This window comes from Cynocephalus volans, chromosome 16 (assembly GCF_027409185.1).
Source record: "Cynocephalus volans isolate mCynVol1 chromosome 16, mCynVol1.pri, whole genome shotgun sequence".
NCBI lineage: Eukaryota > Metazoa > Chordata > Mammalia > Dermoptera > Cynocephalidae > Cynocephalus > Cynocephalus volans.
This window is the reverse complement of record NC_084475.1, coordinates 61,909,490-62,486,205: the sequence shown is the minus strand read 5'-3', so window position 1 is coordinate 62,486,205 and position 576,716 is coordinate 61,909,490. Positions and strand designations below refer to the sequence as shown.

General features: G+C 37.3%; 5 protein-coding genes, 1 non-coding gene and 1 pseudogene across 8 annotated transcripts; 5 read left to right on the top strand and 2 right to left on the bottom strand.

Moving 5' to 3' along the window:
* Positions 1-32,155: 32,155 nt before the first annotated feature.
* LOC134364412 (interferon beta-like) lies at positions 32,156-32,716 on the top strand. Its single transcript, XM_063080324.1, has one exon. The coding sequence runs from the start codon at positions 32,156-32,158 to the stop codon at positions 32,714-32,716; it is 561 nt and encodes a 186-aa protein (XP_062936394.1).
* A 22,405-nt stretch (positions 32,717-55,121) lies between these two features.
* On the top strand, positions 55,122-55,709 carry LOC134364998 (interferon omega-1-like). The gene has a single exon (XM_063081223.1). The coding sequence runs from the start codon at positions 55,122-55,124 to the stop codon at positions 55,707-55,709; it is 588 nt and encodes a 195-aa protein (XP_062937293.1).
* A 27,623-nt stretch (positions 55,710-83,332) lies between these two features.
* LOC134364538 (interferon omega-1-like) lies at positions 83,333-83,880 on the top strand (annotated as a pseudogene).
* A 29,122-nt stretch (positions 83,881-113,002) lies between these two features.
* On the top strand, positions 113,003-113,563 carry LOC134365182 (interferon beta-like). Its single transcript, XM_063081389.1, has one exon. The coding sequence runs from the start codon at positions 113,003-113,005 to the stop codon at positions 113,561-113,563; it is 561 nt and encodes a 186-aa protein (XP_062937459.1).
* Positions 113,564-158,774: 45,211 nt separating this feature from the next.
* On the top strand, positions 158,775-179,058 carry HACD4 (3-hydroxyacyl-CoA dehydratase 4). The gene is made up of 7 exons (XM_063081286.1): positions 158,775-158,842; positions 160,220-160,323; positions 162,590-162,717; positions 170,574-170,686; positions 174,907-175,013; positions 177,832-177,957; positions 178,908-179,058. Exons 1-7 carry the CDS (start codon positions 158,805-158,807, stop codon positions 178,988-178,990), a joined length of 699 nt encoding a protein of 232 aa, XP_062937356.1. The 5' UTR covers positions 158,775-158,804; the 3' UTR covers positions 178,991-179,058.
* A 6,039-nt stretch (positions 179,059-185,097) lies between these two features.
* FOCAD (focadhesin) lies at positions 185,098-523,828 on the bottom strand. 3 transcript variants are annotated; one of them, XM_063080862.1, is made up of 44 exons: positions 523,788-523,828; positions 498,550-498,638; positions 495,434-495,508; positions 493,580-493,734; positions 469,409-469,513; positions 454,138-454,239; positions 438,489-438,693; positions 435,186-435,392; positions 429,449-429,536; positions 426,494-426,696; positions 421,674-421,931; positions 383,201-383,305; positions 382,628-382,729; positions 381,970-382,100; positions 379,991-380,117; positions 312,708-312,842; positions 309,467-309,517; positions 307,576-307,659; positions 300,950-301,076; positions 296,079-296,264; positions 276,201-276,322; positions 257,595-257,687; positions 251,498-251,586; positions 247,102-247,146; positions 242,264-242,372; positions 239,350-239,466; positions 236,109-236,347; positions 232,746-232,835; positions 226,550-226,697; positions 224,503-224,622; positions 222,912-223,034; positions 222,373-222,450; positions 221,636-221,707; positions 220,248-220,350; positions 218,303-218,383; positions 201,997-202,125; positions 200,227-200,342; positions 197,446-197,706; positions 196,708-196,797; positions 193,060-193,237; positions 191,364-191,461; positions 189,612-189,863; positions 187,463-187,538; positions 185,098-185,490 (listed from the first exon to the last, which is right to left on the bottom strand). In XM_063080862.1, exons 2-44 carry the CDS (start codon positions 498,604-498,606, stop codon positions 185,417-185,419), a joined length of 5,406 nt encoding a protein of 1,801 aa, XP_062936932.1. In that variant the 5' UTR covers positions 498,607-498,638; positions 523,788-523,828; the 3' UTR covers positions 185,098-185,416. The 3 variants fall into 3 exon arrangements, with proteins under 3 accessions (XP_062936932.1, XP_062936934.1, XP_062936935.1); XM_063080864.1 differs by lacking the exon at positions 523,788-523,828 and adding an exon at positions 523,178-523,543; XM_063080865.1 differs by lacking the exons at positions 438,489-438,693; positions 469,409-469,513; positions 493,580-493,734; ... (1 more) ...; positions 498,550-498,638; positions 523,788-523,828 and having other exon boundaries at positions 454,138-454,217.
* LOC134365331 (small nucleolar RNA SNORA30/SNORA37 family) lies at positions 424,243-424,371 on the bottom strand. Its single transcript, XR_010022036.1, has one exon. It is a non-coding gene; the product is annotated as a small nucleolar RNA SNORA30/SNORA37 family (small nucleolar RNA).
* Positions 523,829-576,716: the final 52,888 nt, after the last annotated feature.

Here is a 576,716-nt window from a genome sequence, read left to right as displayed (position 1 = left end):
CCAGGAGGGTCTCATCCCAAGCTGCAAGACAGCCACTAGTTCTGAAGAGGATGATGATTTCTTAAAGCATCTCATACATGACAGCTGTGACTTGAGACATCTCCCCCTGGTTCCCATCGCCAAATATCTGTGGAAATCTGAAGTCATTCCTGTCCTTCAGACACGGCAGAATGGAGAATCTCTCCATTTGACTCAAAAGTGTGAAGATTTCCCAGTCGGCATGTCTGGGAGGCAGGTCACTGCCTGTCATTATTTTTATTAGTTTCAATAAATTTTTTCATTTCCTGTTTAATTTCTTCTTGGACCCATATGTCACTAAGTAGAATGTTGTTTAAATTCCATGTATTTGTATAGTTTCCAGAGTTTCATTTCTTATTGATTTCTAGTTTTAATCCATTGTGGTCTGAAAAAATACATGGAATAATTCCAATTTTTTTGAATTGGTTGAGACTTGATTTGTGACCTAACATGTGGTCTATCCTGGAGAATGTTCCATGTGTGGAAGAAAAGAGTGAATGTTCTGACATTGTTGGATGAAATGTTGTGTATATATCTGCCAAGTCCATTTGGTCTAAAGTATTGTTTGGGTCTTGTGTTTCTCTATTGATTTTTTGCCTAGATGATCTTTCTGATGTTGAGAGTGGGGTGTTCAGATCCCCAACTATTATGGTATTAGTGTCTACCTCTTTCCTTTGATCTAATACTGTTTGCTTTATAAATCTGGCTGCTCCAATGTTCGGTGCATATATATTTATGATTGTTAGGTTGTCTTGTTGGATAGATCCTTTTACATTATATAGTGGCCTTCTTTGCCTTTTTTTATGGTTTTTGGTTTAAAGTCTATTTGATCTGATATAAGAATAGCAATTCCATCTCTTTTTTTCAGTTATATTTGCATAGTATATCTTTTTCCATCCTTTCACTCTCAGTCTATGTGTATGTTTACAGGTGAGGTGGGTATCTTGAAGGCAGCATATTGTTGGGACCATATCATAAATCCAATCAGTCCGTCTGTGTCTTTTGAGTTTGGAGTTCAAACCTTTTACATTAAGAGTTATCATTGAAAGATATTGATTTACTCCTAGCATTATATACTTTTTTTTTGTTTGTTTGGATGTTTTAAATATCTTTTGTACCTTTCTTTCTGATTTAATGATTGGCTTTGGTTTTGGTTGGGTTGTTGTAATAGTGGATAAAACTTTCTCTTTTTTTTTTGTCATACTGTTAACATTTTATTTTACTGACGGCTTTTGTTCTATCTTGAGTATTCATGGTCGTGATTGTTGTTTTTCAGGTACCAGACTCAGTACTCCCTTGAAATTTCTTGTAAGACTGGTCATGTCGTAGTAAACTCCCACAGTTTTTGATTGTCTGGGAAATACACCATTTGTCCTTCATTTTGGAAGGATCTCCTTGCTGGGTAAAGTATTATAGGCTGGCAATTTTTGTCTTTTAGTATTTTGAATATATCATCCCATTCTCCTCTGGCTTTTAGGGTTTCTGATGAAAAGTCTGATGTTAGTCTGATGGGGTTCCCTTATAGGTGACTTGACACTTCTTTCTTGCAACATATAAGATTCTCTCTTCATCTTTGAGTTTTGCCAGTTTGACTGTAAAATGTCTTGGAGAGGACTTTTTTGGGTTGAATATGTTGGGAGTTCTTTGAGCTTTCTGTACCTCTCCCTATACCTGGGAAATTTTCTGCTATTATTTCATTGAACATGTTTTCAGTGCCATTTCCTTTTTCCTCCCCCTCTGGAATACCCATGATTTGGATATTTGAGCACTTGAGGTTGTCTATTCTCTCTCTTAGATGTTCTTCAAGGGTTTGAATTCTTTTTTCTTTTTGTCCACCTATGTTATTTCAAACAAGCCATCTTTAAGTTCAGATATTCTCTCTTCTGCTTGTTCTAGCCTGTTGGTTAAGCTCTCTGCTGTGTTTTTTATTTCACTGGATGAATCCTTCAGCTCCACAGGCTCTGCTACATTCTTTTTCAGGACATTGATTTCTTCATATATTTCCTCTTTCACGTCCTGTATACTTTTCTTGATTTCATTGTGTTGTCTAACTGAATCTTTTTGTATCTCATTTAGTTTCCTCAGAATTGTTGCTCAAAATTCCTTGTCAGTCATTTCAAGGACTTCCTGTTCCATGGGTCTATTCCTATAGAGAGAGTTATTATATTCCTTTGGAGACATCATACTTTCTTGGTTTTTCACATTTCTAGTATCTCTCCTTTGATGTTTAGTCATTGTGGCAAAGGATATCACAGTCTACTTGTTCCACCCTGGTGTCTGGAGCAAAATCAGTGAGTTTTGTTGATGCTCAGCTGCCTGTTGATGCTCAGCTGCCTGTTGCTGCCTTTGTCTCAGGGGCTGACAGCAGCTGGGGCTTCTCTCCAGGGCAGGTACTGACCTGGCATGGCCTGGGGTCCCACACAGAGGGTGCTGGGACTCTGTGGCTTCGCTGCTTTGGGTCCCAGGGTTCAGTGGTATCAGGGTCCTCTCTCAGGGGTGGGGACTTGCTGGATCATAAGAATAATTTTAAATGGATTCTTTCACCTCCTGGACAATGTCTGAAAATATCTCACATGAGAACAGGGAGTTTCAGAGATCCCCTTGAACTCAATGAAACACAAAATATGAAGGCATAATTAGAACTAGCAAGTGAAAATGTAGCTGTATCCTATGCAACTGTAGTGTAGTTTCTGTGGAAGGAGCAAATGGTGCTTTTTGGTAACTAAGGATAATAGGAATGCAGTGTAAGGTCTCAGTCAGAAGCACAGTCTAGTGGATACTCCAAGAAAATCTGGCTGGACTACCTGGGTTCATGACATAGCCCCATCCTGCACTGGCTTTTTGACCTTGGGAACGTCAATATCTTCCTCTGTTGAAATGATGATCACAAATATTTTGATGGGTTGTTATGAAAATCAAATGATGGTATGTTCCTATTACAATGCCTGAACAAAATAAGCACTTGACATGTTAGCCATTTCCTCAATGGAGAAAACTAATCCATTCAGCTATGCAAGCTGGACGAAAGTTTCCCTGAGATGATCTGCTAGCCTTCCATTAATTCTCAGCTCACTATAATCAGTTTTATTTCTGACTTCATCTCTGCTATAGACTGGATGCCCTCCATTAACCTTATTGAAGCTTAAATCCCCACTGTCATTGTTAAGAGTGGGAGATCCTATTATGGCAATTGAAAGGTGGGGCCTTGAAGAGGTAATTAGATGTAGGACCATGCCATAGTGAATAGATTAGTAATGGCGGTCAGGGACGTGGTTCTGAGGACTTTAAAAGAAGAGTTTGTGAGAGGTTCATCTCTCTCTGGTCTGGTCTCAATGGCTATTTTTCTGCTATGTGAGACCCCTGCAATCCCGTAAAGCCACCACCAAAAAGACCCTCACCAGAAGTGTTCCCTGAACTTTGGACCTCTCAGCTTCCGAAACTATAAGCAAAAATTTTAACTTTCTTTACAAATTACCAAATTCCAGGTATTTTTATCATAAGCAACAGAAATGGACTCATACAATCTCTTGTGTGCCCATGAACATATATACAGAGTAAATGCCCTGTCCAAATGACTAACATCCTATGGCTTCTAGGATAGCTGACCTCTGTCACATTAACAAAACAGCCACCATTCAATAACCCAGTTCCTTTTGATTGTGGGTTAGTGTGACTAAATCCCCAGAATTTGATAATCTCAGTAGAAAATGAAACAAGTAAACAGACGAATAAATGAATTCATTCTCTGATCTTGCAAAGATGAAAATTAGCCCTTTAGGCAATAGCCAGCTACCTTCTTGCTAGACCTGTCTGCAGCTACAAGTGAATTCTTTTTCTCTGGCTGGGTTGAAACCTGTCACTCTGAAGAGTTCTTAATCCCTGGCTGGTGTAGTTACTAAAGCGACATTATGGCATTTGATAGAGAATTGTCACTTCCTCTTTTTTCCCTTTTTAGGTTACTTTCCATTTCCCTTTACGCATTACGTTTTCATAATTGCTTACTTTTACTTTCTAGGAAAGTTAAAATAGAGAGGGAAATTCTCATGTCCTGAAAATCGCAGAGAAAGTATATTATCTCATCTTTTATTTACATTCTCTTTTCCTTTGTTAACACAAACCTCAAGGTGGAAAATACAAAGGATTGGAGGAGCATAAGAATAACTTTTATGAAGTGAAAGATAAATACAAAAGAAGAAGCAAAAAATTTAAAATTATGTAAAAGTACCTAAGAACAAAATATCCCCCTTAACCATTCCTTCAACAGAGCTAGGACAATGGCCACGTCTATGACAATGAGGCTGCCATGGAGCAGGAAAGACACAGTTGAACGGCTTCAACACCTGGATGGTAGTAGTCATCACACTTCACAATTATTGAGGGCAAGACTAGACAGTCAATCATACTGATATAGCTTAATCCAGGGTAATGACTGTCACATAATAATTATTCAGTAATGTTCTCAGTTACACAGAATAAATAAAGCCAAATTTGACAAACTAAATTCTGTTAAGCTATTTAAGGTGTATGGATTTGACAGTGATGGAGAATTCTTCCCTGTATGAAGGGAGGCAGCTAGCATTCTCACAGAACACTAGGAAAAAGGGAAGTCACTACTGACTGTCCTGAGTCATTGATACACATACTCTGATGATTACAGAGATGTTTGAAAAGGAGAAAATCTGGGATATCAAATAATTTAGGCTTGTATGCACAAAAATGTTGCCCCCAATTCTCTAATTATGCAGCAAATACAGAATTTCCTAAAGAGTTCTGGTGAAGGTGAGTTGATATGTCCCTGATTCTCAGGAAGTGGTTCAGAAAGGTTTAGAATTGTGGAAATGTGGATGTCCAATATCACTAGGCTAGACACTCCCAGTCCCTGAGAGGGGAGTACACAATGTATATGGAAATACCGAGGAGGTGAGAGGGTGCTTTAGGAGAAGTAGATAGTAAAGGCGAACTTCCTACAAATTTATCTATCCTCTCTCCCTATCCCTCCTCTTCTGTGTCACTTCAAACCCTGCCTATTCCTTTTGGCTTAATACAAATTCTTCTCTTTTCTTTCCTTAAATTCCTGTAAAAGGTAGGATTATCCTACCTGACATATTGATCTAGAAAGCCTTATTACTGTATTTATTTCCCATGTTCTTGTCTTTCCATATTTCTTTAAGGGCAAAAAAATACCACACTCTTTTATCCCTGAGTCATTTAAATGGCTAATTGATCCTTTAGAGTAGTGATCATGACTTCCTGTTTCATAATGTCTTATTCTATTTGCAGGACAGTGAAGGGAGGTCATAAAAATTGTTTTTAAAAAAAGTGAAAATTTAAACATATTATGTAGTAGTTGTGTTGACATAGTAATTAGTGTTTTTGTGAATGCTGCATTATTTCTAATCTTGTCTAGGAGGCTGCTCTTGTATCCTCATTTGGACATAGACTCCTAGTAAGCAGGAATGCTTCTTAGCCTCTCCCATAGTTCACTGCAGGTCCTTGGGCCAGTTTCCTGTTGCTTGCTGTGGCTCAATTTTCACAGCTGCATTATGGGGCTAATAACAGGACCTGTCTCAGAGACTTGTGAGAGTAAATGAACGACGGATACAAAATGCCCGGCACATAGTTGTCACTCATATATAAGATCATCACTGTTGCTGTTGCTGTTTTTCTCAACTGTATACACAGTAGATATTCAGCAAATAATTATTGATGGCTGAGTTTGTTGTAGTAATTATTTAAAATAATGTGGATGCCTCTTATTCATTCATTAATGCCTCAACATTTCTGGAGCTGGGAGAGAAAGAAGAATGGGTCAAAAATACTGTGAAGCTATAATCAATAAGGCAGGAGAGGAACTGGGAATGTATAGTGTCTCAGAAGCCAAAGGACAAGACTTTGAGACAGTAAAGGAGGTTAAAAGTCTTGCACAGACAACAACAAGAAAAAAAAACCCAAGTCAAACATGAACAAAGGACTTACATAGTATTTTTCCAAAGAAGAAACATAAATGGCCAACAAACACATGATTAGATACTCAACATCACTAATAATGAGGGAAATGCAAATCATACTGTAATGAGATACCACCTCACAGCCATTAAGATGGCTATTATCAGAAAAACAAAAAAAAGAAAGAAAGAAAATAACAAGTGTTGGAAAGGATGTGGACAAATAGGAACCCTTGTGCACTGTTGATGAAAATGTAAAATGGTGCAGCAGTTATGGAAAACACTATAGTGGTCCTTCCCTACCCCCCCCCCCCCGCCACAGAATTTAAAAAATTACTATGTACTCAGCCATTCCAGTACTGGGTATATATCCAGAAGTAAGGAAAGCACTGTCCCAAATTATACACCCATGCTCTTAGCAGCTGTATTCACAGTAGCCAAAAGATAGAAAGCAGCCCATGTGTCCATCAACAGATGAACAGCTAAACAAAATGTGGTCTATACATACCAGGCAATAGTTAAAAATGATAGAAATTCTGACACGTGCTACAACATGAATGAACCTGGAAGCCATTTTGCAAAATGAAATATGCCAGTCACAAAAGACAAATACTGAATAATTCCACTTATATCTGGTATCTAGAATAGTCAAATTCATAAATACAGAAAGTATCTGGGTCTCAAGGGGAGGGGGAAACAGGAGTTTCTGCTTAATGGGTATGGAGATTCAAGTTTACAAGATGAAAAGACATCTGCATATTGTTTTCACTACAGTGTGAATGTACTTAACACTACTGAAACTGTGAACTTAAACATGGTTAAAATGGGAAATTTCGTGTTACGTGCATTTCACCACAATTAAAATTTTTAAATAAAGCTTTTAAAAGTCTTGTACAAACATCTGACTATGATTCTGTCATTGTGGGTAAGGGCATGGGAGTTATTCAGGCTTTGGACTAATGTTTAAATTCTGGCTCTCTATGGATTAATTATGTGACATTGGGAAATACTCTTAACCTTGTTAAGTAGCCTCAATTTCCTTCTCTATAAAAAAGGAATAATAATACCTTCCTTGCAGGATTACTGAATTCATTAAATGAGATGATATATTTAATGCAGAATAATATACGGCCTCTAAAATTGATTGTTTTTACTACTGTTAAAACTGAGAAGTCTACTGAATTTGTCAGTCAGGTCCTTGGTGATCATGAAGAGGGTAATGTCAGTAATGAATTAGCCATAGGCTGGTCCTAGTAAGAAGTGAGCCCATAAAGACAGTGTTAAGGAAATCATCATTTTATCACAGTTAAATTCAGGAAAAATATCTAACAGAGAGCCTCATGGAAACCTCTCAGCTCTCAGCATCCCTTCTTATTTTAGTTATTAAAACTTCTTCCATATGACACTTATAACACACTGCCTTTTACTGTTACTAAATATTTTATATTAAAATTTACATTACAAACAGAAAAATGTTCAAGTAGAAGTATTTTGTGCCCCCATTTTACCCTCTGTAAAGGGACAAACTGTGTTACTTGGTTATCTCTTCTGTGGGGTACATTGGGATAAAGGATGGAGATGCAAAAACGCAGCTACTCAGAGGGGGACAAAGTCTTACTGGACTTTCCAGAGTGCAGCAAGAGGAGCAAGGCAGGCTGGGGCTGGCAGAGGGAGAAGCAGATTCAAAGATGTGTAGCTGCTATGATGAGTGTGACTTTAAAGGCTTAAAGAGGATTTCATGAGTTTGTTTATATTTATAAAATACACATAAATATATTGTCATGGTCAAAAATTCTAACAATTCATACAAGAGAAAAGCCTATAATTGACCTCTTGAAGGACCCACTCCAATACCACATGTCTAATACTTTAATGGGTGGTGTCTTTCCAGTCATTTTCCCATGTATTTTATAAACCTGTACATGTAGAAATATTTAATAACAACATAAATGTTATGGTTCCATATATATTACTCTTTGTTTTTTCACTTAACAATAGATCTTAGAGATTTTCCTCTATTAGTATATAAAAATCTTCTGCATTCTTTAAAATTTCGGCCTTGCCTATTAATGTATAAACCCAATGCATTCCCAAACAACATCTCAACAAGATTTTTACATGGAAGTTGACAAGCTGACTGCAAAATGTATCAAGAAAAAATAATTTACAAGAAAATCTGAGAAAAGGAAGAAATATACCGATCGACTTGCTTTGTCAGATACCAAATGATCCTTAATGCTACAGAAATTGAAACCAAGCAGTAGTATTGTAAGAACAGAGAAATCAGTCAAGAAAAGTGAATAAAGGTTGAGAAAAAGACAATTGAATTTACTGAAACTTTGCATATAAAAAAAGTGGTATTTCAAGCCAGTAGGAAAAGCTGATGTTGGAACAAACAACTAGTCATTTGGGGGAAAAGCCTCTTTGTCACATCCTTCAGGTTCTCCTTGCTACTTTAGGCCTAGGTCTATAATAAAAAGTAAAGAGGCTCTACACACCTACGGGAATGGCTGAAATGCAGAATACTGACACTGCCAAATGCTCCCGAGGATATGGAGCAACAGGAACTCTCAATCACTGCTGGTGGGAATATCACACTACAGACCTGTTTATGTAGAATGAACAAACACCTTCAATATTTCAGCTTTCAATAGCGGAGTTGTCTGTTACTCACAGTAGAAAGCATTCCTAAGAGATGAAATAACATTTATCAGTGTTTAGCAACTTCAAGTTCCAGCAGGCCTAGGTATTGTTTTTTAATTAATGTCGCAGTTTCTAAGGACCTATTGAGATTAGTGTATGTTTTTTCCACTTGTCACATACTAATGTAGTGAATTACATAAACAGATTCTCTTAGCTTCAATTACCTTGGAGATCTTGAGCAAATTCTAATTATTTACAAATAATACATCATTTGGCTTGATTTGCTAATATTTAACATGGAATTTTTCTCATGTTTATAAGAATGTCCTATGATTTTATTTTCTAATTTTGTTATCTGGGTTGTATCATTTCATTCTCATAAAATGAACTGGTTAGTTTTCCATTTTTTCTATACCCTGATAAAACAGGAACTATGTTTTATGAAATAGTTTTATGATATAATTTTCCACTTTGTTATCTCTTCAAGAGACATCAGAGAGAGCCTATATCTCATTTTAAAGACATTTGATGATGAATTTATATTTTTTTGGATGTCACGTCATGGCAAAAAGAGTCTAAGAAAGAGCACAAGACCCATATGTATTGGACTACACTCAGCAAAAACAGTATTTTAAGTTCCTTTCAATATAATTTGTGTTCTTTTTTAATTTTAATTTTTGTTTTTGTTACATTGCTTATCAATGTGCTCATGGTGATAGCAGGTGCTCCAATTTTTGTCCACAGAATTGGTTAAATAAGCTCTCAGCAAACTGTGCCAAGACTACTCCCTTGATATTTGGCGGTCAGAAGCTCATCGAAGCGCATATTCTTAGCATTGTATGGATTTAATAAACAAAACCTAAGTTCCCACCATGTGCTACTGTGCTAATGACTGGGGATACAAAGTTCAGGCTTAAAAAGCCTAATCTGGAAGGGATGGGAAAAAAACAAGCTGTCAACTACAGAACAGAATGTTAACTGCTGTGCTGCAAAGAGCAATAAGGCTCAGACAGGGGGTAAAATGGAGGCTCATCCACAAGCAACCAGCATTTTGGAACTGATGAAAAGATGCAAAGACATTGTAAAACCTGGAAAATGGGAGAAAGGAACAAGGTGTGCAAGCCATTTGGAAGCCAGTGCTAAGTGGCAAAATTGGACATTTTATGAAATTAAAAACTGAGTGAAAAATGAGAACTAGGAATGAGATCAAGTTTTTCTCCCTAAGAAATGGTCTAGAAATGAGAGGTGGAAAAGTATACGAGGCATTGAATGTTCCTAGGAGAATTCAGGGACCAGAGGGCTATTTCTGAATTTCTTAACATGGGAAAAGGAAATGAACGTCTCTGTGCTCAGTTTCCTTATCTGTAAAATTAAGATCGTGTCATAAAACTGTGGTGAGGATTAATTGCTTTAATTTATATAACGTGCTCAGGATGGTACCTAGCATTACTAAGGCTCCTTACATGTTAGCTCTTCTGTTTGAGTCAGGTTTGGAGATTATTCTCTAATGTTCTAAGTTTGTGGACAGGAAAGCGAGGCAATTCTGAGACAATTGCCAGGAACTGTTTGGCACCAGCTCAACTACTCACAAGGGAGAGGCAGAAATAGCCATTCACTGGCTGGCTGAGCCGAGGGTTACCTAACGAGTATCCCGGCTCTGCAGACAGAGTCACTGCTACTTCACACACACCAGCTGTCTACAGAGCACAGTTTACTTCCCTATTTCTTGGTTCTCTCTACCATTCAAGGAGCTAAAGTTTTCACCAGAATAACAGAAGCATGTTCCAGACACCCAGAAGAACTGCCTGCTCCGTGAAGAAAGTTACACTGTCCTCAGCCACGTGGAATCCCCGCCCCTTTCTTCCAATCCCACTTGAGGACAAGCTTTCAGTTTCCCTTTCGCTTGTTGCATCACCCTCATTGCTATTTTTGCACCATTCGGTCACCATGCAATCCCTGATGATGAAATAAAACTGAATTTTATTGTGAGTTCTAACTATGGAGAGGGTTTTGCTTTGAGCTGTTTCACTTTAAGGAGCCAGAAACTGCTTCAGACACAGGAAGCTCGCACAGAAGACTGGAACCAAGACAGAGTCACGTGTTAGTAGAGGGGATGGAGCTGACGCTTGTTCAGCAGCTGCAGTTAATGTGTGGCCATGTGTTCTCTTCTCAACCCTGGGTCTGGCATAATCCACCCCTAGGAGTGGTTGTGAGAATGATGTAAACTCAACTCAGAGAACAGCCTGGCATCAAAAGGGAAAAGTAAATTCGGGCTCAGGGCAGACTGGCATCTGTATGGGAGAGGGCCAATCGGGAACTTCTAGCATAGGTGTCCTGACAGCAAATGGTAGGAGATGTAGGGTCAGCAGCCCATGTGTGTCCCTGGTCTATCCATCCATTGATGGGAGCTTTCCAACTGTGGCAGGGCATGTAGACTGCAGACCCTCTGGTAGTGTTTGTGTATGGGAGAATGGTAGTATCAGTGGAGGGGAGAGAAAGAATATCTTTCTCTCATGCAAGGCAAGGTTTACAGCTGACACCCCTGTACCAAAACACAGATTAAAAGAGAAAACAAATTTTTGAACCAAAGTTTTACGTGACACAGGAGCCTTGATAAATGAAAACTGAAAGACCCAGGGAAAAATGCATATTTTTATGCTTAGGTTCGGTGAAGAATGAACACTTGTGTAAAAGCATTATTGGACCAAAAGGGACATTGAAGTATGAGAATTAACGGGGAATTTAGCAAGGCCTGTTTGTTCAGATTCTTGTTGGCACTTGTGTGTCTTCATTTCTTTCCTCTGTGTGTAGGGCAAGACACCTGTCACATGAGGGTCTTATGACTAACTTTCAGGGGAGGTAGGTCAGAGAATGACCTTCTTGCTCCTGCTGTTCTCTCAGGTTCTCAGGTGCCATGTATTAGGGTAGCATTCCTGAATCCCAACATTAGCAAGAGTTAGGCAGAGTTCCCAGGGAAGTGGCCTATTATCAGCCTTATTAGGAGTTGACCAGGAGGGAAACTGAGGAAGGAGTCTCATCGAGGCCTTTGACACATCCAGGATGTGAGAAGGGGAAAAGGAAAAGAGAAGTGTCTGAAATCAGCTCTTAGGTGCATATTCTGCTGCAAACCAGTTCAGGGGCCTGAATGTGGACTCTACCCAACCAGCTGTTGGCTTGCGGTTATAGAGACACCCCAGCCTGGTCAGAAGCAGCCTCGGGCACTGAGTGAGGGTGAGAGTGAGGCAGCAGGTGGAAGACGGGAGGACAGTCTCTGCTTTTCCTTTACCACCAATATAAGGTTTCCCATCGTGTTTCCCAAGTTCCACAGGGACTCTAGGTTGCTGAGCAAAATTTTCCAGTGTAATTAGGATTTTTTTCGTGAGATTACCACTCCTTTTACTATTATGGAGGGTATTGTTTTTGAACAAGGCTCTTCCTCATTTTCTGTGTCCTCATTACCTCCCATTCCCAACCTTTTCTAATAGACTTTACTCCACGTGTTACCTGGAGCTGCTACAGTCACTACCCATGGTTAGGAGAAACCCCACATTTGTTTTAATATAATTTAAATAGGAAAAACCAGTGAGACAAAGGTGGTAATATTATGCTCATCACCAATTAACCACTCAGATAAGTTCTTGTAAATATTATCAACATCAGCATTCCTCAAATGTCTTGGTTTCTGAAGCTATTAAAACTCTTAAGAATTATTGCAACCCCAAAGACGTTGTGCTTGTGTATCTGTATTTATTGACATTTTCCATACTGGAAATTAAAACTGAGAAAGTTTTAAATATTTATTTTTTCATTTAAAAATGCAAAATAAACACAAATATATGAAACATAATAAAAAGTTAGCCCATTCAAAATTAGAAAATATAATAAAACATAATTTTACCAACAATAATGAAGCATAAAATACATTGAAATAATACCTCAGAAAGAATGCACAAGATATATAATCCAGCCAACAGTAAAACTTTATTAAGAGACATTTTTAGAATAGCCCAATAAAATGACAAGATTCACAATTTATCTTTATGAATGCTTAAAATATTCTATTATTCAATAAATAAAAGTAAATATCTTAATTTGTGAAATGCTTAATAAATACTCATTAATAGATAATAAATATATGTTCAATAAGTGAATGTGTATTTCTCAGGTGGAAGACACAACTGCCTTATCCTAGCCTTGTCAACCTCCTGTTGCAGTTTGATTTCCCTCCTTAATGATGCTTACCACCCACCACATGCTTAAGTAGCCCTTGTTCCCTTAGGAGAATAAGGAGTGGGAGAATTTACTTAATCCTCATTGGTAGCAAAGGTTAAGAAAACTAGTCTCAATTTAAGGGGAAAAGAGTATGTAATATTTTTCATTGGTTTCTGGTCATCTTATATGTACTAAAAAATCAATTATAGCCAGTCCTGTATGTAAGGAGCTTGAAAATGGGTACTCTGTCCTAACAACAAGTAAAATGCTAAACAGACTGAAAATCAACAACTCTTTGACTCCATGAGAGGTGAGGACACAGGGCAAACCACTGCCCCCAAGATTTCAGAGAGATAAACAAATCTGGGGAGTGGTGGCTTACAAGAGCAAACTTACCAGCAATACTACTGTGGGAACCAGTGCTGGGTAGGGAAACCTGAGCTGTAATTGAAGAATAGCTGAGGCTCAGTGTGGAAAACTGAGAATTAGAAACTCCAGAGGACACAGTCACAGGAAGGCACCCACACTCCTTGAATTTTACCTTTAGGACATCTACCTGGTTCTTATGGTAAATGTTGAGGGGGGAAATCCCCTAGTGTGTCAAGCAACGGCAAGGGAAAAGAAACCATTTGGAAGCACTCCATTCTTCTTAACCAGGTCTACCCTCGGGAGAAATTACTTAACCAGAGCCTAACTACATGGGGTTTTATTAGAGCCTGACTGACGTGGGGCAAGGAAAATACCCATCTCCAGCCCATTCAATCCATTCTGTCCCACCTAAGGGAATTTGTAAAGGAGAAATACCCGTAAAATTCACAGTCCATAGGCACAGGGTCACTAAAAGACTGAGACATAATCACCGTAGGACTATAGAACATTTCTCCTCCCCAATACGTTACTAACACATTTTAAAGGCCTATTTACAGCAGTAAAATTATAGAGCATACTAAAAAATAAAAAATGCAATTTGAAGAGACAGACCAAGCATCAGAACCAGACAGGGTAGGGATGTTGGAATATTCGGATCGAGAATTTTAAACAATGGTTCATATCAAAGATAAGTACATACAACTTCTTAGGAACCATGCATATTTTAAGCTCTGAGGGAAAAACCCACCACCCTAGAATTCTGTACCTTGAGAGATTATCCTTTAAATGTAAAGGAGAAATGGAGACTTTCTCAGACAAACAAAAATTGAGGTAATGTGTTATAGTAGGCAGCCTCGCAAGAAATGTTAAGGAAGTTTTGAGACAGAAGGAAAATGATATAGATGAAAAGCACAAATCGAGATAAAAAAAAGGAAGAGCATCAGAGAAGGAATAATTGAAGGTGAAATAAAAACTTATTTTTCTTCTTAATTGATCTAGCACAACACTTTCTTCAAAATAATAGCAACAATGTATTCAATTATGCATGTTTTGTATACACTATATATACATATATATACTTAAATGTAAATGAAATGAATGACAGCAATGATAAAAGGGATGAGAGAGAGAAATTAGGAATATTTTGTTATTATAATACACTCACACTACCCTTGAAGCGGTATAGTGTTATTTCAAAGTGGATTTGGATTAGTAGAGTATGTGCATTATTAACTCTAGGGCAGTAACTTAAAAAAGTAAAAAATAAAAATAAAAATATAGTATAACCGAAATACTAAGAAAGAAAAGAAAATTAAATCATATAAAATGCTCGGTTAAAATCACATAGGCCAGAAAAAGAGTAGGAAACAAAATTGGAAACAAAGAAAAAGAGCAAAAATAATAAACAGTAACAAATATGAGAGATATTAATTTAACTATATCAGTAATCACTCTGAATGTCAATGGTTTAAATGCACCAATTAAAAGACAGTGATAGTCAGAATAGATCAAAAACAAGACAAAACTGTATGCTATCTATAAGAAACCAGATTTATTTTTTAAATTTTTGCAAGAAGGATAAATTTTTAATAAGAAGTGAGTACTAGACCAATGTAAATTTTGCATGAAGCCAAAAACTTGATTTAGATAATTTCCCCACACAAAACTTCTTTTATTGAAGGCTATTACTTATTACATCTGCTGAGACATAAGCAAAAAGTTCTCATTTGAACTGGAGTCACTAATTCTCTCAGATTCTTTGATTCATTACAAAAAGGGATAGCTGAATTTCTGTCCATATAAATCCACCCTTCACCTCTGCTATACATATTTTTTTATATTTTAGTCTTCTTTCTACCTTGGGTAGAATGGTCAAACATTTCAATTTGCCCAGAGCAGTCTTGTTTGAAGTCTGTCATTCTGGTATAATTGTTTTCCAGCGTTATTGAGGTAGGATTCACAAAAATTGTATAGAAAGTGTGCAATACGATGTTTTGATATACATATACATTGTGAAATGATTACCACTGTCAAGCTAGTTAACATATCCGTCACCTCATATAATTATCTTTTGTGTTGTTTTGTGGTTAGAACACTTGAGATCTACACTCTTAGCAAATTCTAAGTATACATTGTTATTAACTATAATCACCATGCTGTAGGTCTTCAGAGCTAATGTATATCAGGTTCATCTTGTAACTGAAAATTTGCACCCTTTGACCAATATCTCCCCTTTTCCCCCAACCTTCAGCCACTGATTACCACCATCTTAGTCTCTGTTACTAGAGTTTGACCATTTTTTTTTATTATGACATATTAAGTGAGATCATGCAGTATTTGTCTTTCTGTTCCTGGCTTATTTCACTTAGGTTCATCCATGTTGTCACAAATGGAATGACCTTCTTTTTTAAGGCTAAATAGTATTCCATTGTGCATATGTGTATGTGTGTATATATACACACCCGCTATATCCTTGTACATATAATACACACGTATACAACATACACATTATTTATATATACACCACATTGTACCTACCACATTTTCTTTACCCTTTCATCTACTGACAAACACTTAGCTTGTTTCCATATCCTGGCTATTGTGAAAAAATGCTGCAATGAACATGGGAGTGCAAGCATCTCTTTGAGATAGGGAATTTATTTCCTTTAGATATATACTCAGAAAAGGAATTGCTAGATCATTTGTTGTTTAATTTTAAATTTTTTGATGAACCTCCATATTGTTTTCCATAATGGCTGTATCAATTACATTCCAACTAAGAATGTACAAGGATTCCCTTTTCTCCCTATCCTTTCCAATACTTGTTATCTTTTTACTTTTGATAATGGCCATCCTGATAGGTGTGAGGCACTAACTCATAATTTTTACTTGCTATTAAAAATCAATTCAGGTCTTTTGCCCATTTTTTAATCAGGTAAATTTTTTTGCTATGGAGTTGTGTGAGCTCCTTATACATTTTGAATATTAGCACCTTATAGGATACATGATTTGCAGATATTTTGTCCAATTCTGTAACATGAATTTTCACTGTGTTGACTGTTTCCTTTCCTATGCAGAAACTTTAGTTTCATGTAGTCTCAATTGTTTGTTTTTGCTATTGTTGTCTGTACTATTGGTGTTAAATCCAAAAAATCACTGCCAAGACCACCTACAAGGAGCTTTTCCACTGTTTTCTTTGAGGTCGTTTATACATTCAGGTCTTACATTTCTCTGTCATACATTTTGAGTTCATTTTTGTGTATGGTATGAAATCGAGATCTTGTTTCATTCTTTTGCATGTGGATATCCAGTTTTCACAGCACAGTTTATTTTAGATTAATCTTTCCCCATGGAGTATTCTTGGTACCTTTCTAAAAACTCAGTAGACCTTATGTGTGTAGATTTATCTTAGGGCTCTCTATTCTGTTCCATTGATCTATGTGTCTGTTTTTATGCCACTACCATACTGTTTTGGTTATAATAGCTTTGTAATATAATTTGAATTTTGGAAGCATGATGTCTCCATCGTTCTTGTTCAAGATTGCCTTCACTATTCTGTTTATTTCTTTTCTTTTTTCCTTTTTCTTTCTTTCTTGTTTTTTTTTTTTTTTTTTTTTTGGTTTCATAAAAACCTCAGGATTTTTTTTTCTTTTTCTATGAAAAAATGCTATTTCAGTCTTTGATAGAGATTGCATTCAATATGTAGGTAGCTTTTTTTATTGAATCATAATTGATTATACATATTTTAGGGGTTCAATGTTGACATATGTTGATCAAATCAATATTACTAGTATGTATATTGTTACAAATTGTACTTATTCTTTATGCCTCTTGCCCAATCTCTCCCTATCCCTTTCTCTCTCCCCTTCCCACTGCTGATAACTCTAGATTTCTTCTCTCCCTCTGAAAGAGTAATGGTTATTCTGTTGATTTGTTGTTTGGATGATCTGTCCAATGCTGAAAGGTGTGTTCAGGTTCCCCGATAATATCATAGAGCAGATGCTTCTTCTGTCACTCTGGAATGGGCTTTGTGGAGAGAGACATCCTCTTCTTTACTTTGGTCTCTGCTGGTGACTCTCCTTCTGTCAATGCATTCCAGTGGCTGGTGGACCATCTGCATGGTGGTTGTGACCTCTAGCCACTTTTGTGGCAGCCATGGTTACTGTGGTGGCTGTGGTGGGCCACACACCTGGAGGTCATGTTTTTGGCATGCTCCTTGGCACTGGTGGTATGTCTGGCTGAGTGGGAGTCTAGTCCCTGTCTCTATGCCTCAGGACTCTGGGGAGGCCCCAAGGCACTGGCAGTGTGTCTGGTTGTGGGTGGGTAGGTCCAGTCCCCAGAACCATGCCCCAGGCCCATGGTCAGGGCCCTAAGGTGCTGGCAGTGTGCCTGGTTACGGGAAGGCGATCCGGTCCTCAGATCCATGCCCTGGTCCCCGGGTGGGGCCCTGATGCTCTGGCAGAGGGCCAGGTTGTGGGTGTGGTCCAGTCCCCAGTTCCATGCCTCAAGTTCCCTGGCAGGCCCCGAGGCACTGGCAGTGTACCTGGATGTGGGAGTGGAGGACCAGTCCTCAGCTCCATACCTCAGGTCCCCTGGCAGGCCATGAGTGCTGGTGGTTTACCTGGGCCAGAACTAATTTTTTGTCCTTTGCTTACTTCTAAAACAGGGAAACATCCTGTGGGAACCAGTGTTTGAGCTGTGTGGTTGAGCTAAATTGCTGCTTTGCTACTGTTTCTCCAGGGAAGGCTTTTTCTGCAGCTCAGGGTTTAATGGTTAACCTTACAAGTACTTCTGGCTCACCCTGGGTTGTGTAGAAACTCTGATCTGGGTCTGAGTCTTTTCATCAAGCTGCACCCCATGCAAATCTATATTCCTAACCAGTCTCCTCTGAGTGGTCCTGCACTGATTGGGGGGTGGATCAGCTGTCCTTGCTGTGTTCTACCAGTGGGCCCATCCCCCTCCACCACAGATGTTCCAAACATTTCCCATGGGATGGGCCCTGTGCTGGTCCCTTGTTATGACTCAATAGCCTCTGAATTGTTCCCCTTTTTCAGCTGTTCTGGCTCCTCACTCCTGAGTAGGTCCATGGGAACCCTATTAGTCGTTTTGTTGTCCTGAGGGCCACCAAGGCCCTCTTATCCCCTGTGGCCTCCAATAAACTCCGTCTGAAGGGTACAGTTGTAGCTTCTATTGGCTCCTGCTCCATGCACTCAGCAGCTCCAGCCTTAAAGCAGCCATGCCCCAAAATGCTCCAAACAGTTTTTTCTTTCTCTCATCATGACTTCTCCTGCCTTCATGAACTCCGTAGGTCTCTCCTCCTCTTCCCCTGAGCTCCAGCAGCCCCAGCTTGGCTGTTGTTGCATTTTTATATTTGTAAATTAGTGGATTTGTGGGAGAAAGTGATGCTGGAGACCATCTATTCCACCACCTTGACCAGAATTCTCTGAATATGTAGGTAGCTTTGGGTAATATAAACATTTTAACATTATTAATTCTTCCAATCCATGAACATGGTATATCTTTCCACTTATTTGTCTCTTCTTCAGTTTCTTTCATCAGTGCTTTATAACTTGCAATGTACAGATTTTCACATCTTTGGTTAAATTTCTTCCAAAGTACTTTATTTGGTAGCTATTGTAAATGTGATTGTTCTCTTAATTCATTTTTCTGAAGATTCACTGTTAGTATATGGAAATGCTACTGATTTTTCTGTGTTGATTTTGTTTCCTGCAACTTTATTTTATTTGTTTATATGTTCTAAAATTTTGGTGGAATCTTTAGGTTTTTGTCTATATAAGACCATGTCTTCTGCCAACAGAGACCACTTTACTTTTACCTTTTTCTGATTCAGATGCCTTTTTATATCCTTCTCTTTTCTAATTGCTCTGGCATAATATCGAATAGAACTGATGAGAGTAGACATTCTTATCTTGCTCCTGATCTTGAAAAGCTTCCAGCTTTTCACCATTGAGAATGATGTTAGTTGTGGCCTTGTCATATGTAGTCTATATTATGTAGATGTACATCTCTTCCTGACCTAAGTAATTTGGTGAGAATTTGTGTCATGAATAAATGTTAAATTTTGTCCAGTGCTTTTTCTGCAACTATTGGGATGATCATATGATTCTGAGCTTTCATTTTGTTAATGTGGTATTTTATATTTATTAACTTGTATAAGTTGCATCATGCTTGCATCCCAAGGATAAACACTACTTGATCGTGATGCCTGAACTTTTAATGTGCTTTTGAATTTGGTTTGCCTATATTTTGTTGAGGAATTTTCATCTGTGTTCCTCAGGGATATTTGCTATTCTTATAGTGTTCTTGTATGGCTTGGGTATCAGGGTAATGTTGGCCTCATAAAATGAATTGAAAATGTTCCCTCCCATTCAATTTTTTGAAAAAGTTTGAGAGGAATTGGTATCGATTCTTTAAGTGTTTGGTAGAATTTCCCAGTGAGGCCCTGCAGGCCTGGACTTTTCTTTGTTGGGTGGTTTTATTTATTGCTGATTCATTTTCCTTCCTCTTTATTTATCTGTTTAAAATTTCTATTTCCTCATTATTCAGTCTTTGTAAGTTGTATATTAATAGGAATTTACCCATTTCTTTTTTGGTTATCTAATATCTCAGATAATTGCTCATAGTAGTGTATGATTTTTCATAGCAGTCTCTTATGATCCTTTGCATTTCTGTGGTATCAGTGGTAATGTCTCCTCTTTTATATCTGGTTTATTTGGATCTTCTTTCTTTTTTTCGTAGTTAATCTAGCTAAAGGTTTGTCGATTTTGTTTATCTTTTTGAAACACCTATTCTTAGTTTTGTTAATCTTTTCTGTTGTTTTTCTGGCATCTATTTCATTTATTTCTGCTCTGATCTTTATTATTTCCTTCCTTCTCCTGACTTTGGCCTCAGTTTGATCTTCACTTACTACTTTCTTTTGGTCTTAAGTTAGGTTGTTCATTTGAGAGCTTTCTATTTTTTCTTATGTATGCATTTATTGCTCCGTACTTCCCTCTTAGAACTGGTTTTGCTGCTTTCCATAGGTTTTGGTATGTGTGTTTCCAGTTTTGTTTGTCTATTTTGATTTCCCTTTTGATTTTTTTTTTTTTTTGACCCACTGGTTGTTCAGGAGGATGTTGTTTAATTTCCACCTATTTGTGAACTTTCCAGATTTCCTCCTTTTATTGATTTCTAGTTTCATGCCATTGAGGTTAGGAATGATACTTGATATGATTTCAATCTTCTCGAATTTATTAAGCCTTGTTTTGTGATCTAACATATAATCTATTCTTGAGGATATTATGTGATAGTTGGAGACGAATTTGTTTTCTTTTTCTGTTGCATGGGATGTTCTGTAAATATCTAAGTCCATATGGTATAAAGTGTAGCTCGAGTATAATATTGCTTTATTTTACATACGGATGATATATCCATTGTTGAAAGTGAGTTATTGAACTCACTATTATTATATCACAGTATACTATTATTATATTACAGTCTATATCCCACTTTAGGTCTATTTGCTTTATATATTTTTGTGCTCTGATGTCGGCTTCATGTATATTTACAATTGTTACATACTCTTAATAAAATTACTCCTGTAACATTATATAAAGACTTGCTTGTTTCCTCTTACATTTTTGACTTAAAGCCTATTTTATCTGATGTATGTTCAGCTACCACTGCTCTCTTTTGATTAACATTTGCATGAAGTATCTTTTTCATACTTTCACTTTCAGTTCATGTGTTTCCTTAAATCTGAAGTGAGTCTCTTATATAGTTGGATCACAGGTTTTGGGGTTTTTTTAAATCTATTTAGCCAGCCTACATTTTTTTGATTGAGGAACTTAGTTCATCTTTATTTAAAGTAATTATTGATAAAGAAGGACTTACTATTAACATTTTGTTAGTTGCTTACTGATTCTTTGTAGTCCCTTCATTTCTTTATTCCTCTACTGTTGTCTTCTTTAGTGATTTGATGATTTTTCTGTAATGATATGCTTTTATCTTTTGTGTATGAAATATAGGTTTTTATTTGTAGTTACCACAAGACTTACATAAAATATAGCTACAACTGTCTATTGTAAGCTGATAACAACTTATATCATTTGTATAAAAAGATTTACACTTTATTCTCCCCCACTGTGTTTTATGTTTTTGATGTCACCATTTACATCTTTTTATATTGTGTATACAGCAACAATGTTTTGTAGCCATGGTTATCTATAATATTTTTTTAACCTTTATGCTAGAGGTATGAGTAATATACACACCACTACTACAGTTTTACTATATTCTGAGTTTTACTATATACTTTAACTTTACAGTTAGTTTAATCCTTTTATATATTTTTGTGTTAATAATTACCATCCTTTCATTTCAGCTTGAACAATTCCCTTTAGAATTTCTTGGAAGTCAGGGTCTAGTGGTGTTGAACTCCCTCAGCATTTGTTTCCCTGGGAAAGTCTTTATTTCTCCCTCATTTCTGAAGGGCAGGTTTGCTGGTTATAGTATTCTTGATTGGCCAATTTTTTCTTTTAGCACTTTGACTATGCCATCCCACTTTCTTCTGGCCTGCAAGAATTCTGCTGAGAAATCCAATGATAGCCTCATGGATGTGTCTTCATATGTAGTGAGGCTATTTTCCAATACTGCTTTCAAAATTCTCTTTTGACTTTGATTTTTGACAGTTTGATTATAATGTGTCTCAAAAAATCTATATTGGATTGAACCTATTAGGGTCCTTTGAAGTTCATGTACCTGGATAGTCATATCTCCTCTGAGATTTGGAGAATTTTTAGTCATAATTTTTTTTAAATAAGCTTTCTGACTCTCTCTTGCTCTCTGCACCCTCCTTGTTAAACTTCTACAATGCTAAAGTTAGCTCTCTTGATGCTGTGCCATTAATCTTGTAGACTTCATTTATTCCTTTTCATTCTTTTTTTTTTTTTCTTTTTTCTCATTGGAGTGGATTATTTCAAAAGACCTGTTTTTAAGTTCACTGATTCTTTCTTCCGTTTGATTGAGTCTGCTGTTGAAATTCTCTAATACATTTTCTAGTCCAATCATTGTATTATTCAGCTACATAATTTTTGTTTGTTTCTTTTTTATATTTTCTTCCTCTGGAACTGCTCATTTTATTCTTGCAACTTCCTGACCTGATTAAATTGTCTGTGTTCTCCTTAAGCTTACTGAAATTTCTTAGAGCAGTTTTGTTTTTTGTTTTTTGTTTTTGTTTTTTGTATTCTTTGTCAGGCAATTTATGGATCTTCATTTTAGGTGCATCAGTTACTGGAAGCTTGTTGTGCTCCATGGTAGTGTCATATTTTTCTGATTCTTCATGATACTTGTAACTTTGTGCATAGGTGTATGCAGATTTGAAGAAGGGGTTACCTCTTCCAGTCTTTATGGGCTGGCTTCACTATGAAAAGACCTTCACCTGTGGGGTAAGAGGTGGCAGGATAGGGAGATCACCCTGGGTGGGGCACTGGATCTAGTAGCACTAGACACCAAATTCAGGGCTGTGCAGGTCACCTCAGGTCTCAGGGGGCACAGTGTCTTGTAGGCTTGGGCAGCTAATGTTCATGACATTAGCAACTACATAATATTTAGCTGTGAGAACTGTGGGGGTTCTTTGGTGTCTGATAAGATTGTTGGGTTCCTCAGTGGTGCTTCCATGTCCATCAGCAAGGGAACAAGGCATACGGCACTGGTGACTGGGACCTGTGATGTGCTAACACTCAGGTGTAGGGACCAATTGCAGGTGTGTGTGTGGTGGCAGAAGCCATCTTCAGATTCACTAGTAGTAGCAAGGGCCAGGGCCAGCAGAAGGGGCAGGGCCAGCTGTGTCATGCACATGCCAATGGGGTCCAGAGACAGGAGTAAGAGCCAGCTATGTGTGCACACACAGACACAGAGCCATGAGCTTGAACACACCAGTGATAGGTCTTTCATTAAAGTGCATAGATACTGGTAGACCTTTGGAAGTGTTACTGTAACCTGCACAATATTGTACTTGTATTTAATCAGGAATTGTGCATGTGTCTGTGCATTGCTCAGACAGCAATGAGGGATATCAGTTTGTGAAGGTGTTTTAAATCTTTGCCTTAGACAACCCAGCCAATGCTTTAGTTTGCTTCTATGTAAATTGTGGGTGGGGAAGGTCTTAGAAATACTTTAATAGACATGTGTCCTTTTTTCTCTACTACTGGTTGTAGATGAACCAAGTCAGAAGCAGGTGAAAGGCTTGGCAATTCTTGAATCCCTTTGTGTCTCTGCCTTTTATTGCCTAATACTTTTCAAATATCATGAATCATAATATTCATGGTGTGTTATACAAGAAGTGTCTATATAAATACACACACACACACACACCCAAACACAGACAAGGGTACCTCAAAAAGTTTGTGAAAAAATAAAATTGAAAGATAACATAAATATTTCCATGAAATTTTTGGAGAACTTTGTACATATTATATATATTATATAATCTTCTATAGAGAAAGAAAGTATTACATTGTATTGCCTGTAATATATACTATGTGTATATTCTATACACATATATCTTCTATTACACCCTATGAATATAAAGGATCACAATATTTGAAAGGTGTCATATAATTTGAAAGGGGTGTATATTAGAATTCTTTTGTTTGTGACACTGCAGACATTTTCTGCCATTCTATGGCCTGCCTTTTCTTCATAGAAGTTTTAATTTCTAAAAAATAGGTTTTAATATTAATGCAGTTTAACTAAAAATCTTTCCTTTGTAGTTAGTATTTTGTGTCTTAAGAAATCTTTCTCTATGCTGAAGTCATGATAGCATATTCCTATATTATTTTCTAAAAAGTTTAAAGTTTCGCTTTTCCCATTTAGATTTATAATCCACCTGAAAATATTTTGTGTGTATGGTGTGACATACAAGTCCTTACATATGATTTTTTGATTCTTTGATTCTTTCTACAATTACCTCTTTTTTTAAAAAAAGACCATCAATCTGTCTGCTCTACAATGCCACCTTTTTTCCCCCACAGATCATGTACATCTATCCATGCGTGCATTTCTGAGCTGTCTACTCTATTCTGTCCTTCCCTGTCTACCCCTTCATACCACATGCCTTACTTACTACAGCTTTGTTATAAGCCTTGATATTTAGTGGCACGATTTTTTCCATCGTGTTCTTCAAGACCATCTTCAATATTCTTAGTCTTTTCCACATCTATATAAATTTTATAATAAGATTGGCAAGTTAAAAAAAACAGCATTTTTTGTGAATTTGTTGAATATGTAAATTCATATGGAGATAAATTATACCTTTATGATATTGAGTCTGCCAGTTTATGAACATGGTATGCCTCTCCTCTTCATTATTTATGTGGATCATCATTAATTTTTCTCAATTATGATTTGTAGTTTTATGTGTAGCAGTCTTGCACTTCTTTCCATAGATATAATCCTATTTATTTTTATTTTTTATGTTATTATCAATGTATCACTTTTAAAATGTAATGTTAAAATTTTTCCTGCCAGTATAAAGAGAAGTGATTGATTTTTAATATTGATCTTGTCTTCAATGGTCTTGCTAAATTTGGACTATTTAAATTCTAATACTTTGAGGGTTTTTTTGTATTTTGTATCTACACAATTACATCATCTAAAGATAATGAAAAAATCTGACACAGACAGCCAGAGATTTGAAGATGCCATTCACAAAGAAATTATCCAATTGGCCATTAAACATATAAAAATATGGTAAAACTTTTTAATAATCAGAGAGATGAAAATTAAAACTATAATGAGATGTCACTATAAAACACTATAATGGCTGAAATTTTAAAAATCTCAGTGCCCTGAGTTGGCAAGAGTGTCGTGCAACTGTTACGCTCATACACTGAGAGTGAAAGAAATCTGCCCTGCAGTATCGCCCCGTCACCCAGCAGCCCGACAGAGTCCAAGCTGACCAGAGAGGTGGCTCTCCAGAGAGGACCAAGACCCAAGGAAACCACACATGCAAGGGACTAGTGGCCAACTAAGTAGTCACTGAGGTAGCCATACCAAATTGGCAACCACAGCAACATCTTAGTCAGTCAAAAGTGTCAAACCTGAGGACTGTGAAACCCCCTGCCACAATGAATAAACATCAAAGAAAAGATACCAGAAATACGAAAAATCAAGAAAGTACACCACCCAAAGATAATAAACCTCAAGCTCTAGATCCTATAGAACAAGAAGCCCTTGAAATGACTGACAAGGAATTTCGAGTGGTAATTCTAAGGAAACTGAATGAGATACAAGAAAACTCAGCTAGACATCATGATGAAATGAGGAAAAGAATACAGGACCTGAAAGAGGAAATGTACAGGGAAATAAAGGCCCTCAAAAAAAATGTAGCAGAACTTGCCAACCTGAAGAAGTTATTCAGCGAAATAAAAAACACAACAGAGAGTTTGACCAGCAGGCTTGTCGAAGTTGAAGGGAGAACCTCTGAACTTGCAGATGGGCTGTTTGAAATAACACAAGCAGACAAAAAAAAGAAAAAAGAATCAAAGGCATTGAAGAAAACCTGAGAGAGATATCAGAAAACCTTAAGCGCTCAAATATCCAAGTCATGTGTATTCCAGAAGGGGGGGGGGAAGGAGATTGCACTGAAAACATATTCAACAAAAGAGTGGCAGAAAACTTCCCAGGTGTAGGAAAAATCACAGATCTTCAGATCCAGTAAACTCAATGATCTCCAAACGTATTCAACCCAAAAAGGTCTTCTCCAAGACATGTTATAGTCAAATTGGCAAAACACAAAGACAAAGAGAGAATCTTAAAAGCTGCAAGAGAGAAGCATCAAATCACCTATAAGGGAGCCCCAATCAGGCTAACATTAAACTTTTCATCGCAAACACTAAAAACCAGAAAGCACTGGGATGATATATTCAAAATACTGAAAGACAGAGATTGTCAGCCAAGAATACTCTACCCTGGAAGGCTATCCTTCCGAAATGAAGGGAAAATAGTATATTTCTCAGACAAACAAAAAATGTGGGAGTTCACTCCCACACAACGACCCTTACAAGAAATCCTCAAGGGAGTACGGGGTTTGGTTCCTGAAAAATAACTACCACTGCCATAAAAACCCAAGAAAAATCTAAACCAACTAGTATAATAAAAATGGCATTCATGAAGAGAAAACAAACAAATAAAAAGGCTATATACAACCTAAGGAACCAACAAACACAGAAACCAAACAGTAAATCAGAAAGCAAGGAACAAAAGACACCTAAGACAACCAAACAACAACCAATAAAATGCTAGGAATAAATCAACACTTTTCAATAATCACTCTTAATGTAAAAGGCTTAAATTCCCCAATCAAAAGACACAGACTGGCTGACTGGATTAAAAAGGAGGACCCAATGATATGCTGCCTTCAAGAGACCCACCTCACCCACAAATACTCACATAGACTAAGAGTGAAAGGATGGAAAAAGATTTACCATGCAAACAGAAAAGAAAAACAAGCTGGAGGAGCTAATCTTATATCTGACAAAGTAGACTTCAAACTAAAAACCATAAAAAGAGACAATGAGGGACACTACATAATGATAAGGGGACTGATCCATCAAGAAGACGTAACAATCATAAATATGAACACACCCAATGTTGGAGCAGCCAGATTTATAAAACAAACTCTATTAGACCTAAAGAAGGAAATAGACACTAATACCATAATAGCAGGTGACCTGAACACCCCACTGTCAATATTGGACAGATCATCTAGGGAAAGAATCAGCAGAGATACACAAGATCTAAACAATACTCTAGATCAATTGGACCTGGCAGATATCTACAGCATATTCCATCCAACAACCTCAGAATATTCATTCTTCTCATCAGCACATGGATCATTCTCCAGGATAGATCACATATTAGGTCACAAATCAAGTCTCAACAAATTCAAACAAATTGGAATTATCCCATGTATCTTTTAAGATCACAACAGATTAAAATTAGAAATCAATAACAAATGAAATTCTGGAAACTATACAAACACATGGAAATTAAACAGCATTCTACTTAATGACATATGGGTCCAAGAAGAAATCAAGCAGGAAATCAAAAAATTTATTGAAACTAATGAAAATAATGATACATCATACCAAAGCCTATGGGATACTGCAAAAGCAGTATTAAGGGGGAAATTTATTGCATTAAATGCGCACCTCAGAAAAATGGAAAGATGGCAAGTGAACAACCTAAAACTTCACCTTAAATATCTACAAAAACAAGAACAATCCAAACCAAAAGTTAGCAGATGGAAAGAAATCATTAAGATCAGAGCAGAATTTAATGAAATTGAAAGCTAAAAAACAATTCAAAAGATCAAGGAATCAAAAAGTTGGTTTTTTGAAAAGATAAATAAAATTAACAAACCATTACCATGGCGAACAAAAAAAGAAGAGAGAAGATTCAAATAACAAAAATTAGAAATGAAAAAGGTGACATTACAACTGATTCATCTGAAATACAAGGAATCATTCGAGACTACTATAAACAACTATACGCCAACAGGTTTGAAAATCTGGAGGAAATGGATAAATTTCTGGACGCACACAAGCTCCCAAAACTGAGCCATGAAGATGTAGAAAATCTGAACAGACCAATAACAATAAAGGAGATTGAAGCTGTTATCAGAAAGCTCCCAACAGATTGGAAAAGGTGAAGTCAAACGGTCCCTGTTTGCAGATGACATGATCCTATATATTGAACAGCCTAAAGCCTCTACAATAAAACTCTTGGAGGTGATAAATAATTTCAGCAGAGTAGCAGGATACAAAGACAACACACAAAAATCAGTAGCATTTCTATTCTCCAATAGTGAACAAGCAGAAGGAGAAATCAAGAAAGCCTGCCCATTTACAATAGCCACCAAAAAAATAAAATACTTAGGAACAGAGTTAACCAAGGATGTGAAAAATCTCTATATAGTGAGCTACAAAGCACTACTGAGAGAAATTAGAGAGGATACAAGAAGATGGAAAGATATCCCATGCTCTTGGATTGGACGAATCAATATAGTGAAAATGTCCAAACTACCCAAAGTGATATACAAATTCAATACAATTCCCATCAAAATTCCAAAGACATTTTTCTCAGAAATGGAAAGAACTATCCAGACATTGATATGGAATAACAAAAGACCACGCATAGCCAAAGCAATGCTGAGCAAAAAAAATAAAGCTGGAGGCACAACACTACCTGCCTTTAAACTATACTACAAAGCTATAATAACCAAAACTATATGGTACTGGCATAAAAACAGACACACTGATCAATGGAATAGAATAGAGAATACAGAAATCAACCCACACACCTACAGCCATCTGGTCTTTCACAAAGGCACCAAGCCTATACAATGGGGAAGAGACTGCCTCTTTAGCAAATGGTGCTGGGAGAACTGGATATCAATATGCAGAAGAATGAAACTAGACCCATACTTTTCACCATACACTAAACTGAACTCAAAATGGATTAAAGAATTAAATATACACCCTGAAACAATAAAACTTCTTAAAGAAAACCTAGGAGAGACACTTCAGGAAATAGGACTGGACACAGACTTCATGAATATGACCCCAAAAGCACAGGCAACCAAAGGAAAAATAAACAAATGGGATTATTTCAAACTAAAGAGCTTCTGCACAGCAAAAGAAATAATTAACAGAGTTAAAAGACAACCAACAGATTGAGAGAAAATATTTGCAAAATATTCATCTGACAAAGGATTAATATCCAGAAATACAAGGAACTCAAACAACTTTACAAGAAAAAAACAAGCAACCCAATTAAAAAATGGGCAAAAGAGATAAGTAGGCATTTCTCTAAGGAAGATATACAAAATGGCCAACAGACATATGAAAAAATGCTCAACATCACTCAGCATCCAGGAAATGCAAATCAAAACTACACTGAGATACCATCTCAACCCAATTAGGATGGCTAAAATCCAAAAGACTCTGAATGATAAATGCTGGTGAGGTTGCAGAGGAAAAGGAACTCTCATACATTGTTGGTGGGACTGCAAAATGGTGCAGCCTCTATGGAAAATGGTATGGAGGTTCCTCAAACAATTGCAGATAGATCTGCCATATGACCCAGCTATCCCACTGCTGGGAATATACCCGGAGAAATGGAAATCATCAAGTCGAAGGTATACCTGTTCCCCAATGTTCATTGCAGCACTCTATACAATAGCCAAGAGTTGGAACCAGCCCAAATGCCCATCATCGAATGAGTGGATACGGAAAATGTGGTATATCTACACAATGGAATACTACTCAGCTATAAAAACGAATGAAATACTGCCATTTGCAACAACATGGATGGACCTTGAGAGAATTATATTAAGTGAAACAAGTCAGGCACAGAAAGAGAAATACCACATGTTCTCACTTATTGGTGGGAGCTAAAAATAAATAAATAAATTCACACACACACAAAACCGGGGCGGGGGTGAAGAAGACATAACAACTACAATTCCTTGAAGTTGATACGACAACCAAACAGAAAGAACATTGTTGGGTGGGAGGGGGGAGAGGGAGGAGGGATGGGGGTTTTGGTAAAGGGCCACAATAATCAACTACATTGTATATCTACAAAATATAAAAAATAAAAATAAAATAAGATTAAAAAATGGGTGATATAAGGACAAATAAATTTTTTGCAGATCTGGTAAAAAAAAAAAAAAAAGCATTATTCAACCAGCTCCCTACTGATGACGTTTTGTTTTTTTGTTGTGACAGTGCTGCAATGAACACTCATGTGTGCTGTGGATGTGTGTATAATATACACTCACGCACACACTTCTGCAGAGATAGCCAGAGGTAAATTCCTAGCCATGGTATTGCAAATTAAAGGGACGATTCCATTGCTTGAAATTTTAAATTGTGAAATACACTGCCAGTTTCCACACGGTCTCGCCTGCTGTTCTGGGCTGTGCTTTCTCAGAGCATAGCAGGTGCAGAACAGTCAGATCCTTACATGGTGGCTGAAGATTTCAAGAGCAAGGATTCCAGCTAACAAGTTTCATCATCTTTCTTGACCCAGCCTCAAAATTTATGCAGCACTGCTTCTACACAGATTCAAGAGGAGGGGACATAGACCCCAAGTCTTCATAGGTAGAGTCAAACTCACACTGTAGATTATCGCGTGGAATGGGAGATGTTATCCTGGATATTTTTTAAAAATCAATCTTTACTTCTTTCTAAAGAGTTTGCATAAATTATACTTTCATTGAGAGTGTATTAGAATACCCATTTACCCAAGCCTCTTGCAAATCTGGTTAAAAATGGTTACCTCATTATTAGTTTGATTTACCTTTCATAATCAGTAACGCTGAACAGATTTTCATATCTTTATTGGTCCCTTATATTTCCTTTCCTTTTATCTGGCTATTTATAAACTTTTCTATTGGATTGTTACTCATTTTAGGAGCTTTTTTAAGTGAAGACAATTATCCCTTTCTCATTGGGCATTGTAAATACATTTTTGATATTGCTCTACGTTTTTGACTTAATTTTTCATACTGAAACTTTTAATTTGTTTGTAGCCATATTTATCAATATTTTCTATTATAGTTTCTTGGTTTTATATCCTGAGGAGAAAGGTCTTCCTTTCTCCAATATTATCTTTAGTACACCCAAATTTGTTTCGAGATTTTGGTCATTTGACCTTATAATCTAGTCCATGTAATGTTCGACATAGTGTTAAACAATCTCCACTTTCCTGGAAATAACTCCTTTTGGTCCATACATACTATACGTTATGTACAGTTATATTTCAGTTGAAAATATTTTTTTCTCAGACTGAAGCTTTTCTCCAGTGTTAGATTTCCCCCAAAATTCTTACTTCTTGTGGACATATCTTATTCAGCAAAATTTAACAGTTTTTAAAATTTTTAAAATTATTTCATACCTAGTTTAGTTCACTTCTGAGTTTTTCTAATTCTGACTTAATTGTTTCATTTAATTTCTCAATTTTCTTACACTCTTCTGGTAACAGTATGTTGCCATTTTGATCTGTTTTGTGTGTGCATCCTGGAATATTCTCATTATTTGCAGAAATATTATTCTGCTCCTTATTCTCTTCTTTCTAATATGACTACGCACGAAAGATTATCTCAATACTTCTCTGTTGTTCCATTTTATAGGAGCTTACACTTCCTGAGCTTCTAGAAGTGCTTCACAGGGGGTTCTTGGTCCTCACAGAGCTCCCTCTTCTGTTGCTTTTCTGAAGTGTTCAAAAACATGGCAGCTTGCTTTCTGCCTTGTCCACCCCGCACTGGTCTGGCTTCTCTTTCCTTGTCTCTGTTGTTTCTGTCCTGCTCAAATTTGACTCCACTTGTAGCAGTTTCTCCTCAGTGTAGAGCCCTAGCCCAGAAGGGAGCTGTCACTGGTTGGTATCAAAATGTCTCATACCCTAGACTATTCCAGCACCTTTCAGACCTTACCAAGGCCCTTTCACACTCACCTATCAGTGCACTGGGCAAAACCCTTGCCAGTTTCAGCTCATATTCTCCGATTGGTTTTTCAGTAAATACCTCTTGGCAACTGGGGTTCTTGGGTTCTCAGGTTCTTTGCTTTCCTTTGCTTTCTCCCAAGTTCTTTTTCATTTTCCTTTTGCTTTAGCAATTCCCTGAGACTTTACAGAACATTAGAAATCCTCCCAATTTGTATATCTTTTCCCCCTAATATATATATAATAGAAAATAGGATATTAAAGAAAAAGACTTGAAAAACAACTAACAATTTAAATGACATAGGAAAACTGAAAGGGAGAACTGAAAGTGGGAAATTCCTCTGCAGTAGAGAGGACCCTACTGTATAAATAGCTCCTACTCATGGAAGAAGGGCATTTGCACTGCCAGCTCCTGAAGCCTTTGGTGCACAAGCAGCAGGCAGCGCTGTTCGTGTTTCATCATGAACCACTGGTGCATCCTCCAAATCGCCCTCCTGTTGGGCTTCTCCACCACAGCTCTTCCTGCGAGCTACAGCTCGCTTCGACCTCAACAAAGCAGCAGCAGTTTGGAGTGTCTGAAGCTCCTTCGGAGATTGAATGGGTGTCCTGAATGTTGCCTCAAGGACAGGATGAACTTTGAGATCCCTGAGGAGATTAAGAAACCACAGCAGTTCCAGAAGGAGCATGCCACATTGGTCATCTCTGAGATGCTCTGGAACATCTTTTGTATTTTCAGAAGCAATTTCTCCAGCACTGGCTGGAATGAGACCATTGTTGAGCACCTCCTTGATAACCTTGATTGGCAGATGGACCGTCTGAAGCCATTCCTGAAGGAAAAAGTGAAGGAGAAAAACTTCACCTTGGGAAACGAGAGCATCCTGTCCCTGAAGAACTATTACTCAAGGATCAAGCAGTACTTGAAGACCAAGGATTACAGCCGCTGTGCCTGGACAGTAGTCCAAGGGGAAATCCTCACAAACTTTGTCATCATTAACAGACTTACAAATTACCTCCAAAGCTGAGGATCTCCCAGCTTGTGCCTCTGACAACAGACAATAATTTCAAGCATTCTTCGACAAGAAGATGCTCTTTAAGTGACTGATAGCTAATGCCCTGCATTTGAAAGGACACTACAAGACTTTTAAATGTTTTATTAATTTATAAATTAACTTATTTTTTCATTCTTTATTTAAACTTTTACCTTGGAAAATAAATTATTGTTGCCACAAAAATCAACATGGCAGTTTCATTTCAACTTGATTTATATAACCACCATATTTAAAATTGTTGAGCACCTATTAGACGTTCTTTGTAAAATGTGCCTGAAAAGTGGTATGGTTTCTGGACCTTGCCTTCAAAGAATTTAAAATCCAAGGAAGCCACATGGAATGTACAAGGTAAGAGATGATAAGGAGACCTGAACCCGAGAGGGGAATTAATGTGGCATAAAACACTACAGAATTGGAAGGGAAGAGGCAGGAAGATGTCTCTGGATCTAGAACCTGGGGTGCTCACTGCTTCTACTCTCTGCTCCAGGTTCTCTGGCCATAAAGGTCGAATTTGGCTGGCCGTCAGGGTAGCCAGAGGAACATGGGAGCTCTTGTGTTTACCCTAAGCCCACCCCTGGTATCTGGGGAATGCTCTGCTCCCAGCAGGATTTTTAAATATGTGTGTGTCCCCCAAGCTTACGAGTGAGAAGTCCTAGGCAATTCCTTGACACTATTAAGTGTAGTCCTTTTATTGTGCTCTTCAAGGGATAGCCAAGACATGTGGGTCTCTTACGGCTGCTGAGGATCTCTGCCTGCTGCCAGCGCACAGGCACCAGAGGGAGAAGAACCCTGTACCTTGGCCATCTGGCTACTTTTCACCCCATTTGTTCAAAATCTATGTCAGCTCTTGATCCCCCTGCCTTGTTCATACAGAATTCCAGGAATTATCCTATCTGGTTTTCCTGCTGCTTTGCATCCCTCAATCCACATGCTCCCAAAAGCCAAATCCAAGATAGATGCAGTAGGTTAAGTCCAGTTACAAGCCAAGCAAAAAGCCAGGAAGCATGGGAGAAAGGGAAATGCAAGTGCAAAGGAGAGCACTAATTTTTTTCAGGGCTTACACGTGAAAAATCAGGCTTTCCTAGGAGCTCTTTGGGGAATCTAGACAGCATGTGTCAACTGGCTAGCATTTTGTCCTTGTGCTGACCCCTCAGGAATCTGGGTTATTATCGCTATAACAGCAGGGTTTGATACCTGTACTGGTCAACTGCCAAAAAAAAAAAAAGGTACAAAGGGAAGAATCATGAAAGTCTTTATGAAAGTCTTCACTTGTGTCTAGGCATTTTCTCCTAGAGCAGTACTCAAATCTGAGTTCATTTTAAAGGAGTCAGCCTTCAGGAGAAGAAATCTTTCAATCAAGAATTCCAGTCACTACTGTTTGCAGACAATGGACTCGGGGCTCCCCCTTTTGGAAGAAGGCAGGTAGCACACCAGCTGTGCAACTCAGAAGTGCCATCATGGTGGGCCTGCTGCCATCGACCCAAACAAGTCAAGTTCCCCATAAAATAATCAATCTTTCCTCTTCCCAAACTTCCCACCCCAGCTCTGCTATAAGCCTTTCTGCAGCCAGGCTCCCTTTTGCCTTTTGGGAGTCGAGGACAAGGTCAGCATGTAGCAACACAGAGCCTAGGCAGTGTCTAGAGCAGCCAAGAAGATGTTAAAGAAGTTTCTCTGGGCAGAACAGCTAAACTGGCCCAGAAACAGGCTGGTTGCTGCAAAGGCCTGCTCTGCCTGTGTGCCGAGGTAAGAGGGACTGGAGAGAGACATCTTCTGCCAAATTATAAATGCTGTGTCACAGCTGAGCATGTTGGCCAACTCAGAATACCAAAAGTATATGCATCACCTATAGAGGACAAATAACAAAATTAATTCCAACATGAATGACGGAGACTAGCCCAAAGGTGTAAATGTGCACATGCTAAACAGATAACTATGTATGAGGGATGAAGTAAAATAATAATATTATTTTAGCTAGCACCAGAATACCTCACAAAGAGAACACTGTATGCTTGAAAAATATCTAATGAGCCTTGACACAGAAGAAGAGACCTTGAGGTTATGGATGTGGCAACGTGAAAGACAGTGTTTTTATGTGCCACCTTGTTTCTGAGGAGAAAAGAGACAGAAAGAGCCCTCCACTCTCTGCCCATGGTGGTCTGGACTGTGGTGTTCCCTAGAATAAGGTAGACAGTGAAAACTTCCTAGTGGGGATGAACAAAGGACTTTTCAGAACAGAGTGTCTGACAAGCCTCTTGAAATTGTGTACCCTAATCTGATGAAATTCTCTGCCATCTCCCCCAAACCTTCAGTAAAGACGGCTATCACACAAAGTCCCTATGTGTGTAGAATTCCTGTGTATATATCACAGAAACTGTCCAGGTCCTGGTTTGAATTAGTATGGGGAAACAAGTACTGGGGGTAACCAGATCTTTATAAAGGAACCAAATTAGTGGAGACAGAGAGCTATGACAACAGATTCACCTTCCCCTTTCCCACCTCACACCTTAGAATTCCAAAGAAATCACATAATGGACATTGTGCTTCCCCAGACCTGGATTAAAGAGTGAAGCTGTTTTATCCACCTCTAAGCAGTAGGAAGAACTGGTGAACATCTTGGCCTCATATAAATATGCAGATGGTACCTAAACCTGTGGTCATGCAGATGCAGGGCAATATCAGCGCACATTTGCATGGTCTTTTGGGCAGCTGATTTTTAGGCACTTTACATGGCATTAAATGCTTCCAGATACTCAGATTACATCTGATCATGGACTTGTTCATAAAATAATTTCAGGAAAATGAAAAGAACATGCCACGAACTGAGAGAATATATTTGGAAATCATATATCTCATAAAGGACTTGTATCCAGAATATATTTCTTAAAAAAATACTCTGAAAATTCAGTAAGAAGAAAACAGACAACCCAATACAAATGGGTGATATCTTGGAACAGACACTTCACTAAGAAGAATAGCAAATAAGGACAGTAGTCTACCCTATCCATGGGGAGTATGTTCCAAGATCTCCAGGGGATGCCTGAAACACTGGATAGTAGCGAACCCTATTATATGATATTTTTCCTAAATATACATCTCTATGAGAAAGCACAATCTACAAATTAGGCATAATAAAAGATTAACAACAATAACTAATAATAACATAGAACAATAGAACAACATAATAAAATGTATGTAAATATAGTGTCTCTATCAAAATACTCATTGTGCTGTACACATCCTTCTTGTCATCTGTAGGTCTGATAACCTAGACTAAGCTACTCATTGACTAATGATAGCCTACACAGCGTGGACACGCTGGACAAACAGACGGCTCACCTCCCAGACAGGATGCAGCTGGATGGCATGAGATTTCATCCTACACAGAACAGCACAGTTTAAAATTTATGAATTGCTTATTTCTCGAATTTTCCCTCTAATATTTTCGAACCACAGTTGACTGTGGGTAACTGAAACCATGGAAAGAGAAACTACAGAAAAGAGAGGATGCTCTATGTGGAGATGGTAAAGGCTTCCTCAGGGATTTTTTTGGTGGTTTAGGTCAAATAATGAATGTGAAATGATTTTTAACAACAGAAAAGCCTGTCCCACGATGAGGTCTTGCCATAGTCACTGCCTTTTCTAAGGAAAGTCCACTAGTCATCTTGGCCGAGCTCTGCATGTGATGCGTGTGAGGTCTGCCCGGAAGAGAAGACAGGGCCCAAATGCATACGGACGTCTGTCCTGGTGGATCTGGCTGTGATACATAGAGAGAGAGCAGCTGGCAGTAGGGTCAGAAGGTGGGTGAATGGCACCCAGAACAAGACCTTGCTGATAGTATTTTCTTGAAATCTGTTACACCAATGCTTGTTGAACCTAAAAAATTACCTGTTTTATGAATCCTTTTGTTCTCAATGTTAATTGTTGCTTTTAAACATTAGTTTAATTGTCTAAAATCTCCTACAATAGTTAGTTTAAAACAACCTCCAAGATTAGACTACAAGTGCCAATATAGAACTATACTCTCCTAATTTAGAAGATTCACGTCAATCACTTAACTCGTCAATTGACCTGATGGAGAGTACTCCAGAAACTTGTTCAAATCAACAGTTATCACCAAATCAGCAAATTCTCCTTCAGTTGACATTCTGTTTTGGAATTCCTGCTTTCCTCTTTAATTCCCAGTGTAGGGTGTTCTTAGAAAACCCAAAATGCATTATTTAAATTATATCTCCCAACAATAAGTCCAAGAATTTAGAAAATGGAGCCTACTTCAAAAGACCCTCCTAAGAAAAGAAAAACACATGTCACAGACTGAGAGAATATTTTTGCAAGTCACATATCTGATAAAGGATTTGTATCAACACATGAAGAACCCTCAAAACTCATGACAAGAAAGCAAATAACTCAATTAAAGTTAGGCAACAGATTTGAACACATACTTCACCAAAGAAGGTATCCAGGTGGCAAATAGGACAGGGAAAGACGATAGATATCATTAGGCATTAGGGTAGTACAAAGCTCCTGCAGTGAGACACCGTGACAAACTCATCAGAAAGGCTAAAGCTAAAAACACTCACCATGTCAAGCATTGGCAAGGATGTGAAGGAACTGGAACTCTCATATACAGCTGGTGGAAATAAAAACTGGTACGACTTCTTTGGAAAACCATTTTGCAGTTTTCTTAAAGTGACAAACACATACCTACCATATGACCCAACCAGTCTACCCCTAGGTATTTACTGAAGTGAACAAAAAAAGACATGTATCTATACACGGATTTGGATATAAATCTTTGTAGCTTTATTTATAATAGTCTAAAACTGCAAGCAATGCAATTGCCCATCACAACTGACTGATTAATGAAGGCGCAGTAAGTACATTCATACGATGGAATACTATTCGGCAATAAGAAGGGATGAATCACTGATACACACAATGACATGGGTGAATCCTCAAGTAATTAGGGTGAATAGAAGAATACAGACCAAAAACAAGTAAATGCTGTACTCTCCCACTTATACAAAACTCTAGAAGGGAAAATGAATCTATAGTGAAAAAAGCTGATCAGCAGTAACTTGGGGAAGGGGCAACTATATTGAGGAACGAGATGGAGGGAGAGATTTCAAAGGGACACAGAGAAACTTTAGGGTGAATATGGACATGTTTACTATCCTGATTGAGTTGATTATTTTTTCTTCCAAATTTTAATTTTATTTTATCAATATGCAATGTGGTTGATTATAATCACCAATTACCAAAACCGCCTTCGCCCCTTCCTCTTCCCCCTCCCTCCCAACAACCTGCTGTCTGTTCTCTTGTTGTATCAACTTCAAGTAATTGTAATTGTTCTGTCTTCTTCCTCAACCCCGCTCCGGGGAGAGAAGAGCCACAAAGGAAACAGATGGAATGTCCATACGTTATAAAGACTCTCACACTGGAGACAACAACGATAAATGTCTTTTCTAAAAAATAAATGTGCTGAGAAGAGGAATCAGTGGATTCCACAGAAGGTGTGAACTGAAACTGCCCCCTACATTGGAAAACAGACCATCGTGGCAACCTTAGTGACATTTCCTTTGTAGAACGAATAAGCAGAAACCATACTGGAGTCAGTAGAAGTGAAATGAGAGAGAGAAATTAGTGACCCTGAGGGAAAGACAGAAATTCGAAGAAATCTGGAAAAGAATGCGGGGTTTTTTGTGTGTATACTTTTTCCCATTTAGCAATACATATTTTTTTCATGGTTAGAAGACATTTTATATATATACGTATATATATATATACACACACTCACACAGAGAATATTGGTTATGAATATTCATGAGATAGAAAGCTGATTGTCAGCCCTTGTGCCTATGATGTGAGGACCAGATTCCTACTGGCAGCACGCCCATTACCACAAATTGCATTTGTACCCTGTGTCCCCCACCCGATAATGCCCGAACTCCCTCTCCCTCCCCCAGCCCCTCACTCCACTTTGTAGCCCATGGAATGCTCTGTCCCTCTGCAAGTCCAACGCACTGTTATGGACTTTCTTTCCTTCCTTCTTTCTCTCACAGCTCCTTACATAAGTGAGCACATGTGATATTTATACCTCTGTGCTTTGCTTATTTCACTCAAATAAATTTCTCCAGGCTCATCCATGTTGTTGCAAATGGGAGTATGTCATTCTTTTTGTGGCAGAGTAGTATTCCATGCTCGGTGTGTGTGGGGGGGTGTATTTAAATGTATATGTCACAGTTTCCTTATTCATTCATCCATTAAAGGATATTGTTATATTTACTGTAAAAGAAAATTGTTCTAGTTAAGTCTGTACTGTCACTTTGCCCAAAAACTCTCTGGAGCCACATCATGTTTGCTATCCGGGATTTAACGACTTTATGCATAGTTGAGAGAATTGCAGAACCAAGACTGAGCTGGCCATCACACAGCTGGGGGTGACAGCTAATGAACTTCAGCACCCAGCTGCTCACCTACCTCTCCAGGTCCCACCCAGGCTCTGGATTGTAGATTTTGGCTGCATAAGATGAGAGAGGGAAAGACAAGAGCCAGGTCATGACTACAGTGGTGATGAAGGTTTTTGGGTAATAGTGATACAGTGTCACCTGGAAGCGGCTCAGTTTGAAGGCAGCCACACCTCCATCTTCGCGACTGCTAGTGCCCTGTGCTGTAGTGGGCAAGGCCCCATGCTGTAGAGCACAAGGTCCCAGAGATGACAAGCCAGGCGTAGAAGCACAGCGAATACCAGGAGATGCAGTGCCAAGTCTGCACACGTGTCTACACCACAGGGGCCGGTGAAGAAAACCAGGAGCTCACTGTGCATGGGGTTCACCATTTGGGAGTTCTGATTCCACTGGAAGGAGACTGCACCCATCAGATGATGCTCATTTGCTCAATAAACAAAACTGAGCATCAAGACCTGTGAAGAAGTTCTAAGAACCAACAGTAGCTCGAAAACTCAGATTGTAAGAAATGGGACAAAATCTGGTGTACTGGGTTCCTGCTTACACAGATAGAAATTGCAAAATTTCTTGCATTTAGGTTACAACTTTGCTTGTCATACAATTGCTTTTTTCAATTAAGTTCACACAAGAAACCGACACTGTGTAAAATTCAGTGCCCGAACACCGACTGAATGTCATGATGCCATCCGCCAAGGTTCAACTCCCTCGTTATGTCAGGAACATTACAAGCAGAATTCCTCTTGGGGGATCTCTTTTCTTCATCCAGGTCTGGACAGATTTTAAAAGCCCACATTAGGCAGTCTGGGGTGCGTCAGTGGGAGACCCACTCGTTGAGGTTACTGAATATAAAACACTTTAATGTAAGCAAGACCCACTGCTGACCTCCTCCTCAGTTGACACCTTTCCTTCTTCATCTACTCGTGATTCAGGGACCGACTCTGTAGCCATGCCTACAACGGTCCTTGGAGAAAACCCTCAAGCACGTCAGGGAGAAGAGGCAACCGCACAAGACTCAGTACCTGACCTGGAAACCTCTTTCACCCCATTCTCTCCTGTGGGTAACAGAAAGCCAGATGGGGCCCATCCAATAGGGTGCACGGGTGTGCAGAGGTCCCTCTGAAGCAGAGGATGACAGTCAGGACAAACATCAACAACAGCCAAACAGAAGGCCTTGGAAGACACTAAGCAGGAGAAGATGAAATAGATGATGCAGGAATGGAGACCATCCATCCATGGGAGAAGAGTCTCTTTATCAGGACGGGTGATTAGTAGAGAAGCCTGGGCACAAGGAAGCCCAGTTCCTGCCTTAGATCCCACCAGAGAATACATCAAAAACAGAATGAGGCATTTCTTTCCATGCTTTCATGTATATAAAAGCGGGAGGGAACCAAAATATCCCAATTTCATGCTCCAGAAGGAGCCTAGGCTCCCAGCCAGGACGGGACAGTCTAGACCAAGGATGGCAGGTCCATCCCACCATCCTCACGCCTGCCCCGGACACTGGGTCTGGGGTTCTGTTTCCTCTGGTCCGTGGACGGTTTTCCTTCACTGTCTACTCTTGAGAAAACTTCTTTCAAAGAAATGTTTTCAGAAAATTCGAAATATTTCATGGTTTTTCATATTACGCATTGTCTGAAAAGGAGGTGTAATGTGAACAGCAAAATTGATTCTTCACGAATATGTTTGTTTCTCCTAAAGAAAGAGTGTTTTCTTTTTTCTCTGCTACATTTGGTGGAAGGTTCGCAAATCCCAGGCACTGGGGCTTAGATAAAAGAGGAGATCGGCTCCCGCACTCACTGGGCGCTCACTTGGAGTTTCCAAAGCTGAGCGAGGTCAAGGAGGGAGTGTGATGGGGACAAGGCACACCCATCACCCTCTCAGGTTCCTTCATTCATCATTCTGAAAATGGTATCTTAAGGACAAATGCAAAAACCTAACAGCTTGACAAACATTTGGGCTTAAATACATGAACAAATCCATTAAAGAACACGCCTCGGGACCTAGACTGATCAGTCCTTCCCTCTGCTCCGTTCTGATACTGAACTACAGACAGCCATGGGTTGGGATACCTGGGGTTACACAGGCATCCCGGGACCAGGAATGTCCCACTCAGCCTCCAGGAACAGCATGAGACAGGACACATGACATATCCCAAACGGGGACCTGGAAAAAAATGCTGACGGACCGGAGAAGAGATGGACAGCCCTAGAACAGAGTCAGGGATATAGCTGCTCATCGGAGAAAGACAAAATAGGTAAAACAACTAGGAGGGTACTTCAAAAACTTCATGGAAAGATTCATATGATCCTTCAGTTCTCTTCTTCCACAGGCTCTTTGAAGTAACCTCATATTAATCCATAGACAAGCAACAGAGCACTTCTTTTCTGGGCAATTGTGAAAAGAGTGATACTCAAAACAAATATTGAAAACCCTGAAATAATAGGACAGGTTTCCATAACAATGTCCTATTACAGTGTTTCCTCATGTTTTCATGCTTGCCTCGTACGTAGAGGGGAAAACTAACTCGTGTAGAATATTTCCCAAAGACTCTACAGTACATGAAATCAAATTCTAAAATCATGTCATCTATCTGTGATTTTTTTGTAAACATATTTTTTGTGTTATTGGGTTTCAATGACAATAAATTTAATACTTAATAAGAACTTGTCAGACAGGACAAATTAAGTATTGTATAACGATTTAAAAAACCACAAAGGAAAGACGAGTACCAGGGGACTTGGGGAATATGGGTGAAGAGTGGGTGTGCAGGCTGTGGGTGCAGAAGTGCCACGCAGGTGGCCACGTGTTGCCGGTGCTCAGGAGAAGCAGAGTAAGTCACAGTAAGACCCTTTGGTGCACACGCAGGTGCTGAAGGGAAACCTTAGAACTCCTCCCTACTTTTATTTTTGTCTGAGGTGTTAGACAGTTCATAAGAACTTGCACTATGTAAACACGGACTGGCCCTGGGGCGCTCGCCGCCACCCGTCATGTTCACGGTCCGGGCAGGAGTCCGGTGAGCGCTCTTCCTCCCCACGCGCAGGGTCTGGCAGTGCACCTCGCTCACTCACATGCTGTCAGCACCCCGCGCTCTCCCGCAGTGTGTGCACCCAGTGAAGCGGACACGCAATGTGTCCAAGTGGCGTCTAGTGTTAACTAAACCGACAGTTACTACATGAGCAAGTGAGGAAAAGATTCCTGTCTAGAAAGAATGACCAAAGTGCACTCTCATTATGCAACCACCCCGTGAAGGAGAATCTGGCCAAGGTGATGCTGGCTCTGTTGGGAGGAACTCTTCTTCGAGGCACGTGTACTGGCTCTGGAACAATTAACCAATCAGACCTGATATTTACAAAGGAGTAAAAAGCAAACATGAAAATGATCGAGAAAGGCTATTTAAAATTGGAATGTATGTTTTCCTCCTCCTGCCCAGGGTCTCTTCCATCTCCTGCACCACACAGGGCTCCAGAGACTCTAGTGAGTCATCGAGTCCAGTGAGGAATTTCAGCCCTCGTGCGGGGGAAGTTGGAGATCTGCTGGATAATCTCATGGGGAACAGAGGTGGCTTGAGCCTTTTGGAATTTGCCACCATCCAGCTGCTCCAGGGGAACTGAATACATTCTCGTCCTTTGGATGGGAAAAAAGGAAGATTCTCCCACCTGGGTGCAGAACTGTGGAGGTCAGTCTCCTGCCTTGGCAGGTCATGGATCTGGGCCAGGTCACAGTGAACGGTGCAGAGAGAGCTGGAGCACATCATCTTCAGTGTCACCAGGTGATAGAATTTGGATGTGTTGTCCCCACCAAAACTCATGTGGAAATCTGGTCCTCAATGTGGCAGTGCTGGAAGCTGAGTCATGGGGGGCGGATCCCTCATGAATGGATTCATGTTCTCCCTGGGGGAAGTGGGGCCCTAGTGAAATCTTGCTCTATTAGTTCCCTGGAGAGCTGATTGTATAAAAGACCCTGGCATCTGCTCTCTGCCTCTCTTGCTTCCTCTCACCATGTGATCTGCTTGTACCCGCCAGTGCCTGCCATTTTCCACCATGAGTAGAGGCAGCCTGAGGCCCACACCAGAATCAGCTGTCCCAGAATCATAAGACAAACAAACCTCTGTTCTTTCCAAATTACCTAGTCTCAGACATTCTCTTAGAGCAACACAAAACGGGCTAATGCACCAGGGAGGAGGTAGCGCGGCCACTGGGGGGATGGAGGTGTCTGGCATTGACCCAGCTGCTCTAGCACCTTCTTGCATGTGAGAGTCTGAGACAGCGAGCCCAGGGTTTGCAGCTTTTGGACTTGTCCCAATTTTGTTTCCACTTTCTTTCACTTTGTCTTCCATTTACAAGCCTCAGATAATGTCATGACTTCAACACTGCGCTTGTGTTATTACACTGGAAGTTCAACACATTCACTGAAAATGAAAGAAATCTCAATCCAGTAGGAAATATTCATACAAATGAGACCCAATATTGTAGTAAATACCTGATACTATACTGGAGTTAGTGAAATAAGGGAAGTTTGTGACTCTGATGTAAAGAATGAAATAGTAAGAAATCTGGAAAAGAATGTGCATTATTTTTCTTGTGCATAGTTTTTCCTTTTCTGCAATATAATTTTTCTGGAGAGATTTCATTTAATTGATATACTGGCAAGTGATATCAATATGTTTAACATATTTATTTTAAATCGTACCATGGCTATTAACTTACTATTATAGTTTATCATAGTTTTCAATACTAGTTCTTTGTTCAGTAATCTACTCAATTTTTGTTAAGTTGCTAGGAATGAATAGACAACTAATTCAATCCTTAATGAAAGGACTTACTAATTACTACTGATAATATAATGATTACTGAAACTATTGGCTTTATGAACTAAGCTATTTAACTTACGTCATTGTCACACTGACTTACAACAGTTTTACTCCAGGTTTCTAACTCATTTCACTTTCTGGTACAACTAGATAGGACAGGAATTCTTTTATACAACTTCTTTGTAATTTATCCTGATTTTATGAACATCATGATTCATATGTATCCACAGATAAAGTAGTATGATATAAAAGCTGGCAAACTTACTTCATAAAATAAAAATGGGATACTGGATCAGAGAATTTCTTTCTGAATATTTATCATAAAGAAAAAAGTTGGTCAAACAAACTGAAAATAAAATATGGATCACGGAAATCCAGAGAGTAATAAATAGTTGTGTATAATTCACTAGTAAAAGGAGAATTAAAAATTATTACAGAAATCCGGAATACAAAACTTACAAAATCACCCATAATTCACAATAAAGGATCCTACACTGGAATTCCTTTCTATTTGGTGTTTGTGTGATATTAAACCACCCCCTTAATCTCTTTGAGCTTCAGTTTTCTCATCAATAAAATGGATTCCAAATATTTATATAGTTGTTATGAATATTAAATGTACTTAGCATAGTATCTTCTATAGAGTAAGGATTGAAAATATAGTAGGTGTTTTCCTAATTTTTTTCAGACAAGTACAGCTGTATATGAGAATATTATTTGTCTTTCTATAAAATCCTTAGGCACTGTGTCCTACCTTTCAGTAAGCGACCTCCACAGGAGGCAGACTAAAACCCCAGAATTCTGTTATGAATTCTAGACAGGCTGAAAAATTGTCACTCCTCATTTCAAAGAAGTGTCCTATATATACTCAGTCAGGCAATGGCGGCTTGTATAATACCTGAGAGAGGGAAAGAACTTTCTAGAGAGAAGTGAACAGGTGTGATGTTTATCTCCTGACCCTGGCACTAGGCGCATCCCCTCCCTCGCTCTCGGCATTCCAGGATATATTCCCACATCTCTGTCTTCACTTCTTTTCCAAAGTAGAAATCCCCATGGGCCCCTTGACCCTCAGTAACTTCGCCTTACTGCTGCTTCACACGGAGCCGCTTTCTCTTCTGTTGTGGTTTCAGCTTAGTGGTTTACCTAAAGAGCAAAACGGCACAAGTAGAATGTGGAAGTGAAATAAAATGTCTAGGTTTTGCAGAAACATCCGCAAGAGAGGCTTTCCTTAATTTCCGTCGACGATGATGTAACAAATGATGCAGCTGCAGCTAAAAGGAAAGAGAAAGCAGGATCGAGCTTGTGTGCAGGCCACTGACAACCCGCTCAGGGGAAGGCCGCCCCCCGTGACCTCGTCTGGCAAAGGCCGCAACCACGACTGGAGGGCAGGTTTCTGGTCTATGGAGAAATCCTACCACTTCCTGATTTCTCTTTTTGGTGCAAAAAGGCTATTTCTTGGCAAGAGTAAATTCCAATTCTGTCATGAGCTTGTTTCCTTACCTTTTGTCTACTACAAAAAGAACAAGTCTCTGGCTTCAGGCAGGGCATGGACTCCTTGGGATTGAGCAGTTATAGGGACAGAGATGTATGTCCTGCATATAGCCTAGTCCATACCAGGGACTCCCTAGTAGCACCCGCTCCACGTACCATGGGAATCCAGGGGGCAAGTAGAGCTGCCAATCTGGGCATGGAACTCAATGTTAATCAGAAAAAGCTCATGTTTAATAGTGCATTACGGTTTCATTCCTAATACAAGACTTCAAATATTAGCAAATGAAAGAATATTCTCACAGTCACTGTGAATAACAATCTTGACACGTCTTCTTAGATAGCAAGAGAGACAATTCCCATAAAAGTTATGGAATGTGAAATAACAATATTATTGTTACCTGGGAGCTAGTGAGGTTTATTTATTCAGATCTCTCAATTTTGGTTAATAATTTGAAGGGCATTTCTGTAATTGGCACCATTTTTTCATCAAGGCATTTCACCAGGACTGTATGTGAACTGCTGAGGTGGGGGCAGGTCTCCTGCATCTTTTCCTCGGTCTACACTCTCAACACTTGCACTTGCTGCTCTCACACTTGGTGTTGGGGACCAGGGCATCAGTGAAACTTGAGTGTAGCTCATTCTCTGCAGTCTTCACCTCTCCTCCAGAGGGGAGGATGAACCAATTTAGGAGATGGGCAAGGCTTGGCTTCCCAGCCTGTATCTGTTGCAACTATCAAGGGGGACAGAACAAGCAGGACATGTGTGTATAGGGAGAGAGAGATGGGGGTAGGGGAGATTGCGGGGATTCATCCTAATGAATTGGCTCACTTAATTGTAGAATCTTGGCAAATCCAAAATAGGGAAAAGTGCAGTTCAGGTCCAAAGGTGATCTGCTGGCAGAATTACCTCTTCTTCTAGGGAGGTCAATCTTTTCCTTTAAGGCCTTCAACTGATTGGTGAATCACACATGTTATGGAGAGTACAGTTTTTTCTCAATGTCTACTGATTCAATGTTAATCTTATAGAAAATATACCTTACAAAACCATGTAATGTTTGATCAAATATCTGGGTACCATAGCCTAGCGAACTTGACGCATAAATTAACCATGATAATGCCCCTCTCTAATTGATGTCCTAAACACTTTTTAGTTATTATTTCTCTTCCATTCTTTGATGTCTATATATGATTTATATATTTTATGTAATTTTCCTACATTTTTTGTTTCTGGCACCCTAAAATCAGACTTTATTCCACCACCTTGCCAGGAAAGTCTCTATAGCCATGCTCTGTTTCATGTGAAGATGTTAGAATTTGTGTGTATTAAACAACAACCACCATTACTTTTGTAGTTTGGCTCTTTCTCATGAGCGTACAATGTTACTTCAGGATTCGTCTTCCTTTGTAAAAATCTAATCCTCCCATCAATTCTCCATTCCATCAAGATTTTATTATCTGTGGTGTGAGGTGAGATTTTTGCATTGATTTGTGTCTTTATTATGAGCTAATCATCCTAGAACAATTCATTGAAAACATTTTTCTACCATATTAACATCAAATATATCTTTTATCCAAAATCTAGTTATGAGAGATAATGTAATTTCAAGAACTATATGCTTTAAAAATCTGTTTACCTGATTTCTCACTGTCACACTGTTTTTAGTATTATTATCATAATCTCAGTTCATTTTCTAGTGGAGATAGACATGCCAAGAATTCTTCTGTTCTTTTACATTATTATGGAAAAATTCTTATTTAAATTTATATTTCATCTGGAATGTAGAGCATCCACTTCATGATAATCATAGGCTCTTGGCTACGCACAAATAACCAAACTCCAATTAATATAATAGTCTGAGACAATTCTTCCATAAGAGGGAAGAGGAAAACTTAATCCATAAATTTCTTTCCCAAATATCTAAAATAAAGAACAGGTGAAAACCAGCAAAAACACTGATAAATGGAAGTCCAGGGAGCAAAATGTCTCTTCAACTTTGGAATAGAAGCACGTTTTAAAACAGCAGAGTTCTAAAATGTGAAACTTTTTTAATTGCCTGTAATATGCAATATAGGACTTTGCACTGGATCTTCCTTCTGCCAGCAACTATACATGATCCTGGGAAGTTCACTTAACTTCTTTGAGCCTTATATTTTCTTAAATGAAAATAGGGTGCAAATATTTCCAGAGTTGTTTTGAGTGTTAAATAAACCAAAGCATTTTAAAATACTTAATGAGTACTCAAATTTCCCACACCATGAATGCTTAAAATATGGTTATTTTCTTATTTTGTATATATATATATATATATACACACACGTGTGTGTATATTAGGATAGTGAATTCTCTCACCCCTCTCTCAGTAACTACTTGAAAAAATGTGACAGTCTAAAATACAGAATTCTGTGAGTCCTTTGGGGGAAGACTTAAAAACAGTCACCCTCTACATGACTGACATTATACTCAGTTAGGAAATGACAATATGCTAAAATATCTTCAAGACAAGTTATTCTCTTAAACTGAAGTGAAATATCTACATCTGCATATTCATATATAGTATTAATTTGCTGGTTCTGATACCTGGCACATGTCCCCACTTCCCTCCTGTTTTTCAGTATCCCATTCTTCAGTCCCACACGCAATAGTTTCCTTCTTCTTTCTCTAGAAATTTCCAGTGTGCTCACCTTGTTCACTCCTCCTCAAGCTGCACCGTCTATTCATACAGCTGTTTTATTTACCCTTCTGGGTTTTGGGCATCGGTTTCCCCTTAAGATTACAAACCTACAAATTAAAAGCAACAGTTGAGTGAAAGTTATAGGTTTTTTAGAAACTCTTTTATAAAAGCCTTTTCTTCTTTTCCTATGATGAATATTTTAGATGTGGAAATGCCCCTGTAGTAGAATCAATTATATCCCCCCAAAACTCCCTGAAGCTTGAATTGTGTCCCCCAAGTTTTATGTATTAGAAACTTAGTCCCCACTGTGACTGTTAACAGAGTGGGAAATCCTATTGTGATAACTGAAAGGTGGAGCCTTGAAGAGGTGATTGGATTGTAAGACCATGCAATAGTAAATGGATTAAAAATGGTGGTCAAGGCTTGGTTCTGGGGGCTTTAAAAGAAGAGGAGTCTGTCTCTCTCTGGTCTGTTCTCTCTCTGGTCTGTTCGCTCTCTGCTCTCTCTGCTTTCACTCTCTTGCAATGTGAGATCCCTGGGTCAGTGTCACCACCACCAGATGGACTTTGAACTTCTCAGCCTCAGAAACTGTAAGCAATAAATTTCACTTTCTTGATAAATTGCCCAGTTCCAGGTACTTCTTTATAAGCAACATAAACAGACTAACACAGCCCCTGTTACAATGATGTAACTGACGGTAGCTATACAAAAAGGAAAGAGAAAGCAAGACCCATTTTACTCTAGGTGCTAGTAAAGTATTTACAGAGGAATATAGTCTACTACTGGCCAAGATGGACCAAGGCAGACACCAAGTCTGTGGAGAGCAGCCTTCTTTCTGTTTGTGCAGAAGTCTGTCTCCTCCCACCAGCTTTTTCTTCAGAGCTGAAAAGAGATTCTTTCCTGGAGAAAACTGACCCCAGTACTTGAATAAACCTGTATCTGTAGATTTTGTATTTTAGAGGGAAATAAGACTCCCCACTTCAGGCAGGGCATGTCCTCTTTGGGCAGTAGGCACCTATGCGGAGAGAGAAAGGGTCAGAATGTGTCCCTTGCCATGCAGAGCCTCCTGACTGGTCACCCCCTCTACTTACTGTAGGACACATGGAGGAGAGACAGCCTGCCTACCTGGGTGTGGACTGCAAGGAAAATCAGGAAAAATCTCCTGTTTAATGGCACATCAACCCTTTCTTAAGAGTATGCTGTCAGTTTTACAAATTCACTCATACTATCAGATCATGTTCCTTAACTTTATAATCAGGAGGAAATTCTCACTATCACTTTGAATAATGAAGGAGCTGGCATCAGTTCCACCTTGACTTAGTAGCAGGGAGAGCAAAGACAGAAGAAAAGGAATTTCAGAGAATACAATCATGACTACCAGCTGACACCTGTGGACTGTCTGTCAGGGTAGAATTGAGAGTAATTAACATAATGTGAGCAACATTGTAACTGAAGAAGTTAATTAGGAAGTGTGTGAATTGCTCAGGTAGCAGGGAGAGGTTTCAGCTGGGATCTCTCAAATCTCTGCCTCAGGTTAGAGACCTACCCTTTAGATGTCTCCTCTGCTAATGATGGGATCCAGGGGTCTTATATGTTAAACAATTTTCATCCCTTCCTTTCCTTTCCTTCTCCAACACTTGTCGGGGAACCAGTTTAGGAGCAGAGCTACCCGGACATTTTAAAAAAATAAATTTGGCTGTCTTTGTGACTCCTTAATATCTCTCAAATATGATCCCTTCCATTCTTTGGTTGCTGCTTTTTTTTTCTTTCTTTCTTTCTTTCTTTCTTTCTTTTTACAATGTATCTTTTTATCTTATTTTCGGGATGCAAAACTTCTATGCAAACGCTCCATACTGTCACTTTGCCCTGGAAATCTCTGTAGCCATACCTTGTTTCATATCCCGTAGTTACTGATTTGTTTGACACAAAAGTACTGAAGAACTGAGGGGCAGGGCTGGAGGGACCAGGACAGGGGGTGGGAAGCGAGGCATGAGCGCTGAGCGGCCCGCCCCACCCATGTCCCTAGGCGGAGCCAGACTCTACTCCCCACCCCGCCCCCAAGGCGCATCAAGTGCCCTTGAGAAGGGGTCGCAGATGCAGATACGCAGGGAGCAGCAGTGCCCCAGTGCTGATGGAGAGTTGTTGAGGAATCACCGCGCAGGGCCAGCTGAAGATAGCCAAGATATTTAAGCTTCAGGAGCAGGATTGTAAATGCGGCTACGTCTGGACCCCTCCTGCCTGCTGATTGCTGATACCCACCCATGTCCAGCCTGGCACAGAAACATAGTAAACAGAGGGAGCCCTGCCCACATCTCTACATCTAATGAGTTGGCAAAGAATCCAGGAGCTCATCTATGCCTCTGTTTAGGCACTTCCATGTTCTGATTCCACAGGAGAAGACTGCACCAGACATGACTCTCATTTCCTCAAAAAAAACAAAGCACAGATCATGACACATGAAGAAGTTGAAAGAGCCAGTAGCATCTGCAGATGTGGAAGCAGAACAATGCCTCAACTGGAACAGTGGCGAGTCCTCAGGAGATGGAACAACAGGACAGGACAGCACTGAGTCAACTATTCGTATAACTCTGATCAGAGGGAGAGAGAATTGAAGTGGAAGCTGACGGTGCAGAGTTCTCCCACCAGGACCAGGCCGACCACAGTGTTCCCAGCATGGATATAGGAAGGGTTCAGGGTTATTCCGGTACATGCTGCATCTTGTGTTTTCTCCCTAGGAACCAACAAGTCATCACAGGGCAGGGAAAATTATTCATGGGGCCAGTGCAACCCAGGAATCTCTAAAATTCTTCTTATGTTGTAGCCTCCTTTAATAACAAGTATGAAAACAAGACTTGAACAAAAGTGTCCCAGGCAGGTATTAAATACATTCAGCAAAAGTGAGGCAGACCTTCCTGGCAGTACAGATACTAGTAATGTGCATACTGGAAGATCACAATTTCTAATGGCAGCTAACACTTTCACGACAATGCATTTATTTAATTTTGTTAATTGAAAAGAAGACACTGGTAAATCAGTTATTTTTCTTTTCTTTCCAATTGGTTTATTCTGCACTGAGTAGGCATATTTAGAATTAGAAACACTCCCTAAGGATTATGGGCCAAAAACCCAACATCAGATGTATATACATGACAAATTTGAATTATGTTATAATGGGGGTACCTAAATGGCTGTCACATAGCAGCCCATGATAATTAATCAAGAAGCTGGTAATGATGGAAGCTTTAAAAAAAATCCAAGGGACATACGAACAAAGAAACTCATTTCTTGTCTGGTAAAAAGAAACTCCAGCGATGGGGTTATCACGAGCTCCAATTGCTGTGGTCCCACGGGATGCAAGCTAACATCCTGCACTGATGGCTCTAGAGCACCCTCTCAACTCCCCAACAGCCATGGAGGCTGCTGGACAGCAAGTAGCGCAGGAGCATAAGGGCCTTTGCCACACTTGGACAGTTAGTGGGCAACCTAGGGCCAGAGGAAAAGGTTCCGTATTACTCCCTGTCTGTGTGGGCCGCAAGTGTTTGTGCACACAGGTAAGCAATCCAATATCTCAACAACGACAGGGTTTTTATTTCAGACTTTGGTAAATGTTTGCAACAACAAAATGACATCGTCTAAAGTTAAAAAACATAGACAATATAGAGGGGAAGATGTAGGAAATCTCATCTGTTTTGATGCCAACCATAGATAGTCAAAGACAATCACACTAAGCAATGTGGCTGCTTTTAGAATCAAAGTCAGACTCTCTTCAGTAATTATCTCTTTAAAAGCATTCACTATTTCCTTACAGAAAGTGTATACTATTCTTCCATCCTGGCCATGTGAAAGATCTTTTTGGCACTGATAACTCAACCATCAGATGGAAAGATAAAGAGAAAAGAATCTTCACTGGATTCTGTCACCAGACAACACAAAGTCCAGTCTGGGCTGGAGGTGAGAACTGATTTGTCATTCTTGGGAATTATGAGAACAGCAGGGGCCTGAAGAGAGTCTGCCTTGGAATAAATGAGGACCCGAAGGAGGTAAGTTGGGACCCACACAGCTGGGTTGTCTTCAGTATGGAAATTATTAGAAGTTTTTGTTTACTCAAAAACTGAAGTCAATAGTAAATATTTTTCCATGGGTCTGCAGTTGATGGGTGAATAGTGTTGTTTTAATACATTTCGTTGAAGAAATCACTCATTCAATTTTTGACATGTTTTTCAATTAGCAGGAAAATCTACTCCCTTTTAGCTATTTAAAGGGCATTTTGTCTACTTTTACTTAGAACTAAAATCTCAGTTCAGTACACTCATACCTCACCCCCTGTTGCTGTACAAAACAATAGACAACAACACTTTGGCATCTGAAATGGAACTCAGAATCCTTTGTCTTCTCACCTCCCTGCTCTACTGACTTCCTGACTTTCCTTGGTTCATAAATCCCATGTCCATGTCTATCCTTCACTTCTCTTATGCAACCTTCCAGATAAGCCATTAACTCAACTCTCCATCGGGCTTTGACCCTGGGTCTTTGCTCTATCCTTCCACATTTGTAGTTTTCTCCAGACTATTGTATAAATGAGTATAATGCAAATAAGGTTATTGAGAGGAAAGAGTTAATATCTCCAAAGATCTTAAAGACAGTGATTGGCCTATTGTTTAACATGCAATAAATTCTGATGTAATCATTTTTAATATCATCATCATTATTATTAACCAGATTAAGAGCAGATTTCTTTATAATCATCTAATTCCCTTTATTTTCATTCTAGGGTTCTCAAAACAGTCTTTTCCTTTCCTGAGTAGATTTACTAATTAGGTAGTGTGCTCAGACTAGCCTAATATCCCTCATCGTGCAGGAGAGGGTAGTATTCTAGCAGCAGGATTCTGGTTCCCAGAATTGAATTGGTTGCTGTGGCTCCTCACTTCTCTCTTCAGAGCTGATGACATCTTGATTAAATGAAAGAAAAGTCAGGTGGCAGGTCCTGCAAAGCTGAGGGAGTCCATGGGCCCAAGACCTGCTCTTCTTTGAGGTTCTGGCAGAAGCAGCCATTTTCGTGCCTCTGTGAACGTCACCATTGACCTTCAGTCTCCCTCTGCCATGGCTCCTAGTCCCCACTGTTGTTTCATTGAAGTTTGCTAACTTACACTTTGCCATTTTGTCAGCAGAAAGTCACTTTTCTCCTTTCACTTTCATGACATCAGACTTAGTTTTGTTTTCTTTTTGCCCACAAGCAACTGTCGAGTTTTGCTTTCTAGGAAAGTTGAAATAAGAAACAAAATATCTGAAGTCATGGAAATTATTGAGAAGAAGAGTGCAGTCCCCTTGCCTTTCTTTTACTTCTCTTTATTTGTCTTATTTCATCATGAATTACAATATAATGTAAGAACAGTAAGACAAACCTTGCCCTACAAACCGCTCCATGAAAAGAAGTTTTGAAAATTTTAAATGAAAAATTAGAAGCAATTAAAGAAGGCTATTTTTCCATACTATGATAGCCCAGGACTTATTGACCTGCCTTGTCGGACTGAGACACAGTCAGAGGAACAAAGAGCCTGAATGGAGTCACACTGACTGAAAGACCAAGTGAAGGACACCAGTTTCTGTAATATAAGGTCCTAATAAAAGACTGTGTTATCACTGAATTTCCTGTGCCCACATCAAAACTTTGAGGGTAACAAGTGTTTAATAGCTTAAGTAAAAGAGTAGATCAATGGCAAATGTACCTGGCAAAATAAATATTATTTTACTAGGTAAAAATTCTTGTAATCAGATAAACCCTCCACCTACATAAACAAAACAACCTTTTCCTATCAGCATCTGAGGGCTGTTGGCACTATTGACTCCTGGGTACATGGGTCAGGAGAGGAGGAAGCCACCGCTGAGATCTTGGGTCATTGACACAAACACTCTAGGGGTGAGGGCAAGGATCCTGGAGGATTTATTACCTTGACAGCAAAGAAACAAACCCCTCCTCAGTAAAGGAGATCTAAAGTCATCAAATGTGTTGAGCCTGCCCTCAGGGAGTGAGTCTGGAAGAGTTTGGGTTGAAGACACTTTGCCACTCTAGAGGAGAAGGCATCCCTAGATGGGCGAACTCCTTTGTGAGTGAGGTTGTGTTGGGGAAATGACATAATCTTGAAATTAGAATTCCCACACCCATAATCACCAAAAAAGAGCCAGGATTCCAGCTAGGGGTATTGGCACAGCCTAAGGAGCAATCTGGACCTCCCATAAAAAAAAAAGTGGAAGGCAACCGTGCTGCCTATGCTAATCCTGATGCATAACCACATGGACCCGCCAATATGTATTTTGATAAGAATAGCAGCAAATAGAGAAACTCATTCACTAATAATCATCAGACTCTTCCATGAATAAAACAGCTAACAAAACCCTGTTCTTTGTTTTTAAACGATTATTTGCCACACATGGTCTGGAAATTTCTAAACAAATACAGAAACTTATAGGGCTGAGAGGGTGTGAATCCCGTGTAAAGTATGGAAGGTACATAAGTCATCCATGATCAGCACTAAAAATTTGTTCCCCTAACAGAGAAGAGTGATATTTATAAATGAAAACAAAAAATATGTATGTGTATGTATGTGTGTATGTGATAATTTACCTACATAAACCATGGTATTTAGGACAACGATGTTTCTCAATTAATCGATAAGTAACTATTTGAATTGGCACGTCAGAAAGTTGACTGACAACATTCTACTGCTAAAAGAGTTTGGGTTAATGACATGTTCTTAGGTGATAGAGAGAATACACAAGTGAAAACAAAAAAGGGAAGTAAAAGTGGAGAGAAATGTTCAGAAAATGAAAACTCTTGTGTTCCCTATTTAAAAGCCATGCATAGAGAGAATGTCTTCAGAGGACTTACAGTCCACGGTCCCCCCAGCCCCAGCTCAGCCAGGCCAGCAGCATCCTCAGCCTCCCATGGCCCTCCTGCTCCCTCTACTGACGACCCTGCTGGTGGGCAGCTATGGCCCTGCTGGATCTCTGGGCTGTGACCTGCCTCAGAATTCTGTCCTGCTTAGCAGGAAGACCTTTGTGCTTCTGGCCCAAATGAGGAGAATCTCCCCTTTCTTGTGTCTGAAGGACAGAAGTGACTTCAGATTCCCTGAGGAGGTGGTAGAAGGCAGCCAGTTCCAGAAGGCCCAGGCCATGTCTGTGCTCCACGAGATGCTGCAGCAGATCTTCAGCCTCTTCCACACAGAGCGCTCCTCTGCTGCCTGGAACCCGACCCTCCTGGACGAGCTCCGTGCTGGACTTCATGGGCAGCTGGAAGACCTGGAGACCTGCCCAGTGCAAGCGATGGGAGAAGAAGAATCTGCTCGTGTAACTGAGGGTCCAATACTGGCCTTGAAGAGGTACTTCCAGAGAATCCGTGTCTACCTAGAAGAGAAGAAATACAGTGACTGTGCCTGGGAGGTTGTCAGAGTGGAAATCACGAGATCCTTCTCTTCATCAACAAACTTGCAAGAAAGGTTAAGAAGAAACGCTGGAGACCTGCAGTCATCTTGAGAGGATTCTCACTGTCTGATCTGCCATTATCACACTTGCACGTGTGTTTTTGCTCATTTCAAAAGGCTATATCCTCTTTAGTGACTAAATTATTGAATTAATTCAGAAAATATCTTGTTAATAGTATTAGACAAGTGTATGTTAAAAATATTCATCTCTAGGCTTCATTTCCTAAAAAATTACTGTCCTGATGTTATTTATTTATCTATTTATTTATTTATCTTTATTCTTTTATATCTTTGGTATTTATAATATTTGACATTTTACATATAGTAACATGTTCAGCTCTATATTGTATTAAAATTTATGACATGTTCACTTTCCATGTTATTAAATTTGCTGATCGCTTTATTAAATTTTTATCAGAGAAACTTCTTGAATTTGTTTATTCTGAAGACATAATCCACACCCTCATTTTGTAAAGGGAATTGAAGAAAGGTTAAAAAATGTATTTACTCTTTCATTCTGTTCACATTGTATGTGTAAATTGAGTACGTGGCAGATTGTGGAATTTCCTCCAAGAAATACCATTGAATAAAGCAGAGAGTTCCTGCTGTGTTGAAACTCTCAGTCTCAGATGGAAGGAGACATAAAAACAATACTAATTCCTATTTTATTTCAATTATATTTAATGCTACAAAGAGAAGTAATGGAAAATGATGTTGTCACTCCAGAAGCTTTAGGAAAACAGATATTACTTGTCCTTCCTACGTTGTCCTTCCTCTGTTGCCTGGGAGACAGGTAATTCCAGAAGTCTTATTGGCAGTTTGGAATTTGGGTCTAGAATAAAAAACAAATGTCATGGGTAAAGGTGTTAATTTGGGACTCTTTACTGTATGTTTGATAATGAGGGCATGGGAATAGATGTGGTCACTGATAAATAGATGGGACAATGAGACTAAGACCTAAACTTCCTGCAGATCCTCAAAGGTAGGTCATAGGAGAATCTTCCAAGGGCACTGAGGTGGAGCAGCCAGTGCAGTTAGAAGGAGAAATAGGGAAAAAATGGGGGTGAGCCAAAGAGGGGAAGACAGTGGTGCTTTCAGGGAAGATGAGGACTGAACTGTCCCAGTGGACCTGACCACAGGCACCATTGGTGACCGAGGGGGATCTGGTTTAGTAAAATTAATGGGACAGAAACCAAATGTGAGTAGGTTAAAGAAGAAACCCAATAAGGGAAATTGGGTGCACCCTGCGACTATAAAATCATTTTGGTTAGCTTCTATGTGAGGTGTTGTTGGAAAATAAGGTGATACCTAGAGTAGAACTTCGGTTATCATCTCCATGCATATTTTTTAAATGCTTTCTGAAAATCATTTCAAGAAATGAGTGAATTGGAACAAAACTTTTGAACATATTTTTATTGATATGTAGTAAACAAGTAAAAAATATATGTAGTTAAGGTCTGGAACATGGTCTTTTGGTATAAGTATATCCTGTGTAATGATTCCCACAATTAGGCTGATTAACATAGTCATGACCTGACATGGCTATCTTTTCGTGTATGTGTTTGGGGGGAGTGGAACATTTAAGATCTGCCCCTTAGCAAATTTCAGGTGTACAATGCATTATTATTAACTATATTTACCATGCTATACTGAAAACTTTTAATATTTGATTCATATGATTTAAACTATTACTTATTTACATATTTGATTCAAAACATTGCTTATTTATTTAGCTAAGTAGAAATTTATTATTGTTCTAATTAATATTACTTTGTAGTAAATTTAAATAGTAACACATTTGCTTGCTAGTTTCAGTTCATTTTTCAATCTAATTTTACAATCAAGTTTTATTTTATTTTATCTGTTATTTCTCTTTTTTTTAATATTTTATTTTATTTTATTTTGTCAATATACAATGTTGTTGATTATTGTGGCCGATTACCAAAACCTCCCTCCCACCTCCCTCTCCCCACTCCGTCCCAACAATGTCCTTTGTGTTCGCTTGTCTATCGATTTCAAGGAATTGTAATTTTTGTGTCTTCTTCCCCCCCTTCCCAGTTTCTTTGTTTATTTATTTATTTATTTTTCACTCCCACAAATAAGTAAGGACATGTGGTATTTCTCTTTCTGTGCCTGACTTGTTTCACTTAATATAATTCTCTCTAGGTCCACCCATGTTGTTGCAAATGGCAGTATTTCATTCTTTTTTATAGCTGAGTAGTATTCCACTGTGTAGATATACCACATTTTCCGTATCCACTCATCTGATGATGGACATTTGGGCTGGTTCCAACTCTCAGCTATTGTAAAGAGTACTGCAAAGAACATTGGGAAACAGATATACCTTCAACTTGATGATGGCCATTCCTCTGGGTATATTCCCAGCAGTGGAATAGCTGAGTCATATGGTAGATCTACCAGCAATTATTTGAGGAACCTCCATACCATTTTCCATAGAGGCTGCACCATTTTGCAGTCCCACCAACAATGTATGAGAATTCCTTTTCCTCCGCAACCTTGCCAGAATTTATCGTTCAGAGTCTTTTGGATATTAGCCATCCTAACTGTGGTGAGATCGTATCTCAGTGTGGTTTTGATTTACATTTCCCAAATGCTGAGTGATGTTGAGCATTTTTTCATATGTCTGTTGGCCATTCGTATATCTTCCTTAGAGAAATGCCTATTTAGCTCTTTTGCCCATTTGTTAATTGGGTTGCTTGTTTTTTCTTGTAATGCTGTTTTAGTTCCTTGTATATTCTGGATATTAATCCTTTGTCTGATGGATATTTTGCAAATATTTTCTTCCACTCTATTGGTTGTCTTTTAACTCTGTTAATTATTTCTTTTGCTGTGCAGAAGCTTTTTAGTTTGATATAATCCCATTCGTTTATTTTTCCTTTGGTTGCCCATGCTTTGGGGTCATATTCATGAAATCTGTGTCCAGTCCTACTTCCCGAAGTGTTTCTCCTATGTTTTCTTTGAGTAGTTTTATTTTTTCACGGTGTATATTTAATTCTTTAATCCATTTTCAGTTGATTTTAGTATGTGGTGAGAGGTATGGGTCTAGTTTCATTCTTCTGCATATTGATATCCAGTTCTCCCAGCACCATTTGCTGAAGAGGCAGTCTCTTCCCCAGTGTATAGGCTTGGTGCCTTTGTCAAAGATCAGATGGCTGTAGGTGTGTGGGTTGATTTCTGGATTCTCTATTCTATTCCATTGATCAGTGTGTCTGTTTTTATGCCAGTACCATACTGTTTTGGTTACTATAGCTTTGTAGTATAGTTTAAAATCAGGTAGTGATATGCCTCCAGCTTTATTTTTTTTGCTCAGAATTGCTTTCCCTATGTGTGGTCTTTTGTTATTCCATAGAAATGTCTGGATAGTTTTTTTCCATTTCTGAGAAAAATATTATTGTAATTTTGATGGGGATAGCATTGAATTTGTAGATCACTTTTGGTAGTATGGACATTTTCACAATGTTGATTCTTTCAATCCAAGAGGAAGAGATATCTTTCCACCTTCTTGTATCCACTATAATTTCTCTCAGCAGTGGTTTGTAGTTCTCATAACAGAGATTTTTCACATCCTTGGTTAACTCTATTCTTAACTTTTTTTTTTTTTTTTGGTGGCTATTGTAAATGGGCAAGCTTTCTTGATTTCTCTTTCTGCCTGTTCATTATTGGAGAATAGGAATGCTACGGATTTTTGTGTGTTGATTTTGTATCCTGCTCCTTTGCTGAAATCATTTATCCACTCCAAGAGTTTTTTTGTAGAGGGTTTAGGCTGTTCGATATATTCCATTGTGTAGATGTACCACATTTTCCGTATCCACTCATCTGATGATGGACATTTGGGCTGGTTCCAACTCTTGGCTATTGTAAAGAGTGCTGCGATGAACATTGGGGAACAGGTATACCTTCGACTTGATGATTTCCATTCCTCTGGGTATATTCCCAACAGTGGGATAGCTGGGTCATATGGTAGATCTATCTGCAATTGTTTGAGGAACCTCCATACCATTTTCCATAGAGGCTGCACCATTTTGCAGTCCCACCAACAATGGATGAGAGTTCCTTTTTCTCCACAACCTCGCCAGCATTTATCGTTCAGGGTCTTTTGGATTTTAGCCATCCTAACTGCGGTGATATGGTATCTCAATGTGGTTTTGATTTGCATTTCCCAGATGCTGAGTGATGTTGAGCATTTTTTCATATGTCTGTTGGCCATTTGTATATCTTCTTAGAGAGATGCCTACTTAGCTCTTTTGCCCATTTTTTAATTGTGTTGCTTGTTTTCTTCTTGTAAAGTTGTTTGAGTTCCTTGTATATTCTGGATATTAATACTTTGTCAGATGTATATTTTGCAAATATTTTCTCCCACTCTGTTGGTTGTCTTTTAACTCTGTTAATTGTTTCTTTTGCTGTGCAGAAGCTTTTTGGTTTGATATAATCCCATTTGTTTATTTTTCCTTTGGTTGCCCGTGCTTTTGGGGTCGTATTCATGAAGTCTGTGCCCAGTCCTATTTCCTGAAGTGTTTCTCCTATGTTTTCTTTAAGAAGTTTTATTGTTTCAGGGTGTATATTTAAATCCTTAATCCATTTTGAGTTGATTTTAGTATACGGTGAGAGGTATGGATCTAGTTTCATTCTCCTGCATATGGATATCCAGTTCTCCCAGCACCATTTGCTGAAGAGGCAGTCTCCTCCCCAGTGAATAGGCTTGGTGCCTTTGTCAAAGATCAGATGGAAGTAAGTGTGTGGGTTGATTTCTGGATTCTCTATTCTATTCCATTGGTCAGTGTGTCTGTTTTTATGCCAGTACCATACTGTTTTGGTTATTATAGCTTTGTAGTATAGCTTAAAGTCAGGTAGTGTTATGCCCCCAGCTTTATTTTTTTGCTCAGCATTGCTTTGGCTATGCGTGGTCTTTTATTGTTCCATAGAAATGTCTGGATAGTTTTTTCCATTTCTGAGAAAAATGTCATTGGAATTTTGAAGGGGATTGCATTGAATTTGTATATCACTTTGGGTAGTATGGACATTGTCACTATGTTGATTCTTCCAATCCAAGAGCATGGAATATCTTTCCATCTTCTTGTATCCTCTCTAATTTCTCTCAGCAGTGCTTGTAGTTCTGATTATAGAGATTTTTCACCTCCTTGGTTAACTCAATTCCTAAGTATTTTATTTTTTTGGTGGCTATTGTAAATGGGCAGGCTTTCTTGATTTCTCCTTCTGCATGTTCACTATTGGAGAAAAGAAATGCTACTGATTTTTGTGTGTTGATTTTGTATCCTGCTACTGTGCTGAAATCATTGATCAATTCCAACAGTTTTTTTGTAGAGGTTTTAGGCTGTTCGATATATAGGATCATGTCATCTGCAAACAGAGACCGTTTGACTTCATCTTTTCCAATCTGGATGCCCTTTATTTCCTTCTCTTCTCTGATTGCTCTGGCTAGTACTTCCAACACTATGTTGAATAGGAGTGGTGAGAGTGGGCATCCTTATCTACTTCCTGTTTTTAAAGGAAAAGCTTTCAGCTTTTCCCCATTCAGGATGATAGTGGCAGTGGGTTTGGCATATATGGCTTTAATTATGTTGAGATACTTTCCCTCTATACCTAACTTACAGAGGGTCTTTGTCATGAATGATTGCTGAACTTTATCAAATGCTTTTTCAGCATCTATACAGATGATCATATGGTCCTTGTGTTTGAGTTTATTAATATGGTGTATCACATTTATAGATTTGCGTATGTTGAACCAACCTTGCATCCCTTGGATGAATCCCACTTGATCGTGATGAATAATTTTACGTATGTGTTGCTGTATTCTGTTTGCTAGTATTTTAGTGAGGATTTCTGCATCTATATTTATCAAGGATATCGGCCTGTAGTTTTCTTTTTTGGTTATATCTTTACCTGGTTTGGGTATCAGGATGATGTTTGCTTCATAGAATGAGTTTGGAAAATTTGCGTCTGTTTCAATCTTTTGGTATAGTTTGTAAAGAATCAGTGTCAATTCCTCTCTGAATGTTTGGTAAAATTCTGCTGTGAATCCATCTGGTCCTGGTCTTCCCTTTTTTGGGAGCCTTCTGATAACAGCTTCAATCTCCTTTATTGTTATTGGTCTGTTCAGATTTTCTACATCTTCATGGCTCAGTTTTGGGAGCCTGTGTGTGTCCAGAAATTTATCCATTTCCTCCAGATTTTCAAATTTGTTGGCATATAATTTTTTATAGTAGTCTCGAATGATTCCTTGTATTTCAAATATATCAGTTCTAATATCAATTTTTCATTTCTAATTTTTGTTATTTGGATTGTCTCTCTTCTTTTTTTGTTAGCCATGCTAATGGTTTATCAGTTTTATTTATCTTTTCAAAAAAAACCAACTTTTTGATTCATTGATCTTTTGTATCATTTTGCGGGTTTCAATTTCATTAAGTTCTGCTCGGATCTTCATTATTTCTTTCCATTCTTCTGAAGTAAGCATTTAATGCAATAAATTTCCCCCTTAGTTCTGCTTCTGCAGTATCCCACAGGTTTTGGTATGATGTATCATTGTCTTCAATAATTTCAATACATATTTTCATTTCCTGTTTGATTTCTTCTTGGATCCATATGTCATTAAGTAGAATGCTGTTTAATTTCCATGTGTTTGTATAGTTTCCAGAATTTCATTTGTTATTGATTTCTAATTTTAATCTGTTGTGATCTGAAAAGATACATGGAATAATTCCAGCTTTTTTGAATTTCTTGAGACTTGATTTGTGAGCTAACATGTGATCTATCCTGGAGAATGATCCATGTGCTGATGGGAAGAATGAATATTCTGAGGTTGTTGGATGGAATGTTCTTTAGATATCACCCAAGTCCAATTGTTCTAGTATGTGGTTTAGATCTTGTGTTTCTCTGCTGATTCTTTCCCTAGATGATCTGTCCAATATTGATAGTGGGGTATTCAGGTCCCCTGCTATTATGGTATTAGTGTCTATTTCCTTCTTTAGGTCTCATAGAGTTTGTTTTATAAATCTGGGTGCTCCTACATTGGATATGTATATATTTCTGATTGTTATGTCTTCTTGATGGATCAATCCTTTTATCATTATGTAGTGTCCCTCATTATCTCTTTTTATGGTTTTTAGTTTTAAGTCTATTTTATCAGGTATAAGAATAGCTACTCCAGCTCGTTTTTCATTTCTGTTTGCATGGTAAATCTTTTTCCATCCTTCCACTCTAAGTCTATGTGAGTCTTTAAGGTTGAGGTGGGTCTCTTGAAGGCAGCATATAGTTGGGTTCTCCTTTTTAATCCAGTTAGCCAGTCTGTGCCTTTTGATTTGGGGAATTTAATCCTTTTACATGAATAGTTGTTATTGAAAAGTGTTGATTTACTCCTAGCATTTTCTTGATTTTTGTTTGGATATCTTAGGTTTCTTTTGTTCCTTTCTTTCTGATTTACTGTTTATTTTTTTTAATTGGTTGGTTCCTTGCCTTGTAGATAGCCTTTTTGTTTGTTTGTTTATGCTTCCTGGATGCCATTTTTATTATACTAGTGGGTTTAGATTTTTCTGGGTTTTTATGGCAGTGGTAATTGTTTTTCAGGTATAAAACCCAGTACTCCCTTGAGAATTTCTTGTAAGGGTGGTTGTGTGGTAGTGAACTCCCAAAGTTTTGTTTGCCTGAGAAATATACTATTTGCCCTTTATTTCGGAAGGATAGCCTTGCGGGGTAGAGTATTCTTGGCTGGCAATCTCTGTCTTTTAGTATTTTGAATATATCATCCCATTCCTTTCTGCCTTTTAGGGTTTGTGATCAAAAGTCTGATGTTAGCCTGATTGGGGCTCCCTTATAGGTGATTTGATGCTTCTCTCTTGCAGCTTTTAAGATTCTCTCTTTGTCTTTGAGTTTTGCTAATTTGACTATAACATGTCTTGGAGAAGAGCTTTTTGGGTTGAATATATTTGGGGATCTTTGAGCTTTCCAAATCTGAAGATCTGTGTCTTTTCCAATAACTGGGAAGTTTTCTGCCACTATTTTGTTGAATACATTTTCAATGCAATCTCCTTTTTCCTCCCCTTCTGGAATACCATGACTCAGATATTTGAGCATTTAAGTTCATCCAATATCTCTCTTAGAGTTTCTTCAATGCTTTTAAACCTTTTTTCTTTTCTTTTCTTTTTTTTTTTTTTTTTTGTCTGCCTGTATTATTTCAAACAGCCCATCTTCAAGGTCAGAAGTTCTCTCTTCTGCTTCTGCAAGCCTGCTAGTTAATCTCTCTGTTGTGTCTTTTATTTTATTGAATGAATTCTTGTGCTCAGCAAGCTCTGCTGCATTCTTTTTCAGGGCATTGATTTCCTTGTACATTTCTTCTTTCAGATCCTGTATACCTTTTCTCATTTCATCATGTTGTCTAGCTGAGTTTTCTTGTATCTCATTCAGTTTCTTTAGAATTATCACTTGAAATTCCTTGTCAGACATTTCAAGGGCTTCTTGTTCTATAGGATCTAGAGCTTGAGAGTTATTACCCTTTGGTGGTGTACTTTCTTGATTTTTCATATTTCTGGTATCTTTCCTTTGTTGTTTAGTCATTGTGGCAAGGGATTTCACAGTCCACTCATTTGACACTATTGTATGGCTAGGATCCTTCTGGGAGTGCAAATTTGGCCTGGCTGCCTCAGTGCCTGGGGGCAGAAGGTTCAGCCCTCTCTGGGCAGTGGGGATTGGATTGGGCTGGGAGTCCAACAGTGGTGCCTACCTGTTTCCATGAAGGTACCTTTGGACACATGGTTGCTGCGGGTCTCAGATCTCTCAGAGGTGCCTCTCTGGTCAGCAGGCACTGCACACACATCTTTTTAATATTGTGCATGATAGTCTTCAATATTCTGCATGACTGCATTTGTAGTGGACACTGAAGTAAGATGATTGTGATGGAAGAAATACATTCATGCAATTGTTTGGATTGTGAGCTAAACTAACCACTCTCACAGAATAATATTTTTACTTGAAAAAGACAAACAATGATTATTTAGATTTGGGCATTGGTAATAGTTGAGCTTTCAAAAGATAATTAGAATTTTGGAAAGATTTGTATATGCCACTGTAAGATTAAAATCTTCTCAATGCTTAAAGACTTTTGTGATGACAACATTGGTCATATTAATTGTGAATCCAATGAATTGATTGGCTGATGATATAGATTTAATTATATGCACACTTTTGTAATATCTTTATATCTCAGTGAACCAATATTTTCCAAATGACCAATGCATATAGTCCAAAATTATGCATTGGTAAAAGGGACACATTCAAAGTAGAAGGCATATTAATAGGTTTTTATGTGACAAAACCCCAAAACTCATTCTTTTGGTTTTAAATTCCACATGACAACTAATTCTCATGGAACTACCACTTATCGAGCTATGATATGTTAAATTATGCATTATGTCAACATATTCTCTATTACCAAATGTCCTTCTGTTTCTAAGATACTTTCCTTAATCATGATGAGTTAGTTTATTAATGTGATTTTTAAATTCTGTTGCAGTGCAAAGTATATAGAATTGTAAAAAGATAGGTTTGATTCATAGTTCTGCAACTTAATAACTTGTATGGTCTGTTGCTCTTGTGGAAACTAGGTAGGTGCCCAATAAATGAAAGTTATTATTATTTACTGCAAGGCTGTAAAGAGAAAGTATTGCCTAAGAGCTTGATAGGATCATTGAGAAGATAAAGAATATTTCCTGTAAACCCCCTAGCACAGTCCCTGTTTCAGAGTGAACACTCAATATGTTAGCTTTTATTATTTATATGAATATTATTTAGAATTCATTGACATTAAGAAGTAAGACTAGTCTATTTTCAATTCATCTATCTGATAAAGCTAAGAGTTTACTTCACCATGCAACTTTGACTACTTCTGTGAACTTTAGGAACAGTGGTAACTTTCATTACTAATTAACTTCTCTTTTTATTTTTTTCTCCCTGACTTGACTGTAATTTTTCAGTATAAATTTAAATATCTAAGAGTTTAGTTTAAAAATTATTTTTAAATTATTTTCAGACATTGTGATCGGAGCATGTGACTTATAGTATATAGGCTCTGAAGGAATATTGATATTTTCTTTGTAGTCTAATATATGATGAGTTTTGTGAATGATTTGTAAATATTTGGAAAAAGTCTATTTTTTTTAAATCGGTTGTAGAGGATTCTTCAGGCAAATATATTTCACAGGGCTTGGTTTTCCAAAGCCTTGCAGTTTTAAATATTGACCTTGTGGAGGACTGGAAATTTTCCTCTGGCTATAAAGTCTCTGGTGTAAGATAAAGATTTGTGGCACAGCAAGGTTGCTGGCTCAAGGACAGACTAGTTACTGATTGATATGTATAGATACTGGGAAGCTGTGGAGAGAGAAGTAATGTTTGCTAAGATCAAGATTTTGTTGGTGGATCAACTTAATTGTCTAATGGAATGTCATTTGACTTGTTTCACTGAAAGTTACCAGCCTATATTGTTAAACTATAATCCCATTTATGTTCTCTTCCTGTAACCTCCTGGTCTGGAAAATAAATGCTGGAAGAGAACCCCAATTCAAGGTTAATATCCCAAGGAAGAGACGCCTCTTGCTTGAGGGTTCTGGGGAAATTAACCACTTCAGGGCTTCTCACTGCAGAGAAGAGATGGGCTTTGAGTAACCCTTTGCAGCTCCATCACCCAGGGGAAGTGGGGTGACAAATCCGTGGGGGGGGCAAAGTAACAATCAGTTATAACTCAGTGTTCCACAATCTTAGCAACTAGTTTCTCCTTTTAATTATATTTTTCAATTTTTAAAAATTATTTTACTCTATTATTTTTACAGACTAATAGCATTGCTCTAAAATTTCAATACTACGAGCTTGTGTGTGTTCACATTTAAATATATTGCTAACATTTATGCTTAATGTTTTATATTATCTAAGTTTTAGTTCTAAGCCTTTTGAAATTTATTTATGGATTCTATCTGTTTTCTGTGTATATTCATCACATTTACAAATTTAATGCATCATTAAATTCTCCTGGATATCAATATTGATATTAATCACTATCAATATCTCACTGAGAGTAATTGCCATCTCTACTTACTTTCCTTTATTGTATTATCTTCCTCTGTCTTTGTCCATCTTTTTCTTATCCTACTTTAGCATTATTTGATTTTAGGCTTTTCCCCTCTGCAGAGTTATAATGAGGTTTGTATTTTAAGCCAATCATGACTTTTTCTTTCAATAAGAAAGTTTAAGCAGTTTATATTTATTATCTTAACCATAACCTTTGGTTCTCAACTTTGATTTATGCTTTACTCTTTACATTACTTTGATATGTTTTGACACACTCACTTCAATTTTCCAATTATTAGTAAAGGCAATATATAATTCTTAAAGGAATTTAAATTTTCTCTTAATTTTTGAATTAAAATTTTCATAATACCTTAAAAATAAATTTTCAAAAGTATTTCTGTAATTTTAACTGATTTTACTTTCACTGCCAGTTCTTACTGGGACTGCTCCTTTTAGTAAGCATAGTAAGTGTGATATGGGTAGCTCTGCATGTGAGCTATGGATGTTATGTTCATATATAATAGATGAGAAGGTCCAAGAAGTTAATGAAGAGGAATTGATTCCTGATTTTAGGAAACAAAAATGCATTAATTTGAGTGATCTTATAATAAATGTAATTTGGATGCATTGTGTTATATTAATGATGCTCATTCCAAATATATTTATTGGAAATTTTCAGGAGTCATTTGGTAAATAGGATAGTGATCAAATTGAATTAAACAATTATCATTTTTAAATGAAGCATATAACTCCTTATGAGTTATTTGTGTTCTCATTTTCTAATTCTCATGATTTAGTCTGGTAGGTTGTATGGTTCTAGGAATTACTCCCTTTCTACTAAGTTATCCAATTTGTTGTTATGTAATTGTTCCTAATAATCTCTTATGGTCTTCAGTATTTTTGTGGTATCAATTATTATGTCTCTTCGTTTATTTATGATTTTATTTGAGTTCTCTCTCTCTCTCCATTTTTTAAAAATTTTATTATTTATTTATTTTTATTTATTTATTTATTTTTATTTTGGCTAGCCTAGCTAAAGTTTTGCCAATTTTGTTTATCTTTGAAAAAATCAAAAAAGGGGGTGCTATAGTATGAAATATCTGTGTTACAAAATAATATTTGTAATGTAAATAAACTGTAGAAATTTTTTTTAAATTCAACTTTAATTTTGTTGATCTTTTCAGTTGTCTTTTCAGTTACTCTTTTATTTATATCTCTTCTAATCTTTATTATTTTGTTCCTTCTGATAACTCTGGGTTTAATTTTTTTTTCTACTTCCTCAAGGTGTAAAGTTAGGTTGTTTATTTGAGATCTTTCTTTTTTCTTACGTAGGCATTTATCACTATAAACTTCCCTCTTAGGACCACTATTGCTGGATCTGAAGTTTTGATATGTTGTGTTTCCATTTTTGTAATCTCAAGATACTTTTTGACTTCTCTTTTGATTTCTTTATTAACTTATTGGTTTTTCAGGAGTTTGTTATTTAATTTCTACACATTCATAAATATTTTCATTTTCCTCCTGTTATTGCTTTCTAGTTATCTTTATAGTCAGAAAAGGTACTTGATATGCTTTCAATCTTAAATGTTTCCATATTGATTTTCTGTCTCAATAATCCTACCATTGTTGAAGTATTCAAGTCTTGAAGTCTCCTTCTATTATTAAATTGCTATCTATTTATTTATTGCTGAAGTCTCCTTCTGTTGTTATATTGCTGTCTATCTCTTCAGATCTGTTATTATTCTCTTTAAATATTTTGGTGTTCCAGCATTGACTTCATATGTATAATTGCTATATCCTCTTGATGAATTTATCCTTTAACATTTTATAATAAACTTCTTGACTCTTTTTACAGTTTTGTCTTAGAGTTTATTTTGTCTGATATAAGTATAGCTGCCCCAACTCTCTTTTGGCTATCATTGGTATGGAACACTTTTTTCCTTCCTTTCACTTTCAGTCTGTGTTGTTCCATTGTCACTCTTTTGATGAGGGAATTTAATCCACTCCCATTTAAGGTAATTATTGATAATAAGGACTTCATGTTGTTATTATACATATTATCTTACTGTTTCATAGTTCTTTTGTTACTTTCTTTTTCTCTTGCTGTCTTCTTTTGTGATTTGTTTATTTTTTTGCAGTGGTATGTGTTTATTTATTTCCTGTACTTTTTGTGTAACTACTGAATGTTTTTTCTTTGGAATTAACATGAGGCTTATATAAAATATTTTAGAGTTATAACAGTCTATTTTAAGCAGATTATCACTTAAATTCAATTGCATACAAGATCTCTTCACTTTCCCTCCCTGACACACATTATGTGCTATTGGTGCACACTTTTAAACTTCTTATATTGTGTATCCAGTAACAAATTAGTGTACCTATAGTTATTTTTAATACTTTGCCTTTTAACATTTATACTAGAGTTAAAAGTGATTTATGTATCACTATCGCAGTATTAGAGTATTCTGAATTTGATTATATATTTATCTTTACCTATGAGTTTTATACTATCATAGGTTTTCATGTTGTTAGTTAGCATCCTTTTATTTTAACTTGAAGAAGTTAGCATTTTTTGTAAGGAAGGTCTAGTGGTGGTAAACTCTCTCAGCTTTTGTCAGAAATGTTTTTATGTCTCTTTAATTTCTGAGAAACAGCTATTCCAGATATAATATTCTTGGTTGGAGTTGCTTTATTTTTCTTTCAGCACTTTGAATATATCATCCCACTCTCCCCTGCTTAGCAAGGTTGCCATTGAGAAGTCCAGTAGCCTTATGAGGCTTCCTTTATATGTGAGGAGTCTCTTGTCTCTTGATGTTTTCAAAATTCTCTCTTTATTTTTGATTTTGAATAATTTCACTATAACATATCTTTGATTAATCTTCTTGGGGCTGACCTTGCTTGGGAATTTTTGATTCTCATAAATCTCCAGGTTCAAATCCCTTACAGGATTTGAGATGTTTTCAGCTGTATTCTTTAGATAAACTTTCTGCCTTATTATCTCTCTATTATACTTCAGAGACCCCTATTTGCATATATTCATTCACTTTATGGGACCCTATATGTTCTCTTCACTGTTATCCATCTTTGTTACTGTTGTTGTTGTTCTACTTGGATAATTCCAAATGACCTGTCTTTGGATTTATTGATTCTTTTCCATGACTGAGTCTACTGTTGAATCATTCTATTGAATTTTTCACTTCTATTATTGCATTCTTATGCTTCAGGATTTCTTTTTGGTTCTCTTTATTCAACTTTGGTATCTATTTATTAAACTTCTCATTTTGTTCATAAATTGTTTTCTTGATTGTAGTTAGTCGTTTGTGTTCTCTTGCACCTCACTAAATTTCCTTAAGATTATTTTGAATTTTTTGTCAGGATAATCATAGATTTTCATTTCTTTGGAGCTAGTTATTGGGGCTTTATTTTATTCCTTTGCTGGTGACATATTTGCCTAATTATTCTTCTTAACCCATGAACTTTACACAGGTGTCTGTGCATTTGAAGGAGAAAACACCTCTTCTATTCCTTAAAGACTGGTTTTAGCAAGTTGAGCCCCCAGGATGATGTTATTGCCTTCAGGATTACAGTCAAGCAGGGTTGAGGCTAGATCATGTGGCTGCTACTGGGTTATAGTGGGTTCTGCAATTTATGGGCCTGTTACCAGGGACTAGGTTGGGCATGGATTCTGCCTGGTACCTAGGTAAATGGGATCAAGGTCCTAGGATCTTGGTCAGTAGGACTGGCACTGAGACAAGAGTTCACTTAAGGTTCTGGCAACAAGTGCACAGATGGGTTGGCTCCCACTGGGTCTCTGATGGGGCTCCCACCAGTCACTGAGCAGGTCTCTGAATAGACAGGACTGGCCCCAGACCACAGCTGAGCAGGACTGGAACTAGGTCACAGGGGGTGGAGCTAAATTTTGAGGATGCTCTAGGATCCACAGTCAGACTAAGGTTGGTGGGCCTGCCTACAAGAGCAAGAATGGGCATATCTGTCACTGGGTCCTTGGGTAGGCAAGAGCTTTCCTGTACCATAGCCAAGAGGGACTGCAACTGGGTCATTGCCTACTTCAGGGTTCACAGCAGGCACTGAGTGTATCCAGCCTGTTTCCCAAGGCACAGGTAGTCATGTCTCCTCCTGGGTCCCTTGGCAGATGGTTCTGGTAGCAGACCAAGGCCAAATGGGGCTGTAGGAAAGTCCACAGGGAGATGGGGCTGTTTCTGGGTCTGTAGGGGGCACTATGGTCAATAAGCCTGCCACCTGGGTGCAGGCCTGCTTTCTCAAAACAGCCTTCCTTGGTCTTGAACTTCGTCTGTGTTTTGCAACCTCATACCTGGATCCTAACACTTCCACTAAGGCACTATTGTTCATGGATGGCTGCCAAATATTGTTCCTGGGCAGTGATTTGAACAGGGGACTTCCTTTTCTACCATCTTCCTGACATCACCTCATAAATTTCGGATCCAATTCTGTCCACTCTTAAAAATAATATAAAATAAATATTTTGAAAAATATTTAATTTAGATACAAAAACAACCAGTAGAAGCAAGTAAGTTCATAACCTACTGAGTTTTCTATTGGTTATTCTGCTGCTAGAACAAATGGGCTTTGGGGATTTTGCCAAGGCAACTTTCTAATATATTCAAAATATTTAGTAGAGCTCAGATTTATGTTCATCCCTCTGCAGTTAGGAGACATTTAATAATTCTATATCAGTCGACTTTTTTTCCAATGTCTTCCTTCCATAAGGTGCATCCCAGCAGAACTTCCTTCATATTAATTTCAGCGAAGTGTGTCTCTTCTTATTGGAAGAGAGATATATGGAAAGATTTCTGCTGTAACCTAACTATGGTTACTAAAGGCAAGTTGGGAGCAGGACATTAAAACAAAGGAGTCTTCTGGTGCAAACTTTTTCCTTAAAGAGAAAATAATCCAATACCAGGAAGGGCAGAAACATATCTCCAAGACTTAGAAGAATCTGGAGAAAAAAAATCAGGATGTGTTTTCTTTTCATTGCTAAACTACTAAGAAAACTCATGTATTAAAGAAGATATTAATTTCCAGGTATCAGAACATCTCTTATTTATGAAGTTACCTCAAAGTTTTTATTTATTAAATAAGAAATGTTAATTAACTTTCTCTTATTTCTGTATTGGTCAAAATTCTGACTTTCACCTAAAATTTTAAGTATGAATGTTGTCTGCTCTACCTTTACCTTATACAAGGCATCTTCAAAAGGTTCGTGGGGTTTTCCACCACCACCCCCAAACAAGACGGCTGACTAGAGATGGCCAGCTCTCACCTCTAATACAAAAAAAGTCCAAAGCAACAAATAATCATATGAAGAGTAGAATGTCTAAAAGAAAACATGGAATCTAGATAAACAGTGAGGAAGACCCCCAAGATCTGAGAACTCAAGACAGCAACCCACACAGATGGGAAGCACCCAACCAGGACATGTATGGAGAATGGAGAAACCTGCACTTCTGGGAAAAAGAAGGTAGGGTGCTGGTGACCACTGCTCCCTCCATAGACACCTGCAAATCAGGCTGAAAAGTAACCACACAGCCCTTGCAGAGAGTAAGGCCAGCATGTGGAGCAGCTAACGGCCCATATGACTATATTTTTTCAGAAAGGAAATATAAATGGAGTCAAACCCACACCTCTTGGTCCTGGGCTGCCTCTAGACATCACCATTTTGGGATAGGAGCCAGGGGAACTCAGAGTCCTACCTACCTAATTGCCCCCACACACTCCAGCAGAGAGTGTAGGGGTAGCACACCTGCTATGGATACGCACCATCCTTCACCCCAGGAGCTCAGAGGCCCACCCGACTCAACATCCCCACCATCCCAACAGACAGCAAGCAAGGACTGCACCACTCCCTTCACTGGTTGCCTGGATTTATGACCTCCTTCCCCAGGAGCTCAAAGAGCTGTCTGATGCATTGAGCCTGCTAGCATAAGAAGAGAGCACGCAGGGGTTATGCAAGACACCTAGATCCATGACCACCTTCCCAGGGAGCCTGGAGTCCTTCCTGATGCAGTAGCAGGACTCTGGCACCACCAAGTAAAGTGCAGGGAGCAAGCTGTCACTTACTACAGCACTCACCCAGAACAAAATGCATGATGCCCAACCTGACTATTAATATAGAACACTTCTATAGGGAAGAGTCTCTTCCCTCAAAAACCATTCCAAAAATCAAGAGAGGTGACTACATCACCAGATGCCCAAACGTCAATGTAGAGTTACAAGAAGCATGAAAAAATATTGCTCCCCCCAAAGAAGACTACAAATCTACAATACAAGACCAAAAACAACAGGAAAATGGTGAAACATCTGAAGAGGAATTTCAAATGGCAATATTAAGGAAATTCAACATGATGCAAGAAAATATAGAGAGAAATCACAATGAAGTCAAAAATACAATCCAAGACATGTATGAGAAATTCAGCAAAGAAACAGGAACAATAAAAAAGAACCAAGAAGAAATCCTGGAACTGAAGAATTTATTCAATGAAGTAAAAAATACAACCAAGAGCATAAGAAGCACTCAAGCAGAAGCAGAAGAATTTCTGAACTGAAAAACAGGTTTTTAGAATCAAAACAATTAGATCAAAAAAAAAAATAGACAGAGAGAGAAAAATTATTTTACAAAACGAAGAAAGCCTAAGAGATCTATCTGACAACCTTAAGCATACAAACATCCATATTATGGTGATACCAGAAGGGGAAGAGAAAGGACAAAGCATTAAAAGCCTATTTAAAGAAATAATAAGCATAAAACGTCCCACATATTAGGAAGGATACAGTCTCCCACATCCAAAAAGCTCAAAGATCCTCAAACTAATTCAACCTAAAAAAGACCTCCCCAAGACACATTTTAGTCAAATTGTCAAAGGTCAGTGACAAAGAAGAAATTGTAAAAAAACAGCAAGAGAAAAGTGTCAAATCACCTTTAAGGGAATACCCATCAGGCTAACAGCAAGACTTCTCAATAGAAACCCTACAGGCCAGGAGAGAGTGGGATGATATATTCAAAATGCTAAGAGGCAATTAAAAAAAAACAAAAGCAACCAAGAATACTATACCCAGAAAAGCTCTCCTTCAGAAAAGAAGTAGAAATGGTATCTTTCCCAGACAGACAAAAACTGTGGAAATTCACCACCACAAGACCATCCCTCCAACAAATCCACAAGGGAGTCCTACATTCAGACTCAAAAGATCAATATATATCACCATAAATATGCATGAAAGAATAAAAACTGATGGTAGAACAGATACATAAACAAGAAAAAGAAAATGTATGTTATCACTACCAAAAAAACCCAAAACACACAAAACAGCAAAGACAAACAATAAAAGGGATAGAAAAGAACAAAAGAAATGTTAAACAACCATAAAAAATTTTAATAAAATGGCAGGAACAAGGTGATACCTTTGTTCCCCGCTTAAAAAGTATAGACTGGCTGAGTGGATTTTAAAATAGACCCAACTACATGCTGCCTGCAAGAAATTCACTTCACCAATAAAGAAACACACAGATTAATAGTGAAGAGATGGAAAAAGACGTTCCATGCAAATGGAGACAAAGAAGAAGCAGGAGTTGACATACTTATAAGAGACTAAATAGACTTCAAACTAAGAACTATAAAAAGAGACAAAGAAGGACATGATATAATGATAAAAGGATCAATACAGCAACAAGATATAACAACCATGAATATGTATGCACCCACCACCAGAGCACCCAGATGCATAAAGCAATTGTTATTGGATCAAAGGGAGAGCTAGATACCAATACAATAATAGCTGGGGACTTTAACATTCCTCCCTCAGCACTGGAAAGATCATCTAGACCAAAAATTAGCAGAGAAATACTGGATTTAAAAACACTTTAGAACAAAGGGACTTAGACATTTACAGAACATTTCATTCAACAACTATAGAACATACATTCTTCTCATAAACACATGGATCATTCTCCAGGATAGACTACATGTTAGGCCACAAATCAAGTATCAACAAATTGAAAAAGATTTTAATCATATCAAGTATATTTTCAGAACACAATGGAATAAAATTAGAAATTAACAAAAAAAGCGAGGTTGCAGAGAAAAAGGAACTCTCATCCATTGTTGGTGGGACTGCAAAATGGTGCAGCCTCTACGGAAAATGGTATGGAGATTCCTCAAACAATTGCAGATAGATCTACCATACGACCCAGCTATCCCACTGTTGGGAATATACCCAGAGGAATGGAAATCATCAAGTCGAAGGTATACCTGTTCCCCAATGTTCATCGCAGCACTCTTTACAATAGCCAAGAGTTGGAACCAGCCCAAATGTCCATCATCAGATGAGTGGATACGGAAAATGTGGTACATCTACACAATGGAATACTACTCAGCTATAAAAACGAATGAAATACTGCCATTTGCAACAACATGGATGGACCTTGAGAGAATTATATTAAGTGAAACAAGTCAGGCACAGAAAGAGAAATACCACATGTTCTCACTTATTGGTGGGAGCTAAAAATTAATATATAAATTCACACACACACACACACACACACACACACAAAAACCGGGAGGGGGGGCGGGGAAGAAGATATAACAACCACAATTACTTGAAGTTGATACGACAAGTAAACAGAAAGGACATTATTGGGGGGGAGGGGGGCAGGGAGAAGGGAGGGAGGTTTTGGTGATGGGGAGCAATAATCAGCCACAATGTATATCGAGAAAATAAAATTTAAAAAAAAAAAAAAAGACTCTGAACGATAAATGCTGGCGAGGTTGCGGAGAAAAAGGAACTCTCATACATTGTTGGTCTTTGAAGATATTTAAGAGAGCTGATATAAGCTTTTGTCTAGTAAATTTAATAGTTAGGCTTCTTCAGGAACAGTTTCTCTTCATTGTTGTTGTTTTTCTGTGTATGGAGAATACTTCTTATTTCTTTGCTTTTCTCATATTTTTTTGTTGAAAACTGAACATTTTAATAATATAATATGACAACTTTGGAAATCAGTCCCCCTCCACCCTGCAAGAGTTTGTTGTGGGTCATTGTTGTTTGTTTATTTAGTGAATTTTCTGAGCTAATTCTGTAAGGTCTGCATTCTTTGACCTGTGTGCCCACTGAAGTCTCTAATCAGTTAGTGTAGCGATAAATTAATGATTGAACAGATATTTCCTCAAGTATCTGGAACCAACAAATCTCACAGTGTGTGCCAAGGAGTTCTGCATACATATCAATCACCTCAGCTAGCCACTATGTTAAAACATTAGCCTGCATATGTCTTTGACAAACACCCTACAGGAAGAGGCTTTTAGCATTGGGTGAGCTCCATACAGGTCAGATAAAGATAAGCCTTTCCACTGAGGTTATTTCGGGATCAAATAATGACAGTTCAAATAATGACAATCTTCAGAAATAAGGCTTTGAAGTTGCTCCGGCTCCGTTCTTCTCCCTCTGGTAGCAGGAATGCAGCCTGTTATTTTTTAAGGCTACCAGTGAGTTTGAAAATGGGTGACGGGACAAGTGAAAGTTAAAACACACAGATTTTTCTGTGGTTGTTGAGGTTCAGCTTTATTTCTCAAATAAATACTCCTGGGTTGCTTTAGGCTGTGGGTTAGTTTCCAGTATTCTGAAAAGGTTTTTCTCTGACTAATTTTGCTAGTTTCTTCTTTACTTCTATGGAGGGGCAAATTTTCAGGTACTTTTCCTCTGCCATTGTTGCTAATGGCACCCTTCTCTACCCACTTTTACTACAAATGTCTGAGAGAACTGACTCTCAGAGACAAAATTGGGCCTTCCTGGACCATTATTTTGACCATAACGTCAGGTTTTGACAACTGAGATCAGTTTTTGGTTTTATAAAAACTATAACTCAAACAAATACATTCATGTTGTTCTGATTAGTTTTCTATATGACTGTGTTTTCTTTTTTTTTTTTTTTTTTTTGAATTGTTCAACAAAAATAAGTAAGAACAAAATTGTCTTTAGAGTAAAAGATGAATACAGGGATCTAAAAACATGAATTTCACATTTCTAAGATCACTATTATGAGTCAGATTTTTTGTGCTTCATTTATGCAGTTCTTTGTTTTTAAGTGAGCAGAACATCAAAATGTTTTATGTTATAGTTAGAATTTCCTGCATTCTTCCCAGCTGGAGGTCATGGAAGGGAGATCAGTGTGCCTGGTCTCTAAGCCAGGATTTACCTATGTCCAATAGGTGGCAGCATACCACCAGGCTTCCATATCTTTGGATGAAGGATTCAACAGTCAAAGCAAGACTCCAAAGCTGAGACCTGGAGGACAGAGAAGGAATGTTGCCTAAAATCTTTTTCTCCTATTGTTTTACCTTGATTTAGTACAACATGGGATCTGCATCACAAAGAAAGGTCTTAAAAGCCGTACAGAAATAGATGGAGAGTGTGGCATAAGGTAACCCCCCGTGACTATACCCTACACTCAGACCTAACAGGATTCATCTGCCTTCTTGGCTTAAGATTGGGATGAAGATATCAGAAATGAATAGTCTACATAGTGCTTGAATAAAATTTTCAGATATTTCCTTAACTGTAAATGTACTGAGCTACAATTTCAAATTAAGTCTTGAAAAACAGGTCAGAAGCTACATGACTATTAAAGGCAAGATTATTACCACCATTGAAAAGGTTTTGAATTCCAAAATGAGAACTATCTTCAGAACCAGTTTACAAGCTAGACAAGAATATCACACTCATTTTTATACAGCCATATGCTTCATCTTGAAATGAGAATTGTTTAATTCAAGTTGAACATCGCCATCTTGACCACATGAATCCTGAAAATTTCCAGTGAATATATTTGGAATAAGTGGCACCAATCTAGCACACTCATCCAAATGGCATTCATTCTAAGAGCATTCAAGTCAATATAATTTTGATCCTAAAACCAGGAATCAATTTCTCTTTCTAATTCCTTGGACCTAATCTCTTCATCTATTTGCATATGAACATGAATTTGCATGCATAGTTACCCATATCATGTCTCCTATACACACTTGCTATGCTGGCTAAAACCAACAGTCCCAGGAAAAACTGCAGTGAAGAGTAAAAACAGATAAAACTAATGAAATATTATTGAAAATTTATTTCTAAAGATATATGAAAATTTTAATTTAAAAATTTATAAAAATTGTAAATTTATTTTTAAAATATATTGTCTTTAATAATAATTGGAGAATTGAAGGGACTATGGGTATCAAAAACATATAAAATAATGGAAAGAGTAAAGCTTAAAGCTGAGAACCAAACATAATAGTTACAATAATAAACTAATAAATATAAACTGCTTATACTTCCCTATTAAAAGAAAAAGTCTTGACTGGCTTAGAACACATGCCTCATTATTACTTGGCAGAGAGGAAAAGCCTAAAATCAAATAATACCAAAACACGAAAAGAAAAAGATGGACAAAGACAGAGGAAGATAATACAATAAAGGAAAGTAAGTAGAGGTGGCAATATGAATATCAATGTGATATATTGATAATGATTAATATCAATATTGATAACCAAGAGAATTTAATGATGTGCTGATTTTGACAAAGAAGATCAATACACACAGAAAACAAATGGAATCCATAATTAAATTTCAATAAGGCTTGGAACCAAAACTTAAATAGTATAAAACATTAAGCAAAATGTTAGCAATATATTGACATGTGAACACAGACACGATGGTAGTATTGAAATTTTAGCACAATGCTATTAGTCTATGAAAATCATAGAGCAAAATAATAAGGACAAGAAGAACTGGAAATCAAGGATAAAAAGGGGAAGTTAGTAGCTAGGACTCTGGCACACTAAATTACAGCTTAGAATATAAAATAACACTTTGAAAAAATATTTATGTTACTCACGAAAATCATTACATATTTGAATACAGAAAAAAAAAATCATTCTTCCAGAGAAGAAATACTATGTGACATGATCAGATCACGTCTGAAATTAATTTTCTAAAAAATTTTAAACCAACCACTTAGATATTTAAAATTATAATAATAAATGACAGTCAAGTCAGAAAGAAAAAAATAAGGAATGAAGTCAGTAATGACAAGTAAAGCACTATTTTACCATTTCCTTTCCCTTTCTCTTTGTTTTTTCTTTGTGTGTGTGAAGTCAATAAAAATGTACAGTTATTGGCCTAAGTGCCTGGATGAAGGACTGCAAACAGAAAGTACCAATACTATATCTACCCCAATCCTGCAACATATTTTCCACACCTACTGGCATGTTCCTGGAGAGAAAAGCCTAGACCAAGTCAGAGAAACAGGAAACACTCATGCAATATATCGTAACTTTTTCAAATCAGTGAGAAATATAAAAGAATGTATAAGAGAGAAGAAAATAATTTTTCCTATTTTTTTCTTATTTACACTTTCCCTTCTTCTTTAAAAAATATACATTGTGTATCTAGTTTCAAAACATCACATACACTGAGGACTTGTTGGAAAATGTTATTCTCCTGAAAACAAAGATAGTAAGAATAGTTTTAAATGGATTCTTTAACCTCCTGGACAATGTCTGAAATTATTTCAGATGGCAATGGAGAGTTTCAGAGATCTAGCTGAGTTCAGCAAAACACATCATTTGAGAGGAAGAACTAGAATTAGGAAGTGAAAACGTAGCTGTATCCTACGTAGTGTCCGGAAGGAAGAAACGGTGCTTTTCGGTAACTAAGGAAAATAGGAATGCAGTGTAAGGTCTCAGTCAGAAGCGCAGTCTAGTGGCAATGACAGGGGACTCTGTGGCTGCACCACCAGAGTTCATGACACATCCCCAGCCTGCACTGGCTTGGTGAACTTGGACACTTTAATATCCTCCTCTGCCATGTGGAAATGATGATCACACATACTTCAATGGGTTGTCGTGAAGATCAGATGATGCTACGTTCTCATTACCTTACCTGGACAAAATAACCACTTGACACATTAGTTATTCCTGCAATGGAGAAAACTAACCCACCCAGCTTTGCAAACTGAATGGAAGTTTAACTTAGATTATCTGCTTCTTTTCCTTTACTTTTCAGCTCACCAATGTTCATTTTTATTTCTAATTTCATCACTTATGTGAACATGATAAGTACAGAGGAAGTACCTTGTCCAAATGCTAGCATCTAATAGCTTAGGGGATAGCTGACCACTCCCACATTAATAAAACGGCCATCCAGTCAATAATCCAGTTTCTTTTGATTGTGTGTTAGTGTGACTAAATCCTCAGAATCTGACAATCTCCGTGGAAAATGAAAAAAAGTAAACAGACAAATAAATGAATGAATTAATTAATTCTTTGATCTTGCAAGATGAAAATTAGCCCTTTAGGCAACAACCTGCCTTAAAAAGCCAGCTACCCTCTTGCTGGACCTGTCTGTACCTACAAGTACATTCTCTCCCTTTGGCTGGGTTGAAACCTGTCACTCTGCAGAGCTCTTAATCCCTGGCTGATGTAGTCACTCAGGGGACATTTTGGCATTCAGATAGAGAAGATGTCACTTCCTCTTTTCTCCCTTTCCGGGTTACTTTCCATTCGCTTTTGTGCATTACGTTTTCATAATCTCTTACTTTTACTTTCTAGGAAAGTTAAAACAGAGAGGGAAATTCTCATGTCCTGAAAATCGCAAGAAGGTACATTATCTCATCTTTTATTTACATTTTCTTTTCTTTTGTTAACACAAACCTCAAGGTGGAAAATACAAAAGATTGGAGAAGCATGAGAATAATTTTTTTTTATCATTACCCATAAACCTTTATTCTTAAGATTTAAAAGAGATGCAAATAATTTATTTTGACTTTTAATAACAAAAGATCAGAAGTAGATAAAATAGAAATATTCATAGAAAGATCCAGATCTCAACTATAGTTCTGCTACAGAACAGAGCATTACAAATACTCCCACACTGTTCAAATTGCCTGACCCTCAGCTTGCCTTTCCATTGTTTAACAATTGCTGAGTATCTGGGCATGTCCAAACTTGCTTTTTCAGTGTAGACTTACCCTCAAATTGATTTTATTTTATTTATTTTATTTTTTTATTTATCTACTTGTTGTCAATATACAATGTGGTTGATTATTGTGGCCCATTACTGAAACCTCCCTCCCTCCACCCTCCCCCCCTCCCTCCCAACAATATCCTTTCTGTTCACTTGTCATATCAACTTCAAGGAATTGTAATTGTTGTGTCTTCTTCCCTCCCCACCCCCCCCCCACCCACCCCCACCCCCCGGTTTTTTGTGCTTTGGTGGTATGCTTTCTTGGTTTTTCATATTTCTGGTATCTTTCCTTTGATGTTTAGTCATTGTGGCAGGGGGTTTCACAGTCCACAGGTTTGACACTATTGTCTGGCGAGGATGTTACTCGTGTTGCCAATTTGGTATGGCTGCCTCAGTGTCTGCTCAGTTGGCCACTAGTGCCTTGTGTGTGTGGTGGCCTCGGGTCTTGGGCCTCTGCAGGGAGCTGCCTCTCTGGTCAGCATGCACTCAGCCGGGCTGGGGATGGAGTCAGGTGGCAGCGGTGAGGCCTACCTGCTGGGTCGCACGCCGGCACCACAGGGAATGTGGTCTCTGTGGAGCTTCCGCCTCCCCTGCTGGATGTCTCCCTGCTCCATGCACACTCGGGTCAAATTGATTTTAAATTACTCATGTATCAGTCACTAAGCACAGTATATTGTTGAGGAGTTTGTGAGAAAGTCATAGTGCCTGCCTTCAAGTAGCTGCCAATGTGGCTATGAAGAAAAGTCCGACAATAGGCCGTCTATAAACTGGATGCCAGTAGCATGGCTCAGTCCAAGTCCAAAGGCCTGAAAACCAGGGAAGCTGATGGTGTCCTTGGTGTAAGTTCTGGAACCCAAAAGCTGAAGAGTCTCGAACTCTGATGTCCATGGACAGGAGAGAAGAGTGTATCCCAGGCCCCGTGGATCAGGAGACATGAGAATAATTTTTATAAAGTGAAAGATAGCTACAAAAGAAAAGGCATCAGATTTCCAATTATGTAAATATAGCTAAGAACAAAATGGCCTGCATAACCATGCATTCAACAGAGTGAGGACAATGGCCAGGGCTATGACAACAAGGTTGCCATGGGGCAGGAAAGACACAGTTGAACGGCTTCAACACCTGGACAGTAGTAGTCATCACACTTCACAATTATTGAGTGCAAGACTGGACATTCAATCATTTTGATATAGCCTAATCTCAGGGTAATGACTGTCATGTAACAATTGTTCAGTAATATTCTCAGTTACACAGAATAAATAAAACCAAATTTGACAAACTAAATGCTGTTAAGCTATTTCAGGTGTATGGATTTGACAGTGATGGAGAATTCTTCCCCTTATGAGGGAGGCAGCTAGCATTCTTACAGTACACTAGAAAAAAGAGAAGTCACTACTGACTGTCCTGAGTCATTGATACACATATTCTGATGGTTAGGGGGATGCTTGAAAATATTAAAGAATTTAGGCTTGCAAGAACAAAAATATTGTCCCCAATTCTCTAATTATACAGCAAAAGCAGGATTTCCTAAAGAGTTCTGGTGAAGGTGAGCTGATACATCACTGATTCTCAGGAAGTGGTTCAGAAAGGTTTAGGATTGTGGAAATGTGGATGTCCAATATCACTAGGCTAGACACTCCCAGTCCCTGAGAGGGGAGTACACAATATATGTGGAAATACTGAGGAGGTGAGAGGATGCTTTGGGAGAGGTAGACAGTAAAGGCAGACTTTAGTATATCACTATGGAATTAGAAGCCCGAAGACATCATCATGACAACTCATACAACTGTCCCCTTCAACCATCACATACTTCTGTACACACACACACACACACACACACACACCCCTAGCACCCTTTTGAATGGTTTTTTGATCAGAATCAGGTGGAGGTAACAAATCCTCAGCTATAAAAGGGTGGTAAGGGTGAACAACTTCTCTTCTTGTACTGAGCTATATGACCCTTGATGAGCCAATAGAAACTTAGTCATGAGAAAGCTGCCATGAGTGGAAGGACCTCCATGGAGCCCATTCATATGGAAAACACAAATTTATTAAGGAGACTACCAAGTGCCTGGTATTTGAGGATACAGCAGAGAATAAGGTAAGATCCCTTCATATAAAGAATGTATCTTACACACCTAGTCTAGAATATCAACATTCCCAAGAGGAAAATCTAGAGGGGTAGAAAAAAGATTTATAAAGAAGCCTAGTAAAGCTTCCTTAAAAGTTGTTCTGAATATCATGAAGAAAGATCAGATAGCTCTGTAAGTTCAAAGTCATTTTTGGTTAATGATAAGATTCCATTGATTTGAAACCTCTAATTTTTTAAAGGATGATTTTAATTCAATGATAAGACTGTGGAAAGAACTGCCTCACTGAAGAGAAGGGAAAGCCCAAAAGGGAAATAGAAAGATCTGAGTGTATTTGAAAAATGAAATTTTGTGCTCAATATTCAAGAGGCACATGGGCAGAAGGTCCTCAGAGAAGCAGGAGCAAAGCTCACAATCTCCCATCTCAACTGGAAGAGCTCCTTGCAACTCACCAATGGCTCTTTTGGTGGCCTCACTGATGGCATTGGTGATAACCTTCTGCAGCCCCTTCTGTTCCCTTAGCTGTGACCTGCCTCAGAGCCTTGACCTGGGAAAGCAGAAGACCTTCATAGCACTGTACCAAATGGGGAAAAACCTCCCTTGCTTCCTTGTCAGAAGGACAGGACTGACTTCAGATTCCCCCAGGAGATGGTAGATGGTAGACAGCTCCAGTAGACCCAGGCCATGTCTGTGCTCCATGAGATGCTGCAGCAGATCTTCAACCTCTTCCACACATAGTGCTCTTCTGCTGCCTGGAACCCAACCCTCCCAGACAAGATCCTCTCTGGACTTCATTGGCAGCTGGAAGACCTGGAGAAATGCTTGGTCCAGGTGGTGAGAGAGGAAGAATCTGCCAGGGGAACTGAGGGCCCAATACTGGCCTTGAAGAGGTACTACCAGGGAAACCATGTCTACCTGGAAACAAAGGAATACAGTGACCATGCCTGGGAGGCTGGCAGAGTGGAAATCATGAAATCCTTCTCTTCATCAACAAGCTCATAAGAAAACTCAGAAGTAAGAAGAAACCTGATTTTCAGTGACTAATGTCCTCAGATTCTCATGTTCATCATTTCCAAAACAGTTATTTTTTGCTTCACAGATGAAATAATGCAAATCCTATCTGACACATTTTTATTGGTAGTCTTAAGCATATCTTTTTCTATTTTCAGAATCAAAAGAAATGCAATTGGTGGCTGAAACTCGGGTTGTAAAATATTTGTTTGTTTGTTTACTTATATTAATTCATTTATTTGTGATGGTGTTTGTATTTATATGTTTTATTAGTATTAATATGTTTTGTCATTTATATCATCATATGTTCACATTTTACTCATTAATAAAATTTCTACTTTTGTTCTATTGTCAGCTTTAAGACCTTTCTATTTAAAAACAAACAAAAAAACCCCAGCCTTTCCCCAAATACTAATTCTGTGCACCAAATATAAAATTATGTGATGTGGTTCATTTATTCATTCATTCACTGGCCTTGGGGAGAGAGCTTGAGTATGAGATGTGTAGTGCCTACCCTTATGGAACTTACATTACAGAGAAGGACATAGCTATTGAAGAAGTGGTTATAATGAGTTAGACAGTTCCACTTGGCAAAATTCTGCTGTCAAATTCTGCTCCAATGAGAGAAGATGTTAAGAAGCAAACTATCATTCACCAGACTTTGTGAATGGATCCTCAAAAATCTATAGTAACCAAAACAGCATGGTACTAGCATAAAAACAGATACACAGAACAATGGAACAGAATAGAGAACCCAGAAATTAATCCTCTTACAGCCAACTGATCTTCGACAAAGGCACCAAGAACATACATTGGGGAAAGGACAGCCTCTTCAATAAATGGCGCATGTGTAGAAGAATGAAACTAGACGTGTACCTCTCACCATACACCAAAATCAACTCAAAATGGATTAAAGACTTAAATATAAGACCTGAAACAATAAAACTCCTAGAAGAAAACATAAAGGAAACACTTCAGGATGTAGGACTGGGCAGAGACTTTATGAATAAGACTTCAAAAGCACAGGCAACAAACAAAAAAATAAACAAATGGGATTATTTCAAACTACAAAGCTTCTGCACAGCAAAGAAAACAGTCAACAGAATGAGAAGACAACCTACTGAATGGGAAAAAATATGTGCAAACTATCCATCTGACAAGGGATTAATATCCAGAATATACAAAGAATTTAAACAATTTAACAGTAAAAATAATAATAATCCAATTTAGAAATGGGCAAAGGATCTGAATAAACATTTCTCAGAGGAAGACATACAAATGCCCAACAGGTACATGAAAAAATGCTCGACATCACTAATGATCAGGGAAATTCAAATCAAAACCACATTGAGTCTATCACCTTACCCCCGTTAGACTGGCTATTATCAAAAAGACAGAGAATAACAAATGCTGACGAGGATGCAGAGAAAGGGGAACACTTCTACACTGCTGGTGGGACTATAAATAAGTACATCCATTATGGAAAACAGAAAGGAGGTTTCTCAAACAAGTACAGATACAACTACCAAAAAATCCAGCAATCCCACTTCTGGGTATGTACCCAAAGGAATGGAAATCAATATGCAGAAAGGCATGCACTCCCATGTTCATTGCAGTTCTATTTACAATAGCCAAGATATAGAACCAACCAAAATGTCCATTAATGGATAACTTGATACAGAAAACGGGGTGTACAGACACAATGGAACACTACTCAGCCAAACAAAAGAATGAATTTTTTTTTATTTTTATTTTTTTGTCTTTTTCGTGACCGGCACTCACTGGCCATTCCTATATAGGATCCGAACCTGCAGCGGGAGCGTCGCTGCACTCCCAGCACCGCACTCTCCTGAGTGCACCACGGGCTCAGCCCCAAAAGAATGAAATTTTGCCATTCGCAACAGCATGGATGAGCTTGGAGAAAATTATAAGCGAAATAAACCAGGTACAAAAGAGAATGACTGCATGTCCTTACTCATAAGTGGGAGCTATGAAACAAAGAAAGACCATAATAAAACGTTGAACTTTCAGGAGAGAGCAAACCTATAGTTACTAGAGGTCGGAAAGGGGGAGAGGAGATAGGGATTAATTGGGTAAGGGACACAAAAGGTAACTACTCTTTGTAATGGTAAGCATGCTAATAATATTGATTTGATCATCACATACTGCACATAAATATTGATAGTCAACTCCATACCCCATAAATATGTATTAAAAAAATAATTTAAAAAATTTTAAAAAGGGATGACTGGATAAATAAAATGTGGTATATATACACAATGGATTACTACTCAGCCACAGAAAAGAACGAAATTCTGCCATTCCCAGTGGCATGGATGAGCTCGGAGAAAATTATATTAAGTGAAATAAGCCAAACACAGAAGGAGAAATACTGCACGTCCTCACTCATAAGTGGAGCTAAAAATAAATAAATAAAAAGGAAAGAAAGCAAGCAAGGAAGGAAACAATCACGATAATACATTGAACTTGAAGAAGAGGAAAATAAAACTATGGTTACTAGTGGTGAAAAAGGGGGAGTGGGGGGGAGGTTAGCAAGAAACTAGTTAATGAACACAAAGAATGAATACATTTGGTAATGATGAATATGCTATTTATCATGATTTGATCATCACGTATTGTACACAGATATTGATATTCAACTCTGTACCCCACAAATATGTGCAATCAATTATGTTTCAATTTTTAAAAAATACTCTTACAACTCAATAACAACAAACCAAACAAACCAATTTTATAAATGGGCAAGGGAGTTCAGCAGGCATTTTTCAAAAGAAGATATGCAAATGTCTAACAAGAACATAAAAATTTTTTCAACATCATTAGTCACTTTGGAAATGAGAATCATAATCACGATGAGATACCACTTCACACGCACCGAGAAGACATCAAATAAATGGAAATAACAACTGAGGATAAAGATGTGGAGAAACTGGAAGCCTCATTAACTGCTAGTGGGCACGGAAAATAATTCAGCTGTTATGGAAAAGAGTTTGGTGGTTCCTAAAAAGTTAAATATAAAATTGCCCTGTGACCCAGCAATTAGTCTCCAGGAATGTGATGGTTAATTTTATTTTTCAATTTGACTGGGCTTAAGGATACCCAGATTGGTGGTTAAAAAAAAAAAAAAAAAATTATTTCTGGGTTGTCTGCGAGAGTGTTTACACAAGAGATTACCAACTGAATCACTGTACCAGTAAAGAAGATTGCCCTCACCAGTACAGGTGGACCTAATTTGATCCACTGAGAGACCAAATAGAACAAAACAGCAGAGAAAAGGCAAATCTGCTCTCCCTGTTTGAGCTGGGACATGCTTCTTCTGTTGCCATTGGATATTGATGCTGCTGGTTCTGAGGCTTTGGGACTCAGGCTGAATTACAGCACTGGCTTTCCTGGGTCTCCAGCTTACACTCTCTACATGGCAGGACTTCTCAGACTCCATAATTGCTTGAGCCAATTCCTATAAAATATTTCTGATCAATGGAGAACCCTGACTAATACATGAGTATATACCCAAAAGAATTGAAAATCGGTATACAAAGACTCATATATGAATGTTCTTAACAACAGAATTCTCAATAGCCAAAAAGTGGAAACAGCCCAAATATCCATCCATAGATAAACAGGTAAATGAACTGAGGTATACAATGAAATATTAAGCCATAAAAAGAATGAAGTACGTAAATGCCACAATGCGATCCAACATCGAAAACATTATAAGGAATAGAAACCAGACACAAGATGTCAATATGGTATGATTCCATTCATATCAAATATCTAGAATAGGTAAATATACAGTAACAGAAAGCGGATTGTGGTTGCAAGGGTCTGAGGTAAGGAGGGGATAGGGAATAATAGCTGCTTAATATGTATGAAGGTTCAGGGTGATGAAAAAGTTCTGGAACTAGACGGTGGTGATGGTTGTGCAACATTGTGAATGTATTAAATGCCACAGAATTGTACACTTGAAAATGATGACTGCTATTTTACATAAATCCTACCTCGATTTTTTTTTAGGTGAAGGACAAAATATAATCTGCCTTCTTCGTGTTGTCCCCCGTTCTTGCTAATCTGCTTCCCACTTCTACAAATTTGTCTATGCTTTCTCCCCATCCCTCCTGTTCTGTGTCATTTCAAACCCTGCCTGTCCCTTTTGGCTTAATACAAATGCTTTTCTCTTCTTTCCCTAAATTTCTATGAAAAATATGTTATTCTACTTGAAATATTGATCTAGAATTCCTTATTATTCTATTCATCTGACCATGACTATATCATTGTGGGTAAGGGCATGGGAGTTATTCAGGCTCTGGAACAATGATTAAATTCTGGCTCTCTATGGATTAGTTGTGTGACATTGGGAAATATATTTAACCTTGTTAAGCAGCTTCAATTTCCCTCTCTATAAAATGGGAATAATAATACCATCCTTGCAGGATTGTTGGATTGATTAAATGAGATGATGTGTGCAATACAGAATATTTGGTCTCTAAAATTGATTGTTTTATTGTTATTAAAACTGAGAAAATTCTACTGAATTTGTCAGTTGAGTCCTCAGTGATCATGAAGAGGGTAATGTCAGTGATGAGTTAGCAATATGCTGGTCCTAGTAAATAGTGAGCCCATGAAGACAGTGTTAAGGAAGTCATCATTTTATCACAGTTAAATACAGGAAAAATATCTAACGGAGACCCTCATGAAAACCTCTCAGTTCTCAGCATCTCTTCTTATTTTAGTTTATTATAACTTCTTCCATATGACACTTATAATGCATTGCTTTCTACTGTTACTAAATATTTTATTTTCAAAATGTATACGTCACACAGAAAAATTTTCAATTATAAGTATTTTGGGCCCCCATTTTACCCTCTGTAAAGGGGACAAACCATGTCACTCAGTTATCTCTTTTGTGGGGTTCATTGGGGAAAAGGATGGAGATGCATAAATGCAGCTACTCAGATGGGGGATAAAGTCTTCCTGGACTTTCCAGAGTACAGCAAGAGGAGCAAGGCAGGCTGGGGCTGGCAGAGAGACAGAGCAGCAGATGCAAAGATGTGTAGCTGCCATGATGAGTGTGATTTTAAAGACTTAAAGAGGATTTCATGAGTTTGTTTATATTTATAAAATACGCATGAATATATTGCCATGGTCAAAAATTCTAACAGTTCATACAAGAGAAAAGCCTACCCTTGACGTCTTGGAGGACCCACCCCAGTACCACATGCCTAATACTTTAAATGGGTGGTGTCTTTTCAGTCATTTTCCCATGTATTTTATAAACCCTTACATATAGAAATATTTGATAATAGCATAAATGTTATGATTCTATATATATACTCTGTTTTTTCACTTAACAATAGATCTTAGAGATTTTTCTCTATTACTATGTGAAAATCTTGGGCATTCTTTTAAATTTCTGCCTCGCATATTAATATATAAGCTCAATGCATTTCCAAACAGCATCTCAACAAGATTTTCACAAGGAAGTTGACAAACTGACTGCAAAATGTATCAAGAAAAAATAATATACAAGAAAATCTAAGAATATCTGAGAAAAAAAATATATAGAATGGACTTTGCCAAATACCAAATGACCCTTCATGCTACAGAAATTGAAACCAAGCCGTATTATTTTAAGTACAGAGAAATCAGTCAAGAAAAGTGAATAAAGGTTGAGAAAAAGACAACTGAATTAATTAAACCTTTGCATAGAATAAAAGTTACATTTCAAATAAGCAATAACTGATGTGGGGACAATAAGTTAGTCATTTGGGGGAAAAGTCTAATTCTTCATCATATTATTGCAGGTTCTCATCGCTGCTTTAGGCCTAGGTCTGTAATAAAAAGTAGAAGGCACTGCACACTTATCAGAATTGCCAAAATCCAGAACACTGACAATTCCAAATGCTCTGGAGAATATGGCGCAACAGGAACTCTCAATCACTGCTGTTGGGAATATCATGCTACAGATTTCTGTTTATTAGAATGAACAAATGTCTTCAATATTTCAGCCTCCAATAGCAGAGTTGTCTGTTACTCACAGCAGAAAACATTCTTAAGAGATGCAATAGCATTTATCAAGTAAGCTACTTCTTCAAGCCCCAGTAGGCCTAGGTATTGTTTTTTAATTAATGTGGGAGTTTTTTAGACTCTATTGATATTAGTGTACACTTTTCTCCTTGTCACATACTAATGTAAATTACATGAAAAGATTTTCTTATCTTCAATTTTGAGGTCTTGGGTAATTTCTAGTTGTTTATAAATAATACATCATTGGGTTTGATATGCTAATATTTAACATGGTATTTTTATCCTTATGTTCATTAGCATATATTATGGTCTTCTTTTCTGATTTTGTTATCTGGATTGTACCATTTTATTCTCATAAAATGAATTGGCTAGTTTTCCATTTTTTCTATACCCTGATAAAACAGGAACTATGTTTTATTAAATAGTTTAATGATATAATTTCCCACTTTGCTATCTCTTCAAGAGATGTCAGTGAGAGCCTATCTCTCACTTTAAAGACTTTTGATGAAGAATTTATATATTTTGGGATGTCATGTCATGGCAAAAAGAGTCTAAGAAAGGGCACAAAGGCCCACATGTATTGGGGCTACACTGGTCTAAAACAGTATTTTTTCTTTTTAGTATAATTTGTGTTCTTTTTTAATTTTAATTTTTGCTTTCGTTACATTGCCTATCAATGTGCTCATAGTGATAGTAGGTGCTCAACTTTTTGTCCACAGAATTGATTAAATAAACACTCAGCAAACAGTGCCAAGACCACTCCTTTGATATTGGAAAGTCAGAAGCTCAACAAAGCACACATTCTTAGCATTGTACGTATTTGATAAACAATACCTAAGTTCCCACCATGTGTTACTGTGCTAATGACTGGGGATACAAAGTTCAGGCTTAAAAAGCCTAATCTGGAAGAGACGGGGAAAAAACAAGCCGTCAACTACAGAACACAATGAAAAGTATTCTAATGCGAGTGCTGTGTTGCAAAGAGCTATAGGCTCAGAACAGGGGGTAAAATGGAGGTTCGTCTACAAGTAAACAGCATTTTGGAACTGATGGAAGAATGCAAAAAACGTTGAAAGACCTGGACAATGGGAGAAGGGAATGAGGTGTGCAGGGCATTTGGAAGCAACAGCTAAATCGATGAGTTGGCAAAATTGGACATTTTATGAAATTAAAAACTGAGTGAAAAATAAGAGCTGGGAATGAGATCAAGTTTTTTTCCCTAAGAAATGGGATAAAATGAGAGGTGGGAACGTACACCAGGTCTTGAATGTTCCTACCCGAATTCAGGGGCCAGAGTGCTATTTCTGAATTTCTTAACATGGGAAAGGGAAATAAACGTCTCTGTGCCCAGTTTCCTTATCTGTAAAATGAACATGATCATATACTACCTCATAAAACTGTGGTGAGGATTAATTGCTTTAATTTATATAACGTGCTCAGGATGGTACCTGGCATTACTAAGGCTCCTTACATGTTAGCTCTTCTGTTTGAGTCAGGTTTGGAGATTATTCCCTAATGTTCTAAGTTTGTGCACAAGAATGTGAGGCAATTCTGAGACAACTGCCAGGAATCTTTGGCGCCAGCTCAACTACTCACAAGGGAGAGGCAGAAATAGCCATTCACTGGCTGGCTGAGCCGAGGGTGACCTAACGAGTATCCCGGCGCTGCAGACAGAGTCACTGCTACTTCACACACACCAGCTGTCTACAAGGCACAGTTTACTTCCCTATTTCTTGGTTCTCTCTACCATTCAAGGAGCTAAAGTTTTCACCAGAATAACAGAAGCATGTTCCAGACAGCCAGAAGAACTGCCTGCTCCGTGAAGAAAGTGACACTGTCCTCAGCCACGTGGAATCCCCGCCCCTTTCTTCCGATCCCACTTGAGGACAAGCTTTCAGTTTCCCTTTCGCTTGTTGCATCACCCTCATTATTATTTTTGCACCACTCGGTCACCATGCAGTCCCTGATGATGAAATAAAACTGAATTTCATTGTGAGCTCTGACTGTGGAGAGGGTTTTGCTTTGAGCTGTTTCACTTTAAGGAGCCAGAAACTGCTTCAGACACAGGAAGCTCGCACAGAAGACGGGTACCAAGACGGAGTCACGTGTTAGTACAGGGGATGGAGCTGACGCTTGTTCAGCAGCTGCAGTTAATGTGTGGCCATGTGTTCTCTTCTCAACCCTGGGTGTGACATATCCACCCCTAGGAGTGGTTGTGAGAGTTATGTAAATTCAGCTCTGAGAACCGCCTGGTGTCCAAAGTGAAAAGTAAATTCAGGCTCGGGGCAGTCTGGCATCTGTATGGGAGAGGGTCAATCGGGAACTTCTAGCATAAGTGTCCTGACAGCAAATGGTAGGAGATGCAGGGTCGGCAGCCCTTGTGTGTCACTGGCCTATCCATCCATTGATGGGAGCTTTCCAACTGTGGCAGGGCATGTAGACTGCAGACCCTCTGGTAGTGTTTGTGTATGGGAGAATGGGAGTATCAGTGGAGGAGAGAGAAAGAATATCTTTCTCTCATGCATTGCAAGGTTTACAGCTGACACCCCTGTACCAAAACACAGATTAAAAGAGAAAACAAATTTATTTAACCAAAGTTTATGTGACCTAGGAGTCTTGAGGAATGAAAACCCAAAGACCCAGGGAAAAATGTGTACTTTTATGCTTAGGTTCGGTGACGAATGAACAGTTGTGTAAAAGCATTATTGGACCAAAAGAGGGATTGAAGTATGAGAATTAACAGGGAATTTAGCAAGGCCTGTTTGTTCAGATTCTTCTTGGCATCTGTGAGTCTTCATTTCTTTCCTCTGGGTATAGGGCAAGACACCTGTCACATGAGGGTCTTATGACCTACTTTCAGGGGAGGTAGGTCAGAGAATGACCTTCTTGCTTCTGCTGTTCTCTCAGGTTCTCAGGTGACATGTATTGGGGTAGCATTCCTGAATCCCAACATTAGCAAGAGTTAGGCAGAGTTCCCAGAGAAGTGGCCTATTATCAGCTTTATTGTGAGGTGATCAGGTGGGAAACTGAGGAATGAGTCTCATCAAGGCTTGTGACAAGACATCCAGGGTGTGGGAAACGGAAAAGGAACAGAGAAGTGTCAGGAACCAGGTCTTAGCTGCATATTCTGCTGGACACCAGGTCAGGGGCCTAAATGTGGACTCTCCACCCCAACACCTGTTGGCTTGTGGTTATAGAGACACCCCAGCGTGGGCAGAAGCAGCCTCAGGCACTGAGTGAGGGTGAGAGTGAGGCAGCAGGTGGAAGACGGGAGGACAGTCTCTGCTTTTCCCTTACCCCCAACATAGCCATTTCCATTGTGTTTCCCAAGTTCCACAGGATATCTAGGTTGCTGAGCAAAATTTTCCAGCATAATTAGGATTTTTTGGTGAGATTACCACTCATTTTACTATTGTGGAGGGTATTGTTTATGAGGCTCTTCCTCCTTTTCTGTGTCCTCATTAATTTCTATTCCCATCCTTTTCCAACAGACTTTACTCGAAGAGTAACCTGGAGCTGCTACAGTCGCTACCCATGGTTAGGAGAAACCCCACATTTGTTTTTTTGTGATTTGAATAGGAAAACCAATAAAGACAAAGAGTAATATTATTATGCTCATCCCCAATTAATCACTCAAATAAGTTCTTGTAAATATTATCAACATCAGCAGTCCTCAAACGTTTTGGTTTCAGGAGCCATTGACACTCTTAAGAATTATGGAGATCCCAAAGACGTTGTGCTTGTGTATCTCTATTTAGTGGTAATTGCCATACTAGCAATTAAAACTGAGAAAGTTTTAAATATTTATTTATTCATTTAAAAATACAAAATACACACATATGTATGAAATGTAATAAAAAGTTAGTCCCATTCAAAATTAGATAATATAATAAAAATAATTTTAACAACAATAATGAAGCATAGAATACACTGAAATCATACCTCAGAACGAATGCACAAGCCACCAGTGAAACTTTATTAAAAGATATTTTTATAATAGCCCTGAATAATGACAATATTCATGATTTATCTTTACGGAATGCTTAAAATAAATTTTTTAAAATCTTAATTTGTGAAATGCTTAATAAATTCTCCTTAATAAATTAATAGATAATAAATATATATTCAGTAAATGGATGTGTATTTCTCTGGTGGAAGAATTACTGACTTATCCTGGCCTTGTCAACCTCTTACTGCAGTCTGATTTCCCTCCTTAATGATGCATACCACCCACCGCTTGCTTAAGTAGCCCTTGCTCACTTAGAACAATAACGAGTGGGAGAATTTGCTTGTTCCTCATTGATAGTAAAGGTTAAAAAATCAGTCTCAATTTAAGGGGAAAAAACTATGTACTATTTTTCATTGGTTTCTGATTATCTTATTTGAACTAAAAATTCAATTGTAGCCAGTCCTGCATGTAAGAAGTTTGGAAATGAGTCCTAACAAGTAAAATGATAAACCGAATGAAAGTCCAACAACTCTTTGACTCCATGAGAGGTGAGGACACAGGGCAAACCACTGCCCCGAGAATGTAGAGAAAGACAAGCCACTACGAGGAGTCATAGCCTACAAGAGCAGATGTACCAGCAGAAACCACTGTGGGAACCAGTGCTGGGTAGAGAAACCTGAACTGTAATTGAAGAATAGCTGAGGTTCAGTGTGGACAACTGAGAATTAGAAACTCCAGAGGACACAGTCATAGGAAGGCGCCCACACGCTTGGAGTTTTACCTCTAGGACATCTACCTGGTTCTCACGGTAGATGTTGAGGGGAAAATCCCCTAGCGCTTCCAGCAGGGGGAAGGGAAAAGAACCCATTTGGAAGCACTCCATTCTTCTTAACTAGGTCTACCCTCAGGAGAAATTACTGAACCACAGCCTGACTGTGTGGGGTTTTATTAGAGCCTAACTAACTCAAGGGAAGGAAAATACCCATCTCCAGCCCATTCGATCCATCCTGTCCCACCTAAGAGAACTTGTAAAGGAGAAACACTTGTAAAATTCACAGTCCAGAGGCACAGGGTCACTAAAAGACTGAGACCTCATCATCAAAGGACTATAGAACACTTCTTCTCCCCAACACCTTACTAATATATTTTTAAAGGCCTATTTACAGCAGTAAAATTATAAGGCATAATAAAAAACAAAAAAAAAATGCAATTTGAAGAGACAGAGCAAGCATCAGATATAGCAGGGATGTTGGAATATTCAGATCAAGAATTTTAAACAATGGTTCATATTCTAAGGGCTTTAATAGATAAAGTAGCATGCAGGAAAAAATGGACAAAGTAACCTGAGAGATGGAAAACATAAGAAAGAACCAGACAGAAATGCTAAAGATCAAAAAACACTGTAACAAAAGTGAAGAATGCCTTTGAGGGGCTTATTCAAAGACTGGACAAGACTGAGGAAAGAATCTCGGAGCTTCAGGATATACTAACAGAAGCCTCCCAAAGTGAAATGCAAGCAAGAAAAGACTAGGGAGAAAAGAAACAGAACAAAATAACTAAGCACTGGACAAGAACTACAAAAGGAGTAACATACATATAATGGGAATATCAGAAGGAGAAAAAGAGAAAGGAATAGAAGAAATATTTTTTAAAATAATGATGAACAATTTTCTCAAATTAATGTCAGACACAAAACCACAGATGCAGGAATCTCAGAGAACACCAAGAAGGTGAAAGCCACAAATACTACATCTAGCATACCATTTACAAACTACAGAAAATCAAATATTAAAAAAAAAATCTTGAAAGAAGCCAGAGGAAAACATAAGATCAAAGATAAGTACATACAACTTCTTAGGAACCATGCATATTTTAAGCTCTGAGGGAAAAACCCACCACCCTAGAATTCTGTACCTTGAGAGATTATCCTTTAAATGTAAAGGAGAAATGGAGACTTTCTCAGACAAACAAAAATTGAGGAAATGTGTTACAGTAGGCAGCCTTGCAAGAAATGTTAAAGAAGTTTTGAGACAGAAGGAAAATGATATAGATCAGAAACTCAAATCTAGATAAAGGAAGAGCATCAGAGAAGGAATAATTGAAGGTGAAATAAAAACTTTTATTTTTCTTAATTGATCTAGCACAACACTTTCTTCAAAGTAATAGCAACAATACCTTCAATTATGCATGTTTTATATATACTATATATACATATATATACGATTATATATATAAATGAAATGAATGACAGCAATGATACAAGGGATGAGAGAAATTAGGAATATTTTGTTATAATGTACACACACTACACTTTAAGCAGTATAGTGTTATTTCAAAGTGGACTTGGATTAGTAGAAAATGTATTAACTCTAGGGCAGTTACTACAAAAAGTAAAAAGTAAAAATAAAGTATAACGGATATACTAAGAAAGAAGAGAAAATGAAATCATATAAAAGGCTCAGTTAAAATCTCAAAAGCCAGAAAAAGATTGGAAGACAAAATTGGAAACAATGAAAAAATGCAAAAATAGTAAAGAGTAACAAATATGAGAGAGATTAATTTAACTATATCAATAATCATATTTGAATGTCAATGGTTTAAATGCACCAATTAAAAGACAGTGATTCTCAGAATAGGTCAAAAACAAAAACTATGTGTTGTCTATAAGGAAGCAGATTTTTTTTTTAATTTTTGCAACAAGGATAAATTTTTAATAAGAAGTGAGTACTAGACCAATGTAAATTTTGCATCATGCTAAAACACTTGATTTAGATAATTTCCCCACACAAAAGATATTTTATTAATGGCTATGGCTTATTACATCTGCTGAGATATAAGCAAAAAGCTCTCATTTGAATTGGAGTCACTAATTCTCTCAGATTCTGTGATTCATTATAAAAAGGAATAACTGAATCTCTGTCCATATAAAGCCACCCTTAACTTCTGCAATACATATATTTTTCCATTTTAATCTTCTTTCTGCCTTGGGTAGCATGGTCAAACATTTCAATTTGCCCAGGACAATCTTGTTTCAACACTGTCATTCCGGTGTAATTATTTTCCAGCTTTATTGAGATAGGATTGACAAATAAAAAATGTATATAAAGTATACAATACAATGTTCTGATATAATATACATTGTGAAATGATTACCACCATCAAGCTAGTTAACATATCCACCATGTCACATAAATACCTTTTGTATTGTTTTTGTGGTTAGAACACTTGAGATCTGCACTCTTGGCAAATTCTAAGTATACATTGCTATTAACTATAGTCACCGTGCTGTAGGACTTCAGAGCTAATGTATATCAGGTTCATCTTGTAATTGAAAATTTGTACCCTTTGACCAATATCTCCTCTTTTCCCCCAACCTTCAGCCACTGATTACCACCTTCTTAGTCTGTTACTAGAGTTTGACATTTTTTTTTAATTATGACATATTAAGTGAGATCATGCAGTATTTGTCTTTCTGTGCCTGGCTTGTTTCACTTAGCATAATGTCCTTCAGGTTCATCCATGTTGCCACAAATGGCACAACTTTCTTCTTTTTTAAGGCTGAATAATATTCCATTGTGTATGTGTGTATACACACACACTATGTACTTGCATATATAATACACACATATACTATATACACATTATATTTATATACACCACATTATACCTACACCACATTTTCTTTACCCATTCATCTACTGACAGACACTTAGCTTCTTTCCGTATCCTAGCTATTGTGAATAATGCTGCAATGAACATGGAAGTGCAAATATCTCTTTGACATAGTGATCTTATCTCCTTTGGATATATACCCAGAATTGGGATTGCTAGATCATGAGTTAGTTTAATTTGAAATTTTTTGATGAACCTCCATACTGTTTTCCATAATGGCTGTATCAATTTACATTCCAACTAAGAGTGTACAAGGATTCCCTTTTCTCCACATCCTTTCCAATACTTGTTATCTTTTTACTTTCTGTTAACAGCCATCCTCATAGATGTGATGCAATAACTCATTATAGTTATTACTTGCATTTACTGTATGACTAGTGACATTGAGCATCTATTCACATATCTGTTGCCCATTTTTATGTCTTCTTTTAAAAAATGTCTATTCAGGTCCTTTGCCAATTTTTTAATCAGGTAATATCTTTTGCTATTGAGTTGTACAAGTTCTTTATATATCTTGAATATTAACCCCTTATCAGATATATCACTTGCAAATATTTTCTTCATTTCTGTAACTTTCTTCATTTCCTGTGCAGAAACTTTAGGTTGATGTGATCCCACTTGTTTATTTTTGCTATTGTCTGTGCTATCAGTGTCAAATCTAAAAACATCTGTGCCAAGGAGCTTTCCCCCTGTTTTCTTTCAGAATATTTACATATTCAGGTCTTACATTTGTCTGTAATACATTTTGAGTTGATTTTTGTGTATGGTGTGAAATCAGAGTCTAGTTTTATTCTTTTGCATGTGGATATCCAGTTTTCAGAGCACCATTTATTTAAGACTATTCTTTCCTCATTGAATATTCTCAGTACTTTTCTCAAAAATTAGTTGACCATATGTGTGTGGATTTATTTTAGGGCTCTCTATTCTGTTCAATTGATCTATGTGTCTGTTTCTATTCCTCTACCATACTTTTTTGATTACAATAGCTTTGAAATATAACTTGAAATATGGATTTGTTATGCCTCCATCTTTGTTCTTCTTGCTCAAGATTGACTTGGCTATTATAGTTTTTTCCTTACTTTTCTTTTCTTTTTTTTTTTCTTAAGAATTTCAGTAATTTTTTCTGTTTCTGTGAAAAAATGCCATTTGATCTTTCATAGAGAGTGCATTGAATCTGTAGGTAATGTTAGATAATATGAACATTTTAACATTATTAATTCTTCCAATCCATGAACATGGGATATTTTTCCATTTATTTGTCTCTTCTTCAATTTGTATTATCAATACTTTATAATTTTAAATGTACACATTTTTCACCTTATTGGTTAAATTTATTTCTAAGTTTGCTTGTTTTTTTGTTTGTTTGTTTGTTTTTGCATTTAGCTATTGTAAATGTGATTGTTCTCTTAATTCATTTTTCAGATCGTTCATTGTTAGTATATGGAAATGCAACTGAGTCTTCTGTGTTGGTTTTGGTTCCTGCAACTTTAATGTATTTGTTTATTTGTTCTAAGTATTTTGGTGGAATCTTTATGGTTTTCTATATATAAGATAATCTCTTCTGCAAACAGACCATTTTACTTTTACCTTCTTCAGATTTGGATGCCTTTTATTTCCTTCTCTTGCCTAATTGCTCAGCTAGGACTTCCAGTATAACATCGAAGAGAACTGAAGAGTAGACATCCTTATCTTGCCCCTAATCTTGAAAAGCTTCCAGCTTTTCACCGTTGAGTATGATGTTAGTTGTGGCCTTCCCATATGTAGTCTATATTATGTAGATGTACATCTCTTCCTGACCTAATTAATTTGGTGAGAATCTGTGTCATGAATAAGGTTAAATTTGTCAAATGCTTTTTCTGCAACTATTGGGATGATCATATGATTTTGAGGCTTTCATTTTGTTAATACGGTGTTTTACATTTATTAACTTGTGTGAGTTGCATCATCCTTGCATCCCAAGGATAAATACCACTTGATCGTGATGCCTGAACTTTTAATGTGCTTTTGAATTTGGTTTGCCTGTAGTTTGTTGAAGATTTTTGCATCTGTGTTTAGCAGGGATATTTTCTATTTTTATACTGTTCTTGTATGGCTTGGGTATCAGCATAATGATGGCCTCATAAAATGAATTTAAATATTCATTCCCATTCAACTTTTTGAAAAAGTTTGACAGGAATTGGTATTAACTCTTTAAGTGTTTGGTAGAATTTCCTAATGAGACCCTGCAGGCCTGGACTTTTCCTTGTTGGGTGGTTTTTTATTACTGATTCATTTTCCTTCCTCTTTATTTGTCTGTTTAAAATTTCTATTTTCTCATTTTTCAATCTTTGTAAGTTGTATATTAATTGGAATTTACCCATTTCTTTTTGGTTATCTAATAATATCTCAGATAATTGCTCATAGTCGTGTATAATTGTTTATAATAGCTTCTTATGATCCTTTGCATTTCTGTGGTATCAGTGGTAATATCTCCTGTTTTATATATGGTTTTATTTATTTGAATCTTCTTCCTTTTTTTCTTTTCTGTTGTTTTTCTGATCTCTATTTCATTTATTTCCACTCTGATCTTTATTATTTCCTTCCTTCTACTGACTTTGGCCTTAGTTTGATCTTCACTTACTACTTTCTTTTGGTGTTAAGTTAGGTTGCTCATTTGAGAACTTTCTTTTTTCCTATGTAAGCATTTATTGCTGTGTACTTCCCTTTTAGAACTGGTTTTGCTGCATTCCATAAGTTTTGGTATGTATGTTTCCATTTTTGTTTGACTATTTTTTGATTTCCCTTTTGATTTTTTTTTTTTTTTGACACACTGCTTGTTCAGGAAGGTATTATTTAATTTCCACATACTCGTGAACTTTCCAGTTTTCCTCTTTTTACTGATTTCTAGTTTCATATCATTGGGGTTGGAAATGATACTTGATATGATTTCAGTCTTCTGAAATTTGTTAAGACTTGTTCTGTGGCCTGACGTGTACTTTATCCTGCAGAATGTTATGTGATAGCTTGAGAAAACTGTGTTTTCTTTTGCTGTTGGATGGAATGCTCTGTAAATGCCTGTTAAGCCCATTTTGTATAAAGTGTATCTCAAGTCCATTATTGCCTTATTTTAAGTCTGCATGAGACATCCATTGCTGAAAGTGAGTTATTGAAATCACCATTATTCTATCACGGTACACTATTATTGTAGTACAGTCTATATCTCCCTTTACATCTATCAATGTTTCTTTTGTATAGTTGGGGGCTCTGGTGTTGGCTGCATATATATTTACAATTGTTACATACTCTTGATAAATTTCCCCCTTAACATTATATAATGACCTGTCTTGTGTCTTCTCATATTTTGGCTTAAAGCCTCCTTTAACTGATGTATGTACAGCTACCTCTGCTCCCTTTTGATTACCGTTTTCATGAAGTATCTTTTTTCATCCCTTCACTTTCTTTTTTTTTTTTTTTTTTTTTTTGTCTTTTGTGACCGGTAAGGGGATTGCCACCCTTGGCTCGGTGTCATCCGCACCACGCTCAGCCAGTGAGCGCACCGGCCATCCCTATATAGGATCCGAACCTGCAGCCGGAGCGCTGCTGCACTCCCAGTGCCGCACTCACCCAAGTGAGCCACAGGGTCGGCCCTCATCCCTTCACTTTCAGTCTATGTGTTTTTGTAAACCAGAAGTGAGTCTCTTGTAGACAGCACATAGTTGGCATGGGTTTTTGTTTTTGTTTTTGTTTTTAATTGATTTCACCACTCTATATTTGTTGATTTTTACTCAGAGTAATTGTTGATATGAAAGGACTTACTATTACCATTTTGTTAATTGGAATGCTTGTAGTTCCTTCACTCCTTTCTTCCTCTACTGTTGTCTTCCTTAGTGATTTCATGATTTTTCTGCAATGATATACTTTTACCTTTTGTGTATGAAATATAGGTTTTTCTTTGCAGTTACCATAAGACTTACATTAGATATCTTATAGTTACAACAGTCTATTGTAAGCTGAAAACAACTTATTTCATTTGCATAAAAAGATTTACACTTTACTCTCCCCAATGTGTTTTATGTTTTTGATGTCATAATTTACATCTTTTTGTATTGTGTATATAGTAACAAAGTTTTGTAGTTATAGTTATTTTTAATAATTTTTCATTTAACCTTTATGCTAGAGCTATAAGTAATTTACATACCACTACTACAGTTTCAGAGTATCCTGAATTTCACCATATAGTTTACCTTTACAGTGAGTTCTATCTTTTCATATATTTTTATGTTACTAATTACTATCCTTTCATTTCAGCTTGAAGAATTCCTTTTAGAATTTCTTGGAAGGAAGGGTCTAGTGGTGGTGACCTCTCCCAGCTTTTGTTTGTCTGAGAAAGTCTTTCTTTCTCCCTCATTTCTGAAGGACAGCTTTGCTGGTTATAGTATTCTTTATTGGTTATGTTTTCTTTTTGCACTTTGACTAAGACATCTCACTCTCTTCTGGCCTACAGCAATTCTGCTAAGAAATCCACTGATAGCCTTATGGATGTGCCCTCATATGTAATGAGCCTCTTTTCAAATGCTGCTTTCAAAATTCCCTTTTGACATTGGTTTTTGACAGTTTGATTACAATGTGTCACTAAAAAGTCTATATGGGAATGAACCTGTTAGGGTCCCCTCAGCTACATGTACCTGGATGTCCATACCTCTCTACAGATTGGGGGAATTTTTTGTCATAATTTCTTTAAATAAGCTTTCTAACTCTCTCTCTCTCTCTGTCTCTCACTCGCTCTCTCCCCCCTCCTTGTTAAACATCCATAATGCTAAAGTTAGCTCTCTTGATACTGTGCCATAAATCTTGTAGGGTTTATTTATTCCTTTTAATTATTTTTTCCTTTTTCTTCTTGCAGTGGATTATTTCAAAAGACCTGTTTTTAAGGTCACTAATTCTTTCTTCTGCTTGATTGAGTCTGCTGTTGAAACTCTCTAATGCATTTTTTAGTTCAATCAGCTACAAAATTTTTGTTTGGTCCTTTTTTATATTTTCTTCCTCTGTTGTACTTCTCTTTTTGTTCTTGTGTCTTGCTGACTTTATTGAATTGATTATCTGTATTCTCTTTCAGCTTGGTGAAGTTTCTTAGAGCAATTTTTTGAATTGTTTGTCAGGAAATTTATGGATCTTCATTTTGGATGGACCAATTACTTTAAGTTTATTATGCTCCATGGTGGTGTCATATTTTCCTGATTCTTTGTGATGCTTGTAAGCTTGCATAAGTGTATGCTTATTTGATGAAGGGGTCACCTCTTCCAGTCTTTATGGACTGGCTTTAGCATGGAAAAACCTTCACCTGTGGGATAAGGAGTGGTAAGAGAGGTAAAGCAAGCTGGGGCACTGGATCTGGTGATAAGGGCACCAAAGGCAGGACTATGCAGGTCACTCCAGGTCTCTGGTGGAGTGTCTTCTAGACTAAGGCAGCTAAAGCTCATGACATTACCAACTACATAATATTTAGCAGTGAGTGTTGTGGGGTGTCCGCAGTGGCTGTTAGGAATGTTGGGTTCCTTGGTGGTGCTTCCATGTCCAGCAGCAAGGGACCAAAGCAGATGGCATTGGGAAGTGGGGCTAGTGGTGTGCTAACACTCAGCTATGGAGACCAACTGAACTTGTGTGTGTGGTGGTAGGAGCCATCTTCAGACTTGCTAGCAGTAGCAAGGGCCAGGGCCAGCAGTAGGGGCCGGGGCCAACTATGTCATGCACATACCATTGGGGTCCAGACACAAGATTCAGAGACAGGTACGTGTGTATATGCAGCCACAGAACCATAACTGCCAGGGATAGGCCTTTCCTTGATTTGTGTAGATATTGGTAGACTTTGAGAAGTGTTACTGTAACCTGCACAATATTGTACTTGTAGTTAATTAGGAATTGTGTATGTGTGTGTGCATTGCTCAGGCAGCAGTGAGGGATATCATTTTGGGAGTGGTTTTTGAATCACTGCCTTAGACAACCTAGCCAATGCTTTAGTTTGCTTCTCTATAAATTACAGGTGGGGAGAGTTTTATGTATATACACACACTTACGTTTATATGTACATATATACATATATACAAGTACATATACAGACACTTGACAAATGCAGTCAAGAAGATAAGACCGGTTTGTAACAGGTGTAAAGAAACTGATGACCAATTTAACTGCACTGTGAAATATCTGTCACAAGGGAATGGTACCAGTTATGACTGGAACAATTGGGATTTGGGGGAAAAGCACTTACCATTATTTTTCTGAGACTCTCCTAGAGAAAGGATGCTCAGAATCTCAGAACCTCTTTTGTTCTGGGGACAGTGATATTCCCAGAATGTGATAAAGGGTCCAGACAGAGACGTCAAAAGGCCTGGATTCCAACACGAGACTATGACTTGGGAAAGTTGCTTACTCTCTGTGGCTCTGTCTTCTGCTAACGTGAGGATAATGAAAGGACACACATCTCGTTCGTGAACTGATGTGTATGTATCTAAGCAACTAGAATGAGGACTTTCACATATAAGAGCTCCAGAAATACATCTTGTATTAATTCATGTATATTCAAAGGAGTGGTCAGAGGATTGAATTGCGAGTATTAATATACTTAGAATAGTAAGTATATTACTCCAAGGCTTGATTTCACATGTGTTTTTAACTATAGGTTCTCACTCTCATGTCAACTCCTGGCTGCACTGGGGCCCTGTAATTCCACAGGCAACCTGTGGAAGGAAGAAGAATATCTGAAATAACAGAGGAGATTAAACACATTTTCTGAAGAGAAAGCAGGTCTAGTGCCAAGTTAGTGCTTTAGCAGTGAGCTCTCCAAACAGATAAAAAAGAAGCCCATTTATATCAGATGAAGCAGGGTCCTGTAGCAAACTGAATAGAATGTTGCATTGAGAATAAACTCTTTCAGGATTAGACCTTGAATGCCCAGGAATTTGGCTGTTAATGATGTGTCAGTGTGGGTTCATCTATTTTAACAAAAGAACCACTCTGGTAGGGGATATTGATAATGGGGAAGCCTGTGCATGTGTTGGGGTAGAGGGTATTTGGAAAATCTCTGTGCCTTCCTCTGAATTTTCATGTGACTCTAAAACTGCCCTAAAAAAAAAAAAAAGTATATATATATATATATATATAAACAAAACAAAAACTATGGAGGAGAGTCAGTGTATGCAATCTCAGACAGATCAGCCATGGACGACAAGGACACAGCACAGATGTGCCTGCTGCACTTCCCATTTCTAGCAATATTCTAGACTACATAAAAAAAGATTTAATTGTAGACTTGTACTTAAGATCCAACAAAAAAATGAAGACTACCTTGTCCTGTCAGGGCTACTTTTTCTGTTGTTTTTAAATCCACGCTTCATTCCGATTTCATTAGTTTTAGCTCCAGTTCTCTTTCTGTTCGGAGATCTCATTGGGAATGCCACATTACACTTAATTCTCAGATCTTCTCAGGCACCTCTTGGCTGTGACAGTTTCTCGGACTTTCCTTATTTTTGATAACCTTGTCAGTTTTGAGGAGCACTGGTAATATAAATTGTAAGAATTTTTAAAATATTTTTGTTACAATTCTATAAGAGTATTTTATACGAGGTGTGGATATGAGGAGGAAGACCACAGTGCTGGGGCAAAGTGCTGTCATCACATGCTATCGAGGGTACATATTATCAACACTCCTATTGATGTTAACCACTCTTTTAAATATTTTTTTCCAATTTAGTGGGTATTCAGTGGTATTTCCCTGACTTCTGAGACAAAGTTTCTCATTTTAGATGACTATTTGGAGTTTCATACTTTTGAAGTGTCATTTCAAATTTTTGTCTATTTCTCTTTTCTATTGATTTGTAAGAGTTCTTTTTATAATCTGTATATAAGAATTCTTTTGTTTTTGGATGTTGCAAACATTTTCTGTCATCCTATGACCTGCCTTTCCTTCATGGTGCTTTTACTTTAAAAAAATTAGTTTTAGTATTAATGCAGTTTAATTAACAATCTTTCCTTTGTATTTAATACCTTGTGTATTGTTTAAGAAATCTTTCTCTACACTAAAGTCATGATGGCATACCCCTATATTACTTTCAAAAACTTTAAATTTTTTCTTTTTCCATTTAGATTTATAATCCACCTGAAATTATTTTGTGTGCACGATGTGACATACAAGTCCAATTTCATTTTTTACATATGGTTATACAGTTACCTCCTTTTTTTAAAAAAGACCATCAATTCATGTGTTCTACAATGCCACCTTTGTTCCCCCACAAATCATGTACATCTATCCTTGGGTGTGTTCCTGGGCTCTCTACTCTATTCTGTCAGTTCCCTGTCTCTTCCTGCACATAGCATGCCTTACTTAATACAGCTTTGTTACGGATCTTGATATTTAGTGGAGCAATTTTACCCAACTTGTTCTTCAAGACTGTCTTCATTATTCTTAGTCATTTGCTCTTCTATATAAATTTTAGAATAAGATTTTCAAGTTAACAAACAGCATTTTTGTGTGTGAACTCATTGAATCTATAAATTCATATGGAGAGAAATTATATTTACTATAATTAATTTACTATATTGAGTCTTCCAGTTTATGAACATGGTATGTCTCTCTACTTCTTTATTTATGTAGATCTTTATTAATTTCTTTCAGTTATGATTTGTAGTTTTCTGTGTAGCAGTCTTGCACTTCTTTCCCTAGATTTATTCCTAAGTAGTTTATTTTTTATGTTATTATCGATGTATTATTTTTAAAATGTAATTTTTAAATTTTAGTTGCTGGCATAAAGACAGGTGATTGATTTTTAATATTGTTCATGTGTTCAAAGATATTGCTAAATTTAGAGTTTTTACATTCTAGTAGTTTATCTATATTTCTTCTGTATTTTGTATGTACACAATTACATCATTTGAAGACAGTGAAAAAAAATCTGACACAGTCAGCAAGAGATTTGAAAAGACCGTTCACAAAGAAAATATCCATATGGCCAATAAACCTATAAAAAGATGCTGAAACATCAATAAACAGAGAGATGCAAATTAAGACTATGAGAATATAAAACATTGTGGCATATTTTAAAATGGAATATGGGACATTAATGCAAATTAATAAACTATAACTGCACACAGCAACATAGACGAATTTCACAGACACATCAAGTAAAAGAAGTTATTCACACAAAGTTTAAAAAACAGGCAGGATATAGGGTGTTAAAAGGCAGTGTAGTAGTGATGTTGGGGGAGGAAAGTAGTGATGGGGTAGAAGAGAGGGAGTAATGTTTGGGAGGTGTTATGGTTGGAATGTTTATGTTCCCCCAAAATGTATATGTTCAAACCAAATCCCAAATGCAATAGTATTACCAAGTGGGGGCTTCAGGAGGTGAGTAGATAATAAGAGCAGAGCCCTAATGAATGGGATCAGTGCCTTTTTAAAAGAGTCCTGAGGGAGGTTGTTTGTCCCTTCTACCATGTGAGGATACAGCAAGAAGGCGCCATCTGAGAAGCACAGAGGGAGCCCTCACTAGATACTAAATCTGCTGGCGCCTTGATCTTGGACTTCTCAGCCTCCAGAACTGTGAGAAATCAATGCTTGTTGTTCATAAGCCTCTCAGCCTGTGGTGTTCTGCTACAGAGCCCGAAGGGACTAAGACAAGAGGGGACAAGAGGGAGGTTTCTCTTGTATTGGTAATGCTTACCTCTTTACCTAGTTATTGGTTAAAAAGGTGTGCAGAAGTTTTTATTTTACAATCAGTTGTCGTACACTTAAGAAGAGGACATGACTTTCTGGGTATATTATTGATTAATAAATTTTTTTAAAAGGAGGAATGTGAAATTCTCCCCTTTATTTATGAAAATACTCTCTTACTAAAGACTTTGCTGGCCTTCCAAGATATTTCTGAGGGATTATTTTTGTCTTAATTTATGTTCTGTCACTGTTTATGGACTTGTCAATAACTCTTCATCTTGTCTTATTTATCATTTTTTGATAGGAACCCTTTTCCTTTGAAAAATATGTGAAGAGATGAAGAGCAGAAAAAGACACCTGGAATTTTTCTCTCTAGATACATAATTGTCCTACATAGATAACTGTATTTAAAAAGAGGAGGAATAGCTTCCTGTCTCTGAGACTGTAGCAAAGCTGTCACAAATTCAAATGATGATTTCAAATGACTAGAACGTTATTTAAGTTTTACTTTCTTTTTTATTTATTTTTATTGTACAGACGTGTGGGGTACAACATTGATTTTCAATAATTGTGTACAATGTGTGATGGGAAGATCAGTATAGTTAGCTTATTCACTGCTGCAACACACAACCATTCTTTGTGTCCGTCACTCTGTCTCTCTGAAAAACCTCACTAACCAAAAGAAACTGGTACAGCGACTGGAAACAGTTCTTGGTACCACAGAGAGTTTGTAGATGATGCAGACAAAAGTAATATCCACAGAAGGTGAAATGGGAAATGGTTTCAAATAACTAATGAAAAGATCACAGGAAAGTGCTGGGGCATTAATCTCTGCAGTGCACATGCACATGAGGCTGCTCAAAGAAATAGGTTCCCCTACTAGAGAGGTTAAATAAATTTTCCTGGTTATTATGAAACTCTAATAAAAATAAGGGAAATGAAGCTAAAATTTAAAATGATGTCTTACAAAAGAAGGACTTTAACCATTCATAGGTGGATTTCTGCCATGATTATTACTAAATTCTCAGGAGAAGGGCTGGAAGAAGAATTTCAAAAAGACAACTGGAAGTGAAATATTAGGAAGAACCTCAGAAACAAAATAGCAAGAAGTCAGGCAGGGACAAAGGGAAGAAACCTGAAAAAAAAGAATCCGCTTTTTAAAAAATTTTGTATCCTGCCCATTTCTTCCATTCCCATAGCTTCAGCCTTCATTTTCACCCTCCACAGCCATGAGAGCCTCTGGGCAGGACTTCTCCCTGCCTTTCCCTGCTTTAGTCACCTCAACATTTCTGCCTATTGCTCTGCCCGGGGACTCCAGTCCCTAATCTGCCCCTCTTGAATGAAGTGCACACTCTACAGTTTTGCATTCAAGACTCTCCACAGTACAGCTCAAGCTGATGTTTCCACCCTCAATCCCTTTGATTCCTAACACATAGTCTGTCCACAATTTGAAGCTCCTTGTATTTGGTCCTTGCAAACTTGACCATTCCTGTGGTTCCGTTTGTGCTGGTCCCTCCGTCTAGAGCTGCACTGTTCATTATGGTAGCCACGAACCACATGGGGCTGCTGAACAATTGATATGTGACTGGTCCAAATTGATTTGTACCATGAATGTAAAACTAGGCATCATTTTTTGAAGATTTAGTATTTAAAAAGTAATTATCTCAATAATTTTATATTGGTTACATGTTGAAAATGTAATATTTTAGATATATTATGCTAAATAAAATATACTATTAAAACTAACTTCTGTTTCTTTTTACTCTTTTAATGTGGCTACCAGAACATTTAATATTGCATGTGCAGCTCGCATCATATTTCTATTGGACGGTGCTGACTTGAACGCCCACCACCATGTCAGCCACCTCTACCTATGGACATCGCACCACTTCCTTAGGCACACTCTCTGCATTAAGGGCAACGAATGCCTCTTTATCCTCCTTACCAGCTGTCATCCCTTTTTCCTTTGAAAGCCACCATCACCACCATGGTCAGCACCACCTCCCTATAGGAAGGTACCGGCCGTGGTCTCCTTGGTGTTCTAACTGTGGTATACAGGAAAAAGCACAGGTTTGAATGCAGTCCACCCACCTTGTTGGCTGTGTGTATCTCAGGCACATTACTTAGCCTCTCTGAGTCTTCTGTCAAGTGGGGATGATGATACCCATCTCAAGTGTTTACTATGACGATCACTCAGAGAATGGCACATAGTCCTCAGCAAAAGATAACTAAGGTAACTAATACTACTGCCACCACTGATTATTTTGTTTACTCTTAGATTATGGACCTTCCTGGTGCCATTTCAGCATGGAGGATCAGAGGCCACAGGATGTGGGCAGAACGAAGAGACTCTGTCCCACCTGGAGAAGTCAACTCTACACAAGTGTGCAAGACATCCTGGAGCAGTAGGCTCTAGTGACCAGACTCCTTGGACTGTCCCCTGCCCCCAGAGTGGGATGAGCCTTCTCTAGGTAGATTGACATCTAAAGCTCCTTGCATTGGTTTTTGTGCTGTGAGCCATGGATGATTCCAGGGTAAACTGAGGATGCTTTTCAAAAAAAGAAACTACGAGGATTAATCAATCACTGACATAACTAGACATTTAAGAGTGGAACAGTTGAGAGGTGATTTTGATTTTTCTAAACCTCGTTGTTTTAGAAATGCATTGTTTCTAAAACCCATGAGATGACTAAGGTTCTGCTAAGAGCTGGTATACAAAGGCCAAAAGGCCAGAGAGCATGAAACCCACAGAAGAGGCAGAATAACCAGAAAGGCTGGCGCTTGTTGGTATTTTGGGGGGCTTTTTTTAGTGTAAATTAATATATTATGAAAGAATACTTGTTCACTGGTGGGAAATTGGAAAACACAAAGAAAAACAAGGAGGAAAAGTCACCATTTAGTTTCACAAGCCAAACAAAAACCACTTTTAAAATGTGGATATACCTCCTTTTATTTTTTTCCTCTACATATTTTTACATAGCTGTGCTGTATATACAATTTTAGGTCCTGCTTTTCAATATAACTGGGTAGGTTTTTTATTTTCTATCCACTCAAGTAATACATGTCCATTAAAGAAAATTTTTAAATGTGAGTAAAGCAAAGGCAAGATTGAAATTTAGTAACATTAAATTCTCTCTAAGTACACTCACTTACAAAGATAGTCACCTAATGGCCTAATACCTCTATCTCCCAGATATCTTCCTATCATTAGGAAAAACCCATATTCAAACAGTTGTAAGGGTACAAGATGAAAAGGGAAAGCTTTTCTTCCTCACTGCATCTGCACCCCATCAGCATTAGCCCCTGGGTAACTGCTATTAATAGGTGAGAGAATGTGCTCAGAGAAAAAATCATATGCATGTATCAGCACACATATGTGTGCCTTTCTATTAATTTACAAAACAAATGATAACACCGTATGTATATGTATTTCTGTTTTCATTAAATATAACTGTGATAGAGGTTCATATCAGCTGATCTTCCTTTGAATGCCTGAATAGTATTCCATTTGTTCCTACTATAGCATTATTCAACCAGCTCCCTACTGATGACTTTTTGTCTTTTTTGTTGTGACAGTGCTGCCATGAACACTCATGTGTGCTGTGGATGTGTGTATAATATACACTCACACACTCGCTTCTGCAGAGATAGCCAGAGGTAAATTCCTAGCCATGGTATTGCAAATTAAAGGAACGATTCCATTGCTTGAAATTTTAAATTTTGAAATACACTGCCAGTTTCCACACAGTCTCGCCTGGTGTTCTGGGCTGTGCTTTCTCAGAGCATGGCAGGTGTGGAACAGTCAGATCTTTACATAGTGGCTGAAGATTTCAAGAGCAAGGATTCCAGCTAACAAGTTACATCATCTTTCTTGACCCAGCCTCAAAATTTACGCAGCGCTGCTTCTACCCAGATTCAAGAGGAGGAGAGATAGACCCCAAGTCTTCATAGGTAGAGTCAAACTCACACTGTAGATTATTGCGTGGAATGGGAGATGTTATTCTGGATATATCTGAAAAATCAATCTTTACTGCTTTCTAAAAAGTTTGCATAAATTTATACTTTCATTGAGAGTATATTAGAATATCCATTTACCCAAGCCTCTTGCAAATCTGGTGAAAAATGGTTATCTCATTACGAGTTCGATTTACCTTTCATAATCAGTAACAATGAGCAGATTTTTGTATCTTTATTGGTCCCTTATATTGCTTTACTGATATTTGGCTGTTTATAAATTCTTCTATTAGATTGTTACTTATTTTAGGAGCTTTTTGTAAGTGAAGAAAATTATCCCTTTCTCCTGGTGCATTTTAACTATGTTTTTGATATTCCTCTTCCTTTTTAACTTCTTTTTATTCTTTTGTCATCCTGAAACTTATAATTTCTTTGTAGCCATATTTATCAATATTTTCTATTATACTTTCTTGGTTTTAGATCCTGATGAGAAAGGTCTTCCTTGCTCCAATATTTTTTAGTACACCCAATTTCTTTTCTAGATTTTGGTCATTTGACCTTATAGTCTGTTCCATGTAATGTTATACCTACCAAATAGTATTAAACCATCTTCAGTTTCCGAGAAATAATTCCTTTTGGTCCATATGCATACTATATTTTATGTACAGTTATATTCCAGGTGCAAATCTTTTTTCTCAGACTGAAGCTTTTCTCCAGTGTTAGATTTCCCCAAAACCTCTCACTTCTTGTGATCATATCTTATTCAGCAAAATGTAGCATTATTTTAATTTTTAACTACTTCCTACTTAATTTACTGAGTTTTTCTGATTCTGAATTATGTTGTTTTGTTTAATTTCTCAATTTTCATACACTCTTCTGGTAACAGTATATTACCATTTTGATCTGTTTTGTGCGTGCATCCTGGAATAGTCTCATTATTTGCAGAAATATTATTCTGCTCCTTATTCTCTTCTTTCTAATATAACTACACATGAAACACTATCTCAATACTTCTCTGCTGTTCCATTTTATAGGAGCTTACACTTCCTGAGCTTCTAGAAGTGCTTCACAGGGGGTTCTTGGTCCTCACAGAGCTCCCTCTTCTGTTGCTTTTCTGAAGTGTTCAAAAACATGGCAGCTTGCTTTCTGCCTTGTCCACCCCGCACTGGTCTGGCCTTCTCTTTCCTTGTCTCTGTTGTTTCTGTCCTGCTCAAATTTGACTCCACTTGTAGCAGTTTCTCCTCAGTGTAGAGCCCTAGCCCAGAAGGGAGCTGTCACTGGTTGGTATCAAAATGTCTCATACCCTAGACTATTCCAGCACCTTTCAGAGCTTACCAAGGTCCTCTCACACTCACCTATCAGTGCACTGGGCAAAACCCTTGCCAATTTCAGCCAATATTCTCTGATTAGTTTTTCAGTAAATACCTCTTGGCTACTTTGGGGTTCTTGGGTTCTCAGGTTCTTTGCTTTCCTTTGCTTTCTCCCAAGTTCTTTTTCATTTTCCTTTTGCTTTAGCAATTCCCTGAGACTTTACAGAACATTAGAAATCCTCCCAATTTGTATATCTTTTCCCCCTAATATATATATAATAGAAAATAGGAGCTTAAAGAAAAAGACTTGAAAAACAACTAATAATTTAAATGACATAGGAAAACTGAAAGGGAGAACTGAAAGTGGGAAATTCCTCTGCAGTAGAGAGGACCCTACTGTATAAATAGCTCCTACTCATGGAAGAAGGGCATTTGCACTGCCAGCTCCTGAAGCCTTTGCTCTGGTGCACAAGCAGCAGGCAGCGCTGTTCGTGTTTCATCATGAACCACTGGTGCATCCTCCAAATCGCCCTCCTGTTGGGCTTCTCCACCACAGCTCTTCCTGCGAGCTACAGCTCGCTTCGACCTCAACAAAGCAGCAGCAGTTTGGAGTGTCTGAAGCTCCTTCGGAGATTGAATGGGTGTCCTGAATGTTGCCTCAAGGACAGGATGAACTTTGAGATCCCTGAGGAGATTAAGAAACCACAGCAGTTCCAGAAGGAGCATGCCACATTGGTCATCTCTGAGATGCTCTGGAACATCTTTTGTATTTTCAGAAGCAATTTCTCCAGCACTGGCTGGAATGAGACCATTGTTGAGCACCTCCTTGCTAACCTTGATTGGCAGATGGACCATCTGGAGCCATTCCTGAAGGAAAAAGTGAAGGAGAAAAACTTCACCTTGGGAAACGAGAGCATCCTGTCCCTGAAGAACTATTACTCAAGGATCAAGCAGTACTTGAAGACCAAGGATTACAGCCGCTGTGCCTGGACAGTAGTCCGAGTGGAAATCCTCAGCAACTTTGTCATCATTAACAGACTTACAAATTACCTCCAAAACTGAGGATCTCCCAGCTTGTGCCTCTGACAACAGACAATAATTTCAAGCATTCTTCGACAAGAAGATGCTCTTTAAGTGACTGATAGCTAATGCCCTGCACTTGAAAGGACACTACAAGACTTGTAAATGTTTTATTAATTTATGATTAACTTATTTTTTTATTCTTTATTTAAACTTTTACCTTGGAAAATAAATTATTGTTGCCACAAAAATCAACATGGCAGTTTTCATTTCAACTTGATTTATATAACCACCATATTTAAAATTGTTGAGCACCTATTAGACATACTTTGTAAAAGGTGCCTGAAAAGTAGTACGGTTTCTGGACCCTGCCTCCAGAGAACTTAAAATCCAAGGAAGCCACATGGAATATACAAGGTAAGAGATGATAAGGAGACCTGAACCCGAGAGGGGAATTAATGTGGCATAAAGCACTACAGAATTGGAAGGGAAGAGGCAGGCAGATGTCTCTGGATCTAGAACCTGGGGTGCTCACTGCTTCTACTCTCTGCTCCAGGCTCTCTGGCCATAAAGGTCAAATTTGGCTGGCCGTCAGGGTAGCCAGAGGAATATGGGATCTCTTGTGTTTACCCTAAGCACACCCCTGGTATCTGGGGAATGCTCTGCTCCCAGCAGGATTTTTAAATATGTGTGTGTCCCCCAAGCTTACGGGTCAGAAGTCCTAGGCAATTCCTTGACACTATTAAGTGCAGTCCTTTTATTGTGCTCTTCATGGGATAGCCAAGACATGTGGGTCTCTTACAGCTGCTGAGGATCTCTGCCTGCTGCCAGTGCACAGGCACCAGAGGGAGAAGAACCCTGTTCCTTAGCCATCTGGCTACTTTTCTCCCCATTTATTCAAAATCTAAGTCAGCTTTTGATCCCCCTGCCTTGTTCATACAGAATTCCAGGAATGTCCTATCTGGTTTTCCTGCTGCTTTGCATCCCTCAAGCCACATGCTCCCAAAAGCCAAATCCAAGATAGATACAGTAGGTTAATTCCAGTTACAAGCCAAGCAAAAAGCCAGGAAGCATGGGAGAAAGGGAAATGCAGGTGCGATGGAGAGCACTAATTCTTCTCAGGGCTTACACTTGAAAAATCAGGCTTTCCTAGGAGCTCTTTGGGGAATCTAGCCAGCATGTGTCAACTGGCTAGCATTTTGTCCTTGTGCTGACCCCTCAGGAATCTGGGTTATTATCGCTATAACAACAGGGTTTGATACCTGTACTGGTCAACTGCCAAAAAAAAAAAAAAGTACAAAGGGAAGAATCATGAAAGTCTTTATGAAAGTCTTCACTTGTGTCTAGGCATTTTATCCTAGAGTAGTACACAAATCTGAGTTCATTTTAAAGGAGTCCGCCTTCGGGAGAAGAAATCTTTCAATCAAGAATTCCAGTCACTACTGTTTGCAGACAATGGACTCGGAGCTCCCCCTTTTGGAAGAAGGCAGGTAGCACACCAGCTATGCAACTCAGAAGTGCCATCATGGTGGGCCTGCTGCCATCAACCCAAACAAGTCAAGTTCCCCATAAAATAAATTTCCCACCCCAGCTCTGCTATAAGCCTTTCTGCAGCCGGGCTCCCTTTTGCCTTTTGGGAGTCGAGGACAAGGTCAGCATGTAGCAACACAGAGTCTAGGCAGTGTCTAGTGTAGCCAAGAAGATGTTAAAGAAGTTTCTCTGGGCAGAACAGCTAACCTGGCCCAGAAACAGGCCAGTTGCTGGAAAGGCCTGCTCTGCCTTTGTGCCGACATCAGAGGGACTGGAGAGAGACATCTTCTGCCAAATTATAAATACTGTGTCACAGTGAGCATGTCGGCCAACTCAGAATACCAAAAGTATGTGCATCACCTATACAGGACAAATGACAAAATTAATTCCAACATGAATGAAGGAGACTAGCCCAAAGGCATAAATGTGCACATGCTAAAGAGATAACTATGTATGAGGGTGAAGTAAAATAATAATATTATTTTAGCTGGTAACAGAATACCTCACAAGGAGAACACTGTATGCTTGAAAAATATCTAATGAGCCTTGACACAGAAGAAGAGACCTTGAGGTTATGGATGTGGCAACATGAAAGACAGTGTTTTTCTGTGCCACCTTGTTTCTGAGGAGAAGAGACAGAAAGAGCCCTCCACTCCCTGCCCATGGTGGTCTAGACTGTGGTGCTCCCTAGAATAAGGTAGAGAGTGAAAACTTCCTAGTGGGGATGAACAAAGGACTTTTCAGAACAGAGTGTCGGGCATGCATCTTGAAATTGTGTGCCCTAATGTGATGAAACTCTCTGCCATCTCCCCCAAACCTTCAGTAAAGACGGCTATCACACAAAGTCCCTATGTGTGTAGAATTCCTGTGTATATATCACAGAAACTGTCCAGGTCCAGGTTTGAATTACTATGGGGAAACAAGTACTGGGGGTAACCGGACCTTTGTAAAGGAACCAAATTAGTGCAGACAGAAGACAGAGCCATCACAACAGATTCACCTTCCCCTTTACCACCTCATACCTTAGAAATACAAAGAAATCACAGAAGGGACATAGTGCTTCCCCAGACCTGGATTAAGAGGTGAAGCTGTCTTATCCACCTCGAAGCAGTAGGAAGAACTGGTGAACATCTTGGCCTCATATAAATATGCAGATGGTACCTAAACCTGTGGTCATGCAGATGCAGGGCAATATCAGCGCACATTTGCATGGTCTTTTGGGCAGCTGATTTTTAGGCACTTTACATGGCATTAAATGCTTCCAGATACTCAGATTACATCTGATCATGGACTTGTTCATAAAATAATTTCAGGAAAATTAAAAGAACATGCCACGAACTGAGAGAATATATTTGGAAATCATATATCTCATAAAGGACTTGTATCCAGAATATATTTCTTAAAAAAATACTCTGAAAATTCAGTAAGAAGAAAACAAACAATCCAATAAAAATGGGTGATAACTTGGAACAGACACTTCACTAAGAAGAATAGCAAATAAGGACAGTGGTCTACCCTATCCATGGGGCGTATGTTCCAAGATCTCCAGGGGATGCCTGAAACACTGGATAGTAGCGAACCCTATTATATGATATTTTTCCTAAATATACATCTCTATGAGAAAGTACAATTTACAAATTAGGCATAATAAAAGATTAACAACAATAACTAATAATAACATAGAACATTAGAACAACATAATAAAATGTATGTAAATATAGTGTCTCTATCAAAGTACTCATTGTGCTGTACACATCCTTCTTGTCATCTGTAGGTCTGATAACCTAGACTAAGCTACTCATTGACTAATGATAGCATACACAGCATGGACACGCTGGACAAACAGACGGTTCACCTCCCAGACAGGATGCAGCTGGACGGCACGAGATTTCATCCTACACAGAACAGCACAGTTTAAAATTTATGAATTGCTTATTTCTCGAATTTTCCCTCTAATATTTTCGAACCACAGTTGACTGTGGGTAACTGAAACCATGGAAAGAGAAACTGCAGAGAAGAGAGGATACTCTTTGTGGAGATGGTAAAGCCTTCCTCAGGGATTTTTTTGGTGGTTTAGGTCAAATAATGAATGCGAAATGATTTTTAACAACAGAAAAGCCTGTTCCACGATGAGGTCTTGCCATAGTCACTGCCTTTTCTAAGGAAAGTCCACTAGTCATCTTGGCTGAGCTCTGCATGTGATGCGTGTGAGGTCTGCCCAGAAGAGAAGACAGGGCCCAAATGCATACGGACGTCTGTCCTGGTGGATCTGGCTGTGATACATAGAGAGAGAGCAGCTGGCAGTAGGGTCAGAAGGTGAATGGCACCCAGAACACGACCTTGCTGATAGTATTTTCTTGAAATCTGTTACACCACTGCTTGTTGAACCTAAAAAATTACCTGTTTTATGAATCCTTTTGTTCTCAACGTTAATTGTTGCTTTTTAAACATTAGTTTAATTGTCTAAAATCTCCTACAATAGTTAGTTTAAAGCAACTTCCAAGATTAGACTAGAAGTGCCAATATAGAACTATACTCTCCTAATTTAGAAGATTCGAGTCAATCGCTTAACTCGTCAATTGACCTGATGGAGAGTACTCCGGAAACTTGTTCACATCAACAGTTATCACCAAATCAGCAAATTTTCCTTCAACTGACATTCTGTCTTGAAATTCCTGCTTTCCTTTATAATTCCCAGTGTTGGGTGTTCTTAGAAAACCCAAAATGAATTATTTATATTATATCTCTCAATAATTAGTCCAAGAATTTAGAAAATGGAGCCTACTTCAAAAGACCCTCTTAAGAAAAGAAAAACACATGTCACAGACTGAGAGAATATTTTTGCAAGTCACTTATCTGATAAAGGATTTGTATCAACACATGAAGAACCCTCAAAACTCATGACAAGAAAGCAAATAACTCAATTAAATTTAGGCAACAGATTTGAACACATACTTCACCAAAGAAGGTATCCAGGTGGCAAATAGGACAGGGAAAAACAACTGACATCCTTAGGCTTTAGGGCAGTGCAAAGCACCTGCAATGAGACACCGTGACAAACTCATCAGAAAGGCTAAAGCTAAAAACACTCACCAAGTCAAGCATTGGCAAGGATGTGAAGCAACTGGAACTCTCATATACAGCTGGTGGAAATAAAAACTGGTACGACTTCTTTGGAAAACCATTTTGCAGTTTTCTTAAAGTGACAAACACATACCTACCATATGACCCAACCAGTCTACCCCTAGGTATTTACTCAAGAGAACAAAAAAAGGCATGTATCTATACACAGATTTGGATATAAATCTTTGTAGCTTTATTTGTAAATAGTCCAAAACTGGAAGCAATGCAATTGCCCATCACAACTGACTGATTAATGAAGGTGCAGTAAGAACATTCATACGATGGAATACTATTCGGCAATAAGAAGGGATGAATCACTGATACACACAATGACATGGGTGAATCCTCAAGTAATTAGGGTGAATAAAAGAAAACAGACCAAAAACAAGTAAATGCTGTACTCTCCCACTTATACAAAATTCTAGAAGGGAAAACGAATCTATAGTGACAAAAAACTGATCAGCAGTAACCTGGGGAAGGGGCAATTGTATTGAGGAACGAGATGGAGGGAGAGATTTCAAAGGGACACAGAGAAACTTTAGAGGGAACGTGGACATGTTTACTATCCTGATCGAGGTGATGTTTTGAGGAGCATCTACATAAGTCAAACTTATCAAAGTGTTCACTTTGAATACGTACGGGTTATTGTTTGCCATTATACTTCATTAAAGCTCTTAAAAAATAAAAATGTGCATATTTATTGAAAAGTAAATAAATGAACAAAATGGAGCCAAAGCATCTTGTGTCCCTTTGTCAAACTCAGCACACATTGTTTCATGTCCTAAAATCTCTTAATAAGACTCCAAGATACAATTAAATCAACAGGCCCTTAGAAAGGAAAAAGTACGTTACAGTCCAAGTTCACTATTATCACTTAGAGGTTCGATTGTTCAAGGTTTTTATTTATGTCACACGTGCTATATTCCTTCATATTTTAAAGGGTTGCCCAAGAAACTGAGCAGTATCCCTACATGGCAAAACCGTGAAGGAAGCCCAGGGCACTTCATACATTGCATACCTGCTCCAAGAGCATTTCAAGTTGTAGATTACAAAGTCCAGGGCTTAAGGTATATTTTCCTGTTTTTATTGTGGTGAAATATATATAACAGAAAATGTACCATTTGAACCCTTTTAAAGTGTACGGTTCTGTGGCATTAAGTATATTCAAACTGTTGTGCAATAGTCACAACTATTCATGTCCAGAACTTTTTCATCTTCTCCAACTGAACCTCTGTACCCACTAAACACTACCACCCATTTCCCCTCCCGCAGCCCCCCGTCTTTATGAATTTGACTCCTCCAGGCACCTCATGTAAGTGGAATCATACGGTCTTTGTCCTTTTGTGACTGGCTTTTCCACTTAGTATAATGTCTTCAAGTTTTATCCATGTTGCAGTGTGTGTCAGAATTCCCTTCCCTTTTAAGTCTTTTTGTTTATCAATTCATCCGTTGGATACTTAGGTTGCTTCCATGTTTTGGCTATTGTGAATAATGCTGTGATAACAATGCTGCTATAAGGGGGGTGTGCACCTGTATTCCCAGCTACTCCGGAGGCTGAAGCTGGAGATCACTTAAGCCCAGGAATTCTGGGCTGTAGTGCGCTGTGCCAAGCAGGTGTCCACACTAAGTTTGACATCACTATGGTGATCTCCTGAGAGCGAGTGGGGAACCAACAAGTTGCCTAAGGAGGGGTGAACCAGCCTAGGTCAGAAACGAAGCAGGTCAAAACTCTCTTGCTGATCGCACGTGTAAATAACAATTGCACTCCAGCCTAGGCAACATAGTGAGACCCCTTCCCTTAAAAACAAAACAAAACAAAACAAGACAAAGAAAACCCACAAGTGTACAAATATTTGTTCAAGTCCCAGCTTTCATCTCTTGAAGTACATACCCAGAAGTGAAATTGCTAGATCATATGGTAATTCTATGCTTAACATTTTGAGCAATAATCAAGACAAGTATTTTTTTTTTATCAAATAAGAAAAAGTCAACTCTTCTCATTTATTTATTTATTTATTTATTTATTTTTTAATTTACAAAAAACAAATTTATTGCTCATAGTTCTGGAGGCTGGGAAGTCCAAGACGAAGGTGCCATCAGATTTGGTGTCTGGTGAGTGTTCACTCTGTGCTTCATAGATGGCATTCAAGACAAGTATTTTTAAGTTGTGTCTCACAGTGCAATTATTTGTAATGATAGCATAATGCAAACAAAACAATAACGGCTACATTTCTTATGGACTTAACTTTCTCCAAGGGATTTTGCTGAAGCTGATTTATATATACATAATTTATAAAAATATAATTATATGTATTACTTAACCCTATAAATATAATTATATTATTAATCCTATAAATATAAATATTTATGTATATAAATATATATAACAATATATTATATTATATATAGATATTATTTATTCCTGAGAACCTTATGAGAAAAGTATTATCATCTCCGTTTTGCACAAAAGAAAACTGAAGTTCATTAAAGTTATGTAACTTGGCCATGTTCACAGTTGGTAAAGAACAAAGATGTTTGGAACCAGAGACTACACTCTTAACTGCCTGTAATCATCTACTACCACTTAAAATACTATTTTTATCTGACTACACAACACTGATATTGTGACTGAGAGAAGGAACAAGAAGTTGTATCGCCCAGGGGCTCACACAGCAGCGCGATAGCTCCTGGTTTTGCTCCAAGTGCTGCACCAACAATGACCTGAGGCACCTCTTGCAGAAGGGCCTCCTCTAACCCCACTCAGAAGGGAACTCTCTCTTCCTTTCTCTAGAAAGAATAGCAGGAAATTCCCATCTTCTCCCTCGCCAGACTCTACAGAGAATGTTTTCTCTGAAGGTTTTTGGAGGCAACTGGCCAGATCGTGAGTCATCGTTTTCCCTGGCAAGGCTGCATTTCCTTCTCCCAACCACTACATTTTTATTCCTGCACTAGCAAGAAAGCCCTGTGTGCAGTTTCCCTTTCAAGTCTGACACAAGATGATTTCGTTATCTCATCGGCATGTTTAAGAACTAAAATAGCTTACATCGTTTAATGGAAATACACAGTGAATTTCTCTTCCCTCCACTTTTTAATTTCTTGGCTCATTTTTCTTTTTAATGGAAACCCAGAGGTAAAACAAATAATTTTTAAAGCAGAAAATGACTTACTAACTCAAATACGCATGAATTGGAAATTGGTGAATTTAAAAGTTCAAATATTAAAAAAAAAAAGTTTGCTATATCTAGTAGAAAAAGCACAGAACATGGAATAATACAAGCCTGAGAGCTAATGTGGATTCTGCCCCTTTCTATCTGTATTGCCTTGGCCAAGTTACATAAATTGGAAATAATCATACTCTAAACTCTTCAGGATTGTTGTGAGAAATAAATACAACACCAGGATGTATGACATGGTCCAGCAAAGGGCCTTGCCTATTGAATTTATCCAATGTTCAACTTAATTAAAAATAAATAAAAAACATAGAAATTTTTTACACGAAATTGGGTAGGCTTCTGGAGCACCCTTCCCAAAATCCCATGCAAAAAGCAAGTCTTTAGTAACTAGATCGTTGATATAATGGTACTGCTCCTATAATGGGATCTAAATGAATGTCATTTTTAACAAAGTTATATATGTAGATATTGGGCAGGTATATTCACCATCTATGATTACAATATATAAATGAGACATTTCTAAAGTTCCAATTTCAACATTCCTAAGTGAGCCCTTGAAAGTTATTTAAGAAGCAAGACCAATTGTTTCACAAACCTTTGAATTATCAAGAAAAAAGCGGGGAAAAACACACAGGCCCAGGGTATTGGGACAGATGATGAGGAAGGAGAACCAGTCTTTGCTGATCTCCTATGATGTGCTTGAACTGTGCTCAGCTCTTTACATATGACACTGGACATCTGTTGCTTCCTGCCTGGCATCTAAGGCCAACACCTACAGCCATGGAATCAGGCAATGCCCAGCTCTGGGAATGGGCATCTGACCAGCCTTGGCTGCTGAGAACACTGGCCACAGTGACTGGTCAGGAGTACACACATGACCCCAAAAGAGGCCACGAGAGTGACAGGCAGAACTATTGCTGAATGCAGTGGCATGCAGCTGGTCCAGTGTGTGCCTGGAGCCAGGACTGCCACCTCCAGCTGTACAGCTCATACTCACACACCTCTAGGTGGTGCCCTTCTGTGGTGAGCCTGACATACCTGGAAGAAACGCTTAAAGAATAAAGCCAGCTCAAAGGATAGCAGAAGGGAAAGACAGACAAAGACACGTTCCTGAAAATATTGTTTTAGCTATGCCTGAAGCCAGGTGAACCCCTAAGATGTTTAAGTTATCTGAGCCTTAAAACAGGGTTAAAGGGGATGGAAAATAAACTAGAAACCCACCCACCTATTCGCCAATATCTCCCACCTTTTGAAGTAATCCATCTGTATGTTCCTTCAGCCTAAATTTTGCAAAGCATGCTCCAGATAGGTCTGCCCTTCCTTAGGAGTGTAGAGAGGGACTCGAAGCCCATGCCTGACTGGCCCCTTCCTTGCCCTTCCAGTGTGAGATGGTGATTATGAACTACTCAGGGTCAGCAATGTCTGAAGCTGCCAATAACCTCACCACTGAATGCTTTAAATCAGGGGTCAGTAAAGAAAGCAAGCTAGGGCTTCAAAGTTAAAATGTCCTCTCATTTCAACTTAAAAGGTATGCCTGAGAAACACATGGTTTTGTGCTTCAATGCAATTCAACCAACATTCCCTAAGTGTGCTCCGAATACCAGAGGCTGTGCTAAGCACTGGGCTCACATAGACAAACAAGATATGGACACTCTCAAGAAGCTCATTTCCAAGGGTAATAAACAGATAAGAATACGATTAAGAATGACAGCACGATGATAAATGTCATTCTAACACAATAAACAATTTCCCACAGACGCCCTGATGATGGTATGATTTGCTCTCTCTGACAGGTTTCACCAAGGAGGTAATATCTGAACTCGAACTTGAAGCGATAGCATTTTAAAATGAAAAGAATGGGAGGGAGGACATTTCCAAAGGGAGGCAAATATGAACAGAGTCATGGAAACACATGGCCTGTCCAGGGAATGTCACCAAGTACAATGCATAAGATTGAAAAGGAAGCGAGGCTGAAATTAAAGTTGGGATAGATGCTGAGGGCCAAGAGTTGGGTTCTTAAGCCAAGAAGTGGCATGGTCCGATGTCACCCTCAGCACCCTTCCAGCCAAAGGTGACAGAAACTCAACTCCAACCACATTAAGTAAAAATGAGATTTATTGCAAGGATGGAATTGCTCAAAGCATCAAAGCAATTGTTGCAGGAAGGACAGCTCAGGGATCTCAGGAACAGGAACTAGAGGTTCAGGACCACCAGAAATTTCTCTCCTTCTCTCATTACACTTCTCCTTGAATGGAGACAAGTGGGGGTTGTGGGTGGGGGTTGCTGGGAAACTTGGGATTCACGCCCTTATTGCTCCATGATTAGAGAAGAAAGGGATATATTATTGATAACCTTTGACTTGCTATAAGATAACATTTTCGTTGTTTTCAAGAAGGGGAAACCAAGTAGTAGAAAATTAAGTAATTTGCTTTAAGTGGTTGGTAAAGAACAGGGGAAAAATTCAAGGCCAGGTTGTTCATTCTGATTCCAAAACAACTTCAGTACACCACGTTGACTATCAACATTTATTAAATGAGTGAATACCTGAATACATGCCTCATAGACCTGAGTGAAAGGTAAATCCTTTCCAAATCCCCCCTTGGTTCCATTCTAGGCATTCTTCATCTAATCTACTGACTGCCAATAATTTTATTTTACTAGACAAGATTCCCCGGAACTGAGACAGCTTTAGCCAGAACGAAAAAAAATCCAAAAACTCTGGTTGTTCTGGTTTGAGTGCTGCCAGAAAGATCAAACAAATTTCCTCAGTAGGAAACACCAGGAGAGATGGAGTAGTCTGGAGTGGCCCACAAAGGTGGGCAAAATATCTTCTGGACACTTTGTGTGGCCGATACTATATCTCTCTTGACCCAATCAACCTTGCTTTAAGGATCTGCTTTGAAAATAATGAATAAATGTAAAAATACACTTAAAAACTCCATCATTGGGAGTCCAGGTCTACAGTGGCACAGGGCCATGATAGCTAACAAAGATAGCTGTGGTGGGGGGACATCTTCTTATCCTCCCTGTCCAATTCCTGAGAAACTTTGGCTGGTCTTACAGTGACTACTGGCCTAGGCACCACAGCAAGAATAGCAGGACAACTGATTTTGGCAGGCTTTCGGTCTGCAATAGTAAAAGGAGGAACAAAAAATGGGCCCAAGAGAGATGGATCAGATCCTCTAATTATACAAATCTATGTTTGTATGCCTTGGAAGGCCTTGGAAGGAAAACTGGCTTTGGGAGCATCTGAATTACATGACAGAAAGGGAGTATCCCAGGGGAAAGGGGAGAACATGAAAAGAATCATGGAAGAATGACAAAAGTTAGAATATATGATGCTCTTCGGTTTGATGAGAACTAGGTAGGGCTTTTGATTGGTGGTCAGTCTATGTTGGAAAGAGCAAAATATTTGACTATCCACATTTTGTACACTGCCAAGATCCTAGTGTCTCAAAAACACTTCTTCATCTACTACCTTATGCTTGAATTCTGCTGTCAAAATTCCATTGTTTTGTCTCAAACAATGTTTGTGGATCAGTTTAAATGCTCACAGTGAGCAAATACTTTAAGCGTGTATATCTCAATGTGCATACATTTGCCCTCGATACCTGAGAGCAGGTTTTGATAAGCCTTAAGGAGAGTGACAGTGAAGGCACCTAACGGATGACTTACGGGATCACAACCAAAGTGAAGAAAGAATAGACACAGAAAAGAAGGTTCAAAAACAAACTTCATCTATTTCATGGTTTTGCCAGCACCAAAGAAGAAAGTCAGGAAATGTCCATTTCTCCTGAGACAGGAAAGTCAGTTCCTTTAATATTCTTTCTTCTCAGTTTTTCCATCTATAAAACAAGAATAAGAATACCCACCAAAGTTTATTTTACAGGGATTTCTTTTTTAAGAAAGATGTGGGAAACTATCTGTGCTGTGAATGTCAAACACCGTCATTAACCTTGAAAAGCAACCAATAGTCACCAACTCTATGCTTTTAAAGCAACAAATACCCAGCATTAGTATAAGAAACAAACAAGTATTGCATACAAAATAATGTGACTTTTAGTTTATATTATTCAATATATTTAAATATGTAGCTATTGGTATGACAGTGGAAGTCAGCACAAAATAACCGCCAACCCTTACAACTGTTTATGCCCCCTAATTCAACAATTCTGTTTCTAGAATTTTATCCTAAGGAAATAATTAGACAAATTTTGAAGAGGTGTTATACAAAGATGTCAATTGGTGCAGACTTGGTAATATGCAAAATTTGGGAATGAAATATAAATTTCTAACAATAGAAGATTAATTAAATAAATTATGGTACAATTTCAAAATGGAATACTATGTAGCTATTAAAAACGATTATGCTAGATCTCTATGTATTGACTTAGAAAGTACTTCATAGTTAACATACTGCTTAGTGACAAAGATACATTTTAAAACAATATGCATATTATAACTCCATCATTTGTCAGAAAATATATACTGATATGCATAGAATAAACCCTACAATTGTTACACTAAAATTGTGTAAAAAAGTGTCTCTGAATGATAGACTTATTTTCTTTGTACTTTTTCTGAATGTTTAACACATTCAGTAGCAAGTAATGACTTTTATAATCACTTAATAATAATAAAGCAATCTCAATTTTGAAGGCTAAAATACATTGTTTTCAATCTTCTCACAATCCTAATGAGTCATTTGCCCTAGTTGTATCCTGACATTCCGTTTAACACAGTTCCCTGACAACGACATAACTGAGAACATGAAAATAAGCTCTCCTTGACAGAGTTATAAGCCCAATTTAATTTCTGAGAATCACATAATGATACTATTGTATACTTCAATGTAATTTTAAAACATAATTACCCACTCATAAACCTTTATCATTAGTAGAAAATGCTCTAGATAGGTATTTAAGAGGCTCCAGCACTTTTCCCTTCTCAGCCACTAGCTGATTAAAGCAAATCCCTCCACAGTACTTCTTAGGGCCCCACTGGGGATTTCAGAGGCTTGAGCCTACATGGATTTTACTTCTATCACTCAAAGATTTAATAGTTTATCTGGTTTCCATCTCCTTTTTATATTACAAGTTAATGAAAAGGACTTTTCCTGCTGGTTTTTATATATCTAAAACAGAAGGTCTGGATTTTTAAAAAACCTATAGGCCGGCCGGTTAGTTCAGCTAGTTAGAGCACAGCCTTTTAATACCCAGGTCACAGGTTCAGATCCCTGTACTGGCCAGCTGCCAAAAAAAAATCTATATTTGAACCCTTACTCCAATATATAAATTGTGTGACCCTGGACAAATTTCTCAACCTTTCTGAAATTCTGCTTTATCAAGTTAAAAATGAGCTAATAAAATGATCTACCTCTTAAAGTTTAAGGAAGGAGATATTACATCTGAATCCCTTGGCACGATTCCTAATATAAAGGAAGAGCTGGACAGATGCCAGCTGTCGTTATCACTGGCTAACCTGTACTCAAACAAAGATTAAGCCCTAGAAATAAGAGAATTTATAAGATTGAGAAGAGGAAAACTGAAGTTTTGTTAAGTACAAACAGACTTTCATGTTGATGATAAGCAGGAATTTATTGAATTGATGGAAAAAAGAAGAGATGATTCTACACTCAGAATTTCCTGGGTATAATAAAAGGAATTCATAATACACGAGAACCTGAGAGTCATCTTTTCTTATGAAGAGCAAAAATGATTTGTTTTAAAATGTTTAACAGCAGGGCTGGCCGGTTAGCTCAGTTGCTTAGAACATGGTGCTGCTAACACCACTAAGGTCCAGGGTCCAATCCCTGTAATGGCCAGCAGCAAAAAAAAAAAGAAAGAAAAAAAATTGGTAAAATGTTGAACAGCAACTACAAATTTAGAATGCTCTATGAAATCAGCTCTTTGTTTCATAATAATAGTTAAACAATGATGTAATTAGAATGTTTATTTCAGTATTTTCTTTATCTATTTCCATTTAACAGTCATCCTAAATAAATTGCATTTAGGCAGTTTTAACACCTAGGCCCATTTAAAGACTGTCTGTGATTTTAGATAAACTTTTATTTTTAAGCAGCACTTGAAAGTGCTCTTGTAATTTAACCCTCAAATTCTGAATTTCAAATGGAGATAGGGGATTTACCAAGTACATGATGAAGAATCATGTTTTCATGTTCTTTCATTTTGACAGGACCTCTTGTTTCAATTGAAAACATTCCCTTACCATTACAGAAACCCAGAGAGCAATCATGAGTTAAGACCTGGAAAATAAAACTGAGAAAAGGCTGGAACAACATGTGGTTGTCATTTTCAGGGCCACAGAGAGGGGAAGTGGTTTTCCACTGCCAGCTGAGCAAAGGCAAGCTCACATACCACATTAACATGAAGGTCAGGCAGTAAAAATTTGACTTTTTCATTCATGGCGAAGCAGGTGTTGCCTGGCCCTGCAGTTAGGACTGCTCAGTTTAGGATCGTGATGCCATTTCATATTTGAGGTAATGATTTTCTGTTTATATTTGTGACCTCCCACAACCACTCTGAAAAGATGTGGCCATCTTATTTGCACAGACTCCTCTGTCATAAAGATGAACTTAGTAGGTTGTAGGACTTCTCCAATACCACAGTTAAATGTTCCGTTGGAAATCACTGTGCCTGAATTTTCTGTCCTAGAAATTATTGTGTATTCATGCCTTAAAAAAAAAAAAAGTCAGGGGGAGGGGAATGTTTTGGTTTTATAATACCAAGTTGTAAAAAGAGTATTAATCTATAGAAATCACTACATTACTGTTCCAGTCTCCTTTATAGCTTATGGTTACCTTTCCTGTCTTTACTGTGAAATCTCCCCTCATCTACTCCAGACTTAAATCCTGCTTTATCCTTGCTCAAGTGAACAAGATACATACATAAGATATCTTAATCTTTCCATGGGGATGGCAAATCACCTTCCTCCCATCCCATGGCAGGCATTGCTTGCTGGTTATCAGCACTCTTTCCACCCAGCCCACATGAAGCCTCAGAATCCTTCTCATGCCAGAAGATTTATACCAGTTGATTTGGGATGGAGCCTCTTTGTCATCTCCAATTTAGACAGTTCCTTTAACCCTGTGACTCCCTCCCCCAGCGACATTGCCTCTGCGAGCTGTGTGGTCCTGAGGGCATTTGTTAGCCTTTCTGAGATTCACTTTCCTCGCCTGTAAGATGAGGATCAAGTAATTACTCCACATTGAGCTTGTAATAAGACAATGTATATAAAAACACCATGCAATCTTATAGAATGATTGCTATTATCTTTATTTTTTTCCTCTTTTTTTAAATGTTTATTTAATCAAAATTGATTATACATATTTTGGGGGTTCAACATTGAGATGTGTTGATCAAATCAATATTACTAGCATATATATTGTTACAAATCGTAATTATTCTTTATGCCCTTTGTGTAATCTCTCCCCATCCCCCTCTCTCTCTCCCTCCCCCCTCTAATTACCCTAGATTTCTTCTCTCCCTCTGAAAGAGTAATGGCTACTCTGTTGATCTGTTGCCTAAATGATCTGTCCAATGCTGAGGGTGTGATCACGTCCCCCAATACTATCATAGAGCAGATGCTTCTTCTGTCACTCTGAAATGGGCTTTGTGGAGAGAGACATCCTCTTCTTTTCTTTATCTCTGCTGGTGACTGTCCTTGTGTGGCTGGAGGACCATCTGCGTGGTGGTTGTGGCGTCTAGCCACTTTCGCAGTGGCTATGGTTATTGTGGTGGCTGCGGTGGGCCACCCACTTGGAGGTGTAGAAATCCGAAGTTCTTTTCATTGAGCAGCTATCAAGAAGACTCCAGAACCAAGAAATAGCTCACTTGCATAAATAACTAATTTGGAGTTGGTTACCAGTATTGTTTAAGATGTCTCCTCAAATCACTTTGATATTTCTAAGCAACTTTATTTGGCAGTCTCCATTCTCAATGAGTCCTAAATTTGAGCTGGGGAAACAGGAACAAGTTCTTTGCTCTGGCCACCATCTCAGTCCTGAGCATGCCCATCTGATTCTGGATGTTTTACGTGTTATCCTAAGAGAACGTGAAGAAAGGAAGGCCTGGGGGTAAAGATGATGGTGGATAAGGAGAACTGAGGGAAAAGGAGTGTCTTAGTGCATTCAAGCTGCTGTAACATAATACTATAAACTGGTGGCTTACTGTTCGGCTGGTCACAGACCCCACTGCCCTGTCCTGTGCAGGTCGCATGAGTCAGGTTAGTTGAAAAAGATTCTGGCGGCTGATAACAGGATAGATATGCTTTATTCTGATGCAAGCTCTGCCAGCCAGCAGTTCAGAGATGCTGCCCTTTATACCAAAGTACACAATAGTGGCAACAAGCCAAGGGGTGCATGGGCATGCAAGCGCGGTTACATTACTCTTATATTACTTGTTTACAATGGATGTGCTGAATCCTACCCAGCAGGATATGAGGAGAGAGGGCCTGATTAAACTAACTCCATTTTCCTCACACCCCACACCTTCAGGGTCTCTAGCCATACTCTACACGTTCAGAATCTTCCACAATGTTCCCTCTGGGAGGATAGCTGACCTTTGCATTCACATAACCTCCATACTTATTGTACATTCAATATACCTTGAGGCTTTTCCCCATAGCTCTATCCTTTCAATTATTAGCCACGAAAACCCCACCCATACACGTGTTCGATTAGTAGTCATCATTGGGGTGATTTTCCACAGGAATCCTGCAGCCACACTGGTAGGAAACTCAGTGCATGTTCAGCAAGCTGACCCATTGACCACACAAGCGTATGTATGTGTCCAGTCCACTCTGGTGCCTGCAGCCACAGAACTATGGGTGAAAAGACAAAAAGGTTATTGGCACCAATAGAGGGAGTTCTCATCCCTCTGGCAGAATACATGCCAGCTTACCATCCTGGAAAGAATGGTTGCAGGAACAGTTGCTGCAACCCTATGCAACAGAGCCTCCACTGGAGAGGGCCCACCCTTACAGGATCTCTCATTTAAGATCCTGACTGTCAGCCATAACCACTGTGTCCACCCCTTCAGGGACAGGGGTTGGGCAGATAGCCTTAGTCCCTTTTTTAAAAGACCACTGTACCATTCAATCATTCCCGCTGCCTGGGGGTGATATGGCACATGTAACATCCACTGAATGGACAACTGAGAAGCCCACTTCTGTACTTCATGTCCAGTAAGCAGGTCCCATTATCACTCTCTATGACCAAGGGCTGACCATACATGGCCATAAGGCTATTCAACACCTTACTAGTGCTTACCTGCAGGGCCATACAAACAGACCTGTAGCCGTATCAACAGCTCTAAAAATGTACCTGAAATTCTCTGATGTGGGAAGTGATCCCACAAAATCCACTTGCCATCGGGTCAGGGACATCCTTCCTCGAGTTATCTGCCTATCAGTATGCAGCACCTGTTGGGGGTGTGGACTCTCTAGAGTACATATTGGACAAATGTGACACGCGTTTACTACATCTTCCCATTCTATAGGTAGGGCCCACCTCTGTGCACCATCTACATGGTTTTGCTGCCAGCATGCTGCTTCTGTCATTGTAACCATTGGGCTACTTCAGCTGCTGGAGCTCTCTCCAGCCATCTCGCCTTAGCCAGTGCATCAGCTTCATCATTGCCCAGACTGAGGAGAAGTGTCCTGTGACATGGAAAAGACTTACTTTCTTTTTCTGCCCTAATTCCTGCCACACAGCTTCTCCCCACAAGGGCTGGTGACCTACCAACCACCACTGATACTTCTAAGTAGAGATCAAAGGGTAAGACCTGCACATATGACCCACTCATGTTGTTCCAAATGACCTAGCAGCTTTGAAGCTGCCTGGGTTAAATCTGCAAGAGAATCAGAGGTTAGTAAGACATCATCATTTTAACCATGCTGGGCTTAGTCCACCTGGCTATGTCCCCAGCCACTAAACCATGACAGATGGTTGGGCTCTGCAGATAGCTTTGGGGCAACACTTGAAAAGTCCAGTGCCTTCCTTCCCAGGTGAAGGCAAATTGATCTTGGCTATCAGCCAAGATTGTGATAGAGAAAAAATCATTTGCAAGGTCCAGTACATAATGATAAGTTCCCAGCTGAGTCATCAGCTGATCAATCAAGTCATGAACCAAAGGCACAGCTGCATGCAAAGGAGGCACTGCTTTGTTCTGTTCCCAACAGCCCATAGTCATCCTCCAGGTATCATCTGGCTTTTTCACTGGCCATACAGGGCCATTAAAGGGACTATGTGTGGGATGAATGATGCCAACTTTTTCTAACCCCAAGACAGTGGCACCTATCTCCGCATGTCCTCCCAGCAGGCAATGCTGTTTCACATTGACTGCACATCTTAGCTTGGGTAATACCTGTGGATCATGTTTAGCATGTCCCTGTAACACAGGCTTCACTGTCCATATGTGTAGCTGGAATTCTCCATTGTTTGCAGGTGTAGCCCATAAAGTGCATCTATACCCAAGATGTATTCAGCTACTGGGGTTACATACACAGTATATACCTGAGGGGCAATCATCCAATGCTCAGTGGCAAAGACACAGCTTTGACTGTAGTAGAATGTCCTCCATAGCCATCAACATTCATTGTGGTCCCCAGAAACTTATCTGGGTTGCCATGTATTCTGCGCCAGTATCCACCAATGCTAACATTCACTGTACATTTATCTCAGACCAATGTATTGCCAGTTCAACATGAGGCCTCTCTGGTCCTCATCTGCCCCTAAAAGACAAGCATTTTGGCCTGGTCCCTAGCCAAAAGAGAACAGTCCATCCACCTCCACAGAAGTAGCCATAAAATCCTTCAAATACACTGGGTGGACGTTGTTATGTGCCTCTTGGGGAAGTATGGTATAACACTGTTCGGGGTACAATTGTTACCACAAGGCAAACAAGTCCACATTTGGTTGCCAGTCACTTTTTTCCCTATCAGCTCCTACCATAAGCAAGTCAAAGCACATCTGCACAGGATGGTCTTGCTCAGTCCCATCAGGGTAAAATCCCAAGCATTTCTTGGGGGTTTAGTCTTAACCACCTTTGCTTGTCTCCTCCCCTCTGCCTCACCCAGATTGTCCATCATGGTAGTTACTTCATGTATAGGATGACTAATGTATGGAGCCAGTATGGCCATAAGTGACCCAAAGGATGTCAATGGAGCATTTTTCAGCACTATGTCTCTCATGCTGCCAGCAAAATATTCATCGTCTGGGCCATGGGTGTTCACATTAAACATGGTCTGCCACATCCCCAGCTCCCAAATTATTTGAACCAGCTTGGCACACATTTGCCACCTACTCACAGTTTCAGGCAGTTCTCCAGCGTTCATCCACACGGTCTGGACAGCTGCATTCACCCATTCCATCAAGGAGTGGTTACCCTGTCCCTGTGCATATCTGTGGCTGCTCTGTAACCACTGCCACAGGGACGTGTGCACGGTGATGGAAGCCAACTTTTCCATCTCCTCACGAGAGCACATTATGCCATCCACTCTAGATCCCACAGCTGCAAAAGCCAAGCAGCTAGGTGTTCGCTTTGTTTCTGGCAAAACTGTTTCCCCAAGTCCACCAAGTCAGCTTGAGCATAAGGGACATAAGTTGTGAATTGGGTCTCTTGTGGGTTGCCTACTGGCTGTCCACCTTGTCCTATGGCTGTTCATGCTTTAGTTTCTGATGGACTACAGGTCGTGCCAGGGCATGCACAGTCTCCCCCAACTCACCATCGGGTTTGCCATCATGCCCAGTGTCGAAAAGCAGGAGTGACCTGTTGCTGTACTTCAGCCTCCAGAACAAGTACCCACGCTTCCAACAAGTCTGCTTTCTGCTGCAAATCTTGAAGCTGCACCTCTTCATAGAGTGCCCAGTCCATGTTGACTCATAGTATAGTGAGCAACAGCCAGACCCTGGGCAACAGGAAAGCGGCTGCCAGGTGCCACACTCGAGAGTAGCCACATTTTCTTCCCCCGCCCAAAGGGCTAGTGGCTCCCTTACCTGCTTAGAATCCTGCCTACCACACTAACTGTTGGGCTTGGTCACAGACCCCTCTGCCCCATCCTGTGCAGGTCGCATGGGTCAGGTAGTTGAAAAAGATTCTGGTGGCTGATAACAAGATGGACATGCTTTATTCTGAGGTGAGCTCTGCTGCCAGCGGTTCAGAGGGGCTGCCTTTTTATTTTATTTTTTAAAGAAAATGTAATTTTATTAGTATTATAATATTATTTTTTACATTCTAGGATGTTGTTGTGGAGCAGTTGGGAGGGAGGGGGAGAGGGGAAAGAGGAAGAAACTGGGATAAAATAAGGAGGAGGGGAGAGATTGAGGCCTGTGGCACCCCCTCATTCCCACAGGGGAAACCAGGGGGATTTCAGTGGTGGCTTAGTCATTGCCGGGCTGGGTACAGATGTCAGGGTGGTGTGGCAAGAGCCCTCACTCCCCACCATCCCAGCTTGGGAACCCAGGGTCCTTCTTGCTATGGCTTGGTGGTCATCACTAGGCTGGTTGCACATGTCGGGGGCATGGCCAAGGCCCAAGGCCCCCCACCACCCAGGCTGGGAGAGCCTGAGGCACTTCCTGTGGCAGCTTGGTGGTCGCTTCTGGACTGGCTGTGCTTGTCAGGGGGTCATGGCTGAAACCCTCGTCCCCCACCCTTGGGATTGGTTGCGGGTGTTGGGGGGGCATTGCTGAGGCCCATGGCTCTCCCCTCTTTCTGGCTAGGTAGCCCAGGGAACTTCCAGTCCTTCTAGCCATTGTAGATGTTCTTTGGTGAAATGCAACCTTTACTAGTTAATATGAAACTTTGTCTCTGGTCACAGGTACTTTGTTTTTTCTTTCATTTCTGTGTTGTATTATTTGCTGTTCCCACCATTTAAACTCTGCACTGGAACTAATTTGTTGTCCTTCATTTACTTCTAAAATGGGGGAACTTCCCGTGGCGACCAGCACTTGAGCTCTGTGGTTGAGCTAAATTGTTGCTTTGCTGCTGATTCCCTGGGAAGGCTTTTTGTGCAGCTCAGGGTTTAATGGTTGACCTTATAGGTACTTCTGGCTTTCATGTGATCCAGTGCACCTGGGTTGTGTAGAATCTCTGATCTGGGCCTGAGTCTTCATCAAACTGCTCCCCATGCAATTCTGCATTCCTGACCAGTCTCCTCTGAGTGGTCCTGTGCTGATTGGGGGGCAGGTCAGCTGTCCTTGCTGTGTCCCAGTGTTCCCCTGATGGGCCCGTGCTCCAAACACTTCCCATGCGACGGGCCCTGCTTCAGTCCCTTGTGATGACTCACCGGCCTCTGAATGGCTCCTTTTTTTGAGTTGTTCTGGCTCCTCGCTCCTGCGTGGGTCCATAGGATCCCTATTAGTGGTCTTGCTGGCCTGGGGGCCACCAAGGCCCTTTTCTCCCCTGCCACCTCCTGGCAACTTCATCCAAAGGGCACAGCCTCAGCTTTTGTTGTCTCCTGCTCTGTGCACTCAGCAGCTCCAGCCCTGGACACGGCTGGGGCTCAAAATGGTCAGAGCAATTCTTTCTTTCTCTCATCATGGCTTCTTCCACATTCATGCACTCCATAGGTCACTCTTCCTCTTTCCCTGAGCTCCAGCAGCCCCAGCTTGGCTGATGTTACATTTTTATAGTTGTAAATTGGTTGATTTGTGGGAGAGAGTGATGCTGGGGACCATCTATTCCACTATCTTGACCAGAAGCCCAGAGCTGCTGCCTTTTATACAAAAGTACACAATAGTGGCAACGAGCCAAGGGGTATACGGTTGCACATGAGCACTAACACTAACTCTTACGTAACTTGTTTACAACGGATGTGCTGAATCATACCCAGCTGGATATGAGGCGAGAGGGCCCGACTAAACTAAGTCCATTTTCCTCACACTTATAAACAACAGAAATTTATTTCTCACAGTCTGGAAGGCCAGGACACCCAAGATCAAGGCAATGTCATATTCAGGGTTTGGTGAGGGCCTGCTGTTTACTTCACAGACAGCAGCTTTTCACTGTGTCGTCACATGGTGGATAGGGTAAACAAGCTCCCGGGTGCCTTTTTATAAGGTTACTAACCTCTTTCATCACCTTCCAAAGGCCCCACTCCTATTACCATCATCTTGGAGGTTAGGATTTTAACATGTGAATTCGGGGGATGCAAACATACGAGGGAGCTTCAAAACATTTGTGGAAAATAAATTAAAAGACAATACGAGTCCTTCCATGACCTTTTTGAAGACCCTTTGTACAGATCATAGCAGGGAGAAAGGCGAGGCAGGAACTCTGAGATGTGCATGCTGACATGTAGGGAAGGTCCTGGAAGATGGTCACTCCTGCTTCTTAGACTTCCTGTCACCCCACCCCAGCTACATCCCCCACCTAAGTCCACCAATGACTAATCGTAAATCACCAATGTGTGCTCATCTGGTGTTGTCCTCAAGCCTATGTGAAGCTTGGGACCACATTCTCAATCTCACAGTTGATTCAGTGTTGGTTGTTGTTTATTTTTCCCCCCGTGTTTCTAGGTGTAATTGACTAATTTGAACTTTAAAAATAAACTGAAAAGATTCCCTTCACTGGTGAGAGTGAGTTAATGAGGAATAAAATGACTGCTTAGCCAACAAGGACACCTTTCTTTACATCAGCAACCAATTATTTACATCACATATGTAAATTTTTCTGGGTGAAGTTTCAATTTAAATGTACTAACATCATTACTTAAAGAACTCTACGATAACTCCTTTTAGAAACTGAAGAAATATTTCTCAAATGTTGCTACTTACCTTTTAAACTATAGTTTATAAGATATTAGTCTCACATACTTTCTTAAAGAGGGAACTTCTGTAATCAGCACTTGCATCAGCTCAGCAGAAGCTATTGGCCCGTGTTGTGCAAGAGCAGCTGGTGCAATGGGACTGTCTGCCTTAGGGAAATGTTCTCTTCACTGTCCAATAGAGTAGACAGTAGCCACGTGGCTACTGAACATTTGAAATGTGGCTAGTGTAACTGAGGAATTTAACTCGAAATTTCACTTAATTTTAATTAATTTAAATTTAAATAGCATATGCTGCTTGTGGCTGTCACTTTGGACAGCCTGATTCTAGATTCGCAAAGATTCTTAGGTGAGAGGGAGGACATGGGAGAAGGCGACTTCCTAAAGCTATCTTGGTGCACTCTTGATGTAAAAAACAATGTTCATAAAAACAATGTTTACCAAATTACTTAGCCTAGAGAGGAGGCTTTTCAGTCAGGCATTCCCTGATCACCCAATATAATTGTGACTCTCTATACCCCAACACTATCCTGCTTGCCTGCTTTATCACCATCTGACAGATGATGAATTGTAGTTATTTGTTTATTACCTGTCTTCCCTCAATAAGCTCCATGAAGACAGGCATTTTTTCTACTTTTTTTTAGTTATGTATATGTATGCGCACACATATGCACACACACACACATAACAAATGAATGACTGTGCCCACAGAGTACAGCTCACATTCCTGTGCATGACAGGTACCTGGATAACTACTGACCTAACTGCCTCAGTTAAGGATAGTCTGTGGCCTCAGAAAATTGTACCGGATCAATTGTTGAGTGGATCTACCATGTTTTGAATGTCTCTGGGACCCAAGAAAGGATTATTTTTTAAATTTGGACTTTTGGAAATAGAGAATTAGTTGAAAGACAAAAACACTGTAGTTGTACTCTTATTGAACAGCTGCTATAGATGCATTACATAGAAACTTATAGGCTACAATAGAGCAAATTATATTCTGCATCAAACAGCTATGACCTTATTTATTCAACTCAGTTCTTTCTCCCTAAGGCAAAGGGATCCAAATGTGCATTAGGACCCACCGTGAAGCTTCCTAAAAATGTGCTTTTTGGCTCTACATCCAAGATCTCCATAATTTCAGGGGTCGGGCCCAGACATGCAGAGTTCTATGAAGCCAGAAGTGAAAAAATCTGCCCTAAATGGAAAAACTCTTCTTCTCAAATGACAGCTGAGGGTCCCGGACTTGGTCTTCTTTTTTGCAAACTTGAATTCTTTTCCCATCTCCCAAGATATTCTATGGCCCCCATTGCCTCATACCATAATATCATGACACGAATTTTCTGGGTTTGAGCACTGGCGTCCCACCCACCTGTGCCAGATTGGCCTTTCCTCACACTTCTCTATTTGTGACACCTTCCATATCTACCATTGGGCAGCTCTTTCTCTTCACCAGTCTGTCCATGATAGTTCTGGGATCCTTTCTCTAAGTCAGTGGTTCTCAAAATTTAAGTGCACAAGAATCACCTGGGGAGCTTATTGAGCCAGTTTCCTGGGTTCCACCCCCAGGGATTCTGAATCAGCAGAATGAGATGGAACCCATGACTTTGCATTTCTAACAAACTCAATGGTCAAGCCAGTGCTCTGAGGCCCATGCTTTGAGAACCACTGTTCTGAAGCAGTGCTTCTCTCTCACTTTGGGTGCACCAGATCACCTGAGGATCCTCTTAAAGTGTAGTTCTGACTCAGTACATCTGGAGTGGGACCTGAAATTCTGCATATCTAATTAGGGCTCAGGTAACGTCTGATGCTGCTTGTCTGGAGACCACCCTCTGAATATCCAGGATTTAAGATCTTCACCACGGTCACCTGGCAGCATGGTGAATGGAACTCGTTACATCTTTCTGCTCTGTCACTATTGCTGGTTGCATTATGTCCCCTCAAGAGATATGCTAAAATCCTAACCCCCAGTACCTGTGAATGTGACCTTATTTAGAAATAGGGTCTTTATAGATGTAACCAAGTTAAATGAGGTTATACTCAATTAGGGTGGGCCCTAATCCAATGATGAGGGTTCTTATAAAAATAGGGAAATTTGGACACAGACACACAGAGGAGAACATCATGTGAAGACAGAGGCAGAGATGGAGTGATGCATGTACAAGTCAAGGAATGCCAAGGGTTGCCAGAAGTCCCCAGAAGCTAGGGAGAGGCCAGGAAGGGTCATCCCCTAGAGTCTTCAGAGACAATATGGCCCTGTTGACACTTTGATTTTGGACTTCTGGCCTACAGAACTGGGAGAGAATGAGTTCTATTGTTTTAAGCCTTCCAGTTCTGTGATAATTTGTTACAGCATCCCTAGGAAACTAATAGTCAGTCACCTTGGTTCATGTGATTCAGACTACCTACTGACCTGACCAACCTTGTGGCCAGTGGTAGCCTCAAATTGATCATGACACTTTCCCACAATCAGTTTTCTGTTTGCTGATCTTTCTCTCCACAATTGAGAAGACACATCTTCCTGATGTTGCTTTGAGTGGAAAGAAAAACTTAGTTCCTGAGAAAAGCCCGTGACTCACAGATAGTACCCCTGGTAGTAATCAGCTGTGGTTCTATAATCTCTTAGTGCTTCCACCCACCTCTCAAATGTTTTCTTTGCTAAATCAAGATTTAAAACCACAATGGAAAGACCCATAAAGGAAGGCACTCCCAGAACCAGTCTCATCTCATTCCCACATCATGCCTCCCTGACTACACCTTAGCTAGGAAACCTCAGTCAAGTTGCTGAACCTCTGCCTCCATTTCCTCGACTGTAAAATGGAGATATAATAACAGTATATTTCAGTGGTTCGCTAACATTTTTTTCTGAAGGAAGGAAGGGCCAGATAGTAAATATTTTAGACTTTTTATCAGGTCAAAATCCAGGAAAAATTTTTTTAAAAAAGTTAAAACCTCTTTTGGTACACATCAAAAGCTGTATGTGTGTGAAGGTTAATACTAGGTGTCAACTTGATTAGATGAAGGAATGCTGAGAAACCTGGTAAAGCTATCTTTTTAGGTGTGTACGTGAGGGTGTTTCCAGCAGAGAGCCCGAGTGGACTGAGTGGGAAAGACCCGCCCTCAGTGTAGGTGGGAACCATCCAGTCTGCTGAGGGTCTGGAGAGAACAAAAGACAGAGAAAAGAGGTGAAGCTCTCTCTCGATCTGCTGGAGCTGGGATACACTCTTCTCTCCTGTCCGTGGACATCGGAGCTCGAGACTCTTCAGCTTTTGGGTTCCAGGACTTACACAAAGGACACCATCAGCTTCCCTGGTTTTGAGGCCTTTGGACTTGGACTGAACCACGCTACCAGCATCCAGTTTGCAGACGGCCTATCGTGGGATTCTCTTCACAATCGTGTGAGTTAATTCCCCTCATAAATCCCTCTCATTGTATAACATATCCTATTGATTCTGTCTCTCTGGAGAATGCTGATTAATAAAATGTGACTTCAGAAATATCTCACAGACTTTTAAAAATCTCTGAAAGCTTTTGTTTATTTGTCAGTGAATTGAATAGGGAATATCTATATATGTCATATGTGATTTATATGATATAAGAATTAGACTATGATAAAATACAGTAGTAAAATAAAAATAACCATAATTTAATCATTTAAAAAATAGCATTTCAGAAGATAGTTTTTAATTCTTCCTACAGTGACTTAGGACACGTCTTAGACATTAATTTTCACTGAAATATAAATACATCCATAGCAACAGTTAGAAATCCATCCTTGGATATTGGATAACAAAGAATGTACAGTATTTAAGAAGTTCTGTTTTCTTGTAACCAAGACAGATAATGAAAATCCAGGGGCACAGGCTGAAGACAATTAAGTTTCCAAGTCTTGAACTCAGTGACTGAGTACAACAAGGAGAAACAGAGCGTGAAGGAATGAGTAGATGACTTGAGTCAGACAAATCTGGCTCACAGTAAGCACCGGGTCTCGAAAGCCATATGCCATGTGACCGAACAGTCAATCCCTCTGAGGCTCAATTTACTTAAATCTAACGCTAGACAAATAATATCTACCCTTTATTCTCCCTGGGAAGATTAAATTAGATTCAGTATATAAAAATGCTGGGTAAAATGTTAAATACAATGTGAACCTTAAATCTCCTACCAAAAAATATATTTAAAGTCAATTCAAGAAACTATTATTGCACTATTTGCCACTTAAATTTTTAAAACCATAACGAAACCTAATCGACTACAACATATTTACATATTTAAGAAGTGAGTTACTGGTTTATTTTAAGAGAGACAATCTTCATTCTACTATAAATACAAGTACTATCAGGATGAGTTCCCACCTGTTACACAAAGAAAAAGTTAGCATGTCAATTTCTATTGATTACCAGCAAAATATTTTAGCACCAAAGTGGGTGTACCATACTTGTAAATTATATAGTCTAATAAATAACTTATTGAATTTTAGTTATAATAGTGTGCCAGGCACTATGTTAAGTGTGTGTATTTTTATGCACACACACACACACACCAATGGTTGATATAGGGTGTCAACTTGACTGAACTAAGGAATAGACAGATAGCTGTAAAGCACCAGATCCAACTTCAGTCATTGCCTTAATTATTCTCAGTGCTTCAGTAGGTACTAAGCCTGTCCCTCTTCTGCTAAAAGAGAAACCCCGGTGGTCTGGCATTTGATTAGAATGATTGGACTGTCCCAGGTGTGTCTTTGAGGGTGCTGGCATGTGAGATTGGCCCGGTGGACTGACTAGGGAAGATCCCCCCTCAATGTGGGTGGGCACCATACAATCAGCTGGGCACCCAGAGGGAACACAAAGATGGAGGAAGGGTGAATTCTTGCTCTCTTTTCTGGAGCCGGAAAGCTCTTCTTCTGGCCCTGTACGTCAGAACTCCAGGTTCTCCAGATTTTGGACTCTGGGATTCAAACCAGTTGCGTGTGGCCTCAGAATGATAGTTACACCATTGACTTCCTTGGTTCTGAGGCTTCCAGACTTGGATTGAGCTAAGCAACCAGCTTCCCTGGCTCTCCAGCTTGCAGATGGCCTATCGTGAGGCTTCTCAGCACCCATAATCGAGTGAGCCAATTCTCATAATAAATCCCTTCTCATGTATCTCTCTATATACGAGTCTACTTCAAAAAGTTTGTGGAAAAATACAATTCAAAAGTAATACGAATATTTTCATGAACTTTTTGAAGACACCTCATATATCTGATTTGTTCTGTTTCTCTGGAGAACCCTGACTTAAACACACTCTGAAAAAATATAATTTATTCCCCACCACAATGCTGTGAAGTTGGATCTATTACTTTACAGAAAAGGAAACTAGGTTTTAAAGGGATGAGTACGTTACCCAAGGTCTCTTAGGTAGTAACTCCAACTCCAGTATGTATTCATATTATTTTTGAAAAACTATTTAACATACCTTTGACCATACATCATTATGGCTTAGTTATTATTTTAAAGATTTTTCCCTTCAGTTAATCACCCATCTATGTTATCTTCTTTTAAAATATCCTCTGATATTTGTGAGGGTTTTATCCTCAAGACTTTCTGCAATACCCAAACACCAATATCATGTATATTTTCCCATAGACACATAAAGGGCAGGTCCTTCCACACTGCAAGCCTGTTTAGAGGCCGGTACCCATTAGGGAGCTAAACTTCCACAGCCCTGCACTCCAGCCTCCCAGCATGTGTGTACAACTCAAATTTGTGCCTTGGTGAAATCACACACATGTTAAAGGCAGCTCTCAAATCATCAAAGCCAGAAAGGTTAAATACCTAATCACTTCAACACTGCATGTTTTTAGGAGAGCTAACAATTTTCCCATCAGAATATGTAAAGCTAGGGCCATTCATATCTAAAGCCAAAATGTTTCATTATTTTAGTTATACTAAGTTTTCATTGGTATTGTCAGGTCTAGGGCTCAGACCCTTCAAACCCATTGTACAGCCTGGGTCATCAGACCCCTCACGTGCCAGGCTGGGTCATAGACCCCTCACACATGGGTTCATGCTCTACATAATTGGAAAAGATCCTGGGAGCCATTGGCAGATGACATGAGCTCAGTCCTCAGTAGCAGCAGAAGCAGCAGCAGCAGTGGCCTCTCAGGACATCCCGGGGGCACTGCCAGCTACAGCCTCCAGCAGCAGTAATGGCCTCCCCATGGCACCCCCACCCACCTACCCCCGGGCATCCCAGGGGTGGGGAGTGCTGTGGATCAGAGCCACTTATCCTTTAGGTTAAGTCCATAACCCAGGACACCTGGATGCTCACACACATCTACATCAGACAATAGCCAAGGAACACCTGGGTGCACGTGTATATTTATGTCAAATGCTTGGCAAGATTCTGAACATCTGAGGGGCCCTGACCATTTTCCTATATTCTCCCAACAGAATATTTCTTATATTCAATGGAATTTTTTAACACTTTTACTCTCTGAAAGGGAAGGAACCTCGGTTCAGGAAGAGAAGAGCTGAGAAGGAGAATACACATCCCTCTTTTGTGCATTCCCTAGCATCCTTCACACAATCCAGCTCAAGATAGTATCCTGTCTCCATTTCTTAAATAAGTTTAATCATTTATTCTCTACAGCATTCTTCCCATGGGTCTTCAAACATGCACAGCCTCCTAAGTGTGTGAGAAAAAAACTTCTCTTGATAGCAGTAGCCACAATTTCCCTGGAATAGGATTTTTTTTACCATTCCCAAGCAGTCATTATGGGGTTACCTGCCAACATTCTCAATGGTAGCTGTTTCAAATAACATTAAACACCATTTCATGAGTAGCTGCTCCTTATCTGGCATTGCACCAAGTGGGGGTGGGCATGGGAATGTAAAGATTTCTGTGTTCAGAAAGTTTGAAATGTGATGAAGAGGCAGAAATATAATCACTATAGGTTACGGTAAATGTACAGCCTGAAATGAGAAGAAGATACAAGAAGGAGGCAGAGGACAGCAGTGGGACACAGAGGGTTTAAGGAAGCAGAAAGTGGTTAACAATTGGCAGAAATGCCAGGAAGATGAGGTCTGAAAAGCATGCCATGCTTGGCTGTGAACGGAAGGACAGAGATAAGGCAACAGCTGGAGAAAAGGCACAGTCAAGGGAGAGGGCCTGTTAGCTGCATCTCAGCATGCCTTGAGGGCAATAAATTCAATTGCTTTAATAGGAAGATTATCCCCCATGGGTGACAGCTGCCATGGAAAATGTAATGGTGATGGATGGGTATCTGCACAGTTACAGATGTAATTAAATTAAGTTGGAGGAGAAAACATCCTCTAGAACACAGGCTGGAATTTTAGATTAATGTAAAGACTAGCCAATGTTGTTTGTTTAATGATTACCAACTTCCAGAATTCTAAAGCAATTTTTAAATTCAGCATTTGAAAAACAATTATGTATGTAATAGTACTGTTCAATCACTTGAGTAGGCAGAAATTCAAATCCTAACTTGACTACTTGCTAGAAGGGTAACATTTGAATTATCTGTGTTTCAGTTTCGTCATCTGTAAAATGGAGATATAACAAGTAATACTCCCATCACAGTTTTTCAGGAGGAAAAAATGAGTTAATTTACGTAAGGTGTTTAGAATAGTGACTAGCAATAGTAAACCCTCCATACAGTTAACTATGATCATAATCATCGGCATTATTATAGTTATTAGTACTATTTGGTCTTGCCTTGATCACAGTTCTCATAAACGTAAGGTAATATATTTACTTCATTTACAGATAAGGCAAATTGGCTACAAGTAAGTGATTTGCTTTGAGCCCTACCCTGAACCAGAACAAATCTCCCAAATCTTCACTCATACACAGTCTAGTCTCTGTTAAATATAAGCAAGCCTTTATACAAGGGCACTACAATTGTAAAACAGTCTAGAATTATGTTTAAATAAGAGCTGAAGTGATTAAAAATATATGTTTAGGGTCAAGTTCTTCTGTTTATGATACCCGCACTGGGTCACAAGGTCTACAAAAGTTAAAGCAAATCTATTTCTGGAGAAAAAAATAATAACAGTAAAAGAAATTAAAAGCAAGAAATGATGATATGTAGTTGTAGGGAAAATATAGGGAAATAGTCAGGGTCCCTTAGGGGTTCAAAGTCTTGCCGAGCATTTGATGTAAATATGCACGTGCACCCAGGTGTTCCTTGGTTATCGTCTGATGTAATTGTGCATGTGCACCCAGGTGTTCCTGGGTTGTCTGACTCACATCCATGTGTCCTGCGTTATCGGACTTGAGTATAAAGGATGAATGGCTCTAATCCACAGTGACCCCACCCTTGGGATGCCCCAGGAGGCCACTAGGGTGGCTGCAGCTAGCTACCTGAGCTTGCATCTGAGTAAAGCCTATTAATTTTTACCCATGGCTCCCGGGATCTTTTTACTACTACTTCGCTCGTGGACCTGCAGGTAAGGGGTTGTGACCCAGTCTGTACAATGGGTTTGAAGGGTCTGTGGGCCCTAGCCCTAGCAATGTAGTAGTAAAATGTCCAAATTGATGTCATTCATAAGCAGCCCTAAGCCTATGAGCCCTTGAGAGAGCCATGGTATGAGTACAAACAGAACTGCAAATCAGTACTAAGGCTTTATGGAGGAACCACATCAAGGAAGCCACGTTCATGATTTTCCACTTTGCAGAAGAGTCACAACACTCCTATCCATTCCTGAAATGCTGGCACTTGGTAGCTTGCATGGCACAAAATTAGCCTGTGACACATGCCCTTTTGTTGAACTGAGTGGAAAAGTAAGTAAAAAAGCTGAAAATAATCTGAACCCCCCCTTTGAAAACTGACAGGAGTATAACATACATTACAATATAGAAAATGAAGTGGAAACATTAAAAGATTCATAATCTACGACAATGGAGAAGATGATTCTAAAAAGATAAAATTGAAATCAGTTATATTAAGAGTTGGGATACAACAAATAATTGCCATTTGGAAAGTAGATTTATTTTTTATGCCGTGCATAAACTAAAATAAGACAGGAATAGTTAAGTTTTCCAAAGGTCAAATGGGAAAAAATATAGGGAGGGGGAATGAAAAGGGACAGGGAACAACACTCACAAGGAGGGGGGTCCTAAGCAAACTACAGTCACAGTTAATTCATTCGTAAATGTCAAATTCTCCTCATTTCAAGAGCTTTTAAGGTCATCAGTGTAGATAGCATAATATAACAAGTTTTATTTATAATTATGACTTAGTTCTTGATAAATGGTTAAATTGTATTTAATGTTTAATTTTAAAAGTCAGGAAAATAGATACTATATTTTATAACAATATTTTTAAAATCTTTATTTATTTTTTTTTTTGTTTATATTCCTATGATGGAAGTTTGTCAGTTGTATAGAAAATGCACCTGTATAGCACGGGGTCCTGAGGCATGGGGTGGGGACCGGAGCTTCCCCCTACAAACAGGCACACCACCAGCACCAAGGCACATGCCAAAAACGTCACCTCCATGTGGGTGGCCCACCACAGCCACCACAACAACCACAGCCACCGCGAAAGCAGCTAGATGCCACAATCACCACGCAGATGGTCCACCAGCCACTGAAGTGCATTGATACAAGGAGAGTCACCAGCAGAGATAAAGAAAAGAAGAGGATGTCTCTCTCCACAAAGCCCATTCCAGAGTGACAGAAGAAGCATCTGCTCTATGATAATATTGGGGGACCTGATCACATCTCTCAGCATTGGACAGATCATCTAGGCAACAGATCAACAGAGTAACCATTACTCTTTCAGAAGGAGAGAAGAAATCTAGAGTAATTAGAGGGGGAGGGGGAAGCAAGAAGGGGATGGGGAGAGATTGGACAAGGGACATAAAGAATAAGTACAATTTTTAACAATATTTATGCTAGTAATATTGATTTGATCAACATATGTCAACGTAGAAGCCCCAAAATATGTATAATCAATTACGATTCAATAAAAATTTTTTAAGAAGAACACTCACCTGTATAACTGATTCTTATTCTGAACATAATGGGATAATTGGTATCCCACCATAACAATTATAAAACTTAACAAAATGTATGAATTAACTGTTTGGGGGCACCGGACAAGAGGCAGTGCATGTCTGTGGTCCCCGGGAAAAGGAGAACATGTCAGGTGAGCTAGGGGCACTTTTCAAACTGTGACACAGGGAAGTAAATCCCAAACAGAGAGTAGCAGTCTTGCTGGGTAGAAGAAACAGAGATCAGAGTCCAAGGCTGCTGAAGTGGCTGAAATTAGAAGAGAGCCATGGATCTCCAAATGTCTGCCTAGGTGTCTCTCACGTTTTTTGCAAAATACTAAACTGTACAATCCCAGGGCAAAAAAATTGGACACGGAAAAAGAAAAGATTAGTAAACTTGAAGATAGGTCAATAGAAACTCTCCAAACTAAGGCACAGAGAGAAAAAAAGACAGAAATGTAGATCCTTAGTGACTTGTGGACCAATTTATTATAATCCTAGAAAGAAAGGAGAGAGAGAGAGAGTTTGGTTCATCACGTTAACAAATATAATCTCAATAGATTCAGAAAAGTCTTCTGACAAAATTCTACACCCACTCATGATTAAAAACAAAAAACTCTCAGGAAACTAACAGAAGAAAATCTCTCGAATCTGACAGAGTATTTACAAAACACCTACTGCTAACCTCCTACTTTTTTTTTTTTTTTTAATTTTATTTTGTCGATATACATTGTAGCTGATTAATGCTCCCCATCACCAAAACCTCCCTCCCTTCTCCCTCCCCCCCTCCCCCCAACCATGTCCTTTCTGTTTGTTTGTTGTATCAACTTCAAATAATTGTGGTTGTTATATCTTCTTCCCCCCCCCCCCGGTTTGTGTGTGTATGTGTGTATGTGTGTGTGTGAATTTATATATTAATTTTTAGCTCCCACCAATAAGTGAGAACATGTGGTATTTCTCTTTCTGTGCCTGACTTGTTTCACTTAATATAATTCTCTCGAGGTCCATCCATGTTGTTGCAAATGGCAGTATTTCATTCGTTTTTATAGCTGAGTAGTATTCCATTGTGTAGATGTACCACATTTTCCGTATCCACTCATCTGATGATGGGCATTTGGGCTGGTTCCAACTCTTGGCTATTGTAAAGAGTGCTGCGATGAACATTGGGGAACAGGTATACCTTCGACTTGATGATTTCCATTCCTCTGGGTATATTCCCAACAGTGGGATGGCTGGATCGTATGGTAGATCTATTTGCAATTGTTTAAGGAACCTCCATACCATTTTCCATAGAGGCTGCACCATTTTGCAGTCCCACCAACAATGTATGAGAGTTCCTTTTTCTCCGCAGCCTCGCCAGCATTTATCGTTCATAGTCTTTTGGATTTTAGCCATCCTAACTGGGGTTAGATGGTATCTCAATGTGGTTTTGATTTGCATTTCCCAGATGCTGAGTGATGTTGAGCATTTTTTCATATGTCTGTTGGCCATTTGTATATCTTCCTTAGAGAAATGCCTATTTAGCTCTTTTGCCCATTTTTTAATTGGGTTGCTTGTTTTCTCCTTGTACAGTTGTTCGAGTTCCTTATATATTCTGGATATTAATCCTTTGTCAGATATATATTTTGCAAATATTTTCTCCCACTCTGTTGGTTGTCTTTTAACTCTGTTAATTGTTTCTTTTGCTGTGCAGAAGCTTTTTAGTTTGATATAATCCCATTTGTTTATTTTTCCTTTGGTTGCCCGTGCTTTTGGGGTCGTATTCATGAAGTCTGTGCCCAGTCCTATTTCCTGAAGTGTTTCTCCTATGTTTTCTTTAAGAAGTTTTATTGTTTCAGGGTGTATATTTAAATCCTTAATCCATTTTGAGTTGATTTTAGTATACGGCGAGAGGTATGGATCTAGTTTCATTCTCCTGCATATGGATATCCAGTTATCCCAGCACCATTTGCTGAAGAGGCAGTCCCTTCGCCACTGAATAGGCTTGGTGCCTTTGTCAAAGATCAGCTGACAGTAAGTGTGTGGGTTGATTTCTGGATTCTCTATTCTATTCCATTTGTCAGTGTGTCTGTTTTTATGCCAGTACCATACTGTTTTGGTTATTATAGCTTTGTAGTATAGCTTAAAGTCAGGTAGTGTTATGCCTCCAGCTTTAATTTTTTTGCTCAGCATTGCTTTGGCTATGCGTGGTCTTTTATTGTTCCATATAAATGTCTGGATAGTTTTTTCCATTTCTGAGAAAAATGTCATTGGAATTTTGATGGGGATTGCATTGAATTTGTATATCACTTTGGGAAGTATGGACATTTTCACTATGTTGATTCTTCCAATCCAAGAGCATGGGATATCTTTCCATCTTCTTGTATCCTCTCTAATTTCTCTCAGCAGTGGTTTGTAGTTCTCATTATAGAGATTTTTCACCTCCTTGGTTAACTCAATTCCTAAGTATTTTATTTTTTTGGTGGCTATTGTAAATGGGCAGGCTTTCTTGATTTCTCGTTCTGCATGTTCACTATTGGAGAAAAGAAATGCTACTGATTTTTGTGTGTTGATTTTGTATCCTGCTGCTGTGCTGAAATCATTGATCAATTCCAAGAGTTTTTTTGTAGAGGTTTTAGGCTGTTCGATATATAGGATCATGTCATCTGCAAACAGGGACAGTTTGACTTCATCTTTTCCAATCTGAATGCCCTTTATTTCCTTCTCTTCTCTGATTGCTCTGGCTAGTACTTCCAACACTATGTTGAATAGGAGTGGTGAGAGTGGGCATCCTTGTCTAGTGCCTGTTCTTAAAGGAAAAGCTTTCAGCTTTTCCCCATTCAGGATGATATTGGCTGTGGGTTCGGCATATATGGCTTTAATTATGTTGAGATACTTTCCCTCTATACCTAACTTATAGAGGGTCTTTGTCATGAATGAGTGCTGAACTTTATCAAATGCTTTTTCAGCATCTATAGAGATGATCATATGGTCCTTGTGTTTGAGTTTATTAATATGGTGTATCACATTTATTGATTTGCGTATGTTGAACCAACCTTGCATCCCTGGGATGAATCCCACTTGATCGTGATGAATAATTTTACGTATGTGTTGCTGTATTCTGTTTGCTAGTAATTTAGTGAGGATTTTTGCATCTATATTCATCAAGGATATTGGCTTGTAGTTTTCTTTTTTGGTTATATCTTTACCTGGTTTTGGTATCAGGATAATGTTTGCTTCATAGAATGAGTTTGGGAGATTTGCGTCCGTTTCAATCTTTTGAAATAGTTTGTAAAGAATCGGTGTCAATTCCTGTTTGAATGTTTGGTAAAATTCTGCTGAGAAAATTTGAACAGACCAATAACAATAAAGGAGATTGAAGCTGTTATCAGAAGGCTCCCAACAAAGAAAAGCCCAGGACCAGATGGATTCACAATTCTATTTTCTTTTTAAGTGGTTTTGACTTTTATAGAGAAAGGATTTACAAAAAGAAAAAGAAATTAATTAAGGCTCTTTATGGAGCCTTTTAGAAATGTGAGAAGAGATCACCCAGCCATATAAAGGCAAGTCTGAACCAATAAGATCATCAGTTAGGATTAATCAGGACTAGTCCCATTTTCTTCTAAATCTCTGTAGGATGGTGGGCTTCCTTACCTGGCTGCTCTCTGATCTGGGCACCTATTTTGCAGTTCTCTTCTGTTCTTCTTTGACTGAACTCTATTTGTCCTCTACTCAGTGCCACCCTCATCCCCTCATGCTATTCTGAGAGGACGTGTGCTGCTTCTCAGGGGCTCAGGCCGGCACACCCCTGGATTTGCCCTATCCCTCAGGCAGTACGATAGATACCACTAAAGCAGTCACCAGCTATATGGAATAAGACTTTTATACCAGCAATATAAAACAAATAACCATCTCCACAATGGCACTTAAAGTTATCTATGCAGTAAAGATTATTCCTAATGAGCAGATAAGAAACTATTACAAACTTGAAGCATGGACATTTAAATGTGATTATATTGAGCTAATAAACCTTAAAAATTAACAGACTAAATTTCAGTGTAGGGTTAGCTTGCATTGAGAGAGCTAAGTTTTAAGTATTTTGCTCTAGTGGTAAGTAGGAGTTTTCTTCTCTTCTTTTCAACCTGGTATCTAATGTGTACAGATGCAATTTAGCCATCTTGTTTTTATTACCACAGAGACCCAATCTTCACCTGCCCCCAATACCCTCAGCCAGAGACAGGGAAATCAGACTTTTCTGTCTGCACAATAGGCAACCACAAGCACTTGCCTGTGCCATCTCTGTCTCTGCTTCCTGCATTCATCTAGCAAAGTCTTATCTAGAAAACCAACCCAGATGCTCTTATCTGGATTTAGCCTTGAATTTTTGATCCATTACAGAGCTCTCCACTTCTGAATATACCTCTGTTCCCCACCTCATCCTCTTGCCCCTAATCCGCTCAGAATATCCTCTTCTATGACTCCTTCTCGACACAGAAAATGTATTAGACATTTTCCAGCTAGAGGTCTATGCTCTTTAACTTCATTTAAGATAATTCCTTTGTCTACCATGGCTCGACTCCTCTCCAACCTTGCCATGACCCCCAGTTCTGTCTTCTTGAGGCTTCTACACAATTTGACCGGCAACATACAGGGATCTACCTTCACACTGCTGGAGCAGGGGGTTTGCAGGACCTTGGTCACATTGTCATTTGAACCTTGATATTTACTTCATTTGATTCTCACATGGGAGGTAGGATGGAGAATAGTATGACTTTCACTTTAAAAATAAAGGAGCTGAGGCTCAGAGAAGATTTAGTACTTGTCCAACATCACACAGAAGTGAAATCAAGACTTGAACCCAGCTCTGCAGACTAAAAATTCCCTGCTTCCTGTAACTGTTTCTTTGTCCTGAGCATAATTAAAATTAAAATGTCTGGCTTTTTATGAAATTGTGAACTCCTTGAGGATGGAGACCATGTCTTTTCATCTTTAAATTCATTCCCTCCAAATATCCAATAAGGGCGCAACTACAACAAGGTCTTGCACAATATTTTCGATAAACAAACCATAATTCTGTGATAAGTATACACAAGCAACAGAGGGAAAACTAAAACCAAAGCATGAACAAAGAAGTACAAACGTTAACAACACTCACAGCTGATGACTTTCCTAGGAACAGCTTTTATAGTAAGTGTATATTTGAGATATGGAATGAATCGTGGCATTACAGAATATTAGAGACAGATCATAAAAATCTTTATGATCTTTTTATTCAATCCCCCTCAATTCAGAGAATAGAATTGTCTTAGAAGACAATATGGAATAAAAGAATGAGGTATAAGCCCTTTTTCTCAATCCCAGAAACTCATCATTCCAAGGACTCTTTCTGGTCATATTTCTTTTGAGACCAGCATTTCCTAACATTATTAAGCTATATAAATGTACAGTATGAGCTATGTTAATCTATTTAAACATCCAGTAAAAGTCAATAACTTTAAGATAAATTAACATTTAAGTGCTTAGATCATGTCTTTTAACTTTATATCTCTTTATTTTTCAACTTTCCTTATTCAAAAAGTGATTACAAAAGATGTTGCAGTTTTGCTTCTTAACTCTGTGGCTATTACACAACTGCAACGTCTTAAGTTCTTAAAGCCTAATTCATTTCTAAAAACCTCTTACCTTAGAACACCAAAAAGCAACACTGCTTTTCAAAGTAATCAGAATATAACACAAATAATTTTATCTAATGAGATCAATATAAAAGTGATCTTCTTTAGAAACGATTCATATTTGCAACCTAAACAATGTTCCCATCACTAAAAATCTGAACTTTATCTAAAAAATTACCATAGTAAATTGTTTTTTTATGGGCGACTCCTCTAAGCAGTTTAGAAAGTGAATTAAACTAAGAAAAGCAGTTTTCAGTAATCATAGACAATGACATGGAACAAGAATATGTAGAAATGAAAACTCTACGTGAATTTAAGTAAAATCATAACTGTATATAACAGTGATAACAGTTTTGAAATATATTGATGTGATTTTATCTTTGTATTTCTCATTATGGGACCTTCTTCCTAGCCTGCTAGAGCCATCCTTTTGCCTTAGGAGATTTGGGCTGTTGTAGTAAGAATGTGAAGAGATGGAATGAGTTCAAGCTCAGCATTCCCCCATCAAAGTAGGCCTTTTCAGTCCCTAGTTTTAAGAGTCAATTTTTGTCAGGAGTAGAAGGAATTTCTAAGTTCCCCACAGACTCCTTATTTAATAGCAAAACATGGAGAGGTAGGGATTGAGTTTTACAACAAGCCACAGGGAAAGAAAAGTTAGGATATGACAATAAGGGAAAACACCCCTGCGTGGGGAATCAATGGCGAGGTTTCTAGGATAGGAGGAAAGAGATATTCTGAAAAAGGAAGCATGGAAAAGTGGAATGGGGGAGAAAAAGCATATAGAATGGAAAGATCTACAGTAAAAGCCCCTGTTCTCTCTCCCCCGATTCCCTGCTGCAGGCATAAACCAAACCCCCAACAGGGCTGGGGCTTGGTGAGGATAGAAGATGCCTGGGTTGCAAAATGTATGTAGATACCCTATCAGTGTTGCAAGCCTAAAAGGGACGGTCTCCTTAAATCTTGTGACCTAGGCACCTCGCTGGCTTCATCATTTTCAGCCCTGCTACTAAGATGGAGTATTGTGATAGAAACATCCTAAGTGATGTGGAAGAATCGCAAGCCCCTAAGAAAGTAGTGTCCTACTTTCTTAGGCAGATACAGGAAGCCCTGCAAGCGCTTAGAATAGCACCACATTCAGGACAGCACCACATCCAACATGATGTGCAAAAGACAGGGAGGTGCCTGCAGAGATGATCTGAAATAATGTGCCTGATTCCCCACAGCTTGCTCCAGAAATTTCAGCATCACCTCCCAGGAGGGTGAGAAGATGCAGAAAGGATGAGAGACCAGCCGGGCCCAGGGATAGAAAAGAAGAATGTGAAGTCCAGGACAGAAGACAGGAGGCGATGGGACCTATAATCAGTAGCAGGTGGGACCAGTTTACCATCAGCAGGTTCAGTGAGGACAATCTCGTGTACAGACATCTGAGCAACAAAGCTCCTCACCAAGGGGCTACCAAGGAAGTAAATGACAACTCAGGGGGTGTACAGGTGTGAGATCCAGTTTTCACCACCTACAGATTGTGTGAACTTCCACATACACCAAACGGCCTTGAGGAGAAGGGCTGTAACTCAAAGGGACTGAACTGGAGGATATAGCTTTCCTTTTCATTGGCAGATTTTTGTCTTGGTTTTTTTTTTTCCCCTTGATAAACAATCGGATATGGTTTCATGAACAAGAATACATCAGCTATTCAAAATAAGTGAACAACCAAAAAACTACATTTCTATTTATGAATATTAGTGTGCTAAATTTTAACAGCTTTATTGAAGTGTAGCTAACATATTATGAACTGCATACATTTAAATTTTGTAAGTTTCAAGATAGACACCTGTAAGATCAGCACCACGGTCAAGACAATTAACATTTCTATCTCTCATACACTTTTGCAATCCCTCCCTTCACTCCTCCCCCCAGTCCATTGTCAGGCAGCTTCCTTTCTACCTTCTATCATTGTAGATTAGTTTCCCTTTTCTAGAATTTTGAATAAGTGGACTCATACAGTATACACTCTTTTTATCTGGCTTCTTACACTCAGCATAGTTATTTTGAATTTTATTCACATTATTGCCTGTATCATTAGTTCATTCCTTTTCATTGCTGAGTAATATTCCATCATATGGCTATGCCATGATTTGTTTCTCCATTCATCTGTTGATAAAAATTGGGGCTGTTTCTGGTTTCGGGCTATTACAAATAAAGTTGCATGTGAGAGTTCCAATTGCAGCACATTTTCACCAACACTTCAAGTAGTGATTCTTCTTAATTTTAGCTATCCTCAGAGGAGTGTAGTGGTATTTCATTGTGGTTTTAACATTTCCCTAATGACTAATAATTTTGAGCATCTTTTTATGTTCTTTCAGCTGTGTATCTTCTTTGGTGAAGTGTGTGTTCAAACCTTTTTGCCTATTTTTTTTATTGTGTTGTTTGTCTTTATATTAGTCCATTTTTGTGTTGCTATAACAGAATACCTGAAACTGGGTAATTTGTAAACAAAAGAGGTTTATTTGGTTCATGATTCTGGGACAGCTGCATCTGGCACAGGCCTCAGGGTGCTTCTACTCATGGCAGAAAGCAGCAGGCAGCCACATTGGGGATCAGATTTCGACATGAGCTTTAGGGGGGACACTACACCCAAACTCTATCAGTCTTCTTATTAGTGAGTTTTCAGAGTTCATATATTTGCAGGAGTCCTGTCTGGCTAGGCTACGGCCTGGAATCCTGCTCACAGCGCCAATTGTCTAGCTCTTAATCCTGTTCATGACGCCAATTGTAAGGCTAAGTGACCACACCAGTTGTCAGGCTCTTTTACCTGCTGGTAATCCTGCACTGACTGGGCTCATTGTCAAGCTAAGGCTGGGTCTGGAGCCCACAGACCCCTCAAGCCCATTCACAGACTGGGTCGCAAATCCTTCACATGCCAGGCTGGGTCCCCAGATCCCTTACATACAGGTTTATGAGCTAGGTAACTGGCCAAAAGGTCCTTGGAGCCATAGGTTGGAAAGCATGGCCATGCTGGGCAGACACCCAAGGCAGTCACCCACCACCTGCTTCACTAAAACTCCTCTCTCTCTCTCTCTCTTTCTCGAACTCAAGATAGCAATAAAACTAAAAGGATACATTGGCGTGCATGAGCACTAACTCCACACACACACACACACACACACACACACACACACACACATTTGCTTACAATGGATGTGTTAAAACCACACCCAACTGGACTCAAGTGAGGGCCCTGACCAAACTATTCTGTTTTCCCAACAAATCCTTTATTAGTTATATACTTTATAAATATTTTCTTCTAGACTACAGTTTGTCTTTTCATTCACTTAAAAGTATCTTTTTGAAGATCCAAAGTAGCTGAGAAATACTTTCTCAGATGTATAGGAAGGTATGTAAGAAGTATCTATAAAATATCTAATAAATCTCTGCCTAACCCAAGGTCACAGAGATTTTTCTCTTGTCTTTTCTTCTGGAATTTTTATAGTTTTAGGTTTTACATAGAGAATTAAAATTTGACTCTATTATATGTAAAAGAAAGTCAGTACTTGCAAACAAATACTGAACAATCACATGAAACAAGTTAACATAGCCTAATGGTTGAGAATTTAATATCTAGAGACAGACTAAGGTTCTAATCTCAGTTCAACATTTACTAGCCATGTGATCTTGGTCAAGACATTTAACGACTCTGATCCTATTTCCTCCTCTATAAAATTAGGATAAAAACAGTTCTCACCTCATAGGGTTGCTCTGAGGGGAAAGATAGCTCATAGAAAGCACCGTCAACTACATATAGCTAATAATCAATAGTATAATCATGTGAACTGGATGAAGAGAGTATCCAAGTCTCAGAAAGATTAAAAGATGCCTCTTGCATAGTCGAATGAACCAATTATACATTTGGACACATTTGCATTGGAATAGGACAGGGGTAGATTGAGGAATGATCATGTAAAAGGCAAGTGTCTGAGCCCAGGGTTTGGCTTTCTGAATGGAGCAGTGAAAGGAGAAGCCATTTAAGGAATGATGGTCAAAGTTTTAGCAGAGAAGTAGAAGCAAGGCAGTGGGCAGCTGGGAAAGAGTATGACAGAGGCTGAGAGGATGCCTAGGTGAGGAGTACAGTAGAGTACTACTGACTAATGCCTGAGTAAGCTGAGAGGACGAGGCAAATATGGGTGAAATTTTGCACAGTGCTCTGGAAGGAGACCCCAGCCTAGCTTTCAATAGCTTTTTGGTGCCTGTAAGATAAGAAGATTGGGTCACATAATCTCTAAGATCCTTTTCTGATCTAGCAGCCTGTAAAATTTCCATTCTGTGCTGTGGGGTTCGGAGAGAGAAGGGTGATCCCTAAAAATTCCAGATGATGAAAATAAAAAAGAAATCCGGATTAGTCAGTTTTTAGACAGGAATCAGAGCATAACTGTTTCCTTGGAAAGCAATCTGTGGCTGATGGAAGAGAAAAGGAGTAATGGAGTATTTTCCCAGAGACTGTACTGTCAGTGATTATCCCATGAGGTATTAGCATTCAAAAAGTGAGATCACCAAGGAAGTGAGAGGGAAAAAATACAGAAAAAAGATAAATGGATGGATGGACAGACGGACAGGAAAGTGTCTGAAGTCTGGGTTTTTGCCCATTGGACTTAATTTCTCTGAAGATCATTCTGAAAATAGTATGCTTCACCATTTTTCATGTGTGGTTGTTTTTTGATTTTTTTGTTTTTAATATTGAGCCAATCTGTAACTGCCATGAAATATATTTCAAGGCTTTAGCCTCCCAATTGCTGTTTTGGGGTATGAAAACAAACTTAAGCATTTATCCAAGGAAAACAAAACTGACATGTTCAAGTAATTTTAAAATTTCTTCCAAAGACAAGAGTATATTAACTCAGAGTTACTTGAACTATCTTGGCCTCTGACTTCTTCTACAGAAGTAGATAATTGACAGTCCACTATATATACATATTTCAGCAATGCAACCATCACTGATCGTTTATATTATTTTGGTTAAAATTTTGAGAGAGGAAAACTCATGCTGGGTTTCAGCCATTCATTCCACACATTTATGGGCACCTACCATGCCAAGTGCTATACTAGACATTTTATACATTCTCAGCTATACATTTTATTTAATCTTCCCAATAACTGTACACTTTTGGCAAAAGAAACTTTGTTTAAAAAGGGTAAAACTTGTCAAATTCTCACTGTTAGTAAGAGGAAGATCCATCTGGGAATCTGTAATCTACTTGAGTAAGCACGTACTTCAGTAATAATACCCTAAGGTAAGCGACATCACAGGCATACATTAGCCCAGGGTGGCTCATTTAAAGAATGAATAGAACTTTGACAGGTAAATACCGGTCTGTGAGAAGAGGAGGAGGTAGAAGAGAAATTCAGAGTAGAGGGGAAAAGTTTCACAGAGGCACAATGGCCAGAGAATGAAAGTTGTTGTAATTTCAGTGGGGGACAGGGCAGTCAGAGATGTCAGCAGGTGTCTTCCCTCCCTTCCCTCCTGTCCCACCCCAGGCCATCCAGAGCTTTCTTTCTCCCTCGCTGCTCTGCCTGAACACAGACTGCATGATAATGGGTTAGCCACCAGGGTTTGCTTGCCTATCAGTTTGCCCTTTCGACCAAATGCTCCCTGAAAGCAGGGACTGCTAACAGTGGTACAGGATGGAGACTCAGGAGGAAGCTTAACACAGCCCCTGAGAGCAGTTTCAAGAGGGTGTTGGGAATTCAAACTGTGAGGGGTTATGGAACCGAAGGATGGTAAGGAATGAAAGAAGCACCAGATCACGAGAGAGGGTGAGCAAGGAGTTATGAGGACATTACATTGAGAGAGAAGCAGCAAGAATAAAATGTTTAATTCTACACAAGAGAGATTTGAATATGTTCCTAAACTGTGCTGAAAGCCAGAGGAAAGGAGAGAAGGGAGATGCCAGCAGAGGCGGTGGTCACAGCTGATAGGGCCCTTTGAGAAGGGCCTGGGAATGCAGGGGAGGGGTGAGTCCCCAGCGGAGGGCGGGGAGCGGAGGGGGTGCAGAGAAACGTGGCGGTGAGAGGTGGGGCAGTGAACGGACTGTGAAGAAGGAAGCTATGGCCTAGTGGGGAAACAAACCCGACCTGGAAGTGCCAATACTTCATTTATCAGTTGTGTGACCCGTACGGCAGGTCACTTTTATTTTTAAAGCCTCCACTTCCCTTTCAGCAAAATAGGGACACTACTTTCCAACCCCAATAGCTGCGTGTTATTGTCCCACCTACTTGCAAGTGCCTTCATGGCTGTTTTTTGTTGGTTTTATTTTGACAAGTTTCCCTTGCAGGGTAGAGCAGCAGGACGATGCTCTGTACCTTTCCAGCAAAACAGAAGGTGGGCCATCTGCGTCTGGAGACAGTGATGCCATAGGCCTGGTTGATCAGAAACGGGTTTTGGGAGTGCTGGGCACAGGCGAGGGAGATTAGCACAAGGGAATAAAAGGATTTGCAAGCATCAGTGAGGACCCAGGGCAGATTAGAGCGCTGGGATGCCTGACCCTGGAGGAGTCGGGCTCCTTGCTGAAAAGGTGTTGGGTCGGTGTGACCACAAGCTTGGTTTCTGGACCTCTCACCGGACAGACGCCAACCCTGGGGCCACCGCGTCCGGGAGCCTTTAGGATGGGCTGCAGTAAGTTCCAAGGCCCCTAGTCTCCCAGATGCGTTCATTTTCACCGGGCTCGCAACTGGGGCTGGGGGTGGGGGTGCCTCAACCCAACATTTGGGAACCTGTAACCAGAGCTTGCTGAACCCGCCAGGAACGCGGGCGTGTGCTGTGCGCGCCCCGGCGAGCCATTCGCAGCAGGGACCTGAGGAGCTGGGCTCTCATCTCCCGCCCACCGCGCGCCCTCGGGCTTTTTCTTTCTGTAAACTGCTGAGTGTGCCGAGGCCCCGCCCTTCCGCGCCCGCCCGCGGGGCCGTCCCTCCCGCCTCCGCGGCCGCGCTCCTTTCCGGACGGCGCTGGAGGCCCTGGCGGCGGCGGCCCATGGGGCCCACGGCGCTGCCCGCCTGGCTGCAGCCCAGGTAGGGCGCTCGGTCGAGGCCGTGGGGGGCAGGGGGCGCCGGGGGAGGGGCCGCCGGGGCCCGGGCTGTCCCCAGCCAGCGGGGCGCAGCGCCACCCAGCTCCGCGTCCAGCACTCCCGGGAGCACTTGACAGCCATTAGATAATTCAGTGCTCTCGACAACCCTAGGGAAAAGGCCTGTTATTTCCCCCCATTTTACAGATGAGGAAATGGGCAGGACAGCCGGTGGTCACCCCTTCCCTCCGTGCACCCTCTGCCAGTCCCTCTTCCCTTCCCTCCTCCCCCACCTGGAGCCCTTCCCTTGACTTTCTCAGACGCAGTACTGCAGGGGGATTTTTAGATCTGCCTGCTGCAGAAACACCCATCACACGCATAGATTCCAGGGCCCAACTGCAAGGAACTGATTCAGTGGTACAGCGGCAGGGCCTGGGCATGTGTATGTTTAACCGACAAGCCAGGTGACTGATGCGGACTATAGCATTTCTTGTGCCCAACCCTTTTGCACTTCGTGTCAACTATGGGGGGCCCAAATAAAATCATCCAGCTACACGGTCTCTGCTTCCCAGCTCACTTGCCTCGTTTCTCAGAGGTTTCACATCTCCAACTAGGAGAAAACCTTGTCTACACTGACAGGGCCACTCCCACCACCCTTCTGAAACCCCAGGGAACACTTCAAACAATGCTTTTTCTAACTCTCTCAAACAGTGTATCTGTCAATCTTCTCTTAGTCATCTCCCCAGCAACCCACAACACAATTTTAAACCCAGCTTGACTTCCCTTTTCTGGCATGAGCAACTAAGCTGCTTTCTATATGTGCCTGATGAAGGAAACTTTCTGCCCTTGCAAGACAGTGGCAAGATACTGACCCCAATCACATAATGCATTCAAAAGTCATGTGTGTCCAATTACTGAATTATCCACCATTTGGGACTCCTGCCATCACTACTACTCCCTCATAACTGTAAACCAGTTCTCCCTCAAGTTCTGCACTTAGCGGACTGAGCTACTGGAACATATATTGACCACCACATCAACCCTCTGCACCCATTTTTCAAAAATATTCAATGCCATCTTTGCAGATTGTTTTTATCCCTTGATGAGCAGTAAGATTAGAACTTTACCAAGATGAAAGTGGACTTTGAAAAAGAACTGCATTTGGTTTTCAGCGAACCCAGTAATAGTACATACTTAGTAGATACTGTGTGCTATGCGTCCCTTCAAAATCTGATGTGTTTGGGGGCCACCAAATAAAATACTCTGATATGGAACAGTTTTCTTTTGCTTGCTCAGGTTGACCAGTGCATTAAAGGACATGTATACAGTGATGCAAGGATGATTACAAAAGAAGTGTTTTAACAGTATTTTCCTCTATTTATAGGTATAGGAAGAATGCCTATCTTTTCATCTATTACTTAATCCAGTTCTGTGGCCACTCATGGATATTTACAAATATGATAGTCAGATTCTTTTCATTTGGAAAAGGTAAAACTCCAAAATAGTTTTTGATTTTTAACTTTTAATCCTTGTTCTCACCTAGTCCTGCTTATATATTCACTCTAAACTTCTTCAAACCTCACCTAATATTCTTCACTTCTCTAAAATGTATATTTCTCAGTAAACATACTTCTTGCTTATTGCAAAAAACAAAACCTTTTTGGAGAAGGGGGAAGGTGGGATAAGGGAAAGGGATTTAGCTTCCCTCCAAATAAAGAATTTGTCCCCAAAACATAGACGTGACATTAGGATGGTGTCATTTCACTGTTCCTTTTTGGTTCTGCACCAAAACTTAGCAAATTTGGGGTTTTTGAGAAAATCTGTAAATTCCAGTATATATTTTGTTCAGTGAAATCAGGAATTAATCAAATTCTTCCAGTGTTTTTATTCCCCAGGTTTAGGGTAACTGGAGACTACATAAGTGAAAGACAAACTTTATATTCTTCAGGCTTCTGTTCGGTTCCCTTAAAAAGTAATGTGTAAATGACACACTTCGTAGATGACTAATCACATATATAGGAGTTGGCATTAATAGTTTGTCACAAGCTTCCTCCTGTTTCATAAAAAGTAAAGATACCACTTTTAAATAACATTTCAAATTTTAAAAAATGAATCACTAAATAACTGTCAACATAACATTTTCTTCATGTTCCATCCCTACATGGGTATGTGTAATCACAGTTTACAACTATTTAGTGACTTGACAATTTGAGCAACTGCTGGCTTCAGCTAAGTACAAACATGTAGAGTGTATCTGGGAAAAGTCATGCTGTGCTCATCAATTCAAACTTCTGAATCATAAGGAAATTAATCTACTTCCAAGGTACCGTAGACTATTATATGTTGCTTTTTCTTATTGAAAATCTACAGATAAATTCTTGCCTTTGTTAAGGACCTCCAAAGATATAAACCTAAGGCCTGAATTTCAACCATGAGCTTTCAAAGTCCTCAAGCAGGGGAAAACAGAGGCAATGGGAAAACTTTCCTTATATTTTTAGAAAGAAGCCATCACTTCTAGGCCTTGGAAGTTAGCTGAAGCTGTGTGGGCATGTGACGGGTCACTCACACATGGGCTGCAAGCCATGAACTTGCTTCTCCTGCTTCGCCTTTCCAGTGGGAAAAGTTGCCTTAGTCAGCAGTGTATTTATTTCTTAATTATTATTCTGCCATTACAATTATAGAAGCTACTTTATTAAGAAACACAACTGATTCATGGGGAAGGCTGACTAAAAACAGCTAGATGGGGGTTCAGTATAATTCCTGAATTAATCTATAGATTAAGTAGCAGCTCAACAGCAATGTAAAAGGCTGAACTTGTAACATCTGCTACCTTCTTCCTTCACAGAGCTCTGTAGCTGATAATGCTGTGTTATAGCAAGTGTAGGGCAGCGGATAAGAGCATGACTGTCTACTTCTGGAATCATCTCTGAAATGGGAATGATAATGTCCACCGTAGCTGCTAAGAGAAACCCTTACTTAGTCAGTGCTCTATAAATTATTATCAGGTGAATGATTGCTAAGCAGTAAGGACAGCAAAATCTTCCCTAGAAGTTTCTAAACACAGCAGGATTTGATTTTAAAGCAACAAATTTTATCCTATTTTGAGGAACGTTTGTTTCCCTTTCATTTGAGCTTTCTCTAAGTGCAGTATTTCATCTAGACCTGCTGCAATGCAAACTTCAAAAGTTCTGATCAGAGGCCTAAGTCCCAGTGTTTAAAATGAACAAAAATCCAGAAAGCACTAACCAAGTATGTATAGGAACCAAATGCTAGATACACATGTTATTTGATATCACAGCATCATTAATATCATTTCCAGAAAGCTTATCTGAGATTATATTTTTTCTCATCTTTGTCATTTTCTCATCCATGGAAAAGCTGTGAGCACAGCAGCTTTTTAGCACGCTCACCTCCAACCTATTTACACTTGAGGTGATCTAGATTCTAGGTTACTTTTATGTGGGAATTGCTTTATAATCTTATATATGGGGAATATAGTGCAGCTTTGGCTATGAAGCCTTCTTTCTCAAATTTTTACTTCTGTTGGGAAGAGAAGCAGTTCAAGTGTACTACAGCGTGAAGTGCTCTCTGGTTGCATTGTATTCTTAATAATTTAGCAGGCTATTTAGAGAATTTTTCACATGTATAATGAAAATGGAAGTAAATCTCAATTTCATTTCAAAGTATTGTATAGATTTGGGTTGTGATCTGGCTTTTACTTACTATAACTGTATTTTTAATCCACTGGACACAGATTCAATGGTTGACACTTTTTATGCCATTGGACTTGTGATGCGACTTTGCCAGTCGATTTCTCTCCTGGAGTTGCTGCACATATATGTTGGCATTGAATCAAACCATCTTCTCCCAAGGTTTTTGCAGGTAGGTTTTAATCACATTATTATTGTTATAGAATCTGTTTTTTATTTAACTTTGTTCTATTTACAGCCTCTCTTGACTTGATGGTAGTTAAAAAGCCTTAAAACACGAATAAGAAGAATTAATTCCATGGAAGGATTATCTTATTCTATACTGCCCAGGGTAGTATAAGACAATAGAAAGGCACTGGAGACATTCAGACCTGGATTTGATGCCTGGCTCCTCTACTTATCACTGTGACATCATTCCACCCATAACCATTGGGCTGTTGCAGAGAAACATGCAACACCTGGTAAAAAAAATAGGATTAAAAAACAAAAAGTTCTCTTTGTCCCTATCCATAGAATAGAATATTCCCCAGCCATTTTTTATTCATTCCACTACTTTCACTGAATACAGATGGAAAGGGGAGATCATTTATGTTTATCTAGTTTAGCATCTAAGCATAGACTTTAGGATCACATAGACCTGGGCTCAAATCCCAGTTCTACCTCTTGTATGAATTTAAACAAGTGATTTAATCATTCCAAACCTGATTTTCTCGTGTGTTGTGAAAATAACGAGTATCTGTGGAGTAACTGAGAAAATGAATGGGACAAGTTCCTGGCACTTAGCTAAGAATACAATACTTGGTAGCTGTTGCTGTTATCTTAGCTATTATTTGTTCCCTGTGCCATGCTTCTAGTTCCAGATGACCATGTTCTTTTTAAAGACAGGGTGAAAGAAGATGGGGAATTTATTGGTAGAGACTCAATGTAGAGAATCAGCGCTGGATTAAGGCAAGAAAAATCAAAAGTACTATTTTCCATAAGGAAGGGGAGATAAATGTTACGTGATTACATGAACGTGTGCTTAAAATCTACAGTAATAGGTATCTACATGAGTATAATCTTAAGTATTTCAACAAATAAATTCAAAAAATGGATAACTAAATCTGATAAGTTCACACTGTAAAAATAATTAAAATATGTCAGAATCTTATTATATTGCCAGCACCTAGCAAAGTGCTTAGAATGTAAACATGCACCTTAATTTTCTGTTGAATGAAGGAGTAGCATAGATCCCTGTATTAAAATTTGCTTAAAATACCATGAAAGTTTAAAAGATGTAAATAGCAATATAATCCCAAGGAGCCTATTAAGAACTTAGCATTACAAGTTTATGGGATATTTTCAATTTTATTTATCAAATAAAAGTTGAGAAATAGTGTCCATTAGGATGAAGACATTTTAAGAGCTGAAATATCATATGTAAAATAAAAATCAGGGCAATAGTGTATGAAATAATAATATAGTAGTCAGTTAACTAGCTAAGACCTAGATGGAATTCCCTTAAGCATATTTTCCTACAAAATAAAAAGGAGTACAGATTTGTCCCAGAAGCAGCAATTATTTGGGAACAAGATTTATTGGTGTTTATTACTTATTAACAGGTTTGAAACAACCAAAATGTACATAGTACCAGCATCCCATAATGCTAATCTTGGAGAACAGAATTAACAACCCGGGTTAAATAAAAGTTGGATTCTATCACATGGAATCATTTTGCTTAGAGTGTGATTCAATTAATCTAAAATCTAGGTTGTGTTTTCTTTTGGTATACTTTTTAAAAAGGACTTTTAAAATTATTTTAGGCTAAATTGGCTAGTACTGGTTTCATGGTAAAACAGCATTTTCAAAATTAAGAAAAGTGTTATTTTAGTTATTGTCAATGTAGGGAATGCTCCAGTGAGAATGGATAACTTTGTAAGAAAGAACACTGACTGAGCACCTGAAATGTGGCTAGAAATGTGCACATTATTTTATGCTTTACAAAATTATCTAGGCTTGCTTAATGATAGAAATAATTATATAACTTAGAAATCTGATTTCCTAAAGTTCCATAAATTCCAGAATATTTAAGTGCAGTTTTTATCACCGTTAATTAAAAATCTGATGGCTTATAGAAATATGATCACTTTAATCAAAGAACCAAATCCTGATTTGGTAATTTAAAAATATTGGCAAATATACATTGACACTATTTATTCAAAGGTGAGTTCTTAAAGCCTACTATTAATGGAGTTCAAATGATTTTTAACTCTTTAGATGTTGGAGATAACAAGTCAGGATCACCACGTTAGGGGAGACAATTACCATTCTCATATTGGGCTGATTATCATTAATTTTCGTTGTAGCTGTTTTTCTTCCTTTTTCTCTTTTGAGATTTTATCTGCCCTCTATTTCTTTTGTTCTCTTGCCATCTTTTCCTTAGTTCTCAGAATGGAATTGGTATTTGAGAAAACTTCAAAAACAAGCTATTGTGAAGTTTCATTTTCTCCCCGTTTCCTTTATTAGAGTTCTGCAGACGCTTAGAATTCCCTCATTATGAGATGACTCGGAGGCCCCTGCTTTAAAATAATGAAACAAAACTCTCAGGTTGTGTAATCAGTCTTGGTTTTTCTGTTTCCTCATTTTTTAAATGAAGAAACTGTAGTTAAGAGAGTGGCTGAATTACTTAACATGGTAATTATTGCTGACAATGATTATATACAGTATCTTGAAAAATGCATGTGTCCAGCTGCTTTTAAGTAGGCCAAAAAGCACGTGTGCACAATTGTGATGTTATTTTGATATTACCCTCAAGAGATTGCTAAACCACAAACTGAATTCTGTTTGTGTGAGCAGGTCTTCCCAAATACCCAGACAAACAATTCCATCCAGCAGTGACTGATTAGCTAGCTGGGCAATCAATATCACATGTATCAAGGTAGTGTTGGTGTGTGTACAGGGAGCAGATATGTTTTCTGTGCTTTGTTCTGTGCATGTCGAAATGTTTGACATGCACATCTTTATTTTGACACCTAGGAAAAAGCCATATGAATTTTTTAAATTACACCCAATTGCTAAAGGAAAAGAAAAAAACCCACTGACTATAATCATTTGACAGACATATTTTTTATATACTAGGGGAAAAGGGAAAGACCATAACAAATAGCTATTTATAGACTTCCATTTTTGGAAATAATTACATGCCAATTAAAATTACATAAGAAGTAAACTTTTGATATTTTTAATTTTTTAAATGGGAACGAAAAAATGTCCAAAAGAAGCATATAAGAAATGATAGTATAAATGGAAACCAAGCATCTCCTCTCTCCAACCCCTTCCTCCCAAATGAGCTTGCATATTTAATTAACTCAGTAAAAAAATATTGAATGGGGAAATTAGTTGATTTCAGTAGATGTATCAAAACAACAGGGCTTTCATAGAACGGATATACTATCAATCCTGAAGTATTGATTTTGAAGGGCCTTATTCAGTCTTTGCTTGTGTGGAAGCCTGAGAAAGAAGTGATATGTGGATATAGTTTTAGGATGTTTTAACTCAAGGAGAAGGGAAAATAACCACAAAACAAACCTTTGTATCACAACATTAGACTGATATCCCTTGTAGGAAACCCTCAGAGTTATACAGTTTATTCCCTCACCTTCTGAGAAATGCTTTAAATGCAAAAGACTTCATTTATAACTAAATCAAAATGGTTCAATTCCACATCTTTCCCTCTACATCATAATAAACACTGCTAGACATGTGCTAATTTTACACATTTTTACACTGTTTTTTAAATCTATAAATCAAAACTCTAGGAATTGTAACCCCCAAATTATGGTACCTACAGAAATTTCATTCATGAACCCAAATTGTATGAACCATTTCTATATTTGCCCATATCACTTCCTATTTCTAATAAGGGCAAGCAGGAATCTGCTTGCCAAGAATTGCTCCAAAGATTTCACAGTCACAGACTCTTAAGAGGACAAATATGAACTATTCCCAAAGGAGAGTGTCTTACATCCTTTTAGGAAAACAACAGGTTTCACCCTAATTTATTTTTAGCTGTGAAGCAGGTACCTATTTGCATTGCTAGATTAAATAATCTTCTGACTTTCCATAAAATCACGTAGATTTTTCTCTCCAATTTTGATTTGGGAATAAGCTTATATTGTTAGAGATAAAACTACTGAAGATAATGTTGAGCTGTAAGAGTCAAATTTTGAAGCCTCCAGGGAATGAATTACATACAATTCACTCTGTAGGTAAGATTTTAGATTTTTCTTCTGTTTTTTGCATTTGATCTATGGAGTTCTTCAGTGTGATTAGCACCAAGCTGTATTCATAGTATAATTTTAAAGATGCTGAGATTGAGTTTTTTATTCACTGACAGTCTTTATTATCCCTGTACAAAAATGTTTCCTGTAAATATACTAATCACTACATTAATTTGTATTTATATATTTATGTTCTTAATAAAAATTACTTACATTTATTTAGGGCTTTCTATGTGCAAAACACTTTTCTAAGTTCTTTATGTACATTAACTTATTTAATCTTTACAAAATCTTATCCTGCACATAATTACTATATAATAATAGATACTAATTATTATCTCCAGTATAATTACTTAACATGAAGTTTAAGTAAATTACCTAGTCTTACAGGTTGCGAATGTTATAGCAAAAATTTAGGCTATTTGGCTACTGAGCTCTCAACTATTATGCTACATTTGTTTACTATTTCACCAAGTAGAATGTAATTACCATGAGAGCAGGAACTTGGTGTTGGTCACAGCTATATCCCCTGGGACCCAGAACAGTGCACTCAATAAGTATCTATTGAATGACAAATAAATAAATAAACAGAATTATTTAAATGCTCTTGTCTTACAGAATAAAGTAATTGGTAGTTCTGAATATATAAAGATACCCTATATCACTTCCTATTTCTGATAAGGGAATTTTCTCAAAAAGTTCACAAGATTAAAATATTTTTAGTTATCACTTTGGCAAAATAATAGACTTTGAGGATAAAACTAATTTATTTTTAAGATTCTAGAAATTCTTCCTATAGTTGAAGTATCATTTTACCCCTTCAATAGTTTATAATTAAAGTTCTATCTGCCATGTATAAAGTAACAACTTAATTATAGTCATTGCTTAACCAGGACTTTAGGATTCCCAAATAAAACATAAAAATGCAAAGTATTTTTATTTTATAGTTACCGTATTTTGAGTAAACCACATTATCGCCATGTTTAATTTGGCCAAAGTTATAGGATTTTTTTTACTGTACCTTTTATTTTACCTTTTTGAGTTACACTGAACATTATAAGACCATTCATTAGTAAATAGTCCTATTTTCATAGGATTTGTTAAAAATGACCGAGTGCTAAGTTCTCCCAAGCGTAAAGCTCTAAATAACTGGTCAAATTATCATAATGAAGAAATTAATAAATTTTAAAAGTCTCTTCAAAAGTGTTTTGGTGTTGATTTAGAAAATCAAGAAGGGGCCGACCCGTGGCTCACACGGGAGAGTCTGGTGCTGAGAGAGAGAAAATCAAGAAGGCTCTTGTTTTAAGGTTTAATTTTTGAAGAGAACATATTTTAAAGAATAGACTATAACCTGGATGTTAGGTGCTGGAGTAGCCCATAAAGTAACAAAGGTGCAAAAGTCTTAGTTTTTCAGAACAAAGGAGTTAGAATTACATTTTTTAGATTTTGATTCCAGACCTATAGGCAAGTCACTTTCATTTAGTAAAATCCATGTCTTTTGGAAAAGGCAGGTAATAATAATAACTACTCCTTAGGGTTGTTAGGGAGATTAAATGAGATGGTGTATGCTTGGAACCTGGCACAAAGTAACCAATGAATATTGGCTTTTATCAGCTTAAAAACATCTTCATCTAAATTCCCCCATTGTATTGCCATTGAATGGTCAAGTCAAAGTTAAATAACCATCAGATAATTTGTTAACTAATTAGATTGACATTAACATTGTATATGGGGGCAGTCTTCACATATCCACATGTAGGTATGTGTGTTGTAGTTTCGTTTATTATGGCATGTTGTTTGCTGATTTCTATGCAACTGGAATTCTATCACTAGCATGCCACAGATGAAGTGATGATTTTCAACAGGGTGAATTTCATCATGCAGCTCCAGTCTCTCTCTCTTTTAGATTTTTCCCTTTGTCCTCATCAATTAAGGGGCAGCTTACAACTCTGGAAACCTGGAAATTTAGGATATATATATTTACAGGTCTGCCATTAGTTTGGGCAAGTCACTTAATTTCTCTGGTTCCCAAATTCCTTATTTGTAAAAAGGTAAGGTTGGGCTAGTATCAGAAGGTTATACCTGGAGAGGACCCTAGAGATCAGTTTATCAAGAAGTGTCTAAGTTTTTTTAATAGTCAGCCACATATTTAGAAATCTGTGTTATATGTATGTTTTCAAGTGCCTGTATCTCCTGAGATTTTTAGCAAAAACTAGGTTTTCCTAATTACCAGGCACTGATCAAATACAAGATTAGGTAGTGCCTAAGTTCCTGTTTGCTGCCGAGATCTTGTATCTGAAGGCTGCCAGGGATCATGACAGCAAAGTTGGATCATTCAGTAATTATAACTGCAGTTCAGTAGAATTCATTATAAAATTAAATCAAGAATTTAGGACATTACAGTATAAAGACTGACCAAAGAAAAACAGCTACGTAGATAGCTCCCATAGATTGACTAAGGTTTGAATCATACCTAATTCCCCTTAGCCAAACAAGGACCCTTTTGACTCACCACTCACCCCTGTAGTCATAAACATGCTGATATAGCTTATACATGTGGATTTCTGATCATGTGGTCCACTGTTGGCAAATCTTGGACTTCTCTGCACTAGGTGATTTTCCAGGACTAACAGCCTATGATTCTAAGTCATAGGTTATCCCAGTCTTTTCTCCCTGATCCGCTTTAAAAATAAATAAGGCTATTGAAAACTATAAAGCAATCCTCCCTTTCCTTTACTCCTAATACACTCCTTCAAGTATATTTCCCTTTGACCATTGAGAGTAAAGTGTTCTATTAAAAAAACACACAAAAATGCAGAATGTACAGGATATAGTAATATAAGAAGGCACTTTATATTTAGGTTGGGAAAGAGGAATGTATTTTTCTGAGGCTAGTAATTGGAGCTAAGCCAAAAATGTGTGAATTCTCAATGATTTGTAAGTGCTTACTGACATGGAGTGTATATATACATGTCATATATTCCAAGAATATGTTAAATTCTTTTCATTTTCCACTAGCTTATGAGGGTTAGGATTATATTACTCTCCCCTCAACCCCCCAAAAAGCTACAATGGCTTCTCTATCAGACAAAATCGAACTTTCTCAGCCTGTCATTCAAAACCCTTCAAAACCCAGCCCCAAACACATTTTCAGTTTCATATATTATTCTCTTCTATGTAGCCTCCACTATAGCCCCTCAGTGGGCCTCATTACTACCCAAGGCACCTCACATTTTCACACCTCTGCCTCTTTGCTCAGGCTGCTCCCTTTGCCTAAGATGCTCTTTCTCATATCCAGTCTCCTTGACAAACTCCTATCCATTTTTCAAGATCTAGCTGAAATGTCACCTATCTTCATGAATCTCTCTGCATTCTTTCCCCAGGCAGAAGGTATCTCCCTCACCTGTACTCCCATATATAGCATACACAGGGCTGTCATTGCTGCACACTCTCCCACCACTACTACCCTCTCTGGAGCAAAGACCATGTTTTCATTATAGCATCTAAGAAGGGAAATATCCTGATTTAGATAAAATATGTTATCTTTTCATTCATTATATATAATTTGGAAAGTACAGAAAAACAAAAAGGAGGAAGTGAAATTCACCCATAACCCTTCTCCCTCAGAGACAGTCATTGTTAACAGTTTAGTATATCTATTTCCAGCTGAAGTGTACTTTTAGAAGGAGCTCTGGTTTTTAAAATTAGAAAATTACTTACATGACCTAATAGATGATCCTAATTCTTGAATTTGCTGTTTCCTTGTTAGCTCACAGAGAGAATAATCATCCTTTTTGTGGTGATCACCAGTCAAGAGGAAGTCCAAGAGAAATATGTGGTGTGTGTTTTATTCATCTTTTGGAATCTATTGGATCTGGTTAGGTAAGAAGGCAAAATAATCTCTTAAAACAAGGCCAAATTGCTTTCTACAGGGAAACCAGTAATAACTGCTTACATTTGGTTACTGTGAATGAGACAGAAAAACATAACCCCTTTTCATGTTATTTTATCTTGATATGGAAATGTATTTTTAGTGTTTTCCATAATGGGCATATCGAAGGTAATGAAAACCTACCGTAGTATTACAAGAGCAAATCAGTGCATTCAGGTTTTCAGCAGAAGTCTTGGCATAATACTAACTTGGAATAAACTTCATAGCTGTTTGCTAATGAAAGGCATTCCTTACGTTTGCTCTAGTACATGTCATTTTAATAATCAAAATAGGACTTTATTGTTGGCAGAATTTACAAAGTTGGTTTCTGTGAATTCAAGAATTTTTTTTATTTTTCATTACACAATGTAATTGATTTTTTTTTTTTTTTTAAACTTGAGGTGGAGCAATGTAATTGATTTTCATGGCCCTTTACCAATTCCTGTCTTTCCAACTTCCATCTCCCCCTTTCAATTTAAGAATATTTTAAAGATAGAGCCTCATCTCTCTGGGGAAAAAAAGCACTTCCACATACATTTTTGTGTTCGGAAAAAAAGCACTTCCACATACATTTTTGTGTTCAATTCCAGTAGGTTCAAATGACTAACTTAGGTCCTTTAAGGAACCACTGGGAACCTTTGCTCTAGTCTTCCGTTTCTTTCTAATTAAAAAACTTTGCAACGAGATGTCCCTAGTCTTATCTCTGGCAGTAGTGGTATAAAACAGTCCCCTTTGCTCAGTGAGCCCTTATTCCTCACTTTGGGGAAGTATCCTGACTGCTACTTCAGCTTCCACAAATAACTGTCCCTCCCATTTGAAAGATGTGGAATAGGTAACAAAAGAGCCCTTGTTTTCTAGCTGAGGTTATGTAAATTCTGTATTTATTATATTGTCAATAACTTAGCTAGATTAAAATATGTATAAATAATGAGTTGAGCCCTGGAGTGAATTAGAAAGAAATAATTGTGGAATTAAAATGACTATAATTCTTCATGTATATAACCTAGTAAGTTATTTCTCATTTTTTAACTGATAGTTTTGTAGACATGCAGCAAGCTTCATGGACTTTTGTAGCCCATGACTTCCTAGTCATGACACATTGGAGCCTCATTTGGAACTGTAGCTTCCAGTATACTGTTCTTGGGTCTGCCTGACTCTTTCAGTATTCAGTCTCAGATAAGCTCAAGAGACCCATTAGAGAACAAAAACAACTTGTGCATTGAAAGTGGTAGCTTGCTGTCATGGGAAGACTTTTCTGCAAAAAAGTAGAAAATCTCTGGATGAAACCCACCTCCACTACTTACTTGCTAAATGATCATGGGCAAATTAACTTTTTTTTTTAATAACAGATTTATTGAGATATAATTTACATACCATAAAATTCACCCTTTTAAAATATAAAATTCATGGTTTTTAGCGTATTCAAAGAGATGTGCAATCATCAGCACTATCTAGTCTAAGAACATTCTTATCACCCCCAGAAGAAACCTCATACCCATTAGCAGTCACTCCTCTCACCCTCCTTCCCCCAGCCCCTGAAAACCACTCATATGCTTTCTCTATGGATTTGTTTATTCTGGAAATTTCATATAAATGGAATCATCCAATATGTGGCCTTTTGTGACTGGCTTTCTTGTACTTAGCATGTATCAGTACTTCGTTGCTTTTTATGAGTGAATAATATTCTATTGTGTTGATGTGCCAATTTCTGTTTATCTATTCATCAGCTGATGAACATTTGGGTTGTTTCTACTTTCTTGGCCATGAGTAATGCTGCTATGAATATCTTTGCACAAGCTTTTGTGTACACACGTTTTCATTTCTCTTATACCTAGAAGTGAAATTCCTGGGCACCTAACATTTTTGAAACTCATTTTTTTCCCTCTGTAAAATGGGGGTAGAATTATCTTTCCAACCTACCTTAGAATGACTTTTTAAAAGTAAGGACCAGGGAACTTCCTTAACCTGATAAAGGAATCTATGAAAAATCCATAGCTAACATGATAGTTAATGATGAAAGATTGATGCTTTCTTCCTAAGATCAGGAACAAGACAAGAATGCCCACTCTTGCCATTTCTTTCAATATTGTACTGGAAGTTCTAGACATGACAATTAGGGGGGGAAAAAAAAAAGAATATAAAAGGCATCCAGATTGGAAAGAAAGAAGTGAAACTATGTCTACTGGCAGGTAACATGATCTCGTACCTGAAAAATCATAGGGAACTGACTAAAACAAGAATGGAACTAAAGTTTAACAAGGTTGCAGAATATAAGATGAATATACAAAAATCAATTGTATTTCTATACATCTGCAATGAACTATCCTAAAATGAAATTAAGAAAACAATTCTGTTTACAAATGCATCAAAAATAATAAAGTACTTAGGAATAAGTTTAATAAAAGATGTGCAGAACTTATACACCAAAAATTACAAAACGTTGTTGAAAAAAATTAAAGACCTAAATAAATGGAAAGACATCCTACATGGGTTGAAGATTTATTATTGTTAAGATGGTATACTCTCCAAATCGATCTGCATATTCACTGCAACCTCTATTAGAATCCCAGCCGGTTTCTTTGCAGAAATCAAGAAGAAGATCCTAAAACTCACATGGAAACTCAAAGAACCCAGAGTAGCCAAAACAATCTTGAAAAAGAACATATTTGGAGGACTAGCACTTCCCAATTTCAAAACTTACTACAAAGTAACAATAATCAAGTGTGTGGTACTGGCATAAGGATCAATCATGGAATAGCATTGACAGTCCAGAGATAAACTGTATATTTTTGGTCAATTAAGTTTTGACAAGGATACCAAGATCATTTGGTGGGGAAAGAATAGTCTTTTCACCAAATTGTGCTGGGACAACTGGATATCCACATGAAAAAGAATGAAGTTGGACCCTTACCTCACATGCAAGAGCTAAAACTATACAACTCTTAGAATATAAGGGTAAATATTTATGACTTTGGATTTGGCAATAAATCCTTAGATATGACACCAAAACACAAGCAACAAATTAAAAAATATATAAATTGGACTTCATCAAGAGTGGCTTTTAAACATATGAGAAGATGCTTACCAAGCCTTCTAATAAGAGAAAGAAAAGATAGTGAAATATTTTTCACTTAGATTAGTAAGGATTAAAAAGTTTGATAACATGCCATGTTAGCGAGAGCTTGTACTGTTTGTATATATTATATATACTAAATATACACATAGATATGTATATGCCAAAACATTTCTGGAAGAATACACAAAAAATCTGATTGGTCATTGTCTCTGAGGAGTGGAATTCTGGTCCTGGAATGAGAGAAAAATTTGCTTTTCTCCATTTATGTTTCCAAGGGTTTTTTTGTGTGTTCTTTGTTTTGCCATATGTATGTATTGCCTATACCAGTGGCTCTCCATGCATGTTCCCTAGACCAGCAGCATCAACCTCACCTGGAACTTGTTAGTAATACAAATTCTCTGGCTCTACCTCAGACCCACCAAATCAGAAACTCTGGGGGTAGGGCCCAGCAATTTGTGCTTTAACAATCCATCTAGGTGATTCTGATGCATGCTGTAGCCTAAGGACCACTGGCCTAGCCAGAGAAATAAAAAATGTCTACTACTTCATCTATTACACCACGATGGGAGGTTTAAAGTTACCTGCTATACCCAAAACCAGCTCCCAAGACCAGTTCTTTAATTGATCACAAGATGGCATGACTACAGAAGCAAAAGGATGCCAAATAAGAATTTGGAAGTCACATTTTTATTTTTAAATTAATTCCCGAGATATTTACAAGTACACCTATCTTAAAAACCCTAGTATGTAAGTATGCTGTGTAAAATGGGCTTGGCTTTTTAATGAAATTGAAATTACTAATTAAGAAAACTTGTAACTGTAATTTCTTGAGGGGTAAGAGTTACATTCTTGCTCTCTTCAACTCCACAACTATCCATGATCCACTCCATGAGACACTCCAGAATGACATGGTCCCTTTGCCCCCAATTTTTTTTTAAAAAAACTCTTCTCTTGCTTAAATTATAGGTAATAAAATATGTAATTTGCACACTTTAGTTTTATCCCTGTATTTAATTATTTGGTAAGATATTTTCTTTATCTGTTTCTCAGACATCAGCAGCAAATGATGTTGATTAGCTCCTTGTCTCCTTTCAGGTACACTTATAGCATGTTATTAGTCACAGGAATATCCTATGCTGTCTTGACATGGCTCAGTCAAACACTATGGATGCTGATTTATCCTCTCTGTGTTCTAGCTGAAGGTAAGAAAAGAATGACTTGCTGTATTGCTTACTGACAAAAGCCATCTAGTTATAATGGTTCGCTAATTTTTTTGATTATTACAATACTATTTTTGCTAGTGCTTAGCTCACTCAATGTATCTTTCTTGGTATATTTCTCTGGATGCAAAGAAGCAAAATTGGAGGGAGAAGCACTGCTGCAGAGTAAACAAAATACTGGACAAGAAACAAGGACATCTGGGTCCAGGTCCTTAACTTCATCAACTCACTGTATGAGTTTTGGGTAGCTCCTTTAGCCTCTCTGAATCTGTTTACTCACCAAAAAAGGGGTTTAACACTTAGAGATTCTACGATTTTTTACTTTTAATGCATAGAAACTCCATGAGGGTATGGGGGTGTCTGTGTCTGTTTCTTTGATTCCTTTCTTTCTCTTATGCACCAGGATACATACATGCTCAAAAATCACTGAGTAAATTAAGAAATACAATATGAAGTAGGCTAATTACACAGCCTAAATAAAAACCTAAAACTTTAAATAATAATTAAAACCATTTTTATTTTTTTTTAATTTAAGATTTGCAAAAAGCTTGGGAATATTTGGGGAATATATGCTTCCTCCTATAATGGACTTGGCAGATGGGTAGTGAGCTTTCTGAAAGATATGAATAAAGTTTTTGAAAGCTGAAGGCATAAAATAATTATAAAAAAATAAATTATAAAATTATAAAATAAAACTGACGGCATAAAGAAAGCACATAAAGGTAACTGAGAGACATAAACAGATTTAACATAAAATGATGGTGATGTTGGCAATAATCATAAAGTATATAAAGTCCAGTATGTAAAATAAAACCACATGTTTTCTATCTACTGATGACCAGAGTAGGAGCTGAAGTTATAATAAATCATACTAGATAGAATTTTAAAATTTGTTTTCAAAAGGAAGAATATTAATATTTATTAATAATAAATATTAATTTTATTATTCTCTAAGAGAATCTAGAGAATAATCTTCTTGAAAATAGTAAAAAAAAAGAAAAAAAAAACTGATTGCTCATTCTTTAAGAATGAAATCCCTCACTCATTAAAACATTTATTAAGTACATTCCTTTGTTATATCATATGAAAATACTATACAGACTATATAAAGGAAATGAGGAGATCTTGGTCAAAGGATACAAAGTATAAGTTAGGATGAATAAGATTTTGAGATCTAATGCACAACAGGGTGACTGTAGTTAATAATAATGTGTATTACAAAACAGCTAAGAGTAAATTTCAAATGTCTTACCAATACCAAAAAAATGAGTATAGTGAGGTGATGGATATATTAGCTTGAATTAATCACTCAACATTGTATAAATATATCAAAACATTACATTTTACCCCATAAGTGTATATAATTATGATTTTTCAATTAAAAATTATATTAATAAAATAAAATTAAAAATTAAAATATTTTAAAGAACATATAAAGGAATAAGGTAGAAATACGACTAATCCCTTTCTAAAAATAAGGGATGAATAAATGTACAGGAAACTTTTCATTCTTCACAATTCTAAGCCTCTCCCTTTCTAGGAGAAGCCATGTTCTTATATGGTTGCCATACAGCCCGTATTATTTTATTAGATTCATAAACTTATTCTTGTGATTACAAAGTAAGGTATATGCGGAAAAAGTCTAGAAGCACATATAACAAAAATGTCAATAATGATTAATTCTGGGTAGTAGAATATGGATGACTGTAATTTTATCTTTATATGTTTCTAAATATTTCAAATGTCCCAGAGTATTAAAATATGCAGTTAAGAAAACCTACTTAACTTTTGATAATTCTAATTTTAACTTTTAATAGTTAATAACTTTATTTACTTTTAATAACTATAATTTTCCATCTGATAAATAAGACAAAAACGAAGTTTATTTAAATAACCAAATCAACTAGTTATACTGATAAAGTGCTAGAGACTTAGATGCAGCCCATGTTATTCTTAGTTGGCAAGTTCATGTCAATTGCAGATCCTGCCCTTATGCTACTGTACTCCTACTGTCTGACTCTCACAGCTGTGGGCTCCTGACTTTTCTACCATCTCTCTCTTTATAAAAACTTTTTATTTTGAAATAATTTTAGACTCACAAGAAATTGCAAAAATAGTGTATTGTTCCCTTGTACCCTTGTACGCTTCAACCAGCTTACCCTAAGGATGACTCATACATAAACATAGTATATTATTATTTCATTCCATAAATGTTATCAGAAATCTGTACATGGGATACAATTTCATAGAACCTCCATCTCCCTCAAAATAATTTAGGCAAGCATTTCTCACAGAGTTCCTCAGAATTTTTATTAAGTACTACTGGGGTTGGGGAGAAATTAAAAAATATTCTAAGAACAGTTAGGTTGAGGAAATGTTGGGTGAAACCAGTTTCTTTATTGCAGAACTTCTCAGAATCTCTACTATGCTAATGTGTGTTGTGAAACTCCGAAGGAAAAATATATGCAGCATTTTCCTAATTCATTTGTCTCTCACCCCTATTTGTGGCTAAGAGGACAGATATATTTTCAAATACCATTTTGAGAGACACTATAAACTCTTTCTCCATAGGCACAATAAAGTATACAATGGACAAAATTCAACAGGTCCTACTGCCAACTTAATCATTCAGAAGGTTTCTATATCAAACTGTAGCTTCCGCAAAAGGATTCAGCCATCTTCACAAAACTGTCATTATAAAATTCAAGGTATCCTTCAGCTATGGGAGCATATATACACATCCCTGTAACAAGTTAAGGAGGAAAGCCTTTATGATGCCTTTTTTTTTCTTTTTAAACAGCATTTGCCATCTATCAGTCGCTGCCCTATTTTGAATCATTTGGCACTTACTCCACCAAGCTACCCTTTGACTTATCCATCTATTTCCCATATGTGCTGAAAATATATCTCATGATGCTCTTTATAGGTAAGTGGCTTTTCTGTTTTGTTTTTGCATTCTTCCTGTGCTGCCATCTACCTTAATAAACAGGTTGGTAAACATGGGAGAAACTAAAGAGGAAGCATGACATGATAAACTAGATCTTATTAGTAAAGCACCTGGAAGTTACGTTTTTTGCAGGGTGCCATGAGATCAAATGTATCTGTATTTCATGGTATGAATAAGAACAGTTTTACTAGTAGAAAATATAACTGCATTATGTATGAAACATAGAAGTTTTGACCATGGGCACAGGTATCTACAAACAAAACCTAGATGTCAAACTAAGCAAGATTGGCTATTTCTAATTTTTTCCATTTATACCTGTTTTGTTTCCTGTTTTTTTGGCCTTACATGCTAGAATTTCCTACCAAGCAAATGGGAGTGGATGGTAAAGACTCAACAAATTCAAGCCCATCCAGGGATGCCAACAAAACAAAAGAAAACAAAATAAAATGACTCAACAAATACTTATGTAATAAAAACTTAGAGCTGAAAAAATTTGATCAATTAACTTAATTGTTTTCCAGGAAATTGGGAAAAAGACTTCCATTATTAAATTTCAGCTTCACCAGCTCTAATATTCACAAATCTCCAAGATAATGATTATCTCTAGAAGGTAATAGTATCAAAATAAGAACAATGCATGTAGAGAAAAGACAAATGTGAAATTTTAGAGGGGGTGGAAAGAGCTACCCTAAAGAAACAGAAAAAAAATTCCTTGCATTAAAAAAATAGGACGGAAGAGTTTGATTTATTTCCCTTTCTGCATAAAAATCTGAACACTTTCTTTAAGCATTTCTTCTTTGAGTGTCCCTTGCAAGTGCATTGTCCCCAGAATTCAGGCAGCACTCTAAGTGTATTTTTAAATTATCATTCTTCCCTGAGAGATGGTTAATCAACCTTACTTACTTTTGCCACTTCCTTCTCCATGTTAGGTATGTATTTTACGTACAGTCATCTTTACTCAGAAAGAAGAGATGTCCTCAGAGTCTTTCCCATTAAAAAGAAGAAAATGTAAAGCACAGCATTCTGATGTGGCATGCAAAAAGGCGGGTGGATTCAGCTGCAATAAATACAAAACAGGAAGTATGCTGGTGGAAAAATACCTAATATTTGACAAAAATCCACGACACGAAATAATTGCACAGGTCCCCAAACTCTAGACATATCATCGCAGTTTATGTTCCTCACACACTGTGTTTTCAGAACATATACTTTGCATACACTGTTTCATCAAAGCTATGGATTTTAAACGTTACATTTATATTGTGTAATGGCTGATTATTTTCCTATAAGGTTAATGAGAAATAGGAGAGTAACTGGAGTAGATTTAATTAAATTGAGAAATCAAACTTGATAATCTAAATTACATGTATTCTTTTTCATTTCTGAGTTCTCAAATAGCATTAGATACGTAGGAGGGGACCAATGTAAAATATGCTCTGCAGTTGTCTAGAATAACGTATTTTACAGATAGATGTCATTTTCTGTCCCCAGAGCTAATAATTCAATACCCACCTTAAACATTAGATGCATTTAAAAAATTAAACATCTTTCCAAGCCATATGTCTGAGCGTGGACTGCTATAACAAAACACCATAAACTGGGTGGCTTCAACAACAAACTTATTTCTCATAGTTCTGGAGGCTGGGAAGTCCAAGATCAAGGTGTCAGTTGATTCAGTTCCTGGAGAGGGCCCTCTTCCTGGTTTGCAGATGGATGCCTTCTTGCTGTATCCTCAGATGACAGAGAGATCAATTCATTCATGTCTCTTCTTACAAGAGTACTAATCCCATTCATGAGGGCTCCCCCCTCATGACCTAATTACTTCCCAGAGGCCCCACCTCCAAATATAGTCACATTGGAGAAACATAAAGATTCCCTCTGTAGCATTCTGCACCTAGCCCCTCAAAATTCATGTCCTTGTCACATGTAAAATACATTCATTCCATCCCAACAGCCTCAAAAGTCTTAACTCATTCCCACATCAACTCTGAAGTCTAAAGTCTTATCTAAATATCATCTAAATCAGATGTGGGTAAGGTACAATTCATGCTGAGGCAAAATTCCCTTCCAGCTATGAACTTGTGAAACCAAACAACTTATCAGCATCATAAATACAGTGGTAGAATAGGCACAGGAGAGACATTCCCATTCCAAAAGGGAGAAATGACAGAGAAGGAAGGGGTAATGGATCCCGAGCAAGTCCAAAACCTAGTGAGGCAAACTCCCATGAGATCTTAAGGCTCAGGAATAATCCTCTTTGGTTTGAATCTCTGCCTTCAGGACCCACTGAGGCAGAGGTCTTTCCCCCAGGACTCTGCTGGGGAAGGACAATCACCCCAACTTCAGACTGTCCTGCCCCCATGGCTCTATGTAGAGTCTGTCTGGCCTTGTTGAAAGCAAGGCAATGGCTGCCCCTTTTAAAACTGAGGAGTTAGCCCTGAACTACGAATCATCTTCAGAGTCATTCTTCCCTTGTCTTGAAGAATTATGTACACTCACAGCTGAATAGCTCTGTGGCCCTGTCCTGTAAAATCCAAGAAGTCTAAAAGCCTTCCTTCAGTCTGACCCTTCTCCATCCCTTCAGTTCAACCTAGCAGTGTTCCTGCTGGGATGGCTGATGAGGTCTGTGGTTCACACACACACACTAATCACACACGAATCTCCTTGTTGAATGGTCAGTCCACCCCCAAACTTAATGTGAACACATTTTCTCATTTTTTATAATGTGGACAGGCTGAGAATTTTCCAAACTTTTAAGTTCTGTTTCCTTTTTGGTTAACAATTCTGTCTTTGATTTATTCTTTTTTCTCACATTTTACTCTAAGCAGTCATGAGGAACCAAGTTACTCCTTCAATACTTTGCTTAGAAATCTCCTCAGCTAAATATCCAATTTCATTGCTCACAAGTTTCACCTTCCACAAAACACTAAAACATGAACACAATTCAGCCAAGATCATTGCCACTTTATAACAAAATCACCTTTCCTTCAGTTTCCAATAAAATTTCCTCATTTCCATCGGAGATCTCATCAGAATGGTCTTTACCATCCATTCTCTTCATGATTGTTTATGCTAAGAAGATGGAGGCTTTCTTTCCAGCTTCTCTTCTTCTGCCTTCATCAATCCCTTCATGACAATATTGTTGTTTTTCTAGCATGAACCTCAAAACTCTTCTAGCTTCTAACCATTACTTAATTTCAAAGCTGCTCCCACGTTTTTATGTATTGGTTACAGAAGCACTTCACTTCTTGGTCCCGACCGCTATCTTAGCTTGGACAAAATACCGTAAACTTGGTGGCTTAGAAAACAGAAATATATTTCTCACAGTTCTGGAGGCTGAGAAGTCCAAGACCGAAGTACCAGCCAATTCAGCTCCTGGTGAGGTTCCAAGGTGCTGGCTGATTCTTCTTTGTGGTTTGTAGATAGATGCCTTCTTGCTGTATCCTTACATGGTGAAGAGAAATGTAATCTCTTCTATGTCTGTTCTTGTAAGGGCATTAATCCCATTTGTGAGGTCTCCACTTTCATGACTTAATTACTTTCCAAAGGCCCCACCTCCAAATGCTATCATACTGGGGATTAGGTCTTCAACATATTAATTTGGGGGGAGCGGGGTACAAACATTCAGTGCATAGCAATATCACATAACGTTATTTGGGCTTTGATGCCCAAAAGGGGACCCTAATGAAAACAAAATACACAAATAATGCCCCATACTCTACTACTTTTTTCTTTTTAAATTTAAAAATCAGGACACATACATACCTTATAGGGAGACAAAAGGTACAAAAATACAATAAATACTTTAAAGGGAGGCAAAACAATTAAGAACTAGTGGTATTTTGGATTATTTATTACTGAATTATTACTAGCTACTACAATGAAAGTCACATATGTCATCACATATAGTTTTGAAAAATGTTTTCCTTGAAGATCTAAAGAATGTGTGAAGAATTGCCTAAGAATAATTTGTTCACCATCAATGTATCCTTCAATTTGGGGGGAAAGAATTGTAGAGATCTTATCCAGTAACTATATAAAAAGGGTATTGAATATATTGTGATATAAGTACCAGGTAATAAAAATGTAATTTAAAAAAGTGGGTATCTCATTTCCACTAAATAAAACATTTGAAAAGAAACAATTGAGTATTAATAAAGATACTTTGTATCTTTATAAATATATTTGAAATTTAAAAATAAGAATTAAAATTATCCTTTTAAAAAGCTATATTTTATTTTGCTTTTGAAGTTGCTTATCTTCTAAATTTAAGAAAAATTACTGAGTTCTTTCCACAAGAGTGATCAAGGATGTGAATTGTTCCAGCCACACTGTGTCCTCTGGTTCCATTTGAAGTGGTTCCTATGAATAGGCTGGTTGAAGTCAGAGATACAAACTGACCAAACAGGGACCTAACTGCCAGCTCTAATGACTTTAATGAAGGCTCCATCCTCTACCAAATGATCTGATTTCTCTTCTAAAAGAGCAGTTTACCAAAACCCTAAAACTGCTGCTTATTTTCAAAGTGACTAACTTACTTCAAGATAGTAATTGAATCCCTAAGTCTAACTTCTTATATAATTATAATACCATTATTTTTGGTTAAAATCATTTTAGAGAAGTTAACTTCTGGCAATTAACTTCAAAGAAAGTTATTAACAGCCTTTTGGTTACCATGGAGCCAATACATTACAAATAAAACACAAAGATTTTAGGCACTTGCATAGATTCCAACATCTGTTCCAAATGTATACTTTTCAAATCAAGAGTTAGAGTGTTTGGATACTTCGGCGAGACATAACAGGGCTTTAACCCCACACATTAATTTGTTAGTATATCCCAGCATGCTATTTGTCTTGGCAACTTGTGTTTTCAAAAACTAACAGAAGATGACTTGTAAAGAAACTTTTCCTTTTGTATATAGTTAGGAACATCTGGTCTAAAAAAGCAGACTTCTGATATCTGCACAACTGAAATATCCTAAGGGAATAACTTAATTCTTACCTGAGGTCATACAGGTAACCAAGAAAAAGGGTCTTCTTATTCCACTGACCTATATTTTAGAATGTTTAGATTCGAGTATCCTTAGAGTTTTGAATTTAGAATCTTTAGAAGTTCCCATGAATAGGAGTCTTATTCTACATGTCTTATACTCAAGACTGCTCAAAATAAAAAGAGGGAACTAGAGAAGAAAGAATAAAGATATATCTGATTTCCTCCCTTTTGTACTCTTCTGTACTCTTGTCAAGGATAGGAGCGGGGACAAGCTTTGAGTGAGAAGAAACTGGGTTGAATTGAAAAGGGCAGTCTGGGGGTTAAAAAGACTGGCTGATACTTCATCCCTTTACTTGGGCATTAGCAATGTCTGGCTGCCGATTCAAAAGAAAAAAATGCAGAGTAGTTCTTCAGTGCCCACTTCTTCACTACTCTTTATTGCCATCAGCGTTTGCAAGTTGGTCCTTCAACCCATGAAGACATACTCATTTACACTACAACTCCTAAACTTTCCAATTCCAGAGGCCTCTTAATGAGTCAGGGTTGTTTCTTTTATCCAATTTCAGCAATGAGTATTAAGCATGAATGAGGTTTAACCCTTGGTGGGAGTTTTTATCTTAAAGTGGGAGCTGATGAGCCTAATGTAATAGAAAGAGCACTGGATGTGAGATTCTAGGACCTTGGTTCTAGGCAAAGCTCTGCCACTTACTAGATGTGTTTACTCAATGTAAAATAGAATATAATGCCTCCTCACAGTATTGTTGCAAGAGTTAAATAAGATAATAAAAGCTCTAGCGTACTTACAGTCTGACACCTAATAGTAAATGTTAGATGAATTTCAACCACTAATTGGTAGGAAGTATAAGAAAGTGTAGGAAGGAGAGAGAAGCTGGCTTCTAGTATAAATTTCTTGCTTCTTTCAAATTCACTTACCTCTAGTCCAATCTCTAAGAAAGTCATATATTTGGAAAACAAAACTAGTAGGCTATTTTTAACTTAAGTGGCAGGTACACTTGGTGACAACATAAAGGTACAAGCCACACGGGAATACTAGAAGTACCATGGTACTTGTGAAGCACCAGGCACTGTGCTATGGCATGACAGACACAAAGGTACATTATTCAGTGGCATAGTTTTTCTTCCCAATGATCCCATAGTATATATCAGAACATTTATATGATTGGCTAAAGACAGAGCCCTGATTAATGGCTGGGCAAAGAAAGAATAATTAGCAAGCAGATTAAAATTAAAATGCTGGCTGAGTCTCAAGCCTTTGAGTAAAATGTAACCCTAGAGAATATTGTCACAACTTTCATTTACTTTAGGCCACTAGTCACCCTGATTAAGAAAGAGATTTGTACTTATAGAAAAGATTGAGCATTAGAGGAGATATTTTTCATTTTTTGACTGCCCAGCATCCCAACATCTTTCTTCTCTGGGGAACCCAGTTCAGATGGTTAGGGTAGGACTGCCTCTGCCCCTGTGTCCAGGCACTTAGGAGTGGGCATAGGACCCAAGACTGATCAGTTAGAGTACCCCATTTCCCAGGGCGCAGCTAACTGTTCAGAAATTCACATGTAACCCAAACTGAACCAGAGACCTCCCCATGTTGCTTCTGCCCTACCTGTGGGCAAAAACACCTCTCCTTCCCTTTGAGGTTACTGGCAGCCATCCTGCCAACCACGTGGAGTGATCCCAAGAGGCACAAAGTCTGATGGTATCATTTGATTCACTAGATGCAGCTGTGCCTGATCAGATCTACTCTTAAACTTCTTGGTCTGTGAACTAATATCCTCCTTTTTGGGCTGAAGCTATTTTGAATTGGGTAACTTTCACTTGCATTCAAGAGAACAAAGCAGACGGAAATTATAGCCACCGCTTATGAATCTGAGTTAGTTATTCAGTGTCATGCTTATTACTTAAATGTATATAGCAGCTCCAAGAGGGTTTTGTCAATAAGAATATTTGTCTAACTCATTGAGTTAATGAATATCCTCTTAGAGACTTCATGGAAAATACATCATAATCACCACTATGATTTGGTTTTACTGGAAAAACCTTCCCTCATACCTTAAAACAAATAAAAGTCCCCAATACCTTAAAACAAAAGTCACATGCCCAAAATTCACAAGATTATTTTACTAGAATTTAGGGGAGAGGAGATGATATAGTCAAGTTTCACAAAGAAAATCTTCATGTCAAACTCTAGCGAAATGAAGAAAATTCAAGTTCCTGTTTCAGTCTCAACTGACTTGAGTACCGCAGCAATGTACCTCTTTCATGGCATGCATGTGTCAACCTGTCAGTGATGTGGCCACATTTTCATGACCTTAACGCTCTGTATCATATCTCAGCAATTCCAGACATGAGTTCTGAGAAACTTCTTTCATTTCTATGGTTTTCTTCATCCAGTTGAGGATGGTTCTGGCTACTGCAAAAGTGTTCACCAACCATATGCTCTGGTCCATACGGCTTTCTTCTTAAACTCCGGGAGAACTCTCAAGGACAGAAGGGTGGCTGAGGGGACAAAAAATAAAGTGCACTGTTGCATTTGGTGGAGCTGCATTTGAAAAGGTCATTTTGATCAAAAAGGTGTCAGAACAGAATTTATTTTTTTTGTCACTTGGCTAATCTTCAAGACTAAGAATTCCCATTAAGCCTTTGGTAGAATTTTTATGGCAGAAAACCACTTATAAAGGTTGGGGGGAAAGTTTCTTGAAAAAGTTAACCTTCAATGAGTTAATAGGAAAGTTTGCAGAATTAAAATGAAAACTGACTTCTGGGATGCTGGTGATGTTCTTTTTCTTGATATGGGTGCTGATTATGCGAGTATGTTCCCTTTGTAAAAATCTACTTAAGATTTGTAGTCTTTTCCACATAAATACGATATTTCCATTAAATGTTTAATTGAAGCTAAACAACAAAAACGAAAACCCTGACCCTACAATAAAATTAGGTTCATGTGCTCAGTGGAGCAAGTATGACTATACTAAACTATATTTCAACATGTAACCACAAGTCTACACTTTTTCTAATCTGTCATGGGTCCCTCAGGGATCCATTTAAAGTAAGGAAATTCTGTGTAATCTCTTTTGGTAACTTATTATATATCTTATTTTAGAATATTAATATAAACATATTGAGATGTTATTTAAAGTATAATAATGTGGAGTAATATAGGTAAGCCAGAATTATACAATTATTGTGTGTGATTCTAATAAACCCATGACTATATAATCAAGTGAACACATGCTTCATTGACCCAAATGACTGTTTTCCTCATCAGTACTAGCTGTTATCTTCATAACCTAAGACAGTATATATTTTAAGTAACCAATGGTATTATGGACCCATGGCCATTAAAAATTAGTCCAAACTCCCTAAGGAAAATGAACAGAGGAAATCCTAGCAGCAAGTTTCTAGGGACTGATTAAGTTAAAATATGCCCTGATTCTCAATGAAGTTCTGTGGTTTATCAGAATCATGTGGAGGGGACTATTGTAACATACACATGCCTCCCACTCACTTTGTGGGTAGGGAAAAGGCCCAGAACCAATGAATTCTTTCTTGTTTGGCAACCAATAAAGTAAAATATGGGTCATACTTGACTCCAGCCTGACCAGATAAATTATCACAGAATAGGCCAACAGGCATCTTTCTGAAGCTGAGACTTTCAGTGAAGTATTTTACAGCATGATGGCCACAGCCACTGGAGGGCTCCAGACCCCCAAGTCCTAAGACATGGATGACAAATACAAGCTGTCTCAGAGCACAGGGCCAACGCCCAAATGACTTCTCAGATTTGAGTAAAAAAAGCTACATAATTTTCACAGAAAGCTCTTCCATGCTTGTGGATCCTACATTCACAGTTTAACAAAGTCAGTAGAGAAGTATAAAAGACACGAAAACCATCTTAATGCCTGAAAGAATGGGAAATGCCTAGTTGCCTTGGCAAAAAACTGTGCAGCCATTAAAAATAATAATTATGAAGTCAGTATAAGAACAGGTTTAAATGCTTTAAAAATAACTTTGAAATTAAAAAGGTAGTATTAAATTGTCTATGTGTATTTTTTCTTAAACATATATAATTATAAATATATTAAAACAATATTCATACAGACAGGGTCAAAAACTTAACAAAAATATCAAAATTGTTATTGGGCAATGGGACACTGGATTTCTCTTTGCTGCTTTTTACTTTTTTTTTTTTTTCCTGAATTTTCCAAATTTTAATTAAAATCATATTTTACTATTATGATAAAACATGTTTAAACTATTCAAATAAAAGTTAAATGTAAAGCTACTATAACTCTTTTTTAATCCACTTGCTGGTTCAAAATGCCACATTGCTGATCGATCCAGATTACTTCTCTAAGCTAAACCAAGATGAGCCCTTTCAGAAACCAATAAACACTAGAATACAATTCTGCATCACAGGCAACAATGGATGATTTTTACCTACGTTGAGCATAAAGCATGGAAGTAATACCTTTTAAAAGGTCCCTGGATTTTGCTGAGAGGGCTTCTTTGGGGCTTTCCATGATGCTGAATAGCCAGTCAATGAACTAGGGTAAAAATGAAGAACAGTGTCAGTGAAGAGAATCTCACTCTCAGCAAGAGATCAGTCAGTCCCTTAGGCCTGATACATAAGTATTAGTATAACAGTCTTTAGGCAATACCTGTCTGGGCTGGGGAGTAGACAAGAGACAGGGACCAAGCACAAGATATGGTAAGGTTGGACATAGCTCCCATTTATTCTAATGACTAGCAAAAGTCAAACCTCTTTCCCCTGCTGAGACCTGGTACAGATTTTAGAAGTGAGATAGACATGGACCCAGAGACCTCCTGTAAGCCATGAACATTAGCTCTCACCATTCTGAGACCCAGAGAGGTTCAGAACTTTTTCCAAGTCCACTCCTAATGAATAGCAAAGTCAAGATCTGAACCCAGACCTGGCTTCAAAGACCCATGCTCTTTCTTTGCATCAAGCAGCCTCCCAGTTGGTTCCATGTACACCCTGACCTAGTCTCCTAGGCTGGGAAGTAAATAGGGAACACATCTGGTGTAAGCCCCGTTTTCGAAACAAAATATGTTTCTGTAGATGAAAACAGTTTGTGCACAAATGAATATGAAACAGGAAGTTGAAATGCAAGAGAAAGGGCATAAAATAATTTACTAGATAAAGCCAAGCATGTTAATTGTGAATAAATCTTGCAAATGAGGTAGAATAGAAACTCATAGTACTCATGAGTTTGACTGACCTCCCAGGATGCAGCCAAAATTGTTTTTAAATTAGATACAGGATAAATATCATCAATGACTGGATGTCGCCAATCTTGGTTCATTAAAAAACACATACATGAGTGATAGGTACTAGGCATTTTAACTTCAGACATAGTAACTGGGTTGAAGAAAGAATAAAATAAGGAGAAAAAATATTCCTAATTCCCTGCCTTAATTAAAAACTTTCTTTTGTTTATTTCCTTTTTCTCAATTTCATTTTATAATATCCTACTGGTAAGTAAATAAATCAAGCACCACTAACACATAATCGATACAAGATGTCTACACTGTAGTCCAAAGTGAACATGGTGTCTCAGTCCAGAAATAACATGAGGCGAGGTCACATTTAAATTTATTTTGATTTAAAATGGAACATAAAACACAAAATTTGGGGAGGCAATATTAATGATTATCAGGTTAAAGGAAAAAGTCATTTTAATTGAAACACTCAGTGGATCCACAGTTCAGAAATGCTTTTAAAGATTAATGTTTCAGATTTCAAGAATAAGCAACAAAAAGTTAGCTGTAAGTTTTCAACCTCATAAAAATCCAATTTTGACTAAATGGGATTCAAAAAACAGTCTTCCAATCAACTATATTAAAGATAGGTCAGAGCCATATAATGAGAAGTTCAGGAAGCAAAGTGTTTTCACTAGCTCTGCACAACAGCGAGTAGCCTGGGGAACCTCAATATTAAAAACCAAAGGTATTTCCTACAGTTTGGACTTTCCTAAGGGCAAGGGTGATGGTGTCGGACCTTTACTAAACTCCATTTGGTATCTAGCAGAGGCCAGAGGCATGATGGGTACTGGAGCATGTCTGTGGGATGGAATGAGCTGTGGGGAACCCTAAATATGCTATAAGAAGATGGATGTTCCAGACATACATTTCCCCTGGAAAGAGTTCTCTGATCCACCCCAGGAATTGTTGATCATCTCCCCACCTTTCTCATCACCACTGTAACCTACTCATCATACCACCTTGCAATCTTGAATTTGTCTTCTTGTCTGTCCTCACTTGAGATTCTGAGCTCTCTGAGACTCAGTCATCCTTTCTTCCCCAAGGTCAAGAACACAAGTGCCTTCGACAAATGAATGAAAACATGACCTTTTCTCTCCAACCCATCCCATCTGTAAGAGAGCTATTCCTGTTGTCATTGTTTTTAATCAGCAGGTGCACTGAGCCTGGGCTAGCCTCAATCTGTTGGATTCTGCATCTGGCTGAGATTCGGCCCTGAGTATGAAAGCCTGTGGTGTAATTCAAGTTTCACTTAACTCCCATTTCAATATTCCAGCAGAAACTGCTGAAAAGAAAATGGCTGCCTGCCTTGCTAAGCAGGTGGCTGCCAACCTCACCTTCTGGGTCTGTTCTTTCCATGGCTCTTTCTGCAGCAGAAGAAGCATGCTACTGGGAAGAAGAGTGAGAGCCTCCTGCAGAGTGACCCTGTGCATTGGACTCATGCCAAGGAAGCTTGATACTGGCCCAGCTGGGCCATTCTCCTGATGCCATGGCAACCAACTGGCACTGAGGCCAAGGAGGAGAGGGGCAGCATGGTCTGCCCATGCAACCACTATGGCTGCAAATATCAGCAACAAGAAGTCCAAAGCCTATGACGGAAATAGAAAAGACATTAGGTCATATGTTTTAATAGTTCAAAGTAACATACACAGCCCCATGATGCAATGTCATCTTCCCCTTTACCCAACCCCCCTGTTACAACCCTTCCCTAGAAGGGGTACTGAACAGCAAACTCAATTTCCATGCTTAATGAAGAGACATTTTAGAGCTTTGGAAGGTTTCTGAGGTCCCTTTACGTGAACAAAAGAGATTCAACAGTTTCATTATTATTACTCTAACATTTCAGGAGAAACATAATTTACTCAATTCCTAATCACACCAAAATCCAAACACTTTTCTGTTTTGACTTTTTCAGAGAGATTAAGAAATTGAGAGATATGGAGAAATGGTTATTGTGGTGGCCAAAACTAATTTTTAAAATTACATATAGTCTGATTCTATTTTTTAGCAAATCTCTCTTCATGCATTTTAAAAATCTGTCTAGAAACCATTGAGTTAGATTTTAGACTAGACACTTGCAGAAATGGTGGTAATGGGGGCCACCTCTGAGTTGTTGGACTACTGTGATTTAAATTATACTTCTTTCTGCTTATCTGTATATCTAAATGTTTTAAGATTTTTGTGAGAAAACAGAGAAAGTTAATAAAAACTTAGGAAATCACAAGAAAAAGAGGAGAGATTATGCTAATTAAAATAAAAGTTCAAAAAGTATGTCTCAGTCTCTTAAAATTCCTAATCTCACAATTAAAAATTTCAAAAAGACATAACTCTTAAATAAAAACTGGGCGGAATTTCAAAGAACATCCCAGCTTATGCAAACTTTACTCACACAATAAACAGGATACTCATGAAGCATGCCCATAGAAAAAGTTCTACTGCTAAAAAGTGCACAGCAGCCAGCTGAGTCAAGAAAATGAGACTAGGAAAGAGCTGTCTTCATTTTATTAATATTTATTAATTTATTTTATTAATCTTTAATAATTTATTATTAATTTATTAATCTTTTTCTTTTTAAACTCACTATTAGTGGTTTTTATTTTGGGGGGGTCATAAGTCATTTTGCATGTGTGATGAAAACTCCCCTTTGGTATGTGTACACATGCACATAAGCACTGGCACATACAGATTATTCACATACACTTCAGAAACCTCTTCAAACCAGGCATTTTTTTTTTAGCCATATGCTTAACTTGTGCAGAGGCCAGAGCCCTGTACTGCCACATTCTTTATGGATCAAACCCAAGTCCACAGAACCTTGAGTTCCCTCTCCAGCTAGTGTCCTTTGTGTTCTGCCTGTCAAGGAACATATTTTGTTGAAAATATTTCTCAAAGGGCAGCCCCAGGTGTCTCCAAGAGCATGGTAAGAATACCCCTTTCCTTGTGCCATCAGAGAATCGTTAACAGTGTTTCTCAAAAATAAAATGAAGGAGGGAAAGAAAATCTGCAAGCAGCAACACACTCCTCTTTTGGGAGAATGAATCTATGCTCTTTATTTCAAAGAAGCTGCAAACTACTCTTCTAGATCATACCTCATCGAGAGCCACATTCTGAACAGATGTTGACTGGTGAGCAACATTTCTGATATAACCCATCAGTTCCAAGAGCCACTCCATTCTCTTCAACACGCCTGAAACAAAAAGGACATTTTCTTACTAGGACATGATTTTCCTTTGAAATGTAAATCAGCAATAACCATCATAAGTAGAACACCTGGTAAGGATTCCATCAAACAGTTTCAAGTTCTCTTGCAATACCTGAGACTTGTGATTGCCCGTGAAAGATACTATTCACAACTGTATTTTGTCCTTCATTTTTAAAAGCTAATCTATTCTGCAGACCTCCCTGCACACTAGCGATGAAATGCATTTACTGGAGTTTTTCTCTCAGCATTAAATATATCAAGAGAAATCTGGCAGGCCAACTAACCAGTAATGTTGAATCTTGGATAATTAGTTGTTTTTACAGTCCTCCTTTGTTTAATTGTTCCCAATTTGTGCCAAAAATCACAGAGAAAACCTACCAAAGATATAAAAAGATAGAAAACCAAAGATATGAAAAGAAAAATTAAAACTGGCCATTATAGGGTAACTAGCGAACAAACATCAGCATATATATTAAATTTTTTCCTTTTTATTTTTTAAAAGTGAGGATTCCCAGCACAGTGAAGACTATAAAGGAAATTTTTAAAAATTTTGTTAAGAGGGAAATGGGAACTACATTTTAGAGCTGGCTAGTTAGAACCAAAGGCAACATCAAACTTGTTTCGGTCTATTGCATGTATCTTCATGCTTAATTGGAAACGCCTATTAGATTTCTTCCTGACAAACACACTTTTGGTTTAGAGTAAAAAAATCCACTTTCTCATCACAGATTCATTTTTCAGTGGGCAGGCACTAATGCCAATATGAGAGAACTGTCTCAATTGCCAAAGAGGACAATGAATCAAAATTTCCTATACAGCCTTGTAGAGTATTACAATCATGTTTGTTAGTTTTTATTTAAAATTTAAAAGATACAAGAGATCAATGGGGAGATAGGGCACATAAACACAAGTAACTAAGGGCTTTCCAGCCACATTTGACCTGCTTAAGCCAGGTGCCATTCAGAACCTGAAGGTAGTCTAGAGAAATTATGAACATATGACCAAACAGATGGAAGGAGCAATGAGGGAGCTCCCTTTTCCAGTGATTATTTCAGTATAAAGTCTAAAATGGCCTAAAAGTTCCCCCACGTGATTAATTAGCAGAGCTTCAGGCTTGAGAATGTAGATAGGGTGGTCAGATTTTAGAATCCTCACCCCTGAGAAGTTCTTCTATAGAAAAATTATTTAATTTTTTGTTAGTTAAATTTGTTGTTTTTAATTAACTGTTTTTAAAATGACCATCCCAAAGCCATTTTCATGAAATCATCAGGCAGAATCAATTGAAATTGTGTGCATTTAGAAAACTGAAGTTAAACAGGCAGAAGCTACCTGGCACACTTGTTTGTATTCTTAAGGATTTAGAGGGCCAAAAACAACATAAAAACCCTCAAAAGAATCCATTCTCATCTCCAAAAAGTGGATGTTGTGAGCTCCAACAACTCATTTCCATCCAAGGCACTCCTCATTTGTAGTAAGAATCCTAACCCATGTTAAGAAAGCATTAAAATAGTTTTTAAGTTGAGAAAACAAAGGGATGGCAGGCAGATTTCTTGTTCCTGATGTTCCCCCCAAACTGGCCTCACCTGTGTTGGCATGGCTTACAATCCGTGCCTGGTATAAGCTGTGCAGAATTGTCCAGGCAAGAGTCTCTTTTTCATGGTGCTGCACAGCAAAACTGAGCATATCAATCAAGCTCATCAAGGAGAATCGTCCTTGAGAGACTAAGTACAGTTTGACAAAGGTGGCCTTTTCTATGTTGCTCTGCAAAAAAGCAAATTGTTCAGTTACTGTTAAATTAACTGAAGTAGCTATAGAACCTTAGGGCAAGGGCAAAACAGAAAGGATGAGTTTGATGTTATTATTTCAAATGCTAAAACTTCATTTTCTGCAGCATGTGATCTATCTGCCTATGTGCTCTATTAAAATGTACATACAATAGAGGGTTGCAATGTCACCTCCTGTTTCTTCTTTAAAACCATAAATGTGTTTAGAGGTTAGTTGGTAATGATGTTTAGTAAGAATACACAAATAATAATAATAAAATGATAACTAATAAATACAGTACTCATGTGCCAGGCACCATTCCAAGCACTTAACACGTATTAATTCAGCAGTTTTCAAAGTGTGGTACACAGACCTCTGGGGGTTCCCAAGACCCTTATAGACATTCTGTGAGGTCAAACTATTTTTATAATAGTACTGAATTGTACCAGTATGCACTGTATTTTTCATTGCCACTTGTAATTTTTCAAAAAGCCATTTTCACTTAAAATATCCTTGTAAACAATAAAAATGATTAGCTTCCTTAAACCTTGGCCCTGAGTACACAACTTTTTAATATTCTGTGTGACAAACTGGTAATATACATAAAGGACTCTTCTCCTGTATACCCATATATGATGGTTGTCTCAAGGAAAAATACTTGTAAGATTGAGTTGTGAGCTGAAATAGCCACTGTTTTCATGGAATACCATTTACTTGAGAAAATGATTGACGGACAAACTATGGTTATTCGAACTGGTTGTTTGACATATTATTTTCTTAAAATTGAAAGAAGTAAGATTGTTACTTCAAATAAAGTACCTGACAGTATTTGTTGCCAATGATAAAATCTGATCTTTCAAGAGAAAATTATATTTGTAGAAAATTTGTATCTGCTACTATGAGCTTGGCAGCCTCCCAATATGTAAAAGGCTTCTAATGAGACTGTTGGTGATATTAACAATATAATGTCTTGATATTGTATAAAGAAATGTATCAACATTTGGAAGATCCTCAAAAATTCAGTGAACCACTATTTTCCAAATGACCAATACATGGTATTACAAAGTCATGCATGGGTAAAAGACCCAAAGTGCAAGACAGACCAATGGATTGTAACATAACAAAATATGTAAATTTCAATGACATGGCTTTGGACTCCACATTGCAATTAACCTTTAAGAAACTACCAGCTGTTGGGTTTTGGTGCAATATAAAAGAAGGATATCAGTAATTATCTGAGAAGACTATTAACACACTTTTCCCCTTTCCACCTATGTATCTGTATGAGGCTGGAATTTCTTCCATACTTCATCAAAACAACATCACAATAGTTTGAATAAAGCAGCAGCCATGAGAATCCAGCTGTCTTCTATAAGCCAGACATTAATGAGATTTGCAAAAATGTAAAACAATGCCACTTTTCTCACCAATTTTTTGTGCTTTGGAAATTTTTTTTTTTATTCTTTTTAAGAAGTAGTGGGTTTTTTATTATTATTACTTTTAAGTGAATATTTAAAAATTTTCTTCATTTTAATTTCTAATAAGGTAAATGTCAACAGATATGACCCATATAAATAAAAACTCCTGGGGTCCTCAATAATTTTTAAGAAACTAAACTGTTCTTGAGACAAAAATATTTGAGAACCGCTTTATTGACTATTTAATCCTCTCGCATAAACCTCTGCAGTAGGTTACTATTACTATCCCTCGTTTACAGATGAGGAAACAGACACAGAAGCTAAGTAACTTGTTTAATGTCACACAGTTAGAGCAGCAGAATAAGAATTGGAACCCCAGGAGTCTGTGCTCTTCACCACTATCTTATTCTTAACTCTAGCTCACTTGGTTAGAGCATAGTGCTCTAACCAAGGTCCAGGGTTTGATCCCTGTACCGGCCAGCCACCCAGGGTGGGGAGAGTGGGAAAGAATACAACACAACCTGATCTAGTGGAGCAAACTAACTCATTTGGAAACATCAGAACATTACTTAGTATGTTCCAGTGACAATGTTCTGAATGGTACTTTAGGAACCCGAGTGAGTAACAAGCAAACTTTAGCTCTAGGAACCATGAAGTAAATTGCATGCTTTATTTCCAACTATACTATATGAATGTAAGAAGATATAATTAGTTATATGAATGTAATAATTATGATAATTAGTCACTGAGTCCTCACCTTGGGCCAGACACTGTTCCAAGCACTCAACATAGATTAAGTCATTTAACTCTCAAAATAACCCTAAGAGGTAGGTGCTACTCTCTCCCTCTTATAGATAATGAAACTGAGGCAGAAAGAGGCTATGAAACTTAAACAAGTTTCATTTATTGCTAGTAAATTGCAGAGCTGGATTTCAAACAGGAGCATTGAGGTTCCAGGGTCCATCCTCTTTAATAATTTCTTTATATTGCTTCTCTTTACTTAAAATGAGCTAATTTCCAAAATATGGATACTCCAAATACATCCATAATAGTGGTTCTCAAACCTTAGACACACCAAAATCACCTGGAGAGACTGTTAAAATACAGACTCCTGACCTCCACCTCCAGAGTTTCTGATGCAGTATGCTTGGAATGGGACATGAGAATTCAAAATTCTAATTACTTCTCAGGCAATGCTGCTGCCACTGGTCCAGGAACCACACTTTGAGAACCATATATACATTTTCTGATGCAGAAATTCAAGGATACAATTGTATAGGCAAACCTGCCCTAAAGTGAAATAAATGACAAGATATTTGAGATGCCCGCCAGCTACTGGGGGGGGGGGGTGGGCAGGGAGATCTCACGGTTCTCTAAATCTATGGTATTAGTTGGTATGCAAGGTTGCCATCAAATAAGTATGTCATTTGAGATGTACATACACTACAAAATTATTGTTTATCTGCAACTCAAATTTAACAAAACATCTTGTATTCTATTTGCTATATCTGGCAACTTTATTGACATGCTACTTTTTGCTCATTCATCACTTGACTGAGCATGGATGTTGGGGGCACTTGTAAATTATCCTGTGACAGGGCTAATCATGCTTGTTATTCAATCAACCACCCTTCTTCACTCCAAAAGGATAATATCAGAAGAAAGGAAATAAAAGTGAGAACAGAACTATTTATTTATGCCTTCCATTCACCAGAAAGTTCTTTGGTCAGAATATTCCCACTCTCATGGAAATTGTACTGAAGAGGTTGCCCTATATTTATTTTCTTGCCCATAGACGACACAAAAATGTTCTTGAAAAAGTGTTCTCTTAAAAAGTTATTCACCCATCCATACCACATTTATAAAGCACCAACCATACTAGTAAGCTCAACACTAGACCCCACAGTGAAACAGAAAGATAGCTTCCTGAAATTAACCAGTAACTAATACAAAGTAAAACCAGCTTTGGCCAAAAGGACTCTATAATCAACTCTTCAATTGTAATTTCCATTTCAATAATGACAAAAATATAGATAGATATGTTATTACCTTAGTAATCTGAGTGACCCGATTGATGTCATCATCTGTCATTTCTGATAAGCATTTTGCTACACTAATATACAGCTCTAGATCATTTCTCTGGTAAAGAAAAAACCCAAGCATGTTAAAATACAACACAAAACAAGTCTATTCTTAATGTTCTGACAAATTATTAGATTTGCTTATCCCCAGGAACCGCAGCTGATGAAATTTTAATTTTTACCAAACCAAAACATACGGCCAATTTTTGTCCTTTTAAAAACATCTTTCCTATTACATTGTGTATTTGGCTGTACTTTTTTCTTCTTATCAGAATTCTGTCATTCCAAATGAATTTTTAGCCTCTTTGTAAAACTACATTTCAGAGGTTTGTTGGGGGAGGGGAAGGGCTAGTATTAAGGCATATGGTATAAATATTGGACACTATGCCCAAGGATTCTCCACGTATAAGGTGTAAAGATTTCTGAGCTTGCTCACCTTCTGCGGGCATTTGGTAAAAAGACCTAACAGCAAATTTCCTGGTGTAGCACTGGTTAACATGCTTCTGAGCTTGCTGAAAACTTCAGTTCTAAATATTCAACCTCAATTTAGATCTTGGAAGCAAACACACTCCTAGTGAAGAATGTGGTTATTTCTTGCTAGCCTTCCCACCCACATTCTTAAAACATACACCTCCCCACTTTGCCAAAAGGCTTTAAAAAATCCCAAACATAAATTGTCAGGAATGTAAATATTTTTGTTCCTCACCCGAATCTTATTTGGCAGAAGGTCAAAAATTTTCCCAGTAGCTTCACAGAGCAGACTCCAGAGGTGATAGGCAGGGCTGGGCAGTTTCATGGCCTGGCTCAGACCCTGTAAGGCACTTGGGCATAACTCAGGATTGCAAAGTGGGGAAGCTGCTTTAAAAACTGCCACCATTAAGTTTTCAACAAAACCCAGGATCTGTTCATCAGAGACATATTTTATCCATAGAGGCACAGATACCAGGAGATATTTCTTGATATTTAGCTGGAAGTAAAACAGAAGAAGTCAAATATAAATAGGCAAGGATGGGTTTGCGATGTTCAAAACCTCTAGGTCATCACTCTGTTTCAGGATAGACTGATGAAAGTTTCAGGTTATTCCCTCCATCCTCATTTTCCCACAGCTTCATGGTCCAATGGGCCACTAATGCATGTAATTTTGGCTGCTGCGGTTACTTCTGATCCAGAGTGACTCATGTATACATGGTATCTGCCAGTCCATCTGTGAACTACTAGCTTAAACCTTGGATCTTTTCAGTGAAGGGAATAAAATGCTACTTCTGAAAGTACATGACAGTGGCTATTCAGTTTTAAGAGGTTGCAATCTCTGGCATGAAAGCTCCTTAAGATGAAAGGATCGTACACTGGAAATCAACTGAACAGAGCATGTGATATTATTAGCTTCTTTTTCTGATGGAAAATAAGTAATAAGGGAAACTGGCATATTGAAATCATTTCTGAGCAAAGAACCACCACCAGCTGAGCATGTGGAACTGACCAAGGCATCTTCGAGTTCACAAGAGCCAAGAAGGGGCATGGTTAGAAATAGCTCTGTTACGTGAAACAGACTTTAAGACAGTGGGCTTCAAAAATTCTTAGAAACATAAGTATGATGCTAAAGAGGCAGCAAGCCTAAAAAATAAAATCTGACAATAAAACCAGTAAATTTCTAAAAAGATCAGGTAGTTGCATGAGTTCTCTGAAGAGTTTATTGTAAAGAATATGCCACCTCAGATCATATAAGAAAATGAATTCACAAACTTCATTTGTTAATTAACAAAGATAAAAAGAAAGACCCATAATCAAAGACAAGCAAAAAGTAGCACAGATCTAAAAGAGAAATGGAAAGATAACTAAAGTCTAGAAAAATTTCTGAGATCAACAAAATAGGCTGTTAGAGATATGCCTAATTCAAAAGGAAGAAAGAGTTAATAGAAGAGGGCTTGGAGTCAACTAGGTATAGCTCTCCCATCTATTAACTAGGCAAACTTTGATTGACTTCCATTTGCCTCAGTTTACCAACCCATAAAACAGAATAATAAAATGTATCTCTTGGAAGTGAAATAAGTCAGACACAAAACACTTCATACTGTGTGACTTCACTCTAAGGAATTTCTAAAATTTATATACAATTTAAGTTGATATAAAAGTTCTTTAGAAAAGGCAAAATTATAGAGACAGGAAGCAAACCAGTGGCAGGCTGGTTCTGAGGTTGGGAGTAATGATTGACTACAAATAAGCACAATGGAACTTTGTTGAGTTATAGAAGTACTTTTGATGATGTTGAAAATCTATAAATGTACTAAAACTCATCAAATTTTACACTTACATGGCCACATTTTAGGGCATATAGATTCTAATTCCAAAAAGCCATCTAAAAATTGACTGTCAAAGTTGAAGAGAGATTAAATCTGATGCCTGTAAGTACCAGGAACATAGCAAGTGCTCCATAAGTGGTAGCTGGATGGAAGCCACTTGAAACAGGCAAAGTAATATTGATAGTTAACAGAAAGGATGTAGACACCTTCAGAAACATCCACCTTCAATTAAAGAGAATTAGGAGGAGTAGGAAAGGTTAAAAAAAAAACAGTGCAGATAGGGACTAAAGCCAAGAGACTGAGGAGATAAGAAGAGGGCTTTGCACTATTCTCACAGAACTAAAGCCTCCTAGAACAGAAGAATAATAGGCCAGGTTATAGAGACAATTCAAAGATTAATCATTTAATTATAATCAACTGGCAAATCTCTAAGGAATCATGAAATGAATTTTTCTGTCCTAGCTTGAAATGTACTCAAAATTACACATCTTTACTAACTTCACATCTCTAAACACTCTTGCCCCATTTGTCTTATCTCCCCTTGGCCTATACTGGAAGGTGCTAGCATCCTCTCTCTATCACATATACCAGGCTGTGTCACTTCTTCCTCAACACTGTGCTCAAGCTTACACTTTCCTGACTGCACCACAGGTGAACACCCTAGCAGAGACGTTCCACTCTCTCCATCTACGTCCTCCCACCTACAACACCTGACACCTCTGACCTGATGCCTAACCAAATCCCACCAAGTCTTCAATGCTCACCTTAATTGCTGCCTCCTCTGGGAAAGGGCGGGATAATGTATTGAGGAGTCCAGTGCATGCAGATTTGCCTTTTTCTTAATATGTACTGAAATGATTGCATATACCATATAATCAAAGAAACCTAGGTTCAAATAACTCTATAAAATTCTAGATGTATAAACTTGAGAAAGAAACTGTAATACCTCTGATCATCATTTCCTCCTTTTGGAAATAAGTGGTAGCTAAAGCATGAATGGTAATAGCTATGGCAGGGTTCTGAATTATATAATTTTCCAATCGGCTGGCCAACTACCATCAAGCCCTCAATTTTTGTAAAATCCCATTTGTCCACTCTTGACTTTGAGAACACACACCCAAACAAATGTTAATCTCCCCCAAAAGGGCCATATCAAAAGTGTTGCCCCACACTTAATTACTACGTACACTCAGACCATGGATCAGTGGTGGCGTCACCCATAAACCCAATAATGCAGATGCATTCTGGGATGACTGTGCCTGGGTCACCATAATTTCAAGGCACAGTTGCTGTACGTCTTCCCCTGAAAGAGAAGAAGGGAAGAGAATACCAGTAATATAGCTGTTTCTCTGACTCATTTTCAGGCTTTAATATTTCCAGTCAAAGTATCTGCTTTGTGACTTTTGCAGATCATAGAACTTCAGTAAACCAAAAGGTATTTCAAGAGACCTATTATTTTTGAGGCAAAAGAATGTGTTCAATGGTATCATAGTCCCAAGTCTTAGAACAGGCAAGGGCCTTGAATTATCTAAGAAAATTTCTCTTATGATAGCCAGAGAAACCTAAACACCTAAACACTATCAAAAATATGACAAAATTCTAGCTAAAAATCTAGCTAAAAATCTCTTGGTCTCTGTTTTCTCCTTCTCTCCGCTTCACATTCAGCACGTACAGGAATTCCTCTAGGTCTAGAATGGCTTAAAGATGTAGCCACATTCTCAACTAATCAATTCTTTTTAGTATTCTGATTCCCATTAGAAGACTTATTTTCCCAATCAGACCTTTTCTTCTTTTTTCTAAGGATTTAACTAAAACACAAAAACATTTTTAATACAGCACACAAAAGCAGATGAGGGACAGAGAAGTATATTTTCCAAATGAAATTTCTGGAACCCAGCATGGTGACATCATACCTTATGCAGGGATTAGGTTCAAATGAAAGCATTTAAGTGAAAAGTTGTGTACAGTCAAAATTATCTTTAATTATCTCTTAAACTGCACATAAATCACAGTATACATTCTGTACATTGTAAGTACTCTACTGTAAGTGATAGAGCACTCATGGCAAATACACACACACAATTTTACAACACTGTTTATTCTCCCTTCCTCCCTCCCCACCCCCCCTTTTTTTGGAGTTTTTGGCAAGTACATGAAGTTATATTTGCATGTAATAACTCCATTCTGTATGAAAGAGGTTGCTGTGGATGAAGTGGAGGTGCTGAGGTACCCATTCCCTTTGCCTCTCACCACAAGTATCTGTACTAGACAGAATAAAGGCCTCCAATGAGGTCCACATCCTAATCCCTGGAACCTGTGAATATATTACTTTACATGGCAAAGGAACTTTGCAGATGTGATTAAGGTTAAGGACCTTGAGATGAGGAAATTATCCTGGATTATTTAAGTGGTTCCATTAATCACTTGAGTCCTCAAACATGGAAAACCTTTCCTGACTGCAGAGAACCAAAAAGATCAAGGCCTCAGTCGTCCATTGCTTGCTTTGATGATGGATAAAGGGAGCCACAAGTCAAAGAATGTGGGCAGCCTCTAGAAGCTGGAAAAGGGAAGGAAATGAATTCTCTCCTGCAGCCTCTAGAAAGGAATTCTGCTCTGCGGATACCTTGATCTTAATCTGGTGAGAACCATGTTGAACTTCTGCCTATAGAACTGTATGATAATACGTTTGTGTCATTTCAAGCCACTGAGTCTGTGGTAATTAGTCACAGCAGCAATAGAAAACTAATACAGCTACCCATATGTTACTTCCTTGAGACCAAGGGCTCAAAACTCAGTAAAAGTAACCAGCCAGCCATCCCATCCAAAATGACAGGCCTCAAGATCCAAAAAGCCTATCCAGTCACTACCAATTGTGGATTGTGACACAGAATCTGTTTTTCTACTCAGGTCAAATCCTAAAAGCAAAGCCTGAAGACCTAAAAGCACCTGATATTTACCAAAGTTTAGCCTCATAAGTGAAGAGAGGAGTGCAGCCCAGTTCACAGGAGGATATTGGTAGCTTTCTCCAACAGCTGCTATGGGTTTCATCACTACTTTAAGAAGGGAAGGAGGCACTGATTCAGGACCTGAAACAACAAAGAAAAAAATAATAACAAAACACCTTCACAGCATCATAAAAGTGAAAAATGCCAACTTTGCCTTCTTTCTTCTAGTTTCAATTGTGGTCAACTCTTCAGTTCTATGCTCTTAATCTCAATTCCATTTGCTACAAAACTTGCTCCCTCTGTTTGTTCTCTTATTTGTCTCTAGTCTTTCCCTCTTCTCTGTACAGAAATATCCACATTGCTACTTAGCTATCTTCCATACTGTTTTTGTTGAGTTTGTAAAAAAGAATAACTTACTCCACATTATTGCCTCATCCTTCACTCACTCCTCCATCCACTTCCAGCAGAGAGGACAAGTATGGCTTACTCAAGTACAGTCCCTTCTAAGGACTATGGATTACCTGGTCCCTATGACCGTAAATGGTTACATCCTGTACCATGTAATTTTCTGCTTCTTCTGCTCCTCAGCCTATGCCATGCTGACCACTCCAGAAATTAGCACCTAAGTGAGTAACAGCTAATCCATAGGTTAACCAGCTACCTATGACATAGTACCATTATTTTAATATCATATTCTTTTGACAGGGGGAGGGTGGTGAGGTAATTGGAAAAATTGAAAAATTGAGACATCAGAGCAATTATGAGTGGAAACCTAAGCTGTCATTAGGGCCATTAAGGATCATGTAAAAGTGAAGTTACAGGAGATCAGAAATAGTGCATGAAAATGTAGAAGACTAAGAAGGAGAATAGCAGCAGGATCAATATCAGTAGCAGAAGGGAAATCAGCATCAGCATAAAGAGAAGCAGAATCAGCAGGAAAAGGAAAAGCACAGTCAGGATCAAAAAATAAAGCAGCACAATCAGAAGATGCTGAAAAAGGAAAAGTAGAAGTGGAGGCAGAGTCAGCAGAAGAAAAAACAGTTACTGAAGGTAGAAGCATGGGGAAAAGGAGAAGCACAGACCAAATCAGCAGATACCAAAAGAAGGGAAGCAGAAGCAGGTCAGAGTCAGCTGAAGGAAAAATTGCTGCAGAAAGGAGAAGCTTCGGAAAAAGGAGAAGCTGAGAGTAAATCAGTAGACACTGAAAAAAGAGGAAGCAGAAGCAGGGTAAAGTCAGCAGAATTAAAAACAGCTGCAGAAAGCAGAAACTTCGGAAAAAGGAGAAGCTGAGGCTAAATCAGTAGATACCTAAAGAGGGGAAGCAGAAGCAGGGCAGAATCAGCAGAAGGAAAAATTGCTGCAAAAAGGAGAAGCTTAGGAGAAAGGAGAAGCTGAGAGTAAATCAGTAGACACTGAAAAAAGAGGAAGCAGAAGCAGGGTAAAGTCAGCAGAATTAAAAACAGCTGCAGAAAGCAGAAGCTTTGGAAAAAGGAGAAGCTGAGACTAAATCAGTAGATACGTAAAGAGGGGAAGCAGAAGCAGGGTAAAGTCAGCAGAATTAAAAACAGCTGCAGAAAGGAGAAGCTTAGGGAAAAGGAGAAGCTGAGGCTAAATCAGTAGATACCTAAAGAGGGGAAGCAGAAGCAGGGCAGAATCAGCAGAAGGAAAAATTGCTGCAAAAAGGAGAAGCTTAGGAGAAAGGAGAAGCTGAGAGTAAATCAGTAGACACTGAAAAAAGAGGAAGCAGAAGCAGGGTAAAGTCAGCAGAATTAAAAACAGCTGCAGAAAGCAGAAGCTTCGGAAAAAGGAGAAGCTGAGAGTAAATCAGTAGACACTGAAAAAAGAGGAAGCAGAAGCAGGGTAAAGTCAGCAGAATTAAAAACAGCTGCAGAAAGGAGAAGCTTAGGGAAAAGGAGAAGCTGAGACTAAATCAGTAGACACTGATAAAAGAGGGAGCAGAAGCAGGGCAGAGTCAGCTGAAAGGAGAATAGGAAAAAGAAGCAGCATTGTGTAATCAGCAGAGAAAAGCAGCAGAATCTGCAGAAGCTGAAAAGGAGAAGCAGAAGTGGGGAGAAGTCTGCAAAAGGAAAAACAGCAGCAGAAAGGAGAAGCATAGGAAATGGGAGAAGCATATGACAAATTAGCAAGAAAAGCACAATTAGAAGCTGAAAAAAGAGGAAGCAGAAGCAGAGGTAGAATCAACAAAAGGAACAGCAGCTGAAAAAGGAGTAGCACAGGAAAAAGGAGAAGCATATAAAAATGGGCAAAGGATTGAACAGACATTTCTCCAAAGATGATATACAAATATCCAACAAGCATATAAAAAGATGTCCAAATCACTAATCATCAGAAAAATGCAAATCAAACCAAAATGAGATATCACTTCACACATATTAAGTTGGCTACTGCATAAAAACAAACAACAAAATAGAAAATAACAAGTGTTGTTGGCAAAGATATAGAGAAATTGGAAGCCTGTGCATTGTTGGTGGGATTGTAAAATGGGGCTATGGATATGGAAAACAGTTCCACCCAAAATGAGAAATTTTTTATATAAATATAAAATTATAAATAGAACTACCATATGATCCAGCAATCCCACTTTTGGATATATATCCAAAAGAACTGAAAGCAGGGTCTTGGAGACATATTTGCACACCAATGTTCATAGCGGGACTATTCACAAAAGCCAAGAGGTAAGAGCAACCCAACTGTTCATCAACAGATGAATGAATAAACAAATTCTGGTATATACATACTACAGAATATTATTCAGCCTTAGAAAGGGAGGAAATATCACAGGCTACAACATAGATGAAACTTGAGGACATTATGCTAAATGAAGTAAATCAGTTACAAAAGAACAAATGCTATATGATTCCACTTATGAGAGTATTTAAAGTAGTCAAATTCATGGGGGGGGAGTAAAATGGTGGTTACCAGGGACGGGGGGAGGAGGGAGAGTTATTGTTTAATGGGTATGGAGTTTCAGTTGTGTAATATGAAAAAGTTCTGGAGATCTTTTTCACAAAAATGTGAAGTATATTAACACTACTGAACTGTACACTTAAAAATAGTGAAGAGGGTAAATTTTATGTTATGTGTTTGTTACCACAATTTTTATAAAAAGATGATATATATTCAGAACAAGCAAAAAAAAAAAAAACAGAATTAGTAGAAACTGAAAAAAGTAAAAGTGGAAATGGAGACAGTCTCTTTTTTTCCTCTTTTTTTTAATATTATTTTTTATTTTTGACTTATGGCATTGAAGGAAATATCCATGAAACACTAGCTCACAAGCTAAAGAAACAGAGCCTTCAGAGACCATACATGACAAAAAACACAGGCTTAACAAATATAGTTTTAAAAAGTCACTAAACATGGGAACAACTACAGTCTACACCAAGAAACAAAAACAAACACTGAGGAGAAAAAAGAATCTGATACTGAGTTACCATGTTGTAATATTCAAACTATTCAGTTTTCAAAATTCTGGAGATGAATGGTGGTGATAGTTGCACAACAATGTGAATATAATGTCACAAAATTGTATACTTAAAAATGGTTAAAATGATAAATTTTATGTTATGTATATTTTACCACCATATATATTTTTTTAACTCTTGGAATAAAACTAAAATTTGCCAGACATTAAAAAAAAAATGTTCAATTTCCAACAAAAATTATGGAACATAAAAAGAACAAGAAATTTTGGCCATTTTGTACAAGAAATTAACAGAAACTGTCCCTGAGCAAGGACAGACATTGGGCTTACTACACAAAGACTTAAAATCAACTGTCTAAAATATACTCAACTAAATGAAACTATGGACAGAGAAATAAGGAAACCAGGAAAATGACATATAAACAAATAAGAACATCAATAAAGAAAATTTTTTAAAAGGAATCAAACAGAAATTCTGGAGCTAAAAAGTACAGCAATGGTAATGAAAAACTCACTAGAGGGTATCAGTAGCAGATCTGAAGAGGCAGAAGAACAAATTGGCCTACATGACGACAGGTCAATTGAAAATATTCAGTTTGAGCAGAAAAAAAAGTAGGAAAAAAATTAACAGAGCCCAAGAAAATCATGAAGCATACCAACATATGCATAATGATAATCCCAGGAAAACAGTAGAGAGAGAAAGGAATGTAAAAAATATTTGAAGAAATAATGGCCAAAAACTTCCCAAATTTGACAAAAGATTCAAATCTACACACTCAACTCAACAAACTTGAAGAAAGATAAATGCAAAGAGATCCACACCAAAACTCATTGTAATCAAATTTTCAAAGAACAAAGACAAAGAGAGAATCTTGAAAGCAGCAAAGAAGTCACTTATCAAATACAAGGGATCATCAATAAGATTAACAGATTTCTCATTAGAAACCATGGAGTTGGGTAACATTTCTAAACTGTTGAAAGAAAAAAATTGTCATCCAAAAATTCTATTACCAAAAAAACTATCATTCAAAAATTAAGGAGAAATGAAGACATTTCCAGAAAAACAAAGCTGAAGGAGTTCATCACTTACAGACATGCCCTAAAGAAATGCTAATGGAAGTCCTTCTGGCTAAAATAAAAGGACACTAGACAATAATCTAGTCAGTAATTTGAAGCCATGCAAAGAAATAAAGAACTCTGGTAAAAGTAATTACACAGATAAATATAAAAGCCAGTATTATTATATTTTTTGTTTTGCAACTCCCCTTTTCACTTACTATATGATTTAAAAGGCAAATAAATAAAACAATATATTAGTGGGCACAGAATGTATAACATGTGATTTGCAACAAAAACAATGTAAGGGCGAGGGATGGGGCTTTATAGGAGCAGAGCTTTTGTATGTTTGTGGAGCTAAATTGGCATCAATTCAAACTAGATTAATAAAGTAGTTTAACAACTATAAAAACACATGTGCATCAACAGAGCCATGAAATACATGAAGTAAACATTGAAAGAATTGAAAAGAGAAACTGACAGCTCTACAACAACAGTTGGAGACTTCATATCCTAATTTCATTAATGGATGGAATATCTACACAGAAGATTAATAATGACACAGAGGACCTGAACAACACTATATACCAAAGAGACCTAGCAGGCATAGATAGAACACTCTACTCAACACCATTTCAAGTGCACATGGAACATTCTTCTGGACTGACCACAAAACAAGTCTCAATAAGTATAAAAAGTGTGAAATCATATAAAATATTCTCACTAACCACAATAAAATGAACCTAAAATAACAGATTTCCAGGAAAATTGGAAAATTCACAAATACGTGGAAAACAAAAAACACACTTTTAAATGACCAATGGATGAAAAAAGAAATCACAAGGAAATTAGAAAACTCTTTCAGATGAGTGAAATGAAAACACAAAATACCAAAACTTATGTGATGCAGCAAAAGCAGTGCTGAGGGAGATTTATAGCAATAAATGCCTATATTAAAAAAAATAGAAAGAACTCAGATCAATATCCTAAATATATATCTCAAGGAACTAGAAAAAGAAGAGACAATATACCCAAATTTAGCAGACAGAAGAAAATAATAAAAGTTTAGAGTGGAGATAACAAAAATATAGAATAAGGAAAAACAGAACAAAACCAAAAGTTGGATGTTAGAAAACAACAAAATTGACAAACCTTTAGCTAGAATATGGGGGGAAAAAAAAGGAGAAGGTGCAAATGAAATCAGAAATGAAAGTGGAGGTATTTCCACTAACCTTACAGAAATAAAAAGGATTATAAGAGAATGCTATGAAAAACTGTATGCCAACAAATCTGATAATATAGATTAAATGGGCAAATTACTAGAAACACACAAATTACCAAAATTTACTTGGGAAAATAGAAGATATAAACAGACCTATAAAGAAGTAAAGAGATTGAATGAGTAATCAAAAGTTTCCCAGTAAAGTCCAGAAGGCTTCATTGGTAGGTGAATTCTATAAACACTTAAAGAATTAATACCAATCCTTCTCAATTTTTTCCAGAAGATAGAAGAAAAGGGAACACTTCCTAACTCATTCTACAAGACCAGCATTATCCTAATACCAAAAACAGACACCATAAAAAAAAAAAAACTAGAGACATATATATATATATAAATATATATATATATATATAGTTTTGTTTTTTGTTTTTGTTTTTTTTTTGACCGTTAAGGGAATTGCAACCTTTGGCACAGTGTCGTCCACACCACACCCAGCCAGTGAGCACACCAGCCATCCGTATATAGGATCCGAACCCACGGCCTCGGCACTACCAGCTCCGCACTCGCCTGAGTAAGCCACGGGGCTGGCCCAAGACAAATATTTTTTATGAATATAAACATAAAAATTCTCAACAAAACACTAGCAAACAGAATCCAACAGCATATTGAAAGGATTATATACCATGATCAAACAGGATTTATTCCAGGAAGGCAAGAGTTGTTCAAAATAAGAAAATCAATCAGTGTAATATACAACATCATAGAATGAAGGAAAAATACCTACATGACCATCTCAATTGATACAGAAAAAGCTTTTGACAAAATTCAACACCCTTTCCTGATTAAAATAAACAAACAAAAAACTCAGCAAACTAAAAATAGAATGGAATTGCCCTAACTTGGTAAAGGGCATTTGTGAAAAACCCACAGTTAACATCATCTTCAATGGTGAAGAGTGAAAGCTTTTCCTCTAAAATCAGGAAGAAGACAGGATGTCCACTTTCACCACTTTGCACTGGATGTTCCAGCCAGAGCAATTAGGTAAGAAAAAGAAATAAAAGGCATTCAAATTGGAAAGGAAGGAATAAAACTATACTAATAAATGACATGATCCTGTATATTGAAAGACCCAAAAGACCTTTTAAAAAACAAATAGAGCTAATAAAAGAATTAAATAAAGTTGCAGGGTAAAAGATTAAGACAGAAAAGTAGTTGTGTTTCTGTATTTCAGCAGTAAATAGTCAGAAAAGGAAATTAAGAAACAATTCCACTTGCAATAGCACTCACAAGAATAAAATACCTGGGAACAAATTTAACCAAGGTGAAAGTCTTATACACTGGAAAGTACAAAAACATTGCTGAAAGAGATTACGACCTAAATAAGTGAAAAGACATCTCATGGTCATGGATTACAATATTTAATATTGTTAAAAATGACAATACTACCCAAAGTAATCTACAGATTCAATGCAATCCCTATCAAAATTTCAAGAGCTTTTTTCACAGAAATGAAAAGGCTGATCTTTAAATTCATATGGGATTACAAGGGGCCCCAAATAGGCAAAACAATCTTGAAAAAGAAAAATTTGGAGGACCCACACATAATAATTTCAAAACTTACTATAGAGTTACAGTAACCAAAACAGTGTGGTACTGGTACATATAAGGACCAACATATAAACCAATGGAATAGAATGAAGAGTCCAGAAATAAACCCATACATTTATAGCTAATTGATTTTTGACAAGGTGCCAAGGCCATTCAATGGGGGAAAGAATGGTATCTCCAACAAATGGTGCTGAAACAACTAGATGTCCACATGCAAAAGAATGAAGTTGGGCCTCTACCTAACACCTTATACAAAAATAAACTCAAAATGCATCAACAACCTAAATATAGATGCTAAGTCAATCAAACTCTTAGAATAGATGAGATTGGATTTGGCAATGGATTCTTATATAAGACACCAAAAACATAACCAAAAAGAGGATTAAAAAAATAGATAAACTGGACTATTTCCAATCAGAGCTGTCTCAAAAATCAGCACATTTTCTTAGGCTTCCCCACGCACTAACCACCTCCTTACCCTTGGCCTCTCCCACCTAAAACTTACGAAGGTAAAACTAGTAATGTGCCTTCCAGTGATGTTTCTCTCCCCTCCAACAAACACTTTTACTTTTTAAATGTTAAAGCTCAACAAACCTGCCACTCTTCTGTGATGGGCTACCAGTAACTGATGCTTTATTCCATCTTGAAGTGTAATACTGAAGTTCAGGAAATATTATTAGGGAGTTAATTGTACTACTAGAAGGAAAAGAATTTCTGACAAAAAAAAGTAAATACATTAATAAAAACATTCATTCACTCAACCATTTATTGAGTATCTTGTTAGGTATCAGGTACTGTTCCCATTAGTGGAGATAGTTGAACAAGACAGAATAGATCTCTATGCTTATGGAGCTTATATTCTAAAAAGAGGACAAGCAAAAAACAAGGCAAAATCAGGTGTGGCAAATTCTGTGATAAAAACAAAATGCTGTGAAAGGAGTTAACTGATTGGCTACTCACATAACTCTATACTGATTACACACACGTGGCAAGTGTGCCTATAGAATGTTGGTTGCAAATTAGACTCTTAGATTTCACACAAAAAACACAAAAATTAAGTTGCTTTTTTGGGGTCCTTTCAGTGCATGATTAGTATAAATGGCCTGATGAACTAGCAAACATAATAAATAAATATCTGTGCATGGAATTTTATTTCTCTCCTGTAACAATGTGTGTCCAATTCTGTATTAGAAATCATTAATTCATAAGCAGATTTCTAGGTAAAAAACTTTTTTGGATAAAATCTTCCATATTTAAAAGGGCAGAGAATCAGTACTTAGAAGCATAACTAGAATCACAAAAAAAATTTCCACTATATTTGCAAGGAACTGATTTTGACACTAACTGGAATGAAAGAAACTATAGTAACTATTAGGATTGCTTAAAATACTTGGCAGTTCCCTGCACTTTGGGGGAGGTATGGAAGGAGAGGGAGTCTCACAGCCTAGGGAAAACAGAATCTCTAGTTCCTTCCCCACAGATCTCTAGCATTAGATAAAAGATCTAGTCTAAGAACAGGAAGATCAGTTCCTTTATTACAGCTCTGTTTTTCAAACAAATGTCTCAGATAAGAAAAATTACTGGAATGCTTTATGGACAATGGATTTGGAACTGAGAAGGTCTAATGGTACTTGTTTAAAAGATCCAGATGTTTTAAAATCTGGATACAAAGTTGCTTTAAATCTCTCATCCAGTTGACAGCCTCAAAGAACCCTGATATAAGTGGCATACCCAAACATAATGCATTACACAACAGAACCTATTATCATACATACTTTGGCTACATGGAGGATCAGATCTCAATGCCACAATGCACATGTGTAACCCCTACAGGGAAATTCTGGCAACAAGTAAGCTAACTACCAGGGTGTGTAGTCTCCATCACCAGCACATTGCTTGTGTGGTATGGACGTGTCTTTAATTTCTCCATTTTCAGTGTTGCTTAGAGGCAACTTAGCTTGGAATTATCCCGCCAACGTATATATGCTTAAAGGTATAAATAAACAAATATTTTAAAACTATTACATGCCAGGTAGTCTGTTCTAAGTATTTAGGATAAAACACAGATGTTCTTCCTTCCCATTGAGGAAATTGCAGTCTAAAGAAAAGACAAGTCTAAGGGAAAAGAAAAAGAAAAGTCTAAGGGAAAGACAGACTTTAAACAAAGAACTATAAATAATTACGTAAATAATGACATGTATCTAAAGTACCATGACAAACATAGGAAAGTATCACTTAAAAAATCTAACCTAATCTGGGAAAATCAGGGAAGCCCCATCTTCCCCACCAAAGAAGGGATATTTAAATCAAGATGGAAAGGATGAGTAGGATTTTTCTAGACAAAATCTATAGAAAATACAAGCAGAGAAAATTACAGCATGGCATATTTGTGGGAACTAAGAGATACTTAGCTCCTGCCAGAAGCTACTCTACAATCAAGACAGCTGTTGCAAACAATTGATGATTCTGATATATCAGTCAGATACTAAAAGTCGGTAGTGTGTTCTGTCTTAAGACCAAATACTTCAATGACATTCAGAATTATTAGAAACAAAAACATCTTTGGGCCCCTTAGCACCAGGAAGGCTGCCACACAGGGTGGCAGCCAGTGAAGATCAGGACCTGAGTGAAAAAGGCAAATTAGCAGGTCTGTGGCCCACTGGGGCAGGAGACTGGTAACATACAGGAGGATTGAGTATGTGAGCAAATATATTGAGAATAATGGGAGCCGTATTTCTTACTGTCAGAGAAGAGAGTTACAAGCAAGAAAAGAAAGGTAGAATGAACCCTGTGGTGTTGAATTAGAATTGTAGATATTGGTGTAAACTCACAGTTTTCGTTTTATATATAGCCAAATATAGAAGTAAATATAGACATAAAAGAAAGAGAGAGAGAGAGAGAGAGAGAACATATATTTCCTAGTTCTGTCCACTGAAAGGGCCTGGGAGCAGCCATTACCCCAGCAGCAATGAGACACTTTGCACACAGGTCTTAGCTTCTAAATACCATTCTCCACTGTGCTACCTGGGATGAGGATAGTACAAGATAAGCCTAGAACAACTTCTTGTGCCAGGTGAGAAAGTACTCAAACAATGATGGGGTCATGTCAAAGGACACTAGAGCCAACTTGAAGAGGTTCTTATTGGCCAAATCTGGGACAATATGAAGATCAAAATAATAAATAATTAAATAATAAATAATAAAAATAGGAATTTAGCAGTCCACACTAATAGAAAAATTAAAGAAAAGGGGAAGGAGAGGGAAAGAAAGGTGAAGGGGAGGGGAGGAGAAAACAACAGGGAAAGGGAAGGAAAAAGAAAGAAAGGGAGAAAAGAGGAGAGGAGCTCTTCCCTACAGCAGAATGCTTACTAAAAAATTGTAGATCAGACAATGAAATTATAAAAGTCACCTTTTGGCAACCATAGAGTAATAATTAGTTCAGGCAAGAAACATTAATGGATGCTAAAACTAATGAGTGAAAATAAGAAGAAAAGTAGGATATTCGTAAAGCCTCAAAATATCTCCACATAAAATATTTATTGATGATAAACGAAAAATAGTAGAGAAACCTGGAAGACATTACCTTATCCAGGTGATCAAAGTTAATCTCACCAGTGGAGGTAGACAGACATCACATGCCACCTGATGGGAGGCAGTGAGAGGAAAATAGTTCCTCTTCTGTGATATTCCTGCCAAAAATGATTGACCTGACTCTAATATGAGGAACATCAGGCAAACCCAAAGTGAAGAATATTCTATAAAATAACTGGCTTCTAACCTTAAATCATGTTAAAGTCGAGAAAGTCACAGAAGGACTGAGGAACTGTTCCACATTAAAGGAGACTAAAGAGACATGACAAATAATTGCAATATGACATTCCAGATTAGATTATTTTTCTATTAAAGACATCATTGGGATTGCTAAAGAAACTATTGAATAGGGTTTCCGGGTAAAGGGAATATGAGAGTTCTCTGGCTGTTTTGCAACTCTTCTGTAATTGAAAAACTAAAGATAAACTGTTTAAAAAAAAAGGTATAAATTTTTAAAAAGAAACTCTAAAATTTAACTAAAAGAACCAACCTCTTAAATAGTAAATACATGCAAAAATGTTAATTCCTTCTGGCAATGAAATGCAAATTAAAGCAGTCTTAAGGTAATTTTATACCTGTTTGTTATTCCTGTCATTTACTTATATTTTAGTTTGCTTTGTAATAGGATATTATAACTAGAAAGGGTTTTATCTTTATTTTGCTTTCTAAGTACCGTTACATAAAATGACTCATAATCCTTACAAAAACTCTATAAACAAAATTCAATTACTTTCTCCATTTTACAGAAGCAATTGAGGCTTAGAAACTTGCATAGCTTGCCTGACGTTACATAGCCAGCAAGTAGTGGAAGTGGGATGTGAACCCAGGCAGTCTGGCTCCCATGCTTTAATCTCAATGATATACTTACTGCTTTGCTATTCATTCATACAGGGCTGAGGTACTAAAAATTGGTACAATCCTTTTGAAGAACACTGAGGCCATGCCATCCCTATAGTCACCAAATACTCACACTTTTGCCCACTGATAAAACTGCTGAGAATTTATCCTAAGGAAAGCTATAGCAGAAGAGAGAGTTACGTGTATGAAGATGGTCACTATAATAAAAATTTAAAAGACCAATAGTGAAGTGACTAAGTTAATTATGATTCATCAACTTGATGAAATATTCTACAGTCTTTTAAAAATGATAATTATGGAGATATATGAAAAATAAGGAAATGTTTATAATATTAAGTTAAAAAAATACAAAGTATGTATATATTTGGATATGTGTAAAAATTGTGTGCGTATAACACATGAAAAAATTTGTATAGCAACAAAGGAAAAAATAACATCCAAAAATAACAGCTGCAGAAATTATCATGGGATAATCAGTGACTTTTTTTCCTTCCAAATATTTTCATGATGTTTATAATAAAAAATAAAAACCAAACCCACCAAAAACATATCCTACTGATAAATGTCCAGAAAGTAATGCAATAGAGCTCTTTTCATACTTCCTCTAAGCTTCCTTTTAGAGTAGATGGGTGCTAGTTATGTCCTTTTACATGGAAAGTTGTTAAATTTTTTTTTAAAAATCAGACAATAAAATAATATAAATTTTATAATCCAATATAATAGAACACATACACACACACCTAGGAGGACATATACTGGAGTATCTATAGTGGCTATCGCGAGGTGTTGATATTACAGGGAATTCTTTACAGCATTTATGAAACTAGTGTTATATACAGGTATTGATTTCCAATAGTATTTTTTAAAGAGTTGTATAGGTAAACTATTACTAATTTAAAATATTCAAAAATGATGAATAATCTTGGCAACTAACCCCATAATTTCACAGAAAATAGGACAACTTTCTCATATCATTTATTCCACAGAGTTCACTAATTCTGTTCCTTTGGCTAGACTCCTCAATAATTATATCTCACACTAACAGTTTGAAAATGACTGATCGAGCATATACCTACCTATACTTTGTGCACAAGCTCAATACTTATACACACAGATCCCTGACACGTGAATTCATGTCAAGAAGGAAATGCCATTCATAATGACTGTATTACTTGGATTTAAATATACTCTCCTCAGATAATACTCCTTACTGTAAACTTTAAAGCCTAACAGAAAAACACAAGCTTAGAAAGTCTTAGTCACACTCCCCAGCAACAGAATGAAAACAAAAATAATCCTATTATGTAGAAAATCTAATGTTAACATCAAAAAAAATTATTAATTTTATTAAGTACTTTAAATATGTTTTAGATGTTTTATAAAAGAAGTGCATAAAATTTTGATGAACTCTGAACATGATATGAACTTGAGAAAACACAAAGAGCAGAAACCAGGGAAAAAAATAAATAAGTAGAAAAGAAGCAAGAGTAGTAAGAGTCAAAAATTAGAGGACTTTTAGGGGAAAAAGTAATTCCATGATAGAAGGAATTAAATTATGAGTAAAGATTTTAAGCCTAGCATAGTCAAAAAATACCCATAGGAATAGATAATGATGATGACAAAAGGTTAAAGAATAATGCATCTGAGAGAAGGCAGCCAGGGTTAGCAGGCAAGATAACAGAATGTCACAAAAAACTGTTATATTCAAAATCATAAACTGAATTACTTAAAAACTGAAGGAATTTCATCTATTTGGTATGTAGGCCTGTATGAAAAAACGGATGCTATGAACATCTCGCATGTCCTATCACATGAGTATTAAAATGAGTATTCAAAGTCAGAAAAGCCCAAAGCATTAGAATGAAGATTAATGTATTCACTATCTCAAATTTGTTTGGTTAAAACTGAGATCACAATGCCCAATCTCATCCAGGCATAAGTCTGGATCAGGAATAAATAACCCATCACATTTTCTTCCTCTTGTGAGTTATTAAAGATAAAAATAGCACACAGAGGCAATGAAATCATGCCATCCCTAAAGTTTTCTGTCTTCTGCTTATGCCAAGCATGATTTTTATTTTCTAAAACAATTTCTTCCTCAAAAGAGTTCCCCAAAGTTGTCATCCTTCCTATCAGTAGCTCCACTGGGCTCTAGTGAGTGACATCCAGGGACATTTAAACTCAAAAGCTGCTTCAGAAGGGAGTTATTAAAATTCAAATGAGCTGGGCATATTGAAGAAGAAAACACTTGTTTGCATGCACACCTCTGCATTTGGACATCCCATTTAGCCCCACAGAGCAGGGTCTGGTTTTGTTTTTGTAAATGGGCTTCGGAGGCGGAGGTCAGCCTCCCACGGCCCCCACTCCTCTGGGGTCATCATTAGTAATGTGTAAGGCTGAATAGATTTTCCTCTGAATCTAGTCAGCAAACCTGACAAGAAGGCTGTCCTCTCCCACAACCTGAAAATGCCGAAAATCTGATTGGTAATATGGCACTTTTTAAAAACTTCATTTATCTGTTTTAAAACAGCTTTCAGCAAGATTGCAAGTAACAACTCCGATTCCAGTTTCACCTGATTTTTCAGTCTTAGAGCAGAATATTTCCTGTTGTGCTATGACTGCATAATCATAAAACTGTCACATTCAACCAAGAATTCCCCATAAGCTTTAGAGAAAATTCATTTCTGCCAAGAAATATGGATATGGGGAGCCAAAATGACATTTCATTCACTACAGAAGAAAACAGTGTATCTTTCATCTGACATTAAGAGTTTTTATCTTATTTCACAGGGAAATACCTCACATTATCATCATTTTAAAATTCTATTGGCTATCAATGAGCAACCTAACCAAAATTATAGCAAAAACATATATTCCTAGCATTGTTCCAGCCATGGAAGGTTTAGATGCTCATTTAGTAAAAATTCACTTTCTTTACTAATAAAAACATCTCTACTACGATATCTATTTTAAGTAGACTTAATTTATGGCAATATAAACAATGAACTAACTTCACATTATATGTAATATATGATATGTTTATATATCCATATGTCAATTTTCACTGAGGATATGAAAAAGAAAATAATGCTAACTCATGACTGCAGGACAACAGCACAAATTCTAGAACTCCAGAAACTAAAGGAATTTGTCTCCAGGCTATGATAAAGAAGTGGAGCACTGAGGATTTTTAGGGCAGTGAAACTATTCTGTATGATACTGTAATGGTGAATACATGACATTATGCATTTGGCAAAACCCATAGAACTATACAATACAAACAGGGGATCCTAATGTAAAATTGAGTTAATAATAATATATTAATATTGGTTCATAATTGTAAGAAATGTATCACATTAATGTAACATGTTAACAACAGAAAAAAAACTCATGTGTGTGAGTTTGGGGGGTGATGCGGAGGTAGGGCAACTATCTGAACTTTCTGCTTAATTTCTCTGTAAACCTAAAATTGCTATCAGGATATTTCAAAAAGTTTGTGAAAAAAATAGAATTAAAATATAATAAAAATCCTCCCATGAACTTTTTGAAGACCCCTCATATAAAAATAAAGTTTTTGGGTTTTTTTTAAAGTTCATAATCTGGAAGCTTCAGCGATTACTGTAACCAGTAGGATATCAGACATGACCTTTCACTCCCCTTCCAATGGTCTTCCATGACCTTCATTAATCAAACTGCTTCCTCCAGATTTCTTCTAGTTTTTCAATTTAATTTGTTTAAAAACCTTTTTTTTCCTTTCCAAAACTGGGATGGCCTTGCTGTAATACAGACACTGGTTTTGCACAGAATGACCTAACCAGCCAAGGAAGAATAAAATTAGCAAACGTTAGTGAAAGAATAGTACATTAATGAAGCTGGTCCCTGAGCCATGACATGTTCAATTCTAATCTATTTTTTCCTCACAGCTCTGAAAAGTATATGTGTATTGTTAAAGAGCACTCAATAACTTACATAGCATTATTCTGGCTCCAATTAAAAACAAAAGGCACTCAATCTTTGTCTTCAAGTTGCTTGTGCTCTAATGTGGATGGCAGCAACATAGAATCACAAGGGGACAAATGTGTGCAGAGAAAAAGAACACAAATTAAAAATAGGAACTTGAGCCAGTGATTCCAACAACGCAAAGTGATCATACAGGTGCAGGGAGAAGACCTACTTCCAAGACAGATGCTGGGATACAAACTGCACCCTGGTGTATTTCCTCTTTTTAGATCACACTCACTTGAAATTGAGAGGAAAAGTAACATGCGTTTATACTTCTGAAATGGCTAAATGGAAGATTAAGGTTTTCATAGAGCCATCCAAGGTCAGAGACAGTGAGTACAAGAGACTACACACTGTGTTTTATGTACCAATTGTTGTAGTTGGCCTCCTGGTCATCTCTATTGTACAGACAGTTTAGGAAAAAAAAATATTCATCCCTTCAGATTTGTATTGTTTCATTCTACAGAGGCATGCTTAGGGCACACAAACTTACATAACATGTAAAAGGAAAGATTCAAGAAATGTGCTCAACTTGCCTTTTTTTCCTCCCGAACTGAGGAAGCCAATGGCTGCTCTAATAAAACTGCTTTCAGGCAAATAGCTATAGTCAGTAGGAACTGTGGAGACAGAAAATGATCAAATTAACCAGTGAAGTTGGCAGGACTAATGAAGGAAAGATAATGATCTCATGCTGCCATATCAACATAGAGATAAAGTGGAGATGTTTATGCCATTAATCTCAGCACAATACTCTGTGGATGCAACTAATTCTATTAGAGTAAGTGACTGGCCTTGAAGTAATCACTTAAGCTATAAAAGCAAATCTAAAACGGTGGCAAACTTAGCAGAGGCTGAAAAAAACCAAAGAGGATAAATACTTTGCTGAAGCAGTTAAAAAAGTCCTTTCCACACTGTCACATCAATGACCCCCAATGCAATGACCCTCAGGGTCAGCAAGGAGTCTGCTGAGCTTCTAGGCTGACACCACTGTTCCAGGGGCCACTTCAGGGCATGCTGAATCAGATATATGGACAATGGAAATTCAACAACCAGTACTAATTGCACCAGTCTCTTACCTAAGATAAAGACCTCTAAGTGACCAACATGTATAAATAACCAGATGTAGTTGCTGACCTGGAATGGTGAAGCAGTAACATACATGATAGTTGAGTCATGAGAGTCTCCTAAATCCTTTTCCTCACAGTCTCTCATAATTGTTTCATGAGATGGTTTTTATTGCAATAAATGGTTCAATTAGAAAATTCCATCAGGACCAAGTAGCTGTACTTTTCCAGACATATAATCATTTTGCTCAGTACAAGCTGGATATAAGATTATTCATTACTACCTGATTTGAGTATATGTGGACAAGACCAAGTACTACATAATATAACATAAGCCTATGTATAAAAGCAAAATCTTGACATAAATATGCTAGTCGAGAGCCTGCCCTTAAAAACTAACATTGCCAAGGGTTTCCAAAAGTTTTTTTTTTCTTTTTCTCATTTTAATGTGACAACTTCCAGCTGCCTAAAGTTCATTATGGTGGGAAGGCTGTGTGGATGAATATCCTATTTCTATAGCTACAGAGTGATTGAAAGCAAGAAGAACAGTAATTACAGTGGCCCACATTCACGGTAATGCTGTCAGTAGACTACCTGTCAGTGGGTACGTAATACTAGGTTTTAATCAGAGATCTTTAGTACCTAAACTTCTCTGGCCTGGGTCTAAGATAGCCAGTGGGTCACAATTCTATAAAGAGCAATGAGCAGATGTATTAACAGTGATGCCTTCCCCAGAAAATCTCCAAGTACGAACATAAATTAAGCATGTGGGATTGCAAATGTATTTTATTGCTTTTATAAAAAAATCAAGACATAGAAAGGGCCTTGTTATATTAAGACCTATGATTTCAACTCCAAGGCTGAGGAGGTACACATCTTTAAATGTACTTACCCCATTATTTTTTCATAATTAGGGGCCAGAAAATCTCCGGCCACACATGAAGAGAATTTTCATGAAACACAAATACTGTGTGAACTACCATTACATCTAGTAAAATAAAAATAAGTCTGTTCCAAGCTTCAAGGACCTGGCTCCTAGTTTCTGGATTTCTCACTAAACTAACTCTGTATGTAAGTCACATAATCTTTTTAAGCCTTGGGTTCTTCATTTGCAAAATATGGGAATTAGACTGAATGTCTAAACTGTTCTCCAAGGGGAGCAGAGAGGAAGAGTGAAAAGAGCATGGGCTTTGGAGGCTGGCAAATCTGAGTTCAAACTACATGTCCACCACTTACTGCCACATTTCTTTGGGTAAGTCAGGAAGCCTCTCCACACCCTATTTCCTTCTGATGTAAAATAGAGATGGTAATACTCACCACTTAGGGTTATTGTAAAGATTAACACTCTTAACAAAGTACAGAGCCCTAAATCAGCAATCCCTCCTTCCAGCTCCAGTGTTTTGAACTTTAATCTTACCAGAAGTTCTACTTTGATTTGAGGACAGAGTAGACAGATGAAGATGTCCTAGAAGCCAGACTGTATTAGACTGAAGACCAATCACCCCAGAGACACTGATGACCTATAGATGAAAATGTCACAGTTCAATGATGGGGCAAGATCTAAGCTCCACTCAATGAAAGGCCACTCATAGAAAATAACTAATGTTTTATAAGGCAGTGGCTTAGCTGGTAATGAGTAGTTCTATCACAAGATGTAAATTCATGTGTCTAGTATATGATACCTGGGTCATATAGGTGCTCAACAAGTGTTTGCTGAATTAATGAATGAATCAGTCAATCTATTAATTAACCATGGCTGAAAGTACTAATGGTTTTCTCAGGTTTCACTGGGTCAGACTGGTCTCAAAGGAATTTTCAAAAATGGTAAAGAAAACTCCAAAATAACTCTAAAAATGGAAGGAGATATTATCTTGTTCTCTTCTTTCAATGTTGTTCTGTTACTATTTATCATTCATAATAAGCATTTTTTAAATAATAGTTTTCATATATAGACTTTCCTCCCAAGTTATAGCAACTTAAGTTTCAACAGAATTCTTTTTTTTGAGCATATGAATGTTCATACACGCAAAAAAGAGTTTCTTCTGTTCAGAGATTTATGTTTGCTTTTAAAACTATGAATTACTAAAACTCCTTGATGTGGTAGGTATTATAATCAACTATGTTTTGTAAGAATGAAAATGAGTATGCTAACGAAGAAGAATAAGATATAAAGTTCTACTACAGTAAGAATAGCAACTATGCAAACAAAATAAGAATGCTTGAAAAGAAATATGCCTAAATATTAGTAACAGTTGCTTCATGTTTGGCAGACTATCAGTAATATTTTTTCAGGTTCTTTCATTCTATACTTTCAAACTTTATACAATGAACATAATGATTTTTTAAAAATAAAAATATTAAAAGATAAAAACATTTCTTAGCAGATAAATATTGTTAACTCTTTAGCCAAGAATAACAATGACAATAATTTACCCAAATACTTTCATCAGTGACATCTGAACAAGTGCCTCTTGACCATTTTGTCTAGATACCTGCCCTGCCCTTTGATCACCTTCCATTTTTCCTTGTGCTGAGGGCCTGACATTCCTTGCAGGGTAAGGTTTTAATTTGTAAGGAAAACCGATGTCAAGTTAGTTGAAAAATTCCAGCTTTCTTTTCTTCCACAGGCAGTGCACGTTTGTCAGTGAACACAGGACTATACACCACTCCCCCTTGAACTCAGCATGAATAACTAGAGACTTCCCCATTTTCCAGGTTAAATATTTTGCATCATGTAATAGAAAAAAAGACAACAAAAGAGAATATTTGTTTTCCCATGCAAGGATTTTAAAATCTTCTGCTCACCTGAGTTAAGGTTCTAATGACTTCATTAAGTCTGCCTTGAAAATGAGAGGTCTGGATAGCTTCTGACTTCAGCTGAAAGAATAGGAGAAATACCCATCCCAGCACCCGCCCCCCAAAAGTAAATAATTATATTCACAGTACATGACCTACCAACTTTTAAGCTATAGAATAATTTATCTCATGTCCTTATATTTCAAATACATAAAGTGAGAGCTCCTCAAGGGCAGGGCCCATGTTTTATTTATCATTGATTTCCTAGCATCTACAGTATCGCATGTAACAGTTATTCAACACAATTTTACTGTATAAACAAAGCAGCTCCTTTAGAATTACTCATAAATTTACACATACATACTGTAAAAACATTTTGAAGTAAAAGAAGAATTACATAGGTATAAACTCAAACATTACTGATATAAAATGGAGTTTCTTGTGAATGACTTTTCAAATTTCATATCATTCAATCACTTTTCTCAGGCAGGGAAATTTATAGAAAGAACCTAAGTTGATCAGGTTTAATCCCTGCAAAGCAAATAAAACCAGGAACAAATCTTTATAGAAAGAATTCTTAGCCAAGAGCTGCATTTCATACAGCAAGGCATTGAAAAACCCAGTATAACTATTAATAGGAGCATATATTCTTCTGTCCTTAGCATACTAAGATACTGGAATATTCTCTTTCTGGTATGGCTATATGCACATTTAGATTTCATTCCCTCAACAGCTTATTTCTTTACCTGTATTACATCCCCTTCAGAGCCTACCAAGGCCACCATGCCATGAAGGGCTGCCAGACAAAGCATTGTGGGAGTACCCTGAAAACAAAGCATCAGAATATGTCAAGAAGGAAACAGTCTTTGGGTATGTATTTTAGAAAATTTATTATAGCATAGAGAAATAAATGGTCAAAATGGCACTCAATTTGTAGGGTCAACATAACCAGTAGAATTGGACAAAAAATGGCAACAGACTAAAATAAAGTAAAAGAGTAAGGTTTTTAGATCATATGTGGCTACTTGTTATTATTTTTCAAAAGACACAATTTTGTTTTAAAATTAAAACACTGATAAAAGAGCCAATTTTAAAAAAAAACTATAATGGTTGACAGGATGCATTATTTTATAAGGGATTAAAAGTACATGTGTCTCTTTCATTTGAAATAGCCTGTTCTTTTATTGTTAAGCTATATATCTTAGCAGCTCCTATAAATGGTCCAATAAAGTAGTTCTTTTTCCTGTATAAAAATATAAAATAGCATACAGGAGATGACCTCTACCTGTGCTAGCACAATTTTGATCCAGGCAGGAAGCAGTCTGCTGCCCAAGTCTTCAGCTTTTCCATGTCCACACACAGACAAACCATGAACTATGTTTCCTAATGCCAGGGCAAAACCTGAAGTCTGGTATAAATAAATAAAAACAAGGTGTGAGAAAAAGACAAAAAGAAGACACGGGTTAGAAATGTTTATATACAGCAACATAAACACTTCTAGGGGTTCCCTTTCCTACTGATGAATTCTATTTGCCATCTAAAAATCAGAGATTTACAGATTTTTTTTTTAATCTAGACTTTGGTTTGCAATAGAAACTGCAGAGTCTAACTGCAAGGAATTAAGTTTTAGTGAGTAGTTTATTTTAGGAAAATAATGCTGTACTGTTGAGCAACTTAGCTCAAACAATCCAAATTCTCATAAGGTGTTAGGGTGAAAATACCAAAGTAGACCACACAAGGTAAATCAACTCCTAAGCAACAAGAAAAACATCCCATAGTAAGCACAGCATATAAAAACGTCTACATTTTGGTTTTGCAAAACATTTTCTGAATGCAACTGGGCAGACATAACCATAAAATAGTAACATGCTATTATAAGCTTAAAACCAGTGAATCTTTCAACAATGCACTATGGCCAATATTAAGACTTCGGAGAAATGTAACAATAACAACAAAAAATCCAAATTGGGAAATTCTATAACGTATAATCAGAGGGAATATTTTTGCTTTCAATTTTTTTTTTTTTTTACTGTGGCAAAATACACATAAAATTTTTCCGTCCTAACTGTGAATACCAACCAGTTCAGTGACAGTAAACATGAAGACACATACTCGTATTGTTGTTCAACCCTCACTACCATTCATCTCCAGAACTCTTTTCATCCTAAAATACTACAACTCTATATACATTAAACAATTACTCTCCATTCCTTTCTCCCCCCAGCCCTTGGAAACCACTTTCTGTCTCTATGCATTTGACTACGCTAAGTATATAAGTGGATTCATACAATATTTACACTTTTGTGATTGACCTATTTCACTTAGCATAATGTCCTTAAGGTTCATCCATGTTGTAGCACATGTCAGAAGTTCCTTTCTAAGACTGAATAATATTTCAGAGGGAACATTTTAATGGTATTTAATTTAATTTATAGTATTTAAATTTCCCTATACATATTCAGGCACGAGCAGGGATTTTCTGCCTTGATTTTCTGAAGCTTCACTTCATCAGTGTCCTTTATGTATTCATATCTTTACAAATTTTTGTCTCAAGCCTTACATAACTCTTAATTCCCTAGCCACATTCTTTAAGATTTTATAAGTATTAAGCAATAGTTGGAGAAAGAGAAAAGCCTATCAATTCTCTCCCAAACAAAGAAAAAAATGTCTACAGAAGAAGATATGGGATAAAAAGAAAAAAAGACATCTGTGACTATTGGTATAGTGGTGAGAGAAAAAAATAGAGGTTTCTCAGTTCTAATCATGAAAAATATCCCACTATAGTATAATTCAGAAGCAGGACTGCTAAGTCAAAAGCAGGACTTAGCAGTAGCATGAAACCAACAGAGAGAAATAATCAGGGCACACATTCCAACCTGCTGGTTGTTCTCTACTAACAGTCGAAGCTTGTTCATAATATCTTCAGCCTCCGCAGCCTCAATAATGCCAGCACTGAACGCTGATGTACATACACAGCTAAGGGTGTAAGCAAGCACCTGAAAAGAAAATACAGCAGGAAAATATTTCTTCATGAGGCAAGATAAAAGAACATGGCTTAGTTGACACAAATATTCTGCCAAACTTCTCCTTTGAAGAAGAATTGGATTCAAATACATTCACTACAGACTGGGCACTGTTTTGCTGCCTAACTTATTATATTTCATAACAATGTCATGATGGGTATCATTATTTCTACTTTATAGACAAGGACTTTCAGGCTCAATTACACACAGCTAACAGGTGACAGAGGCAGAATTCAAATCCAGGTCCTTAGATACTAAATCAAAAGGTTTCTTCACCCCATCATGCCAGAACACAACACCTATCAACAGCAGAAAGAAACAGATTTTCATCACCAGTGGATGTTGCTAATTGCAATGCACTCCCAACCAAGGCCAAACAGGACAAGAAAGTCAAGGAATTGAAACACTGCTATTAAGATTCCCTAGGAGAAGTAGTGGAGGATAACTGGAACAGGAATTTGGGTTTTGAAGTCAGATAATTATGTAAAATGGGGATAATACTACCCACTTCATAGCACTAGTGAGAGAACTTAATAAATAACTGAATAAATAAATAAACAAATGAATAAGCAAAATATAAATAAAAAAGAATGTTCGGAGTGGAGACAATACTTGGATGTATGTCCCAAATTGATCATTTACTGTCTAAGTAACTTCGGACAAGTTACTCAATGTGAGTCTAAATTTTTGCAAATCAAGGTTAATCATCCCTTCCCTCCTACCTCACATTTTCATGATATAAGGATACTGTTAAGACAAAGTGGAAAATTCAAGTCCTAGTGCTGGTTGATGCAGCATGAAAAATGTAAGCAGTTTCTAAGGCAGAAATTGAATAATTAAACATCACAGAAGAGAGGGGAAAAAAACTGCTTGCTTAAGGCCTTATAAATCAAAATATCAAGGCAGAAAGATGCATCAGTTATAAAAACCTTGCTTTCATTTATTCATCAAATTGCTCCTCGGAAAAATCACAAGATTTTCTCCTTTGGCTTAAAATAAAATCATGCTCTTTTTTTCATGTACTTTTAAATCATGCTCTACACCACTTTAAAAATGGAAATGTAGTGCATTTCTTAGAACAAAACTTCAACCTTTTGTGCCCCTGAGAAATTCACCAATTCAACAAGTCCTATTGCTGAAAGCAGAGGAGCTGAGCAGGGAAACACAGCAGCCATTATGTACTCATCAATAGCTTGTGGGCAGGCTCGGATAAAATAGAATCTGCTCTAACGAGAGGAAGAATCTGGCCAGGCCACAAGGTCATCCCCTGCTCCTCCCAAAGAAGAACACAGGCGATTAAGCTTCACCTGGGCACAACAGAGACAGCCATGCACATGCCAAAAACGTTCCAGTTAAACATGGTTAACACCTATGGAATGTGTCACATGAACCCTAATTCTGCATATTTTTGCACCATAACAGAAAAATCTTTTCATTAAGTGTGGTAAAGGGAATTTCCTCAATAATTTTTCATGCTCGCTGACATTTGAAAAAATCAAATGGCTTTCGATTTGTAGTTTCTTAAGTTTATTCCTGGCCATTTTTTAAAGTTATATTTAGCTTTAGCACAATTCTAAAAATCTCCATTTTACCTTCTTCCAGAAGTTGCAGCTCTCCTTAGAAAGTGCCTTCTAGTGATGCTGACTTAGGTTTTTGTATTCACTAAAGGCTCTTATCTTATATGCCACATTTAAGTCTAAGTTGATTTAAACAGCTGCACAATTTGAAAACCTTAGGATCTAATATAGGTTGTTTGCCAGTCAGATTTTCTCCTTCTCTCACTTAAAATTGAGGAAGAATTTAATTTACAGGGTTTCCAAAATATCAGTAGTAGCAAATAAGCAGCAACAAGAAAACAAAAGACAGCAAAGGGAAGAAAAGTGTATTCTCCATCTCCTACCTCCTGAAATGTTCTGCTTTGGCTCCCACTGTCATCTAGGTATACAGACAGCTTCCGGAGTGATGCTGCCACATGAACCCGGGACTCCATTTGGCTGCTGTGGCTCATGAGGGACAGAACAAGTCCAACTCCCAATATACAGCCCGTGCTTGGATGCCAAAAAAGATGAGGGGTTAGAATCACAAGAAATCCACATAACTGCTCTTCACTTACCATAGGCATTTACAGTGCTCTGAAACCTGAGGTGAGATGGCTGGATTCTAATTCTGCCACCTAGTATATGACTGTGCCCCCTGACCCATAACAGGTATACCCATCTCTCCCCACAAAAGAAAACTTTATATCAAAATACGTATCCATTGCCCATGCTAGTTGCTGTGCAGCCACTGGACAAAAGCAAAAACATGAAATAGTATGACTAAAACTCTATGATGAGGAGGGGGGAAGGCATACACCAGCTCCACTTCTGCCCATACAGAAATGCTGCAGTCCTCTCTCCACCCCACCCTTGTTGAGTACACTATGATTAACTGCATAAACACAGAAAAGACTAAATTTCAGTATATGAGCTGAAGGTATCTGACTTATAACAGGGGAGATAATTGCAAGGTGTGATTATGAGGTACTGCTTCATGTTTCCTGGTCAACTTCAACAAGTGGAATTTCTTTCTTAAAAAAACTGTGTATTCATCTGTGCACAATGACATTAATTCTTCTCTCCCCTCTGATCTCTCAGACTACCACTGGGTCAGAAGAGAAAATGGACAAATGACAGGCTTGTCAAAAGTTACCCCATGTGACAATTCAATTGAAATCTGGGGCTCTGTGCTCCAATTCTCCAGAAAGAACACATATCAACTTAAAGAAAAGAATTGTTCTCTCAGAAAACTTCAAGTTAATATGATAAGATAATGCGCCTTGTGGTAATTTTTTACCATTCAAAAAATGTTTTTGTCATCATTGTTTTTAAATGGAAGAAATACCAAATTTAAAAAAAAATCATCCTCACTCTAGTTTGGCTTGCCTCTCATCATGACATGCTTAAGATGACATTCCAGGGCATTTCTTCAATAACATATCTCAATGCCTGTATTTTATGTCATTTCACTCTTAAATGGCATCTATTCCCTTGGCCAGCATTAAGAACCATCACATCGTTTTATGAACATGCTAGCTACTTCCCCAACACCTCTGTGCAAACAGAGCATCCAAATCTGAGACACCCAAAAGGATGAACAGGCTACAAGATTTCCTCAAGGTCACGCAGAGAGCTTCCAGCAGAGCATGACCAGAACACAGGAATTTTTGATTCCCAGACTTCTATTCCATCTGCCAACCTCAAGGTCCCTCTCAGTGCCCTGCATGATGCCATGATAGACTGCTATAAGAAGGCAACTTAAGTGTGTTTTTCTAGTTACTATTTCATAACTATCTAGTATCAGACAATCCTTTGTAAAGAAGCTACTGCAGTAATAATCCATCACTAGTCAGACAGAACTGTTGTTATAGCATGAACTTAACAAGCTCAACTAGCATAATGCATTTTCAACCAGTTAAATCAACATCTAACATCTGAATATTGCATGGCTTTTGATACAAATCACATTTCTGAAAGAGGAAAGACTATTCTTGATTAATATGAACTAAAAGTCTTTGTTTTAATTTAGAATCCACAGGGAAGTTTTTTTTTTTTGGCTATCTTTCTATATTGATGCATAAAAAAATTTGACAGAATTAGACCAAAGATATAATTAAACAAAATTTGATTAATACTTTGACAAATTTGACTGTTGCTGCCTCTTTGACTGTTTAACTGCTACTTATGCTTATGATTTCAAATGTTACTTCCTCAGGGACACCTTCTCTGGCCCAACAGGGAACCTCTTTAATACTTTCCCACAGCACCCTGTACTAATTTACTTCATACAAGTTTAATTATAAACTCTGATGAGGATTGTTTGGGGGATTGTTTGGTTACTCTCTCTTCCCTAGCCTGCAAGCTCCATGAGGATGGGTACATTTCCTGTTTTATTCTCTGTACCTGTGGCACACAGTATACTGCTTGACATGTATAGGCAATATTTATTAAATGCTGAAGAACTGATAAAATAAAGAATTTTAAGAGAATGCAAATTAAACATTTCCAGAAAGGGAAAAGAAAAACAAAAACAGGACTTGATTCAGAGGCAAACTTTATAAGTGGTAAAATTCACTGAACATACCATCTAAGACTCAACCAAAAAAACCTTGATTTCTATTTCTTGCCAGACTAATTTAAGAAAAATGGATGTCAGGTTCATGTGGAAAAAGAATTCCTCTCAAAGTTCACTCATTTAAGTATCAGGGTTCATCTTTCTCAATAAACAGGCAAGTATCTAAGTTTTGCTTTTCAGGCTATCCTGGCCACACAAAAGTCTCTATTCCCTGAACTAAAGCTCCCCTTTTATCATCCCAAGGTACATAGGTACAAAAGCTTAGAAAAAGACATGTCAGTTTCTAGTTCACATTTACCTAAAAATGATCACAGCAATTATTATTCTTAGGCAAGGTTATGATTCACTAGCACTTCTATTCATTGCCAAAATGGTAGTAAATTGACTGTAGAAATATATGAGTATACAGTATAACCTAACTATGTATATGAATGTACCAATATAGATATGTCAGAGTGTATGCATCTACTGACCTTCTAAATAGTTTCCTTCCACTTTGTCTCAGTTTTTCCAGTATACACCAAGAAGGTAGTCTTAAAAGCTTTATTCTTGATGTTTCCTTCTGATTTCCAAATCTTCTACATATTAATGTGTTCATTTTTGTCCTAAGTCTTAAAGATTCCCCCAGGTGCTTAGTTCAGTATTTTCACACATCTATCTCATTCTAGTTTGTCTTTGATATGTCTACCAGCTCTAAGCCAGGAACAACTTGGGCACAGGTAGCTTTCACATCTTTCTATTTTGAAAACAAAAAGGAGTTAAGTGTTTGTGTCTCAGACAGATGAAATAAAAACAAATTATATATAATATTAGATATAAAATTGAGCTTTTTGAATTGCTAACATAAATGTTCTATAAGAGTGTTAACAAATGATAGAGAGAACTTGAATTTTAAAGTTCTATATCCTATTATGTCATCACGTACCAGAGTATATTAAAATATCCAGCAAAAACACTTATCAGAGTATATTAAAATATCCAGCAAAAACAAATCCCGAAAATTAAAAGCTATGCAATATGGATATTTGTGTTGCTGTATCAACTGAGATTTTTTTCTAAAATTAACTAGAGATGAATCTTGAATTCCCTAGTTTATATTAGGTAATCCTGCAGATTAAGTATTAGGCCATCTAATAATTAGTTCTAATAACAGTTAACATTTGTATAGCACTTTGCCCTTTACAAAGTGCTATACAAATGTTATCGTATTTGTAAAAGCTCAATAGTAATTAACCAAAGCTCAGGTCATTTGATGGATAACCTGAGTACAGTTAGGACTGTGAGAATTGCAATGGCACATTGAGCTACCACTAGATGGCAGCAAAGTGTTAGTGATAGAACCACAAACACCAGCCAGCCGAGATGCTGGGTTCTCTCAGCAGGGACAAGTCCATTAAATCAGGGAAGCGTGGTGAATTTGCTCTGGGTGAATTCTATCACTTGAGGTAGCATGCTCCCAGATCTATTAACCACCTCTTAGTAATGCTTCCACTATTTCACTTGACGAGGACTGCACTAGACTCCTGCAATCTCATTAGACAGGGGAACACTTTATGACATGAGCCAGACAATCAGGCCTAGGCCTAGTTAGAAAAGCAGTAAAAAGATTTTTTTTTTCCCCAGTGGTGGCCAATACTTGCATATCAGAAAATAAAAATAACAAACACCATACCGTCAAGCATCAAACCGCTTTCTTTCTCCTGAAATGTGTTCTCAATGCTATGCTATGCAAGAGAAAGAAAAATGGCTTTGAAGTCAGATGACCCAGGTTCCTCTCCTATCTCTGTCATTTTTTAAGTGTGTGAACTTGAGTAAGTCTCCTATCTGAGACTCACGTTGTTTATCTGTAAACCAAACCAAAGTGATGATAATCCCTGCTTTAGTATCATATTTAGGTTGTGATAGGGACTTTATAACATGAGAAACAGATAGGGAAATGCCCAGCTCAGTATGCGGCTGTTCAGTAAGTATTAGTTGAACCCGAAACCAGAGGGAGAACTACATAAAAACTGACACCCACAAGGCATTAGGAATGACAAAAAACTAAACTTCATTGACCACAGGAAAAATAGGAGTTTAGAGAGGATAGAGGAAGGGCTTCTTGAAGGACCTGAGTTTTTGAGCTGATAGACAAGCAAGTTGTCCCTAAATGAACAGGAACAGTCAGTTTCTGATGGACCTATTCTACTTTCCTCTGCAGAACTAGTTCTCTATCTAGAGGCATCCATCCCTCTTCCAAATATAGTTGTTCATTAAGAAGGAAAGAATCAAGAAAGAAGAATCAAGAAATAAAAATCTCATTAATAACAAAAATAAATTTCAAAGTTAAATATGCTTAGTTAGACACATGAAGTTTTTAAGTGCATAAATAACTGTACTGTGGATAATTGTTATCCCCATGGTCGTCCTTACATTCAAACAACCTTCCTGCAAACTAATGAAGACAATATATGAAAGTTATTGTTACAACTGGTTGAAAGTTTGCAGCATCTTCATCACAATTTTTTTCCCCACTCTAGAATACCCTGAGCTACAGTTATGAATATCTTGGTGGTGGGGGAAGGGAGCAGGTAAAAGGCAACAATACCAATGCATGGATTAAGCTCAAAATCTCAACATTTTATTGGATTCGAATAACAGCTAAATGACCCTATCCCTCCCATTAATCATTTTCTATATTCAAGAGACTTCAACTATGCCACAAAATGCTTTCTATTCTCATATTCAAACCACACTCTTAATATATCACTTGATCTCTGAAGTGTTTCTTGATAAACTGGGTGAGTATCAATGGTTCCTTCCTGAAAGAAGATTCCATAACTATCACCAACTAAGTGGACGATTGACTTTATTTACTCATGATGAAATCCTTTATAGAAGCAACATCGTTAGAGTGCAGCCTTGTGGCACCAAGGTCACAGGTTCAGATACCAGTACCGGCCAGCCACCCCTCCCCAAAAATTTATACATATATACATGCAACTACCTCTGCCATTTCATTTACTATTTCATTAGTGTGGACCTAACAGGCTTGGTGGTATGAATGTAGCTTTAGATCATAAGTCCCTAAAGGCCAGAAATATAAACACTGACATAATTCATATTTGAATAATGCCCATAACAGCAAAAGTAAATGAGTTAATAAGTTGGAAGTTAGTGCTTATAATCTGTTGAGTTTTCTAGTAAAAATGAACCACAGAGGATTCAAAACTGAGGTTCCAAAACACATGGAAGTCCAAAAACATACACTATAGATCTTAAATGGTGTCAATATTTCAGAAGGCCTACGAAAACCATATATTCACCAATACAAGTCACATAGATTTATTGAAACATTAAATGTTGCACTAAATGATTATGTTTAACACTGTTTTTTGAAGTACTTTCCTTTTCATTTTTGATATCTTTCATTACTGGAATGAGAAAATAAATTAAAATTTAAAATATTTAGTTTAATAGAAAAAATCTTTAAAAAGCATGAGGTCTGTTGGGGGTAAAAAGGATCTATTAATGTTAAGCAAGCTGGGAATCCATGGTACAACCTATTTGCTCTATTTTGATTCCTCAGCCATTGGATTTCACAAGGAAACATAATCATCAAACACTCTCTAAGCCCGAACAAATTCAAATAGTTTCAACAGATCTCTAAAAGGGGTAAGTCATGCATCCAGGTGTAAGGATATATGCCTCATATGATAAGTACCAGATAAAACTAAGATCTTAGTAATATAAAGACTAAGCTGCAAAATGACGTTTGCTGGTTTGTATTTAAGCACATTGTCTGTTCCTAAAACATGGTTTTCAGAACAAGTAAGCTTTAATTACAAGGTTTTTACTATCATTATTATTATTACTGAAAACTCTTTGCAAAGGAATTCAAGATCAGGTACTAAAATATTTCACCATATCATGCAAGGTTTATGGCAGAATATGTCCCAATTTCTAAGTATCCTCTCTAACGAGAGGAAATGGAAGCAACATACTTGTATTCAAGACTATTGTCAAAGCAGCAATTTTCCAGGGCATCCAAAGACTTCATCAGAAGAAGGTTCATCTGTTGGCCAGATATATCACTGGGTAAAAATCAAAGGGGAAAAAGTAATTATTTCAAATCACTCGACTTAAGTCCAAAATACTTAAAATGCCAGCATTTGTTTTTTAAAATAACAACATAGGTGGTTCACATATTCTTATTTCATAGTTAGAGAAACTAAGTTTGAGAAAGTATTCAATAATTGGATTTCTGTTTTAACAGTATAACCACTTGCAAACCAACAAACCGTAAAACTTCTGCTTTTGATTTTTCTCAGACTGTTCAAATTTTAAACCACTGAAAAATAAAAACCAAAGTCAGAATTCCAAATACATATTTCTAAGAATGCTAAAGAGATTTTCTTCAGAATATTTAATAACCTGTTACGGTGATATTATCAACAATTATTCCAAATCTCTTTCTTGAAGAGGCTGTCAGTTCTGATTTCATGTCTCAGTAGAGGAGGTTAGAAGTTCCCTATTCCTTTACTTACATTTTTTTAAAGGGGGGCAGGAAACACCCTAAACATATATTTTTCTGCCTTTATACAGTAATTGATGTGGTTTTTGCAACTGTCTTGGTGAGAACTAAGACTCACATAGTAAAATAAAAGTTTAAAGGTAGTTCTATGACTATTTTTTTCAGTCAGAGTTGTGGGCTCCATCACTGACACTTTATTATCAAGGGGTTCCTCATCTCAACTTTCATGCTGCTGCCTCAGATCAGGCTAAGTGGAATGCAGCCCCAGGAATGCCAACCAGCCATAGAGCATTCTGAACAATGTCTTCCCAAAACCAAGACTATAGTGATTTTGTCCAAGGCAAAGGATTACATTTTGCAATGAGAGAAACACACACAACACTCACATCACACATTCACACCCCCCCACACCTCACATCACACACACAGATTTAACAGCTTTAACTAAAAAAGTCCTATTAAAGTTGTTCTCTGGGGGGAAACATACTTAAATATCCTAAACAAATGCTAAAGAGATCTCAGGGGTTATGACAGAAGCAAGAAGCTTTGCAATAATATAATTTTCTGAATAAATTCTAGATTGGAATTTAATTCAGGAAACTTTTTCATATTCCTTAGCAACAAATGGATTGATTGTCATAATTATCTCCTACAAGATGATTTTTCACTCACTGAGAACCAACATATTTTCCTAATCCTGTTCCCATTAAGGGGTCAGTTTGGGCCACTTAATTGATGTCATCCACTATTCAGAATCAACAGTTCTCAAAACACACCTTTATTTTAGAAAAAAAATGGAAACTTTCTCCAAATATATCATTATCTGGTAACATTATATCATTACCTAGTAAAACATTTATTAGTACCAAAATGTAAATATTTCAGATTCCTCTGTGCCAACCAATTGGAAAGGTGGGAGCTATGAACAATTACACTAGTTACTGCAGTGCTAATATACAAGCCTTAAGAAGAAGGAGGACACTATCAAACACAGAAACATTAAGGCAAAGTTAAAGTTTGTATTATTCTGGGGGTGCTGAGCCAAGGAGGAAGCTTCCTGGTGTCCTTGCCCAAGGTTTCCTGTAGTTATGAATTCAAGTAAGATAGTGGGTGAAAGGCAATCTAGGAAACCAGAGACAAGTGTTTCGAGGGGAATCACCACAGGTTTCTCCAGGCAGCATGATTAAATTAACCACAAATGCAAGCTTATCAGCCCTAGAATCCTGAGTACCTAAGTTAACAAGGAAGGGAGCCAGAGCCGGGATAGGATGAAATGAGTTGCCTAGAATTAAACTGCCACAGCTCATTTTTAGTTGTAAAACATGTTACTTGAAACGATACTGAAGAAAGAGCATGAGCACAGATGGTGAAGAGACTGTCATTTGTAGCACAGGAGCAAAGTAAAAATCACTTTCAAGTTTTAAATCTTTAAAAACACTTTGTATTCTGTCACACACACAAAATATGTAACAGTCAAATCACATGCAAAAGAAGTTTTTGTTCATGTCCAGAACCAGGTCTGTATGTATTAATGATGGCGAACAGAACAAAACAAATATGCTGTATATATATTTTACTCATGATCACAAAGACTACGCCAATCATCCTAATAATCTGATAGATATTTCCAAGATCTGAAAACGATCATCTGAAATACAATATTTCCTTGAATCAATAGCAATTCTCATAAAATTTTTACATACCGTTTGTGCAAAACTACGTAAATTACAAATGCAAACTTAACCACTGGTTTCAAACTGAAATCTAAACATAGCATAATGTCATCCAGCCTATCCACACCAACGCCACATCTTGCCTATGGATGGATAGCTAATTTCTTCCGGCTAGGGAAGTTTAAGGACATCTAACCTCACAACAGGATGCTTCTTCCTACAATCCTATTACCAATGCAGAAAAACAGGGCTAAATTCCAAGTCATTGGCATCATATTCATGATAACCAAATATTCATGTCAATATCAATATTCATGATAACCAAATATTCATGTCAATATCAATATTCATGATAACCAAATATTCATGTTGTATGACACTCCAATCAATCTGGAACATAAAATTCTAAGAATTGCTATAAAATAAAGAATAAGCAGAATGAACAACAAAACTAAAGTAGATTCATGCACAAGAAAACTTTCCCATTTGGTGGAATTTTCCACCTGGGTCTTTGATATTCCATTAGCTCCATTCAAGGGTAAATCTAGCAATCCAAAAATGAGCAATCAAACTGTATAAAGGACAGAGTATAATATGCACAGATTAAAACTCTTTAAGGACTATAAAAATGTAGCCAGGGCACAGGATAAAAGTAATATTTAAAGCTGGGTACATGCAGTGCTCAGGTGATTCCCAACACCCCTCAGGCACCAGGGATACCCCAATCCTTTTCTGCCACTTTAGAGTGATATCAGTAAAGGATCAGCAATTATTTTCATCTCATATAAACCAGAAAAAAAGAAGCTTTTCTTTACTTATATTACCTTAAGATTAGACTTTTGCTCATGCCTATTACACAGATGTAACCGGGGCTTTTACCTAAGTATGAAATTATTTTCAGGTAACTACTTTAGTTAATCACTTTAATACCAGAAATCTTTAAATACATTAGTATGGGGAAAAAATACATTAGTATGTACATGATGGTATTTTAGAAAAACAAATTTACAAGTAAAGGAGAAGAACCAACTTGCCCATCTCAAAAAGTTTAGCAACCACATACTGCTCAGATGCAACAAAACATTTATGCATGTGTGTGTACAGACACAAAATCCTCCACCTAAGTCACAGAGGAAAAGCAATATGTTAATGAACTGTACCTGAGTTTCTCCTCATACAAGCGAGAGAGAAACATCCCCAAAGCAAGGCCCATGTGGATTTGCACGGCTTGAGACTCATCAGCACTTGGTTTCCCAGGTAACCTGGCAGTCAGCATGTTCAGGATTTCCTCAACCTTCTCTTTGCAAGAGATAATGAAAACTGGCACAAGCAGAGACAAAGCCGTGGCAGCAGCAGAACGGGCGATGGCACTAGCTGTGTTTTCACCAGAATAGGATTTCTAGGACATGCCAAAAGAAGAAAACAGGAAGTTAGTCTTTGGTTTAAAACATGAAGGAAGTATACCTTTCACAAAAATGCTATACAACAATACAAGCTTCACTTAGACCCACCCCTGCCAACCCAAAAATAAGAATTTTTTTTAAAATCTAAATGGGTTTGTTTATAGGTTGTTTTCACTCTTAAAGAAAGAATTTAGTCTAAGCAATCAGTTAATAATGTCCTTTTAAATCTGAACAAATTATGTGTCCTCCTTTTAAAGGTTGTTAATTCCCTCACTATAAAGCTTGAAACAATTTCAGTGTTTTTAAAAGCCTACATGTATATACAGTGAAAAACCCAGAGTGAAGCTATCCTAGCTTGCACAAACCACCAGGCCACATTATAAATGCCCAGAAAGCTAGGAATTTCCAAGAAAGAAAGAAAAAGGGGGAAAAAAGAGTTTAAGTTTAGTATGGAGAAACAAGTATAACGTTAGTGCAGGGATCTACTGGCAAATCTCCCAAAATTTTTGGTGGGAACCCTTCCCAGTAGATGGATTATTTCCTACAGGGGGTTAATTCCTTTTAATTAAAAAGGAAGTTGAAATCCTAAAAGCCTCTGGTTACAAAGCAATAACCAGCTATTCAAAATGAAATGGAGAGTTCTATATGCTCCTTCCTATATGTAATTATGGGAAAAGAAATGAATAACAACCCAGATAAAGTGACAGAGCATTGAATATGAACAGCTTCTACAAGAATCCCATGTTAGAGAGCTCTACCAGACATTACATGCATTTATAAACACGTCTCAAGTGAAGAAGAAAGCCCGTTTATCACTCCTCACTATTATTCACTTTAAATTTCAGACACACCATAAAGGCGATGTTTTCCCTTGCAGTCAAACCACATTACAAAGTGTTTTCAATTCAATGCCCATTTGCTCTCTACTTTAGAATTGTAAGGATAAAATCCAAACATATACTAAGTTACACTTTAAGTTAATATAGCACCATTTTAATGACCATGCTACTCAAAATGACCCAGCTGCTAGCATATGGAAAATAAGGTGACTTCAAACAGGGCTTTGAAAAGTATAATAATGCAAAAATCACAAAGGTAAGAGGCAACCCTGAGCTGTTTAGTAAAGAAACTATTTTTATTAATTTGCAAAAACTAAGCATCATATTAGAATTTCATACAATGTCCTATCCTGGTAAATATCTGAGCCAGATAGTTATTGCAAAGACCTCCATATAAGCTTCTAAACAAGTTTTTCATCCATCATTAAAGAAATAAAAACACATCTGACAGAAAGCAAATGATCTTACTGAAATTACTTCTTTGAGCAAAATCTACCTTCCAATTTAGTTCTACATTATCTGGTAAGTCATTTTTTGCCTCAAGTATGGTTAAAAATCTAGCTCCAGACCCTAAACCCCAGATGAATACATACCAGGTCCTACCAAGGGCAGAAGGACAGAGGCATACAAAATGTACAGAGACCTTAGGCAATGGGGTTTCAGGCTAAATGCGTGATCTTAGCAACAGTTAGGATCTGTGCTAAATTTTTATTCAAATCAACTATAATCCTCTGCCACTCAGCTGACTGTCTCATGATCACCATAATTCTCTAAGCAATGGATAGTTGTAGGATAGAACCAGAATAATTCTATGCCCAAACAGAAATAAAGGACACACTACAACCAATAAAGGGAAAATGAAACCTAAACAAAAAAAGAAGACAGAGAATGACTGGGTAACAGGTGTCTTTTTATGATCAACAACAATAACTTTGTATTTACAGAGTATTTCACAGTTTTTAAAACAATTTTTACATAGATTATATAATTTGATCCTCACAACCTTTTAGAAAGTTGTCAAAACATTAATTTTTTCTTTCATTCTATAGTTAAGGAAAATAAGAATGACAAGAGTTAAAAGTTTCAAGTCAAAAGCTACAAAAATTAATAATGGGAAGGGCTAGGTATATAATCACTATGAATCATATTGTTCCATCCCCTCATTTTTATAAACAAGGACAAAGAGAACCAAAGAGATTAAGGGAACTGCCAATGGTCACCTATCCTAAAATGAAAAAACTATACATAGAATCTCAGGGTCCTTCCACATTTCAGCCAATGTTTATTTTACTATAATTGCAGCTCTTGACCCTGACTACATATTAAAATAATCTGGGGAGCTTTCAAAATGCTGACATACAGGGCCCATCCCCAGCAACTAAATCAGAGGTGGGGTTTATACATCACTATTTCTTTTATAAGTTGCCGGGAAAATAGAATAGTTTGGTCAGAGCCCTCACCTCGGGTCCAGTAGGGTGTGGTTCAGCATCCTTTGTAAGTAAATTGTGTGTGTGTGTGTGTGTGTGTGTGTGTGTGTGTGTGTGTGTGTGTGTGTGTGTGTGTGTGTGTGTGTGTGTGTGTGGTTACTGCACATGCACACCAATATATCTTTTTAGTTTTTTTGCTATTCTGGTGTTCTTCAGAGAGAGAGAGAGAGGAGTTTTAGTGAAGCAAGTGGGCGGGTGTCTGCCTCAGGCATCCGCCCAGTGCAGCCATGCTTTCCAACCTATGGCTCCAAGGATCTTTTGGCCGGTTACCTAGCTCAAAGACCTGCGTGAAGGGGTCTGGTGACCCAACCTGGTGTGTGAAGGATTTGAAACCCAGTCTGTGAATGGGCTTGAGGGGTCTGTGGGCTCCAGACCCAGCCTTAGCTCGACAACCAGCCCAGTCGGCAGGTAAAAGAGCCCAACAACTAGCATAGTCATGTAGCTAAACATACATACATACATACATATACACATACACACACACACACACACATACACACACACACACACACACACACACACATATTTTTTTTTTTTTTTTAAAGTTCCCCAGGTGATTTAACATACAGCCAGGGCTAAGAATCATTATATTACAGCACAGATTTCACATGAACAGTTGATGGCAGAAGAGTTAACCCTTGAGTTTTCTTATTTTTTATTTTTCTCACTTACATAATAAAACCATGAAAAAAGTTGTCCTTTGGGTTGGTAATGGCTATCCACAATGACCAAAAGAGTTTCAAGCACCATAGAAACCCACTCTTTCATTGAAAGAAAATTCATTTGAATCTGCAGATGAAGAAAAACATAAAACAATAATGGAAAATAGAAAACAAATCTAAACATTATTTCTAGATCTAGGGTACAACCCGCTTTTGTATTAAATAATGAAGTGCTATTATCAAAAAGTAAGATTCATTGGCCTGGACTACATGAGGCGAATGGGTATTTGACAAATAGACATCCTCACCTGTGCCCCAACAGGAATAAGATTTAGCTTTTTTGTAAGGCTTTGCAGAAGTGAGAGGATGGAGGCTGCAAAACAGAACATATCTGAGAGCCCTTCAGAGCTCTCCTGTGTTCAGTGAATTATAGAAGATAAGGTGGAAGTAAAAGGGAGAGATGTGCAAAAAAAGCAAATCAAAATTTCTCATTTCTATGACTTGTTATTTTACAAAGGAGGCAATAAACGGCCTACAAAATTTTGATCAACATCTTTAGCATTTCTGCTTACTATTACTATGGAGTAGTCCCTTGAGAATCACATCATCATTCACCCAATTAATTGAAAAATTCAGCAGAAAAACATAAATGATCTTCAGTTTGGAAAAGAAGAGGAAAAAGAATGCAAAAACAACACAACAATAAAACCCCACTCATTAAACAGAGAACTTGATTAAAAAAATCATTCATGACCATGGTTGTCAAAGCATTTGTTAACACACATGGTAACACTCAGGTGGTACAAACTATAAAGGTCATTCCAGTTGAGTATCTTCTTCTAATTAATTCCTTGAATCAAATAAGGCCTTAATCTCAAGATTTTCAGTTGTTGATCATATGCAGATTTGAATGAAGTTCAACAATTTCAGCTTTAATCAAATAATGAGGTTTTGAGTTTGTATTGAGCAATATCCAAGAATAAAAATAAAGCCCCATCTTTGGGCTGTGTAGCTCCGGGGGGAGGGGGGGCCGCTGAGGGAGTATAAAGAAGAACAAGAGAGCTTGGAACTCAAACTCTGAGCTAGACCCCCAGTTGTTATTGGGGCAAATTAACTGTACAACTGGTAGTTCAGCATAAATTACACCAAAGCGAAGGGATTACAAAAAGAGGCATTAACTTTTTAGGTTGTAGATCTACTTAGCATGCTGCCTCTGCTAAAGCATACTATAGCTCTTTCAAGGATATAAAACATTTCCTCTCTAAAAATGTTTCATCTTTCTCACTACTGAAATAAAATTGTGGGTTTAAAGTTAAATTTTCATATGGTAACTAACTGTATTTTTATCATTCACATAATAATCCTTAGCCTCCTTCCCTTCCCTACACGTAATATACATTTGCAGCTTTTGACACCCAGCACTTGTTCTCATTTATTAGCAACAGCACCCTTTGGGGAATTCCTACTTCTCCATTATTTCAAGTCCAGTTAAATGTTCAATCAAACTACCTGTCCTACTCTACGCAAGAGGTGGACATAGGACCCATGGAACTCCGAATTTTAAGTAAGTGATGCACAAAGACAATAAATGAATGGAGTTGACCTAGCCTATTGGGGGTGGTCTGCTGAGATGTTTCATTAGTACTCATTGCCTCAATTCTCCACATTGCCTTGGTTCCTGTTCTTCCCAAACCTGGTTTTTAAGCTTTGCCTTCAACTCCATGGGCTTCCATATCCCGTATCTTTCCAGTTCCTTTTTTATTTAAATGAGGCAAAGATAGTTCCCTCATTTGCAAACAAAAAACCCCACCATGAAAAAATAGTACAGGTGGCCCATAAGATACTCCTTGAGGATAGACACAGGCTGAATAATGTTGAATGAAGTCTCAGTTTTTACACAGCAAGAAATGATGAAGTAGATGCTGATGTTGACAATAATGATTCCTACTACTGAGAGCTTAGTATCATCTACCAGGCGTTGTGCTTTACATATATTAATTCATTTAATCCTTACAATAATACTATCTGATAAGCATTGTTATCCCCATTTTATAGATGGGGAAACAGATACTGAAAGGGGGAATTACTAGAAATAGGCCATAAAGTTAATAAGTGGAAGTAACAGTTGACTGAAATATAGGACTCTCCTATTCCAAAGCCTATGTTTTTTAACCACTTAGCTATATTGTCTCTAGATAATAATAGCTACCAGATAATGGGGCTTAAAGCAAGAATAAATCCATGCCTTTTTATTTTGACAGATATGAATTATCTGAGAAAATACGTTGGAAATTAACATTGGCCAGCTCGCCACATGTTTAATTAAGAAATAAATGCCTTGCAAAAATGAATAGGCACTTTGTCACTGACATCTACAATTAAAATGCAAAGTACAATTTTTTTCAGTCAATAAACACTGCTTATTTATCATTTTTTTGACAGCACTGTTCACTTTCAGTAAGCCTAGTTAACCTCCTAAGATTGCTTACCACTGATGTAATCACAAGAAGACAATCCCTGTTGCATAAAATTGGCACCTTCAAATGGAAATGACCACTTAACTGTGATAGAGAATGCAAAACATAAAAGCAGCAAAGAAAAGTCAGGAAGACACTAAGGCTCACAGTGTCAAGGCCCATCAAGTAGTGTAACTTGGTGCTGCAATCACAGAATCTAACCTTGAAAATCCAGGGCCACGCCACCTAAAGCCAGGCTTAAAGAGACCCAACCAAAGCCCAACTGGTTTATTTATTTATTTATTTATTGCCTTTTTTGTGACCGGCACTCAGCCAGTGAGTGCACCGGCCATTCCTATATAGGATCCGAACCCGCGGCGGGAGCATCGCCGCGCTCCCAGTGCCGCACTCTCCCGAGTGCGCCACAGGCTCGGCCCAGCCCAACTGGTTTAAATCACACTAACTCACCTCCTGGACCCCATCCGAGTCTGAGGAGAGACTGGCTTCGTGTTTGGATACGACGACAGCAAGGCCACTTAAGGCTAATAGGGCATTGCCTTTGACCACTGGACTCTCCCTATTTAAAAAGAAAAATATGCTAAGAGAGCACTTTGGGGAATTAACTAGAGAAGAGGAAGAGTTATAGGAGGGCAGATGAGGTCAAAAGGCATTTCCATTCCTTCACAGAGTCTTGCACACACAAGTCTGTGTGCTACCTGATACCAACAGTTTTTTTCCTTTTTCTGATACTAGTGCCGATTTTTAACTCTTCTTATCAATGTATGGTCTTTAAGCCTTTTTGTAACTTAGAAATCCAAGCTCTTATATCTAAGTTCTTTTTTCCCAAAGTTTTTATTTCATCATGTGACGTCATATTTCCTAAGCTACTTTTTGTGTCATCTTTGGCCAATTCAAATTTATCAATTTGTTCTGAAAACGCAACCAAGGGCAGTTAACGTGAATAAGCCCGGCAGAACAGAACAGACACTGGCTTTTCTGAAGCACTGGTGTATGGAACTGGCTTCTAGAGAACCACTTTAGACAGCATACTTTCCTCACACCCTAACATATGGCAGCTTTTCTCAGTCATTATTATCCTCTCCTTCTTTCTCTTTTTTTTTGGCTGGCTGCTGGCTGGGAGAGGGATCGAACCCTGGACCTTGGTATTGTGAGCAACATGCTCTAACCAACTGAGCTACCCAGGCAGCCGTCCTTCTTTCTTTTAATATGCCAAGCCATCAACCTTAAAGTCAGTTTGTAATATAATTTAGAGACCCCAGATAAGATGAAATAAAAACAACAACAAACTGTTTTCAGACTATTTGGAGTGAGAGCTGCCTTTTTACATTATCCAAATGGTAGTTTTCTAATATCAGCAATAAAATCTTATGTTTGATTTCTGAATTAAGCATCAAGATAACTGAACTTTTTTTTGTCCTTTTCGTGACCGGCACTCAGCCAGTGAGTGCACCGGCCAGTCCTATATAGGATCCGAACCTGCGGCGAGAGCGTCGCAGCGCTCCCAGCGCCGCACTCTACCAAGTGCGCCACGGGCTCAGCCTTGATAACTGAACTTTTTTAATACACTCACCACTTGAAAATGTATGATTAGTATTATTCCATAATTCCAAGCTGATCCTATAGAATAAAGCCCCCAGTTGGACACTGATGAGATACTCTGGGCTTGCCAATTCTGTAAAAACAGAACTCGGGCAACTGAGCACCCATACAGTAAGACAGTTCGTTTCTTAGTCCTATGATTATGGGTTCCCATAAATACAGAGAATGTTCCCCAAAACCTGGACTTGAGACCTGAACCTGAATTCAGCATATGACCCAAGAACCACTCCCTGCTTACCCCAGTGCAGCACTAGATGAGATATGAGGGATGGAGGAAGACTTTTAACCCTGCTCCCCAAGCAAGTCTGAACAGGTGAGTCAGTGGGTATTAAAAGGTTGGTGTACACACGTGTTCTTGCATCTTTGCTTCCATTCGTTAAGAATGGGACTCGGGACTTGCCATAATCAAGTTCTTCCATCTATCTATTCAACAATCCCTCCTTTCCTCTCTGCTTCCCATCTTGGGCGGGACCTCAGCAAAGGCCTGCTCTGCATGCTTGATCATTTTGTTCATCCCTCAATTCATTTCTCTAGGCCTGCCATAACTTATTAAGACACCAACTTTTGTATTGGGGGAGGTGGGGAGGAGGACAAAATAGGAAGGGAGCCTTAAGGTCTAAGGAGATGCTCTAAGCTAATTTTTGCTAGAGTTCCGCAGTGAGGATTATTGAGCACTCATATAGCTGATAATAATACACAAGAAAGCAAGGCAGGATTTGGGCATTCCTACATACCCTTGCTATAAAATCATTTAACAAAAATAAAAGTAAATCTTTTGTTTCTAACATTATTTTCCTTAACAGATGATCTTGAGGCCTGTCTAGCTACAAAATGGTCATGAATTCCTAAGGTTGAATTTAAAAAGTTTTAAATTCTCAGTGATCTGAGAATTACATCCACAGTTTTACTCACCCTACAGAAAACACATGGTGACCATAAATCTGGTATTAAATCAGGTACAAATCCTTGTATAAAACAAGATTATACCAAATGACATAACAAGTATTTTCTTAAATGATGAAACAGAATTTAGCCTGTTTTAAAACAGTACCCAAAATGATTTTATTCCAAAAGCTTCTCTGGTCTTGACATACCTGAGCATATTTGTCCTTGAAAAATGGAGAAAATTTTATTTAAAGCCACTGGTAATTAGATCTTTGGTTGCAGACTGAATGCATATTTGGACATTAATCTTTGAATAGAAAAAACTAGTCCCAATCTACACAATGCATTCCTAGGCCAATCTACACATTTCCCAAAGGTGCCAGGACTAGCTTTTGATTATCTTTGCGCTCAGTATATACGCAGCAAAATAAATTCAAGGAGGAGGTGGCCAGGTGAAAATCTACAACTGGTTCAGCAAAAACTCATCACCTTGTATCCCAAATAACTATCACCTACCAGTCAAACAGCAGAGACTAATTTGCATAATAACATGTGAGCATTGGTACAGTATTTACCTAGACAACACCACTGACATTTTAATTAAATTGTCCTTTGAAACAAACTGATGTCATTAACCTAATTAAAAAGCACAAGAAAGGATGAGCTACAGTGATGCTTTCTCAAGGATAAAGCATTACATTATACATTAGTAAAGTGACTCAATCCTTTGGAGATTTTTATCTTCAGGTTAAAATCTATTTAATTAATAACAACAAAAATAAATTTGTATCAATCATCAGGTTTTATCTGTGTTCTGAGTGTCCCTTAGCCCTATATCTAATGCTTTAAAAATGCTTTCAAATGCATTAAGCAGTATAATACTGTGATTGGTGTTAAACTTCTTGCATTTACCTATGGCTCTGAACAAAACAAGCTCTACCCAAACCCAAATCAGCCCATGGCAGCCATGTTCTAAGGAACAAAAAGCTAAGCTGGCAGAGGGTGGTGGTGAGGCCCTCACCTGGTTGGAGGAGGCCTAGTGGGAAAGAGAAAAGAGAAGGCAGCAGTGATTTTTCCCCCCTTCTCTGTCACTAATCTCTGAGCCTCTGGACCTTACATATCTCCTATTCACTTGCTGTCATGCCTAGCATTGTCAAGATTACTTTAATAAAATAAGGTCTATAAAATACTTTGAAATTTTTGATGAAAAGGTAATGCAATGAGAAGATGAATTATTTTTACTCTGTACCACTGAGAATGTGAACATACTCTCTTTAGGTATTAGTCACAAAGTGATGTTTTGCAAATCTGAAGATTATAGTCACTTTGAAATAAAATTTTAGAATGGAAAATTGCAAAAGCTACTAGACAGGCAAAATTACAGTTTGTTTTAAAAGAACGCTTCTAGTTTCTTCAGCATTCAGGCTTTTGCTGCAAATGTCAAAGGACTATTTTTAACAGGAAATAAGTAGACTACATAACAGAACAAACTATGAAAGGTAAAGGTCAAAGGCAGCCCCTACCCCCAATGCAGCACCCTCCCCTCCAATATGCAGCCGAACACTCTCCCACTGTGTCTTCAATTCACCAAACTGGAAATCAGACACAGCATAGATAGGGAAAAGCAGGTTCCTATTGAAGCTTCTCTGTACCATAGTTTTCATTTTGTCAACAGATATATCAAAAGATATTTCCCAGTGCCTTCCACAGAACTGAGTCCAGGGGAGGATTACCATTTCTACTTCCCTTTATTCAGAAGACAAGGGGCTGAGTAGTGATCACGTGCTGAGATCCAACTTCATAGTTAAGTACCTGTGTAAGAAATTACTAGTAGAAAGCTAATTCTAAGGTAGACCACATTTTTGTTTTGTTTTGTTTTTAAGGCAAAACCTATTTAGATACAGGAGGTTACAGGACATAATAAGGATAAACTATACTGCAATTAAATATTTCTAGACTTTCAATACACATGAAATCTAGACCAAAGGTGTATTTATGTTATTTGGAGGCTAAGAAGAAAGGAACTCAAACAGAAATGGCAGTGGCTAAAAGTTCATGCAGGAACAGAGAAGTGAACATAACTAACATGTAACTTACTATGAGAACAATTAGCTTGTTAACGAAGAAACCTGAACAGATTATTCAAGCAAGTTCAGCAGGGTATAATTTTCTTAGTGAAATTTGGCTTAAGGTAAATAAAAAACCTCAAGACAGTAACACTCAAGTAACTTTTGTTAAAATAACCATAACAATCTGATTGAAATTGCCTTTTTACTAGGTCTTTGCAGTAGTTTTTAGTATTTAAAAATTCAATTTTTTGATACACTAGATGCAATAACACAAAGGGAATGAAAGAAATACTACTCTGAATTATTTGCTGCTTCATGGTTGAGATTTTATAATCTATTTGTCAAACCCACATAACTCTCATTAGCAAGGATTCCCCGCTCCAACCCCCCCACCCCCACCCCCACCCCAACCCTAAACTAAATTACGATTCTTTAAATCTAAGCCAAAGCACATGGCATTTTGTTAGGTGTACAGCAAGGGCTCGACCTCAGTGACTCCTGATGTAAAAGTTATGTATTTATACTAGTCCCTTTGTATTTTCACAAAAAAAACATGTAGTATGAATTGACTCAATATAAGAAAGGGTGACAACTGATTTTTTTTTTTTTTAAATTGAAAAATACTTTAAAACCCTTGAAGTTATGAAATGCCATGAGAAATTGTATATACTTTGCCAGGGGGGAAAAAAAGGCCCCTGAACGATTTGGGGTAAGAGAATGAATAGGTCTTACTTTGCAGCTGCCTTGGTGATCTCATCAGACAACATGTCTCTTACCCTGCAATAAAGATGGAAAGTAGATATGAGTTTATGTTAAAGCAAGAACTCAATCTTATCAATTAATAAGAACCTCTGGCAATGACTCAGATCTTAAAACTAAATATGTAGAATCTTAGTGTAAAATGAAAGAACCTGTAAAATGAAAGAACCGTTAATAAGGGCTGTTCTTCAATGAGAGCTTCATTTTCCTATTCCTTTTGTCACTTAGTGGAGACAGGGAAGGAGGTAAATGTAACTGAGGAGAGATGTACAGGCAACATTGTAATGGTGGTTTCTCAAACTGAGTGGTGGGTGTAGAAGTGTCCTTTACACAGGGTAAACATCTCTAATCTAAAAATCTGAAATCTGAAATGCTCCAAAACCCAAAAATCTTTTGTGAGCATCAACATGATGCCCAAAGGAAATGCTCACTGGAACATTTCAGATTACAGATTTTCGGAAGAGAAGTGCTCAACTCGTTAAGTATCTGCAAATATTCCAAAACCTGAAAAAATCCAAAATCTGAAACACTTTCCGATAAGAAATACTCAACCTATATTATGGTCTTCTATGGACTAAATATTTGTGTCCCCTCAAAATACATATGTTGAAATTCTAACTCCCATGGTATTAGCAAGTAGGGCCTTTGGGAGGTAATTAGGTCATGAGGGTGGAGGCTGTATGGATGGAATTACTGCCCTTAGGAGAAGAGACACAAGAGAGCTTGTTTCCTCCTCGCTGTCTGCCATTTGAAGATACAATGAGAAGACAGCCATCTTCAAACAAGGAAGTGGTCCCTCACCAGACACCAGATGTGCTGGCAACTTAATCTTGGATTTCCAGACTCCAGAACTGTGAGAAATAAATTTTTGTTGTTTAAGCCACCCAGTCTACTGTATCTGTTACAGCAGCCCAAACTAAGACATTCTCTACCTCTTTTTTGTACGAGAGCTCAGCAAAACATCAATTTACTATTTCCACATTGTACATATGGAATAGTCAGTGTGTATATATAAAATACAATTTCAAACATTAGTTATATAATCTCACCAAAGCCAAAAGAAAATAAATATACTTCTAGGTTGAAAGGAAGGTATGGTCAATTCAAATATTCACAAATATAATTTTTTTCCAATATGGGAACCTGGAGATTAAGTGAAAAACAACCACTGTCTGCCAAATTTACATTTTTAAAAGGATCATTTTCAATATATACTTTGAATTTTATAAATTCCAAGTTTTTATAAATATTAAAAAATTTTTGTATTCAAATATAAATACTTGCACTTGACATATAATAAAATCTTGGCTATTTAGCACTTTCGGAGAATGAGTCATTCTTATGAGCCAAGTTTTTCCAGTAATTGCAAACTGCTCCTATATATCTCAAACTTGTATTTTTTAAAAGTACATTTCTCTAAAATATACTGTCCAATTTCTGTCTTCCTAAACAGAGTATAGTGCACTCAGTGTAAACTTTTATTGGTCAGTGTGGAATATTTACAAATGAGGACCTGTGCAATCTTCTGTCGAGGGCCAATCCTTCCACTTGTGCATGGGAGATCCTTCTCTACTTACTACTCCCGTCTCTTTGTGGCATCACCAATTTTTCCTTCTCTACTTGTATTACTCCCCTTAGCATGTGAAAATACTGTGGTATCTACCCTCTTAGAAGAAAAAGCCCTCCAGCTACTGCTCCATTTTTCTGCCTCTTATACATCAAAACTCCTTTAAAAGAATATTCTCTATACTTGATGACTCTAGTTCATCTCCTTCTACTTTTTCTAGACCCTTCTATAATCTGGCTTTTGTCCCCACAACTCCACCAAAACAGCTCCTGTCCTGGTTACCAGTGACTTTCAAGAGGGAAAATCTAATGTTTGATTCTCTGCCCCCATCTTTTGCAGCTTCACAGGAGCATTTGACACAATTGACCACTGCTTTCTCAGAACACTTTCATCCCTTGGCTTTAAGATTCTACTCTCTCTTGTTCTCTTCCTACATCACCGATCACTAATTTTCCATCTGAATTATTGGTTCTCTCTTCATCTTACCCACGCTAAATGTTGAAGTGCCCCAAGGCTCAGTTCTCTGAAATTTTCCCTTTCTGTAGTCACTCCCTAGGTGACCTCATCCAGCATCATACTTTTCAATGCCTTTGATATGCAGATGATTCCCATATTTATATCTCCAGCCCTGGCCTCTCCCCAAAACTCTAGACTCACATACAACATACAGTCAACAACCTACTTGATATCTCCAGTTGGTAGTCTAATTAGGCATCTCAGACCTAAGTCCAACACCTGATTCCTACCCTAAAAAGACTTGCTTTTCTGTAGTATTCTCCCATTTTAGTAAATGGGAACTCCATACTTTGTTATTCAAAGTCAAAAATGTGGAGTTATCCTTGAGTTCTTTCTCTCACATCCTTCACTTAAATTATTGGCATTTATTTATTTATTTTTGCTGTAAGAATTTTATAAAATTTTAATAGAATTATTCAGATATGGAATGGGCTAGTCATAAATTTCCTGTCACTGTAGATTTAATTATTAGCATTTAAAACCTATAGAATCTGCCTTCAAAACAGATTCAAAATCTATTTATTTCTTAGTACTTCCACTGCTAACATCTTGGTCCAAAACACTACTATCTGTTGCCTGAATTATTGCGATGGATTCCTAACCACTTCCCCCAGGGTATATTTTCAACATAGCAGCTAGAGCGATCTTTTTAAATTATGACTCAAATCTTCTGTTTAAAATCCTCCAATGTTTCTGCATCTCAGTCACAGCCCTTTTCGTACCTACAAAAACCCTCCATAATCTCCTGAACTTCTCTGTTCTCATGTCTTATTACTTTCCTCGTTGCTCCTCCATGCCACACTGGCCTTCTTACCAGGTACACACTCAGGGACTTTGAATTTGGTATTTCCTCTTATTCTTCCCAAGATAGCAGCTTGGCTTACTCCATCACTTCCTTCAGGTCAAATTCAAATGTCATATTATTAAAGAGGCCTTCTCTGAACACTCCACAGAAAATAGTAACACCCAATCCCCCTCAACTTCACCCCCAGCTTCAATCACTCTCTACTCTCTTTACCCTACTTTATTTTTCTTCCAAAATCAAAATCTACCATGTTCCATTTATTTATTTGCTTATTACCTATTTCCATTCAGTTGGATATAAGCTTTGGGAGGACAAAGGCAAAGCTTTGTTTACTGCTGTTCCTCCATGCTTAGATCAGTGCCTGTGACATAACAAACATTCAAATAATCTTTGAAGTAATAAATAAGTGATGTCTTCATTTAGATTTGGGACTGTGTTCCAATTAAGTGAGAAAGCTGAAGATCTCACTTCAAGATAGCTTATCAGTTACTGTGAGTTTAACTGTGAATTTTCTAGTTGTATATTATTCTTAAGAAATTTCTAGGGACCTATCTCCCTTATACTCACATATACATACAACTCATGAATTTTAGCAAAGACATATATCCATAGATGTCTTTATATATTTGGAAAGTGTAGCAAATATACCACTCCCATCAAGTTATCATTCTCAGAAGATGAAATTAAAACTAGGTGCAAAAGGTGATAGCATATAGAAAGCAAAACCCAAATTCTTAATCTCTAATTTTAAATCCAATATTAAAACATAACTTAATGTAACTTAGAATGGAATTAATTAAGCACACAGAAACACACACACACACACACAAACACAGCTGCTGCATTTTTACATGTGCCATTTGTCAGTAATCAAACACCTAAAATCAAGTAATTTTCAGACATATTTTTAAATTAAAGCAACCTGGCTATAGACAAAGCTATTTAGATTTTGGGCACTTAGCTTACATTTAGATTGCTGCAACATTAATCTGACAAGGTATTCTTCCCAACTCATGTTGGAGTTTAAGTTGCTTTTAATGTGCCTGCATTTATAGGGAGTCTCTGCCAAATAAATTAAAGCTCTGACATGGTGAAGTTGCTCCTAATAATGAAGATGTCTTGGGGGAAAGGGGAAGCAGTGGAGGGGAAAAATAACCTTTGACTAAATGTGAGGTAAGAAGGCAATGGATTCAATGGGAAAAACAGAATGCTTTAGGAAAAGAAAAAAAATATATATATATACACACACACACACACACACACACACATGCACACATATATGTATAATGCATGTATAAAGCTCTTCCTATTATATCTAGTGAGTGGATGGAAAATATACCTATCAGATATTCTGTGATTTCCCCTTTCAGACTCATACAGAAGTTAAAAGTGTCAATATTAAAGCCTTTAAAGTGGTCACCTTTCTGCTAAAAGCTTACTTCCCATGACAAATCATGAGCAGAAGAACACCACCCTCTTACCAGAGCCAGGCTGTGCTTTTTTTGTATTGCACCTCCTCAGGTCCTTCTTTTCCATGTTTTAACTGCAACTCCAGCTCTCCTATTCTTCCCTGCAAAAAACACAGCATAAATCAGCATGCAGACTTGATGACCAAAGTAATCTTCCAATTTCTTTGGGAAACAAAGACATATCCTTTTCCCAGTTGAACTTCAGTGTTCCTGATAGGATATTAGATTATGAAAGAGGATGTGTGAGGAGGAATAATCAGATCACTGTTCAGGTATTTCTACATTCACCAAAGAGGTATATCCTGGAGAAGTTGTACATTTGGCAAATTTAGTGAAGAGAACTTCATTTGGGGATATATATTAAAGCAAATTTGGTCTCATTAAAAAAAATCCCCTATATGGTAGTGATGTGCCTTTTCAGCAACTGATAATTTTAGCATAACAAAACACTGTAACAAGATTGGGCTCTAGGTATGAGTATTATAACAGAATGGTAGAAAATAAGTTGGATAAGTATATAATACTTAAAATTCAGGTAATATACAACAAAAGTTATTCTCCAACAGCTCCCACATTACATTTCTGTTTCATTTCTGTTTCTTGAGTGAACTTAGAAAAATAGATATTGTAATTCTCAACATCTACCATATAATAAAAATATAGCTAATATTATCCATTTAAGACGAAGGCCTTCAAATATTTATTATCTTTTCCATGTTTATTATACTCAGGATTATTTTGACCAGATGCTTTCCCCTTTACTCTATCACCAATTACATTATTTAAATGTAAGTAAAATACTGGTTTATTGATGGACACTAAATTGGACAAGAACTCAGACTGTGTATTATATTATGTACTGTGTAATACCCAGCCATTTTCAGAAGTGGTTGTGACAGCTTACATTCTCACGATCAGTAAATAAGAATATTGGTTACTTCACACCCTCAGCAACATTTGGAATTGTCAGACTTTTAATTTTTAACCATTCTGGTGGCTATGAAATGGCTCTCACTATGGTTTTAATTTTATTTCACTGTTTACTAATGAGATTGAGCATCTTTTCACGTTTCTTAACCATTCGAATTTCTTATTCTGTCAGTTTTTCTGTTGGTTGTCTTTTTCTTATTGATTTTAGAGTTCTAAGGTGCATTCTATAGAAGAAAAGCATGTATCTCTCTATACTCTAGAGAAAAAAGAACTGTAGCATGAAGGGTTAAGGATGCAAGCTCTGGACTCAGACGACCACGGTCCAATGACACTTCCACTTATTGGTTGTGTAAATTGGGGTAACTTACTCTACCTCTCTAAGCTTCAGTTTTCTCATTTGTAAAATGTAGCTAACAACTATCTCATGATATTAGAGCATCACATCAAATAACGTTGAAAATTGTCTATGTAGCATAGTGCCTGATAACAAATAATAGCTATTACTACTAGATTTCTTGTCAATAACCAAAAATTCCTATCTCCTTTTATTATCTTCTTATTCAACCATCTTTCATGAATATATCTAAATCCCTCCTGAAATAATTCATATTTTTAATCTGCATAACCTCAGGGAGTAAAAGTTTCCCAAAAATGTAATATGCAGACTATAAAGTTACACGTCCTTGTATTTCTTTCATATACTTTCAGTTGCCAGACATTGAAGGGAAGGACTTTTTTATCAGTCCAGAGTCCTTGTATTTAGCACAATTTCTGGTTCACTGTGCCCCAGGGCTCACCATTTCAGGAACTCTGGGGTTAAATTTGATGGACGCTCTATTCACATACATCCTTCATGATTTCTTTACTTCAATCATATCCATCCTCATTCTCCATATTTTCTTTCTTTCTTTCTTTCTTTTTTTTGGCTGGCCAGCCAGTACAAAGACCAAATCCTGGACCTTGGTGTTATCAGCACCATGCTCTAACCAACTGAGCCAGCCCCCCACCCCCATCTCCATATTTTCAGATAGAATCCTGACCTTCTATTCTCCCCTCTGTCTCATAGAACAAGGTATCAGGGACAATCAAACTAGCAAGATATTACTATTAATATTTAATATTGATATTGTCCTCCCAGAAGGGCAGGAAAGCAAAATAGAAAATTTTTATTCCCTCTCTTACAGCCTAATTTAAGAAGCTAGTCATGCTTCTTAAATTATGCCTCCTTACTCTTAAAACATTTATTTCCTATGATGCTTTTCCAAAAAAGATGAAGAGGAAATTAAAAGGTTAAAATCTGTTTAGAAATAAAACACAAGAAAGCTAGAATACATGCAGCTTCTTGAAAAGGCCTACTTTTCTAATCTCCCCTGTAGTCACAAACCAGTACAACCATTCTATCATAACTAAGAAAATTTCATATTTTTTCTTTCTCAGAGTCTCTGTTTCTTTCCATCTCCTCTTCTGGAACATCTCCTAACCCCTCCCACCCAGTCCACATCAGGCTATTTATTCAGATCCACCTTGCCTTCAAATTCTTGGCTACTGGTAACAGATCCAGTAGCATTCAACTCAGTCATCTCTACTTCTGTTAAATAGCTGTGGTTAAGGAAGGAAAACACTTATTGGGAGAGAAAATCCTGAAATGATCACCTGAATTGAGATTTTTGGATTGTCTGTAGATTCCAATATTAATCTTTCCATCCTCATAATTTATCTCTAGTCTATCCAACCAGGACCTTGCTGATAATAGTGAACAATTTCACCTAGTTCACTATAGGAGAGTACTTCAAAAAGTTCATGGAAAAATAGAATTAACAAATAACACAATCTTTTCATGAACTTAAAGTATCCTTGTACATTAAAAACAAAGAAAGAAATAAAAAACACACACAAAAAAAGGAAAAACCTTACAAATGGTCAGAGTATTTTATTAGGGATCACAATTCCTGGCCCTGGCTTTGATTTCAGATTATTTTGCAACTAGCTGACCAACTCAGGAAACATGTATCTGTAATCACCCTGCTTTCATACTTCTCTACTACTGAGGTTATATTCACAATCCCAAATAGCCCTTTTCACAGAGGCTGGAGATCTGAACCTCCTTAGCATCCCAGAAGGGCAACAAGGTAAAAAAGACTGTAAATGGCTCCTAACCAAAATCGTCTCTATGCTGTCAGTCAGCTCTGCATTTTTCACCTTAATGGGAAGAAATCCAAATACTTCCCCATGTCAACCACTTTGATATGCTTATAATTCACAACTCCAAGTTCTTGTGGAAGAATTAGATGAGGCTGAAATCATATACCTAAGCAGAAGCCACTAGTAGTGTTCAGATCTCAAACTAATTCACATCCTAATCAGCCTCCAGGAAGGAATGTAGAACGCACCTTTTAGCATGTCTCCTAGCCTTAATTGAATAAAATATGGTTCCTCTAAATGATCCTCTAGTTTAACGCTACAAAATATGTCTAGATGGAAGTAACTATAACTCCTGTATACAAGAAGTGTCCTGCAGGACAGAAATTCTTGACATAGGCAAGAAGTCTGGCAGTTGCTCCAATTCTTCTAAGATGCCATAAATCGTATTTAAGTGTGTAGACTCATTTTAAACACTTGTTTAACAGCTAAAACACATCAGTGTATTTTCAAGTAATAGAGATAGCATAAAACACATTGCTGTACTTTCAAATAATACTGAAGTTCCACTTCTTCTGTCACCAATTCTCAACAGAACTGGACTTAGAAACCCAAAATAAAGAGAACTTAAATGATAAATAAATAAAGATATACACCATCACCTGAAACAGTAGAAAAGCAAAATAACAACCTGCATTACTAAACATAGTCAGCAGGCTTTTTACAAATAGATCTGTCCTCTAAAATATTAAGCAAATTTGCATTATTTATTACTACAAGTAATGATGATGTTAGTGAAAACACATGGTACAGTGGAAAAGGCAGAGGCTCCCAGAGTCAGAAGAGTCCAGATTGAGTTCCAGTTCTTTCATTTACTGACTGTTGGGTTTTGAGCCATTTGCTTTGCTTTCCTAGCTAACCCTGCTTCCCCATCGATAATCCCATTTTACACAGGGTTGATAACACCAACTTCAGAGGCTTTCTGTAAAGATTAATTAAAATAATATATGTTACGTGTTAGACAAACACTAGTTATTCAATAAATGGTAGCTCTTCTAAAAAAATGGTAGAGTTTTTCTTTCTTTCAATCAAATGCAAATCATCTGTAAGAATTATACCATAATACTATTCAATTTAGCCTTTCTTACACTAAGAGATAAATAAAATTCTCAGTTCATTCACAGGAGGAGGAGCTATTCTTCCCTTCTCCAGGTGCCTATAGTATTTGGTACATCCTTTATTAAAGCATCAGAGATACTGTACTGGAATTGCTAGTGAACATGTTAGTTTCCCACACTGGACAGGAAGCTCATTGGGAGGAAGGAGTGCTTTATTCCCTTTTATATCCCACACACTCAGCATGGGGCTTGGCCAGTAAAAAATGTTCCATAAATGTTTGGTGAAGAAAAACATTGCAAAATTACTTGGGGAGAAATGAATGTGAGAAAAATTTCATACTCTGAATTAAATCTCACTCTTCTTGAATAAAAACTATAATCGGCCAGGATGTATATAATGAAGTTAAAGAAACATATAGAGACATGAGTAATTCATTCATTTACTCATGTATCTACTCAAAACGTATTGGGTATTCTGATGGGGCTGAAGATTAAAAAAAAATAGTAAGGAAATAATGAGCAAAAGGAAACAATTATTCCAAAGAAAAAATCTTTAAAATGCAGATTACAGTGCCTTGGGGGAACCATCACAAGCAGTGTTGCTCAAAGTTTGGCTGGGTAGAGTAAATGGATTAAAATCACCTGCAGCTTGTTAAACATGGAGATTCCTAGTCTGCCATTCAGTTCTAATGAATCAGAATCTCTGAAGACATAACAGTATTTTATAAATTTAGGATCAATAAGATATGTTACAGCAAGGTTTTAATTTGAGATGAGAGATGAATGCTCCGACGCTCAGTCATTCCTCCATTCTACTCCTACCATCCCTCCTTTCATAGGTCAGCTCACCTCATTTTATAGGACAGCTGTTATCTTTAACCATAACACCACACTCCTGAGGCTCCATGAGAATCTTATTCTGGGACAGAAATTACTTAGGTAGGATCAGATTTTTTCTATCACTCTTAACAATAAATTTCAAGCTAGGAAAAAGAACAGTTGTTTTCTTATATTAACTGTTTATATATTCCCCAACTAATCAAAAGTTATTTCTAATTTTAAAAATTCACAAACTATAACATAATATTATTGGATTGAATTGAGTATATCTTATATATATATTTATTTAGTGAGCACTCTTTATGTTTTAGACACTTACGTCAGATGCCAGAGACAACAAGAGAAAGAAACACAGCTCCTGCCCTTAAGAAGCAGAGAGACAACTGGAAGCCCCAGACAAATAACCAACATGATAATGGCTTCAAAAAGGGAAACACAGGTACTAAGGAAATACATAGAGGAGTGTATAATCCAGTGGGGAGAAGAGTAAGGCACTCAAGTGCCTGCCCAGATATACTGATCTAAAAAACGAGAAGAAATTAGGTAAACAAAGAGGGAATGGCAGGTTCTTAGATAGAAAAAACCGTGTGTGGAAAAGCCAAGAGGTTAGCGAAGACACATTAAGTTTAGGAAAATAAATTTAGCAAGACGGAAACATAAAAATTTAGAGGAAGGGTTCAGAGATAAAACTGGAGATGTAGCAAGTCAGGCTTGAGGAATTACAAGTACAAGGGGAGGCGACGAGCTCAGTTTGGGATGCGCTCAAGTCAAGGTGCTATGGGAAAGCCAAGTGGGGACATTCAGAAGGCAGTGGGACAGGGGAGAGTGGCACTCAGAAGGGAGCTCAGTAGGGAGCTCTGAATGGGAGACACAGATTTGGGGGGGGGGCATCAACATTTAAACTTTAGGTGCATTGATATATATATATATATGTCTCATATTCTTTTGTGAGTAAAAATAACTATCACATGCTTGATAGTGCTATATTACCAAATACTTTTGTATTAAATACACATTTGCAGTAAAATTTGAGGTAGGAAGGTGACACTCCCCCAAAGAAAACCATCCTATGATTTTATTACCTGTAAAATGGCATGATAAGCTCGATTCATATATGCAAGCCAGGCTTGTGGAAGAAAAATTGCACGGTGCCACTCTGAAAGCTGGATGTGAACCTGTGGGAAAAACATACCACAACATGTTAGAATACACAGAATAAAACTAAAGCTATATCATCAATTCTTTCCTTCCCTTTCTTTAAGTGACTTAGGTTCTAAAACAAACTCAGTCCAGGATTGGAACCACAAATAATACCTTTTGGATATTTCCAAAGGAGAAGAGTTTAGAGTCTTGCAAAGTCAAAATAAAGTAAGCCTGAAATTTTCTAAATTAAAGCAAATAAAATCCTACAATAATAACAAGTTAATATATATGTGTAATACAAATCTGTCCTTGAAAATTAGGGGGAAACTCTGTAAAGTCTCTTGCCAATCTCAGAAAACTAGGCATTGTCTAACAAATCCCCCTAGTAATTTTAAATAAAAATAAATATTGCTCATATCCTGGATTTCCAATATGATAATTCTTGAAGTAATAAACTGAAAATTGCCAACAGAAATATCATGTTATGTCAAAATCATGGTGGTGGTAAGAGCATGCAAATGAGAACTGCACACAGCAATTGTGCACACCACTAGATAAATGCCCTTTAATCAGTGTGGGTAAACAAGAGAAAAATGATCTATGGCAACACTGAAACCCTATTTCTGAACAGAGGCCCAGACAAAACATCTGGTTTTCATAGTCATTTCTGTTTCTACCTATTACTATATGGCTATCTTGCAACAAATCTTCCCAAGGTCTGCTTCTGTTAAAGCAAGATCACTCAAGAAAAACAGTCACAATGCATCACATTTCATGTTTCCTGTAACTCATCTCATCTAAACTAAAACAACTAAAACTTTAGTCTGTGTTCTATAGACAAAAAAAAGACAAATTTATATATAATTACACCAGAATCATGATAACTAGTGTTTAAGGGCATTTTACTGTATTATAAGAATTAATTTTCTCAAGTGCCTTAGGATAGAGAAGAGAACAGCCGCTCTGAATATAGTTGGTTCCCATGGCCTCTGGTATGTTTTTTAATCCCAGTTTTAGTGAGGGCCTACTATACACAAGGTACTGTGGAAGAATGAGAGGATTATCAATCCATCTGTGTCTGCAAAGAGCTTTCTAGATAGTGTCTGGAGAGCCAGAAACAGGCACAAATAGATTATAAAGCAAAATTATGAAGAATCTATGGGAATGAAGAGAACAAAGAGAATTCTGACTGCTTTCTATCACCTCTTATGGCATTGCTGCTTTCTTAAAAATTACATACTCAAACAGTATGAAACAGATACTCATACCATGAAATGAACTTTAAAAATATTATAAAGACAGGGCTCTTCTTTTTCTGATTAAGTACTCACTCCACCAAGTGGGGTGAGGGGAGCCTTGTCAATACGTCCTTGAAGGAATGAACCTTCCAATTCCTGCTTCTTCTCTTGTTATCCAGGAAGCAAACTATAACCCAGGCCATATTTCCAGCTGGGGAGGCATTAATCAGTTCTTGGCGCTCTCTGTTTCAAAATGTAGGCGATCTTTTTCAACTTTTTTTCTATCAACTCTGTTCCCTTTCCATAAAACATATTAACTATCTTTAGGCCCTACTTTGAAATCTGGATTTAATGGAAACAACACTCAAACACCACAACAAAAACTTTTATCTCTTACTTTAGAACCTCACAATGCTTTTAAATTTTCCTGCCAAATAATCCATGGATATCATTGCACTACTGAGAATATCCATAGCCTCAGGAAATTGGCAAAAAAGAGCAATTTGGGGGGAAGACAATGGTCTCAATTGCATCTTATATATGAGTTAAAAAGGGAAAGGATTACGGAAAAAATGTAAATAAAAATGAGCAAATCGAATATTGAGCTTCTAAACACAAAGACATTCATGCCAGGAAACCTATTTTAGGAGGTTATAAACTGAAGGTTAAAGCTAATCCTCCTGCTGCTTCAACCATAGGTGAAAGCGGGTGCAGGGACACAGTAGAATGCTTCAGTCTAGACGCCGCCTGAAGTCCCCATGTTTTATGGGATTTTGTACCCTTGTCTTAGTGTTCTATGGAGTTAGCTGTGAATAAATCTCTTTAAAAATGCACTCTGTTGCTCTTTCCCTTAATGAAGAGAGATTTAGGGAAACAGCTGAAGATAGTCATCCCTTTATGTTCTAGTTTTGTTTTGGGCAAAAGGGACTCCCCTGACCATTTCAAAACAAACCACACATTTTAGGATGCTATTTCTATTCAATATATAGCCACCTATATTGCCTATATTTTAGGTTAATATCGCTAGGTCAAAAAATAAATTCAGTTAGCATTTACAGAGTATAAAAATTATATGTAATTTGCTATAATTGTATGAAGGCTTTGAAGGAAATTAACAAAATAATTTCAAATCAGGAAGTTGCAACCTAGATATTGAGCAGATGATAAATCAGGGTTCTCAATCAGTGTGTCACCAACTTTTAATGAACATGTGAAGTTTATTTTTTCTATAACTAACTACACACACTCTTGCAATGACAGCTAGACTGTTGAGATGAGCAATCCTATGGCTTAGAGAAGAGTAAGGGTAGAGTCTTCATGTGTAAGAGATACTGAGTTATAAGTAAATTCTCAAGCTTGTCTTATACTTTACAGGACCTTTGTACTCACTGCTCCCTTTGCCTTGAATGTCCTGTCTTCTCATTTCTACTTATTGAAATAATTTCTCCCATCTCTATACTTCTAGTACACTATGTGGCTCTCCCGTAACTCTCCACAAATTCTGTCTTAGATTATGTGTGTATGGACCTTAATATACAGTCCTAAGGGGCAGAGATTATATCCTATCCATCCTGGAATCCCTCCTATGGTACCCATAACAGTGTCTTGTCTTCAATTAAGTACCCACTGAGTTTAACAGAATTAAATACAGAACATTCTCTTTAAGACAAATTCTTGTCATGTGAAAACCATACTATCATAAGTAAGTAAGCACAGAAAATTATGGTATTCAACTTTAAATCATTCTGTAAATAAAAAAATAAAGTTAAAATTTTTTTGTTAGTAGACACAGCTAAACAAACAGAAGTTTTTGAGAACACAGTTATTTGAAATTTAAGCGTCTCCAAAATGTTCTAGCCAGGAAATGTTTAATTCCAGTTAAAAACATAGTGAGGGACAAGGCAAGATTTTAAAGCAGGTATTATATTTTGAAATTCCCTAAACTTTTTTATTTGTATCATACAGGTTCGAATTAAGTATACCTTAAATACGAGCTCAACAAAAAATGTCCTGCTTATAAACACAGTTCACAAATGTGAGGGAATGTTGGGAGAGAAAATAAAGAAGCAATCATGTTTCCTCACTGATACTGAGGAGAATACATGGCCATCTAATTAGTTAATTTACTGTTCAGAATACACTGCTCAGAAATTTGGTAGTGTGTTTTGCCTCTTGAGTCATCTTAACAAAAATGATTATTCCATCTATAAGAAAATACCCATTTTTAAAATTATTTTTAATTAGTTAGTGTGTGTGTGTGTGTGTGTGTGTGTGTGTGTGTGTGTGTATTTTTTTTTTTTTTTTTTTTTTGGTGACTGGCCAGTACAGAGATCAAACCCTGAACCTTGCTGTTATCAGCACCAAGCTCTAACCAACTGAGTTAAGTGGCCAGCCCCTAGAAAATACCCATTTTAAAAGTCCTTCATCAAACATGCTAAATCAAGTAAGACAAACTTTCCATGAGGTTCTTTGACTGTCAAGCTAGAATGGGAAGGCCGAGATCAACATGTAAAAATTAATCGGTAAGCTAAGTATTTGCTACTAGTTTTAAAATCCCAATCTCATAAAGTCATTTTTCAAGCTTTCCAAATGTACATATTATTATCAAAAAAGTAAAAAGTACTTCATTTCAGTTGCTATACAGACACACAAACGAATACTGAACCACTACATTTGGCTTTGAGATATACACACATTCTTCCCATAGTCCCAGAAGAAAAACTGTTTGCAGTTAGTGTTAGAGACCCCAAAAGCTATTCAATGTCTCATTGTTTATACACAATAAATGGTGAGCTTTAATTTTCTGAAAATTATTTTGTGTTGGCACAAAATAATGTTTTGTTATTCCTGTCCCCTGACAAATAGTGAGAAGCTAAGAGAAAGAAGGACACCTTTTTAAAGTAAATGCCACTCTTCTGCTTGTAGGTGCTTTCTGGACATTAAATATTCTCTTTCTCTCTCCCTACCTCACCCTCTCTTTTCTTCCCCTTTCTCCTTTCCTCTCTCCCCTCTCTCCCTCTTTCACTCTCTCTCTCCTCCTCCTTCTATCCCACCCCTCCACCCCTATTTCCTGTCAGGATAACATTAGTTTGAAAGCTGACAATTCAATCACATCTCAAGCAACCATTTACTCTGTTATTTAATAGAACAGGGTTGGGGGGGGGACCCAGTTACCATAACAACTCACATCCACATGGTAATTATGGAGTATCTAAAATTCAGCAAACCATACTTTTTGCAGTATTTTCTAGGGGGAATGTATGATAAGCACAGATACCACTACTCCCCATTATTATTCACAATTTTCATCTAATTGTTTCATATTGCAGAAATGCTAACACTACTCCATGTACTTAATAACAAATACATTTTTAAAATAAAGAAGAAACTGAAAGAAAAGGGCAAATACACTTATATTTCAAGGGTTTGGTTATATCATACATACTTTTGGGCATCTAGGGAAAAAATTTAAAGGAGGCAGAAGAAAGACAAAATTAATTAAAAATTAAAGGAATCAAATGATGACCACTTTAAAAAAAGAAAGAAAGAATGTAGAACCAACAATTTCGTTCAAAGTAGAGCTGCCAGTAAGTCTAGATAAGGTTTCTCTGAAATAAAAATAAAAAAGAGCTCATTACCTAATGCTGAAGCATAAATATGGTTGGGTACTAGTGGCAGAATCAGGAAAATTTGCATATTCCCAACAGTGGAGAAAATAATGAAGCCAGACTGCAATTCTCACCCAGGAACAAATCAGTATCATCCAATTTAGGTGAGTGTCACATCAGAGTTAGAAATGCCAAAGGATGACAAGACTGGCAGCAAATTTCAGGGAAGAAAACTATCATTCACCTTCAACTTTCTCCTCAGCAGGAGCCAAGTTAACCTCAGAATGAGAAGTAGATATAAATCAGAGCAGAAGAGGATAGTCACTTGAGGTTGCAGAAGCCTTAGTAGATCTGAAATGACCACTGGTTGTCCGCTGTTCAAAGGAGCAAAGAGAGAGGGCACTTCAGTTTTAGAGAAAACTAAACAAGGCAAAAAATGCAGAAGTGTCCTGGTATGTCAGGCCAAAGACAAATCAGACTTAGACCTATGATTCTTCCAAAAGCAACATGGGAGAATTTCACTTTAAGAAAAGTCAAACAAAAAAATGCAATGTTTTCAAAAAATAAGGGGATGCAACACTTTCCAAAGGAATTTATCACAGATTACTTAAATAGCTAGCTCTCATGGCTTTGAAAATAACTTGATTAAGCTAACATACAGTTTTTGAGAAGTACTGACAATTACACAAAACAAAACATACTTCAAAACATGAACAGCAGTGGTTTCTGGTGTGGCATGTAAGGATTTTAAAGGTCAACACTCCATCCTAACAACAAGTAAAAGCTGAACAAACTGAAAAATCAATAACTCTTCTGAGATCACAGAGCAAAATGCTGCCCCCAAAATTGGAGAGACAAATAGGCAGATACAGAGAATCACAACTTACCAGAGCAGAAACCGATAGGCACAAACCTCCATGGTAACCAGTGCCAGGATAGGAAAACCCGAACTATATTTGATGAATGCCTGGAGGCTAAGTGCAAACAAGTCTGAAAATTAAAAACTCCAGGTGGACCCAATCATAAGGGGGTCCCTACACCTTTATGAGTTTTACCTCCAGGAGATCAACAAGGTTCTCACAGTGAACATCAGAGAAAAACCACCTCGTGATTCTGGCAGGGGGAAGGGAAAAGGAACCATTGTGAAACATTCCAGAGTATTCCGTTCTTCTTAACAAGGTCTACCATCAGAAGAAACTATTTAACAGAGCCTAACCTAATTAAGTTTTATCACAGCCTAACTACACTGGCAGAAGAGAATTGTCCAACTCCAACATTCTCTAGCCTTCCATGTGTGAGAAGGGAAATATACAACTACGCCCCACTCTAGCCATTCTGTCCCACCTAAGCAGGTAAAAACAAAACAAAACAAAACAAACATTCAAACAAAAAACACTGAAAAGCACTTGTGAAAGTCATAGGTTCACTAAAAGATTGTGATCTAATTATAAGACTATAGAATGTTTCTACTCTCCCACAGCTTACTGCAAGATTACTAAAGGTCTATTTACTTCATTCAGCTCCTTTCACCTCGGACATCATGTCCAGCTATTGAAAAAAACTACAAAGCATACTAAAAGACAAAAAAAAAAAAACACAGTTTGAAGAAACTGGGAATTTAAAACAACCATGACTAATATACTAAAGGCTATGATGGATAAAGTAGACAGCATGCAAGGATAGATGGACAATGTGAGCAGAGATATAAATTCTAAGAAAGAACTAAAAAGAAATGCTACAGATCAAAAACACTATAACAGAAATGAAGAATGCCTTTGATGGGCTTATTAGCAGAGTGGACATAATTGAGGAGAGAAACTCTGAGTTTAAGGATATCTAAATAGAAACTTCCAAAACAAAAAAAAGGGGGGGGTGGGGGAAAAAAATCCAAGACACGTGAGACAACTACAAAAAGTGTAACTACATGTAATGGGAAGACCAGAAGGAGACAAAAGAGAAAAAAGAAGAAATATCTGAAACAATAATGATTAAGAACTTCCCCAAATTAATGTCTGACACCAAACCACAGATACAGGAGGCTCAGACAACACCAAGCAGGATAAATGCTAGAATAGCTACAGGGAGGCATATCATATTCAGACTACAGATTATCAGAGATAAAGAAAAAATTCTGAAAAAAGCCAGAGGAAAAAATACTTTACCTACAGAGGAAGAAAGATAAGAATTAGATCCAACTTTTTTTCAGAAACCATAAAAGCAAGAAGAAAATAGAGTGAAATATATAGTTCAAAGAGAACAAAACTACCAACCTAGAGTTCTGTACCCTGTGAAATGTTCCTTCAAAAGTAAAGGAGAAATACAGACTTTTTCGGATAAACAAAAATTGAGGAAATTTGTTGCCAGTAGACCCCTTGCAGGAAATGTTAAAAGAAGACTTTTAGAGAGAAGGAAAATGATATAAATCAGCAACTCAAATCTAGATTTTTTTTTAAAAAAAGGGAAGAGGATTAAAGAAGTAATAAGTAAAGGTGGAATAAAAACTTTTCTTCTTCTTAGTTGATCTTCCTAACTCATTCTACGAGGCCAGCATTACCCTAAAACCAAAACCAGACAGACATTAACAAGAAAAAAAAGAAAAAGAAAAAACTACAGACTAATGTCTCTCATAAACATAGATGCAAAAGTTCTCAACAAAATATGAGCAAATTGAATCCAACAATTTTAAAAAGATTTATGCACCACGACCAAGTGGGATTTATTCCAGGTATGCAAGACTAGGATCAATATTCAAAAATCAATTAATGTAGAATCCAGCACATCAACAGGCTAAAGAAATCACATGATCATATCAATAAATGCAGAAAAAGCCTTTAACAAAATCCAACACCTAGTTATAATAAAAACTCTCAGTAAACTAGAAACAAAGAAACAAAGAGCAACTTCCTCAACTTGATAAAGAATGTCTGAAAAAAATACACGTCTAACATCATACTTAATAGTGAGAAACTACAAGCTTTCCCACTAAGATAAGGAACAAAGCAAGAATGTCCCCTCTCACTACTCCATTTCGACATCATACTGGAAATCCACACTAATGTGATAAAACAAAAAGAAAGTAAAATGCATAATGAAGGGAGACAAAATAAACAAACAGATTCTAAATTTTATATGAACAGGGAAAAGACCCAAAAGAGCCAACATAATATTTGAAAGGGGAGAACAAAGTTGGCAGACTTACACTATCAAACTTCAAGACTTATTATAAAGCTACAGTAATCACAACAGAGCAGTATTGGAGAATGACTACAGAAATAGAATACAGAACCCAGAAATAAACCCATATAGTCAACTGATCTTCGACAAAGGAGCAGAGGCAATACAATGGAGAAAATCTTTTCAACAAATGGTGCTGGAACAACTGAACACCTCACATACACACACACACACACAAAGAATCCAGACACAGACCTTACATCCTTCGCAAAAATTAACTTATAATGATTCACAAATCTAAACTAAAGTGCAATACTATAAAATTCCTAGAAGATAACATAGGAGAAAATATATGACATTAGGTTTGGTGATGGCTTTTTAGAATTAACACACAATCCGTGAAAGAAAGAATTGCTGGATTTGATTAAAATTAAAAGCTTCTGCTATGCAAGACACTGTCAAGAGAGTAAGAAGACAAGCCACAGACTGGGAGAAAATATTTATAAAAGACATACCTGTTAAAGGACTGTTATCCAAAATATACAAAGAATACTTTAAACTCAAAAAGAAGAATACAATAAAACCAATAAAAAAAATGGACCAAAGACCTAAACAGAAACCTCACCAAAGAATATATGCAGATGAAAAAAAAGCACATGAAAAGGTGTTCCACATCATATGTCGGCAAGGATATCCACATTAAAACGAGATATTGCTACACACCTATTAGAATGGTCAAAATCCAGAACACAACACCAAGTGCTGATAATGATGTGGAGCCAGAGGAGCTCTCATTCATTGTTGGTGGGAATGCAAAAAGGTACAGCCACTTTGGAAGACAGTTTGGCCATTTCCTATAAAACCAAACACACTCTTACCATAGAATCCAACAATTGTGCTCCTTGGTATTTATCCAAAGGAATTGAAAACTGTCAAACAAAAACTTGCACATGAATGTTTAAAGTAGCTTTACTCACATTTGCTAAAACTTGGAAGCAACCAAGATGTCCTTCAGTTGGTAAATGAATAAATAAACTGTGATACTTCCAGACAATGGAATATTATTCGGCACTAAAAAGAAATGAGCTATTAAGCCTTGAAAAGACATAATAGAAACTTAAATGTATATTACTAACTGAAATTAACCAATCTGAAAAGTCTACATACTGTATGCGATTCCAACTATTTGACATTCTGGAAAAGGCAAAACAGTACAATAAAAAGATCAGTAGTCGCCTGGAGTTAGAGGGGAGGGTAGGTGAGAGAGATGAACAGGGGATCACAGAGGATTTTTAGGACAGTAAGACTACTCTGTATAAGAATATAATGGTGTATACATGCCATTATGCATTTGTTCAAAACCCACAGAATGTTTAACACCGAGAATGAACCCTAGTGCAAACTACAGACTTTTGGTGACAATGATGTATCAATGTACGTTCATCTGCTGTAACACATGTACACTCCAATGGGGAATGGGGGATGGGGGGTAGAGTAGGTGAGGGTAGATGGGAACACTTCATACTTTCCACTCAATTTTGTTGTAAACCTAAAACTTCTCTAAAAAATAAAGTCTATTAAAAAATATGAAGAACAGAACGCTTCTACACTCAAAATAAAGTTCTTTCAGCCATTCATTCACTCTCTCTCCTGTAGTTGTTAACTATTAAGAAGGCTACAGAATATCCTATATGAATTGTACTCTTTGGGTAGGGGGGTTGGGGGGAAGGGTGGCTAAACCATATAAATGAAAAATAACAAAACAGTATATCGTAAAGCTTATTCAAATGACAGCAAGTTCACGTTTCTTAATAAGACCCCATCAATTATTAGATTTACCACCAATTTCACAATAACACTTCTGGTAAAAGACTATCCCAATAAATGCACATATGAGACATCCAAGTTTCAAAAGGATTAAAATCATTAACTCAACAAACATTTATTAAGTGCCTACTATGTGTCAGGAATACCAAGCACTAGAGCTACATGTGAGCAAGACAAACTCCTTGATTTCCTGGAGTTTATTCTTTATTAAAACAGACACTAACTGTCACGTATGCTGTGCAACCCAAATCCCTCTTCAGGATTAGTAGGTCCAGACAGAGAGACAGAGAGATAAGTAGTTACTAAGAAAGAATGGTCTTATATATATTTAATAAATGGAATTCATAGTTACAAATATTCCTAAAAGAAAGCTCCAGGCCCAGATGGTTTCACTAGAAAATTCTACCAAGCATTTAAGGAAAAACTAACAACAATTCCATATAAACTCTTCCAGGAAATGGAAAACAAGAAAACACTATACAACTCATTTTATTAGGGTAGCATTGCCCTGAAATACAACCAGACAAAGGTATTACAAGAAAACTATAGAACACCTCTCATCAGCATAGATGCAGAAATCCTTAACAAAGTATTAGCAAATCGAATGCAACAATATATAAATAGGATAGTATATTATGATCAAGTGGAGTTTATCCCAGAAACGCAGGGTTGGTTCACACTAGAAAATTAATCAAAATAATTCATCATATCACCAAATTAAAAAGCATGGAATCACCTCAACAGATGTAGAAAAAGGTTTGACAAAATTCAACATTTATTTGTGATAAAAACTCTCAGCAGTTTAGGATTAGAAGGAAAGTTCTCCAATTTGATGAAGGACATCTACAAAATCCCTACACTAACATCACATTAAGTGGTGAAACACTGAATGCTTTCCCCCATGAGTGAATAAGAAAAGAATGTCCACTCTCACCAGCCCCATGCAACAGGTGTAATAGAGGCCCTAGACAGTACAATCAGATAATAAAAAGAAATGAAAGGCATAAAGATCAGAAAGAAAAAAATTAAAACCATCTTTACTCAGACAACAATGTAATGAAAAAAAGAATCTACAAAAGGCTACAAGAACATGTAAGTGTGTTTAGTAAGGTCATAGAAACAAATCAATTGTATGTTTATATACTAGCAATGAACAGCTGGAAATTAAAACATACCAAAAAAAAAAAAAAAAGACCTAATTGCAATAGCATCAAAATACTTGAAGATATGTAATACTTATGAATTTAGAAAAATATGTCCAAGATTTGTAATATGAAAACAACAAAACATCAGCCTAAATAAATGGAAAGATACACCTTGTTCATGGGACTAGAAACTTAATATTACTAAGATGTAAATTCTCTCCTAAGTTGACCTATAAATTTAATGCATTTACAATCAAAATCACAGGAGACTTTTCTTGTGGTATCTCAAAGCTGATTTAAAATTTATAGAGCAAAGCAAAGGGCCTAGAATAGCCAAAAATTTTTTGAAAAAAAGAAGCAAAGTTGGAAAATACATACTATTTTACTTCAAAGTTTATTATAAAGTGACAGTAATTAAGCTATGTTGTTTTGGTGAAAGTATAGAAATATAGATCAAAGGAAGAGAACTGAGTAAAGAAATAGACCCACATATATATGGACAAATGATTTTTGACAAATGTGTATAGGTGATTCAGTGAAGAATGGATGGTATTTTCAACAAATATAACATACCTTATACAAAAATTAAATCAAACAGATCATAAGTTAAAATGTCAACCTTAAGGTGTAAAACTGCTACAAGAAAACACAGGAGATCCATTAACTGATTAATAGATAAACTAAACGTGGTTTTATCCATAGAGTGAGAGATTATTCTGTCATTAAAATGAATAAAGTACTGAAACATGCTACAATGTGGATAAACTTTGAAAACATTACATTAAGTGAAAGAAGCCAGAAACAGAAAAAATATACTGTATGATTCCATTTACACAAAATATCCAGAATAGGCAAATCCATAGAGACAGAAAGGAGAGTAGTGGTTGCTGGAGGCTAAAGAGAGAGGTAGATAGGGAGTGACTGCTAAGGGTTCAAAGTCTCTTTTTGGCAAGATGAAAATGTTCTCCAATTGATTGTGGTGATGCTTACACAGCTCTATGAATATACTGAAAACCACGGAACTGCACACTTTAAATGGGTGAATTTTATATATGAATTATAACTCAATTTTTCTAAAAAAAAAAAGAATAAAAGGAAAGCATAGAAAAAAGGAAACAAAATCTTTGTGGCCTTTGGTTAGTCAAAAATCAAGAACCACAAAAAAAAAAAAAAAAAGAAAAAAAAACTTGATAAATTGGAATTCCTCAAAATCAAAAATCTGTTCTTCAAAAGATACTGTTAAGGAAATGAAAAGACAAGTAACACACTGGGTGAAAACATCTGCAAAACCCATTTCTAATAAAAGATTTATATCCACAATATATAAAGTACTATCTTTTGAAAACAAAAACCACAGGAAAAAAATAAGCAAAAGATCAAAACAGATACTTCATGGAAGTGGCACAAATGGCAAATAAACACATGAAAAGATGCTCAACATCATTAGTCATTAAGGAAATACATATTAAAACCACAAAGGGAAATCACTACCCACCTACAAGAATGGCTAAATTTTTAAAAACTGACAATATCAAGCACTGGCAAGGAGGCAGAACAACTGGTTTCTCAGACATTGCAGGAGGACATACAAAATGAGACAGCCCCTAGGAAAACAGTTTGGTCATTTCTTATAAAGTTATATATGAACTTACCACATGACCTAGCAATCCCACCTGTAGCTGTTTATTTACACAAAAAAATAAAAATAGATGTTCACACTTAGACCTGTATGAGTATGTTTACAACAACTTTAGTTATATTCACCCAAAACTGGAAACAGCCCAAAGGTTCATCAGCTGGTGAATTAACAAACAAATTGAAGTTCTCAAGAAACTCATTAAAATAAAGACTGGACCTGAACACCCCACTGTCAATATTGGACATCCATCTAGGCAAAGAATCAGCAGAGAAAAACAAGATCTAAACAATACTCTAGACCAATTGGACATGGCAAATATCGACAGAACATTCCATCCAACAACCTCAGAATATTCATTCTTCTCATCAGCACATGGATCATTCTCAAGGATAGATCACATATTAGGTCACAAATCAAGTCTCAACAAATTCAAAAAAATTGGAATTATCCCAAGTTTTTTCTCAGACCATAATGGATTAAAACTGGAAATTAATAACAAATGAAACTCTGGAAACTATACAAACACATGGAAATTAAACAGCATTCTACTTAATGGCATATGGGTCTGAGAAGAAATCAAGCAGGAAATCAAAAAATTTATTGAAACTAATGAAAACAATGATACATCATACCAAAACCTGTGGGATACTGCAAAAGCAATATTGAGGGGGAAATTTATTGCATTAAATGCTCACTTCAGAAGAATGGAAAGACGGCAAGTGAACAACCTAACTTCACCTTAAAGAACTAGAAAAACAAGAACAATCCAAACCTAAAGTTAGTAGACGGAAAGAAATCATTAAGATCAGAGCAGAACTTAATGAATTTGAAACCCAAAAAACAATACAAAAGATCAATGAATCAAAAAGTTGGTTTTTTGGAAAGAAATAAAATTGACAAATCATTAGCATGGCTAACAAAAAAAAGAAGAGAGAAGATTCAAATAACAAAAATTAGAAATGAAAAAGGCAATATTACAACTGATGCATCTGCAATACAAGGAATCATTCGAAACTACTATAAATAACTATACGCCAACAAGTTTGAAAATCTGGAGGAAATGGATAAATTTCTGGACACACACAAGCTCCCAAAACTGAGCCATGAAGATGTAGAAAATCTGAACAGACCGATAACAATAAAGGAGATTGAAGCTGTTATCAGAAAGCTCCCAACAAAAAAAAGCCCAGGAACAGATGGATTCACAGCAGAATTTTACCAAACATTCAAAGAGGAATTGACACCAATTCTTTACAAACTATTCCAAAAGATTGAAACAGACACAAGTCTCCCGAACTCTTTCTATGAAGCAAACATCATCCTAATACCCAAACCAGGTAAAGATATAACTGAAAGAGAAAACTACAGGCCGATATCCTTGATGAATATAGATGCAAAAATCCTCAATAAAATACTAGCAAACAGAATACAGCAACACATACGTATAATTATTCACCACGATCAAGTGGGATTCATCCCAGGGATGCAAGGTTGTTTCAACATACGCAAATCAATAAATGTGATACACCACATTAATAAAATCAAACATAAGGACAATATGATCATCTCTATAGATGCTGAAAAAGCATTTGATAAAATTCAACATCCATTCATGACAAAGACCCTCTATAACTTAGGTACAGATGGAAAATATCTCAACATAATTAAAGCCATTTATGATAAACCCAACGCCAATATCATCCTGAATGGGGAAAAGCTGAAAGCTTTTCCTTTAACAACAGGAACTAGACAAGGATGCCCACTCTCACCACTCCTATTCAACATAGTGTTGGAAGTACTAGCCAGAGCAATCAGAGAAGAGAAGGAAATAAAGGGCATCCAGATTGGAAAAGATGAAGTCAAACCGTCCCTGTTTGCAGATGACATGATCCTATATATCGAACAGCCGAAAGCCTCTACCAAAAAACTCTTGGAATAGATAAATGATTTCAGCACAGTAGCAGGATACAAAATCAACACACAAAAATCAGTAGCATTTCTATTCTCCAATAGTGAACATGCAGAACGAGAAATCAAGAAAGCCTGCCCATTTACAATAGCCACCAAAAAAAATAAAATACTTAAGAATTGAGTTAACCAAGGAGGTGAAAAATTTCTATAATGAGAACTACAAACCACTGCTGAGAGATATTAGAGGATACAAGAAGATGGAAAGATATCCCATGCTCTTGGATTGGAAGAATCAACATAGTGAAAATGTCCATACTACCCAAAGTGATATACAAATTCAATGCAATCCCCATCAAAATTCCAAAGACATTTTTCTCAGAAATGGAAAGAACTATCCAGACATTTATATGGAATAACAAAAGACCACGCATAGCGAAAGCAATGCTGAGCAAAAAAAATATAGCTGGAGGCATAACACTACCTGACTTTAAACTATACTACAAAGCTATAATAACCAAAACAGTATGGTACTGGCATAAAGACAGACACGCTGATCAATGGAATAGGATAGAGAATCCAGAAATCAACCCACACACCTACAGCCATCTGATCTTTGACAAAGGCATCAAGCCTATACACTGGGGAAGAGACTGCCTCTTTAGCAAATGGTGCTGGGAGAACTGGATATCAATATGCAGTAGAATGAAACTAGACCCATACCTTTCACCATACACTAAAGTCAACTCAAAATGGATTAAAGAATTAAATATACATTCTGAAACAATAAAACTTCTTAAAGAAAACATAGGAGAGACACTTCAGGAAATAGGACTGGACACAGACTTCATGAATACAACCCCAAGAGCACGGGCAACCAAAGGAAAAATAAATAAATGGTATTATATCAAGCTAAAAAGCTTCTGCACAGCAAAAGAAACAATTAACAGAGTTAAAAGACAGCCAACAGAGTGGGAGAAAATATTTGCAAAATATACATCTGACAAAGGATTAATATCCAGAATATACAAGGAACTCAAACAACTTTACAAGAAAAAAACAAGCAACCCAATTAAAAAATGGGCAAAAGAGCTAAGTAGGCATTTCTCTAAGGAAGATATACAAATGGCCAACAGACATATGAAAAAATGCTCAACATCACTCAGCATCTGGGAAATGCAAATCAAAACCACACTGAGATACCACTAACCCCAGTTAGGATGGCTAAAATCCAAAAGATTCTGAACGATAAATGCTGGCGAGGTTGCGGAGAAAAAGGAACTCTCATACATTGTTGGTGGGACTGCAAAATGGTGCAGCCTCTATGGAAAATGGTATGGAGGTTCCTCAAACAATTGCACATAGATCTACCATATGACCCAGCTATCCCACTGTTGGGAATATACCCAGAGGAATGGAAATCATCAAGTCGAAGGTATACCTGTTCCCCAATGTTCATCGCAGCACTCTTTACAATAGCCAAGAGTTGGAACCAGCCCAAATGTCCATCATCAGATGAGTGGATACGGAAAATGTGGTACATCTACACAATGGAATACTACTCAGCTATAAAAACAAATGAAATACTGCCATTTGCAACAACATGGATTGACCTAGAGAGAATTATATTAAGTGAAACAAGTCAGGCACAGAAAGAGAAATACCACATGTTCTCACTTATTGGTGGGAGCTAATAATAAATAAATAAATTCACACACACACACACACAAAACAAACAAACAAAAAAAACGGGGGGGGGGAGACATAACAACTATAATTCCTTGAAGTTGATACGACAAGCAAACAGAAAGGACATTGTTGGGAGGGAGGGGGGCGAGGGAGGAGGGAGGGATGTTTCGGTAATGGGCCACAATAATCAACCACATTGTATATCGACAAAATAAAATTAAGAAAAAATAAATAAATAAAAATAAATAAAAAAATTTTTAAAAAAAAGACTCAGAATACAGGACTGGTGGGAACTAAAGCAGAGTTTGAAGAAACTTCATCTGGAAAAATAACAAATAGACTGCAAAAAAAGGAAGAGTAGAAGCACAGAGAAGAGTTGAGAGATATTAGAGCAATCTTGGAAAGATCCAAAGGTATTTTTAAGATGTTCTTTGATTAACTTGGGAGACAATAAGATAGTTCAAGAACCTATGAAACCTCACTGACTTGGCTCAATTTCTAAGCTCCTCCGCTTACTAGCTCAGTGACCTTGAGTACACTAACCATACCTATCTCATGGAGTTAATGCAGAGATTAAATGAATAAATATTTGTATAGCAATTTTTAAAGTGCCTAGGCTATTAATTATCAGTTATTACTGCAATTGTTATACCTATTAATCAGCTCTTAAAGCTCATATGATTTCTTTTCACTTAGTTTGAGAAACTATATGGTTCATTCCTTCTCTGCTCCCTCCTTTTTTTAAAAAAACAAATAAACCATAGTAAGCAGAAGATGGAATACAAACTAAAATCCTACCGTAGATTTGCAGAATTCTGCCCAATATGCCCTCTACTTGACTCCTAAAATAATGACATTATTTTCTCATCTATTTGAAATTTTCTAGGCCCTCTACAACACATGCAAAAAATATCTTAACACAAAGATATTTCATGTATCTTTGTCTGTTCATATCTAGAGCACACCTCATAACTACTGATACCACTGGCTGAATGTATCAGATGTCTTCTTCCATGTTAACACTTTTTCTTGATTCCATTTTAATGGTGACTTTAACAATCAGCTTTCCATTGAGACTTTATAATTTAGTTGTCCTTCAAATACCTAAGCGCACAGCTTAAAAACACAAAAAGTACCAAATATCTCCCTTCTCCATGCCAATTAATGACATGACAGGGAAAAACAAATGTAGAAATGACGTATGTCTTTCCCTCTTTCATGAAATTAAACCTCTCTTCTTCCCAGAGAAACACTACTCTTCCCTGATCCTTCTTCCCTCTTTAGTTGAACAGAGACACTGTATTAGACAAAAAAGATTCTGAACAAAATATTTATACAATTTCAACTCTAACTAAATGTAGTAAAGGAAAATGGGTGGCACAGGATGAAGATGTGTCTTTAATAACCCTTTGTACTGTTACACTGGTGGTAATTGGTGTGACACAGAATATGATTAAACCAAATTAGAGGTACCAGGATTTATAAATTACACATTAAAATAAGATTTTATACAGACATATTTTAGAAATGCTAATTATTTTTATATCAAATCCATTATTTTTATAATTTATATATTTTCAGTTATAAATAGTATATAACCTATTGTGTCTGAACTATATAAATCTCTTGCTGTGATATTTTATTTTTTTATTTATTTATACATTTTAATTTATATACACCTGAGTGTCACAAAATTTTAATAGACAACAACAAAAACACTCATTTCCCAAGTATCTTCCAGATTCTCTCTTCCCTCTGGTTTTACTGTAATCTGCAATGATCAGATTTCATGCAAATCATTTAATGGCATCATATAACTTATTTTAAAAGGGTAATTGAAAAGTAAATTAAAGCAAAGACTAAAACCAAGGGCTTTCCTGAAATAATTAAATAAATAAATAAATCACTTCTACTTACTGTTAATTCCAAACGCTTCCAAATTATAAACACTGGTGTGCAACATACTTGCAAAGGATTAGAATTAAGAAATAAGCAATATTATTTCTTTAAATAAGTTGATATTTATTCTGAACAAAGGAAGTTAAACATTAATAAAATAAACCAAATTCAAAGATGCATCTTCCTAATGATTAGGCTGGACATTAGGAAAAGCATGCCAGTTTCTTTGAGAAATACATCAAACGTTTTAGTACTTGGTTGGGTCAGCTATTTTGTTAGCCTTTAAAAGCAACTACATTAATTATGATAAAGAAAAAATATTTCTAAACAAATATCCAGCTTCATAAATATAAAGTGAAGGAGGGATACCCTAAAACATTTACCCAGAGGCAGCTGGGGAGTACAAGAAGGTACCTACCTCATGTACAAGAGCAAGTGACATCTGCTTGAAACTTCGCCCTCTACTGGCCATCAGTCGATTCAATGGTTTGCCATCTTTACTCTGATAGGTTGAAACATCATAGCAAAATAACATACCACCTTTAAAGGAAAAATTATAAAAACATTTCTTATGGCAACACTATAATTAGATTATCAGTAATTAGATTCTCAGTAATCCATAATAAATCTGGATAGAGAGATTTATAATGAAAAGATAATTTGCTAAGTAAATTATGATTTTTGACTATGAGTGTCTAAGGAAGGAAAAGATATAAAGTTAACATTTAAAATACCACTTATACTTACTTACTTATAAATAACCTGTAAATAAGTATTGATAAATAAATGAATGAATTTACAATTCCTGACTTATTTTAAATTTTTTGAACTGTTAGTCCTAAAGATTCTATTAAGCTTTTTTTAAAAACATAAATTGTAATTAAAGAGATATACTTGCACATATTAATCTTCATAATCTCTTGATAGCATGGGTCCCTTTAGTTTGTACCCACAAGCAGACGAGCTTTCCCTCATACCTACATTCACATATATTCACTCTCCCTCTTCTCCTTCCTGCCCTTCCTACTCTAATCAACTAAGTTCTCAACTGAACTTTCAGCTCCAGCCAGTCTTCTCCAGTGTCAATCAAAAGCAAAGGCAGACAGTTAAGTGCTGGAGGATGAGTTAGGGTAGTCTTGGAAACTATCCTGGTAACTTTAAGCCAAAATAGAGATCATAACATTTTTCAACATCTCTGATTGAAGTATGGTAAACAGAGAAAAGTGCACATATCATAAGCATACAGCTCAATGAATTTTCACACACTAAGCAACCATGTGTAACCAGCACCAAGATCAATAAAGAAAACATTATCAATACACCTCAGAAGTCCTTCCTCATGCCTCCTTCAAGTCACACCCATCCCCATCCAATGATAACATAACTTCTAGCAATCATTCTGCCTACTTTGGTACTTTATATAAATGGAATCAGACTGTGTAAACACTTTTATATCTGGCTTCTTTCACTCACATAATTTTTGCAAGAATCATTCATGTCATTACTGGCAGTTATAGTATATTCATGCTCATTGCTGTATAATATTTCATCACATGAATATACCACAATTTATCCATTTTACTGTCAACAGGGATTTAGATAGCTTTCACATTTAGGGCTAGTCAAATAATGCTGCTATGAACATTACAGTATATGTCTTTTGGTGGCAGCATTTGGGTTTATCCCTAAGAATTAAATAACTGGGTAAGAGTATAAATTTGTTCAGTACCAAACAGTTTCCCAAAGTGGTTGTACTAATTTACATTCTCAGTAGCAGTTCTGACTGCTCCACATATTTACCAATACTTTGCATATTCCATCTTTTTTTCATTTTAGCCATTCTGGTAGGTATGTAGTGGTATATTATTGTAGTTTTAACTTGCATTTCTCTGATACTAATGAAATTATTCATTTTCTGATATGTTCATTGGACACTTCAATACCCTCTTTTTCAAGGATCCAATTATTTTTCCTGTTTTTCTACTTAGCATCTCTTTCTTATTGATTTGCAAAAGTACTTTACATATTCTGAATATGAGTCCTTTATCAGACAGATATATTGCATATATCTTCTTACGCACTGTGACATTCCTATTTGCAATACATTAATGGCATATTTTGATTAACACGTGTTCTTATTTTTAATATAATTAATTTGCCATTCTTTTTCTACTTAGAGCTTCTAATTATAGGATCATTTGTTTAAAAGACCATTTCTTTTCTCTACAGCACTGCAGTGTCACTTTTGTCATAAATCTCGTGACCTTGTATATGTGTGTGTTTCTGAACACTCTATATACTTTCATTTGTCCATTTGTCTATCTTTATGCTAATACCACACTGTCAATTATTGTAGCTTTATAATTGGTCTTGATATCTTATTATGTATATCCTCCTATTTGGTCGTTTCTGTTCCTCAAATTTCCCTGGCTAATCTTAGCCTTTTGCAATTCCACACAAATTTTGGAATCAGATTGACAGTTTCCAAAAACCTACTGGGATATTGATTGGGATTGGGAGGAATCTATATATTAATTTCAGAAGAAATGACATTTTTACAATATTCAGTCAACTAGTCCATAAACATGGTTTATCATTTAATTTATTAGGACTTCTTTTAATTTCAATAATATTTTGAAGCTTTTGGTGTACACATTACACACACTTCTTGCTAAAATTATTCTTGGTACTTGATTTTTTTTAATGTGATTATAATAGAATAGTTTTCAAATTCATTTTCTGGAGGAAGAAAGCAGGATGGAAAACTAGAGGTGCCTGGGGCATGTTCTGCCAACAGAAAAAGAACAGAATGTGGAACAAACAGTTAAGTGCTAAAGAGAGAATCAGTGGGAGAGTGTGGAGGGTAGCAACAGTCTGATGAGGACCCCTGGAGCATGAAAAACCAAGAAGATGGCATAGAGAGGAGAAAAAGGCACACAGCTTCAGCTGCCATGTCTCCAACACCAAGATCAAAACAGGAGGAATTTTCCCTTTTGGTGAAAATAATCTGTTTGGCTGTGAGGAATTCCTAGCAGTAATCCTCCTCTTGATCATGTCCCACCCTGCTGCCAATACCAACACAGATATCAGTAACACTGTTCATCACCAGAGCTGCCACCCATCTCCCTAGCAGTTTCTTCCACTCCCTGCCACAGCCACCACTGCTCCCTCCATGTGGTTCCTACCACTGCTGCTCCCATACACCATTTCATTCTGTTACCCACCCCACACAAAGTAGATCATCGCACTCCCCACCATGGTTGTTGCCACTGCCAACACCCCTCAGCCAGATCCAGGTGTTCCTGTGTTTTACCAAACAAGAAGAAAGAAAAAAGAAGTGAACGAGTACAGCCCAGCATGTCCACTGGTGGAAACTACTCGTGGAGATAACATGACTGTTCTGACCTGGGGAGACTGCCACATGCAGCCTCTGGAATGAGGTGAGCAAGCGCAGCTCCTCAACCCAACAGCCCAACCCACACTCTCTTTGAGCATGCACCCAGGGGTGGGAACTACTTACAGAGACCACACAACTGCATTGACACAGGAAGAGTCATGAGCAGAGCCACTGGAAAGAGGTAAGTGAGGGCAACCCCATTACCCAGTGGCCCAACAACAGGGGAAATTACATTGCCCCCACAGTAATGCACCTGGGGGCGGGAACTACTTGTACAACCCACACGACTGCCTTGACCTGGGGAGGAACACAGATGAAACACAGATGGAACTGCCAGTGGATGGTTTCTGCCAATGCAGAAACTCAGGATAGCCAAATAAAGTATGGAAGAAAATACCCAGCCACCACCAACCGATCTCCCAACCAAGAGAAGCAAGAACCCAGGAGGAGACACTGCCTGTTGTAAGGAGGAAATAGAAACCCCACCCAGGTTTACTCATTCAAGCTGAGCATCAGTATACAAAAGTGCACCTATCAGGGTCATGGGGACACCAGCAGTAAGAGCCCAGGGTCACCCACCTCACCCAAGAAGCGAAAGGACACACAAGCACTTCTCCTAAGACCTTGACATTCTGCCCACATCCTCAACAACCCAACACAGTGTCACTCACTTCAGCAAGGAACCACTGAGTGCCCCAATGCCTAGGCCTCAGAGGTACTCACAGAGAAGTCTAATGTTGGATACAGCCAAAGTAACCACATGGAGATTATGCTACTGGATCTACCCAGAACCAAAACTAAAACACCATAGCCAATGGTCAATATAAAACACATCTACAGGAGGGAATCTTTCTCCTCAAAAGCTACTCCAGAGAAATAGAAGAAACAACTACTCCACCAGATGACCAGACATCAACATGGGAATACTAGAAATATGAAAAGAAAGAGAAAATATTTCACCACCAAAAGAATAAAGTATTTCTCAAGTACCAGGTTCCACACAGCAGGAAATCTTTGAAATGAACAAAAAGGGATTCAGAGCAACACCATAAGGAAACTCAATGAGATACAAGAAGATTCAGGCAATGAAACCAAGTGAGAAAAACAATCAAGGATGTGAATGAGAAAATTTACAAAGAGATAGATACCTTTAAAAAGAATATAGCTAAACTCCTGCACCTGAAGGACTCTTTCAATGACAAAAAATTTAAAACAAGTGCTTAAGCAGCTGGCTAGAGCAAGCAGAAGAAAGAATTTCTGACCTCAAAAACAGTCTTTTCAAAATAACACAGGTAGACAAAAAGAAAAAAAAAATGAAGAATATAACCAAGACTTGGAACCAACCTAAATGTCCATCATCAGACAACTAGATAAGGAAACATGGTATATATGCACCGTGGAATACTACTCTGCCATAAAAAAGAATGAAATACTGCCATTAGCAGCAACATGGGTGAACTTAGTCAAAATCATGTTAAGGGAAATAAGCCAGGCACAGAAAGAAGTACAACATGTTCTCACTCAAAAGTCAGAGCTAAAAAATAAATAATTTTAAAGAGAGAGAGAGAGAGAGATACAACAATCACAATACACTGAACTATCAAAAGGAGAGATCAGAACTAAGGTTACCAGAGGTGGGAAAGGGGAAGAAAGAGGGGGGTAGAATTGGTAAAGTGACACAAAAAGTGATTATATTGTATAATGTTGAATATACTGGTTATCATGATTTCAGCATCACATATTGCACACAGGTATTGATATTCAATTCTGTACCCCACAGATATGTACAATCAACTATGTTACAATAAAAAATAAATTTAAATTAAAAAAAAATTTAAAACACAGACAAGATCAAAAAAAGAAAATCTGTAACAGCTATCAGAAAACCTTAAGCACACAAACATACAAATCATGGGTGTTCCAGAAGGGGAGGAGAGAGGAAAAGGCATTGAAAACCTATACAATGAAGTAATAGCAGAAGACTTCCCAGGAACTGGGAGAGATACATACTTCCAAATTCAAGAGACTCAAAGATCCCCAAAGAGATTCAATCCACAAAGGTCCTCTCCAAGACACAATGCATTCAAACTGTCAAAAGTCAAGGACAAAGAAAGAACCCTAAAAACAGCAAGTGTCAAGTCCCTTACAAAAGAGTCCCCCATCAGACTAACAGCATATTTCTTGGCAGAAACCTTATATGCCAGAAGAGTATTGGATGATTCATTCAAGTACTTAAAAAAAACAAATATAGCCAAGAATACTACACCCAACAAAGCTATCCTTCAGAAATGAAGGAGAAATAGTGTATTTCCCAGACAAGCAAAAACTATGGGAGTTAACAACACATAACCAGCCCTACAAGAAATCCTCAAGGGAGTCCTGAAACTGGAGTCCAAAAAATGAATAAATGAGAAATAACAAAACCCTCTGGTATAGCAGGTATGCAAATGAGAAAGAGAAAGAAACTATATCTTACCGCCTCAAAACAACAACAAACACAGAAGACAAACAATAAAAAGGAAAGAAAGGAACAAACGATATTTTAAACTACTATAAGTAAATCAATAAAATACCAGGAGTAAGATAATACCTTTCAATAACTATGATAATTGAAATGGATTGAATCCCCTGCTCAAAAACATATAATGGCTGAATGGATTAAAAAACTAGACCCAACATATGCTTCCATCAAGAAACTCATCTCACCTATAAAGACACACAGACTAATAGTGAAGGGATGTGAGAAGATATACCACACAAAAGGAAACAAAAAGCGAGCAGGAGTAGCTATTCTTATATCAGATAAAATAGACTTTGCACCAAAAGCTATACAAAGAGACAATGAAGGTCATTATATAAAATGATAAAGGAACCTAGCCAGCAAGAAGACATCACGATCTTAAATATACACACACCCAACATCAAAACACACAGACATATAGAGCAAACATTAATAAACATAAAGAGATATACTTCAAAACAATAATAGTCGGGGATCTCAACACCCCTCTCTCAGCATTGGACATATCATCTAGGCAATAAATCAACACAGAAACACAGGATTTAAACTCCACTGTAGACCAATTGGATTTGGCAGACATCTACAGAACATTTCATCCTACAACTACAGAATGTACATTCTTCTCATTAGCACATGGAACATTCTACAGGATAGACCATGGGTTAAGTCACAAATATAGTCTCAACAAATTTTTTTAAACTGAAATAATTTCAAGTATCTTTAAAGACAAAAACAGATTAAAACTAGAAACCCATAACAAGCAAAACTTCAGAAACTATACAAATACATGGAAATTAAACAACATGCTCCCGAATGACCTATGGGTCACAGAAGAAATTAAACAGGAAATTTTAAAAAGTTATTGAAACGAATGAAAATAAAGACACATCATACCATATCCTTTGGGATACTGCAAAAGTAGTACTAAGAAGAAAGTTGATTGCAATTAATGCTGACATAGAAAGAATAGAAAGATTTCAAATAAGCAACCTAATGCTACACTTCAAAAAATTAGAAAAACAAGAACAACCCAATCCCAAAATTACTAGATGGAAAGAAATAATTAAGATCAGAACAAAACTAAATTAAATAGAGCTAAAAAAAACAATACAAAAGATCAGTTTTAAAAATAGGAAAACAATAGTTAATATAACTAAAAAAAAGAAGAGAGAAGACTAATTTAACAGAAATCAGAAATGAAAAAGGAGACATTACAACCAATACTCCAGAAATACAAAGACTCATTAGACACAATTATGAACAACTATACACCAACAAATTTGAAAATCTGGAGGAAATGGATAAATTTCGGGAAACATACAAACTACCAAGACTGTTCCAAGGAGAAACAGAAAACCTGAACAGACAAATAATGAGCAATGAGATGGAAGCAGTAGTCAGCAGTCACCCAACAAAGAAAAGCCCAGGACCAGATGGTTTCACTGCTAAGTCACACGAAACCATTAAAGACGAATTAATACCAATTCTCTTCAAAATATTTCAAAAATTGAAATACAAGTCATTCTCCTAAAATCATTCCATGAAGCCAGCATCACCCTGTTAGCAAAATCAGACAAAGACACAACAAAAAAAGTGACAGGCCAATATTATTATAGAAAACAGAAACAAAAATCCTCTACAAAATATAAGCAAACAGAATAGAGCAGCACATAAAAAACATTATATATCATGATCAAGTGGGATTCATCCCAGGGATGCAAGGATGGTTCAATATACACAAATCAATAAATATGATACACCACACCAACAAAATCAAGGACAAAAACCATATGATTATCTCAATAGACACTGGTGGGTTGAATTACATTCCCCCCGAAACTCATTGACCCCTGAATTGTGTCCCCCCAAGTTTCATATATTAGAAACTTAGCCCCCACTGTGACTGTTAAGAGGGTGGGAAATCCTATTATGATAATTGAAAAGTGGGGCCTTGGGGAGGTGATTAGATTGTAAGACCATGCCATAGTGAATGGATTAAAAATGGTGGTACAGGGCATGGTTCTGAGGGATTTAAAAGAAGAAAGAGGAGAATCTGTCTCTCTCTCTCTGCTCTCTCAGCTTCCATCATGTCACAATGTGAGAACCCCAGGTAACTGTCACATCCACCAGATGGACTCTGGACTTCCCAGCCTCAGAAACTGTAAGCAAAAAATTTCATTTTTTATAAATCACCCAGTTCCGTGTGTTTTGTTATAAGCAACAGAAACCAACTAAAACAGATGCAGAAAAAGCATTTGACAAAATTCAACATCCCTTCATGATAAAGACTCTCAGCAGCACATTAAATATAGAGGGAGGAAAAGAGATCGGCTTACTTGCTAGGAGGGTCTGGATAGTACAAGCAAGTCTGCAAGTCTGCAGCTGCATGCTGTCTGGAAAGCAACTTTACATTCATGTAAATAATGTCATCTTGCCCAATAACGAAGATATCAAATAACCAGGGGAAAAGAGGAAACTCAGAAAAATGCATGCCAAGAAAAAAACTGTGTCCTTTCATGGAGAGGGTTAGAAATCTTGATTCTCTTTTCATTTTTAGAATAGGGTTTTTAGCCCGCAGATCAGAGCTGAGTCCGGGAGAAGTTTGAAGAGGAGCCGCTGCCGCCGCCACCAGAGGAGCGGCCGTCTATTCTCTTTCTCCGCAGCGAAAATGCGGAGTTGCTCCGGCTTGGCCCATGGGGGAGCCCCGGGAGCCACAGGATTTCTCTGTGACATTCATTTTGTGCCCTGAAACCAGAGTCTTCCCTTTGCTCAACACTACAATGGAGGTCAAGATGGCGGAAGAGGAGAGCTGCCTGCCGCTTTTCCGCCAGAAGTAGAAGCAGTCTGAGGCCCGCGCGAGATGCAGCTGTAGCAGAATTGGCGCAAAGGATCGGCTTCGAAAGGGTTTCTTTACCCTGCCGAGAACTGGGAATCTTCCCCCAAACCACACACGTGACCTGCCGGTGCGCCACGGCCCGCATCGCAGCTGCAGCCACAGACGTGGAAACACGGAGGCCTGAGCCAGCGTGTGTCACCCTGGGCTGCAGCGGTGACCGCGGCTACTGACACCCTGCCCCCACCTGCCCGTCCCTGGATCTGGAAGGGAATCAACCTGCGGTCGAGACAGAAAGACGACCAGCGGGAGAGGGAGAAGCTCCACGGAGACCACAAGTCCAGCGGGGCTGCCACTGTGTGATCCAAAAGGTAGGCTTCACTGCCGCCAGCCGGCTTCATTCCCAGCCCAGCCCTGGGCACACAGAGCGGGAAGACATCTGGCAGGGGAGACAGGACCTCCACAGGGTCCACGCTGCTGCTGCACAATACAGCAGCCCGACCCAATGTGTATGGAGCACAGAGTCATCCAGCAAGAGAGATAGAAGCTCGATAGAGTCCAGACACCCTTTGGGGGGGCTGCCACTGCACGATCCAGCAGCAGGAAGGGTTCACTGCCACCTCCCGGCTCCATCCCAAGCCCAGCCTAGTGCTCACAGAGCAGAAAGACATCGTGGAGGAGAATGAGAAGCTCGGCAGAGACCACACACTCTGCGGTGCCTCGGCACATCCCAGCAGCATGGGCCAGAGTGCAAAGAACAGGGAGTCACGGAGGTAGACATACCAAATTGGCAATCACAGCAACATCTTAGTCACTCCATAGTGTCAAACCTGTGGACTGTGAAACCCCCTGCCACAATGAATAAACATCAAAGAAAAGATACCAGAAATATGAAAAATCAAGAAAGTACACCACCAAAAGTAAATAAATCTCAAACTTTAGATCCTATACAACAAGAAGCCATTGAAATGACTGACAAGGAATTTCGAGTGATAATTCTAATGAAACTGAATGAGATACAAGAAAACTCAGCTAGACATCATGACGAAATGAGGAAAAGTATACAGGACCTGAAAGAGGAAACGTACAAGGAAATCAATGCCCTCAAAAAAAATGTAGCAGAACTTGACAAACTGAAGAAGTTATTCAGCGAAATAAAAAACACAACGGAGAGTTTAAACAGCAGGCTTGTTGAAGTTGAAGAGAGAACCTCTGAACTTGAAGATGGGCTGTTTGAAATAACACAAGCAGACAAAAAGAAAGAAAAAAGAATCATAGACATTGAAGAAAATCTGAGAGAGATATCAGACAACCTTAAGCGCTCAAATATCCGAGTCATGGGTATTCCAGAAGGGGAGGAAAAAGGAGATTGCATTGAAAACATATTCAACAAAATAGTAGCAGAAAACTGCCTAGGTATAGGAAAAATCACAGATTTTCAGATCCAGGAAGCTCAACGATCTCCAAACATATTCAACACAAAAAGGTCTTCGATAAGACATGTTATAGTCAAATTGACAAAACTCAAAGACAAAGAGAGAATGTTAAGAGCTACAAGAGAGAACCGTCAAATCACCTATAAGGGAGCTCCAATCAGGCTAACATAAGACTTTTCATCACAAATCCTAAAAGCCAGAAATGAAAGGGATGATATATTCAAAATACTAAAAGACAGAGATTGTCAGCCAAGTATACTCTACCCTGCAAGGCTATCCTTCCGAAATAAAGGGCAAATAGTATATTTCTCAGACAAACAAAAAATGTGGGAGTTCACCACCACACGACCACCCTTACAACAAATTCTCAAGGGAGTACTGGGTTTGGTTCCTGAAAAATAACTACCACTGCCGTAAAAACCCAAGAAAAATCAATACCCACGTGTATAATAAAAATGGCATTCATGAAGAGAAAACAAGCAAACAAAAACGCTATCTACAACCTAAGGAACCAACAAACACAGAAACCAAACAGTAAATCAGAAAGCAAGGAACAAAAGACACCTAAGACAACCAAACAACCAATAAAATGCTAGGAATAAATCAACACCTTTCAATAACAACTCTTAATGTAAAAGGCTTAAATTCCCCAATCAAAAGACACAGACTGGCTGACTGGATCAAAAAGGAGGACCCAACTATATGCTGCCTACAAGAGACCCACCTCACCCATAAAGACTCACACAGACTAAGAGTGAAAGGATGGAAAAAGATTTACCATGCACACAGAAAAGAAAAATGAGCTGGAGTAGCTATTCTTATATCTGACAAAATAGACTTTAAACTAAAAACCATAAAAAGAGACAATGAGGGACACTACTTAATGATAAAAGGACTGATCCATCAAGAAGACATAACAATCATAAATATGGATGCACCCAATGGTGGAGCAGCCAGATCTATAAAACAAACACTATTAGACCTAAAGAAGGAAATAGACACTAATACCATAATAGCAGGGGACCTGAACACCCCACTGTCAATATTAGACAGATCATCTAGGCAAAGAATCAGTAGAGAAACACAAGATCTAAACAAGACTCGAGACCAAGTGGAATCGGCAGATATCTACAGAACATTCCACCCAACAACCTCAGAATATTCATTCTTCTCATCAGCACATGGATCATTCTCCAGGATAGATCACATATTAGGTTACAAATCAAGTCTCAATAAATTCAAAAAAATTGGAATTATCCCATGTACCTTCTCAGACCACAATGGATTAAAACTAGAAATCAATAACAAACGAAATTCTGGAAACTATAAAAACACATGGAAATTAAACAGCATTCTACTTAATGACACATGGGTCCAAGAAGAAATCAAGCAGGAAATTAAAAAATTTATTGAAACTAATGAAAACAATGATACATCATACCAAAACCAGTGGGATACTGCAAAAGCAGTATTGAGGGGGAAATTTATTGCATTAAATGCTCACTTCAGAAGAATGGAAAGATGGGAAGTGAACAACCTAACACTTCACCTTAAAGAACTAGAAAAACAAGAACAATCCAAACCTAAAGTTAGCAGACGGAAAGAAAGCATTAAGATCAGAGCAGAACTTAATGAAATTGAAAACCAAAAAACAATTCAAAAGATCAACGAATCAAAAAGTTGGTTCTTTGAAAAGATAAATAAAATTGACAAACCATTAGCATGGCTAACAAAAAAAAGAAGAGAGAAGACTCAAATAACAAAAATTAGAAATGAAAAAGGCGATATTACAACTGATTCATCTGAAATACAAGGACTCATTCGAGACTAGTATAAACAACTATATGCCAACAAATTTGAAAATCTGGAGGAAATGGATAAATTTCTGGACACACACAAGCTCCCAAAACTGAACCATGAAGACGTAGAAAATTTGAACAGGCCGATAACAATAAAGGAGATTGAAGCTGTTATCAGAAGGCTCCGAACAAAGAAATGCCCAGGACCAGATGGATTCACAGCAGAATTTTACCAAACATTCATAGAGGAATTGACACCGATTCTTTACAAACTATTCCAAAAGATTGAAACGGACGCAAATCTCCCAAACTCATCCTATGAAGCAAACATCATCCTGATACCAAAACCAGGTAAAGATATAACCAAAAAAGAAAACTACAGGCCGATATCCTTGATGAATATAGATGCAAAAATCCTCACTAAAATACTAGCAAACAGAATACAGCAACACATACGTAAAATTATTCATCACGATCAAGTGGGATTCATCCCAGGGATGCAAGGTTGGTTCAACATACGCAAATCAATAAATGTGATACACCATACTAATAAACTCAAACACAAAGACCATATGATCATCTCTATAGATGCTGAAAAAGCATTTGATAAAGTTCAGCACTCATTCATGACAAAGACCCTCTATAAGTTAGGTATAGAGGGAAAGTATCTCAACATTATTAAAGCCATATATGCCAAACCCACTGCCAATATCATCCTGAATGGGGAAAAGCTGAAAGCTTTTCCTTTAAGAACAGGAACTAGACAAGGATGCCCACTCTCACCACTCCTATTCAACATAGTGTTGGAAGTACTAGCCAGAGCAATCAGAGAAGAGAAGGAAATAAAGGGCATCCAGATTGGAAAAGAGGAAGTCAAACTGTCCCTGTTTGCAGATGACATGATCCTATACATCGAACAGCCTAAAACCTCTACAAAAAAAGTGTTGGAATTGATAAATCATTTCAGCACAGTAGCAGGATACAAAATCAACACAGAAAAATCAGTAGCATTTCTTTTCTCCAATAGTGAACATGCAGAACGAGAAATCAAGAAAGCCTGCCCATTTACAATAGCCACCAAAAAAATAAACTACTTAGGAATTGAGTTAACCAAGGAGGTGAAAAATCTCTATAATGAGAACTACAAACTACTGCTGAGAGAAGTTAGAGAGGATACAAGAAGATGGAAAGATATCCCATGCTCTTGGATTGGAAGAATCAACATAGTGAAAATGTCCATACTACCCAAAGTGATATACAAATTCAATGCAATCCCCATCAAAATTCCAATGACATTTTTCTCAGAAATGGAAAAAACTATCCAGACATTTATATGGAACAATAAAAGACCACGCATAGCCAAAGCAATGCTGAGCAAAAAAAATAAAGCTGGAGGCATAACACTACCTGACTTTAAGCTATACTACAAAGCTATAATAACCAAAACAGTATGGTCCTGGCATAAAAACAGGCACACTGACCAATGGAATAGAATTGAGAATCTAGAAATCAACCCACACCCTTACTTCCATCTGATCTTTGACAAAGGCACCAAGCCTACTCACTGGGGAAGGGACTGCCTCTTCAGCAAATGGTGCTGGGATAACTGGATATCGATATGCAGGAGAATGAAACTAGATCCATACCTCTCACCGTATACTAAAATCAACTCAAAATGGATTAAGGATTTAAATATACACCCTGAAACAATAAATTAACTTCTTAAAGAAAACATAGGAGAAACACTTCAGGAAATAGGACTGGGCACAGACTTCATGAATATAACCCCAAAAGCACGGGCGACCAAAGGAAAAATAAACAAATGGGATTATATCAAACTAAAAAGCTTCTGCACAGCAAAAGAAATAATTAACACAGTTAAAAGACAACCAACAGAGTGGCAGAAAATATTTGCAAAATATACATCTGACAAAGGATTAATATCCAGAATATATAAGGAACTCAAACAACTTTACAAGAAGAAAACAAGCAACCCAATTAAAAAATGGGCAAAAGAGCTAAGTAGGCATTTCTCTAAGGAAGATATACAAATGGCCAACAGACATATGAAAAAATGCTCAACATCACTCAGCATCCGGGAAATGCAAATCAAAACCACATTGAGATACCATCGAACCCCAGTTAGGATGGCTAAAATCCAAAAGACTATGAACGATAAATGCTGGCGAGGTTGCGGAGAAAAAGGAACTCTCATACACTGTTGGTGGTACAGCAAAATGGTGCAGCCTCTATGGAAAATGGTATGGAGGTTCCTCAAACATTTGCAGATAGATCTACCATATGACCCAGCTATCCCACTGTTGGGAATATACCCAGAGGAATGGAAATCATCAAGTCGAAGGTATACCTGTTCCCCAATGTTCATCGCAGCACTCTTTACAATAGCCAAGAGTTGGAACCAGCCCAAATGTCCATCATCAGATGAGTGGATATGGAAAATGTGGTACATCTACACAATGGAATACTACTCAGCTATAAAAACGAATGAAATACTGCCATTTGCAACAACAGGGATGGACCTTGAGAGAATTATATTAAGTGAAACAAGTCAGGCACAGGAAGAGAAATACCACATGTTCTCACTTATTGGTGGGTGCTAAAAATTAATATATAAATTCACACACACACACACACACACACACACACACACACACACATACACACACACACACACACACAAACACAAAAACCGGGGGTTGGGGGGAGAAGACATAACAACTACAATTCCTTGAAGTTGATACAAGAAGCAAACAGAAAGGACATTGGTGGGTCGGAGGGGAGAGAGGGAGGAGGGAGGGCGGTTTCAGTAATGGGCCACAACAATCAACCACATTGTATATCCACAAAATAAAACTAAGAGAAAGAAAGTGAAAAATAAAATAAAATAAAATAAAATAAATAAATATAGATGGAGAACATTCAACACAATAAAAGCTGTATACAAGAAGCTCTCCACCAATATCCTAAGTGGGGAAAACCTGAAAGCCTTTCCCTTAATAATAGGAACAAGACAAGGATGGTCACTCTCACCACTCCTATTTAACAGAGTATAGGAATTACTAGCCAGAGTAATCGAATAAGAGAAGAAAATAAAAGGCATCTAAATTGGAAAAGACAAGGCAAACTGTCCCTGTTTGCAGATGACATGATCATATATACATACCTAAAGATTGAACCAAAAATACATCTGAGCTGTAAATGATTTCAGTACAGTTGCAGAATACAAAATCAATATACAAAAATCAGCAGCATTTTATACTCCAACAACAAACTAGCAGAAAAAGAAATCAAGAAAGCAAGCCTATTTACAACAGTCATCAAAAAAATAAAATAACTAGGAATAAATTTAAACAAGGGCTAAAAGATCTCTACAATGAGAATTACAAATCACTACTGAAAAAATTAGAGGACATAAAAACATGGAAAGATATTCCATACTCTGGGTTTTGAAGAATCGACACTGTGAAAATATCCACACTACCCAAAGAAATCTACAGATTCAATGCGATGCACATCAAAATACCAATGACATTCTTCACAGAAATAGAAAAAACACTCCTAACATACATATGAAACAACAAAATACCCCAAAATAGCCAAGGAAATCCTGAGCAAATATAAATAAATAAATAAAGCAGAGGTATTACACTATCTGACCTCAAAACATACTACAAAGCTATAGGAACCAAAACAGGATGGTACTGGCATAAAAACAGACATTCAGACCAATGGAACAGAATCGCAAACCCAGAAGTCAACCCACATACTTACAGCCAACTTATCTTCAACAAAGGCACCAAGAACATACAATGGGGAAAAGTCTACCTATTCAAAAAACGGTGCTGGGGAAACTAGACATCTATAAATAGGAAATTAGAATATGAAACTAGACTGATACCTCTTGCCAAATACCAAAATCAACTCAAAATGGATTAAAGACTTAAATGTAAGACCTGAAACTATAAAAATCCTAGAAGAAAACATAGGGGAAACACTTCAGGATGTTAGACTAGACAAAGACTATGCATAAGATCCCAAAAGCACAGGGGACAAAAGGAAAAATAAACAAATGAGATTGTATCAAACAACAAAGCTTCTGCACAGCAAAGGAAATAATTAACAGAGTGAAAAGACAACCCACAGAATGGAAGAAAATATTTTCTAACTAAACATCTGACAAGGGATTAATATCCAGAATACACAAAGAACTCAAACAACCCTTTAAAAAAAAAAAAATACATAATCTGATTAAAATACGGGCAAAGGAACTGAATAGACATTTCTCCAGAGAAGAAATAGAAATGGCCAACAGGTATATGAAAAAATATTCAACAGCACTAATCATAAGGGAAATGCAAATCAAAATCACACTGAGATATCATCTCACCCCAGCTAGACTGGCTATTATCACAAAGATAGAGAATAACAAATGCTGATGAGAATGAAGAGAAAAGGGAACCCTTTCACAATACTAGTGAGACTGTAAATTAGTACAGACATTATTAAAAACAATATGGAGGCTTCTCAAACAACTGAAGATAGAAATGCCATACAATCCAGCAGTCCCACTACCGGGTATATACCCAAAGGAATGGAAATCATCATGTTGAAGGGATACTTGCATTCCCATGTTTATCAAAGCTCTATTTACAACAGCTAAGATATAGAGCCAACTTAAATGTCCATCAACAGATGACTGGATGAGGAAAATGTGGTATATATACACATGGAATACTACTTGGCTATAAAAAAGAATGAAATTCTGCCATTCACATCAACATGTATGATCTTGGAAAAAATTATGTTAAGTGAAATAAGCCAGGCATAGAAAGAGAAAGACCACTTGTCCTCAATCTTAAGTGGGATCTAAAAAATAAATAGATATTATGGAAGGAAAGAAGGAAGGGAGGGTGGGGGAGAGGAAGGAAGGAAAAAGAGAAGGAGGCAGGGAGGAAGAGAGTGAAAAAAAGGAAGGAAGAAAGGAAAAGAAAACGGCAATGACAATAATACATTGAAAGGAGAGAACAGAACTGTGGTTACTAGAGGTAGGAAAGGTGGTGGAGGGGGGGTGTGAGAAATTGGTTAAGGATCACAAAGAATGATCATGTTTTGTAATGAAGAATATACTATTTATCCTGATTTGATCATTACAATTGTACACAGGTACTGATATTCAACTCTGTACTCCACAAACATGTATAATCAATTATATTTCAATAAAAAATAAAATAGATTTCATTTTCTACTTTTTACGGTATATTAAAATATACAATTGATTTTTGTATGTTGACCTTTGCATGTATGTAATAACCATGCTAAATTCATTTACTAACCCTAGTAGTCTGTAGATTATTTTGGATTTTCTATGTATACAATCATATCACCTGCAAATAATGACTGTTTTATTTCTTCCTTTCTAATCCATATGACTTCTATTTCTTTTTCTTGGCTTATTGCACTTGCTATCGTCTCTAGTACAGTACTGAATAATAGTGGTGATAACACCCATCCATATCTCTTTCCCAATCTCAGGGAATAAGGTTTAAATATTTCAATATGAAGTACAAATATTATAAAGTAGATGTTCTTTATCAGAATAAAATAAGTTATCTTCTATTCATAATTTAATGAGAGGGTATTTTTGGTATCATGAATAGGTGCTAAAACATTTAAAGGATTTTTCTGCACTATTGAGACCATTTAAAGATTGCTCTGCCTTTTTCTCTTAATGCAATGAATTAAATCAATTATCAAACATTAAACTAAGCCCTCTTAATTCTTTGTATGTACTGCTTAATTTAATTTTCTAATATTCTGTTTCAGATTTTTGCACTTATGTTTTTGGAAAAGATAGCTCTGTACTATTCCCTTCTTGTAAAGCACTTGTTGGGTTTTGGTATTCTGATTATGCTGATCCCCTAAAAAGGGTGTTCGATTTTTTCTGTTCTCTGTTACAGTTGTGTAAGATCACTATTATTTCTCTCTCAACTTTTTGGAAAATTCATCAAGGAAGAGATCTGTACTTTGGGTTATTTTTTGTGATAAGGTCATTAGTTTACAGACTCAATTTCCATAATATGTATCAAATTATTCATATAGTTATTTTTCCTTCTGTCAGTTTGGTAAGTTCTGTATTTTGAGGAATTTCTACATCTCATCTAAATTGTAAAAATATTGTAAATTGTAAAAATGTCCTCATAATATTTCTTATCTTTTTGAATGTTGTAGGATTCCTTTGTTGTCCCTGATATATATAGCCTGTGATTTCTGTATTTTATTATCTAGACATGGATAATAAATGCCTAATAAGATTTATAAATATACTGGATTTATCAATTTTTTAAAATTTTTTCAAAGAATCAACTTTAGGCTTTGCTAATTTTCTTTATTTTATATCTTTTCTATTACACTGATTTTTGTTATTTTTATTATTTTTTCCCTTATCTTTTAAGTTTGATTTGCTCTTCTTTTTCAAGCTTGAGATGGAAATTCAAATCATGATTATTTTCTTCTTTTCTAATATACATACTGAGGTGTACATTGCCCTGTAAACACTATTTTAGCTATATTATACAAGTTGTTATACTCCTTATCTTTGTAATCATTCAGTTTAAACTATTTTATAATTCCCACTTCGATTTTTTTCTTTGATCCATGAGTTATTTAGAAATATCCTGTTCAATTTTCAGCTAACTGAAGGTATTTTAGTTGTCTTTTATTTATTTTTAGCTTTATCCCATTGTCATCAGAGGATAAACTTTAAGTGACTTCAATATTTTGAAATTTGTTGACATTTATTGTCCAGCATTATGGTAATTTTGGTAATTTTTCAATGTACAGTTAAAAATAATATGAATTCTATTATTGTGAGGCACAATGTTCTATACATCGATAAAGTTTGTTCATAGTGTTGTTCAGATATTTTGTAAACTTACTGATTTTGTTGTATGCTTGCTCTGCCAATCATTGAAAAAGATATTTTAAAGTTTCTATCATTACTATGGGTTTTTCTGGTTCTGCTCACTTTTATCATATATTTTGAAGCTATGTTATTTCATGTACACCAATTAGAATTGTGATATTTTCCTAATGGAGTGACTTCTTTATGTCCATGAATTGTCCCCGTCATTTCTAGCTTTTTTTTTTTTTCATGCCTAGTACTTTTCCATATGTCTAGTATACTGGACAGTACATGAAAGAACTACAGAAGTTCTAAACGATGTTATTGTTTATCAGACTGTAGTTTTCTTCTCCCTACTGTTAGGCAGATTAGGTGAAGCTAATCAGAGATTGATCTGGGTTAGGTTTGATTATAGTTTTGGTAAATTTCAGTCTACCTCTGGTGCACTCCTGTTCCTAGAGCATGTCTTTCCCCACCCCCCAAGATTTTCAACTGACAGACTAATGGGTCTTTTACTCCTCAATCTGGAAAGATTATGGGAGACTCAGATCTGTCCTCAGAAGATTTCAGCTTAGCTCCTTAGCTTCCCATAAAGCGTCAAAATGTGGCAAATATTTTACAGGAAAAGCAGGCTGTGTGTTTGAGGTCTCCCAAGTTCTGAGTTTTGTCACTCTGGTACCACATGAATGCCAAGATCTCTCTGTTGCTTTCTCCACATCCTGCACCAGCCTCCTGCTAAGGTTGAGCCTAAATGCTCAGCCTCCAGCTATGGCTGGAATTAGTAAATGCACCATACGAGTGCACCTGTAGATCTTCAGTATCAATTCAGCACTGTCTCTACAGCTTTCCCCTTCTACATGCTTTGTTTTCAGGCCCATTCTCCTAGCCAGTTTTTCTTTCCTAAGCACCACAAGACTAAAGGAGATTTCACTTTGCCTTTCAGAAGTTTTCAGCCTAGCTCTTTAGCTTTGGTACAAACTCAAAAATTAAGTAAATGTCCAATAAGGAGACTAATTCATCACTCTAGTCTCATGCAACCACTAAGAGCTCTACTGGTTTCTCTTTCCTTCAACAGGCCAGGCCTTCACCGGGGCCAACTTTCAATCCTAGCACACAATCAGAATCAGTGAATGTCCCCAAGGGGGGAAGAAAGAGTTCTAAAATGTCTGCCCACCCTAGAATTTTGGTCCATCTATTTGTCTTTGCTGCTACAGATTTCTGATGCCTTTTAAAATGTAACTATTTATTTTTGTAATTTATCCAGCTGTGTCTAGATGTTACCAGCTGCTGCAGCAATACCCTGCATGATCCAAGACATTCCATCTATGAAGTGGAAATTAAATCATGACATTAAAAACTTGTGCCTTGACACTATGCACTATCCTTACCTGCAAGGCCAGGTTTCAATCCTGGTTGCTTGTTTGTTTCATACATTTTCAAGATAAAATTGGGGATTCCTGCTACAGTCTTTCCTTGGTCTGAGCGGGTACATCCTTTTAATGCAGAGTGATATATTCCACGGGGCATATTTGCCATTTCTTGTTTCACAAGCGATGTAAAAAATTCTTCCAAAGCTGAAAGAGGATAAAAAGAGACCAAAAGTATGCTAGAAGAGAAACATTCATTCTTAACTCATACATAAAAAACTAAGCTATATTTCAAGCCAAAGATCACATGGTAAAAAAGAAAACTCTTAATCCCCATCCCTTTCTTAGTCTTCCCCAAATTAGAACATGGCACCCAGTAGCTGAAGTTTAAAAACTTGAAAGTCATCCTTAATTCCTCTCTTTCTCTCACTTTTTATATGTAATCCATTAGCAAAGCCTTCAGACTCCACCTTCAAAATATATACCAAATCCATGAATTTCTATTTTCATCGCTATGCTACTTGCCTAGTTATCATCTTCTCTTTTCCTCACATAGACTTAATGTAAAAACTAGTTTCTTGGTTTCTTTTCCTCATGACCACTCATATAAACTTATCTCTACCCAGAAGCCAGAATTTTGTCACTCCCTTTCCTAATACCCTCCAGTGGTTTTTCACTGTGCATAGAATATCACAACTTCTAACCACAATCAAGGCCTTTTATGATCTAGCCCCTGACTCCCTCTCTGACCTCACCTCTACCACTTTCGCTCCTTGCTATGTCAAAGCTACACTTCACGGCCTTTTTAGATTCCTGAAAAACACAAAGTTGGTATCTAAGTCAGGGCCACTGCACTTGGCTGTTCCTTCTACCTGGAACACAGTAGTCCCAGATTTTCATGTGACTGACTCCTTCTTGTCATTTAGGTGTTTTCAGAGAGGTCTTTCATGACTATCCATCATTCTGTAGCAATATTAGTACAATTATTAAAAAATGAAAAATTCATTTATTATTCTTTGCTTATGTTCCTTCAAATTAAGCCCAAGAACTTTATTGCTTGACATTTTACTTATTACAAAATAACACAGAAATGTGGGATCAGAAGACAATAGGATGCCCAAACAAAACAGACTTTGATAAAACTGAAGGTTTATAATCAAGTGTTATTTTCCTAAGAACCACTAGAGGTTGCCCAATACAGAAACAAAAACAAACAAAAAAAAAACATTAAAGCTAAACAAATCATATGGAATGGAAAACAAAAAAGCTGCATGTACCTCTTACAGGAACAAAAAGCAAGGGTCCACTTAAATACACTAGAATTTCATTCTGAATAGATCTATCTAAAAGTCTCTCATAGAGGACTGTGATTAAATTGAAGGTAGCGAGCACTCACTGGATCATCTATTATGTGCCCAGTTCTGTCCTTCCTACATAGAGCCCTCCTAGATGCAACTAAGCCTCTCCATTCAAAGCTCGTAAAACACCGATGTGAGATGTTTTCCATTAACCTCTCCAGATCTACCCTCTACGCTTTCTCAACCCTGCTCTGTGCACTGGAAGAATAATCTTTAAGAAATACATCAACAAACTCCCTCGTCCTGTGATTTCTGGTTGGCTTCAACCACTGAGAGAAACTGTCAGGTGATCAGAGAGTGAAAACAGAGTGAGGTCAAGGAATGTATTCCCCAGACACCTTCCTCCAGGATTGCTACATGTTGCCTGCATCTCTCTTCTGAAGGCCCTGGCTCCCTTTAGGCAGCCCTATTTATGATACAGATGCTCTCTCTTACCCTCCCTTCACCTCTACAGGCCAAGGGAAGGTAAGTTCTCTGGGATGATTTATCACCTCTTGTGGACTTCCCTTAACCTTTTTCTTTTTTTTGGCAGCTGACTGGCACAAGGATCCAAACCCTTGACCTTGGTATTATAGCACTTCTAACTAACTGATTCTCTCAACCTTGAAAACACAATTGTAAATAGACCCGTTATTAAACTCTCTTCAATTACTCCATCTGAATGTGTCTCCTTTTCTGTCACAACTTTGATCAACACATCATCGAAACAAAAAAAGATGAGTAATAACCAACTGTAGGCCATATACCCCTATTCCTGCATACTCATAATACAAGTATGACTGCTGCAAGCTGGGTATAAGTATAGACTTTTCAGAACTAGGAGGATACTTCAAAAAGTCCATGGAAAAATGAAATTAAAAGATAATGTAAATCTCTTATGAACTTTATGAAGTACTCTCATGTCTACAAATCATCTGTCTGTGAAGACAGAGACACTATAGTGAAAGAAGGAAATTTCAGGCGTTCTCAGAAGGGAATCTATACTGATACACGCCAAGGGACAAGTACACATCAGCACATGGACTAACTCATCAGTGGAAATTTGTCTACTTGTCAAGCTCTACAGCAAACTAGGTATTTTCAACTCCAACCCAGAGAATAATTTAAATGAGGATAAGATGCCAGTATGCTTAGTGTGTAGCCCCATCTTCCCCCAGCTACTAAGCTAGCAACTAGGATATTTTCCATTGTCTTTGAGCCTTTCCCTAGTCTCTTCCTCACAGACATCAGGTGAGAATGTGAAAATAATACAGGGTGTCCGATATAAATTTTTAAAACCACCCAATTGTCTTTCAGTGGCTGAGTGGATACATTCTTATGATGGAATACCACTCAGCAATAAAAAAGAACAAACAACTGATACAGGAAAATATTTGGAAGGATCTCAAAGACACTATGCTGAGTTACGAAAAAAAAAAAAAACTATTCCCAAAAGTTTACATACTGAAAAAGAAAAACTGATAAAAATCCAAATAGGTCTATAGTTTAGTTAATAATATTGTGCCAATGTCAATCTTCTTGTTTCAATAATCTCCTAAGGTTATGTGAGACGTCATCAATGGGAGCTCTGGGTAAAAGATACACAGGAACTCTCTAAGCTGTTTTTGCAACTTCTTATAAGTCTAAAATTACTTCTAAAAATTATTTTTTTTAAAAAAATTATATCAGTAACATTCTTATTTAATATAATGCAAATTACTGGATTTACTTTGCAACTGCTTTTATGTTCATTTACAAGGAATTAAGAAGGGAGAATGGTCAGGATTCACTTAACTTCAGTGCAATCCATTTTTCTGCCTTCAGTACTTAGAGACTAACATATATCAGCCACCCTGTATGTTTTAGTGTATATGTTCCTAAGGCTGGTGCCCTTTTCCTGGTTCTTTGTTTAGTTCTCTAGTAATCAGAGTGAAAGTGAGGCACAGAAAAATGAAGAACTTTGTCCACGGTGATATAGTCTGCTAGACATAGATAGCATGTAGTCCACCCACCTCACTCCAATTTTATTGAATTTTCTCAAACAAATGCAATTGTTGACCTCAATTCTTCTCCTTCTTTCTCTGGGAAAGGCACTGGTGAGCACCAAGTACAAACAGTGTAGAAAAGCCAATTAATGGCCGCCAGAGCACGGCACATACTGGGAGAACAAAAACAACAGTGTGTCTTGGCAACAAATATCTTTCCCCTTCTCTTTCTAATACCACAAGTCTGCAACGGGGAACACGTTTAAGAGGGAACAAATCATTCAAAAAGCCCAAAAGGATTTTTGACTCTAAGGTTACTTTAAGACACAGGAGGAACTTAGGATAACTGAAGGCTTTTCCCCCCCTTGGATTCAGACTCACTATTAACTTCAGGAGAGATCCTGACTCTGGAGAGCTATCAGGTAGGAAATGGGGAAGAACAGAAGAGAGGAGGAGTGAGCAAGGCTTCGAGGCTTGTTCCAGAAATAAGGAGAAAAGAAAAGGTGAATTCTTTGTCTAAGTTGTACCATTCAGTTTTCTGTAATGAAAGGAGGCAGGGGTTTGGGAAAGGAGCTTTGTCTAGAAATAAATTAGTACATATTCAGCTGAATTTCCCAGGAATCTCCATGTGGGATAAAACCAAGAAAAAAAACTTCCAACATTACAGGTTAGTGTGATAATGATTGAGAAGATAAGAAGACATTTTTTGATTTTACTGAACTTCATTTTCAGTAATTAAATTTTTACATCCAAGAATATTCAAGGTAGAATTGGAACAGAACACAACAAAATGCTGGCTAATACTGAAAAGCTACTTAATCACAGTGGATCACTTTCAGAATCTTAAAATTTTTTTAATAATCAGAAAACAAAATTTAAAATAAAATGATATAAATTTCCAGTCACAGTCCATAATCAAATTTTACAGATATGACTCACCTACCATTTCTTGGCTAGAGCATATAGTAATAGGAGCAGGTGAGTATTTCTAAACCTGGCGTACATATGGAATGATTACCACATGTATGCATAACAATAATTTTTTAAAAGTTAGAGGCCATATTAGCTCTATATCAAAACCTCATACAACTTGATACATTTTTTAAAAGCTTAATTTATAGCTCTCAAATATCAGAAATATTTTTGGAGTAATTCTATAGAAAGAATAAATTTATAATGATGAAACTATTCTGTAAATCTCTGAATAGTCTAATGATATTTTCACTTAGTTTATATAATAAAGAAACATTATTTAAAATAGTGACTTAGAGTCCCACTGCAAATTTGTCTTATAAATCTAGCTTTTGAAATGAATTTTAATTATCAGTGAAAATAGTTGTTTAAACTAGTTCTCCAGTTCAATTTACTCAAGTTTAACATTTTTTGGTGTGTTTTGAACACTGTACTGCCTTCAAGCAGTTCTTATAGAATAGATGGGTGCATTTAGCATTTCAGTTAGAAAATAAATACTAAGATTAAACTATAGCATGTACATATCACAAAAGAACACAATCAGACAAGTAAAAATCACTAAAATATGCTAGCTTCCCTGCTACCAAATAAGAGTCACCTGGTAAAACCAATGGAGCAGTGAGTGACAATAGTTGGAGATAGCAAGAGCCAGGCACTGAAAGATCCATATCCTCATCATCTTCATCTTCATCTAACTCATCAGGAATAGGGATTTCTGGTCTTATCTGTAATGATAAGTGATAAGATTACGGAGAAGATGATACTAAAAACACTGTGTAAAATATTTGCTTTGTCTTTTTTATGTCAAGATTTAAAAATTTTGTTAGACACCATCACTCTACAATTTCAAAAGACCATTAAAATTAACTTTTAAAAATCTATTTATTTTCCAGATTAACTAAATGGTAAACTCTAGTTGACTTATTAAATAAATCTCAGATCCATTTAAAGAACTAATAGTAATACAATAAGAAAATAAGCCAACATAAACAAGGACTATTATAGAAAACTAATAAAATTCTACACCATCTGACAATAAAATACAAACACTGACATATTCAATATATTGAACTTCTATAGTTTATAATTATTTGACTTATCTGAATACTTTTTTCTTAAATTTGTGATTCTATTCATCCTTCTCTATGACAAAGTTTAAAATCTTCCAAAAGAATATATAGTAGAGATCAGGGAATGACAGAATCCTTTAGTTGACTTTTTTTTTGGGGGGGAGACTTGGCAGTTTGTTGCTATGTGATATACAAACACTAAAATCTGTAATTGGTAGCTATACTTTATTGTGTTTAATTTGCATTTTAAAGATTTTGTGGTTGTCCTGTGATTACTTAGGTTTGTTTGAAACCTAAAAATAAAAAATTTTTTAAATGTAAAAGATTACCACTATTGTAGTTTCCACAAGATATAACTGTTAAGTAATTAATTAAATTTTTAATACTTTCAATGACACATCATCATAATGCCCACATGGAGATAATTAAGCATTAGGGGAGGAAATCAAAATACATAGAAGTAGTTTCTATAACCATAAAGTGCCAGAACCCAGTCATTACCATTAGCCTGTCTCCCAGAGTTATTTTTAGAAATAATTAACAATTCCTGCAGACTGCCTTCATCATAGGTCCCCAAAGCACTGTTCCACTTAGGAACTGCACTGAGTCAGGATTCTTTCAGGGGGATAAAAGGAAATAGAGAAGAAATGCTGCTCTTAAGTATAATAATCTGAACTCCAATGAAGCCTTTAACCATAACTAGTGTTCTCTCCACTAGTGAAGAGGAGTGAAAGCAACCTGACTACCTGACTTACCAAAGCCAGATTTAATTTGGATTCAATATTGAGTGTTGATTCAATCTTAGAGGGCTGAACTAGCCATACTTACAGCGATATCTACCAAGCATGCTCCAGATAGGGCATGACAGCATTTGTTGATATCACTGCCTACCAGAGAAACATATCCAGGCATGTTTGCAAACCTTTTGGTTTCTGATTAGCAGGGTTTTCCAAGTGTCTCTGGTCTGGGTACATACTTAGAATTCTCTAGGTTTGGTATCATCAGGAGCTGTATTATAGATTCTAACCAGACCTAGTAGCTTAAAAAGTCCTTAAAAAGGAATTGGTTCTGGATCCCTCTGCCTTGCTTACTTACTTTTAACACATCCTAGTACCTTAAACAGTAAAACAGAGTTACCATATGGCCCAGCAATTTCACTCCTAGGTATATAACCAAGAGAAATGAAAATATATAATTGCACAAAAATTTGCACATGAATTTTCATCACAGCATTACTCATAATAGACCAAAAAATGGAAGCAACCCAAATGTCCATAAACTGATAAATGTATGACAAAACATGGTATATTCATACAATAGAACATTATTCAGCCATAAAAAGGAATAAAGTATAGATACATGCTGTGTAATAAAAAACCTTGAAAACACTATGCTAAGTGAAGGAAGCCAGTCACAAAAGACCACATCCTATATGATTCCATTCATAGGAAAGGTCCAGAATAGACAAACTTATAGGCAGAAAGTTGATCAGTGGTTGCTTATTCTGGGGGAGAAGAAGGGATAATGGGGTTTGACTGCGAATAGAGTTTCTTAATGGTGGGGAAAATGTTCTAAAATTAGATTACAGTTGCTCTGTTATTGTACAATCCCTTAAATATACTAAAACCACTAAATTGTAAACTTTAAATGGGTGAATTGTATAGTATGTGAATCATATGCTAATAAAGCTGTTTAAAAAGGGAGGGAGGGCTTTTGGTGGGTGGCAGTCAGCTCTGAGGGAGTGTCATGAAGGCCTCGGGTACACTGTGAGAGTACAAGGTGCGGAGGCACTGCCTGCCCACTCCCAAATACCACATGCCACCCTACTACCGCATGCAAATCTTTGCGCCTAATCATGTGGTTGCTAAGTCCCACTTCTGGTATTTTGTATCTCAGCTGAAGAAGATGAAGATTTCTTTGAGGGAAATTGTCTACTGTGAACAGGTGATATAATCATTTTGCACACATTTTATCCTACCCGGTCCTTCTGCTCAATGTAAATTACTTAAAATAACTCACATCACCCAGTCCATCAATATTTCTAAGAGCCACTAAAAAAGAGGTACCAGGATGAGAATAAAGAAAATTGATCCATGCTCTGATCTTAGGTTGTCTAATTTCACATCCACTTAACGGGGTGCCTATATTAGTTTATCTGCTATGCAGTTAACAGCATTTTGTTTGCATCTCAAATATGCATAAAATTTAATAAAGAATTGCAGATGTACTATAATTTAAATATAGGTGATACACTCTAAGTATTTATAAAGGTATGATCACTTCTTCCATTTTTTCCTCAAATGTGAGCTGATTTTCTTAGACAAATTAGCACTTACTTTTAGAACTTGGCTCCATTACATTTCCCTCCTCCTCTGCTCATCTCTTAAAGAATTATTTGTTCTAGCTTCCCTATGCTAATAATACCAGCTTTTTCCCTTGGTTTGCGTGCATTCATTGTGAGTACAACTAGGGAGAATCAAGAGAAGCCATATGAAAGAATACCTGTTAAAGTTACAAAATGTAGGCAATCATATAATATTAGCTGCTAAAACACCCAGGAAAAAACTGCATATGTTTATTTATTTATTTATTTATTTTTAAAACTGCATATGTTTAAAACACGCACAACGCACCACCAATAACAAAGCCCTTCCAATTATAGCTAAGCTTTGTTGAAAAAACTTAAACGGAAAGGCAAACATAAAATGACAAATTTTAAAATCTTCTTTAAACTGAATACTGGAAAGCTTATTCTACAAAATGCCTCACTGTGGGTTCCAAACCAGATAACCTTTCAACCACCTTTCTGTGTGTGAAACCTATGAAAATTCAAGAGTTTGTGCATAAACAGAGGACTTTATTTGGAACACATCAAGTATCTGCATGAATTCAGCTAAAAGAAGAAACGGCTTCTGATGAATGCAGTGACATTCACTTAAATCAAAGCCAAATGGGTTACACCATATTTATACCAACCTTGGATGTATAATGAGTTCTTTCATATTACCTCTAAAATTAACTCCAGAAGTTAACAAACAGCCTGTCTTAAGATCTCCATAATAAAAAGTTTATTTTTTAAATAGCTGAATATTTTTTAATGAAACAGAGAGGTGAGTCAATATGTTCTATCTAAATATTTATCTTTCACCAGAAAAACACTCTCTGTAGTTTCTTTTGTTGTTGTTGTTGTTGTTGTTGTTGTTGTTGTTGTTGTTGTTGTTTTGGGGGGTAGGATGCTAAAGAAGGTAGGAGGAAGGCTAAGTAGCAAAAAAGAACAGGAAAAATACAAGCCTTGTCTATTTTTCAACACTAAAATCAACAGGTCTTCAAAGAATCCCCTCATCAATTTTTGAACCAACTTTATATTTGCATGCTTTAAGTGATTAACAAAGGTACTGTTATAAAACATATGAATTCATTCAACATCCACAGCTAATAAGACAGGGCTTAGCACTTAACATATATCCAATAAATAATTATTAAACCAATGCAAGTGTTAAGTGTCCATCACCACCAATCCTACAGAATTTCCTAACAACAAACCAGTGACAAGAAAGATGAGCCCATGAATTTAACATTAAATCCTAATTCACATGATATCTCACTCAGCTCTACTATCCACTGACATTTTCCATTTTAGCTTAGATATACTGTCTGATTCAACTCTAAATCTTCCTTCTGATGTCTGCTACTCCTCGTACTCCTTTTGTTTTACCAGCCTCCTAACTTTCAACAAGCTATCCAGTATAAATTGATATTCACCAATCAATAATAAATATTTCTTAAGTAAATTTTTTAAAAAGTAGTACTTACAAAAATATCTAAATTATAATTCACAAAAGTAGCCACATTTGTAAGAACACATTTTATCTATCTTAATTCTACTTGAAATTCATAGAAGGCACAAAATTTATTTCACAAATTTATATAAGTGAAAAGAGAGAATGTGGATGTCTTGTCACTGGAAAAGTGTATGTGTAACCTTAAGTTTTGTGAGTAAGCCAGCTGCCCTTGGTGCAGAAGGAGGAAGCAATCTCTGACAACAAAGAGGAATCTTAGTTTTTCCATTATAGAAGTCCCTACATGGCACTAACTTTTAAAACCTTTGAAAATATGCTTTACAGAAAATAATTTTATAAAATAGAAAACGAGCCTCAGTTTCACATCACTGCCATCATTTACAAAACAGAGGTGGAGCGCTAACCTTGTTGTATCCTTAGCCTCTGAGAACTTATTTGGAATATGAACACACTTTCTGGGCTTTTAGTCTTTTGGTATTCAAACAGTCAAACTGAAAAGTAGTAATCAATGAAAAGAAGAATGCATGGTGTGGTCTTGGAAGCAATGATTCTTTGTAAGGAGACAGGTCCTCCATATCAGAAGCTGGGGATCAGAATGGGGAAGACTCTTTCAAACCACTTACGCCCTCTCACCTCAGCCTCAAAAGAGAATGTCCACCCATAGTGAGCCATTATTACTTTTGGGAGTAGGTCATATCTCAGAAGGAGATTAAGACTGAAAAAGATTGAAAAGCATGCTACAAAAGGATAAGCCTTATAGGTTTCCTTTGCAGTTCTTCACATTCTGATGATTAAAATCTGAACATGTATAGAAACCCCAACTCTAGGTACATCTCTACCAATTATGTTGGGAGGTATCAAGAACTATTTATGGCTATTCAGGAATCAGAGGAATTAGAAGAATTAGATTAAGGAAGTAGCTAACATTTGACTAAATATAGCACTTAACAATCATAAACTGAATATGAGTCAGAAAAAATATAAACACATCAATATTTAAAGAGGTAGAAAATCAAGAGTACATGGGAGTTATTGGACTATTTCAGGAATAATAGCTAAAAATAAAGGTTATTTTATGCTATAATCTATATAGCAATTAATTATTAAAAGTAATAGTAAAAGGTATCTCTCCAGATGCTGTTGCTAATCTATTGGTGAGAGTTTGCACACCAAACTTATATATAGATTTTTTTTCCCTTTTCTTTTTTTAAGCAGTGATGGATATTTCTAGTCATCATAGTACGGTCCAAAGTCCCATCTTTTTTAATTGTATGAGTCATAAAACATCTTCACTTAAGCCTTCCCATTTGTAATCACTGCATGACAAGCCAGACAATCTGTCTTTATGAGCCCTCATTAATATAGGAAATCCTATATTTGCTTTTACAAGAGCCTATCTTCAGTCCTCTTTATATGGTGGCTCCAATTCAATTCAGTAAGCAGAAGTTTGCCAGGTTCCTACTGGCATCTAATCCCTGTACTAACTCAAACCAGAAGAAAAAGCCAAACCCATTTTAATGCCTGAGGATCTCAAGAAATTCACACCAAACCTTCTTGCCATTTGACCTCAAGGACAGATTCTGGGTAATATTACATATAATTTTATCTAACACGATGCCTGCCTTACATTCCAAAAGCATTCAATAAACATCTGTATGTATTTGAATTAGTAATGGCATTAAAAGTGAAATGAGATATTTAACTCCTTAAAATGATATACTAATTTAAAGCTAGTTATATTAGGTAGATATTAGAAAAGGTTGTATGTTTTCAATTGAGTATGAAAACTAAGATAATGTCACACTATGTGTTAACCCTTAAAAGATAGTGATACTTCCTTAATCCGATTCTCTGGGGATAACCTATACATCATTTTACACTATACTAATAAGGGGCAGATTTTTTTCATCTGTCATCTCATTCTTTATATTATTATTAAATCTTTTATAATAAAAACCTTTGGCTACACAGGTGGTATAAAATCTTAGCCTACACAGGCCATGTTTGGATTTGAAGACCAAAATGGTACACTGACTTGGCTAAGTGGTTGAAATAGGGGCACAGATCTTCTAGAGCAAACCATGTACACAGTCACCTTAAGAAGACTTCATTTGCACCACAGGTGTCTTCCATCTGCTTCAAAAAGATTTAAATTCATTATCTGTAAAGCCTAAGACTGCTATGGTGTTTTACAAATTAAACAAATAATGAATGTGAAGTCTTGTCTTGTAAAGACAATACACCTAGTGTTACATATACATTCATCAGCTAAAGATCTCCTAAGGGAGGATACAAATAAAGCCATAAAACCCAGCAAAGTAAAGAGATATTAATGAGAAAGTATAAATGCCTACCTTTTCAGGCAGATGGAGAATGGTGTGTTCTCCTGCACTAAAGTGGGACAGAGATTTATATGCAGCATTTGCTACAACTGGGTCCTACACAGGGTAAAAACAAAAGTAAGTAAACAAACAAATACAACATATATTAAACATCAAATCTGGACAAGGAAAGAAAACCTTACCTCATCAACACAAAAATTGTATAGCCAGTACTTTAGAAATGGTATTCAAGCCTTGCCTAGGCCAAAAGGACATTATCTAGCAATTTCAGAAAAACAATCAAGGAACTTTATCTTCATTTCAAATAAAAACATTGTGCAGATAAGAGGAAAAGGTTCCCAGGGGGATCCTGGGAGACAAGGGTCAAGGGCCTTAGCCCCACCCGCACCACCACAAATCCAGGCCAGCTATGGAGCCTGCCCAACACCCGGGATCATGAGATGATGGCTGGGCCATCCCTGTCCCTGCTCACAACCAGATCCTAGAATATACTTATCAACCATGGGTGTTTCTTTGGGGTGTGTGACTTATCTGTTCATGTTCTTCACCAAATTTCTGCTTAAGATTTTTCTAATTCATTTTTAAGAGTTCCTTTCTCAATAAGGATGTTAATCTTTGTGTGTTTAAAACAAAAAAAAAGTATGGAGTAGAATAATGGTTACCACAGGTGGGAGGGGTGGGGATGGGCAGGAAGAAGAGGGGTGAACTAATGGAGACAAAACTATGCTGCCTACCCTAAGTGAATCATGTGAATCGTTGTGCAAAATATTCATGTATTGAAACAACACACTGTACCCTACCAAAAAAAGGTGTAAAAGAGTCTGAAGAAGGAAGAAGGGACAATTGAAAAAAATTATCAGCATCAAACACTTTTCTGGAGAATCTCATCGGGCAACAGGATGAGAAAAACTTAATTTTTATCCTACCTTGGACATTAAACAAGAAGTAACTCATAATTGTGCAGGTCCCCATGAGTGGTATGATTTAGTGAAAGGAGTATGAAGGTTCTGAGTCTGCCAGACCTGAGTTTGAATTCTGATTCTCCATCTATTAGTAGGACAAGTTAGCCTTCTGAAATCTAAACTCATTCACTCGTAAGTCAGATATAAGATACCTCTTCTCTGTACTCCTTGATTGGAAACAATACTTAAAAAATGAACTGGACTTTGTTCCTTTGGTATGCTTGATGGTGGGGGAGGAGCAAAGCAGTGAAGGGGAAGGACCATATAAAAAATATGAGATAATGTCAACAGTCCCTCTTTACATCTGTCAGATTCAAGAAGTATTAAGTGTACTTTATGGTGAAAATGTATGAATTAGCATAAGTTGAGAATAATTTTTGAAACCTAAGCTTCTTATAATCATCCTTTTTTTTTAAATGAGGAAGCCATCATTTCAAGAGAGTATATTTTTCATTCTAAGGGTCTTGTTTCACGGTTTTTTTCCCCAGCTTTGTTCTGACTCACTGACACTCCTTGTGACGGTACTGCTGTGGACTGATTGAATTGTGTCCCTGAGGTTCATATATGAGAAGCTTAATTCCCACGTTTAATTGTCAAGGGTAGGAAATTCTATTATGGTAATTGAAAGGTGGGGCCTTGGAGAGGTGATTAGATTGTAGGACCATGCAGTAGTGAATGGATTAATAATGGTGGTCATGGGAGTGGTTCTGAGGGCTTTGAAAGAAGAGCACATGAGAAGTTAGTCTCTCTTTGCTCTGCCATTTTCTACCATGTGAGACCCCTGGGTTACTGTCACCACTACCAAGACCCTCACCAAATGTGTTCCCTGCACTTTGAACTTCCCAGCCTCCAAAACCATAAACAATAAATTTCTTTTTCTTATAAATCACCCAGTTCCAGATCTTTTCTTATAAGGAACAGAAATGGACTAATACAAGTACCTTGTTTTGAGTGTGAGTCCAGAGGAAGCTGAGGACTTGAACTTTAAAATTCTGAAAAATCAGCAAACAGAAGAATACATTTTTAAGACAAAGTTAAAACTGAGAGTAAATAATCTGAAGTAGCAAATAGTGGAAATTAAATCACTTTTTAAATTATACCATCAGTAATTGACTTAATCTGTATTTACCCGTCATTCATAAAATGAAAATACTAAGAAACAGACCCTATCATCTAAACACATGGCTATTTTAAACACACTGAGATTTTAAAATTATTAAATTTAGAAAACTGAGTATTTCTTATTGACCCCTCAAGTCCTAATACAAATGTGAGTTTTCTGTGCTACTGTTCCTGGTCCCCTACCCAGAAGAGAATTTTCCTTTCTGCAAGCAGCTATATGGCACAGTTTAGCATCTGCTGTGATGCTCCTTAGGGCATTATTCTTTTCATTTCAAAGACCTAGGCCACAGAGCCCAGAAAAGTTTCTTGAAAATGACAAATATTTAATAAATAATGAACTAAGTGGAAAAGCCATTTATCTTTCAATACTCAGTGTCCTCTTCAGTTTAACCTCATCTAACTTCTTGTCCTTCTAAATCATATAAGGTTCTCCTATATCTCCTTGCCTTTGCATTTTCTATTCCTCAAACTTCAAGGGGAAGCCACATTATATTAATTCTTCAACACCCTTTTCCAATAGCACCAACTAAATAAGGTTTCCTTAGATTCCTCCTAAGAATATTCATCACTTTCTCCACCACACTTTCGTCACCCTTTGATTAACCGTACTCCTCATATGTTGTTATAATTATCATTGTTCATGTGTATCTCCTTTACCAACTTTTGAGCTTCTGCAAGGCAAGGACTGACAACATGGTATAATGAAAAAATATAGGCTATGGAGCTAGGAAGTCCTGGTTGAGACACCAGCTTTCATTTAGCAACTACAATTTTGGTCAAGTTACTTGCCTGGCACATAGCAGATACTCAATAAATATTTGCATAATAAGTCTATAGACCTCTCAAAACCTCAGTATCCTTAGCAATAAAGTAAAAAATAACTTCCTATCACATGTTAAAATGAATTGATATAAAGTAACTAGACGGTTGCTGGGGATTTAATAGGTACCCCAAAACAATATCTATTATTATTTATTAGAATCTCTAAGGCCAAGTATAGTTTTAATAAATATATTCTCAATGAATAAATGTACTAAGCACTGTGGAAAGCAATTCAGAAAATACACTGAATTGAATAATGAACTTGATTTTTTCAACAAGCTTATAATTTAATCAGGAAAATAATATAAGCATACATGCATTTATGGTATAGAATAGAAATAAATGTTCTTAGAATGGTACAGATAAAGAACTTTTGGAGCAATAGACTCCTGCTTGCCAACAAATTCTCAAAGGATGGGATGAGTTAAAATAATTCTGTATTTCCTAAAATAGCTTTTAAAATTCAATATGAGAAAGAAAGTAAGTCTAGACAGAGGAAACAACATGAACAAAGGAAAAAAATAAAAAAGTTTGGAGGCAGATAAGAAAACAAGTGGTGTAGTTTTTCTGGAGTACAGAATGTAGAATGAGGCCTAGTAGAGTGAGGCCAGATTCTAGGAGGCCTTATTGGCTTGGTATAGAGAGGCTAGACTTCATTTTAGGCAAATGTAAGGTACCAAGGTGACAGGGGATAGAAGTGACCTAAGAAATGCTTTGAGAAAATTAAATTCTACTCTTGCTCACATCCAGATAAATTTCAAGCAGTTAAAAGAAAACAAATTATCTAAACATACATAGGGAGAGAAGGAAAGAAGGAGGGAGAGAGAGTCTACATGTCTTCACTTCCGCTTCCAAGGGGAATATGGTCACCGAATGACCCTCCTGACTGGGAGGGAAGAGATGGATAGAATGGCCCCAAAACAGTCTGCCTGAACAACAGAGGATACATACTTATATAATAGTACTATATAAGCATGAAGATAAACCAAAATAAGATACCAGTGGAAATGAATATAAAATCTGAAAGAATAAAAATAATCTAGTCCAAATGGCAATTCACAGCCATGGATAAGCAAACATAGGAAACCAGCACACAAACCACTTCATGAATTAACCTGTAATAAAATCTGAATAACTCAAAGTACAGGCAATACAAAGGGTATGTGAGTTCAGCCCTTGAAGACAGAAAATAAATATACACATTATATCCTTGCTTTTGTTTTCAGTCTTAGCTCCTTATCAGTAGCCCTGCACATTCAGACAATGTAAGGTCAAGTACCTGTGAATTGTAGCCATAAAAAAGACTGTTGGTGAACTATATACCCTAGGAGTCACAAATTGATTCATTTTTAATACCCTAAAACAAAAAGGCACATGTGAGAATAAACTCAAAATACCCTATATTGATTCAATCATTCATTCAACAACTACTTACTGAATATATATTATGTGCCAGGCACTGTGCTAAATATTGTATGCTCGATAAGTGTAAATTTAGTTTTATTCACTGTGCAGTATTTAGAATGGTTAGAGGTATCATCCTATAATCCTGTGTAATCACGTGATCTAAAACATGTAAGGAACTATTATTGAAATCTTATGGAATGGCAGTAAAGCACTAAATCAAATTAAAAGTTCACCAAGACTGCAAGTGAAAATCAATTGCTGCACTTTGAAGGAAAAGGAAAAAAGGTGAACAGGAAAAAAAGGCTAAATGTAATTTGCCAGCCTCAGACCCATTTCATTCAAAGAAGAAATAATGAAGAAAATGTTAAGCAGCAATATATGAATTTTAAAGCAAAGAATCTTCCACCAAGTGTTTCAACTCATTATAACGGTAAAAACCAAGAAACTCGTAAAATTGGAAAAGTCTGTCCTGTCTTTATTAGGGTCTTTGTAACTTATTCTTTAGAACATAAAACATTTTTAGAAAATAAAACAAAAAGATTTTAAACTGTTGGCTTTGTGATCTCTATTATGTTAAAAACACTTTTTTCTACATATTTATCTTTTAAAATCTTGACCATATTCTCATAATAAAAACTTGGTAAGCCACAGAATTGGTAAGAGTAGCTATCCTCCTATTCCTAAGGGTCCATAAAGATACCTAGATTTTCTCAGAACAAAAAATGCTAAAGGATTTTGTCAAACAAAAAATTAAATATTTATCCAAAAGTTACTATAACACATGGCTTTCCAATGTAGTAACAGGCAACTTGTTGAGCTCCAAATGCATACCTCATATTCAGCTGTATTGACTGTTAAGGAAGGAACCAGAGAAAACAGTTCACTCAGGGTCTTCAGAATGAGAGGTCTTGTGTCACAACTCAGCTTTGGAGACAGAGCATTCCAAGTGGAGCGAATGCAAACAACCTATGAAGCAAAAAAAAAAAAAAAAGTCAATATCTAACAGCACTCCAACTCACACAAAGCCATTAGTTAAGAGTACTATCTTTTATTATAAGAAAACTTCAGAGAAGAAAAGTTACATTCCTACAAGTTAAGATCTGATAAGTTACCACCCCTCAAAAGAAATCATTTAAACCAATATAAATGTTGAAGAAGATCCAGCCTGCCTCACACAATTGCTTTTTTACTACTTTGTTTTGGTTAACCAAGTAAATAACACACACACTCTCTCTCTCTTGCTCACTCTCTCTCTTTCACACACACACACACACACACACACACATCTGCATTCATGCGCAACTCCGGGTTAGCTATATACACCGTTAAAGAAGGACTTCCTGAAACAAAGAAGGGTAAGCTACTGCTAGCACATGTATAAAACCAGGTATCCAGAGTTCTTGTAGTTTTTCAGCCCTGCTGAAACTACATTGCCACTCAGAAAACTGTGGTGTTAACATATATATGTTAACCAAGCCTTCTCAAATCATCTTACAAGTTTTTAAAGGAGGTAGGAGAATAACTGTATTATTTAAAATAATTTAAGACATTTTAAAACTCACTTCAGACTTTTTAAGAGGCTGTTAAGTGATAAAATCTAAGGCCCAACAAAAACATGATGTCATTTTTAACTTGGCCCAATTTCCTTAAACCAAGTGTTCTTAGTTCATTTCGTTATCTGGTTTTATGGCCATTCAAATGTCCTACTAAGTTCAATTTCATCTAATAATGGATTATTTTTTTCACTGATTGATATTTTATTAAAATTTTAAAACAAGCAGGAAGAGTGCCAAAACAGATCAATTATATAGCATTTAATAAGGACTAATCTTTCTAAAATACTACAATCTCTTTTCTTAAGCTGTAATTAATACACATGATTTATCTCTATCTACAAACATAAATTATTTAGAAAAACTACAAGAGGTGGTAAGTGAAAAGATGTCAAAGATAAGTGAATAATGTATACTTAAGGATACAGATTAAGGAGCAGCCCAAAGGAAAAGACAGCAGAAAGAGTATCTCTCAGAACACATAGATTCAGTGCTTTTGCTCTTATTTTCTACTTTCCATGAAAGAGCAGAATAATAAATGATCTTTGATTTGGGATCCACTATGTGATTTGGATTCAACTAACCTTTATTAAGGGCAGGACTATAGGCCAGGCATGGCAGTAGGCACATTTACACAAAGAAGTAACGCTAATACTACAATTCTTCAGTATTTGAAATAAAAAATAAATCTATTCTTTAAAAGCTACCAATCAACACCAAGTATACACCCAGAGTGGTACACAGTACTAAGAAGAATACTAAAATATAAAACATAACCTAGCCTTTCAAAGAACTTACCACCTTATTGAAAAGGAAAAGAAACGTATGTCATTCTAAATTATTGGAAAACAAAAAGTACATTATTTGATTTTGAACCATTCTTAACAGAAAATAGTTTCAAGAAGAATCCAGGGAGGAAAGATATGTCAGTTAGTGGGATTCACCAGGGAGGATTAACAAAAGGTGACAAGTCTTGAAGAAGGGACTTGAAGAAGGAATGGACAAAAAACACACAGACACACGACGCGGAAATGGAAAGCATAATCAAATACAAAACAGCATGCTGTAAGCACAAAAAGCATGAGCACTGATGGCAAAAGCCTGGTGGATCACAGAGTACCTGGAATACCAAAGCAGCTTGGACCAGAATAAAAAAGAAAAGGCAGCCTCTAGAGATTTCTGAGTTGAACACAAAAACTCAAAAAGCTACTCTTGAAAGATTCATTTGGTAATCTCAGCCAAAGTCAGTCATCACCCTTCTCTGTCTCTAATTCCTATTTCTCACTAGTCCCTAACACATAAACAGTCTCCAAAGTTTTCCCAAAATGTTATGCTCAGTAAACTCACTAATTGCTCATGCTTTCTCCTCACTTTAAATACCTATCCAATTCCAATCTATATTGTTTCAAGACCTAGTTTAAATCTCACTTCCTCAGTTTTCTCTTAAAACTCAACCCCTCATTTTACCCTTTTCTTTCCTCTACCCTCTAACACTTAAAACTCTGTGCCACCCACTTTGGTATTTAATTATATACTGTCTGGTATTGCTCACTATTTTCATGTATGGAAATCATCTCCCCAACTAGATATTAAGTTCTTAAAAGACAATAACCATGTCTTACAATTCTTGTTCCCCTTTCACCTAGCATGGTAATAAGTGTATAACAGATTATAGGTACTTAAAGTACTGATGGCCCTGGAACATCGCGGGATGGGAAATCTGAGATGGAGAATAAAAGAATTAAAAGAACCTGGGGAATTTACTGTAAAGTGTGATGTTTGGGGCCTAGAGACCTAGGTGAATAGTAGCAACAAAAAAGAAAAGAAGACTGGAAGAAGGAGCACATTTGCAGAAGTTTGGGGATAGAGTGGATGAATAACAGAACTACTAGCTTTCTTACCTGTGTCATCTGTCAAACTATATTGGACTAATCTGGCCTTTACTGGCTTGTTCTGCCTTTCCTGATCATTACCATATGACTAGTCTGTTTTCAAAAAACAGATTGTCTTCTGGTTCCAGCAACATGATTGCCACACCTGCAATGATTGAGAAAATAGATATCTAGGGGCTCCTGGACCACTCTGGAAGTATACTCCTATAACACATACCCCAAATGACTCACAGAAAAACAAGTAGAAGGAAATACAAAAGTACTTAACATAATTAAAGACCTAAGACAAGGCATTTTATTACCAGTAAGAAAATATGACATGATATAAAAGAAAAGACAAATTTGAAAAAAAACAAATAGAATCTGTAGAAATAAAAAATATAGTTGTGGAAATTATTAACCCAATTAACAGGAAGTTACCCTAAATATAGCCCAAAGAGATAAGACTTACAAAATATAAGAAGTTCCAAGTCATGGATCATTAAATAAAGTGTTTTTTACTTATGGTTACTAAGAGTTCCAAAAAGAGTTTAGTTTTAGAATAGCCACTGTAGAAGTGGTTGATTCCAGGGTTGAGATAGGAAAAATATAAGTGTGGAAAAATCTTATTGTGCCAGAAAGTAAGGAAGTGTTCAAAAAAGAATGTGCCCTTGTTGAAAGAGCACAACAGCCAAACAGAAAGACTTCCCAATGGCCAAAACTTGAATAGTTTGAACAACAACAGAAAACAGTAATTAGATTATAATTCACAGCATAAAATAAATATCCATCAGCCCACAATAATATAAATAATTGAATAAATAAATAAATAAATGAGGGAGGAGTAGCTCTTCATTACAGAAGAATTCCAATTGATAAATGTAGAAGTAATGACTTCTGGTCAAGATGGCAGAATGTACGGTCCCCAGCGTCAGTCTCTCCCACAGATCAACTAATTTACAACTATAAAAAAGCAACTACAGATTCAAGGTTTCAGGCCGCCAAAAAAGAAGATTTCTGGGAGCACCCGAGCCGCCAAGGGACCGAGTGAGCAGCCTGAGTCGGTGACGGCCGAGGACGGGACGGCAACTGGGAGCTGCCGGCCCGGCCCAGCCCCGTGAGTGACCCCCAGCCCGGCCCTCCTCATGGGGCGGACACCCGCCCAGCTTCCGCCTGCCCCACCAGGCCAGTCACCGGCCCCGGGGCTGCCTCCATTTTATCGGGTGGTGGCGGCTCCAGTCCGGCCCGGCCAAGCCTGTCCTCCTCACCCGGCTCGGCTGCTCAGTGAGCCTTCCCACTTGCTTGTCCCGGCGCGGGGCATCCCGGGGCCTGCGGGCTGGCCTCCCCTTCCACTCCCTCAGCAGTTCTCTGGTGGAGCTGGTGGCGTGGGGCGTCCCCGGCCAGCGTCAGGACGGCAGGGAAGTGCGGCCGGGCTGACTGTCACTCCACTGCACCCTGAGCTCCGGCCCCGGTAAACTTCCTGTTACCAGTAGGCAGATACCATCTCTGCGGCCACCAGTTCGGAAAAACGCCTAACCGATTTCCAGTTAGGAATAGTGTGGTCGGAGCATTCCCGAGTTCGCTTGAACCTGCCGAAGAGCTGACTGTGGGCGGGCGCCGGAGTCAGTCCGCGCCGAGGGGATTCAAAGGTGAATCGTGTGCTACGAGCTCCTACCCCGAGGAACTCACGCTCTGGTGTGGGAGATAAGACAAGTACACAAACAACCGCGATACCAGGAGGAAGGTGATAAGTCCCAAGAAACATCTACACAGTGCTACAAAGGCACCCAGAGCGACCGGTCATCTGCGCCTAGCAGAAACCTGGAAGACTTCCTGGGCGAGGCGGTGCCGGGCAGGGTCTTGAAGGTCTGGCTGATAGATGAGGGTTGCAGAAGACACGTCCCAGCCCAGCCCAGTGCACACAGAGCGTAGAGACGTCTGGCTAGGGAGGCAGAGACTTGGCAGAAAACACACACCCTGCGGAGCCGACACTGCAAGATACAGCAGCCCTACCTAGTGCGCGCAGAGTCGGGAGTCATCTGGCTAGGGAGGCGGAGACTTGGCAGAAACCACATACCTTGTGGGGCCGCCACAGTGTGATCCTGCAGCCCGGGCCAGAGCGCACGGAACAGGGAGAAGTCCTTCATGGGCAGTGGAAGCTCAAAAGAGACCACACACCCTGTAGTAACACCCTGTGATCCAGCAGCCCAGCAAAGGCCAAGCTGACCAGAGAGATGGCTGCCCGGAGAGGTCCAAGACCCGAGGCAACCACAAACACAAGACAATAGAGGCCAACTGAGCAGTCACGGAGGTAGCCATACCAAATTGGCAAACACAGCAACACCTTAGTTAGTCAATAGGGTCAAACCTGTGGACTGTGAAACCCCCTGCCACAATGAATAAACATCAAAAAAAAGATACCAGAAATACGAAAAATCAAGAAAGTACACCACCAAAAGTTAATAAATCTCAAACTCTAGATCCTATAGAACAAGAAGCCCTTGAAATGACTGACAAGGAATTTCGAGTGATAATTCTAAGGAAACTGAATGAGATACAAGAAAACTCAGCTAGACATCATGATGAAACGAGGAAAAGTATACAGGACCTGAAAGAGGAAATGTACAAGGAAATCAATACCCTCAAAAAAAATGTAGCAGAACTTGACGAACTGAAGAAGTTATTCAGCGAAATAAAAAACACAACGGAGAGTTTAAACAGCAGGCTTGCGGAAGTTGAAGAGAGAACCTCTGAACTTGAAGATGGGCTGTTGGAAATAACACAAGCAGACAAGAAGAAAGAAAAAAGAATCAAAGACATTGAAGAAAATCTGAGAGAGATATCAGACAACCTTAAGCGCTCAAATATGCGAGTCATGGGTATTCCAGAAAGGGAGGAAAAAGGAGATTGCATTGAAAACATATTCAACAAAATAGTGGCAGAAAACTTCCCAGGTATAGGAAAAGTCACAGATCTTCAGATCCAGGAAGCTCAACGATCTCCAAACGTATTCAACCCAAAAAGGTCTACAAGACATTTTATAGTCAAATTGGCAAAACTCAAAGACAAAGAGAGAATCTTAAAAGCTGCAAGAGAGAAGTGTAAAATCACTTATAAGGGAGCCCATATCAGGCTAACATCAGACTTTCCATCACAAACCCTAAAAGCTAGAAAGGAATGGGATGATATTTTCAAAATACTAAAAGACAAAGATTGCCAGCCAAGAATACTCTACCCTGCAAGGCTATCCTTCTGAAATGAAGGGAAAATAGTATGTTTCTCAGACAAACAAAAACTGCAGGAGTACACCACTACACAGACCACCCATACGAGAAATTCTCAAGGGAGTACTGGGTTTGGTTCCTGAAAAATAACTACCACTGCCATAAAAAAACAAGAGAAATTAAAACCCACTAGTATAATAAAAATGGCATTCGTGAAGAGAAAACAAACAAACAAAAACGCTATCTACAACCTAAGGAACCAACAAACACAGAAACCAAACAACAAATCAGAAAGCAAGGAAAAAAAGACACCTAAGACAACCAAACAACCAATAAAATGCTAGGAATAAATCAACACCTTTCAATAACAACTCTTAATGTAAAAGGCTTAAATTCCCCAATCAAAAGACACAGACTGGCTGACTGGATTAAAAAAGAGGACCCAACTATACGCTGCCTACAAGAGACCCACCTCACCCATAAAGACTCACATAGACTAACAGTGAAAGGATGGATAAAGATCTACCATGCAAACAGAAAAGAAAAAAGAGCTGGAGTAGCAATTCTTATATCTGACAAAGTAGACTTTAAACTAAAAACAATAAAAAGAGACAATGAGGGACACTACACAATGATAAATGGACTGATGCATCAAGAAGACATAACAATCATAAATATGTATGCACCCAATGGTGGAGCAGCCAGATTTATAAAACAAACTCTATTAGACCTAAAGAAGGAAATAGACACTAATACCATAAGAGCAGGGGACCTGAACACCCCACTGTCAATATTAGACAGATAACCTAGGCAAAGAATCAGCAGAGAAACACAAGATCTAAACAATACTCTAGACCAATTGGACTTGGCAGATATCTACAGAACATTCCATCCAACAACCTCAGAATATTCATTCTTCTCATCAGCACATGGATAGATCACATAATAGGTGACAAATCAAGTCTCAACAAATTCAAAAAAATTGGAATTATCCAACGCATTTTTTCAGACCACAATGGATTAAAACTAGAAATCAATAACAAACGAAATTCTGGAAACTATACAAACACATGGAAATTAAACAGCATTCTACTTAATGGCATATGGGTCTGAGAAGAAATCAAGCAGGAAATCAAAAAATTTATTGAAACTATTGAAAATAATGATACATCATACCAAAACCTGTGGGATACTGCAAAAGCAGTATTAAGGGGGAAATTTATTGCATTAAATGCTCACCTCAGAAGAATGGAAAGATGGCAAGTGAACAACCTAACACTTCACCTTAAAGATCTAGAAAAACAAGAACAATCCAAACCTAAAGTTAGCAGACGGAAAGAAATCATTAAGATCAGAGCAGATCTTAATGAAATTGAAACCCAAGAAACAATACAAAAGATCAATGAATCAAAAAGTTGGTTTTTTGGAAAGATAAATAAAATTTACTAACCATTAGCATGGCTAACAAGAAAAAGAAGAGAGAAGATTCAAATAACAAAAATTAGAAATGAAAAAGGAAATATTACAACTGATGCATCTGAAATACAAGGAATCATTCAAGACTACTACAAACAACTATACGCCAACAAATTTGAAAATCTGGAGGAAATGGATAAATTTCTGGCCACACACAAGCTCCCAAAACTGAACCATGAAGAAGTAGAAAATTTGAACAGACCAATAACAATAAAGGAGACTGAAGCTGTTATCAGAAGGCTCCCAACAAAGAAAAGCCCAGGACCACATGGATTCACAGCAGAATTTTACCAAGCATTCAAAGAGGAATTGACACCGATTCTTTACAAACTATTCCAAAAGACTGAATCACACACAAATCTCCCAAACTCATTCTATGAAGCAAACATTATCCTGATACCAAAACCAGGTAAAGATATAACCAAAAAAGAAAACTACAGGCCGATATCCTTGATGAATATAGATGCAAAAATCCTCACTAAAACACTAGCAAACAGAATACAGCAACACACACATAAAATTATTCACCACGATCAAGTGGGATTCATCCCAGGGATGCAAGGTTGTTTCAACATACGCAAATTAATAAATGTGATACACCATATTAATAAACTCAAACACAAGGACCATATGATCATCTCTATAGATGCTGAAAAAGCATTTGATAAAATTCAACACTCATTCATGACAAAGACCCTCTATAAGTTAGGAATAGAGGGAAAGTATCTCAACATAATTAAAGCCATATATGACAAACCCACTGCCAATATCATCCTGAATGGGGAAAGCTGAAAGCTTTTCCTTTAAGAACAGGAACTAGACAAGGATGCCCACTCTCACGACTCCTATTCCACATAGTGTTGGAAGTACTAGCCAGAGCAATCAGAGAAGAGAAGGAAATAAAGGGCATCCAGATTGGAAAAGATGAAGTCAAACTGTCCCTGTTTGCAGATGACATGATCCTATATATCGAACAGCCAAAAACCTCTACAATAAAACTCTTGGAGTTGATAAATTATTTCAGCGCAGTAGGAGGATACAAAATCAACACACAAAAATCAGTAGCATTTCTATTCTCCAATAGTGAACATGCAGAAAGAGAAATCAAGAAAGCTTGTCCATTTACAATAGCCACCAAAACAATAAAATACTTAGGAATTGAGTTAACCAAGGAGGTGAAAAATCTCTATAATGAGAACTACAAACCACTGCTGAGAGAAATTAGAGAGGATACAAGAAGATGGAAAGATATCCCATGCTTTTGGATTGGAAAAATCAACATAGTGAAAATATCCATACTACCCAAAGTGATATACAAATTCAATGCAATCCCCATCAAAATTCCAATGACATTTTTCTCAGAAATGGAAAGAACTAATCAGACATTTATATGGAATAATAAAAGGCCACACATAGCCAAAGCGATGCCGAGCAAAAAACATAAAGCTGGAGGTATAACACTACCTGACTTTAAGCTATACTACAAAGCTATAATAACCAAAACAGTATGGTACTGGCATAAAAACAGACACACTGATCAATGGAATAGAATAGAGAATCCAGAAATCAACCCACACACTTACTGCCATCTGATCTTTGACAAAGGCATCAAGCCTATTCACTGGAGTAGGGACTGCCTCTTCAGCAAATGGTGCTGGGATAACTGGATATCCATATGCAGGAGAATGAAACTAGACCCATACTTCTCACCATATACTAAAATCAACTCAAAATGGATTAAGGATTTAAATATACACCCTAAAACAAAAAAACTTCTTAAAGAAAACATAGGAGAAACACTTCAGGAAATAGGACTGGGCACAGACTTCATGAATACGACCCCAAAAGCACGGGCAACCAAAGGAAAAATAAACAAATGGGATCATATCAAACTAAAAAGCTTCTGCACAGCAAAAGAAACAATTAACAGAGTTAAAAGACAACCAACAGAGTGGGAGAACATATTTGCAAAATATACATCTGACAAAGGATTAATATCCAGAATATATAAGGAACTCAAACAACTTTACAAGAAATAAACAAGCAACCCAATTAAAAAATGGGCAAAAGAGCTAGGTAGGCATTTCTCTAAGGAAGATATACAAATGGCCAACAGACATATGAAAAAATGCTCAACATCACTCAGCATCCGGGAAATGCAAACCAAAACCACACTGAGATACCACCTAACCCCAGTTAGGATGGCTAAAATCCAAAAGACTCTGAACGATAAATGCTGGCGAGGTTGCGGAGAAAAAGGAACTCTCATACATTGTTGGTGGGACTGCAAAATGATGCAGCCTCTATGGAAAATGGTATGGAGGTTCCTCAACCAATTGCACATAGATCTACCATATGACCCAGCTATCCCACTGCTGGGACTATACCCAGAGGAATGGAAATCATCAAGTCGAAGGTATACCTGTTCCCCAATGTTCATCGCAGCACTCTTTACAATAGCCAAGAGTTGGAACCAGCCCAAATGTCCATCATCGGATGAGTGGATACGGAAAATGTGGTATATCTACACAATGGAATACTACTCAGCTATAAAAACGAATGAAATACTGCCATTTGCAACAACATGGATGGACTTTGAGAGAATTATATTAAGTGAAACAAGTCAGACACAGAAAGAGAAATACCACATGTTCTCACTTATTGGTGGGAGCTAAAAATAAATAAATAAATTCACACACATACACACAAAAAAATACCGGGGCTGGGGGGGGAGAAGATATAACAACTACAATTCCTTGAAGTTGATACAACAAGCAAACAGAAAAGACATTGTTGGGTGGGAGGGAGGAGAGGGAGGAGGGAGGGAGGTTTCGGTAATGGGCCACAATAATCAACCACATTGTATATCAACAAAATAAAAATTTAAAGAATAATAAATAAATAAATAAATGTAGAAGTAATGAGAAAATTACCATTAAGCAAACATCACAGGAATAATTATTACAGGCAAGATGTGTTGATAGATGCTGTAGGGAAAGTAAATATAAACGGTCAGGGCTCCTCAGATGTTCATAATCTTGCCAAGCTTTTGATGTAAATACACATGTGCACCCACGTGCCCTGCGTTATGGACTTAAGTATAAAGGACGAGCAGCTATGATCCACAGGCCCCCCCCCCCCCCGCCCCAGGGATGCCCCCAGAGGAGCCACAGGGAGGCCACTACTGCTGCTGGAGCTGTTGCTGCTGCTAAGGACTGAGCTTGTGTCGTCTGCCAATGGCTCCGGGATCATTCCCAATTACCTAGCATGGACCTGCATGTGAGGGGTCTGGTGACCCAGCCTGGCATGTGAAGGGTTTGTGACCCAGTCTGTACAATGCGTTTGAAGGGTCTGAGCACAATGTGTTTGAAGGGTCTGAGCTCTAGCCCTGACAATACAAGTGGAAACTTAGTATAACTAAAATAATGAAACATTTTGGCTTTAGTTATGAATTGCTGTAATCCTACAATCGGCATAGTTGCCTAGCTTTACAGATGCCAAAATTAATGCACAAAAGGTGGAGAACATATAAGACAATTGCATACTCTCAAAGTATCTCCACTGAAGACATTTATAAAGTACAAAAGAAAAAATAGTAATTTTGCAGTGGATAAACCCAGCATACATCACCTTAACCAAGTGATCAACATCATGTATCCCCTGATATGATACATTGAGAAAGGCACATTACTTCTGTAATATTCTTTCCAAAAGTGCATAACCACAATCTAGTCATGAGAAAACGTCACACACACTCAAACTGAGGGCTATTTTACAAAATAACTGACCAGGACTCTTCAAAAGTATCAAGATCATGAAAGCTAAGGAGAAGAAGGAATCGACAAGATTGGAAGAGAGTTATGAAATATGACAACAAAATGTGAGATCCTAATTGGATCCTGAAACAGAAAACACATATTATTGAGAAAATTGGTGAAATCTGAATAAACTCCATAGTTTAGTTAACAGCTCTGCACCAATATTAATTTCTTAGTTTTGAAAACTGTACTACAGTTATGCAAGCAAGATGTTAGCATTAGAGGAAGAAGAGTGGAAAATATTCAAGAACTCTGTACTTTTTTCTTTTGTTTTAATAACAGCTTTTTTGATATAATTCATACACCATACAATTCCCCAAGTATACAATTCAATGGTTTTTAGTATACTCACAAAGTTGTACAACCATCACAATCAACTTAAGACATCTTCATCCCCCAACAAAAAAGCCCATAAACATTAGTCACTCCCCATTTCCCCCCATCCTCCCCAAACTTAAACCACCACAAATCTACTTTCCATCTTAATAAACTTGCCTTCTCTAAATCTTTCCTATAAATGGAATCATGCCATATGTGGTCTTTTGTATCTGGCTTCTTTCACTTAGCACACTGTTTTCAAGGTTCATCTATGTTATAGCATGTATCAGTACTTATTCCTTTTCATTGCTGAATAATATTCATATATATACATATATGCACACACACACCTTTCTGTATTATTTTTGAAACTTTCCTATAAGTTTAAAGTTATTTCAAAATAAAAGGTTAAAAAAAGGAATTGAAAAAAAGCACTAAAGAGATAATGGCTGAGAATTGCCAGAGTCAATAAAAGACATTAATTCTCTAATTTAAGCCTAAAATAAATAAAAAAGTAAGTTTACATCTAGATACATTATAATATGACTGCTAAACACTAAAGATAGAGAGCCAATCTCTAAAGTTATAAGGGAGAAAATACAGACTACCTGCAAAGAAATAATTTAGAATAATAAAAGGCTTTTCAAAATTAACAAGACCAAAAGACCATGCAATAAAATCTTAAAAGTGCTGAGGACACTGCCAGCCTACAATACTAAATCCGCCATCCAACAGTAGGGGCAAAACAAGCAGGCAGATAGATAGATAGATAGATAGATAGATAGATAGATAGACAGACAGACAGACAGACAGACAGACAGACAGACAGACAGACACATCGATCCTGAGGAATAATACCTAAAAATGATGCACATACAGCACATAAATATTTATGTACAAATAACTCAGAATGTCTTTCTTAGTTTGTTTATGAGACTTCGGAGAATTCATCCCCTTCTATGTGCTTATATTATGCATATCTTGTTGCTGGAGGAGAATAATATTTTTTCCATGTTATTCTTCCACAAGAATCTTAGCAACACTGAACAGAACAGATTAAGAACTTATCCAGTGAGATATACTGGGAAGAGCATATGATTGGAGTCAGAAACCCCACGCTCTCCCATTTGGTAGCTGTGTGACTATGGCAAAGTCATTAATCTCCCTCAATCTGTTTCCCCAGCTGCAAAATGGAAAAAATGCCAGTAACACTTGCTCTATGTATAGCACAAGGTTAACAGTAGAGGCCACATTGAGAGACGTGTATGCAAACAGGCTTTATACAGTGAAAAAGATGGTTATTGCTGTTATAACCACTGGAAAAAATAATAAATCCCAGAAAAATCAGAGCCTTTCCTTCTAATTCCTGTGCTGTAAATGACTTTGTTCCTTTGCAGAGGAACAGATAGCTATCTCCTAATTTTACTTTCAAAAGCTGTATCTAGAAATTCCTGAGAACAGCCTACTCTTCTACTCCAACAGAGGGAAAGTTTTATAAAAACCTTTAGGCTATGAAAACTGCCTTATTTGCCCTTTCATAAGGTGAAAGAAACTGCCTTTATAATTAAAGGACTCAAGTCATCATCATGCAGTGAAGTCCTCTTAAGCTAATTCAACACACACAATTCATAAAACGGATGGTTCTGGTACCAAAATACAATATAACAGGGAATAAGAGGAGGTTCAAAGAGACACAATCAATGGAGCAGAAACAATGGGAAAAATAACATTTTTTCTTATCCTAATAATAGGAGGTTAAGGGTTATAAGTATAATAAAATGACTAGCACAGGTTTATTTAAGCAATTTCACAGTCTTTAAATGTCTGAGGCTAGTTTATTATCAAGGAAGTGTTGTAGGGAAAAAATAGGGATAACTGTTGAATTGCCTTTTTTAAGCGCCTTATAATGTAAAGGATAGTAATTCTGATGATTTTCTATTATGGTTGCTCAACTTTTGTTCTGCTCATGACAAAGAGTTTAAAGCACATATCTAAATCCCAAACTACAGCTTAGTAAATCAAAAATATTTGTACTTGATGTGATAAAGCTACTGTCATATTAAGAGCACCCCCAATATCCCTATGCCATTTCCAAAAGAGGTACAACAGAGACTTTTAAAATTATTCTGTACTTTTGAAAAACTATTTGGCAGTTTGTTGTGTGTACTTTTAGTTCTAATATCTGAATAGAAGAGGCTTAGAATTGTATAAGTGACACAGTAAAAACAGAGAGTCACTTATCAAACAGATTGATCTAAATTGCAGAGCCACCTGAGGGACTCACTACTCAGTCGCCTGAGATGTTAGGCTTTTTTTTTATTCCCCAGAGTGAGAAGCTGCAGGTTTCCTGAGATACCTCCCTACAAGAAACAATATCTTCCAATGCAAACTCCATTGATTTCTCTGCAGGAACAGAAAGAATGACACAAAGAGCTCCCTACAGGGACATCACTTCTCAGTTTTGCTACATTCTGTCTGGATTAATTATTTATTTCTTGGTGGACATTCTTCTGGTATGAACTAGCAAATTCACAGTAAGAATGTGTGAAAAATATCCTTTGACAAGAAATGATTAGTGCTTTATTCCCCCCAAATAACAACAACAAAAAAGGCCAGCTCCTTCCCCTTTTCTGATGAATGGAGGTTAGACTCCAAGATAACAAAGGAAAACAATAGAAACTCAATCAACATAGCTTAAGACTCAAAAAGCCAAACTGCTGGAAAGTTGTTCAGCAGATACAAAATTAAAAGCAAAGCAAACTCGAGTATCTACTAGCAACAAGAATAAATATCATTCATCTAAATTTTAAAGAAGGCTAAAGAGACTAGTGTAAGTGTACTGTAGAAAGAGATTGAGAAATCATTTACTGCCATTTCATATTGAAAAATCAACATGCTATGTTATCAAAAACAATTGGTGAATTAAGCAGTCACTTCAGAGGCTCTAAGAACACATTAGAGAGCAATATTAAACTGCAAAGATGAACTACCTATTGAGTTTAGTCAACTTTACAATGATAAAATTCCATGAATACATTCCTAAGCAACCAATGTTGACAGTTACTGAAACTTAACCTGATAACATGTTTAATAAAATGATTCTTCTATCCCCTCCCCCTGCCCCAACTATGCTATGTATCCACAGATTTGGGGATAACAATAGTGAAGATCAGTTTTCCAAGTCTGAGTGGCTTATACAGATCTATCTACAACTCTCTAATAACAAGGAGGAAGCATGCCTATGGCCCTTTCCCATAGAAGTAAACAGGCTCCTTCTAAAGGAAATAAGAACTAAAGACAAAACATAATCTACAAGTTCAAGAGAAAAAAGAAAAACCCTTTTTAGCAGGCCTTCTTTAGGAATTACTTTGTTCTTCAGTGCTAGAAAGCCAGTGAATCACAATAAAAAATGATTACCGCCAAACAAGGTTTGTACAAGTATAAACAAGGTTTTTCCACCCACACAAATGCATCTAGCATAGTGCTTAGCATACAAAGGCACTTACCCAAAACAAAGTTATTGAATGAATGGTGCTAATTGGCCCACCTCCAACTAGTACAGGGCTGCGTACTTTGTCTGTCAAGGACCAAAGTTAATATTTTAGGCTTTGAGGGCCGCAGTCTCTGTCACAACTACTCAAGTCTACCACTATGCCACGAAAGCAGCCATAGATAATACATAAACGAATGATCATGGCTGTGTCCTGATAAAACTTTATTTAGAAAAATAGGTAGCAGGCTGGATTTGGTCAGCAGCCATAGTTTGCCAATTCCTGAACTAGACTATATGACTTGTTAACTAGATACAGCTTTGCACTTTGATTAAAATGCTTCTTTAACTTTAATATACATATGAAAGGATCTCATCATAATACAGGCTAATTCAGTAGGTCTAGAGCAGAGCCTGAGATTCTATATTCCTAACAAGCTCCCAGGTGACACAGAAGCTGCTAGTTAGAAACTATACTTTAAGGTTTAAGACATTAGACTTTATTAGTAAATTGATCTTAGAATTTCAAAACAGGTAGGAAAGTAGAAATGTGACAATAATAAGCCCTGGAATTTACTTGAATAGTTCCAATTATCAGGAATTCCGATGTGTTGCCCCCATAAGGCAGTCAAATTGACAATGAATTCCAAAGTTTAACCTTCCACTGAAAGAAGAATGAAAATAATGTGAGAGCATTTATCCTGATATTTGGTTTTAGAAACAGGAACATCATATTTTCTAAACCTCTTCTTTACACTTAAAGAAACTAGATAAAAACAAATTTTACTACACAAACACAAATAACACCAAAAACAAAGCCCCAAAAAACTCTTACATGGGTTTTTACATTATTTGAAGGTAGTAACTTCTGAAATTATTCATAAAGACCAAATATTTTTAATGAAAAGTTTTTCACTGGAGCCAGACAAGACAAAACCTGAGAAGTAAAACAACTTAAGGATATCTAATACTTTCATAGGATTAAGAATGATTATCTAGACTTCTGGTCAAGATGGCGGAATAGACGGTCCCTAGAGTCACTATCTCCCACAAATCAAGAAATTTACAACTATAAAACTGTAACATCAGCCAAGCTGGGGCCACTGGAGCTCAGGTGAAGAGGAGGAGAGACCTATGGAACTCATGAAGGCTGGATAAACCACGAAGAGAGAAAGAAAAAACTGCTCTCAGCGTTTTGGGCTGTGGCCGCTTTAATGCTGGAGCACATGGAGCAGGAGCCAGCAGAAGCCGCAGCTGTGCCCTTCAGATGGAATTACTTGGAGGCAGCAGGGGAGAAGAGGGCTTTGGTGGCCCCCTGGACAGCAAGACCACTAACAGGGTTCCCGTGGACCCACACAGGAGCAAGGAGCCAGAACAGCTGAAAAAGGGGAGCCACTCAGAGGCCGGTGAGTCATCACAAGGGACTGGTGCAATGCCTGTCCCATGGAAAGTGTTTGCAGCACAGGCGGTGGGGTAGACAGGCCCACCAGGGGAACACTAGGACACAGCAAGGACAGCTGATCAGCCCCCGAATCAGCACAGGACCACTCAGAGGAGAATGGTCAGGAATGCAGAATTGCATGGGGTGCAGTTTAATGAAAAAACTCAGGCCCAGATCAGAGATTCTACAGAACACAGATCCACCAGGTCTCTGGAGAGCTGGAAGTACCTATAAGGTGTGCCATTAAACCCTGAGCTGCACAAAAAAAACTTCCCTAGGGAAACAGCAACAAAGCAGCAATTTACCTCAACGACACAGCTCAAGTACTGGTTCCCACAGGAAGTTCCCCCATTTTACAAGCAAGCAAAGAACAAAACTTAGTTCCGGCCCAGGCACACCATGAATGCCTTGGGGTCTACCAGGGGACCTGGGGCATGGAGCCAGAGGCAGGACCCCTGCCCACAATCACTCACACCACCAGCACCTTGGGGCCCCACCCAGGAACCCAAAGATTGGAGCCAAGGACCAGACCCCACTCCCACATACAGGCATACCATGCCAGCACCTTGGAGCCTACCCAGGGACCCAAGGTATGGAGAAAGGGACCAGACCCCCCTCCCACAACCAGGCACACCATGCCAGCACCTCAGGGCCTGCCCAGGGACCTGGGGAATGGAGAAGGGGACCAGACCCTCCTCCTACAACCATGCTCACCATGCCAGCACCTCGGGGCCTGCCCAGGGACCCAGGATAAGGAGTTGGGACTGGACCCACCCTCCCACAACAAGGCATGCCAGGACAGCGCATCAGGGCCCACCCAGGGGCCCAAAGCATGGAGAAGGGAACCAAACTCCCCTCCCACAACCAGGCATCCCATGCCAGTGCCTCAGGGCCTTCCCTGGGACCCAGACCATGAAGAAGGGGATTGGACACCCCTCCCACAACAAGGCACACTGTGCCAGCTCCTCAGGGCCCACCCAAGGGCCCGAGGCATGGAGAAGGGGACCGAACCTTCCTCCCACAACCAGGCACACCATGCTACAGGGACCTGGGGCATGGAGAAGGGGACCAGACCCAACTCCCACAACCAGGCACCCCACGCCAGCTCCTCAGGGCCTGCCCGGGGACCCAGGGTGTGTTGCCGGGGACTGGACCCCCCCCCCCACAACCAGGCACACCATGCCAGCACCTGGGGGCCCATGCTGGGACCCAGGGTACGGAGAAGGGGAACGACCCCCCTCCCACAACCAGGCATACCTTTCCAGCACCTAAGGGCCTGCCCTGGGACCCGGGACATACAGAAGGGGACCAGATCCCCCTCCTACCACCAGGCACACTGCACTAGTGCCTTGGGGCCTGGCATGGAGAAGGGGACCAGACCCCCCTCCCACAACCAGGCACACCATGCCAGCTCAGCGGTGTGTGCCTAGGGACCCAGGGACGGAGCTGGGGACTGGACCCCCCTCCTACAACCAGGCACTCCATGCCAGCACCACGGAGCAGGCCCAAAACATCTCCTCCATGTGGGTGACCCACCACAGCCACCATGATAACCATGGCGGCTAGATGCTACAACCACCGTGCAGATGGTCCACCAGCTACTGGAGTGAGTTGACACAAGGAGAATCACCAGCAGAGATAAAGAAAGGAAGAGGATGGGTCTCCACAGAGCCCATTTCATAGTGACGGAAGAGACATCTGCTCTATGATAGTATTGGGAGACCTGATCACGCCTCTCAGCATTGGACAGATCATTTGGGCAGCAAATCAACAGAGTAACCATTATTCTTTCGGAGGGAGAGAAGAAATCTAGGGTGATTAGAGGGGGGAGGGGGAGGGGAAGGGGATGGGTGGGATTGGACAAGGGGCATAAAGAATAATTATAATTTGTAACAATATATATGCTAGTAATATTGATTTGATCAACATATCTCAATGTTGAACCCCAAAAATATGTATAATCAATTTTGATTCAATAAAAAATTCAAAATAAAATAAAATAGTTGTAGAAAGAAAACAAGGACATCCTGAAGGAAATGTCATCCATCTCCAAATGCCCTGTCCCCCAAATCTTTGGTGGTTTTTAAGTAAGCTCATGATCTACTTCTTAAACATAAAATAATTCTTGAGTTTGTTCAAAATGCTATTTTCATGTCACAAATAATTAAAATTTGGATAATGTTTTATAGCTTACAAAATTCTTTCATATAGAAACAAGTCATTTAACTATTTCATTTATGTGAGGAAGAAAAAACAAGATTATATTCCTGATTTACAGATTAGGAAACTGAGGATTCTATGGTTAAATGAATTGTCAAAAGTTACAAAGCTGGCCTGCAGCTATACAAAGACATAAGCCTACATTTTCTGCCTGTAAAAAACATACTGTTCTTTTTCACTATATCACTCTGTGTCCCTACATACAAAGATTCTTTCTCTGCATAACTTCCCTTTGAGCAATAGTAGTTAATACCAAACTATATTATTTGGCTCTCTGAACTGATGTGGGAAGGTCTTTTCTTTTTCTTCCCCCTCACATATCTACTATAATGTTCTAAACTATTGCTTCGGATTATTTCTAGAAGGAAGCAGAATATAAATTATAGTGAAACAAAAATACTGTAAGTTACATTCCAAATTGTTTTAGGTGGAACTTAAAGGGCATCTTTAATGCATTTTTCCCCCTGAAACTGGCCTTTTTCATGTTTTCCTAAAATCTAATTAAATTTCCCAAGGTGCTAATTAATACCTAACATCTACCTACTTAGTTTCCCTCTATAGATGGAACACTATATGGAAGCTTCTATGACTCAAATAATATCACACACACCAGTGATTCTTGGCAAGTGCTCTCAATTTGTAAATGGTATAACTAAAGAAGCCAATAAAAATCTCGTTATATTAAACAAAAAAATAAAAAATAAAAAAGAATGATTATCTATTTTTTCTACAGTTCAAGAGATGTAAACTGCTACATATCAGATACAAAGTTGGGCCCTTGAAGCGAAAAAAAAAGACGGTTAAAACACATCTTCTACCTTCAGGGAGTTCACCAGCAGATAGTACTGACTGATATATAAACATGCATTACAAAACCTTGTGTTAAGAGAAACTGCAGAAGTTACATGCAAGATATAGAGGGAAAAATCACCTGGTCAAAGAAAAGAAGAGGGATCAGAAGGGATTTCCTGGAGGAAATAATACTGAAGAGTAATTATGTACCAGACACCCTATTATACCTTTTTAATTTCCAATTATAACAATTTAAATTATACTAATTTAATCATATATGATAAAAGAAAGTAATGTTTGAAGCTATTTTAAGGCAGGAGTCTTTAAATATTTTTTGCTCATGCAATTCCTAAAAGAGTTTTGAAAAATATATATGTTAGCATGTAAAAAATCATAAGTTCAAAGGTGGCAAAAGACTTATTTTCTAACATATGGTAAATATTGCCATTTTAAAGTAAAATTGCTATAATGCAATTTTAATTTGTAATTAATTTTAATTTTTAAGTTTATACAGTTGGATAAATGCCATAGCAATTCTCTAACGTCATACACTGCATAAAGCATATATGAAAAATGTCTCCTTTAACAGTGAAAATTTTATATATTTTTTCCTCTTGAAGTTGTATGTCTATTCCAGTTCCTCCTTAGAATTTTATTCTAATATCTCATACTCTAGATCCTATAGAACAAGAAGCCCTTGAAATAACTGACAAGGAATTTCGAGTGATAATTCTAAGGAAACTGAATGAGATACAAGAAAACTCAGCTAGACATCATGATGAAATGAGGAAAAGTATACAGGATCTGAAAGAGGAAATATACAAGGAAATCAATGTCCTGAAAAAAAATGTAGCAGAACTTGCTGAATTGAAGAAATTATTCAGCGAAATAAAAAACACAACGGAGAGTTTAACCAGCAGGCTTGTCGAAGTTGAAGAGAGAACCTCTGAACTTGAAGATGGGCTGTTTGAAATAACACAAGCAGACAAAAAGAAAGAAAAAAGAATCAAGGACATGGAAGAAAATCTGAGAGAGATATCAGACAACCTCAAGCGCTCAAATATCCGAGTCATGGGTATTCCAGAAGGGGAGGAAAATGGAGATTCCATTGAAAACATATTCAACAAAATAGTGGCAGAAAACTTCCCAGGTATAGGAAAAATCACAAATCTTCAGATCCAGGAAGCTCAACGATCTCCAAACGTATTCAACCCAAAAAGGCCTTCTCCAAGACATGTCATAGTCAAATTGGCAAAACTCAGAGACAAAGAGAGAATCTTAAAAGCTGCAAGAGAGAAGCGTCAAATCACCTATAAGGGAGCCCCAATCAGGTTAACATCAGACTTCTCATCACAAACCCTAAAAGCTAGAAAGGAATGGGATGATATTTTCAAAATACTAAAAGACAAAGATTGCCAGCCAAGAATACTCTACCCTGCAAGGCTATCCTTCCGAAATGAGGGGCAAATAGTATATTTCTCAGACAAACAAAAACTGCGGGAGTTCACTACCACACGACCACCCTTACAAGAAATCCTCAAGGGAGTACTGGGTTTGGTTCCCGAAAAATAACTACCACTGCCATAAAAACCTAAGAAAAATCTAAACCCGCTAGTACAATAAAAATGGCATTCATGAAGAGAAAACAAGCTAACAAAAACACTATCTACAACCTAAGGAACCAACAAACAAAGAAACCAAACAGTAAATCAGAAAGCAAGGAACAAAAGACACCTAAGACAACCAAACAACCAATAAAATGCTAGGAATAAATCAACACCTTTCAATAACAACTCTTAATGTTAAAGGCTTAAATTCCCCAATTAAAAGACACAGACTGGCTGACTGGATCAAAAAGCAGGACCCAACTATATGCTGCCTACAGGAGACCCACCTCACCCATAAAGATTCACACAGACTAAGAGTGAAAGGATGGAAAAAGATTTACCTTGCAAACAGAAAAGAAAAACGAGCAGGAGTGGCTATTCTTATATCTGACAAAATAGACTTTAAACTAAAAACCATAAAAAGAGACAATGAGGGACACTACTTAATGATAAAAGGACTGATCCATCAAGAAGACATAACAATCATAAATATGTACGCACCCAATGTTGGAGCAGCCAGATTTATAAAACAAACTCTATTAGACCTAAAGAAGGAAATAGACACTAATACCATAATAGCAGGGGACCTGAACACTCCACTGTCAATATTAGACAGATGATCTAGGCAAAGAATCAGTAGAGAAACACAAGATCTAAACAAGACTCTAGACCAATTGGAATTGGCAGATATCTACAGAACATTCCACCCAACAACCTCAGAATATTCATTCTTCTCATCAGCACATGGATCATTCTCCAGGATAGATCACATATTAGGTCACAAATCAAGTCTCAATAAATTCAAAAAAATTGGAATTATCCCATGTATCTTCTCAGACCACAATGGATTAAAACTAGAAATTAATAACAAACAAAACTCTGGAAACTATGCAAACACATGGAAATTAAACAGCATTCTACTTAATGACATATGGGTCCAAGAAGAAATCAAGCAGGAAATCAAAAAGTTTATTGAAACTAATGAAAACAATGATACATCATACCAAAACCTGTGGGATACTGCAAAAGCAGTATTGAGGGGAAAATTTATTGCATTGAATGCTCACTTCAGAAGAATGGAAAGATGGCAAGTGAACAACCTAACACTTCACCTTAAAGAACTAGAAAAACAAGAACAATCCAATCCTAAAGTTAGCAGACGGAAAGAAATCATTAAGATCAGAGCAGAACTGAATGAAATTGAAAACCAAAAAACAATTCAAAAGATCAACGAATCAAAAAGTTGGTTTTTTGAAAAGATAAATAAAATTGACAAACCATTAGCATGGCTAACAAAAAAAAGAAGAGAGAAGACTCAAATAACAAAAATTAGAAATGAAAAAGGCAATATTACAACTGATTCATCTGAAATACAAGGAATCATTCGAGACTACTATAAACAACTATACGCCAACAAATTTGAAAATCTGGAGGAAATGGATAAATTTCTGGACACACACAAGCTCCCAAAACTGAACCGTGAAGACGTAGAAAATTTAAACAGACCAATAACAATAAAGGAGATTGAAGCTGTTATCAGAAGGCTCCCAACAAAGAAAAGCCCAGGACCAGATGGATTCACAGCAGAATTTTACCAAACATTCAAAGAGGAATTGACACCGATTCTTTACAAACTATTCCAAAAGATTGAAATGGACGCAAATCTCCCAAACTCATTCTATGAAGCAAACATCATCCTGATACCAAAACCAGGTAAAGATATAACCAAAAAAGAAAACTACAGGCCGATATCCTTGATGAATATAGATGCAAAAATCCTCACTAAAATACTAGCAAACAGAATACAGCAACACATACGAAAAATTATTCATCATGATCAAGTGGGATTCATCCCAGGGATGCAAGGTTGGTTCAACATACGCAAATCAATAAATGTGATACACCATATTAATAAACTCAAACACCAGGACCATATGATCATCTCTATAGATGCTGAAAAAGCATTTGATAAAGTTCAGCACTCATTCATGACAAAGACCCTCTATAAGTTAGGTATAGAGGGAAAGTATCTCAACATAATTAAAGCCATATATGACAAACCCACTGCCAATATCATCCTGAATGGGGAAAAGCTGAAAGCTTTTCCTTTAAGAACAGGCACTAGACAAGGATGCCCACTCTCACCACTCCTATTCAACATAGTGTTGGAAGTACTAGCCAGAGCAATCAGAGAAGAGAAGGAAATAAAGGGCATCCAGATTGGAAAAGATGAAGTCAAACTGTCCCTGTTTGCAGATGACATGATCCTATATATCGAACAGCCTAAAACCTCTACAAAAAAACTGTTGGAATTGATAAATGATTTCAGCACAGTAGCAGGATACAAAATCAACACACAAAAATCAGTAGCATTTCTTTTCTCCAATAGTGAACATGCAGAACGAGAAATCAAGAAAGCCTGCCCATTTACAATAGCCACCAAAAAAATAAAATACTTAGGAATTGAGTTAACCAAGGAGGTGAAAAATCTCTATAATGAGAACTACAAACCACTGCTGAGAGAAATTAGAGAGGATACAAGAAGATGGAAAGATATTCCATGCTCTTGGATTGGAAGAATCAACATAGTGAAAATGTCCATACTACCCAAAGTGATATACAAATTCAATGCAATCCCCATCAAAATTCCAAAGACATTTTTCTCAGAAATGGAAAAAACTATTCAGACATTTATATGGAACAATAAAAGACCACGAATAGCCAAAGCAATGCTCAGCAAAAAAAATAAAGCTGGAGGCATAACACTACCTGACTTTAAGCTATACTACAAAGCTATAATAACCAAAACAGTATGGTACTGGCATAAAAACAGACACACTGACCAATGGAATAGAATAGAGAATCCAGAAATCAACCCACACACTTACTGCCATCTGATCTTTGACAAAGGCACCAAGCCTATTCACTGGGGAAGGGACTGCCTCTTCAGCAAGTGGTGTTGGGATAACTGGATATCGATATGCAGGAGAATGAAACTAGATCCATACCTCTCACCGTATACTAAAATCAACTCAAAATGGATTAAGGATTTAAATATACACCCTGAGACAATAAAACTTCTTAAAGAAAACATAGGGGAAACACTTCAGGAAATAGGACTGGGCACAGACTTCATGAATACGACCCCAAAAGCACGGGCAACCAAAGGAAAAATAAACAAATGGGATTATATCAAACTAAAAAGCTTCTGCACAGCAAAAGAAACAATTAAAAGAGTTAAAAGACAACCAACAGAGTGGGAGAAAATATTTGCAAAATATACATCTGACAAAGGATTAATATCCAGAATATATAAGGAACTCAAACAACTTTACAAGAAGAAAACAAGCAACCCAATTAAAAAATGGGCAAAAGAGCTAAGTAGGCATTTCTCTAAGGAAGATATCCAAACGGCCAACAGACATATGAAAAAATGCTCAACATCACTCAGCATCCGGGAAATGCAAATCAAAACCACATTGAGATACCATCTAACCCCAGTTAGGATGGCTAAAATCCAAAAGACTATGAACGATAAATGCTGGCGAGGCTGCGGAGAAAAAGGAACTCTCATACATTGTTGGTGGGACTGCAAAATGGTGCAGCCTCTATGGAAAATGGTATGGAGGTTCCTTAAACAATTGCAAATAGATCTACCATACGACCCAGCCATCCCACTGTTGGGAATATACCCAGAGGAATGGAAATCATCAAGTCGAAGGTATACCTGTTCCCCAATGTTCATCGCAGCACTCTTTACAATAGCCAAGAGTTGGAACCAGCCCAAATGCCCATCATCAGATGAGTGGATACGGAAAATGTGGTACATCTACACAATGGAATACTACTCAGCTATAAAAACGAATGAAATACTGCCATTTGCAACAACATGGATGGACCTTGAGAGAATTATATTAAGTGAAACAAGTCAGGCACAGAAAGAGAAATACCACATGTTCTCACTTATTGGAGGGAGCTAAACATTAATATATAAATTCACACACACACATACACACACACACACAAATCGGGGGGGGGGAGGGAAGAAGATATAACAACCACAATTATTTGAAGTTGATACAACAAGCAAACAGAAAGGACATTGTTGGGGGGGAGGGGGGGAGGGAGAAGGGAGGGAGGTTTTGGTGATGGGGAGCATTAATCAGCTACAATGTATATCGACAAAATAAAATAAAAAAAAAATAAAAATAAAATAAAAAAATAAAAATAAAAAAATAAAAAAATAAAAAAGAATTTTATTCTAATATATTTTTATGTTTGAAAGTTTGCTATTGATCATCTATCATATGCCCCTACAAAAAAATATAAATTAAAATTACTTTTATGTCCTATGACCATAAGACTATGAGCTTTTTAAAATTTTGAACTGCATTATTGTTATGATTATTACTGATATACAATTAATCAAAATATAAGTATATTACAGATATTGGTAAGTAATCACTAAACATATAAGGTTAAAAAAGTCAGAAATAACATGTTTTGGGTGGAAAAAAGAGATGGTGACTTGATTAAAAAATGCTTCTCCAAAATCAGTATTGGTTTGATGTCCTGGAGGTTTTACACCTTAGAGCAATAAACTACGAAAGATTTACAACGGATAGAGAAACGCCTTCTTCTTATAGACTGGAAAGGGGGCAATTATGAAAGGAGAGTTGGGATAGGAAAAATAGTATGATCTCTGGCACATAAATGTTAGTGAAGAGTCCACAATGAAGTTGAAGACTTGGAAATACAGTTACTTAAAACTAACCAGGGCTGCCCATCCCTTAGAAAGTCTTCAAATTCCCTATGCACTCCAGTTCGAAGATCATGGCTTTAAAGAATGTTCACTGCAAATTATAGATACTAACTTCTTGAACACAATTCTCTTGCAATCACAGCAAATCGAAACTACTCCTAAGCAAATACTAAAGAGTTCAAAATAAATATTATATGTAGTAACTCCACAAGTCTGAGTGAGCTATTAATGTCATATTCTTCTCAGAAGTCTACATTGCAATTGACTATCATAATAGAATATCCCAGGAAAACACCTGTACCACAGCAATGGTAAAGGAATGTTTCAATAAAGTAGACTACAACTGGTGTGGGGAGGACAGGATAAACTGATAAGTTTCCAAAAGAGTCCACCTGCTGTTAAATGGAGGAGGAAACAAAGGTCACCAAGAGGCAATGTTGGCAAAGTATGAGAACCAAAAAAGTAGAGGGCCCTGTAGAAGGGCCCTATAGAAGAGAGAGACATTTATAAGGAAAGATTTTCATGGCTCTTTTTACTCAAGAGAAGTGAAGAAATACGGAAAAGGTCCATTGGCTTTGCCATTAATAAAATCCTTTTTTATTTTCACATCCAAATTAAAAATAACATATATAGAAATGACCCTTGACGGGTACAAAACTATGTTATCTACTCTAAGTGAATCACTGTTCAGTATATGCATATATTGAAACAACGTACAATACCCCACAAAAATAAATTCAAATAAAGTAGGGGGAAAAAAGCAAAAATAAAACAAACCACTTTCTGTTTAAACCACTTATGATTTAAAAACACCGAGAACAGAAAAGTAATGCTTCTTTTTCCCCAGTTCTTTCCAAAATGTAATTGTCCATTTGCATTAGAATAAAAATCTGCTGAAAAATAAAGGTCCTCCCAAAGATTAAGATACAGATATATTTATCACAGTGTGGTTTAGAAAAAAATAATGAAAATAACGGAAAGCCACTTAAGTATTCCACAACAGGAAATTCATTAAGTACATGACAGCCATGTGCTTATTCAATTAGAGGTCAGAAGTATGTCATCAGCATGACATGATGCCTCTGATAAACTGCTCGCTGAAAAAACAGGTTACCAAAAATATGTATACAGTATGATCCCTTTTATATTATATACAAAGAGTGGTTATCTCTGTGATTTATAGGTGATTTTTAATTTTCTTTTCTTCCTCATAATTTCTAACTTTTCCACCATCTACAAAGACTACTTGAGTCTTACTTTAAAGGAAATATACACTTATTTTATTAATTTGACCCTTAATCATTTTCTATAAATAAAATTAATTTTATTTGGTTTCCTACTTTCCTATACCTCACATAAAGCTTTATTTTCATACGACATCTAAAATTATTATATTTTTTAAATGACATTTGGTGAGGTGATCATTCTTTCATAAGTACTGACGTTTATGTTTTCTTCTACCCACTCAATTAAATTACGTTCTGTTTTACAAAGAAACTTGGAAGTTTACTATAGCTATTCTTATTTTACAAAACAAAGCCAAACCTCTTCTATCATACATGGAAAACCTAATATGATTCCAGGAATATTTTACATACTGTTATTACCAGGCACAATTATTGCCCTTTCTTCCCCAAAACATAAGCCAGGATTTAACAACTATTCCTATCACATTAACTAAATATATGGCTGGAGGTAACTACACAATCCATAAACATACACCAGGAAAATAATATTGTGCAACACTAAAAAATTCTGAGCAGGTGGACTAAAAGTTTTCCATAGGATCTCCAAGAAAACAGTGGCATCATAAGAATTTGGATTTTATGTGCTATAACATGGATAAATCTTGAAAACACTATGCTATGTAAAAGAAACCAGCCACAAAACACCACATATTGTATAATTCCATTTATATAAAACATCCAAAACAGGTAAAGCTATAGAGATGGAAAACAGATCATTGGTTGTGCAGGGCTAATAGGGGTGAGCATGGAGGGGGTTGATAGTGAAAGATTGCATTTTCTTTTAGGGACGATTAAAATGTTTCAAAGTTGATTGTGGTCATGGTTGTACAACTCTGTGAATATACTAAAAACCATTGAACTGTATACCTCAAGTGGGTAAATTGTATGTGAATTCTATCTCGATAAAGCTCTTTACACAAAAAAGTTTAGATTTAGCATGGTCCTACTTGACACCAGGGAAAAAGATATTTTGGAATAGAGAACTCTAGGTTCAAACCTTGCCTGTGCCGTGAAGTAGCTATGTGACTTTCCATTTCCTCTTCTGCAAATGAAGGGTAATATTAATGCCAACCTCACAAGGTTACTGTGAAGATGCTTGTAAAAAGATTTAGCATAGTACTTGGCAATGGGTAAACACTTAAATCTTTGTTCGCAGCATCAGTATTAACATTACATTCTGGTTTTAATTCTTTGAGTTATTTTCCAAAGATGAACCAGACACTGGATCACCATCCATTTTCAGCCCTAAGCTGGTTGCACTTCCTCAGAATTTAACCTCTGTTGCCATCACTCTACTTTCCACATTAATCAACACTGTTTCTAGTGTCTCATGAGCCTTGATACCTAGGGTATTCATTTGGTCTCTGATTCCTCCAACAGTGCCAGCTGTATTTACAATGACACTCCCATAATATCTTTAGAGAAAGCTCCCAGGCTAAGTGGAAGAAGTAAAAAGATTCTAAAAGCTCTCATTTCTCCTTAACTGTCTTTTAACATCACTTTTTTTGGCTGCCAAAAAGAACCTAACAAAGTCCAACGAAAGGGAAAGAGGAGCACCCAAAAGTTGGCTGCTTCCACCTAGGTTAGTTCAGGTTTTAAGCTTTAAGAAAGAAAAATAGAGGAGATTTGGAAGTTTCCCTTGACTTTATGCAACCAAACTCCAAGATAGGAGAAAGGCAAGCATGAGCAGAGACTTCACATAGGAATAATGAGTATGGATTTCCCTGCAGTGACTTCTGAGTTTCAACCTCAGAAACCTAAGTATAGCCACAAATGAATAGACACAGCACATGTGGCTGAGGGGAGAGCCCTCCAGCACTGTGACTGAACAGTTGCATTCTAGCCTAGAATCCCTGAGGGATGCCCAAAAGTGACTACTTCAATTTAGAAGCAATCTTAGAGAGCCTCACAACTCCTCACTCCCGTACTACAAGAAAGTCAATGTAACTTTATTTTGCAGAAATAATAATAAAAGTTTGAGATTTCCTTTTATTGTCTCATATATTTCAATAAATCACATAGTTTATCCTCATCATCACTAATGCCTACTTATGTTAGCATTTGCACAGGGCTCATATTTAGTATGTAACTAGGAGAATCAGGAATTTAGTTACAATGACCAACCATGTTTTCCAGAACAAATATTAAGACACAAATGAAAAATTTATATCCTATGTAGAAGAGACATAGTGAAAGCACTTCCATATAATGCAGGTAGGAGTTCAAATGTGAGAAATCTCTACAGGTGGTAATTATATATCTTTGGACCAGCAACTCCACTTTCAAAAATTTATCCTAAGGAAATAATTAGAGATATGCGCCAAAGTTTAGCTCTAAGGATGATCACTGAAACACTTCAGATCATAATATAAAATTGGAAACAATCAAATAAAATATCCAACAACGAAAGATTGTTAAAAGGATAATACATGCAACATATAATGATATACCATGTAGCCATTAAAAATATGTATATACATATTGCCAGGAAAACATATACATAATAAGAGGGAAAACTCAGCTTATAGTAAATATTGTATCTATAGATATACATACATTTTTTAAAGTATCTATAGATATACATACATGTACAGAAAAAGGTACAAAATTACATAAGGCAAATCACTATTAAGAGTTGTCTCTGGATAGTGACATTATAAGCAAATTTTTGGTCTCCAATTTTGCTAATCCATATTTTCTGCTTTTTGAACAACAAACATGCTAGAAATAAAAATATTTTTTAAATGAATATGCATATTCTAGAAAGTAGAAATTAACTGAGACAATGGGACAAAAAATGAAAAATCAGCACTTTCCTGGAAAATTAAAAATTTCTTAAAAACAAGCAAGCACTGAAATTTCATAATAAGCTAGGCCCTCTGTTAAGGGTTAGAACTAAAGATAAATAAAAAGAGACTATATCCCCAAAGTAGCTCATAGGAACACTAATGTGGAAACAAATATTACAGTAAGTTATGATGCCCAAATATAGAGATTCCATGGGCAAACAGGGAAGGACACAAAACTAAGGGGTAAAGAAATTTCAGTGGAGAAACAGAAATCACTCAATGAACTCTCCACATTAACAACCCTTCATTATTAACAACTAGGAAATGTCTCACTAATAATGAGAATTTTACAGGTTGAGTATCCCTTATCTGAAATGTTTGGGAACAGAAATGTTTCGATTTTGGATTTTTCCAAATTTTGGAATATTTGTAGAATATATATCAGTTGAGCATCCCTAGCCCAAAAACTCAAAATCCAAAAAGCTCCAATGAGCACTTCCTTTGAACATCGTGTCAGCGCTTAAAAAGTTTTGGATTTTGGATTCTCAGATAAGGGATGTTCACCTTGTACTGACATTCTAAGATTAGGTTAAGTCCCCTAAATTCCTAAAGCAACTGATATCCCTGCTTTGTAGGATTTAGGTAAGTGTACCATATATGGTTAAATAGACATTTTTTCAGGGCCCTCAGCTTACACTGGAAGCTTCCTGAGCACAAGAACTATGTCTGTCCTCTACATCATTGTGCCTCTAATATCTAACAGTGCCTTGTGCACAGTAGGTACACAACTTTTAGTTGAATGAATAAACATGAATACCTGAGTATAAATAAAACTGTCAGCCAGAAAGATGGACATCTGGGTTGTTTCTACTCTTTGGCTGTTATCAATAATAGTGATACGAGTATTTGTGTATACATTTTTGTGCAGACATATGTTTTCACTTCTCTTGTGAATACACCTAGGAATGGGCTTTTTAGTTAACTTTTCAGGGAACTGCTTAGAAAGCAGATTCTCTTGCCTGGCCCAAGGCTCTCTCCATTATAACTTGGAATCAATCTCTCTTTTTTTTTTTTTTTTGTCTTTTTCGTGACCCGCACTCAGCCAGTGAGTGCACCGGCCATTCCTATATAGGATCCGAACCCGTGGCGGGAGTGTCGCCGCGCTCCCAGCACCGCACTCTCCCGAGTGTGCCACGGGCTCGGCCCGGAATCAATCTCTCTTTAATACTGCTCTGCAACTTCTGACAATACACCCTAACCTACCCTAAGTGGTTCTCAAATTTTCAATGGATAAGTACTGTCTGTCTGTCTGTCTGTCTGTCTGTCTGTCTCTCTCTCTCTCTCTCTCTCTCTCTCTCGTGCTCTAAGCCATTATTCTTCAACCCCTTTTATTTATCAAGTGGCAGCCACTACTAGTATAAACATTTTCGCACACCAGCATACTTTTAATGTGCTGTATACATAAACTATGGGGAGGAAAATATTAGACAAATATTAGACAAAGTAAGTGATGGATTTTGGATGTGACCAGTGCCATTTTGCAAACAATAAGCACAAAATAGTCACTAGCCCCTCCCTTTGTAAGAAAACTCATGATTTCTGAGAAACAAATGCTTTTTGCTTCCACAAGGGTGCAATTATCCACCCTGGTCACATAGCTCCCACATTAGCATAATGCCCCTCCTTGATTGTATCAGTCAGCCCTTAGAGCTCTACAGTAAATATAAGCTCTCCCACCCACACACCAGGTGCTGTCCTCCATTTTGAGGGCAGCCCCAGCTGCCCTCCCTTTGAGCGCAGCCCAGCAGATTCTTTTCCTTTAATAAAGCTTGATTGGTACCCAGCGTTTCAACTCACTTTCTTTAATTTTGGTGCTGAAACCCAGGAAGGGTTCTGGCCAACGTTGTTGGACGATCACCACCTGGGCTGATTGGCCCTCGGCTGCCTTTCTGGGACCTGCCGAACTGAGGACATTCGGAACTCTCTCCTTTTGCCATTTCAGACCAATGCATCCAACATCGGTCTCAATTCAGGGTGAATCAGTGGGTCAGTCCTCTCTCGTCACAGGTACCCCAATTCACTCTCTCACACTCAAAGCCCAGTCACCTGGCTGAGGGAACCCCTCTCATGCCCCCCAGCTATGGGAGGATGCTCATCTAGCCAGTCAGTGGCTTTTCTCCCAAAAAGAAGGTGCACAGCAAAGAGGATGCTCTTTTTTGGCACCATCCTTCTACAAGGACTGCCCGTTTCCTTTCTCACCCTTCACATGGGATCCTCACAATCCAAACCTCCATGCTCTATGCCCTTGGGCTGTCTTCTAGCCAACTTACCCCTTGGCCTCCAGGGAGACATTAAAACTAAATGTCTCATTTTCTATTGTACTCTGAGCTCTATTGTATCTATAGATATACATACATTTTTTAAAGTATCTATAGATATACATACATGTACAGAAAAAGGTACAAAATTACATAAGGCAAATCACTATTAAGAGTTGTCTCTGGATAGTGACATTATAAGCAAATTTTTGGTCTCCAATTTTGCTAATCCATATTTTCTGCTTTTTGAACAACAAACATGCTAGAAATAAAAATATTTTTAAATGAATATGCATATTCTAGAAAGTAGAAATTTACTGAGACAATGGGACAAAAAATGAAAAATCAGCACTTTCCTGGAAAATTAAAAATTTCTTAAAAACAAGCAAGCACTGAAATTTCAGTGCTTGGTCTGTCTCCTGGCCAATTTACCCTTTGGCCTCCAGGGAGACATTAAAACCCGAATGTCTCATTTTACAAACTAGACAATGGATCCCAGTGGTCACAAGATGGCACTCTCAATTTAGATACTCTCAGAGGCCTATACAGCTTTTTGTCACCAAAATGGCAAAGTTGGAGAGATTCCTTATGTTCAAGCCTCCTATCTCTGATAGTGTCCTTCTCTCTCTGTCAAAACTGTCCTATGTCTCAAATTCTCATGCCTGACCTCCCCTTTCTGGACTCGGATCAATCTTTTGAATCGTCAGACTACTCTGCTCCCCGTACAGGCCACCATGACTACCTCCGTATGCTCTAGATCCTTCACCAGCCCCTCCACATTTTCCCTCTCTTTGCCCTCAGCAACCCAACCCCTCTTCTTCTCCCCCTTCATCAGGTGACAACCCTGCCTCAGCTTCAGCTCTTTTATATCCCCCTCTGTGAAGTGGCTGGGACAGAGAGAACTATCTGAGTTCATGTCCCTTTTTCTCTTTCGGACATTTCCCAAATCGAAAAATGACTGGGATCTTTCCAGTCCGACCCAGACACATATCCGTCCCCTGAAGACAGGGAGCAGGTCTGGATAACGGCCCAACAACAGGCAGGTGAGGTACATGCTATGACAAGCTTAGAGAAATCACACAGACATCCACGGCAAGTTCCTAACCCACCTGTCTGAGACTTTACATAAATACACATGTGTAGACCCAAACTTCCCTGCAGGCATGGCCCTCTCACACTCTCATTTCATTATCCAATCATCCCCTGATATTCGAAAAAACTATAAAAGAGATCAGGCCAAATAACAACTCCTGGCTAATGCATTCTGTGACTCACACACTCCAGAGACAGCTGCCTCTAGGGGCAAGCCACACAGGAACTGCTTCAAATGCAGTCAATTGGGCCAAAGGGCACAGGCCTGTTCTAACTCCAGGCTTCCTTCCGGGCCTGTCCTCACTGCAAACAGGTAAATCACTGGGGTGTTGACTGTTCCACTTGCCAGAGAGGGAGTGGCCCAGTCCCCAACCCACAGCCTTTGGCTTCACAGCCATCCCTACTGGAGCTGCTTAGCTTTGCCCAGGAGGAGGACGGACAATGCCCAGGGCCCAAGGCCCCCATGGAGATCACCACACATAAGCCCAGGGTAACTCACCTCATAGCACATAAGCAGATCTCTTTTGTCATCGATACAGGGGCCACTTACTCTACCTTTCCTGAATATACAGGACCAAGAACCCATCCTCTATCACAATAGTAGGGGTCATGGGATCAAAATACTGCTCACAGATCACTCAACCCCTTTCCTGCACCCAACATCACACCCAACTCACACACAAAATTTTTAATAATGCCTCAATGCCCAACCCCACTACTGGGACAGGACATTCTTTTCAAATTCAAAGCTACTCTTGCCCTAAACATTTTAACTCCAGCTACAATACTTCTGTTACAGGCCACTCCCAGACCTGGCCCTTGAGGCTTCCACCTTTCCCTCCCCCTCAGACAAGGTTAATCCCATAGTATGGAACACTTCTTCCCCTTCCATTGCTATGCATCACTGCCCTATCCTTGTTAAATTGTGGAACCCCTCTTTGTTCCCTAATGTCCCACAATACCCCATTGATAACAAACACCTAATAGGCTTAAAACCCACCATACACAAACTCCTTTCTTCTCATCTCTTACAGCCTACCCACTTACCTTTTAATACACCCATCCTTCCAGTTATAAAGCCTAACAGCTCATATCATTTAGTACAGGACTGACCCTGACACGTGCCGTTCCCAACAACTTACTTGGACAGTTTTGCCCCAGGGGTTTCAGGACAGCCCCCACTTTTTTGGCCAGGGCTTAGCTCAAGACTTATCTGAACTTCCCCCATCCTCTAGCACTTTAATACAATATGTGAATGACCTCCTCCTTTGTAGCCCCTCCTATGAGGATTCAAAGGCCCACACTGTTGCTCTCCTTAATTTCCTGGCCTCCAGGGGATAGCAAGTGCCCCCAGCAAGGCCCAAATTTCTTCCACCTCAGCCCCAACACCAGAGAAATAATGGGGGATCGCAAGAGTCTAATTTCTGAACTCCCTACTCCTACCACAAAGGGTGAAATCCTTTCTTTCTTAGGGTTTGCAGGGTATCTTTGCCTATGGATTCCTAACTGGTGTGCTAGCAAAACCACTTTATGAGGCAGCCAAAGGGGATCCTGCCATTCCCTTAGATCCCACAAAACCCATTCATTCTCCCTTCCAGTGATTAAAAACCACTCTGCTCACAGCCCCAGCTCTATCCCTCTCAAACCTATCTCATCCTTTTATCCTATATGTCATCAAAGCCCAAGGACTTTGTGGTCAGGGTTTTGGGACAAGAGGCAGGAGATATTTTCTCCCTGGTTACATACATCTCTAAACAATTGGACACCACAGCTCAAGGATGGGCCCCCTGTTTACAGGCATTGGCAGCAGCTGCCTTTTAGCACAAGAAAGCTCTAAACTAACTTTTGGACAACAAACAGTCATTTGTTCCCCCCATCATATCCAAGACCTTCTCAGCCATAAGGCCATGTCAATTCTCTCCCCTTCCCACCTACAACTTATCCACCTTACCTTCATTGAAAATTCCCAGTCCTCCTTTAAACCTTGCCCTCCTTTAAATCCACCACTCTCATCCCAAAACACTCACGACCCTTAGAACACAATTGCATGGAGGTTTTAGACCTCTTTAATGCATGCTCTCACCTCAGAAATCATCTCTCGTCTTGGCCTACCTACCAGTCACTCACTCGGCTATGAGCTGCCCCCCACAAGCCCACAGGCCTCAGCCCCCTTGAACTTATGTACAGTAGACTCTTCACTCTCACACCTCTCCCTTCCAGCTCATCACCTTTAGGCCACTATCTCCCTACTCTTTCGCTCATTAGGGATCTTCTTAGGGAACAGGCCAACCTTCTATTACCTCATCCTTTCCCTACCACCCCCTCAGACTTTAAACTGAGCCTGGGACAGCAAGTGTATGTTAAAACCTGAATCCCAAAGCCCCTCTCACGATGTTGGGAAGGGCCTTATACAGTACTTATATAGTACTTCTCACCACTCCTATGACAGTAAAAGTACCAGGAGATGTCCCCTGGTATCACTTATCCTTGGCAAAACTAGCACCTGAGACTTTACCCAAAGAGTCTGTTAACACCAAGCCAGAGGGGTCCCTCTGCTCATCCCCCAACCCAACATCTCCCTATACTTTGTCCATTTTAGGACCCACAAAACTGAAAATCTCCAGGATCTCCACTCTTCCCCCAATTCCAGAAGAAGGATGATCTTTCCCCCGGCGATTATCCTCTCACTCTTGCTGGCCCACTTCACATCCTTTGCACAAAAGCTACTCCAAGACTGGTCCCAACTTCCTATCATGGGTTTGCCATCATGGGGCATGATAAGTATATGCCACCCCGTGTCCATAACCTTCATTATACTATCTGTTCTAGTACTTGCTACAGAATTGGCCAGTGCTGCCCCAAAGGAGTGTAACATTATAGGAAGCTTTCTCCTGGCACTCCTTTACCTCCTATCAGTAGGATGCTTCTTAGCAATTTCATTGTACCAACGTACCTTTCAAATTCTTTTGGCTCCCTAACCCTTCACATCCTTCCCGTGTTTTTCCTCCTATCTCAATGCTCCCCCTTACCTGGAACATGGAGGTTCCAGGTCCGCAGGGACGATGCAGTCTTCAGCGAATCAACGAATCCCTGAATGACTCATCTGTCTCCCACTTCACGAGAAACTTTTTGTGGTCACCCCCCTCCCTGTTGATGCAGCCCACAATGTTTCCACAAACGTCTCTTCACTTTCCTCTAAACTCACCTCACTCGGGACTGTCAGCATTATGCGGGGCCTGCCCACTCTGCCTTACTAACACCAACAAATGCTACCACTCACTTACCCCCTCCTCATCTATGCACTAAAATGGGAATATATTTCCTTTGTAAAACTATGTTATCCTGTTGCCTGCCTCCAAATGCGATTTCTTGCATATTCATTTGGCTCATCCCCGACATCACCATCCAGACAGATGGAGGGATGGAAATGGGACTGGGACTAACTTCACCCCCCTCCGCCATTCAGGAAGTGCCCCCCCACTCTCATACGGCACTAATTGTACTCTTTAAATTGGGGCAGGGATCCTTCCTGCAACTGGGACTGGCATAGTGGAACTTGCTACTGCTTCTCAATTCTATCAAAAACTCTCAGAAGAACTAAGTATAGATAGCATCTTCTCCCTCCAGCAACAGGTCACCTCACTCAGGACCATCGCTTTACAGAACCATTGGGCCCTTGACCTTCTTACAGCTCAGAAGGGAGGCACTCTTCTTGGAGGAGGGATGCTGTTATTACGTAAATGAGTCTGGGGTGATCCAAAACAACTTAAACCACTTAAAGGCAAGCACTGATCACAGACACAAAAGGTTACAAAACACAAACACACCTTGGAGGTGGCCCCAGTCACTGAACCCTTGGATACCCTGGCTTATGCCACTACTAGGACCCCTAACTGTGCTGGGACTCATCCTACTTTTTGGTCCCTGTCTCTTTTGGTGTTTCTCTAATTTCCTGCAGGAAAGAATGAAGGCTTTCACCAACCAAACTTTGCCAAATTGTTCCTGTGAAGAGGATATCAGCCCCTCAGAATCAGCAACACTCCCCTGTAAGAATACAGCCTCCCCACATGATACCAGTACCCTGCGACCTAATTGTTTTACCCGCCAACATAAATCTTTTTTTTCTATATCTTCACCCATCTCCAGCAGGAAGAAGCTTCGGAACAATGAGACCTTTGCCCCTTTTTCCCTTCTCCTTATTTTTAAATGGCAGGAAAGATGGATTTTGGAAGTGACCAGCACCATTTTGCACACAATAAGCATAAAATAGTCACCAGCCCCTCCCTTTGTAAGAAACCTCACGATTTCTGAGAAACAGAAATGCTTTTTGCTTCTGCAAGGGCACAATTCTCCACTGTGTTCAAAATAGCTTCCACATTAGCATAATGCCCCTCCTTGATTGTATCAGCCAGCTCTTGGCACCCTACAGTAAATATAAGCTCTCCTACCCCCACACCAGGTGCTCTCCTCCATTTTGAGGGCAGCCCTGGCTGCCCTCCCTTTGAGCACAGCCCGGCAGATTCTTTTCCTTTAATAAAGCTTGATTGGTACCCAGCATTTTGGCTCACTTTCTTTCAGTAAGAAAATTTGGAACTGTCCTTAATAAAAGAAAAATGCATAGTATCTTTAAGTTCAATAACCTGTGAACCTCCATGTGGTACAAATATCTTTTAGGGACACTCCCAATCTCAGTACAAAATATTGTATATAACATAAACCCCTGAAAATATGCCCAAATCATAAGACATTAGGAAAATGCAAACCAAAATCATAATGAGATGCCACTTTACACCCAATAGGATATTTCTAATTAAAAAAGACAGAAAACAATAAGTGTTAGTGAGAATGTAGAGAAATGGGAACTCATACACTGCTTGCAAGAACGCAAAATGTTGCGACGGCTTTGAAAAACAGTTTGGCTGTTCCTCAAAAAGTTAAACATAGAGTTACTATATGACCCAGAAATCCCATTACTAGATATACAACCAAGAAAAATAAAAACATATGTCTACACAAAAACTATACACAAATATTAACAGCAGCATTACTGATAATAGCCAAAAAGTAAAAACAACCCAAATGTCCATCAACTGATAAATGAATAAACAAAATGTGCTATGGCTATGAAATGGAATATTGTTTAGCCATAAAAAGAAATGAAGTTATGGTACACCTTCAAAATATTACGCTAGGTGAAGATACTAGACATAAAAGACCATATTTTGTATAATTACATTTATATAAAATTTCCAGGGCAGGCAAATCCGTAGAGACAGAAAGTAGTTGCCAGGGACTGCAGGAAGAAGGGAATTAATTGAGAGTGACTACTAATGGGCATGGGGTTTCTTTTGGGGGTTGTATTAGTTTCCTATTGCTGCTGTAACAAAATACCACAAACTTAGTGGCTTGAAACAACAAAAATTTATACTCTCACTGTTCTAGAGTCCAGAAGTCTGAAATGAGTTTTACAAGCTAGAAGCTGCCTACATTTCTTGGCTCACGATGCCATCTTCTCATCCATCACCTTTTCTCCCTATTTCAGTTGTCACATCACCTTCTTCCTAGTCTGCATTTAAATCTTACTCCCTTTCTTCTAGAGACATTTTTTATTACATTTAAGTATCACCCAGATAATCCAGAGTAATCTCTCCATCTTGACATCCTTACTTTAATCACCTCTTCAAAGTCTCCTTTGCCATATAAGGTGATATTTACAGGTTCCTGAGATTAGGAACTGGTTATATTTGGAGGTCATTATTCAGTCTACCGACAGGAATGACAAAAGCATTCTACAGTTTGATAATTGTGATCAATGTACAACTTTGTGAATATACTAAAAAAGCACTGAATTTTTTTTTAATTGAAACATGATTGTACATATCTGTAGGGTAGCATGTTGAATGTCAATAACTGTGTGCAATATGTGATGCTCAAATCAGTATAGTTAGTATATTCAACATCATGTTAAGTCACAAATCAAGTCTCAACGAATTTTAAAAAACTGAAATCATTTCATGTATGTTCTCAGACCACAATGGATTAAAACTAGTATACCTGTGGGATACTGAGGTAAGTTTATTGCAATAAATGCTTACATCCAAAAAATAGAAAGATTTCAAATAAACAACTTAACATTACACCTCCGAGAATGGGAAAAACAAGAACAATCTAAACCCAAAATTAGTAGACAGAAGTAGATAATTAAGATTAGATCAGGACTAAATGAAATAGAGACCCAAAAAATGATACAAAAGATTAACGAAACATAAAGTTTGTTTTTTGAGAAGATAAATAAAATAGTCAAACCAGTAGCTAGGCTTACTAAAAAAAGAGTAAAAATCAGAAATGCTAGAGGAAACATTACAACTGACAACAGAAAAATACAAGAATCATCAGAGACTATTATAAACAACTATACACCTACAAATTTGAAAACCTGGAGGAAATAAATAAATTTCTAGACACATACAAACTACCAAAACTCAACCAAGGAAAAATAGAAAACCTGAACAGATCAAGAACAAATGACGAGATAAAGCAATAATCAGCAGTTTCCCAATAAAAAAAAGCCCAGGACAGGATGGCTCTATTGCTGAATTCTACCAAACCTTTAAAGAGGAATTAATACTAATTCTCTTCAAACTATTCCAAAAAACTGAAACAGAGGCCATTCTCCCAAACTCATTCTATGAGGCCAGCATCACCCTGATACCAAAACTAGAAAAAGATACAACGAACAAAGAAAACTACAGGCCAATATCTTTGATGAACATAGACGCAAAAATCCGCAACAAAATATTAGCAAAAAGAATACAGCAACACATCACTAAAATTATACAGCGTGAATTGTACACTTTAAAGGAGTGAACTTTATGATATGTGAATTATATCTCAATAAAGTTTTTTTTTTAAAAAGACACTGTTGTCAGGGGAAAAAAGTCGTTACATAGTTCAAAAAAAGGCAAGTAATCTGTGTGTAGTTGTGCTTAGGTATAACATGAAGAACTGAAAAAAATCCATAAAGTCAAGTTTAACAGTGCTTCAGATAAATCTTACAATAATCTCTACCTGATATCCACATGGTTAATAAAATGATGAGGATATGAGAATATATATATATATATATATAAAATAAACTAACTAGTATGCACAAACTGCAATGGATTGCCATATTCTAACCAAGGAGAGATGGCTACCACTAGTGTTTATTGTGAAATTCCAAACAATAAAAGGAGACTTGACTACTTCTTATGACACATGATCCTCTGATGCAAGTGCAAGTAAAGAAACCACCAATCCATATATTAAATATTAGTAAAGTTTAATTTATCCTTCTTTTTAAGATAAAAGGTAAGAAATATCCTAATATTTCCTTCCCATATCCCATGCATGGGCTTATGCACAAACCATGCTAGAGGCTGCTGCTCTTGACAATGGTCCCAAACTTCACTACACATTAAAGTCACTAGGGAGTTCACTAAGAAAATACAAAGTTTAGGATAGGCTTCATCTCTATAGATTCCAATTCAGCAGTTTAAACTATCAACACTCTATACACTAGAAATCATTGCCATTCATTTTTCTATGAAGTCCACAAAATGACAGAGTAGCTGAGCAGAACAAGAGAAAGAGAAGGAAATACACTCTGATTCAAGTTACAAGTGTAACCGAAATGAAAAAGGGTCAATGACATCCTTTTGTTTGACCTGAAATTCTACTATTTCAGATCAAAGTCATATGATCTTGTCAATTGTTTATGCAAGTAAATAGCTCAAATGACAATTTACATAAGTAGAGGCAGTATGCCATGGCTCTAAAGCCAAAAGAATGGGACCCTAGAAAACATCTTACTCACTACTGCTGAATTTAGAACCTAAGGCATAATACATTCCACCATGCTATTGTGAGAATTAAGCCCAGCTTTTAATACAGCCCAAAGGAGAAAAAAAAAAAAAAAAAAAACCAGAAAACAAGTCCTATACTTATATGGTATGAAGTCATCAAAATCACAAAAGATAACTCATGTATACTCAAAACATGTAAAAGGCTTTAGAAGGAGATCCAACTACTAATACAGTCCATAGATTCTAAGAAATCCTTTTCTGTCAACTATGAAAAGTCTCTCAAACTTAAAAATAAACAACTTTTTTTTGTGTGTGTGTGACGGTAAGGGATCGTGACCCTTGGCTTGGTGTCGCCCGCACCGCGCTCAGCCAGTGAGCACACCGGCCATCCCTATATAGGATCCGAACCCGCAGCCTTGGCGCTCCCAGCGACGCACTCTCTGAGTGAGCCACAGGGCAGCCCCAAAATAAACAACTTTTAAAAGAAAATGCATATGTTACCTTCTTTAAATACTATCTCTGGATTTATATACATACTTGTGAGGCATTCTGAGAAATTATCTACCAATGAAAAGACTTCCCAGTGCTGGCTTAATTCCAAATATCTCTTAAGCAAGTAAACTTGTCTTCACTAATGACTAAAATATAAGTGATTTTAGTCATGTAACTAAGGTTAAGTCTAACGTGGAATCACTAATGTTTGTAGAAATTAGTCACTTGGTGATATTTTATCCTAGGCATGGAGAAGGTGAGATACTCCTGTTCTCATGAACATATTTATATATCACAGAAATGAGTTTAAGCACCACAGATAACAATGCCATTTTTAATAAAAGTTTAATTATAGATCACTTGAAAGTATATGATATACAAAATGTTTTCAAAATAGACCTATTGATTTCTTGGAAGGTACCGAAATAATGCTTTTAATCAGATCTCAAAATCCAAAAGCCTTTCAAAACACTAATGTCATTCAATCTACTGCCCTCCTTCAATGATTCTCTCTTTACACACCATGTCCCCATTTACCCCCCAAAGAAAAATCTGCCCCTCATTTAAGCTTAAACCAATATATTTTATTCACTGGAATAGCAGAATGGTACACAATTAGCATCATTTTAGTCTTCTTGTTATTTCCGGCTCAGTGGCATTTATTCAGATGAGCACAATTTGCAACTACTGAGCCCAGCTCCTCTGATGTTAACTGGCATCATTAAAACCCTTCCAGTGTCCGACTCGTTTGATCTTTTAAAGAATGTGCTCGGTTTGTGACTGAGAGCCGGAAACTCACGGCTGGACACTCTGAACAGCGTACATGTTCAGTCACAGACTACTCACATCAGCTAATAATCCTCAGAGACCATGATTCCAAATCAAGTGAGAAAACTTTTCATATAAATATTCTCTAAACACAAATAAACAAAAAATGGATTAAAATAAAGTACAGGCATGGGGGAAATCCTAAAAATTATAACTTCAAAAACTGAGATTATAATATTTTCAGAGTAAAGAGTCTTAAAAGAGCATAACAAATCCGGGAATGGTAAAGGACAGATACCAGAGAAAGGAGGATAAAAGGATGGAGGCAAAAAAAGGAAGTAGTAAAATTTCAAGACCTCTATTTTAAATTTCCTTATTATCAGTTTTATTTTTCAGTCAACTTTCCATGATCCTCAAATGCTTTAAAAAAATAAAAACAATCAATTAAACAATAGTAGACAGCTAAGTTCTTTTCTATTTAAAAAAAATTATTTTTATTTCCCCACACATTTCACACATGGCTTGTGTGTGTACTGAATAGAATTCCATTATACAGAGTCAGTTAAAATTTTATTTCAAAAATGAAAAAACATATTTAAAAATCTACTTGCAAGGTGAAAAAGTAAATGTTATAATATCGACAAATGTTTAATAAAAGGCAAGTTCCAGCTGTCCTTTTAAAGTTAAAAATAAGAGCAAACTACAACTTTCAACTGCAAAGAGTCATTGTATAGTATATAAAAACTCAGCATGGAAATAGATTCAACAAATGTACAAAAAGAGTTTTCATGCCTAGGAAGAACTAAAGGCATCAAAAAACACACCCCTACTACAAATAATGTAGAACTCAGTTCAAAAAGACCAGCAAATTCACTCTCTAATGCATAGCAAATTAAACTTAATCAACTCCTCTGCAAGGTTAGAGAGGCAATCCACCTTTAAAAGTCCCCACAAACAAAACATAAAAACAACAAAAGAGGTTCCAGAGTGTAATAAATATTGAATCCACAGTAGGCGACAGAAGCCTTACTGTACACAGCTGAGAAAACCTGCCATCAGACAATGGATCACATTTCCATATTAAATTATATTTATCACGCTGAAAAATGCTTAAACAAAATGCCGGATTTCTATTGGCCATTTTTATACCATACTAGCTCCCTAAAACCTTCCAAACCTGCTGAGTTCCATTGAAAATCACTCTTACCCCATGGTGCTCCAAAGGAGCTCCTAGACAAAGGGTTAGGATGATGGGAGAGGGAAGGGAAAACTATCTTCCACCATGATTTCAGAAAATAAATAAATAAAAATAGATAGAATAGCCAAAACATAACCTTGGCACAGGGTATTTCCGGGGAAATCACTGCTGTGACAAATGGCCTGAAATGAACTCTTCCAGCGGTCAAGAATCCCCAGGAAAGGGCCCCCCTTCCTTATCTATTGCTCAATTGTACAATACTCTGCTTTGAAAATATAACACCCTCTTGGAGCTGGGTAAGATGAAAGAGCTTTTCTTCATGATCCTGCAACGCCTATTAATTTTTGCTACAACAGACTCACAGCTGATTAAGAAAACACAGGGCTAGCACTGCCTCACATTCCCAGCTCAAGACTTTAAGAGAAAAAAGGTTAAAAGTGAATGAGCCTTCTATTTCAGCACAATGTATTCATTTTCATTTCTGCACACACCATAAGCTGTTTTTCCTCCAACCCTAAGCAATTTGTTTAGACTGGAATTTCTTTTCCTCTTTGAAACATCAGTAGCAATGTTACTTGATTCCTATGCCATTATAGAATTATCTTTTAGAAATATTATTACTCCTTCACCAACACTCAGATCATAGGTTGAGAAATCAATGGCTGAAGGAGCAAAATTCAAACTGTTCCCAAAGTACACTCACATTTTTATCACAATTGGTAAAGCATATGATAGAGTGGGAAAAGCACAAGAATTATAGTCAAACGAAAGAGCATTCAATTCTCCATGTTTCCACATACTTCCATGTTAATTTGGATATGTTATTTAGACTTTCTAAACTCATAGGTAATATCACCTACATTATAAGGTTATTGTGAAGTTCAATATAGGACATAATATATAACAAATGCCAAACATAGTAACTGGCATGAAAAAAGTAGCTTTTATAGTTTTGTTTTACTGACATAGAATAACATGCTGCAAAAAGTACAGATCTTAATGTATAATTTGATAAATTCTAACAAATGTACACACACATGTAATCACTCCAATCAAGACAGAACTAAGAAAATACAATGTGAGACACATGTGCACTTTAAAATTTTCTAGTAACCACATCTAAAAAAAGTAGCAAAGGGTGAATTATTTTGAATATTTTTATTTAACCCAATATATACAAAATATTATCATTTCAATGTGTAATTAATTTTCAAAATATTATCAATGAGATATTTTTCTTTATTTGTACTAAGGCTATATATTTAACTTATAGCACATCACAATTCAGATTAACCATAGTTCAAGTGATCATAGCCACACGTGGCTAACAGCTACATATTGGATAGTGCAAATAGAAACCACAATCCAGAAAATTTCTTCATGTCCCTTTCCAGTTTATCCCCCTACCTCCACCCCAGGTCAAATACTACTCTGATTATAGATTGGTTTTGCCAATTCTTGAATTTAATAAAAAAGAAATCATACAGTATGGACTTTTGTGTCTGGCTTCTTTTACTGAGTTCTTTTACTTGAAAGTTTTCAAGATTCATCCATATTGTTGCAGGTAACAGTAGTCCTTTTCTTTTTATTGCAAAATAGTATTCTATTGTACATATATACCATGATCTGTTTTCCCACTGACCAGCTGATGGACATTTGGGTTGTTTTCAAATATCCTATCATTAATGAAGCCAAAGTGAACATTCCTGTACAAATTTGGGGGTTTTATATGTTTTCATTTACCTGGGAAATATCTAGAAGTAGAATTACTGTATAATGAGGTAGGTTTTTGTTCATCTTTAAAAGAAACTATCAAATATTTTTTCATAGTAGCTGTACCATTTTACATTCTTATCAACAAATTATGAGATATCCAATTAATTCATAACTTCTCAATTTGGTATTGTCAGCCTTACTTTTAGTGATTCCAATATGATCCACATTTCCCTGTGACCAATGATATTGACACTTTTTTCATGTGTTTACTTGCCAATCATATAACACCATTTCTGAAGAGTGATTTGGGAAAATGAAGGGAGAGTTGTTAGGACGAAAAATTGAGATCACATATTAAATTATTTGTAATACTAAAATGAAAGACATACTTCCAAGAACTACCTAGGTCAGGCAGATGATATAAATCTAGAAGCAAAGGGAACTGCAGCAAATTCTAGTACACACTCACCTAAAGAAAACTGCTAACTGCTACTTAGCACCAAGTTGTGACTGCCATGCAGGAAAGCAGACCAGGTACTACAAGATCTTCCTGTCTTATCAGGAGAGGATAGATATCTGTATTTTTATTTTTAGTTAACATTAGAATTAATTTTTTAAATATTAATCCTACAATAATCAAACAAAATAGGCCATAAGTTTTCAAACTTTGATTTATATAAATGTTAGTGGTTTTTTATATAAGGAAAAATATCCTTATTATGATAACTATTAAACCATTCAGGATTCTTATGGATTACTGGTCAAAGATGGCACCTATTGTTCAACATCACCAATCATCAGAAAAATACAAATTAAAACCACTATGGGATATCACCTCACACTCATTAGGATGGCTATTATCAAAAACATAAGAGATAACCAAAATGTTGGCAAGGATGTGGAGAAAATGGAACCCTAGTACACTGCTGGTGGAAATGTAGATTGGTAACACTATTGTGGAAAACAGTATGGAAGTTCCTAAAGAAACTAAAAATAGAACTACCATATGACCCAGCAATTTGCCACAACATGGATGGACCTGGAGGACACTATGCTAAGTGAAATAAGCCAGATACAGAAAGAAAAATATTGCATGAACTAACCTACATATAGAATCTAAAAAAAAAAAAAAAAGTCAAATATACAGATACAGAGAATAAAACAGTGGTTACCAGAGGCGAGGGGCTGGTGGCAGGACAGGGGGAGAGATGTAAGTCAAAGGACACACAGTAGCAGGTATGTAGGATAAACAAACCTAGAGATTTAATGTACAACATGAGGACTACAGCTTATAAAATTGTACTGTATTAGGGATTTTTATTAAACAAGGAGATTTTAGTTGCTCTTGTCACAAAAAAAGTAGTTATGTGATATGATGGATATGTTAATTTGCTTCACTATAGTAACTATTTTTATCTATATGTATCCCACAACACTATGTTGTAAAGCTCAAATATGCACAATAAATTGTATTTTAAAAAATAAGAGAAAAAAGATGGCATCTATTAAGACAAGGGCTGACAGGCTACCAAGGGTAGATGATGATGAAATGAGTGGCAAGGCAACAATACCCTAGAAAAAGTTAGAAAAAAACAATTGGCCAGGGAAGCTCTTCTTTTCACTTTCCTGGCAACCTTCCTGTATGACAGAATATGAACTATTGTATTCTTGTTCTTAATGACCATCTACATCATATCACTTTAGTTTTGAGTAAGAGTGAAGGTGAAAGCTAATAATGCTTCAGTGGTAATGCCTACCTAGGAATATACACATTATTTGGGGAGAAGAAGAAAAGAATATATTGGGAATGTAAAATAGTACAGATGCTTTAAAAAACCATCTGTCAGTTCCTCAAATGGTGAAACACAGAGTTATCATATGATCCAGCAATTACACTCTTAAATATATAAGAAAAGTTAAACATATGTCCACACAAAAGCTTCTATATGAATGTTCACACCACTATTATTCATGGTAGCCAAAACAAAAAAAAAGGAAACAACCCAAATCGACTGATAAATGGATGAATAAAATTTTATATATCTATACAACCCAATTATTACTCAGCCATAAAAAGGAATGAAATATTGATACATGTTACAATATGAATGAACCTTTAAAACATTATGCTAAGTGAAAATCCAGTCACAAAAGGCTACATTCTGAGACTCTATTTACATGAAATGTGCAGAACTGGCAAATCTATACAGATAGAAAGTAGATTAATGGTTCTTTAGGGCTGGGATGTATGGGGGGATTAGGATATGATGCTTAAAGGGTATGGGTTTGTTTATGAGGTGGTGAAAATGTTCTAAAATTGATTGTAGTGATATTTGCACAACTCTACTCAAAAAGCCATTGAATTGTGCCTTATACATGGGTGAATAGTATAGAATTTGAATTATATCTCAATACTGCAGTTTACATAAAGAGAGAAAGAAAAAAAAAGGCATGGGTGAGCCATTGAGCCTCTCTCTTCTAGTCCTAAATCTTCTTTCCCTCTGCCTGACATCTGAAGAAGTAATCCGTTGATTTTTCTTATCTTTCTCCTCTGCACTATTTCTGAATTTCAAATACATGTAGCATACTTAACACAATGTTCTCTCCTACTAGACTGTGAAATCCTAGAAGGCCAAACATGTCGCATAAATCTTTATATCCAGAGAGCCCTGCACAGGCTGGCTCAAGTTTTCAATATTTTTATTTTGAGGTTAACAATTTTGTGCTCTACCTAGAGAATCTTTACCTAATACTAGCTATTGTGCTGGACAGGGTTTGAAGGGGAGCTGTGCCACTCCTTTTCCCTTGATCTCCTCCCCACCTCTGCTCACCAGAAAATGAATAAATGACAACTGAGCAGAATACTTCTGAATGGCTACCAATCCTTCTATTTGAACATCTTCTGGAACAGCAATAACCCTTATGAGATTTTCATATAAACAGCATCCCTTTTACATTTACGTCCATAAACCCATATACCTCTTTAAAACACCCTTTAAAGGCAGTCATAATAACAACACACAAATGATTTAAAAACAAAACTAGAGAAGATGTCACCAGGATGGCAGAACTGACTGTCCCCAGCATCACTCTCCCCCACAACTGATGTGTTTACAACTATTAAAAAGCAAAGACTGCCAACCTGGGAAGAGGAGTTCAGGGGAAGAGGAGGAGAGACTAGTCGAGTTTGTGAAGGCAGGAGAAGCCACTGTGAGAAGAAGAAACCACTCTGACCATTTCAAGCCCCAGCTGCTTCAGGGCCAGCCCTGTGAGAGGTAGGAAAAAACAGCAGCACACTAGGAGCAGGAGCCAGCAAAAGTCACAGCTGAGCCCTTTGCGCAAAGGTGCCTGGAATCTGCAGGGGAAAAGGGGGCTTTGGAGCACACCATACCAGCCCCCAGTCCAGCAAGATCACTGACAGGATTCTTGTGGACCAAACAGAAGTAAGGGGTAAAAAAAAAAAAAAAAAAGGAAACAACCCAAATCGACTGATAAATGGATGAATAAAATTTTATATATCTATACAATACAATTATCACTCAGCCATAAAAAGCCAATGAAAGAAAGGAATCATTTAAGTGCCAGTGAGTCATCATGAAGGACTAATGCATGGTCAACCCCACAGGAAGAATTTGGAGTGAGGGAGGAAGGCAGGCCCACAGGGAGAAAATTAGGGTACAGATCAGGCAGCTGGTCTGCCTTCCATCAGCTCAGGCCCATTCAGTGGAAACTGGTCAAGGTGAAAGAACTACAGGAGGTGCAATTTTCTGGAAGGAGTCCCAGGACAGAAATTCCACACAGCCCAGGTATATCCAACCTCACAAGACCCAAAAGTAATTTAAAGGCCAACAATGAAAATCCTACTGCACGAAAAGCCCTCCCCAGAGAATCAGCAGCAAAGCAGAATTTAGTGCAACCACAGAGCTCAAGTGCAGGTCCCCACAGGAAGTTCCCCCAATTTTGGAATTAACCAAAATCAAAGACCAGAGATAAAGCTCTGACATATACCAGTAAAGGCCTAAAACCACCAAAGAACACCCATAAAACCTAGAAGAGGTAGAAGTCTCCTCAAATACCGAGGTATCAACAAAAAGACACAAAGATTGAGAAAGAACAGAGAAATATGATACCAACAAAGGAAACAAACAAAACACCAGCAATGGACCCAGAAGAACAGTGGATTTGTGAAAAGTCTGACAGAAAATTCAGAATAACTTTCTTAAGATATTCAGGAGTCACTAGAAAATTAAATGATATCTGGAAAACAATCCAGGAGCAGAATGAGAAACCTGACAAGGAATAGAATCAACTGGGGGAAAAAAAAAAAAAAGAAATTCTGAGAAATAAAGAATACATTATTGAAACTGAAAAACTCACTAGAAAGCTCCAATAGCAGACTTAATCAAACAGATGAAAGAATCAGTGAGCTCCAACATAGAACATATGAAATTTTCAAATCAGAGGAGCAAAAAGAAAAAAAAGAAGAAATGAAACAGAATACCACAAATATGGGACTCCCTCAAGCAAAATAACCTCTACTTAATTAGCATACCCAAAGGAAAAAGGAAGAGATCTAGAAAGCATATTCAAAAAAATAATGGCTGAAAATTTCCCAAGTATGGAGAAAAATGACAGCATCCAGGCACAGGAAGCTCAGAGGTTGCCAGCCAAATTCAATCCAGGGAGGAACGCACATCATAATCAAATTATCAAAAACCAAAAACAAAGCCAAAAACAAAGAAAGAAGCAAAAAAAACACTGAAAGAAGCAAAAGAAAAGTCACACATAACATTCAATGGAGCCCCAAAACACCTCTCAACAAATTTCCCAATAGAAACCCTACAGGTCAGAATAGAATGGGATGATATATTCAGGATGCTGAAAGAAAAAGACTGTCAGCCAAGAACTCTGTATCCAGCAAAACTAACCTTCAAATATGAAGGAGAAATAAAGTCTTTTCCAGACAAACAAAAGCTAAGGGACTTCATCAACACTAGAACTGCATTACAAGAAATGCTAAAGGAAGCTCTTCAATCTGCAAGATGACACTAAGGAGCAGTAAGAAAACATTTGAAGGTACACAATTCATTTATAAAGAAAGCTCACCGACAACCTCAGAATACTCTAGTGTCATAGGGGTGGTGAAAAAAACTGCCTACATCCTTAGTATGAAGACTAAAGAAAAAACTAAGACACTAACATATACAACAACCATGTAAGAGATAGGCCATATTAAAAGATGTAACTTGAAAAAACAAATTGTCACAAAGTGGAAGGGAATGGTGCCTAAGTGTAGAGTTGGCTTTGTTATTTTCTTATTTCTTAGATGTTAAAGTTATTAGTCTAAAATAATTTGTTATAATGATAACATGTTTTTTTGTAAGCCTCATGGTAACTATAACACAAAAACTTATAGAAATAAATAGCAAGAAATCAAAATTCACTGCTAGAGAAAACTACTAAGTCATAAGGGAAGACAGTAAGATAGGAAAAAAGAATCAACACAATAACCAAGGAAAAAAGAGAACAAAATGGCAGTAACAAGTCTCTATACGTCAATAATAACTCTAAATGTAAACAGATTACCCAATTAAAAGATGCAGAATGGTTCAATGGATTATAAAACAAGACCCACAATATGCTGCTTATAAGAAACTTACTTCATATATTAGGACACATACTGACTGAAAATGAAGGGATGGAAAAAGATAATTCATGCAAATGGAAACCAAAAAAGATTAGGTGTAGCTATACTTATATCTGATAAAATACACTTCAAGCCAAGGAAAGTAAAAAAAGATAAGGAAGGTCATTAAATAATGATAAAGGGATCAATTCAACAAGAGGATACAATAATTCTAAATGCATATGCACCCAAATCTGAAGCACCCAGTTATATAAAGCAATTACTATTAGACCTAACAGGAAAAATAAACTCCAACACAATAATAGCTGGGGACTTTAACATCCCACTTTCAGCAAAGGACAGATCATCCAGACCAAAAGTTAACCAGGAAACATCAGAATTAATCTCTACTCTAGGTCAATTGGACCTAATGGACATATACAGAACATTTCATCCAACAGCTTCAGAATACACATTCTTCTCAGAAGCACATGGAACACTCTCTAGAATAGGCCATATGTTAGATCACAAAACAAGTCTCAACAAATTTTTAAAAATTGAAATCATATCAACTACTTTGTCCAACCACAATGGAATAAAACCAGAAATCAACAACTGAAGGGACACTAGAAATCATACAAATACATGGAAATTAAACAACATGCTCCTAAACAACAAATGGGTCAAATAAGAAATCAAAAAGGAAATTTAAGAATTCCTAGAAACAAATGAAAATGAAAACACAACATATCAGAATCTATGGGATATAGTGAAAGCAGTTTATAAGAGGCAAGTTTATAGCAATAAATGCCTACATCAAAAAAAGACAGACTTCAAATAAATATTTAATATTACACCTCAAGGAGCTGGAAAAATAAGAACAAACCAAACCCAAAATCAGTAAAAGAAGAGAAATAATAAAGAGCAGAGCAGAAATAAATGAATTAGAGATTTTAAAAAATTACAAGAGTTTCCAGATAGCTGAACATGTAGAGGTTCCTCAAGGGTTGTACACACAGGGAGGGCATGGAAGCTTTGAGCCCCTTCCCCCATACCTCACCCCATACATCTCTTCATTTGTATCCTTTGTAATGTCCTTTATAATAAACCAGTAAATGTAAGTATATATTTCCTTGAGTTCTTTGAGCTGCTCAAGCAAATTAATTGAACCCAAGGAAGGGGTTGTTGGGATTTATAGCCAGTCGGTCAGAAGTTCCAGACGCCTAGACTTGCACCTGGCATCTGAAGTCTAGGATAACCTTGGAGACTGAGTCCTCAACCTGTGGGATCTTATGCTTTCTCCAGGTAGATAGTTTTGGAATTGAATAAGAGGACACCCAATTGGTGCCCACTGCAGAACTGGTTGTTTGCTTGCCAGTGGGGAGAAATCCCCACATAGAAGTCTGTCTTGTGTGTGTTGATGATTGTGCTTCTTGTTGCCGAGTGACAGCAGAGGAAAGACAGTGTATTTTTTACAACTCTGTTTTGTTTTTCCCAAAACACCAATACAGTTTGATGTCAGAAAAGTATGGTTTGCTAGTATGGCCCTGGCTCACGGAAACATGCCATTTGGGAAGAAAAAAGACAAACGGGTGGGAGGTGAGGAACTTTTGATTTTTAGGTGGTCATGTGGTCACCCATGGTATGAAGCAGCAGTTGTGTTACACTCAGTTACTAAAGGTAAAAGTTACCAATGAAATTTAGAGATGTATCCAACTCCCACAGGAAGTTGCTTCACTGGATGCATAAGGAAATTGAAATAAGAAAAACCAAAATATTCAATCCTTTGGTTATTGTTATCTATAATAGCTAAAATGAAAGGAAAAGAGAATACTAGGGCAGACCTTGATGTTAGACCAAACTAGATTTCAGTAGGTCTGAGCTTAGATGACTAGTCACCCAGGGAAAAATTATGCAGGGACACCAGAAAGTACCTCTAAGACCTGTGGTTATGAAGAAGGTAGTGAACGTTGGGAAAGGCAAAACCAAGTAGCCACTGAAAGCAGAGGGTATGGTGTGAAGTAATTGTTTCATTTTGTAGATCAGTATCACCAGCTCCCTGAGGAATCTTTACTAAAATAGATTCTTAAGAGTAACTAATTTGGGCACAATATCTTTGATTTTAAATGCTGCAGAGTAGAGAATTATGTTTGGGTTGATGAAAGACCCAAAACTTGCTTTGGAATAATCACAGATGGCTGTATATGATGCAGACACACAGGAGGTTATTCCTGTGGAAACAGCCAGCCTGGTGAACTGGATAAAAGCCACTGTAAGGTCTGCTTACCCAACTCTCCCTATAAATGCTAAATGGAACACTCCAGAATACGTTTCATAAGTAAGCCATGTGGGACTGGCTTTATGATGACCAACATATTCACCCACTGAATATGCCCATTACCCAGGTCATGGTAAATGCTGTGGTTGAGGGGGACACTTTTGCATGGGCACCTCATGTAATTCTACTGCTGCAAAATAGAGCTAAAATCAGGGAAAGCATTATCAAGTTGGCTGTTTCAGCTTCCCCTTATGGGTCTTACAGATGCTAATAAAAACATGAGGGTAATAAACAAGAGAATGAGGAAATACAGAAGGGAGAGTCAAAGGCTTCATCCCAAGAAGGTGGAAATTTTTAAATGGTTATTAAGAAATAAGGTAAATAAAGAAAACACTGATGGGGTGAAACTAAGGAAAGGAAAGAATCACGGTACTCATCCCAGCATGGTGGAAATCTTCAGATGGTTATTAAGAAAGTGGGATGAATAAAATGGAAATTGATGGGGTTAAAACAAAGGTCTTAATACAACATTATCAAAGATTGGGTGGACCAAAGGGAGGTCCAACAAAGGGATCCTGCAGGTCCCCCAACATTAAAGGGCTCAAAATAAGTTTGTTGTATTTCCACTAGTTTGGAGAAGGCAAAGATTGCAATGAGAAATCTGACTTAAAATGCCTGGGGCAGTAGTCAGGCAGGTTAATCAAGATAAAGACTGACAAAAAGTCAGAGGTCCCTTGGCTCAATCCCCCTGCTGCAGACCTTTTGCGCTAGAAAAGGTAAAATGGTCAGGAAGAGAATAAACTTTTCTGCAGCTCCTTGATACAGAAGCCCATTGCACTGTGATTTCAAAACTTCTTGGTAAATCCTAATGAAAGCTACAATTAGGAAAGTAAGGGATGACAGAATGAAGGAAAAAGTTCACAGGAGACCTAGTATATCCGGACAGGCTTCATGTGAAGTGGTTGCATCTCTTTTGCCTGACTGTATTATAACAATGGACATTGCATCTGACTAGCAGATGTTTCCCCTATCTAGTACTGTAAAACAGAAGGCATGTAAATCGCCCTTCTAACTGGACTTGCTAAATGGGAATCATAAGATGGCTTGAGCCCAAAGTGTAGAATAGATGCTGGAGTGCTGGTCTGGACAAATTCTCTGTGCAATAGCTCTTTGTGGAGCCTAGAGTGGGACTTGTGGCAAAAGCCTGGAAGCACCTCCCAGTGACCACTACTGTGATTTTGGACTAGAGAACTGAAATGATTTATACAAGATCACTCTACCTGAGAAATTCAAGAAAGAGATACTCACAAGCAGGAAGCCTCTTTTTACCTAGGACTGACTCTGGAACTAAAAGAGGAGCTGCTGGATTCTATCATCACTTGAACAGTGCCCTATAAATAACTTTCAACTGACCAACCATGAGCTGCTGGATTTGCAGATAGCAGTTCCAAGATGAACAGACCACATCCTGTTTGGAAGGATGCCACTCTAATCAAAGAAAGTAAAGCTCAGTGGGTTTAATTGTATGCTGTTTTCCTAACAGTGACAGAAAAACTGATCAACGGTAAAAGCCCTTGTGTTTGGGTTTTTACTGACTTGTGGGCAGGAGCCAACGGCCTGGCCACATGGTCAGGCAAAAGGGCAATGGAATCCTGGCCTATTAAAGGGATACCCATGTGGGGCACAACCCTATGGAAGTTTGAGAGTAGCATTAAAAGAGAACATGTCAATGCCAATCAGAAGAGCCCACTTCCAGGTTTGAAAGGTGATTGGAACCACCAAGTAGACATTTTGGTGTGCTCCCTTGAGGTGGGCACTTGGGCCCATGAAATGAGTGGACATGGGGGTACTGCAGCAGTGCAAAGATGGGCTGAATCTAGACATGTTTCTTTTGTACCCTCTCACACACTATGTAGTAGCAATAAGAACTGTTCTGTTTGTCAGCAAGAGAGACAGAAACTGCCGGAGGATATGGGCAGATTCCCTGGTGGGAAGGCCCTGAACCTAGCCCTGAACCAAGTAAGACTGATGCCTGGTAGTGTGACCTAGGGTCCAGGGTCTCCTGGATGCCCAGGTGCTCGCCGCCGCTAAAAGGTCCAAAACAGGAAGTGAACTGGTCATAACCATTTATTCTGAGTTTCTGTTCTTGCAGGACACAGCAGGAAGTCACGAACCATGAAACACTAGATTGTCCTCAAAATATATCAGCTGAAACTGAGATATTAGTCCCAGAGATGAACTATTGTGACTCTACGCCCAAGGAGGCACCAGGATCTCCACACTTAACTGCTCTTGTTTTATGTCATGGGTCAGCCACAACAGAAAGTCTCCATTTGCCATCTATGGACTGTAACCTGTACTAGCCAAGAACTCAAGGTTTAGCCTGTGCAACAACTTCCTGAGGTCTCACTGTTGCCCAAAGGCCACATTCCTTCCCAGGTCCAAATGCAACTTTGGATTCAGAACTGAGCAGTGAACTATGCCCCATAGTTAACTAATCCAAGTAGAACAAGCTTGTATCCTTCATGTACATGAGAGGACGTACATAAATGAGAACTTGGGCAGGAAGTTAGGAGAGAACTTTGGCTATATAAGACAACTCCTTTACTTTGCTCAGGGAGACACTGCTTTGGGAGCTATCCCCAGTGTTATCCTTACTTGTAAGTAATAAAGCCTTTTCCTCCTATCCTGGTCTTTGTTGAGCTCTCCAAAGGACAGACCCCTGCAGTCCAGTAGCAATAGCCCTAGGGGCTACAAATGAGTACTGACAGGAACAGACTCTGATTCTGGATTGAGCTTTGCTTACCCAGTGGAAGATGCAAACACTCAGAGTGCTACACAAAAACCAGAACAGGAGATATTGCACAGATTTGGACAGCCAATCACAGTTTCTTCAGACCAAGGAATGCACCATACAATGGGCAGAGAGATATCTACCTCAGCATAACAGTTTGATAGAGAAGTAGAACAGGCAATTAAAATATTGGTTGTCAAAATGAGGGGAGATTTAGGCGTGAAGGGCTGGCTTATGCACCTTCACAAGTTGTGCTCACACTCAACATTAGGGGCACTGAAGCAGTGTCCCCACTAGATATTCCTCTGTTTTCCTGGTGGATCTGGGGAAGAAGTGTAGGGGAGGATGCTGGTATAACTGCAATTCTTGCCAAGGGAGAAGTACACTGGTATAACTACTATAATTTTTTTCTTTCTTACCCATATAACCTCAATTTTTTTTTCCTTTCCTACCTGAGGCAGTGGTCCTTGGACCTGGTCTTACAACTATGAGTGCTAGAAGCAGAAATGATTTCTAAGCAAAACACTGTAACTATGTTTTCAAACCTATGTCAGAATTCCTAAGAGCCTCATGCAGGTGGGTTGTGCCTTCACCCCATCTGACAAAACTGGGTAAATGCAGCTACATTGACTGGTGGTAAATATAGCCTACTAGATCTACACCTATGTAACCTTACCCTATCTGAAGTGAACTGAGGGTGAGGCACTTGCTAGACTAGTATTGCTTCCTGCATTCTAGGTAAGCAGCACAGTGGCTGAACCTAATGTCCCTTCCAAAGGTAGAAAACTTTGTATATTAATGGAGAAAAGGCAGAATAGTAGCTGAGAGTAAGGAAAGAAATAAATTGGTTATAAAAGCAGGAACCTGAAAAGATCAAATGGAAACCTGCACACCTGAGTAGCCTCACCCTACGAGAAATATCCATAGGATATCATTATGCACTGTACTAATTATTAATGACTGAATAGAAGTCTAGTAATGTGCTAGTGTCTTTTGGGTTGTATATCCTTTTGACGTAAGGGATCTGTTTTTAATGACCAGAGGGTGGACTGTGATATTGCAAAACTATATATCTGGTTTTTATCCCCATCTCCTGACATAGAACTTCTAAAATCCTTAGAATCTCAAAAAGGATAAGAGTCTTTTTGTATGCTAATGATGGCTGGCAGCCCCTAGGTAGCTCCAGGATGGGGGCTGGTCACAGGAAAGACTAAGGTGGGACTAAAAGTTACCTCCACAACCTCCTGAGAAGGAAGATGAAGGTTAAATTGACCACTAGTGGCCAATGATTTAATCAATCATGCCTATGTAATGAGGACTCCATAAAAGCCCAAGAGGCCTGGTTTCAGACAGCTTCCAAACAGCTGAACATGTGGAGTTTCCTCGAGGGTGGCATATCCACAGAGGTCACAGAAGCTCTGCACCCCTTCCCCCATAACTCACCTAAGCATGTCTTCATCTGTATCCTTTGTAATATCCTTTACAATAAACCAGTAGATGTAAAAAAAATAAAAATACAAAAATACAAAAAAAGCAATGAAACAAAAAGTTGGTTTTTTGAAAAGATAAGCAAAATCAATAAACCTTTAGCAGAGAGAAGACCCAAATAAAATGAGAAATGAAAAAGGAGACATTACAACTGATACCACAGAAATACAAAAGATCATAAGAAATTACTATGAACAAGTATATGCAAACTGGAAAATGTGGAAGAAGTGGATAAGTTCCCAGATGCATACAACTTATCAAGGTTGAATCATGAAGAACTAGAAAACCTAAACAGACTAGTAACAAATAATGAGATTGAAGCAGTAATAAAAAGTCTCCCAACAAAGAAAACCCTGAGACTCGATGGCTTCACTGCCGAATTCTAAGAAACATTTACAGAAGAACTAATACCAATTCTTGTCAAACTCTTCCAAAAAATTGAAGATAAGGGAATTCTTCCAATATCATTCTATGAGGCCAACATAAACCTCATACCAAAACCAAAAAGAGACACAACAAAAAAAGTACAGACCAATTTCCCTACTGAACACACAGATGCAAAGATCCTCAATAAAATACTAGCAAACAAAACCCAACAACACATTAAAATGATCATTCATCTTGATCAAGTGGGATTCATCCCCAGGATGCAAGGATGGCTCAAATACACAAATCAATAAACATGATACATCACATCAACAGAATGAAGGGGAAAAAAAAAAACATGATTTCAATAGATGCAGAAAAAGCATTTGATAAAAATCCAACACCCCTTCATGATAAAAACACTCAGAAAATTAGGTGTCACAGGAATGGACCTCAACACAGTAAAGTCTATATACAACAAACCCACAGCTAATATCATACGGAATAGACAAAAATTGGGACTTTTCCTCTAAGATCTGGAACAAGACAAGGATGCCTACTTTCCCCACTCTTATTCAACATAGTACTGGAAGTTCGGGCCAGTGCAATAAGGCAAGAGAAAGCAATAAAGGGCATCAAAATTGGAAAGGAAAAAGTCAAACTATCCCTACTGGCAGATGTCATGATCCTATATATAAAAAATCCTAAAGACTCCACCAAAAAATTACTAGAACGAATAAATGAATTCAGTATAGTGGCATGCTACAAAATCAACACACAAAAATCCATAGCCTTCCAATACATCAATAATGATATAGCTGAAGAAGAAATAAAGAAAATAATCCCATTCACAATAGCTACCAAAAAACCAAATACCTAGGAGTAAATTTAACCAAGGAGGGAAAGACCTCTGCAATGAAAACTGTAAAACACAGGTGATAAAAATTGAGGAGGACACAAATAAATGGAAAGATATCCCAAGTTCTTGGGTGGAAAGAATTAACATCATCAAAATGTTCATATTACCCAAAGCAGTCTATGCATTCAATGCAATCCCTATCAAAATGGCAATGACATTCTTTACATAAATAGAAAAATGACTGTAAAATTTGTATAGAACCACAAAAGACCCCATATAGTCTTTTGTATGCAATATTGAACAAAGTTGGAGGCACCACACTTCCTGACTTCAAAATATAATATAAAGCTATAGTAAGCAAAACAGCATGGTACTGGCATAAAAATAGACAAATAGATCAATGGAACAGAACACAGAGCCCAGAAATAAGCCCACGCACTTACAGTCAACTACTTTTCAACAAAGGTGCCAAGGATATACACGGGGGGAAAGGACAGCCTCTTCAATGAATGGTGCTGGGAAAACTGTATATCCACATTCAGAAGACTAAAACTAGACCCCTATCTTTCACCATACACAAAAATCAACTAAAAATGGATCACAGACCTAAATTTAAGACCCAAAACTATGAAACTACTAGAAGAAAACACGAAGGAAACACTACTCAAAACGGGAGTGGGCAGAGCTTTGGCACAGCAAGGGACTATCAACAAAGTGAAGAAACAACCTACAGAATGAGAGAAGATGTTTACAAACTACACATCAGACAAGGGAATAATATCTATAGTACATAAGGAACTCAAACAACTCCACAGCAAAAAGAACAACCCAATTTAAAAATGGGCAAAGGACCTGAACAGACATTTCTCAAAGGAAGACATACAAATAGCCAACAGGAACATACAAAATGGTCAAAATCACGAATCATCAGGGAAATGCCAATTGAAACCACAATGAGATATCATCTCACCCCAGTTAGCATGACTATTATCAAAAAAACAGAAAATAACAAATACTGGCAAGGATGTGGAGAAAAGGAAACCCTTCTACATTGTTGGTGGGAACGTAAACTGGTACAGCCTTTCTAAAAAACAGTATGGAGGTTCCTCAAAGAACTAAAAATAGATTACCTTACAACCCAGCTATTTTGGGTATACACCCAAAAGAAATTATATCAACATATAAAAAAGATACCTGCACTCCCATGTTCACTGCAACCCTATTCAGAATAACCAAGAGATGTGATCAACCTAAATGTCCATCAATGGATGAATGAATAAAAAACTGTGGTATATATACACAATTGAATACTATTCAGCTATAAAAAGAAATGATATCCTATCATTTGCAGCAACGTGTATGGAACTAGAAACCATCACAAGTGACGTAAGTCAGGCACAGAAAGAAAAATATTACACGATCTCACTCATATGTGGAATCTTTAAAAAAAGGTGGTTCTCATAGAAGTAGAGTACAATAATGGTTACCAAAGTCTGGCAGGGGGGGGAAACGAGGGGAAGAGAAGGGGTGAACTAATGGGTACAAAACTATGCTATCTAACCTAAGTAAATCATTGTGCAGTATACGCTTGTATTGAAACAACACACTGTACCACACAAATATGCGCAAGTAAATGTTAAAATAAAAAAATAAAACCTAATCAAAAACACATTTAACTTTTTACAAACTTTTACTTAAAAGTCTATAATGAGTTAATTCATACACACACCACTTCTTATATTCATCATTCTTCAAGCCAAAAAGTTAAACTGATATGAAGCAAATTCACTAAGAGGAAAAAACATTCAATTAGGCCTTCCCTTTCCTTAATGACAGTTTGTAATGTTTGGACATAAGGGATTCTGGATTCCTAGTAACAAGCAGAATGGTCATTACAAAAAAAAAATGATGCACTGGACTAAACAATTGAACTGTTCTCACTAGTAACAAAAAATATTGCCAGAAACTTGGATACAAATGGCTACATTTCATCTCTCGTGCTCATATAAATATGGAAAGTTAGTAATAAATAAGCTAAGTATTTAACACGATTACAATAATATCTTCAAAATTCCAAAATATTTAGTCTAAGAAAATAAAGAAAATAATACAAAAGAAGAGAAAAAACTTTACATGTGTAATTATTTGTTAGACTATTAGTTATAAACAGAAAAATGGAAAGTAACTTAAAAATTTAATCATAAATGAATTACTTGATTACTTATGATATTCTCATTTATTGAAAAGTAATTTAGCCATTAAAATATGTAGCAACATCAAAGATATTTCTAGCAAAATGTAAAGTAAAAAGAGAAAATGGAAATTTTGTAAAATATGTAGTGTAAAGGAAATACAATGAAAAGATATATGGAAAAATGAAAACAGTTCTGTGAGAGGTTAATAAGGGATACTACTTTTTTTTTCATTATTCATAGTAAATGTGATGCTATAAAAACCTAATATCAAAAGTGGGATAAACACACTTCAACACATCTTTAAAACATAAAATGTAATATATAATTAGTAAAAACACTAAAAATTAATATATTTTAACTCAATACATCTTTTTCATTTAGGATCTTTAGGCAGAGCCTAAAAAATGGAAAATCTTATGTAGTAATCAATCACAAAGGAAATGGAGAAGGCTGGGAAAAGAGTCCAAATAGCATGCTCACTAAAAGATTTCCCCAGTAATACCACAACATGACAAGGTAAACTGAACACAAACATGACCAGCAAAAACACATAATGATAGTATGTGAGTTATAACTCAATAAAGGTGTGTTTTAAGAAAACAAAACAAAACAAACAAACAAACAAAAAACAGTGGTTAAGACACAGGCTTTGAATTCACAGACCTGGATTTGAGTCCTGGCTCTACTATATTTTAGCTATACACCTTGAATATGATTATTCAACCTTTGTTAACCTCTCAGAAGAAAATAGTACCTATCCCATATACAGTATTTTTGGTAAGAATTAAATGAGATAATAAATACAATGATGGCAGTATATAGTGCTTACTACATAGAAAGCATTCAATAAATCAATAGGCGCTTACCACTAATACTAGAAATATTACTAGAACATTTCTAATAGTTTCCCAGCTGAAAGCATTCTGCTAATTTCATATAAAAACAAAAAAAATGTCATATATGAACTAAGTAGCAAAGAACATAATATGTGTGTTCATCTCATCTTTCCTATGATTTGATAAACTCTCTTTTCAGTAAAAGGCCCATAAATCAAGCTCATGGCTTCCAAGTATTCCAAGACACATCAGGACAGAATTGTTTTACTCATCATTCCTACAGGAATGAAATGTAACTTGACTAATGAGGGAAGTTAAAAGCAATGAAAAGGAGAATATTCAAAGGATCTGAATAGATATTTTTCCCACAAGGTAAAACAAGTGGCCAACAAAAACAGGAAAAGATGTTCAATATCATTAGTCATCGGAGAAATGCAAATAAAAACCACATCAGATATCATTTCACATTCACTAGGGTGGGTAAAGTTATAAAATAAAATAACAGGTGTTGGTGAAGATGTGGAAAAATTAGAACCTTCATACACTGCTCCTGGAGCAAATATAAAATGGCCCAGCCACTTTGGAAAAACATCTGGCAGTTCCTCAAATGGTTAAATACAGAGTTACCATATAATCCAGCAATTCCACTCCTAGGGATATACCTCCAAAAATGAAAACATATGTCCACAAAAAAGTATGGATACTAACATTCAGAGCAGCATTATTCATAATAGCCAGAAAACAGAAACAATCCACTGTCCATCGATGTTTTTAAAATATGTTTTATTGTGCATATCTGAGGTTTACTACATGATGTTATGGGATACATATAAATAGCAAAATGGTTAATACAGTGAAGTAAATTAACATATCTACTATCTCACATAAATACTTTTGTGTGACACAGGCAGCTAAAATGTACTTATTTAATGAAAATCCCTAATACTATACACTATTATTAACTTTAGCCCTCATTTTGTCCATTAGATCTCTAAATTTATTCATCCTACTGCTATTTTTCATCCTATTTATTCATCCTACCTGCTATTTTGTATCCTTTGACCTATGTCTCCCCACTTTCCTTACCCTCCCCCTGCCATGGTAACCACTATTTTATCCTCTATTTGTCTGTCTGAGCTATTTATATATATATTCCACATAAAAGTGAGATTATGCAATATTTTTCTTTCTGGGTCTCGTTTATTTCCTTAACATTATGTCCATGAGGTCTATCCATGTTGGGGTAAATGGCAAGGTCTCCTTTTTTAAGGCTGAATAATATTCTATTGTATATATACACCACATTTTCTTTATCCATTCATCAGTCAATAGCAAGTGTCCATCAAATGATAAGTGGATACATAAAATGTGGTAAAGCCATACAGGATATTATTAAACCATGAAAAGACATGAAGTACTGACACATGCTATAACACGGATGAACCCTGAAAACAGCCAGTCACAAAAGACATCTATCATACTCTGGTTTCCCTTCAGATCGCATAAATCTTTCGCCTTTTACAAAAGACATCTATCATATGATTCTGTTTATATGAAATGTTCAGAAAAAGCAGATCCATAGCAACAGAAAGTACATTAGTGGTTACCTAAGGCTAGGGGAATTGTGGAATAAAGGGATTTGGGGGTTGAGAAGTTTTTGAGCAAGGTGAAGAAAATGATCTAAAATTGATTGTGGTGATGGCAGCATAACATTGTGAATATACATAAAAACACTGAATTACACACATTAAATGGAGAAATTATATGGTATGTCAATTATATCTCAATAAAACTGCTTTATAAAAAAGAGAGAATATTGCTTCTTGGAGCCATTACTCTGCATTAACTCAGAAACAAGTAAGAAAATTAGAGTAAATAGGGGTGAGGTAGGGCAAAAAGTGATGAGATGAGAATGTTTGATGGAAAAGGAAACGATAATGCAGAAATATTATTTTCCTTTGAAAATGGCAAAGCTTTGGCTTGAAGATAAATTATTTTCCTTTGAAAATGAAAAACCTTTGGCTTGAAGATAAATAAAACTACTTTCAATGCCTACACTTTCCAAAAGAAGGAAGCAAAAGAGCATTAGACTCAGAGAGAGTCTTGGATTTACTTTTGTGAGCCCTGTGACCTTGGGGAAGTTATTTAAATTGCCAAAGCCTCTATTTCTTCACTATAAAATAAGTCTTATAATCCCTATATCACAAGATATCCAAATTCGCACTAGGTCCCCAAGAAATATTAGCTGTCATTTTTTAAAAGTTATTCAGCCCTACAAAGAAACCTGTTAAGTCCCAATCAATATATCAATAGTGTCAAGAAAAGAGAGTTTGGAATTGGAAAAGAGAAGTTTATACTCATCTTTATGGTCAGCCAAGATTCCTAGAACCTTCTCTCTTTGTGTTTTGTTTAGCAAAGGAGCATCAAAGAAACCCATACTGGAAACACAATCTTTACCTTGACAGAGTTGGCAGTTAGACAGAATCCATTCTTTCAGTCTCTCATTAGTGGCCAGAATAAATGATTAAGCAATAATAATTATAATCTGACCCAAGCAAAAACAAATGAATTTCATGATTATGACTTTCAAAACTGAAGAACTGTCAACCTTAAAGGAAAAAAACACTACTTATCATACAAAGGCAAAGGAAAGACCTGCAAAATCCAATTCTGAATGGTCTTCCAACTGAAATATATTCTTAAAGAGAGGATTTTCAATTTTTTCTCTTATCCTCATTAATTTGTTTTATTTCATTTGTTTGGGCTGTTTTTCTGTACCCCTAATTACATTTAATAGTCAAGAATCTAAAGAGTAATGGATAGACAAATCACTACCAAATGCCACTGGTAAATACGTTTATGACTATGCTGAATATTGGCATTCTTGACACTCTTTGCTGCATTAATGCTTCACACATGATATAAATTAAAAGACAAAAGAAATTGCCTCATAGAATGCCTACTGACTTATGGAGATAGCATGTTGTCAATTAAAAAAATTAAAAAATTAGCCCAAAATTAGTAAATGTGGCCTGGCAAGAGCCACTGAATTGAATATATTTTACAACTTTAACACACATTACAGGATATAGCAGAAGCAGCTTCACAAATAATGAACACAAACACACACACACACACACACACACACACACACACACACAGAGCTTGGAAAGCCTTACACTAAATAGAAAGATGTACTACTACCATCAAGGCTCATCAAATGGAAATAGATTATTTTTACTTAGATGAACCTAAAGCCATTCATTACCAAACATAAAAAAAAACATCAGTTGATGCTTCTGAAGAGTGAGTTTGGATAAAAAATATTACATTGAGGGGCCGAGCCCGTGGCGCACTTGGTAGAGTGCTGCGCTGGCAGCGCGGCGACGCTCCCGCCGCGGGTTCGGATCCTATATAGGACTGACCAGTGCACTCACTGGCTGAGTGCCGGTCACAAAAAAAAAAAAAAAAAAAAAAAATATTATATTGAACTTGGATTTCATAACGTTAAAAGAGAACAAGTGGGTGGGAGGAACACAATAGGAAAGAGAAATGCCTTTACCCAAGCAAAGGAAGGAGTATTGAGGTATCAAACTAAGACATAGGTTTAAATAAAATGCTTACACATGATGCCTCAACTATTCAAGAGGACAAAGGAATGTGAGAAACAAGTTAGTACAATGTAATAGTGGGCTCAAAATTATCTTTCTAGGTAGTGGTTTGGATTGGGGGAGTGGATTTTGGGCTAAGTATTCAACAATCCCAAATGTTCTCCTTCAGGTATACAAAGAAGTAGCAATAGCTTCAGTAGTGAGGGGATAGATACCACATGAAAGAAGAAATTAAGTCACTAGCATAAATTAGGTGAGTTTCAGGGGAAAGATAAAAGAATTATTTAGAGCCCCCATAATGGAAGTGATCGTATCCAACTGGAGAAAGTATAACATTTAGGGAGCACCTATGTGGGCAGACATTATGATAGGTGTTTTTTTGTGTGTAATCTCATTTTATACTCATTTGAAGAAACAGAGGCTCAGAGAGGTCAAGTAAATCAGTCAAAGGACACACAAAGCTATCAACTACATAGGTACAGTCAGTCATCAGGTACAGTCCCAAGACTGCCTAATACCAAAAATGCTTTCTACCACATCAGGCAACATTTTTATATCTCCAGTACTAACTACAGTTAATGATGATGACTTAGAGAAATGAAATGAGAAAAGCCAGTGCCATACTCAGGGCATTTTTTATGAGTTAAGAAGCACTGATAGATATAGAGCTTTATAGTAATAGCAGAGGATGCATGGAGAAAACTACAGAAAAAAGGTAATTTCAGAAATGACTTGATGCCTGTTTAAAAAAAACAAAAGAGAAGGAAACACTGCAAAATGGTAATGATGGTCACCTTTTAGAGGCAGAAGTGTATAGAATTTTTTCTCTTCAAAGTATCTGTTAAAAACTGGTTTAAAAATAAGGTTTAGAACTGTTTACTATAAAAGTAATATAATTATTAAAGTGACACTTCCCAATCCCAGGTGATTGATAGAAGCAATAAAAAACAAAAGTCCTTAGTTGTAGGACATGTAGTATTCCCCTGCTGTAATAGTCCTCTGCCATGAAGTTCTAACAATTTTTCCTACTACCTTGCACATGATTTGAAAGCACTATCCTTAGCACGCATCAGTTTCTGAGCAGCAATGGGTTCACTGCTTGCTGAAATAAGTGATCACCCAAAAGAAATAAGTTTATTCTCATATCAAGGTCTTGAGTAAATACCTAACCTCTCTCTGAGGTCTATTTTCCTCATCTGTAAAATGGTGTTAATCCCTATATTGTAGGGCTGTTGAGAAACATACATATAAAGTGCTTTAGCACAGGGACATGAACATACAGACACCCAATATGTTTGTTACTAGTATTATTATATCATTATATTCATTATCATCTTCAACCACAATTGGACATAATCTTAAGAGATTCTACTTAGTCTCATTCACTAAAAAATAACCATTATTTATGTACGTTCACTGTGTCAAAAATTTTGGTTAGGTCAGTGAATGATCTTTGATGTAATTATCACATTTCTTCAAAACAATAAAGATTCTCTCTGCTGTCTTGTAATTTGGGGGGCATTCTAAAGTTCAGAAAGTGATTTACAAATTTAGTCCTAACATTGATCCATCCTACCCAATCTAATCACTAGGACAGAGAAGATCCTTTCCCAGTCTTCAAGCCAATAATAATTTTTGTTAGCTATGCAAGTGTCACTGACCCATGTAAATTTATTCACCTCACCTGATTCTAAGGCTTTCTAATCACAAAACTAAGAAGCAAATAAATTCACAAGTTCGCCTATAAGAATAACTTTCCCTTTTATCTTAACAAAAATAAAGAACAAGGAAAAACATAAAGTCTGGATTTCTTTAACCTCTAGAGAATGTCTACATGATAAGATGGTTCAAGATTCTCTTCTAGAAAGAATTGTAAAACAGGTCTTGCTTCACTCTTCTAAGCAAATTCTCTGGGACTGAATATTCAACTTTCAGTTACTTGAATCCAATCTTAGATCCTTTTAGCCACACTGCCTTGTAAAATATTTTCTTCAAAATTATTCAAAACAATTCAAAAATGCCTACCTCAGCTTGGCAGAGTGCATGAAGACCTTGTAACACCAAGGCTGCTGGAGTAGCTTGATCAGGCTTGGTGCATTCATTCAACACCTGAGAAATAGCTGCCAACATATCAGCACCATGCTGATATGGCCTACAAGAAATGACAGTTTTAAAACAAAATTAAAGCCAAGGAGCTAATACCACTTCTAGGTCTTTGGCCTGAAAAAAAGCATTAATGCTTTTCTTTATCCCTGTGCCCACTAAATGCTGACCCTCAAATACTAACATGATATGTTTTTCTTCAACAATTTGCATCATGATCATTTCTGCTAATACTTTAGGCTCATTTTTTACATAGAAATATTATCTTAAAAAGAAGACACTTATTAACAAATTTCATTTATCTGAATTGAGAAAAATTCACGTCGATAATAATGGTGAAAGGAACTGATTTATTTTGATAATCAGTAAAGATAGAGCTATGTTCATGACTGACGGGTGCTTGCTCTGGTAACAGATACTGACTATGAAAGCAGAGATTTGATATCAGAAGATGACTTAGAGTAGTTGCAATAATAAGGTGGTTAAACCTCTCACAATAGTGATGATGACGATGATTATGATAAAAATAATAACAACACAAATTATAACTACTACCTCATGCCAGGCACTTTGTTAGATTCACTCACTCATCCTTCTCTCCTTCCTTTCCTCTCTAATCCACATATATTGTGTTATCCCCAGAATATCTTCAACTGCATAGTTATGCAGGCCCATTCCCTGAATTCCTTCCTACCCCTCAATGATATAATCCTTTTCTCTAATTAACAAAATATAAATTGATAAAACTGTCTAACAGGATTCTATTCTTTCACTGTCCCACGAATAAAAATAACTTTCTAAAACTGGAAAAATTTGAAAGATCCTGAGGTATTAACCAAAAGGAGTACTGAATGAGTTTTCAATAGACTCTGATCTTGTCTGATATTCAACCTCTCCTGAGCCTCAGCTTGAAGTTTATAAAATGTCAGCTAATAAGAGTTCATCTCTTAAATCTTTTTCCATGCCAATACCTCAATAAAAACCAGCTCCCAGGTTATACATGTGTAAAAACAAATTTTTTTTTTGGTAACTTTTAGAGTGAGGTCATTTTTGTGTTGCTGAAACATGGAAGCTTAGAAAAGAGGCAGAACTGCTGAGGCTTAGATTCTTATACACTCTGAACCAAGATTTTACTTGAAACAGGAATCATACATGTTATCAACATCTGGGCCGATCCATTACACAACATCAGGAAGTACCATTTACACTGTTGTGCAATGGTCTGATCAACATATGAAACTTCAGGATTACAATTGAGTTCAAATGCATCAAATCTATTTCCTCCATAAGCATTTTTACCTTCCTCCATGAAAGAAAAAAATTCTGACAAGGTAGAACTTTGCTTGTGTTATTTCAGTTTTGTCACCTCCATCCTATTTATTAATCCAGCAGAGTCATTTCACTAATATCTTCATGTTTTCCTAAAAGCTTAGGTTATGAAAATTCATTATCATTTCCTTCCTTGTTATAATTCCTATAATTACAAGCAATGAGTCACAGATTAGGCTTTCCCTATTAAAACTACTTATAAGAATCAGGCATAACATAGGGAGAAGGTAACAGTTTATGACTACAGTCCACTGTTTAATTTTCAGGTATTTACATAAAGAAAAATAGAAAACATAATAGCATGTATTTTACTGCACTATTAAGTTATTATCCAGAAAAGGATAGAAATATTCTAGGAACCTGGATATAAGAATTAAAATGGAAAGACATGCTTCTCAAAGTTATTGTCCAATGTTACTAAATTTTACAATCAGAAACTTAAGTTAAAAAATAATTTATTCTTACTCATATATCCTCTGCCTATCTTTCCTGGCTTCTTGTTTGCAATAAAAACAATTAAGTATAAAATAATATATCATGATATACATTCTCAAGAGTTAAGCACATCTAACCTTTGCTTGCAAATATCTCTGATTGATGCTGCTTTAGCAATCATTTTCTCCCACTGGACCTCCTTGCCCACAGAGAGAGAGGGCACATCAGACATGGCCATGAAACGCTGCAGTTCAGGATAGATGCGATCCTAAAAGGGCAATTTCAAAAAAGGTAATTTCCCAACTTGAGTTAGAATAATCATTATTTTCTTTTAAGCAGCATTTTCACCGCTAAATCTTACATTTGCATTGCAAATTATAATGTATTTCTTCAAATCAGCAGACAAGAATGCTGTTGTGATTACTTGATATTTTCTTACGACCCATGTACTGTTCACGTCATAAAACAAAAAGAAAGAGGCTAAATCTCACCCTAATTACAAAGGCTCTAATCACTTATAACCATATTTCTATTCCTTTTTCACACAAATGGAAAGATAAATTTTAGAAATAAGAAAATTAGATTATTTTATATTCTTGGTTTTTCCAAGAATCAATCACAACTGACTGCATTACATATCAAAAGCATCACAATAAATCAAAATTTCTCAATGCAATCATTGATGCTACTCATTAATACCACTAAATCAAAGCACTGTTATATATAATAACATAATTTTTTTTTCAGTGAAAGGGAATATGTTTAATACTCATACAAGTGTATATTTGAGCTTACCTGCTTCTCCCACAACGATGTCAACAAGCGCAAAGTGACAGCTCTTAGTTGTGGGGTGGTTCCAAGCAGTTGGATTACTCGTAGAATCTGTCCTATGCACACCTAGAAAATATTGAAGAAATTCTGGTTTCATAAATGTAAATGTAGACACCTTTGAGGTTATCAAAAGCATTATTAAACCCCTTATTATAAAATAAAGATTGAAATAGAAGCTTAATACAGTAAGCTCTATTTCTCAGAGGATGGGAGCTTATTACAGCAAGCCTCTATTTTCTCAGAGGATGGGAGATAGCTTTGGGAGAGGTTAGCTAGCCTTCCTGGGGGCATAAGGACCTAATCTCAAAAGATGCCCAATGTGAAAACTTGGATACTGAATGATTTAAAAGAATTCTTAAATACTGTAATAAATAGTTTTGGCTTTAGACATTACCTCCTGTAAAACATGGCCCAACAAGAGAAGTAGTGATCATGACAAAACTTAGGGCTCAAAGTTTCATAATATCAAATGAAATTCAATGTATTATTCATGTCTCACTTTCTCCCCCCCACCAGTAAACTAGTTAATATACTAACCTTGTGAACACCAAGCGTAGGTAAAGTATACAATATATCATTGTATAATACAGGTTCCAGTGGTCTTCCCAATTTGAACATCAAAACTGGAATCATATTTGGTACCTAAAATGAATTTAAAGATGTCTTGTTCTAAAAGAAAGCAATCTATGAAGGAATATTTTCTTTTTTTCTTCAAAGGAATAATACGAATATAAATGAATTCAAAGACAGAATTGTCCGTTAGCTATTTGTTACTAGTGGTAATTTCATGGTGTCACTAATATTCCACCTCTTTTATAATTAGCTGACAAACACCAATCAAAAAGTGTTTTTCTTAAACAGCTACGTCATTAACTCTAAGCAATATAGAAGTAGTTAAGATATATCCTGCCCCAAAGAAGTTTACAGCTCTAATGAACAACCACCTCTTGAAATATATAAACAGTAAAATAACACCAGATAGTGAAATATTCAATTAGGTCATTCCAATATGAGATAATTAAAATCGGTGTACAGTAAAGGAACTCAATGGACAAAAATTTCCCTCCTGGTCCCCATTTCAATCTCTATACATATATGCATAACACAATAAAGTGAGAAAAGGAATTTATTTGTAGATCAGAAGACTCAATATTGTTAAGATGGCAACATTTCCCAAACTGATCTACAAATTCAGTGCAATCTGTATCAAATTCCCAGCTGGCTTCTTTGCAAAAATTGAGAGGCTACCCCTAAAATTCATATATAAAAGCAAGGAACTCTGAATAGCCAAAACAATCTTGAAAAAAAGAAGAACAATGTTTGAGAACTCAAACTTTCCAATTCCAAATTTACTAAAAAGCCACAGTAATCAAAACAGAGTGGCACTGACATAACATAATGATAGATATAATAGATGAAATAGAATTCGGAGTCCAGAAATAAATGCTTACATTTATACTAAATTGATTTTTGACAAGGATGCCAAGAAAAAACAATGGGGAAAGAAGAATCTCTTTAAGAAACAATACTGGATTTCAAGAATTGGCTACCCATATGCAAAAGAATGAAGCTGGACCCCCTTCTCATGCCACATGTAAAAATTAACTCAAAATGAATTTTAAACCTAAATGTAATATCTAAAACTATAAAATTCTTAAAGAAAATATAGAAGTAAATCTTTGTGACATTGGGTTAGGCAAAGCCTTCTTAGATATGACACCAAAAACACAAACAACAACAACAAAAAAATAATTCACCAATTTACACCATAAAGAAAGTGAAAAGATAAACCACAGAATGGGAGAAACTATTTGCAAACCATTTATCCAATAAGAAACTTGTATCCAGAATATATAAAGAACTCTTACAACTAAATAATAAAAAGACAAATAACCCAATTTAAAAAGGGCAAAGGATCTGAATACACATTTCTCCAAAGATAAACAAATGGCCAATAAGGACCAGAAAGTATGCTCAACATCCTTAGCCATGACATAATGCAAATCAAAGCCACATGAGATACCACTTCACACCCAAGGAGAAGGCCATAATCAACAAGACAAACAATGACAAGTGTTGCCAATGATGTGAAGAAATTAGAACCCTCATACATTGTTGATGGGAATATAAGGTAGTAGAAAGCCTTTGGAAAACAGTCTGGCAGTTGTTCAAATGGTTAAAATTAGAATTATCATATGATGCAGCAATTTTTTTCCTAAGTATCTATCCAAGAGAACAGAAAACATATGTCCACACAAAAACTTGTAAACGAATGTTCACAGCAGCATTATTCACAATGGCCTAAAGGTAGAAACAAGCTAAATGTCCATCAACTAATGAATGGATAAATAAAATGTAATATAGCACTACAATGGAATATTATTCAGCCATAAAAAGAAATCAAATACTGATACATGCTACAACATGGATGAACCTTGAAACCATTATGCTTAGTGAAAAAGACAGTCACAAAAGACCAAGTATTGTATGATCCCATTTATATAAATGGAATGCCCAGAATAGGCAAATCTATACAGACAGGAAGTAGATCGGTGATCATCTAGAACTGGGGTTGGGGGGAGGGGGTGTCAGAGAGGGTAAAATGGGGAGTAACTGCTAATGGCTATGGGGTTTCTTTTGGTGGTGATAAAAATGTTCTCAAATTGACTGTAGTAATATTTGTATAACTCTAAATACACTAAAAGCCTTTGAATTGTAAACTTTGAATGGGTAAATTGTATGATATGTGAATTATATCTTAATAAAACTATTTTTAAAAATTCAATTAAAAGTCATTTACTGAATATGTATTATGAGCAAGGTTTAACTTGATAGCACAAAATGTAGTGCCAAATAAGTTTATTTTCTATATATGCTGCACTTCAAAGGTTTTTTGTCCGATATTTGTTATTTTCCTCTATCTGTTCTTAGAAAGCCTGTTCCTTCTAAACTTTGAAGACATCTACTTTAATTCACTTTCAGGAAAGAAAAAATATCCTCTTAACCCTACCGCCAAAAAAGTGACAGTTAAACATTAATTCATTAATGATCCTGACCATGATACAGCATGACAGCATGCAGAACTATGCATATAGTGGCTACAGCCTCACAACACACAGCCAGAATTTATGGTGTTTTTAACAAGAGCTGGGGCTTCACTGGAACAGAAATTCTATCACTCTCACCTCGGGCAAATGAAGGGAGACAAATTTTGAATTGGCTTCTTATTAGCCATTTTAATTAAAACCAAAAGGTTATCTTAGATTGCCTTGCACTGGTTTCAATGAATTATGCCCTGGGAAGATTTCTAGCAAGACATTCTGACAGATTCTTAGTCCCAGGAAGGACTATCAGTACATTTAGTGGCATTTAATAAAAGAGTGTATTTAGTTGTGTGGCTTTTAAACAAATGTTTTAATTATGTTGTCAGGAGAGAAATAAAGTACTGTATTTATGCCCAAGAGTACAGTTCGTTATGAGCCTTGGCCCTAAAGATGTATGTAAGGGTGTGTCTTTTTCTCTGGCCAGTTCAGAAATAAAGTGGTAAACTTTTTTTTTTTCTGGTAAACATTTACAGTAAATAATCTTAGACTTAACACAATTCTTGAGGCATAACAGCCCAAATTAAGTCCCCGAATAAATGTACAGACTAAAACACAGACATAGAAATATATTTGTGGAAAATATTTTTTGCATATAGTATGGGCTGATGTCTCCCTAATGAAATAATGTGTATATATATATACTTATTTACTTGAGATGTCATTACCAGCCCTGATCCTCCAGCTCTTTTTTTTTTTTTTTCTTTTGGTGGCTGGCCTATAACCTTGGGGTTATAAAGCTGCCCTCTTACCAGTTGAGCTAACCAGCCAGCCCCCATCCTGCTCTTAAACCTTCTACTCTCCAGAGGCAGAAAAGAGAATGAATACTTGGATGTTACCTTAAATTTGAAATAAGTTAATAAATACCCCATAAATGACTGTTTTAAAACCTCAGTTCATAAAACTCAATGCTTTTTCTTCTCTCCTTTAGAGTTCAAACCCTTGATAAAGAAACTGATTTAGCACTATGGGATTCTAACAGGAGTGCCCACAATACTATCAGCAGATTTCTCAGCAGATTTCTCAGCAGAAACCCTGCAAGCCAGAAGAGTGTGGGATGACATATGCAAACTGCTGAAAGAAAAACCCTTCAAAAATGAATAAGAAATAAAGATATTTCCAGATAAACAGAAGCTGAAGGAGTTCATCAACACCAAACCTGCCCTACCAGAAGTGCTAAAGAGAATCCTTCAAGTCAAAATGAAAGGACATTAGACAGCAACATGAAAGATGAAAGTATAAAGTTTGCTGGTAAAGGTTTATATAGACAAATACAGAATCCTGTAATACTGTAGCAATGGTGTATAAATCACTTGTAATTCTGGTTGGAGTTAGAAGACAAAAGAATAAATAACTACAATTATAAAAATATGCAAATGAACACACTATTATAAAAAAGATGTAATTTGTGACATCAGTAACATAATGTGCAGGGAGAAGTAAAAGAGTAGAGTTTATGTATGTGATTAAAGTTTATTTATGTAATTGTTATCTTAAGATATTACCATAATTATAAGATGTTTTACGTAAGCCCCATGGTAACCATAAGAAAAATACCCACAGACCATACACAAAAGAAAATGAGTAAGAAGTCAAAGCATGTCACTACAAAATCAATGAAACAAAGTTAAAAAACTCTCACAGGAGACAAAGTTTACTATATATAATGATAAAAGAGTTAGTTCACCAGGAAGATATAACAATTATAAATACATACATGCACTCAATATCAGAGCACCCAAATATATGAAGCAAACATAGACAGAAATGAACAGGGAAATAGACAGCAACACAATAGTAGTAGGAGATTTCAATACGCTCACTTTTAATAATGGATAAAACATCCAGATGGAAGATCAATAAGGAAACAGAGGACTTGAACAACAGTATAGATCAAACGGTCCTAACAAACATATACAGAATATTCTACCCAACAGCAGCAGCATGTTCTTCTCAAGTGCATATGGCACATTCTCCAGGACAGATTACATGTTATGTAAAACAAATCATAACAAGGACTGAAATCATAACAAGTATCCTTTTCAACCAAAATAGAATGAAAGTAGAAATCAATCACAAAAGAAAAACTAGAAAATTCACAAATACGTGGAAAAATAACACATTCTTAAATTAGAAAATGTCTTGAGACAAATGAGAACACAACACAAAAAAAACTTATGAAAGGCAGCAAAAGCAGTACTAAGAGAGAATTTTACAGCACTAAATGCCTACATCCAAAATGAGTAAAGATCTTAAATAAGCAACCTAACTCTATACTTTAAGGAAGCAGAAAAAGAAGAAAAAAGGTAGCAGAAGGAGAGAAAGAATTATTTTTTTTTAAATCAACAGAATTCACAAACATTTATCTACACTAAGAAAAAAAAGAGGACTCATTTCATCAGAAATGAAAGAGGAAACATTATAACTATGTCACAGAAATAAAAAACATTATGAGACTAATATGAACAATTATATGTCAACAAACTGGATAATCTAGAAGAAATGGATAAATTCTGAAAAACATACAACCTACCAAGACTGAATCATGAGGAAATAAAAATTCAAGCAGACCTACAAGTTTACTTCAAAAAGTTCATGGAAATATTTGCATTATCTTTTTCCTGTTTTTACATGAACTTTTTGAAGTACCCTCATCCAACTAGTAAGGAGATTGAACAAGTAATCAAAAATCTTCCAACAAAGAAAAGCCCAAGACCAGATGGCTTCACTGAAGAATTTTACCAAACATTTAAAGAAGATTAACACCAATCCTCCTCAAACTCTTCCAAAAAATTGAAGAAAAGGGAATACTTCCAAACTCATTTTATGGGACCAGCTTTACCTTGATACCAAAGCCACACGACGACACTACAAGAAAGAAAACTACAGGCCAATCAATACCCCTGATGAATACAGATGCAAAAATCCTCAACAAATCACTACCAAACCAAATTCAGTAGCACACTTGAAAAGATCACAGACCTGATCAAGTGGGATTCATCCCTGGGATGCAAGGACAGTACAACATACAAAAATCAATGTGATAGACCACATTAACAGAACAAAGGATAAAAATCACATCATTATCTCAATAGATGCAGAAAAAGCATCTGATAAATTAAACACATTTTTATAACAAAAACATTCAACAAACTAGGAACAGAAGGAAATTAGTTCAGCATAATAAAGGGTATATATGAAAAGCCTACAGCTAACATACTCAAGGGTGAAAAACTGTTTTCCTCCTCAGGTCAGGAACAAAGCAAGGATGCTCACTCTTGCCACTTCTATTCAAATAATACACATATGAGAAGTCCTAATCAGAGAAATTAGGCAAGAAAAAAATAAAAGAAATCCAAATTGGAAAGGGAGAAACAAAATTATCTCTGTTTTGCAGATGACACATTCTCTTTTGTTAGAAAACCCTAAAGATTTGGATTTAAAAATTGTTAGAACCAATAAAGAGATTCAGCAAAGTTGCAGGATACAAAAGCAACAGACAAAACTCAGTTGCATTTTTATACACTAATGACAAATAATCCAAAAGGGAAATTAAGAAAATAATCCCATTTTAAACAGCATCAAAAATAATAAGACACTTAGAAATAAAAACTCAGAAGGTGAAACACTCATACACTAAAAATTACAAAATTTTCTGAAAAGAACTGAAGAAGATAGAAATACCTGGAAAGATAGCTTATACTCATAGATTAGAGGACTTAATATTGTTAAAATGTCCATACTACCCAAAATAATCTACAGACTCAATGCAATCCCTATCAAAATCTCAATGGCGTTTTTTCCAGAAAAAAAAAAACACCTGAAAATCATATGGAACCACAAAGGATTCTAAATAGCCAAAAAGATCTTGAAAAATAAGAACAAGGCTGGAGGCCTCACACTTCCTGTCCTCAATATATACTACAAATCAGAACAGTATGGCATTGGCATTAGGACAAATAGACTAACTAGACTAAATAGATTTCTAATTAGAATAGAAATCCCAGAAATAAACCCTTGCATTTATAGTCAAATGATCTTTGAATAAGAGGGCCAAAAGTACACAATGGGGAAAGAACAGTCTCTTCAGCAAATGGTACTGAGAAAACCAAATATCTTCATGCAAAAGAATGAAACTGAACCCTTACACCTTGCACAATACATAAAAATGAACCCAAAATGGATTAAAGACTTGAACATAAGACCAAAACTATAAAACTCCTAGAAGAAAACAGAAAAGCTCAAAACATTGGTCTTGGTAATGGTTCTTGGATGTAACCAAAAGAACAGGCCCTAAAAGCAAAAATAAATAAGTGGACTGTTTTAAATGAAAGAGCATCTCTGCCGCAAAGAAAACAATCAACAGAGTAAAAAGGCAACCTATAGAATTGGAGAAAATATTTGTAAACCACATATCTGATAAAAGGTTAATACCCAAAATATATAAGGAACTACTGCAACTAAACAACAACAAAAAAAAAATAACCTAATTTTAAAAAGGGCATAGGACTTGAACAGACATTTATTCTGAAAATGACATACAAATGGCCAAAAAGTTCACGAAAAGATGCTCAGCATCACTAATCATCAGAGAAATGCAAATCAAAACTATAATGAGATATCACCTTACACCTGGTAAGATGGCCATTATAAAAGAGAAAGAGGAAGAGGAGGAGGAGGAGTTGGTAAAAATGTGGAAAAACTGGAACCTTTGTACACTGTTGATGGGAATATAAGATAGTGTGGCCACTACAGAAAACAGTATGGAGGTTCCTCAAAAAATTAAAAATAAAACTACCATACAATCCAGCAATCCCACTTGTGGGTATGTATCCAAAAGAATTGAAAGCAGGATCTCAAGGAGACATTTGCACTCCCATGTTCATTGCAGGATTATTCAAAATAGTTAAGAGATGAAAACAACCTAAACATCCATCAATGAGTAAACACAATGTGGTATATGTATACAATGGAATATTATTCAGCCTTCAAAAAGAAGGAAATCCTGTCAGAATGCTATTACTTAGATGAACCTTGAGTATAATAAGCTAAATCAAATAAGCCAGTCACAGAAGGACAAATACTGCATGATTCCAATTACATGAGGTATCTAAAGTAGTCAACTCTTAGAACAGAAAGTAGAATGGTAGCTACTAATTGCTGGGGAAGTGGGAAATGCCATTCAATGGGTATGGAGTTTCAGTCATGCAAAACGAAAAAGTTCTAGAGATTCATTGTACAACAATGTTCATACAGATTAACAGTATCATACAGCACACTTAGAATTTTGTTAAGGTAGATTTCAAGTTATGTGGGGTTTTTTTACCACACACACAAAAAAGAATCATGGGATTGTTTTTTAAGAGTCAGGAGAAGCCTTGTCTAGCTCATTTAGTTTAACAACTATTTTACAGCTGATGAAACTGAGGTCCAGAGGGATCACAAAGTTATTAGTTGGTGGCAAAATGATGATGCGAGTCCATTCTACCTTGGCAGAGTGACAGCTAACAAAGATTCCAGGCTATCTATAACAGGTCTAAAGAGCTATCATACAAGTCTTCTCCCCATAATTGGACAACACATACAGGAAAAAACAAGCAGAAGAGATGCAAACCAGCATCTCCTTTGAGTCAAGCATATAAAGAACAAACTATAAAAATTCAACTTTGTAGTCCAGAAAAAACATACATGTTGGCAACACTTCATAAGGCTGTAAAAAAAACCAGCATAATCTTTCAAACAGTTCTGTAATGAAAATCATAAGTAGTGCTATCTACTTATAAATTATGAGAAATAAAAATGGGCTTTGATACTATTCATCATAGTTATCAGATGAGAGAATATATAATGTTTATAACTATGCCTCTTTTTTAAAAGTATGAGAGATAGCTCATACTTTATGAAAGATATAGTAATAAATTAGTATAAACAGGAAATAAAGTTGCCAGTGAAAAGAAATAATTCAAGACACGATCATTCAATGGAAGTGAGAAGCAAAAATCCAAAGTAATATCTGGTGTTCTTTAACTTTTCAGACTCATGTTTTATAAAACTAAACATGAACTACAAAAGAGCATTCTTTGTTCACATTTTATTCACATCCTTAAATTTTGACAAATGCTGGCTCATCTTTGCATAAGACTTTGTCCTGTGAAAAAATGGATCGAAATTATATGTACACAAGAGTGTTTGCCATTCATAAAAGAATGATAATAGTATGTTTTAACTTAGACAAAACAAACTGCTGCATAACAAAGAATGAATATGCTTGAATGGTATATACAAACAAAAGCATAAATGCATTCTTTAATAATTTCAACATTGAAAGAGACTTTTGAAATTATTCATTCTGCAAAAAATGGACATAATGTACAATTAAGCTTTTGAACATTAGTTAATTCTTCCTTCCTCTATTACTTGACATTTCTACTTATGGTATCTACTTATTATTAATCCATTGGAAGCAGTCCATTGAGAGAAGTGCTGAAAAGTTAATTATTTCCTCCATTTATAAGGAATTTTCAGGCATGCAGCAACATCAAAAACAAGGTAAACAACAGTATAATTTTAGTCTTCTGAGATTCAAATTATATTTATATCCAAAAATTATAATTAAACAAGTGTTTCAGAGTCTTGAAGTTTAACCTTTAAGAATCAAATAAGATCAAAGAAAAAACACATCTAAAATAACAAAGGCCCCAAGCAGGCAATCTACTTTCTTTGGTGATAAGTCACTCTCGTCTTATTTCAATTCAACCTCAGCATCTAATCTGTACTGATTCTTTGAATAAATGCAGCTAGCATTTACTGAACACTTACTTTAACATTCTCCTAAGCACTTTGTAGAAAATCATGATTATCACCATGTTTCAAATGACAAAACTGAAGCTTGTACTGAAGTTAGGGTTAGATCAAAGTAATCTAACTCCAAAGCCATGTACTTGTTACTCAGCCATACCAAAGGCCAAGATGACATCTTACTCACCTTCATGTCCCTAGTTCCCAGCACACTGTAAATGCTTTCAGAATGTATAAATTATTCCTTATTTCTTTATCTGCTCAAATTCCAGTTAGCAAAATGGATCTTATAATAATAATGCAACTATTTCATTCTATAAACAAGTACTAAAAGTCCACCATTTGAAAAGGAAAGTACTTAAAGATAGTACCCTGATCAAATTAACTTAGAATCAGCAAAATTTACCTGTCAGAAGTTACCATGATGTCAAAAACATGGATATCATGAGAATCTGAGGTATAAATTTCCTAGTATATAGAAAATAAGGTCAGCAATACAGGAGCTCCAAGTATGGAAAAACAGAAGAACTACTGCAAACTAGAATAGAATAGAGTGAAGTATTATATATCACTTGAAGGGGTCTGACACAGAAGAAAATAACCATGATTCTTTCCAGCCTAAACTTGACATCTAGGTTAGTCTTATTCGACATCTGAATCTTCATTATCCCTCAGAGTCTGACAACATATCTATTTAGATAAAATGGGATAAGAAAACTTAAATCATGAAGTAATAGTTGGCCCACTATTAATATGCAACTACTGGTGTGGAAAAAGGAGTATAATCAACATTAATTCTTTCAATTGCTAACATTTTGACACTTGCTATAAATGATAACTATAATGACTGAATTCCTGTAAGCATAAAATGTCCTTCTTGGTCAAAAGCAGTTTTTATACTTTTAACATGTGAGCTCTAAATCTTTGGTAGTCTGACTGGTAGAACAAAAGTTAAAAGCCAATATCCTATAAAGTATAATGTATATATTTTTCCTTTCAATTAGGCGTAGTCAATTCCTGCTACTGTGTCTGTTGCTGATAATGTGTTTTACATCAAAGATGAAAGGAGAAGTTTAAAATCCATCCAACAATGACATATAATTAAATACAGCTCAGCTAGGAAAGCAGCTATGTAATGAAACTAGTGAGATTCAGCACTTTTGAGTTTAAAAAAATAATAAATTGGTCAAAGAACCCAAATCCTCAATAGTCAAATCAATTTACTGGGATATGAAAAACTATGCAGGACAATGGTAAATGTGACACCAATCCATACTATATTTGAGGAAAGACATATTAGATGGCCACCATGTTTGCTGAATATAAAGTATGATTCTAAAGCCTCCCTATCCTTCTTCAATGATTAAAATTTTGATATTTGAATACATGGTCCATACCTTATACCATGAATTTTATAAGGTCCTAATTCAGTCTTGAATCAAAGATTAATCATTAAATAGGTTCTACATGAATAATGGTAAACAAATGACATCAGTAGAATGTTATATTAACCAAGAAGACTAACATACAGTATGAAGTAACAATCAGAAAAGCTAGAAACATGGAAAAGAATTAATCTAAATTTCTTGAAACAATGAATAACAATGAAGTCTGAATCCATTGCTTGGAGACAGTGTAGCATACCATTAAGAAGTGACCAAGAATGGGTAAAGGGGCATGAAAATCAAGTACAATGTATTTTGAGAAGTAAAATTAAATTAAACTAATTTTTTTTAAAAAAAGAAGTGATCAAAAAGAACAATTTAGTCAACTCCTATCTTGCATAATATTCTTCATAAAGGAAAATCATCAGACTAGGAAGATGAAATGAACATTAGTAGGAAGACACTAACAGTGATACCCATGTTAGAAGCAGACAGTGCAAGCCAGCAGAGGAAAACAACAGATTAATCCATGAATGGTGATAGAAAAACTGGTTAGCTAATGGGGAAGGGGAATCCTAATACATTACCAAGCAAGAAAAAAATCCAGATAGTTTCAAAACTACACATCAAAAAGATCATTTTAAAAGAATCTAGAAGAAATATTAAGTGAATATTTACATGCTCTATAGACAGGAAAGAACTCTCTGAGCATCAAAATAATGAAATACTACCAAATAAGAATGGACATAATTAAAAAAGAACATGCACAAAACAAAAAGAGCTGCTGAATTTAAAAACGTTATAGCAAAACAAAAAATTCAATGAAAATTGGAAGACAAAACTAAGGAAATCTTCTAAAAAGTAGAGTAAAAAAGCAAAGAGAAGTAGAGAGGGAAAGAAAAGATAAGAAAATTAAAATACCAGTACAGGAATTCAAGGCCCAAGTAAGAAGAGCCAGAAAAAAAAGCAAGGTCAATAGAAAGAAAAAAATCAGTGACAAAATAATGAAGAAAGTTCCCCAGTATATAAGGACCTAAATTTCCAGATTAAAATAGCCTCCAATTATCCAGCACAACAGATGAAAATAGATTCACGTCAAAGTGAATTGCAATAAAATCAAAGAAGACCAGGCACAAAAAGCTTCCAGAGAGGAGAGATAAAAACAAAAATTAGCTTCACATAAATACATACTCAGGAATTCAGGAATCAGAATAACTTTGGATTTTTCCACAGCAACACTGGAAGCAATGGAAGAAAGCAAACAAGATCCTGAAAGAAAATAATTCCCAGCATAGAATTCTATACCCAGCCAAACTAACCCAAAACCTGCCACAAAGTAAGCATTCACTAATTTTAGCTATTAAAAAGAAAACATATGTATACATGATTACACACCAATGATTTGAGATTCTAAATAAAAAATGTAAAAATTCTTAAGGTAAATACAGACTCCTCCCCATCCCTGCAAAACTGGGCAAAGTACATAAATTTGAAACTCAAAGGAAGAAAAAGAAGTGGTAAATAGGAACTTTAGAAACATTTAATCTCACTATTACTTAAAACTGCAAATTATAGGAGAAAATTTTCTTATATATTAATGTTTAAAAGATTTTTAAATTATAAAATAGTATAAGGATGCAGTGAAACAGATACTGTCACATAATTCTGGGGGAACAAAAGGCGATACAATGTTTCTAAAATGAAAATTTTCAACCTTCATGTAAAAACTTTAGCCACTGTCTATAATATGCTTCAAAATAACATCTCAGAGTTAGGGACTGAAGAAGGAGGGTACAGATGATACTGACTGGCTATGCAAAGATAGCCATTGAGTATAAAGGACACATACATCAGGTTTATTATATTATTCTCTCCACTTTTGCATATGCATAAAATTTTTCATAATAAAAGGTTAAAAATCGTATAATCTAGTATTCTCTTTATATAAATGTATATTTTAAAACATACCAGAAAATCAATAAAATTTGAGACAAAGATTTCCCCAGATATACATATAATAATATACATAATAGCACATATTATTTTATTTTGGAGTAAATCAACAAAAAAGAAGTAAAACAAAACAAAACTTCCATATTTAAAAGCCACCAATACAATGGGCAAAACATATGCCAGGGGAAAAAAACACTATAAATGAGATTTTTTTTGTTATAACCACAAAGAAAAAAGGGCAAAGAGAAACAGAAAATTGTGTTCCTATCCTATAGAATAGAGGAATTAAAGAAAGACACTAAATATCTTCAAATATTTAAAGTGCTAGTATATAAAAGACAAATCTAGATTTGTTTTATGTATTCCTAAGGCCTAATTTCAAAAAGTATATTTGGCTTTAATATAGATAAGATTTTTTTTCAATTTTTAGAAAATAAGCCTTCCCCAAGAGACCAAGTTTTCTATAACCAAACGTACTCAGTAAAAGAATGATAACCACCTACTTAGGAAATGTTTGGTCAAAAAAGAGAACAGAAAAGAAAATTTTAAGAATTGATTTAGAACCTACTATTTAAAAATATAAAACATGACCCAAATGAATCAGAATTTAAACAAGTATTTGCACAGAAAAGGGTTAACATAGCAGGCCTGAGAATGCCACCCTGAGAAAGCCCTGCTTGTAAAGCTCGCCTTTTGGTGGGGTATTGGACACTGGATTCGGGGAGGGTTCCCACCATTCTTTAACTGATGATAATGTGTCCAAACGGTACAATCACTACGTACAATATACTAGTAAAAACATTGGGCATGGAATCTCTTATGAGCTTCCCTACTGGACAACACTTCATGCGTGTTGCAATAACCTGAAGCTAGAGGAATTAAGTGCATCCTGTGTGACTCCCGGGGGCGAGGACTCCTGGAAGCTGGCGCCTAATTTCCTCTGGACTTCACCCCAAGAAGCTTTTCCTGTGCTGATTTTGCTTTTTATTCTTACAAAACAATAAATCACAGCCTTGGTTATAGCTTTATGATAAGTCCTGTGAATCCTTTTATAAAGAACCAATGAACCTGGGGGTAATCTTGGGGAACCCAACCCAGGATCATTCCATATTTTGCTTTAAAAGAAAGTAGCAATTCAGAAAACCAAATGGTATCTAGGATTTTAAAAAAGGATAACTTCCAGCATATTTCTAATATCAATAGTAAATCGAAACCTCACCTATAACTTATATATTCACTAATCAAAAATATTTGAGGGCCAACACAACAGTGGGACTATGTTAGGATTTAATGATACAACAGAGAAAGACAATTCCTACTCTCAAATAGTTAACAGTCTGGTTAAGGAACTCTTAACTACAGTCTCAATCATTATTGATTGAATAAGTCAAACAACTTTGAAGACTAAAAGCACAGAAAATAGTTCTGATAGACAAAAAATTAAGATGTAAGAACAGAAAAACAACAGTTCAATATAGTCTTTGATAAGTGCAAAATACAAAATAATCAATATAGATGATTGCTTTTCACTGTTCACAGGAAGGGAGAGTCTAGAGCTGGGCTACCCAATATAGTAGCCACTAGCCACATGTGGCTATTTAAACTTTAATTTAAATTAAATTAAATTAAAACATCTATTCCTCAGTCACACTAGCCAAATTTCAAGTACTCAATAGTCACATGTGGCTGGTGGTTACTATATCGGACAATAACAGAGGATTTACATGATAGCAAAAAGTTCTACTGGACAATACTCTTCTGAAAGGTAGAGATGACCAAGAAGGCCTCTGATATTTGCTACAACAAAAAAAACTTAGACAACTTGAATGTCTATGAACATGGAAACAGTTAAGTACATTAAGCTATTGATACACTGTGGAACACCAGCAGTCTTGAAAACCCATATGTTAAATCTGTAGAAACTAATATGGAAAGATGACCATAAAATATTGATGAAAGAAAAATATAAATTGCAAAGGAACATGTAGAATACAATGCTTTGTATGCATATGTGGGGGGAGGGAGACATATGAGTATTTATACATACTACTATATTATTTGGATATTTTACAAATTACTATTACACATTACATATTTAAAGAATACTACTACTTTAGTAAAATAAAATGTTATTTTACTAAAATTACTTTCAGCCATGCTTCAGTAACTGATGGGACGGAACTAGATGTTAAATAACCAGAAAACACAGGACTAGTAGGCAGAAGAGTAGGAAGTAGGAAAGCCAGCCATAGCACCCAGCAAAAGCTCAGTGGAGGAATATGACTAAGGGCAGATTTCCTGCCCAAAGATGATATCAGGGCACAAAGTCTGATCATGATTCTCCCCTTTCTTCTTGACCACCTTACTTTTCAAGGCACAACTACTCCTTCCTCCTGGCCACTAAACCTTGTATGTGTTCCACCTTTTTAATCTGATAGTTCAACTATTTACTCATTGAAATATCTACAACCATGCAAAATAATGTTTAAGGATAATAGAGTAATTGCCCCTTTCTAGGCAAAGAATTCTCTAAGTACTGTTTGTCACCTTAACTTTGTGCACACCTTTACAGTATTTCATCATACTCCAGGTCATATTCACTATACTCCAGGTCAGTATACTTCATTCTCACATACTAGCCCGTGAACTCCTTACAGGTGGCCACCCTATTCCTGGTTCTTCTTGTATTTACCCAGAACCATATGTATAGCAAGTACTCAGTAAACGTGAGCTAAACTGAATTCAAGACTAACTGAAAAAGGAAGAAAAGTTTAACAAAGTATAGGTATTGAGACTGGCTACTTCCACCACCAAAAAAAAAAAAAAATTGCTTGACATTTGAAAACCCCATTTTAATAATCATTGTTCCTCAAAGTTGGAGGCATCACACTACCTGACTTCAAAACATATACTATAAAGCTATAGTAACCAAAACAGCATAGTACTGGCATAAAAACAGACAAATTGGCCAATGGAACAGAACACAATAGCCCAGAATAAACCCTCGTGTCTACAGTCAGCTGATTTTTAACAAAGGTACCAAAAATATACACTGAGGAAAGGAGAGCCTCATCAATAGATGGTGCTGGGAAAACTGGATATCCACATGCAGAAGATTGAAACTAGCCCCCTATCTCTCACCATACACAAAAATCAACTTAAAATGGATAAAAAACCATTTTAGACCCAAAACTATGAAACTAATAGAAGAAAACATAGGGGAAATCATACATGAAATGGAGCCAGGCAGTGCTTTTTTGAGCAAGACTACAAAGGCATGGGCAACAGAAGCAAAAATACACAAATGAGACTACATCAATCTAAAAAGTTTGTGCACAGCAAAGGACACAATCAACAAAGTGAAGAGACAACCTACAGAATGAGAGAAAGTGTTTGCAAACTTCACATCATACGAGGGATTACTATCCAGATACATAAGAAACTCAAACAACTCAACAACAACAAAAAGTCCAATTTAAAAATGGGTAAAGGACCTGAACAGACATTTCTCAAAAGACAGGCCAGCACCAACAAGCACATGAAAAAATGCTCAACATCACTACTCAGCAGGGAAATGCAAATTAAAACCATGAGATATCATCTTACTCCAATTGGAATGGCTATTACCAAAGAGACAGAAAATAACATATGCTAGTTAAGAATGTGGAGAAAAGCAAACTCTCCTACATTGCTGGTGGAAATGTAAGTTGGTACAGCTATTGTGGAAAATAGTATGGAGGTTCCTTAGAGAACTAAAAATTACTACCTTATGACCCAGCAATCGCACTACTAGGTATACAACCAAAGGAAATGAAATCAGTATATCAAAAAGACACCTGCACCCCCATGTTCACTGCAACACTATTCACAATAGCCAAGAGATGGAATCAACCTAAATGCCCATCAGTGTATGAACATATAAAAAAACTCTGGTATATACACACAATGGAATACTATTCAGCAATAAAAAAAAAAAAAGAAGAAGAAATCCTGACATTTGCAGCAACGTGGATGGAACCGGAGACCATCATGTTAAGTGAAGCAAGCTGGGCACAAAAAGACAAACACTACATGACCTCACTCATACATGGAGTCTAGAAAAAAAAAAAATTGGTTCTCATAGAAGTAGAGAGAATAATGGTTACCAGAGAGTGGGAGGGGAAGGGCATGGGAGGCGGGGGGAAGAAAGGAAGTGGTGGATTAACGGGTACAAAGCTATGCTATCTATCCAAAGTGAATCAATGGATAGTACATGCATGTTTTGTAATGACACACTGTCCCCCACAAATATGTACAAATAAATGTAAAAAAAAAAAAAAAAAAAAGAATCATCATTCTTGACCATTTTAGGTTTCTATTCCACTGCAGAGACTGTAAGGCCATTTCTAACCAAGAAAAACCAAAAAGAAGAGTTTTTCTAAATAAGTATTTACACTTATATTGAAGAAATGAACAATGGGAATTTTTCGCACCTCTGTACTGTTCAACACAGTAGCCACTAGCCATACATGGCTACTGAGCACTTGAAATGTGGCTAGTCTGAATTGGGATGTGCTTTAAGAGTAAAACACACATCAGATATGGAAGGTTTAGCACAAAAAAAAGTAGAAAAATTACACTAATAATTTTTACGTCGATTATACATTGAAATATTTCCAATAATTGGGTTAAACAAAACATATTAAAATTAATTTCACCTACTTTTTACTTTTTTTTTAATGTGGCTACCAGAAGATTTAAACCTACACATGTGGCTTGCATTTGAGATTTCTGTTAAACGGGCCTATTCTCTATTCCCTTTTTGCATCTAAAGGTAGTTTAAGACAGGCACCCATACAGATAACAGTTAATCTCTCTCTTTTCATGCATTTGGGGAATAAAGTATGATGATAGCCCCAGATGGCCAAGGAGCATGTCTGTCTAGCTAAATAGCCCAGTACTGCTCCTGGAGCATAAGTTAGCAAATAAATAATTGTGAAATGAATAAAAACCTATAAAAATCAACTATAATTTTAATAGCATTGTCTATAACTTTTATTAAGCACTGATTACAAGCTGGGTACTATACTCTGGATTATCATTTAATCCACATGATGAATTTAATGAAGTGGGTTCTTTTATTATTCTCGTTTTAGAAATGAGAAAACAGACATTTATAAAACTATAACAGAATCTCTAACATATTTTGAAATATTACAAGAAATGAAACAAATTCAATTTAGTCTATATAGGAGGTTCATACAACTTCCTTTAAGTAATAAGTCTTTGAGTGCCTCTCTTATTATATACTGCTATACTAGGTGCTGTGACACTAAGAAAAAAAATCACAGGTTAATGCAACCAAAATACAAACAGGTATAGGCTAAATCCTGTTACAAATAAATCCCAGTACAAGTATCCAGTATCCTATCAAAATATTAACAAACCTGACTATGCTAATAATCCAGTAACACAAAATTACTGTTGAATTTAGATAATCAGTTGAAATTCAATGTAAAAAAAAAAAAACACAAAGAAAAATCTAGCATTTGTATGGCACTCTACAATGTTTTTTCATGTACAAGATCTTTTAATCTTCACAACATCCCTGAGAGGAAGATATTATTAGATGTTGGGTAGAATCTCACAAATATTTAAATTCATTATTTGATCCAGTGATGCTCCTTATCAGGCTTTAATTCATGTTCTGTGGCTTGTCTTATGGCTTACTGTTCAGAATTGGGGCAGCGGGGCGGGGGGGGGCAGGTAGGTAGTTTTAGATAGGCCACCTACAAAATTAGTTCTTGGCTCCAGATTCCTAGCATCTTCAGAAATAATGGCCTCAGGCTGAACAAGGCATGCAGACAGTATAATTTAAAAATTTCTAAGAGGCATGAAGAGGCAGGCTCCAACAGCTTACCACTTTTGGGAAAGAAAAAAAAAAAGGCATTCAGATTATAAATAAGTCTTCATACAGAATAATTTGAATAGTACCAATCAGAGATAAGTTATCTTTATTGGGCTCCTTTTAGAAAACATATTTATTAGGACTCAAACAATGGTCCACCTCTTAAAATAAAGCAATATTCAGTACACACTAAATGGTCAACTTAATTTTTAAAGAGTAAATGACATGGCAAGAATTGTTCAGGTACTTACAAACGCTAAATGTCTGGGTATGTCTTCATTGGCTTTTAAACAGTTTCAAAGAGCAGACATGAGGATTCATTAGCTCTTAGCACATATGAACCTGCTCCAAAGGCAGCCAAGAGAGTTGCCTAGCAACAGTGCATTTTGCATCTCTCATCATCCCCAAAGATGCTGCTGCAGCAGCAGATAGGTCAAGCCTCTCATTAGCAACCTGACAAAGGGTTTCTATCTCCCATTTTACAAAATTATTTTTATTTCCAGGTGAAGCTTAAATATCTATGTATTATTCCCAATGACAATGTATTCCCTTTCTTCTATTCCTTCTTATTCCCAACCTCCATTTCAACAGATATGTTTTAATGAACCCATCAAAATACCTGTAACAAAAGCAGGCACTGAGAAATCCAAGAGAATTTATATGCCTATTCACAACACTCTAACAGTTCCATATCTTTCAGGCAATAAAGTAAGAAAGCTTTAGAAGAAAGTGGGGAGTAGAGGGGGAGGAAGATGTTGAAATCAAATAATGGGAAGAGGAAAGTCAGTTATTTGACTTCAAAATTAACCAAAAAAAAAAAAAAATTTACCCAAATTATTTGCAATGCTATCATTAACTACTCTTATTTCTTCCTTGTCACCACAAAACTAATTTCAACCATAAAGCAAAATAGCAAAGAGGCAGAAAATTCCAGAGTGGTAATAAACTATAACAAATGGATTGGCAGTTTATAATGAATATAATCCATTGGAAAGGAACTCTGGCTTCCATTTAACAACTGTGTTATAAAACATCACCTCAGATCAATAGTTATTCATTTACTTTTGAAAATATTATTTACTGCTCAGCACAATTGCCATGCAAAACTAAAATATACACTTACATAATCCTCCTCATATACACTCAAAGACCCTTAAAAGAAAATAAACAAATTAGCAGATAGCCTTTTTACTTCATGTGTCTTAAAGTGCTTAATCCAGATTTTGACATAAACCACAACCCCCTTGGACTCCAACCTTTCATGCTATCATGAATTTCCCTATGGAAAAGATTACAGAATGCACATAACATGTTACAAAATACAAAGTGTTGTCCTAATGGACACAGATTAAGAATGGTGTAATGAGGAACATTTAAAGGCAATTGTTATCACACCAAATCGAATTAGGTAAATTTTTTAAGTAATTTTTTTTTAATGTGATTTTTGTCCCCTACCTCCCCCACCTTTTTTCCTATGTACAAACAGCAAAGAATGAATCTTCAGGAGGATTTCCCAGAAGGGTGTCATTTACCACTAAAATATTTCATTCCAGCAGTTGAAAGACCATAAAAGGGTGAATGTCCTCTAGAGTCTCTAATAACGGTAATAGATCTTATGTTACTATTCACAAGTGACCTCTCAGTCAGGCGATTTAATTTTTCCCCCTGCAGCATGGTTGGTTTCACACAAAGTGTAATAACAGTTTTTGCACAACAAGACAATTCATCCGATTAGAAGGACTGTATTAAGTCTTTCATGAACAGCATGTGTCACTACAGCTTCAGCTAGGGTTTGATTTAAGACAGCCTAATATATACATGCATGATTCTTCATTTTTCTACTGTTTTAAAAATGATTCCTGGACTCCCTTCAGCAATCTTGCAGACCATTGCCTGAGCCCTCCCTGGCTTGAAAGAAATAACTAAGAACTCATCAAATGTTCACTGAGCACCTTAAATCAAGCACCAAGAACTATTTGCCAGGCAATAGAAATGTGTATAAGGGTCCTCCTTTCTTTAACATGGGTTAAGTGAAATTCCACTAATGTCTCTAAAGGGAAAAAAACATGAAAAAGAACAGAATGAGCATATCTGGTTATTGCAATTACTTTAAGGCTTCATAACATTTCAGCAATGAACCATTAATTATAAAGACAATACAACATCACTGAGGAAAGCTTTAGCTAAAGTAAATTTTGAGGCCTCCGTTTGTAAACCTCAGCAAAATACAAAAAATTTAAAGGTGGAAACCAAAAGAGAAGGTGTGTAGTGTGAAAAGGGCAGCAGACTGGATCAGGCTATGTGTCCTGTGACCATAAGTAAATCATTTTTCATCTCTGGACCTCAAGTTCCTTTAAAATTAAAAAATAGGCTCAATGGACTACAGTAACCATGCAAAGACTAACGTTTCAGTATTCTAGCAGTGTTTTTAAAACTTTTTTTCTTTGACGACCCAGTCAGAAATACATTTTTCTATCATGACAGAGTGTACATTATAACTGGAACAAAATTTTATAAGCAATATTTACCAGTATTATGTGCAATGCTCTAATATTTTCTCTTCTATTCTTTTTCATTTTATTTTCCAAATGCTCATTATACCTTCCTGTGGATCATACCTCTGTCTCTCTTTTTTTTTTTTTAATATATATATGTGGAGTACAACGTTGACTTTCAATAATTGTGAACAATGTGTGGTGGTTAGATCAGTATAGTTAGCTTATTCATCATTACAATACGCAATCATTCTTTGTGTCCATTGACCAATCCCTCATTAGCCCCCTCCCTCTCCCCCTTCCCTTCCCTTATGCACCTCTAGTTTTCTAAAAGTTCAACGTAGTACTGTGATTGTTGTTTCTTTCTTTCTCTCTGTCTCTCTTTATTGTTCATTTGTTTATTTATGGATTCAGCTCCCACTTATGAGTGAGAACATGTGGTATTTCTCTATCAACTGACCATCTGGCAATCTCTACTACAATAAATGTTTCAGCATCATTCAATGACCACAGAAGCCTAAACCTAAGAATATCTACACATTTCTCACTCGCATGCTGATGAGATTAGAAAAGTTAAATCCAGAATCTCTATAACAAAGAGTTACAGTGATAGTTGGCGAAATCCTCAGGGGTTCCCTTAACCTTACAACCTTTCATTGATGTTGATAGGCTTGGCTTCCTCTCTCCATCTCTGAATCTGGGTAGGCTCCCCTGGGGAGCAGTGTCAGCACTCCTTCACTACAGGGCTAGGGTGTCTTTACATCTCACAGGCCCCAAAGGGATTCTCCTACTGCTCCATGGCAAGCAGTCCAAACCTGCAAGATTAAGTTCTGTTTGGACTCTTGGTACAGGTAAGACGTACTCTTCTGGTTTCCTTGTTCCGCAGTCCCTAGGAATCCTGCTTCTTTCAGCAGAAGCCTGTACACCCCTCTAAGCAGCCCTGTGAGATCTGAGACAATCCCACTGTAGTTCTCTTGCTCATGCTGCCCACATTTTGTCACAGAAAACACTAACACATCTTTTGCTTCGACAAAGCCTAGGCATGCAAGCCAATCCCTACATCACAGCACTCAGTCCTTCACTTCCACCGTCACGAAAGCTAGCCAGCCCATCACATTCTTTTAGATTTTTAGGGCAGTCACCAATTCACAACTGCAAGGGATATACTACAAGCTGAAATGGGGGCAGGAACAGGGTAGGTAGGGGGTAGACTGAAGTCCCTGTCACTAGGATTGAGATAAGAGGCTGGCACTTGTGGGACCCATAGCTCTCCAGCAACTTTCTCCATGAATCCTTCCTTTTTTCTTCACCTGTCCTCTCATTTCTTAACTTCTATATCTCAATATGAGTGAGGGGTTAAGAACTGCAGTGACTTTCAGACATCTAGGTTTATTTCTACTACACTACAAGTTCTACTGGTGCTCTGTCTCAAAACTCACTTTGGTATCCCAAGGTCTCCACTGAAACTTCTATTTTAACATCCTGTTACATAACTTCATCTCCCCTATATCTCCAGTACTGGATTACTCCAGTACTTTAGAGAAATTTTCATTTCCTCTCTGACTGCAAGGCTCTTCAGGACCTTGCTTCCAAATACTTACCCAGTATTCACTCCAGGACAACTTCCCTCACCCTATATATCCCAGTTTAATATAGAACTACTTGCCGTCTTGTCACCCCACTGTGACCTGCCACACATCTGTGTCTTTGCATATGTTCCTCATTCTCTCTAGAATGCCTTTCCTTTTCCCTGCTTCTGGGAAACTTGTGAGCCTCTTCATCTATGTTCCAGGGGCACTTATGTACCCCCACAATAGTAATTACGATTTTGTACTGAAGAGTAATTTTTAATGTCAACCCACAAAGCCCTATCATTCCTGAAGGCAAATACTATACCCTTTCATCTTAGTATTACCAGAACTTACCATAGAGGAGGTTTGAATGAATGACTTGAAAATGCTTAACAAAATGCTAATAAAAACAAGGCATCTACAGTACTTGAAGCAGAATAACTTCATAACTCCGTTTAATGCAGATCAGGATGCACCCTTACCATTAAAAACTGAATACAATTTGACACTAAATATATATAAATAGGGTAAAATGCTACCAGTCTAATTATCATTAACAATAATTTGTCTACTGGAAATAATGAAGATAGGCAAGACTGAATTAGAGCAAAATGTTAAAGAAATAAAATTCTATTACTTTCACGTATATAATGTAACTAACTAATTAGCCAAGTGTCACCAACTACCAGTCCCTACTGATAATGTCTTTTTTTTTTTTTTTTTTTTTTTTTTTTTTTTTTTTTAAATTTTATTTTGTCGATATACATTGTAGCTGATTGATGCTCCCCATCACCAAAACCTCCCTCCCTTCTCCCTCCCCCCTCCCCCCCAACAATGTCCTTTCTGTTTGCTTGTTGTATCAACTTCAAATAATTGTTGTTGTTATATCTTCTTCCCCCCCCCCCCCGGTTTGTGTGTGTGTGTGTGTATGTGTGTGTGTGTGAATTTATATATTAATTTTTAGCTCCCTCCAATGAGTGAGAACATGTGGTATTTCTCTTTCTGTGCCTGACTTGTTTCACTTAATATAATTCTCTCAAGGTCCATCCATGTTGTTGCAAATGGCAGTATTTCATTCGTTTTTATAGCTGAGTAGTATTCCATTGTGTAGATGTACCACATTTTCCGTATCCACTCATCTGATGATGGGCATTTGGGCTGGTTCCAACTCTTGGCTATTGTAAAGAGTGCTGCGATGAACATTGGGGAACAGGTATACCTTCGACTTGATGATTTCCATTCCTCTGGGTATATTCCCAGCAGTGGGATGGCTGGGTCGTATGGTAGATCTATTTGCAATTGTTTAAGGAACCTCCATACCATTTTCCATAGAGGCTGCACCATTTTGCAGTCCCACCAACAATGTATGAGAGTTCCTTTTTCTCCGCAGCCTCGCCAGCATTTATCGTTCATAGTCTTTTGGATTTTAGCCATCCTAACTGGGGTTAGATGGTATCTCAATGTGGTTTTGATTTGCATTTCCCGGATGCTGAGTGATGTTGAGCATCTTTTCATATGTCTGTTGGCCATTTGGATATCTTCCTTAGAGAAATGCCTACTTAGCTCTTTTGCCCATTTTTTAATTGGGTTGCTTGTTTTCTTCTTGTAAAGTTGTTTGAGTTCCTTATATATTCTGGATATTAATCCTTTGTCAGATGTATATTTTGCAAATATTTTCTCCCACTCTGTTGGTTGTCTTTTAACTCTTTTAATTGTTTCTTTTGCTGTGCAGAAGCTTTTTAGTTTGATATAATCCCATTTGTTTATTTTTCCTTTGGTTGCCCGTGCTTTTGGGGTCGTATTCATGAAGTCTGTGCCCAGTCCTATTTCCTGAAGTGTTTCCCCTATGTTTTCTTTAAGAAGTTTTATTGTCTCAGGGTGTATATTTAAATCCTTAATCCATTTTGAGTTGATTTTAGTATACGGTGAGAGGTATGGATCTAATTTCATTCTCCTGCATATCGATATCCAGTTTTCCCAGCACCACTTGCTGAAGAGGCAGTCCCTTCCCCAGTGAATAGGCTTGGTGCCTTTGTCAAAGATCAGATGGCAGTAAGTGTGTGGGTTGATTTCTGGATTCTCTGTTCTATTCCATTGGTCAGTGTGTCTGTTTTTATGCCAGTACCATACTGTTTTGGTTATTATAGCTTTGTAGTATAGCTTAAAGTCAGGTAGTGTTATGCCTCCAGCTTTATTTTTTTTGCTGAGCATTGCTTTGGCTATTCGTGGTCTTTTATTGTTCCATATAAATGTCTGAATAGTTTTTTCCATTTCTGAGAAAAATGTCTTTGGAATTTTGATGGGGATTGCATTGAATTTGTATATCACTTTGGGTAGTATGGACATTTTCACTATGTTGATTCTTCCAATCCAAGAGCATGGAATATCTTTCCATCTTCTTGTATCCTCTCTAATTTCTCTCAGCAGTGGTTTGTAGTTCTCATTATAGAGATTTTTCACCTCCTTGGTTAACTCAATTCCTAAGTATTTTATTTTTTTGGTGGCTATTGTAAATGGGCAGGCTTTCTTGATTTCTCCTTCTGCATGTTCACTATTGGAGAAAATAAATGCTACTGATTTTTGTGTGTTGATTTTGTATCCTGCTACTGTGCTGAAATCATTTATCAATTCCAACAGTTTTTTTGTAGAGGTTTTAGGCTGTTCGATATATAGGATCATGTCATCTGCAAACAGGGACAGTTTGACTTCATCTTTTCCAATCTGGATGCCCTTTATTTCCTTCTCTTCTCTGATTGCTCTGGCTAGTACTTCCAACACTATGTTGAATAGGAGTGGTGAGAGTGGGCATCCTTGTCTAGTGCCTGTTCTTAAAGGAAAAGCTTTCAGCTTTTCCCCATTCAGGATGATATTGGCAGTGGGTTTGGCATATATGGCTTTAATTATGTTGAGATACTTTCCCTCTATACCTAACTTATAGAGGGTCTTTGTCATGAATGAGTGCTGAACTTTATCAAATGCTTTTTCAGCGTCTATAGAGATGATCATATGGTCCTTGTGTTTGAGTTTATTAATATGGTGTATCACATTTATTGATTTGCGTATGTTGAACCAACCTTGCATCCCTGGGATGAATCCCACTTGATCGTGATGAATAATTTTTCGTATGTGTTGCTGTATTCTGTTTGCTAGTATTTTAGTGAGGATTTTTGCATCTATATTCATCAAGGATATCGGCCTGTAGTTTTCTTTTTTGGTTATATCTTTACCTGGTTTTGGTATCAGGATGATGTTTGCTTCATAGAATGAGTTTGGGAGATTTGCGTCCGTTTCAATCTTTTGGAATAGTTTGTAAAGAATCGGTGTCAATTCCTCTTTGAATGTTTGGTAAAATTCTGCTGTGAATCCATCTGGTCCTGGGCTTTTCTTTGTTGGGAGCCTTCTGATAACAGCTTCAATCTCCTTTATTGTTATTGGTCTGTTCAAATTTTCTACGTCTTCACGGTTCAGTTTTGGGAGCTTGTGTGTGTCCAGAAATTTATCCATTTCCTCCAGATTTTCAAATTTGTTGGCGTATAGTTGTTTATAGTAGTCTCGAATGATTCCTTGTATTTCAGATGAATCAGTTGTAATATCGCCTTTTTCATTTCTAATTTTTGTTATTTGAGTCTTCTCTCTTCTTTTTTTTGTTAGCCAAGCTAATGGTTTGTCAATTTTATTTATCTTTTCAAAAAACCAACTTTTTGATTCGTTGATCTTTTGAATTGTTTTTTGGTTTTCAATTTCATTCAGTTCTGCTCTGATCTTAATGATTTCTTTCCGTCTGCTAACTTTAGGATTGGATTGTTCTTGTTTTTCTAGTTCTTTAAGGTGAAGTGTTAGGTTGTTCACTTGCCATCTTTCCATTCTTCTGAAGTGAGCATTTAATGCAATAAATTTTCCCCTCAATACTGCTTTTGCAGTATCCCACAGGTTTTGGTATGATGTATCATTGTTTTCATTAGTTTCAATAAACTTTTTGATTTCCTGCTTGATTTCTTCTTGGACCCATATGTCATTAAGTAGAATGCTGTTTAATTTCCATGTGTTTGTATAGTTTCCAGAGTTTTGTTTGTTATTAATTTCTAGTTTTAATCCATTGTGGTCTGAGAAGATACATGGGATAATTCCAATTTTTTTGAATTTATTGAGACTTGATTTGTGACCTAATATGTGATCTATCCTGGAGAATGATCCATGTGCTGATGAGAAGAATGAATATTCTGAGGTTGTTGGGTGGAATGTTCTGTAGATATCTGCCAATTCCAATTGGTCTAGAGTCTTGTTTAGATCTTGTGTTTCTCTACTGATTCTTTGCCTAGATGATCTGTCTAATATTGACAGTGGAGTGTTCAGGTCCCCTGCTATTATGGTATTAGTGTCTATTTCCTTCTTTAGGTCTAATAGAGTTTGTTTTATAAATCTGGCTGCTCCAACATTGGGTGCGTACATATTTATGATTGTTATGTCTTCTTGATGGATCAGTCCTTTTATCATTAAGTAGTGTCCCTCATTGTCTCTTTTTATGGTTTTTAGTTTAAAGTCTATTTTGTCAGATATAAGAATAGCCACTCCAGCTCGTTTTTCTTTTCTGTTTGCATGGTAAATCTTTTTCCATCCTTTCACTCTTAGTCTGTGTGAATCTTTATGGGTGAGGTGGGTCTCTTGTAGGCAGCATATAGTTGGGTCCTGCTTTTTGATCCAGTCAGCCAGTCTGTGTCTTTTAATTGGGGAATTTAAGCCTTTAACATTAAGAGTTGTTATTGAAAGGTGTTGATTTATTCCTAGCATTTTATTGGTTGTTTGGTTGTCTTAGGTGTCTTTTGTTCCTTGCTTTCTGATTTACTGTTTGGTTTCTTTGTTTGTTGGTTCCTTAGGTTGTAGATAGTGTTTTTGTTAGCTTGTTTTCTCTTCATGAATGCCATTTTTATTGTACTAGCGGGTTTTGATTTTTCTTGGGTTTTTATGGCAGTGGTAGTTATTTTTCAGGAACCAAACCCAGTACTCCCTTGAGGATTTCTTGTAAGGGTGGTCTTGTGGTAGTGAACTCCCGCAGTTTTTGTTTGTCTGAGAAATATACTATTTGCCCCTCATTTCGGAAGGATAGCCTTGCAGGGTAGAGTATTCTTGGCTGGCAATCTTTGTCTTTTAGTATTTTGAAAATATCATCCCATTCCTTTCTAGCTTTTAGGGTTTGTGATGAAAAGTCTGATGTTAACCTGATTGGGGCTCCCTTATAGGTGATTTGACGCTTCTCTCTTGCAGCTTTTAAGATTCTCTCTTTGTCTCTGAGTTTTGCCAATTTGACTATGACATGTCTTGGAGAAGGCCTTTTTGGGTTGAATACGTTTGGAGATCGTTGAGCTTCCTGGATCTGAAGATCAGTGATTTTTCCTATACCTGGGAAGTTTTCTGCCACTATTTTGTTGAATATGTTTTCAATGGAATCTCCATTTTCCTCCCCTTCTGGAATACCCATGACTCGGATATTTGAGCGCTTGAGGTTGTCTGATATCTCTCTCAGATTTTCTTCCATGTCCTTGATTCTTTTCTCTTTCTTTTTGTCTGCTTGTGTTATTTCAAACAGCCCATCTTCAAGTTCAGAGGTTCTCTCTTCAACTTCGACAAGCCTGCTGGTTAAACTCTCCGTTGTGTTTTTTATTTCGCTGAATAATTTCTTCAGTTCAGCAAGTTCTGCTACATTTTTTTTCAGGAAATTGATTTCCTTGTATATTTCCTCTTTCAGATCCTGTATACTTTTCCTCATTTCATCATGATGTCTAGCTGAGTTTTCTTGTATCTCATTCAGTTTCCTTAGAATTATCACTCGAAATTCCTTGTCAGTTATTTCAAGGGCTTCTTGTTCTATAGGATCTAGAGTATGAGATTTATTAACTTTTGGTGGTGTACTTTCTTGATTTTTTGTATTTCTGGTGTCTTTTTTTTGGTGTTTATTCATTGTGGCAGGGGGTTTCACAGTCCACCGGTTTAAGACTAATGACTAACTAGGATGTTGCTGTGGTTGCCAATTTGGTATGGCTCCCGCCGTGACTGCTCAGTTGGCCTCTAGTGTCTTGTGTGTGTGGTTGCCTCGGGTCTTGGGCTTCTCCGGGGATCCACCTTTCTGGTCAGCTTGTACTCTGCTGGGCTGGTGGATCACGTACCACAGGGTGTGTGATCTCTGTTGAGCTTTCACTTTCTGTACAGGACTTCTCCCCGTTCCGTGTGCTCTGGCCCAGGCTGTTAGATCGTGCAGTGGCGACCCCACCGGGTGTGTGGTTCCTGTCGAGTCTCCGCCTCCCTGGCCGCACGTCTCCCCCCTCTGTGCACACTGTGCTGGGCTGGGGCGTGTCTTCTGCACCCCTCCTCTATCAGGGGGGCCTTCAAGACCCTGCTCAGCACCGCCTCGCCCAGGAAGTCTACCAGGTTTCTGCTAGGCACAGACGACCGGTCTCTCTGGGTGCCTTTGTAGCACTGTGTAGATCTTTTTCGGGTCTTGTTCACCTTTGTATCCCCCCGGTATAAACCGAGTCTAGTGCCCGCCTGCAGCCTGCTCTCCGGCAGGTTCAAGCGGACCTGGGAACTCTCCTACCACACTATTCCCAACCAGAAATTCGTTAGGCTTTTTTCCAAACTGGTGGTCGCAGAGATGGTATCTGCCTCCCAGTAACAGGAAGTTTACCGGGGCTTGAGTCCAGGGTGTGGTGGAGTGACAGTCGGCCCGCCCGTACTTCCTAGCCCTCCCAAAACTGGTCGGGACGCCCCACACCCACAGCCCTGCCAGAGAACCGCGGAGGGAGTGGGAGAGGAGGTCGGCCCGCAGGGTCCGGAAAGCCCCGCGCCAGGCCAAGCAAATGGGCTCAGTGATGGCCGAGCAGGGCGGAGCTGCCCGCACCTGGGAAAATGGAGGCAGCACCGGGGCAATGAGTGGCCTGGTGGTGCAGGCGGAAGCCGCGTGGGCATCCACCCCCCCGAACAGAGCTGTGCCAGGGATCACTCACAGTGCTGTGCCAGGTCGGGCGCTCGCTCTGTCTCTGGTTTGTTGCCTTCCGTGTTCTCGGCGCTGCCGCCTCGGGCTGTTCAGTCGCGGCGCCACTCGGGCGCTCCCAGGAATCTTCTTTAATGCCGGCCTGAAACCTCGAATCCTGAATAGGGCAGCTGGCCGCCTTCTTCAGCGCGGCCCCGGTCTCCGGGATCCTGGCTGCATCCACAGCAGCCCTGGCGCCGTGTTCCCTGTTTCAAGACTCACTTTTGCAGCTAAGAATCAGTTCTTTTCCTGCTCCACACTTCAAAGCTGTTGCCTGTAAATGAGGCAGCCTCTCCTGCCGGGGGCAAAGTGGCGTTGAGCCCCCACGACCGGCCAGCAGCAGCAGTCCTCCCTTAAGAGATGGCCAGGGGAAGGACCACAAGTTTCCCGGCTGCCTGAGGCCCAGTGGCCACCTTTTCCACCTCAGCTACTCCGCGCCAGCCGCCGCAGCCGCCGCCATCTTGAAACCCGCCGATAATGTCTTAATGAATAGATAATTCGATCATTTTAAATTGGCACATTCATTGTGCCAATGTAAATGAATAAATCCAAACTGCCTAAAAACAGTAGCTTCAACACCTGCTTATGTTTTAACTAAGCCTATATCAAATTACCCTGAACCCTAAATTAATAGGATTTCATTTAATAAGATTTTACTGTAATCTAACCTAACCTAAACCCCATCCCTGGACTGACAATGTTCCACTTATTAGTCAGAATAACACATGACAAACTGTAAAACAGTTTATTCATTCTAGGCCGGTAGGTAAATATGTCTAATATATTTACATGCTAATTCAATCAGTCAACAAAACATGTATCAAAGCCCAGGAACTGACCAAGGTTACCAGGAGACAAAAACAAGTAAGACATGGTTTCCCTTAAGGAATTCTTTTCACGAATTCTAAATCTAATTGTATCTATTAAAAATTCCCTTTGAAGACAGCTTACATTCAAGATAACCATAGGACACTTCAAAATGCTAACTTGTCCTTAACTAATCTCATTTCAGCTTTAGTGCTGTTTGATTCTGTAATATGACAAATTCAGGTTACATAAATTTTTATATGCTTGTTTTTTTTAGAGACAGGGGGAAAACACACAAATTGTCTTAAATGCAGTAGTAATCCACTCCCACAAGAATAGTAGTAAGCAAAGATGACTAGACACATGGTTTCCAAAAGTCCAATCAATACACCATAAGCCTGCCATTTGGAAATCATCCCAAGCCATTTCTTAACTACATGTCTGGCTCCACTTAGTTTGTAACCATGTCTACCCATCTGAAATAAACTGACTTCAGAACACCCAGTTTTATTACATTAACTGTCCTGAAAAATTGCCAATGAATCTATAATACCATTTATCATGAAAAGCTCAAAATTGTCATTGGTGGGGTAAGCCCAGTGTGTTCAACAGGCAAAGGGACAGCATAAGTCTGGTGAGCCTCGGTTACCCACTTATATTTATAAATCAAACCAAATTGGTTGTATGGAGCTGGCATGGGATTGCTTCTGAGATATAAAGAAATGTTTCCTTAAATAAAATTCTCCTCTGATTTGAAGGGGCGACTATAGAAGGGCAATATAAACTGGCACCTTCACTTTGGGGGTGTCTAGCCATGATACAAGTAGGCAGAAGACCAATCCCTCCTTTGCCCTTCCCTCTCCACTGACTAAATAAGAAAAATTTTTGTCCTGGAAATGGTAGACTTCAGTGCATGGTCCCCTTGAGCAGAATTCCTCATGCCTATTATGAAATTCAAATTTAACCACAAGGTCTGCTCTGACTCCTCCTCAGAGCCCTTTAACAACACTAAAAGCCTATCCCATAGAGAGTTTTCACCATCAGAAAAACCCACTGGTACCTGGTATTCACTTAGAAGCTGCTGTGGATTGAATTTCCCCCAAAAACTCACTGAAGTTTGATCTCCATTGTAACAGTATTAAGGGGGTGGGAAAGCCAATTATGGTATTTGAAAGTTGGGACTTTTAAAAAGTGATCAGATTGTGAGGACTGTGCCCTCATGAATGGAGTACGGGTGTGGTTCTGATGGCTTTATAAGAAAAGTGAGTAAGCAGGTTAGCTCTCTTTCTCAGCTCATTCTCGCCATGTGATATCCTAAGTTGCTGTGGAGAGTTCCCACAAAGAAGGTCCTTGTCACGTGTGTTCCCTGGACCTTGGACTTCCCAGCCTCCAAACTGTAAGAAATAATTTTCATTTCTTTATAAATTACCCAGGTTTAGGTATTCTGTTACAAGCAATAGAAACAAACTAATATAAAAGCAAATAGACCCCATTGTTCTGAATGCAGTTTTGGACCCCTCCTCACCAAACTCCACCCCCATCCCTCCTGATGCCCAGTGCTCAGTGACACACAGAGACAAATGGGTTAGTTTCAGTGTATTAGTAAGCTACTGAGTGTCACAGTGATATGGGTTGGACTGAAAAGTCACAATCAAACTTTTCCTTTAATGAGAATTTTAAGGACTTTCTAATCTGTAGATACATCAGAAGTAACTCAGCCCAATATTAACACCCAAAAATGGCAGAAAATTAACAGAGAACTGCTTCTCTGAGAATAAACTTTAGACTTATTGTACACACCAGGAAAACATAAAAGGGTTCAAACGCCAGTTAAAAACATTTGATTCCAAAACTCTCTACAAGGGGTTTATAAAGAAAAAAATAAACATATTGCCGTAGAATAGGGTAGATGCAACTTGACCTTGTATTTTGGTCTGTTTCTCTTTGTCTAATTGCTTCATGCTGACAGGCTCATCCCAATTTTTCTCTAGGCATAATCAATGCTACAGCTACCAAGGAATAGTAGTACAGCCCTTATCTATAAAGCTCTTTATTAAAAGTACTGTACATTCTGGTTTCTTTTTGCTGGTGTGAAGAACACAGGAAGCAGACTGACTTCAGGGGGTAGGAATTCATATAACTCAGTGACAATAGAACAGAGTGCAAAGTGTCCAAAGACTCTTTGTGCAAGTTCTTTTATGGAATATCTTTTCTCCTTTTCTCACAGCAGTAACTTACAGACCATTAAATTTCACACATTTCCTATTCATTTTCCATGTTAAAATATGGCTTCTGACCCTGAGTAGAACTATCACAGGATTCTGCCCTGAAAGTCAACCTTCACTATTTTGATAATATATGACTTCTAAAAGACCCACAAGTCATGGGCCATGAACCTACCCACATAAGTGATTTCAAATGGCTCGAATATGTATACACTTTTACAAATGGAAAAAATTAAGCCCAGAAAACATCACAAAGAATAAAATAAAATTATCTAAGATTGCAATTGTTCCCATTAAGCAAGACCTTTAACTAGACTTAACCAAAATATAAAAAGGAAATAAAAGACTCAGAGTTGTAAAATGCAAGTAAAACCAAACAAAATAAAACTAACAAACATAATTCTATCCCCACTTACAAACAAAAGAAAAGCAAGCAAGTACCAAGGGTTCAAAAGAGGCATTGAGTTTCAAGAAACTTTTTTTTTTTTTTTTTGTTAAGCTCATCAATGAGGGTAGGTTTTAAGGAAGAAACTTTTGGTTCTCTAAAGTCAAATTTATAAGCTTTTGTTCTTTGGCATATTCCATTTTATAAATCAGTCAAAAAGAAATTGACATATCTTATACATAGTATTTAGAGTTATTCCATTGAAGGTAAGATAATAAACTATTAAAGGATTTTATTTTAAAACATCTCGACCTATCTAAAAATTGCTAATCTTTGTGGTTAACGTCCAGTTCAGATATCTAACAATTTAATCTTGCCATAAACCTTTAACCACATAGGCAGAAACTTTGGAAGAAAACACATTTCTCAGGTTTTAAAACCACTAACAAGTAGCTTTAATTTCCAAAAGAGAATATAATCTTTTGTCAGTTATTCTCTCCACATATACTTGTAAGACATAATACCATCAAGCATCTGATAACTCCTATAAGACTTTTATGGACTCACAAAGCTATGTGAACATAGTTTCCTCCAACATCTCTATTGTTCCCTAGGATATAATTAATGCTCAATACCAACAGCTATACGGGAGACCAATAAAGAAGGAACAGAAGAACAGGCATTAGAGAAGGTTTTAAGAGGTAATAACCCTTTCTTCTCAAGGGGCCAGAGGCCAGAAAAACATTGCGGAGGATGGGTGGGGACAGTCCCAGGTAGATACAGAGAGAAATTTACCTGAAGTTGCCAGAGAGAAAGTGGTTAGAACATTACTGGAAGCCAAGGTCAGAGTTAGCAAAGAACATAAAATCCAAAAGGGAAGGAAGAGACAGGAAGAGAAGAAGAAAAAGTAAGATTTCTGGCTGAGAGTCTTAGAAGCAAGACACAATCAGGTATACGGAACGGGCTGAAGAAAATGGTACAGAACTAGTGGTATCACCTATTAAGTGTATATTTGAGGTACACAGCTACAGATCACAAAGCCAGATGAGGTCTGGACAAGTGAGATGTCACGTGCTAGGTTCATATGCATGGGGACAGAGGAGGTCGATCAATACTTGTTGATTAACGAAGAGTCATTAACTATCAGTCTCAGACATTTCCTAACCGTCCACAATCATGTTACACAGGTGGGCCAAACATTAGCTAAGGGTTCAGAATGTTATTTGATATTGTCCTTAGAAGGACCATAAATTAAAATTCAGAAAAAGTCCTCATTTAGGTCTGGAATTCACTGTCCCTTAATTAACTCAGTAGAGCCTATGCTTAACATTCACTACCACTGATTTCACACCAGATGTGGCCAGATCCTGGACAAATCACAGAGGTAGGAAATAGCTCACTGACAAGGAAAGAATAAGATCAACGACATTACTTTACATGAGCCATGAAGCCATGTGTTTCAGTTGTCATTTATGCATCTCTGAAGGCACCCTAAATGATTTACATCAAAATGTGGGAAAATAATATTACAGTATCAGAAAGGCAGGGACTTGTTACACAAACATAATCAATAAGCATATGAATCTACCAGCTGCTATTTCTGAGGGGGGAAAAAAACAAAACACTAATTTGGGAAGTAGAACTCCCATTTATTATAAGCAAAGACCACGATATGAAAACCTCTCTCTAAAATAAATCAATGTTTTTAAAACTTTCAAGACTTCCATGGGAATTCACTCAGGATGCTCGTTCTTGGATCTCTCCCTAGAACACTCTAAAACATTCTCTCCAAAAACGTAAAAAGCACTGAACTTTTACTGAGTGCTGCCTGACCTGAGCTTGTTTCTTTTGCAAAGAGAGTCTCGTGATGTCTGTGTAAGAAAACTATAAGGATTATTAGTAACTGCTGATATAACATTTCTAGATATGGAAAAAAAGTTTCTTACTATTTTTTTTAAGTGTTTATATATTGCCTCAGCATTGGGTACTATCTATCTAGTCATTTTTAAATCATCATTTGTATCCAGTTTGGTACTCACAAGGCCAGGTTCCCTTCAGACCACTTATCTTCATAGTCTTAGATGACCCTAAATGCATTAAACCTAATGAAAAATGTATGCCACAGAGGGACCAGGTGAGAGACTAAGGATGAAAACTCACATTGGGGAAGGGGAATCCATCAAACTCCATGATAGGTAAGAAGTAACAATCACATTTTTAAAATCACTTTTTTAAAGTATTATTAACACTAATATAGTGTTACTAGTTAATACTAATAATTTGCATTACTATTAATTATTACTACTAAACATAATTTCTATACTACCACTTAGAATAGAATTACTAATAGTAACAATAATACCAACACATACTTCATACACAGCTCATCTCTTTTAAACATGTCAAATATTTTCTCTCACAAGGTCTTACAGTAGAGTCAAGGTATCATTAGAACACAATTCCAAGAGATCCATACTGCAGGCAATGGAATTCTAACATAGAGGTTAGGTGACCATCAGAAAAGAGGTGAAAGACAGCCTTGAAATTCCTAATCTTAACCTATTTATTTAGCCTTGCTTATTAGTAGTCTAAAACATTTCTTTAGTATCAACTCCCCCATGAATCACTATCCCCCATTGAACAATTATCCTTCTTTCTCTAAGGTGAGAAAGGAAAAACACACATGAAATATAAACACACCTCATGTAGTCTTGTCAACTAAATGAAACAGAAATTACTCCACCAATAGCAGAAAGTAACTCTAACTCATTTGAATTGATTCTACTCCAGATCCATTCACAATTAGAAAATTTGCTTTTTCAAAATACTCAGTCCTTTCTTTTTGGCTGCTTTATCTCATAGCTAAAGGCCAGTAAAATGATACAATATAATAACTTCATAAGGAAAAGAGAAGGGGAAAAAAAACACTTTCTCCTATTTAGGGCACTTCTTTTGTCTTTTCCCAAATACTTAAATAACTTCACTTCTAGGCTCTTATTAATGAACTAAGTCTACCATTCATCTTAACAGCACAACTACACTGAGTGTTTTTCTCACTTCTTTCAAAACTATCCAAAAAATAATCAACAGAAGTGTAATAAACTGATTTCAATTTACAGCACTGCTTCTTAAACATTTATTGAATAAATAAATGAAGCTGGATGGTCACTCTAGTGCTTCCCAACGTGTTCCATTTCATGACGCACATGAAAAATAATGTTTATAAGGATACTAGCATAAATAAATGAAACAGCAGGTGGCCAGAGGCTACCAGCCAGAGACTTCGGCAGCCTGAGCTGAGACAATCACCTGGCTGCAGAAAGGATAATATCCCAGCAAACCTTTCACACAGTATTTCAGCGTCCCCTGAAACACAAATTGAGAAGTTCTGCTCCACATTTTTGGCCTATTTAGTGCATTTCCACTCCTGTTACCAGAAAACTATCTTTCCTTTGGGGAGCCATACCACCCTCATTCCACATGAACCTGGTAGCACAAACAATATTGGGCCCTGATGCTTCACTCACTCCCATTCCACCCAGGATAGCCAATCAAAGTGCCCCATGATCCTATCATGATGGTTGAGACCCAAGCAAAGCCAATTCAAGCATTCTCTGCTTCTCTCTTCTTTTGGGGTTATAAATGTAAGGTTATAAGGCTTTGGGCTTCCAGCCAATTCACAGAGGGAAGAAAGAAACTGTACCTTGAATATACTGTTTAGGCCATAATTGGCCTAAGTACTAGAGCTAGTAAAAACTGGTTAAGGCAGCTTAAGATAGGCTTCTGTTATGTGTTATCAAAAATTATCACTCTAGGAGGCCAGAGAAACACAGCTGGGGCAGTGGAAATCTGCACCCCCTCACCCCAAGCCTGAAGACGACAACAGTGGGCCACGGGCCTTGGTCCCACCTCCTGCAACCAGGCCAGCAAAGGAACCAGTCATGGGCCAGACCCATTCTCCCTTCTCCCCTCCCCACCCCCCACAGCAACAATGTACTTATTAAATAAAAGCTTTTTAAACGTTATCACCCTAGAATTCCAAAAACCAAAAGCATTTCCTGAAAGTGTGTGTGTGTGTGTATAAATGGATGTAATATATGTTTTACATTAGTGTTTTACACAGATCAAGGTGTCACACTGCATGACTTGAAGGGATCATTCTTTAAATAATCTCCAGGCATTATCTCTGCATTAACTGTTTGTTCTAAAGAGTTTACCATACAAGGTAACAACACTGAAAGAAAACATTGGTTAGAAGAAGGATCATTACAGAAAGTAGACAGAGAAATAAAGTAGGAAGCAAGTTGAAAAGATTCACATTATCCATACACCATGAAACAAAGGTACTTTGAGTACGTTACAGATCCACTCACAGAATCAGAACAGAAGAGGCCTGGTCAGAGTGAAAACTTTTTGTGAAATATCAGCAGTTGTTTACTTGACAAAAAGGAATAAGCATAACAAATTGAGTGTAAAAAGGAATTCCAAATAGATTAACTTTATATCTTAAATAAACACATTTACCCCACCTCTACCACCAAATTTTTTCCTCTAGGAACGCATAATTTTCCATTAAGAAATGAATGTTTTCTTCACCACACTTCAAAAGAAACACAGCACAAATACTTATAAAGAGAAGATACTACAAACACCATACCTACTTGGTTAGGAAACCCTTCCCTTCACAGGAAATGCATTTTTAGAGATTCTCTCCAATGGTAAAAGATCACAGATTACTATGTTAAGTATGCTAGTGGTTAGTTTAAAAGGCAGGAAAAAGTCTTATTAAAGTCTGACTGCTTTCTTATTATACTCTAAGTTCTGAGCAGATAGGAAGAAAGATTGTTTACCCTCTCATCCCAATATACAGATCAGTACCATACACAGCAAGGACCCTACAGTTTTTAGTTTATTAAATGACTGAATAGCATCAAATAGCATCAAACTGCAAGAAGTTAAAATATATATAAATGCCTATTGTATTGGCACCTTTATCCTGGATTAAGGGTCTACGTTTAAAGATCAGTATTCACACCAAGCAATATGCATATTGGTATAGGTTGCAAGACTAAGTAAGCAAAAGCATTACAAATTAGCAAATTGACCAAAAAATCTTAGAACCAGAATAGCACCATGTATAGGTTTCCTTGCAAAGAGTGCTTTCATTAAAGAAATATCTGCATAATTAAATATACATCAACTCAGAGTAAGGAGAAAGAAGAACAACTTGGCAAGATAAAGACAGCAAAAAAAGAAAGAAAAAGAATCAACCCATAATTTAAAACTTTGAAGTAAATAATCCACAAAGTAAGATAATCTACAATTCCAATAATTAACCTTTTCTCCCATTACTGCTATTCCGTTATTCTCTTGTTTTACCTGAGAGGCATCAGCTTGGGCTAATTCTGTAGTGACCTTCAGTATTTGGTGAAGATTTCGTCCTTCATCTTTGACAAGGAGGTGAGCCAGGAGAAGAAACACATGCACAGGGATCACTGTAGTAACAGGGAGCAATGACTCTACTGAAGCCAACCAGTCACTTGCCGCAGATTCTTCCCTCATTACCTCAAGAATCCTCCAGGTTGTAAATATTGAACCATACATGTTGGTTATAGGGAATTCAAGCCTGTAGGAGAGCTGAAAAATGAACACAAAAAAAAGCATGAATAAATGAGATGAATATATTTATCAAAAATATATTTTTGACATTCACTTATTTTTTTATATTTCAAGAAATCATCCCTTCCAACAAAATGAATACAAATTTTGAATTCCTGCCAAAAACTTCTCTGCACACATTTGAAGTAATAGAATTACACAAAGAGAAAATAGTTGTTAGATGGAACTCTAGAACAGTTTATCACAACTTTTCCTCATATTTACCATTCATCCCCAGTTAAGGCAGAAAAAAACGGATCAATATACAAGATCCAGAGGCAACAGAGTTTGGAAAGAGTAATTATCACCAAAAAAGCATTCACCAATGAGAAGGAAGAGAGTAAAAAACATTGTATTTGTCCAGCTTCAGGCCCTCAGAAGAGGCAGCCCAGGGCAGATGGCAGACTTGGACTGCGGACAATTCATTTTTATGATAGACAGTATGCTGATAGGAACAGAGGTGGTTCAGCCAGAGCCTGGGAATTCATTAATAATTGTGAATAATTTCTGCAGGAAGACAGCTCTAAACTGAAACAATACCCAGAGAAGGTAAGTCAATCTGCAAAATAGCTCCCCACGGAAATAAAGTAGTGCAGTCAGGGCCAGAGAGTAGATAGAATCCTACCAAGGTGAGCTGTGTGCATAAATGGCTCAGGAAAAGCCACAGACATTAAAGACACATTAGACATTGACTGCTAATAAAATAACTCAAACCATGTAGAGTGTGATGAGACAAATTAGAAATCTCCAGATTATAACTGTCCAGTTATTAGGGAATGACATATGGATAAGGATAACAACTGAAAGGATGGGAAGTAAAAGTTAAGCTTTATAAAATTTTTTAATAAATGCTTTATTAAGATATAACTCACTTACCATAGAATGCACACTTTTAATGTTTACAAATCAGTTAATTCTAGTAATTCATAGATTGTATGATGATCATCACTGTCTAATATTAGAACATTTTCATCACCCCAAAAGGAAACTCCACAACTATGAACAGCCATTTCTCATTCCCCTTACACTCCTGGCAACCACTAATCTACTTTCTGTTTCTGTTTTGGTCATTTCATATAATAGGAACCACACAATATGTAGTCTTTCATGACTAGCTTCTTTCACTTAGCATGTTTTCAAGGTTCACCCATGTTGTAGCTTGTATCAATACTTCATTCCTTTTTATTGCCAAATAATATTCCACTGTATGAATATACCATATTTTGTTTATCCATTCATCAATTTATAGACATTTGGGTTGTTTCTATTCTTGCATATTATGAATAATGCTGCAATGAATGCTCCTATAAAAGTTTTTGTATGGATATATGTGTTCAATTCTCTTGAGCATATGCTTAAGAGTGAATATGAAATTTATTTGAAAATTAAATGCCACTGTAAAAACAAATGAGGAAGCTCTATCTGTACTGACAAGAAAAGATCCCTCAAGCAAAAATACAAGATACAGATAGCCTGGAATGCTACCAATTTTTTTTTTTTTAAGGGTGGGGAGAAAAAGGACTATTTATTTGTATTTGCTTGTATATGCAGAGAAAAGCATCTAAACAAATACTGAAGAAATTAGTAACCATTAATCATCATCTTCTATTTGGGAGAATGAGAACTAGACAAATGGAATCAAAGGCAAGAAGGAGGCCTTGACTGTATGACATTTCATAGTTTCTGAACCATTTGAATATATTACTATTTCAAAAAATATATAATTTTTTATAATTGAATAATATCTAAGTTTATATAGCTCTCTCTCTCTAAAAATACTTTTCCTCCCAAGAAGATGAAATTCATTAACAACTATACCCAAGTTCTTCAGACTAATGACAAACAGCCTTGGACTAGGACTTCAGCACAGCCATGCCAGCTATTAGCCATTATGTAATCTCTCTAAGTCTTACTTTCCTCATTTGTAAAAGTTAAGCACCCTCCTGCCAAGATTGAGGTAGATAATGTGATAACATCTATAACACACCTAGCCTAGAACCTGAAGTTGCAAAATACATGGAAAGGTTATGGCTATTACCTTTAAGCAAGAAAAAATAAAACTGGTGGATATGAGTATAAAAGAAAATAATTTGGAAATCACTATAAACCATAAGTTGAGTCAAAAGCAGCAACATTACAGACATAGAAGAGTAAACAACAAAACAGAAAAGCAATCCTATGTTACTTGAAGTATTACGTCCAGGTTTAGGCTCTGTTTTTTGTTTGCCTGCCTAAGGTTGGAGCAGCAGGAGAAAAGCACATTGTTGAATAAGATGTTACAAAATGGTCCCTCTGTCTCACTGAGTGACAGCTGTCACTGGCACAGCCCCAGAAAAAGGATACAATCAAGGTTTTTTTCTTAGCACCAGCTACCAAATCCTGGTCTCATAGCCTAAGGGAGGACCTATGAAAGTTCTGGTAGGCTCTGTCCTTTAGAGGAAAAAGTAGGTTAATCAATAAAAGGCAGGTTTATGTTATGAGAATTATGTCTCAATAAAAAACAAAAGAGAGAAAAGAAATCATAAAAAAAATAACATCTAAGTGAATACTAGATGGTTGTGAAACATCTTTAACAGAAGTAAAAGAACTGAGAATCTTTATTTTTAAAAGTTTTAATAAAAATGTTCAGGAACATTAAGTGTTAACAATAAGACAGACATCTGATAGCACTCTCTGTCTAAGGAGGTCTGAAAAAGAAATTGTGAATACAGGTGAACAATACAGATTTTCATTAACTGGAAAGAATAACATTCATCAATAACAGTGACTAAAATAGGCTAGTAAAAGTGGGGAGAGGAAGTATGAAATTCAAACTTGAAGACACAAGTAGGCTAGGTTTTTGCTAGAAGGGATATTAATCACTCAACAGACTAGAAGACTGGACTAGATAAAGCCTCATGAGGGTCTTTTTAGCTCTATAGTTCTATGAGGAATTTAGATAAAAGTTGAAAAACGTGGGAGTGGCAGGTTTTAACCAAAAAATAACCCACATCATCTTCAGTCTCATGTCATTCAGAAGATGAAGACAGCAACACAAGATCTAGAACTTACTGATTCCTTTTCAACTTTTAACCGAAAGCTCTTAAGAAACCAGATTATATCAATGTACTATGAATTTACTGTTTCTTTGTAACTCTGAAACACTAGTTATTTATTACTAAGTCCAGCACAAGATGATATATAATTGCTCAAAAAAAAAAAAAGAAAATGAAAGTGGAAGTAATAGGATGTAGCCAAAAATCTAAATTCCAACTCTACCGTCACTACCTATGCAACTCAGACAAGTTACTTAACCTCTCTAATCTTGGTTTACTAGCTTGTAAAAGGAGTATTTTAAAAATACAATCAGGAAAATGCAAATCAAAACCACAATGAAATACACTTCACTCTCACTACGATGGCTAAAATAAAAAAGACAATAACAACAGTTGGCGAGGATGGGGAGAAAGTGGAATCCTCAAACACTGCTGGTGGAAATGTAAAATGGTACAGCCCCTTTGGAAAACATCCTGGCAGTTCCTCAAACGGTGAAACACAGAGTTGTCATATGATCTAGCAATTCTACTCCTAGGTTTCTTCTACCCAAGAGAAATGAAAATATACATCCACACAAACACTTGTACATGAATGTTGTTAAATCAAACTAAAGTTTGGCCTGAGAAAGCTTCCGTACTCACTCTTAAGCTCTTAAGCTCTTACGTAGGAACCACAACTTAACTTGCCACGTGAGCACAGGGGCAAATCGAAAACCTAACTTAGAAGTGTGCCTCTGTGACGATAGCTGAATCTCAGCCAATTGCAACCAGTCAACTAGTCTGTATCTCGCATCATTTTTCTGTACTGTCACTTCCCTTTTTCTGTCTATAAATCTGACCATGAATTTTTGGCACAGTCCCTCTTAATCTGTTCTGACTATGGGCTGCCCTATTTGCGAATCATTTATTTTTTTTCTTACTCAGATTAAATTTTGTTAAATTCAAATTGGCTGAAGTTTTTCTTTTAACAATGTTTATAGCAGCATTATTCATTACAGCCAAATAGTGAAAACAACCCAAAAGTTCATCAACTGATGAATGGAAAAATAAAATGCAATGTATCCACACAACACAACAGAATATTATGCAGCCTAGAAACCAGCCACTAAACCAACACTGACAGTACTTTCACATTATTGTAACAGGAAAGGTGAGACAGAAAATTGAGCATGGTATCCTTTTTCTTCGTATCATACTTTTTAGGTAGGTAGTATAGAATTAGTTCCTTTTCTGTAGGATTCCTCAGGACCTTTAACTACTAATGTACATTGGAATCTCAAAGAGGAAAAAAGATTATATAGCACTTCTAAAATTTACTTCACAACAAGACTACCTTCCCTAATTATAGTCCAGAAAGATTAGCATCTCCTATACCACTGCCTGTCAGAATGGTAAAGTTCAATCACACAAGTGAAACAAACAGATACTTCATCAGCAGATGAGATTGTCTGCAGAGATATAAATCCCACATCAACACTTTAAGAGAAACAAGGATGAACTCATTACCTTTTCATGGTCGTCTCTGTAACATTCCTGCTGTACCATTTCCAAAAGGTTTAGAGCCAACTGCTGCCTAGAGGGACCTTCTTCATCCATGGATATGCAGTCTTCCAAGGCAGTAGAAGATAATATCTGCAGAATTGGCATCACTAGCAGAAGAGATGACTTTGGGATTTTCTGATCCTCAGCAAAAGAGAGGAGCTTCAAAGCTATTCACCAAAACAACAATAATTCGCATTTTAAAAATTAATGCCACAGTCCAACAAAATGCAATTTTGTTTGAGTCATATGCCAGAGAGTTTTATTGCCCCTTTACAACTGGGTCAGACATATAACTAAGATGATAAATCTCATCCTAATAGTAAATAAAAGATGCATAAAAATTAACTGTTATCTAAAATAAGCTGTTAATGTATATAACTGAAAAACTGATGATACTCTGAGAAAATACATATTGTATATCATAAGGTATAAACCAACTCCTTTTTAGGTCACTATAAGTTTTTTTTTAAATACAATTCAACATTTGTCCTCTACACCCTCTCAGATCCTCCTACTGCCCTCAGCAGAGTCAAGAGACCAGGAGTTCCTGTTCAGTGGATAACAAGGCCAACGTACAGGCTTCCTTTATAAACCCAGCTGAGAATCATATGAGCGGATGCTTAAGTAAACAGCAAAGTGAAGCAGGACTGCCCTTCGGCTATAATTGCTAAGAAGATCACCAAAGTCCCAAAGTCCACAGCCAGCATAACAAAACCATTTTTAAGAAGTGATTCTTTTTTAATGTGGAAACAACTTACACATCAGAAACATATATACAGATGTACAATAACTTAGTTACATGTCAAGTGTCCCTTAGACTATTAACAGAATGAGTTAAGGTATAAATATACTTTTTTCATGGTATTTTTACAAGGTTATTGAAAAAACCCTGATTTACTGTAAGACATTATTCATAGGCTTCAGAGCTAAATTAACAAAGTAATCAACTGATTTCCCCACTACACCAAAAAAATTTTACATGCCTTAAATCATGTCAATGAATAGTCAGTACTTTATTTTAAATAATTCAGAAGTCAAACCTTAACATGATATAAAACACAAATACCTGTTACTCTAATGCTACTAATTTACTTTTTTTGCCTAAATATTGGTCTTAATCTATGATTGTCCCTGAGATATCATGAAAATCCATTATCTTTAATAAAACAGGAAATGCATATAGTACAAATATTTCAACATCTTCCAGGCATGTTATAATTTGCTATTTATAATCAAGGCAAGTATTAATAATTACAAAGCATAATATTTTATTAATGCTGTTCATTTTTTTAATTTGAAATAATCAGTGTTATCTTCATCACCCTATTTCTTTGAATACTCTTTCCCAATATACAGAACAACAGTTCTTCCTGACTTTTCAACATGACATACTGGCTCAAAAGTTTTCAGTATTTTTATTCACTCTAATGAAGGTAACTTCAAATCAGAGACACTGGTTTACAAGACAGAGAAAAGTCTGCTATCCAACAAACAATAAACGTATTTTGAGTGTCTGATCCTGTATCATCCTTCTATTATACATTAGCCACAATATAGGGGTATAGCCTCAGAACTAGAAATGTGGTTTCTCTAGGGCTATGGACTTTTTGTCAAAAAACAAAATCCATTTATAAAATGTCCAGAAAAGGCAAATCCATAGAGGCAAAAAGCAGATTAGCATTTGTCTTGGGGGGGGGGTGTGATTTGTAATGAGATTAACTACAAATAGCACAAGTAGTTTGGGGGTGATAATGGAAATGTTCTAAAACTAGATGATGGTGCTGGTTGCACAAATCTATAAATTTACTAAAAAATACTTTATTATACATTTTTAAATGGTGAATTTTATTGTATATACATTATACCTCAATAAAGCTGTTTTAAAAAATAACACTAGGGCTACCAGAAGTAGCAACACTGGTTAATTATTTGTATGGGAAGATCACACATATACGGCTCTAAGAAAATAAAAAGGGAAAAACAGATCAGAAAGGGATTGGGGAAGAGAGGCACAAATGAGCACAAGGCCAACAGGCAAAAGTAGGGTAGGAATCAAAAGCCAAGGAGCCAAGGATCCCCTCCTCCATGTGCTAAAGCCATTTCCAAGGGATATTGTAAGTGAAAGAGCAACTTACTTTCAAAATCATGATGAGTTAAAATGCTCAGAAGAATGAGCTATACAGTAGGTATTTATTCTCAAGCACTTTTTGAGGATGAGCATGGGAGTATATCAATGTATCATGGCACTATACAACAATTGGCACAGATCCCCCATTACTACATGGATTATACTGGACCAAGTAGAATGGGGCAACATTGATGTAAAAGCCACATTTTAAAGGTGTGACTTCTTCACCATCCGGCAGACCAAGCAACTTGATTCTTTACCACACTATTCTTAACTAGAAATTTTTGCCTCCCCCTTTTTCTTTAAACCAATAATTGACAGCCAAAAGAGTACTATCTTTCATTTGTTCTAGCTAGGTTAATACAATAATCATAAACTAAATTTTGTTCAATGTAGCATCAGTTATGAAGAAAAAAGGTATATAGGGTTTTGAAAGCAAATACCACTGCTAAACATTTATTTTATTTCAAGGGTTTTATGCTATTCTCATTTTGCTATACAACTGTGAATAAGATGATATGCCCTTTAGTATATTTAAGAATGTCACTGCTATATGATTTAGAATATAACTCCCTAATGGGCAGCTAAGATACTTGGTGAATTTTGGGATATGGAAACTTGCACAAGGTTACACCTTGCTGGACAATAATAAAAATCTATTTGATAATGATGAATTAGGAAAATTCCAGAATAGAAACTCAAATATACTAGACAGAATGATATATAGCTCAAGTGACTCCTGCTGCACTTGTGTTTTTACATTTTAGTCTAGTGAGTGTATTTTTATTTACCTAGACTTAAGATTGGCTTCTGCTGACTTGCCGGAGTCTGTAGAAGAAGTACAGCAATTCCAATTATGACCAGCTCAACAGGAAAATCCTAAAAGAATGTGGGGTGTGGGGAGAGGGAAGAGTTGTTTAAGAAGTTCCCAGAATCATGGCTTTATAACATGTATCCAAGAAGAGTATATTTAACATGAAAGATTATAAATCTTTTATAAAAAATTATTTATACAGCAAGTCTACTCTACTTAAGAATTGGTGAATGCCACACAGTCAAACATAAACTCAAAATGTTACATTATATGGCCAGAAAGCAACAGGCTATAAACCAAAATAGTTAGTCTTTGCAAAGCATTGAAAGTTACCTGAAATACTGAACTTAAGAATATTTCATTTCTGAAAAGTAGCTCAGTTTTCTGCTTACCTAATGCAGGCATGATTCACCTACATAACTCGCATAATGAATTACACGAAACAAATTTTAATAAATCCTGTTATTATAATAAAAGAAATACTAGTGCCAGGGAGGCAGAGATTATTTTTAAATTATAGTAATTTATTAAACATATTTAAATGTAGCAAAGCAATAACCATAAAAACATAAAATCATTAAGTTCATCAAGTATATAAATAAAATGAAAAAAATTATGTACATTATGTTCTAATACGTAAAACGCCAGTGACATAAGGTGTTATTTGGGGTTTCTAAATAAAGAAAACCTTAATGTTTTATGGAACTAAAGAAGAAATGTCCAGCTGAAATTACTTCACTCTGAAATTTTACAGAAGCACCTGCAGAGCAGAAGTACCTATGAATCATAAGGACAGGCAAAAAAATGAATAAATAAAAGGAAATCTGTGAGGCAGAGCCACATGTTAAAGAAACACTCGAGAGAAAACAAATTAGTCTAACACACTCAGAAGTCATAATCTTAGAGATGCTATCAACTCTAGCACAAGTTAATAAAGACCCTATATCTCTGTTTTACTATTTGAAGAGTGAAATTAATCAAACTGCAAAATGGTTTATGGACTTTAAGAAAAAAAATCAAAAGAATAAAATTAATTTGTAAATTATTAGAAATGGAATATATTCCAATTTGTGTCTTTGGGGACTATATATGTTCACCATTTTGAAATATGGATGAGAACAACAAAGCAACCCATCTATCTTATGACAATAAATACATTTTGAAACCAACACTCTCACGCTATATGACATCACACCATTCTTTGCTATATTTTCCTCAATCTCATTTCAATTTCTGCATGTCCATTAAAAGCAAAAAGAAAACCAGCAATATCATTTAAATTTCAAACTTACTAGCCTCCAAGAGGATTGGAGACAAATAGAAGCATTACTGTATACTAATGCTATCACTGAAAAGCCTTTTTCACACAAGCTATCACTGTGAGGGCCACAAAGTAGCTTTTTGGGGTTCTGAAATAAAATAGAAGCATTTAAAGTGGATGGAACTCAAAGATATAAATGAAAATGGCCTTCTCCAGAAAGGGTGACACTTGCCTATTCAGGAAAGAGAGTGAAACGAAAAGAGCTGGAGATTCAAGACATCAAAAACTAGGAAAAGTAAATGGTGGAGGATTACACTAAATAAATCTTAAATTGCTTAGAATTTTGAGAAGTTACAAGTTTTTTGTTCGATTGATTTTTAATGGACACCAAAGGCTGGTAGCACTTAATGAGATCTTTTAATATAAGCCTGTGTTGGACATCTGGCGTGCCACTTCAAATACCACAGCTACTGCTGTGGTAAGTGGCTCTTCACAGGTGCAATCTGATGGTTCTCGCCTTGGGCCCCACCATGCACCTCTTGCTTCGAACAGCAAGCTCCAGTAGTGCAGAAAAGTTAAAGCCCCACAGGCCAAGACTTGACAAGCTAGCAATAGGACCCCGTGGGTAAATGCTTCCCCCCTTATTCTGGATCCCTCTGGAAGGTTCTGATACATATTTCATAAGGCTTCTCTTCTGTGGGATCAAGCAACTGGTTGCTGTAGCAGTGGCCAACTTGATAATGTTTGTACTGCCTCTTCCACTTGCTTCCTAGGATCACATTTCCAAGTGAACTCCTGTCACATAGCCTTTGCTTTTGTGGGAACCCAGTCTCCACTTTTGCCTTTAGGAAAACTCAGGCTAACTCTGAGCCTATCTAGAGAAAGAAAATAAAATACAAAAGAGGAGTAAATGCCTTTATACTCAGCCACAGATGTCAGAGGAGTCTTAATAACAGAAAACACTTGGAGTCCACATTTTTTGTCTTCAACTCAAATGAAAGATATCAATGAATATCACCTATGTACCAGGCAGTAAGTTCATATGCTGGGTCTAGGTATGCCACTATGAACAAGATAGGGACTATCATGGGAAAAAAAAAATTTTTTTTTTTTAATGAAAATAAGTTATAAGAAAGGGTACACCCTGTAGCTGACACAACAGAGATGGCAGCCCAGCTTGCACACCTCCCAGTGCCACAGCTTTGCTACCTACCCTGTCCTCTGGCCAGAGCTGACTGAGCCAAGCTGGGCCAAATTGATCATTTTTCTTAGGAAATCTGAAAACTTAAGCTGAGAGACACACGGTTAAGAAAGGGTTTGGAATTGAATCAGCTTATGGCAGTGTCTTAGAAACCACAAGTTCCTGACTTTCCCAAGGCTGGAATGTTTACTCGTCCTTCACTTTGAGTGCTACCCAGTCTTCTCCCAATCAATATCATTTTTGCCCAGTTTTGCTGATTTGAGTACATTTATTTTACTTGAAATGGAAAGAACTTTAAGTTAGGATCATTCAAACTGGGCTAAAAATAGCTCAACTAAGACCAAATCCACCAAAATTAATGCAATCTAAAAAATAAATCTATTTCAGTACAATGATCCGTCTCTGATCAGGTTTTTCAATACAAAGACTGCAAGGAAAAAAAGAGGTAGGAGGGGGGACTGAAAGGAACCACCTTTAGTTTAAAAGACAACTGAAAAACAGATCATACACATAACACCCCAAAACTATATAATGATGTTTAGAGACACAGACTTAGAGAGTAAGACTATAAAGAAATATAAGGAAGTTATTACTATAGAAGTCAGGATAGTAAGGGGAAAGAGAAGGTTATGATTAGGACTGGGCTTATGGAGAACTTCGGGTGTGGCTGGAAAAGTTCTGTTTCTTGATCTGTGTGATGGTTACAAGGGTGTTTGCCTTATATGTGAAATAAATTATAAAAATCACCTGAGGGTGCTAATTTAAAATGGAGATGCTTGGTTCTCAGAGCTACGAATTCAGTATCTCCAGGAATAGGCCCCAGGCATTTGCATTTTTAATAAACCCTGCCTAATGATTTTTATGCACACTAATTTAAACCATTTGACTACAGTGTAAGCTTCATGAACCTTGTCTATTTTCAACCAATGGCCATAGCAAAGTGTCACAGTTAGCTGCTTAATAAAGATATGCTAAGCGGGATGGGGTAGAGGAGTGTACAATAAAATGATCAGAGAGTAATACTAAAAGGGATAAACTTTATGAAATTATAATTCATAATTATGTCTACAACTCACATGAAGCTAGTACAAGCACACAGAAACAATACGGGTTTTACCTAACTATAGCATATTTACAGTTAACAGAATTCCTAGTAATTTACCTATATATTTATCTATAAAATTTATCATATATTATGAAATATATATTATGTTACACAATTATTATATAATACATATAAGTATATATTATACATACATAATTGCATATAATTTTATCTATTATACATAACAGATATTATATATAACATATAATTATACAATATATAATATTATCTGGGGTCCCAGTATATGTGAAACCATTCTAATCATAAGATTGACAAATTTACAAATGACTTCTTGCGCCTTCCTTGGTTCCCACCTTCCACCAAAATCTATATTCACTCTATTTCCTCACCTGCCATTCAGTCCCCTATTCCAATTATTCTCACATCATCACTGCTGAAACTGCTTCCTCCAACATGAACAATAAACTTTCATTTGCTACATCCTAAGAGTACTCTGCATCCATCACTTTACATCTTCTCCATGACACATGACACTAATGACCATTCCCCCTTATTGAGATACTCCTTCCCTTGATTTCCACGTCTTCTGCCTTTTCCGCTTGTCATACAACCCTTCTAGCCATACTTTCTCAGGCTCCTCTTTATCAGTACACTCCAAATATCAAAACTCCTGGAGTTCCACCCTAAGCCTTGTCATCCAATCCCATGGTTAAAATTCTCACCCCAAAGTAGATATCTATAAATCTCTATACCTTTAGCCTAAGCTTCTATCCTGAATTTCAAAGCCTCATATCCAACTACCTATAACCCATACATATCTCAAACCACACATATCTAAAACCAAATTAATGATCCAACATCAGCTACTATTTCTCAGAGTGAACGGCATCATCCAGTAGCTCAAAATAGAGAGCTGAGTCTCTACCAAGGACCCTCTCCTTGAATATCTAATCAACCACAAAGTTCTATTGATTTCATCCCCTGTGTATCTATTTTCCCACTCCTAATTCCCTAATTAGCCCCTTGCTATGGTCTGAATTATGTTCCCCAAAAATTTATATGTTGAAGCCCAAACCCCCAATGTATTTGAGTAAGAGCATTCTGTAAGTCTGTTGAGATCAATGTATTTGGAGTAAGAAAGTAATTAAAGTTAAATGAGGTCATAAGGGTGGATCCCTAATCCAATTGGGTTAGCGTCCTTATAAGAGACACAGGAGAGCTCTTTCTTTCTGCCATGTGAGGATACAATAAGAAAGCATCTATCTGGAAGCCAGGAAGAGAGCTCTCACCAGGAACTGAATTGGCAAGCACCCTGGTCTTGGACTCCCCAGCCTCAAGAACTATGAGCAACAAATTGCAATTGTTTAAGCCACTCTGTGATATTTTGTTATGGCATTGCTAAGATAGCCTCCTAACTTCCTGCCTTATTGGTGTTGTCCCACCCCAAGCCCTCCTTCACTCTCCCATCAGAATGATCTTCCACACACAAAAAAACTGAGGGCACCTCTCTACTGAAAGTTCTTCAACAGATGCCATTGCCCAGAAGATAAAATGTAAACTCATTTGTGTGACATGGAAGACAAGCCCAGCCTTATCTCCTACAACTTAATCCTTCAACAATACTCAACACTTACTTCCTGAACAGGCCATGCCTGCCTGCTTTCTCATGTTTCTGTGTTTGGGTACGTGTTTCTCCCAGCTAGAAAGCCCTTCCCAACCTTGGGCTTGTACCAGGTAAACTCCTATCCAATCTTCAAATCTCAATTCATACACTACTTTCCTTAACTTATGCTCCCATTGTACTTTAAATATACTCCTATAAAAGCAATTATCTTATTGTACTACAATTACTTATTTGCATGTCTGTAAGTCTCTTGAGGTCACAGAATGTACCTTTTCATCTATGCATTCCATAAGACCTAGAATATAGTAAATGTTCGATACTTGTGTTTTGCATGAATAAACAAAAAAATGCAGTAGTAAATCCTTAACTGAGGCTCCAAAGAGTATTTAATGATTTATTTTTATAATAAATTATATCAGTAGCAGTACATTAGTAGTATGAACTGATGGTATTAGATCAAAACACCTCTGATATGCAATGAATTAGATGAGCACACCCACCCTGTTACTGAAAAGCCCACCTAAGTGATTACTGACAAGTTAAAATTTCTTACTATCCTTACCTCCTTCAGAAGCTCAGCACTGTGTTCTAAAAGGTGAATTAAAGATGAACATTCTCCAGTTATCTTTAAGCTAACTTCACAGACACAAAGCAGTTGAAGGGTCAGCTGAGTAACCTGAATTTTCCAGAAAACAGGATGATGCAAAAGGCTTAAATATACTTCCTCGATGAACAGCATCACTTCTGTAGTCTGCACCAAATCTTTTACCTGTTTAAAAAGGTCAATATATGATATTTTAAAAAATACAAATCAAAGGATAATTTTAAGCTACACAAGAAGCTTTTAACAATAAAACATTTTTCTCTAAACCTATAAACACTTGAGATAAAGCGACATAACTCAATGAAGGTTAAACTATTTAACTATGCCGTCTCCTATTGTCACTAACCAAAATACAATTTGCTACTATTTTTGTTACTGTTGGCTGGCAAAAATTCTTTTCATTTATTTTTCTAACTTCTCTAAGTGCAGATGTCTTAAGACAAATTACATGACAGTGGCAGCATGTCAAGGAAAATTAATTAGAGCTGGTTTTGAGTTCTCCAGATGAACTCTCCTTTCACAATTTCAACATAGATAACTGGTAGTAAAGGGTCAGCATGTCATTTTAATGCACTACTAAGCCCTTCACCTGCAAGATATTTGCTTAGACAGCCTTAACTGACAGCATCATTTCCACAATAGGCAGATGTAATAAAAGACCATATTCAAATGGTAGGGTATCTTCTCAACAGGCTAAAGAGTTAGGAAGGACTTAGGTGCTCTTGAAAATCCCAATTCAATTCAAACCCAGCTGTTCTTATGAAAATTCTGGAGCTGGTAGTAAGGATATGGTCCTGCTCACAGACACATTGACATTTCCCAGAAACTACAAACAATGAACCATCTGCTTCAATCAGGAGCTGTGTGTCTGTTAAATTCATCAAAAAGAGAGCCTACAGTTAACCAGTGCTGTACCTTTCACCAATGGTTATCCTCATAAAAACCCCAAATGACTACAAGTTTTACACAGAGAGAAAAATTAGTTTTCAGCAAACAATAGAAAAAAAGATATTAAAAGATCAAAAGGAAAGAAATAGTAAAAATATTAAATTATAAAAAATAAATGAACAGTCCAGTAACTAAATTATTTTGCTCTTTTGCAAACATACAGTGGGAAAGTCAAAAGGCCACCAAGAAAAGAGACAGATTTAAAACAAGGTAAAGCCTAATGGTTATTTGACAATATATTTCCTTGAGTGCATTTTTTTGTACATACTTAAAATTTTCTGCAATAAAAAAATTCAAAAGACAACCTCAGCAAGTTAGCACTAAAGGCTTTAACTATCAACATTCTTAACAAGAATAATTTTGAAGTAATCCTCTATCTTTACGTAAAATAATATGTGCAATGACAAGAGTCACAATTAAAATGAAAAAAAAACAACTCCACAAATATAAAATGGAAGATCAATGGGTGTGAGAAGAAAAAGAAATGGGAGTTTCACTGACCCCTATCATAGGTCAATAGGGTGGCATGGCTATTTAAAACAAAATAAATTTGTAATTTAAATGTGATTCTATCCCAGAGCTTGGTATGCATCAGACTACATCTGCAGTACTGTATTCAGCTCTAAAAAGACCATTTCATAGGAGCACATTCTGAGTGCCAACAAACTGGAGAATTCCTGGAAAAGGACAGTGAAAAGAAAAGTCTGCAAACCATTCCACATGACAAAGTAAAGAAAGTGATGAATAAAAGAAAGAAGGGAGGGAGGGAGGAAAGAATGGAAAGGAAAGAAGGGAGAAAAACAAGACAAGGTAAGATATAGATGTGCTTTTTTGAAACCTTATTTTGCTTTGTTCTAAGAAGAATAGAGATTAATGGGTATTCAGAAAAATGAGAGTTGATAAGAAGTACTTACTAAAAAAAAAAAAAGCAGTTGACATGCAAAATAGTATGGCTCCTATCACTAAAATATTCAATTAGTCATGGGATGGTCATCTTTTAGTGAACATAAGAAATACCTATAATGAGTGGGGAACTGGATTATATTGCCTCTAAGACCCCTTCCAACTCTCACATTCTTCATTCTAATAAAGCTGATGTTAAGTCATTTAATATATTTATGTCACCAAGTTCCAAATGATGAATCCCTTCTTTTCTCACGTATCTCATTTATATTAACATGTCAGATTCCCAGAAATATTCCACCGAGCTCATTTCTAGAAGTATTTAGGCTTGTCAATGCAGATTCATGAAGATAAGGGCAAACATTTACCAAAGAGCACACACAGAACAGGGTAACATAAACATGGTGTAAAAAACATACCCTAGTTCAAGATGTTCTGCCTATACATTGCTTTATTGCCCACACAAAACAAAAGCTTTGGAAAAGCCACCTGAGAATTGATTTTAATTAACTTTTCTCTGCTTTGATTACAGGAAAGCCTATTTATGACTCACAAAGGAAAGATTCACTCTAGTCACTCCTTGATAACACAAACTTAAAACAGGTCATCTGTGACCTCAAGTAATCGCTTTAAATCATATATTCATAGATTCCCTCCACCAGCTAAGCAGCAAGATGCTCAGATTCCAGGCAAAAGGCAAACTTCAATTATGGGATGGGAAAACCACAACACACTGGCAACTGGATTTTTTTTTAAATATGCAGTTATAGAGACATTAGATCAAATATCTCTCTTCCTTGAACTCTCTCAGCACTTTATCCATACCTCTATTAACCACCTTTCATCCATCTACTTTGAATTGTAACAATGTATATACTTGCCCTACCTCATTTACAATACTTTGGGCTTCTCAAGAGCAGGATCCACCAGGGCCACCATATATGTTGTACAGAGACATATAGAAACTGGAATCTAGCCAACAATCAGCTGACCAACCTCTGTATTCTCAGAGCTTTATTTGCCCAAAGACATATCTTTTTCCTTAATTTGCACCAAGTTTTTTTTTTCCTTGTAATTCACCCAGTGTCTAGCACAAGAAGACACTCAACTCAAAATCTTTTCCTTGATAAGTCTTTCTTAAACAAAGGAAAGTTTTCATCCCTACTAATTCCAAGATGGACTATGTTGATTTACATTTCTGTGAGTTTAGTTAAAATGGTATATATTAACATTAAATCTAGATTTAGTAACTTTACCTTCTCCAAAAGGCTGTAAGTGTTTCTAGAACTAGGCTTGTGTCTGAGTTTGCCAAATCACTTAGGTTCCAGAACTATTTTATTTATGACAATAATAATCAACACTTACTGATGCTGATGCTGTATCAGTGAAGGAGGATGAAAAAGACCTTACCTGCAAACACGGAACTATGTCACAACACAGTTGAAGAATTTGTTGTTCCAATATTGATGGTTGTTCTTTGTCACAAAGAACCTGGGGTTGAAGTAAGACTTTCAGCAGTGCTAGTCTGAGTTTAGCATGTTCTTGTAACTGGGACGGTTCACAATATAGATACCATAGAAATGGTGCCATTATTTGGATACACGAAGCTTCTGACCTGCAAGTCATGTAATGTGTTAGCCAGTCACTGAGTTAATCACACTACCAAGCAGATAAATGGAAAATATCAACTTATAGTTCATGGCATATCATAAACTACCATACCATCAAGTGTAACTTCTTTTTATAATTCTTTTATTCCACTATGACCTACCTAAACCTATGCGAAATAGTTCTTTGTGTACTGGGGAAAATGACTCAACACCTGCAGATCATAAGCCAGATGCCCAGGAGTTTCTATTTGCACATTAGAATAGCATCTACATATCCAGAACCAGTCTTTGGTGAACATCAGAATCATCTGAGAACCTTTTTAGAATTATAGGCATCAGGATCCACTCCCCAGGAATATGACACAGGCATACACTTTTGGAAAAACTCTACAGGTAAGGATCTATGTAAAACAAATCCATACAAATATCCCAAGATAATTATGGTAATAGTTAACATTTACTTGTTAACTTGTTAATGTTTACAATATGCAAGTTACTGCACTTTATGTCTTCAAACTTATTTGATCCTCACCACACCCTATAAAATAAAAAATATTATTATCCCCATTACACAGATACAGAAACTGAGGGAGAGAGAAGTGAAGTAATTTCTCAAGGCTCTGCTCTTAAGCACTTCCCACTCAAAGGAGGAAGACCCTATAAATCTTTCACATCTATTTAGGTTTCATAATATCTTGATAAATTCTAGTCCAAAGTCACTAAAATGCCAGAATAACCTTCAAAAATAAAAATCTGTCAGATGTATATTTTGCAAATATTTTCTCCCACTCTGTTGGTTGTCTTTTAACTCTTTTAATTGTTTCTTTTGCTGTGCAGAAGCTTTTTAGTTTGATATAATCCCATTTGTTTATTTTTCCTTTGGTTGCCCGTGCTTTTGGGGTCGTATTCATGAAGTCTGTGCCCAGTCCTATTTCCTGAAGTGTTTCCCCTATGTTTTCTTTAAGAAGTTTTATTGTCTCAGGGTGTATATTTAAATCCTTAATCCATTTTGAGTTGATTTTAGTATACGGTGAGAGGTATGGATCTAGTTTCATTCTCCTGCATATCGATATCCAGTTATCCCAGCACCACTTGCTGAAGAGGCAGTCCCTTCCCCAGTGAATAGGCTTGGTGCCTTTGTCAAAGATCAGATGGCAGTAAGTGTGTGGGTTGATTTCTGGATTCTCTATTCTATTCCATTGGTCAGTGTGTCTGTTTTTATGCCAGTACCATACTGTTTTGGTTATTATAGCTTTGTAGTATAGCTTAAAGTCAGGTAGTGTTATGCCTCCAGCTTTATTTTTTTTGCTGAGCATTGCTTTGGCTATTCGTGGTCTTTTATTGTTCCATATAAATGTCTGAATAGTTTTTTCCATTTCTGAGAAAAATGTCTTTGGAATTTTGATGGGGATTGCATTGAATTTGTATATCACTTTGGGTAGTATGGACATTTTCACTATGTTGATTCTTCCAATCCAAGAGCATGGAATATCTTTCCATCTTCTTGTATCCTCTCTAATTTCTCTCAGCAGTGGTTTGTAGTTCTCATTATAGAGATTTTTCACCTCCTTGGTTAACTCAATTCCTAAGTATTTTATTTTTTTGGTGGCTATTGTAAATGGGCAGAGGTTCCTTAAACAATTGCACATAGATCTACCATACGACCCAGCCATCCCACTGTTGGGAATATACCCAGAGGAATGGAAATCATCAAGTCGAAGGTATACCTGTTCCCCAATGTTCATCGCAGCACTCTTTACAATAGCCAAGAGTTGGAACCAGCCCAAATGTCCATCATCAGATGAGTGGATACGGAAAATGTGGTACATCTACACAATGGAATACTACTCAGCTATAAAAACGAATGAAATACTGCCATTTGCAACAACATGGATGGACCTCGAGAGAATTATATTAAGTGAAACAAGTCAGGCACAGAAAGAGAAATACCACATGTTCTCACTTATTGGAGGGAGCTAAAAATTAATATATAAATTCACACACACATACACACATACACACACAAACCGGGGGGGGGGGAAGAAGATATAACAACCACAATTATTTGAAGTTGATACAACAAACAAACAGAAAGGACATGGTTGGGGGGGAGAGGGGGAGGGAGAAGGGAGGGAGGTTTTGGTGATGGGGAGCATTAATCAGCTACAATGTATATCGACAAAATAAAATTTAAAAAAAAAATAAATAAATAAATAAAATAAAATCATTGTATAACAAAAAAAATTAAAAAAAATAAAAAAAAAATAAAAATCTGATTTCATTAACCAGCTTAAAACTGCTCACCCTTAAGATAAAATATTTAGCTCAATTCACAAACCCTCCATAATTTGCCCTCCGCTTATCTTTCCAGCTTTGTTTTTCACTCTTCACTTTCCACTGAACTACACTAAACTTTCAGGTTTTCAATCTGAGGTTTCTTCTCACTTGCTTTTCCCTCTACCTGTAATACTCCCCCCTTTCTCCCTTCCTCTTCCTTCCCCTGCCCAATTTCTACCATCCTTTAGTTTTCTGATTTAAAATGACTTCCTAGAGTCCTTCCCTGACACCTAGCCTTGGTCAGATCCCCATTATGTGCTTCCACAGCACAATGACTTAATTGTCATTACATAGTTTATATATTCCCCTGCAATACTATAAGCCAAATAAGGGCAGAGAACATGAATTTCTGTTTACTGCTGTATCACCAACAACTATATACACTAGGCCTTCGAAAAGATGCTCGATCATTCAGTTAATTCAGTTACACTAAGTTATAGAGTAGTTTTACAATTAGCATGCATCAATTAAATCACAATTTTATTTATATTAATGTTTTCACATTTATTATATAAGGAATTATTAGATAAGATACAAAGATGAACCAGGCATTATCAATCCTCAAGCAGCATACAATCTAACAGGGAGAATCAGTTATGATCCTGAACTAGAAGACAGAAAGTGAAAAGTGCCAAAGGAACAGCGTAAAGTGCAATTACTTCATGGAAAAAACATTTGAATTATGCTTCAAAACAAATACCATGCATTCCACAACAACGTGATTTCTAAACACCATTAACATTAATAAAAAATTAAGTTACCAAATCAGTAAGATTTAACTTTATTCATTCACTTATTCACTTGGCAAAATTTATTGACCACCTACAGTATACCAGTCACTCGTCTATGCTGGAAACAAAGCAAAAAAACAAAAGGAAAGATTAAGTTCCTGTTGTCACGGAGCTCACAGTCTGGAAGAATGTTTTCTTTAACATAAGCACAAACACACAATCTATAAAAATCAAAAGAGGATTTCTGAGTTCATAATTATTACTGGAACATATATTTTTAATCCACTTTAGGATACTATGAAAAGCTTCATAGATGAAAGAATCAGATGATGTATGTATGGGTTGGAATACGAAGCAAAAGTTTCCAGAAAAGATTTGAGAAACATTGCTTCCCATCTTTCCTCTAATAATGCATTCCCTGAAGAATAAATACTATCCAAGTGTCAACAGCATTCACAGATAGCTTATCAGTTTTCTTCTACTTTGAAATGCTGAACGTGAAATGCAAGGTTCACATAAAGATATATATTTCTAAGATGCCCTTATGATTTGACATCGGGAGCATGATGTTTGGCTTCTGTAAGGACAATATGCTATTTAAAACTTTCCCTGGCTTAATCTGTCCTGACTTTAGATTCTGCATTTCCTGTGTGGTATCTGATGATTAACTCTCACTTCTCAGGGCTATGAAATTGCCAGGGCTTAAGGAGAAATGGAAAATAATAAGACATACAACCTAAAATCCCAAAGTGACTAAGAATGTTTAAAAATGTAACCAGGAAATGGCCAGTGCACTCACTGGCTGAGTGCTGGTCACGAAAAAGACAAAAAAAAAAAAAAAAAAAAAAAAAGGTAACCAGGAACATCATCAAGATGGCAGAATAGATGGTTCCCAGCGTCTCTCTCTCCCACAAATCAACCAAATTTACAACTATAAAAATGTAACATCAGCCAAGCTGGTGGGTGCCACTGGAGCTCAGGGGAAGAGGAGAAGAGACCTACGGAGTTCATGAAGGTGGAAGAAACTACGATGAAAGAAAAAGCTGCTCTGAACGTTTTGGGCCATGGCTGCTTTAAGGCTCAAGCTGATAAGCACATGGAGCAGAAGCCGGCAGAAGCCACAGCTGTGCCCTTCAGATGGAGTTACTTAGAGGCAGCAGGAGAGAAGAGGGATTTGGCAGCCCCCAGGACAGCAAGACCACTAAAAGGGTTCCCGTGAACCCACTGAAGAGTGAGGAGCCAGAACAACTGAAAAAAGGGAGCCGTTCAGAGGCCGGTGAGTCATCGCAAGGGACCAACGCAGGGCCCATCCCATGGGAAGTGTTTGGAGCATGGGTGGTGGGGGAGACGTGCCCACCAGGAGAACACTGGGACACAGCAAGGACAGCTGATCTGCCCCCCAGTCAGCACAGGACCACTCAGAGGAGAATGGTCAGGAATGCAGAATTGCATGGGGTGCAGTTTGATGAAAAAACTCAGGCCCAGATCAGAGATTCTACAGAACACAGATCCTCCGGGTCTCTGGAGAGCCAGAAGTACCTATAAGGTCAACCATTAAACCCTGAGCTGCACAAAAAGCCTTTCTAGGGAAACAGCAGCAAAACAGCAATTTAATCAACCACACAGCTCAAGTACTGGTTCTTACAGGAAGTTCCCCTATTTTAGAAGTAAGCAAAGGACAAAAAATTAGTTGCAGCCCAGGCACACCACCAGTACCTTGGGGCCTGCCTGGGAACTGAAGGCTTGGATCTGGGGACTGGACCCCACTCCCACTTCCAGGCAAAATGTGCCAGTGCCTCAGGGCCCACCCGGGGACCCGGGCACGGAGAAGGGGACTGGACCCCCCCTCCCACAACCAGGCACACCACGCCAGCACCTCAGGGCCTGCCCATTGACCCTAGGCATGGAGAAGGGGACTGGAACTCTCTCCCACAACCAGGTGCACCACACCAGCACCTCAGGGCCTGCCTGGGGACCCAGGGTATGGAGAAGGGGACCAGACCTCTCTCCCACAACCAGGCACACCTATCCAGCACTGAAAGAAAGTGAGCCGAGATGCTAGGTACCGTTAAAGCTTTATTAAAGAAATCTGCCAGGCTGTACTCATAATGGAGGATAGCCCAGGGCTGCCCTGAAAACAGAGGACAGCACCAGGTGTGGGGGTGGTAGAACTTATATAGTATGCCAAGGGCTGGCTGATACCATCAAGGAGGGTCATTATGCTAATGTGGATCAGGGTGGAGAACTGCGTCCTTGCAAAGCAAAAGGGGTGTCTGTTTAAGTCAGGAGGCTTCTCGTAAAGGGAAGTGGGGAGGGGCCCAGTGCTGGAGTGGAAGATGAGGCCAGCAGCCATCCTGTGCTTACTGTGTGCACAACAGCGCCGGTCACATCGAAAATCCATCATTCCTGCCTTTTAAGTATAAGAAGGGAAAAGGGGTGAAGGTCTCATTCTTCTGAAGCTATTTCCTGCTGGAGATGGGTGAAGATATGAAAAAATAAAAGATTTATGTTGGCAGGTAAAACAGGTGGCAGGGTATTGGTTTCGTGTGGGGAGGCTGTTTCCTCCAGGGAAGGGTCACTGATTCTGAGGGGCTGATATCCTCCTCACAGGAACAATTCAGTGACCTTTTGGTTGGTGAAAGCCTGTATACATTCCTGCAAGAAATTAGAGAAACACCAAAAGAGACAGGGACCAAAAAGTAGGATGAGTCCCAGCACAGTTAGGGGTCCTAGTTGGGGCATAAGCCAGGGTGTCCAAGGGTTCAGTAAAATGGTTTAAGTTGTTTTGGATCACCCCAGACTCATTTACATAATAACAGCATTCCTCCCCCAAAAAGAGGCAGGTGCCTTCCTTCTCAGCTGTAAGGAAGTAAAGGGCCTGATGGTTCTGTAAAGTGACTGTCACAAGTGAGGTGACCTGTCGCTGGTGGGAGGAGATGCTAGTTCTTCTGAGAATTTTTGATAGAATTAAGAGGCAGTAGCAGGGCCCGCTATGCTAGTTCCAGTTGCAGGCAGTGTCCCTGCCGCAATTAAAAAGGTACAATTAGTGCCCTATGGGTGGGGAGGGCACCTCCTGAGTGGGGGGCCGAAGTCAGTCTTAGTCCCGTCTGTCTGGATGGTGATGTCAGGGATGAGCCAAATGAATATGCAAGAAATCGTGTTGGGGGGCAGGCAACAGGATAACGTAGTTTTACAAAGGAAATATATTCCAGTTTTAGGGCATGGATGAGGAGGGGATAAGTGAGTGCTAGCGTTTGGTGTTAGTGAGGTGAGTGGGTAGGCCGTAAGAGATGAGGCAGAGTGTGGGCAGGCCCCACATAACACTGACAGTCCCCACTGAGGTGAGATTAGAGGAAACTGAAGAGATGTTCATGGAAACTTTACGGGCTGCATCGACAGGGAGGGGGTGACCACAAAAAGTTTCTCGTGAAGTGGGACACAGATGAGTCACTTGGGGGCCCGTCTGATTCACTGAGGACTGCATTATCCCTGCGGACCTGGAACCTCCATGTTCCAGGTAAGGGGGAGCATTGAGATAGGAGGAAACACACGGGAAGGATGCAAAGGGTTAGGGAGCCAAAATAATTTAAAGGGCACATTGATACCTGTTTTCCTTTCTCTGTGCCCCAAAACTGTTGGAGGTATATTTCTTGAGGCGTGTATTGGGGTGAGGGCATAGGGGCCATGAGAAGCACCTGAGCAGGAGAGGAAGAGTGGGGTCCTGGTGACTGAGCAGCCTGTTTTGCGGTTACATCCGCCAGTTTGTTTCCCTGAGCTATGCGGTCATTGCAGGTTTGATGTCCTCTGCAGTGTATAACCCCAACCTCCTTTGGGAGTTATGCAGCCTGAATAGCTTGTGTTAGATTTACTATGGCATAACCTGCTCGGGGGGCGGGCGTGGAGGTGGCACCATCTATGAACTGAATAATGGGATGTGGGGAGATGTGTGGAAAGGGATTGAGAAAGAGGTCTAAAGCCTCCATGCAATTGTGTTCTAAGGGTCATGAGTGTTTTGGATTTTAAGGGAGGACGAGGTTTAAAGGAGAACTGGGAGTTTTCAATGAAAGTAAGGTGAATAAGTTGTAGGCAGGAAAGGGAGAGAATTGACTTGGCCTTATGGCTGAGAAGGTCTTGACTGTTTGTTGTTTAAAAGTTAGTTTAAAGCTTTTTTATGGTAAAGGGGAGGCTGCCGCCAAGGCTCGTAAACAAGGGCCATCCTTGAGCAGTGGTGTCTAGTTGCTTAGAGAGGTATGTAACTGGGGAGAAAATATCTACAACCTTTTGTCCCAAAACCCCAACTGCCAATCTTTGGGTTTTGGGGACATATAAAATAAAAGGATGAAATAGGTTTGAGAGAGAGAGAGCTGGGGCTGCAAGGAGAGTGGCTTTTAATCACTGGAAGGGAGAATGAATGGGCTTTGTGGGATCTAAAGGAATGTCAGGATCCCCTTTGGCTGTCCCATAAAGTGGTTTTGCTAGCACACCAAAGTTAGGAATCCATAGGCGAAGATACCCTGCAAGCCCCAAGAGAGAATTTCACTCTTTGTGGTAGGAGTAGGGAGTTCCAAAATTAGACTCTTGAACTGAAGGAGAAGAAATTTGGGCCTTGCTGGGGGACACTTGATATCCCCTGGAGGCCAGGAAACTAAGGAGAGCAACAGTGTGGGCCTGTGAATACTCATAGGAGGGGCTACAAAGGAGGAGGTCATCCACACATTGTATTAACATGGTAGAGGTTGAAGGAAGTTCAGATAAGTCTTGAGCTAAGGCCTGGCTGGAAAGTGGGGGCTATCCCGAAAACCCTGAAGTAGTACTGTCCAAATAAGTTGTTGGGAACGATGCGTGTCAGGATTAGTCCTGTACTAAATGGTATAAGCCATTAGGCTTTATAACTGGAAGAATAAGTTTACTGAAAGGCGAGTGGGTAGGCTGTAAGAGATGAGAAGAAAGGAGTTTGTGTATGACGGGTTTTAAGCCTATTAGGTGTTTGTTAGTGATGGAGTACTGTGGGATATTAGAGAACAAAGAGGGGTTCCACACTTTAACAAGGATAGGGGAATGGTGCATAGCAATGGAGGGTGAAGAAGTGTCCCATACTAGGTATTAACCTTGGAGCGGGGGGGGGGCAAGCCTCAGGAACCAGGTCTGGGTACGGCCTGTAACAGGAGTATTGTACCTGGAGTTAAAGTGTTTAGGGTAAGAGTAGCTTTGAATTTGAAAAGAATGTCCTGTCCCGGTAATGGGTTTGGGCATTGAGGCATTATTAAAAATTTGTGTGTGAACTGGGTGTGATGTAGGCTGCAGGAAAGGGTTTGAGTGATCCGTGGGTGGTATTCTGATCCCATGACCTCTGCTATTGTGATAGAGAACAGGGTTGTTGGTCCTGCATATTCAGGAAGGGTAGAGTAAATGGCCCCCATATTGATGACAAAAGAGATCAGCTTACCTGCTTCAAGGTGAGTTACACTGGGCTCATGTGTAGTGATCTCTGTGGGGGCCTCGGGCCCTGGACATCGTCAATCCTACTCCTGGGCAAAGCCGAAAAGCTCCGGTAGGGATGGCCATGAAGCCGAAGGCTGTAGGTTGGGGACTGGGCCACTCCCTCTCTGGCGAGTGGCACAGTCAATCCCCCAGTGACCTGGCCATTTGCAGTGAGGGCGGGTTACAACAGGCCCGTGCCAAGTGGCCCAGTTGACCACATTTAAAGCAGTTCTCGGGTGGCTTGCCCCTTGAGGCAGCCAGCTTTGGAGTATGTGAGCCACGGATGGCATTAGCTAGGAGCTGGTATTTGGCCTGATCTCTTTTATAATTTTTTGAATATCGGGGGCTGATTGGGTAATAAAATGAGAGTGTAAGAGGGCCATGCCTACAGGGGAGTTTGGGTCTATACGTGTGTATTTATGTAAAGCCTCAGAGAGGCGGGTTAGGAACTCATCGGGATTTTCAGTGGATCTCTGTGTGATCTAAGTTTGTTATAATTGACTGACTTGTAAGTAGCCTTTTGGAAGCCATGAAGTAGGTGTGTGATCATTTTATCCTGGAGATCCCGATCCCCGTGGCCAGCCTGGTAGTCTGAATTTGGGTCCGTGCAAGGAACAGCAATGGCTCTCACAGGCCACCTATTATTTTGAGCAGGTACCTGAGCCGCCATCCGGACCTGCTCCCTGTACATGGACTCAGACAATTCTTTCCATCCCAGCCACTTCATGGAAGGGTTATAAAAAGCCAGAGCTGAGGCGGGGTTGTTACCTGACGAAGGGGGAGAGGGGAGGAGTTGGGCTGCAGATGAGCATCTGGAGGTCAGGTATGGGGAAGACAGAGAAATGTGGAGGGCTGATGGATCAGATTGATCCGAGTCTGGAAGGAGATGTCAAGCATGAGCTAGGAGAATTTGACACATAGGACAGTTTTGACAGAGAGAAGAATGCATTCAGAGACAGAAGAAGGCTCGAACAAGGAATCTCTACAGCTTTTGCCACTTCGGTGAGTGTCTAAATAGAATGCCATCTTGTGGCCACTGGGATCCATTGTACCGAGGTGTTTGAGTTTTAATGTCTCCCTGGAGGCCAAGAAATTGGCCAGGAGACAGCCCAAGGGCCTAGAGCATGGAGATTTGGATTGTAGGGATCCCATTTAGAGGGCGAGAAAGGGCAGTCAGCCCTGGTAGAAGAAGCGTGCCAACAAAGAGCATCCTCTCTTCTGTCCACCTTTTCAAGAGAAAAGCCATGACCAGCTAATGAAGTGTCCTTCAGTAGCTGGGGGGCACAAGAAGAGTTCCCTTGGCCAGGCACCTGGGCTTCGTAGAGACCAGAGTCGTAGAGAGTAGTCAGGGGAACCCGTAGAAGTAGGCAAGACAGACCCACTGACTCACCCTGAATTGAGGCCAGTGTTGGATGCGTTGGTCTGAAACAGCAAAAGGAGAAAGTCTCAGAGGCATCTGTTTTCGGCAGGTCTGGGGAGAACGGCCAAGGGCCAGTCAACCCAAGAGAGGGTATCAGCCACAATGTCAGCCAAAACCCTTCCCAGGTTTCAGCACCATAATGAAAGAAAGTGAGCCAAGATGCGGGTACTGTTCAAGCTTTATTAAAGAAAGAAATCTGCCAGGCTATACTCATAATGGAAGACAGCCCAGGGCTGCCCTGAAAATGAAGGACAGCACCAGGTGTGGGGGTGGTAGAGCTTATATAGTGTGCCAAGAGCTGGCTGATACCATTAAGGAGGGTCATTATGCTAATGTGGATCGGGGTGGAGAACTGCATCCTTGTGAAGCAAAAGGGGTTTCTGTTTAAGTCAGGAGGCTTCTCATAAAGGGATGCTGGGAGGGGCCCAGCACTGGAGTGGAAGACAAGGCCGGTGGCCATCCTGTGCTCATTGTGTGCACAATGGCACTGGTCATGTCCAAAATCCATCAAGCATCTCAGAGCCCGCCCGGGGACCCAAGGCATGAAGAAGGGGACTGGACCTCTCCTACAACAAGGCACACCAAGCCAGTGCCTCAGGGCCCACCCAGCATCCCGAAGCATGGAGAAGGGGACCAGACCTCTCTCCCTCAATCAGGCACAGCAGGCCAGTACCTCAGGACCAGTACCTTGGACCTCACTCTCACAAACAGGCACACCTAGTCAGCACCTCACATCCTGCCCAGTGACCCAAGGTATGGAGCCAGGGACCAGACTCTCCTCCCACAACCAGGCACACCATGCCAGTGCCTTGGGGCCCACCCGGGGACCCGAGGCATGGAGAAGGAAGCCGGACCTCTCTCCCACAACCAGACACACCATGCCAGTGCCTTGGGGCCCGCCCAGGGCCCCGAGGCATGGAGAAGCGGACCAGACCTCTCTCCCACAACCAGGCACACCACGCCAGCACCTCGGGGCCTGCCCAGTGACCTGAGGCATGGAGGAGGGGACCGGACCTCTCTCCCACAACCAGGCACACTGCACCAGTGCCTCGGAGCCCACCCAGGGACCCAGGGCATGGAGAAAGAGACCGGACCCTCTTCCCACATCCAGGCATGCCACGACAGCACCTTGGGGCCTGCCTAGAGATCTGGGGCATGGAGAAGGGGACAGGACCCCCCTCCCCCAACCACGCACACCAAGCCAGCTCCCTGGGTCTCACCCAGTGACCTGACACATGCAAAAGGGTACCGGACCTCTCTCCCACAACCAGGCACACCATGCCACTGCCTCGGGGCCCACCCAGGGACCCGGGGCATGGAGAAGGGGACCAGACCCTCCTTCCACAACCAGGCGTGCTACACCAGCACCTTGGGGCCCGCCTAGAGACCCAGGGCATGGAGAAGGGGACCAGACTGCCCTCCGTCAACCAGGCACACTGCGCCAGTGCCTCAGGGCCCACCCAGGGACCTGGGGCATGGAGAAGGGGACTGGACTGCCCTCCCCCAACCAGGCACACCGAGCCAGCTCCTTGGGTCTCACCCGGTGACCCGAGGCATGGAGAAGGGGACCAGACACACCCCACAACCAGGCACACCACCAGTGCCAAGGAGCATACCAAAAACAGCACCTCCATGTAGGTGGCCCACCGCAGCCACCACAATAACCATGGCTGCCGCGAAAGCAACTAGACACCATAACCACCACACAAATGGTCTGCCAACCACGGGAGTGTATTCACATAAGGAGAGTCACCAGCAGAGACAAAGAAAAGAAGAGGATGTCTCTTTCCACAAAGCCCATTTCAGAGTGACAGAAGAAGCATCTGCTCTATGATAACACTGGGGGACCCAATCACATCTCTCAGCATTGGACAGATCATCTAGGCAACAAATTAACAGAGTAACCATTATTCTTTCAGAAGGAGAGATGAAATCTAGGGTAGTTAGAGGGGGGAGGGAATGGGGGAAGGGGAGGGAATGGGGGGAAGGGGAGAGACTGGACAAGGGGCATAAAGAATAATTACGATTTATAACAATATATATGCTAGTAATATTGATTTGATCAACACATCTCAATGTTCAACCCCCAAGATATGTATAATCAATTTTGCTTCAATAGATAAATTTTTTTAAAAAAAGAACAGGAGTTGACAGACTCTTTATAGAAAGGGGCCAGATAGTAAACATTTTTGTCTTTCTAATCTATTGAGAAAGCAACCACAGATGCTATGTAAATGAATGGACATGGGTTGTGTTCTAATAAAATTTTATTTCTTGATAAAAAAAATTAACCAATTGTGCACGTAGCTATACACAAGTCTTTCATTTTATGTTCAACACTAAGGGAGAATTAGTAGAAAAAGATCTAGAGTGAGAGTTAAAAAAGAGGCTTTAGGCCCAACTCCACTACTAACTACCCATGTAACCTTGAGCAAGTCATTTAATTCACTCTCCTTAGTTCCCTCATCTGAAAAATTATGTGTTAGACTCAACAACATTAAAATATCCAGGCCTAAAGTCCATGATACAATGTCAACTTATGCAATTGTCAGTTCCTGAAAGGTGAAAGTGAAGTCTTAACACCAAAGGCCTTCAAGTAAATAAATGCAAAACTTAATTATAAAATAATGCCAAAAATAATCTAGCATGAAGATATACTGTCATTTCAGAACATCTAAAAACTATTAAAAATGAACATAAACGGCTAGTTCAATCAATGATTCCTAACATGTAACTAGAATATAGATCATCCTTATGAAATTTTGCTTTCCTTCCCATAGTTGTGAATCATTACTCATATTCTTGTTAAATTACTAACCTACCTTCATTACCTTCCAAACAAACCACTAAGTTAACTGACTCTAAAATTAAATCTCAGGAAATTAATAGTATGCTAAAAAAAAATGCCACCAGAAATATCAATTTCATCCTGCAAAGAATAATCCCACAGTGCAAAAGTAAAAATGAGGTGATTGAAATTATTCTTTGCAAATAAATATAAAATAAGCTAGAGCTTCCAAATGGCTCTAGATAGCATACTTCAACACTTGAAAATTTAAGTGAAAGGAATGAGTTAACAGAAGCTTATCAGTAAATATACCAAAGTCAACTAATAATCTGTTTTCCTTATAAATATCTGAACAAATTTCATTAGAATAACTACTTCTAAGTCCGAATATAATTCTCCTTTGAGATGAAAATAACCAAACAGTACATTTATTACTTAATGAATAACTAAAGCATTGGAAAAGAGATGCATTCCTAAGAATTACCCTAAAATCAAGCTTAATAACAAATTTGGCACAGCAGCAACAGAATCTTTTATAAAGTATCCCAATCTATTTAGCAACAGAGAGAAATTTCATTAAACAAATGTGCTTATACATTTATTTGGGGTTTTTTTGTTTCTGACAGAGCTGAACAAAGAACTTATTTAGTAAATATTAATATATTACTTTTGAAAATGTAATCCTAGATGAGGAAAGATGATGATGATAATGTTCATTTGAGCTGTTCATTCAATTGTTACATGGGTTTTTCTCACTGGCAGCTCATTACAAGGTGCTATGGACTGAATATCTGTGCCCCCCCAAAATTCATATATTAAAATCCTAATCCCCAACATGATGGTATTAGAAGGTGGGACGTTTGGGAGGCAATTAGGTCATAAGGCAGAGCCTTCATAAATGGGATTAGTGCCCTTATAAAAGAGGCCTGAGAGAGACTCCTGGTCCCTTCTGCCATGTGAGGATACAGCAAAAAGATAGCCTCTGAGAACCAGACACTAAATCTGCCAGTGCCTTGATCTTGGATTTCCCAGCCTTCAAAACTGTGAGAAATAAATTTCTGTTGTTTATAAGCCATCCAGTCTATGGTATTTTGTTATAGCAGCCCAAATAAAATACAAGGTTCCCTATATCTTTTTAAAACTTCCTAAAGCAGTACTGCTTTAATTTCTAAGTAGCCTACTCAGAAATTCCATCTAAAATTGAAGTTATGAACTTAGATATGATGTTCTAAGAAACTGTTTCTACAGGACACTGTAAAACCTTCAAGAGCAAGAGAATATAAACATAGCTGGTATGGTGAATGTAACTCAGGCATTACCCAGGATAATGGTATCCTACCATGTCCTGGGGTGACAGTACAAAGAATGTAGTGATATATATTATGAGGCACTCTACAACCCACTTCCTGGGCACCGCCAATCTTTGGGCCTCATTTATAGAAATTAAACATTTATAAAGCACCTAGAAATGTGCCAGGCATTATTAATACAAACAGGAACAAGACACAGTCCCTGACATCAAGAAGGTTTCATAGATACAGAGGAGAATAATCATAAGACAATGTACTAAGTGTAATGACATTAGAAATCATAACTGCAAGTTACAATGGGAGTACACAAGAGTGACACCTAATCCAGCTTGGCGTAAGCAAAGATTTCCTGGGGCAGAGAATGCCTACAGATTTAAAATAGAGAAATTAGGAAGGGAGTGGGTAAGATTCAAGAGAGAAAGCTGGATACCAATAAGCAAAAGCACAGGGTAAGAAGGGAACAGTGTTGCTTCCTGTGTGGAACCAAAAGCAAGTCAGTGCATTGCTAATGCATAAATTATGAGATGAAGATAAGATAAAAGTGTGAGACAAGCAGGCACCATATCATAGCTGGAGCCTAGCATGACATATTAGATTCGCTCTGTAATCCAGGGAGTTTCAAACTGTTTCAGAAACCAAACCTCTTTTTAACAATAGAAAGCCTCCATAAAATACCAGCAAGTTCTATAAAAATAGAGCTGAATGGTGTGAGGGTCCTCCCCATGCTTAGCCCACACATTGCAAGTGCAGTTTGAAAACCATGGCTGTGAAGATTTAAGCAAGGGCATAAGATTTGCTCTCTTGATATATCATTCTGGTGGATGTTTAGAGAATGGATTTAAGCAAGATAAGATTGGAGGCAGAGACACCAGCTAGGAACAGGTGACAACAGCCAAAGCAAGAGATGATAAGGACCTGAACCAGTGTCATGGTAGTAAAGATAGAAGAAAGTAGAACAGCTTTGAGGACCATCAGGAGGTCTTCAAAGAAGCTCAACTAATTGCATATATGGTGGCTATCAGATCCCACTTGGCAGTATTACTTGATCCCAGTTGGAGAGATTAACACACTAACCAATTTCCAAGGGAAGGAACCTATCTCCTATACGTAGTGTAGTAGTTTACTGAATATTTTCTAACCACTAACCAATGCTTAACTTCTTTGATAACAACTTTTCTTGTATTCAATATTTCAGCAACCAATAAATCTAGCAGGTTTTCCTTTTTCTCTTACTTTTAAAAGGAAAGTAGAAAACTACAACCTGTTCTAGGACATTTCTTCAGGAGAAAACATTATAGTCAAAGCAGCTTTAAAAGAAAAAAAAACTAGCTCTAAAATTAGCATATGCCATTCTTTCTCTCAGTTATTTTATTTTACATTACCTTTCAGGGCATTGCTGGAAAAAAGCTGTCAGCTGCTGCAAAAGTACTGGCCAGCAATCAGGTCTATTTTCAATCACAGTGATCAAAGGCTGAGGATGATTTCTGAAAAACACAAAGTCACATTGGAAGCTGTCATTTCAGGACTACACATTCTCAATATCCAAGTATAGCAGCAAAAAAGCCAGCACCATCTAGAGACTTTTTCCAGGATTCATAATTGTCACAAAACTATCACTTGCTATATTTGTTGCAAATTTGGTTCATTAGAACTAACTTCACATACCCCCACCCCCATATCTGTTTTGCAGAAAAGAAAATGGACCCTGAAATCTCAGAGACCCAAATTTGAGAACAAACTGAGCTATTTAATAGCTCTATGATTTTGGCCAAGTACCTGAATCCAGTAGCTCTCTCCTATCTATTACCTTGATTCCTTCATTCCTGGAGGTTATTTCCTGTATGTGTGTGTAAGCACTATCTCTCCCTTTCTGTTCCCACTCACTCCATTCTTCTAAGTAGATGGTTCTACATTCCTCCAACATATTTAAGATGAAGGAAAAGAAAACAGTCCTCCAACCTCAAACAACAAACTATCCAAACTGAAAACCCTTGAAATCTCTGTTGACCAGGGATAAAGCTCTTGATCTGTGCTACTTCCATTAAGATAACTAAAAATAGTATATAAAATGAAATCTGAAGGATTCTCAAAGAATGGGGTTTAAAAAAGAAAAAGAGAAAAGTACTACTACAAGCTATTTTAAATAGTTCGAAAAACCCAATAGTAATTGTAAATTCATCAGCTCTTTAAAACTTGAAGTACTATACAAAGTTTTTAGTTATTATTGATGTGACTTTTTCTCTTAAAAAATTTTTAAATAAAATTTTAAATGCTCATTGTAAAAAAAACCTAAAATATAGAAATATCAATCTTAACAGAAAAGGAACCAAAGGCATAAAGCTATTCTTTAATCTTAATTTTTAATCCAACAATATGTCTCCAGCAATGATTTAAAAAAAAAAAAAAAACTCAGACAAAATAATTTTTTATAACTGCCTTCTCAGTGGTTCTCAAAGTGTGATCACCTTATGAACAGCATCAGCATCACCTGGGAACTTGTTAGAAATGCAAATGCTTAGCCTCCAGCCCAGACCTAATAAATAGCCCTGCAAGAAATTCTATAAAGCACTGGTTCTCAACCTTGGTTGCAACTGTGGAGCTCTTAATACCAATGCCCAGGTCACAATTATCTTGTAGTTGCTAGGAATGGAGTTCATGCATTAGCAATTTTTTCAAACACTATGGGTGATTCTAATGTGTTGCCAAGATTGAGAACCGCTGCAAGTAAATACCACTGAAGAGGGTGGTCAGGTTGGAAATTTTTCTGATTTTTTTTTTCTCTTTTGAAAACAAATAAGTATGATAGATCTATCACACTGAATCACTCATGTTAAACACCTCTCTGATACTACTACACAGTTTGGGGGTAATATAACACCATCTCTTTATTTTCTCCTCAATCTCACCTAATCTATTATTCACTAACTTAACATGCTGGCAGCCTCCTGTTTATAAAAGCACAGACTTTTTCTGACTGATCAGATTACTACCATTGCTAAGGTATCACGCCAAGCATCTTTTTATGCCAAAACTCAAAAATTATATCAAAATCATGTTTCTAAATTCTAAATCCTTTGGCAGTCACACCTATCTAGAATTTGCTTCCTCTACAGATGCCACAGATATTAAGAAACAAATATCACAAATCCTAAAAGCCTCTCAGGTATGAGATGAACTTCTTAGACTGAAAGTTCATCAGGTCGTGTACAATTAAAACCTCCAAATAAAAAGGAAAGAACAGTGACTGTGATTATTTTAGCTATGGGTTCTTCTCATAAACAACATATTGACATAAGTAGTATCAGATATGACCATCAATTAATCCTCCAGCTAATGGTGGCATTCATGACCATTTAAGAAGAAAATCCAACAAGTTACCAGAAAATTTTTGTTTGATCATAAAGCACTGAAGTGCTTTTCAACAGTCTTCCCTTATTAGTCATGCCCTTCCCCTTCCCACCCTTCACCCCCAAAAAACACATATGTACACATGGCAAATAACTCCTATAACCCAGCTTCTACTCCAGTCATATTGAGGAAACCACTCTAGTTTCACTGCATGAAGCTGAAGGCTGTTTTGCTAGCTATTGAATTCAGCAGATTCTATTAAGTATCTCAGACTTAAACTCTAAAAATGAGATTAAGTACAATCTAGTAGGATAGAGATTATCCAGATTAATTATTGATTTAGGCCTCTGGATAATTAACTTTTCCAGATAATTGATTATGTCAGATCTAAGTGGCAATATTGTAGGGAGTAATATACAATATTGACTTCAAGAAGCTGAAAACCTACAGGGAGAAGGGAAGTACAAAATGAGAATTCTGACTCTTCCTGTGGATTAGCATTTGATTACTATTATTATACTATTTCAACTGAGTACAACTAACCTAAAATCAATTACAATTGCCAAAATTTTGTATTAATACTTTAAACATAATGAAGCAAAAAGCTAAATTCTCCCTTATTAATCATTAAATTATGTGAATACATATATAAAAAAATATATGAAGCTTTATGCTTAAGTAACAGAACAATGAATTTATTAATTCAATAAACTTAATTGTGCAACTGCCATGCACGAGAGTTTCCCCATCTTAGCACTATTGACATTTTTGGGCCACATAATTCTTTATTATGAGGTCATCCTACACACTATAAGACGTTTAACAGCACCCCTGGACTCTACACAGGAGATACTAGTGTCATTCCCCCTCATCATATGAATCAAAAATGTCACCAGACATTAGCAAATGTCTCCAGGGGGAAAAAGTGCCCCTGGTTAAGAACCACTGCACTAAGTACGTGACAAGTACTTTGGGAGGCACAACACGGAATAAAGCATGGTACCAGCCCTGAGTTATCCAAAAAGACTGATTCTACCTTTACCCTTCTTTACACTGAACCAAAAGTAACAAATCAAGCATGCTCAAAAGTTTAAGTTTTTTATGGAAATATAGTTATCAAATATTAACATTGGGTGCACAAGAGTAGTAACAACACAGTAGAAACTAGAAGACTTAAAATGGAAAACAAATGTAAAATTATTCCTTTGCAAAATACAGAATCTCGTTCCAAAATAAAAGGCATTAAATAACATACATGCTAATTTGGGTATGACAGTAAGTGGAGTTATTTTCCTATTTAAAATATTATAATTCAATCATTTTAAATGCCATAAGACTAAGTATAGTTTACTCTTGATGTATTCATGGATTGATTATTAAATTTATGGATTATTCAAGATTTTTTTTTCTTCCTCTCACTCTCTGCTTGTTAGCCATTCCACTTCTTTCAAGTACATCCAACTGAGAAAGGTCAAGGTAAATGAAAGGATCCACAATTTAAACAAGGCAAATTAATAAATTTAAAGTGGATGTGCTATTGCTCAGAAAAAGAAATAATGTGGTACAAAGAACACCAAAACAAAACCTCAGTTATGCCTTAAAATTTAAATTATCCCCAAACCTGCTATTGAAGTTATGAAGAGTAAGTTGATTACTACCCTTCTCTCAAAGTGATAGATCGGCTGACCACACAATCAACCTGATCACTTATCAAACTAATAGTGGCAGACAATAAGCTATACAAATTTGGAGGGAAAAAATCACAAATGTGGCACATTATCATCATTATTATTATTTATGTAAGCAGTAGCTACACAGGATCATCAAAATCATTTACCGCTATGTGGCCATGTACGTATCTTAGGAAAAACTAGAAGTGGAGAGGTGGATGAAATAGTGGGGAGGAAGCAATAAATTAAGAGTCAAGAGTTCCAAATTTATATTCTGGCTCCACAACAAATCACGTGATCTCAGGCAAAAGAATTAACCTCTCTTGGCCAAAGTTTCTTCATCTGTAAAATGAGGAGATCAGACTTAGTACCTTCCAGAGCAAATGTTATATAACCAAAGCCACCCATTAAAGCCCTAACCTCAGTACTGCTCAGGACTAGAAGTGTAATAAAACCCTGTAAAGGCAGAAAGCAGTAAGGACGGTGGCCCTCAGCTACTAATAACTCTATGCCAAAATTAAATGGCTCTAAGGCCAATGTCTAGTAAGATCTAAGGCCTCGAAAAAGAGGTCTCCTATTTTTACTTCAAAGGATAAATTGTCTATATTTTTAATTTCAGAAGGAAGTAAAGTGCTATGTCCAGAAAGAGCCTACAGAATTTTAAAGCAGAATTTCTTAACTCCTCAGATATCCAATAGATTCTGCTTTCTCCTTAAAAGAGAATAACATTGTTTCTAAAGATCAAAATCAATACAAACCAGGCAACCAGGTCACCCTTCATTGGCCTCTAGTGCCTCTAACGTCTCCTTTATGTGGAGGGTTTTTTTTTTTTCCTGCTATACCATAAATAAACTAATTTATTGCACATTCTTTGGCACTTTCCCATTTCATGATTTACAAATGTTTTAATTGTTACTTTAAATAAAGCATTTGGCATAATACGTCACAAACAGAAGCACTCCATAAATGGGTACTATTATCCTGAGGGTAGGTTTGTTTTTTAAACTACAATATAAACAGCTTGAAAGCTGAATCTATGTCTTCTTAATCTTTTTGTTTCCCTTCCAGTGCCAAATGCACATCTGCAATAAACGCAATTATCTCTCTCACACACACACACACACACACACACACACACACACACTCCCCAAAACACCTTTTTAAACTCTTAAATGGGTTCATTCATGTCGCAAATGACAGAATAAACTGGATCATGAAAAACCAATTTCTGGGCCGAGCCTGTGGCGCACTGGGTAGAGTGCGGCGCTGGGAGCGCCGCGACGCTCCCGCTGCGGGTTCGGATCCTATATAGGAATGACCAGTGCACTCACTGGCTGAGTGCCTGTCACGAAAAACCAACAACAACAACAAAAAAAAAAAAAAAAAAAGAAAGAAAAAAAGAAAAACCAATTTCTCATAGTCCCTCCAGGACACTGTCCCAAAGTCAACACTACTCAGAGAAAAAAAGCAGTGGAAGCACAGAGTTGCACCTAGTATTTAGTGCTCCCCACCCCTTACTAGTACTGTCAACAACACAGAGCAGTACATGCATCTTAACAAAATGGAGTGAGGAAGGAATGAACGATAAATGCAAGGTTCCACTAGACTAGCAGAGGCAATGATAAAATAAGGTATGTAACTGGATTCACCTTTCCAAGTATAAATACATCAATCTTAATAGAAATGGGAGAGTAAAAAAAATTAATCTTGTGGTAGGCAAATCAGAAAGCAAAAGTTATTTGTGACCTTTAGGTCACCTCAACCTTTTTGCTACATCTCTGAATACAGGAAAGCTGTGATTTGATTTACATCATAAATTCAGCGACAGACACAGATTGCCTTTTCTGTGTAAGGAAACAATGCCTGCAGTCACCATGCATTTTCATGTATGCAGCTGTGACCCTGGCGCTTTCGGAAGCATACCATAGCACTTATCACATCAAATATGCATTTTAAAAGCATTTCTCTACCTGCTCTGAATTTTGATGCGAAAGTGCTGGGTAGAAGCCGAAAAGGGATTTTTTTTTTCTCTGCAGATTTTAAGTTAAAAGATGCATAATAAAAAATTATTATGAAGATTCCACCATAAAATAAGTATAAAAATAAAAAATAAGTCAAAAAGAAAAAATAAATAATAATTGTGACTTGCTACGTATTCTGTAGCATAATTTTAAGAGAAATGCATTTTTATGCTTTCCACACAAGCTCCTAGAAAAAGACTTAGAGCGATTTTAATTTTGACTGATTACATTTTTCCTTTGGGTCTACAGGACAGATAGGGAGAGCATAGGATTTCTTTAAAAATATATTTCATATTACAATGGTTCTGCCCTCGCACTGAACTTTTGCTGCGATCCCTATTTTGAAAGCCAGGGATTTAATACAAAGGTATCCGCCAATGTCAGAAGTCTGGAACTATTTTGGGTACAATGCAATGGCTAGGAGAAAACATACAAGTACTTAGGGATCCAAACCTTCCTTTTATTAAGTTAAATGTCATGATCAAAAAAAAAACAAAACAAAACTAGAGACAAGACAAATAAGCTAATAAGGCAAAAATTATAACATTTTTGTAGTCTCAAAGACATTTTACAGCAAGTTACCATAACAATTTTTAAATTAAACATTCACATTTAGCAGAACTTAGCATTTTCCAGCAGCTATTGCTAAGTAGAAGGTTATACAATTTGTGTAGCTTATAATTCAGGTCTGATTATAAATCCCAGGTGCAAATTCCAGGTGATTAAACCATAAATTGTGAACAAAGACTTTACTGTGTGGGAGAAAGAAGAGAAAAGATGAAATGAAAACAGAAGTAAAACATACAGTTAGACAGAAAGAATCGAACTGCAAAGAGAAAGATGGCCCTTGGAAAATACTATTGGCTATGCTAGCTCAATTACTGCCCTAGCCTCTTTTTTACCCTTAATTCTGCTGGGTTTGTTCAGGGGTGGATCTAACAATGATATTCCATTCTCTCTCATCTTCTTTCTCTTGATTTTCCTATAATGATTACCACAAGCCCTCTGAAATTATATGCCAAATTTTGAGTGCATATATGTGTGTACATTTTCTAGGAGAAAGTCCAGACCTTTTATGAGATTCTCAAAGAAGGTCCTGACCCCACCCCAAAAAAGGGTAAGTATCAGTAAATTAAAGCTAAGAATATCTAAGGTAATTAAGGCAATTCAGACTTGTCAATCTCCCGCTTTCGAAAAAAACTATAAAGACCATTTTCCCATAAACGGTTATATATGATGTGTTCTGCCCAGAAATGGTGGCTGCCTGAGTATTTAAGTTTTTGTAACTTCAGGAAAATAAATTATATTAATGTATTCCACTGGTTCTAATCCCTTATGGCAGCTTGATTGTGTAGTACAAATGATTTAATAATAGTATCATGCTTACTTTATGCCAAGTAAAACCAAACATCTACACCTTGGGGAATTCCTTTAGATAATATATTCAATTATTGAAATAATCAGCACCCCAAAAAGCAACAAAACCATATGATAATAGCTGATGGTCGATTTTAAGTGTTAGGGGATTTGAAGCAATTTCTTTAAGAAACAGTAAATATAATAGTGAAATTTATGTAGAAATGAACAACAATAACTAAATAACTACTCAGTAAGGTTTATTTTCAATAACTTACAAAAAGTAGTTTACCGTCAGAATGTTAAAGGCAAAAACACTAAAAATTCATTGGTTTTACTAAGCATCAAAAAATTCCAAGATAAATAAAATGTGGTATATCTGTGCAATGGATAAAAAGGAAATGAAGTGCTGAGACATGCTAAGACACAGATGAAACTTTGAAAAACATTATGCTAAGTCAAGGCACCAGACATAAAAAGGCCACATATTGTATGATTCCATTTACAGGAAATGTCCGGAACAGGCAAATTCACAGACACAAATATCAGTGTTCTCCAGGGACTGGACGTAGCGGGTACTGAGGAATGACTGATAATGGGTACAGGACTTCTTTTTGGGGTGATGAAAATGTTCTGGAATTAGATAGTAGTGATGGTTACCCAACTTTTTGAATGTAATGAAAACCACTGACTTATACACTTAAAAAGAGTGAACTTTATGGTATGTAAGTTATATCTCATAAAAAATATTCCAAATTTAAGTTAGCCACATACTATTTCAAATTGTTAGCCTTTTCTCAATTTTAGAGAAACTCATATATTGTGTAAAATATGGGTATACTGGCAATATAGTAAATGTATTAAATTGGATTTTCCTTTTCCTTAGAAAGAAAATAAGTTCAATCAAAATCTCATTTATCCCCTCAATATCCCTGACTGACAGCTTAATTGTCATTTCCACCGCTAAAACATATCTCTATCTCCTTTGCCACTAATAAACATGAAGAGAGTGGTAGACATGGAAAATCACCATTTTGTTGTCATCACAGCAAAAACTGGTTGGAGATAGCTTAATGAGGAGCAAGATATTTGCATGTCTCAAGGTGTCTTCTCCACAGATTGCTTATTAGTTACAAGGGGAAAATGATAACTATACAGTAGAGAAATCAGACAACACCTTGACTGATGATCAAAATTAAAATCCCCAGTAAGAGGCAAGATGGAAATCAGTACCTCCAGATGTGATATCCTGAGATGGACACAGCATCATTTATAAAGTATTCAAAAATGTCAATGCCATGAAAGACAAAAAAAGGATAAGAAACAGTTCCAGATTTTAAAAGGCTAAAAAGATATGACAACTAAAGGCAACATGTGATTCTTAACTAGATCCTATACTTTAAAAATAAAAATGAAATAGGCAAAAAGCGTAAAAGAACATTATTGAGACAATTGACAAAACTAGAATATGGACTGTACATTAGGAAAAAGTATTGTATCAAAGTTAAATTTTCTCCATTTGATAATCGTATCCTGGTTTTAAAGAGAATATCCTTGCTCTTAGAAAACACACTGTGAAATGTATACAATCTATTCTCAATTTTTTTTTAATTATACAGACAGAATGATAAAGCAAATGCGGCAAAGTATAAAAACACTGATAAATATGAGTAAACAGTATATGGGAGTCTTTTGTACTATTGTTGCAATTTTTCAGGAACTTTAAAATTAATCCAAAATAATAAGTTAAAAAGAAAAGCCTTCAATGACTTACCACTACTCTTTAAATAAAATCCAAAATCTATGCCACAGCCTTGCTTATTCTAGCCCATGCCCACCTTTCCCAAGCCTCACAAGGCCTCTCCCTCCATTGAGCACTAAATTCCAGCCACTCTGCCTCCTGTTAGTTCCTCTAGTGCACCAAACTCTTTCACATGACAGCATCTAGGCACTTGCTTTTACTAGATCTGAAACACTTCCTGCACTCTTCAAGTGGCTGCCTCCATGTCATTCTTCAAAATGGATAAGAGAAACTGCAAAAACAGTTTAATGCTTAGCTAGTTATCAAAATTAAAAACGGGGCTATGTTTTGATAACCACAACAACAAACTGGTCTTTGTGCACTACATCAGTATTTATCTTGGACTTCCTCTTGTTTTTCTTTATTTGATGGCCCTAAGGGATAAATGCATTTGCCTTCAGTAACAAGGAAAAAAATCAATATGAATTATAAAGTATCTCAGGCTTTAGGATATACATCTATAGGTTCTTAAAATTAACTCTCCATCCAAATAAACTACATAACACTACACAAATAGATAACACACACACATACACACACACACACACACACACACACACAGAGCACATACTTTCACCTACTCAAGGTACAACCATCCATTACTATCGGTCTATTTGTCCACTTCAGAGCATGCCATCTGCCAAAAACATTTAATATTCCCTTATTTCAGAAAATACAGCTTCATGTTGATCAGACAAATCTTCCCACAAATAAGATTCTTAACATTTGATATTTGTGCATGTCAGCCACTGTCTGGCACATCAGAATGATGCATGAATTCTGGAACAAGCAGTTACTGCTCATGAATTCACAGCTATTTCCTCACTTCAGCTAAGGAAAGAGACATCTTTAAAAAGTTTGGCATAATATGAATATGTTGAGAAAAAATTAAGAGCAAAAGCACATAAAATTTCAGGGGGAAAATAACATATTACAAAGCAGATGAGAAAATCAGCCTCTAATAATTTACAAATCATAAAAATTTAGTTTAGCTATTCTCCCTTGCAACCGAAATACCAGCCAAACATTGATTTTCTGCCCCACTTCCTGTATGATGAATATTAGAAGATGTTTAAATAACTTAAACACAAGTGTGTTATACAAAAGTGGGATTCTAGCTAACCAAAAGAAAATTCAGACAAACCAAAAGAAAATTCAGACAAAAGGGAGAAATGTCTGAACTAAAGGACATCTTAGTAATGGTAAAACAAAGGAAACATTAATTAGCATAAAAATTATTCAGCAGTAGAAAAGGGCTTCTGAAGTTCTTGAAAGCAGTTAAGTACTTACACCAGAGGTCACAAATTTGTTGCCCACGGATTGCATCCTGTGAGCAGATGTGTTTTGTCCACCTACCCAGTATTTTTAAAAATTTGAATTGATTGCCAGCATTTAGTCAGGAAATTTCATGTAAAAATCTTATCTACACTGAAAGATCTGAAAGTCTGGCAACAATGAAGCCTCATCGCCTCACTGCAACAATTGGTCAGTAGCTCTTCACCCTTCCTGCATGCTGGAAATCACACAGGAAGCTTCGAAAAAATACAAATGCCTGAGGTTGACCCTCCAGTCATTCTGGGGAGAGCCTGGACATCTATATATTTTAAAGTTCCTCAGAGGGCTCTAGTGCACAGCCAGAGTTGAGACTCATGGACCTGGAGTTTTACACTTGTCATATGTTCATCAGTTAATCACAATAGCCAAATTTACTGCATTGTTCTCCCAGTTACTCCCATCCTCAAAGATACTGGGAGTTGTGGCCCCATTTAAATGTCCCATCTTATCTTATTTAAGCATCAAAGCAAAAGACAGAACTGCCTCAAGAGGAGGAGCCAGTTAAGCAACATGAACTTTACTAGCTACACACACTCTAATGTTTCTCACAGCATGGTCAGTAGACCACCTGCACCCAAATCTCCCGTTAAAATGCAGTTTTCCAGGCCATGTTCCAGACATATATATTAAAAACTCTGAGGATGAAGGTAAACACTGAAAACCAGTTTCTAAGAGGGTGTTCACGGCTCTCTTCCCTACCTGCTCCCACAACCACACACCCACAGTCTAACCATGAATATTAATATGTGCCAGGCCCATGGAATTATTTCATTGAACAAAACCATGATCTTTTACACTCCTCTCCCTTACATCCACATTTGGCTTGCTCTCTTTAGATTGTTTTTCCTCTAGAATTGCTCCCTGGTTCTGCTCTTGACACCTCTCTCTCTATTGTCCATGATTGATACAGTAAGACAAACTTGGTGCCTTGGTGCTTAGGAACATACAAACCTCTTGCCTCCCACATATGGAACAGACAGAAGACGCCATGATTAAACCACTCAAGATCCCCTTTAGTCTAACCCAAGAGGGTCCTTGCAACTCACATGTGGTGCCAACAGCTCTCAGAGGCTGAAGTAATATTTCTCAGATGTGATCCACAGATGACCTATATCCATATCACTAAGCAACTGGATAAACATGCTGATTCCTGAGTCTCACACAAAACCTAGTGTGAATGGGAATCTCTGGCAAATGGAATTCATAAGCTGTGATTTTAAGAAGCTCCCTGGGTGGTTCTTACACACAACAAGTTTGAGAATCAGTAAGCTCTAGGTATAACAAAAAGAATACCCTCTCTAGACCTCCTTCAGGAAATTCACGGGGCCCAAGGGAACCTATTGGCTAACATTCCCTCTCTCCACTCCCATACTGGCACCCTTATGCAATTCAGTACAGACTTATTTAAAATGACTGAGTATTCTGTTTTACTGTGATTCAAATTAACCAACTATCAGGACAAAAAGAAGTGAGAAATACTTATACCCCAACTGTGTGACTAGCAGAGTCCTTAGTACCATAAAAACACAGATTAGCTTCATGCCCGGAAAACTTGCAATTATTTATCATAGTATTATTTTAAATTAATCATAACCAGAGAACACCTCTCAGTGGAGTTTTAAGCGTCTCATATCCTATTTATGTTTTCATACACAGCTCATTGGTTGCCTCTCCAAGGCTGGATGATATTGCTAACCAATATGTGGCAAAGAAGGCTCTAAAACAGCACGACAATTTTATGGCTGACTCAGGTAATCATAGCTCTCTTGAGGGGAATCTGCTCTTCAGTCTCACCTCTCCTCTGTTTCTGCCATCCACAATCCCCCCTGGAGGATCTTAAGGCTCTTATACACTCTATTACACTTTACTGATTTACAGTGCCAAGCAGCCATTCTCGTAAGGGCTCTCCATAAACATTACTGGATTATGCCAACTCGGGTGATTGATTCTGGACCTCTTAATGTGCCACCTATCTGAAGATAAACCTTTTGTATTCAATTATTTCCAGCTCTTCAAACTAGGCTCCCTATTCACACCTTGCACCTATTGCCTTTTGAAATCAAGACTGCAGTTATAAGAACCAACTACAGGAGAAAATGAATTACAAACAGGAAAAAAGGTGAAATGTTACTGATGACTGAAGGTCCAGAATGCACAATGAGGACAATCACTACGAAAATGAGAGTAGCCCTAATTCTTCTTCATGACAGAAAACTTCCTTTTACCATCATCTCAACTGGTGCTTCTTAAACTTTAAGGTGCCTATGAATTATCTGGACAATCCCTGTATATCGCAGGCTCTAATTCAAGCAGTCTGAGATGGAGTCTGAGATTCTGCATTCCTAACAAGCTCCCAGGTACTGCTGATGCTGTGCTAGGGCAACAGCAGCAGCAGCATCACCTGGGTGTTTGTTAGACAAGAATCTTGAGCCCACCCTAGATCTAAGGAGAGAATCTTCAGTTCAACAAGGTCCCCACATGACTAGTATGCACATGAGAGAGCAGCTGACATACCTTCTTGTACTTACTGGGAATCAGAATCACCTGGGAACACTTTTAAAACTACTAGGCCTCACAGCAGAGATTCTGACTCAATTGGTCTGGGGCATTTGATTGTTCCCATGTTTGTTTTTAAGCACACCCAAGTGGTTCTGATAAGCAGCCAGTGCTGAGAACCACTGAGTTCCCTACTGGGAGGGAAATATGGAGTGACTGCTAATGGTGAGGAATTTCTTTGGAGGATGATAAAGATGCTTTAAAATTGATTATGGTGATGGCTGAATAACTGTAAATATACTAAAAACCACTTTGAATGGGTCAATCACATAGTATGTCAATTATATCTCAATAAAACATGGAAAAATTAAATTTAAAACTTCAAGAGTTTCCCTACTTATAAATAAATAAATAAATAAATAACCCCCCTGTATGGTTATGCTAATTGTCTGGCTAGGGCGATTGTCAGAATCCTGCCCATATAGCCAATTGTATTGCTAGGGCTAGGGCCCACAGACCCTTCAAACCTGTTGTACAGACTAGGTCACAGACCCCTCACATGCCAGGCTGGGTCACCAGACCCCTTACATGCCTGACTGGGTCACCAGACTCCTCACATGCCTGGCTTGGTCACCAGACCCCTCACATGCAGTTCCACAAGCTAGGTAATTGGGAAAGATCCGGGGAGCTGTTGGCAGACAACATGAGCTCAGAGCTCAGTCCTCAGATCCTCAGTAGCTACAGCAGCTTCCAGATCTAGCAGCAGCAGTGGCAGCCTCTTGGGGCATCCCGGGGCCCTGGCAGCAACAGCCTCCAACAGAAGTAGTGGCCTCCCCATGGGCCCCCACCCCAGGGAACCCATAGATCAGAGCCACTCGTTCTTTATACTTAAGTCTGATAACCCAGGACACCTGGGTACAAGCTGGACAACCCAGGAACACCTAGGTGCCCAAACACATCTACATCAGACAACAACCAAGGAACACCTGGGTGCACGTGCATATTTACATCAAATGCTCAGCAAGATTTGGAATATCTGAGGGAGCTCTGACCATTTTCCTATATTTTCCCAACAATCCCTAAAGAACAACAAAATGAAATTATTTTCTATCCTGGAACTCTGGCCTGAGAGTTTCAACTTCTTTTCAAAAATAAGGAAACACAGATGTTTATCCAGAAATATTAAGATCTGCTCATCTGCTCTTCAGTTTCAATTCTGGTCAAGGCAATGGATGAAGAAGAAACCTGAAACTAAAACCTTGCATCACACAGGGTACCACTAAAAGAAAGGAAGGAAGGAAGGAAAGAAAACAGAGAGAGAGAGAGAAAGAGAAAGAAAAGCAAAGCATATTTATCAATTGGGAAAACTTTATCCTGCACACCCTGTTACCACAATATTTTCAAATAAGTAAATTTCCTTTTGCTTCCTCTATTTAAAAATGAATCAGTTAATTTATTGCATCACATCCTTCCAACTTTACTGTATGTTTGAAGATATGTTAAGAAAAAATATATAAAATGCAAATCTGACCTTTTAAAAAATGGCTTAAGAAACTCTCAATAATATACTCATAAAAATAAGAGATCACAAACATCACTAAAATTTCTGGAAAGATCACTGTAATATATGAGATACTGTTTACTTATTATCAAAAGGAAAGTGCTATAAATATAGGTAAGAGGCGCCACTCGTTTTTTGGAGAGACTCTCACAGTTTCTGACAGCTGTGGTGTCAAATGCTCAAAACTACAGGTGCTGTAAGCTCAAGCCAATGATGGCTCAGAAGTACCTGATTTACTTTCCCTGCTGAATCACCACAGCCCATGGAAGCTGTCTTCCCCCCATGAATCAATCCCTCTGTTTATAGTCCCATGGTCTCATTCTTTTTAAGCAGGCACATTCTGAATTCATCCCTCAAAAGAGTTCCTAGGAAAACGTATACCGGTTACACACTTCTGGGGTCTCTGCTAAGTAAGAACCCCTCTCTTAATAAATGGCTTTCTGGGACTTTCAAGGCAATGGGTAAGGTTACCTTCACAAGTGAGTATGATGCCCTCCATTGCCCACAACTCTCCCATAAAATCCAATGTACTATTATTGCTGCTGTGCGTATTTTTAATATAATTTTACCTTAATACGTTCTATAGATAACAAAGAAAAGGCAAATCAACACTCCTAACTACTAATATTGGCCTGGGTAATAACACTTACAAATGACAGTCTCCTATTACTTTTTATAGTGAGGAAAGCTTACCCTCTTACTCAACCTAAACCTCTACTGCTTTAAGTACATTTGCTCAATGAACTCCTCAATTTTCATAGTACTGGGACAACAGTAACACATTATACAGCAAAAGAATAACCTGAATTTTGGGTAACAGATTTCAAAAGATTTCCGTTCCAAGAAAGCAAACCTGAAACCCACACTGGTGATACTAAGCATGTTGTCAATTCTATCTCAATAGAGTCTTTGAAACACTAACTTCCTGAGAGGTCAAGACCCACAACACTTTGTGCACATCATGCTGAATTAAATAACTAAATCTTTATGGATTATCATGTCTCAATTTATAACTTAGTTAACAATTCACCTTTAAAAAAAAAAAAGACAGGAGAAAAGGCTTACCTGATAGTATATATATCCTGAATATTCTTCGCCCCACCCTGTCCTTCCTTAAGAGCTTGCATTTGTAATAATTTCATAATGGCTTTTATCAAGCCATGTGTATTCCTGTAAAGAAATATAACAACATGCTAAATGTTATAGACATAAAGTAAATATATTCTAATCAGGTGCTTAATCCTACCATTTTTAAATAACCAAACATTGCTATCCGCATTAAAGAGCAGCCACCCACCGGTACCCAGCTCATTCTACACCACAGCCAAGAACCATCCAGCACATTTAAAGGAGGAGAAATGGAGCCGAAGAACCAAACCACCAACCTATCAATCACTTCCCTATGCACTCTTAGGGGAAAATCAATCAGGAAAAAAAAACAAACATTAGCCCACATAATTTCAGGAAGTGACCGTATCAGTTATCTGTATTGAATGATCAAATCTTTTATTTATAAATATTAGTAGACCATGAAAAATAACCAGACATATGAAATGGATCATCCAGTCAAAAAGTGAGCCAGGGGACCAATTAGAGTAAATAAATCCCATTAAAACAGAGTTAGTGGATGGGGAAAAGCATGTTAAATGTTTTCCTTATTTTCTGTAAGAGGTAGAAGGATAATATGTCAAAAAGAAAAATAGCGTGCCCTTTTTAAATAAGGATCTCCCTGGAAACTAGAAATAAATCTTAGAAATAAAAAGACTGTTTGTTAAATGAAACATGTAATTATTTTTTAATTATGATTGTTAATATTTATTGAGCATCTACTGTAATCTAAGCACTCTCCAAAGTGCTTGACATGTATTATGTCATTTACTTTTCAGAACACAGTAGGTTACAAATCACTGTTAACTCTATTTGGGGGTTAGGATAAGACTTGGACTTAGTTAGATATCATTTGCGGCATTTATGTGAGGTATTACTGAGTATATTTTTTTATGGCATTAAAGTCTTCCAACTGGTAAAAGTTTTAGCCACACAGTAGACCTGCACTGTCCAATACAGTAGCCAACAGCTACATGTGGCTACTGAGCACCAGAAATATGGTTAGTTCAAATTGAGATGTATAGTAAGTATAAAATACATGCTGGATTTAAAAGACTTAGGACATAAAAAAGAATGTAAAATATCATGTATAATTTTTATATTGATTACATGTTAAAATAATATTTTTAATATATTGGGTTTCATAAAATGTATTATTAAAATTAACATCATCTGTTTCTTTTTACTTTTTTAATGTGGCTACTACAAAATTTTAAATTACATGTGGCTTGCATTTGTGGCTTACATTATATTTCTATTTCACAGCACTGCTATAGACACTCATATGGTTTATTTAGTTCCTAAGTGGATTCTTTGGGGAGTGTTGAGGTTTCTCTTGCCATTGAAGCATTTTCCACAGTATTTACACGGGTATGTTTTCTCTTTCATATGGGTCCTCTTATGACCATACAATATAAACTCACGGATGAATCTTTTGTGACAGATGTCACTCATGTATGGTTTCTCTCCTATGTGGATCCTCTGGTGAACACAGAAGTCTGAACACTGCAAGAAGCCTTTCCCATAAAGATTCTCTCTCCTGTGTGTGTTCTCTGATGAATGTCAAATCGAGACTTAGCTTTGCTCGCATCCCCTACATTGGTATTGTGTCAATTCCATGGTACTTTGACCAACAAAATGGCCAGGTAATCCCACCTCGACTCAATAAGAATTAAAATGGAAAAATTGTTTCAAAAACTGGAATAAACTGTAATTGTCTTAGGGAGGTCTGACTGCATGGTGTCTTCTCGAGGCCCTCCTTGGCTAGCACAAGTTTTGCCTTGTTTTCCTCCTTTGGGACTTCTCAGATTCTACAAAGAACCTTCTCTATTGATACTCTGAGTTTCTAGACTCATCTTATTCAAAAGCTTAGGAAGAAGATATCTTAACATCCATACTTTTCAAATAAACTTTCTTTGCAATTCTTCCCACCATTCACTTTTACAGAATCAGAACCTTTCTGTAGCTGAGGATCCTGGACTATAAGGAATAGTATCTTCCAGTATATCCTCCAGTTCTTCACAATTCCTCACAACACTTTCCTTTAAACTCCTGAAGATCCTTCAACACAGAACTCATAACTGCTCTATAACCAATTTATCAAGAACCTGTTCCTAGGTTGAAAGTCTGGCCTCAGTCACAGACAGCAGAGCCTACAGGGTCTCCTCTGAGCTTCAGTGGGATCTGACTCCTCTAAATAGGTAGTCTCTAAAGCTAACTCACCAAGTCTCAAGGTTGCAGTCTTGTCTTTTGAAAGTCACTTCCTAGAGATGATACAAACCCCTGCGACTCTGACTCAGGCCTGTGCCAGATGACATATAAGACCATATCTCATATCTGTAGCTATGTTTAGCAGATAAATTCTCATCATCACCTGATGGGCAGTTCTGAAAATCCAGTGTCTAAGACCTGTCATAGGAGGTTTCCTTTGGTCTACACTGTTCAACATGTTCAGAAGGCTTCTTGTCTGCTAGCCTTCAATGTTTATACAACCGGAAATCAGCTCTAAAGTCTGACATAAGCTAAAATGATTCCATTCATATAAAGCTGGAGAAAGTCTAGGCCTCACGTCATAAGCCTACTCCCTGAGCTTAAAGATTAGTTGAAATGCAAAAAAATATTTACACTCTGTAATGATAAAATAAAATTTTTTTAAAAAATGAGATTAGTTGAAATGGCACTCATTTTAAATGATCAGTGTTGATTGGACTTCTGACTGAATTTCTTCTGAGAATTATGGACGCATTAAATAATCCTTTTTTGCATGTGAAGCTATACTGGTTTTCCTTAAGTAATGATTTATTTGTCATATGACTAGAGTTCTAGAGAGGATAAAATTCATGACAGATCTACAATTTTTAACTAATTTGGGCCCCCCACCCCTTTATGAAAGCAGTAGAACCTGAGGGAAAAAAGCATACACATCACATTTACATTTAATTCCAAGGGTTTCCAAGGAGTTCACAGACCCACTGACTCCAGTTTTTTAATCTTTAAGTTAGGTCTCACTTGGTCTCATTTGCGGATCCAGATTTTATTGTGTAGATAATTAAGTCAATGCTGTATTTTAAGCAAAAGTGTACCATGAATAGATTATAATTTTTTTAAGATGATAGCATCAATCAAATCACATATAGATCCATTCAAATAGTAATATATTTGCAATAAATTCAACTGAACTATTATTATAATATTTCAAGTGGATTAAGAGGGACGGTTTCAGATTAATTTTTATTTAATCCCTACTTTAATTCTAATTAGCTAGGAAATCATGGGCAAGCCACTTAACTGACTAGGAATCACAACATCCTCATCTGAACAATCTAAAATTATAATAATAAGCCCATCTCTTGTGTTGTTTTGAAGAATAAATAAAAGTAGTCAGTAAAGTGCCTGGTTATTTTTTCAAAAAACTGTTATAATCTAATACTTACAACTATACCATAAAGATAATAATGTTCTCTCTTTACAGATGAGGCTGTATCAGAGTTAATGAATTCTGAAGCCTGGAATCTGCCTAAAACTAACTATAAACCCACCTGACTCCTAAAAATCTCTGATACTTTCCTCCTCTCTTCACAAAATCTGCTTTTGTTTTCAAGCCTTTGTTACTCTGCATCTGAGATCTACTCTTGCAAAATTAAATTTTTGGATTGAATTCTATATGATACAGAAAAAGGTTAGAATAACAAATAATGCTGAAAATCAAAATAGTGAATTAAAAGAAAACATAACCATTACAGAAGCAAAAATCAAAGAAAGTACAGAAGAAAATTTCACTGGACTTAAGTCTTCAAACTGAAAGAGCTACCAAGTGCTAGGCAAGATTTATGAAAAAAGTAATTGCTGACATTTCCCAAATCCAAAGATAAAAAGCAAATCCTATGAACTCTGAGATCTTATAAAACAAAACCTATAAAATAAAAACTATTAGACTGACATCATTTCTAATTTGGCATCAGAATTCTCATCTGCAAAAGTGAATGAAACAATGTATATGGAATTATGAGTGAAAAAGGTTTATAAAACTCAATAAGTTTAAATCTGCCCCCCCAAAAAACTGACAGTAATATAAAGACAAAAGAAATATTTGCAGACATAATACTCTGAAACATTTTTTAAAGAAGTTCTCCAGTTAAAAGATAATGCATGATGACTGCACAACTTTGTAAATATAGTAAAAACCACTGAATTACACAATATTAAAGAATGATTTTCTAGTATGTAAATTATATCTTAATAAGCTGTTTTTTTTAAAAAAAAGATAAAACATAAGAAAGAATTAAAGAAATAAAAAAGATGTAGACTACAAAGAACTTTGGTCAGCATGAATACCAGAAGAACTTGCAATCATTTTTCAAACGTGTCTATAAAAATTGAAGTCATTGTTAAGAGAAAATTGAAGGGAATATGTGAAAAATAACCAAAAAAAAAAAATCTGTAGCTAAAATTCTAGATAGTTTCAGCAAAGTTAATAGAGAGGGTTTTTAGGGAAAAGAAAATTTAGTTAAGATAAGAGATAGTCTGAAGTGAAATATTTATAACATGTAAAGGGTTAACATCAATAGAACAAGAAAAGCAACAAGATAAAGCAAATCATAGAAAAGAAAAATGAGCAGAAAATATAGATATGCAAATCATAGAGGAGAAAGATTCAAAATACCCAGTGTTAAGAGTAAATGGGAGGAAATAAGCACTTTCATGTTGAACATACATTGGTTCAGCATTTATGGAAAGCAACTTGGCAGTATCTATAAAAATTTTAAATGAACATACCCTTTTTCCTATAAATTCTGCTTCTACAAACCCATCCTTCTATAAACCCATCAAAAGAAAAAATTATACTGTATTCATTATCTTAAAAAAGGGGAGAGAGTAGAAATGGGAGAGATCCGATCAAGATGGCGGAATAGACAATTCCCAGCATCACACTCTCCCACAAATCAACCAAATTTACAACTATCAGAATGTAAATCAGCCAAGCTGGGGCCGCTGGAGCTCAGGGGAAGAGGAGGAGAGACCTATGGAGTTAATGAAGGTGGGAGAAACGACAAAGAGAGAAAGAAAAAGCTTCTCTGAGCATTTCGGGCCGCAGATGCTTTAAGACTCGAGCTGCTGAGCACATGGAGCAGGAGCCGGCCGAAGCCGCAGCTGTGTCCTTCAGATGAGTTACTTGGAGGCAGCAGGAGAGAAGAGGGCTTTGGCAGCCCCCAGGAGAGCAAGACCACTAACAGGGTTCCCATGGACCCACGCAGGAGTGAGGAGCCAGAACAGCAAAGGGAGCCACTCAGAGGCTGGTGAGTCATCACAAGGGACAGTCACAGGGCCCATCCCATGGGAAGTGTTTGGAGCACAAGAGGTGGGGGACACAGGCCCACCAGGGGAACACTGGAACACAGCAAGGACAGCTGATCTGCCCCCCAATCAGCACAGGACCACTCAGAGGAGACTGGTCGGGAATGCAGAATTGCATGAGGTGCAGCTTGATGAAAAAACTCAGGCCCAGATCAGAGATTCTACAGAACACAGACCTACCAGGTCTCTGGAGAGCCGGAAGTACCTATAAGGTCAACCATTAAACCCTGAGCTGCACAAAAAGCCTTACCCTAGGGAAATAGCAGCAAAGTAGCAATTTAAACAACCACACAGCTCAAGTACTGGTTCCCACAGGAAGTTCCCCTGTGTTAGAAGCAAAGGACAAAAAAATTAGTTCCGGCCCAGGCACACCACCAGCACTTTGGGGCCTGCCTGGGAACTGGAGGCTTGGATCTGGGGACCAGACCCCATTCCCATTTCCAGGCAAACTGCACCAGTGCCTCGGGGCCAGCCGAGGGACCTGAAACATGGAGAAGGGGACTGGACCCCCCTCCCACAACCAGGCACACTATGCCAGCACCTTGGGGCCTGCCCAGGGACCCAAGGCAAGGAGAAGGGGACCAGACCTCTCTCCCACAACCAGGCACACTGAGGCAGCATCTTGGGGCTCACCCAGGGACCCAGGGCATGGAGAAGGGGACTGGACATCTCTCCCACAACCAGGCACACCAAGCTAACGCCTTGGGTCCCACCCAGTGACCCGAGGCATCTAGCCAGGAACCAGACCCTCCTCCCACAACAAGGCACACCATGCCAGTACCTCAGGGCCCACGCAGGAACCCGAGGCAAGGAGAAGGGGACTGGACCTCTCTCCCACAACCAGGGACACCGTGCCAGCACCTCAGGGCCCACCCGGCCCAGAAGCATGCAGAAGGGGACTGGACCCTCCTCCCACACCAGGCACAAAACGCTAGCACCTCAGGGCCCACCTGGGTACCCGAGGCATGGGGAAGGGGACCGGACCCTCCTCTCACAACCAGGCACACTGCACCAGTACCTTGGGGCCCGCCCAGGGACCCGGGACATGGAGAAGGGAACTGGACCCCTCTCCCACAACCAGGCACAGGGTGCCAGCACCTTGGGGCCTGCCCAGGGACCAGAGGCATTGAGAAGGGGACCAAACACACCCCACAACCAGGCATACCACAAGTGCCAAGGAGCATATCAAAAACAGCACCTCCATGTGGGTGGCCCACCACAGCCACCACAATAACCATGGCTGCTGCAAAAGCGGCTAGACTCCACAGCCACCATGCAGATGGTCCACCAACCACTGGAGCACATTCACACAAGAGTCACCAGCAGAGACAAAGAAAAGAAGAGGATGTCTCTTTCTACAAAACCCATTTCAGAGTGACAGAAGAAGCATCTGCTCTATGATAATATTGGGGGACCTGATCACATCTCTCAGCACTGGACAGATCATCTAGGCAACAAGTTAACAGAGTAACCATTATTCTTTCAGAAGGAGAGAAGAAATCTAAGGCAATTAGAGGGGGGAGGAGGAGGGAATGGGGGGAAAGGAGAGATTGGACAAGGAGCATAAAGAATAATTACAATTTGTAACAATATATATGCTAGTAATATTGATTTGATCAACCTATCTCAATGTTCAACCCCCAAAATATATATAATTGATTTTGATTCAATAAATAAAATAAATTTTTTAAAAATGGGAAGAGAAAAAAATGCATGTTTTTAAATAGGGAAATAGCTAAAATATGACACATCTACATTATAGAATACTCTGCAGCTGTTAGTTAGGACGCAAACAGATTTATGGATGTGACATGGAAAGACGTCCATCACATATTTAGTGAAAAAAAGCAAGTTTTAGAACAATAAACATATGAATGGAATACCCAATTTTAAAGCACTTGATGTGCATATACCTATAAATGCTTTTGTATAAGTCTGCAAATGGGATTCCAATTTCACTGGAGTGCACTGGTCCCTCTTCCATGTACTGTACTGGATCTGATATCAGACTACCCTAACTTTCTCTGTACCCTAGAGGAAGACCAAGAACTTGGAAGAACCTCTGAGACCCGCTACTAGCCCTGAGCCTTTCCACTTGTCCCATTTCCAACTTTTTACCAGGGCCCAATTAAAAAAGTGAATTTTAAAAAAAAGAAAAGAAAAAGAAGATAACAAAAAGAAGTTATACCACTTACTTTCATTACCTGCAAGTGCCACTGTTTAAGTTTTCAAAAATATACGTGCAACTTAGATAAAAGTTAGATAAAAAAAAAAAGGGGGGGAATATTTATAATTTCAAGGTGAGGAAGGACTTTCTAAACATGAATAGAAGATTAAACGTGATATCCTGGATAGATAATATGAGCAGAAATTTAAATAAAGAATGAAATAACCATAGTGTCTTTTATTTCAGACCTGTCTTCAGCCAGTTTAGCACAGACACAAACATGTTGTTTAATTTGAAAAAGCAGGTTTCTGAGGAACATTTTCAAGAACTGAAATTAGCCTTTAGAAGCAGGCTGTATGAGTTAGAGGTACACAGATATACGGAAGAGTTAATTAACAAATCAAAGTAAAGACTTTAATCAAGGCAAAAAAAAGAGTTGATTAAATATTACGCCTAACTTATTCATAGTATAATGTGTTCAGGGGATATCATTAACAAAAAAGGCATATCCAGCTGCCTACCAGATATTTCCATTTGGGCATGTGAATTGTGCCTCATATTCAACAGGTCCAAAATTGAACTCATGCTCTCCTCACACACTTGGTCTTCTAATGCTCCCTGTCTACCTGTAGAGCAAGCCAGAAATCAGAGAGTCATCTTTCACATATCCCTTTCGGTCATCTTCATATCCAACCGCACTCAAATACTTCACCCCCTAAATATCTCACAAATCCATCTATTCCCTCCATCTCTACTGCAAGCAACCACCATCTCTCATCTGAACTACAGCAACAGCCACTTAAGCTAATCTCCCTGAATCCTCTCTACCTTCCTACCCCAAACCCAGCACTTTAAATTTTATGTGCATACTACAGCCAGAGTGGTCTTTGGAACCACTGGAACCCACTAGATAAAACACTTCAAGAGATTCGCCCTGTACCCAGGATGAAGACCCAAATCCTCAAGATTACCCATCATGGCCTGCACTGTCTGACCCCTACCTACTTTCCCAATCTCATCTCAAACCACTCTCCCCTGCTCTTAGCACTCTTTCATGCTTTCCTAGTGGCCATCTTCTCTTCTACAACAGGGACTTGGCACATGCTATTTCCTATAACCAGAAAGTTCTACCCTTTCTTATTTGCCTAGATAACTTCTATTCATTTCTTAGTCTCATTTCCTCAGGAAAGCCTTTCCTGACCATCGTGACTAAGTCAAACCTTCATGTTAAAGGCACTCCCAGCACAGTATACTTTGTCTGAATGTAGTTCATTATGGAATTGTAGAATTATGTGATTATGGCAATCTCTCTCTAAACCAAAAGTACCATGAGGGCAATGACTATGTCTGCTTTACTCACCATGATATCACAGCACCTAGCACAGGAACATAAAAGATAATAAATATACTCAATAAATATGTTTAATTAATAGATGGATAGATGGATGGATGGATATAACTGAGGTACTGTGTTGTTTGGCTCCAGAGGTGACCTATAAAGTAATTGCTAGTTCTATAACTACATGATTTTACATATGCACATTAAAATTAGAATATCTGGTCTCTTTAATATCAAAATTCGTGATTTAGTTTTTTACTAAATAAACTAATACAAACGGTATTACTGATTGTGGTTGTAAAAGGACTTTCATTTCAGGAATCACACATTTAAGAAATGAGAGAATTGCAAATACAGGGAAGATAAAATTAACATAATAGTCCTATATTATCAAGCAATGAAACAATCCTTGCTTGGGAAGGGAAGCAGATGCTTCTGTTGGAGTTTCATTTTTTGGTTTGTTTGTTTTTTTTTTCACTTAACACCTCTTAATCCTTGTACTTACAATATTAAACCAACTTAAGATTCCTGATAGCATAAGAAAAGTAAGAGATATTCAGATGGCATATAGATATTTAACTGCTCAGCTGAAGACTGCCCGCCATATAGCTAAATTCACCACGCTGCAAATTAACTCCTAAGAGAGTCTTAGGAATAGTAGATGGTTCCTGTAACTAACAGAAGATGCAAGAAGTCACCTTTGGAAGTTGGCACTTTCTTTTACTCCCATCTTTAGTGATCTGTTACGTATAAAAATCATTGAATAGCAGAAGGATTTTTTGAAACTTTACTTAAATTCCTCTCTCTCTCTCTCAAGCTGCTTGTAAAAAGTGGATCCAAAAAACAGCCTTAAAAATAGAGAGAAAATAATAAAGTCTCAAAAAAGGGATTAAAAAAAAAAAGAGATTAAAAAAAAAAAAAGAGGGAAGAGGACTAAAAAACACCAAGTATGTTTATATCCATGAGCTCATTACAATTTTTAATAAAATAAAATCTAACTAGTTACCACTGAAAAAATGTTAAAAATAACTCTTCATTTTGGAATTTAGTAAATAAAGGAAAGAATTATGTATATAACCTGCATTTCCTGTACAAATTGTACTACTAGATAAATAGTAGATATGAGGAAGGTTCTCTTTATGGCAGTATTTCAGGTAATAAATGAAGAAAAATAATAATAGAATTAGAATATCACCATTCTGAAATCCCTAATGAATTAATGGATCTAGTCATTGACCCTCAACAGCTGCTAACATGACCAAAAATAAAAATAATCAGACATTATGTGCCTCTCTCCACCCCAAGCTTGTTCTGAGAATTAAGTGAAGAACTGTAGGTAAAGCTCTAACACACAAGGAGAGGCACACAGCTTACATTCTAGAAAGGCTAGTTTTCTTCTTTAACTACCCTTCCCCTAGCAACCAAGGCAGTGGTTTTTTTCTATTATTATTGCTGTTTGGAGAAATAATCTACAGTTTTAAAAAAAAAATTCCAGAGGAGGAGGAGGGAAAACACAACAGTATCCTGCCATCACAGTAAAACAATTATGTTATCTTCAACACTAACTCTTCATCCACTCAGTTTCTCCTCCTTCTATTCCTGTAGAGCAGGAATCTAGTGTCAGTCACTTATACTTAAACACAATTGTGTGTCAAAGCTAAAACTGAACCGCCTAACAGATACCTATTTCCAAGATCATAACTCTCCCCAAAGTTCAATCCCATGTTCAGTGCAGAGAGCTCCTCAGGAATAGCACCCCAGTCCCCTCTCTGTTTGGGGAATTATCACTCCTTCTCCACTCATACGGTTACTGTATAAGGGATCCCAGCACACATATGTTCATACAATGAAGACACAATCAGTAGAGGGTTAAATTGCGCCCCTCAAAAAGACACATTTAAGTTCTAACCCCCAGTAGCTGTAAATGTGAACTTATTTGGAAATAGAATCTTTGCAGATATAATTAAGTTAAGACTCTTAGGATGACATCGTCCTAGACAGGTCTTAAATGCAATAGTTGGTATCCTTATAAGAGAAACGACAGGGATATCTGAGACACAAAGACACACAGAGAAGGTACCCATGAGAATACAGAGGCAGAGATGGGGTTATGTGGGCACAAGCCAAGGAATGTCAAGGATTGCCAGCAGCCACCAGAAGCTAGTAGGGAAGCATAGAACCGGTTCTCCCACAGAGCCTTCAGAAGGAACAAATCCTGCTGACATCTTGATTGTAGACTTCTGGCATCCAGAATTGTAAAAGAATAAATTTCTGTTGTTTTAAGCCACCAAGTTTATGGTAATTTGTTACAGCCACCCTAGAAAACTAATACACAGCCCCTGGAAGAGCTGATTAATCAAGCTTTGGATCCTTCCTTTGGAAATCTGTAATTGAGGCCAAGAAACTCCAGTCTCAGTGTGGCTGTCTCATACATATGAGATGTTAACAGTAGCAGGTGGTACCTTGTAAACTAGGAAAAAGAAAAAGTTAGTCTACAGCAAGAGAGAAGAATGAAACTCACAGCCTGTATCCAATTTGTTTCTGCAGCCAGGTGCATCCTTCTTGTTGGGTCCTATGAACACCCCTTTATCAAAAAAATGAAAATCACCCTTTTAGGCTCAAACTAGTTCAAGTGGATTTCAGTAACTGGTAGCCGAAAGGATTCTAACACAATCAGGAACCTGCTGCCAAAAGCAGGTTCAATAAAGATCAGCAGAAACAAGTCCTTCCGTGGGTGGGTGCCAGGAAAAGCCAAATTTACTCTTTAAGGAAGAGCAAAGGAAACTTCAGGACTGAGCAACAAGCATAGTAAGTAACAAGATACAATGCAAAAAGGAACCTCAATTTTCACTGAGTATAAGAACCAAGACCCAGATCTTATAATGAGAAAGAATGGGGGTCAATAATGATGTTGAAGATTCCCCAAAATATATATAAAACAAAAAGAGAAAATATTTTGGTCAAGTTGTACAAACTATACTAATTCAAACCAACTACATAAATTGCTTTTCACGAGGTATATATGGCATGATTACTATAGTGCATATAAATAGCATGGATCAGGTTTCTTTTATTTGGGCTTTATTTGATTATAACACTATACACTGCTCATGTATGCCTGGTCTCCTTTCTAAAGGACTACAAATAATGCTTGGTTCTTTGCTTTTAAAATATACAAAATAAGAGGTACAAAGAAGTACCCATATTTGACCAGAGATAGAATAAAAAGGGTTTGGGTTGAAAAGAATGACATGCCTCTATTTTAGGGGCATCCCTGGGCAACATAGGAAAAAATGGTACAAACGTGGCCAAGTCCCTTTTCAGCTAGGAATTGACAAACTGGTAAAAGGCCAAAAAAATAGTACATTGAGTAATGCTGAATATAAATGATTACATTGGGCAATGTTAGCATCACATATTGCACACAGGTATGGATATTCAAGGCTGTACCCCACAGATAAGTACAATCAATTACATTTCAATAAATTTAAAAAAAAAAAAAAAGGATTTCAGATCCCTGAAAATGACAATTGGTCACAGCCTTAAGCACAGTAAGTCAGCAGCAAATAAGAGAATGATAAGCAATGGGTTAATAATCATTGTCTAAATTCATTATAAAATTATATGAGAAAAGAGAGACAAACAGAGACAGGAGGAAAGAGAAAAAAAAACAGTTTTGGGACACCAATGAATGACAAAAATAATGCTTCTTAAAAAAAAATCTAAAAGATGTAATGCTATTGAGCTTTCACTTGAGAAAATTCTGGACACTCATTTGTCTCCTAAGTACCAGAAAACAGCCTGATTTCTCCTGAAACACTTTTCCATTATAAAAGTAATTTGTCTAGAAGCCACTGTTCTTAAATCACCTAGAAACATCTTAGCATAAACACATGACTCTAACAGTGGAACTTGAAAAGAAATAGGGCAGAACGTTCCAGTTGAGAAAAGTGGCTAGAATCACTTTTCTCGTTATGAGCTACAAGATGGGAGTATTTCTGGGATTTGAGAGAAAGAAAAGTGACTGGGAAAAAAATGAAGGAGAACATCTAGAAACAAACTAATAGGCTTAAAAAGAATATTTAAGAAACACAGTGGGGAAATACATGGTCTAGTAATTCTGTAACTCCCCAATAAGAGTTAAATGAGCAATGATATCAATATAGATATGAATACTGAAACCATCTCAAATTCATGAAGTAATACTGTGACACTCTAGCTGAAAATTAAAGTGTGCTGTCTTCCTTATACCTTGGAGGAAACATAAAAAGTCATCCTTCCTTGGTTGTTCTCCTGCCAAATAAAATAAAGAGGAAGAAGCTAAAATAGTACAGAAAAGCTTCAATAATACAACAAGATATGAATACAGTGTCTCTTTGGTTGCTAGTCATTTCCTACATGATAACAAAGCAGTTAAGTTTCCCTAAGAACAGGGTCATAAATAAAAAGACCCTAAGAGACAAGAATTTTCTCAGTAAAGTATCCTAAATCTTAACTCCAAATAGTTCTCAGAGTCATTTTTAACCATTAGAACTTCATCAATCCAGGATCAAAGACTCACTGAATCCAAAGGCTTTAGTCAAAACCTACTCTAGGGATTTTTAATATCCTATGCAAGATTTCATTAAAAAGTAGACTTTAGTAATCTCAGAAACAACTTTAATTTCCCACACTTTAATAAACTTTATATTCCCAAAATACATCAATTGCAGGTCCCTTCCCTGTTTGGAAGCACAAAAAGGCATGCAAATCAAGTGCTAACCTAGTTTATCTAGAGCATAATCTTCCTACCAAACACATTTTTAAAAGAAGGGGGTGTGAGGGAAGCAGCTGAGCTGAAATTACAGGCTATCATAACACCTCAATATTGAAAACTGAATACCTGATTCCACGTGAGAGTAAGATTTTCATTCACAATCCCGTTACTAAGCAACTGTAACAATGACTGCATAAGTGTTCTAGAAGGTAATACAGTTAAGGGGAAAAAAATCTAAGAAAAATGGGAAACTCCTTGCTTTGGGAATCTTTATCTCAGGATAAAGTCAATGTAAAAACAAAAACAAACAAAACCAAAAACAATCTAAACTCAAAACAAGCTATTCCTTAAAGTACAAGAAAACTGTATGCTACTATACTATACATCATTCACTGTAATTTCAGTTTTAATTTCAAATTCACATTCAACTGGTTATAATGATTTCCTTACTGTGTTTCCTTTGTGGTCCCCTTCTTTCCTTCACTCTCCCTAGGGAATCTTTTTTTTTTTTTTTTTTTTTTAATTTCCTTACTGATTAGAAGAACATTTTAGAGCTCTTAAATCCATTTCTTTGTTTACAGAAGCTATAAAAACAAGTTTACAATTGTTTCATGTTGCCTCAGCTTTGAACCGAGAACACCAAACTATTCCTTTGAAGAGAACAGTCTCAAGCAGAGCCAGACACTTTCCCAGCCACTCCCTGAAGTTTAGACAACCAGAACACTGCAAATGTCAAGTCTTCTTCAAAATTAGACTATACAATGTAGCAGGCTCTAAACCAATGTTCCTCAAACTGTGGGCTGGGTTTCAGGTGGGAGGAGGGCTTCCATACATGTTCCAAGGGAATTTTATGGACTAGGCCTGCAAAGGGCCAACGAGCAGGTTATAAAGCTGGACAAGATGGCCTCACCTACTTTTCCTTCCACCTCTCTGTGAAACTTTCAAAATCTGCTGCAATGCTGAGAGAGCGCCACAAGCTACATTCTCTAAATATCTATTCTACAGAAGGCTGCTTCTTACTATTAGCTTTTTCTTCCCGCCCTCCCAAGCCCCTTTCTCAGTTCCTTAAGAATGTTAGTCTAGAAGATAGACAAGATGGAAAGATAAAGTTTTAGAATTATTTTTCTAAATCAAAGATAAGCAATCACGGTGTAGCTCTGTTCCCAAGGTGCCTCTGTATTTCAATAAACCTCTATTTTAAGAAGAGAAATCCAGAGACAAAGATAAACTTAAATACTGGAAACTAAAGACCCAAAGCATCTTAGCCAAAGTTATTTCTGCTTTTAGATCCCAAAGATAGAGATGATTTTCTGTCTGAGAAGATTCCCTGAGCAGCATTAGAAGGAGGAGATTGTTTGCATCTCCTGTTTTTAATTAGCTTGTTTCTTAAATTTAATTCTCATTTTGCTTTTTTAAAAAAGCATTAACAGTGCAAAATATAGTCTTTGTAATCATTTCAAACCACAAAGCTCTGCTACTTGAAATAAAGCAAATGAAGAAAATTCTGTTTTCTAACATGCAAATAATTATTACCTTTACTGGCAACAATAAACTTAGCACTTACAATAATACATTTAATGATCAAACTGATCCAAAAGTCAAATTGGTTAGCTTCAGGGTCTACTCTGTCTACATCTCCCTGTGGCTAACAGTTTAGACAACATGAACATTCACAGATAAGAAACTTTTAAAGAGACTTTCTAGTATCCTTCTGTTGTTAAATTCCTATATTTGCTTACTGTAAAATTCAAGGCTTTCTTCCATACGTTGGCCATATTTCCAAAGAACCTTGAAAACTAATGGTCACCGTATGTATAAGATTGCTCACTGAAGCACGGTCTGTTATTGCAAAAGATTGGAAACAATAGGGAATTGGTAAACTATGGCTCATCCATACAATGGAATATAACACAGCTAGAATAAAATGAGAAAGCTCTTTATGTATTTTGTGGAATGAGCTCCAAGATATATTTTCTCACTGAAAAATGCAAAGTAAAGAATACTATGTATAGTAGTCTACTATTTCTGTTTTTAAAAAAAGTAAAAAACATATATATACACATATAAATGTTTGGTTATATGTGCACAGAATATCTTTAAAAAGATAATAAGACCTAGAAACAATTTTGCCTCTGTGGAAAAAAACAGATACAGGAATAGGAAAAAGACATCACCTCATATACCCAATGTGAATGTACTGCTGTCACGCTCTTTTACCTGCCCATAATCCTGTTCGTGACACCAATTGTCAAGCTAGGTCTGTGTCTGAAGCTCACAGACCCCTCAAGCCCATTCACAGACTGGGTCACAAACCCTTCACATGCCAGGCTGGGTCACCAGACCCCTCACATGCAGGTCTATGAGCTAGGTAGCCGGCAAACATGTCCTTGGAAGCTGTAGGTCAGAGAGCATGGCCCCACGGTGCAGACGCCTGAAGCAGACACCAGCCAAATTCACGGCACTGCACCTGCTCACTAACTCACCTACACACAACCTATCCACAAAGAATGAACCACACCACCCGCAACCGGACAGGCAGGTGAAGGGACCTGATTAAATTATTCTATTTTCCCAACAACTGCCCATTGAAAAAATACATTTTTAAATTTAAAAAAAAAATTAAGGTTATTGACAATTATAATATACACAGATGAAAGGCTAATTCACTATCAGCAAAGTTTATACTTTGCAATTTACAATAATGATGATGGATTTATACTATGTGTAAATGATATCCCACATAGCATAATTTTCTAAGATGATCTTCTAGAATTAAAGGTATAATCTAGCCTGCTATAATTACCCCCCTTAAATACACAGAAGAAATTACTCTGACCCCCTTAACTGCTGATATGCCAACTTTTGAATATAAATAGTAAAACTACACAATGCAAGTAGGTTTTATGTTTGTAGATCCTAAGGCATTTGAAAACTAAAAGGGTAAGGCAAAATCTAGGTGGCTTGCTTAAGGTCAGCCAATAAGTGTGGAGAAAGACACATAAAAATCTTAACTTTTAAAAAATCCTCCTCAAAACTACTTGTTCAAAGGATATACAATAGTATCATTCTCTTTGTTTGTGGGTGTGTGTGGGTGTGTGTAGAAACTGAGAGAGAAAAAATGAGTAAGTTTTTAGCCATGATCAAACCCTTATTTATTCAGAAATATTTGGTCATCTACTGAGCATGAAAGAGTGTGCTAGATACTAAAATACAGGTAAGTAGGTAGCTGGGTAGGAGGTAGGTCGATAAACACACACACACACACACACACACACACACACACACACAATGAGAGAGCAAATAGCCCCGCTGAGAAGAGGGAAATGTCTGAGCCAGAAAGGAGACATCTGAGCAGACTGGAAAGCTGATGAAGATGATATATATGGGGGAGGAGGGGAAAGGAAAGGAGCATGCCATCTCTGCGGCCACCAGTTCGGAAAAAAGCCTAACCAATTTCTGGTTGGGAATAGTGTGGTAGGAGAGTTCCCAGGTCCGCTTGAAGCTGCCGGAGAGCTGGCTGCAGGTGGCCGCTAGATTAGGTCTATGCCGGGGGGATACAAAGGTGAAAAAGTCCCGAGAAAGATCTACACAGTGCTACAAAGGCACCCAGAGCGACCGGTCATCTGTGCCTACCAGAAACCTGGTAGACTTCCTGGGCGAGGCGGTGCCGAGCAGGGTCTTGAAGGCCCAGCTGATAGACGAGGGGTGCAGAAGACACGCCCCAGCCCAGCACAGTGCGCACAGAGGGGGAAGACCTGCGGCCAGGGAGGCGGAGACTCGACAGAAACCACACACCCTGTGGGGTCGCCACTGCACGATCCAACAGCCTGGGCCAGAGCACAGGAACAGGGAGAAGTCCTGCACAGGAAGTGAAAGCTCAACAGAGATCACACACCCTGTGGTACGTGATCCACCAGCCCAGCAGAGTCCAAGCTGACCAGAAAGGTGGCTCCCCAGAGAAGCCCAAGACCCGAGGCAACCACACACACAAGGCACTAGAGGCCAACTGAGCAGTCACGGAGGGAGCCATACGAAATTGGCAACCACAGCAACATCCTAGTTAGTCATTAGTCTCAAACCGGTGGACTGTGAAACCCCCTGCCACAATGAATAAACATCAAAAAAAAGATACCAGAAATACAAAAAATCAAGAAAGTACACCACCAAAAGTAAATAAATCTCAAACTCTAGATCCTATAGAACAAGAAGCCCTTGAAATGACTGACAAGGAATTTCGAGTGATAATTGTAAGGAAACTGAATGAGATACAAGAATACTCAGCTAGACATCATGATGAAATGAGGAAAAGTATACAGGATCTGAAAGAGGAAATGTACAAGGAAATCAATGTCCTGAAAAAAAATGTAGCAGAACTTGCTGAACTGAAGAAGTTATTCAGCGAAATAAAAAACACAACGGAGAGTTTAACCAGCAGGCTTGTCGAAGTTGAAGAGAGAACCTCTGAACTTGAAGATGGGCTGTTTGAAATAACACAAGCAGACAAAAAGAAAGAAAAAAGAATCAAGGACATGGAAGAAAATCTGAGAGAGATATCAGACAACCTTAAGCGCTCAAATATCCAAGTCATGGGTATTCCAGAAGGGGAGGAAAATGGAGATTCCATTGAAAACATATTCAACAAAATAGTGGCAGAAAACTTCCCAGGTAGGAAAAGTCACAGATCTTCAGATCCAGGAAGCTCAACGATCTCCAAACGTATTCAACCCAAAAAGGCCTTCTCCAAGACATGTCATAGTCAAATTGGCAAAACTCAGAGACAAAGAGAGAATCTTAAAAGCTGCAAGAGAGAAGGATCAAATCACCTATAAGGGAGCCCCAATCAGGTTAACATCAGACTTTTCATCACAAACCCTAAAAGCTAGAAAGGAATGGGATGATATTTTCAAAATACTAAAAGACAAAGACTGCCAGCCAAGAATACTCTACCCTGCAAGGCTATCCTTCCAAAATGAAGGGCAAATAGTATATTCCTCAGACAAACAAAAACTGTGGGAGTTCACTACCACACGACCACCCTTACAAGAAACCCTCAAGGGAGTACTGGGTTTGGTTCCTGAAAAATAACTACCACTGCCATAAAAACCCAAGAAAAATCAATACCCACTTGTATAAAAATGGCATTCATGAAGAGAAAACAAGCAAACAAAAACGCTATCTACAACCTAAGGAACCAACAAACAAAGAAACCAAACAGTAAATCAGAAAGCAAGGAACAAAAGACACCTAAGACAACCAAACAACCAATAAAATGCTAGGAATAAATCAACACCTTTCAATAACAACTCTTAATGTAAAAGGCTTAAATTCCCCAATCAAAAGACACAGACTGGCTGACTGGATCAAAAAGGAGGACCCAACTATATGCTGCCTACAAGAGACCCACCTCACCCATAAAGATTCACACAGACTAAGACTGAAAGGATGGAAAAAGATTTACCATGCAAACAGACAAGAAAAACGAGCTGGAGTAGCTATTCTTATATCTGACAAAATAGACTTTAAACTAAAAACCATAAAAAGAGACAATGAGGGACACTACTTAATGATAAAAGGACTGATCCAGCAAGAAGACATAACAATCATAAATATGTACACACCCAATGTTGGAGCAGCCAGATTTATAAAACAAACTCTATTAGACCTAAAGAAGGAAATAGACACTAATACCATAATAGCAGGCGACCTGAACACCCCACTGTCAATATTAGACAGATCATCTAGGCAAAGGATCAGTAGAGAAACACAAGATCTAAACAAGACTCTAGACCAATTGGAATTGTCAGATATCTACAGAACATTTCATCCAACAACCTCAGAATATTCATTCTTCTCATCAGCACATGGATCATTCTCCAGGATAGATCACATATTAGGTCACAAATCAAGTCTCAATAAATTCAAAAAAATTGGAATTATGCCATGTATCTTCTCAGACCACAATGGATTAAAACTAGAAATTAATAACAAACAAAACTCTGGAAACTATACAAACACATGGAAATTAAACAGCATTCTACTTAATGACATATGGGTCCAAGAAGAAATCAAGCAGGAAATCAAAAAATTTATTGAAACGAATGAAAACAATGATACATCATACCAAAACCTGTGGGATACTGCAAAAGCAGTATTGAGGGGGAAATTTATTGCATTAAATGCTCACTTCAGAAGAATGGAAACATGGCAAGTGAACAACCTAACACTTCACCTTAAAGAACTAGAAAAACAAGAACGATCCAAACCTAAAGTTAGCAGACGGAAAGAAATCATTAAGATCAGAGCAGAACTGAATGAAATTGAAACCCAAAAAAACAATTCAAAAGATCAACGAATCAAAAAGTTGGTTTTTTGAAAAGATAAATAAAATTGACAAACCATTAGCATGGCTAACAAAAAAAAGAAGAGGGAAGACTCAAATAACCAAAATTAAAAATGAAAAAGGCGATATTACAACTGATTCATCTGAAATACAAGGAATCATTCGAGACTACTATAAACAACTATACGCCAACAAGTTTGAAAATCTGGAGGAAATGGATAAATTTCTGAACACACACAAGCTCCCAAAACTGAACCATGAAGACGTAGAAAATTTGAACAGACCAATAACAATAAAGGAGATTGAAGCTGTTACCAGAAGGCTCCCAACAAAGAAAAGCCCAGGACCAGATGGATTCACAGCAGAATTTTACCAAACATTCAAACAGGAATTGACACCGATTCTTTACAAACTATTCCAAAAGATTGAAACGGACGCAAATCCCCCAAACTCATTCTATGAAGCAAACATCATCCTGATACCAAAACCAGGTAAAGATATAACCAAAAAAGAAAACTACAGGCCGATATCCTTGATGAATATAGATGCAAAAATCCTCACTAAAATACTAGCAAACAGAATACAGCAACACATACGTAAAATTACTCATCACGATCAAGTGGGATTCATCCCAGGGATGCAAGGTTGGTTCAACATACGCAAATCAATAAATGTGATACACCATATTAATAAACTCAAACACAAGGACCATATGATCATCTCTATAGATGCTGAAAAAGCATTTGATAAAGTTCAGCACTCATTCATGACAAAGACCCTCTATAAGTTAGGTATAGAGGGAAAGTATCTCAACATAATTAAAGCCATATATGCCAAACCCACTGCCAATATCATCCTGAATGGGGAAAAGCTGAAAGCTTTTCCTTTAAGAACAGGAACTAGACAAGGATGCCCACTCTCACCACTCCTATTCAACATAGTGTTGGAAGTACTAGCCAGAGCAATCAGAGAAGAGAAGGAAATAAAGGGCATCCAGATTGGAAAAGAGGAAGTCAAACTGTCCCTGTTTGCAGATGACATGATCCTATATATCGAACAGCCTAAAACCTCTACAAAAAAAACTCTTGGAATTGATAAATGATTTCAGCACAGTAGCAGGATACAAAATCAACACACAAAAATCAGTAGCATTTCTTTTCTCCAATAGTGAACATGCAGAACAAGAAATCAAGAAAGCCTGCCCATTTACAATAGCCACCAAAAAAATAAAATACTTAGGAATTGAGTTAACCAAGGATGTGAAAAATCTCTATAATGAGAACTACAAACCACTGCTGAGAGAAATTAGAGAGGATACAAGAAGATGGAAAGATATCCCATGCTCTTGGATTGGAAGAATCAACATAGTGAAAATGTCCATACTACCCAAAGTGATATACAAATTCAATGCAATCCCCATCAAAATTCCAAAGACATTTTTCTCAGAAATGGAAAAAAATATCCAGTCATTTATATGGAACAATAAAAGACCACGCATAGCCAAAGCAATGCTGAGCAAAAAAATTAAAGCTGGAGGCATAACACTACCTGACTTTAAGCTATACTACAAAGCTATAATAATCAAAACAGTATGGTACTGGCATAAAAACAGACACACTGACCAATGGAATAGAATAGAGAATCCAGAAATCAACCCACACACTTACTGCCATCTGATCTTTGACAAAGGCACCAAGCCTATTCACTGGGGAAGGGACTGCCTCTTCAGAAAATGGTGCTGGGATAACTGGATATCCATATGCAGGAGAATGAAACTAGATCCATACCTCTCACCGTATACTAAAATCAACTCAAAATGGATTAAGGATTTAAATATACACTCTGAAACAATAAAACTTCTTAAAGAAAACATAGGAGAAACACTTCAGGAAATAGGACTGGACACAGACTTCATGAATACAACCCCAAAAGCACGGGCAACCAAAGGAAAAATAAACAAATGGGATTATATCAAACTAAAAAGCTTCTGCACAGCAAAAGAAACAATTAACACAGTTAAAAGGCAACCAACAGAGTGGGAGAAAATATTTGCAAAATATACATCTGACAAAGGATTAATATCCAGAATATATAAAGAACTCAAACAACTTTACAAGAAGAAAACAAGCAACCCGATTAAAAAATGGGCAAAAGAGCTAAGTAGGCATTTCTCTAAGGAAGATATACAAATGGCCAACAGACATATGAAAAAATGCTCAACATCACTCAGCATCCGGGAAATGCAAATCAAAACCACATTGAGATACCATCTAACCCCAGTTAGGATGGCTAAAATCCAAAAGACTATGAACGATAAATGCTGGCGAGGTTGCGGAGAAAAAGGAACTCTCATCCATTCTTGGTGGGACTGCAAAATGGTGCAGCCTCTATGGAAAATGGTATCGAGGTTCCTCAAACAATTGCAGATAGATCTGCCATACGACCCAGCTATCCCACTGTTGGGAATATACCCAGAGGAATGGAAATCATCAAGTCGAAGGTATACCTGTTCCCCAATGTTCATCGCAGCACTCTTTACAATAGCCAAGAGTTGGAACCAGCCCAAATGTCCATCATCGGATGAGTGGATATGGAAAATGCGGTACATCTACACAATGGAATACTACTCAGCTATAAAAACGAATGAAATATTGCCATTTGCAACAACATGGATGGACCTTGAGAGAATTATATTAAGTGAAACAAGTCAGGCACAGAAAGAGAAATACCACATGTTCTCACTTATTGGTGGGAGCTAAAAATTAATATATAAATTCACACACACACACACACACACACACACACACACACACACACACACACAAAACCGGGGGGCGGGGAGAAGATATAACAACCACAATTACTTGAAGTTGATACGACAAGCAAACAGAAAGGACATTGTTGGGGAGGAGGGGGAAAGGGAGAAGGGAGGGAGGTTTTGGTGATGGGGAGCAATAATCAGCCACAATGTATATCGACAAAATAAAATTTAAAAAATAAAAATAAAAATATAAGAAAAGAAAGGAGCATGCCATGCAGAGGCAGAGCACATGCAACGGCTCAGGAAGAGTGAACAGTTGTGTATTTCTAGAGAAGAGGATTCATGGGTTTATATACCATGCTTAAGAGTTTGGACTTATAACTATAGAAAGCAAAATAAAAAGAAAAACCATGGTTCCAAAGAGACACAAAGAGATGATGTAAGGGAACAGAATAAGACTTATGAAGAAAGATTAAAAGGCTAGACGCTATTTAGCCTAACAGACTTCAAGCCCAGGAAGGCATCTTCCACAGATTGATCATTACAGCTGTATTCTATCTCTACTGAAGTCAGAGAAAAAGACTAAGCACTCAGCTCTGATGATACTATCTTAAAGGTGAGTAGAAAATATCAGGGCAACAAGTAATCCCACGGAGAGTGAGGAAGGAGGCTTGGTGAGAGTTGGGGGAAGGGGACAGAAGCCCAAGTGATTTAAAGTAGGCAAAAATGAAGGGTTACAGATCAAGGCCATTTCTTGAAGCAAAGAGTGGCATCTCCTTTTCAGGGAGTATTTTACAAGACAGCATCACTGTTTCAAATATGGTCCTATTTGACCGTCTCAGAATGGAGTCAGTCCCTTTTATCCATTGTGATTCCATTACCCCCAGCCTGTGAATGGACTAAATACGGTCATACCAAACACATTCAAAGAACAAAATATTATTAACTGGGAATAATCAGGAGGAAGACATCCCTAAATGACAAAATACTTTTAAAGAAATTAGTGCTATTATGTTCTAATACACATACTAATGCCAAAGGCTGACCAGTAACAGTGTATAAACTGTACCAACTGTGAAGAAGCAGTTTATGGGCAATCTTCTTTCTTAAAATAAGTCAGGAATTTGCATATAATTGTGAATTATAAACTACTTAACTATTTTCTTCATAAAAAGAGAAATGATAAATTTAAGTAGAGCCCCAAAATTTAAGTACAGCAAACGACCACAAATTCCAAAACTGTAGGGTTAAAATAGTATGATCTTACCACATATAAAATATCTGCATGACATTTTAAGGGAAAGAAAAACGATTGGCAAGTAGGGTGAATGTTGACCCTAAAAAAGGACTTAGTGAATTTTTTTTCCTAAAATCTTTAACTGTTGACTGATCATACAGGGGGAAAGATTACCTGGTTGATGGAATCAGGTTGAGTATCCCATTGAGAACATAGCTGAACTCTGCATGATCCTGAGCAACAAGTGCCACCAGACCCTCACAGCAGGCTGTTCGAACCACTAAGTTGTCACTACAACACTTCTCCCACAGCAAATTCAAAGCTGGAGTCTGAAATTAAACCAGTGATTAAAAGATACTTCTGATGAGCAGCAAACCCCCACACATACCTCAGCCATTTATCAATGTGCAATTCATTCACAGCAGGCTAGCTTTCTTCTTTGATTTTAAAGGGGGGGGGGCACCAGAAGGGCACATAAGTAAATATAAATTCTTATTCTGAAAACCCTATAAAAGCAGGGATTTTGTAACTTTCTCAGGAACCCACAACCCCAAAAAGGCTTCACTGTTAACAATACACCTACTTTGAATATATTGTTGGGTTAATCTAAATGGGTTAAGTCCATTTAGATTTACACACAGTTTTGCTTTTTTAATTAAAAAACATATATAATGAAGCTATTTTTTCTTTCTCCTGACATAAATTATTAGGGAAATACATAATTTGGGAGAAAAAATTAAGATCTTCAGCTCCCAAAGAATAGCTAAGGAATAGAAATCAACATCATATTTTGGCCACTTTCCCTCTGTAGCTGGCTGAGAGTCTTTTCAATCTTAGGATCCCACTATTCAAAGAACAATACAGTTAACAGTCAGTCATTGCAGAAAGGAAATATCTATATTCCATTTCTCCTTTTGTTCAGAAGGAAATTGTATTCACCTGTATGGACAATATCAAAGGGCTCTAAATGTCATTACTCCATTACCAAGCCAGGAAAACAAAATAAATGAATAAACAAACTGTTGCCTCAAGTAATACTGTGTCCTCATGAAAGTAAGCATTCACTTATTAGTAGAAGAGAAAAACATTTAGTCACAGGGATTTGACATTCAATAAATCCTGACAGTTTAAGTAAAACCACTAGATCCTCACCAAGTACATAATGTGATTATAGGCAGGATTAGGATCAGGGTTCTCAGAAAACCTAACTTATATGACTATATACAAACACCAGATAAATGCCAATTAGTGAAGGATATACCCCTACATTTACTTGAATGTGTCAGCAGAAGCTGTAAAGAAATGTAACTTGGAGGAGCTAATCAAAAAGAATGTGAGAAAAAGGAAATCAACTTATTTCTATTGTAAAAAGAAAATCTTATTTCCATCATCTATGTTCTCTATAAAGTGCACCTTAGAGCACCTCTGTTAAGCAGCTTCCCAACCAGCATGTCAAAATACACAATGCTGATCAACCAAAACCCAAGCATTATATCTCAGTAAACTGGCATTGCTTCAAATCTGAGCACTCACCTGCCCCGTGCATGGGATGGAATTTTTCCTCCAGCTCCAAGTGCAATGCATGACCTTTCCAACTTAGAACTCACATCTGGAGCTGACCTGAGGCCTGAGAAATCTCCTCCACCCAAAGAGAGCCATTACATTCATTTTCTTTATTAACCAAAAATATTTCCTCCAAGGTAACCCTATCAAACTTCTTTAAAGCATGCCTTGCCTCATTTTACCCATGTTATTTTTCATTAATAGTCATAAGAATTACTCCCCTTAACTCCCTTCATGCCTCAATTTTAGAGTTTGTTGTAATAAATTTTAAAATTTAAAAGAATGCTATAGAATAAAAACATGACAAAGCAAAAAAAAAAAAAAAAAAAAAAAAGCAATGAAGTTCTCACAGTTCAAAATCATTTCTATAGTGACCCAAACTATGAGAGAAAGAAGACAAAGGCATATGTGATCCAGCTGGCAGCAATGTCTGGATAGAATTAAATCTCAAAGTTAAACACAGACCTGGTTTGTAGATTGGTGGATCTTTTCTGAAAAACCATTTTCCTTTAGGACTGCAGCAATAAGATGGCCCACAGCCTAAAAAGCAAATAAAATTAATGAACTCATTCCCTAAGAAGTTCTTTCTAAACAGTGTCTATGAAGGTAACTAATATCAATACTAGTTAATATGAGTATGCCAGTCAGTCAACTGGTAGTAAGCAAAATTCCCATTCATTGAGTGTGTGCTATATAGAAGGTACTAAATTAGGCACTCCATGTACATAATTTTCAATCTTTGGAACAACTCTCAAGGTAGGCATTTTTATCCCAGGTTACCAATAAGCAAAGTATAGTTCATAGGTGTTAAGAAAATTGCCAAATTTTCAGTTCAAATAGCAGTCACTTAGTATTAGAAGATAATTTGATATTGCTTAATCCATTAAACCATGAGATAAATGAGAAACCCCAGTTTTTAGAATCACTTTGCTTCTAAATGAAACTCATGCTTCATCATACCCTTAATGAAGATGAAGAAAACTCATCCCCACCTTTATGACTATAGCCCATACAGATCTGAACCAATAAGTCTTCCCTCCACCACCATTCTCCCTCTTCTTAGCCCTATGATTTTAACTTCTTTAAATTTTTCTCATAGGTTTCAGCCCTTTAATAAGCTTTTGGTCTCATAGGTCTCTAAAATTTTCCCATATCCTGCATTAGTCAAAAAGCCCAAAATTAAATTCAACACTCTTAAAAGGAGTTTTAATTGCATAAATACACAAATATCATTACTTCCTACCACCCCAATTTCACTCTGCTAGTTCTTCAGCAGTACCCAGCACTCCTGTCTTACAGCCAACAGGCTAGCAACAATCACAGCCATTCTGTGTACAGACTGGGAAAAACTTCCCTACTGCAATGACTGTCCATCTTGCACTTAGGACCAATGTATGATAAAACTGTGAGTATTGGTCAGTCTTGCAAATTTCCCAGAAAAGCTCAAATAATACAGCATCAGCTTCTTACTCATTTGTGTGTGTGTATGTTTCACACATTGGAACTGACTTAAGACCTCAGTACTTGATGGTGTCAATTTTACAATACAAGTCACTCATTTACATGAATATCAAGTTTAGTTCAATTTGCTTTCTCGTACCTCCTGGTAAAGGGATAGTAACAAGAACTGAGGCCCAGTGAATAGTTTGGGTTCCTACTTTACAAAACATACCATATTTCATTGACTGTAACTGGCCATCAATTGCAAGATGCACCATTATTTTATGTACCACTAAGAAAGAAAAAAGGCTGCCAATTAATCTACGATATACAAAGCTTCTTATAATTTAACATTTTGATTTTGTATTAACAAAAGAGCTCTTTTAGACTCATTTGGAAAAACATGGCCAACCTCACAAATGTGCAGGCAATACCAACTATACTTATTGCTGCCATCAATTACTAGATGTAATCCAGTTTCAAAGATGTTAAAATGTGAAAAAAATGTGTGTGAATCAATGAAATATGGTGCTAACACTGAGTAGTGGTTACAAAAGAACAATAAGAAGTATTCACAGAAGATAGAGCACAATCACAAGAACCTAATAAAACCAATATGAAACACAACAGGGGCAAAAAAAAAAAAAAGCTATAGTTCTTATTTAGAAAAAGGAGTAGGGCCGGCCCCGTGGCACACTCGGGAGAGTGCAGCACTTGGGAGCGCAGTGGCGCTCCCGCCGTGAGTTCAGATCCTATATAGGAATGGCCGGTTCGCTCAATGGCTGAACGCGGTGCGGGCGACACCAAGCCAAGGGTTGCGATCCCCTTACCGGTCACAAAAAGACAAAAAAAAAAAAGAAAAAGGAGTAAAAGAAAATAAGCGTAATTCTATACATCACCCCACTCCCCACCAGGTTCAATTTTTCTAATTTACTTTTCAATTCATCTTCTAACAATCAGAGATAGCCTAAATTGATTTCAAAATACAAAACCAAGGATAAATCAGCCTACACTGCTACTTTTAGTTTTCCATAACAGAATTTAAACAGACATCCTACATTAAACAATACATATACACCTTTCACTTAACAGTAACACATATACATATTTGTTAATTATCTATGCTAATAAAGGGCCACCAGGCACAGAAAAATAAAAATTGTAGACCGTATCCTCCAAGCCTTTGTCTTCTTCTTCATGGTAAGAACCTGTGGTGCACAGAGTACGATATGACTCTAACCCAGTCAGGTAGAAGGGAATCTTGCATAAGGAGTTTTCTACTCCTCATGGAAGGGTTCCCCACTACCCAGCTAAGTCAATTCCCACAGCAGGCATCTCCGAAGTTAACTGTTGAAAGTATCCAAGCCACTGTACGTTGTTAAATCTTCAGGCTGCCTTCTGCTGGTCTCTTAGCTTTTTTCTCATAAGAAAAAACAATAAGCTATTATGGTACCTTGATTAACCAGAATGCTTCTAGTTAGCTAAAGGCTAATCAGAAAACCATCTTTGTTTTAACTATTTGTTTTCGTTACTGAAAAGCTCTCTTAAAAAAGTTATCACAATCTCCTCCCTTGGTAAATAGATTAAATTTTTTAATCCAGGATATTTTACTTATTGGATGCCATTATAAAAGTCTATTATCCTTAATAGTTATACAGAGATAGAATATATCTTTTTCAATATTAATCCCTCATACTCTGTGGATATAACCATTAACCTCTATTCCCAATAATTAATTATAAGAAAAAAAAATATTCAGTGACCTACTAGTTAATCAAGATTTTATTATCTCTAGGAAGAAAAATATGAAAAAACATAGAAACTGCAGTCAATCGATTTCAAATATTTGCTTTCCTATGTCAAATATATATTTTCAAATTAACTCATATAAAAGTTGTTTAATAAAATAATATAAATTTCTATATGTAGGAGAATAAAATATTTAATGTTAAAAATATAAAGTTCAGGGGGGGAGGGGGGGAGGGAGAAGGGAGGGAGGTTTTGGTGATGGGGAGCAATAATCAGCCACAATGTATATCGACAAAATAAAACTTAAAAATAAAAATATATAAAGTTCAATTAATAATCCACCAAAAATGTTTATTTGTTACCATGAAGCAAAAATAAATAAACTAAATTACCTGTGATTGGATAAGAGAATTTGGAAATTCAAACCTTTTCCTGATATCATCTGACATTTTTGCTTCTCTTACATGTATGTATGCAGCTTCTGTAACCAAAACAAAAGAATATCTGTTAGTCTTCCAATTGGTTTGAATTGGAGTTCAAACCAATTATTCCTCAAATAATATGACTGTAATTCATTCCAAAGACAACAATGGAAATAAGGCAAAGGGTTCTGCAGAGTAATTCCTGGCATAACCTTCATTGTTAACCACTTCAGCACTCGAATGTCATGATTGATAATTAAACTAAAAATGCCGAACAGCTTCCCATGAGAGTTAATCCTGAAACAGGTGAATTCACACCACAGAAGCTAAAATATATCCAAATGTTCAACCACACATTTGAAACAAATTAATTCTTTTATGGATCAAAACCTGTAAGGGAGAAAGAGTCAAACTGTCATAAAACTGTTTAAACTATGCCTCAGTCGGTATGAGCCTTCTGCTAGTGACAAGTGTGAAACCAAGGTGAACTTTTTTCAGGAAGTTTAGAAATGACCTAGAAACACAGACATCAAAACAGACTGCTTGTCTCCTAAAAGAGGAACAAGAAAGCAATTAGCACCAACTTTCAATATTTACATCACACCTCTCATTCCTACTGGGATCTTCAAAAAAAAAAAAAAAGCATGCAAAAAGGATGAAGGAGGGCAAGTGGTATAGTGGAGGAACCAATAAGAGGATTTCCTAAGGATCCTAATTTATTTAACTTCCATGCAACAGTGAACCCACCAAATTACACTACTTTGAAAAAAGGTGTTTTAGGTCACCTATTTATTACAATATAATTAAAACATAAAACATATGTCAATACAGTACCCTAGATTACCTTATAAAAATAACAGGCAGCAAAACCAAATTCTCTTGATCTCAAAAAACAAAGCATGTTGCATTGAACCTGTACATCTTTCTACCTACTCTCCTCCCTTTCTTCCAAAGCTAAACTCTGTGAATGGATAGGATAATGTATACTGGCTTTTTTCTTCAACATCTATGTCCAACTTTACTCCATTGAATTTGACATTCCATAGGACTGAAACAACTTGTTCTAAAACTACAAACTATTTCCCAATCTAAATCTACTCATTAGCTTAAGCAGGTCAAAATTTCTTCAACTTCCCAAATGTGTCAATCACTCCTTGCTTAGAATTTCCTTCTCCCTTGAATTTCATAATACATTGTAACAGAATTTCCCAAAGTATATCCCTAGGAAACCCAAGAAAAAGAGATCTCCAGGAGAGAAAACAAAGATTCTGTGTGGACATGTATTCCCAACTTGAACATTTATTCATTCATTTAACAAATTTTATGTGTCAGGCACTGTTCTAAGTGCTTGGGCTATATCAGTAAGCAAAGTAGACAAAAATCCCTACACTCATGGAGCTTACAGTCTAGTATGAAGAGACAGATAATAAATAAGAAATAATGACATAAAATATAATACATTGAACTTTCAAAAAAAAAGAGAACAAAACTGTGGTTATTAGAGGTGGGAAAGGGGGAGGGAAAAAGGGGTTAGCAAGAAATCAGTCAAGGGTCACAAAGACGGATTACATATTGTAAGCATGAGTATACTAATTATCCTGATTTGATCACTACATATTGTTCACATGCACTGATATTCAATTCTGTACATCACAAATAGAAATAATAAACTATCTTTCAATAAAAAAACTATCAAAATATGTACATAAGGTGATAAGTGCTATGGAAAAAGAAAGTAAAGCAGAGTAAACAGGATGACAAATGGGGGAACAGTACATTTTCTACTTTAAATATGGTGGTCAGGGTTGGTCTCGTCTACAGAGGTTGCCATTTGAACAAAGACTTAAAGGAGGAAAGGGAGTTAGTTAGCCATACAGACATCTAGAGGAAGAATGTCACAGGCACAGGACATGGTGCAAAAGCCCTAAGCTAATAATGTGCTTAAGACTTGACTTAAGAAGAACAAGGAAATGAACATAAAGCACAGTGAAGGAGGAAAAGAACTGGTAAATCAGGGAGTCAACAAGAAGCCACATCATAAAAGGCCTTAGAGGCCACTAGCAGGACTGATGCATTTATTCTGAGTGAAATGGGAAGCTATTGCTGAAAGTGGTAAGATTTTAATAGAATCGTCTGAAGTAAGAAGTGGTCAGATTCCAAATATATTTGAAGGTAGAGCCAATGTGGTCGCTAATGGATAGGATGAGAGTACAGGAGAAAGACAGGAGTCAAGGATGACTCCAAGGCTTTTAATCTGAGAAACTTTATTTTTAATCCCAATTCCTTTGGGCATTTTACACATTAAATAAAACAATTTCTATATTACTTCTTACTATGGCATTTTTTACTAAAAGGAAAAGACATTGTTGCCATCAACTGAGAGGGGAAATGAGTTTTGTGTGGAAAACCAGGAATTCCATTTTGGACAGTTAAATTTCAGAGCCTAATAGATATCCAAGTGGAGATGTCAAGTAGAAAGTACGATACATGAATCTAAAGGCGCAGAGAGAGATCTTATTTGGAGATACAAATAACAGTGCATATTACTAAAGAACCTGAGAGGGTCTAAAGCAGGAAGTCTATTTAACTTTGCTTAACCCAGAGTTTACCAAATTTATCTGGTCATGCCACCATGGAAGTACCTGTGAACAGACTATACAACCAGACTTTCCTGGAATACACGTTAGGAAACACTGCTCTTCAGACTTCTCCTATTCCTCTGTCCTTCTGCTTCTGAGTTCTATCTTCCTCCCTGAAGGCACTCCCAAGCCTCGCTGCCTGGTGCTCTTTTCCCTTCATAAAAACTCTCCCACACCTATCATCCATCATCTAGTCCAGATCTCCAAGCACCTCCATACTCTGTTATGAGTCTCTAAAACACCAGAAACTGGGGATGTCAAAAACAAAACATATTTCCTCTCATAAAAAGTACTCTCATTTCAGTTCATCTTTTCTCACCAGTTCTCCTCTCACAATGTCCTTCACCACCATCCTCTAAATCCAGTCAGTCACAAAGTCAGTTTCATTCTTTATAGCATCTCAGAGTCTCCTTTTTCTCTCCATTTGTACATTCATCATCTTAGTTCCTCATGCCAGGCTTACTCCAGTAACTGCTTAGTCTTGGGGCTCTCCACGCTTGAGTTCATCCCATACATTGCTGTCAGATCAACTGTCCTGAAATGCTATTTCCATCACATCATTTCCCTGTGAAGAATTCATAGAGGGTTTCAATTGCCTATCAGATTAAATGCAAATTCTGATGCCTAGCTTTTAAGACCTCTATCAACAGTCTTACCCATTCACCTTCATTTTCACTGCTGTAATTCCATTCTAGCTAAAATACTTTTCAAAATGGTCCCACATGCTCAAAATCTGTTCATCCATAAGGGATTTTATTTATACTCTTCTCTCCTACATAACATGTCCTTCTCTATATTCTCCCACTATTTAAAGAATAAATTCTTTTAATAGCACATCTTCGCTGTTAAGCCATTCCCAACTAGCCACATCAAACAGTAATTAGCTTGCTTTATATTCCTTCAGCATTACTGCATTTGGTCTGACCCATACTATCATGTGACTATTTACATCATAATTGGAAATCTTTTTCTGTAAAGGACCAGACAGTAACTACTCAAGTCTGCCATTGTAGCATGAAAGCAGCCATGGACAATATATAAACACACAACCATGACTGTGTTCCAATAAAACTTTATTTACAAAAACAGGAGGCAGGTGGGCCATAGTTTGCTAACTCCTGGTTTATATAATAACTATTTTTTAAATAAATTTATAAAATTTCTTGGCATAATTGCTACAATTAACATTCAAATTCAGCCATGTGCTTCCAAGCATCTAGGGTAAATACATAAATAAAATTATAGTGCTTTTATGATCTAAAAGATGGAAAAGTACTCTTTACCAAAGAAAATATTTTCATGCCTTTAAACTCTGAAGGAAATTTCTCACAGTGGGCTTTATATATGGAATACAGAGTGGTATAACAGGCAATACTCTCAATACCAGAAGCAAAAAGAAATTTTATATTACTTCTTTTTTAAACAAACCTTGGAGGATAAAGCCATGGGTATAATATATCATGTAATTCGGCAAAACAGACTCTGCTAATGGGGTCCAAGTACAGAGTTTTCTGATGATCTAATCTAACTCAATAGAAGATAGACTTTAGAGTATCCAGAGAAGCAGATGGTTATCAATGTGTCACAGAACAGATGTACACAAACGTCAACAATGATAGAACTATATTGAAGAAAATGTGGGGCTATACTCTGATCCAGGCCCAGAATGCTGGAATCCTAAAATGGTTTTGGGAACCAAATGAGCAGCTGGTTAGACTAATAGCTTATTATAGCAGTGAAGAAGCTGAGCTGTCTAAAAAGATGACCTTGTCTCCAGGAGGTAGGCCAATGTTGTAAAAGAATGCAGGTTTTATAAAATTACCTAAGTATAGATGACACATATCTAAGCTTACAAAAGACAGTCCTAATTTCAGTGTCACACTTTAGAGAATGAATATTTTTTTAAAATTTATAGTAACTTTATCTTTCCTAACAAATAGCTATTAAGCATTCTCGAAACCACTACCCAAGCTGCCATATGATTTGATATCCTTGATTTGCTATCCTTGGGCTACAAATTGCAAGTGTCTTTCATCTGCTGAAGACTTATATTTCAAGGTTAATCACAAACATTTGGCCTTTCAAGGTATAAAAACATCATATTCTCTCAGGGAATTTCAAAAAAGTGTACACATGCTTGCTTTAGTATTGGCAGTGCAGCATTTGTCCTACTTTATTTTTACTCTCAACTTCCTTTGGGCATTTTATACATTAAAGAAAAACAATTTATATATTACTTCTTATCATGGCATTCTTGCTAAAAGGAAACCGGTCACAGTACGACCCATAAACCACATGCTACAAAAATGAGTGTTTGATTTTAAAAGATTTATCTACAACCTGTCATTACGCCTTTATTGTCTGTCTAAATATAAATCAGAAAGAGAATTTTTAACGAGATCTTTTAAGTTCACAGTAAATCAAAGCATTTGTTTAACGTAAGCAATTATCATATTATAACTGCCAAAGTGTTTCAGCCCCATAAGAATACTTCCAAGAAAATAAAGCTATCAGTTACACTCTAGAAGTAATAAAAGAGTAGCAGATAAAGCACTTTGGGTTTTCAACTTTCTCTCTCAATAGTTTCTCTAGGATACGAAAACACATTACCATATACCACACAGAAGTACTTAATGTCAAACCTCAAATGAAGGGCACAATCTAAAAATCAAGAGAAAATCTAATTATATTCATAAGTACTAGCGAAACCCAGCAGAGAGAGTAACTGATTATACAAGGAAGTTGGAGGTGGGTGGGCGGAGGTGCAATGGTCACAGAGAGAGATGTTTGATTTTGAGCACTCTTAACTACCAAATTTCTATACAGGAAGGGCTCAAGGGCAGCAAGCTGGGTGAAGTCAACAGTACATAGAGTACATTCTTAAAGCTAGTTTACATAAGCAATGTCATCAGTAAACTGATAAAAATGTATATCGTACTCCATTCATAGTAATGGGACTATATGTTTCAAAGACACAAAATCTAGGACTTTTTTTCTAACATTTTTTCAACTACTGCAATTATCAGTGATCACATTTGCTTAGTTTCTTCTTCCCACAAATTAGGCTATGAAACCATCAGCCTGAGGGTTTTAAGCATATGTTTTGATAATTTTTTTATTTTTTATTAGTTTGTTGTTTTGTTTTGTTTCAGATGGCTTTTAGAAAAGCCAATGGGCACCATCAATAAATGTGAGCTAGTTTATGAATTTATCAAGAAATGGCTCAGGGGTATATTACAGACTCTCCCAGTTGATTGGCCCTGCCCCTAAAAAAAAGGGGAAAAAAATCTGCCTATACTTTTCAAACACCTACCTTGTCCAATGTTTGTATCTTCCTTATTCTTCCACTTGCTTGGCTTCTCCCCTACTGCTTCCCGGTTATAAGTATTTCTGAATATCCTCTCTAGGATCTGGCAGCCTGGCTCTGTTTCATCACCCTCTGTTAAATCCTGACACCTGCTAGAAACACAAGCTTAGCCTCAGCTCTTGCCGCAAAAGCTTCAAAATTCAACTGCTACCGGCACACCCAAGTAAACAGGACAAAACAATTACAACCCTCCTAACTATAAGATTCACAAAAATGGAAAGATCATGGGGAAATCTCAACAGAAAGTTTTTAACATTAAAGAGCAAGTACAAGAAAACAGTGATTTTTAATCATATTCTCAAAGAGACCACTAAGTCATACTTAAACTGACAGTAGAAAACACTTTTATGTTAGCCAGTAATTTCAAAATCAAGCTGAAGTAGGGGTAATCAAGTGGTGTGACAGAGCCACATGGTCAATATTATAATCAGAGAAAGCAGACACTACAAGATGTAAGAGACTGCTACCTGTCCTCCAATATCTGTTCTCCTCTTCTTCTATATTAACAAAATGTAACCTGACCAGCCTCATTACACTTCCTGGCCTCAAGTACGGCTAGGTATGACCACGTGATCAAGTTCTCTCCAGTGGAGTTTGAGCAGAACTGATGCTGCCATTTCCAGGCTGCAGCCTGCTTCCTCCACTCTTTCTTCTCAACCACAACCAGGTCTTGGCAACAACCCAGATTTAATCATGCATGTAAAAACAATGTTCCTAAGACACTGTTGAAGAAACAAGATGGAAGAAACCTGAATCCCTAAATGACAGCTTGGTGCAGGGCTACATACCTGGAACTCCAACTACTATGTGAAAAAAATAAACTTCTAACTTGAGTGAACCACCACATTTTAGGCTCTCCTTGTTGCAATAGCTAGTACAGTACTTCCTTAGCTAATATAATGGACTTGACATCTCTCTTCTGTCATTTTTTTCCATAGGAGAAACAAAGAAAGGTTTAAGCAATTGCCAAAAAAAAAAAAAAAAATCATCAAAACGAGTTCAGGGGAAAAGGGGGGTTTCTTCCAACTCAGCATTCTTTCCATTGGAACATCAGTAACATGAGGCATGACCAGCACATTCCACATCACTGCACAATATCCCAGAATTTGAAGACCTATAATTCAAGTAATGAGCAAGTTTAGGTACCTATGAGTTCTAATGGTCTCACTGGTTGCAATTTACTAAAAGTACATCAAATTGCAATCAAATTCCTGCCCTTACAATTTAGTTCTTTCTTAGCTAATATCACATGCTACTTACAGATTTTGAAATGAGTCTATAATAAGATCAAAGGCAGGAAATTCCAAGTTAGAACTGACTGCTGTCCAGGAGAATAACGCACTAAACTAAGAAATAAAACCATCAATTTTAATAATGCCTGATTTGTTACAATGTTTTCTTCAATTATTCTTGAATAATCTTTTTAAAAGTGCCATATATGTGTATTTATATGTTAAATGTATAAAAGGACATAGATGAAAAATAGTGATTTTTTTAAATCCTGGGATTTATTTCTCTCTAGAATTTTTACAGTATTCAATCTGTCTTCAAAGAAGTCTTTAAAGTTAGCCCTTTTTTCATTTTTTCCAAGATTACAACTTTTTTTTAATACTTTTGCTGCACCAAAAGAGGAATTATTCAAATTGCTCAGTACAAGACTTTTTTTAAATAAAGATTTTACATTCATACAAAATAATCTTTATAATGCATTTACAAAAATACTGATGCCCAATCATTTTAAAGATCTTACTTTAAAGATTTCAAAGATGTATAAATGTCTAAACTGAAGAGCAAAATCTCCATATTCACAGTTTTACTTCACACATCATTCAGTTAACTAAAATTTAGTAAAACGTCACAAAATGTATGTGATAGGTATTTTACTTGTATTTCCTCCCCTCAAAAATAACTCAAATTTTAGGTACTGGTTCTCTAAAATAATTTACTTAATTTTTAGCAAGTATTAATATGGTACAAAGTAAAGTATTTATAGTGTGATAATATGACATTTGGAATTTTCTATAAAATATTCCATTCCAGGTGGGGAAAAAAAAGGAAATGACAGATAAAACAAAAATGTCTAAATGTTGATAATAGATGGGTACATTGGAGTTCATAATATTAATCTTTATATTTTTACATATGTTTGAAATTTTCCATAATAAGGTTTCTAAACTCCATGTATGTGGATCTCAGTAGGCACCAGGCAATATATTCTAAGCACTTTATATGTATTATCTCATTTAACCTCCACAATAACCCTGAGATGGGCACTCATTTTACAGATGAAGAAACAGAGGCACAGAAAAGTTAGATAACTTCCCCAAGGTCACACAGTAAACAGGGCAGAGCTGTAATTCCAAACCAAGTAGTCTGACTCCAGAGTACATATGCACACATAGAAAAGCCTGGAAAATATGAATTATGGGTGATTTTTAATTTTGCTCATACCTATTTTCTAATTTCTCCATGAGAAAATGTATTTATAATTTTAATAAAGTTACCAAAATATAAAAATCTTATTCAGATTCTAATACATTTTTTAGAAACAGGTGAAACAGCTTTCTGACACCCAAATCACTACAACCACAGAAGTCATTAAAAGGTATCATAAAGTGAACAGAAACAAAGGGACATTTGTCAAATGATAAGATTTCCTTGCTAGCCATTTTTACCAATGCTTTACAGAAAGAGCAATACAGAAAAGGGGTCATTATAATTCAACCAGATAGATTCAATTAACTTTAGACCATTTAAAAACTTACTTCTTCCATTTTTAAGTAGAAATATAACCATTATAATTTTCCCAATTAGAGTCCTGGGAAATTTTACACCAAAATAAAAACTCACTGTTGAAAAAAATTATGTAGACTGATTACAAGTTTAATGACAACATTTTTCTTGATTGCTACAATGTGACCAACCTCATTTGTTATTTTCCATGAAAAATGAAAACTAAATTATTAAATTCACATAGAATGAAACAGGTATAGTTTAGTTATTTTAACTTCTACACTTAGTACTAATGAAAGCTGAAGTCCTTATGAATAAAGGAATTTTACAGGGAAATAGTAAATTTCTCTATTATTAACTAAGTCACTGTAGCCCAAAGTGAACATGGAGAATATCTCTATATTCCAGTCCTAGATGGACACAATAACAAAAACAAAGTAATCACCACACTATTAGAAGAACCATCCTGAAAATGTTCAAATGAATAAGATGAATAGTTCACTGTAAAGCAATGACATACATTCTCATGCAAACCCTAAGACCCTAAGACGGTCCTTAGAGATGATGAGAAAACACCTTTAATCTGATTAAGCTTACGGTTTTACATACCTCTGTCATCAGACTGACAGAGCAACCTGACACAGGAAGCAAAGCACATGGGCTGGGGGGAAGGGAAAAAAACACACCTGTATGCAAATCCTGACTCTAGCACTAGATATTAAAGTTTAGGTAAATCACTTAATACCTTGGAGCCTGATTCCTCACTGGCTAAACAAGGTTGTGTGAATAACAGTATAAAGTGTGCCTGAAAGCCAAAGGGGTCTTACACACAGTAGGCATTCTAAAAACGTGTTTCCTCCCTTCCTTGATGTGGGATAAACAAGGAAGATGAATAATGGAAAAGAATTTGAGTTTTAATGATCAGCAGGGCATCTTTCCTCAAAGACCACGGTAGGATCTTGCATATCGTCACCAGATACAGAAATAAGACACCAGCCCCAAGGTTAGAAAACACTTAAGATTCCCACTCAAAATATAGTTGATTTTTAACTCACCTGCTCAAAACTTTTCAATAGCTTCCCACTGCACTTTGTAATAAAATCCAAACTTCTTACCACAGCCAAAAGGCCCTAAACGATCTGGTCTCACAACTCTGTCAGCCAGCCACACTGACCTTCAGCCTACTCCTCAACCCCGTAAACTCTTTCCTCTGGCCTCTCAGCCTCAAGTGTTCTTGCCGTTGTTATTCCAAGAGCTGACTCCTCTCACCCTCCATATCTTCCCTTGAGCCTTCTCTATCCCCGCAACCTCCGTAACCTCTGCCGCCAACCCCCGAGACTCAGATAGTTAACCCACCTGCCATCACAGTGGCTCACTACTATATCCTTCAGAGCTTTTATCACAATCCCAAATGATTGTCATTTACTTATTTCTGTTTTGCCACCCTATACCCCCCACACTCGTAGTGTAATGCAAACTCCTGAGGACAGGGACCTGGTCTCTCCTCTTGACTACTATATGCCCAGCATATACCAAGTACCTTTGCAATAAAGATTCACTAAATAAACACAAAGCAAGACAAAGGATTTGGAATACAATGTTGGATTAAACAGCTCCTACGTGCCAAACCCTCCACAAAATACTTTAAGTAACTAATCCCATTAGATCTTCACAATAACTTTGAGATATATATTATTAACTCCATTTCCCACATGAGGAAAAATGAGCTGAGAGAGACAGTAACTTGCCTGAGGTTAAATAGTGGCATTAATAGGATTTATTGAGAATTTTATCTATGCCAGGCAGGTATTGTCAAAGCTCTTTACATGTATTTTCTCACCTGATATTCAAAACAACCCATGACATGAGTACTATTATTAACCTCATTTTCATATGAAAAACCAAGTGAGGCAAAGAGAGGTCAAAATTAATTGCCTAATTATGTAAGCAAAGCTTGAATACGAACACTCTGTCTCCAAATCGCTGTAAAGTAGAATTGACACAAAATTTTTGTAAAATTAACATAATCCATTAAAGCATTTCACTCAGAGCCAGACATATAGCAAACACTTGAAAAATGTTAGATATTCTTCATAGTTTGGATCCAACACCTTTTTTTTTCCCCATTATATCTTGCTGCATCTCAGGGAATTGAGTAAATCTTTAAAAGAATACCAAGGTTTGGATATATAGTGTTAAATCAAATTCCCAAAGCAGCTCATCAGCCTATGCAAACAGTTTTGTATCTTTGCATGTACCGAAATCTTTAAAAAATGTAATCAAGTCTAATGTGCAAAAGTTACCTATTGAAGGAGTGCTCCGTGCCCAGAGCACAAAACGCAAAAATCACCAGTCTATACTTAATGCTCATCCTCATGGCACCATCATCAGCAATACATCTCCCACATTTGCATACATTTTTATTTCATCATTAACTGTTCAGTTTACGTTCAATGAGCATCTAACAAAAGACAAAGATTGGCCACTTTCATCATGGCAATTAAAGTCAATCTAAGTCTATGCTTCTTGTCACTGATATCAACACTTTCATATCTACATTTTCTGTTTATTTTTTAAAATAAGTATATAATCATTGAAATAGATGAAAGCAATTATTTACCCAAATGATTGCTCAAACACTATCACACACAGATGGCTACACTGCCACAAATGAATGCTTGGCTGGCAGGTAACCCCACCATGTGACACAATTCAATGAGACAGGGAAATCTGTGTGATGAGTTCATTGTAGAAACATAGGGTTTGAAATAACAGTGAAATGTTCAGGGAGAAATGTCCAGAAGCAGAAAGATCAAGAGGAAGCCACTGCATTTCTTTCTCAGTTCCTGCCCCTGCCTCAGAAAGCAGAGCTTAAACTACAACTTGGCATCATATTCCAGGCAAAGAGATATGAGGATATGGTGTGGAGAGGACAAACTGAAGAGCTAGGATCAATCTTTTATGTCACTTCCAGCTCTGAGAGGTTATAATCACCTCTCAAGACCTTCATGTCTCATTCTGAAGGGGTTAGTTTCCATCCGTATAGCAAATGCACCTTCTCAGATGTCAGTGAAGAAGTATCTCAGGTGGAAAGGGTTCCTTACTGATGAAGCCTGCTGCATTATTACCCTGGACCTTTGAGTTTCTTGAGCTGTGTCTTGTCTACCCACCGCAGGGCCTGGCATGTAATAAGCAGTTAATAAATGCTTATTGAATTACTGTGTTTGGCACAGTAGCTAATATACAATATACTCAAAAAAATGTGAGAATCAGAACTCTACTATTTATTTTGTTTTCAGAACTTTCCAAAACAGAAAGTGAGAAAGATCTATATTTTTCTTACTAATTAAGATTCATGAAACAAAGAAGAGCCAGAAGTAGAAAAATAAATTTTTAAGCAACTTTATTCCCAAATTAATATGATAACCTGAATTCAGTTACCAGCACATTTAGGGTTTGAAAATAATGAGTTCTTTTTAGACACACCCCTTAATCGCAGCTTTTTTTTAACTGAGAAAATAAATTTTGTATAGGTAGTACAAAAGTGAACTTCAGCCAAGTTCAAATCCCAAAACAGTGGAATCCACATTAGTGAGATTTTATTACACTATTACTCATTTTGGTATATTTTCTTAAAAAAAAAAACAAAGAATACATGCAAAAGCTCACAAGACTGTTTCTTCACTGTTTCCAGCTGAATCTAATAGAAAGGGAAACTAGGTCTTTGTTACTTCAATACATAAGAAGTTTTACATGAATACCTCAGTTGACAGCTATTATTTATCATAGCTATGCTCTTAATCCACTGTGTATTACAACCCTTTAAATACCCACAGCCATCACCTCTGTGTATTTCCCATTGGGTAAAAGCATTTTAAATATATACTTAACTAAAGAAGAAACATTTACTAACAACTTTCTATTATACAGCTAGCATTACTCATGGCTCTTTTCATTTGTAGGGTGCTTAATAATCAGATATTAGATAACCTTCCAGGGCAAGAAATCATTAGTAAATGATTTCATATTAGCAGAGATGCTAAGCAGCATATTCAAGAATTAGAAGAGGATCCCAGAATGAAACACTGATAACCAATTTACAGCGCACAGTATGTAGAATGTCTTTCAGAAAAAGTGAATTTATAAATTCTACTTAAATGAAGGAGGAGGAGGAAAAGGAAGAGGAAGAGGGGACGGGAGGAAGGAGGAAGTTATGAAGTACTATGTAGCTCCTCATGAAAATCTTTTTAATTTCACAAATTTTAAATTCAATACAAACAATTTTCATACACACAGGTTTAACAGAACTTTTCAACACTCTGTTGGAAGTAAAGGACTGACAAGATGAACAGCAGCAGCCAGCCCACAGGCCAACAAGTCACAATGAAGCCAATGTTTAAAGAGTTTCATTTCACCTTCAAAAATTACTCTGCTTCTCAGCCTGAATTCAAACACTATCACATTGCTCTCAACCTTGCTTACCTCCAAACTGAGACAAAGATCCTCAAAAGTCAGATCAACTCAGGAACAAAGCCACAGAAATAAGGCAGAACCAGCAAGGTTCCCAGGACTACAAAAGTCTCCCCAAATCCAACCCACAATACTCAATTTCATAAGGAACCTTAGCACAATGAAGCTGAAAGTTTGGGTAGGTCAAAAACTAAACCATCCTATGGGAGTGGGCAGTCTTGGTACTACTCACTGGCATTTAATCTTAATGTCTGGCACTTCTTGCCTATATCTCAAAGTGTGGTATACAGTCTTCAGGTTCCATTCACCTCTCATTTCAAAAGTGAGGTAAGAGTACAAAGGGCCTAAAAGCAAGCATACTTTGTGCAAAAGTATTCACTGATTAATCTAAAAGGTAAACTAAGGAATATACAGATACAATATTGATCAGTAATTTAAAACAACATTTATAAAGAGTTTCAATAATGTAAAGAAATGTTTACAATAGAATAAAAAACTTGAAATGTTTATATACAATCGTGAACACAACCAAGTTTAAAGTATATATACAGACACGGGATTAAGAAAAAATGACAAAATAAACACACAAAAATGTTAACAAGGTTATTTCTGAATAATAGGATGGTAAGTGATTATATCCTATTATATTCCCCTTTATATTTGCTACATTTAATTTTATTTTTTCCTACAATGGGCATATATTACTTGTTTAAATTAAAAAGAAATAATAAGTCTCTTCAAATAAAAACATAAGGTGAATTTTTTAGTCTCAATAAAAAATTAGTGATCTTATGTACTCACTTGAAGCTATGGTCTTTTATCACTGTCTAAAGAGGTGGTTTCATCACAACACATACCAATATAAAAAAGTCTCACTTGATCTAATTACACTGCTTATTAAGAACTATTTAATGAGAAAGTCACACCTTTGAATTATTAGAAGCTTTAATGGTCCTGCAGAGTTCCAAACAAGCAAGCTAACAGAATTACCTTTGATTCTAAATTGTTTGCCTGGAGATTAATCCATCTGTCCCTGAAAAAAATTAAGTGTTCCTTCAGTGTGTTGAACTTCCTCCAATCTCATTTTAATCAGGTACGTTAGCCTCAGTCTAGAGGGGGGATATTTTAAATTGCTTAAACTGCAGTACAAAGTTTATTTTAATTTTCCAAATGTATATACAACATAATACCTAGAAAACCAAAATTCTAGTCATCAATTGGTAAATTTTAAGGTCGTTATATGTTTTATCATCTGTCAAAGAATAAAGGCCTTTCTGATATGATGACATTTGGACAGACATCTGAAGGAGGTAATGAGCATTCCAGACAGAAGAAACACAATGGGCAATAACCTTGAGGTGCAAGCATGCTTGGCAAGTTCAGGAAGACCAAGAACACAAGTATGGTTGGTGCAAGTGAGCAGGTTGGGCAGTGAGAGACTACGGAGTGAAGCAGGGACCCAGATCATGTAAGACCCTGCAGGATGGTGAGAGCCTTTGGATGATCCTGAGTGAGATGGGAAGTCCTAGAGGGTGTAGGACAGAAAGATGGCATATTTGAATACTATTTTAAAAAATCATTGTGCCTTCTACAAAAGAATGGACCAAAAGAGGGCAAGGATGAAAAAAGGGAGACCAGCTAGGAAGTTATTGCAATAATCCAGGAGAGAAATTATGTTGCATTGGACCAGGGTAATAGCAGTGAAGATAGTGAGTACAGGTCAGACTTTACATACGTTTTTTGTTTGTTTGGGGTTTTTTTCCCCCAGATTTACTGAGTTATGATTGGTGAGTTAGTCCATTTTATACTGTTATAACAGAGTCTGAGTGTTCTTTTATAAAGAACAGAAATGTATTGGCTCACAGTTCCAGAGGCTCACAAGGTGCCGGTATCTGGCAAGGGATTTCTTGCTGTGTCATCACTTAGCAGAAAGGCATAGAGAGAGAGGGAAAGAGGCAGCTGAACTCACCCTTTATAACAGAACCAATCGCATCCTTAAGGGTGGAACTCTCATGGCCTAATCACTTCTTTATGACCCCACTTTGTGATACTGTTACAGTAGCAATTAAATTTCAACATGAGTTTTGGTGGGGACAAACATTCAAACCACAGCAACTGACAAACAAAAATTGTATATCTCAGGGTATAAAACATGATGTTTTTATATATGTATACATCATGAAATAATTACCATAATCGAGCTAATTAACATATTTATCACCTCACGTAGTTATTACCATTGTGTGTGTGTGTGTCTGTATGTCTGAGTGTGTGGTAAGAACACTTAAAATCTACTCTCTTAGTAAATGTCAAGTATACAGCACATTATTATTAACTAGTCACCATGTTGTACATTAGGTTTCCACTTAGTTAAAGGGTACAAACCTGCTGTTACAAGATGAGTAAGTACTTTAGGTTTATTTTGACAAGATTTGCTGATGGAGTGGATGTGGATTGTGAGAGTGAAGAAGGACTCCTAGGTATTTCGTTCAGATAACTGAAAGAAAGAAGCAATCATTGACTGAGATGCAGAAGACGAAAGGAGTCATTCATCTGTTTTTTAAATAATGCAGCAATGCATGAGTCTCCTAAATCCTTGGGATACAATTAGTATGTCCATGTTGGCACAGAAAGGCTACATGACAAAAGGATGTCAAGTGCAGAATACGCAAGGCTTCATCTACTTCTCAATTTTATTTGGGACCAATCTTAACTATACACAACAAATGTTAAAATTTGTATGCTTAGCTGCAGCCTGAATTTACATTCAAGTCATACCCAATACCAGTGTTGTCATCAACACCTGCCCTAGTCCTACCCACTTTCCAATCCCTATAAAGCCTCTAAGCCCTAGCTATCCCACACAGCTTAAAAAACTTATAAACTAAAAACAGAGAAATAAAGACAGAAGAGGGAGAAGAGACAGGCAAAATTAGTAGGTAGCTGGGTAATCTTCACTTCCCCACCTCCCAGCTTTCAACCATTCCAATTTCATATCTCCTTCTAAGCTTTATGTCAAATGTTCAATACATTCTGAAGGCATTGTATATGTGTGTAAATGTAGGATGGCAGGTGGGGCGGAGCAGTGGGGGGAAGGTAAGGGAAAAAAAATTGTTGTAAAAAAGGTGAGAAAAAAAATTAAAATGTATTTCTTTAAAAAATCAAGATACGGAGTCACTTTGTTAATATATACTTAATTTGTGAATTAATCATCAATTGTTGTTAAAACTATTAGGTGAAAGGATGATGGGGAACTTTATTCTAGAGGGATCAAGACCCCACCTGAACCCATTGATTCATCTTAGCATCACTAAAATCTAGAGGGATCAAGACCCCATCTGAACCCACTGATTCATCTTAGCATCACTAAAACTAAGAAAGCCAGACATTGTGTCCTCACAATGTCCTCACAATTTCTTAGTGGGTGACAGAATAGGACATAGACAAAACCCTGTTAGAACATTCTTGCCCCCAAAAATTTCAACATGGATCTAAAAAGCTCTCTATATTGTTAAATTAGGTTTAGCCTAAAGGTTTCACCAGACGTAGTGAACTGTAACCTAAATTTATGTGCAAAGACTGTAACCTACTGCTGTAACAAGTAGCTGAGTCTCAGCCAATCACAGGCAGGCAATTGTTCAAACGAGGTTCAAATAAGACAAATGCTCAGCTGTAACCAATCCAGCTATTTCTGTACCTCACTTCTGTTTTCTGTACATCACTTTCCATTTTCTGTTCATAAATGTTATCCAACCACATGGTAGCTTGGAGTTGCTCTGAACCTATTCTGGTTCTGGGGGCTGCCCGATTCATGAATTGTTCTTTGCTCTGTTAAACTTTGTTAAATTTGCCTAATATTTTAACAATATTTAACTACCAATTTATAGGAAAGACACAAGATAGAGAAACAAGATAAACAAAACCACTTGCAGGTCAAGTCCAGAATTTGGGACGTTTTTCAGTACAAAGAACACTCTTTCTCCAACAAATCAAAAACAGGGGGAAGAAGGGTGGAGGAACAGAGTGAGTGACTTAAGAAACATAACCAAACATAATTTGGGAACCTTATTTATATTCTGATTCCAACAAAATCAACTGTAATGAGAAATTCTTGGCACAACTGAGAAATTCTGAAATATGGACTGATATTAGATAACATTCAGGAATTGGTGTTAATTTTGTTAGGGCTGATAATGACACAGTAATTATATTTAAGAGAAAAAGTTCTTATTAGTTCAATATAATTACTTTTCTAAAAAAAAGCTAGAGGGAAAAAACTGTTAGAATACTGACAAAATGTTGATTTTGTTGAAACTAAGTTCATTTACTGTACTCCCTATTTATGTATATATTTGAAATTTTCCAAAGTAGGATGTTTTTAAGAATAAAGAAAAAAATATGGAAAAAATAAGTAACTAGAGATTATAAGATTGCAATATGACCTGTTTTAAAAAAAAAGTATTACTATTTGCAACTGCTAATGTGTGACTGAAGATTTCCATGCTGGTATACAACGAAACCAAAATAAAAAATAAATTGGAGAGCCGAGCCCGTGGCGCACTCGGTAGGGTGCTGCGCTGGGAGCGCCGCGACGCTCCCGCCGCGGGTTCGGATCCTATATAGGAATGACCGGTGCACTCACTGGCTGAGTGCCGGTCACGAAAAACCAACAACAACAACAACAAAAATAACTTAAAAAAAAATAAAATAAAATAAAATAAAATAAATAAATTGGAGACTGAGGCATGTAAGAGATTATCATTTTTATTCATAATCACTAATTTCAAATGTTATGCTCATTATAACAGCCTCATGGTTCAGAATGATTTTATAATAAGAGTAGGTTATAAGTTAGAATTTAAAATCACTTCATTTTGAATAATAAACATCTCCCTTATCTGAAGTTCCCAGTAAGATATTTTTTGAAGAGAAAAGTCCAACAGCTAAGAAAAGGTTTGAAAATTTTTTACCTTAAGTTGTTCCTTTCACGTATAACTGTTTCGGCTTTACTATGAACAAAAACATTATGATTTACAACTCTAAGTGAAGAAGCTGCTATTAAGTACCAGGCACAGGTATTTCATGCAGTTGATAAAATACAAGGGGATTTCACGGGAAAATTAAAAGATAAAAATAAAAAATATAAATTTTCTTTCTCAATATAAGCTCCATCAAGTTCAAGACACTTTTGTAAGTGATGACACCAGCCATTTAGTCCAGCCCTAAAGAACTGAGGATTCTGGAATCTAACCATGCCAATGCAGTCTCTTTTACATTATTAAGTGAAGAAAAATGGGTGCCCTTTAAAAATTTTTAAGATTAGAAAGCAAAAAGAAGTCAGAAGGAGCCAAATCAGGACTGTAAGGTGGATGCTTAATAATTTCCCATTAAAACTCTTGTAAATTTGCCCTTGTTTGATAAGAGGAATGAGCAGGAGCAGTGTCATGGTGGATAAGGACTCTCTGGTGAAGTTTCCCAGGCATTTTTCTGCTAAAGCTTTGGCTAACTTTCTCAGAGTAAACAGATGTTATCGTTTTTTGGCACTACAGAAAGTCAACAAGCAGAATGCCTTAAACATCCAAAAAAAACTGCTGTCATGGCCTTTGCCCTTGACTAGGCCACTTTTGCTTTGACTGGACCACTTACACCTCTTGGTAGCCATGGCTTTGATGTGCATTGTCTTCAGGATACTACTGGTAAAGTCATGTTTCATCTCCTGTTACAATTCTTCAAAGAAATCCTTCAGGATCTTGATCCCACTTGTTTGAAAATTCTTCTCTTGTCTGCAGCTGAACTGGGTGCAACAGTTTTGGCACCCATCAAGTGGAAAGTTTCCTCAACTGTAATTTTTCAGTCAGAATTGTGTAAGCTGAACCAATTGAGATGTCTATGGTATTGGCTATTGTTTCTACTGTTAACTTTGGCCAACTTCAATTAGGACATGAACAAGATTAATTTTTCTTGCAAATTGATCTGGATGGTCTGCAGCTGCAGCTTCATCTTCAACATTGTCCCATCCCTTCTTGAAATAAGACAGCCATTTGTAAGCTGCTGATTTCTTTGGGGCATTGTCCCTATAAACTCTTCATAAAGCATCAATGATTTTATCATTCACCATTAATTTGATGTTTGTTCTTGCAATTTTAGCAAAATTCATGTTGCCTGGATAGATGCTCTTTTCAAATTGTCTTATTCTTCTTAGTGCCTCAAACTAGATCCTGTACAGACATGTTATAACAACTTAGTACAAGTTTATTTTAGTGCAAAATCCATGCATAGCTTCTTTCATAATAGAAATTTTTCATGAACTTTTTGAAGACCCCTCATAAGATGATAATCTTCTTGCAAAGATTAAAGAGCCTGGATGTGGAAGAACTCTTTGTCAAGAACCTCTAAAAAAAAGTACTTGCAAGAGGAGGCCAGGAATTTCCTCAGACCGTAGCCCAGAATCTATCCAGGAGCTTTTCCATAGAGCCTGGAAGAGATACCTAGGCCTGAAAAAGGTTGCAGTACCATTCATTCATTATTCAACAAACATTCATTAGATGCCTTCCATGCTCCAGATACTGTACTAAGCACTGGGGACACAGACAAAAACCCCTGCCCTTATAGATTACAATAAACAAAATAATAAATTATGTAGTATCTTTGAAGATAAGTGCTAGGTATAAAAGTAAAGCAGGGCTGGGAGACAGTATTAGAGAGAGATTCCAATTTTAAACAGGTTGGTGAGGGTTCATTGAGGTGACACTTGAACAAAGACTTAAAGGAACTGAAGGAGTAGTTAACAATCTCTGAAAAGAGGATTCTAGGCAAAAACAGCAGCAAAAAGCCACAGTGACAGCATGCCTTGTACGATGAAAAACACAGGGGCTAATTAGAGCAGATTAAGTGAGTGAGGGAGAAAGAAGTAGGAAATGTTGGATAGGGTCAGATCGTGGCAAGCCCCACAAGCCATTACAAAGGCTTTTACTTTGGGTGGCAATAGGAAGACATGGAGGGTTTGAGGTAGAAGCTGGAAGAGATCTAACTCATGTTTTTACAAAAGCACTCTTGCTGCTGTGCTGACAATATAGCAGGGGACAAAGACAGAAGAAATTAATTAGAAGGCTATAGTAGATTGCAAAAACTGGCCCCAAATTCCTCCCAATCCCTGTATGCAAACCCCTTTACAAAGTAACTTTGTTTCTCCCCTCATCCACAGCCAAATCCTCTACTCCATCAGCACCCTAAAATCTTACTTTGCAATATTCTACTCTGACCACAGACTATTTCTATCCTTTTAGCGATCTCCCTTTTATCTACAAACACTTATATATTTACTTCACCCAGACTTTTAATCCCTTGAGTCAATTACATTATCTCAATCTTTCAGCCACCGCCTGGCTTCATTACTACCCCTACCCAGTCTAAACCTCACAATTCATCATTTTGGCCACTCTCTTGCCAATATTTTGAACTCCCTTGCATTCTACCATATGCACACAACAAAATCCAAAAAATGGGTCAATCTAAGTATTCATCATCTCTGATTCTACTGAATAATGCTACATAACACCATACAATTTGTATGAAGCAGTATTACTGCAAGTTAATGATCCTCGCCTATCTGGCAAACCTTTCTATAATCTCTAGTCAGCTCTCTCTCCCATGCCCTATGGCATTTGACAGTTGAACACTCTCACCCTCTCAAATCCTCTCCCTCCTTGTCTTCTGGAGCTCCACTGTCATTAGGCTGCTCCTTCTCAGTCTTTTTCATTGAATCATCTTCCTTACATGGTGGGGCTTCCCAGGTTTTCTTTTCTGTTTTATTCTTCCTTACTACACAAACTCTCAGGTTTAATTCCATTCCTATCTATATGCTGATAACATCTTCATCTCTATCTTCAGCCTAGAATTCTCTCACTCCAGACCAAAGCAGTGAACTGCCCACTGAACAGCACCAATTGTGTGACCCAAAGGCATGTCCAGGACTGATCTCAGTCTCCCTATACATCTGATACTCCTCATGTGATTCTGTCTTGGAAAGTCATAAACATAGGAGGCATCCTTGCCTCCACTTCGTGTGCATCCCCCACATCCAACGGGACACCAACTTTACCACCTTAATACATCTTGAATCCATTCTATTCTCTTAAGCCCCACTGCATTTTGGGAGTTCTATCATATCTTGCCTTCACAAATGATGGGCATTTCTGCCCTATGACACTACAATTCATTCCTCACATTGCCTCATGAAACTGATCTTATCTTTCTTCCACTTAAAATCTTACCCGTGGGTTACCACAGCCTCCAGGATAAAGTTCAAAATCTTTAACACAATAGGGGAGATGGCCTTTCATTATGTGGCTCTTGTTTACTTATTGAACCTCATTTCTCTGCTCTCCCTCTTAACACATTAAGAGTCTGTGTTCTGTCTCTAATCTGTCCGATTTTCCTTACTGCTTTTATCAGCCTGGAATGTCTCATCCTCCATCCTCACCAACTAATTCCTACTCACTTTCAAAATTCAGTTCAGATAAAAATTCCCCCGTAAAGCCTTCTCTGAATCTCCTCAAACCTTACACGCAGTTTTCTTCTATTCCTCACTGTACTTACTCTATATGTACATCTAATTACAGTATTTATCTCATTGTGTTTTGGCCTTGTTTGTGACTTCCATGCAATAATATAAGTTCCTTGAAGAAAAAGTAGGGATCTGGGACCAGAGCAGTTGCTGTCTTTGTTGAATGAAAGAATAAATAATGAATACAATATCTTTAATACCTATGATTCTCTAAAAATTCCATTTACTTAAATGTTTCAACAGTTCAAAACAACTTTAATAAAAAGTTTCCTCCATTTCCCACCCCCCCACCCCCATATTTATGCCCTAATAGCATATACTAAAACCTGAAGGTTTGGTTACATAAATCAACATGCTCAATTATTTTTAAATAGAGTAAAACAAAGTAAATTCTGAAGGCAGGTGGGACAAAGAGAAATATCTGTCAAGAGAGAAGGGAAAAGTACACCATGGCAGCCAGAAAACTTCATAACAAAACTAGTTACCACACACAATTATAACATTTGTTTAACATGCTTATCAGCCAAATAAGCAAGCAGTCACTCATATGACTAAAAGAGATTAGAAGATATATTATAATTCACTAGAAAGAACTGAAAGCTTCAGCTTAAGAACTTGGACGGAATGCTTCCTTGGTCCCCAGGCAAGTGAAAAGATAAATCTTTAAGTAATAACAATAACAAACTATCTAGGCAGTTTGGATTCTCAACTTCCTTTGACCTAAAGAAATGTTTTCCCATCATGAACAAAGGAAAATTGTACAGTATTTAAATTCAAAGCTTTTGAAATATATCTTCAAAATATTTATAACTAAAGTAATTCATGCTAGTTGAATGAAAGCCAACATATATTAACAAAATTTTTAAAGTCATAAATGCAATTTTATTACTTCCAATGTAATTCTGAGTAGGTTAAAAAATTGAGGGAGGACCCAATTTATAAAAACTACACTTCAATCTATTGTTTGAAAATAGATGGGATCTTCCACATTGCTTAAAGTTTTTTGTTTCAAATAATTTAAATAGGGAGAAATCAACCAACATCCCTTGTCCTATTAGCTTAGCAAATCTTATTTCCTATCACGTGGAAATAGTATACACAACCTCCATCCAATTTATGCCTAATTGTGAACTAAAGATTTATACTGTAGTTGTATAACATTTTCTTGTAATATACATCTCTAGATCTGTGGTACTTTTTAAAAATATACATAATACAGATTTCACATATCCTAAAAGAACATGTACTGCCCACTTGAATAAAATTTAAATTATCACCTTAGGTTTCTTTTTATAGTTAAACCAAGCTCATTATTATAAATCAAGAAATATTGATTAAGATCAGGTTCTGATATAGATCCACCAATAATTCTGACACTATTATTTCCTCATACTTCTTCCAAACATAACTGTATTTTTCATTGTGTGTGTTTTTTCCCTCAAATTTTAAGCTAGAAAAGTCCCCTTGGTTTTTTTCTCAGCTCTTGAATTTTTCCCTTTAATCTTCTCATCTTGCTCTGGTCCATTTCTACAACTGAAAGATCTAGCAAAAGCAAAATTTTGAAAAGTTTTATTCTCTTAAATTCCCCAAGCCCCTAATAGTGATACAGACAATTTACCTCAACTAATGGTTTGCAGACAATATCCAAAAAGTATCACAAGGCTATGAACACTGTCTCAGAAGAACTATTTTAAAAATCATTTTACACCTGGCCAAACAATCTACCTGTAAGCATCATCAATTAATCAATAAGTAGAAAATTATTATTATATCTCTATGAGCATTTTTATCTCAAATTAATGATTTATTTACTTTTTGGTTATCAGGCCTCAATTTGAGGCATCAATTAAAATTTAGCAAATTTTAGGTTGATAAATGTTAAAATAGACATTAGCCAAACAATGGTAACTACCCAACATTAACCAAGTAAGCAAATAATCAAGGCACCACTAATTTACCAAAGCAAGTCAAAATGCTTTGAAAATTACATTCTTATCCAACCCTTTTTATATCATACCTTCATGTGTAACATTAAAAAGCTCATGATTATTACATTTCAAAATTTAGATGAGTCATTGTGCTTTCTACGCAGGAACTGGATGTGTATCAACTTGTAAACATGCACTTGCTACTCAAAAAGTAAATGTGGACAGAGCCAATGTTCACTGAAACAGTAAAACATATAATCATAAAATACATTGTGTTTCTAAAACGGTCACTTCTCAACTGCTAAGACAGTTCAGTAAACATGCCATCTGCCCCTCCTCTCCTTGAACATCTCAAAATTACAAACTACTTCTAATCCCATCCCCTCACTTTACAGAGAGGTGACTGAGACCTGTAGTCTTCAGTGGTACAGTTAGCAGAATTACATGGTTTAAGTCTTAGCAGAGATGAAAGCAAAGAAAACTGAGTGAGGTCCCAGTGAGATCTATCTTATGATATAGGATCATAAGCTTTTGTACCTAAATCTAGAACCTGAAATTAAACCATCAACAAAATTTTCCATCTCAAATCTAGACAATAAAACAGGCAGATAAACTGGAGGAAAAATCAGGGAATGCACATTTCGGTATGTCGCATAAGACCCTGACCATCAAGAAATCCATCAAAAGTTTGGAACGGATGAATGAATGAATGACTGTATAATTGACAGGATGACTTCATTGATTTCAAAAGCTCCAAATTCGGGAACCAAACTGAGGGTTCAGGATGCCAGAGCTGAAATTAAAAAGCAGGGAGAGTAGGCGCAACACAACCGCAGGTCTCTGCAAATCTCCGCATAGCTGTTGCGGGCATTCCAAAACGCACATATTTGTATACCTGTGCTCTTTCTTCAGGGAATTCCCCCAAGTGAGAACAGAGCTCTTCAGACCCGGAGGTCCGAAAACAGGCCCTGCTCACCCATAAGCCTTTGCATTTAGGTGGACATAATCTCAGTGAGTCACGGGGAAGGAAGAGGAGACAGCAACCTCAGCCCAGGCAGGATGCAGCCGGACTCCCCTGCGCTGTCCCCAAATAGGGAACCAACTGAAGAGTGGGACGACTGCAACCTGATGCAGGTAAGTATGAAAGGACCTCGCTGACCAGTTTCCCAGTCAGAATCCCGCTGAGTCCCACCGCAGGAATCACAGCCGGCCCTGCCCAGGCATCCTGGAGCTGTCTAAGCGTAGAAGGCCTGGCCCTCCGGCAGTCCAGACCCCAGGCAAGGCAGGACGAGGGCAAACAGAGGTCCTGCCCCATTCCTGGCCGTCCCCCGCCGCGACACGGCCCTGCCGCCACAAGCTCCACTGTCCCATCTCCCAGCATAGCCCCAGGCCCGTAGGGCCTCAGCCGCCCTCCACGCAAGCAGGCCCAGGCAGCAGGCAGGCGCTACCACGCGGTTCCAGAGCAGGGAGCCGCAGCCCGCCGCCTACCACCCCGCACAGCTTACCTCCCTTCTGCCACAAAATCAGCCCAGCGCCGGCTCCCTGACGTGGCCCACCCCGCCGCCTCGAGCGCCCGGGGGCGGTGACTGCAGGAACGAACCAATGGACTGCAGACCGCGAGGACCTTCCCCGCCTCCTCCGGCTTCGGCCCGCCCTCCCCCGCTTGCGCGCACGCGCGGCGAAGGCAAGGCCGCGCACTGCGGCTGGAGAGCGGCGTGGGCGGTGGAGCGCGAATCTGCAGCAGCGCGGATGCAGGGAGGGCTGCGCACGCTGGTGCTGGCAGTGGGGCAGCACCGCAGTGAATAGTTAGCCCAAGAGAAAGCATGGTAAAGGAACCTGCCTGGAGATGCCACTGCAGCTTCTGTTATCTTTATTTGGCCTACACAAAACACTGCAGCTCTGCATGCTACGCTCGTACTTCACTTGTTGGATGTTCGTAAGGGCGTTCTAGCCCAGGGTTTTCTTCTGATTTAATAAGGGAAGAACTGGAGCAAGTCATTGTTACTCTTATTGTTATTTTTGTTATTGTTTTTGTCTAATACTTATTGAGTGCCCGCCCGTGGGCAGAAGCATTCTCCTGGTGGGGGGAGGGAAGGCTGTAACAGACACCAGGCACAATGGAACAGAAGCTAAAAAAGAAGCAGAAAAAAATAATTGAAGGTTATGGAGAAGTGGAATTCTGCTAGTGGATGACGGAAGTGGAAATTATGTACAAGACTAAAGAGTTAAGACAACTTACTCTAGAAAACCTGACTTGCTAGCTGTTCCTAAACCCTGGAGCACGTTTAGAAACATTTGAGGAGTTTTTTTTAAAAAATACCAGTGCCTGGGCCCCATTTCTAGAGATTCTGATTTAATAGCTCTGCTGTGGGACGCTGGTCTTGGTATTTTTCTGAGTTTTCAAGGTCATATTGATGTTTTGACAAGAAGTTGTACTTCTTGTAGGCTTTGCTTTTCTATACTCTACCTCAGAAATTTAATTATGTACCACAGACCATCTTCAGTTCTCGTAATAACCTATGATGCATTTGTTTTGTAAGAATTTATCTAAATTAATGTTGAACCTACTTATGTATTCAATCTCTGTTATCCTTTGGGGAAAAAAGGAGTTTTAAAAGGTTTTAAATTGCCTTTTTCATTTTATGACCTTTGGTGATATTTCCCTTCAGTCTCCCAAGTGCACCAGTACTTCTTTTAAGACCATTTTAAGTTTTTTTATCTTCTCGTTTTATTCCTTTATTTCTTGAGGCTCATTAGTCAAAATTATAATTGAACTCATAACTATGTGAATAGCACTAGCGTAAGTATATCAACTCATTTAAACCACAGAACAACCTTATGAGGCAGATACAGTTATTACCCATATTTTATGAATAAGGAGCCTAAACAGGAGGTGAAGCATCTTAACCAAAGTCATGCCCCTAACTAGTGGCAAAGCCGAAAATTTGAATCCAGGTACCCTGGCTCTCAATAAATAAATGTACTGCCTCTATTGTAGAAAGGCTGGTTTTAGGAGTGTGTAGGGCAATGCCCATCTAAAGAATGATGTTGAGTCTATTTTTGACACTGCCTTAGTTTGATCAGGCTGCTACTTGTATAGCAAAATATCATAGACTGCGTAACTTATAAACAATAGAAATTTATTGCTCACAGTTCTGCAGGCTGGGAAGTTCAAGCAAATGCCAGCAGATTTGGTATCTGGCAAGGGCCCATTACACATAGATGGCACCTTCTATCTGTCCTCACATGGCAGAAAGGACAAATAGGCTCCCCCAAAACTCTTATAAGGACACTACTCCCATTCATGAGAACAGAGTCCTCAGGACCTAATCACCTCCCGAAGGCCCCACATCTTAATACTGTTGCACTGGAAAGTAGGTTTCAACATATGAAATTGGGGAAGACACACATATTCAGACCATAGCAGACACCTACCCTAGATTCAGATTTGGGGCAGGATTGAGGGACTTAGGCTGTTAAAATTTAGAACCGACTTAACTGCTTACTGCAGATCTTGGACTAGGCTTGGAAGTATAAGGGCTCATTCCCCACTCCTGGGGTTACTCCTTCCATACAGGAACAGCAATCCAGCAGGGATCATTTCACCTTTTGATTTATTTAATCTCTTGCTATACCAGGCATTATGCTAGGCACAGGAGATACCAAGATGAAAGACACAATCCAAAGCCTCAGTGAGCCAGCTTATCCTAGAGACCAAGGTCAGCAGCCACCAGATTTATTTTGACAAGACTAGAGATATAGACTATTAGAACCAGAAAGGATCTCAAAAGCTGCCAGTCCATGACAAAGTTTTTACTGACAAGTGCTGAAATGAAAAAAAATAAGGACAGTATATTGAGTTTTAATAAAAATAAATTCATTCAATTTAAAAGACTGTTCTTTTCCTTGCTTTTTTTTATGTTGAAAATGTTCTCTCTTATGAAAATTAGTGAGTTACAGTTGTTGGGAGTTTTGTTTATTTTAATGACTTTAAAGTCTTATATTGAATCTCATCATATTTGATGTTTCATTGATTTAATTTAACCTTGTCAATTTACAGAGAGGGGAAACTAAGATTCTAGGATGACAAAGGTTCATCTTCAGAATCATATGTCTAATAGGTGTCAGAAGAAGGACTAAAACCTTGGTTTCCTAATTCCCAATCCAATCCTCTTTCTTCCACATGCCCACCGGAACAGCCCACTTCATGTACTAGGCTAGAAATCTTTTGAAATAATAACAAATTTTTTAAAATTAAGGTAAAGGCTAGACAATAAACATTAGAACCAGATCTAATAAGCCACCTGTGTTGTTAGCCAGGAGGAAAAGGGTCCTGCTTGCTTAATTAATCATGGAAAGATTTATATATCTTTTAATTCTATTTTTTCATGAACTTTTTGAAATATCCTTATTTAACTAAATAGCTTGCTTTTCTTGTGAGCTGAAAGCAAAGAATGGGATCTGAAGGAATGTAGCTACAATTTGTAGTTAAGTTTGGATTGAGGTAAAACCTAAGAAAGGTCAGTTTGATTTAACAGGGCACAGCCACATCTGGTATGGATATTTGGAGCCATACACAGTGGTTCACTGAGATTCAGAGAATTTGTGAGAAACAGCAGAGAGAGTGGGCCCTCATGGAGGTTACAGGAGGAAAATCAACTTCATTCATGTAACCTGCAGAGGGGGATCTAGACTTAATACCAGAAGACGCAGCTTAAATGAAATTTCAATTTAAGGATTAAAATATGTTTCAAATCTGTGTATTATTTTCTGGATAGGCACAAAATATATAGGCAAATGAATTCTTTGCCTTTTAAACATTCAAGACAAACTACCGTCTTTAAGAGGTAGGCACGCAGACAGTATTTCTCTGTTAAACTCCTTGTATTATTTCCACTGAAGTAGTTAAGCAGTTCTCTATTGTACAAGACCCTTTAGATAAGTACACTTTGAAGTCAGTACAGAAGGGCCTATTGACTTTAACAACAACAAAAAAAGAAAGAGAGTAAGAAAAATGTGTCCACTCCCAAATCATTAACAGAAGTGAAAAGAATATGCTAACAAAAAAAGACACTGTAGTCTGAATCCTGTACTGTAAGGGAAGGTCATGTCACCCACAGCATCAGGAGAGACACAAAGCCTTGAACTCAGGCCTAAGCATGCTGGGTTCCCTCAACACGCCCGCACATTCATCAGCAGGGGCAAGACTGGGAGGAGAAATTCAGAACTGAATTACAGAGCTCCACTGTTGACACATAACAGAAAGTAATCTTATTCAATTTAATTAGATGTGAATATGTGGCTCCAATGGCTCCGCATTTCTTAACAAGTAAAAGCCAAAGTCCTTACAAAAGCCAGTAAGGCCAGACATGATCTGCCTCCGTGCACTTCCATCCCCAATACACACATACACAGAGTGCCTGTTACCTTTTTGACCTCGTCTCTCCTCCCAGCTCCATACACCCTGCCTCCTCTCTGCTGCAAGATCTTGGCACTTCCCCAGATATCTTCATGACTCATTCCATCAGATCATTCAAGTCTTTGCTGAGATGTTACCTTCTGAATAAGACCTGCTCTATCAGTCAGGGTCCCAGCAGGAAACAGATGGCACAATCCAATTAGGAAAATTGGAAGAGAGTTTTATAAAGGACTATACACAAACGTGTGGACAGGGATTAAGAGGATCACAAGGGAGACTCAGTCACATTGGGGCCCCCAAATCACCCATGAGCAGAAAGAGGAAAGGGGAGGGAGAAGTTACCAAACATGGAGAAGCTGTGTACACAGGACTACCTGACAGGAATTGGGATGTTTGAAAGAACACAGCCAGTCCACAGTGATGCAACATGGAGGGAGCCTAGGGAATTAATACCTTGACGTCCCTCATTCTCCACTGTCCTTCTGATCATCTAAAGCAAGGGAAACCTATGATGCAGTTTATACAGGTCAGCCTTCTCGGGCACGTGAAGGAACAAAAAGAAGATATCTTGCACATTTACCTCGATCACCTGTAACAGTTAGCTTTTGGTATGTAACAAACTACCCTAGAATTTAGTTGCTTAAAATCATAAACATTTATGTATTCTCAGTGGGTTGCCTAGGCAGTTTTTCTTATCTAGGCTGGCTTTGCTGGTCACTCCTGGGTCCCTTTATATGTCTACAGTCAGCTTGAAGCTTGGCTCTTCTAGGTTGGCTTTATTCACATGGTTGGCTCAATGGCAGCTCGAGCAATAAGTATGATGTGTCCATGTCTCTCTATAAACCAATCACTTAACCAATTACTTTTCTCAATAAGAAGACAATATCAGACCCTTACTAATATCAAGGTACATTACTTTAATGAAATTTTTATATTAAAATAATCCCAGTTTTTATTTGACTCAGCAATGTTCCTAGCCCCAGGGGATGGAATATGATTGATCTAAGCCAGGGGTCAGCAAATTTTTTTCTGAAATGGACCAGAGAGTAAACTTGCCTTCAGTCTCTTGTTCTTCTCAATATAATGTTTTTAATTCTTGGAGGGGTTGAGAGATTCAATAAAGCAAAGAACATATTTTTTAAAAACCTCAGATATGTATACATATACGCACACACCACATTCATTCTTCAACAGACAGTTAGGTTATTTCCATATCTTGGCTATGATGAATAATGCTGCAATGATTATGGGAGTGCAGATACATCTTTGAGATACTGATTTCATTTCCTTTGGATATATATCCAGAAAGTGGGATTGCTGGATCATAGGTAGTGCTAGCTTTTTTTTTTATTTATTTAAGGAAACTCCATACTGTTTTTCATAAAGACTACCAATTTACATTCCCATCAACAATATGCAAGGGTTCCTTCCCTTTCCTCTACATCCTTGGCAATGCTTGTTACCTTTTCTAACAGGTGCTGAGGTTATATCTCATTGTTGCTTTGAATTTCCCTGATAATTAGTGATATTCCGCATTTTTTCATGTACGTGTTGACCACTTGTATGTCTTTTTTTGGAGAAATGCCTATCCAGGTTCTCAGCCCATTTTTTAATTGGGTTACTTACTTATTTGCTATTGTCTGAGTTCCTTATATAGTTTGGATATTAGCCCCATTTCAGATAAGTGCTTTGCAAATATTGCCTTCCATTTCGTAGGTTGTCTCTTCACTTTGTTGATTGTTTCCTTTGCTATGCAGAAACTTTTTAGTTTGAAGCAATCCCACTTGTCTATTTTTGCTTTTGTTGCCTGTGCTTCTGGGGTCACATCCAAAAAATCATTGTCCATACCAATGTCAAGAAGCATTGTCCCTAATTTTTCTTCTAGTAGTTTTATAGTTTCAGGTCTTATGATTATGTCTTTTTTTTTTTTTTTTTTGTCTTTTTGTGACCGGTAAGGGGATCGCAACCCTTGGCTTGGTGTCACCCACACCACGCTCAGCCAGTGAGCGCACCGACCATTCCTATATAGGATCCGAATCCGCAGGGGGTCCCAAGCGCTGCACTCTTCTGAGTGCGCCATGGGGCCAGCCCTTATAATTATGTCTTTAACCCATTTTTAGTTGATTTTTGTAGATGGGATTAGATCAAAGTAAGGTTCAATTTCATTTTGGGGGGGGCAAGGGAGTGGCAGCTGGCTGGTATGAGGATTTGAAACTTTGACCTTGGTGTTAACTGGCCAGCCCTTCAATTTAATTCTTATGTATGTTAATATCCAGTTTTCCCAACAACATTTATTGAAAAGACTATCCTTTCCCCATTGTGTGTTCTTGGCACCCTTGTTAAAGATCAGTGGACCATAGATGTGTGGATTTATTTCTGGGCTCTCTATTCTATTCTGTTCCATTGATCTGCATGTTTATGTTTTTATGCCAGTGCCACACTATTTTGATTATCATTGCCTTGTAATATATTTTGAAATCAGGAAGTATATCAGCTTTGTACTTCTTGCTCAAGACTGATGTGGCTATTCAGGGCCTTTTGTAGTTTCATATGAATTTTAGAATCATTTTTTCTATTTCTGTAAAGAATGTCGTTGGGATTTTGATAGGGATTGCATTGAATCTGTAGATCATTTTGAGTAGCATGGACATTTTAACAATATTAATTTTTTCAATCCATAAACACAAGATGTCTTCCCATTTATCTGTGTTTTCTTTAATAGATGGATTTTGATGTATGAAAATTTCCTTTCTACTTGCATTGAGATCCAGAAAATGCTGTTGGAATTATAGTTTGAAGTTGTGAAATATATATCCTGCAAGTTTTTGTGGGAATAGAAATCTTGCTCCTTTTTTTAACAGCACAGGAAATGTATTAAGCAGCTTGGCATTACTTGTGATCAAAATAACATTAGTTGTAGTTAAAGTGACTTTACAGCAGTATGTTTTGCATATAAGCACTGTTTGCCTTGTAATTTCATATTAAGAAACATGATCAAGTCAACTAGCTGGAAAGGCTAATTTTCAAAGCCATTTGTGTTCAATAGTATTTATTGAAGGAGGTTCTCATTCTAAAAAGTTTGAGTCTCAGGCCTGAGTTCAAAAATAGCAATAAAACTTTACCATTGCTGAGTATCAGACTGCTACGTAATAGGGCAAATCAGGATATTCAACTTCTATTTTTGACAAAAGTTTACAGAACTGATGAGCATTAAGTCCACCAGAGTAAATGAAGTTCACCATTGAAATTGTTGGTTCAAAAACACGCAAGAGATGCAAACACTTTCCACAAATTGCTTGTTCATGAACAGCTCAATGAATAACCATGGTCTTTAAATACCTTATATTTTCATAGGCTTTATAAATTTGTCCAACTAAGACTTTTCTATTGCACATATATTTTTATTACCATCGGTTATAATGCATCTTAGCAGATTCCACTTCAGGTTGTACTGAATTAATGTTTTTTCAACTTCTTTGAAAATATACATGCACATAGTTGTTCTACACAGAAAATTTACAGAGGCTAATTCTTCAGTCACTTCAAAATCATCATTGGCTTCTTGAATAAACAACTGAGCGGCATTGGTAATATCTGTCAACTCATCAAGAGCCAAAGAAACCACTCCAAATCATTTAACTTGTTTTTTAATTGACTATTGATGTTGCTCCCAGTGTCTTCAATTCTTCAAGCAACAATTTTCACTGAAAGGCTAATATAATAGTCTTTAACAAGTTTATTTTCTCTGGAAACATTTCTTCAGCTGCAATCAAACATAATTTAATTAACTCACCATAGTGAGTAGCTTTCTTTGCTTGGCTACAGAAGGAGCCACTCAGAAACTTACTTCAGTTTCAGCTCTGTCATTTTTTATTTTTGCGAAGAAACCTCTCCTGTAATGACATATTTCATCATAATTTTTTACATTTTTCTGACCATTGACTTCTTGTGAGTTGGGAACTGTGTGATCAGCCTAGGAATATTGATGTATATCATAATCTTTTAGCACAGGTATAGTGTCACTGTACAATAAACAAATACTTTGCCATGTAATTTGATAACAAGATAATTCACACTCCACTGTGACCTAAAAACATGAAATAAAAAGTTCACTTTTCTTGTTTGACAGGATGGACATACACTGGCTTTTGTTTGTTGTTTTTTAATGTAAAGACCATTCTTAGCTTTCAGGCCTTATAGCATCGGGTGGTGGTCCAGATTTGGCCCACAGACTATAATTTGCCTTCCCCTAACCTGAGCCAATCATGGCTTTTTTATTCCCCTTTGCCAGATACTTTCCCAGACTCCCTTACAGCAAGTTGTAGCTATCTGATTCAGTACTGTCCTATGAAATTTGCAGAACTAGAAGATTTATAGAGACTTTTTTTTTTTCTTCAGAAAACAAGGGCCTTATAAGGAAGAAGTAAATTGTCCTTGATTCTGGCTTTTGCATTTCTGGAGAATGTGTACAAGAGAAGCAATTGATTCTCTTGCTGCTTCCCTAGGTATGGTTCTGTCCCCACCCTAACCCATCCCATCCCAGATTCTGACACAACCCCTTCCCCCAGGCACTTATTTAAATAGATATGGGGAAAAAATGCAAAGAAATCTATTGAGTCATACTTCTCAAATTTCAGTCCTTCCTCACCTCATAACCATGCGGCAAATGAAAAGCATTCTTATCTTTTATATAACAAATAATTATTTAGTATATATCATGAGCCAGATGCTATGCTAAACACAATTATACGGAGCAGAGTCAAATAAAACCACCATTGTCCTCAAGAAGTTTAAAGATCATGTAGCTCACTTTCTACAACTTATCATGCAAAATTGTCTCATATCCTTTGACCAAACTTCATGAAAATTGTTAAAAAGTGGTACCAAAGTCTGGACTTCAAAGGAGCTCTCAGCAAGGGTTGAAACAGAAAGTAGGAATCCTGATCTTTATAAGCTGCTAGAGACCTTGGAAGATTTCTTTCTCCCTACATTCTTCCCCTTACATGTCAAGAATGAGGACTTTGGGATATCTTCATTATATCCACACCCAATAGTCCAGTGGTGTGCTGATTAATGTTTAATTACCAGTTTTTGGTGGCAGGGAGTGGAGAAAAGCCTGATTTGTAGTGTTTGCCAATTTCCATGGTGTAAATACTCCCACCACAATCAACTTTCACATGGAGTTGTGAAGAGGTGCATGGTCATATGCAATTGTATAGTATTTCCACCATATAGATGCAATAGCATAAATAACCTGAAGGTCATAAAAAATAATTAAAAAGTAGAAAAACAATTAAGAAGTAATGAGCTTAGAGCATTTATTATCTTGATTTCTAATAGATATTTAATTACAAGTTTATATAATTCAATTTTTAATAATGGCTGTGTTTAACAAGTAGTTTGCAAAGTTCCTGAAATTTAAAAATGGGCTCTCGTGACAAGCTAGCTCTAACACACCAGTACAAATAAACCTAGTAGGCATCTTCTTATCCAAGGTAACATCTTAATAACATCTTAATTAATATCATCTTAATTCAGCCCATTGAACCTAAAGAATAGTTGACAAATTTTCAGCTACTTGAGAGTAAAGAGGAATACATAAAGAACTTTTACAACTCAGTAATAAAAAGGCAAATAATACAATTACATTAAAATATTTTTTATTAATTAAGGATAATTAAATAGGGATTTGAATATTCTTTTCTCCAAAGTAGATCTACAAATAGCTAGTAAATAAATTAAATGATGCTTAACCTCACTAGCTATCAGGGAAAAGCAAATCAAAACCATAATTAGATACCACTTCACACCCACTAGGATGGTTATAATAAAAAAGACGGATGATAATATGTGATGAGGATGTAAAGAAATTAGAATTCTCATACACTGTTGATGGGAATACAAAATGGTGCACTGTTGTGGAAAAACAGTTTGACAGCTCCTCAAAATGTTAAGCATAGAATTTCACCACAGTCTAAACAGACACACAAAAAACCCATGCTGCCATCACAGGGCTTGCGAGATTTTAAAACAACTTTTAACTTTATTTTCTAATACCTCTCCAATTCTCCACAACTGCTCAAATAAAGATGAGCCATTGCATTTGCAAATATCCTAGAATCAGGGCTGGTTCCATTGGAACGCTACTTGTGTAGTCCCACAGAGACCCACACTCAGAAAGTACCTGTGCTTGGTTTAATGCTCTGCTGTTGCTTTCTTGTCATTCTCAATAATATATATTTTTCTTTTTTTTTTTTCTCAATAATACTTTAACAAAGTCCCTGTATTTTCTCTTTCCACTGGGCCTTACAATTTTTGTAGCCTGTCCTGCCCATGATATAATGTTTCTGGGGACAAGAATGCCAAATTCATTTTGAACAACCAGGTGCTCTCCAACTACTTCTCAGGCTTCTGCTACCTTTGCTATTTTGGTCTGTGTGCTGCCTTGATTATAAGAGACAGAATCCCCTCAAACCATTTCAGTCAAGGAAGGGTTAATATGAGGAATTAGTAATCTGGATCTAAGGAGACCCTCACTCTCAGGTGCAACCCTGCCTTTGCAGAACCCTGAATGTGTGCCTCCTTAAATTGTGCATCCTGGGGCCTCCCTTGCCTCACCCTAGTCTAGCCCAGCATAAGGCCCAAGAAGGGAGAAACCAGGGAATTAAATATCCAAGAGCAGGGGAAATAAAATTTCTCTTTCTCTTCCATCCTCCAGTCTCCAACTGGACTTCCCATTGGCTGAGTCCAACTGGTAGTCAGAGGTCAGGGAATCTCTTCTGTTGCAGTCCATGGAGGTCAGCCCAGAGCTGGGTGGAGAGGCTAAGTATGGACCTAGAGGCAGATGGAGGCTACCCCTTACAGGCTGGGAACGGGACAGGCAATAAAGTTTATCTAGTGTGATTACCACAACTTACGCTATGCATTGTATTTCTGTCCAGAAATACTAAATTACTTTTAAGCTTTGTTACTTTATTCCTATTAAGACAATTTTTAAAAAAGGTTTGTCCAGATGAGTCAAGATGTAACCTCCTGACAAGGCTAATACAAGGCATAGGCCAGCTCATCTGTGGAAGGTGACCTCCTCAGAGACAGCCATTTAACTGGCTCCTGACAGCTTCAATTACGACTAATGTATCTATCCAGTGGCCATCACGCCCTGTAATCACACCATTTAGGATTTGTACAACCTTTATAGCCTATCCTAATTTCTCTCCTTTTCCTCCCCCTGTAATTTTTTGATATAGATGTTACGTTATATCAGAACATTAAAAAAATAGAAATATGAAAACAATAGTTAGCTGCAAGTAACCACTTCTTATCACCAGGAATATTTTATTGCACAGGATGGATAAAACAATATTACTTATGTCGATAAACATTTATAAAATGTTTCCACTTGATTCACATTTCCATCCCAGTAGGTTAAGGCAATGTCCTTCATCTTACTTTTCTTTTTGTATCTTGTTGTTAAAATAAAGTCGTTAAAAATAAGATAATTCTGTGGTCATTTTCCCCCTTATGATTAAATGTTACAAGTATTCAGTAATGAACTCTCAAATAGAGGAAAACAAAGGAAACTTTATTGTTACAATTTAAGACTTCATTCTGAAAAATACTAAAATGAGGTGCATATAAAACTGATTTCTTCTCTACCATATTATACAAGAAAATATGCTTATTTACCAAAACTATATGATTAAATTGTATTTCACTCAGAAATTATTAGAGAATTGGCTCTCCCAGGACAGTAACAAAAAAAAAAAAAAGGTGCACTTCTTCCCTGAATAAACACACTTAAACCTATTCTAGTTGCATCTATAAGCAACTGAAAAAAATTAATGATTCAGCTCTACTGCCATTGTCTACATCAGAGTGATCTCTGATTAAAGCAATGAAGAAAGAAACCCTCTTTATTAGGAAGGTTTTTATTTTTATTTTTGTTGTCATTTTTTATATCTGGTTTTGTTTTTGTTGTTGTTTTAGAGGGTTTTGGGTTTTTTTAACCTTACCCTTTGGAAGTCCAAGGTTTTCCACACATAATCTTGCCACAGCCTAAGCCTGAAGTAATACTCCTTGTCACAACAGTGACCATGTCCAAAAGGTCTTCAGCTGTCAGTTATAAAGCACCTAAAAGATACTTGGAATTTCTGCAGTGGTTTCCTTGGTGATCCCTTTCTGTCCTCTCAGGGATGTTCCTGAACTCCAAGCTAACACTGTAGAATTGAAATGAAAGACTTCATTGTCAGGGATGTGGCCAAAAGGGTGAAATTAATTTTGGATGGGGCCAAAACACAGGAGATGAGCCAATTAATGAGTACATTCTCTTTTACAGTTTAAATTCTTAATTATAAATTTATATAACACAAACATGATCTCTCCCTTCTGGGTTAATAAACCTGTAGGCTTTCCTTTAACCTTAAGAGTCTGCCAATGAGAATTATACGAGTATAAGAAAATTTCAATCTCAAACAAATGAGTGGATGATTTTTAGCTTTTTCTCATGTATGTAGCCTTAGATTACTTATAAGAATATTTTCAGTAGTATGAAAAATTTAATTTTTAACTAATTAAAATAACAGTATGAAACATAGCATACATAACACATGTGTTTCATGTATGCATGTTTTCAGTGACCATACAGGATAGACAAAGAGAAACTAATTACTACTAGATTCTTAAGTTGAGTTAAGTGTAATTATTAGTAGCTTCAGAGAACAATGCAGGAAACAATTGCCAAATTTGCCCAAATAGAAAGTAATCTCAAATTTAAATCAATCCCTTATTTTCCTAATGAGAAAATGCAATAATAGTTTTTGGGTTTTGCTAACTAGAATATATAAGATTTTAGGAACATTGAAGAAATAGTCAAAAATGATCTATTGATTTATTTACATATACATATTTATAATTTCATGTTTCCCAATACTATTTTAACGTGTTTCCCCGTTCATGTACATCTCCCAGTCACATACACTGAACAATTTTACTTTTGGCAGCAGGCCAATACCAGGGATCCAAACCCATGACTTTGGTGTTATAAGGCTGTGCTCTAACCAACTGAGCTGACTGGCCAGCCCCTTTTGAACAATTTTAATTCAAACTCATAATAGGAATCTTCAGCATCAGTATTTTTGTTACCACTAAAACCACATTTTAAATCATCACCATAATTTTCTAGAACATGCCATGTTCACTTTCATCTAAATTGCCCAAGACTAAGTATGTACTGAATCTGTAGATGAGCTCTAATTGGAAATTTTATTCTAAGTCATAAGTACCTATTTGAGAAAGAGTAAGGCAATTATTTTTATTCGTACTGTATGTAATATTTATAGTTTTCATCAAATAACACTTAATAGAATGCTTAATAATATGAGGATCTAGTTTAAACAATCAGAGAGTACTACAGTATTTTTAACAAACAACAAAAAACAGCAGTCTTCTGACCTATCCCTCCCTGTTCCTGAGGTCAGATCTCTAGTGACAACCACTTTCATGTCTGTTGGTTTTTTTCTCTTAGTATTTACCTTCCTAATTCTGAATAGGTTATACCAGTATTTTTTTTTTAAGTTTTAGATTATATCTATTAACATGTTATTTTGAAAGATGAGGATTTAATCTGTCTTATGTATGTTTCTCCCTGCAAAACACACACATACATACATACTTTCTCACCAGTTTTTCAATGTAGTTGTGTCACTGTTTGGGGTTAAATCAATACTAAGTATTTAGATTATCATGATTATGTTAATATTATTCAAAATGAGCCACCTTGAGTGCTATAGTAACATTTTCATTCATGTGCAATATTTTTGTTTGTTTTTTCTGGCATTAATGATTGACTCATTTGTTTAATCTTCTATGTACCTATTACAAATTCATTCTCAAACTCACAAAGAGCAAATCCTTGTTCAACATGTCTAAACACATCAGTTAATCTACGAGTTACATTTTGTTATGTGGAGAAATCTTTGTCTTCATGGTTTCTCTGTATGCCAACTGTATGGTGTCATCCTGGGACTTCCTGTCCCCCTCTTCCTCCTCCTCCTTTCATTATCATCAAAATTTGCTTCACTTCTTTCCTCTGACATATTTCCTTTTCTCTTGTTCCCACATTCTTTTTCTCAGTTTACATTTTCCCTATCTTCCTAAGAAAGAAAAGGTGAGGAGTAAATTTTTTGAAACCTTATATTCTGAAAATGTCACATATTCATTTCTCATGATGATTGATAGTTTAGCTAGGTACAGAATGCTAGCTGGAAATAGTTGTAGTTTTAAAGTACATTGTTCTATTATCTTCCAGAGTTGCTACTGAGAAATCTGAGATTATTGTGTATGTAACTTGTATTTTCTCTTTGAAAACTTTTAGAATCTTCTGATAATTTATCTTGGTGTACTTTGGCATGAGAATCAAAAATATTTAAGTCCATCTATCAACTCTGGGAATTTTTCTTGAATTATTTTCTTCATAATTCCTACCCACTATTTTCTCTGTTCTCTTTTTCTGGAACTCCTATTAGTCAGATGTTGAACTTTCTGGCTCTTTTAAAAAAATATTTTTTGCAGGATGTTCTTCTGGGGTGATGAAAAATTTGGAAATTAGAGAGAGGTGGTGGTTGTGCAACTTGAATGCACTGAATGCACTAAATGCCACTGAATTGTATACCTTTAAATGGTTAAATGGGTCTTATATGAATTTCACCCTCTTTAAACTTTTTTATTTCTCTCTAATTTTCTATTTCTTTGGCTTTTTCATTCTACTTTCTGGGATAACATATAAACTTTAAAATTTTTGCTTCTGTATTTTTACTTTTTAAGAGTATATTTTGTTCTGTTAATATTTTTATAACACCCTGGTAGTATTTTATGAATATAATACTTTATCTCTCTGAAAGTTTTATTTTTTCATAATTGTTTTTGTTTTATCATTCTCCCTGAATTGTCTATGCCTTCCCAGAATTGTTTTTTCTGTTTTGCTTTTGTTTGTTGCCATGTATCACTGCCTGTAATTCCTAAATAATTCTGGAGTTTTAGTCTTTGAAGTGATTGGCTTCTTTTTTCTTTCTTTTTCTTTCTTTTTTTTTTTTTTTTTTTGGCTTTCCCACTTAAATATCAGCTTTCTCAGTTCTATTAAGTCAGATACTACTCTTCTATTTTCCAGCTTTCAAAATGTTATTAATATCTCTAGTCTTTTGTCATCACATCACCTTTTCTGTTCTTTGTTCTTGTGGTCTTTTATTCCTTTACTGCCATTAAATTGGTGCTTTCCAGAGGTGACAGAGAGAAATCCACGTCTTTGCTTCACTAAGTTTAATTGAAAAAGTGTATTTCTTTTTAAGGGGCTCTCACCAAAAACATCTATCTTAAATGACAAATAAAGACTTTCAGTTTTGAGGTCAAACCCTCCAACACCCGGATTAATGACTGTGGTAAATCTGGTTAAGTTTCTTGGTCAACTTTTTTTAAATGCTGATTCCTACTTGACTTTTTAAGCATTCCAAACAATCATTGGTTGAAGTCACTTTAAGCTAATGAGTCTTCAAAAACCATACTTTGTAATTCAAGTAAACTGATTGAGAAATTATTGGCACATACAAGAAACTTTTCAAAAACTTAAATACAAGAGAGAATGTTGGGAAAAGAGCTCCATCTCATTGGGGTATATATTATATTTTCAAATTAAATATTTCAGTTACATTCTGGATAACAAGAGGTTAAAACCTGGGAAAAGAAAACCTACAAAGAGACTCTTTCCTTAGAAAATAACTTTTATTCAGCTGTGCTTAGGCTTGTGCTTTCACAATTTTCATCAACATACTTACTCATTCTCTTCCTTTTACTCTTACATTTCAAGAATCAAATAATTATATACACATATCAGAGGCATGTACACACTTATTTGATCTTCTCCTGACACAACACAGACTGTAGTGACTGGACTGAAACTGCCAGTCTTATATTATCTAATGAGATAAAGAGATGAATTAGTTGATTCTATATAGACAAAAGATAAGAGTTGCACTCTATTGACTTAGGTAGGTGTAAGTGCAATATTAATCACAACCTCCCAGAAAAGGATGTAGAAGCTAGAAGGTATTTGTGAGTATATTTTTGACTATCATCACTATCATGCTCTTCTATGAGACTTGGAGAGCTATGCAATTATTTCAGGCCCTTACACTTCTTGGGACTCATATTTAGTCTTACTAAAACACCAAGCGAGGTTTTTCTTTTTCTCTTTTCTTTTTTTTGGCCAAGAAGCCCTAGCTCTACTAACAATTTAGCATTCAAAACACCCACTTAATCTAGTGGAATACACCATACTGGGACACTCTTTCCTGCTTTTATCACTTTCCTTTTTCAAATTCAGTCAACTGACATTGCCACCAGTTTCATAAAGCAGAATACCAGTTTCATCATTTCTCTGCTAATGACAACAACAACAAAAGACTGCAGTGTTTTCCATTATGCATAAAATTGTGTAAAAACTTATCACCCTGGTACTTTTAAAAATTGCTTTATAAAGGTAAATTTAACATACAATAAACTTTATATATTAAAAGTGTGGAATTCAATAAGCTTTGACATATGTATTTACTCAAAACCATCACCGTGATTAAGATATCAACCTGACATTTGAAGCTCTGCACTGTATGATTCCTTCTTTATGAGATTTGTCTCTCCCTGCCTGCTTATTTGCCTTATTCCTCTTGAATATATTAGATGCTTTTCAGAAAGACAGAGGAAGTCCTATTTGTCTTTTGAGCTCTCAAAGTGCTTAGTAAATAAAATACAATTAAAAATGAGTAGCTATTTTTATCAACTGAGGCCAGATCTTCTGACCCTTTGAATAGAATCAGTTCTAATGTCAGATCACTGAGTCAATATCATACCACAAGTAGATATTAATTTAATACTATAAATTACTTTTTATTCATGTATATAAGTATGTTTGCCTTTCTAAAAGTTCTATTGGTCCAGAAATATAGAACTTTTAGACAAGAAAACATGCTTATATAATATTTAAATTACATTTGCTGCCAAATCTTGAGGGAAAAAACAAGGCTTAATACCTTCATTTTATTAATAATAATAATAATAATAATAATAACAACTAGGCTGATATTTTTACATCACTGAAAAGTGTTTTGAAATGTATTGTCTCATCTGATCTCATTTAGACAAAACAACAACACAGAAGAAGTAACTAGGAAAAAAATTTTAAAAGACATCATACACTAGTGATTTCCTTTATGACATTAATGAAAATTAGGAAGATACATAATCCTTATATGTTTATTTTTTCTACTATGAAGATTGGGTGAGGGAATACCATAGAGTATATTTTGTGAGGATAGTTGAGATGTTTTTTTAGCATAGAATGTGTTTTAGGAAAATGGAAAATACAGAAGCCTAAAAGAGAAAGTTTTTCAGAAAATAGTTCAAGTAGTCTCAGGTTTTGAGTTACATATTGCTCTCTTCAAACCACAATTTTAAAAGCATTTGATAATATCATTCAAGTTCCAACTGGATTGTGATTTCTTCAAAAACAGAGCCCCTGTCTTAGAATAGTATCTGACACATAACATTTCATAAAATGTTTATTAAATGATTAAGGGTAGATGATATTCATAGATGGGATGATTGCAAGCCAAGAAGTCAATTTAGAGTGTGTGTGTGTGTGCACGCGTGTGTGCACGCGTGTGCATAAGTGTAGTAGGTATATATAGCACTGGTAGAATATTTCATTAAGGAGAAGAATGCCTTTTAATTTACTTTCATTTGTAAACATAGCCAGTGTTCCTTCCTTTATATTGTCAGAAGTAAAAAACCTTTTGTTACATAGTTATTATGTTTGCTGAGAATGAGATACATTATAAGTGTTGCTGTTAGAATTGTTACACTGAAGGATTGTTACACTAAAAGGTTATATTGAAATACATTAGGATCAAGACCACTGGGCACAAAGAATTTTCTACTATGTTATTTAAATTATTTCTCTAACTGTAAATGTCTTGATTTTGCTATTGAGTATAATATGCATTGGGAATTAAATCTTTAAGATGTTACCAAATTACATGTGTTTCTGGCTCCTTCAGAAATGGACTATGAGCCAAATTTCAGGTTACAAGACGCTTATAAGAAATAAATACCTGTCAAAGGAGGAGAGAGGAAGAAGTATTGAGCAGAGAAAAAAGTTGAACCCAGGCTAGACAATGTCCCCAGTCAACCAGGCTGGGAGCTCAGGAGCTAACATTGCCTTGTAGGACTAAAATGGCCCAGACTTTATGCCCTTGCCTCACTCTGTGACCAGGTGCAAACTGCCTTGGGAAGTACAGGACTTTGAACAAGATAGCTCTTTACACCAGAGGCAGACTCCAAGGAATAGACAGCTGAATTCTCTGTGCTGACTACATTCTCCACAGCTGTGCAGTTCTTCATTCCTTGGAAGGGGATCTAGGTGGCACAACTCCATGTCTATCACTATATGGACGTGTGTGTGTGTGTGTGTGTGTGTGTGTGTGTGTGTGTGTGTGTGTGTGTATCCACTTTATGTTTGGCAATACATTCACATGTTAAAAAAAAAATCTAAAAAGTTTCAAGTGAAAAGTCATGTCCCTTCTACTACTTGTATATATTTTCAGTAGTTCTTTGTGCAAACAAGGGAAATATCATTATATATATTCGTAATTCCCATTTTTATAACAAAAGGCACATACCGTACCACTGTTTTGTATCCTGCTTTTTTTTCACTTAATCATACATTTTGATGATCTTTCCATATCAATGTATGAAGTATTTCCTCATTCTTTCTTTTATAGCAGCATAGTATTCTACTGTAAGGAAACATTTTTAATGGCTATTTGGAAGGTTTACAAGCTTTTGCTAATAACAGTGCTGCTTTTATCCACATCTTTTTGTATCCACCCAAGCATATTTGTATGATAAAGCAACAGAAGTGGAATTTCTGAGTCAAAATGTAAATGCATTTGTAATCTGGTATCGCAAAATTAACCTCCACTAGGCTTGTACCAATATGTACTCAGTGTATCCTAAGTGTATTCAATAGTATGAAAAATGGACACAATGGCTGATTTTCTAAATATTAACCCCCTTTTCCCAATGTGGCAAAGTTTAAAATTGCAGGAAAAGAGAGACTGTAGAAGAAAGACATTGAGATCCTAGTTTAACAGTTCTTTCTTGGATTTCCTTAATTACTTGACCAATCTGAGCTCATTGATTGGTCCATCAAGCAGACAACTGACTCCCAACCATTTAAACTCGCTCACTATAACCCCTCCCTTTCCCCATCCCTCAAAACAAATTTAGGTTTTTCTATCACATCCTGCTGCAAGGCCCAATCTTGAGACAATTTTATAATGCACCTTGTCTACTCTTCCTCCTCTACAGCTCAGCACATTGAAGGATATCACACATCTTTATGTGCTGCTGACACTACAATTTTAGTATTTTTCATCCCTGTTGGGCCTGTCATGCTACGTCTCAGTTCTTTTACTGGTCTTTGGTTTCCTCCCCTTTCATTCTCCTCTACATCACATTTCTCAGATAACTTTGCCTCCCTACGACACAGAGAAGATGGGAGCATCAGACTGAACTCCATCAATTTCAGTTGCCATTGCCTGACATTTCCACGTACTCAGCTCCCTCTCCAGGCTCTCCAGCTGTGATCTCACCTGTCTATCCTCTCAAAGACATCTGTTCCATCAGCTTTTCCCTCTCTGTCTTAAACTTCTCCCCTCCCATAGTCTATGAACATGTTCAACCACTCCATTCTAAATACAGCCTTTCTTGTCATAGAATGTCCCTCTAGTTTTTGCCCAACTCTCTGTCATATCCTTCTCAGCCATGATTCTTCTCTTTAGGCTTCACATGTTCTATTTCTGGCTTACTTTTCAAATCACTGCCATCTTACTTCTGACCCCTCTCCCTCAAACCCCGCTGAAATGACCCTTGCCAGGACTATCGGCTTCCTCCTGCATTCCACATCCAAAGAACATTTTTCTATACCTGTTCCTTGAAATCTCTGTGGCTTTGACACTGTTGAGTTCTTTCTCCCATCTTGATTTTCCTGCTATTATTCTCACCAAACTGTTGCTGTCTCTTTGTATCCACTTTTTCTGCTAGCTCCTACATATTGGTATTGGAATGCCTTTAGATTTTATCCTTACTTCTCTTCTCACTCCGTAGAGATCTTTTCCCCAAGGGATCTCGATATTTTTCCATAATTTTAACCACCAGTTACATCCTAGTTGTCAGGATACATGCTCTAAAACCAGACTTCATGGGTTTATAGCCTGGCTCTGCCACTTCTTGGCTGACAGTAACTTTGGGCAGCCTCTCTGTGCCTCAGTTTTCTCATCTTGAAAATAGGGATAACAATAGTATCTACAGCATATGTCATTATAAGGATATGGGAGTTAATATATCCAGAGTGTTGACAACATTGCCCGGCCCTAGTTAAGTGTTAATCATAATTACTATTATTGCTATTATTATTAGTGATGACTCACAAGTTGTTGTCTCTAGCCCCTACTTATCTCCCTACCTCCACATCTGGATATTTAGCTACCACTGTCCTGTCCACAGGGATGTCCCACAGGCACCTCAATAAAACATTGCTAAAGCTGATTTCATTATCTTTATAATAAAACCTAATTTTTTCCTATATTCCTTTACTTCACGCCTTGATGGCATATTATTCACCAAGTCACTCAAGCAAGAAACCTAGAAGCTCTTGTCAACTTTTCTGCTCCCTCTCCATTTGTTTTTACCTCTGAAATAGCCAGCAAATCTTATTTCATCATTCCCATGGTCACCGCCTTAGTCAAGCCCTCACCATTTCTGGCCTAGACAGAAGTAGTAGCCTAACTGATCTCCCTACCTCCATCTCACTGCTTTCCAATGCTTCCACATTGCCATGAAAATGACTGCTTCCCTGCAGAAAATTCTTCAATGACTCATTATCACTGTATTATTTTGGTAAGGCTTCCATAACAAAATACCACAGACAGGGCTGTTTAAACATCAGAAATTTATTTTTCCATAGTTCTGGAGACTGGGAAGCCAAGGTCAAAATGTTGGTTTCTTTTGAGGCCTCTCTGTTTGGCTGGCAGATGGCTACTTTCTCGCTTTGTCCTCATATAGCCTTTCCATTATGTGCACACATCCTTGATGTCTCTGTGTGTCCAAATTTCCTCTTCTTATAACTTAATCACCTCTTTAAAGGCCCTGTCTCCAAATACAGTTACATTCTAAGGTACGGGGGTTAGCGTTTCAACACAGGTATTTTGGAGGAACACAATTCAGGCCATAACAATCATCTTCAAATTAAGAGTAGGGTTGTTATAACATGCAGACCTACTTGTAATGTGGCCTTTCCAACTCTCCAGCATCATCTCTTGCTATTTCCCTCTGTTTCTTTAAATTCTAGGGATACCAAATTCTGTATAATTCCTCAGACATCCAGTTTGGTGCCTCTATTCCACCCTCTCCTTTTGACAAGAATGCCCACCCTGGTCCCTTGTCACTGGTAAACTGCTATTCATCCTTCAAAACTTACTCTGAGACTTTCCTGAAATTCCCAAACCCATGTATCAGCAAGTGTTATTTATGTTATTGTATTAGTTGGATAACTAATCTCATTACATATCCTAGCATCTTAGTTTCAATGAATAGAATTAGGAGCAAATCCTTTTTGCTCCAAATGTGTGCGCCTGCAAGAAACAGAGCCACAAAATATAAGCTCTTTCTTAGGAGCTAGGAAGGGAAAGACATTTAGCAGAAGTGACTAAAGAACTGCTCCAGGCAGGGCAAGCATGAAGAAGCAACTGGGCCTTGTCCCAGCAGACCTTGTCTCCCAGCATAAACTGGGTCTTGTCTTGTCATTCACAAGAAGACCAGGCCCCTGCAAGGACATCAAGGCACCTGCACAGCAAGGCCAAGCCTATGTCCTGTAGCATGATTGCCTTCAAGAGACAGCCATTGAGCCTGCATTGTTTATGCAGCCAAATGAGAAGACAAACTCACATCAAGAGAAACTGGACACTCAGGAACTGGGCTCCCCAGGCATGAGAAACCCATCCAAGTTTTCAAAATTTATGGCTTAAAGTCAATCACACCTTCATTTTTCAAACACAGCACTTGCAGGTGAATTCAAACTGCTCACTATATTATAATCAAGTTGTAGCATCCAGCTTTAGATTCAAGGCCTACTGTTTTGACCCATTTAGGGAACAGTGTGGTGCCCATAGAAAGAGAAATTTCCTAGAAAATATATTGGTTTCATGTGGAACTAGTCACAAAAAGGTATTAACCTGGGGATATCAACAGTCCTGAAATTTTTACTTCTCACTTACCAGTGTCCATAGTAACCAAAAATCCCAAGTCAAACACAATTTTACCCCAGTCTGAAAAAGTACCCAATTTAATTCCAACATGTTAATCTTCAATGTCTTTAGTTCTTATAAATGTAGCTATATTTCACTGCCTTTTATTACTAGGAAATTAAGCCATGTTGAATTTTCAAAACATTTATTTTGTCGGCAGTGTGAGCTGCACTTATACTGCTGTTATAATTCTCTATATTTCTCAGGTACAGAAAATGCCACATTTCTTTATTTTTCTACATCAAATTAAATCAAGAAGAATGATCACAGTCATGTTTTCAGGCACCTCCCCTCCCTATTTTCTGAGATTAGGGTCACTGGGCGATCACTTTGTCTGCCACGTGATGCTGTTGAAAGGCAGCTATGCTCACCACTATACCAGCAACACACTTCATCTGATGCTGTTGAAAGCCCTGGTCCCTCACCTTTGAGATGACATCCAGGTGGCACTTGCTTCCGAGATGTGTGCCACAGACTGCAAACCCAGCCAAGGAGATTCACTGGATGTGCCCCAACAATGCCACTGGTGGGCTGCATCCTATATCAATACAGGCACGCATGTCCTGCTGTAGGACTGGGTGTCCTTTTGTGACATCCGTACAACTCTCACAGACCTGAAAACTAGTCTCTTTCCCAGTCTCCAAGGAGACTAATTCTGGGGGCAAGTCCAGTCCTCCTTTTTTCCTAGAAGCACAAAACCACAGGTCTGAAGGAGAGTGGGAAAATACATATGAGACGGGATCAGGAAAAAGGGACAAGATGGACAGAATATCTTTATTGCACTTTCTAAAGTTGAGTTCATGTTTGGTTTATTATCAAGAGATTTTTTTTTTTAGGTTTTTTTTCTTTAAAGAAAAAACATCCCATTCTGATTCTACTTTAACATAACCTTTGTAAACTTTCTGACCACCATCACACCTTCTATACCTGAAGAGGTTACTCACTCATTTCTTCTTATTGTTTTTGTACCTTTCACATAGTCCTCTATTGTTATATATCTACTCAGACTGGAAGCTCAATAATAAATGAAACCTAGTCTGTTTTGTGCACTACTGCAGCCCTAGCACCTAGCATGTTATTTAATGATAACTCTTACTTTCGATACATGCTGTGGATTGGATGTCCTCCCACACTCATTGAAGCTTGATCCCCACTGTGACAATGTTAAGAGGGTGGGAAATCCTATTACAGTAATTGAAAGGTGGGGCCTTGAAGAGGTGATTAGATTGTGAGAGCCACAACCTAGTGAATGGATTAATCCATTGATGATTTGAGGGTGGGCATGGGACTGGTGTTTATGGTTTTAAAAGGAGACCATGTGAGAAGCTCTCTCTCTCTGCTCCTGACATCTCACCATGTGATACCCTGCATTGCTATAGAGCCAGCACCAAGAGCAAGGTCTTCACTAGTTGTGTTCTCTGGACTTTGGACTCCCTAGCCTCTGAAAATGTGAGCAATGAATATTGTTCCTTTACAGATTACCCAGTTTGGGGTATTTTTGTTATAAGCAACAGAAGCAGACTAATATAATACATTTTCACTGAAATGCATTAAGCATTGAAATCAGATATTTTGGTCAAAGTTTAAAGGAAGAAGAAAAACAAGTAATCAGCCAAAAAGGTAAATCATCAGATTAAAAAAGAAAATTCCAGAGGTCTCTCAAAGTTAATATATTGAAAAGTAATAATGCATGCAAAATAATACTGTGTCTTTGTAAGCTTAATTCTCTTCTCTGTAGACTTTTGTTCATCAGGTATCAGTTCTGTGTATTAGACCACTGCAAATTTAAAAGATTTTCTCATCCCCAGAATGTTACTATCACTAGAGCCAGTTCAGAACTGGCCTCATCCATATTTTAGCCCATTGGTACATGCCTTATCATTACCACTGTAATAATGTATCAATGCTATTACTAATAAATAGATTAGCAAATGTCCTGGATAGAACATAAGGAATACATAGTTCCAATTTTACCTTGCCAATAGTAATAATAACATTCTGAATGTAAAATGGTGACAAGCACAAGGGAACTTCAATAAATTTATGGGAAAATAGAATTGAAAGATAATGCAAATCTTTCCATGAACTTTTTGAAGTACCCTCACATGTTAAATGGAGGATAACTAATACATAAATACTAGTACTAACACGTAAAATGGTGGTGAAAAGGGCCCAAGTGCATCTTTCATATATTCTCAGAACCCAGAGCTGAAAACAGATGCAATGGATTAAGTCAGAGAATTGCAACTCTAGGACGAGCCATGTTCACACAGGATTGGAGTAATCCTGGTCATCTTTGGGGGAGAAATACAGAACTGTGGCACAACAACTATGCCTTCCCCCTTCCGTATTCTCACTGCAGGAGAGGTGGGGTGATGCTCCAGGCCAGACGTTGCTGGACCAAGAAGAAAAGTGTTAGAGAGGAGAGGCAGAGCTGGGAACAAGAGTGTCAGAGGAGTAGCTTGTTTTCCCACCATTTGAAAACTCATTACTTAAATAGTAGTTACACTGTGTGATGTGATCACACTTTACGATTAAAAAAAGGGAGTTTTATATGTACCTGTAGGTACGTATAAAAGAGGCTCCAAGACATATTAATGTGGGGGGAGGGGGGGAACAAAATGTAGAACAATGTGTGTAACATGCTATCATTTTCATAAAAAATTAAACATATAGTTATATATGTATATGCTTATATACACATAGAACATATGTGGAAGAATATTTACAGCTTGAAATCCTTGGAAGAGATGAACAGAGTGAGGCTTCCATGGAAGGCCACACAGGTGGGACCCTCAACCCTGCAGGAGCACCAATCACGCAGGCCATTGCTACTCAACATGTGGTTCCCTGACCAGCAGTGTCAGCATTACCTGGGAGTTTATTAAAAATGCAGAATTTCAGCTTCTACCCCAGACTTACTGAATCAAAATCTACATTTAAAAATGACTGCCAGGGCCGAACCCGTGGCGCACTCGGAAGAGTGCGGCGACGCTCCCGCCGCGGGTTCGGATCCTATATAGGACTGGCCAGTGCACTCACTGGCTGAGTGCCGGTCACGAAAAAGACAAAAAATAAAATAAATAAAAATAAAAAAATGAAAATGACTGCCAGTTGTTTCTTATGTGCATTAAAGTCTGAGAAATCCTGATATAGAGGAATGGAACCCTCTCGAGTTGTACAGTGCATAAGCTGCCTAACCAAGAATAAAGGAAGGATACTTGTGCAGAAAGAAGTCTCACTATAGAGCCTTTTTGTACCTTGTACATTTTGAGTCACTTGGTACAAAAAGATGTCTAAATATCAAAAAATAAACTAAATTGAACAGGACTTTGCAGCCTAAAGGGTTTTTAATAATAAAAGTTACTGAATATTATGAAATCAGATATTTTTGAGGAAATTCAGTCAATGACAAAGAGCAGTTCAACCAAACACAGTGCTGGTAGTTGTTGGAAAATATGTTTCATGCTATATCTCAAAGAGATGTAACTTATCAGTTACATCAGGATATTAGTTTAGTTTAACAACTTTTAAAGATAAGTGAGGTAGGTATTTGGAACATCCAGGTAATGGGAGACCAATGCCTTAAGTATCACTTCTGCTCCACCTCTGGTTAGCTCACTTCCTGCTCTCTAGAACTTTCTACTCACTGCCACTTACAAGGTATCACTAAGTTAATATTCTGCTTCAGAAAAGAAACATAATTGGGGTTGCAGTCTCAGAATAATTTTTGTCATTTCAATAATAAACAAATACTATTGTATAAATGAGAAAAGGGGATAACATTTAAAAATTTAATTTTGTTTACACTTCAGAATTGTTAATAAATTATGTGTTACAGAAAGTATAAAGGAGTATGAAGTAAAAAGCTCTTCTCTATCTCTATATTCCAGTTACATTGTTTCCTTTTCTAGAGACGCCTAATATGAAGAGTTTTTTTGTATCTCTCTGGGGATAATATATACATGTTGACACAATTTGCTTTTATTTTCCCTCTTGTTTTTACACAAAAGATAGCATACTATGCATACCATATCTTGCTTTAACTGAGTAATATTAGATTATGGAGATCATCCAACATCATGTAAGGAGCATCTTCATAGCTGCTGTATCCTAATATGAGGATGTATCATTATTTACATACTCTACTGATGAAATCTTTTGATATTACAAACAATGCTGCGATGGGTAATCTATTTCATACAACACTTCATACATGAGTGGATAAAGTCTGGGATAAATTCTCAGGAGAAAACTTATTGGGAGCTGGCTGGTTAGCTCAGTTGATTAGAGCATGGTGCTGATATCACGAACGTCCACGGTTTGATCCCTGTATCAGCCAGCTGCCAGAAAAAAAAAAAAAAAAAGAAAGAAAGAAATGAAAGAGAGAAAAAGAAAACCTGTTGGGTTGCATTGTTAATTCTGTGAATAGTGCCAAATTGCTCGTTTACACCAAACTATTAATGTATGAGAGCACACTGTTTAATAAAACCTTTAGATCTTTGCTAGTATGATATCTTAAAAACGATATTCTAGTCTTGTTTTAATTTGCATTTGTTTTTATAAGTAAGATTAAGCATCTTTTTATATGTTTAACAGTAATTTTTATTTTCTTTTATATCAACAGTCCATTGGTCTTTGTCTTATTGATTTTTTTAAAGTTTTGTTTTATTTTTAATTGACACATAATAATCGTACATATTTATGGAGTTCCATGTGATTTTTCCATAGATGTGTACATTGTTTAATGATCAAACTAGACCAATTAACAAATCTATCACCTCAAGCGTTTATGGTGAGAACATTTTAAATCATCTCTTTTAGCTTTTTGGGATATGCAATACATTACTGTCAACTATAGTCACCCTACTGTGCAAGAGAACAGCAGAAATTATTCCTCCTATCTAACTGTAACTTTGTACCCAGTGACCAATCTCTCCACCCCCTCCCCCTCCTCCGACCCTCCCCAGTCTCTGGTAACTACTATTCTACTCCCTACTTCTATGAGATCAACTTTTTAAAATTCCACATATAAGTGATATTATATGGTATTTGTCTTTCTGTGTCTGGCTTAGCATAATGTCCTTCAGGTTCATTCATGTTGTTGCAAGTAACAGGATTTATTTCTTTCTTATGGCTGAATAGTATTCCATTGTGTATATATACCTCATTTTCTTTATTCATTCATCTGTTGATGGACACTTAGGTTGATTCCATATCTTAGCTATTGTGAATACTGCAACAATAAACATGGGAGTGCAGATATCTTTATGACACAATGATTTCATTTTCTTTCAATATATATACCCAGTAGTGGGATTGTTAGATCTTCTTATTGATTTATAAAAGCTCTGTCTATATTATAAAAATTAGCACCTGCCTGTGGTATGAATAGCAAATATTTTTCCCAGTTTGTCATTTGTCTTGACTTTTTCATTTATCTTACAGAACTTTATTTTTATTTGTATGCAGTCAAATTTATGATCCTTTTCTTCTGAATCTTGTGACATATTTAGAAATAGTTTTCCCACTCTAAAAGTTAAAAAAAAAAATTCCCCAAAGCTTTCTTCTAGTTTTCCTACTGTTTCATTTTTTGCTTTTAAATATTTGAGCCAACTGGAATTTGTTTTGATGTAAGTTAGGAGGTACAGATCCAAATTTATTTTTCATTATTTTTTCTACATTTCTACCCGTAGTCCAAACACCATTTTTATATAAATAATTTTCCCACTGATTTAAAATGCTGCTTTTATAATTTACCAAATTCCATTTCTGAATGATCTCATTTGTTCCATTGATTCTTTTCAAATATGTAAAAGGACTAGTTGACCCCCACAGTCTAGGCTTTTCCCACATTTTCTTAGATATTGTTGCTCATTTCTTTTAAAAATAGAGTTTAGTATCAGAATGTCTTAAATAAAGTCACCTTTGTCATTTTATGAATTGACTTCTGTGATAGTGATTCTTCCTATTCAAGACAATGGTATGTCTTCATCTCTTTAAGTTTCTTTTGGGACTTCAGTTGCTGTTTAAAGTTTGGTTTTTTAAAAAATAGATTTTTCACATTTTTTGTTGCTTTTGTAAATGGGCTCTTTTTGTCTATTTTGTTTTCTGAACTAACTAGTTGATATTTGTAAGTAAAATAGATGTTTATTTCTGTATACAATTTTATACTTAGCCATCTTACTGAATTGTCTTATGTATAGTAGTTTTTCAGTTGTCTCAAGTTTTTCAGGAAGGTAACAATAATATTTCAAAATAATTATAATTTTACCTTCTCCTTTTCCATTTTTTATACTCATTTCTGTCTCCTTTCTAGTTGTGATGGCTACCATCTCCAAAATAGTGTTGAATAGTGGCAACAGTAGGTATTTTTACCTGGCTCCTAATTTTAATGGGACTTCTCCAATGTTTCACATTAACATGATGCTAGCTCTGGAGTTGAAATAGGTATATTTTATATATTATGACTCTTCATTGTGTGTCAAGTTAAATTTAAATGACCTATTAGAGGCTGGCTGGTTAGCTTGGTTGGTTAGATCATGGTGTTATAACACCAAGGTCAAGCATTCAGATAACCATATGAACCAGCTACCAAAAAAATAAAATAAAATAAAATTTAAATGACTAATGAAATCATTAAGGACCTCTTAGAGAGAGATGATATCTTGTTTGGTTCAAATTGGTAGTAATCAAAATTGACTTTCATGTCATTGTTATGATATAGCAAGGGCAAGGTGAGACAATAATAATACATATATCATGTGTGTGTAGTTGTTCATGGATTATAAAATGTTTTGCATGCATTAATTATGTCACTGGATCCCTACCTCAATCCCAAATTAGGAATCTGAAGTACAAAAAGGCTCAGTTGCAAAGCAAGCTTTAGAACACGAATCTGAAGATACCCATTTTAACAATTTCTCTAATTATTATGCCATGTTCTGGCTTCGATCTGATTATTAGAGATGAAGCATAAATAACAGGAAAATGTTCTTACTTTGGAAACACAACAAAGAGGTCAGGAATGGAAGAGATTTGAAAATAAACTCTCTTATAGGACACAGTTAACATTTTCTAGCATATTCACTATATGATTAGTGTCTCCTGGCAAAGAGACAGTTTAACCCACCATTCTTCCTTGTAGTTAAAGCAACGAGTTCCTTATCACTAGAGGTGGAGTCTAAAGATGCAAAGTGAGAACTTGCCTGGAGGAATGCATTTGAGAACCAATATGTTGTGTACAGGTGATAATTGAAGCCACAGGATTAGATGAGATAAACCAGAACAATGTACTCTAGAAGGAGAAGAGAAATAAACCAAAGATGAAAGTCTGGATAAAACCAGTAGGAAGGGTGAGTGGAAGTAGAAAGGTCTGAAAAAGAGAATGAAGAGGAGAAGCAAGAGTAGAAAAGAGGAAAATTATTAAAAATGTGTTATTGAAACTAAGGGAGGAGTGAACTTCAAGAAGTCATCAAAAGCATCGAAATGCTTCAGAGTCTAAACTAATTACAAGGATTGAAAAGTGCCCATTGGAATTAGCAACAAGGTGATCACAAGCAAATTCGGCAGGAACAATGTCCGTGGATGCAGTGGCTATTGTCTGCCAAGCATGTCTTTCTTCCCTTCATCTGACAACAAATCCTGCTTCCCTGTCCACAGGGGCAGGCACATACTGAGGTTGTGTCCATCATGGCATCACGTCCTCTTGGCTGGTCAGAAATGTTCAACAGTAGGTGTGTGACCCAAGCTGGGCCAATCTGAACTTTTGCATGGGTTCTTTCTGTCTGGAACCAATGAGGAAAGCACCCTCTTTCCTTTTGGATAACGAATGTATCAGAATTAAGTCAAAATACAAAGATACATAAAGATGAGAGATGAGCTATGAAGAAAGAGAGTGAGCCTATGAACGAGAAACTCAGCTGTGTTTCAGCCCATGAATCCAGTCATCCCTGATATCAGCCCTGCCTCCTTTTCCTGAAACTTAATTCTCTTCTCTCAATTCTGTGAGCTTCCTCAATGTCCTTCCAAGTAATTTCCACTGCTTCCTTCCACATTTTTAAGCAACAAAAGAATTAAGATTAATAGGTAGAAGTCAAATTGTAATTGGCTTCGAAATGAATGATATAAAATACTTCAGAATAACCATAACAAGAAATGGACAGGAACGAAATAAATAAAACTACAGAATTTTACTGAAGACCATAAAAGAAGACTTGATTAAATGGGAAAACCTACCATGTGCCTAGGTAACAATGACTGTTATAGAAATGTCAGTTCTTAAATTAATTTATAAGTTTAATGTAACTCCAATCAAAATTTAAATAGGATACTTTTCAGAGCTTGAAATAGTGATTCTAGAGTTGATTAGCTAGAAAAAACAGAGAAGAGCCAGAACTTTTTTAAAAAAAGAAAACTGATGGAGGAAAGAATGAACGCCTACTAAGTGTTCTCGCCAGCTCAAAGGATTCAAGAGTGGTGCCTCTGTAACTGTCTCTCCTGGTCAGAGATCCTCGCCTCTGGGGCAGGATCAGTTGGTCAGTCCATGGATATTCTCTTTTGCTTAAAGTGACTTAAATGAATTTTCATCATGTGTTATCAAAAAAGTCCTAATGCAAGGACTTGCCCCATCCTGTATTAAAAATTATTAAAATACACATAAAAAAGAGTACTACCAGTGTAATCATTTATAAGTATATCCTTGGAACAGAATAAGTAGACATAAATAGATACTATTACTTGTAAAAATGATGTAAATAATAAAATTGGGATCACATTGCAACGTGTAAAAGAAAAATCATTCAATAGGTTGGTTAACTGTGAAAACTTAAGTTGTCAACTTACAACATATACTAAAGTAAATTTCAGATGTTAAATGAGAAAAGTGTTCAAACAAACAAATATTAAAATATGTGCCTGAAATATAGTCAATGTTTGCCAAAGTTCTGGTTGAAAAACTAGAAGAATATTTACAGAACTAGTTGTTCTTAAGCTGAAGGAAGAATTGCCTAAGTAGAAAATCAGTGGGCTACATCACAAAGGAATCAAAATCAAAGATTTGATTATGTGAAAAATTTAAAAGTCTATACAACAGAAACCATCAAAATTGAAAAGTAAATTACAAAGAAAAATCTTTCAACATATCTGGCAAAAAGTGTGTAGCAATTTAAATCAATAATAAAAACACTGAAACTTCAATGGAAAAAGTGCAACAACAACATGCAGACAAATCTCAGAAGCTGAAATATAAATGACCAGCGAATATATGAAACAGTCCACTTTTAATAGCTATAATGTAACATAAAATATCAATGACATATAATTTTATTCTACTGAAAACACAGATACTAAAATTTATAAAACTTAAGCCAGGTGAGGTTGTTTCAAAAATGAGCACGATCATACATTCCTGTTGAGAGTCTAAACTGGTATGTATTTTTTAAGAAAGCAATTGGCAACATATACCAAGAATGTGATAAAAGGCCCATAGTCTTTGACCCAATTTCACCTTCTAGAACCTAATCTAGTGTAATTATTAAAAGCACAAAATGTAGCCCTTGTTCTCAAAAGCATAAATACACACGAAACCTTAAAGCTGACAGCCAGAGGGAAAGGAGAGGTAAGAAGAGAGAAGAGTAGCATTAAACCCCTGGTGCTAGTAATGGGGTTCCCTAGAATATCCCTGGTTCCTCAGAATCTGTGAGCTATCTCAGGACAATAAATCCTCACCTCTCCCCCCTTAGTTTCTGTCCATTTCTCAAGAAGACAATTGACTAACATAACCACTCTGGCCTGAAATATATATCCCTTCTTTCTGCTGGTTTAATTTACTATATAATTTTTGTAATAGGTACTGATTGCTTTGAGTCATTGCAGTTGGTTCTAGCCAGACCTTAAGTAATTTGGAATTAAAATGGATCCAATACTGGCACCCTCCAGAGTGTCTACCTAAACACAAATATTAGACTGACAAAATCCTTCTTGGATAAGAAGTGTTGGTGAGATTTTTTAATGAAGACAAAGCAATGTTTATTAGACCACATGGATCACAAACAAAAATTAGAAGAAATTTACTGGACTTAGTCCTTGTAGTGGAGTGAATTATGTCCCCCAAAACTCATTAAAACTTGAACTGTGTCCCCCAAGTTTCATGTACTAGAAACTTAGCCCCCACTGTGACTGTTAAGAGGGTAGGAAGCCCTATTATGGTAATTGAAAGGTGGAGCCTTGAAATGGTGATTGGATTGTAGGACCATGCAGCAGTGAATGGATTAAAAATGTTGGTCAGGGGTGCGGTTCTGAGGGCTTTAAAAGAAGAGCAGAGTGTCTGTCTTGCTCTCTCTGCTGTCTCTGCTTCCACCATCTTGCAATGTGAGACCCTTGGGTCACTGTTGCCACCACCAGATGGACTTTGGACTTCCTAGCCTCAGAAACTGTAAGCAGTAAATTTCATTCTTCTTTGTAAATCACCCAGTCTCAGGTATTCTGATATATATAGCAACACAAAAATGGACTAATACAGAAAATTGGTACCAGAGAAGTGGGGTGTTGCTTATAAAAAAAACTTGAAAATGTGGAAGCAGCTTTGGTGCTGGGTATTAGGCAAAGGTCAGAGGAGTTTGGAGGACTCAGAAGAAGACAAAAAGACCAGGGACAGTTTGGAATGTCTTAGAGACTGGTTACATGGTGGCAAGCAGAATGCTGATAGAAATATGGACTGTAAAGACCATTCTAAGGAGGTCTCAGACAGAAATAAGGAGTTTTTCAGAAACTTGGGCAAAGATCACCCTTGCTGTTAACTGGAAAAGGAACTTGGCTGTGTTGTGTCCATGCCCTTGGACTTTGTGGAAGTTGGAACTTAGGAGTTGTGAACCAGAGTATCTGGTAGAAGAAATATCTAAGCAGTGAAGCATTAAGGAAGTTGCATGGCTACTTGCAACAGCCTACACCGAGTTGTGGCAAAGGCATGACAGAAAGCCAGAATTTAAAAGAGAAGCAGAGTGTAAAGATTTGGAAAATTTGCAGCCTGGCCATGTGATAAAGAAGCAGAGAGCATTTTCAGAAGAAAAACCCAGTGGTGCTAAGATTTGTACAAAGGAAAGTTATTATCAAGGGAAGGAGAAAAAAGCCCTGAAGGCATTGCAGAAGCCTCTGGGGCCAACTCTTCCATTTCAGGCCCAAAGACCTAGGGAGACAGAATTGTCTTGGGGAACAGGCTTTTGAGGCACACTCCACAGGCTCACTGCCCAGGACCACCTCGGGAAGCTGCTTCCAGCACCAGCACCCCAGCTGCTTTGGCTATTCCAGCTGTGGGTAAATTGGCCCCAGGTGTGGCTGGACGTGCAGCTTTGGAAAATACAAGCTGGAAGCCTTGGCAGAATCCATGTGGTTTTAGGTCTTCAGGCTTGCAGAATGCCAGAGCTAGGAAGGTTTAGAAGCCTCCACCCAGATTTCAGAAGATGTATGGAAAAGTCTGGGGACCCAGGAAGAGATCTGTCACAGGGGCAGAGTCACCGCAGACAACCTTCGCTACAGCAATGCCGAGTGGAAACGTGGGGTCAGAGTTGCAGCAGAGAAACCCCATCAGCAGCATGTGTAGTGGAGCTGTGAGAGCAGGACCACCATGGACCTATGGAGCTACCAGTGTGCAATGCCAGCCTGTGAGCACTAAAGAATCAACTGAAACCAGGAAAGCCATATGATTGGAGCTGCCTGAGGACTAGGGGACCCAACCCCTGCACCAGTGGGCAGAGGACATCAAACATGGAGTCAAGGTACATGATTCACCAGCTTTAAGATTTAATACCTGCCCTGCTGGGTTTCAGACTTGCTTAGGACCTGTTACACCTTTCTTTTGGCCTATTTCTCCCTTTTAGAATGGGAATATGTGCCCTATGTTTGTTCCACCATTGTTTCTTGGAAGTAGATAATTTGTTTTGATTTCACAGATGGGACTTTGAGACTTTGAACTTTTAAGGTGAACAAGTTAAGACTTTGGGGATGAAATGAATGTGTTTGCACGTGAAAAGGACATAAGTTTTGGGCGGCCGGGGCAGAATGTAGTGGAGTGAATTATGTCCCCCCCAAACTCATTGAAACTCGAACCGTGTCCCGCAAGTTTCATAAATTAAAAACTTAGCCCCCACTGTGACTGTTAAGAGGGTGAGAAATCCTATTACAGTAATTGAAAAGTGGAGCCTTGAACAGGTGATTGGATTGTAGGACCATGCAGCAGTGAATGGATTAAAAATGTTGGTGTGGTTCTGTGGGCTTTAAAAGAAGAGGAGAGTCTGTTGCTCTTTCTGCTGTCTCTGCTACCACTGTCTTGCAATGTGAGACCCCTGGGTCACTGTTGCCAGCACCACATGGACTTTGGACTTCCTAGCCTCATAAACTGTAAGCAGTAAATTACATTTTTCTTTATAAATCACCCAGTCCCAGGTATTCTGATATAGCGACACAAAAATGGACTAATACAGTCCTAATTAGTGAGATAGAACTGGTTCATGTGGTGCTGTGAGTTAAGTAATTAGGTCTAAACAATGATCAAAACACAATGAAATTTAACAACCTGAGGGGATGTTCTTGAATCCTTTCCTCTCTTGATGGATCAAAGCCTTTAACACAACTGACTACTCCTTTCTTGTCTTTTTCCTCAAACTTCACTCTCCTGGTACTTCTCATTTGTCACATTCTCAAGTTTTTAAGTAATATCTAGCTTAGTTCAAATAAAGGCTAGACTGCTATTATGAGAGACCTCCCCCCCAAAAAACATACTTAAACAAGATCGTTATTTCTCATGTACTGTTTTGTGTATATGATCCAGGAATAATATGGTTTAGGGAACCCAATAATATGGTCCAATGATGTAGGGAACCCAAGATCCTTTTAATGTGTGACATCCATTGGGTATGGCCCTCATCCCAAATTACTTCACTATCATATTTGTACTCAACCCCATGGAAAGTGGGGAACATGCTTCTTTCCTATAAAGGGCATGATCCAGAAGTTGCAAACATTTCTACTAAATCCATAGGTCAGAACCTAGTCAGATGGCCACAATTAGCTATAAGATGTCTGGGGAAACGTAGTCTTATTGGGAAAATAGAATTAATTTAATCAGACCCCCTCACCTTGGGGCAGGTTGGGGGTTTTGCAGCATTCTTTATGGGCAGGCTATGTGTGGGTGGAGCTAGTGTGCGTGGGTGGTGCCACCACCTTGGCTGGCATTTACTGCCTTGGACGGCCGCCGTGCATAAGGTCGTGCTTTCCAACATGCGGCTTCCAAGGACCTATTTACCGGTTACCTAGCTCATAGACCTGCATGTGCGGGGTCTGGGGACCCAGCCTGGCATATGAAGGGTTTGTGACCCAGTCTGGACAACGGGCTTGAGGGGTCTGTGAGCTCCAGACCCAGCCCTAGCTTGACAATTGGGTACCTCAGCAGGATTCCGACATTAGCTGTAGCGCTACAAGTCTCTATTTGGGGAGCCGTGTACCCAGCTAAACCTCTGAGCACTTCTGTTACCAGTCACCAAAAACAGGTGCTTCTTCAACTTAGATGTTATTTGGGACTCTATCGTGTCTAAAGTTGACCATGTCATATTCTTCAACCCCCCTCTTTCTTACTTAGGTCACTTACACCATCATTCAATCAGCTGTCCAGGTCACAAGTGACATCCAAACTGTCACCAAGCTACTCAAATCTACTGCCTCCATTCTAGCCACTTTTCTCCACACCTTATTTATTTTAACTCTGTCATCTAGGGCTCAGTCTCTCTCTCTCTTTTAAACTGAGGTATAACATACATGCAGTAAAGGATAAGTGCACTAACATCAATGTAAAGCTTAATGAGTTTTACTTGCATACCCATTTAACCACCATACAGATCAAGACACCTCTCAAGGTTCTCTGTATCCTTTCCCAGTCAAACACTGTTTCTCTTGTTTATTTTATTTTTTTCAATTTATTTTTTATTAGGATATTCAGTGTTACAAATCATACTTATTCTTTATGCCCCTTATCCAATCTCTCCCCGTCTCCCTCTCCCTTCCTTCCCCCCATTTTCCCCCTCCCCCTTCTAATAACCGTAGATTTGTATTGGTTTTTTGCCTACACGATCTGTCCAGTACTGAGACAGGTGTGATCAAGTCCTCCCCTATTATCATAAAGCAGATGCTGCTCTTTTACTCTGGAGTGTGCTTTGTGGAGAGAAAGGAGCTCTTTGGGGGGGAGGTCGCCGCTGGTGGCTCTCCTTGTGTCTATGCAGTTGAGAGTCTGGCGTGCCATCTGCACTTTGGCTGTGATGCTGCTATAGAGACTAGCTGCTTTTGCAGCAGGAATGGCAATTGCGGTGGCTATGGTGGGCGACCTGCATGGAAATAGTGTTTTTGGTGTGCTGTTTATCCAGTTGTGACTGGGTTTGGCTTCCCCCAGCTCCATACTTCAGGATCCTGGCTGGGTCCCAGGGTGGTGGCAGCAGCTTGCTTATTTGCGGCTCTGTTTCTCTTGTTTAGATCATTGTTTCAGCCTTTTCAATGGTTGCATCCAGTGCAATAAAGTCCCTGCTCATCTTTTAGTTTTCTTTATCTCTGTCTCTCTGACTGTCTCTGTTTTTCTCTCTCTCTGCAAAAAGTTCATAGAACAATTCATATTATTTTTTAATTCTATTTTTCCACAAACCTTTTGAAGTACATATATATCTCTCCCCCCCCCCTCCTTGCCTCTGGGACTTCACCTCATTCCTGTTCTTCCTCTCCATTTTTGGCTGGCTAAACCTGTTGTAATGCAAGTCTCAGTTAAAACGCCAAGTTACTTTTTATCAAGAAGCTCTGTCGGTTGCTGGTATGGGTATTTGCCTAAAGAAGTTTGTTATGGTTATCTCAGTTTGGGGAAAAGAGAAAGAAAATTCGTGCTGAATATGTTTTGATTTAGAATATATTGTTTTGGGTAAATAAATTAAAGATAATGTTTTACTGGTTAGGGAGACGTGGTCACAAAAATATTTTCATTCCTAGTATTAAACATTGCTGCTGTAAGTTAGCTATAGCAGCAAGTTAGTCATATTAAGCCCTAGTTCCTCTGTGTGGGTCTCAGGAGTAAATAAGCCATTAAAAAGTAAGCCCACATTTATTTCTAATTAACTCTTTTTAAATATAATTTACGTGTAGTATACTATAAATATCTTAATGGACAGTTCGATGAGTTTTGAGGACTGTATACATCTGGGTAACCAATATCCCAATTCAGATGTAGAACTTTTCCAGGACCCCAAATAGTTTCTTTGTGCCCCTTTCGTCAAACAGCAGCTGCCATTCTGATTTCTAACACAATCTGTTGTTTTTGCATGTTCTTCAATGCCATATAAGTAGAATTACAGGATAGAATCTTATATGTTTGACTTCTTATGCTCAACATAATGTTTTTTTTGTTTGTTTGTTTTGTTTTTTGTGTGTGTTTTTCGTGACCGGCACTCAGCCAGTGAGTGCACCGGCCATTCCTATATAGGATCCGAACCCGCGGCGGGAGCGTCGCAGCCCTCCCAGCGCCGCACTCACCCGAGTGCGCCACGGGCTCGGCCCCAACATAATGTTTTTGAGCATTATCTAGGTTGTTGCATACATGAGTAATTCATTCTTTTTTATTACTACATAGAATTCCAATGTTCTATATAGACCACAATTTATTTATCCATTTTATCAATTCTCATGTCGGTGGACTTAAAGATTGTTTCCTGTTTTGGACTATTATGAATAAAGCTAATATGAACATTTTTACATAAGTCTTTCTGTGAACACACATTTTTATATTTCATATTTAATAAAAATCTAGAAGTTGAATAGGTAGATCATAAAATAGGTATATTTTTATCTTTGTTAGAAACTGCTAAACTGTTTTCCAAAGTGCTGGTACCATTTTACGTTCCAACTAGAAATGTGTGCAAGCTCTAAGCTCTAGTTCTCCACATCCACACCAAAATCTGGTATTGTCAGTCTTTTCAATGTTTGCCCTTTTAGAAGTGTGAAATATATCTCATTGTACTTTTAGTTTGCATTGCTCCGATCACCAAAAATGTTGAGCATTTTTTCTAGGTTTTTGTTCTAGAATCCTTACAGTGTGGCCTTCATTCTCATTCTTACAGAGTGGCTGTTGGAGCTCTAGCTGTCACTCTGAATCAAAGGCAGAAAAAACAAAAGATGTAGGTCCTGAAGTCACACATCTGCCTAGTCTTTCCCAGAAGCCCTGTCCAGGCTTCTGCTTATATCTCATTGACCAGAATTATGTTACATGGCTACTCCCATCTGCCAGGAAGGCTGAGAAATGTAGTTTTTAAAGTCAATCTAGGTATCTATTGCTGTATAACAAACCAATTCAAAACTTGGGGGCTCAGAATGAAAACGTATTTTTCTCACAAACATGCCATTTGGGCAAAGTTCACAGAGACAGCTTGTCTCTGCTCCACTTGGCATCAGCATAGCAGCAGTTGATGCTGGCTGTCAGACAAGAAGACTCACACAGTTGGACCTGTAGTTAGAACACTTACACATGAGCTTTTCATGTGGCTTCTTGGGCTTCCCACACCATAATGGCTGAGTTCTAAGGGTGAACGTCCCAAGAGAGTCCCAGGCGGAAGGCCTATCACCTTTCGTGACTTAGACCTTTAAGTCACACAGCATCACTTGTGCTGCACACTATTCATTGAGTCAAACATAAAGATCTGCTCAGGTTAAAGGGGAGGGGAAATAGATTTAGCTCTTGATGTGGGGTGGCAAGGTCTGGAAGACTATATCAGATCGAAATATTGCTGTGGCCATTTTGGGGAAATACAATCTGCTACAACTGGGCATGCTGCTTGCCCCTTACCAAACGGGGGATTTCTTCCCAGGAAAGATATGGTCAATAGATATTGGATAGGTAAGTTGAGTCTCTGTCATGTTCCTTACACATATCACATTAAAATTGTTTGCTTCCCCACTAGACTGTAATCTCCATGAGAGAAACAGCCAAATTTGTCTATCTTGTTAATTAGTCATGCGTCACATGAGGGTATTTTGGTCAAAGACAGACTGCATACATGATGGTGGCCATACCATATAGCCTAGGTGTGTAGTAGGCTATGCCATCTAGGTTTGTGTAAGTACACTCTATGATGTTCACACAATGACGAAATTATCTAACAACATACTTCTTGTACTTTGTATTTCTGTTGTTAAATGACACATGACTGCATTAGTCCCTCAGGGCCTAAGCAGAAAAAAAAAAAAGGCATTCGAGAAATATTTATCAATGTGCAGCATGGTAGTGGGCACCTGTGGTCCCAGCTACTTGGGAAGCTGAGGCGGAAGGATCGCTTGAGCCCAGGAGTTCTGGGCTGTAGGGGACTGTGCTGTTTGGGTGTCCACACTAAGTTCAGCATCAAATGGTGACCTGCTGGGAGGGAGCTGGAGACCATCAGGTTGTCTAAGAAGGGGCGAACTGGCCCAGGTGTGAAAGAGAGCAGGTCAAAACTCCCATGCTGATCAGTAGGAAGACAGCGCCTGTGAATAGCCATGGCACTCCAGCCTGGGCGACGCAGGGAGACCCCATCTCTTAAAAAAAACAAAAAAGATATGTCAGTCAATGAAAGAGTATTAAACCAAATAAAAATAATATTGAATATCAGTTTTAGAAAAATGAACTGTGATGTAAGCTTTAGGAAAGAATGTAAAGATTGAAATTTTAAGTCAGTAACCTACAAAAAGTCTAATAAACTAAACATGTATTCTAAGGATTAAAACCTCCTCATTCCAACTTTTAAAACAAATTTAAAAAACCAAGATACTACCTCCTTCCTTAGAAAACTGTGTACAGATAAATGGTTGTCTGATTATTTTGTGGAAAGAGAGATCTCCCAAAAGGGATAAAGCATCCTTGATGAGGCGATCAGAGATTACAAGCCAGTCCCCATGAATTTTGTATATGTTTTTTCATATTGGTTTAGAATATCCAACCACTGTCCATTATCCACTATTGCCAGGGACAGTTTGGAATCCTTCCTAGTTCAATACTGAGATCAAGAACTTGATCATTCAGTAAGATATCGCTTCTTTAGCCTTAAACACACCATTGGTTTATGTGGTTTAAAATCTTCTCTGACGACTTTTCTTTGATATGTTTAAATCTTTTTGTAGTTTTCATTTGTTTTATAGTCCCTTTCAAAGAGATCTTCAAAGTTTTGTTTTTTTCTGGTCCATTTAATAACTAGTTTACCATTAACCATGTCTTTGCATGGCACATTCCTTAGGACTCTGTGTGACAAACATTCTCATCCTGTGATCTTTTTAACATGCAAAACCGATCACCTCACACTTTGGCTCTAACTATTTCAGTGGCTTCGCATTGGCACAGAAAAATCTGAACTTCCGAGCATGACTTACAAGGCCCTTCAGGAGCTGGCTCCTCATCTCCCAGCACTCTTCTCTGTCAGGCCCTAGAGTGATTCTTCCTACTGAGCACACCATGCTTTCTCATGTCTCAGTGCCTCCCACGGCACGCCGGCCCAGTGTCTTTCCAGGCTGAGGGAAGACTGTCTAAGTGTTTGCTCCTGGTTTCCCTCCCCCTTGTCCTTATGACAAACTCTGACTCACCCCTTAGTATCATCTCTATTGTCATCTCCTCAGCGGTTCCTTCTCTGAGCTCCCCTCACAGATTGTATGCATTTTCCTTGTCTTGGTCTTAGATTTCTAAATCCAAATTAAGGCTTTTAATTTTTCTTCACAGTAAGTAGTTATACACATAATCTCAGTGGAAGAAACCAAGCACAATAGTTTCTTTAAATAGCATCTTTGGCTCCTTCCTCTCCCCATATATATATATATATATATATATATATATATATATATATTTTTTTTTTTTTTTTGGAGGAGAAGGGAGATATGAGGGGGGGCAAAGGCATCCTACTTCCTTGTTGGCTCTTTCTGTACCTAGTATCGCCAAAGAAGGGGCAGGCATGTGGAGAGTAGGGGTGCTCCTCCTGGAATGCCAAGGTGGAAGAGGCCACTCAAAGATTTTATTCATTTGGGCAGGTGAAGGTCTGATTTGGGAGGTCATAGCAGAAGCTTCGACTCAAAGACCCTGCTGATATATGAGAGTGCTTCAAAAAAATCATGGGAAGATTTGTGTCTTTTAATTCTATGTGTACACAAACTTTTTGAAGTACCCTTATACTTCCTATCTTCTACCTGCTTCCTTCACCAGGTGAAGGAGTTTTTCAGGTATTATCTCCATCTGCCCATGGGACAACCCACCCATCTTCTCTGTTCTCTGGGCTCCCTGCCGTGACAGAGGTTCTTAGTACGGTACTGACACAACAAGGCTGTTACAGTGATTGAAAGGAAAAGGCCAACAGACACAGACAACATAACATTTCTTTAATGGCCATGGATACATGAATTTACAGAAGCTATCAGACAAAGCAGAAAACAACATAGAGTGCTCCCAGTTGGATTTAGCCACACCCCTCTGACATCTGCACCCAGCTCAGCTATGACCTAGCCACTGCTGGAAGCCCCCTGGTCTCCCATGCAGGAATGAGGGGGGTGCCACAGGCCTTAACTCTGCCCCTCCTCCTTCCTCCTTCTCCCGCCCTATTTCCTTCCCCTTTCCCCTCTCCCCCTCACCCCCAGCTGCTCTGCAACAGCATCATAGAATGTAAAAGAAAAATAATATTAATAAATAAGTAAACAAACAAACAAAAAAAGAAATCTGAGGCACTGAAAGGTTACAGACTTTTCAAGTTCTGCATTGTCCCTGACTTGTGAAGAGTGAGACCTCTCCATCGTAGTCCCTCAGGATTTCCAACCCCCTTCTCCCTCTGCCTGATTTTCTGAGGACTCTGCAATTGCTTTGTTTGCTCTCCAGCTGTAAGCAATGGATGCAAAGCAACACTAGCACATTCCAGAGTGTTTATTGGGAGACTAGGTGAGTTGAAGATGAGTTTTCCAAGTAGAGCATCTTGTAGCAGGCCCAGATTTCCAGATTGCTTTTATATAGTTTATTTCTATGCTTTTGTATTGTTTACTTCTACACATGGCGTTTCCCTGCTTTATTATAAGAGAGATAATACATTAGTAGCATGGAGTCTGTTGCTTAGATTGCCAGAGTTTGAATTTTAGAGTGACCAACCATCCTACTTTTCCCAAGACTGAGGAGTTCCACGGGGATGCAGGACTTGTCAGTACTAAGGACAGTGGTCACCCCAGAATTTTGCTACTTACTAGTTATGTGACCTTTCACAAAGTACTTAACCTTTCAGTGGCTCAGATTTCTTTTTTTGTTTGTTTACTTATTTATTAATATTATTTTTCTTTTACATTCTATGATGCTGTTGCAGAGCAGCTGGGGGTGAGGGGGAGAGGGGAAAGGGGAAGGAAATAGGGCGGGAGAAGGAGGAAGGAGGAGGGGCAGAGTTAAGGCCTGCGGCACCCCCCTCATTCCTGCATGGGAGACCAGGGGGCTTCCAGCAGTGGCTAGGTCATTGCTGAGCTGGGTGCAGATGTCAGAGGGGTGTGGCTAAAGCCCTCACCCCCACCACTGCCCCAGCTCAGGAGCCCGGGGGCTTCCTGCTGCAGCTCAGTGGTCATTGCTCGGCTGGTTGTGGGTGTCAGGGGAGCGTGGCTGAGACCTGAGGCCCCCCACTGCCCCAGCTCAGGAGAGCCCTGGGCACTTCCTGCAGCGGCTCAGTGGCCTCAGATTTCTTAAGCCTAAAGTGGAGATAATAGTGTCCCAGCTTCACAGAAATATTATTAGGGCTTAGAAAAAAGTTAGCATTTGTAAAGTGCTTGAAACAGTGGTGGCATCTACAAGTATTTGTTAAATCAAAAAATTAAGGAAGACATAATTTTCCTCTTGGCATAATCTCAGTGTGCACGCAATTTTATTTTCTGCCATTATCTTAGGGGTTTACAAAAGCGAATTTCTCATTTATTTATCTACACATTTATCTCTACACATACAAGTTCTGACTAATCATGCAAGTTCTGCAAGCAATTGATGCAAATCAACCCTAGCACATTCCAGAGTGTTCATTGGGAGACTAGGTGAATTGAAGATGAATTTTCCAAGTAGAGCATCTTGTAGCAGGCCCAGAGTTTTTGCCATCTAATTTTCACATATAACAATACATATTAAAAAAAAAAAAAACATTTCCATCATAATGTTGAAATACAAAAGGGCATGAGAAAAAAGTGATGTGGGTAATAAAGGAGGCTCTCCAGTTGTTAAGAATGTCTTCCAAACCACTGACCGTCTTTCTTCTCTGTTCCTATGCTGCTTTGAACAAAGCTCCATTATAGTAATTACTGTATTATACCGGAATTGTATGTCTATAACCACATAAGAGAGGAAGTGTGTGTGTTGGAGGGGGGGTGTTTGAGCACAGAGGGAGAGCCCGTGCTGCAGCTGACAGTATGGAGAGAAAAGAAAGCTTGGGCCGGTGACTGTTAACATTTGGAAACTTCCACCAGAAATGAGAGACCCAGAGACTGTCAGACCCCCATTCATCAGATTAGCCACCCCTCCTCCAAAGGAGGAAAGTGGATAATCACAGAGAAGGCAACAAGAAGTGTTCACTTCCCCATTCTAAGGAAATGAAAAAGAGGTATGGATTACGGATTTATCTCCCCACCTACACCCTTGCGGCTACAAGCCCCTTCCTTGAAGATATTTATTAATGTTTTGAAGCTTTTTTATTTTTTTGATGTTTTGAACCTCTTGGAGTTCAAATCTATAGCAGTTCTCTTGACAAAGAATGAGGGCCATGTGAACTTAAATATTTTAAAATAACAAGATGTTTAGGTTTTTCTTGAACCCCATGAAAAAGACCCATAGACCCCAATATTTCTCAAAATTCTCCTTTCCTCTTCCACTGACTGCTCTATTCAGCTAGGCAGCCTGTCTCTTTAGTGCCTACTCTCATTTCCCTCACCCCACCCCTCTTTCACCCTCAAGACTAGAGACATTTGCTCCTTCTCCACGTTTCCTACAAGCTGAGCTCTTTATTATGTAAATTGACTTAATTTCTTTTTTAAATTGTTGCCTTCTAATATTCTTAAATTCTAAATCTGCGCTGTCCTTCCAATATGCTATCGCCATCATGTCTACTGAGCACTTGACATGTGGCTGATCCTATTGAGATATACTGCAAGTGTATACACACTGAATTTCAGAGACAGTGTGAAAAAAATAAGTAAAATATCTCTTTAATAATTTTTACATTGATTGCATATTGAAATGATAGTATTTGGTTGTATTGGGTTAAATAAAATATATTATTAAAATTAATTTCATCTTTCTTTTTCTTTTTAATAATGTGGCTACTAGAACATTTAAAATTACATGTGTGGCTCACATTACATTTCCACTGGACAATATTGTTCTAGATCAGATTCGGCAAACTTTTCCCATAAAGAGCCAGATGGCGACAAAGATTCTTTGCTTGGCCAAACTTTAGTCAGGCTTCTATACCTTCTCCTAGGCCCATCTGTGCACTTCCTTGTAAAACCCAGTTTTAGTAAGAACTCTCTAACCTCGACATCTGATCACCCTGGATATCTGGCCAGGTTCCTCATCCTCCACTATCCCCAGGTGATATCTGATCACCCTGGCCTATCTTCAGCAAGAATCCTGTAAGGTTGATTAAGCCAAAGTGCCCTTTTCCCACGATGTTTTCTGTTAGTAATTTTCTATCTCCTGACCTCCACACTGCTCCTTGGCTATAAATTCCTATTTGCCTATGCTGTAGCCAGAGTTGAGCCCAATCTCTGTCCCCCACTGAATGATCCTGTTGCAGTGGTCCCCATACCTATTGCGATGGTCCTGAATAAAATCTTCCTTACCATGCTTTAACAAGTATCATTGAATAATTTTTTAAACAATGGTAAGTATTTTAGGCTGTCAACCTAAAATGAGCAACAGAGAGACCGACTCTCCAAATCAAAGAGTTTATTTGGGAATAGCAGGGGATTGTCATCCAGCATACAAACGCAGTGGTCAACCATAGGTGCATCAAGGGCATTGGAGCAAAGGGGAAGCTTTTAAAGACAAAAAGAAGTCCAGGTAAGTTGTTTTGAAACTCATTGATGGAGACAGTTGTTAGGCAAGTGTCCTTGTGCAAGCAGATTATCTGCAATACTGTGGTTTTGAGAAATTCCTTGCATAGTTCCTGTCACAAGCATACATGCTTGAGGTCTCCTCCTTCATGGCCTCCCAGCTCTATTTTGTTAGGATTTGACATTACTGACTCCATTTTGATACTGATAACTTTCGCAAGGCTTGGTGGGCCATATGGTCTCTGTCGCAAGTAGTCCAGTCTACCATTGCAGCACAAAAGCAGCCATGGATAACACATAAACTAATGAGCTTTGCTATGTTCCAAAAAAACTTTATTTATAGACACTGAAATTTGAATGTCAAACAATTTTTACATGTCATGAAATATCCCTTTTAAGATTCTATTTAACTATTTAAAGATGTAAAAGCTTTCCTTAACTCAAACAGGCTTAGAGCCTGATTGGACCTCCTAGCCATAGTTTGCCCACCATAGCTTACCCACATCTGTTTTATATCAACAACAGGATCCTGGGGATAAGATTTTCTTCACCAGCACAAAAAAGGGTCTCAAGGACTAGGCTGATTGAGTAATTGAATGAAACGGGCGGAACAGAACTGCAGGTAAGCGGAGAAGGCATACCTAGTCTGATGGGGCAGACTGGCCTGGACTAAGCTTGAGCTAAATCATTCAGATATGTGAGTCCTGAGTGACCAGATTTTGTGGGGTTTCCCCCCCCCCAGGAGAAGCAAGGAGTTCAAATTTTCCTAATTTTACATGCTGTCCACTAGGTTTTTTTAAACAAATAAACAAACCAAAAATTTTGTTGAGGCCAAACAAAATATGTCTGTGAGATCGGTTTAACTCTCCAGCCACTACCACATCTCCTTTGCCTTAACCACAGAGTTTTGTTCATAAAAACATTTGTCTTAAAACCTGCAGATAAAGGTGATTGTATTTTTAATTTTTGTGTCTTTCCTGAATGATTTTAGTGTGACATAATTCTGCAATTACTATTTCATGTTCTGAAGGATGATTTTGTTTCATATAAAGACTTTTTTCTTAATAAACAATCCATATCTATATATTACTAATTCTCTCCCCCCTTCTTATATATTTCCCCCATTTTTTATAATTTTATTCTTTGTGAAAACATATTCTTTTCTGAAAATGGCTTTTAAATGACCAGTAGATGAGAACTGTTATAACTCAAAAAAGCCAGTCTTTTATTTTGATATTATTGAGGGAGAATAAGTATAGTAGAAAACTAAGTGTATTTACTAAAAGAAAAAACAAACTGATTTGGGGGTTTTCAAAATTCTGCTTTTTCCTTATCCAATTGTTCATAGATGGACATGCTGCCAGTATGGATCTGGCCATCACATCCTGGTGACAATCTGCTTTGTATCTCATGAATATTCATAACCAACAAAAAAGTTTTGCATAAAAAAATAAATAAAAATACTGCTTTTACCTTTGGTTTAACAGTTACTTTGGGGCCTTCTTTATTCCTAATTTAAATAAATTTTGCAGTATTAGCTTAATGAAAATCTATTTTTCTATTTCTGCAATGGAATAGGATGTCTCAAATTTGTTATTTTGGGAATGTTTGCTATTCCTGAATTCTGCCAATTGGAGAAAGCCTCTGATGTTGAAGAACTTCCTTTCTGAGAAATGTGGTTGGCTCAATTACTTCTTCTCCCCAGTTTCGCCATGTGGGCTTACTTTTACTTAAGAGTTAAATCATTTTATCTTTGACATTAAGGAGTAGTTTAGCCAATTTATATTTAGGTCAATACTTTTAAAAAGAAAAAAAAACCTGCTTAGGTTGATTTATTACTGTTTTGTAGCATTTTTCATAGATCTACATATGAGTTCAATGAACTCCTGATTCCAAACATGTAAAATTAAGTAATGAAGACTCAGCAATTACTCTCAGACCTAATTTTTCAGGGTTTTTACCCATGAAACACAAAGCAGCTTTTCAAAATGACCAATATGGTAAAATACTGGCGTAGAGGGGAAAAGAATGAAGTTAAACACTGCTGCTGTATTAAAACCAGAATCAGAAATGTCCTGATTTATCCCAACTGGAAAAATAAGGATTGGTACACCCTAACCTTGATGGCATTAGTTCATGATGACAGAATTCTGTGTAATGATAAATGCCCTTGCTTCTCCATTCCTAAATTGTTAGGAAATTCTAATGGTGCCAATATTATCTTACTTATTTTGTTTCTTGTTATTTAACAAGTACATTTATCCCAGCAAATATATTGTCTTGAAGAACTCAAAAACTAAATATTCGAAAGTTTTTCAACACTGCTATTTAACAGATTTTCTTACTTCTCTAGATAATTATAAGTATTTCTTTCCTGTGCCTTCTCATTTCTCTTATATTTATTTCTCTTTTCTCTTTTTTTTAACAAACATTGCTTCACCCAAATCATCTTTCCACTGAATTCTATATAAAGTTGCAAAACTTTAATTCTGTGTGCTGTACCTTAATAGGTGTTAAATGAATTTGTATTGTCAGGGAAACTGGTTATTCTTTTTTGTTTTGTATTTTTCTAATACATTTCATCAATAGTTTTACAAATTGATAAATCTAGGAGGAGAAACAAATTTCATCTACTATTATGATAATTTCCATTTTATTTTTAATTAGGATTATAGGAATTAAAGCTTCTTCCCACTCTATGCAAAATCAAACAACAAAAATCAAAGCTGTGTCTAGCCAAAAAAATTTGTACCAAGTTATTAAGTCAAGGAAGACAAAATGTCTTGGAATATTTTATGTTATGACCTGGAAACTGTCTTTATATCTTTTTCCTGCCATGTGCATATGATCACTGCCTTAAGGCTCAACTTTAGTTTTGGCTCGATGTCAGACCATTGCATTAGCTCTCAAATCAAAACGTCTGGCATATGGCAAGACCAATACATGGTTTTAAATATAGGGTTGTATAAGAGAATTAAAGGTCTTGATTGAAAGAAAAGTTAAGAGGTCTGACATCTCTAAAAGACACTTCTGGTGCCTTTTGTTTACAGAGTAACCACAGTTTGGGTAAGAACCACAGTATAACTAATTAATTGAGAAACTATGTGGACTATGTTATATGCAATGATAGCTTCCACATTGGGGTTGCTGAATAAGAATCAAAATCAATCTCCAAATGCTTTGCCATTACAGTAAGAAGAATTTTTCCACAACACTGTTATTAGATTTATAATTCTCATGAATTTTGTTTTGTGGCCTAGTTTAGAATTTTTAAAATCTTAAAGTGGTTTAGATTTATCCTGTTTATTTGTTCTTTATTTGGGGCCTTCTTTTTACCTCCATATTTTCATTCAATGAACCCTGACTGACATTTTAAGGAATAAGTGAGTGATAACTTTGTGCATGCTCTCCCAAGTCTGGAAAGGGAACACAGACCCTGTTCCCATTTCATCTAATCTTTTCACACTCCTCTCTCTGATACCCGGTAGGTAAAAAATCCCCATAAGAATCCTGGGCCTAAAATGAGAACCCGAAGAGCAATCTGTTAATCTGCTATTTGTTCAAATCTACTGGCCAATATTTAGACAATGCATTGGCTATACTTGATGAAGAAAAGGTCCTATTCCTGATTCTGAGAAGTGCTAACCTGACAGGTGTCAGAGGTAGGTGACCTTTAAAGAAAATATTAACTGAGAACAAAAGCATTAAATGGTTTCTAAATGAGCCAAGGCTACTCATCCAGCTGCCCTTGAGCAATAAAAAGGAAAGTCAGTGCATTGTATGCTGGGTCAGTGATAAAAGCCATGAAAAAAAAATCTTTCTAAGTTAGACAATGCTGATATTGGCAGTCCTTGAATGCTATTAAACACACACACACACACACACACACACACACACACACACACACACACACACACTTCTTTTTGAAAAATGCTTAATGGGGTACAATTAAGCAGTCTATAGAATTGAATGACCTTTAAATTGCTGTAATCTCATAAGGGAAACCTTTCATACACAGCATCTACTACATTTTGAAAGAACATTCCATGAAAATATTGTCACTAGTTCAGCAGGGCATGCCAAACCCATGTCATGTGTCTTGATCCCTTTTGGAGTCCTTCATTGGCAGAGGAAAGCTGAGATCACTAAAGATGATGACCTCAAACATGTCAATCAACCAAAAGCCATCACACTATTACAATTCAGAAAGAAATTCAGTGGTAGGCAGAAAAGAGAAAAATATAAAATAGGTAAAGCCTCAAACTGAAAAAGAAAAAAAAGAAAAAGAAAAAGTATTCTAGCCCTCTATCTTTTCCTCAAAAATAAAATCCTTTAATTATAATATTTCCTTTTTCCATTTTCCCTACTTTTATCCTTATTAAGCACATTTTTTTTAAGAAACAAAAATAAATTCATTGAAGAAACATATACAAAACTGTGAATTCAGAATTTAGTTCTGAATCTTGAGGATCAAATTTTCTCCTAACATTTATATTTTAGAAAGGATAAAACTACAGGAATCTCATTTCATTTGCTTTATCTCAATTTATATGTATACCTTTATTTGTTTGTTTGTTATTTTGATTGACCTACTTGAGAGAAAGCTGTAGACATCATGACACTTTTCCCCTAAACACGTTGGCCTGTATTTCCTAAGAACTAGGAGAGTCTGCTCTATGACCATAATACTATTACCACATCCAAGAAATTTAACCTTCATACAATACTATCATCTAATATATACTACATATTCAAATGTCTCCAATTGTCCTAGGGATTTCCTTTAGGTGATTTTTTGTTTATGTGCTTGTTTTTGGATCTGGAATCCAGTTAAGTATTCAGCATTGCATTTAGTTGCCATGTTTCTTCAGTGAACTTTAATCTGGAACATATCCTTACTTTTTTGCTTTGTTTTGTTTTGGCTCTCATGATACTGATTTTTGAAGAGTTCAGGCAATTTATCCTGTAAAATGTCCCACACAATCTGGGTTTGTCTGATTTCTTCCTCATGGTTAGGTTCAGATAAAACCCTTTTTGCAGGAATATTACATAAGTGGTGCTGTATGCTTTTTACTGCCTCACATCAGGAGGTACATGATGTCAACTCTTCTCTATCAGTGATGTTAAGTTTGACCACTCAGTTAAGTGGTGTCCCCTAGATATAGCCACTGTAGAAGCCCCTTTCTCCCTTCATAATTAATATGTAATCTGTGGAGTGATACAATGAGACCTTGTGAATAATGTGTTCTCCAAAAATCTTTCACTCGATACTTTCAGCATATATTGATAAATCTTCACTAAATCTGTAACTATATTGGAGGCTGCAAAATGATGACTTTTCTAATTCTATTACTCCTTTTACATATGTTAGCTAGTATTTTTCTGTAAGAAGAAGCTTCTGTTTTTAACCTTCGTGTTTTTTTTTAAAGTATCATTACAGAATCATAGATTCCTTCTGAGGCTCATATTGTCCCAAATTTGGCCAAATTGAGCCCTTGAAAGGAAAATTTTAATATGGAAATTGTCTCAGTACTTGTTTGTGATCTTAGTAAATAATTTCAACTATGTTTTTTTTTTTTTTTTTGCTTAAGTAGTGATTATTTCCAATGTCATGGCTAAATCTTTTTTCCTTTTTAAATAGAGATACAAGTGAATAACCAGGGTTTATTTTATGTACTTAATAACATATTTCATTTGTTGTAACAACCTATCAACTCTAAGTTAGAAATGCCTTGAAATAAATGAGTGTTAGAAGCATCTTATGTTTGTATACTAATTTCAAAGGACCAAGAACAGTGGCTAACCTTCAATGGGCAGTCAATAAAAGTTAAATTAATGCATTGAATTAACAATAAAATCAAAATGTCAGAATCAGGAAACATAAAAGATTGAAATAATAAATATTAAGGATCTAATTATATAAGTAAAGTTCTTCTGTTGTTTGTGATTTTTATCTTCCTGTTACAACTTTAAATTTCCCCAAAGGGTTATCAATACAGTTTAGAAGATAGTCTTTCACTAACTTTATCTTATTTGATTTCATAGAGCATATGTAATGGAACTATAGTTAGTCATAGCCTCTGGGAGTTCTTTTGATTCAGTACACTGATAAATGAATAATCCTTCTTTCCTATCAATTGATATTATTCCTAGATCAATTGTTTTTTGCCAAAGCACTCTATATCTGAGGTGACAAATCACTTAATAAAATTTAGAAAGTTCTGTTAGAATGTTTTTCTTAATAAAATTTAGTAAATTTAGCAAGGACTTCAAAAGAGAAAGAATAAAATAATATATAAACTTTTCTGTGAGAAAAACTATAAATGGAAACTAACAAATAGAGGTAGTCATATGCATTTTGTATAGTTAAAATAACTGCCTACAACATAAATTTAAATTTAAAAAAAACCACACACATGAATTTTTGTCATGTGGATTATCTGCAAAGTGGGTAATACACTCATGGATTATTCAGGGCTGACTGTAGATAGCTTAACCCAACTAGGATACTTGATCCTACCAGAAGGTAATAAATCACTCACTTCTTAGAGGCTTAGTGTTGTTTTCAAACCACTATCACACCATTTAGTAGATGGAAGGAAGTTATCTCTTCTTCCTAAATTTTTTTGTAGTTTTAATTGAAGTTTGAGCTGTCTACATTTGTTCATAAGCCTGATAAATTATTTTTTCATTTTTACCAATTAAGGCAAAATATAGTTTATGATTTTAGGATAAAGTGATTATTTTAACTCCCGATTCATTATATATGTGAATGAGAGAGATGAACTCATATTTGAAAATAATCAGAATTTGCACTGAAAGCAAAAAGATCAAGTTGTGATATAAAGAAAGATGGAAAATTGTACAGTGGCCTTTGAAGAGATGCTAGAGATACATAAAAATATAGTAAAATGGTCTAGCTTTTAGATAGATTGTTTGACAGCAAGCAGTTTCAATTTAATATGTATTTTACCTATAACTATTCCTCTGAGATTTCTGTGTATGTTAGGAGACCTTTTCAATCACATTATATCAACTGGCCCCAAATATTTATCTTGTTTCATATTGCTGGTCTTACATAACACCCTTGATTAATTTTCAGGCCTTGAGGTACTATTTATTAAATTAGGGATACCACCCACTAAATTAATAAATTATTACTGTGGAGGCACTCTTGTCTCTGAATGTATAAGTGCATTGCTTAAATTACTCTCAGGGAATAATTTACACATGAAGAGGCTCTAGTGGTTAAAAAAGCTCTGTGTATTTCTTATCTCTGGAAATAGTTCTGGACTAGGTGTTTAAATGGATATCAAAGCAATTTTTTTTTTCAAAGTACTAATGATTGTTAACATTGTGATGTTCCCAACACACTATCCTAGAATCATGAATTAAATATAATGTTAAATATGTAACATTTTGAACCAAAAATTTTCATAAGAAACGGTGAGACTGTTTCAACTGAGAGAATATGCTCATGATCTTGAAAAGACTTGGCTTTCTTTTATTGAGTGTTT

Excerpts from the sequence above, each read along its gene's own strand:
- LOC134364998 (XM_063081223.1), top strand. The coding sequence starts at position 55,122 with ATGGCCCTCCTGCTCCCTCTACTGACGACCCTGCTGGTGGGCAGCTAT.
- HACD4 (XM_063081286.1), top strand. The coding sequence starts at position 158,805 with ATGGGGCCCACGGCGCTGCCCGCCTGGCTGCAGCCCAG. Across the intron at positions 162,718-170,573 it reads TTCTCCCAAGGTTTTTGCAG|CTCACAGAGAGAATAATCAT; the intron begins GTAGGTTTTAAT and ends TTTCCTTGTTAG. Across the intron at positions 177,958-178,907 it reads TCTCATGATGCTCTTTATAG|GTATGTATTTTACGTACAGT; the intron begins GTAAGTGGCTTT and ends TCTCCATGTTAG.
- LOC134365182 (XM_063081389.1), top strand. The coding sequence starts at position 113,003 with ATGAACCACTGGTGCATCCTCCAAATCGCCCTCCTGTTGGGCTTCTCC.
- FOCAD (XM_063080862.1), bottom strand. The coding sequence starts at position 498,606 with ATGTCAGATGATATCAGGAAAAGGTTTGAATTTCCAAATTCTCTTATC. Across the intron at positions 383,306-421,673 it reads CCCAAGCTGATGCCTCTCAG|GTACCAAATATGATTCCAGT; the intron begins GTAAAACAAGAG and ends AATTCATTTTAG. Across the intron at positions 232,836-236,108 it reads TTGTATGAGGAGAAACTCAG|TGATATATCTGGCCAACAGA; the intron begins GTACAGTTCATT and ends ATTTTTACCCAG.
- LOC134364412 (XM_063080324.1), top strand. The coding sequence starts at position 32,156 with ATGAACCACTGGTGCATCCTCCAAATCGCCCTCCTGTTGGGCTTCTCC.